Here is a 576,716-nt window from a genome sequence, read left to right as displayed (position 1 = left end):
AGCCACCTCCTCCACTGAGTCTGGTCCACAGTGACCTCTCACCCCAGTCTGTTCCCACCTCTTGGTGGTGCCTTCCTCGTCCCCCTTGTGGCCCTGGAGGCCTGGCAGGTGTCTGGTCACTTGGTTGCTGTTGGTATGGCACATGGCAATGCCACCCTACCTTTTCATTCCACAGACATTTGATGAGCACCTGCTGTGTGCAGAGCGGGAGTCAGACCCTGCCCTCAACCAGCTGAGGTAAGAACACTAGGACACAAGGTAGCAAGTGGCAAGGCCAGTGGCGGGGCAGGCAGAGTGGTGCAGGACTGGACGTGAGGTGGTCAGGGAAGGTGACTGCTCCCCTCTCTGGGCTCAAAGGTCAGGGCTTCGATGACCCCCAAGCTGGCTTCCAGGTGCTCAGAAGCAGCCCGCCTAGGGGGTGAGAATGGCCTCAGGAGCCACACAGCCTGAGATCAGGTCGGGGGTCCGACGCTCACAACCCAGCTCTGCCCTCTGGGCCTGTCTCCTCCTCTGCAAATGGAGGTGACAGGAGCATGTGTCTCAGAGTCACCGTGAGGAGCAGAGGAGTTAACAGAGAAAGTTCCTGGACCTTGGAAGTGCTGTGGAAATATCAGCTTAAGTTAGGATGAGGCTCATTAGTATCAGAAAGCTGCACTTCTGCAGCTCCCAAGCATGTGCCCACACAGGCAGGCGCCGTTCCTCTTCCTTCCTCTGGCTGCTTGTTCTTCTTCCCCATGGCTTCACAGAAACCCAAGGTGGGGGAGGAGGGTCCTCTGCTTATGAGGCCCGGAGAGCCCCGAACAAGACCTAGCCTCCTCTCACTTCTGGCCTGCCGCCGCCCCTGCTCACCCTGGAAGAAGCCAAAGTGCCCAAGCCCCATGGACCACAGAGGCAGCCAGAGCTCTGGACTGTAGGGAGAGGCCCAGGGTGAGTGTCCCAGGGGGGCCCCAGTCAGGAAGAGTGGCAAACTGGACTGGGGGGGGAAAGAGACCCAGGGCAGCGTGGGGGCCCTGGGCGTGTCCTGCCCCCCAGGTGGTGGATGGGCACAGGTAGTCTGGGAAGCATGGGGCGGAAGGGTGATGGGACAAGGGCCCCCCACCCCACCCCCACCTATTTGAGGGGAATAAGAGAACTTGAATAACTGACACACGAGGTAGAAAGAGGCAGGGGAGATGAGGGACTGGGGCGGGTGGAGTGTATGTATCCTACAGGGGTAGGTTTTGTTGTGGGGTACATGTGTATTGGGGTATCCCATCACTTCGTGGTGAGTTTTCCAAAGATAAAGGTTCTCTTTCTTCCTTGTTGACCACCTGGCTTAAGACTTTATCCTCCAATCACCATCACATCCTACCCAAAAGTAATGATGGCAGAATGCTCCCCATTCAAGGGACCAGCTTCTGAAGGTCCCCCCACCCCATGACCTCTTAGCAGGAGACTGGGCTTCCAAGAGGCCCTCCCTCCCACTGGGAGCCCCTGCCTCAGGGATCCTCTGCCTCAGGGACCCCCAGGCATGCTGGATGGAAGACACCCTGGGCTCGCCCTCTGAGGGCTGTCTGCCTGCAAAGCCACTCTCCTGGGCCAGCCCAGGGCAGTCCTCTCACCTGGCCTCCTCCTCTGCTCTCAGGAGATGCCCTTGCTCACCTGATGGCCATCATCTGGGCCCTGAGCCCCACCTCTGAACTTCTGCCCCAGCCACACCCTGCCTGCCTGGCCTCCCAAACCCCTCCTGAGGGCCTGCCTCTACCAGTCCTGGGAGGGAAGGGGAAAGAAGCAGCGTTTATCAGGCCCCTACTAAGTGCCGAACGTTAGTGTCTTTATGCTCATTAGTATCATTTCAAATCATCTTGGAAGACAGTAACTGCCACCATTTAAAGGTGAGGAAACTGAGGCTCGGGAAGTTGCGGAATCTGTCCGAGAGTACCTGTCCAGTACATGGTGGGACTGGGATCTGACCCTAAATCTGAGTCCCTGCAAGGGCTGTGTGTTTGAAGCAATAACACCTCTTTTTTAGTGCACGCCTACTGTGTTCCAGGCCCTCTATTGGACACTTTACACCATTAGCCTCACGTGACCCACAAAACAACCCTTCAGGCAGGTCTTCTTAACGCCTGTTTCACAGGTGAGGAAACAGCCTCAGAAGGCTAAGTGACACACTGACAGTGGCTCTGATGGCTAATTTTACGTCAGCTTGGCCAGGCCAAGTACCCATGGAATCCAGCTTTTGGTCAAACACTAGTCTACCTGTTACTGTGAAGGGATTTTTTAGGTGTGATTGACATTTAAATCATGAGTCTCCACAATGTGAGCAGGCCCCAGCCAGTCAGTTGAAGGCCTGAGGAAAATAGGACCAAGGCCTCCCCAAGGAAGAAGGAATTCTGCCTCCAGGCTGCCTCAGACTTGAGCTACATTATCAACAAGCCCAGGTCTCCAGCCTGCTGGCCTGCCTGCAGAATTTCGAGTTGCCAACCCTCACAATTACATGAGCCAATTCCTTAAAATAAACCTCTCTCTCTGCGCGCATACACACACACACACACGCGCGCACCTCCTCTTGTTTCTGTTTCTCTAGAGAACCCTGACTAACACAGTGGCAGCGTGAGAACTATCACCCAGAACCATCCAACCCCTGGGGCTGAGCTCTTACCCACTGCACTCCGTGACTTTCCGTCTATGTGTGTACGTGTGTTCATTACTACTAATTAACAGTTCGTGATTATGATAAACGATGAGACGCGTCACTGCCAAGGATAACACTATGCCATTATTCAAATGTTTGGACTCAGCATAAGCACTACCCCTGTCACGCAGAGAGTGAAGTATCAGTTGCACCATCTCTGATTACAGGTTCAGCAAACACACGCTATTGACCTTATTCACGTCATTAGTGTAGTCAAGAGTTCTCCTGTATATCTAGTCTCCATCACTGGAGATAGGTTGTTGTCATAGCTGTGAGGGTGGCCCAGAGGGAACAGCCCTGTCTATTTACTTTGCTGGCAGAGCCCCAAAGGCAAACAGCTTCTGAAGTCAGGGCCAATTCTGTAGGACTCTGGGGCTGGGTTACCAAGCAGCCTCCTTACTTCTGTTGGCCTGGACTGTGGGCTCCTCAGGGCAGGCACTCAGTCTTGCCCTTCACTGGATGGCCGACCCCTGCTGGACACCCACCAAGCACTTGCTGACTGAGAGGAGGCACCAAGGCCAAGAGGAAGGACACTTTATCTTCCTCAGCCCTGCGCTGAGACCCCTGACTTCTTTCTTGGGTGTGACTGGGACCTTCATCACTAAAGCAAGAGAGGAAGAGGGTGGGAGTGGGAGGTGAACGCTGGCTCAGCTGCCCCTGCCCAGCCGGGGGACCCGGGCACGTGAGCTTCCTCTTTGCTGAGCGCTAATGATGAGGCCTGTCCTGCCCGCCTCCTGGGTGGGGGGAAGGGCTTGGCAGGTGCTGAGCTTGGTACAGAGATGCACAGGGTCAGCGCAGAACCTCTGGAGGGTCAGAAGGAAAGCACACTGTGCAGCCTTCCTGCTGTTCCAGGGCCTTTAGACTGTGCCTCATCCTCATGGGTCCCTGAGGGGGCTCCAGAGGCCAAAGTCATAGACTCACAGGGTGGGGCAGGGAGCCAGCACGTGCTGACTAGCGCCTGTGGCATGTCATATGCCACCACTGACTCCTCACCCAGCCGGCCCTTGAGATGGGCAGGATGCAGCTTTTTTTTTGGGCCACACCACGCAGCTTGCGGGATCTTCCCCGACCAGGGATTGAACCTGGGCCACCCCAGTGAAAGCCTGGAATCCTAAAGACTAGACCACCAGGGAAATCCCAGGATGCAGCCTTAAAAGGCAAAGAGCCTGAGATTGGAGAGGTAAGGGCACTGGCAAGGACCACAGCCCACAGGGGCAGACATGGGATTCTAGCTCTGGGTTGTGTGATCCCCAACACAAGAAGCTCTATCTCCAGGGCCCCTCACCTGCTGGCTTTTTTTTTTTTTTTAAGAAAACAACAACAACTAATTTTACCCTTTTAAAGAAAGTAAGGCATATGCTTTTTAAGTTATGAGAATACTGCAGGCTTGGTGAGAAAAACACATAAGGGCACACAGGTAGCATCTGACAGATCCCCTCCACCCACAATCCTACTCCTCAGAGTAGCCTCACTAGCTATTTGAGTGTCCTCGTCCAGTGCCTTCTAAGATATATAAGGATTTTTTTTTTTTAAGAAGATGTTGGGGGTAGGAGTTTATTAATTAATTAATTTATTTTGGCTGTGTTGGGTTTTCGTTTCTGCGCAAGGGCTTTCTCTAGTTGAGGTGAGCGGGGGCCACTCTTCATCGCAGTGCGCGGGCCTCTCACTATCGCGGCCTCTCTTGTTGCGGAGCACAGGCTCCAGATGCGCAGGCTCAATAGTTGTGGCTCACAGGCCCGGCTGCTCCGTGGCATGTGGGACTCTCCCAGACCAGGGCTCAAACCCGTGTCCCCTGCATTAGCAGGCAGACTCTCAACCACTGTGCCACCAGGGAAGCCCTATAAGGATTTTTAAACAATGGGATCCCCAAGTTGTCAGGAACTTACTTCCCTGTCAGCATACACAGACCTAATGACTGCAGAGCATCCCACCGTATGGCTCTACCACAGTTTATATAACCAATTCCCCACACATGGACACTTTCTAATTTTCTGCTATTATGAGCAGTGCTCCTATAGATAAGTGTGGAAATCTCTGTGCACGCTGAGCGAGTATTTACACTGGATACATTCCTAAAAGAGGAACTGTAGGGTCAAAGGAATGCACGCTAAGTAGTAATGGACTGCACTGCCCAGCTGCCCCTTCCACCCTCAGGGACTACTGGAGGGCCACGTCCTCACCCTCTGGCCAACCCAGGCCTCGCTGCCAATCTGACAGGCTAAACAACATCTCATCTGAAGATTCCTTCTCTGACTATTGAGTAGACTGAAAAATGTTTCATGTTTTCTGGCCATTTGTATTTGTCCTACCGTGAATTCCCTGCTTCTGTTTTTCTGGTGGGGGGCTTGTCTTGTAGAATTTTATATACTATGGCTTTCACCTAATGATTAGGTTAAACAGCCCCCTCCATTTCAATTATTGAACAAGTAAGTCTTTCTACCGCCAATTCATCCATTTATTGATAAACGGAATCTATTAAACACAACATCATACACAGCACTGTGAGACTGGCTGGGTAAATTCTGCCCCAGACGTCTCCCCACGTGCTCTAAACCCCACCAGTACAGCTCCCCGAGACGCCATCACCATGCCCGCCTCGCCCGCTTCGCACAAGCTAGCACGCTCTGGTCTGCATGCAAACAGCCTATCATTTGGGGATATGGTCCCCACAGCGTGTGTAGGAAACCCCAGGACAGGACACCACACTGCAGGTACTTCTACGTGCCTGGGCCAGCCATGGGGGCAGTGTGGGCTAGGGTAGGCAGTGAGGCCACCAACCCCAGGGCCCTCTCTTCCTCTTCCACTCTCCCTTGGTGTCCTCAGTGACAACTCTTGCTCATTCTTAGCTCCCAGTATCTCCTCTCTGCCTCCTAAGCCTCCCCGCTTGTCTCAAGTTCAGGACAGTGTGTGCAGGTCCTGTGTGCAGGTCAGCCATTCATTCCTCTCTCCTGAGAAAGGTTGGGTCTGCAAAGCCATCAGCCAACCAACAGGGAGTAGGTTACCCTGGGGGATAGGGGATACCTTCTCGCAAGCCCTGAAATCACACTGGGCCTACTTTGGTTGTTCCAGGGTGTCTGGTGGGATCAGAGGCACTGGATGATGGCTCTCCCCTCACCCTACCCCACCGTGTGCCCCGAAGAGGAAGAACCTCTGCAAAATCCCGGGACTTTGCTTTGTAGGTTCACAGCAGCAAGCAAGGCCCAAGGATTCAGGCCTCTCTTAGGTGCAGGCTCAAGCAGGAGCCTGTCCCACCCCAAGAGCCCCCACCCTGACTTAACTCCTGACACCACCTGCCTCCTTCTCCCTATGCAGACACAGGGAGCCAGAGCGCATCTTTGTGGGGCAGGCCTGCTCGTCTGCTCTGAATCACCACTTGTGGTCAGGATCCCCTTCAGCTGAAGCCAGCAGCAAAATCAGGATGCCCCTCCCAGCAGCACATCCTCTAATGACGCTGAGTACCCTCTGAGGGAAGGGAGAAAGGACCAGCTGAATGTGCTGGTACTCGGGTGGAGGGAGCAGGGAAGGGGCGGCAGCAGCAGCAGGGAGAGCCAGGGGCTGAGGGGGGGGTGCAGCGTCTGGGTGCCCTTGAAGGTGGACATAGCATGATGATGATGACGATGAAGATGAGGACACCACAGTACAAAGTACCAGAGGAAAACGTCTACACTGCTGCTGGCAGTAGATAAAGGGGAACCAACAAGTTAGACAGGAGAAGCTAAAATCTGTCTGGCTACACGAAAGTATTACTAATTCCCGTCATTGTCACTAAGTGCTTAGCATCTGCCTAATTACAATGCACCTTGATGATGTGTAATTAGTACCAGATTGAGTTGTGTGTTCTGACTGATCCTAACAATCACAGGTACAGATGATCTTTCTGGCATGTTGCTGATGCACATTTGTCCCAGATCCCTTGTGGTAGGAGAGGTGGAGTAATAATGATGACAACGTGCATTACACAGGCTAACTCATTCCATTCTCACAAAAGCCTGTGTGCACGTCCCCTATAATCCCTGTCTGTTTTACAGGAAGAAGGGGTGCAACTTGCCCAAGATCCTGCAGTTGATGAGCAACAGAGCAGGGGTGTGACCCTGGGCTGTCTGGCTCCAGTCCTTAACCTCCCTGCTGCCCTGCACCCCATGATGATGCTGTTAGCAGAGGGCCAGGCTCCCTGTCCCCCAAACCCCATCTGTGCCCCCTTTGCCCCATGTCCCCTGCCTGCTCCCCCTTACCTGTATAGCTGCTGGAAGGAAGTGAGTGCCCTGGTCCCCCATTGAGTTCTGGGGCTCCTTCTGCCCTCGCCACTTCCTTTTTCTCCTCCTCTTCCCGGACCTCAGGGGCTTCCTCCGGTGGCTGCTCCATGGCTGATTTCCCCTCGGCACCACACCTGCAGGCCCGGTCATAGCTCTGGCATCTTCTGGGTCTGAACACAGATGGACCTCTACAGGGCAGTTCCTGTCAGCCTGGGCAAAGGAGAAGACAGGGAGAGGTTGGGGAGGCAGGGTAGAGGACGAGAGGGTGATGGAGTGGGGCAGGATCGAGGGCCGCCATCTGGGGGGACTGGAGGGGCACTTCTGCCTCTCCTGCCCTCGCAGAGCAGGAGCGACTCATCCCTGCAGTGCGAACCTCTAATCCTGCCATCACAGGTCACTGCCCCTCCACCCTTTGCCCACCTGGCTCTTGTGGCAGGTTTGTGGGGTTCAGAGCAGCTTCCGGTAGCCAGACGGGGTGATACACCCCTGTGCCACCTTTCCCCGCATCCTGCTCTTTGAGCCTCCTGAACCTACAGGAGCCACATGAGAATGACTTGAGGGGCTTTTCCAAACTTTCCAGTCCTCTTGGAGATCCTGATATGCATCAGACCTCCCAACCCCCATCCTGTCCCACCAGGACCCAGGCCCAAGAATCATCGCTCTCCTAAGCCACCTTTCTCCAAGGGAGTTGAACCTACCCTTCCTGTGTTTGGGTGTGGGAAAAAGGCACGCTAGGCTCACAGCTGACAGCAGACCTGCAACCAGACGCTCAATGCAGAGCCGTCAGGCAAGGGGCGATGCACTCTGTCCTGGAATCTGGGTTACTGGGTGGTGACCCCCATGTCTACATCACCCAGGAGGGGGCAGTTCCAACCCTCAGCAAGTAAAATACTGTCCACAGATGCTGCAGTCGGAGAGGGTAAGGCTACGGGTGCTGTGGGAGAGAGTCCGCCCGGCAGGGAACACCTCTCAAGAATACGGCCTGAGAAAAGACACTGAGGCAGCACAGTGAGGAGTGGTGAGGGCCCCTGTTGGCTGAGGCGTGGGGCGCTGAAGGAGAGAGGATTTGAAGGGCGGGCTGGGAAGGTGGGTTTTATCCAGGCGTGAGCACTTCAAATGCCCTGGCGTAGGGAGTGTGTGTAACTAGACCCAGTCCTGTGGTGCTGCAGGCCTGGAAGATTAACAGCAGAAAAGACCTGCTTTAGGAAAATTCAAGCACCTGTGGGACCTTACCTTGGATGTTCCACAGGCAGCTCAAACTCAACCTATCCAAACAGAAGCCACCATCTGGCCCTAAGCCCGCCCTTCTCTTCCTCTGGTAATCTCTACTTTAGTGACCCAAATGCCCAACTACCCACCTATCAAAGCCAGAAGGTGGGAATCATTTGACACTCCACACCCTCTCTCTTCCTCCTCTAGGCCTGCACACTTGGCTATACTGGAATCACTGGGGAGTTTTTGTTTCTTTTTTGGAGGTTTGAACTTGAGTAGGACATTTATAAAAACCTAGACAGGGGCAGTGTCCTCCCCAGCCCAGGTGCCACTAGGCACAGCACAAGAGACTACAAACGCAGCAGGGGAAGGTGGACACTCAGGGTGTGGGAGTGCAGGCACCCCCACTTCTGGCTCAGGGATTTGGGGAGTAAACAAAACCTACTTGGAGAAGAATTGGGGAAGAAAACCAGCAATTGCCTTCTTCTGTACGGGTGGGGACAGGGAAGGAGGCAGGGACAGGGGCAGGAGCATTTCACATCACTAACCTAACTTGGGAAACTGCAAGGGACCGTCTTCGACTGGCCTTAAGAGGAAGACAAGATGGATGATGGGAGAATCCACAGGAGGGAGAGGAGGAGAGGGAACGTGGCTAGGGGGCAACAGCCCCTTCCCTTCTGGGCACAGGAAGGCAGCCAGGGCACCAGGTCCAGGCAGTGACCTCACAAGGACAGCACAGTTTTTGCAGCTTAGATATCACCCACCTGCCCCCACCCAGCTACTCATTCTGTTCGCTCGCTGGTGTAGGGCCACTCTCCGGCCCCGAGGGAGTGGATGGCTCTGCGGCCTGGGGCCCTGCCTCTTCTGTGTCTCCTCCCTTGGAGGCAGCGCTAGCCTCTGCCCCTTTGGCCTGGGGCTCCTGGCTCTCAGGGGTGGCGGCAGCCTTCCCTTCCAGGGCAGTGTCTTCCTCGCTGCAGGCAACGACCTCCACTGGGGAGTTTTTAAATATATGGATGCCTGGGCTCATCCTCAGGGATTCTCATTTGATTGGTTTGGGAAGCAGCTTGGGCATCAGGATTTTTTTTTAATTAATATTATTTATTTATTTATTTATTTATTTCACTGCATCGGGACTTAGTTGTGGCACATGGGATCTTTTGTTGTGGCGTGTGGGCTTCTCTCTAGTTGTGGCACGCAGGCTCAGTAGTTGCGGCACGTGGGCTCTAGAGTGTGCAGGCTTAGTTGCTCCGCAGCATGTGGGATCTTAGTTCCCCGACCAGGGATCGAACCCGTGTCCCCTGAATTGGAAGGAGGATTCCTAACCACTGGACCACCAGGGAAGTCCTGGGCATCAGGATTTTTATTTTTAATTCCCCTGGTGACTGTAACGCACAGCTAAGCTTGAGAACCACTGTGCCACAGCAAAGCAACCTCCAGCTGATGGTAAATCGTTCCCTCTTAATCATTCCTTTCCACAAGGCCTTCATTTTCCCTTGTTTGGATTGACACAATGACCTCTTAATTGGTCTCCTAAAGGCAGTTTGGAAATTCAGTGCTAGGGTCTAAGACCTGGGGAGTTGGGGATCTGGAGATTTGTCGGGGGCAGGGGGGGAATCTTCACTGACGTGACAGGAGCAAGAAGGAATTCATTTCACCAAAGGAAAGTGACACGTCAAGGGAGGACAGAGGAAGAGGCATCAGAGCAGACAGTGAGGCAGTGGCCAGAGACAGGAGAGACTTGGGACAGCCGGTTGTCTCAGAGACAAGGGAAGGGCTGTTTTTTGGGGGGAGTGGGCGGTCAACCATCTCAAATGCTGCAGAGTTCAAGGGTGATAAACTGACACATGGCCAATGAATCCGGTGACTGTGAGGTCATCTTTGACCTTGTTATACAAATTTCAACCAAGTGGTTGGGATGGAAACCTGAGCTCTGAAGAATAAGTGGCAGCTAGTAAGCTGGGACAATGAATAGAGACTAATTTTTTAATGAATATATCACGGAAAGGAATGTACAAGAGGATGTAGCTTGAAAAAGTAGCAAAGCCAGGAAAAGTTTTTTTGGAATAGAGGAGGCTCAAGTAAGCAGTGGCTAGCTAGAGGAGAGGTCTTCAGAGAAAGACAGTCTGAAGATTCAAGGGGGAAGCTGGGGCAGGACGACTGATGGAAGAGGAATAATTCAAGGGCACAGGATGAGGAAAATACAAAGTATCGCAACAGTGTGTATGGGGGTGGTGGTGGCGGTGTGCTAAAGCTCATAGGGAATGACTTCACTCTTGTTAGTTAACTTAAGTAGGAGGAATGGTGGTCTACTGAGAGTAAAAGATGGGACTTGAAGAAAGCAAAGAGGCTGAGTGGAGGTACTCTGGCAAACATGATAGGGAATTAGCTGAAGAGAAATAAAAAGAATTGTATAGTAGGGCTATGGTAATTAAAATAGTGTGGTACTGGCACATGAATAGATAATCATTGAAAGAGCATACACAAAGTCCCTAAACAGATACAAATGCATATGGGACTTTAATGTTATAAAAATGGCACTCCAAACCAAAAAGAAAAGATGGATTCTTCAATAAATAGTATTGGGACAAGTGAATAACCATCTGGATCCCTACCTTACATCTTATACCAAGACAAGGTCCAAATAAATCAAAGGTTTTAAAGTTAAAACAAAAATACATGAATTATAAAAAGGGTTGAAAAGCTAAGTGGGAGAAGAGCTAAGGTGGATACTAAGCCCATAAAGCTTAATGGGTAAAAAAATTAATAAATTTGATTTCATAAAAATACAAACTTACTACAAGGTGAAAAAACCATCATAAGAGAAAAAAAAAACCCAGATAATAGACTGGGAAAAGTATTTGCAACTCGTCAGACAAAGGGCTAATTGCCCTAAAATAGTTCCTACAAACTATTAAGTAAAAGACCAGCAATCCAATAGAAAAACGGGGCCAGGATACAAAAAATGTACACAGAAAAGGTATATACACTTAGTTCTTAAACATATGAAAAAACGCTCAACATCATTCATAAAAGAGAAATGCAAATTAAAACAACACTGAAATATACTTTTTACAATCAGATTAAAACAGATGCTAACCCTCATGGGGCTTCCCTGGTGGCGCAGTGGTTAAGAATCTGCCTGCCAATGCAAGGGACACGGGTTCGAGCCCTGGCCCGGGAAGATCCCACATGCCGCGGAGCAACTAAGCCCGTGTGCCACAACTACTGAGCCTGAGCTCTAGAGCCCGTAAGCCACAACTACTGAAGCCTGCGTTCCACAACTACTGAAGTCTGTGCACCTAGAGCCCATGCTCTGCAACAAGAGAAGCCATGACAATGAGAAGCCTGCGCACTGCAAGGAATAGTAGCCCCCGCTCACCACAACTAGAGAAAGCCCACACGCAGCAACAAAGACCCAACACAGCCAAAAATAAATAAATAATTTATTTTTAAAAAAAACCCCAAACAGATGCTAACACTCTGTGGCTAAGCACGTGGGGAAACATCATCTCACATGTCCCTGTGGAAAGGTAAATTAGCACAACCTCTAAAGAGGGTAATTTGGCTACATCTATCTAAATTACAGGACACATTCCCTTTGATCCAGAGATACCACTTCTAGGTTGTATCTTACAGCTATCCTTCCACTGAAGTACAGTGACATAAAGTATTAGCACAAGATTACTCATTACAGTATTATTTGACCAGTATATGTGGGGAACAAGCTAGATGTCCATTAACAGGGGACAGCCATAAACAAGAATGATGATGTTTATGGACTGATTTGGGAGTATCTCTAAGATATATTAATAAGGGAAGAAAGCAATTTGCAGAATGAAGTGAAGAGCTATACTTTGCACAAAGAAGATACAATGAAGCTGGATTTGACTGTGTATGTGTAAGATAGCGCTGGAAGGCTACTTAAGAACTGGGAACGCTGGTTGCCTCTGGGGAGGGAATTGAGTGTCTGGGTCACTGATGGGACAGAGATTTTTCACTGTACCTGTTATTTTTATTTTATTAAAAAAAAATTTTTATTGGGGTATAGTTGATTTACAATGTTGTATTAGTACTGTACCTTTTAAATTCTGAACTATAGGCATGTTACCTGTTCTAAAAATAATTTAAATTGGAATAAAATAAAAAAGCAAAACTTACAAACAATAATGTGAAAGATGAGAGGGCATGATCAACGTTAAACTGCTCAAGTCCTTTTATTTTTCAGGAGGCAAGTGGAGATGTTGATGAACTTTACAGTTCAGTCAAATGTACACAGAAAAATTTCAAAGGTAACCACTAAGACACTGTAAATAGACTGTGTAATTTCCAAATTATTGCAGCAGAATGGGAAAACTTGGGAGAAGTCATGTAAAATTCTAGTTTTCAGACTGAGAAAGTCTCACAGACGGAGACATTACAACCAAATGCAACGTAGGGTGGTGGACTGGATCCTGGAACAGAAAGAGGACGGTGGTGGAAAAACTGGGAAGTTCCAAGTAAAATCTGCTTAGTTTAGTTAATAGCATTGTACCAGCATTCATTTCTTAGTTTTGGTAAGTTTGGTAATCTTTACAATATTTCTGTAACCCTAGACTTTTTCAAAATAGAGTTTTTTAAAAAAGCTTTAAAAAATCTGGCTTTCTGGCTTCTTTTTTGGGGGGTGGGGTGGGGGGACCGCACTGCACAGCTTGTGGGATCTTAGTTCCCCGACCAGGGACTGAACCCACATCCTCCGCAGTGAAAGTGTGGAGTCCTAACCACTGGACTGCCAAGGGACTTCCCTGGCTTCTCTTGAAAATCGGGCAAACCTGGCCTGCATGCCCCTGCCCACCGCCCACCCAGGGGCTAGGCAGTGGCGGCCCCTTTACCTGGAATCGCGCTCTCCACTGGCAGTGTCTTCACTGCTTCCAGCTGTCACTCCTAGGCTGCTTTACTCATTCATGATGCATGAACTGCCCCCATTTGCAGGGATGTGAGTATGGTTAGCATAAAGCGGTTCCTCAAGTATCAATCCCTGATCATCCCTGAGCATTAAACCTGGGAATCACCAGACCCAGAGCAAGGGAAATGCTCAGAGGTGCAGTTCCGCCACATGGTTCTGACCAGGAACGAGGAGCCGCCACCTGGGGCAGTCATTTCCAGCTGCTACCCGATTCCAATTCCCCTTCTTTCTCACTGAGTCCCCATTTTCTCTGGATCAGCCACGTGCCTAGCTACACACTCAATTTCCCAAACTCTCTGGCAGCTACAGTGTTCATGTGATGATTCTGACCAACAATATGTAAACAGAAATCTAGGGATTTTCCTGGTGGTCCAGTGGTTAAGACTTCGCCTTCCAATGCAGGGGGTGCAGGTCGGATCCCTGGGCGGGGAGCTAAGATGCCTTGCGGCCAAAAAAAACCCCCCTAAAACATAAAACAGAAGCAGTATTGCAACAAATTCAATAAAGACTTAAAAAAAAAGAAATCTACTAGAAGGTCTTCTGGAAACAGAGGTCAAGAGGGTGGGGCAGAAAGGAGTAAGGAGCCGGGTCACCACAGCATCACGGAGCTGCTGAACTAACCCTAGAATGCCTGTCTCCAGACTACTTATTAGGTGGAAAAAAAATTTTTTTTTTAAATTTATTTATTTGGCTGTGCCGGGTCTTAGTTGTGGCATGCAGGATATTTAGTTGCAGCATGGATGTGGGATCTAGTTCCCTGACCGGGGATCGAAACTGGGATCCCTGCATTGGGAGCGCAGAGTCTTAACCACTGGACCATCAGGGAAGTCCCTAGGTGGAAACATTAAATGCCTATTTCACAAGGCGCTGTTTGCCAGATTTCGGTTTCGTGCAGTTGAACACAATCCTAACTGAAATAGTAGCAGGATAAAAAAGGAGAGTGGGACTGGGGGGAGGGGGTTGGTGACAGCACTGTAAAGGACCTCGGTGATCACCAAGAACAGTGTGTGACCGTCGTGGCTCGAATAAAATGCTCTACAAAAATTGGCGATTATCTAAATAACAAGGATCACAGATGCTGATTCTTCATGCTCCACAGAATTGAAAAGCCTGGAAGTAGAGGAGGCAGGGGCAGGTGAGTGGTGAGAGACCCTCAACCAGGCCTGTGGCTGAAGGGGCTACAGGAGGCTTCTGAGGAGCAGCGTCACGAGGATGAGCAGCACGGTGACAGAGGGGCCAGATCATGGGACACCCAGGAGCCAGAAGCACAGTGGTGGCACTGACCTCAGGAGTAAGCGGATGAGGCTGATTAGAACAAACTGCTTGGGGATCCGTGTAGCCTGGGTGTCAGTGGACACGGGGAAATCACACAGGCTGTGGTAATGAGAGCCAGGGAGAGAGGGGTGTGAGGACTGCAGGCACACCAGGCAGGTGGAAACAGAGGAGGAAAAACAACACTTCCCTGTACAGATACTCGACAAAATATTTTCTCACATATTCCCTCATATCTTCTGACGCTCTGAGTGACCCTGGGAGATGGGACAGAGGTCACTGTTGGGACTGAATCCTGGAGGGAGGGGCAGGAGCTGACTGAGTTCCTACTGCAAGGCAGGCTCGGCCCAATCCTCACAAGTCCCCACAAGACCAGCCCCGTGGTCTCCCCTGGGCAGATGAGGAAAGTGACAAAAAGCCCAGGCCCGCCTGGCCTGACAGGCGTCTCTCAGAGAACACGCTAGAGGATGCAGCAGAGGACCACGGGGTGCAAACACCGCGGGGCCCAAGCCCAGCCCGGCCTCTGAGGAGCTGTGTGCACGGGGCCACCTTACACACCTGACGCTCCTGAGCCTCAGCTTCCCTTCCACATATCAGCTGGTAGAACGTTCTTTCACCATGACCAGAGGAACTCTTCTCAGTTTCTGGGGTGCAAGCGGTGGCCTCTTGAAATCAGATGGGATTCTGGGCTCTGGCTAGAGCTTTGGATTTGCGGCCAGGGTCTCTGGATTCCAGGTGGATGTTCCTTCCCAGCCCAGAGCTGTCCCTTCTGTTTGTGACCTCTTAAGGACAGCAGCTGCAGGGGGAGGGAAGCTGCAGTCTGGTTGCTCTAAAACCCACACACATCCCTTGGGCTGTTGCTTATTTGGATGCAACCCCATGCTGGGGCCCATCCCTGCAATTTGCCGGAAGCCATCCATTTTCACACAGCCCTGGGTGCTCCGTCTACAGCTGAGGTCTGCCCATCTCCCCAGTGCCTGCCCCCACCGCTGGTCTCAGCTTGCCCAGCCAGGAGCCGCTTTATTCCCTAGGCCCTCCCCCACCTCACCTGGGCGGCCTACAGGCTGGGTTTTCACAGGTAGCTGCCACCACAGCCTCCACTCTCCCTGCAGTGCACCCTGTTCCCTTCTTCCTTCCTTCAGTCCTGGCACTAAAAATAGCACCTGGCACTAGGTTTAACCTTTATGTGGCTGAGAAACCTTGGTTTTTGCTATTGCCACCCCCCAGCACTGTGCCAGTGCCAGAAACCCTCTGACTGTGTCACAGCTTTGCCCCACTTAAGAGGCTGGTGCTGTCCTCAGGACAAGGGTCCTGTAGCCAGAACGAGAGGGGTGCTGCTCTGCGGCCCTTGCACAGAAAATGGAGTCGCTACCAAAAGAAATTCTTACAAAACCAAATACCTGGGCTACTCTGATTCTGGCATTCACACACGTGTTGTGTGTATACATGCTCACAAAAGCCTGCCAAGCAAGCATCCCACCTTCTTTCCCCTTCTAGGAGCTAAAGTTGGGCAAGGGGCACGACTCTATCCATTTCCCACTGGGCAGGTAGATTTCACAGGCAGAGGTAGTTAGGAGCTTAACCCAGATGACCCAGAGCTCCAGAGAGGCCTGGTCTGGGGCTCGAGCGACCAAGCCACCTGGGGCCCTAATCCTTCCACCAAGTCCAGTCATCCTTGGGAAACAGAGCTTCCCTGACACCCAGCAGCAGGCTGTATGCTCTGAGTGGGCTTACTCTGTGTCAGGCCCCATTCAGCTGTGATGCATCCTGTCAGGCCTCTCCCTGCACCACAGCCTAAGGTGGGTCACAGCTCCAAGCCTCGTGTCCACCACCTCCATCACAATGGTACCAGCTTCCAATTCTCCAAGGGTTTATAATACACCAAACTGTGTGTATACTGACACATCTAATCCTCACAATAGCCCTAAGAGTCGGGTGCTATTATTATCTCCATTTAACTGATGAGGAAACTGTGGCACAGAGAGGGAAAGTAATTGAGTCAAGGTCACACAGTAACTGGAGGAGCAGGATTTGAGTCCAGGCAGGTTGGCTCAAGTCTTAATCACTATGCTGTGCCTTGCATGTGGTGCTGGGCAAGACTGGACCAGAAGCTGGTAAGTCCTTGCCCTGTTGGATCTGGAAGCTGCTCTTAGTCTCAGTCTGGAGCCATCATCCCTGAATCCTTTGTCTAGATGCCAAGAACTTCTTCTGTCAAGAACACCCTGGTTAAAGCCCTTCTGAATACTCCCTGCCAGAAAATGACTGCTGTGTGCTAAAGACAGCCATAAGCTCTGGTCCCCGGCTCCCTCCCCAGCTCTTCCCACTCGCCTCACGTGCAGCATCACTCTCTGAACAGAGGCTCGTACCAGCCTCAGCCTGGAATGCCATCCCCGCCACTAGCTAAGGCCTACTTTCCTTCCAGACCTGCCTGCACCTCCTCCTTTAGGAAGCTCCCCTTGACTAGTCCTATTCTGTTCCTTCCTACTGCAACCCTGACTCAGGCTCTCCAGATCTGCTGTTACCACATCAAACTGCAACGTCTGTTAGCTGGTCTGTTCTCACCATGTTACCAGTTCCCCACACAATGCTCTCTATCTATCTTGCAGAGGTAGATCCCCGGCACCTTGCACGGTGCCAGGCATTTAATGGGTGCTCAACGTACACTCTTTGAATGAATAAACAGACTAAAAACATTAACCTGAGCCACACTGTGTCCAGTTGTAACAGTTGCCACTATATGAGTTTTCACCTATTACTGCCCTTGAGATGCAGCGAGTACCCCGCAGAAGTTCATTCCACAGGCTTCTGTGTCAGGCCTGGGTTCAAACCCCGGCTCTGCCCCCCCTCTCTGTGACTTGGGGGAGACACTAACCCTTCAGTTTCTTAGCCCTAAAGCTGGCCTACTACCACCTAACCTGAGCGGCCGTCATGCGGATGAGATAACCACACCGCAAATGCTTAACAGTGCTGGGTGTAAACACCTAACAAATGGGGCTGTGGCTACTGCTACTGTCATCACTCCTGGCTTGCCTTAGGGGATGACATGGAGCAAGTGACATTCCAGGTCTATTCCAGGGACCTAAACCCAGAATTTCCCAATTCCCTGCCTTACAATCAACGGTGAGAAGGGAGAGCTGACAGGGCGCCCTGCTCTGGGTTTGCGCTTCTTTCAGAGAGATGGGCCCGGACCCTTCTCCACGTCTGCCCCTTCCCCCGCCCCTTGGGACGACCTAGTAGCTGCATTTCCTCCTTCCCTCACTGCAGCGGGGTGAGGAGCAGCAGCCTCTGGTTACAGGGCGGAAGAGTGCTCAGGATCAGAGAGGCCATGGGAGTGGGGCCTGGCCAACGCACTCCCAAGCTTCCCTATCAGTCATTAACCCAGTACTGACCCAGTGCCCTGGGTTTCCAGACCAGCAGCTCCACGGTGCTCTCTGCTCCCATTTGTCAATCTCGGTCACCCTACTCCCCTCAGGGCACGTGAGAGGCCTGTGTGGCCTTGGAATGGATTCACCCCAGCAGGTCCCCTGAGGCCAACACCCCAGGAGTAGTCTGGGAGCTGGGTTTTTTTGTTTTTTTGTTTGTTTGTTTTTTGTTTTGCGGTACGCGGGGCTCTCACTGTTGTGGCCTCTCTCGTTGCGGAGCACAGGCTCCGGATACGCAGGCTCAGTGGCCATGGCTCACGGGCCCAGCCGCTCTGGGGCATGCGGGATCCTCCCGGACCGGGGCAAGAACCCGCATCCCCTGCATCGGCAGGCGGACTCTCAACCACTGCGCCACCAGGGAAGCCCTGGGAGCTGGTTTTGTGCAGAGAGTATGGGAACCAGAGGAAAGTCTGCCAGGCCCTTCCCTCACCCCCCATTCTAGAATTCTTCCAGTTCCACCAAGAGCCAGCCTGTCAGCCCTGTGGAGTGGAGCTAAGCTACAATAAAAGGAGAAGCCGGCCTCCTTTTATTGTACCTGAGAACGTGCCCAGAGAAGAGATCATAGTGGGCAGGAGGGCTCCTCAGCTGGGACCAGCGAGGGGCCTGACGGGTGGCCGGCTTCCGGCCACTCACCCCCATGCAGGTCAATGCGCCGAGCTGCCACGGACTGTCAGCAGTGGAGGATTGAGGAGATACTAAAAGTCGTCTTCACAGACAACAGAACCACAGCGATGTCAAAACATGCACATGATGCACAGGAACAAAACCGGAAAGACATGACCCAAATTGCTCATGGGGCTTCCCTCTGAGGGGTGATTCTTATTTTCATAACTATATTTTTCCGTGTTCTTCAAATTCTTTACAATGAGCATGGGACGCTTTCATGATGGGGGGAAGAGAGGGAGATACGTTTAAGTGTTTCGAAGAAAGAAAACTGAATAATACACTGAAAGATACTGAGGAGGTGAAAGAAGGGCCTGCCCAGAGGCGAGCCAGGCCTCTTCTTGGCAGCCTGAGAGCTGAGGACCCTCCCTGCTCAGAGAAGGCTTTGGAGGTAAGGGCAGGGGTGCCAACGGGCAGAGGGCCACAGCTGGGGACCTTTCCAGAACCTTCTCACCCGAGGACCTCAGGAGCTACAGCTGCTGATGCCGCCAGTGCCCTCCGCTCTTCCTCTGGTGCCGGCTGCTGCCAGCAGTTTTCATTCACTCAGTTAACAAATATTTGTTAAGCACTCACCATCATATGCCCAACACAAACACCTAACTGTGAACGATGCCCAGGGCGCCGAAAGACCAACACCGCCACGTGAGCCTAGTGTGGCTGGTCGGGGAGGGGGTCCCGAGGACGTGGTCCCTGACTAAGAGGCAGGCAGGTGGGGGGACAGAGACCCCAAGAAGGGAGGAGGATGGCACAGAACCTCTGAGGGGTAGAAAGAAGGGCCGCGCGGCTGGCGTGCCGAGAGCACGGGGCAGCTGGGCTGGCTGAGGCTGGAGATCACCTGGGGCCTCGAAGGGCAAGTGAGGGATGTGGCTGTTTATCCGAAGGGCAGCGGAGAGCCTAGGAGGGCTATGAAGAGGATGGGCAGGGTGAGAGCAGCATTTGGAAATGAACTGGAGATGATTTCAGCTGGATTCCGAGAGGCCAGGGTGACAGCAAACCCAGCTGGGGTGTTGGTGGGAGCGAGAAGGCCACCTCCCAGAGCCCTGGAAGGTTGGGCTGGGTGCAGGAAGCAGCCGCCCGTTCCATTCCCGGGAGGATCCGGGCTGAGCAGCCGAGGCATGGGGCCCTTACACAGATTTGAGTGCGTCTCCTGTCACCTCACTGGCGTCCTCACTGAGGAGAGCGTCAGGGCAGGATTAGATACTCCAAGATCCCTTCCTGCTCTGACTGGCCTGGGCTCCAGCCTCCCAGCACTGTTCTGGTCTTAGGGATTCCTGGCTGCGACACACACACGTCTGGGGAGCAAATGTGGCACCTGGCACTGCTTGGCAGGAGGCCAACTAACACAAACAGCCCCCACATTCCTGGGCCCAACAACTCCATCCAAGCCCCCCAAACTTCTGACACCCAGCTCTCGCCGCCAGCACACCAGCCTGTGCCTCAGTGGCCCTGCTGTGTGGGGGTGTGTGGTTACGGGGCGTGCACTGGACACCGCTACTCATACCCCTTTCTTTTTAAGCAGAACTGAGACTTGGACATGGGCCAGCCCTTTAAAGTTCACAAGGCACCTTCATGTATGTGACCTCGCTTAGTGTGTTGAGCACCTACACTGGACTATTTCATCCTGACACTCCAGTGAGCCTGAGGGAAGCTCTAACTCCTGCAGCCATATGAACAAACTGGGTGAGGGGACAGAGGCTGGTGGCAAGGTGAGGGGTGGCGCACCGAGGGGCGGCCAGGCCTAGTGAGGGGGAACAGAACTCGGATCGGCCCAACTCTAATTGGAGGGGAGGAAGGCAGAAATGGGCGTCAGCAGGGCAGAGTGACTTCTGAACATCCCTGAAGGGAGAGGAGACACAGAAGAGCCCTACAGCTAAGTTCTGTCCAGGAGAAACTGTGACTTCCAAATTTAAGCTTCACCTAAAAGTGATCATGTCCTTTGACCTTGTAATTCCTCTCACAGGAAACTGTACCAGGCTGTTCGATGCAATGTCATTTACAATAATGAAACCAATTTTTATAACAACAAAAAAATATTCTTAATAATGAAAAAAACCCAGAAATGACTCAATGCCCAATAATAAACGAATGGATAATGAATTAGGGCACCCCCAGAAAATGGAGTATTATCCAGCCATTAAAATCATGTTTCCATAGAATATTTAATAACTTGTTAAGTGAAAAATAGCAGAATACAAAACTACAGAGACAGCATAGTTCCCATAAAAATGACTAGAGAGGGACTTCCCTGGTAGTGCAGTGGTCAAGAGTCGCCTGCTAATGCAGGGGACATGGGTTCAAGCCCTTCCTGGTCTGGGAAGATCCCACACGCCATGGAGCAACTAAGCCCGTGCGCCACAACTACTGAGCCTGTGCTCTAGAGCCCGCGAGCCACAACTACTGAGCCCACGTGCCACAACTACTGAAGCCCGCGTGCCTAGAGCCCGTACTCTGCAACAAGAGAAGCCACCACAATAAGAAGCCCGTGCACTGCAACGAAGAGCAGCCCCTGCTTGCCGCAACTAGAGAAAAGCCCACACATAGCAACAAAGACCCAACACAGCCAAAAAAAAAGGCTAGAGAAAGAGTGAAGTTTCCTTGTACGAATAGGGTGGTAGGTGATTTATTATTTTTATGTTGCTCTACTTTTAAAACTTTCTGTACTGAACATGTATTATAGTCATGTTACTTGACTCACCAAAGCATGGGATACATTGCTGGATCCTTTCTCCTTTACGTCTTTTCTTCACTTGGCTCCCAGGTTTTCCTCTGACCTCAATGGCTGCTCCTTATCAATCTCTTTTGCTGGTGCCAGTCAGCAATTTTCTTCCCAATCTCTAAAGGTCTCTTTCATTCTCCATCTACGTTCCCTCCCTGCATGATCCTATGCTGGCTCATGGCTCTCAACACCTTCAATATGCTCATGACTCCCCTATTTATTTCTCCATTCCCAGCTTCTCTGAGATCTCCACGTGGATGCCCACTGATGTCACAAGCCTAACACATCCAAAACCAAGCCCTTGACATTTCCCCTAAAGTCTTTCTCATCTCAGTAAGTGGCAACTCCAACCTTCTAGATGATCAGGCCAAAATGTAAGAGTCAGCAAACCTGGTTGCCTCTGCTTTTAATAAACACCCAGGATCTAATCACCTCCACTGCTAGGATCCTGGTCCAAGTCAACATCATCTCTTGCCTGGATTATCGCAACAGCCTCCTAACTGGCTTCTCTGCTTCTGGCTTCACCCCACTACTCTCCACGCAACAATAAGACCGATCCCTTTAAGTGAGATTCTGTTCCTCCTCTGATCACATCCCTCCAGGCGCTTCCTGCCCATCTTTACACTGGCTTGGAGGTCTTCCAGAACTGGTGCCCCTGCCTGCTACCTCCCTCCCAGGATACTAGGCACCAGGCACACGGCCTCCTTTCTGGTCCTGAAAGCAACAGGCATAGCCTGCCTCAGGGCTTTTGCAGCTGTCCCCTCCAGCTGAAAATGTTGTTTCACCATGGCTTGCTGCCTCACCTCTCAGGGCTTTGCTCAAATGTGACAGTCAACCTGACCACCTGATTTGAAATCACCCCAGCCCACCCTTGGGTACTTCTATTTCTCTTCCCTCCTTCAGTTTTCTCTGTAGCTCTTACCACTATCTGGAGAGGGAGAGGGAGAGGGAGAGAGAGAGAGAGAGAGAAAGAAAGAGAGAGAGAGAGAGAGAGAGAGAGAGAATGCGCATGCGCATATACACAAATATTTATATACACACACACATACATGTATGCATGTACCTATACATATGTGTGTGTACTTTTTTACTCATTTGTTAACTGCTTGTCTCTCCCCAAAAGAATATAACTACGAGCCAGAGATTTTTCGTCTGTTACAATCACACTGATCCTCAAATGTTAGAGAGAGGTGACTGGCAGGCAGTAATTGTCCCACAAATCTTGCTGAATAAATGGATAACTTCTTACAGCTGGAAAAAAGCTTTTCGTTCCCAGCCCAGCCTGAAGTAGCCCCGTGGATATCATTTGTCCTCAGGCTTCAGTTTTCACGGGGTATTTGAGCCTGGTCTCCAGACCATTCCAGTCAAAAGAGGAGCTTATCAGGATTAAGATCAATTGGTACAAATGGGTGGAGGGGAAAACACAGAGTCCAGAAGCAGCTGGCTGAGGAGGCCTCGGGCAGCTCTTTTGCTAATCTGCCAGGTGACCTTGGGGGAGATGGTTCATTCTTCTTGGCTCCATTGTCCCCATTAGGAAGGAGTGTTGGGCATGTCAACACACTGTGACTCTAAAATCCTCGCACAGGGTAGACCTAGAGAGCACAACCCAATGGAAGGAGGCCCAGGCCATTCAGAGGCCTCAGCTCCTCTCAGGGCAGGGGTAGGGAGGTAGTTAACAAATCCTCAGGAGCCTTTAAAGTGTTTACACTCCAGTCCAGGAGGAAGCTAAAACCAGTACCTGCAACCACCTTGGGGAAGGCTGCACACAAACAGGGGAAGAGAAGGAGGGCGGCTGAGTCCTTGGGGAGGAAATGGTCTCTTGCTGGAGGCCTCAGGGAAGGGTCAAGGCCAAGGAGAGCTGGGTTATCTAGAAATGATCTTAATAGTAAAATATGCTCATTAGAGAAAACACTTAAGGGTTCAGAGAAGAAAATAAAGTCAAGGAATGGGCAGATGACTTGTTTACACAGGCTGAGGGGTAGGGTGTTCTAGGTAGGGGGAATGCAGGCTCCTACGCCCAGGAGATGGGGGTGGAGAGAGACACAGCAGAGCGGGGTGGTGGGGACCAGAAAAGGCTGGGAAAGCCAGGATGCAGGCCAGGAGTTGGCCTGCCTTCAGGGTGGGAGCTCTCAACCACTCCAGGGTCTTGCTTCTCACTTCCATTCCTGAAGCCCTCTAATGCTACAGTCTCCCGTATCCTGGTGAGTGGGCCCTCCGTCAAACTAATTTCCATTCCTGGTCCTGTCCTGTCTGATCTCTGGTCACCAAGTCTCAGCCTGCACCTTCCTCCTCCCCAAAGCCATCTTCTCCAGATGAAGCAAAGCCTCTCCTTACTGCAGCTGGGTCATTGGAAGGTTTCTCAACCCCTCCCCCTCCTTGGTTTATCATGCTCTCTCCATGTGCAGCTCCTGAAACCCCCAATAATCAAGGTGATGAAGTCAAGTGCTGGAAGGGCAACACTTTAAATCTCAGGAGTACATTTTCCTTCCCTCTTTTCTCCTAAATCAGTGAGGGGCCAAAGTGTCATGAGACACTTTCCTCTAGGAGTTTATTAACCTTTGGATAAGGCAATTCAACAAATGATAGCAACTGCCCAGGTCCTGCTGAAATCCAGACCCCAGCATGACTCCTCTCTATCTGGAGGTGAGAAGGTAGTGGGACACAGTGGAGAGGGCACTGGTGCTGGACTATATGACAAGTATACTCCCAGCTCTGTCTTTACTATGCTGTGTACCTCTGGGCAAACTTCTAACCTCTCTGTGGCTCAGTTATCCCATCTGTGAGATGGAACTAATATCCACATGCCTTCCGAATGGAAGCAGCCAAACTCAGAGGAGACATTAAATATGAAAAACATTTGTATTATACAAGTTATATGCCAAAATGTTAATGATAGTTATCCCTTACGGGTAATTTTGATTTCTTCTCTTATTGCTTATCTGGTTTTTCTATAATGAATATGTGCTGTGTTTAGTAAGCAAAATAAAACCAAAAAAAAGTTTTAAAAGCATGAAACAAATATGAGATACCGTTATTTCAGAGAGTACCAAGATGAAGCAGGAAAGCTGAGGGAGTCTACCTCAAGACACAACATTCTGGCACATGCATGTCATGGGATCCTCTGCCGACCCTGCAGGTGGCACAGATGTGGTGCCACAGCAGGACGGCCGGAACACACAGCTGGGAGGAAACAGCGAGTAGTCAAACTGCATGTCTGCCTCACGCCCATTTTATGGGACTGCAACACAGAGCTGACAGACGCCTGCCCAACAACATAAACAACCGTGGAGGGTTTAGAATGGGAAGGAGGAGTGTGATGGTGGGGAGATCAATAGTCTTTACACGATTGTAGTTGTTTTTAAAACAAGTATCAATGTCTTCTGTAATGAAGCTGAGTAGAAAAGCCAGGAGTCTCCTTCAAAAACGCCTTGCTTTCTCCCTAACACAAGCTCTGGGCCTCGCTTGAGAGAAATCAGCTCAGGAACTAAGGGTGAGTACTGACAGCAGGAAGCGAAGCGAAGCGAAGCAAAGCGAAGCAAAGCTCAGCCGTGGTGGATTCAAAGGCATTTTCAGTACTTGCTTTCTGTTCTCCCTTTCCGTTTCGAGTGCACACCTGTCTGCTTGCTTTCTAAGGTCCCAGATAAGGGCCTAGTTAACAAATATTTGGAAAGCATGACGTCTCCCGAAGAGGAAAGGGAGAACCAGAGGTGAGGGGGTGAAAGGACAAAAAACAAGAGTTATCAAATCTCAGGGAGCCCAGAACAGACTTTTTAAACATTGAAGCACCTTGGAGAGTCAGAATGTTGGCCCATGCCCTCACCTTCCAATCCTCATAATAGTCTGACAGCAGCTTCCGGATTTTACACCTGCATGACAGCTTGCAAGAGCTCTGAGGAAGAAAACTGGTCAAAAACCTGCAATCTCACTCCTTAGGACTCAGGAGCCAGGAGGAGGGGTGTGTGGGACGAGATGGAGAAACGCCAAGATTGAGTGATTTAGTAATGACACTTGGGGAATTCATTCAGGGAGCGGAAGGCCTCACACGTTCGGTCATGTCAGATTCCCAGTAAGGGTTCCAGCCTCACCCGGCAGGAGGATAGAAGGGGCTCCCTCAAAAGAATCATGTAAAGCACCGCTGCTTTGAGCGTTACAACCAGCGGAGGTGGGGGATCTGTTCACACCGCTTTCCCTCCGGGCTTCACTCTCCAGGCACTCTCCCTGCCTGCCCGGCTGCCGGAGCCCTGGAGGTCCCTCCAAAAGGCAGGGCCCAAGGAGGCCATGAACCAGGGGCAGAAGGACTTCCCAGAACTCCCTGCAGGGCCCACACAGCACAGCCTGCTCTTTGTTGGGCTGCTTTGGCCCAGGTCCTGAATTCAGTCTCTTCCCTCTGGAGGCCTGTGGGGATGCACAATGTAGGGAGAAGCAGCTGGAACTCGGGGAGGCTGACTCTCCTGGACTCTCAGCTCTAACAGCAACAGGAAAACATGGCCTTGACAAACCGTGTCCGGATTCAGCTGGAGCCACAGCCACTGTTTTCCTCAAAACAACTGCTCTGGGGAAGGACACCATGAAAGTGTGAGGACAGATGCTACTCACCGAGCACGCAGGTGCTACTTGCCTGGGGAGAGGTGCTCACCGGGAAGGTGACAAGCCGGGGGGCCGGCAGGGGCCATCCTAGGGAACTCTGGAGCTGCTGCCCGGCCCTTCTCCCTGGCCGCCTGCTCCAGAACCTCCGCCCCTATCCTGAGGCGACCAGAGTAAGTACGTGGTGTCTCCCCACCCACAGTGACCTGCTTGGCAAGGCTCCACGCACCTTTCCCCCATCAGTACTTCCTGCCCCCACCCCGGCACCCAGGCACCCAGGCAGGCTGAGGCACTGCCTTCCCCCATCCCTCTGGACCATCCTGGGGATTCACGGGCCAATGTGGGGATCCTGGGCAGCAACCCGAACACGGGCCAAGGCCAGTGACCTGAGGCCCACACCTCCCTCCCTGAACAGGCGGGGCTGGACCGGCACCAGCAGCTCACCTCTGTCACACCTGTGCGAAAGCGTTTATTCCAAGGGTGGCGGAGGAGTGCCCGACAGCCCGCTGACCTTCCTATGGAGCCGCCTGCCACGTGCGGAGAGCCCAGGTGGGACAGGCACCTCCTCTTCCCTCTTTCCCCACATCCTCCAGGTGCTGGTGTTCTTTTGCTTCTGAGCACTAGTGCCTGGTGCCACCCTAACAGTGACCAGCCATCCCAGACAAGGCGGACTGGGGTGAGGGCAAGGGCAGGGCTTTGTCCCAGCTAGAGCTGAGTCTGAACCCCAGCTCTGCCGCTCACTAGCTGAGTGGCCTTGGGCAAACTGCTTCATTTCTCTGAGTGACGATTTGCTTATAAGTACAATCGCCCAGCCCAGAGAGATGACATAACTTGTCTACAGTCATGGGGAGAGATGGCTGTAGAGCTGGGTTCCCAGTGCCAGTTTCCGGGCTCTCAGGGGTTTTCTGACTACACCAAGATGTTTCTCAATAGCAGGTGCAACTGACAGAGAAACTGTCTCTTTTCCAACATGGCTGTCAGTTATTCCTAAAAGTCATTGAAAAGTTCCTTCCAAAGTTCTCTGCCTTAAAACAAAAGTAGCCTTCAGAGACACCAACCTACCAGGTGACTAAAGTCAGCATCACCTTTACAGGGGCAACTGGCATCATCATGCCTCCTTATGTGAAGTAACAGGAAGCACTCATCACCTCCGCGGGCTCCCATAAGAAACGTTAACCGAAACCCGATGACAAGGAAACCAGAGAACAAATATGGAATGTGGATGATCTATGACATAATGTTAAGCAAACGTAACACTGTTAGCGATTGGTGAACCTCAGTAAAGGAAATACGAAAGTTCATTGCGCTATTCTGTCAACTTTTCTGTAGCTGTAACCTTTTTTAAAATAAAAAATAGAGAGGAAAAAGGCTATTCTGCTTTCAGCTCATCGCATGGCTCTGAGCCAACGAAGACTCAGTTGTGTCATGTTCAATTCTCTCCCCAGTAAGAGTCCGGAATAGAAAAATCCAAGCTTCTCTGCATGTCGTTCAAGGCTTAGCACAACAGAGACCTCAGAGTTTTCCAAGCTCATCTTCCACAAACCTCTACAACCTGAATCATCTTCGTCAGCCAAAGCTGTTTATACGCTGCTTCCAGCCACTGGTTGGAAACCCATCTGTTCAGTCAGCAACTTTCAAGGAGCACCCTCCGCGGACCAGGCACCCACCTTGGGTCAAGTGCTAAGGGGGTCCCAGAGATGCTGTGCTGTACGAGACACAGCAGCTGCCCTGGGGAGCTCACCAGCCAGGAAACCCTATGACGCTCGGCTTTCGTCAAGTCCTGCCTTGTGACATCTCTCGATTAGTATTTCTATGCAAGACTTCCTTCCCAACATTTCTTGGGAAATTTATGTATTACTGAATCCCAAAGCCTGAGAAACATCAATTGAGTATTTGGGAAAAGGTATTATAATCCTCTTGTGAGAATTAAAGCCTAGCAATCAACCTAGGGATGTTACTGGTTCACAGGAATCCACTGCTTCAAGTCAAATCAAGAGCAAGAAACTAACATGCAGAGTTGAAGGTTAAGGCTAACATCTTTGGGAACCAAGACAGGAGTGCATAGGAAAGAAGTGACAAGAATTTAATCAAGTCCTCCTTGAAGCCACTGCCATGTTGTAAGTGTGTATTCTTGGCCCGCTCTGTTGCTAACAGTCATTCTTGCAAATATGTATTAACATATTTATATACATAGTATATACAAATTCTCCCAGTGGTATTCTAAGAAATAAGTTTGGAGGCAAAGTAAGTCCTTAAATTGGCAATTTTGACACGTGATTCTGTGTACTACTGTTAACGTTGTTAGGAGATCCACGAGTTAGGTTATTAAAATACTACCCAATAATGTTTACTGACATTTTCTAGCATTTGACTATTTGCTACAGAAGAAATACAAAGAAATGATGAGTATGTGGAATTCTAGGACACAAAATCAGAGACATCTAAAAATGTGAATTAGTAAAAGCAGTCTTGATTAGAAAAAGCAATAGTTAAACCAAAACTGGGGCAAGCAAAGTGTTTTCATCACTAAAAAAGGAAATGAGTTTATACAAAATGTAGCATGTACCTCCATGCCCAACCTGAAGATACTTTTGGACACACCCTTAACCAGTCAACCAACATCAATGCAAAATGAAAGAAATTCTTCTACATTCGGAACACTTGTCTATATCATGAAAAATTTTTCTACATTATGACATTTCATGAAACAAAGATCAAGAATATCAGAAAGGGTAATTAATGCTTTGTGTATTTTATTTTATTTTGGCCTTGCCGTGTGGCTTGTGGGATCTTAGTTCCCCGACCAGGGATCGAACCCAGGCCCACAGCAGTGAAAGCGCCGAGTCTTAACCATTGGACTGCCAGGGAATTCCCATGCTTCGTGTATTTTTTTTTTTTTTTTTGCGGTACGTGGGCCTCTCACTGTTGTGGCCTCTCCTGTTGCAGAGCACAGGCTCCGGACGCACAGGCTCAGCGGCCGTGGCTCACGGGCCCAGACGCTCTGCGGCATGTGGGCGGCATGTGGGATCTTCCCGGACTGGGGCACGAACCTGTGTCCCCTGCATCGGTAGGCGGACTCTCAACCACTGCGCCACCAGGGAAGCCCCTTTGTGTATTTTAAAATTTCATTTTAGACCCACACAAATATGACCAACTGATTTTTGACAAAAGTGAACATCAATTCAATAGCGAGAACTCAACGAATGGTGATGAAACAACTGAAACAACTCAAATGCAAAAATTAAAAATAGAAAAACCTTGACCTATGTTTTATACCTTTTATAAAAATTAAGCTAAAAATGGATCATAAATCTAAATATAAATTAAAAGACCATAAACTTTTAGAAGAGAACACAGGAGAAAAACTTTGTGACCCTGGGTTAAGTTCTTAGATGTAACATCAAAAGCACAATTCATATTAGAACATTTTTTGATAAACTGGACTTCATCAAAATTAAAGACTTATGCTCTTCAAAAGACACCATTAAGAGAATGAAAAGTTAAGCCACCTTCTGGGGTGCTGGAAGTGTTTGCAGTTGGGTGATGATTCTGTGGAGTATATGAACGTAAGACTAAGACTAGTCTTAAGTAACTAGCCTTAGTTACTTAAGACTAATGCAGACTACACACTCTAACTGTGGGTATGTTATACCCCTGTTACAAAGCAAGCAAGAAGATAAATAAATGGCACATCCCCAGATTAAATAAATAAGTAAAATGCAACAGCAAGAAAGTGTGGAAAGGGCTATGGAGAATACAGAAACTTTAGGAGCACACTGCAGGAGGCTTATCTAAGGAAGTGATATAAGCTGAGATTTGAAGGATGAGGGGTGTTAAGGGGGTGAGATGTCCCAGGTGGGAAGAACAGCCTGTGCTGAGGCCCAGAGGCAGAGAGTGCCTGGTGTGCCAGAAAGTTTTGGGTGAATAGAGTGTAGAGTTCTGAAGGGATGAGAGACGCGATTTCAGACACCCACCTTCTTTCACTGTGTTGTTTTAGAAGCCCACCCAGTGAGTCTCTGCCTTTCTCTGCTCTGATTCTACCCACCTCCTTGCCTCAGAGTTAAGTCCACCCTTAGAAACTAGGAAGTCAAGGCTGCCCATGTCCGGGCCCTTTATTTGTCCTTCAGAGAACTGAACGCCCCAGCGAAAGGGACAGCTCACCACTCCCAGACGGGCTCTGCGTTCTCTGCCGACTTGCCTGGCTCTCCTTGGCCTTCCCTGGGAGTGCCTTTCCCAACCTGCTGGTCAGGCTGAAAGAAGTGCCATAACCCCTACTCCAGAATCATCCCTGCTTCTCCCAAGTTGTAAATAGTTCTTCCTCCAAAGTGGCCACCTCTTGTGTGGCTTCCATCACCCAGCTAGCTGTACCCTCGCCCTCTTCAAGGGCAGTCTCTGTCTTCCTCCTTTTGGCATCTCCCCTGTGGGACAGTTGTACATAGTCAGTTCCCAAATCAATCCTATAAACAATTTTTTTAATTGAATGAGGCTCTGGCTAGAGGGAGGGGGAAGGGTGCCACGGGGGATCATAGCAAAGGCTGCCTGGGAAAGTGTCAAGACTTTGGTGCTTCCAAATTCCCGACAGTTATTAACTTTCAGGATTCGGGAATGAGGAATAGAATTTCCTGGGAATTCCCCAAATTGTAAATTACTCTATAACTTTCGTAACACTTTATTTATGAGTTTTTAAAGAAGAATGAGAGATCATGATAAACTGAACTATTTTTCTGTGAAAAAGTTTCAGAGGTTTTACTATAAAAGAAAATAAAAATATATAATAGTAAATGCATGCATAATTTATTACTAGGAACAATATAATGTGACAGGATTACATATTTTATTAACATGTAAAAATTATCTCTACCTGATATAGATATTTGATAATAGAAAATGTTAATGAAGAAAACATTAACATAAAATGAAAAAAATAAAAATCATTTCATGATCTAAGGATAGTACCACAAATATTGAATATTTAAAAGTTATTCTTAAAGTGAAATTAAAATTTTTTATTTTTAAATTTCCAGACACTAAAATTTACCCTTTCTGGTGTGCAGTTCTGTGGGTTTTGGCAAACTCATAGTGATTAACCACTGCCATAATCCAGATAAAGAACTGTGCCATCACCCCCTAAAGAAACTGACATTCCCTTGTGCTACTCCTTTGTAGTAAACCTGCCCACATCATTTATCATTAACTCCTGGTCTGTTCTCTCTTCCTGTAGTTTTGCCTTTTCCAGGATGTCATACAAATGGAATCGTAAGTATATGGCCTTTTGCCCCTTCATTCTAACCCCAGCAAGAGTCCCCCAGAACCTGAGGATGTGGGAACAGTTGGCAGCTTAGTGGGAGTCTCTGGGATGGGAGCCACGTGTTTGAAGAGCCAAGTTCCAGGCCCATAGACAGTTAGAGACTGATGGCAGGAGTGCAGCCTGTTCCTGGACACGCCATGGCACTGCCAGGAGATACTGCTCCAGGAATGGGGTTGTCATTGGGAGGGATGTTTCTGACCAGGCACCTGGCATCAGCTACACTGTGCTGTCTCTGGCAGCTTGTAACAATGTGAACCTTTGCGAGTAGTAAAATCAGGAAGGGCCTTGGACAGCACAACCAACAGTCTGGGTTTGTTTTTATGGTAGCAGGGACGTTTTGAAGAGTCCTAACCCTGGAAGTAGATGTGACCAGATTTGTGGTCTGCCTGCAGACTGGGGAGGGGGCAAAGAATGGAAGCCGGGGGCCTCTGAGAGACTTTGGAGTAATTCAGATGAGAAAGGAAGAGGGTAGGTCAGGGAAGTGTTTGGCACTTGAATGACAGTACTTGGTTCATCTGGTACTTGGATTATTTGGATCTTGGGAGGACACTGGGGGGATGAGGGGATAGCTTCAAGGAGTCTAACTTCAAGAATGAGACCCCAACCCAGGATCCACCCAAACATAAGGCAGGAAGGCAACAGCAGAATCCACCACACTGTCACCTGGCTGCGGGAGTTTGTTGGTTGACCCGGAAGGTCCTGTGACTCCTCAAAGTCAAGGGTGAGGCTTCAGAATGGGCAGCCCTGGAGATGAGATGGGCAGACAGACAGGCCCCTGCAGACAGGTTGCTGCAGTCTTTCTCCCTATGTCCAGCACATGGTTGTTTCTGGCCCCAGGAAGCCCTGCCTTGTGCTGCATGGAGCCGGGAAGAGAGCAGCTCCTTGGAGGTCCTTGTCCTTCTGCTTTCTCCATCTAGTTGCTTCTCCCAACCTTGGGTTTGCATAGTTGTCCAGAGGTGGGGAAGTCAGGCCACTCCCAGGCCTAGACCCATTTGGGCCACTTGGTAGGGTGGGTGGTATTGACCAAGTACTGTCAGCCCCCTGCCTCACCTGGCCAGGTCCGTGGTGTCCTTGAGGAAGCCCCTCCTTTAGGAAGCAACCAACCCCCACCCCGCCCAGTGGGGTCAGGTGAGTTGGCTGGGCTTCACTTCAGCTTCTCAGCCATAAAATGGGGCCACATCCCTGCCTGATAGGCTAGGGAGAGGGCATGACAATGAATGCTCAGGGCAAACTGTTGCGCACTATGCAGAGTATAACAACCACCAGTGAGAAGCTGCCTCTGGCTCTCCAAGGCTCCCCACGACCTCCTCTTGCCCGCCAATCTAAGAGGCCCTTTGCCTCCATCACACAGTGCAAGAGCACTGCCACCACTTTCTTGAAGCCCTCTCCTCCGGGCGCTCTGCCCTCTGCTGCTCGCTTTTACTTTACCCACCCCTGAAACCTCCCTTACACACACCCTTCCCTGGGTTTATCCTTGGCTGGCTTCCCTTCTCACGGCACAAACCACCCACTGGGGTTTTCGCACACTGTGACTGCATCTTCCATCTCTGTCCTGGGCTGCTCTCCTACTGACGGTCTCAACACCCCACGGAGGACTCGTAGGGCCTCCTAATGAATCCAAAATGCAATCGCTGATCTTTGTGCCGGGCCTCAGACATCCCTGACCCTTGTGCCTAGCAGAGTGCCTGGCAGGTGGCATGTGCTCAGTTTGTGTTTGCGGAGCTGATCACCACGTGCTTCTTTCCTCTCCTGCCACCTTCCACCTGCGACTCCTCCGGTGCTTCTTGTGCCATCAATGGGACACCATCTCCTAGTCACACAGGCTCAAACACCAGCACCATCGGGTCCCTCCTCACCACTGACTTTTCAACCATCCACTGTCCCCTTCCCCTGACTCTGCTGCTGTCCTGGCTCAGGCCCTGCCCACCTCTCACCTGGACCTGCCTCTAGACACTCTCTTGCTCCAGTCCAACCTCCCTACTCCTGCTGGTGACATTCCTAAGCCCAGACATGATCTGTCACACCCCTGCCTACAAATCTCTGCAGCTCTCTTGTGCCCAAAGAATAAAATTCCAACTCCTTACATGCAGCATCCAAGGCCTCCCACATTCTGGCCCCAACCTGTCAGTCCAACCACAGTGGGAAAAAGCAGCGAAAATAACTGACATATACCAAGTGCTTCCCACGTGCCTCTTAATCCTTATAATAATCAGGACTACAATTTGACAGAGGAGGAAACCAAGGACAGGAGGGTTAAGTAACTTGCCCAGGGTCACAGTCCAAACTCATAAGGAGTGTCCTGGGTCAGAACTAACAACCTTTTAATCCTTCAGCCTTCCCTGAAAGATTAAATCTTAAAGGCTGGGATATGCCTTAAAAAAAAATCTCTGCAGCAAGCTCCACGATGCCTCCCTCACTTCCCAAAGGGCGAGGAGGGGAAGAGGAGAGAGGGCAACAGGTGTTTCTGAGATTGAAATCAAAGACACTGCGGGTTCTATAAATTATTCCTAAAATTCCCTTTTAGTTCCAAGAAGGAATATCAATGTTTACTGGTACAGAAATTTTATAGTAAACAGAAGCTGTATTTTCTTTACATACAATTAACTACAGCATCCTGAGATTCCTGATTAATCAATGTACATAAGATATTCATACCTATTTTACAGGAGAAGGATTTTACTACTCTCAAAGGTTCACGTTGTTACAAGCTGCCAGGGACAGCACAGTGTAGCTGATGCCAGGTGCCTGGTCAGAAACATCCCTCCCAATGACAACCCCATTCCTGAAGCAGTATCTCCTGGCAGTGCCACGGCGTGTCCAGGAACAGGCTGCACTCCTGCCATCAGTCTCTAACTGTCTATGGGCCTGGAACTTGGCTCTGCAAACATGTGGCTCCCATCCCAGAGACTCCCACTAAGCTGCCAACTGTTCCCACTTCCTCAGGTTCTGGGGGACTATTGCTGGCGTTAGTATGAAGGGGCAAAACCACAAAAACAACAATGATGATAACGATAAAAGGGAAAGAGCAGAGGAGAGGGCACAGGAGAACTGAACATCAGAGAAGAACACTGGTGTGATAAATTCCGGAGGCTGCTCGGGTGCCCACTGGCTGGTGGGTGAGGTGTGCTTCCTCATGCCTTCCTCCATTCTGCCCCACTTACCCTTACTCAGTACTGTATTTGTTTGCTTATCTATGTCTCCCCTCTGGAATGGGGACTCCTTGACTGGTCCTAATAACTAGCAGACGGGAGGTGCTAAATTAATGCTGAAATGGTGGCGGACCTTGCAAATTGTTTACACAATTATCTACTCTCTTCTTCTCCCTTAGTTACAAAATCCCAATTTTATTTCAGTTGGCAATGTGTCCATCTAAAAGACTTCTCAGCCTCCCTTGCAGCTATGGGAGGCAAATGAAGGGAAGTGGGAGCTATTAGGTGGGACCTCCAGCAAAGCTCCTTAAGGGGGAGACAGTTAGCATATGTCCTTTTAATCTTCTCCCCACATCTTCCTGGAAACTTGACATGATGGCTGGAGCTCCAGCAGCCATCTTAGACCATATGCAACCCCGGGGTTGGAAGCCATGCACTAAGAATGGCAAAGCAGAGACACCATACCTAGATTGTCTTCCTCAGGTTTCTTTTAAAAACCTAACAGAGAATAAACTTCTAGTGGTTTAAGCCACTGCTATTTCTAGTCTCTGCTTACTGGCTGCCAAATGTAACTCCTAATGAATTAATGAATAAACCAATTAAACTTGGTTTTCTTAAATTACTCACTGCTGACTTGCAGTTCAAAGGCCAGTCACCACCTCTAACCTCTGGTCCTTGTAATATAATGATAATTTTCCATTAATTATGGACATAAGGAAGATGGAAGGACAAAAGCAATACAAGGAAGAGGTAGTACAAGGTGGGGAAGTAGAGGATGAAGATGATGAACGATGGCAGCAGGAGAGGAAGCGGGAAAATGAGGGGCAGACAAGAGAGGGGACGTGGGGGGAAGGCAGGGTAGGAAGAGAGGGCAAAGGGTGCTGGAGGAAAGGAAAGGGGAAGATGAGGGGCAGGTGTAAACCATGGAGAGATGATGGGGAAAGAAGGGAAAGGGAATGGAGTTCAAGTGTCCTCTGGCAACAGTCACTATTTAGAGACCACTCACTGTGGTCTGGGCACAGTGCCATATTCTGTACCATTCTCTCTAATCCTGATCCTCCTGATGTAAGTATTATCATGCCCATTTTACAAATGAGGATGGGACTTCCCTGGTGGTCCCGTGGTTAAGAATCTGCCTTCCAATGCAGGGGATGTGGGTTCGATCCCTGGTCGGGGAACTAAGATCCCACTTGCCGCACAGCAATTAGGCCCACGCACCACAACTAAAGAGCCCACGTGCTGCAACTACAGAGCCCACACACTCTGGAGCCCACACCACAACTAGAGAGAAGCCCGCGCGCTGCAAGGAAAGAGCCCCTGTGCTGCAAGTAAGACCCGACGCAGCCATAAATAAATAAATAAATAAATAATGAGGTGGGACTTCCCTGGTGGCGCGGTGGTTAAGAATCCGCCTGCCAATGCAGGGGACACGGACTTGAGCCCTGGTCTGGGAAGATGCCACATGCCGTGGAGCAACTAAGCCTGTGCACCACAACTACTGAGCCTGTGCTCTAGAGCCTACAAGCCCCAACTACTGAGCCCGTGTGCCTAGGGTCCATGCTCCGCAACAAGAAAAACAACCGCAATGAGAAGCCCGTGCACCGCAACAAAGAGAAGCCCTAGCTCACCACAACTAGAGGAAGTCCGCGCACAGCAACGAAGACCCAATGCAGCCAAAAATAAATAAATAAATTAATTAATTAAAAATTGAGGTAACTGTGGCTCTGACATATTAAATAACCTCCCCTGAGTCACAAAAAATGGAAGAGGCAGAAGACTTATTTGAAGTAGCCTTGGGGCGGGGGGGACATCATCCTCCCTTCTCTCTTTATCCTGCTGCCTGGAATGTGGGTGTGATAGCTGGATCCATGGCAGCCATTTTGGACAATAAGAACAACAGCCACACCCTAAGAATGACAAAGCAGGGAAGTGGAAGGAACTTGGGTCCTTTACAACCTAGTGGAGCTTCCACAACTGCCTGAGACTAAAGATCACCTAAGTCACTTGGAGTCCCCATCCATAAATCCATCCATAACTGTTTCAGATCTCACTTTGCTCAATTTTCCTCTGATCTTCAATAGCAGATTCCAAAACCCACTCCCAGAGAGCCTGATTTAGCAATCACTCTTCTAGAAAAATGGCATCAGACTAGAAAAGGCAAAGAAATGATCCAAGAGCCCACAGGAAAAATCTTGATGCCTCAAAAGCAGCAAGCAGCAACCCTAGAAGACGAGACCTTGGAGATCAGCAAGTGACACTGTAAACCTGTCATTATTTAAAGACATGGAAGAGAGAAGGAGGTTTTTTTTCCCCCACTTATTTATTTTTTTAATATTTTTAAAAATAAATTTATTTATTTATTTATGGCTGTATTGGGTCTTCGTTGCTGCGCATGGGCTTTCTCTAGTTGTGGCGAGTGGGGCTACCCTTTGTTGTGGTGCGTGGGCTTCTCACTGCGGTGGCTTCCCTTGTTGGGAAACACGGGCTCTAGGTGCATGGGCTTCAGTAGTTGTGGCTTGCGGCTCTAGAGTGCACACTCAGTTGTGGTGCATGGGCTTAGTTGTTCTGCAGCATGTGGGATCTTCCCGGACCCGGGCTCGAACCCATGTCCCCTGCCTTGGCAGGGGGATTCTTAACCACTGCGCCATCAGAGAAGTCCAGGAGGGGTTCTTAAAGACACGCTTGGGGCCATCCTCAGTAACAAAAAAAGGTGGTCCTAACAATCTGGAACCAGTCTTTAACGGTGCTCACAAACCATCCAAGACAAAAATAAACCGATGGTCAAACCTCAGAAAAAGAAGAGCTCCTTTTGAGCAAAAGCACCAGGCTGTCAAAGGGGCACATCTGCACACAGCGGCATCACACGGAATTACTGTCTTGGGCAACAGGCTGCAGCTTCCTGTGCGCTAGGAATTCTCTCCAACTAGACAGCAAGCTCTCCTCTCTGAGGAGAGGGACTGTGGCATTACTATTTTGGTATCTTCAGCAGTAGCACCCGGCACAGCAGTGAACACCCAGAGTCGTCAGGAAAGAACTATTGGGAACCGTGTGTACTGGCCCAAGTTGTCCACCACCCCAGGCCCTGTGCCCACCTCTGAGTTGAAATGAGTCCTGAAATCCCAGCCAAGGGGACTGAAAGTCAGTGCTGTCATTGTTCACCACTCCCACCAGACTACTGTCTGACGGACACCCTCTGGGGATCTTCAGAGATCAACTTCCCTTCTCTTCTGAGACTATTCCTGTGATAGAATCCCAAGAGTCCAGAGAATTCAGGTAGAGCTGAGGAGGGATGGCACAGGCTGTTTAGCTCTGCCCAGGCCTATCCAATCTGCCTCTTTTGGCTGCTGAAATCTCAGTGGGGCAGAAACCTTAACTGCGCAGGCGTGGGCGTGGGGTGACACTTAGCTCTGAACAGCTGGCTACTGAACTTTCACACCCTGGTCTCCTTCGAGGCCCCCGGCATGTAGAATCATCTACTCTGAGAGCAACTGTCCCTTTCAGAAATGCAGCCTTATTCTAAAATTATAGGCTCTCAGGATCCTAGGGATTATAATTAGTTTGTATTCCTCTGCCTGGCACTCAGAGAAGCTGAGTTTGGGGATGGAAAGTGGGACATGCATTCTTAAGGCCGGAAACTACTTTAATTTGCAGGCTTTAGTGGCTTTTTCTGGCCACTGGCTTGCTTTAAGTCTCTGGCACCCTCACCTAGACTGAGAATTGCTACCTTGCGTCCCAGCCACATTTCCATCAACTTGGCACAAAACGTGCCAAAAAAAAAATCTTTCCTGCTCTCTTTCCCTGCATCTGGGTCTCATACCACTCCCAAGCCCTTGCCTCTACTCAACCAGAGAAATTCAATGCAATTCAACTCAACAGGCCACACTGAGCAGCCACCAAGTGACAGGGAGAATGCCAGGAGCTTCAAGCACCAAGAAAAACAAGGCCCTGTTCTCAGGGGTCCCGGCATCTGGGAAGGAAAGGAAACGTAAACAAACAATGACCTACCGAGTGATAATTACTATAGAAAGAGACACCAAGCACAGAAAGAGCAAAAGCCATTCTGTCGAGAGGAATTAAGGAAGGCAGTCAAGGGCACTTCCTGGGAGGAACAAGCATGTGCAAAGGTGCAGAAGCCTGAGGGTGTGGCCTCCTGGAGACAGCAGCCATGGACGGAACTAACAGGGATTAGGTTTACTATATGCCAGATGCTGCCACTTTACAGAGGAGAAAACTGAGGCACAGAGAGGATAAGTACCTTGTCCAAGATCACAAGTTATGAAAGGATGAAGACAGGTTCCAAACCGAACAGTTGGACTCTAAAACTTGAGCTTTTAAACATTACAGTTTGCGGTGTACAAATAGTTCAGTTTGCTGAAGTGTAAAATTTGAAAGCTAAGTTTACGCAGGAGAGGTAGATGGGGGCTGGATCTCAAAGGGCTGCATACACTATACTAAGGATTTGGACTTGAACTTTCAGCAATATAATGGACTGAATTAATGTGAAAGAGCTTCCCCTTCCCACTATGGTCACAGTCATAGAAATACTAGATAAGATAAATGATATCCTTAAACATACAGCCAAATTTGAAAGAAAAATACCCCATGTGCCAGAAATGACAAGAAAAAGGGAAACATGAACAATAAGTGGGACTGACACCAGAATGACCTGTGGACTTTTGAACCCACACATGAAGTAGTTATAATGTCTGGCTGTGGCTTTGAGCCCAGATATCAACATGAACCTCAAAGGGCTGCCCAGTACAGAAAAGCAATAAGGAGCTGGCCATTTCTCCAAGGCTCTGTGGAAGGGTGAAAGTCACCCATAAGAAACTCAACTACTAAGCTAGCCCCACCCATGGATACGAATCTGATTTTACACTGAGAGTGGTGAAGGGGTGCCAAACTGAGAAGTGAACATAAAAACTGAGCCAGGACCTTTAACCCTACGGCCCCACCAGATGCAAACTGTTCTTAGGGATACTTTCACACCCCAGGACACAAAAGTTGCCCATGACAGTCCTTCCTGAAGATGAGCTCACAACCCAAAGTTACAAACCACACAGAAATAAACCACCAAGAGGGACAGCATCAGACACAAAAAGGGAGGAAGCATCCCAAGAATCAGGAATAATAAAATAATGTGAAAGCGCTAACAAAATGAGAAGATTCAGATGGTTAAAGAGATAAAGCAGCACAGAAAAAACATATAAGAGACCTGGATGGTAGAATGGTCAACAGATGTCTAAGAGGAATTCCGGGAGGCTAGAGTACAAAAAATGGGAGGGAACCAAAGAGAATGACTGAGAATTTTCCAAAATTTAAAAGAGAATTAAATATAAGATGTTAATATTAGGGAGCGCTGGGTAAAGGTGTACAGAAACTCTCTAAATCTAAATTTATCTAAAATTATTCCAAAATACAAAAAAAAAAAAAAAATTTTAAGTGAGTCTCTCGATAGAAGTAGCACCCCAAATCCTGAGGAAGAAAAAGAAAAACAAGTCCACGCTTACTTTCGAATGGTTCTAAACAAAAGTATATAGCGATAAAGAGAGAAATGCATTAAATGCAAGTAAAAAGAATACAGATGTTCACTATATTATTTTCATGTTTTCTCCAAAGTAAAAAGATGGGGGGTAAGAAGAGAAAATGTAGGAGTAAGAACAGAAATAAGGTGTATAATTTTCAGACCAGTAACGAGAATAAAGAAAACTCAGTCAATCTAACAGAAGGCAGGAAAGGAGAAAAACAGGCAAAAAAGGAAAGCATATGGAAAGGACTCAAAAACATAATATATTTAAGTCAAACCCCAAAATGTAAATAAATTAAACTCATTTAAGACAGATTTTCAGATCTGACTTAAAATTTTAAATCCAGCCACGTTCTGTTTATGAAAGAAACTCCTAAAATGTGATGACACAGAAAGGTTGAAAATATGAGGCAAATAACAACCACAAGCTGGGGTAGCACTAGTGTCATCAGACTTTAAGGCAAAAAGCAGTAAAGATATTAAGGAAGAAGAATTGACAAGATCTGGTGACTGATTAAAAGAGACATGAAGGGTGCCCATCAGGTGACCAGGGGGGTGGGGATGCTCCCATTAAGGTGGGGACTGTGGGAAGAGCAGGTCTGGCAGAGAAGGGGCAGGAGCCCCCAGACGCTCACACTCAGGCAGGGGAAAGAGGAAGAGGAACCAGGGCAGCAAAGGCACAGTCAGAGAGGAAGGGAGAAAAGAGATGTTTCATCTCCCAGAGGGCAGGGCCAATCTCCTGCTGCATCTTTCCAGAGTCTAATAAGGTACTAGGCACAAAGCAGGCACTTGGTAATAACAGTAATAGTAATAATAAAACAAACAAGTATGTGAGGGCCCAAACACGAGAGATCTCTGAGATGCAAGGAAAGAAGTTACGGCATCTGTAACGCTTGTGATCTCCACAGTGACAAGAGGCAGCATCTTCTTGAGAGGGATAGGGGTGAGTGGAAGAAGGCTTGGACCAAACTCCAAGGAGAATGTGACACGAAAACCATGAGAGATGAATAAAAGGATAACCAGCCAGCTGTTGTTGGAGAGTCTTAACTGACTCCACACAGGGATACAGCTCTGCTACGTAAAAGCTCTGCCTTGGCCATCCAGCTCTTCCTTCAAATCCCAAGTGTACAATCCACAGACTTATCCAAAAAACAGGCAGACGCCACAACTCATCTTTGGAGAAAAGAACTGCTGTGAAACCAGAGCCAAGAGTCTGCCACCATGACCTGGGGAGACCTACACCACGTCCCTGGCCACTGTCTTGGGCAGGTCCTCCCAGACAGGAACTGTGTGGACAGGAGCAGGGACTGTGGCCAGTGGTGACTCAGGCAGCGTTTACCAGCTGCGTGGGTGCCCACCACCTTCAGAGGGTTGGGCTGATTGCGTTGGGCTTCCTGGAAGCATTTCTTCATTTCTACTTCTGAAGACATGCAACTTCGAGAGTGACATCTCTCTTGATGACGTCAGAAGGCATGTAAATCAGCAGCTGGAACCAACGTCTTTTTTTTTTTTTTAATTTATTTATTTTATTTTTGGCTGCACTGTGTCTTTGTTGCTCTGTGCAGGCTTTCTCTAGTTGTGGCGAGCGGGGACTACTGTTCCTTGTGGTGCGCGGGCTTCTCATTGCGGTGCGCGGGCTTCTCATTGTCGTGGCTTCTTTTGTTGCGGAGCACGGGCTCTTAGGTGTGCGGGCTTCAGTAATTGTGGCATGCGGGCTCAGTAGTTGTGGCTCGCGGGCTTTAGAGCGCAGGCTCAGTAGTTGTGGCACACGGGCTTAGTTGCTCCGCCGCATGTGGGATCTTCCCGGACCAGGGCTTGAACCCGTGTCCCCTGCATTGGCAGGCGGATTCTTAACCACTGTGCCACCAGGGAAGCCCGAACCAATGTCTTCTTACACACACTTGACCAACCCAACTTTACTCACTCCCCAACACCTCCACACGTGACAGGGCAAGTGGCCATAGAATGCCACGTGGCCTAAGGGAGACAGGAAATGATGCAATACCACGGGGCCACAGTGAGGACTGAGGAGGTCAGAGCTCCCAGACACCACCGTCTCACCCAACACGCAAGACCCTGGTGGCCCAAGGAAAGGGAAATGTGAGCATTGACTCCAAACTAACTGGTTCCAAGGTCAGAGAGTGTTACATTTCAGAAGACCACGGGACTTCCTTTATACGTTAACTCAGATTCAAGGGAACCGGGAGTCAGAAACTCTCACATACTGCTGAGACAGGGTAAATTAGTGTAACTTTCTGGAATTTGGCAAAATTTATCAGTATGCTTACATTTTGATTCATTCAAAATTACACACATACACATACACGCACACACTCTCTCTCTCTCTCTCTCACTCTCGCTCTTGCTCTCTCTTTTAAAACCAAACATGGGGACTTCCCTGGTGGTGCAGTGGTTAAGAATCTGCCTGCCAATGCAGGGGACATGGGTTTGTTCCCTGGTCCAGGAAGATACCACATGCCATGCAGCAACTAAGCCCATGAGCCACAACTACTGAAGCCCGCACGCCTAGAGCCCGTGCTCTGCAACAAGAGAAGCCACTGCAATGAGAAGCCCGCGCACCGCAACGGAGAGTAGCCCCCGCTCGCCGCAACTAGAGAAAGTCCGCACGAAGCAATGAAAACCCAACGCAGCTAAAAATAAATAAATAAAATAATTTTTTTTAAAAATGCAAAAGAGCATCCTTTGGGCAGATGCAGTCAGAAACCTGGAGGCTTTCAGGAGTCACTTCCTGGTTGTGAGGTGTGAGGCCCTCAGGACCGTCATTCTCAGGCCCCACTTGAACTCTGATCAGTGACTTCAAGGGCACCTTTCTGAGAAGTCAGTGGTTCTCCAACCAGGCTGCCCCCTCAGGTCAATGGGGAGCTTTAAAACGCAGATTCCTGGAGTTCATTCTTGGAAATTCTAATTCGAGAGGCCTGAGACAAGGCCCAGGAAACTACCTTTCTTCCAAAATTCCCTGGTGAATCTGCCAGCTGAGTCTTGCCTGGGAATCACTGGACTAGACACCACTTGGGACAACTGGTAATGGGGCCCGTCTGCACATCTGGCTGCAGCACTGCAGGGATCCCACAGGCCAGCACTAAGTGCAGAAGGGGAAATTCCAGGCGTGTTCAGCAATCAGTGCCAAAGAGCCTGGGGGACAGCCAGCTGATTCCCCCAGACAAAGCCAATTTTGGAAGGTTCTCTCAGGCATGGTGATCCTGGAGGCTAATGTGTGAAAAAGAGGTGACTAGTGCAACTGCTGCTCTGGGAGGCCAAAATAAAAATTAGTTCCCTTACAACAACACACGTGAGCCAGCAAGCTCTACAGGCCCCAAGGAGTCGGAAGCAGAAAGGAATGCAGGGTGGTGTGGCAGAAAGAGCCCTGGGTCTGAGTCACACAGCTGTGAGTTCGAATCCCTGCTCTGCATCACTGGCCCTTAGTGGGTTAAAGATGGCTGCCCTTGCTACTCCTCCCTCCTTGAATCAGGGCTGGTCCAGGGACTGCTTTGACCAGCAGAATGTGGCAGAGGCCCCACTCAGACTGCTGAGGGAACACGAAAACACAGTGTTCAAACAAAGAACCTCCTCACAGAACCCTCTGACCAAGAAGCTCCCACTTTTAGAGCGCTTTTTGGCCAAAAGCACATCTTCATACACGAAGTCTGGGAACTATTTATGATCCCCTATAACCGGGAAGGACCCTGCCAACAAGCACCCAGTGTTCCAGGATGACTCACCTTCCCCCACCACAGCAGCGACCCACTGGCCTCTCTTCTTTCCTGTTACAGTGTCATCTTTGTCCTGGCCACCTAGGTTCAAAAAATCAACCTCTCAGACTCCTCCGTCTCCCTTCAGCACCCAGGGAAGGGCCAAGGCTTTGTCTCCACAGTCATCCCCACCTTTCCACTCACGCTGCCACCCAAAGGCACGGTCCTAAAGGCCAGGCAGACCTGAGTGCCACTTTGCAACTTACTAGTTGTGCACCATACATGACTTTCTTAACCTCTCAGAGGCTTAGTTTTCTCAGCTGCAAACAATATACATGAGTAATACCTTCTTTTTGTGGTCGTTTCTAAGACAGAAGAGTTGAGAAAACACAGCCAAAGTACATGGTACAGAGAAGGTGCTCCATGCGTAGCAACTGTTACTAAAGGCCAGAAACTTTTCAGTTCGGTTAATACAGACCTCTCCTAATCTAAGTCTCTGCCTGTGTATCACTCTCCATTTTAACCCGTCTGGCATAATCCTAGCAGATTAACTGTCCTAGATAACGCCTATCACATTATTCTCCTGCTCAAAGGCCTTCTGTGGCTCCCATGTTCTCACATCAATCCCAACCTCCCAGCCGAGCATGTAAGATTACCTACATTAATGGCTCCACCCCACCTCCAGCCGGCTCCAAGTCAATCCCATCCTCACTGCAACTTGCTATTGGAGGCAGCCTTCTAAAACGGCTCGCAAAACACCTGCCTCCTAATATTCAGGCCCTTGTGTAACTGCCTCCTGACCCACAGACACTGCCAGATCATAAATGTTGTTTTACGCCACTAAGTTTTGGGGTCATTTGTTATGAAGCAATAGATAAACAATACTCTTGATTTCCCCAATCACATCTGAGCTGCTGCTCTCTTACTCACACTTGTGCTTCCTACACCATCTCAGCCTGCTGCAATTCTGCCCAGCCTGCGAGGCCCACCCCAGATGCCAAATGCTCACCCTGAGCCTTTCTTAAGGCTCCATTAACCAGCCTCCTCTGAAAGCCTTTATCTCCTTCCCTCCCGGCAGTTCCCACACACATCTCCGCCAGCCACGGCATCTGTCGCATTGCATCCATATCAATCTGTTTGTTATATCTGTGTGCAAAATGATACATGTGAAGGTTATTCACTCAGCAAAAGACTGGAAATCACCTGTACGCCCATCAATAAATAGGGGGGTGGTACACACATAAAAGAGAGGAGGGAGCAGTGAAAAAGAATGAGGAAGCTCCAGGCGCACTGGATGCCAGATGGACAAGACACACTACAAGAAGCGAGAGGCAGACCAGTGAGCACAGCAGATAGTCATCTGCCTGGAAAGTAATAATGTCATAACAGAAAAGAGGTACATGCTCATAAATGAGAGTGGCTAATGGGGCTGCCCCCACCGGGGGCTGGGCGGCTGAGAGGTGGGGGAGGGAAAGAGGGAATACCTCTGAATTTTGTAGCACGTCAAGAATTCTCAATTCAAAAATAAGCAGCTCCTAAGGAAAAGCTTCCCTTCTAAGATCAGGAACAAGACAAGCATGTCCACTTTCACCACTTCTATTCAATGCTGTACTGGAGATTCTAGCCAGGGCAATTAGGTGAGAAAAAGAAATACAAGTTATCTGATTGGAAAGGAAAAAGTAAAACTATCTCTATTAGCAGAAGTCATGGTCTTATACACAGAAAATCCTAAGAAATCCACTAAAAAAAAAACCTGTTAGAACTAATAAATAAGTTCAGCAAGGTTGAAGTATACACGATGAATATATAAAATTTAATCATATTTCTACACACTAGTGATGAAGCAATAAGTCCAAAAGTCCAAAGTCTGTCTAATAAGAGTCCTAGAAGCAGAGAATAGAGACAATGAAGGAAAACAAATAGAAGATTTCCTGGAGATTCCAAGACTTGTCTTTAGCAATTAAGGGCTCCGCAGAAATTAAGGAAAGAAGATAAATATCTAGATATATCCTGGTGATATATCTGAACTCCAAGAATAAAGAATATTCTTACATCTTTTAGAGAAGAAAAAACAGATTACTTACAAAGGACTTAGATTCCAACTAACTTCATTATTCATACTGAAACATGGAACAGTAACCTCAAAATTCTGATTCTGTATTCAACCGAGCTATCAACCAAGAGGGAGGGCGTGGGTACCTTTGTACACTGCTTGTGGGAATGTAAAATGGTGCAGCCACTATGGAAAACAGTACGGTGGCTCCTTAAAAAATTAAAAACAGAATTATCATACAACCTAGCAATTCTACTTCTGGGTATGTACCCAAAAGAACTGAACAAGGGGACGTGAACAGATATTTGTACATCCATGTTTATAGTAGTACATTCACAAAAGCCAAAAGGGGAAAGCAACAGATGAATGAATCATCAACAGATGAATGGATTAACAAGATGTGGTATATACACACAATGGAATATTATTCAGCCTTAAAAAGGAACGAAATTCTGACACACGCTACAACATGGGTGAACACTGAAGACATTATATGTGACATAAGCGAGTCACAAAAGGACAAATACTGTATGATTCCACTCCTATGATGGATTTAGAGTAGTCAAATTCATAGAGGCAGAAGGTAGAATGGTGGCTGTCAGAAGCCTGGCGGGGGGTGGGGAATGGAGAATTATTAATTAGGGTACAGAATTTCTTTTTTTCCCTTTTTTTTGTGATTTCAATATTTATTACAATATAGAAATCAAGACAGTGTGGTGCTGGCAAAGAACAGATACATATATCAATGTAACAATGTAAGAAGTCCTGAAATAGACCAATACTAACATAGTCAACAGTTCTTTTGGGAAAGAAGCAAAGTCAATTCAATGGACAAAAGTCTTTTCAACAAATGGTGCCTGGAACTATATACATATATATATATATATATATACACACATACACACACACACACACACACATATACATACATATATGTATACATATAAACATATAAAAACCTAGACCTTATGCAAAAGTTAACTTAAAATGTAACATAAACTTAAATATAAAACAGGAGAAAATCACCATCTCCTGGGGTGAGGTGACGAGATTTTAAATATAATATCAAGAGCACAATCCATGAAAATAATCTGATGAACTAGACTTTACTAAATTAAAAAAACTTCTGCTCTGTAAAAGGCTCAGTTAAGAGAATGAAAAGGTAGGCCACAGACTGGTAGAAACATCTGCAAAATACGTATCTAAGGATTCATATCAAAAATACACAAAAAATATTTAAAACTGAACAATAATAAAATATATAAGCCACTTGAAAAACGAGCGTAAGATCTGAACAGACCAAAGATTTACGTATGCCAAATAATCATACGAGAAAATGCTCAACATCACTTGTCATCATGGAACGGCAAACCAAGACAACAGCAAGATACTACTAAACATATATTTAGAATGTCTAAAACACAAAACATTAACAGCCAAATGCTGGTGAGATGTGGAACAACAGGAACTCTTACTCCTTTCTGGTAAAAATGCAGATGATACAGCCACTTAGGAAGACAGCCTGTCAGTTTCTCACAAAATTAAAAATCGTCTTATCATATGATCCACAGTCATGTGTCTATCTAAGTTTACCTGGACTTGAAAACTTATGTCCAGAAAAAAACCTTCTTGTGAATGTTCATTGCAGCTCCATTCACAACGGCCCAAAACAGGAAGCAACCAAGATATCCTTAAGAAGTAAATGGATACACAAAATGTGGCACATACCCACAAAAGAATATTGTTCAGTAATTTTTTAAAAATGAGCTGTCAGCCAGGAAGAGACATGGAAGAATCTTAAATGCATATTGCTAAGTTAAGGAATTTCCTCCGCAAAGGCTACACATTGTATGATTCCAATTATATGACATTCTGAAAAAGGCAAAACTAGGAACGGGGGGTGGGGGGTGTTGAATAATTGAAGCACAAGGGAATTTTTAAGGTAATGGAACTAAATGTATGAAACTATAACTCTGGATCCATGGCATTATGCCTTTTTTAAACCCCATTTAAATGTACAACACAAAGAGTAAACCTTAATGTATAATTTCTTTTAAATGGCCATATGGGAATCCCAGGATTAAAGACAGAATATGATAGAAGAATCAGTTGTGTACAACAAATATATTGAACCACTTCACTGAAGTGGTTAAAGGTATAAGGAACTGACCTAAGTAACTTTATTATTTTTTTGTTATTTTTTTAACATCTTTATTGGAGTATAATTGCTTTACCATGTTGTGTTAGTTTCTGCTGTGTAATAAAGTGAATCAGCTATACGTATACACATATCCCCATATCTCCTCCCTCTTGCATCTCCCTCCCACCCTCCCTATCCCACCCCTCTAGGTGGTCACAAAGCACCAAGCTGATCTCCCTGTGCTACGTGGCTACTTCCCATTAGCTATCTACTTTACATTTGGTAGAGTATATATGTCAATGCCACTCTCTCACTTCGTCCCAGCTTACCCTTCCCCCTCCCTGTGTCCTCAAGTCCATTCTCTGCGTCTTTATTCCTGTCCTGCCCCTAGGTTCTTCAGAACCATGTTTTTTTTTTACATTCCATATATATGCGTTAGCATACGGTATTTGTTTTTCTCTTTCTGACTTACTTCACTCTGTATGACAGACTCTAGGTCCCTCCACCTCACTACAAATAACTCAATTTCGTTTCTTTTTAAGGCTGAGTAATATTCCATTGTATATATGTGCCACGTCTTCTTCATCCATTCATCTGTCGATGGACACTTAGGTTGCTTCTATGTCCCTGCCACCGTAAATAGTGCTGCAATGAACACTGCGGTACATGACTCTTTCTGAATTATAGTTTTCTCAGGGTATATGCCCAGTAGTGGGATTGCTGGGTCATGTGGTAGTTTTTTTTTAGATTTTTAAGGAACCTCTACACTGTTCTCCATAGTGGCCACATCAATTTACATTCCCACCAACAGTACAAGAGGGTTCCCTTTTCTCCACACCCTCTCTAGCTTTTATTGTTTGCAGATTTTTTGATGATGGCCATTCTGACCAGTGTGAGGTGTGACACCTCATTGTAGTTTTGATTTGCATCTCTCCAATGATCAGTAATGTCGAGCATCCCCTCATGTGTTTGCTGGCAATCTGTATATCTTCTTTGGAGAAATGTCTATCCAGGTCCCCTGCCCATCTTTGGATTGGGTTGTTTGTTTTTTTGATATTGAGCTGCATGAGCTGCTTGTATATTTTGGAGACCAATCCCCTGCCAGTTGCTTCATTTTCAAATATTTTCTCCCATTCTGAGGGCTGTCTTCTTGTCTTGTTTATGGTTTCCTTTGCTGTGCAAAAGCTTTTAAGTTTCATTAGGTCCCATTTGTTTATTTTTGTTTTTATTTCCATTTCTCTAGGATCTTGCTGTGATTTATGTCATAGAGTGTTCTGCCTATGCTTTCCTCTAAGAGTTTTATAGTGTCTGGCCTTACATTTAGGTCTTTAATCAATTTCCAGTTTATGTTTGGGTATGGTGTTAGGGAGTGTGCTAATTTCATTCTTTTGCATACAGCTGTCCAATTTTCCCAGCACCACTTATTCAAGAGGCTGTCCTTCCTCCATTGTATATTCTTATCTCCTTTGCCAAAGGTAAAGTGACCACATGTGTGTGGGTCCATCTCTGGGCTTTCTATCCCGTTCCATTGATCTATATTTCTGCCCTTGTGCCAGCACCACACTGTCTTGACTACTGTAGCTTTGTAGTATAGTCTGAAGTCAGGGAGCCTGATTCCTCCAGCTCCGTTTTTCTTTCTCAAGATTGCTTTGGCTATTTGGGTCTTTTGTGTTTCCATACAAATTCTGAAATTTTTTGTTCTAGTTCTGTGAAAAATGCCATTGGGAGTTTGATAAGGATTGCATTGAATCTGTAGATTGCTTTGGGTAGTAGAGTCATTTTCACAATGTTGATTCTTCCAATCCAAGAACATGGTAATATCTCTCCATTTGTATCATCTTAAAAATATGGAACGCTTCATGGATTTGCGTGTCATCCTTGCGCAGGAGCCATGCTAATCTTCTCTGTATCATTCCAATTTTAGTGTATGTGCTGCCGAAGCAAGCATGGGTACGGTTTCATTTTTGCAAGATGGTCTTTTTTTTTCTTTTCTCTTCTTTTTTTTGGCTGCACCACGCAGCTTGCAGGATCTTAGTTCCCCAACCAGGGACTGAACCCGGGCCCCTGGCATTGAAAGCACAGAGTCCTAACCACTGGACCACCAGGGAATTCCCAGTTTTGCAAGATGAAAAAACGTTCTGGAGATGGATGTGGTGATGGCTGTACAACAATGTGAGGGTACTTAATGCCACTGAAATGTACATTTAAAAAATGGTTAGGGCTTCCCTGGTGGCGCAGTGGTAAGAGTCCACCTGCCGATGCAGGGGACACGGGTTCGTGCCCCGGTCCGGGAAGATCCTACATGCCGTGGAGCGGCTGGGCCCGTGAGCCATGGCCGCTGAGCCTGCACATCTGGAGCCTGTGCTCCGCAACGGGAGAGGCCACAACAGTGAGAGGCCCACGTACCGCAAAAAAAAAAAGGTTAAAATGGCAAATTTTATGTTATATATATTTTATAATTAAAAATAAATAAACAGCCAATAAACATAATACACAAACAAACAAACAATAAGTGAGTGAGGGCATGATGCAGGCACTTTGGAAAACAGTTTGGTAGTTCCTCAAAATATTAAACAGAAAGTTACCATGATCCTGCAATTCTACTCCTATGTATAATCTCAAAAGAACTTAAAGCATATGTCTACACAAGAGTCTGTAAATGAGTGTCCATAGAAGCCAAAAAAATGGAAACAACCCAAATGATACAAAGGAATATTATTCAGCCATAAAAAGGAATGAAGTACCACTACATGTTACAGCATGGATGAACCTTGAAAATATTATGTTAAGTGAAAGAAGCCAGATACAAAAGACCACATATTGTATGATTCCATTTATAGGAAATGTCCAAAATAGGGAAATCCACAGAGAAGGATAGTAGATTAGTGGTTGCCAGGGAATCAATGAGGGGAAGATCGTATTAGGACTAAGTACTAATAGGTACAGGGTTTGCTTGGGGGTGATGGAAATGTTATGGAATTAGATAGTGGCAATGATTGTACGACACGGTACATCTACCAAAAACCACTAAAGTGTATACTTTAAAGTGGTGAATTTTACATTATGGGAAGTATATCTCAATTTTACAATACTACAGAAATATGCAGAGTATAAAATAAAACAGATTGATTACATTCTGCCTCGTGGCTCGGTGACTCAGAACCTTGGCCCTGTCCATGCCCTCCTGCCCTGCAAGGCTGCCTGTCCTGGCCTCCACCTCTGTGTGCCCTGCACTCTGGCTGCTCACCAGCCCTTCATCTCCCCCTTGACTCCCCACTTTCTGCCTCTTGGGCAAGGCCTGATCCTGCCTCACTGGACCCACGTCTCTTCTGGTGGGTTCCCACCACCTACTCAGACCTACCCAAGACTGTCTGGAGGCTGAGACACCAGACCCTGGAGTCACCCCAGAGGAGCTGCCCAGTGACCAGGACTGCGGTTACAAGTGTGTGTCAGCTGAGGGATACGGTTTCATATAGGAACTTAATTATAGCTCAGGAGTGGAGGAAGGGAGAGGAGCAGTGCAGGCTTCGAGGGGCCCCACAGGAAGCTACCCTGCTCTGCAGCCCAGCGGGTGGCTGCCGGGTCTCACCAGGACTGGGATCCACAGGAAAACAAGTATGATCCACTGAGGAACACACAGCTTATGGAAATCATCCTGTTCATAAGCATGGATTCCTGGCCCCGCCATGAAACGCCAGCCTGTGTGCAGACCAGAGTAGCCCAGAAAAAAGCTGAGATGCCAAGTTTCACTCATCCTCAGGGCTCAGAGGCCTTCTCCTCACCTACGGCCAGAGACCCCATTTATTCAGTAAGAAGTAAAGGGGAGGCATCGCTTGTTCCTCCCAGACCACCCCAGCTTCCATTTTCTCCCTGGCTCTGAGCTGTTTTTCTAGAATGGAATCTGAGCTGCCAATTCTAAGGGTGATGGGAACATCTTCCCCATGCCTGACTACATGCGCAGATCCCTACCTACTGGCCAGGGAGGGGCCGTGGAGCAGCTGCTGGCACAGAGGTGTCAGTAGGGCATGGTGGCCGGGTCTGCCAGACCTACCTGGCAGGTAGGGAAAGACCTGCTTTCCCTACCTGCCACGGCCAGGTAGGGAAAGCAGACCAGCAGAGGTTCATGGAAAGAGCAGGGCCTGGGTGGAGGAGAGTGTCCTGTCAAGACACAGTTCCTCGTCCCCTATTTCCGACCTTTATCTGGGCCCCTTATATAATCTCCAGGCCTCCTCCTGGTCATCTTGGTTGCTGTCTCTGCAAGAAGGCCCCACAGCCACCTGCTATCCCCCACAAACCTAACACCCAGTTTCTTCTCACTGCTTCAAGACAGAGCCAGGGACCTGGGCCCTCCTCTTGGTCACTCTTCCCAAGACCCCACCCCAGCTTAGGCATGACCTTTCCCGTCTCCACTCTGTGTACCTTTTTTTCTGAGCTCCTGAGAGGTTTTTCTCTAAAAGCCATGAAAAGAAACCTTCAGACTGGAGGCAGTATCCTTTCCTGGGTTTGTATGGAAGGAAAAAAAAGGCAGAGGGGTGGGTAGGGAGAGCAGATGGAAGATAGGTAGCGAGAAACATGGATGGGGAGAGGCAGACACACACTTCATGCACCTCTCTGCCGTCCACGCTTTAAGCAACTACACCAAGAAATAACCAGATGGCTCTTCCCAAATGCCTCCCTTTGGGCAAAATGCCTTTCTTTGCTCACTCACAAAAGGCAAGGAAGGTCAGAGAGTAAACAGAGACATAATGAAACCACCTGAAAAATGGGAAAGGCAGATCACAAAACTAAAAAATAACCATTTTTGAAAGAAAAAAGAATAGGTATACACAGTCATACTAAAATCTAAAAGAACACAGTCCTTGGCTTGTGAGATCGTTATCCACATTCTTCACCCAAAAATAATAATCAGTTAATTGATAGATAAATGAATGAATGAACACAGATTAAAATTTATAGCAGTCGCTTATAGATGGCATTGATTACGTATGATTTTTTTTTTTTGGCCATGCCACGTGGTTTGCAGGATCTTAGTTTCCCGACCAGGGATTGAGCCCATGCCATGGCAGTGAAAGCGCCGAGTCCTAACCACTGGACTGCCAGGGAATTCCCTATGTATGACTTTTAAAATTTATTTTTTTAATTGAAGTATAGCTGATTTACAATATTATACTAGTTTCGTGTGTACAGCACAGTGATTCAGTGTTTTTACAGATTATATTCCATTATAATTTATTACAAGATAATGGCTATAATTCCCCATGCTATACAATATACCCTTGTTGCTTATCTATTTTATACACAGTAGTTTGTATCTTTTAGTCCCATACCCCTAAATTGTCCTTCCTCCCTTCCTTCTTCCATTTGGTAACTACAAATTTGTCTTCTGTGCCTGTGAGTCTGTTTCTGTTCTGCATATACATTCATTTGTATTATTTTTCAGATTCCAAACATAAGTTATGTCCCACAGTATCTGTCTTTCTCTGTCTGACTTATTTCACGAAGTATAAGATTCTCTAGGTCCATCCGCATTGCTCCAAATGGAAGAATTTCATTCTTTTTTATGGCTGGGTAATATTCCATTGTAAATGTATACCATTCTTCTTAATCCATTTGTCTGCTGATGGGCACTTATGTCTCTGTTGATGGGCACTTCCATGTTTTGGCTATTGTAAACAATGTTGCTATGAATATTGAGGTGCATGTATCTTTTTGAATTAGTGCTTTTGTCTTTTCTGGATATATTCTCAGGAGTGGAATTGCTGGATCATGTGGTAGTTCTATTTTTAGTTTTTTGAAGAACCTCCATACTGTTTTCCACAGTGGCTGCACCAATTTACACTCCCACCAACAGTGCAGGAAGATTCCCTTTTCTCCACCTCCTCTCCAACATTTGTTATTTGTAGACTTTTTAATGACAGCCATTCTGACAGGCGTGAGGTGACATCTCATTGTAGTTTGATTTGCATTTCTCTAATAATCAGCGATGCTGAGCATCTTCTCATGTGCCTGTTAGCCATCTGTATGTCTTCTTTAGAAAAATGTCTATTCAGGTCTTCTGCCCATTTTTTGATTGGGTTGTTTGTTTTTTGATATTGAGGTGTATGTGCTGTTTATATATTCTGGGTATTAACCCTTGTCAGTCATATCATTTGCAAATATTTTCTCCCATTCCATAGGTTATATTTTCATTTTGTTGATGGTTTCCTCTGCTGTTTAATTAGGCCCTGTTTGTTTATTCTTGCTTTTATTATTATTTTTTTTGGTCTTAGGAGACTATTCCAAAAACATACTGGTATGATTGATGTCAAAGTATATTCTGCCTATGTTCTCTTCTATAAGTTTTATGATTTCAGGTCTTACATTTAGGTCCTTAAACCATTTTGAGTTTATTTTTGTATATGGTGTGAGTGAATGTTCTAATCTCATTGTTTTACATGTGGCTGTCCGGTTTTCCCAACACTGCTTGTTGAAGAGATTGTCTCTGCTCCACTGTACATTCTTGCCTCCTTTGTCGTGGATTAATTGACCTCAGGTGCTTGGGCGTATGACTTATTTTCTTCTCAGGGCTTATCTGTATTTTCCAACTGTCTATAATGAATAACTATTATTTATATAATTAAAACATTTTAAAATAAATTAAAAACCACACACAGGGAAATTCTTGTGCTCAAGCGCCAGATCCACATCCCAGAAAAGAGAGTTTCCCAGGTCTCCACAATCCTGACACAGGGCCCCTGCGCCTACAGCTGGGCGGAGGAGAGGCCCTAACCACCCCCAGAGCCCAGGCAAGGCCCCCACTGAGATGTCCCTTATGCTTACCTCTTCTGATTCCCAATACCTTCTCTGTACCCCAACCCCTGCCTCCAGTGAGGAAGTGGGAGCAGAAATAAATACAGCTCTCCAAAAATAACGCAGGGATGACAAGGTACAAGAAAGGAGAAAAAAGTAATGCCACTGCTGGTTTCAGCCCAGTAAGTCCTGCTGGTCTAGGTAGGGCCTGTCTGAACAGGACAGGTGCCAAGAGCCCCGACTCTCCTACTGCCTCTGCTCACAGCCTGAGGATGCCTACTTGCACCCATTCGTACATGCCTGGAAAGCCCAGGCTAAGGGGACATGAGCAGGGAGAGCACAGTCACTGAGTTGAGAAGAACAAGGGCTCCAAAGGGCTCAACCCCAGCTCCATCATTTGTCAGTTGTGTGACTTGAGCAAACTGTTCAACTCTGATCCTATACCTCCTCATTCAATACCCACATCTTGCAGGCTGGTGTGAGGGCAAGTGAGCTCCTCCATGGGGTAACGCCTGGCCCAAGGGAGAATCTGAATAAAGGCAATTTCCCTTCCCCCCTTCTCTCCATATGTGCACACCTCGGCCATCTTCTCTTTCTCCTCTCCCTTCACCAGGCTGGAAGCGGGCTGATTAATCACTTGGAGCAGTGATTGTTTTCTGCTTCTACAAGTCCCTCTCACCCTACATGCCTGGCCCACCAGTTGGCTGGTTATTTCTTACGGTTCTAGGGGGTTTGCTCACTGCCTTGGAGCAGATCCAGGGAGCCACTAAGCACAGTCATGCTCAGGGCCTCCTCTGCCCGCTGACCTGGAATGAGGCTCTGCAGGGGGTCCCAAAGCCTGCCAACACTTTGCTTCTGCCCAGTGGCCAACAAGAGACTCCGCTGTGCTTGAAAGCAGGGAGTGTTCTCTGAAGCCAACGTTAGTCTGGCCAGTCAGGCAGGTACTTTGGAAGCTGGAAGAACTGGATTCGGCTAGCCACCCCTTTGTGGAGAGGCCCTGCTATATGGCGATCAAAGAAGCGAGCTTCACTCACCTGGGTTCAAATCTTAGCTCTGTCACGTATTAGCTGTGCAGCTTCAGGCAACTTTCCTAACCAGTCTGAGCCTTAGAATTCTCATCTGTGGAAGGGGTACTATGATTCCTACCTCTCAGGGTGTGTGGATCAAACAGTGATGCATGTAAAGTGATTAGCACAGTGCATTCAACACATGAGAGCCATATTCTACTCAGCTACTGGTGTCTACTGACTTCTGCTGGGGAATGGAAAGGGGATTAGATACAGGTGAGCCCAGCTCCTGAAGAAGCCACAGTCCAACGTCGGAAGCTAGCATGCAGGCAGTAACTCCATCATAATATACCATGGCAGGTGCCAAGCCAGAGAGAAGTGTGAGAAGGGAGCCTTACTAGACCCCCAGTGGAGGAAGCACGGAGAAGGAGGCAATTGAGAAAAACTGCCAAAGCCAAAAATCTCAGTTGTCTCCACTGAGCCTCAACCAAAGGGAGGGGCAACAACTGGGGAAGGGGTCCTAGAGGGAACACATCAGCTTTCTGACTGCTCCCCATGAAACAACTTCCCAGACGGCTCTGGGGTAGGCTAGTGCCAGGGCCACTCTGTGGGAAGAGGGTCACTTAGGCTGGCCATCTAGCCACCCTTCCATCCAACAAGCGCTTGGTGAGCCTCTCTGCGTAAGGTACTTGTCCCTCAAGGAGCCAGTTTCTAGGGAGAACTTTGATGGTGGCTAATGAACACCCCTCAGGACTGAGGACGTGACCGTGAAAGGCAGGCTGCTACCCTGTGACTCAGCAAGGTCTCTGACTCATAGAGAACATAGGATGGATGGACTGGTTCTTTCTCAAGACGGAAGCAGGAAGCAGAAAGGAAGGCAAGGTTCAGGCTTCAGTCCGCAGAGAGGAAGCAGCACATGGGCAGAAGCCCTGGGAGAGCTGGAACCAGCTCGTGAGAGGTACTCCGTGGTTATCTACATGGTGCCAGGCTGGAGATAGAAAAGTGAGTCCAAAACACAGGGTCCTGGTAGTGCAGAGGACGAGGCCACCCTAGGCTTGCCGGGGACAGAGGCAGGCCTGGGCCTGAGTGCAGACATGCTACCTGGATCAGGGAATGGGCTAGAAAACAGACAAAATATTTTTCTAAAAGGTGACACACTGCAAGGATTATGAAAGGCAAACTGTAAGTAGGTGCTGTAAATACACTGGGGTGTTAAGAGGCCAAAAAGAAGTCACAGGAATCACACTATAATAGAATATAAGCAGGGCTAGATTAATACAGTGTTGATTGGATGCAGTCTGCAGTTTGGGGATTTAATTACCTAGTGATTTTCACTTGGGAGATCGAAATTATTATTGGTCCTTTTGTTTATTACCAAAGATTTTTCATGTTTTCAATGACAATCTATTTGGTGCCATTATTTAAAACAAGCTCTGGACAGAGTCACCCAGGACGAACTATAAAATCGGAGACACAGGCATGGAGGATTTAGTCCATGGAGACAATCTGTACCTGGCCCCTAGATGACAGTGAAGCTGACAAAGTGTCATTTTGGAAGCTTGCCAGAGCACCTGAACTGTCATGGGGTCACTATCCAGGGAGAGTGACTTTTCAAGCTGGACTTACTTGACCTTTTGGAATCTGTTTCTTAGAAATCCTAGCCACACTGTGAGGACCTAGAAGAGGAAGAGTCCTGAGGTTTGGAATGGCCACTCCCAGGAACGAGAGAATCAGTGGCTCAGGGACGTGGGGGGGCCTGTGAATGCTGGGAGCCTAGGTGACGGCCATAAACGTGCAGGGGCACCGGTTCACGTGCTCCTCCTTTCTCGGGCAGCCCCCAGGCACCTGGCTGAGTGTAGGGATGAAGCCAGGCTGTCGTGCTGCTCCGGGCAGGGAAGGGCAGGGAGACGAGGGGGCTGTTAAGAAAGCATTCTAGGTGGCCAACGGTGGGCTCCACACTGGGTAGACGGTGGGCGGGGGGCGGGGGCAGCCTTGAGGCCTTGAGATCCTCATGGGGCTGAGGAGGAGGGGGAGGGAAGTGAGGACCCCCAGAAACCACCCCAGAGCTGTCTTTCTAGGCACACAGCTCCATACCTGCACTGACAGTGGAACTGCTTTTATTATCAGAAAAAGGAGGGTGTTTTTTTTCCCCTCTTCTAATGTTTTAAGCTGCCTATGTTTATCTGCTGATACCCCATAGGTACCATGTGATAAACATTCTACAGAAAGGAACTGATGAACACAAACATAAAGGCAGAAAGGTGGTGAGAGGAGGGAGGGAAGGAGGGAGAGGGGAAGGAAGGAAGGAAGAAAGGAAGCAAGGGAGGGAGGGAAGAAGGAAGGATGGGCCATGTAGAGAGATTTTACAGTATTTCAGGGTCAATGGCGATCTGGCCCCCAATCGTGTTTCTGACCTCATCTCCCATTCTCTTCCTCCCTCACTGCTCCAGCCACCTGACTTCCTGACTCTTCCTCCAACCCACCAGCCATGTTCCTGCCTCAGGGCCTTTGCACTTGCTTTCCCTCTGCCTCTTAAGATTCTTCCCACACGTGGCTCACTCTCCTCTTTCAGCTCAAATATAACCTTCTCAGCTAGGCCTTCCTCAAGCCCTCTATTTAAAACTGCCACTGGACTTCCCTGGTGGCACAGTGGTTAAGAACCCGCCTGCTAATGTAGGGGACACGGGTTCAAGCCCGGGTCCAGGAAGATGCCACGAGCCGCGGAGCAACTAAGCCTGTGCGCCACAACTACTGAAGCCTGCATGCCTAGAGCCTGTGAGCCACAACAAGAGAAGCCACCGCAATGAGAAATCCGCGCACCGCAACGAAGCGCAGCCCCCATTCACCACAACTAGAGAAAGCCTGCGCGCAGCAATGAAGACCCAACACGGCCAAAAGTAAATAACTAAATAAAAATTTTTATAAATAAATAAAACTGCCACGACCTCTTTCCTACTTTATTTTTCCATACAGCATTTCTCACCATCTGACATGCTATTTACTTAATTCTGGCTCCCTACCCCTTCCCCAGCACAACTACCATGAGAGCAGGAGATCTGTTTATCTGCTTTGTTCATTCCTACATCCCTAGTGCCTAGAACAGAGCCTAGCATGTAGGAGGTACCCAATAAATACCCACTGAATGAATGGAAGGAAGGAGAGTGGAGAGAAAGATGGAGTCAGATTTAAGCTAATCCTGGATCCTCAACAATCTGAAAGAAACTATTACCATCTGAGTGAAGGTGTGGGGGAGCTCCAAAAGCAAGGAGCAGATGCTATCTGAGGCCTTCTCTTTTGCTCCCAAGAACTCCCGAAAAGGTTCCCCCAGAGAGCATATTGTCTTAAATATTAGTTTGCAGAAAGTCTGGACCTAGAATCTCCAACTGCCATGAAAAGGATGCTCTAAGACTGCCTTAAAATAAGAACAAGGATCAGCCAAGTCACCCCCTGTGCTTGGAGACGGATGACCCCTGTAGTAGTTTCCTGTTGCCACTGTAACAAATTACCACAAACTTAGTGGCTTAAAGCAAAACACTTATCCTCTTAGAATTCTGAAGGTCAAAAATCCAAAATTAGTTTCACTGGACCAAAATCAAGGTATTGGCAGGGCCGCACTTCCTCCAGAGGTTCTAGGGGAGCACTTGTATCCTTGCCTTTTCCAGCGTACAGAGCTGCATTCCTTGCATTCCTTGGCCTCTTCCCCCATCTTCAGAGCCAGCAGACCTTGCTGCAGTAGCCACTCTGCCTTCTTCTGTATCAGATCTCCCTTTGCCTCCCTCTTCAAAGGACAATTGTGATTGCACTTAGGGCCCACTAGGATAATCCAGGATAATCTCCCCACCTCAAGTTCCTTAACTTAGTTGCATCTGCAAAGTCCATTTTGCCATACAAGGCAGCATCCACAGGGTCCAGGGATTATGGCCTGGATATCTTTGGGGGCCACTACTCAGTCCACCACCACGAAAGACAGGCACCAAGAGTTTGGGAGAAACACAGTTCAGACCTCTGGTCCATTGGAAAGAAGAGTCAGATCGGGAGTCTCGGCAAGGTCCTGGGCCAGAGTCTTTCTTTAGCTGTAACTAGGGAGTGGGGAGTTATTTTCATGCAACTGAGCATTTTGGTCCTTGGAGGGCCTCCTTAGAAGAGAAGGGTAGTTTTCTCTTCTCCAACCTGATGTCCCCAATGGACCACTCAGAAATTCATCCCAGGATGCACATGCTGAGGGTCAAGGGGAACCCAGCAGGATCTCTGGACTGTCCTGAAGGCTTTTAAGGAGGGGAAGCTGCAAAGAAATGGTGTGGGTCAGACGAACAAGCTCGGGTTCAGGGATGGCAGGTAAGCTTTTTCCCATGAGACCTGCCTGGGGTGGAGGGTTCTGAGAACCCATCTGGGCTGCGTGCTTGTTTGGAAAAAGGAATGATCAGTGATCTCTGGGTTCTGGCAAGTTCAAGGACAGCCTGTTTATCAGGCGAGTGGGCCTGCAGACGACTGTGTCTGCAGGGCAGCCTGCCTGGCTCCTGCTGCCACCGGGAGAGCAAAGCTGGCTTGTACTTCCATTAGAGCGGTGACCAAGAAACTCCACGCCGCTGAGGTCACAATTCTTGGATGAGGGAAGTGCCAAAAGCAGTGACGAGGATCAAAGAGTTACAGCAGATCACAAATGAAAGAAATGAAAATCTGTTTTTAGGTACCTATCAATATAATAATATAGAAATGAACTTAAACATGAGGTCGTTTCCCCATAACACCTGGGAGCCTCTCCCTTCAGGACCCTCCCCATGGGAGAACTCTTTCGAAGCTGAGTGGCTATGAGCTGTGGATAATTCAGTAATGGTCTCGGGAGAGCTGCAGAGATGACGCCAAGGCCCGGGAGAAGTCAGGCTTTGCAGATGGGGCTTGAAAGAAAAAGAAGGGCAACGCACTGCCTGGAACCCCAGGAACTGTCGAGCAGCAGATGAAGACTCCCGTGCTTAGGCTGGGCTTCCAGTGCCATGGCCCGGTGTCAACCAGGGAGGGAACCAGTGCAGGAAGGCACTTCCTCCTGAGCTCAGCACCCCCAGAGCCTCGGCTCCATGAAACCAGCACTTACCGAGGTGCCTAGATCTCTCAGTCATGACCCCACTCACTGAGCGCTAAGAGTCACACCCAGGTCTGCCCAACACCAACGCAGCTCCTGCGCTTCCCCAGGCATCTTTTCAGACAGAGAAGAGTCACAGAGACAAGGCAGGAGGACGAGGTGCTAAAACCTGGCAGCCAGGGCCCCGGGAACCGCAGAAGCAGCCAGCCCCACGCTAAGGCTGGAGACCCGCGGAGAGCAGAGGCTTTGTTGGGTCTCAAGCGGCTCCTCCAGCCTCATCCTCCATCACTCTTTTTGCTGTTTTCCCCCTCGATCCCCTTCTTTCCTCCTCTTTATCCCTCTCCCCACCATCCTTTCATTTGTCCCCCTCTTTCTTCTCACTCTTCTCCTCACTTCCTCATGGTCTATGATACTGAAACTGAAGTGTTTTTGAAACACTGCCAGTGCTGTTACAAGCAGCTTTATTTTTCCTACTTTTTATTTGATAAATTATGATTGACTTTTTAATGTGTCTTGACAATAAAACCTAAATTTAGTTGCCTTTTAATTTTTGTGAGCCCTTTTATTTTTGTGAGCCCTCTGGTGTATCAGCATCCCTAAATAACGCGTGTGTGCGTGCGTGTGTGTGTTACTCCACCCATGCTCTGGGTACTTAATCAGTATGGCTGACAGTTCAAAATCAATTAATTTTAACAGCAACCAGAGGAACTCAGATTATATACGAGGAAGAATTTCCTCATACTTAGACTACTGCAGTAATCTCCTACCTAACCTCTCTACCTTCATTCTTTCTCCATTTAATCCACCTTTTTGCACTATTAACATAATCACTCCTTGCTCTAAAACCATCAACGGCTACCCACTGCCCAAGGAACACAGAGTATAAATTCCATCACCTGGCATTAAATGGCTTCTATCAACCTACTAGGAATTTCCTAACAGTGGTTTCCAGGAATGGAAATTGTGAGAAAACACTTTTCTCCTGCAAGTATTCATATACAGGCCAGGTTACCTCACGTAAGGGATGCTAAAAAGAAGTAGTAGCTGGTCTCCAAGGAGGCCTCTCTCCCTCCCAGTGAACCATGCCTCTTGTTGTTCATACCCTTATGTAGCCCTCTCCTGAATCTGAGCCGGTCCTATGACCAAGAAAACACAAAGTGACATTGTGTGACTTCCAAGATTAGGCCATAAGAAACCTTGCTATTTATGCCTGGATCTCTCAATACACTCACTCTTGGGATATTTCTGCTCAGAACAGCTGCCATGCTGTGAGAGGCACAAGGCACATGGAGAGGCCACATGTAGGGTACCCTAGTCAACAGCCAGCATCAGTGCCAGCCATGTGAGGGAGCCAGTGTGGACAACCAGCCCAGCTGAGCCTTCAGATGACTCCTGCCCTGGCCTCTACTTGACTACAGCAACATGAAAGACCCCAAGTGAGAACTGCCCAGCTGAGCCCAGTCAACCCACAGAATCATTAAAAATAATAAAGTGCCAATTCCACTTAAGAATGTCCTAGGGGCTTCCCTGGTGGCGCAGTGGTTGAGAGTCCGCCTGCTGATGCAGGGGACATGGGTTCGTGCCCTGGTCTGGGAAGATCCCACATGCCCCGGAGCGGCTGGGCCCGTGAGCCATGGCCGCTGAGCCTGTGTGTCTGGAGCCTGTGCTCCGCAACAGGAGAGGCCACAGCAGTGAGAGGCCCGCGTACAGAAGAAAAAAAAAAAAAAAAAAGGATGTCCTAGATGAGCCAATAAAAACTAACTTTATTAAATCATGACCCTTGAATACATGTCTTTTATTTTTATTTTATTTATTTATTTTTTGCAGGCCACGCCACACAGCATGTGGGATCTTAGTTTTCCAACCAGGGATTAAACCTGTGCCCCCTGCAGTGGAAGCCCAGAGTCTTAACCACTGGACCACCAAGGAAGTCCCCGGAGTACATGTCTTTTAAATATCCTATGTAACAAAACAAACAGGAGTTCCATGATTGTTTCAAGAAAAAGCAATTGTGCAATTGTTTGAGTTGCAAGCTAAACTAGCCATTTTTTTCATGAAACACCTTTTTTACTTGAAAGAAAAGAATAATAGACAAATTAATTATGATTATTTAGATTGGGTATTTGACAAACTTTCTCTTGGAAATGAATGAAGTGAGACTGTCACTTCAAGAAAAGAAACTGACAGTATGTTACAAACAATAAAAAGCAAGCTTTCAAGAGAAAATTCAAATTATGGAAAACTTGTATCCACCGTTGTGAGCTTCACAGCTTCCCAGTACTTGAAGGCTTTTCTGATGAGAGCAGTGGTCTTAGTATGATTTACTGACATTGTAAAATGAAGCATGTCAACATTTAGATCTATATAACTCAGTAAACCAATTATTTCCCAATGACCAATTCAAAGTAAAAGATCCATTCAAAGTGCCAGATGGGCCAATGGATTATAATGTCACAAAGTATGAAAAGTTTGTTGATAAGATTTCAGACTCCACATTCCAACTAACCTTTAAGAAACTACCACTCATCCAGTTTTGGTATAGTAACAAAGAAAAATATCCACAATTATCTGCAAAAGCTACTAAAATATCCCTCTCCTTCTCAATTACATATCTGTGTGCAGCCAGATTTTCTTCATATCCTTCAGCTAAAACAATGTACTTAAAGAGACTGAACACAGGGTTTCCCTGGTGGCGCAGTGGTTGAGAGTCCGCCTGCCGATGCAGGGGACACGGGTTCGTGCCCCAGTCTGGGAAGATCCCACATGCCGCGGAGCGGCTGGGCCCGTGAGCCATGGCCGCTGAGCCTGCACGTCCGGAGCCTGTGCTCCGCAATGGGAGAGGCCACGACAGTGAGAGGCCCATGTACCGCAAAAAAAAAAAAAAGAGAGACTGAACACAGAAACAGTTATGAGAATCCAGTTCTCTTCTATTAAACCAGACATTAGCAAAAATGTAAAACAATGTCACTCCTCTCAACATTTTTGTTTTGGAAAATAGCTATTTTTCATTAAAAATGTCATTTATGATAAATGTAATGGATTTATTATTATATCAAATGAATTCATAAATTTGTAATTTTTAAAACTGCCTCAGTTTTAATTTCTAATACAGTAAACAAAAGTTCTTGAGGTCCTTAACAATTTTTTTGTTTAATAGTTTTTTTAAACAAATTTTTTTATTTTTGGCTGCGTTGGGTCTTCGTTGCTGCGTGCGGGCTTTCTCTACTTGCGGTGAGTGGGGGTTACTCTTTGTTGCGGTGAGCGGGCTTCTCATTGCAGTGGCTTCTCTTGTTGCAGAACATGGGCTTTAGGCGTGCGGGCTCAGTAGTTGTGGCTCTCGGGCTCTAGAGCACAGGCTCAGTAGTTGTGGCACACCCGCTTTGCTGCTCCGTGGCATGTGGCATCTTCCCGGACCAGGGCTTGAACCCGTGTCCCCTGCATTGGCAGGCGGATGCTTAACCACTGTGCCTCCAGGGAAGCCCCCTTAACAGTTTTTAAGAGCATAAAGTTGACTTCAAAATAAACAGGCTTTCTTTCAAGGTGGCCAATCTGACACCCAGTTTCTTCAGGAACAAAGCCAATCCTCAGGGATGACTTGCTCCTATAAATGAGTATCCTTGTACAGCACCATGCTTTTAGTACCCACTGAGTCTCTAATGTCTAAAAAATATTTCTGTGCATATATCTTCTCTCACCAACTAGGTTTCACTCACTTGGGCCATGGGGACAGCCAAGGACTACGTCTGAAACCATCTGTCACAGCACCTGGCCCACAAAAGTGCCTCAGATGGGAAAGACTAAGATGACAACACCAGTTTTTTGAGATTAACACTGAAAAAATCTGATAAAGCTACAGCCTCATCTTTGCCAGTGGAAACTAAGAAAGAAAACTTCTAGCTGGGGCTGGGAGCTCAAAGCTAAGGGATGGACAGGACAACCGACCCTGGACATGGACAATAGGTGCCACTGTAGCTAGCTGCTGCTCAAACAAACGACAAAGCGAATCGAGTCCAGGCAGCAGCTCTCCCTACTCAGGGAGAACTTCTCTCTCGTCTCCTCTCAGGGAACCTCAGAAGCCTCCCAAACCCTCCTTCTTCCGCCTTCACATTTCCTTCAGAGGAAAGAACTTGGTATGGGTTTCAGAACAGGAGGGGCCCCCGCCTCAGGCCTTCCTGCAAGATCCACAAACAACCCGACCCCTGCAGACTGACAGACACATGGGCTCAGCACCCTGTTTGGCAACAGGAAAACTCACGGGGTGTTAAAGGCAGAGAAAGGGAAGTGAAGCCCATAAACAGCTAGTAGAACCACTGAGCTTCAGAGACTAAAACAAATCAGAGAGGAGCCCCACGTTTCCCCTGGCCCCCAGCAGGGACCCCACCATGGCCTGGCTTCCCAGATAGTTGGGACAACGAACATCAAATTCCCTGGAGCTCCCCTTCCGAGAGTTTACAAAACCTGCCAGGCATCCTGAGAGCAAACAGGGAAACAGCAATGCAAAGCACAGAGCATTGTTCTGACTCTCGTGAGGACCCGATATCCCAGCAGAGATGGAAGAAACAATTCCGTGTATCATGCCCAGCACTCTCTCATACATGCCAGCAAACTACAGACCCATGAGACAGGGACAGAATCTGGTTTTTCACTGTCATCATTTTCCAAGTGCCTAGTAACGTACCTGGCACATAGCAGGCACCCCAAAACATTTGTTATTTAAATGAAAGAAAAAGATGGACACTATCTTTGTGGCCTGGCACCCAAATAATATGGGCAGAGAAGAAAGTTTGTACATTTCTTTCTTTATTTTTTATTTTTTTTTATTTTGCGGTACGCGGGCCTCTCACTGCTGTGGCCTCTCCTGCTGCGGAGCACAGGCTCCGGACGCGCAGGCTCAGCGGCCATGGCTCACAGGCCCAGCCACTCCGCGGCATGTGGGATCTTCCCGGACCGGGGCACGAACCTGTGTCCCCTGCATCGGCAGGCGGACTCTCAACCACTGCGCCACCAGGGAAGCCCCTGTACGTTTATTCATTCAACAAATACTTAGCATCTCCTCTGTGCCAGACACTGTCCTAGACACAACAGGACACAAAATAAGTCCCCGCCCTTGTGGAGTCTATGTTTCAGTGGGTGTAAAGGTGAAAATCTTAATGCTCCTCAAAAAAAACCACATAAGCCATAGAATCAATAATTATTTAATAAGTTCCCACTATGTGCAAGTACCAGATGCAGTGACAGGCTCCTGGGATCTGGGACTCAGTGCTAGTGAAACCATTTCATCTGAGATGTGTCCGTCAGTTGTCAGAGGCCCCTGGGTAAGGAAAATGGGATTACCTCTTTGGTGCATCTGTCCTCATCTGTCGGTGAACAGAAGCCACTGCGTGAGTACCACGTGCATACCCCAAAACACCATGCAACGCTGCGGGATAGAAAGAAAGCCAACATCTTTAGCTGAGAGGCACCAGGGGTCAGAAAAGCAGCTCTGATACATTATAATTAAACATCAGGGCTCAGAGAGTGCTCCTAAGGCAAGCTGGCTCCTCCTCTGTCCCTCACCCCCGCTCCCCCCACCGCCCCAGATGTTGTGATTCTGAGCCTGAGTCAGCAAATATTTCCCAACCCTGGAAGTAGTCTGCTTACTTCCAAGTAAGCAGACACCGGCTTTGCTGATTCTATCAGCATGGGGCAGGAAGAGCTGGCAAGGTGAAGAAGAAGCCGGAGCCCAACACCCCCCCACAGGTGGCAGCTCCTAAATGCAGACGCCCTGAGTCATGCTTGATTCTTTGACCAAAGCCCAGTAGAGACGGCACTGGAGTCACACCCTAATCACCAGCCTCTGAGCTGTGAAGGCCAAGAACCATATGCCAAGGAAGAAGACCCACATATCTGAAACCTGATACAAGGGGCCATTTCCTCCCTGCCAGGCTCAAGCAAGTGCCTAGCTCTCCTGACACCACAGAACTCAGCTGCAAGTGGCTCCTCGCTCTGGATCCAAAGGCACAGAGGAGGGCCTGTAGTTTAGCTTCCCAGTCCGCAGGTAACACCCTAAGAGGTGGGCCTCTGTATTTGGTGACAGACTACAGCTGAAGCCTTTAGAAGCGACAGGGCCAGCCCCTCCGGAGAGAAGCTGCGCCATCCCAGGACATGCCAGGAGCCATGGGCCCTGAGGACAGCTTGCACAACAGCCAGGACATCTGCATTCTATCCAAGGATGAGGCCTACCAGCTTCCCAGGCCAGTGCCCGACAATGGCTGTCCTCTCACCAGGCCCTGGGGGATGGGGTCTGAGGGACCACAGGTGAGGCTGGAAGGCTGAGTGAGGGCAATTCTTCCTGAGTGGGTGGAGGCACACACCAAAGGAGGAGGAAAGCAAGGAGAAAGGCAGCCAAACAAACGAGCGGTTCGTTAAACTAAGGACTTAATGGGCTACACCATCTGTAGGATAATGTCAGGGGCCTGTCTGCCCACCCCTTTGAAAAAGAGAGGCAGGCTGACCCAAGCTCTGCCAACGTCACCGAATGGGCACTTGGTAATTGATGATCATGACTACCCACATGGAAGATGACGCGGTGGACAAACTGCAAGAAGCTATCTGGCCAGAGCTTCTGGTGAACAAGCTGCTCTCCAAGGCCTGGGCCTGACATCCTCTCAAGCCCTTCTCACCTGCTGCCTCAGTAGAGAGCGCTATCAATGGGTAAGCAGACAGAGGAGTAGCAAACGGCTCCAAAGAGTCAGGTAAAGTCCTGGGGAGCCACAGGCTGGACTAAATCACCACCAAATACACAACCCCAACTTCATCAGAATGACCCATTAAAGCCCCAAAGGGATGTTTTCCATTGGAACAAGGAACCCCTTTTGGTCCAGTCTGCCCTATTCCCCCCACCGCCCAAGTGCTGCTTGGGAGAGGACTCAAAGGGTTAGTGGAGAGGGCACTGGCTCAGCCATCCACGACCCTACTCCTTTCACAGAAAAGGGTCTGTGCACAAGAGGGTTCCAAAACTGTAAAGTCTGGTCTGGTTGTTTCAGTTGGCTCTCCACCACAGTTCCTGAAGGCTGCCAATTCTGTCCAATTCTGGCTCAAAGACAGAGAGCACGATCCTCAAAAGAGGAGACCTAGAAACCTGGAGCCCGGTGAAACAACAGGCCTTCATTTCTGAACTGAGAGTGGGTCACGCTTTCAGAATCCTCCAAAATCAGATTGGGCAGAAATATAGGATATGTTATTTCCTGAAGATCTCTCTAGGGGACCAACGCCAAATAAAGGAGCTCAAATTGAACGCATCTGTAAAGAACTTTCAGTCTGGCAAGAAGGTTAAAGATCCAGAAGCACCGTGAAGGTGGTGGGTTCTCTAGCCACAAAGAGGATGATCTCTGTGACTGGAAGCAACTCAAGTTCCTGACACCATCTTCCTAATGCAGCCCCACAACCTGTCCAGGCAGATACTGACTGGCTATGCCTGGGCAAAGGGAACAGGACTTCAGTGTCAGCCTCTCTCTCTTAGAGCCACAGGAAATGAAGCTCCCAAGGAAAACAGAGGGAGAAGAACCTTCAAGAGAACCTGCTCAGTTATCAACATCAGAAGCCCCAGACACATTCAGAGATGCGTGAGGGAAAAATCAGCAGGTGGTTCGAGTCACCAATAACTAAAAGGGACAGCTACCTGCCAGCCCCAGGGCTATCAGGCTGGCAATCTATTTAAAAACTCAAACAGGAAAAAAAATGTTCTGGAGCCAGTACAGAGGAAAAGGTTGAGGACCACAGGCATTCTCTGGGGCATAGATTCTGGAGACTTCTCTTAGCTCTCTGAGATAGGGCATAGGGTAGAGGGTGGGAATCAGGGCAGAGATAGGCTGAGGTATCATGGTTTAAAGATGTACAGTATATCCAGAGTGTAAAGCCACAAAGCCCTGTTTCCTGGAAGGGGAAAAGAGTTGGATGAGGCCTCCAGCTATCCCTGGCATACACCCAATTCAGCGGCTGGTCTCTCCTCAAAGGTTCCTGGAAGTCAACAGACCCATAAAGGGGAAGTACGAAAGCTGAGATTGGAAGAATGGTCTACAAATTGGACATTATCCCTGATGCAACACCCCAGTAAATTCTCCCACACAAACATTACCTGCTATTTACCTCAGACATTCAGCGCCTTACTTCAATCAGGGGCTGAACACCCACACGCCCACTCCACAGGTATCTCAACTGCGGGTCATGGGAAAGCAAAGTAGTGTCTGCAGCTAATGCTTCTCCCAGAAGCAGAGGCAAGGAACTGGGAAGGAAGGGGAGGTGGATGACAGGAATGCAGAGGGCATGGCTGATTGGAAAGAAATCAGAGAGTGGGGCAAAAACAGGGCTTCTGGGGGGAACCTGGGTAGGAGGGGCTTAGGTAGACAGGGATTGCAGGCACGGGCTGAAAAAGCCCGGTAACACCGCGAGGAAGATGGTGGGGGGGGGGGTGATACTGAGAGGGGCCAGGCAACGCGGGAAGGAGAGAACAGGGATGGGAAAAGAGAGAGAAGACACAGGTCAAGGTTGGGAGGACGAAGACAGGAGACAAGGATAACGAGGGGGACAGAGAAGATCTCCAAGGAGACCCTGGGTAGAGAGGGCAATGAATTTGAGGACACCAGAGAAGATATGAAAGAAGAGATCAGAGACAAGGGTGGGTAGTGGGAGAGGACCTAGAGCCTGGGATGGGGCTCTCAGAACACAGAAGTGGGAGGAGACGGAGACACGAGGCCCAAAAGGGGGCACAGAGTCTGGGGGTTGGGGGGAGGCCTGTGGTTCGGGCTCAAATATTGATAGGCGTCCAAAGGCTGGGGGAGCAGGAGAAGCGGGGCGGGGTGCCAGGAGAGCAACGGACGACCGCGACCCGCCCGGGCCAGAGCGACAGGAAGCGGCAGCCGCTCCGTCAGCCGACCCCTGCGACTCTCCCCACTCCACTCCCCGCCGGGCCTTCCGCCCCAGCCGCGTTGCCCGCCTCAGCCCGGGCCCGCTGCTTCCCTCCGCTGCTTGCCTACCCGCTTCCCCGGACCCGGACTGACCTGTTCTGGCTGCCCTCCGCGCCACCGCCGCCGTCCCGCAGGCTCCGTAGGATCCTTCGGCTCCTGCCAAAACTTTTCCCATTAATGCCCAGATCCGCGGCGGCCGCGGCGGCCGCGGCGTCACACGCTGCGCCGCCTGGCCCCGCCCCACAAGAGTGACGTCACCGCGCAGCTCCTCCCCTCCCCTCTCCACGCCCCCTTCCGCCCCGGTCGCGGCCAATCACCGCGCCTCCTAGAGTCGCCCCTGATTCTGCCACTCCGCCCACCAGCACGCTGACCCGGGCCCGCCTGCAGCGTCCTCTGGTGCGGGACGAGGGCGCAGCAGCTCAAGGAGGAGCTGGGGAGGAAGCTCCAGGGCCAGTAAAGCAAGTCTGGCAAGTATCACAAAAGAGAATTTAAAGCTGGAAGGGAACTTAGAGATCATCTCGTACAGTCTCCTCAAACTTCCAGTGAAGACACTGTCCCAGAAAAGGTGCGTGACTTGCAGTGAGAAGCAATGCTGAGGTTAGAACCTGGATATCCAAATTCCACTGGAAAAGACTGTGCTCCCTGTAATTTTCACAAAAGGGCCTTGCTCCCTCAAGAGGCTTCTGCAACTAGAAATTTATGGTTCTGGATTTCTTACCTATCTTCCTATTTATCTAATACACTTGCCCACCTAAATGGGGAGCACCCTCCTTACTGTTGTAGAAAATTCTGTTCTCGCTTCTTAACCCAGGTCTTTAGGACCTGGAGGAGACGTGTTATTCCAACCTTCAGATATACCATAAAAAGGTACCCAGCAGCTGGAGGGCAGTATGGGAGAAGAAGATGGGTTTGCCATCTGGCAATGAACAAAACTTGATCAATGGGTATTGGTGTATGATCAATGGGTAACTTCCTCCTTTCCATCATCTTTAAAATAAAGATTACCTCTCCCCCTCTCCTACACTCCTAGATATCTGGATAGTAGAACTACGAGTGCTTTTTTTTTTCTTTCTGCTTCTTTTTTTTCTACTTTTTGAAATGAATGTGCAGTACTTTTTTTTTTTTGCTGCAGCATGTGGGGATCTTAATTCCCCTACCAGGGACCATAACCCCTGCAGTGGCAGAGTCCTAACCACTGGACTGACAGGGAATTCCCGGCGCAGTACTTTTGTAATTCAGATGTCAACCTCCTTGCCTTTGAGATGGAAGAAAAAATGGATTGTGGAAGTCAAAGCCATCCCTAAGATTTCTGCAAATTTCTCAGGGATTTATATTCTCCTAAATCTCTCTGCCTCCAGGCTCCAGCTTCTGCCAGGCTGTCGCAGTCACACAGTTCAGAAATGTAGAGATGAAACTCAGCCCTTCCTGAGGACTGCCCACACTTCTTCCCACACAAAACATTCATGGGTATAGATGTTATGATGCTCTGGGCCCTGGGGAAGGGTCACGTGATGCATTGCAAACAGTTTAAACTCACACAGCTGACATTTTTTTAAAGTCCTTTCTGCACTGGCGGCGTTGAGGTTTTCTGACTGGCTGTTCACTCCTTAGAGCCTGGTCTTTTCCCAAATTACTACCTCTCCTCCCTGCCCCACCATTCTCTCCTCTATCCCATTCTCTCCAGAGAGAAAACAAATCCTTCCCGCTTTCCAGGCACATCTCTTCATTGCTAGAGTTCCTGCCAACACTCATGCCCTAGAGATTTCACTTTCTCCTCCTTAAAAGTCTCATTTCCCCTAATAAAGACAGCTCCTTCCCTAAAAGAAATTCTGGGAGCACTGTTAAAATACTACATTTTTCAGTTCATTTCATTTTCATATTAAATGGATATATAAAAATATGTACATATATTTTATTTTATTTTTATTTTTGCGGTACGCGGGCCTCTCACTTCTGTGGCCTCTCCCATTGCGGAGCACAGGCTCTGGACGCGCAGGCTCAGCGGCCATGGCTCACGGGCCTAGCCGCTCCGCGGCATGTGGGATCTTCCCGGGCCGGGCACGAACCCGTGTCCCCTGCATCGGCAGCCGGACTCCCAACCACTGCGCCACCAGGGAAGCCCTATACATATATTTTAAACTTAAATCAGTTAGTTTCTATTACTTGAATCTAAAACAGACTAACACAGCTTCCCCAAATCTTCATTTTGACTAGATTTGCCCACAGGCACAGCTCACAGTGGGAAAAGTTGGTCCCTGCCAAGCCTCTGCAACCCTTTTCAGACCAGCCAGAGAGCTCAGCTACCAAAACCTGCTCGGATGCCCAATTACAATGTAACTGAACAATAACTTACAGTGTAGAATAAGGCTAGACCAGCTTTGAATTAGATCCGGTCTCCTCCACAGCCATTTCAAGCTCCAGCCAGCAGGTGGAGGCCTCCTTAGCCTCCTGAGAACGGCCTCCTCAGCGTTCCTCTTCCTCACCCTCTCACCTACAGCAGGGGCCAGAGAGGCAACTTTCAGCTGGCACCTCTTTGGCCTGGATAGACACTGGTCTTGAGGAAGAGGCGCCTTGCATATCCTGGCAACAGTTTGCAACAAACCACTTGCATTCCAGCCAGTTGCCCAACCTCCCCAACCCTCACGGGTGACCTGGGGCCACAGTGGCTGTATTTTCCACATGGCCCCCAGAGCTTATAGGGATCTATGAAGGTATCAGAGACTGGATACACTCTCCTTTGTCCAGGATGTTTGTAAGGACAAAGGAGTTCTTTTATAACCCTGGAATTAAAAGACTGCAGGGCTTCCCTGGTGGTGTAGTGGTTGAGAGTCCACCTGCCGATGCAGGGGATGCGGGTTTGTGTCCCGATCCGGGAAGATCCCACATGCCGTGGAGCGGCTGGGCCCATGAGCCATGGCCACTGAGCCTGCACGTCCGGAGCCTGTGCTCCGCAACAAGAGAGGCCACAGCAGTGAGAGGCCCGCGTACCGCAAAAAAAAAAAAAAAAAAAGATGGCAAAATATCTTCTTCTGCACCCGATAATGTCCCACCAGACCGACAGCTTCTCATGCCAGTCCTGATGTGGATTCAGGGTGAGCTTCCTTTCACTGTCACACTGCAACCAGCAATACCTCCTGTGTCCCATCATAGAATGTTAAAAAGCCTGGAATGGACCCCATTTACAGATGAGGAAACCAAGACTTAGGAATTGGCTTGCCACCTCAAGTTTAAACACTACCTGGCTTCCAAGAATGTCTCTAATCAGGCCTCATTCTACCTCATAGTTAGTAGTCCTCAAAATTTTTGCCCCGCTACCCCTAAAAGAATATATAAGAATTAATGCAGCTCCTTGTACATTTTTAAGGTGACATCTAATATATTTCATATTAGTTTAAAACTTAGTAGTTGCAGAGTATGGATGTAATTTCTACTATTTTATAAACATTAATATTTTAATATAAAACTACTATATTACCCTTTTAAATGTATTGACTAAGACTCACAACCCATAGAGATTTGATGTTCACCATCATCCATCTTAAAAATACATGAACAGGGCTTCCCTGGTGGCGCAGTGGTTAAGAATCCACCTGCCAATGCAGGGGACATGGGTGTGAGCCCTGGTCCGGGAAGATCCCACGTGCCGCGGAGCAGCTAAGCCCGAGCACCACAACTACTGAGCCTGCGTGCTGCAACTACTGAAGCCCACATGCCTAGAGCCTGTGCTCCGCAACAAGAGAAGACACCGCAATGAGAAGCCCACGCACCGCAACAAACACTAGCCCTTGCTCGCCGCAGCTAGAGAAACCCCACGGACAGCAACGAAGACCCAGTGCAGCCAAAGATAAATAAATAAAAATAAATAAATAAATGTATTTAAAAAATACATGAACAAATACATAAACCTACTGTATAGCACAGGGAACTATATTCAATATCTTGTAATAACCTATAATGGAAAATAATCTGAAAAAGAATATATATAACTGAATCACTTGCTGTACACCTGAAAGTAATACAACATTGTAAATTAATTATACTTCATTTTTTTAAAAATTTTTATTTATTTTTGGCTGCGTTGGGTCTTCGTTGCTGCGCGCGGACTTTCTCTAGTTACGGTGAGCGGGGGCTACTCTTCCTTGCGGTGTGTGGGCTTCTCATTGCGGTGCCTTCTCTTGTCACGGAGCATGGGCTCTAGGCACGTGGGCGCTCACGGGCTCTAGAGCACAGGCTGAGTAGTTGTGGTGCACGGGCTTAGTTGCTCCGCGGCATGTGGGATCTTCCCGGACCAGGGCTCGCACCTGTGACCCTGCATTGGCAGACAGATTCTTAACCACTGAGCCACCAGCGAAGCCCCTCCTTCCAAGTTTTGAAAGCAAAGATTTGGAAACCTGCTGACTTGAAAACGAAAGGAATTTTTTGTCTGACTTTTGAGCCATTCACTTTCTCAGCACCCACAGTCCTACACTAGCATTTCGAATCGTTGCTATGTTTAGTGTTTCAGGAATTTGACCCCTCTGGATTGTCCACTCCTAAAAGATACTGGATGGGTGAGTGGTGAACCTTGCTTGCCACTGCAAGTAGAGGAGGTGGAACTGTGAAGGAAGAAAGCAGCTTTGGTAAAGAGAACACTTGGAAGTTGAGGATCTGTGAATTGATTTTCTTAAAACTCCTCATACCTTAGAGATACCCCACTCCAATTAGAGAACGCTTGATCTTCCCATTCAATATCCAGAATCCAGACTTCTTGTGCCCATAAATGTGCTATGCTTCTTTCTATCAATACTTGCATTGTTCCCATGTTCTCTACTCTCCTTCCTTTTTAATAAGGGAATTCCCTGTCGGTCCAGTGGTTTGGACTCAGTGCTATCCCTGCCAGGGCCCCGAGTTCAATCCCTGGTTGGGGAACTAGGATCCTGCAAGCCGTATGGCCAAAAAAAAAAAAAGTCTTTAAGGGCCTATCAAATCCCACCTCACACCTAACACTTGGTTTTTTCTGAATTCCTGCCACACTTAGAATTTGAACCTTACTTTCCATCCCTGAAATATGCATCATGTTATCCTGGCAGCTTCATGACACTTTAAATAGACTGTAGTGAAGTTCATTGCTATAGAGTTTGGTGTACTTGCAAAAACATGAATTTTGATACCAGATAACATATAAGCTCCAGGAGGGCAGGGATTCTGTTCATTTTGTTCTGTGCCATATAGCCAGCACCTAGCCCCATACCTGGCTTATAATAAAAGCTTAAAAAATAATTTGTTAAATAGGACTTCCCTGGTGGTCCAGTTGTTAAGACTCCCTGCTTCCACTTTGGGCACAGGTTTAACCTCTGGTCAGGGAAATAGGATCCACATACTGTGCAGCCAAAAAAAAAAAAAAATTTGTTGAATAAAGGAATGGTATTGAGTGGGAATCTCAACTACTTCATCACTTTTAAGCTGGGTGACACCCAGTCATTCATATTAGAATTTGAATAAAGGATAAAGGAATGGTATTGAGTGGGAATCTCAACTACTTCATCACTTTTAAGCTGGGTGACACCCAGTCATTCATATTAGAATTTATTCATTCATGAATTCATTCAACAAACATTTGCTGCATGCCTACTAAGAGCAGAGCATTGTTCTAGGCACCAGGGACATAAGTTGAAGAAAATATGTCCCTGCCCTCAAGGATCTCAAGCATCTAGTTATGGAGGCTGTTACATGAAGTAAGATGGAAAGAACAGCCAGTGTGCAGGCTCAGAAGAAGAAAAAGGAGGGAGCTGCTAGTAGATCTATAAAGCAGAGGCATAGGAGGCTCTCCTGGGCTGATCGTCAAGGGCCTTGTATGCCCCATATGGGAATGTGAACTTGACTATCCAGGGTACCACTGAGAGACTGGAAAGTGGAAAGAGTCAAGGATAGATATGCATTTTAGAAAGCCTATCCAGGGACTCTCCTGGTGGTCCAGTGGTTAAGACTCTGCTCTCTCAATGCAGGAGGGCCCGGGTTTGATCCTTCATGCCAAACTAAAAGATCCTGCATGCTGCAACTGAAGATCTCTCATGGCCCAGCGAAGATCCTGAGTGCCACAACTAAGACCCAGAGCCAAATAAATAAATATTAAAAAAAAAAAAAAAGCCTATCTAGGGCTTCCCTGGTGGCGCAGTGGTTGAGAGTCCACCTGCCAATGCAGGGGACATGGGTTCGTGTCCCGGTCCGGGAAGATCCCACATGCTGCGGAGCAGCTGGGGCCGTGAGCCATGGCCGCTGAGCCTGCGCGTCTGGAGCCTGTGCTCTGCAACGGGAGAGGCCACAATAGTAAGAGGCCCGCAACCCAAAAAAAAAAAAAAAAAAAAAAAAAGCCTATCCAGGCAGCTGTGGGGAGAAGGGTTAGCAAGGAGACTTGGTTACTGCTCTAGTCCAATTGGGAGGTGACAAGGGCCAGAGTAAGGCAGTAGCCATGAGACATGGCCCCAAGGGGGTGGATTTGAGAGTGACCAAGAAAATCCAATCCGTTGGAGTTGGAGACTGACTAGATATGGGGCAAGATGGAGAAGGAGTCAAAGGTGAGCATGCAGGTGGAGGATAAAATTTTGGCAGGAGCCATGGGGATAGAGATTGAGCAGTAGATATGAGAGCATGAAGGAGAGAGAATCTACTGGATTTAATGATGGGTTTTTCATGAGGGGGATGGCAGGGAGGGAGCAAGTCATCCTAGATTCCCAGATCTCTGTCTTAGGTAACAAGGTAGGTAAGTCAGACAATATGGGAAGAGAAGCAAGTTTGAAACGCTTTGGGCAAGTTACCTGACTTCTCTGAGCCTCAATTTCCACACATGTAAAATGAGAATAATAATATCCACCTCTCAGCATTGCCATGAGAATTAAATAAACTGGGAAATTGCAAGGCATAGAATATACATTCAATAAACACTTTGGGGTGATACCAATAATAGTGCTTGCTCACGTGCTGAACACTTAATCCTCAGAACAACCCTGTAAGGTAGGTACTATACTATCCCTATTTTGCCAACATGGGAACTGAAGCACAGAGAGGTGAAGAAACTTGACCAAAGTCACCCAGTTGGAAAGTGGCAGAGTGTACTTTCCTAGCCACTGCATTATACCTTACTCTTTCTGAGACATATAACTGGACTTGAGGGAAGAAGAGAGAAAATGGTAGAAGAGACAGACTATAGACCTGATGCATAATTTATCCCAAGAGCTGATTTTATTTGGAAATGTGCCTCCACAACTTGGTGGCAGTCTGGGGACAGATGGCCCCTGGCTTGCTTGTTGACTCTCTTTCCCAGCCTAGGGCATAGAGTCCTTTGGGTTAAGGCACAGGGTCAAGTTCTCAAGGATTAACATCCCTGACAGCCTCAGTGGTCTGGGGCCTGGGGCTGGTGCAAAAAGATGAACCAGGTTCCATTCTGGACTGTTTCGTGGTTGGAGGGCCTGGGCCCTTGGCACCAGGACTGTAGCTCCTTCTTCTGCAGAGGCTGGTGTCACCCACAGGCCAGCTGTGGCCAGGTCCTAGTAGGCATGAGGTTGGAGTAAAGAGGCTAGTAGAGGTTAGTTTTCTGGTGCTGGGTCCACTTTATCTTCCTGAGGGGCAGAAGCTGAGATGGGCGCCTCTTCCCCACAATTGAGGGACTTCTGCTGCTCACTGCTGCTGGGTGAGGGGGTCTTGCTGCCGTGGGATCCCCGGTGAGTCAGGCGTTTTAGGGAGGAGTCACGGCGGGCAAGTTGAGGGGCCTGGAAGCCTGTGAAGGAGCTGCTGGTGGTGGGACGCTTGTCTGGCAGAAAAAAGGCAGGTATGAGGAAGGAGCAAGGTGCATGCAAAGGGGGAGAGGAGAACCCGCTGACCTGCAGTCCTGTGCTGGCTCGGTAGATCTGGGGGTATCCCTTCCACCCTCCCTTCTCCATCCCCGCTCCAGGGAAAGCTCCAGGGCCTAACCCTTCTCACCTCCAGGTTCTATTGGATGCATGAGCCGGTTCATCTGGACATTCCAGTGTTTCACGTTTGTGCTGGCCTGGCGCAACTTCCGCTGTGCAGCCTGTGCAGGCAGGACCAGGGAGGAGTGGGTCAGAGCCACCCTCCAAGACAGACAGTCTTGACCTTTTCAGGTTCACATGCCCCTTAGGATCTGACAAAGGCTATTGATCATCTTCCCAGAAAAACTCATGTATGTTCATAAAGAGTTATGAACTCATTAAGAACTCAACTCATAATGAGTTGGCGTCGAATTTCAGGGGACTCACAGGCCCTCAAAGGGTCAGAAATAACCATAGTTTCCACTTATTAAGCAGCTAAGATGTACTAATATCTTATTTAACTTCCAGAGCAGAAGTTAATAGCAAACAAATTCAAAAGAGGTTAAGTGCCTTACCCAGGGACATACACGGAGCTCTGAACCACTGCATTACACCACCTTCCCAAGACCTAATGCACAAGCCTCTGCTCCAGTGTTCACTCAGCCATTAGCAGCGGTTGTGGGGTGGGGAATCATAGAGGAACTTTCCCTTTCTTTGATACTTATTTCTATGTTTGAATTTTTTACAATGCCCATGTAGGCCAACAAAGCAAAATAAAATAATCAATATTAATAAAAACAAAACATCAAAAGTTAAAAAAAAAGTCTTCTATGGAGATTCAGGCTCCAAAGAGTGGAGCCAAAGTACAGGGATAGCAAAGTAGGGGCTGGAAGAGTAGGAGGAAAAATTTTTGCCCAGATTAAAAACAATGATAAAAGTCATAGCTAAGGTTTCTTCAGTGCTTACTACATACTTAATTTCACGTGTTATCTCATTTAATCTTCATAGCAATGCTATTATCGGTCTCCTTTCTCAGATAAGGGACTTGGAACTCAGAGAGGTTAGGCAACTTGTCAGAGGTCACACGGCCAGGCAATGATGGAGCCTGAGGGATAGAGCTTGAGGGAAGGTTCCAGAGCCTGTGCGTTAACATGCTCACCCTCGTTCACCTGGCAGCCTCCAAACGGCTCCACCCCAGGCCTCACCTCCACATCTTCGTCGGCTCTCTGCCGGTTCTGTCGCACCTCCTCCAATTGCTGCTGGGCCTGCTGCAGGGAGCGGCTCTGCAGGGCCATCTCCTGCTGCAGTTCCTGCTTCTCCTGCTGTGCCCGCTCAATATAGCGCTCCTGCTCCTCCTTCAGCTGCAGCAGCTGCTTCAATTTCTCCTCCTCCTCCTCCAGCAGTCTGCCAGGCATCCACTGTGTCACCTCCAGAGCCAAGGCACCTCGCAGGTGCTCGGCAAGTGGGGCGGGGTTGGGGTCGGGAAGTCAGGGAGGGGAAGCAGAAGGGGCCCCTCAGTTCTACCTGGTCTGGGCTAGGCGCACGGCCTCCTCGTCTTGCCGAGCTTTCACCTCCAGTTGCAGGGCCTCCTGAAGCCTCTGCTGCATCTCCTCTAGCTCCTCGATGCGCTGCCGCTGCCGGGCAGCCTCCTCCTTCTTCAGCTCCATCTCAGCCTGCATGGAGGCCCTTGCCTGCTCGGGAAATGGAGCCAGGTCAATGGGGGCATGGGGGAGAGAGGCAGCAGGTATGCTGCTCCTTCCCCCAGGGCTTTGCTAGGCCAGCCCAACTACTTATCTCTGGGTGAGGGTCTGGGGAGTTCCTTCATGTCAGCGTTTCCTGATCTGATCCCCTCTGCAAGCCTGACTAATTCAGATAATGCTCAGTGAACTACATGGTGGAAAGGGGCTCAAGTCATCCCCTTTTTAGCACCAGCCTTAATAGTTATTATTATACATTATAATATAACGTTTTATAATTATAATTAGGGTAGTGCTTGGAAGGGAATGACAATAATTATAATTGTTATAACAATTATAACTCAAAGTGTTTCCTTAGTTGATCCTCCTTTCCATACCTCTATAAGCCAAGTTCTATTGGCATCAACATGTCACAGGTAACTGAGGCACAGAAAGGCTGAGTAACTTGCCTGGGATCACACGGTTCCTAAGAGGCAGAGCTGGGATTGAATCCACAGTGTCTGACTCCAGATCTAGATCTCTTAAATCCTAAATCTAATTGCCTCTACACGCTTAGTCCACCTCCACATTCATCCTGCCTTCCTCCCATCCTGCATTCCCCAAAATGGTTTCATTATAAACTCAGATCAAGTCTAGTCCAACCTAGTCCAGCCTTGGTCCAAACTCATCCCCAATCACACCGTCTTTAGCAGCTCCTCTGTCCAAGTCCCGCCCCCAGCCAAGGTTTCTGAGCCAGGTCCCACTCTACACCTAGCACTCAGGTCCGACCCTCCCATTTCGTAGGCTCAGGCCCGGCCCCCTTACCATCTCTCCTCTCAAGCCATCCCTCGGCCAGGTTCCTTATCCCACAGGCCCTGTTCCTGGCACAGTCCCCGTCCCATACCCATCCTTCAAGCCCGCAGGCTCTGTTCCCAAAATCCCTCAAGACAAGCCCCGCCTCCACTTGCATTCCTCAATGCGTGGCTCCGCCCTCGACCAAGGCTCCGCCCCAGGCCCCGCCCCCAGTGCTCAGCTCCCAGGCCTGACCGCACCACACCCCTCAGCCCACCGCCTCCTAAGCTGTGCTGCCCCACCTGCTCAGCCTCGCGCAGCTGGCCCTCGAGCGCCTGTTGCAGCTCGCGGTGCTGGCTGCGGCGCCGCTCCTCCTCTTCCTGCAGCAGGCGCTCGGCCTGCCGCTGCGCCTCCTGCAGCAGCTCCAGCTCCTGCAGCTTCCGCTCCTTCTCCTCCTGTAGCTGCTGCAGCCGCAGCACCTCCTCCTCCTTGGCCGCCCGGCGCCGCTCCCGCTGCTCCCGCTGCTCGCGCCGCTTCTGCTTCAGGTCCTTGTGCAGCGACATCTTCCCCTCGGCCTGCAGCCGGATCGCCGTCTGGATGGCTGCGGAGGGAGCGGGAGGGGCTGGCCGGGGGCAGGGCAGCCTCGAGGTGACCCACCGCCAGAAAGGGGCCTTAGGAGTTGCCCGTGTCCAGTGCCCAGCCTCCTGCTGGGCAAAGTGCTGTCACCCCCTTTCACAGGTGAGGCGACTGAGGGCCAGCCAGGTCCAGACCACCCAGCGAGCACTCACCAGCCGTCCATTCCTGGCGCTGGCGCGTGTCTGAGGCGCTCATCTCGTACGTGCGGGAGGCAGTCTTCACACAGAACATGCAGCGCTTCCCTTCTCGGTCGGGCAGCACCTGGGAGAGGGTGGACAGTCCCAGACAGGCTGGCTTCACTGGAGTCAGGGCCACACCTGCCCCAGGGGTGCTGCAGCTCCAGCCCCTACCCCCGCTGGCTGACCATCCTCCCCGGGCACCCCTCCCACTCTGACAGGAGCCTGCGTGGCCCGGTTTGAAGGTTAGTTATGGGGATACTTGTGTGCCCACAGCTCTGTATCCTTTGCTCTTTGAAGGTGGGACTGTTCTCTTGGTATCTCTCCATGAGGCCTAGCACAGAGGGATCACTCAGTGTTTATGCAGATCACGCTGGAACATCTCCCATGACAGGGTCCTCACTATCGAGACCGTTCATTTCCACAAAGCCCTGCCTGTTGAGAAAGTTCTCCATTCATTCATTCCACAGATATTTTGTAGTGTCTACTGAGTGCCACTCATTGCTCTGGGCCTTTGGGATACTGAGATGTGCCTAACAGACCAAATCCCTGCCTTCCCTAAGCTTACATTCTAGTGGAAAATAATTGCTATCACCTACTGAGCTTCATGTGTTCTAGAGTCTGTACCAGGCATGGATTATTAGCTCCACTTTACAGAGAAAGAAACTGAGGCTCTAAGAGGTCCAGGAACTTGCCCAATTCACACTGCCTATTAGTGGTGGAGCTGGATTTCTGCCTAGATCTGTGCTGTTTCCACAATGACAGCTGTTTCCCTATGTGACAAAAATGGATAGAGCCTAGGATGACTATAATAATAACATTTTTAAGGTAAAATAAAAAGTGTTGGTGATACATTGGAACTTTCATACACTGCCGGTAAGAATGGAAGATGGTGCAGCCACTGTAGAAAAGTCTGGCTGTTCCTCAAAAATTAAACATAGAATTAATGTATGGTTCAACAACTCTACTCCTAGGTATGTACCCTGAGAAAAAAAATATATCCACCCAGAAACTTGTACCTGGATGTTCATAATAGCATTATTCACAATAGCAAAAAGATGGAAACAACCCAATATCCATCAAAGAATGGATAAACAAAATGTGGTACATCCTTACAATGGAATATTATTCAGCCATAAAAAGGAATGAAGTCCTGATTCATGCCACAACATGCTTGAGAACATGATGCTAAGTGAAAGAAGCCAGACATAAAAGGACAAATATTATATGATTCCACTTATATGAGGCACCTAGAACAGGCAAATTCATGGAGATAGAAAGCAGAATAGAGGTTACCAGGGGCTGGAGGGAAGGGTGGATGAGTTATTGCTTAATGGGTACAGAGTTTCTGTTTGGGATGATAAAAAAGTTTTGGAAATAGATAATTGGGATGGTTACATGTGAATGTACTTAATGCTACTGAATTGTAACACAAAATGGTTAAAATGGCAAATTTCATGTTATGTATATTTTTTCACTACAGTTTTTAAAATTGTTGTTTTAAGCCTCTAAAATAATGGACAGAGTCAAGGGAGGAAAAGGGATGGGAAAGGAGAAAGAATAGGGAGGTATAGAGTTGCCAAAGGGAATGGAATTTGGGTGAAGGAGAAAGAACTTCAGAGGAACTTTAGAAAGTTTTGCTGGGTAGAGTGAGACATAAGCCGCTCCTCTGAAATCTTTAGCAAAGTCCACATTATTCACCAATGACTTTAGTATTTGATTTGCAGTTTGGTTTTTTTAAAAAAAGTGCTGACATATGGAATATAAAACAGACAAAACAAATGAACAAACATAACAAAACATAAACAGAGTTATAGATACAGAGAACAAACAGGTGTGTTTGCCAGAGGGTAGGGGGCGTAGTGAGAGGAAGGAAGAAGTTGAGGAAGATTAAGAGGTACAAATTTCCAGTTGCAAAATAAGTGAGTCATGGGTGTAAAATGAATAGTGTGGGGAATATAGTCAATAACTATGATTACATAGTTATCTTTGTATGGTGACCTATCATAACTAGACCTATTGTGGAGGTCAGTTTGAAATATATAGAAATACCGAACCATTACGTTGTGTAACAGGAACTAACACAGTATTGTAGGTCAATTATACTTCAAAAACAAACAAACAAATCCATAGAAAAAGAGATCAGATTTGTGGTTACCAGAGGTGGGGAGGGAGGTTGTTGCGGGGATAGAGGGAAGGTAATTGGATGAAGGTCATCAAAAGGTACAAACTTCCAGGGCTTCCCTGGTGGCACAGTGGTTAAGAATCCGCCTGCCACTGCAGGGGACACGGGTTTGAGCCCTGGTCCGGGAAGATCCCACATGCCGTGGAGCAACTAAGCCCATGCGCCACAACTACTGAGCCTGCGCTCTAGAGCCTGCGAGCCACAACTACTGAGCCTGTGTGCCACAAGTACTGAAGTCCACACGCCCTAGAGCCCGTGCTCCACAACAAGAGAAGCCACTGCAATGAGAAGCCCGTGCACCACAACGAAGAGTAGCCCCCGCTTGCCGCATCTAGAGAAAGCCTGCGCGCAGCAATGAAGACCCAACGCAGCCAAAAAATAAATAAAATAAATTTTAAAAAAGAAAAAAAGGTACAAACTTCCAGATATAAGATATAAGTACTAGGGATGTAACGTACAACATGATAAATTAACACTGCTGTATGTTATATAGGAAAGTTGCTGAGAGAATAAATCCTAAGAGTTCTCATCGCAAGATAATAATTTTTTTCTATTTAATTTTGTATCTATATGAGATGAGGGATGTTCACTAAACTTATGTGCTTATCACTTTATGATGTATGTAAGTCAAATCATTATGCTGTACACCTTAAGCTTATACAGTGCTGTATGTCAATTATAGCTCAATAAAACTGGAAGAAAAAATAAAGTGTGCTACTTTTCTAAAAGAAAAAAAAAATTGCTTCCATGGCTGAGAATAGCCTTGAGGTACCCAGGTATGCAACTGACCCTTGAACAATGCAGGGGTTAGGGGTGCCAAACCTCTGCCCAGTCAAAAATCCACATATAACTTTAAAGTCAGCCCTCAGTATCCTGGTTCCATATCTGCAAATTCAACCAACTGCTGATGGTGCTGGCTGTACTCCTGAATGTATTTATTGAAAAAAATTCACATATAAGTTCCAACTTGTGTTGTTCAAGGGTCAGCTGTATTTGGGTTGCACTCATCTAAGCGGGAATTTGTCACTGTGGCTTTTCCCATTTACCCTCCTCCTGACCCTCTTGCCTTCACACTGCACTGGAGCCCCTCTGAGCCTTGAGATGTGCTTTGCCCCCTCAACTGTCCCCCTCACCTCCACGCAGCACTGCGCATCCAGCAGGATTGTACCCCTTTTCTCCTTGCACTCTTCACTCGCGAAATAGCAGAGGCAGCTGGGCTGCAGCTGGAACCAGCGTTCTGCCCAGTTCCTCCTCAGGTGCCCTCGCTTCCACAGGTAGCCCTGCCAGCCAGAGCAAAGTCAGAGGCATCACTGCCCCCCCCCACCTTCACCCTCCTCGGGGTCCTCCCCTAGTTCCCAGCCTGGCCTGACCTGCTTCAGGACGTCTTGGATGAGTTCCTGGTAGACCTCGTGGATGGCCATGCTGAGGGTGTCTCGCCCCACGCCTCGCAGACAGCGGCCTGAGTTGAAGAGCTCCAGGAACTGCCAGACGCTGAGCCCGCTGGTGCTCTGGGCTGCCTGGGCCTCCTGGGCCAGCAGCTCCTCCAGCTCACCCAAGCCCACCTCCAAGCTCATGCTGCTGAGCACCTTCTTCAGCAGGTATTCCACCTGGAGCGGGGGAGGGAAAGCTTGGTGGCTGCAGCAGGCTGTGGCGCTGGTGCCAACACCAGGGGGCGCTCCCATCAGGCGCCCGGGGCCTGGGCAGAAGTGACCAGGGACAGGACGGTGGGGTAGGGTCAGAGGACAAAACAACTAAACGCTGGAGGACACCTGAGTAGAGATTTAGGAGGGAATCCTGGAGCCCCAACTTCAATTCAGGCATCCCCTCCCCAAGCTTCAGTCCCACTCCTTCCTGCCTTGAACTAAGGGCAGGGTGAGGTGGGAGCTGAGGGGGCCAGGGGCCAGGTGGAGACAGCAAGTCATAGAAAATGTCAACAGGGGAACAAGGGCCCTCTCAACCAATATCCTCACTTTGCAGATGACAAAACTGAGGCTCAAAGGGGAAGGGGGCCTTCCCTGGTGGCGCAGTGGTTGAGAGTCTGCTTGCCAATGCAGGGGACACGGGTTCGAGCCCTGGTCTGGGAGGATCCCACATGCCGCAGAGCAACTAGGCCCGTGAGCCACAACTACTGAGCCTGCGCGTCTGGAGCCTGTGCTCTGCAACAAGAGAGGCCGCGATAGTGAGAGGCCCGCGCACTGCGATGAAGAGTGGCCCCCGCTTGCCGCAACTGGAGAAAGCCCTTGCGCAGAAACGAAGACCCAACAACACAGCCAAAAATAAAAAATAAAATAAATAAATAAAAAATGATAATAAAAAATAAAGGAATTCCTTTCAAAAAAAAAAGTGCGGGGGGGGGAAGTGACTTGTTCTGAATCATACAGCAAGTTGGTAGCAGCCAGAACTCAATTCAGATCCGCATCCCATGATTCCTTATTCCAAGCCCCAAGCCCCAACCTTAGGGATCCTTCCCCTATGGGAGAGCAAGGGGATTGGAGGTGGAGTAAGCAGAGCAGGGACAGGAAACCTGTTACAGAGGAACAGGAAGTGGTGGTTGGGGTACCTCCTGCTGCAGTTTGTTCACACTGCATGTTGATCACAGTAGCAAGCAGCTTTCTGACCTCTGAGAGGCCACCTCGTCCTGACTGGCAGGAGTCTGACAAAGATGCCCAGCCAGCCAGGTGTCTGTATAGATAGACACATGTCCCTCGACTGCCCCAGCAGCTCCTTGGGAAACTCTCTGCAGGACTTTCACTCTGGGGGCTACTGGGTCTCTGCTGGGAGTGGGGCGGGACACCCCTCACTCTTCAACAGAAGCAAGGGCACGAATCTGAGCGCAGTTAGATGTGCCAGGACTTCTTGTAAATACGGTGGACCTCTCCCCCACGTACCCTACTCTAAAGACCTAAATTCGCCCTGGTATCTTCGCAACCACCAAAAGGGCTAAAGGGTCAGGAGAAGGCTGAATGGACAGGGGAGAGAGGAGGGGGAGTAGAGGGAGGGTGCAGGGTGACTGGAAAAGGGGGGGCATCTGCCCTGGCTTCACCCATGAGTTAAGGAGGTAGAGGCTAGATTCTAGGCCTCTACTCCCAGGATGCCTTCTCTGGGTCCCTGAGGTGAGTCTGCCCAGGCTCTCCCCTATATTGTAGAAGATGGGAAGAGAAAGTCTGAAACCAGGGGCAGACTTGGTTGCACACTTGGAGTGACTGGAGAGATGTCCCAGGAAGGTCTCTATTCCCCTAATAATAGCATCCTTCTCAGGTTGCCACAGTGCCTAAAATCCTGCCATTTGATTTTAAATGTTCTCATTTTTAAATGCCCAGTCATGTATCAGGCATTCACACCTCTGTGTAAATAGAATTTGCAGATCATTTTCCTACTGTGAGGGCTAGCAGAGCCTTGAAGGAAGTGTAGTTTTTGACCTCCTGGGAGAAGGCATAATTGTTCTGATATGGACACTTCTAAGCATCTGGAGACAGATGGGTGTGAACAGGTCCCAGGGTGGGGAGGTAAAGAAGAAAGGGGATGTGGGAAAGTATGGAGGCAATTTGGCCTCCTTCATGGTTCTGCTAAGGTCTGCCCCCAAGTGATAAAGTCCCTGGGGCTTACCTCATCAGGAACCATGATCAGAGGGTACTTGTCCTCAGACAGGAAGTTGAAGAGGCACCAGAGGCGGAAGGCATCCTGATTGGAGAGCATGCTGTTCCCGTTGCTATCCACCTGATAGTTCTTCTTGGCCGTGAGGGTCCAGCACAGCTCATCAAAGTGCTCCTTAACGAAAGCCCCCTCCTCCACCTGCCACCAGGCCGGCAAGTCAGCTGAGAAGGCTGCCCCGTCCCTGCTCTACCACCCAACTAGGCTCCAGCTGGCTTCTTAGGGTCATCTATTCCCCTGCTCCCCACACTGCCATGTTGGGGCTCTAACTTGAGGAGTCCCTGAGCTGATGATCAGGTAACTAGCTGACCAACCAGCCTGACCCCAGCCCCCAGCCCTGCTACTGCCACCACTCCCTCACAACCACTGCCCCCAAGTCCCCTGCACACAGAGAAACTCAGGTCCCTCAGCCCAGGGAGAAAGAAGGGGAAGCCCAGGAGGGAGTGGACAGTCAAGGAGAACCTGAGAAGACAGTGACAGCTGGGAGAAGCAGGGGGGACAGCACTTGGGGGAAACTGGAGAGCCTTTTGTAAAAGTTACAGCTGGAAGCTAGGCAGGGATGGGGTGGAAGGTCGTGGGAAAGGTGGAGGCTAGGATAGAGAGGAGGAAGCTTGAGAGTGAGTTAAGGGGAGCCAGGAGGGCGCAAGTGGCTGGGAGGTGAAGGATGGAGATGGGAGAGCAGGGGTGGACAGAGGGGACAGAAATGGGGTTCATAGGGAGAGGAGTTGGGGTGGCAATGTATTAGGGTGCTGGTCAGGTTGGGAAGTGGGGAGAGGTTAGAGGGGCCCCACCTTGTCCAGGATGTACTTGTTGAGGTAGGGCATGTACCCCTGGCTGGACACAGGGCCATCGTCATCATCTCGGAAGTGCTCCTCCAGGGCCACAGGGTCGTGAGGGATGTGCAGGACGGTGTACAGGTTGTGGGACAGCACCTGAGACAGAGGGCAGTTTGCCTTCCTGAACCCCAACCAAAACTGGGCCAAAGGGCGGCTCCCACCTCCTCACTTGTCCCCACCCCCATTCTGGCTGAGTCTTCTGCATACATTATTCAATTCAATCATAACTAAAGCTTCTGTATATATAGACACAATGGAATGTTATTCAGTCATTAAAAAAGGAATGAAATCTTGCCATTTGCGACAACACGGATGGACCTTGAGGGCATTATGTTAAGTGAAATAAGTCTGATAGAGAAAGACAAATACCATACGATCTCACTTATACATAGAATTTTTTAAAAAGGGAAAAAAAGGTGTTCACAGATACAGAGAACAGACTGTTGCAAGAGGTGTGGAGCGGGGAGGTGAAATGTGTGAAGGTGCTCAAAAGGTACAAACTTTGGGTAAGTCATGAGGGGACTTCCCTGGTGGTCCAGTGGTTAAGACTCTGAGCTCCCAATGAAGGGGGCACGGGTTTGATCCCTGGTCAGGGAACTAGATCCCGCATGCTGCAACTAAAAGAGCCTGCATGCCGCAACTAAAGATCCTGCATGCCACAACGAAAATCCCGCGTGCAGCAACTAACACCCAGCGCAGCTAAATAAATGAATACAATAAATAAATATTGAAAAAAAAGTCCTGGGGAGATATAATATATAGCATGGTAACTATAATTAACAATATTGTATTGCATCTTTGAAAGTAGCTAAGAGAGTAGGTCTTAAAAATTCTCATCACAAGAAAAAAAATTTTGTGTAACCATGTATGGTGACAGATGTTAACTAGACTCACTGTGGTGATCATTTCTATATATATATATATATATATATATATATATATATATATATGGTCATTACGTTGTAAACCTGAAATTAAAATGTACATTATACCTCAATAAAATCCAAAAAACTAAAACTTGTACACTTGCTATGCACCAAGCACTGTGCTCAGCACTTTACATATACTTCACTTAACCCACATAACAAGTGTTTATATCCTCATTTCACAGATGAAAAAAAACCCTAGGCTCTGAGACATTAAGTAACTCACCCAAGGGCACAGGGCTGGCAGAGCTGGGATTCAAACCAAGGCGGCCATGCTCTTTGCCACTTCGTCAGGCAGGTATGTGCCCTTTCTGCAGACAAGGACGCCGAGGCTCAACCGACCCAGTAACTTGCCCAAGGACCCACACTGAGCAAGAGCCTAGGATCCAAATCCAGCTCTGCAGATCCCAAGGCTCAAGGGCAGAAGCCTGACATTTACCATCAAAGACTCAGGCTGCTGTGTGCCTAGAGTCCAGTGTGTCTGCTCCAGGAAGGGCATGTGCAGTTCCAGTCACTGCCCTTCTAAAGATGGAAGGGAGCTGGAGAGGGAGCAAAGAAGGGCCACGGAAAATGGTCTGTGGGATGTGGAGGACAAGGCTAAAAGGGATGGCGGCCATGGGAAATGGGTTGGTTAACAAACCCAGGATATTAGAACAAAGATGTTGAAGCTTGAACGAGGGGATCAGGAAAAAGATAAAATTGTCTTGGGGTAATTCTGTTATAGCACTTATCACAGACAGCGTGAATGATTAAAAATTGTCACCTAGTATGTGCCAGTCACTGTATGAGGTGCTTTCTATACCCCACGTCTAATCTCGGCAACCATGATATACAGACATTATTATCTCTGTTTTTCAGATGAAGATGCTGAGGCTTGGACAGGTTAAGAGTAACTGGCAGAGTTGAGGTTGCAACTGGTTGTTCCCGGCTCTGAAGGCTGCTTCCCCATTAAAATATTGACCCTGGGGCTTCCCTGATGGAGCAGTGGTTAAGAATCCACCTGACAATGCAGGGGACATGGGTTCGCGCCCTGGTCCAGGAAGATCCCACATGCTGTGGAGCAACTAAGCCCATGAGCCACAACTACTGAGCCTGTGCTCTAGAGCCCACGAGCCATAACAACTGAAGCTTGCACACCTAGAGCCTGTGCTCCACAACAAGAGAAGCCACCGCAATGCAACACCTGCACACTGCAACAAAGAGCAGCCCCCGCTCGCCACAACTACAGAAAGCCCACGCGCAGCAATGAAGACCCAATGCAACCAAAAATAAATAAATAAATTTATAACAACAAAAAATATATATATATTGACCCTGAGCCTCATTCCCCAACTATATAGTGAACTCTGGAGGCCAGGTCTATGTTCATCTTTATGTCTCACAGCACCTATGTCCTCTTCTGCACACCAAAGGCAGTCAATAAATGCTGTATTTAAGGGCTGCTTCCACCACCAGCAGTCCACCTTGGAATCAGCTCCTCTGAGGCAGAAGCTGGCAACATCCTAGAGATGGCGTGTATACCAAGTCTTCATTTCTTTGTTCTCTTTTGTGAGAGGAGGGGTAGAAGGGTTTGAGACTTCTTCCTAATGTTCTCCTGGGCCTCAGGTTCAACTCAGCAAAGTGGGAAGTAGGGGGGGCCCAGCAAGGGGATTGGTGTATCTCTTTTCCCTCCTTTCCCTCTGGACAGCCATCTCTGATCCCCACCCCAACGCTCATTGCCATGATCTTCAAATTAGCTCATGTGCCATCTTTGGTTTTGCCTACTCTTGCTCTAAAGGACATCTGAAGTTTCTTCCTGATGAACTCTGCCCCCCTCCCTTATTTTGGTAATGGAGCCTTGATTTTCCTTTGAGAAGTAACTCTCCCCCATTTTCAATATCTGTGGTATTGGCCATTTGCACCCCTACCCTACCTGGCTGCAGAGGTGGGCACATTGGAGTCGTGGTGTTTGGTTCAAGGATGCACATGACCAAATCTAGGCCAATGAGAATCATCCCTGGGATTTTTGCTTCCTCTAGTGGAGAAGAGGTGTACTCTTTCCCATGGGTATACATGGAAAGAGTTAAGCTGTTAGAAGATAGAGGTAGCTGACATTTTTGTCCCTGTGTGGGAAGTACCTGCTTAAGAATAAAGCTATCAGTGAAGAAAAGCAGAGTCAAGGTATAAAGAGTCATCATTTGAGGACCTAGATCTAGCCATGCCTGAAGCCAATACTATGCTTGGAGTTTTGTTGGTTATGTGAGTCAATCTATAACATCTCCTTTAAGTTATTTTGAGCTTGGTTTCTACCACCTATATGCAGAGAATACATGATTAATACATCCGTGGTCATAGGATACCAGTCCACACTCTAAGAGGTGCCACCACTCCATGCTTAGCACTTAGAATCCAGGGTGACCAACACAAGACAAATACCCACTTCTGAAGAGATAGGTGTTATTCTAAGAGTTTCACATATTTCTACCTGTTGCCTCCTGGCCTCTTTTCAAATTACCCATGTCTTTATCTTTCTTCAAGCCTCCTAAAGCACCTCTTTGAGGAAGCTTCCTGCATAGCCCAGCCAAATGGCTACACTCCAGTGAAGCGTGCGGGGGGATATGGAAGGCCAGGAACCTTCACTTTCTAGTTATGAGGCCTTGGATAAACTCCTTCACCCCCTGAGCCTCAGTATCATTGTCAGTGAAACAGGGGATAATACCCACCACGTATAGGGGCCGTGAGGATGGAGTGAGATATATATAGAGAGAGAGTGAGAGAGTTAGCTCTGCACAGAACAAATATAAGTTCCCTTCTCATATAGAAAGTGCAATTTTTTACCTAACAAATTAGCAAAGATGCAAAAGACTGATACTATCAAGTATTGAGGAGGCTGTGGAGAAATGGGAACTCAAATGCCCCACTGTTGAGATGTGAATTGGTAGTCTTTCTGGAGGGCAAGACTGTATCAAAAATAAAATTGGGCATGACCCCAGCAATTTTAATCATCTAACTTATAGATGCTCAAGAGAACAGTTACCTGTACAAGAATGCTCACTGAAGCATAGTTTAGAATAAACACACATTGGGAACTTCCCTGGCAGTCCAGTGGTTGGGGCTCTGCGCTTCCACTGCGGGGGGCACGGGCTGATTCCTGGTCCTGGAACTAAGATCTCGAAAGCCGCGGCATGGTGAAAGGAAGGAAGGAAGGAAGGAAGGGAGGGAGGGAAGAAAGGAAGAAAGGAAGAGAGAAAGAAATGAAGGAAAGAAGGAAAGAAGAAAGGAAGGAAGGTAGGAAGGAGGGAAGGGAGGAAGAAAGGAAGAGAGAAAGAAAGGAAGGAAAGAAAGGAAGGAAGGTAGGAAGGAAGGAAGAAAGAAAGAAAAAAGAAAGAAAGAAAAAGAAAGAAAGAAAAAGAAAGAAAGAAAGAAAGAAAGAAGAAAGAAAGAAACGGAGAATAAATAAGGCACTGGAGACAGCCCAAGGCTCCTTCAAGAGAGGACAGGTGGGCTTCCCTGGTGGCACAGTGGTTGAGAGTCTGCCTGCCGATGCAGGGGACACGGGTTTGTGACCCAGTCCGGGAAGATCCCACATGCCGCGGAGTGGCTAGGCCCGTGAGCCATGGCCGCTGAGCCTGTGCGTCCAGAGCCTGTGCTCCGCAACGGGAGAGGCCACAACAGTGAGAGGCCCGCGTACCGCAAAAAAAAAAAAAAAAAAAGAGGGGACAGGTACACCAAGTCATAGACCTGTGTGTGGTTGAAAATTTAACTTCTGCCACATGTGTACTTATGGGCAGGTGATTTAACTTCTCCAAGACCTTAGTCTCCTCCTCTTTGAGGAAAAAAAGGCGCCTGCTCCACAGGGTGTTTTAGAATGAAGAGCTTAGCACAGCACCGGGTACACAGTGCAATAATAGAAATTGCTTAATAAAAGTTGTGAGCTATTTTTATTATTATATTTGTATGAACAGACATGGAAAGATATGCATACTATACTGGCAGGTGGAAAAAAGCAAGCTGTAGAATGAAATATTTGTAAAATAATATGTGTGCAAAGATTATGCTGAACCATATTAAACTGCTATTTTAGTAGGTCAAAACAATCAAACATCAGCAATTTCATATAGTTCAACCTAATAAGTTTATTTGTACATAGAAAAAATTTAGAAGACTCAGCAAACTGTTAACAGCTATCACCCTACCACTCTTCCCCAGGGAGGGGAGGCAATTTCACATTCTTTAACACTATTTTTGTCTTTCAATTTTTTTAACCAGTAAAACATGTTTTACTTTTCTAGTAAATTTCAACTTCTTTAAAATTATATTCTTCGGAACCAGGAGCATATATTGTTTTCATGGCAACATTTTTAAACTATAGAGATTAAAAGACAAAGGGTGCCATTAACCACTGTTATTAATGTACCCTGCTATTAAGTTGCTCTGTGATAATGTTCTTTTGCTGTTCCCTGTTGGTGTGAGCATTTCTGGGTGTTCTACATTCCTTGAGGGCAGCAAAGACTCTAATCTCAACCCTGACTCCAGAGCTCAACACAGTGTCCCCCACATTGTGTTAATCAATGTTTTTGACTAACTCCTCAAGTCTAACTTAAATGCTGCAGTGGTTTCCCAAGGTTCTCAGAGTAAAATCTCAGAGTCTTTCCAGAGATTTTACTCTGTACCTTCTCTGACCTCATCCCTCTTGCTCACTTCTCTCCAGCCCCTCTGGCCCCTTTGCATTCCTCAAGCCCACCAGGCACACTCTTGCCTCAGGGCCTTGGCCCTTGATATTCCTTCAACCAGAAACATTCTTCCCCCAGGTCATGGCTCACAGCCTCTCCTCCTTCTGATCTTTACTTAGGTGTCACCTTCTCAGGGAGGGCTTCTCTGACCACCTTACTTAAATCTGTAATCCTATCCCCTCTACCCCCCACAGTAAGGATAGGGATATCTTCTGCTTTATTTTCCTCCATGTCATGTATCACTTATTTTATCATCTGTGTTCTCTGACTAGAACGTTAGCAACACAAGCGTGCGTTTTTTTGTCTGTTTTACTCACTGCTGTATCACTGGACCTGGCATATAATGGATACTCAGTAAATATCTACTGAATGAACCTAAGTGCTTCAAGGGGAGAAGCAGGAAAAATACAAAAGTCAGACGGACGTGGACTGAATCTCTCTGAGCACATGAACCTCGCTGGGGCTCAGTTTTCACATTTCTAAAAATGGAGTTCAAGGAGATGATGTACAAATTCCCTCCCACCCCAGGATAGAATCTGCCACCCAGCAGCACACAGTTATCTGAGCTGTTCCTCTCTTTGGTTCACTGGCCCACGTTCTCCTCTAAGACCTTCCTCACCTGGACATTTTGCCAGGGGAATCTGAGGAGACCAGGGCAGAGAGGCTCCGACCCTGTTAGCCATCAGGTATCAGGACAAAGAGGAATTAAAGGCTCTAGACACTCAGGGCTCAGGGCCTCTCCCCAGAGAGCTCAGCCGACCTCAGACTGCCAGGCTTCCTGTGCCTGGGTGCGGGTAAGGGCCGGGGGTGGGGAGAGAGTGTGACCAGAGGAAGGTCATGCTGGAAAGGAAATGGCAGGAGTGGAGGCTGGCTTGCGGAACTCACCTGCTGATTTCAATCAATCCTTAGCCCTGGAGGCAGGGCTCTCATTCTCCTCCTTTTACAGAGGAGGAAACCAAGGCTCAGAGAGGTGGAGTGTCCTCTTGCTCAAAGACTGATTCTAAAGCCCTAGCTAGATCTCTGCTACATTGGCTCAGGTTAAGCATCAGAATCACCTGGGGAGCTGGTTGAAACTGAAATCTGCTGGGGCCCGCCCAGACCTACTGACTCAGAGTTTCCGGGGTGGGGTCCAGGTGTCTGTAGTTTTCACAAGCTGCCATTTGGGCTCCCCCAGAGAGGATTCTCTGTCTTCCCCACCCACCCAAGCAGCCCCTGACCTCTGGGTTGGCAGCCATTGACCTTTAAGAGGCTTCATTTATTCACTGTTTCCTCTGGAGGCATGTTGGGGGTGTGGTTCTCCCCTGGGGGCTTGGGAGTTTCCTAAAAGCTCCAGTGCAGCAATGCAATGGGCGCCAGGCCCATGGTCCTGTAGTTCGCAGACTTCAGGAGTTGACGCAGATACAGAGGGTATGGGAATCCATAAAAGTACCAAGCACTAACTACAAAAAGAATGACTAATTTCTTTCTCCTAGCTGGCCTTAGTCTTTCTCCCTCCCTCCCCTCTCCCTTCCTTCCCTTCCTTCCTTCCTTTTTCTTTCTTTCTTCCTTCCTTCCTTTCTTTCTTTTCTCTTTCTTTCTTTCTCTCTCTCCTCTCTCTCTCTCTCCTCTCTCTCTCTCGTTTAGATGGCCTATAGTCTTTAAACGTAGCTAGGTGCTAAGTAATTCTTTTAAAATATATAGATCCTTTTTAAGAGTCACTGAATGTATTTTTCTCAACCAGTGGGGTACTAAAGCAAAACTATCATGAGGGAGTAGCACCAGGAATTTTAAAAGATGGGAATCTCTGGATTAGCTGTGTGCCTGCTGAGAGCAAGAAGGGGCTTGGAGGGGTTGGCTGTCAGCATCAAAGGAAAGACAGAGGCTCAGAAAAGGGAGAGGAGAAGCTGCATCAAGGATCAATTTCACCTATTTGAGGTACTTTGTTAAAATTTATTTTCGGAGGCTAGCCAGAGAGCGTGGTGATCCCCAGTTCAGCCCTCAGGCTTTACAGATGAGAAACCAGAGGTTCAGAGATGGGCAGTGACTTGCCTAAGGTCACCCTACTGGGGAGCAATATAGGCCTCAGCTTATATGGCTCTGAGTCAAGTGCTCTGCACATCATTGAATCATCCTCCCCTTCCTCCACACTGTAGACTGAGGAGACCAACAGCAGGCAGGGGTCGGGGCAAAGCTGAAGACCCCATTCATCAGATTCTGAGACTGGAGTTGTTATTAACTTCTTCTCTACCGAGGAGAAGGTGGTTGTCCCTCTCCAGAGGAGACACAGCCCGAAGCTCAGAGGCTCTTGGTGGGCAAGAGACCCTCCCTGGGCCCCAGGACTGCCCCGAGTGCCAATGAGAGGCTCTGGGAGACCTGACAGAGCCAAGTAGGGAAGGCCCTAGTTCACCCTCCCTGCCTTCCCCCTGCTCCTGTCTGTCAAGGGGAAGTGGTGAGCCTCCTAGGATCCCCACTGAGACACACTGCTCCAACCATGCGCCCAATCTCAGGCCCCTCTCCCCAGCCCTGGCAGTCAGGGAGTGAGGAAGCCAAATTCTTAGCTGATCATCCATGAAGCCTAAAGCCAAAGCTGCTCCCAGAGGGAAGATGGTATGGCCGTTAGGAAACCCATCATTCCCAAGGCTCGCCTCCCTGCAGCCCACTGTCAGGATGGGAACTCACTCCTAAAGCTCTTTAAAGAGGGAGATTCTGAGGACCCTGCCAAAGCTCACAGTCCTGAGAAACTTTGTGTTCAACCTAACTCCGTTCTGGGCAGAAGTGCCATTCTTACTGATCTATTTTTATTTTTCTCAACCCACCTGGACAAAGGCTATCGTACTTTCTATAAGAATTCAGAGAAGGGGCTTCCCTGGTGGCGCAGTGGTTGAGAGTCTGCCTGCCGATGCAGGGGACGTGGGTTCGTGCCCCGGTCCGGGAAGATCCCACCTGCCGCGGAGCGGCTGGGCCCGTGAGCCATGGCCGCTGAGGCTGCGTGTCCGGAGCCTGTGCTCCGCAACGGGAGAGGCCACAGCAGTGAGAGGCCCGCGTAAAAAAAAAAAAAAAAAAAGAAAGAATGAATTCAGAGAAGAAAACTCATTTCATCTCTCCCGCAAGCCTTCTCTTCTTCAGAGAAAACAATCCTGACTCCTTGGGGTACTTCTCAGAGCACTTGCTGTTCCTCCTCCTTCTGGCCTCATCACGGCTTTGCCCAGGACAGCAGGTGGCAGCCTTTCTACCAACACATCAGGGGAGAAGTGGTGACTGTTGCAGACAGACACAGCCTGCTCTGGGCTGGTGCGGGTCTCCTGCCTCTTCCCAACTGAGGACGCCAAGGCCAGAGGCAGTTTTAGCAAGGACGGGCTAACCCCAAGATCTCTTCCCTTCTCACCAAGTCTTCCAGTGGAAGGAGTGTGCCCTGCCCTGCAGGTCTGTGTCTCTTTTGCTTCTTCCTCTGCCTTCTGGCCACTTCTCTATTGCTCTTTTGCCTTTCCGGCATCCCCACCCCCAAAAAGGCATCCCCACCCCCAACACTATCACTACTTCCTCCCATTCCAGTATCTAGCACTATGGGCTTGAGGGAGAATTGCCTTCCTTATCTTCCTCTCCTGACATGGGCCCTACCATTTATGCCCCACCGGCCGCTGGGCCTGAGGCTCCCACTGCTAGCTCAGATTCCCAGAGTGGACAAGTTTTCTGTCAAGTGGGCTGAAATCTACCATTGATCCTGTGGGACCACAGAGGCTGCTGGCAGTGGGCTCAATGTGAGCTGCGACGGTACAAAGACAGCAGATGGTTCAAGTATGCAAGCTCCCCAGGCGATCTTCCTTGCAAATACTCAACCTGTGGGGGTGGGGAACAGGCATCCACCCAGTTAGAGGCCAAGACAGAGGCTCAAACTAAGAAGGCTTACTGCCTGATTGGCCCAGGAACCGGAGAGCCATGGAGTGCTGTATCTTCCATGTATGAGAGGCTTAGAGAGTCTGGAGGTGTCATAGGGCCACAGGTAATGGAGTGGTAGAAAATGGAACCTTGGAGGCAACAAACCATGGAGGTTGGGATTGTTCCTGAAAGATGTTAAAGGGGCAGAGTGGGAGGTGGATGTAGGACATGGAGTTTCCACAAGGACAGATTTTGGATGATCTGCTTTTCCTCTGTCTATACTGAAGACCTCACTAGATTACATAACCTGCAATAAGACAATTTAAGTAGAACGTAAGGAAGAACCTGTCTGTTGGGAGATTCTCTCAGATGATCAAGAGTGGTAGTGGACTCTCCTTCCTGGGGGAGCCAAGAGTCACTTACTGGATGCTCACAAGTCTGGCTAAGGGGTCGATTATGGGATAGGACCAGTTTGGGACATCCAAGTTCATCGTGTCCAAGTTCAAAAGTAGGGGGATGGAATAGGGGTGGGGTACAATGCCTAACCTGTCCTATCCGTCTCTCCCAGGTTTCCAGGCACCTCCTAGCTCGATCAATTAGAATGGAGGTTTCCTTGAGACTGCACTCCTCCTCTGTGGGGGGTGGGTGACAGGGGAGTTGCCAGGATACTATGGCCTAGCCTCATGCCAGGCACGTAGCTGGTGCTCAGTAAATATTTGTAGAGTGAATGAATGAATCCCTAAGGCGGATCCCAGAGGGCTGACGCCCACCCTGCTCCTGACTCCCCGCGTTCCCTGGCTCCAACGGCCTAGGGCCTTGTTTCTTCCCCACTAACTAGGGTGAAGGCAGCACTAACGCGGGGCTACAGGAAAGAAGGCGATAAACTTTTCGGCCCCCCAGGAATTATCTAGGACCAAGCATGAATTTCAGAGCAATCACTGATGGGGCTCTTCCTGGGCTCAGATTCCACCCCTTCCCTACTCGAGTTCTCAGGGTCTAAGGTAAGTTTCTCAACCTGGCGTGTACGGTGTGAAGGGGGTGGTGAGCCAGGCAGCAGTATAATGGGGTCTTCAGTCCTTGCCCCTTCCCACCTCTGTCCCACCTGGGAGGCAAGGTCCAGGGGAGCTGCTCTCCTGCGAAGGATGACTGAGCTGGCCTGGTTTGGGACTGCGAGAGGCTCTTGAACCCTCTCTCTCAGCTCCGAGAGGAAGTGACTGACAAGCACTAGCTAACTGTCTCTCTTCAAAGCCAGGAGGAAGCGGCAGGAAGGAGTAGGGTGTGTGCCCGAGCTTGACTCTGGGGAGACGTGTGCCCGTCACACGGAGTCTGGGATGCAGCTTGGCCTGTGGCCCTCAGAACCCCATGATGGCACCTCTACTCTCCCGAGAGTTGGGGGCCAGGGCTCTGGGCGATGCCCCTGCACACACCTCACTGGGGCCTCTGGACAGGGGGCAGCAGCATCCACTAGGCCATGTTGCCCCAGTTCCCCAGCACGGGCCCTCCCACCCCTCCTGGGTCCCTGGCTAGCTGGGTGCCCCAGGAGGAGCACAGGGTTCAAGTCTAGCTTCAGGCAGCAGGGGCTGATGAGACGTGTCTGCCGGCCTCCCCCGCGCCCCAGGTGCCCCTCACCTTGAGCTGGGACTTGGAGACCTTGCCGCTCTTCTCCACATCCAGCGCGGTGAAAGCGTACCAGACGGACTTAAGCAGCTCCTTGCGCAGGGCCATGGCTGAGGCGCCCGCCCGGCCCAGGGGCGGCTCTGACACCAAGATCCGGTTTCAGGAAATGCAAACGGCTGCAGAGACCGCAGAAGGGCCGTGGTGCAGAGCAACAGCTCCACCTGCCTGCTCTCGCGGGCTCCCCACACTGGCAGGACCCAGCCTGTTGCTCTTGCAGTGCTCAGCGGCACCACTCCCCGCATGGGAACTGGGGTCCAAGCCCTGGGGAGCTAGAGCTCCAACTCTGATCAGCCTGGTTCCCTGGGTGTGAGGCCCTCTAGAGGCCTCCTCAGCCCCAGAGCCTCCTGGAGCCTTCTGGGCTCCCAGAGGCAGCTTGATGAGGGAAAAGCAAGCCCATCCCGACTTTGGAGTCAGATAAAAGGGGGCAGGTCCTGTACCAATTCCACACTTACCAGGTAGAAGGCTTTGGATAAATAACTTAACCTCCTTGAGCAGTTTCTCATTGGTAAAGCAGGAGAAATACTCACCTCATAGATTGTAAAGAGGTCTGAGAATGGATGTAAAGCACAAAGTAGGCAGTGGATAAAGCATTTCTTTTAGGACCATCTAACATTACCGTGGTGGTAGGGCTCCTCCCAGGTGGAAGAAAACAAAAGGCAACAATACAAACTTGGAGGAGGAGCTGGGCCAGGGCACCGCTCCAGGTCAGGAGGACTTGGCACATGATCGGCTGCCTCCCCATCCCCTAGGCTTTGGTTCTAAAAGGCACCCCGAGCATTGCCCACTCTGGGGCCCCACTGGCCCTGACCTAGAGATTCTGAAGCTCATGGGGGTGAGGCTCATGGTGGGGTCCAGCTTCAGGGGTGCCTGGGAGCAGGAGGCTGGCGATTTAGGGCCTTCCACATCAGTGCTTCCGTTTCTTTAGATCCAATACCTGTGAGGGCTGGGGCATATTCCTGCCACGAACAGTGGCCCTGGACGTTGACGGAGCCTGCTCGGGCAATCGAGACACCCCTCCCTGGGGGCATGTCCCAGCTCCCCCTGCTTCCAAGGAGCTGGTGGCCCAAGAGTAAAAGACCTTGCTAGGCATCCTCGGAGAGGATGTCTGCATTGGGGGAGAGGGTGGGGCACATCCATGACAATGGAGAGAGGAAAAGCGGCACCTGCAATCCCTGCAATGCTCCCATGCAGGAGGGGTCAAACCCAAGAGCTCTTTCCATCAAGTCCCTTTCCCTGCATCCCTTTCTTCCCACCAGGGCTGGGCTGGTCCTACCATGTACTTTTCAGTGGGGTCTGACTGTGGCTTTGGAATTCCATGGCCCCAGACACCTAGGTGGGTACCCCCAGAGCTGGGTACCAAAGCTAGGACTTGAGCACCAGGCAGCAGAGGCATCAGAGACCCTGGGTACCTTGGCAAAGGCACCCCCCCCCCCATGGGGCTTTGCCCGCTTGGAGCAGTGGACTGTGTGCTGTGTGTGGTGGGGTTCTGATGACATAACACAAGGTAAGGTAGAGAAAACAGAGTTCCTCCAGCCCACCCATCTTGAGGCCTGAGACCCAACCGGAGCCTGGAAGCAGTGCTCACACTGGTCTTGCTTGGCTACCGGGAGCCTACTTGCTCAGCTGTGGGCAGGAAGCCACCGGCAGCGCCTCAGGGCTTCTCTCATACCAGGGCTTCCTTCCCCCTGTGCCTCTGGGAGGGCAGGCCTACCAGCCGGGCACAGAGGCTGAGTGAGGTTTGTGCCCGGGATACAGGGCCAAGAGCCTGATTTGACCAGCCCTGCCACCAGGGCCCGAAGCTGAAAGAAGGGAGGAGGAGGGAGGGACCCAGGTGGAAACTTGAAACTTTTATTAAATACTCATTCACCCGTTTGCCACCACCATCCAGAGCAGGAAAAAAAATTATCAAAATGGAATTAAAAAAAATAAAACCAATTACACCCAATCCCCAGTATGTACAAGGCTGCTCCCTGCCTCTCTGCCACAGAGAGGTTGGGGAGCAGCTGGGGGTAGGGGTGGGGCTGGGCACCTTTTCTCCAGCCACAAGCCCCTGAGCAATTCTGACTGCAGTGGCAGAAAGTCCCTGCTGCCAAGTGGCCAGACATCTCGGCTGGCCTCCGGGGAGGTGGTTATTGCTGGGAGGGGCAGTGCTGGACCCAAGCTGCCCCTACTGGGCTGAAGGGCTGTCTGCCTTCTCCCCTAGTGGGCAGTGACCAGTTGGAGCAGAGGACCAGTCCCAAGAGCAGCCCCAGTTGCCACCTGAGAAGGGGAGTGGACCAAGGGCGGGAAGGGTGTTTTCTAGAGAGAGGAGAGGGTGCTCAGCTGATTTTGGGGGGAGGACACCCCAGGGCAGCCTGCTGATCAAGCTTGTCCTCCTTAGCTCCTGAGGATGACACACTCCCCCGATTCCAGCTGCTTGGCCCTTCTCTTGGGCAGGATCCCTGTGCCCTTCAGGCCATTTTCCTGCTGCCTTCTTGCCCTAGAGACCTGTGTGGACACCTTCCACGTGTCAGCCACAGCCTGGGCCCTTGGAGGCAAGGATGCCTGTACGGCATGGCACCTCTTCCAACATGGTGTGGGACCCAGCCCTCTCGGGCTCAGCAGCCGCTCTCCGAATCTGTGGTCTCCAGGGTCACAGTCCCTTGCTGCATGGCAGCAGTGGCTACGCTGATGGCCTCCTCTAAGGTCTGCTGCTCCTCCAGCTGTGGAGAAGGGGGAGGAGAAGGAAGGAGAGAGTGAGACCCTCCTTCCTAGATTCCAGTGGTAGTATATGAGGCCTACTTTTTTGAATCTCCACCCACCCAGTGCCAAACACCTGAGAACTTAGTAGGGCCCCAAGGAACAGGAAGTTCACTCATAGAGTCCTATTAGGCTAGGCGTGGTGAGGAGCCGTGGAATGGTCCAGGGTCAGACAGGGCAGTCTGCTCACAGAAGGGGAATGACTGATTGGAGTCATCATCTACTTCAGCCTCCTTATTTTCCAGATGAAGAAACAGGGACACGAAGACATGAAGGGTTTAGACCACCAGGGAGACTGCCATCGAAGTTATCCTGAAGGTCAGAAGGGGCTCCCTACCCTGACTCAGTCAAGAAAGAGCCTGAGACAGGTGTGTGGATGCAGGCAGAAAGGGATTTGTCCTCTGAAATGGGCTCTTTTTGAGCCAAATGCTGTCCTCTTCAAGACCTCCCTCTAGTTCCCCTTCCTTTCTAGTTCCTTTCTGTGGCCACAGTATCCTACCAGACCTCAACTCACCTGCACCGCAATGTGAGTTCCATTGGCTGTGGCTAACAGCGCCACCTGTTGATGATGAAGAGATGCTACACTGGAGTCCTCAGCCACCACAGTCCCAGAGGTAATGATTGTGACCTGAAATATAGAAGAATGAGGTTTTCCAACACACCTACATTACTCTCCCAATCCCCAATCCAAAAAATCCCTCCAAGCAAGGTGGCTGGGAACAATCCAGAAGGAAATGAATAAAACCATTACGGGTCAGATTAATTAATTAGCTTGGGGCTCAGAGCTAAGTGGGGTTGTATTTTACTTTAATTTACAGCCAACTTAATTTAGGAATTTTGAATCACAGAAGGACAGACTGTAAAAGCTCCCAGAGATAATCTAATCCCCTCATTTGAAGATGGACTAAGGTTCACGGAAAAGTAACTTGCCTATGGCAGCAGAGCAAATTAGGGGTAGACAGATTTAGAAACTGTCTCTTGACTCCCAGTGCAATGCTTTTCAACAAGAGTTGCTGATGACCCAGAGAAGATGTAGGGAAGACCCTTTATGTGTGGGAATCTTGGTCCTCGTATGAAGGCTTGACTAATTAAGCCTGCACTTTAGGGCTCATCCCACAGAAAGGAAGGACAAGAGAACAAGAAACCCCAAGCAAACCGCCTGGCCATACGGGCTGCGTCTGGGTGCCATCGGCGCTGACCATGGTGACTGTGTGTGTGCCAGATGTGGCAAGGTCATCATCATGACTAGGGATGGTGAGGGTGGTACTGCCGTGCTGGGTCACCATACTGATGGCACTCCCCAGTGCCTGCAGGTCTTCTGGTGACAGGCTGACCTGCCAACAGCAAGGAAGAAGATGAGCTGGGAGTGGAGGGGAGGGCTGTCTGAAAGCCCCTAGGCAGATGAATCTGCTCTCCCAGAGCAGGTTCACTTATTGGTAAGCTAGAAGATTAGCTTCTTGTCACAGGGTGGAGGGAGTCAGGACAAGCAAGTAAAACAGGCCCTAGGATGCAAAGAGAGGCTACACTGGAAGAATTCTGCTGACCACACCTATTTATCACCACTTTGCCTCAGGGCTCTGTTCCATGCAATTCAGGGTCTCCACCTAATTTCATCCTCCTATCAACCCTGAAAGTCATAAGTGCACTTGACAGTGAGGGTGCTGACAAACGTCAGGTTATACTGCTGGCTAGAAATGCCAAGTTTCCAGATCCCACACCATGCTCTGGCCCGTGTACCGACATGTCTCTCTTGAGAAGGACATCCAAGTGTCTCACTCAGATGAACGGGACCTGTCATCCTCCAAGTAAAGAGGGAAACTACTAACTGTGCTCCAGAAGTCACAGAGACTGAGCTGGAAGCATGAGGAAGAGGGGGGTGCTGTGTTACAAGACTTGGTACCCTCGGCCTCAGCTCTGAGATCCATAAGGCTAAAAAACAGAAACTGGGTGGACGTAGGGCTGTTAGAACTTGGAGCTCCCCAGAGACAGTGGGAGAGGGTACCAGCCAGAGTGGCCCACCCTACCTCTACCCCCAGGGTCTGTACCTGCTGGGCACCAGCCTGAGTGATCAGAGCCACCTGGGGGGCCCCATCTTCCTCGGTCACCATAGCCACTTGGGCAGGGATGTCATCACCCTCTTCTTTCACCTCCGACAGGTAAGCAATGCGGGGTCGTTTGGGTAGCGGGTTCTCCTCGGCTGCAGAGGCGGCTGGGAGAGGAGAGCCCAGGCTGACACCTGCCACCAGGTGGTCACGGGGAGGCCCGGCTTGTCCCCACTCTCACCTCCTGCCCACGCCCCTCACCCTCGAGCTGCTGTTGCTCATAAAGGGCCTGCTCGCTCTCCTCCGTGGCCTCCAGCTCGCCGTGGGCGCTGCGCTTGTGCATGGCCAGGGTAGAGGTCTGCCGGTAGGTCTTGCCGCAGGTGCTGCAGGTGTAGGGCTTGCAGTGTGTGTGCACCACATGGTGCTTATACAGGCTTGAGTACTCGGTGAAGCGCTTCCCGCAGCCTGGCACCGTGCAAACGTATGGCTTCTCCCCTGGGGACACTGGGCTGTGAGGGGGGTGGGACCTGGGGCTGGCAAAGGGGAAACTAAGGGGATAGGAGCGGGGGACAGGGTTGGTGAAGGGAGAGCCAGAGGGAGGAAGAGGGACTGAGATCTGGGACTCTGAATGGACAGAGTTGGGGAAGGTGGCCAGTGGAAGGCAGAGGGGACGTGAGTGTGGGACCACGGAGCCCAGAGACGAGGTGGAGAGAAAATGGCAGGGGCAAGGCCGAGGCTAGTGAAGGGGCTGGTGGGGGGCGCTGGGGGCTTGTGAACAGAAGAGGCAGGAGATAGAGAGGGGTGACTGATATGTCAGGTACGATGGGAGAGTGAGGGGACACATGCGTCTGGGAGATGACACAGAAGGCTGGACAGGGACGTAACACTGGGGAGGGTGAGGATACACAGGAGTCACATGGACAGTGGATGAGGTGAGGAGCTGAAGATGACATTTCCCTCTGCTTTTTCCCCATCACGCCTGACCCTGGGCTTTTTCTGGGAGCTCAGCTGGAGGGGGAGAATTTCGGGTGGGTATAGAGAGGCAGCAGGGAGCTGAGAGGGCCAGCAATGCCCATCAGATTGGACCTAACTGCTGAAGGAGGAACCGCTCACTGCAAGTGAAAGAGTGGTTCTGGGGATATGGCCGAAACCACCGAAACCCCGTGCCCTGCCCACGGACCAGCCTGGAATGGCGTTCTGGGCTGCGCGTCGAGAACATGTTTAGGTCAGAAGCCTATGGTAGAGGGGGCTGGGGCCTCAGGGGTGGTCCTTGCATGCCAGCTGGCCCACCTGTGTGGATGCGCACGTGATTCTTGTAGTTGGTGGCACTGGTGAAGCCACGGCCACAGTGGGGCTCGGGGCAGGTGTAGGGCCGCTCGCCCGTGTGGGTGCGCACATGTACCTTGCGGATGTTAGATGTGGTGAAGGAGCGGCCACAGCCCTCAAAGGGGCACCGGAAGGGGCGTTCACCTGTGGAGATGGGCTGTGTGAGGGTGGCTCTGAAGGGGTCTCACGGAGCAGGGCGAGCCCTGGGCTCAGAGCCGGGTCTGAACGGGGCAGGGCGGGCAGGGCCCAGCCTACCGGTGTGGGTCCGGACGTGCTTCTGCAGGTCTCCGGAGGTCTTGAAGGCCTTGCTGCACAGCTCCTCTGGGCACTTGTATGGCTTCTCACCAGTGTGGGTGCGCACGTGGCTCTTCAGCCCATATCCTGTCCGCGTGTGGGAGGGAGGGAAGGAGGGGTGAGAAGAGCATTGGGTGGGGCCTCATCCTCCACCAACTCTTCTTCCTAATTCAGAGGCTCTCCATCTTTAGGTCTGCTCGGCGAGGCTCCGGACCTCCTCTGGCACAAGAAGCCTGTGTCTGCCTCTATCCCACTCCTGGCTGGGCAGGTAAGAGGGGCCGGAGAAGCCCACTCTGCTCTCCTTCCCTCACCAGGGGAAGCTGGTGCCGTTCCAGAACCAGTGTAAGAGGGAACCTAGAGAACCTATGGCTAAAGGGCCTCAATTCAGAGGGAAAATGAAGCCTAGAGGGATTCAACCGACCACCCGGCACCCCCAGCTGGTGGGTATCAGGGCTGACGCAGAGGCAGGTCTCTCTGCCAACCCCCAGCTCCTGCTGCCTCTTGCCTCTGTAACAGGGTTTCCTCCAGAGACGGCGCCCTGCATCAGAGCACTCCGACAGCAGTTTCTCCAGGAAGGCAGCCTGGTGCTTGGCTTCCTTGAGGGAGTTGCCAGAGCTAATCTAGAACCCTCTCCCCTCAACTGGAAGCAGTCCACCTTGGTCCCCATCCAGATAGGTTACCTGTGGCAAAGGCCTTTCCACAGCTGGGGAAATCACACCTGTATGGACGGTCACCTGTATGAGCTCTCTCATGTACCTGTGAGGACAAGCAATCATGTAATTCAAAGGGACAAGGGTATGAATGGGCAGTTTAGTTCTCGTTAGGGCCCGGAGTATCAGCATTGGCCACCTCCTTTATTTTCCTTCCTCTTCAGCTGAGATGCCCCCTCCAGAGACCCTTCCCTGATTCTCTTCCCTCCTGCATTCTTCATGTGTGTCAAAGCCCTCTGTGCTGACTTTTCTGTACACTCATCTCTTCCTTCCAGGAGGCAATGAGCAACTCGAGGTCAGGGACCAGTTCCAGTCAAAGCGGGAAGGCAGAATTACAGCCTGCTGGGAAGATGGCAAGGCTAAAAGCTCTCTGCAGCAACCTTACCTTTAAGTGATGAGCGGTGGTATAGAGACGCCCACAGCCCTTGTAGCCGCAGCGGAATGCTCTGTCCCCAACCTGCTGTCCTTTGCCATTATGGGGAGCCTGGCTGTCATGCAGAACCTGAGGAAAAAAATCTTGGGGTCCCTATATGTATTCTCCTCAATGAAAGAAGGGAAGAGGTAGGACACAGGACCCAGCTGGCCCCTTAAGACCCAATAAATAGGGTTAAACCTACCAAAGGGGAGAAGTGCAACCTGGGTGACAGATCCAGATAGATGGAACAGACACTGGGGCATGCTGCAGAAGAAATGGGGCTGGCACGTGGAGTCACCACCCAGCTCTGATGGATAGAGGAATGACTAAATGTCATAGGGGCTGTGACAGCTTTGGGAGAAAGGGCATCTCTTAGACGGCTAGGTAAGGTAGGGGAGGAGCGGTCTGAACAGCCACACTTGAGCTGGGTGGTGACTCCACATGCCAGCTGCCCCTTCTTTTGACCACCAACCTAGGAGGCGCAACTCTGGACATGTTTATCCTCTGATGGGAGGAGATCCCTCCCTCCCTGGGGGAAACCTGTGTTTGGAAGGGGCATTAACAAGTGGCCTGCTGTGGGGATGAGCTCACCTGCGTTCACCGGAAGTGAGGTGGTCACAATCAACAAACTGCACAAGCGCCCAGGGCAGGGCCCGAAAGTCCCACCAGAAGCCTCAGCTCCAACCACGGCACCCGGCTATCTAACAAGTCGTTCCCTTCCCTTTCTCCTGCGAACACCCTTTTCACACCAGCCTCTGGCTTCGTGGAGCCCTTACTGTTCTTCTGCTTTCCTGGGCAGAGTCCTGCTGGGACTGTCCCTCAGTCTTTGTTTCTGGGACACTATGGCCTTCCAAGGAGCTCCTGAAACAGAACTCTGGAAGTCGTGGTGAGCAGGACACAAAAGAGGGAGACCAAATCCATGGCAAGGTCTGTCTAGTCAGCTCCAGGTCAAGGGGTCAAGCAGCTGACAAAGTTCCATGGATACTTAAGCAGCTGGTGGGTGGCAGGAGAGGGTCACAGGTGGCCAGGCCTGCTCGGCAGGCTAACCCGCTCAGGCGTTCGGATTTCATTCCCACGTCCCACTGGCTCTTGAGGTAATGAAGGGAATCAAGGAACTTCAGGGCTGGAGGCGACCTCTGAGATCATCTGGCCCCCTCTCATCGTATGAGACAGGAACAAGCTGAGGCCTAGGAGGGGAGTGACTTACCCAAGGTCAGACTAGGTAGAGGCAGAGCCAGCACAGATCTCAGGGCTCACAATTTAAAGCTCAGTTGTCTTTCCAACGTCCGTAAGCCTCAAATTAGGCTTCTAAAATACACCTGAAGGAACTGGAGTGGGAGTGGGCATAGCCCAGAGGGGCCTACTGCAAAGTTTTGTGCTTCAATTTGAAAAGACACGAGGATTTCCTTTTCTCTTTTATGATACAGCCACATTAGTTTTATTATAAAAATAACTCCCCCCAATCTTTGGGTAAAACGGGTGTTCCAGGAAGCCCTGCCACATCTGCCCTGAGGCGCTGCTGTTCATGGGGAGAGGGAACACCCTGGTTTGGAAAGCTCACAGATCTCTGTACCGGTTCCCCCTACGGGCAGGACCACAGCCCCAGCAGAGAGAGCTTAGACTGACTGATGTTTGGAAAGCCAAGATCCTTTTTCTTTGCAGCTGAGCTACTGTGCAAGCCTTGTGTTCCAAGAATCCCAGCTGCTCTGTTACATCTGCTCTTGTCACTGCCTACTGAGGTTATTTTCCCAAATGACTTAATAAGTCGCAGAGAAGAAATAAATACAAGAACATCTGACCTCCGTGGACTGGAAAACTAATAAAATTCACTGGCAAGGCAAGAGCTTTCTCAGACAGTACAGCCAAAGTGAAGCTGGGCCTAAATTCCCACCGTACGGATATCGCTGTTTCCTACAGCTGCCTTCCCTCTGCACAGACAGCATAAACAAGCGTTGAGTATACACAGCTGTCGGCGGCCCTGGCCAGGCTGTGATGCTTATCCGAGACGATGACGTGTGAGAGATAAGTCGGGGGAGCCAGTGTGGAGGGGCAAAGGAAGTAGTCCCGGCCATGTCCAGGCACAGGACTGCCCTTGTCCTCTAGAAAGGTGGCAGGTTTGGCAGGGCCAAAAGAGCTCACCTTGCTGGCGTACTGCTCCAGGGCCACCACTGTGTCCGCACTGAAGCCCTCATCATCCTCTGTGGCCAGGTCCTCCAAGCCCACCTCTGTCTGCACGGCCAGGATGGTGCTGTCGGATGGCACAGCCACGGGGTGGTGAATGTAGGCAGTGGAGCCGTCTTCCAGCTGGACGGCTTCCAGGGCACTGGGGTCATAGCCCTCTGCAGGGAACATGCGGTTAGCCCAGATGCTGCACAAGGGCAAAAGACGCGGCTGGGACCTGGGCTTTAAGGTAACGAGAGGTACATGCACCAAGGAGGGTTTTAACCTCGGGTTTCTCCTGGTCCCTCACTTTGGCGATTCACTCTGGCTGGCCTTCCTTCTGGGGCAGCCTCTCCTAAGGATGAGGTCTCCTATGGAGTACCGACTGGGAACCCACAAGCTCCGTGAGGACCCAAGGGGACCATCATCTTGGCCTAGATGACCACAAGAACCTCCTAACTGGTGGCCCCTCACCCCCTCATTCCCTCCAGGCAGCAGAGCATCCAGAGGGATCTCTGCAGGACAGAAATGCGATCACGTTACCTGAGGCTCTAAACAGTTCAACCATGTTGCATCTGTCTCAGGATAAAGACCAAAACCCTTATCCTGAAGCTCCAGTGCTCTGGCTCCCGGCCTCTCTATTCAGCTTCATCTCACCCACTCTGCCCTCACCCCCAGGACTTGAGCTCCTAGTAGTTCCTTGGACGTGCCGTTCTTTCTCTCCGCCCACCCCCGTTTCTGGACCATACATGCTGTTCCTTTTGTCTGGGGTACTGAACCCTCCCTACCACTGCTCTTCCCCAGCTAAGCCCACTTCACCCTCCAACTCTCAGCTCAAGTGTCACTTCCCCAGAGAAGCCCTCCCTGAGCCTGAACCCCGTTTGCAATGATCAGTTCATCATGATGGTTCATTTCAGGCCTATTTCCCCCACTAGATTCTAGGAGAGTAAGGGCTATGTCCAACTCTGTTCTCTCTTATATACTCCACACCTAGTACCATGCCTGGCACGCAATAATTGCTCAAGAAACTACTTGTAGAAGGAATAATCAATTATTCTTCAATACCTTAAAAGCTTAATTCTTAAAAAAATGATAGTTAAGTTTTTAGTCCTGGTCTTCGATGACGTCATTGGGTCCTATTTAAAGCCCTAAGAATTTGTGGCTGTGCTGGAGCCAAAGCCGCCATCAAGGCCCAGGCTGCAGACCCCCGTGCTCAGCCTCCCGGGGGCAGAAACAGCTGTTCCTGTGGTCCATGCCAGGGAAGGCAGGCGAGCCTGCTGATGCAGGTGAGCTTGGAGACCACAGCTCCATGTCTCTGCCCCAGCTCCCAGGGTGCACAGCTCCAACCCCCAACCTCTGCCAGTTCTGCTTCCCTTCCTTCTTGCCAGTCGTGATAACTGTGACCCCACCTTTGGGTGTGCGGTGTATGTAGGCCATGCTGCCATCTTCCAGCTGCACGGGCTGTCCATCCTCAAAGGAAAGAGGTTCTGTAACGAGAGCAATGCCTGCCTTTCTCTGGAGCTCCGTGTCACAGAGGTGGGTCCTTCAGTGGGGGCTGCCTGGCCTGCCTCATGAGGCAGGGGTGTCTCAGGATGCCCTCACCTTTCTGCACTGTCACTTGGTGAATGTATGCAGTGGTCCCGTCCTCGAGCTGGATCACTTGCCCTTCAAGAAGCTTCTCTCCTGTGGAGGTGGAAATGGAGAGAAGCGGGCCAAGCCCAGAAGAGGGCTGAGGGACACATGCCTGTTTTAGCAGAGGCCTGTTGGAGGCACAGACCGTGTGTCTAAGCACAGGTGACATTCTCCATGTTACCTCATTCCCTCCCTCCCAGGCCTGTGCCTCAGAGGTACCGGGGGTAGAGACATCCTGCCATGAGGAACCCTATAGCTCCCAGCAGATTCCCTTCCTGTCACTCACAGGAGGAGCAACTTCCTTTATTATTCTACCCACACCTGGCAAAGTAGGGACTTCCAACCTGGCAGTAAGCTGCTGAGATTGAGCTAAATGGCAAACAAAGGATGCCCTGAAATGTGGGAAGGCCCCAGTGCGTCAAAGTTCAGATCTGACTCAAACTAACTAAATCAAAATACATTCCCTTGTCTCCCACTGTGGCAGTATGCCAAGACCTAGACCCTCTGATAAGGCAATATAGCTTAGAGGTTAAAAGCAGTGGACTCTGGAACCAGTCCAGGCCTCCTGGGTTTGAATTTCAGCTCTATCTCTTACTAGCTGTGTGATCTTGGACACCTTATTTAACCTCCCTGTGCCTCAGTTTCCTCTTCTAAGAGCAAAGGCTCTTAGGTTTAGAATTAGAATTAGATAGGCCTCTCCTTATGTCCAGTGAGTTTGAGAGGGAGAAGGGGTAAAGGAAGTGAGAAAGGGAAGAAGGAAAGGGAGACTGAAGACTTAATGACAAATGCTTTCTTTGTTCCTTTCTTTACAAGTTTCAGGTTTAGGAATTTGAGCTCCTATGATGTGGGAGAAGGACCAGACAGCTACTTCTAGCTCACCTCTGCTGATGTCTCCCACTCAGAAGAATTCCCAAACTTGTCCCCAAACTGAGTTTTCTTGGGTCAATAACTAACAGCTCTACAACCCAGCCAGAGGCAGGTAAGGTGGAGACAAAGATAAGAAGCAGGAGTGAAAGGCAGTTGAGACGAGGGGAGAGCGACTCCCCCTCTTCCCTCCCGCCCAGCAAGCAGTAAGCTACCCTGCCTTTTAACACTTTAGCTGTCCTGGCAAGGGCACCAGTACATGGGGTTCTGAAAGTGTCATCAGAGCTTCTGCTAGCGGAGTGGGTTCTGCTTCAAGGCGGGAAACAAGATGTTGAGAAGAGTGATTTGGGAAAAAATTTCAATCTAGAATTTCCTTTAACAAGCAGAGATGACAATGGGGAGAGGCAGGGGGGAGAAGAGCTGACCGTCAGGGCCCTCATTCCCCACTACAGAGGTGACTGTACGTTCCGGTTTGCCTGGAACGGTGCCAGCACCTTTATTCACAGTACGCTCTTCCATTCTCCAAAGTGTCGGCTTTGAACAACAGGTTTCACGCTTACCCTAATTATAGGTAACTGTCATAAAATTTTAGGGCTTCCGGCTGGCTAAGCTGGGCCCAGGCAGAGCTGCCTGCTGACAGAGATGAAAGTGTCCTGGTCAAGAGCATCAGAGGAGCTCACCAGCAAGAGAGCTGCCTTTCAGGACAGTGAGGTTCTGGTTCCTGAGGGCCAACTCTGCTCTCAGCAGTGTGAAATCTGTTGTGTGTGTGTGTGTGTGTGTGTGTGTGTGTGTGTGTGCGCACTCGTGTAAGCACACACTACAGCACCATGGAGGAGGCAGAGAACAGAGCCAGGAAGAGTGACAAGAGGAAGATATAAACGGAGAGGTGGGGGAGGCAAAGAGATCCAGACATAAGAAGACAAGATGTAAGAAAAGAGTGTGGCTTTCTCAGGCCAAGTGTTGCCACTTGTTTTGTATCCATTCAGTCGACCATTAATTCGTAACAGAAGACTGAGGCATGGGAATTACCTGGGTCCACAGAGTAAACACAGCCCCAACTATAGTTCCTAAGTTCTTCCATCCCACTGAGACTGCTGCAAAGGGGCAAGACCTGTAATGGGAAGTCTGCAAACAGAGGGTTGCAGGCTTCACAAGTATTCTAGAGAAGTTCCATTACCACAAAAATGAAGCCAGCCAGACCCATACATCATCATATGGAACGAGCTTATTGATGAGTTTAAGGGGCCTCTTTGTCGTCGTCAGGAAGCAGATGATTTAAAATGAAATCAACAAACAATTTATCTGTAAGCTTGGGACCTGAAATACATTTCGACAATGTGTTGAAATGAAGGAGGGCAATGTTACAATGACAGTGCAGTCATGTGGATGGCGGTGCTTACAGAGTCCAGAAATGACAAAATAAAGAGTAGGAATGAGGCGGTGTTTGGCCAGTGCTGTCCAAGAAAGACACGCATGCCATCTGGCAAGCCTGAGAATGCTGGCGAGAAAGAAAGAGGCTGTCAGGATGGTGAGCGTCCCTGGCCAGAAGGCCCTGCCCTTCAACAACGCTCTGTTCTGACTCCGCGCCCTCCTTGAGAATCTGAATTTCAGGTAAATCTGAATTTCAGATAAACAATGAAGTTTTTTTTAGTACTTGGTGTTATTATGTTACTGTTTTTAATATTTAATCCCATGTTTATACATGTCTTCCTCATGCAGTATGTGGAACATACTTATACTACAAAATTATTCGTTGTTTATCTGTAATTAAAATTTAACTAGGACTTCCCTGGTGGCACAGTGGTTAAGAATCTGCCTGCCAATGCAGGGAACATGGGTTTGAGCCCTAGTCTGGGAAGATCCCACATGCCACGGAGCAACTAAGCCCGTGCGCCACAACTACTTAGCCTGCGCTCTAGAGCCCGTGCTCCACAACAAGAGAAGCCACTGCAATGAGAAGCCCGTGCACCGCAGTGGAGAGTAGCCCCCGCTCACCACAACCAGAGAAAGCCCACGCACAGCAACGAAGACCCAACGCAGCCAAAAATAAAAATAAATAAATAAAATAAAATAAAATAAAAAAATTTAACTGTGTGCCCTGTATTTTTATTTCTGGTCACCCTAGTGGGGTCTAAGGCATGAGATCTATGCCTGGGTGCCCCTCTGAACCTAGAAGAGTATCTTGTACATGGTAGATGCTCAGAAGATAGTTTGACTGCTTAAACTTGCTTAAATTAAAATGAACTGCTTCTAGAAAGCACTGAGAAACTGGAAAAGCAGGAAGTCACAACCAGCACTGTGTTCATCCATTCCAGAAATATTTATGAACCACTCACCACATGTCAGGAAACTGCCTTTCAGAGGTCTTGGCTCCTATAGCTAGGCTAGTCTGATTTTCTAGCCTGCCTATGTGGCATTTCATTTTAAGGAGTTCCCTTTCCATCAATCACCTTGAGAGATTCTCATGCAGAGCAGGTTGTGGCAAGCAGGCCGGAAGGCAGGATGGTCGTGAGACTCTGGGACAGGGACAGGGTGGGATTCTGAGGTCCCCGGAAATACCTTTGATAGCTTGCTGGACGTAGGCCGTCGTCCCGTCACTGAGGGTCACCGTCTGCAGCCCCAAGCTCTCCATGGCAAACTCCTGCTCGTACACTCAGACATGAAGTTGTCTTCTTCCCAGCACTGAGAGCCACAGCTGAGGTCAGAGATTTCCTTTGGCGTCACAAATCTGAGAAAACGGACAGTGTCATATTATGAGCTGCACGGCTTCCTCCTGCCGCAAGGACACACAGTGACTGTGAAGGAGGCCAGCCAAGAAGAAAAAGAGGTGAATTTTTCAAAGTAGAGAACTATGTTGGTTTTTATTAAGAGAGTTCAAAATATACACACTTAAGAATTCTAAAGGTTGAGCATGCAAGAGAAGCATGCCAGCCAAATTGATTGTAAAGTAAGATTTCATTAATCAAAACCCACTTTTAAACTCGCTCCCCTTAGAAGGGAGCCCCACTGAAGGCAGGCGGCCAACCCCACTGCTGCTGGTTCTCTGTGACCATTCTGACATCTCTCCTGTGCTCAGATCTATCCATTCACCAGCCTTGTAAATATCACACAGGCATCAAAAACAGCACAAGTCCCCAACAGAACACACAATGTTCCCTACCCCAAGAACTGTTCCACTGTCCAGAACTGTCCAGCCACCCAGAATCAGTGGGGGTCATTCTTTTTTTTTTTTTTTTTTTTTTTGGCCACATGGCTTGAGGGATCTTAGTTCCTGGACCAGGGATTGAACCTGGGCCCTCAGACTGAAAGCACTGAGTCCTAACCACTGGACCACCAGGGAATTCCCAGTAGGGCCATTCTTGCTTCCTCCTTTTTCCTCAGAAGTCTAGGTACACCACCATCTTACAACATACACAAAAATTAACTCAAAATGGATTAAAGAATTGAATGTAAGACCTGACACCATAAAACTCCTAGAAGAAAACATGGGTGGTAAGCTCCGTGACATCAGTCCTGGAATGATTTTTTTCGGATTTGTCACCAAAGCAAAGGAAACAAAGGCAAAAATAAACAAATGGGACTAAAAAACTAAAAAGCTTCTGCACAGCAAAGGAAACAATCAACAAAATGAAAAGGCAACCTATTAAATGGGAGAAAATATTTGCAAATCATGTATCTGATAAGGGGTTAATATGCAAAATATACAAAGAACTCATATAACTCAATAGCAAAAAGCCAAACCATCCAACTGAAAAATAGGCAGATGATCTGAAAAGACATCTTTCCGAAGAAGACATATAAATGGCCAAAAGGTACATGAAAAGATGTTCAACATCCCTCATCACCAGTGAAATGCAAATCAAAACTACAATGAGATATCACCTCATACCTGTCAGAATGTCTATTACCAAAAAGACAAGAAAAAAACAAGTGTTGGCAAGGATGTGGAGAAAAGGGAACCCTTGTGTGCTATTGGTGGGAATGTAAATTGATGTAGCCACTATGGAAAACAGTATGGAGGATCCTCAAAAAATTAAAAATTTGATCCATGAATTCCATTTCTGGGTATTTGTCCAAAGAAAACAAAAACCTTAACTTGAAAAGATATATGCACCTCCATGTTCATTGCAGCATTATTTACAATAGCCAAGACATGGAAACAACCTAAGTGTCCACTGACAGGTGAATGGCTAAGGAAGTTGTCACACTCACTCACACACACACACACACACACACACACACACAATGGAATATTATTCAGCCACAAAAAAGAATGGAATCTTGCCATTTCGATAACATGGATGTACCCTGAGGAAGGACATTATGCTAAGTGAAATAAGTCAGGCAGAGAAAAAACAAACACTATGATCTCACTTACATGTGGAGTCTTAAAAAAGAAAACTAATGGATTCATAGATACAGAGAACAGATTGGTAATTGCCAGAGGCAGGGGTTGGGGGTAGGTAAAATGAGTAAAGGGAGTGAAAAGGTACAAACTTCCAGTTATAAAATAAGTCCTGGGGGATGTAATGTACGGCATGATGACTACAGTTAATAATACTGTAATGCACATTTGGAAGTTGCTAAGAGAACGGATGTTAATTAGACTTACTGTGGTGATCATTTCACAATATATACAGGTAGCGAATCATGTTATACACCTGAAACGAATGTAATGTTGTATGTCAATTATACCTTAATTTAAAAAATTAAAAGATAGACAAGTCTAGGTACCTAATTTCAGATGAGTATCACCTTGCACCTCTTGACTAATGTAAGAGCCTCCTAACATATGTCCTCAATAAATCGTTACCTGTTTCCTATTCATTTTGTAATACTGTGTCAGAATGTCTATGTACAGATCTAAATCTACCACTTCCTTGATTAAAACTCTTCAGTGGCTTCCTATCACCCTAAGAATTCATTCTCCTTGCAGGCAAGGCTGGTCACCTTATAAGTCCCTGCAGCCCTGGCTACTACCTCTTCCTGGCACTCACAATCCTGGAGTCACCTACTTCAGTACTTATCACTACCTCTTTAACACATGTTGCCTATACAAGACTTTGGGCTCCAGCCTGGCTCCTGGTTCACTGTGGGCTCTCCACAATTCCTTGTTCAGTGACTTACCAGGTCCTCGTGCCAGGAGGGAAGTGCTGGAGTGTCCTACTGGCAGCACTTGCTCTGCGTCTGCCGTAGTACAGAGCGTACTAGAGCCTCTGCTCTAGGCTCAGGGGTTAAGATTCTCTTTGCCACCCATCCATAGAATTCTCCTGGACCTGGAGTCTGGACTTCCTGCTTGGTTCTCACTACCTGCCAGCTGATCTCAATCAGTGCTGCCCAAACTGTCTTCACATCAGGGCACCCCGAGAGAAGGATATTTGTATGTCACACTTTGGATGCTGCTGCTTGAAGCCAGGAGCAAGCAGCTAGGGCTTTGGCAGCCCAAAGGGCTGATTGGATCAGTATTTTGACAAAACTATGGCCCAGTTGTGACACAATGGTTGGGATACTCTACCCTAGACTTGGCATCTTTATTCATTCATTCTGTCCATAAACATTTACTGAATGGGCTAAGCTCTGGGGATAGCAATACTACTACCACTAATAGTGAATACTGCTGGAGAGCTAACCATGTACTAGGCATTTACATATAGTAACTCGTTTAATCCCCCAAACGGTCCTTTAATTAAATACTATTATTATCCTTATTTTACAGTTGAGGGAGTTGAAGCCCAAGCCATTAACTTGTTCAAGGTTGCACAGCTAATAAATGGAAGAAGAGGATTTGAATCCAGGCCATCTGGCACCAGAGTGGGCTCTTAAGTAATCTACTCTGCTGCCTAATACAGAGGTTTTTAGCTGGAGTTTATGAACCCTGAAGCCACCTGGTAAAACTTTTATGGTGTGTGAGCTTGTACATTTTTCTGAAGAGAGTCCATGACTGTCATCTGAATCTTACAGGGATTAAAGGAGGTAAAGAACCACTGGCCTAGGAATTCCCACATCTGACTCCTCTTCTTTGGTCTACTAGGATCCTGGCAGTGACCCCAATGTTGCCCAGAGTCCTGATAACCCCCACATGGTCCCTATTTCATGAAAGCTCTGGTCCTGGCCTCTTTTCATCTGCTCCAGGACCTTCAACTTTCATTCTCTTGATCAGGGAGAGAAGTTCTTTTGGTAACCTGTTTTCATATAAACAGCATTGTGTCAGAAATAAGAATACACCTGAGAGACCTAGGTCGGAAAACAAAGCAGACTGTAGGTTGAAAAGGGATTACAAAATGGCCTCAGATCTTTATGGCTGGGCCCTGTGACTGCTGAAGCAATGGTTGGTTTGATTTAGCTCATCGGTATTCTATTGAGACTTTCTGAGGAAAATCTGTGCCATGGTTAAAAACACAGGCTCTGGTGTCAGCCTTGGTTCTAATCCAGACTTTACCTCTTTGATGCTGTGTACCCTTGGAAACTAACTGAACCTCTCTGAAACTTAGATGCTACTTCTAAAAAATGAGGATAATCGTGGCGCCTTCTTCAAACGTTGCTGTAAGGATGAAATGAGGTCACATATGTCAGCATTTAGCACAGTGATGGCACACAGGAAGTACTCGAGAAATTCTGGCTCTGAGGAAGAGGATGGAAGAGGAACCAAAAGGGATATGCTTTTGAAGTAATGGGTATTTCTAAAACAGCCAAGAGTACTGGCAACAGCTCGGGACCAGAAGTCTGCAGAAAGTCTTCTAACCTCGATTCTATCTTCTGTGACTGCCTCTTAATCTGTAAAATAAAGTGTTGGTCCAAATGACCCTAAAATTCTTTCCATTGTTCGTGCTAATAACACTTATCAAATATATAGTCCTTAATATGTGTCAGCTGCTGTTCAAAGCACTTTACCTATATTAACTCTTTTAATCTTAAAAATAATGCTACGAGGAAGTAGGTACACTATCCCCGTTTTACAGATGAGGTGACTGAGGCTTAGAGGTGGAGTAATTTGTCCAAGGTCCCAGAACTAGTTAGTGCTGAAGCCAGGATCAAAGCCAGACTGGCTGGCCGCAGAGTCCATACCTCTCAATATCTGGTGCATTTCTTCCTTTTGCTAACCCACCGTGACGCAACATCACCTCTCAAAACGCTTGAATACTGGTTGTTTAGCTTTCATCTCACCCACTGCAACTTAAAACCAGTTCTTCTAGACCTGGCCACATGGAAAGAGGGAAGAGCTGGTAGCCACATTTCCCAAAATAACAGTTTTTAGACTCAAAGAAAACAAATCTCCACTCTTTTACATGTTCTCATGTCCAGGCTAAATACAGTTTTCCTCCTTAAGCCTCATAATATACACCTTTAAAACAGTCTACTCTTGCTCTCCTACCTTTCCCTGACCTCTGAAGCTGCTTTCCAACAGAGCCCGACGGCAGGTGAGGAGAAGGTTCCGGCTGCCAGGCATGTACAAGTGTCTAATTGCCATTTTTCTCCCTTTCTTTTGTTAAATGATGAATCCTCCTGTGCCAGTACTAAACCAACAACAGTGACACTGGCAGAGCCAAAGAGAGGCTTGTGACTGCCTCAGGATGGCTGGGTCTGAGCAGTTCCCGCCTGTACTTGACATTTCAGATTCATAACTCCCGTGGCCCTCTGAGAAAGAGGAGGGGGAGCGGGGGAGCAGGGGCAACTGCTATGTTTTCTCCTTGGAGGGTGTAAGTTATACCAGATCCCTAATGACCTGAGCTGGGTATAGGGGAGAGCCAGTCTGGCGGAAAGGGGGGAGTGGGGAATAAGAGCATGACAAAAGGTAGGGATGAAAAGGGAGTCGGACACTCCCAGAATTAGCAGCAAGTCCAATTCCTGTTTGTTGCATTTTTAAATGAACTTAACCTACTGTTTGCTCTGATGCAGGAAACAACCTTATGGCTTCATAATATATAAATGTGTTTCCTATTGTAAACATAAATTTAAATTACCAGTGAGATAACATTTAGAAAAACTTTCTAGACACATAGAATCTTTAGGTCTCTCTATGAAAAAAGATGTGCTTAAATTGCCTCCCCAAAGCAGAAAAGTAAGAGAAATGACAGATGAGAAATGAAAGAGTAGCCACGTATTTGTGCTTCTCCACTTTGTCATGGTTTAGATCTAATCTGATCCACACCCAGGCTGGGCTTCGCCTTGACTACAGGCACCTGTTCACTAGTCTATCATTTTCTGCTAACCTGAACTCCCTGGTCGTTGGAGCAAGGCTTTATGTACTCTGCCTCAGCCAGCCCAGAGGGCAACTGTATTGAGAAGCCAAAAAAGAGAAAAACAGAACATTTGCTTGGAGAGAGAAGAATGCTCAACTTTGAAAAAAAAAAAGTGACAATTTTCACTCAGATAATTCTTCATTTGGAAATATAGAAAACTTCTCAGAGAGGACAAAGCGACATTAGGTTGGGAGGGATGAAGGCTGAGGGAGTCAAGCGGCAAACAAATTAGAACGGGATTTGGAAGAGCTGTAGTAAAATGACTCAGTATTTGTGATTATAGAAGAAGACTTCAATGCACACACAAAAAGCCTAGTGAAACAGGCTTGGTTCTGTGGGTTTCCAAACACTAAAGAGAGCACAGGAAATTAATAACAGAAACATATTTAAAACATCAGCTAAACACCTCTTTCCAAAAGGCACGAAGATGTTAAAAGCCCAAAGTACTTTGTAGTGCGGTTCTTGTTTGGCTACTACAATTTTATAGGCTTGAATTAGTCACAGAAAAGGGAGTATTTAGGCAAAGTGGATTATTTTCAATTCCAAAAGGGCAATGAAAATGCATACTCCTTTACTGCAGAATGGCATTCATTTAAACTAAAACGGATAACTTAAAAATCTAATTTTCGGCCAAATGTTTAAGTGAATTTTAACACCTTAGTTTGTAAACATTCAACAGAGCAATCATGGGGGAGTTTCAAACCCACCTTTAGTCCATGAAAAGAAAAGTGCAGAATAAAGGCAATTTGGCAGGGTTACCCTAAGGATATCACTTTACATCAACAAGCAAATTAATACAGATATGGTGAGGTTACATCTCAATTGTTTCTGGAATTCAGCCTGGGATCACTGCTGGCTTGAGAAGGGCTATTTGAAAACGAAACATTCCATCAGCATCAGGAGGAACTGGATCATCACGGTTATTTAGACACATCATGTTATTTAAAACATCACCCTGGGACAAAAAGGTTCCATTTATGTTACCAGTTCATCAAAATGGAACAACATCCAGATCTCAACCAGGATAAGCAGGGAGTTCTGGACTTTTGAAGCATAAGAAAATCAAGTCAAAAAGAAGAGTTGGCTTAAAAAAACCCTCGACGGGGTCCTCCCTGGTGGCGCAGTGGTTGAGAGTCCGCCTGCCGATGTGCAGGGGACGCTCGGGTTCGTGCCCCGGCCCGGGAGGATCCCACATGCAGCGGAGCGGCTGGGCCCGTGAGCCATGGTCGCTGAGCCTGCGCGTCCGGAGCCTGTGCTCCGCAGCGGGAGAGGCCACGGCAGTGAGAGGCCCATGTACCGCAAAAAAAACCCCAAAAAAACAAACCTCGACATTAGGGGAAAATACTAAAGAAATAAAACATAACACGTGATATTAAAAACACATATAACTGATAGATAACTAATAAGGACCTACTGTATAATACAGGGAACTCTACTCAATACTCTGTAATGACCTATATGGGAAAAGAATCTAAAAAGGAGTGGATATATGTATATGTACAACTGATTCACTTTGCTGTACAGCAGAAACTAATACAATATTGTAAATCAACTATACTCCAATGTAAATTTAAAAAAAAACACATGTAACTGAACTGTACACTTAAAAATGGTTAAGATGGCAAACTTTATGTTCTGTGTATTTTACCACAATAGAAGAAAAAACTAGGTAGAAAAGAAAACCACATGCAGACACTTACAAACCTCCAAAACCATTATCAAATTCCCACTGGACAAATAAGGCTACAATATGAATTCACATAAGCAAAAAACACTAATATTAAAAAAAAGTTTAATTAGTAATTAAAGAACAAGAAAGAATAATCATGATGATATTATACTTATCAAATTACCAAAAATCAAAGTAACAGTATTCACATCCAACAGACAATGAGATATCACTACACACCTATTACAGGAGCCAAAATTCAAAACACTGACAACACCAAATGCTGGTGGGAATGCAAAATGGCAGAGTAAAACGGTATTCTGCAAGACAGGCAGTTTCTTACAAAGCTAAACATATTCTTACCATAAGATCCAGAAATCCTATTCTTAGGTATTTACCCAAATGAGTTGAAAACTTATGTCCACAGAAAAACTTGCACATGGATGTTTATAGCAGCTTTATTCATAATTGCCCCAAACTGGAAGCAATCAAGATGCCTTTCAATAAACAAATTGTGGTACATTCATACTATGGAATATTATTCAGCAATAAAAAGAGCTGTTAAGTCACGAAAAGACATGGAGGAAACTTAAAATGCATTTTGCTAAATCAAAGAAGCCAATCTGAAAAGGTTACATATAGTATCATTCCAACTATATGATGTTCTGGAAAAGGAAAAACTATAGAGACAGTGGAAAGATCAGTGGTTGCCAAGGGTGTAGGGCGAGGGGAGGAGGGATGAACAGGTGGAGCACAGGTCATTTTTAGAGCAGTGAAACTATTCTGCATAACTCTGTAATGGTGGATAACTGACATCATACGTTTGTCAAAACCCATAGAATGTACAACACAAAGAGTGAACCATAATTGTAAACTATGGACTTTAATTAATAATAATGCCTCAACATTGGTTTATCAATTGTAGCACATATACTACACCAATGTAAGATGTTAGCAGGGGAAACTGGGAACTGGGGGTGGGGGGTTGGGGAAGAAGGGAGTATATGGGAACTCTCTGTACTTTCTGTTCAGTTTTTCTGCAAACCTAAAACTGCTCTAAGAAACAGTCTATTAATTACAAAAAAAATAATTTGAACCAACAGTGTTGGCAAGGCCAGGAGAGGCGGGCGCAAGCGTGCATTGCTAATGGCACTATAGGGGCTCCAGGTTCTCCAGAGAACAATCTGTCAATGCTTAACCCCACCAGGAAAGGTTCAGGATCTGAGATCTAATCACCTCATCTTCATAATTCATCCCACGAAAAGAATGGACAGAAAACAAGAGCTACTTGCACAGGATGCTTGTTTAAACGTTTCAGACAAGAACCACGAAGACCATCTGGATTAGTGGAGGAGGGTTAACAAATCAACGCTAAGTGAAAAAAGACGGGGCTGAACACTCATCCAGTTCCAACTCGCAGAAACCTAAACTCCAAGTGAGAAGAGGGCAGAAGAGGCCAAAATGAAATGAACAGTAGTACTAAAAGGAGGGGGTATAATCTTTAAAAAAAAAAAAAAAAGTCGCTGAAATGAAAAGATACCAGCATTGAGCTGAGAGGCAGCTCTCCAGTGGACACTAAACCCGTCTGCTTGGTTGCCCAGCTCTGCCCTCTGGGAGTTCTCCTTTACTCTCCCCACAGCCTTCCTATGATTGATACTACTGGCATCTCATCCCTCCTTGGTTCTGCAAAGACAGATACCTATTCTTCCTCTAATTTATGCCAATTTAAGTTCTGAGGTAGGGAACTTCTTCCTCTAGGATTTTTTCTTCCTTTCTTCTCTTATAACCACCAGAGGTCCAGTTACTCTTTAAAATATATCATTGTGGTATTCTTCAAACTGGGCTGTGTGGTACTTTGTGTGTCTTGTGGAATAGAGTGTCACAGTGGGGCCCCATGATTCAGTATCCTATGTTGAAGGTAGTCTGTATATTCTTAACTCAAAGCAATGTCCCTGTGTGACTTCCCTGGCTGTCCAGTGGTTAAGGCGCCACACTGCCACTGCAGGGGGTGCGAGTTTGATCGCTGGTCGGGGAACTAGGATCCCTCATGCCACGCTGCGGCCAAAAAAAAGGAAAAAGCAATGTCCCTGAGGCTGTGGGGAAACAGGCACAGTCCTACATTGTTGGTGGGAGTATTCATTGGTATAAGCTCTATGTCGGGCAATTTGGCAGTTATCAATCAAAATTACAAATGTACACACCATCTGACCCAGCAACTTCATGTCTAGTCTACAGGTAGACGTATATGTGTGAAAAATGGCACACGTCCAAGGTTATTCATGGCATCCCTGCATGTAATAATAGCAAAAAAATTCCAAACAGCATAAATGTCTATCAATACAGAACTTCCTTATTATGTAGACATAAATAAATGAGGATGTTCCTTACATACTGACATGGAAGATCTCCAAAATATATTGAATAAAAATTTCAAGGTACAAAACAGTGCCTTTTGTATGCTGCCACTGCCATAAAAAATCTATGGAAAGACAGTGAAGCAATTACTAACCAAGGTGGAAGGATAACTGAGTGACGGGCACAGCGATGGAAGGGTGACTTTTCACTGCATATCTTTCACACTTACAAAAAAAATTTTAAGCCCTGTGAATGTGTTACCTATGTAAAATAAATAAATAAAAATATAAGAATAAAAGAAGAAAGTCTAAAAGCAAGCTTTGCACTCCTTGTGTTGGCTAGAGGAATATCTATGATTCTCCCCTAACAAGGCATGGCTACTCCAGGGCTGACAGGATAGATTCCATGATGTACCAGTTTGTAGCAAAACCACATCTGAAAACTCAGCTTTCCAATTCATGGATGCCATTCTCACTACCAGATGGAAACCTGATCAAGCTGAGCATGAAGCAACGGCAAATCTACATAGGAGCTGAGGACATACTGGCTCCCCAGCCTGGTATGTCCCCAGGCTGGTCAAGAGGGTGGGTCTGGCTGAAGTGGCAGATGAGCAGGGGCTGCTTTTCTCCCTCACTGCTTCTGTGGCTTTGGGACAGTACCTCCTAGATTGAAAGGATGATCTCAGACAGAGAGAACTTTGGTCTTAGGTACCGCTGCCACACCTTCTACATCTAAGGCTTGGGTCAGTTCTACAATCTCAAGGAGCTCCCAGTTCCTTGAGCTTATCTTAACTGCATGGGTCTCATGCTTTATCAGCTATCCCAAAGCAGCAGGGACTTCCAAGAAATGAAAAGTTATGCAGTGAGAAACAGTACCAGGCTAACAAGTTACATCTGGGCTTCTCTGAGATGAAGCATTACGGAAGGCAAGCGTTAACCAGGAAGCAGTAGAAGAAGCGCTCTGACTTCCAGCTGGTGTCAGTCTAATACACTGAAGCTTTGAAACATCCCAGATCTTTCTGAACTATAAGTGAGGAGCCCAAGTAGGCCCTGCACTTCGAGCAGCAAAACAGAGACATAGGATTTGTGAGACCCTCACTCGGACACTCACATTTCCATACCTTGATTGACAGCTGCCAGGGCAAGAGGCATCTGAGGTTTTGTCAGTAGCTTAAGGCCACCAGTTAAAGATAATAGCTTCAGGGCTTCCCTGGTGGTGCAGTGGTTAAGAATTCGCCTGCCAATGCAGGGGACATGGGGTTCGAGCCCTGGTCCAGGAAGATCCCGCATGCCACGGAGCAACTAAGCCCATGCGCCACAACTACTGAGCCTGTGCTCCAGAGCCCGTGAGCCTCAACTACTGAAGCCCGCGAGCCACAACTACTGAAGCCTGCACGCCTAGAGCCCACGCTCCGCAACGAGAAGCCACTGCAATGAGAAGCCCGCGCACCGCAAGGAAGAGTAGCCCCAGCTCGCCACAACTAGAGAAAGCCCGTGCGTAGCAACGAAGACCCAACACAGCCAAAAATAATAAATAAATAAAATAAATTTATTTTTAAAAAAAGATAATGGCTTCAGCTGCACTTGGATTTGTAGCTCAGTTGTTCTTTTTTTTTTTTTTTATTACTCACCAGAACAAAATTTTCCCATTCTGTTAAGTGAAAGATGCTAGTTACATATCCACTCTAATTTTGTGAGTGACTGGATCATTAAGATGGGTTATATCTCGTATTTTATAAATTAATTAATTAATTTATTTTTGACCGCACTGCATGGCATACAGGATGTGGGATCTTAGTTCCCCGACCAGGGATTGAACCTGTGCCCCCTACAGTGGAAGTGCGCAGTCCTAACCACTGGACCGCCAGGGAATTCCCTATATCTTGTATTCTTGTTTAGCTGGTCAGAGACTCTCCTTAAAATATAAGCATCAACATCTAAATGACACAAGGATTAGACGTCTGTGCTTCCAGATGCAGTGAAGGGATTACTCTGCCAGGTTTTTTTTCCTTAAACTCAACTTTCTTGGGGTGAAAATCACACATCCTACTTTCTGCTAAACTGATTATAATTTAAGTTCCTGGAGAGCATGCATTTCAGCTTAATCAGCACCAAAGAATGTGCCCACAGATACTAAATGAATAATACTACTAGGCCACATAATTAACTAAACTCTTTAGCTCAAATTTGAATCCTAAATCAACCCTACTTATTGTGAATTAGATCTAACTGAGACCAGATTTGAAACCCTTCATCTAGGGACTTCCCTGGCGGTCCAGTGGCTAAGACTCTGTGCTTCTAATGCAGGGGGCGCAGGTTTGATCCCTGGTTGGGGAACTAAGATCCCACCTGCTTCGTAGTGCGGCCAAAAAAAAGAAAGAAACCCTTCATCTGCTACAGAACTATAAGCTCCCTAAGAGAAGTTCCTGGCAGAGGAGTAAATGCTGAGTGCAAGAATGAAGGAGCGTGGGGGACTTCCCTGGTGGAGCAGTGGTTAAGACTCCACACTCCCAATGCAGGTGGCCTGGGTTCGACCCCTGGTCAGGGAAGTAGGTCCCTCATGCATGCTGCAACTAAGAGTTCACCTGCCACAATTAAGGAGCCCACAAGCCGCAACAAAGGAGCCCGTGTGCCGCAACTAAGACTCAGCACAACCAAATAAATATTAAAAAGAACGAAGGAGGGAAGGAACTGAGTCCCACCACCCCAGCTCTTCCTCCAGCCCTAGCTAGGATGCCCACTTTTTCCTCACTTGGATTACCATCTTGCCTCATCTCCGACATCCACGTAGTTTTCTCCCAGACCCAGGTCAAGAACAAGCTTTCCCTGGCCAACACCGCACCAGACCATCAGACTCCAGCCTACTCCCTCTATACTCAGCAGTGAAGCTACACCAGGAGGTTCGTCTGTAGTGTTCCACGAGGGCACGGATGCTTCTCTCTGTCATCGGATCCTGAGTTCAGTGCCCAGAACATGGCAGGCACTAACTGGGTATTGCTTTAGCAAAGGAAGGGAGGCCTCTTACCACCAACGCCACTACACTGTGTAGAGCTCAGCAGTTTCCAACATCCTCTCAGATATACGTACAGTTATATTATCTCTCTTGCTCTATGCACTACTTCATCGACTCTCACACAGGAGGAGCTGAGAAGACAACTCATTTCTAGTCTAAAGCTACCATTTTGCAGATGAAGAAACAGGCCAGAGCTGCCAGAGGAGTCTGAAAGGGTCACAGAGCTACCTGGTGGCAGAGCCGGGTCTCACACCTGAGCCGCTAGTGTTCTTCCCACCATACTCCTTTGTCTCTTGCCCAGTAATAGTGTTCTTTCAGTTCCCAGGAGGGCAGAAATTGACTAGCAAGTCTAACAGACTTGTATATCCAGCTGCTTATTTAACATCTTCACGTCCAAAAACATCTCAAACTTGACATATTCAAAAGTGAATTCCTTATCTCCCCTTCCTACAATGTATCCTTCTTCCAGGCTCCCCCATTTCAGTAAATGCGAACTCCATCCTTAAATTGCTCAGACCAAAAATGAGGGAGCCACCCTCAACTTCTCTATTTCTTTTATATGCCACTTCCAATCCATCAGCAAATCCCGTTGGGTCCTCTTTCAAAACATATCCAGAATCCAACCACTTCTCACTCTAGCACTGCTTTACCTTGGGTACAAACTACCAACTTGTCTTGCCTGGACTATTGCAATAGTTTCCTAATCAGTTTCCTTGCTTTCACTCTTGCCACCTACAACTCATTCTCAACATAGCAGCCACAATGATCCTTTATGTCAGATCATGTCACTTGGGTGCCTAGGACCCTCCAATCGCTCCCATCTCACCCACAATTCACAAAAAATCCAGGGGCCTATAAGGCCTAATATGATCTACCACCAATCCACTCCCACCTCCACATCTCTTGCTATGTTTCTCCTCTCCACCCTACTGCAGCCATACTGACTGGTGTCCTCATGTTTCTTGACTATACGAGGCATACTCCTGACTCAGGGTTTTTGCACTTGCTGTTCCCTCTGACTGGAATATAATTCCCTCAGATAAATGTTTGGCTCACCTCAACTTCTTCGGGTCTTTGCTCAAATGTTGCCTTTTCAATAAGACCTTCCTTGACCACCCTACTTAAAACTTAATATCCTGGTTCCTGGTACTTTTTATCTTCCTTCTCTGTTTAATTTTCCCAATATATATTTTACTTGTTTATGGTATGTTTCTGCCTCATCCCAACAGGTGAGCTCCTCAAGTCCTGGAACTCTGTTTTATTCACTGCTCTATCCCCAGGTATGAGAAAAGTACCTGGCCTCCAGCAGATATTCACCAAACATTAGTGGAATGACCGAATGAGTGAATGAATGAATGAACCTCCATACTTTTAGAATCTCCCAGTAATCTGAAGGGTTTAGGCCAGAAGGGGAAGACCCTAGTTGAGCTCTGATCTCTCCCTCACTTCCCCCACTATCTCTCCCTCTTCTCAGGCCCAGTCCAGCCCATTAACATAAGAAACCACACCTGGGCTGGGAAGCAAGGCAGGACCAAGGCCACAGGTGCTTGTTGCCAAGATGATACATTTCTGCAGTGTGCTAATTTTTGAATTTAGCATCATGATATCTCACAAACAGAAGAGGTCAAAAATAGGTTGGGACTAAATATACTACTTAACCAAGATAATAGTACTGACTCAGTAACAACAGCTCGTTTGTTTTGATGTATTTTGCAAGGAACAGTGCTAAATTTGCACTTGTTCACCTAGCTGTCCTCTTTTTTCTCCAATTTTTTATTATGGATTTCAAACATACATAAAGGTAGAAGGAATAGTGTAATGAACTCCACGAACCCATTACCCAACTTCAACAATTACCAACATTTTGCCACTTTGATTTCTTCTCTTCTCTGATTGTCTCTGCAACCTCTGCTAAATATTTCATCTAGCTGTTTTCTTGAGAACTGGTCTACATATGACAGACCCTGGCCTTGTTACCACTGTATACTAGCCACTATGTCAACCAGTCTCTCTAGTCTAACCAGAAACACAGTAAAAAGAAGCACTTACACCCATTCCCCCACCCAAGCTATGACTAAAAAAGGAAGTGTCTAAATTCCAGAATGTTTAAATGAAGGGACTTGCCCATTATCACGTTTGGAGGGATTTGGGGAGAAGGGTTGTTGTAGCTACAAAGTAGATATAGACACTAGCTGTTTTCACTTGTTTGTACCTGATGCAGAATTTCTGAATGAGTTCATTCAATCCAGTAAGTATTCACTGACTACCTGCTAAATATGTGGGACAGGATTAAGATAACAAAAGATAAAGAAAACCCAGCTTCTGTTCTCAAGGAAACCACAGTGGGGGTGGAGGGTGGGTGTTGGGTGAGAAGAGTACCCAAATAACTAAGATCCAAGGCAGAATATGTTCTATAGTCTAAGAGACATTAAACAAATCTAAGGCGAAAGCTCCTTTTAAAGAAATCAACCCACAAAATTTGCAGACCCCAAGATTTATGCCTTCCTTAACTCTAAATCTGCCCTCTGCTGAATTTACTGCTATACAGCCAATAAGTATATTATTGGGAATTTGGGAATTCCCAATAATTCCCCAATTTGGGAATTCGGTGACCCACAGAATAGACTTTTGGAAGTGGATCTTTAATGTCACATTTTGCTACTCACCATCCAGTCCTCTGGTGGGAGGGGACTGGAAAGTCCTCCCAGCGCTTGGAAAACAATGGGGCTAACTGGTGTTGACACTCAAAGCATTCTACCCTGAGGGCATATACAGCAAGCAGCTTCATAAACCGGATAGAAGAGTGGAAGTGTGTCAAGAAGACTTGGCTACATTTATTCAGAAGGATTTCCAAGATCTCTCTTCTTGCTACCTAAAGGACTGTGATCTTGGTGATCTATTATCAGAGGTTCCCAGAGAAAAGTGTAGTTCTCTGGACAAAGCAGGGAAGTGTGGTTGGCCATGCTGTGTGTGAAGGAGAGAGTGGCAGGGAGAGTGGAAGAAGGGGCAGAGCTGGGATGGGAGAAAGGTTTACACCATAATCAATGCTACCAAGATTGGTGAGGTGAGGATGCAGGTGAGGATGAGGTGAGGTGAGGGAGAAAAATAAGAGTAGGGAAGGAAAAAGGCACTGTGAGAAGGGATAGGGCACAGGAAGGGGGATAAGGTAAAAGATGATTCTGGTTTGAAAAGATCACTGATGAAAATGAGAAAGATGCTATGAGATCCCAGAATCTAAGAGGCAGGATCTCACAAGCTATTGAAAAGGGTATGAAGAGGAGGGATCTTAGCATGGGAGGGTGTATAGATTTTGAAGGATGGGCTCACATTGGGATGGAAGGGGCTCATTTCACTGAAGCTGGGTGAAGCACTCACTAGATGAAGGGCTAACTTAGATGAAGGTTTTGAGTAACAGGATGTGGCTGAGGATGGTAGAAGGGAAGCAGCTGTAACACTCCAAGAGATTTCCAATCTCTTATGTATATGAATTCCTGGGGGTAAAGGATTTAACAGGATGAGAGGATTTGGGATAGAGTGCCACTGAGGTGGGAGACACCTTAGGGTAAGTTTAGGGTAAGTGGGAGCTCCAAGGACTCACAGGGTGAGAGGATATTTGGACAAAGGGTAAAGAGAGTTATTAAGGTGCAGGGGTCTCAGGACACGTGGGGTCAAAAGTCATGAACAATGGGTTGAGGAAGTCACCAAACCATGGGGCAAAGGTTAAGAGAAACCTTAGAAGTGATGGGGAAAGCGTTGGTGTTGGTCTTAGAAATTATTAGAAAATAAGGAACAAGGGGCTGAGAGTGACCTGGAAAACTAGGTAGGTTTAGGGGCAAGAAAAGCAATGGATCAAATGAGTTTTGAAGACTGTGGGTTCAAATCCCAGCTCTGCTACTCATCCGGGTGAGTTTCAGGTTCTTCATTTGTTTAAAACCAAACCAAAACAAACAAAATATGGGAAATAGTGGTAGATATATTGGGGTTGTGAGGGGAAACAGTTTACACATACAAAGCTTGGTGCACAGTAGGCGCTCAGCCGTAAGTGCCAATCATCATTAAGGAGATAGCAGGGTAAAAACCCAGAGAAGTGAGGAGGCCACAGCAGAGATAAGAGGACAGTGATTCCAAGAGCTCGGGGGGGGGGGTACCAAAATAATGCAAAGTGTGGCCCCTGTGTTCATTATCTGTTGACTCCCTAGCACCCAGGACACAGTAAGACCCGCAAGAGCTTCTCGGCTTATACTTAAGGGCTCCCATGGGCTAGGCCTGGTACCAAATGCTTTGAATGCATTATCTCAAGCACTACTATTATCCTACCCTAGGAGAAGTGAAGACTGAGGCTAAATGGTGTGCCTAAGGTGCCATACTTTACAGGCCAGAGTCAAACTAGAACCCAGATCTCTTATCACATCAATACCCCAAGCTGAAGCACTTTTATCCTGCTTTGCAAACATGTTAACTGATGAGGCCTGATCAAGGGAAATGGGTATGGACTATTAAGAGTGTAGGGGGGTTGCAGGAGTGAGGGAATAAGGTTCAAGAAGCAAGTGGACCCTGGGCTGAGATTACAACAGCAAACTTCTAGTTAGGAGTACAGAGTATAAAAATGATTGCAAACAAATATTATCTTGACTGAGAATTGCAGAACGTCACAGCTGGAAGGAAACTCTGAGATCATTTAACCCAACCTTATCATAATACAGATGAGAAACTGAGGTCCAGAGCGAGGAAAGGACTTTTTCCAGGTTCCCAAAGCACAATGGTGGCAGAGCTAGGACTTGAATCTGGGACCACACACTCAATCCAGATTCTCTGATGACTCCAACTATATCTACTTCATATTCATCTCTATATCTTCCTGAGCACCAGCTCGGTGCTAGGGCACTTGTAAGTCATGTGCTGATTAACACTGGGGGGCTGGAGTGCAGAGAGGGATGTCCGTGGAGGTGATTTTAGGATGAAGGGGGCACATGGAATGAGGATCATGAAGTTACAGGGCAAAGAAGGAATTATCAGATACTGAGGGTTATGTAGAAGATAACTGGGTGGGAAACTATTTTAGTAGGTATGGCTTAGGAGTTACCAGGAAAGGTTTGGGGGGAGTCACCAAGTTTGTGGGGGAACACGGGGTAGAAGTGGAGGGGGTTACCAGACCAGTGGGGTCACTGACGTTTTGGGGGATGTAGGGATCTCGGGTCGTGAGTCACTGGTTTAGAGCTGAGGGTGGTGGGTCCCTGGGCAGTGCTGGGGAAATTCCTGGGTTGGCAGAGTCAATGAATAAGAAGTGAGGATTACCTGGTGAGGTCTTAGGGTCAGTGGGTGGGGTGTGGGGGTCACAGAGGTTGAGGCGGGCGCAGTCACGGGGTGGGGTTTGGAAGTCATGGGGGAGGAGTCACAGGACGGAATGGAGGGGCAGGGATGGGGGCCAGAACACGGGGTGGGGGAGGATCAGGCCGCCGTCCAGCCTCCCGGCCACCGGGCTAGGGCCGGAGAAGGGTGGGCACGCCGGGCTCGGGACCTTCCCAGGGCCCTGCGCCCGCCCGGCCTCCCACCTGGGCACGGTGGACCCACTCCCCGCAGCCACCAACCTGACAGCCCCCGAGGGCGACTCCGCCGACAGACCGCCATGCAACGGGCCCCGCCACCAGCGCCGGCCCCGCAACCCGCCTGCGCCATAGCCCGCCCGCCCGCGCGCAGCTTGCCTCGCACCATATCCAGGTTCCAGGGCCGCCGCACTTTCCTCTCCTCTCGGCGCGCCTCTACCGGGCCCCGGAACCCGTATAGAAAATATAGGGCACGCTCCACCCCGCACCCCCAGTCGCCGCGGCCGCCGTCCTACTTATCCCGGTTCCCGGGCCGCTGGAGCCCGGGCAGCCTGGCTCTGAACGGTGCCGGTGAGAGCCCCGCCCCGCCCCCCGGCCGGGGTGACGCGCAGCCCGCAAGGCCAAGCGCCCGGGGAGGGCGTGATGACGTCACGACGCCCCGGTCAGGGACTGGGCGCGGCTCGCGAGCCGGGTCGTCTCTATAGCAATGAGGAGCCGCCACCTGTCCTTCCGAGGGATTCGGTCCACCTGAGGCGGGAGGCGGGAGGAGCCCGAGGCCCCGAGGCTCGTCGGCCGCCTGCGGGTGAGAAGGTGCGCTTTTGGATGGGGGGAGGACCGGAGGGGCAGATTGTGAGGGAGGCCGTTCTCGCGGCTGCCACTCTCCGCACCGGGGCCACGGACCCTCTCCTCGCGGCTCAGAGCCCCCAGGCGCCTCCTGCGCCTTACGGTCCCGAGGCGCTTTACTGTGCGCAGTCCGCTGGCACTGCCTACGATCTATGAGCCACGCGGGTATTATTAGCTCCTTATTGAAAAAGACGACGTGAGGAGCCGTGAGGGACTGGCCTCTTTAGGGAGGGCGCCCTGAGGGTGTTCTTCGGTTCTCTCATTCCCCCGCCAGCCCCACCTGCAGCCTCAAAACCAGCTGCTCCCCCTTGTAGGCTCCTTTCGGGGTGAACAAAGCCAAGCCCTTTTACTGTTTCCCCCTCTCACTAGGGAGGGGCTGTGCTTGGGGAATTTTCAGGCACCTAGGGGAAAAGTAAAAGAGTGAGCTTTTGGTAAAAAATTAAAAATAGAGACGTTAGATGAGGAACTGGTAAACGTTGCCTCTTAGGAGAGGAATTGGGGTGACTGGAGGAATGAGGTGAGAAACTTTTCTCCCTCTCTGCCCTTTTAGACTTTAAGTCCTTTCTTTTGTCTCCTCTCTCCCCACCCCCCAAAATTAACTAAAAAAAATTTTTAAAGGAAGTATGCCAATAAACTGGAAACATTTACAAAGTACTGTGTTTGGGGCCCATGGTAGCTAGAGATGCCATTGGTGGTTCCTTTCCTCCCTTGTCTAAAGAGCTTAACCACAAAGCCTCCATTTCAATTTTAGACATTCTCTGTTCCGCATCTTACTGCTTTTGGCACAATTCCAGAGGTGGGACTGGGGCTCCAATTCTCATCAGGTTCTCAGTTTAGGGGGGCAGTGACAATTGTTGGCCCATTCTTTTTCTCTTTTTTTTGGCCGCGCTGCAGGGTATGGGGGATCCAAGTTCCCTGACCAGGGATCGAACCTGCGCCCCCTGCAGTGGAAGTGCAGAGTTTTAGGCACTTGACCGCCGGGGAAGTTCCGATGGCCCATTCTTATGGTTATATATAATTAATCCTTTCTACATCTCCAGGTATAGAAATAAACAGCCTGACCTTTAAGGTGCCCTCTTTCTGTTCCTTTTTGGTGGAAGTTTGACAAGTTATTTTACCTAGATACAAAGAGAACATAGTAGCTTGTCCTGCAGCATAAACTTCTGGTTAGACATAGAGCAGGGACTAGAACTCAGGTTGTACTAGTTTGCCCGTCCCCCCCCCCCCACCTTTTTCCATAATAAAAAATACATCTGTCCTTCCTCACATTCCTTGCAGATCCTAATTTGATTGGCTAATCACCTCTCCCATTACACAACAAAAACTCTGGGAAACTAGTGTCTGAATTTGAAGTATTAAGATTCTGATGATGGGTAATTTCAGGTACTCGGGAGAACTGGGGAGGAAGATACTTTGGAGTGGAGGATTGAAGATCATTTCTAGTAACTTCTGTTCTTCCTTTGAACCCCATCCCCACAATATAATGTATAGGCTGGTGGTCTTAAGACATTTTAAAAAATGGACTCCATATAAGAATTTTAAAGAACTATGTACCCCCTTGTTCATTTCTAAGTTGATACCTAAATTTTCCATCATAAATTTAAATACTTGTAGAGGATATAATTTCTGACTTACTGCAAATGTTGACGTTTTAAACTAAAACCATTACATCATTCTTAATTGTATCTAGTGGACTCCAAATACCCTAAATATTTGATGTCTGCCAACATCCATTTAAAAATATATGAACAAGAAATTTTATATGGTTCCCTTTCTTATTGAATTCCTAATTCCATTCACTGCCCCTATAGAACTTTATCCTAATTAGTATATTTGTATGCTTTAAAGTCTTTTACTGATCACTATCACCTTCTTTGCAACAAAATTGAGTATATATTTAAGCTTCTTGCTTGTGACCATAGGCTTTGTTGAAAATTTTCTTATGAATCAAATTGTCATTACGGTTATCACTAGTACAACGATTTATTAAGCAACATCACTATATTACACATTTTTATAACTTGTGAAACCTAAAAAGTACAATTTTATTGAAAATGCATCTCAATGAGAAATATGGTGTTTCTCCTCAATTAGTTCAGGTATTCACAGACTAATATTACCTAATGGTGGAAGGAGATAAGGTGCCACACCAATTCTCTACCTGTTTTTGATTTTTATAGACATAAGCGTTGAGAAACGTTGTTTACATAGTAATTGGGAAAGGAAGAAATTTGTTAAAATGATATCCCTCAAGTCTTTGAACTACTTCTAAATTACATGCCAACAGTCACAAAGTGTCCTATTACCAAATACTGTTATCAAGTACTATCAAATAGAGTCCTCCTTTACTTTATTAAAAGCAAAGAATTGGAAACCACTGATCTTGCAAAAGGATTTGTTAGTCATTTGAGTATGTTTCAGTCTTATGAAAATAATTATTAAATTATCTGTCACCTTTTCACTCAGAGGCACCTAGTTAATCAGATAGCTGATTTTCGTACTTCTTTGCCAACACAATTTTTTTGATAAAATTCTTTCATCATTACATGTTTTCAGTATCTTTCTGTTAAAATATTGACATGCAGATTCACTTCCATATAGAAAACACCTGCCATTTGTGGAATTAGCAAAGCCAGTCTTCATTTCACATCAGACTTACTTTCTGTCAGGAAAAAGTCTGACTTTATTCTTCAATTTAAATAAGTACATTAAGGGACTTCCCTGATGGTGCAGTGGTTAAGAATCTGCCTGCCAGTGCAGGGGACATAGGTTCAAGTCCTGGTCCGTGGAAGATCCCACATGCCACAGAGCAACTAAGCCTGCATGCTACTGAGCCTGCGCGCCTAGAGCCTGTGCTCGGCAACAAGAGAAACCACCGCAATGAGAAGTCCGTGCACCGCAATGAAGAGTAGCCCCCACTCGCCGCAGCTAGAAAAAGCCCATGTGCAGCAACGAAATGAAGAGTAGCCCCCACTAGCCGCAGCTAGAGAAAGCCCACGTGCAGCAACGAAGACCCAATGCAGCCAAAAATAAATAAATAAAATGAATTTATTAAAAAAATATATATTAATATTCACTTTTAAAGAATATTGTAAAATCACTGGGAAATAAATTAACTGTAGCTTATAAAATAGATTACTAAAGTCAGTCATGATTAAAATTATATAGATCTAATATTAATATAAAAATTGTAAAAACAAGATGGTACTATTTCTCATTGTATAATTTGGAATAATGCCATATAATGTATAGCTGAATACATTAATTTATTAAGTGAAAGGTAGGGTAGAAGGCATGTTAGTCCCTTGGCAAATACCGGTTTCTGCTTGTGTTGAACTCTTATGTTTGGCTTTTGGGAACAACTAAATAACAATCGTGTAACAAAAAAAGAGAAAGAACTCCAATAATTTTCTTAGACTTCATGATCAAACTTTTTCTTATGTATTTAATAAAAAAGAAAGTTTTTTTGTTAGGAAATAATGGTTTGAGCAGCTAACAATTTCATTTTTTGCTAGCAGGAGGTAGAAAATAGGAAACATTTTATAAGATGAAACAAGAAGATTGATTGTAATGGGAATATTTTGTTATGAAGGGAAAAAACGACCCCTTCCTTCTACTCCCCAGGTTTTTACACCCTAGGCCATGCATCAAGATTCAATGTAGGTGAGGGATATGCCTTTCTTTTGTAAAGTAGGACAAGGATTATGGTGATAGAGGAGGTAGAATGGAGAGTGCATGAATATGTGGCTGGCTCTCAAACAGATGAGTTTTAGGGAAGAATTCTTATGGAAGTTGAGGATCTGGAAATGTATTCCCTTAAAACTCTCCTCAGGACTTCCCTGGTGGCGCAGTGGTTAAGAATCCGCCTGCCAATGCAGGGGACACGGGTTCAAGCCCTGGTCTGGGAAGACCCCACATGCTGCAGAACAGCTAAGCCCCTGTGCCACAACTATTGAGCCTGCGTTCTAGAGCCCGTGAGCCACAGCTACTGAGCCCATGTGCCACAACTACTGAAGCCTGCGCGCCTAGAGCCCGTGCTCCACAACAAGAGAAGCCACCGCAATGAGAAGCCTGCGCACTGCAATGAAGAGTAGCCCCCGCTTGCCGCAACTAGAGAAAACCTGTGTGCAGCAAGGAAGACCCAATGCAGCCAAAAATAAATAAATAAAATAAATTTTTTTTTAACTTAAAAAAAAAAACTCTCCTCAGATTGATTTCCTTGCACAGGTACCCCCCTTGGAAAGTCTTCACATACCTTTAGGAAGAATTCCTTGGAAAGTCTTCATGTACCTCACTTTAAAGACTGCTTGATATAGACAGACCCATACTCCACTGGCCCTGACTCTACATTATTCTGGGACATAATTGCAAGTGTCCTAGAAAGAAGGAGGAAGACTTGGTGTTTTTGGAATAGAAGAGGGTTAGGAGAGAAGTCAGAGAAGATGGCCCCAAGTTGGTATAGTCTCTCACCGTGGTCCTGGATATGGTCCTCAGCTTTGCAGTTCTAGAAATGTGATTTTTGTCAGTCCACACAAAGGTGTTCATATTTTGTCACACTGAATCAAACTCACAGGAAGTTAATGTATGAAATAGAATGCCAGTGAATTAATTTATACTCATAATCACCAAGTTGACTGGATTCCCTCTCCTGCTGGGAGATCTATGTAGAAAGGTCAGTTGTAATCAGTCTTACATGAGGAGTGCGGATCTTGAGCATGGCTATTGCTATCAAGCTGTGATGGCCTGATGCGCGATGCCTGGCACGTAACAGGAGCTCAGCAATTGTGGAATAGAATGCACCTGTCTCCTTTATAGATGCTGATGGGGAAGTTCAGGATTCTGGTAGGCCAACCCAACATATGTTTTGATCAGGTAGATTTTTCCTTGTTCCACTTAAAGGGCTATATCATGTAGCTACTAAATCCAATAAAATGTCACGTCAGGGAATTATGTAATTATAACAATTAAGTTTTATCTATCATCTCTGAGCCTAGAAATGGCTACTGTTCATTTATAAGGGGTTAGAGGTTGCATTCCCAAGACCTGTATAGTAATGGTGGTAGTGGCTGAATGATCTCCATTTCAGAATTCTGTTTGGCGGCCAAGAATGTACTGCATAAAAAGAACAACGTTGGTGAATCTCAGTGCTGGTACTTTGCTAGAGATGGGACATCTTTACTAGGGAAGTATCTTAACCACCTATGGCCTGGCTAGATTTTGGGGACTGTACTATGATAAGCAACAATACCCCAAATTTCCCCCACTCGGGATAATTCTTGATACTGCTTTTTAAAACAGACGAGCCTTTTCAAATTCTAAAATCATTAGGAATAAGATGGATAAATGAAAAATTGGGGTAAGTCCTATCTGGAAGCAAGAAGACACTTTGTCTCCTCAGAGCTTTTTTCCAGCTCTAGGGTAAGCCATTGAGAGAGGAAAAGATGCCAGGCTGAGAAGTTTCATTTAGTATTTTAATAATAATAATAAAAAAAGACAATACAAAATCCAAACATTTCTTTTTACAAGTTCAGATACATTTTTTCCCCCAAGTGCAAAATACTCTGTGAACTGCATCATTTATTGTTGTGTAGGAGATGCTTACTATATCGGCAGCAGTGGAAGGTAGATATAAATACAATATTTTGAGATTTCTTTTGCATTAAAAAAAAAGCCTCCCACATGGTAATGGTTATTCTCTGAAACTTAAGTTCGACTCACACAGAATAAAGTTTTTGGTTTGTCCAAACTGTTACAATCTGTGTTGTCTAGATAAGCTGATAAAAGAACTGGGGGTTATATTCCCTCTTATCACATATTTTTCCCTCTTATCATATATTTTTGTAGAGGGTTCCTAGTCCAAGTAATGGCCCAAGGACAGAGTGTGCTACCTTTGAGACAAGTCAAATTTAAAGGTATCCTTGTGTTGTTGGCTTCCACTTTTCTCTTACAGTGCTTAGGAGAGAAGCCAAGCAGGTTAACATTATTTTCTGCTTGTGGTCAGTTATACTTTGTCTCCCTTCCTCTAGTTTGAACCTGTTATATTGAGGTTAAGCAGCAAATACAGAAGTCTGAACGCTCTATAATATTTTCTGACATTTGAGATATGGCCCCCTAATCTCCAGAGTCACCTCAAACATGCATATGGAGAAAACTTCTTGGATATGAAAACTTTCATTAGGGCTGAAGACCAGGACTGTACTACTGAACTTTCAGCAATAAATCTGAGCCTCCACCACCTCAAATTAATCCAATCCTGGCAGAGTCTGAGCAGTCACTGCTCAATGTCAACCTCTGGGAATTTGTAGGCCTGGGGCAGGGCAGTTCAAGTCCAGGCTCTGGTCAGTTTTGTTCTGACTTTGTTCTCTAAGGTTTAGGGAATGGGCCTGGCCCAATAATACAGAAAGACAGAGGCAGAGAAGTAAAAAGCGATTGCCACGTTGCTGAAGACATAAGTGCCTTTCTGATATGCATCACTTGGCGCTTGCAGCCCTTGCAGGAATGGCTTCCCATTCCCAGACTCAGATCAGGGCAGGTTTTGTACTAAGAAAAATGAGGCCTCTCAGTACTGCGGCCCTACGAACACCTCATCCTGCAGAGAGGCCTCTTGGCTAGTTCATGAAGGGTTCCCATTTATACCATCTTCCCACTTCCCTACAGTGGTAAAAACCTCTTTTTCTGTCTGACCTGTAAAGGCCTAGAGAGTCCCTGAATGTTGGCTCCTCAATCCACTAACCCTTAGTTTGATGCCCCTGGGCCAGCTTCCTCTGTAGGTTTAGAGGAGCTTTGCCTGGATTCTTAACTCCCAACTTGGACGACCTAAATTAAACTTGGTGGACATTAGCAGGTCTTCACCTGCTCTCCAAGATCTGTCTTGACATTAGTTAAGAAGCTTGGTGGTCTCTACTTTCCATACTGTGGAAATAATTTGCAAGCCCCGGAAACCATGGAATTAAATGGTTAGAGGAAGTGTGTTTATGTGTGTGTATGAGGGTGACAGGAAAGGAATGGAGAGCAAGAAGTCAGACCCTGAAGGCATGAACTGGGAAGCACTCTGACTGTTTGGCTTTCTGAGAGAGATGCAAAATGGTAGGGAGAGAGGAATCAGAAAGTTATCCTAGCTTCTGGTGGAGAATGAGGATGGTCAAAGTTGATTAAAGCAGTTTTCATGGCATCTCCTGGGAAGTGTGGATACTTCTTCTATTAAATGACCATTCCCCTGCTTGGAAGCAGCCGTTTTGTATCTCTACAGCAGAGCCGCCTTTGACCCAGAGAGACAAAGGCAGCCAGACACTCTATCCCCAAGGGCCATGGTGTTGGCTAATGGATGTCAGGGGATCTAGTTGTGACATTGGTTACCTACTGCCTAAGGCTGTTTCAGTTGGTGAATGCTACTGATTGGGGGGGTGTCCGGCTCCTTTATTTAGTGTTGAGCCTCCTTGGGGAGCAATAGCCTGAGACAGTCATTAGAAGTGAGCCCTAGGACTCAACCATTAGCCTCTGATTGAATAGGGCTACAGCTTTGGGGGAACTAGAAAGAGCAAATGGAAAATAATTTTATAGGCAGCAGTGGATTGAAGGTGGAGTATGTGCAGGATCTGGACTTGGGCATGGACTTGATTCTTCTTCCTTTTGAAAAGCAGTAGTTGAGGAAGCTAGGCTTGAAGTCAGCTCCAAGAGGAAATGGCAAACAGGGGTAGGCAGAATGGCCAACGTCAGGCAAACAACTCCATGCCTGGATAACTGTCCTATTCTTGGCTCCCACAGCCTTGTCTCTGGCCTCAGGGCCCTGAGTCGGCCTATCCCCAAGGGGTTTGTCCTGGTCTTCTTCCATGTGCACATCAGGGGAAAGCTGGATGAAAGCAGAGAAACGATGGAGGTTTTCCCTACTTGGGGTGGAGAATCACTAGCCAATTCCATTGGCCTCTACATTCTTGAGGTCCATGCTGAATTCATGGAGGCACAGGGATGGTGGGATTGGTTTAGCAAACACAGGTCCCTCTTCTTCCCGCTCCATCAAGTCCCCAGAATTACATATCCTACATATCAGGTGCCTCTGCTGGGGGAGTAGAGACAGATCAGATGCTCCAGCGCTCAAGGCTCATGAGATTCAAAACCTTTTTCTTCCACTCCAAACATACACTCTTCTCTCTTAGGCAGCTATAAATAGGGTTGTTCTAATAGAGGAAAAAGAAACAAAAACAAAAAACAAAACCAGAAAACAAAAACCCCTCCCTCTAGTCAACACAGAAAGACTCTAAACGATTGCACTTATTAGATGTGGACAGGGTGGCAGAAGGCTCGCCAAGTGCACACATTCCTCTTGCTGCCCACGGCCTGGGGCCAGAGGTAGGTGGCTCTGGGCTGGCTGCAGAGCGGGGTCCTCTTTGGTGGGGCCCACAAGCCATCTGGGACTACAAGGGAAAGACAACTCTGGGGGCAAGGCCCAAGCTGGCTTTTGGTCAGCAGCCATGTTTCTTTAAGGACAATACTTAGCAAGGGGAGTAGGGCTCCCCCAGGGAGCACTCAGGTGGGAGTGAGGGAATGGCTGGGCCAGGGAAGACAAGTAAGAAAAGGGATTAGTGTTTGAGGCTGGCTTCCAATTGTTCTGTGGTCTAGTCCTTTAGAGGACACATTTTCTTTTTTTTCCGTTTTCTTTTTTTGCCGATGCTTTAAAACTTGGTTTCTGTCCTGCAGAGATAAAGTCTCTCTTGGGGAGCAGCAGCTGCCTGCCTATTCAACATGGTAATTCCTGCTGCTCTTCCTCATTCAGCTGGTGTCCACTAGCCAGTGGTGTGGGCCTTTTGTAAGCCCTCATGAATTGGACCCCAGGCAGTTGTGAGCGAAGAAGGAGAGGAGCTGTGTAGACAGGAAAGCTGGCTGTGTGGGCAGTCCAGGGCTCAAACCACGTGTCCCAGAGGACGAGTGCTGGCATTAAGCCTGTAAGTCAAAGGCTTCTTTGGCAGAACCCTGGGCTGTTAGAATATTCCTGGGGGGCACAGCCAGGGGACATTTTGGCTCCTGTCTAGCAAGGCACAACCTATAACGGCAGAAGCCCCTCTTCCCCCTCCCCATTCCCCACTAGACCCACTTCCTTCGTGGGCCTCTAGCACCCTTCCAAGCTGATAGGCTCAGGGACGTGAGCTGGTAAAATGGGCAGTGTGGCTGGGGAGGGGAGCAGGATACTTACTGTTCCTTCACCCCTCGGGAGACAGAGCCAGCACTGAATGGCTTTTCCAGGGAGCATATAGGAAATGAGTAAAGAGAAAGAGCGAGGCAGAAAGAGACAAGGAAAGGAAGCTAGAGGAATGGAAAGGGAGAGTGCTTGGTCTATATGGAGGGTTTTTTTTCTCCAAAAAGAGAGATCGGAGAGAGTCCCTCATCGGAGGGTGGGGGCTGCCGGCTCTGAGGGCTAAAGAGTCTGGGGGCTTCAAAACCTGGGTCTCGGGCCTAGCGGCACTATTTATAGGGCCTCAGGAAGCTGGAAACTTTGGAGCGGAGCAGCTTGATGAAGGATTTGGGCAGCATCTCCTTGTGCTTCTCCGTGTACTTGAAGTAGTTCTGGGGGTGGGCCAGCACCTCGAAGAAGGCCTTAATGAGCTTCTTGTCCTGCAGAGGAGGGCAGGTAGCAATGTCAGCATCAGTGTCAGTGGTGGGAGAGAGGACCACCAGCCTCCACTCAGCAGCAGCCCCTCTTGATGTCTAATAGGCATATCCAGAAGTGAAATCTGGATTCCCATCCCCCCATCTGTTGCTCCTTTGGAATTCTACAACTCAGTCAGTGGCAGCTCCATCCTTCCATCTCTCAGTCCCAGTCCTTGGAGCCATCCTTGACCCCTCTCTCTTGCTCACAACCACAGCAAATCCTGTTGATTCTACCTTTAAAATATATCCAGGGTCAGACCACTTCTCACTGTCTCCAGAGCTACCACCCTGTCCAAGCCACCGTCATCTCTCACGTGGCAATGGCCTCCTAACTGGTCTCCATGCTTCTACCTACCCTTGTCCTTCTACAGACTGTTCTCCCCCACAGCAGCCAGAATGACTTTTTTGGTTTTTAATTAGATCACGTCCTTCTTCTTTTCTAAACACTTCTCTGGTTTTTTTTTTTTTTTTTATCTTTTATATCTTTATTGGAGTATAATTGCTTTACAATGTTGTGTTAGTTTCTGCTGTACAACAAAATGAATCAGCTATATGTATACATATATCCCCCTATCCCCTCCCTCTTGAGTCTGGTTTCTTTTATCACTCAGTAAAGCTGAATCCCTTTCATGGCCCATAGGCTGAACGTGATCTGTGCCCTGCTGTCTCTCCTCTATCCCCGTCTTGACTCTTCCTTACTCTGCTGAGCTGCACTGGCCTCAAGGTTCTTGAACATGCCACACGGCTCCCATGCTCCTGAGCTTGGAATGCTCCTCTCCTGATCTTCTAATGGGTAGCCTCTCACCTCCTTCAGCTCTCTTCTCCTCAGAGGCCTTCCCTGATCACCCCGTCTGAAACAGCAACATGATGTGTGGCGAGCCTACTGGGTGCCAAGCACTGTGCATTAGGACTCAGCTCTTCTGGCTTCTAGGCTAGTGTTCTTTCCATTGTATCAGCAGATTTTTAAAACAAGGGGTGGAGCTTCCAGCCTCTCATCTCCACTTTAATCAAAATGGTGCCTCTACTTTATGCATTGGAGTTCCACAGCACATTTGACATAAGGATTCAGATGCTCTAAAAATTTTTGAAAAGCATTGCTGAAATTATACTCTTTGCAGTCTGCAAGTTCTAGATTTTTGTCATTGTGTCTCATTTTGATAATAATACAAAAATTATTTTATTTATCATAAAGATAACTTTTTTGCATGGATAATTTATGAAGGATAATACTGTGACTAGGACTATATAGTTTCTTTAGTAAGATTTTCTCAAACTGGGATCCACAGACCTAGGTATCCAGACCATCCTTCAATGTTGGAAACATTCCTTTTCCTTTAAAAGAGGTCTATACCGAATTAACTCTGAGAAACACTGTACTAGATCTGCTGTTTTTCTGTGGGAACTGAGGAGGGAGTAAGGGAAGGCAGGGACTTATGCAAAAGCATCTTTCTAAACCACATTTTCCGTATATGTCTTGGTGGAAGAGGTCAAGGACATTTCATCTCCTCATCCTCCCTTCCTCTTCACCCAGAGTGTAAGACAGTGTGAGTGACACTGCAGTCAGATGGGCTTGGGCTCAAATCCCAGCTTTGCCACTGGGCAAGTGCTCTAACTCTCTGTGCCTCAGTTTTCTCATCGGTAAAGTGGGAATGATGAAAGTACCTAGTTCATAGAGCTATTGTGTAAACCAAATGAGAATATTCAAGTAAGCACTTAGCATATTGCCTGCACATTGCTACGTGCTCATTAAACATTGGCCATCATTACTGTTCATATTCACTCACCTTTAAAATCTCCTGGTGGTTTTCAGATGCATAGAGCCGGCCGTCTCGCACAATGTCTTCTACCAGCTGTTCATAGTCCTCTGCAAGGTCAGCGAAGGAGAGGGGCTCAGGGGTGGGAACTCCTCCTGCTTCCTTGCTCCCCCCAAGACCCATGAGCCTCCCCTTTCTCACCCACTTCCCTGGCTCTTCTGCCCTTGCTCACCATCATAGGTAACATAGGGAATCTGGAAGCCACGGGCGCTGTTGGCCTCACTTGTCTTGAAGTTGATCCAGAGCTTCCTGGAGCGGGCTGTGAAGGCGATGGGGCGCTCGTAGGTCTGGCAGGTCTCATAGGTGGTAATGGAGGATGGGGAGGCTGGGAAGGCAAGCAGCAGGTCAGGAGAGAGCAGGGCAAGCTCTCCAAGTCCTCCTAGAGTGAGGAATCATGCTGACAGAGGCCCTCCCTCATGTATGTAGCTCCCCTACCCTCCAGCATACACATATTCTCTCTCAATGCCCTGGGCTTGTTCCACAATTCCTCTGACATCCAGGCAGTCACACAGTGTAAGAAATTTGACATTTAAGTGAATGGAACAGTAAAAATACTAGAATATGGGCTTCCCTGGTGGCGCAGTGGTTGAGAGTCCGCCTGCCAATGCGGGGGACACGGGTTCGTGTCCGGGAGGATCCCACATGCCACGAGCGGCTGGGCCCGTGAGCCATGGCCGCTGGGCCTGCGCGTCCGGAGCCTGTGCTCCACAATGGGAGAGGCTACAACAGTGAGAGGCCCGTGTACCGCAAAAAAAAAAAAAAAAAAAAAAAACTAGAATAGGAAAGTGACACATGTAAGACTATTGGAATTCTACTCCCAAAGCTGGCTTTCTTAACCCTGCTCTCCACCGAACACGTAGCATTCATTGCTGTTTTCCTTTGCTCCGAGGCCTCCCTCATCATTGCCCCAATTCTTCCAGCACCAATTTTTTTCTCTCTCCCTCCCAACCAGATTTGGACTGCCCTTCCCTGACCCAACTCTGCAGCCACCCACAGTTCTTTCTCATGACGAGGACGTCCCCACACTCGTCCTCAGATGGCAGGAAGATCTCGGGTACCACGATAAGAATCTTGCGCTTGGGTGGGGGGTTGATGTTCCAGACGCACTCCACGCCGGCTGGGTAGTTGCCTGGGTAGTTGGGAGACTCGATATAGCCAGTGAACTCACCCAGCTCCCCACCACACTGGCGATCTGTAGGCCAAGCCCCGGTGGACAAAGCAAGAAAGAGAAGGGAAGTCAGTGGGGAAATAGGTTGGGGAAATTGAAGAGTTCTGAAGTGGAAATCAGATACATGTAGGCAGCCTCCTTCTTAGTCATCATCTCTTCTCCAAGTTCTGGGTCTCCCTTCCTTCCTGCCCTTTTAGTACCTTCTAATCTCACTCTACCTGTCCCTGCCTCCCCACTACCTGCCTCCCTCCGTTCCAGGGAGAGGGTGCCATAGGGCCCAGCCCAGCAACCCGTCTTGAGGTTGAGTGGGTTGGGGAGAGATGGAGGGTGGGACTTTCCTGCCCATCCACTGCCCAGCCCTGCTCCCTGTTGGTTTACTCCCTGCCCACCTCTGGCTTCCTCCCATGCCCACTGCTCCCAGGCCTCTCCACCCCATTTTCCACAGCCTGGCCTGACACATACTCTTGCACTGGGCCACACTGGTGGAGCCATCAAAGTCAGTGCTTGTGTTTCCTGGACAGCGGGTGCAGAAGTTCTGACGGAAGTCGGGCTGATAGGAGCCCATGGCACAGCGGATACAGCGATGGATGCTGGTGTTGTAGTAGTGCCCAGGGGAGCACTGGACTGCAGGCAAGGGGGAAGGGTAGGAGTTAAGATGGCAGGCAAGCGGGAGTTCTGGGGCAGGACACATTCATCGTAGAGAATGAATGAAGATGCCAGAGTTCCTTCTAGAGTCCCAACCTTCCCTAGTCAGGCCAGAATTTAAGCTCAGGGGAAAACGAACTTGACAGAGTGGTTGGCTACAGCGCCAATCCTGTTCTTTCAGGCACTGAGCACAGTCGCAAACCTGTACAGAAACTCATTTGTAGTATAGAGGGGAAGGTGACACCAGCTTTCCAAAGCAGACGGGTAAGTAGAACTGTTACTTATTCCCCAATTCCCACGCTTGGGACCGGTGGAGGGTCAGGACGGGTCCTATGGGTAGGATGCGGGGGTTGGTCACGCAGCTGGGCCTTTCCCGGTTTGGAGAAGATGGTAGGGCAACATACTTGGGTCTACTCTGGGGACTTGGAGAGTTTTTTGTAAGTAGCTGGGGTTGGGGTCCTGTACCGAGGGGAGTAGCCCACTCACCTTTAGTGTCACAGTCTTGGAAGGAGGCGGCTCCCTCGTGCTTGGTGGTGAGGCTCCCACCGCATGGGAAGCACAGGGTCCGTCCCGCTTCAGGTTGGTAGGTGCCACGTGGACATGGCTGGCAGGGCTTGAAGCCATCTACAGAGTGTTGGCCAGGTGAGCACTGACCTGCAGTAAACCGAGGGCCCAACTCTGATGGGGATGTTCCTGGTCATCCCCACGGGGTCATCCAGTCTCAGGGGACAGAGGCACACACAAACAGGATGTTGACTAGGAGAGTGGCCTGGGGCCTGGGCCTGCCTTGGGAAATCCCATGCCCATGGGCGTCCCAGTGCCCACCCTACCCCACTCTGTATTGTTTGTTCCCCTGGCACCTGCACATGTGGTGACGTTGGTGGCTCCGAGAGGCCCGTGGGCATCACTCCCAGGGCAAAGGTCGCAGGAGAGCTGCCCTTCTCTCTCCTGGAAGGTGCCCGCCGGGCATGGTACACACTGCTCCGTCTGGCCGTGGTAATACGTTCCCTGCGGGCAGCTGACTGAGGGAGAGTCGGCCGCGCTAGCCACCCACCCCCCACCTATTTCCCACCACCCAGGTCTGGGACTCCCCTTCCCTCTCCCCCCAGATTCAAGGAGAATCTCTTTGTCTGGGAACAGACAGAATCCTGCTTGGGAGGATCAGGGGCCAAAGCCATGTGCAGGAGGGTTGGTGGCCCGACATGATGTCCCTCTAGATTTCAGCCTGGGACCAGGGAGTGGGGGACGACGGGCAGGAGTGTCTTGGCTGCCTCACAATCTGAGAGATGCAACCGAGGCCGTAAAGTGTCCTGCTCTGAACCAGACCCAAGCTGAGCCTTCCCTACTCCCCCGCTCCCCAGCAAGCTCCCTTACCACACTTGGCCCCAGAGCGGTGCTGCCCGGGCCTACAGGCCTCCACTGGTTCTGCTCGCTCCCCAGCTACTGGGCCTGGTTTGTGGGCCAGCTCATAATCAAGGCCTGCCAGGCGCAGTAGGAAGCGGTCCTGGTTGATGGACTTTCTAAGCATCTTCAGGGACCCTTTCAGCCGCCGTTCCATCCGCTGTCGCAGGCAGGGCAGCCCACAGCCAGCTGGTGGGGGATGGTGTTATGAGTCAGAGAAGGAAGAGAAAGAAAGAGAAGGAAGAGACAGAAAGAGTCCCTCCTCCCTGTGAGCAGGAGGGCAAGGAAGCAAAGCTAGGAGCTAGGAGGGTCGTGGTGAGAGGGACTGGCTCCTGGGCTTGGCCTTAGGCAGGGTCTGCCCTTAATACAGGCGCTGCCCCTTCCTTCACTGCTGTTTACCCATCCCTGCCCTCCCCTTTCCACCCTCCTCTCAACGGTGTCCCAAGTCCCACCTGTGGTTTCTTCGGCTCTGACTTCTGCCTCCAGTTCCAGGGTGAGCCGAGTGACTTCCTTGCCTGGAGGGGTCCGGGCCCGCCGGCCCTTGCCCTTCCGAGAGGAGTCACACTTGAGGTGGATGAAGGTGACCTGGCAGTCAGAGCAGGGGGCACCACCTGGGGGAGAGGCCTTGTCAACCTCAGGGGCACCCCCTGGAGACAGGGAATGTTCTTACTCCCAGCTCTCACTTTTCCACCCCAACTCAGACAGATCTCACCAGATCTCTGACTATAACTATCTCAATTCTCTTTTAGTCTAAGATACTAATCAGTTGGTGGGGGGGATATCCTAGGACTTCCTTGGACCCTATGCTTCTTCCCCTGTTCCATCCAGAATTCAGGGTGCCAGTGGGTTTTTGGAGATCCCACTAAGCAGAAGAGCTGAGGGGTGGGAAGGGTTTGGTGGCCAGATAGCCCATTGGAGTGGAGTCCCCAGTCCAGACCTGGCCCCAGGATTCTGCTGGCCTCCTCCGTTTTGCCTTTGTTTCTCAGGTGCAAACGGCATTTGGCATCTTTGATCTTGAAGGAAGCCCGCTGTTTAACCGTCAGCACTGCAGCCTCTAGAGGGATGGCAGAGCTCAGCACAGCCGGGGGTCCCTTGAGGGTGGGGGCTGCTATAGAGGATGTTGGGAAGCTGGGGCCAGGGGCTTGGCTGGAGGAGAGGGATTATGAAGGCCAAGGGCATCGGCTGTTAAGGGTAGAGGGAGCAAGGCGGCAGGGCTGGAGAATTACAGAGGAAAAAAGGGGATCCAGGAAAAAGTAAGGCCAGGAGAATTCATAAGGAAGAGAAATAGGAGTTAATAAGCCAGAGAGTAGCATGGAACAAGGCCTCTGGGCTGGTGCTCACCATGGCAGTGGTTGGAGTTTGTGCTGTTCCCAGTGTGGCCAGCTCGGCCTGGAGCAGCCCTGGGGCTGGGGATGCCACAGCTCACGGTGAAGCCATTCTCAGACTCTGAGAGAAGGGGGCTGTCACAGCTCTGACCTGCCCCCTGACCCCCACTGGCTGGAGGAATCCAAGGGGACCAGAGGAGCTGCCTAAACAGCCAGCCTTCCTCCCTGCCAGCCCTCCAACAACCTCCTCTCTGTACCTGGCAAAAACCGGGCCCGGGAGGGACAGCTCAGGGCACAGGTGTCCTTCTTCCCAGACCGACTGCAGCTGATCATGGCTTTCGAGGCACCAGGACTACTGTGACACTTTACTGGCTCTAGGAAGTGGAGAGAAGCCTGAGGAGGAGAGGGTCTTCCTCTCCCGCCCTCTCTGTCAGTCCGTCAGTCAAGTAATTAGGAGGAAGAGAATTAGCTACATGTAGAAGTGCAACTGTACACGGAGATGAATGAAGGGATTATTTACCAGGAACTTCACATCTCAAATGGCTACATTCTTCATCTCCTACTACCTCATACCTTCCTCAGTATGGAACTCCACATTTCCCAGGACCCCCAACTACCCCCCAACCCTGAAACTGCAGTTCAAGACTCAGCCAGCAGAGGGCGCTGCCCACCTGTGCAATCCTTCCCGTTCCAGTGCAGCCGGCCCTGGCCTGCTGGGCAGGTACACTGGTAGCTGCCAGGAGTGTTGATGCAGCCAAAGCGGCAACCTCCCCGGTTGATACTGCACTCATCCACATCTGGGCGAGGGAGGAGGGAGACACAGACAAACAATGTGGGGGGGGAAGTAGGAGCCAGAGAGTGGGCAGTGAGTGAGGACCTTTGGTTAGAGTTCCAGGCTCTCTGAGATGATTCCCGGCCCGAGAAGAGCTCAAACCTAGGACCTCCTTCCCTTATCTCTGTTCCCAGTCAAAAGAAGGATTGAGAAGGGGCCAAGCTAACAAGCTTTTTAAAGCCTTCCACTCCTACCTACCAGTGGGGCTGTAATTCGGAAGCTAAGGATGGGAGTCAAGAGGCAGTGATGGAGATGGGAGACAGAAGTTTCGGAAACAGGATGCTGTTCCCTGATACTCTAATCTCTCAATTGTCTTAATCTCTCCCACTTCATCATGCTGAATGCAGACATGGCACATGCACCTGGGGATTGCCCACAGCCACCAGCCAACTCAGGGACTCGTTCAGTTGAAGGGTGAGGAGTTGAGAGGGGCTGGGCGGCTGAGGGTCCAGATTTGCTGACTTACCCCCACAGTGGGTGACACCATACAGTAGGTAGCCGTGATGGCAGAGGCACTGGAAGCTCCCTGGCGTGTTGACACATATGTGGTCACAGGTTCGATCAAAGGAACACTCGTCTATATCTGGAAGAGCAAGGTTTCAAGCCGCTGAATCTGTCTTGAGGCACATGACCCTGTGACTCCGTGCTCAGGTGAAGGGCCCCAGGGAGGGGCCTTGGCTCTCTCCCTTAAACTGAAAAGCGTTCCTACCTCTGGCCCAGCCCTAAGATCAGCAATTCAGCAATGCCTACCCACCCCCTAAGCCCGCTCCATTTGGAGTCTTTGGAGTCAGGAACTCTTGAGGTCCGGTGCCTATGGATCAGGGCCACCACGTGTGGTTAGGCTGGTCAGATCCTGCCAAGGATATGAACTGGGGTGAAATCCATCCCTCGCTTCTTACCAAGCCATGTGCCCCAGCGTAGAGCTGGTTTGCCCAGAGGAAGGAGCACACTTGCTAATTCACAGCACAACGCTACCTATGGAGACTCTCCACTGTGTCCTTTGAGCTTCTCAGGCTCTGGCCCTCTGGCCTCTTTGAAGCTCTCCTACCCCGAGAAACTCTCCAAAGCGTTTGCCCTTGGCCCAAGTCTGCTCACCCTGGCAGTTCCTCTCATTGATGAGAAGCTTATAGCCCTTCTTGCAGCTGCATTCGAAGCTGCCCACTGTGTTGCGGCAAATGTGGTCACAGCCCCCATTGTTCAAGCGGCACTCATCTATGTCTGGGGAGGCAGGGCAAAGGAGAGAGAATCAGAGTAATACTGAAGGCTGGGGACAAATAGGGAGACAAGATCCCTCCCTCCCTCACAGAGACAGGGAGAATCAAGGAGAGCCCTGGGCCTGCCTCTTTCTCTCTCCCGTCTCTGTTTCTCCCCCGTTCAGGGTATCTGTGGCCATTAGTAACAACCTTGTTTCCTGAGACTGAGTCTTCTTAGAAGGGGAAAGATGGGAACCAGTGTCAGGCCCTCAAGTAATTGCCTAGAAGTAGGTGGGCACCTGACCTACAGGGGGCTAGTCCATGCCCCTCACTCTGCCACTGACAGCCCCTCCCAAGAAAGCTGGTGAACAGGGTTTATCCCCTTACTGTCCCCCACCCCTGCCTGCCATAAGAGCACGGGGGTGGGGGGGGCGGGGGGCAGAGAGGTGGAGATTCAAAGGGGCAGCGCTTCGGAGAGGAGGAGCTAGAAGAGAGGCCAGGCAGGGAGGACAGGAGAGCCAGTGAGGCTGGGGAGCTGATGGGGGGAGGGGTGGGGGCCAGGCAGGGGGCTGGGCTGTGAGAGGTCTGGAGAGACTCAGGCCTGAGGCAGCTTTCAGCACTAGGAAGGGAAGGGAAGGAGGGGGGCGTGAGCGGCTTCCTTCCTGAGGTCAAGTTCCCCAAGCGGGTGGCAGACAGGACCCAGGCTGCTCACCCCTACTTGGGGGAGGGGGCGGAGGGGGCAGTCTTCCACTTCACTCTTAGCATACCTGTCAACAGTCCTTCCTAGCAGCAAACCTCTCAGCTCTGGCTGTCTGACCTGCGGCCCCAGCCCTCCCCCGCACCCCAACCTTCTCCGAGGCCTCTCTACCAGCTGTTGGGCCAAAAGACACAAAGAGCAAGCCCAGGCCTTCCTCCAGTCCCCACTCCTTGTGACCAAGGGACACAGACCTGATGAATCACAATTTTCGGTATGGCTACCCTCCTTTTTTCCTCCCCCTCTCCACCCTTCCCCTAAACCTGGCTAATTAAAAGGTGGGGAAAATAGAATGGACAATGTGGGACATTATACCATAATAATAGCTAACACAGAGTGTTCACCATTTGCCAGGCACTGTTATAAGACTTTACATATAGTTTATATGTAACTCATTTAATCCTTACAACATTCCTGTGAGGCAAGCACTTTACTTGGTGAAACTGAGGCGCAGAGACACTAAGTAACTAGCCCAGGATTGCAGAGTTAATAAGAGGCAGAGCTGGAATCTGAACCCAGGCAGCCAAGCTCCAGCATCAGTACTCCCAACTGCTACCTAATCTCCCTCTGACCAGGAAAGCCTTTCCTCGGGGAAGGTCTGGGGAATGTGGGTTAAGAAGGTTATGGAACACACCTTTGACCTTGTGCATACATAGTCAGGGCTCAAATATCCTTCTAGACCCAGGAACAAACGTGAATGGCACGTTCATTAACCAAGAGGGTTAGGGACCCATAGGGGAAATGGGAATAAAAGTAAGGAAAACAAAGTGGGGCAGGGGCACTAAGGAACTGGCCGGACTTTTTGTTTGTTTGTTTTTTTGCGGTACGCGGGCCTCTCCCGCTGTGGAGCACAGGCTCCAGATGCGCAGGCTCAGCGGCCATGGCTCACGGGCCCAGCCTCTCCACGGCACGTGGGATCTTCCTGGACCGGGGCGCGAACTCGTGTCCCCTGCATCAGCAGGCGGGCTCTCAACCACTGTGCCACCAGGGAAGCCCCAGGCTGGACTTTTTTTGTGCCCCTTGAACTGAGATGGGGAAAGGCGGGCAGGAGACAAACCTTAGTCACAGCCTCAGTTATTTACAATCAGGATCATCTCCAGGGGCTTGAGGAGGTCCCACAATGGGTACTGTATCTCTGGTCCCAACCTCAGCCCCTTACCCTTACACTCCTGTCCTCCAAAAACCCTTACCTTTGCAGGTCTTCCTGTCCGGCTGCAGCATGAAGCCCACAGGGCAGCTGCAGTGGACGCCCGTCGCTGCATCGTGGCACTTACTGTCGCAGCCCCCGTTGTTAACAGCACAGGTCTCTGTTTAGGAGGGAGGTGGGAGATGGTAAGCTGGTTATCAGCTCGGAGGAGTCCCAAACGTGAGGGTATAGGAGGGAGCACAGAGGCCCAAGGGAAGGCCTTAGCCTCCCTGTGCTTTAGAAGGAGCATTAAGTGGAGGCTCCCAGCCCCCTTCCTCCCATCACTCCCGCCCCCATCCCCTCACAAGTACAGCCAAGCAGTCCACTTCCCTGCCCCCTACTTGATTGAAACAAGGTGGACAGCAGTGAGGCAGGTACAAGCCAGAGCTGTCAGGCAGGAATGTGCTGAGGGGGTGGAGGAGGTAGAGAGGGGAGGGCGCAGGGAGGGATGGAAGCTAAGTAAGGGTGGTCCCCGCCGCCAGGGATCAAGAAGGGACAATAGGAGTTTCCTCCTCTTTCCACCGACTATCTCGACTATCTCATTGGCGGGTGGGGGGTCATGGTGGGACAATCCTGGGAAGACTGAGCCTGGTGATTCCTAAGACAGCTGAGAGATGACCGTCAATCCATTTCCCCTTCCTCCCTGCTCAGCTGTCTTAAGAAAGATCCCAGTTCCAGGACTGACTGCTCATCCTCAGAGGAGACAGCTAGTACTCCATCATTTCCCAGCCCCTTCCTGGCTACCTCCAACTCCTCCCAGGCCCTCCTCTTAGTTCCAGAGGGAGATAAGCTGGCTGTTCCGTTGTTGTTTTACTTTCCTAATGGGGGAAATACTGTCTAGGCTAGGGGAGGGGGCAAAAGGAGAAGAATCCAGAGGAGAAGGAAGGGCGTAAGAAGATAGGTGAGAGAGTTAGAGAACCTCAGAGCTAAGTCTCTTCTGTTGACCCCTCCTGACTGATAAGCTTTCCTTCTGCTGAGAGGTCGGAGTTGGGGGAGTATGGATGGGCCACTCTCCCTATTTTCTGAATTCAGAGCAGGAGAAAAATAGAGGTTTAAACTGCAGCTCAGGAGAGTGAGATGAGCCCAGGAGAAAAAACATCAGCTCATACAGTGCAAGGCCCTGACGCAGGGACTGTGAGGGAGGTGTGGTCCATCCTCTGGGGGGCCTAGAATTCTCCCATTAGAGAGACAGAATCCTGAGGCCTCCACTAGGGAAGAGAGGAGAGAGGTTCTCAGAAGCAGGGGAGCTGAATGAGAAAAGCGCTGGAAAGTACTATCATCTTCTTGAATCCTTGACTCCTAAAATTCAGGCCCAACCCCTTGTCACTGAGGAGACCAGCAAAGCGAAGACTCCAGAAGAAGCCCAACTCTGCCTGTGGGTCCCTGGTCATGCCCTGGACCCTCAAATGCCCAGGTCTGGGAGCAGCCACCGTGGGATCTCCTATGTGCCACTCCCACATTAAGTCTCTCCTAAGGTTCCCCGAGACCATGGGAAGAACCTAGGAGGGAACCTTGACTTCAGGCTCCAAGCCCAGCCATCCCCCACAAGAGTGGTCTTAGCATAAGAAGAAACCCTCTAAGCCCTGGAGCAGGGAGAGGGGAACAGAGATCCTGCAACAAGTCTAGTCAATTCTGAGGGATCCAGGATGGGGAGCAAGCAGAGCTGGCACGCTGACCATCCCAGGCTGGACCAGGAAGCTGGGCACAGCTGCCTGCCCCTGCAGGGCAGAGCTCTCCAGAGGGGCCTCTCTGGCTGCCTCAAACCTCTGCTCCTCAGGCTGTGTATTTAAATCACAGTTTAATCTGTGCTTATTCTGTGTCAGGCACTTAGTAGATGCTATAATGCACTATCTCCATCATCACAGCAATACTAAGAGAGGACTCTTATTCTCCCTCTTTTACAGAAGAGTAAACTGAGGATCAGAGAGGAAAGCAGCTTGCTTAAGGTGGCTCACTGAGAAGGTGGCAGAGCCAGGATTCAAACTCGGGTCTGTCTGAACTCAAATGTTGTGCACTTAACCATTATGGTGGGAGAGAATGGTGAGTGATGCTGGGACTGTGAGCTAATACGGGTAAGAACCCAAGGAGGGGATGGCATCTAACCCCATCCCACCCCGATCTCAGTGGGCACGATGGGTAAGTGCAGCTGGCTGGGTCTTTAGCTGTGTAGAAGGCAGAGAAAGGGAGGGGGCAGATGGCTGGGAAGGGGTGAGGTGTTAGAAGGTGGGACAAAGGCGCAGGAGAGGAAGGAGAGTGACAGGATCATAGAAAGAAAACCAACATGAAGGCTCCCAGGCCAGCTCGTGGGGACTCAGGTTTCCTGTCACTCAATGGGCCCGGTACCCAGGCTGCCAGGGGAGCCCGTGGGCATGCGGTTAGTGGGAGCCCCAGCGGGTTAGCCCTTCCCCTAGCAAGCCAGCAAGAGCAAGCGGAGAGAGCAGACATATTTACCATTAGAAACGGCCTGAGGGGGGATGTGCTGCTCTAGCCGCCTTTCCCCTGTTTGACATTGTAAAAAAGCTGTTTAGATGCTGCGCGGGAGCTACTGTGGCCCTCTGTGCCCCAACCCCTCCCCACCCTCCTCCTCCCTGCAGGCCCAAACCGCTGGCCCCAAATGATGAGCTCTGAGACTCCTACACTTCATTCCCCAGGGTTGTCCTGCCTGGTATCCTCCAAGAAGCCAGGCTCCCACTGAGTGACTGATGGGAAGCTGAGTCTCAGAGAGGGGCAGTCATGGGCCCAGCACTACGCAGCATGCCAAAGGCAGAGCTGGGATGCAACCTCAAGTCTTATAGGCTGCCAGATCCCAAACCCCAGAGGGTGCGACCCTTTCTGCTAAACCGTACCACCCTCTCAGCCTCCCCACTAAATCTGGATGTCCTGATGGCCCCGAACAACGAAGTTTCCTTCTACCAGGGCTGGGGAGAAAAATGAGATACAGGTCAAGGTAAAATCAGTTCTACTGGAGAAGAGGGAGAGGAACTTGGAAAGGACATAGCTATGAACCTTAGAACAGCCTCATTTGCTCTCTTCTGCCTCACTTGGCCATGGCCCAGAGAGTGGAATGGATCTTGACTAGAGAAGAGCTCAAGCTTAACAGGAGTATTTTCAAAAGCAGCCGTGCCCAGGACTATCTAAACAGAAAGACATCAGAGAGGGACCTGGCCTCACACCCACGGGCCCCAAGTTCTGTCCTAATCCATGCAGCTTTTCTTTGGGGACTGCATGCAATTTCTTCTGGGAGTCTCTAGGATGTGTGAGTGTGTCCAGGGCATCGTAGGAGGTTTGGAAAGCAGAAGAATTAGACTTATGAGGGAAAAAACGAAAGGAGCTGGAACAAACCAGCCTGGAGAAGGCAACATGAAGACCCAAAAATGTTCCAAGATTTGGGCGAGTTAGTTCAGAGGGAAACACGCAGCAAGAGAGATTTTAATTAAGGAGCTTTAGAACTGTGTGTGCAAGTCTCTGGAGCAGGTACCTGAGGGAGACCGTTAAGAGCACCGTCTGCTCCCCAGTTCTTGTGACTGGGGGAAAGGCAGTGCTCTCTGCAGAGACGGGGTGGGTCTCTGGAGTGAGATGGGAGAGAGTCTGGTTCTGAACCGGAATATCTTGTCTCTCATAAACACACCAAGTGACTGTGTTCACACCTTCCCATCCCCAGCATGTTGTATCCCATGAGATGAACGTCCGTTCATAAATATCCGTGCCCACAGGACAAGCTTGCCCCTGCCTGGCTCAACACAGCCTTTCCCCCTGCCCAAACTCTCCGCGTTCATTTCCCACTTTTCCAAGGGGACACCCTGTCCCACTGTCTTTCTCAGCACTCTGTGAGCACATAGCAATTGGCCTTCACAAACAACAACAACAATAAAAACTAAAGACTTTTAGAGAATTAGGAATTAAGGAACTGAACTCATCTACAGGACCTAAAGATATGTGAGGTAAGGCCTAGGAATTCAGGACAAGGGGTCCAGGGGTTAAGAAGGCCCCAAACCAGGGTGAGAGGGATGGGATGCTGGAATTGGCGAGGAAGTGGGAAGGCTACAGGCAGAGCTCCACTGGAATGTGGAGGAGAGAGGAGGAAATGGGGGCCTAGGGTAAGAGGACTGGAAGGGAGATTTAGAGGAGAGCAAGGAGAGAGAGGAAAAGATACCTGGAGCCAGGAAACCCCATTTGTCAGTTCAAGCCTGGTTGTTCCAGGAAAGAGCACTCTGTCCCACCCTCAGTTCCAGAGTGGGGACACTGGGTTGTGACAGCTCCCATCTTACCATACTTGTCAACCAGGGCCTCTGCTCAGGCTTAATCCATTGCATTGCCCCAGCTTTCCTCCCCCTTCTCAACCACGGGCTGCGTCAACAAGCACCTCTGCTAATTATTCCCAACCTGGCAACACTTTATCCTGGACTAAGAGGATGGTGAGGCTCCCAGGGGTGGGACAGCAGGACCAATGGGTGGGGGAGGAGAGGAGGGTCAGGTGAGCCCTTCAGTCTCTCAGAGTCGTCTCTCACTAGACCTGGCATTGTCTGGGTCTTCAACCCACTAACCAGTCATTCTGCTCTCAGCACCCGGGCCCCATGTGTTCCCCCCTCCCCTGGTTCCCAAGGGCCCCTACCCCCACCCCCATCACAGGTGGACTGAGTTCTCCACTGGCCTCACCCACCGATGCACGTCTTCCCGTCGGTATGGAGCACAAACTTGACATGGCAGCCGCACCGGGGACCCTGCTCTGTGTCATCGCACGTGTGCTGGCAGCCACCATTACCATAGTTGCACGTCACTGTGCAGAGAGGGCAGGAGGCCTGTCAGCTTGCTTCTCCCTGGGCACCCCAGTTCTCCATAACATGGAGACTGGTCCTCTAATCTAGCTGCCTCTCCCACGCTCTCTTTTCTTCCCACCTCTTGCTGCCAAGGCCCCACGCCCTTCCTCTTTGTCTCCCCTCCTCCCCCACTGCCATCCCAGTTATCTCACATTTACAGTCCCGTTGGTTCTTGGTGAGCTCAAAGCCAGGGCGGCATTCGCAGGCAATACCCCCTTTGGGTGTCTCCCGGCAAATGTGAGCACAGCCGTGGTTCTTGTTCATGCAATTCATTCCTTCTAAAAGGGAAGAGGAGGGCGGTGAATGTTCTGTACTCCTGCACGCCTAGAGGAAGAGAAACTAGAAGGGATAGCTGGGGCCTAGGGAAGTGGGAGGATTTCACTGAGGCTACAACACAGAGGAGACTGGCTCCCCCTCACAGGGCCCCTGTCCTGCCCATAGAGCTGGGTGCTAATGAGCAGAGCTCAGAACTATTCTGAATGAAATATAAGTATTGACAGCCAGCCTCCCAACCCTGCATGATCACCCTCTCCTTCACACAACCAAAAACTAGCGTCTAACAGCTGCCCAGCACTGTGCTAGCACTGGGTGGATCTAGGAAGGATCCAGAAAAATGTAAGACATGATCTCTTTCCTCAAAGAGCTTACAGTCAAAGTGGGAAGAAGATAAGTAACATTTATCATGTGAGTGAGGAGTAATTAGTACAGATAATCACTGTACGTCTTATTCAACAAGTATTTATTAAGCTCCTACTACAAGCAGGGCAGTATGTTAGGTTCTGGGGATACGAAGATGAATTAGGCATAGTCTCTGCCCTCAGGGATGTCACAGTCGGCGGGGGTGGGAGGGTAATGGCGGAGTCACAGAAACAGACAACACATACCCCACTACGCCTGCCTGACCCTCCCAAGCCAATCCAAGGAATAAGGCATGGGTGAGGTCCTCTCAGACAGCATCGGCTTATGGCTCAGCCATCTACAATTAGGAGCGACACTCATCTTGGGTCTGGACACAGAGGATGTCCCATGGTAGCCTCAATCCCATACGGACCCCCAGCCCCAAGTGAATTCTCCCAGATTTTCCTGTAACCCCAAGTATCTGTCCATGGAACCCTTAGGATGTAATTGGGTTGAGGGACAAGAGAAGAAAGAGTAGCAGAGGGTGGGACCTAGGGGTCACTGAGGGGAAGCTCCAGAGCAGGTGGAGAGAGAAGCCTGGGAGTGCAGGGCTGGGCCCTCCCAGGTCACAGGCTGACCTTCCGGCCGCTGGATGCAGGTGTGCTGGTTGTCGCTGAGGAAGAAGCCCTCCCGGCAGTGGCACTCATAACTGCCCATCATGTTGACACAGCTCTGCTGACAGCCACCGTTGCCCTCGGCACACTCGTCCACATCTGTGCAGGATAGGTGGTTGGTGAGGCCGTGGGTGCGGGCCAGGGTCTGGTCATGCGCTGGGACTTCAGCACCCAGGGCTGAAAGCAGTCTTAAGAATCCAGCACACATGCACATCCCCTCCACGGAAATCCAACTCCCAGCCTTACGCTAGGCAGTTCTCACCCACTCATCAGCTAACGTTCCACTGCTTGTGAAGAGGCCACCCTAAGAGGGAAGAGCTGGGGAGTTACGCAGGTGGGGAGGGGACATTCCAACATGGCCTCCCTTTCCTTCACCTGTTGAAATTGGGTCTGAAGGCGGAGGAGATTAGGAAAGGAGTCAGAGCAAGAGAAACAGAGATGAAGATGAGGATGGAGATTGACAACGGGGAGGAACTGTGGGCAGCTGGTTGTGATGAGCAGCCAGGGAATCAGGGCTCCATGTGCGGGGAGAGCTTTGGCCACGGTGCTGAGGTTGGAGGCGCAGGGTGGGGAAAGGTAGTGAACTTCAACTCATTGTGGGGCAGGGACCATTTCTGTGGACAGGCCATGACCCCGCCCTTCCTCCCCTTCCCCCATGCCTGGGCTTGCTGCCACATTCCCTAGCCTTTCTCCTATTTTGGTTTAACAAAACAAAGTCTGGTAGCTTGGCGGGGAGGGGTGGGGGAAGAGCTGCCAGGCCACACCCTGATTGCCAACCCCAAATCACCACCCCCAGTCCCCAAAGCCAAGCTCATTCCGGGGCTCCCACTTCAATGCCTTGACTCCATCTCTATGCTACTTACTGCCCTCCCAAGTTCATAGTCCTTCTCAGTTTTCCTTGGCACAGGGAGGCATCAGGGAGATGGACCCAAATGGACCAATCTAGCTCCTAAGGGGCCTGACTCCTAAGGGCCTCATCTGTCCTTCTCTTCCCATCCTCTCTGCTGCACCCTGAAACCCTGTCCTTCACCCTTCTGGCCAAGGGCAGAGAGGCCCAGATCCAGCAGGCTCCTGCCCGAGAGATGCATCTGTAGGGAAAGCCAAGGAGGTAAACGTTTTTTTGCCTTGCTCCTGTCCCATCTCCTACACCCCTGACTTCTCCCTATCCCTGTCTTCCTGCTCTTACCCCGTCCTACATTCTATCCTTCTGTTTGCTCCCTTCTATTCCAGCCTTGTGATTTTGCTACTCTAGCCAAGTTCTTTCCTCTAGTTCTCAGTGGGGAAACTGAAGCCAAGGGCATGGATGACTTAGGGTTCCCCTAAAAGCCAAAGGTTAAGAGTCTGAACCCTAAACCCTAAGGTTAGGGAAGCATCAGCATCCCCCTCCTCCTCATGTTCATCGACATTCCTCCCGTTTATTGAGCACTTACCATGTACTAAGGATTGTACGGGGCTCCTTACACATGTTCTCTCATGGTGAGTCACACAGCAGCCCTTTGAGTGGGATACCACCATCCCTATTGCCCAAGGCTCCACAGCTAGTAAGCAGCAGAGCCAGGATCTGTCTGGAGCCAAATCATCTTCCTACCGTGCTCCACCTCCCGTGACTAAGCCCACTACTGTCATATCCTGGCCCTTCCCCTGAGAACACTTTCTAGCAGCATCTCCTTCACGTTTTTCATCCAGCAGAAGGATTATTTCATCCTCAGCATCTAGTTTCCAGGGGGATGCTGACTTGGTTTTCTATTTTGTGGGAATGCAGCTTTTTGTTCACTTTCCTCTTCTTGCCTGGGAATAGAAAAGGCTAAAAACACCTCCTCCTCCACAAGACATGCCCTGCCCCACCCTCGCTCACCCAGACAGTTGTGTCCATCATGTGCCAGGTGGAATCCATCATAGCAGGTGCATCGGTAATTGCCAGGGATGTTGACACAATCGTGCACACAACCTGCATTATCCTCCCGTTCACACTCATCCACATCTGTGGGCAAACAGGAGTTGAGGCAGCTGGACCCACCCGCGTGCCCCCGACTGTCCCCCCCTGGGTTCAGCCTTATGGTGGTTTTTTAAAAAATATATAACCTCTGTGTATGTTTCTGTATGTGTCTCTGTTTCCCATAGTTACTTTCATAGCCTACAAACTATTTTGCATTTTGCTACTTTCATCTAAACTTAAGTCATAAACATTTTTACGTTTCCATCCAGTCTTTCCAATTATCACTGTACATGGCTGCAAAATATTCCATTATGTTGCTACCTCATAACTTATTAATCCCTTTTCTCTATTGTTAGTTTCCTTCCATTTATTTTTCTATCATAAATGATGCATCAAAAAACATATTCTCCCATATATTGTTTCTTTGAATTTCCTTGGAACAAGTTCCTAAACATGAAATTCCTGAGTCGAAGAGTATAAATAACTTCAAGATTCCTGCTAGTATGACAAAATCACTTTTCAATTCATAATGTCACCAGGAAGGAACGAGTGCACCTTGTGGAAGTCTTAACCAGCACCGAAGGTCATAAATTTAAAATAACAACTCGACTGCTTTAATTTGCATTGCTTTAATTATGAGAAGATGTGTTTGTTTATAGTATGAATTTCCCCTCGGGCAGATTGCCTGTTCTCATTCTTTTGGGGCATGGCATAAGGGTCTAAAGATGGAGGTTCCAGTGTCAGGGAACCTCAGGCCTTAGTCCCATGATTCTGATCCCCCCACCCAGTCAGGCTGTATGGCCGTGAACTGTTCCCACCAGGGCCTTAGCCAGCATATATGGTGGTGCCTTTGTGCAAATTAGAAAATAACACCCTCTCTGGGAAGAAACAGCTTTCCTCCAGCCCTCTCCCCACGCCAGCAGGGACTGCAGGCCTTAGTGTAATGTACAGCGTGGCCAACTGAGAGCAGCTCAGTGGGGGTCTCCCCTCTCCGGCAGGTCCCCCTTCTCCAGGTGCCCTCCCAGTCTCACCTTTGCAGTGTTTACCATCCCCTGTGTAGCCAGACTTGCAGATGCACTTGTACGACCGTGGGGTGTTCTGGCAGATCGCATCGATGTGGCAGTTGTCAGTCCCCTCCACACACTCGTCCACATCTGGCAGGGGCAGAAGGAACACATGAGACCCTCTCTTGGTACCTCCCAAGGGGTGTCTTGAAGGTGGTCCCTCAGGGCAAAATCCCCTCTCCTCTAAAATAGAGGGCAACCCCTCCAGAAGCAGGTGGCCTCCCCTCCGATTTCAGAATCTTTCTGAATTCCTGAAATTCCTGTAATTTCAGGAATTCAGAAAGAACGCCCACTCCCCTCAAAAATACTTAATCCACAATGACAGCTAAAATTCCATCATTTGAAACACTCCTCTTTGATTTAAAAACAAACAAACAAAAAACCTTTGGACTGGGTAGGTAGCACACTTGATTAGAAACATTCAACCTAGGGTGAATTAGTTTACCTTTCTTAGGAGCAGACTTAGAGGGAGGGGGAAGAGAAAGGCACGGGGACAGTGGCCTCTGGGAAAGCGGCAGGGTCCAGCGACTATTGGTAATTCAAGGAGGAAGAAAGGGAGACGGGGCATCTGCGGAATCTTCATCTGCCTCACAATTCTGCTTGAGACCAGGCCTGCTCCCACTTGCCCACCATGGCGCCAAGAATCTTTAAAGGAAAGAAGTTCCATCCCGGAAGATTTGCCTAGGCCCATCCCTCAACAGCAGAGGGACTAGGAGCTGGCAGGGGCTGTGGCACCAGCAACCTGAAGCCTGATAAGTGCAGCCTTTGCGGCTCTCCAGCTGATTCATCCAGGCCCATCCATCCCATCACCCTGAGCTCTTTCATCTAACCCCAGGTGTACCTCGCTCTGACACAAGGTGCTACTCACAGAGCTATGCTGAAGAAGAGGCCACCCAAGATCTAGCAGAAAAGCCAACGTTCAGAAAGGACATAGGAAAGAGAATAATTTATCATCTTTGGGCAAAAGACTCCAACTTCTGGGGCAATGTTACGGTGCCCATAAAGCTGAACCGAAGTAGATGAAAATGTTTCAGTCAAAAATGCGTTATAATTTAAGGCTGTGGAGGTTCGGAGATGACTCTGACCAGCCAAAAGGAGAGACAAAAAAGTAACATGAAGCAGGATGTGTCGAGTGCCACGAGGGCATTAGAGATAAGGAAAGAGGATCCTCAACCCTGGCTGCACATCAGAGTCAACTCCCCTAGGAGATACCCAAGTGCTACCTCCAGAAATTCTGGTCAGCTGGTCTGGGCTGAGACCTGGTCATCAGTATTTTTCTAAAGTTACCCAGGTGAGTCTAATATGCAGCCAGGCTGGAGAATCTCCATTAAAGGGAAGATCGGAGGAGGAAGAGACAACTTCTAGCTGTGAACCAGGAAACCCAGGGTACTGTAGCAAACTGCAAGCAAAGAAATGGGATTTGAAATCAAGATCCTAACCTCCAAGTGTGAGCTGTGGGTCACAGAATTGCTTGGCTTTTGTTAAAATGCAGATTCTTAGGCCTGACTGCTGACCTATTGAATCCAAATCCTTAAGGTGCTTGATATATTTTTTATTGAATGAATGAATGAGTGGATCAGTAATTGCTCCAATTTATAGACACCCATGAGTCCTAGCTTGAAACAGTTAACGGTTCTTTTCTTTTTGATGTCAAGAACTTCCGGGGTAGGACTAAGGCTTCCTGGGGCTAAGAAGGGAACTGAAATTTGGAAGAGTGCCCCCAAACACCTGCCTCAAATCTTCTGGGCTTCTATTCGGCTCTGCACTCTACTCTCCAACTCTTTGACCCCTCTGCAGCAGTCCACCACCCCAGTGATCTAATTGCTGTAATTCACACTTAGTCTCCACCTCCCTCAGGCTCTGCAGTCCTGGTATCTGCCTGCTAGCTCACCCTAGGAAGTCATCCCAAAGTGAATGGATGGAGAAGAGGGGGCATACAATTCTAGTTAATGAGACAGGGCAAGAGGGACCTGTGTAGATAGTAAGAGGCTGCATGGGGCTTCCCTGGTGGCGCAGTGGTTGAGAGTCCGCCTGCCGATGCAGGGGACACGGGTTTGTGCCCCGGTCCGGGAAGATCCCACATGCCGCGGAGCGGCTGGGCCCGTGAGCCATGGCCGCTGAACCTGCGCGTCCGGAGCCTGTGCTCCGCAACGGGAGAGGCCACAAAAGAGAGAGCCCCGCGTAAAGCAAAAAAAAAAAAAAAAAAAAAAAAAAAAGACGCTGCATGGAGAATCAGTTTGTCCAACTGATGAAGAGAAAATGGTACTAAGAAACGCCCTATTGTAGAAAGACAATAGTCAGCCAGTCCCAGGTTCAAATCCAGCCCTACCACTCTCTAGGGCGTGTTTTCTGATTCTCTTATTTGTTCCTCTTTAAAATGGGGACGATAATCCCTTCTCATGAGAGGCTGTGAACAGCTGATGAGATAATTTGTGTAAAGTACCTAACAAAGTATCAGAAGCTTGAGATGATAATTATTAAATCACTGATTCAGATAACAGGTGCTCTATGACTGTGCTAAGATAGTAGCCACTACACACATGTGGCTATTTAAATTTAAATTACTTTAAAATTCAGTTCTGTAGTTGTCCTGGCCACAGGCCAAGTGCTCAACAGTCATACGTGGCTAACGGCTACCACAGTGGATAGCACAGGTGTGGAACATTTCCAACATCGCAGGAGGTTCTACTGGACAGCACTGCTTTACGAGTTCTGAATAAGGGATACCCTGGGCCCGAGTGGACCAAAAAAACTCCCTGAGGAGTGGGACTCAAGTTTGAGTTTTGGAAGTTGGGTAACCATTAGACAGTTAGAAGGGGAAAGGACATTTCAAGTGCGGTTAAATGCATGAAGAAAGACCAGGCACTCTGAGGTCCAAGTCCTTATTCTCTGTCCCCACATTTGCACATGCCCTCCATGTTGGGGAAAATATCTTTTAACAACTAATTCTAATATTTGAATGGAATCCAAAGTTTTAGATGTTCTTATTGGGTCCCCCGGAGGCAAAGGGACTGGTTGATCACCCCCTTCCCTGTGGTAACCCTTGTGAGTCTTAGAGGCAGGTACAGAGCACTGGGCAATGCCAGTGACTAATAATCATCCTGTTCATCCTGCTTTGAGCCCTCTTCCCCTTCTGTGTCTCTCCATCCCTTCCCCTTCTTTGTCTCTCCATCCCTTCCCCAGCGGCCAGGACAACTTGGAAACTCATCTGGAAGCTCCTCCTCTAGGGCCATCTCAGAGGTACATGCTTGTCTCTGAATCAGCTGGAGCTTTACAACAGTCTACATCAGGCTGGGCTCCGAGTTCTTCCGTTTGCCTCTGATTCAATGCTCACCGGTACTACAGAGTGGATCCTTATGCTGACTGCAGCAAACCCAGGCTTCCTGGCAGAACCTTTAGACCCTTCAGGCAGTTGGGCTTTTCCTGCCATCTTACCCCTCCCCCTCATTCCCTGCTCATAATACTTATCCCTCTCCAACACCTAAACCATTCTACCCCTTTTCACGCATTCACACATCTCATTCTTCACATTTGAAATGCAGTCCTTTCTTTTTTCTTGTAGCCACACTGTTCCCAGCTTCCCAAAACTGGCTCAAAAATTGTCTTCCTGGTAAGCCCTATTCCTGGTAAGTTCCAGGTCCTAGGGGACTCAGTTTGCCTCAGCTCACTTGCAGCTATTACTGAGTTGCTCTGCTAATACTTTAAAGCCATCTTGTGTGGCGTGTTCAGCTTTCCTCACTTGGCTGGTCACTCACTGAGGATGGAATTATTACTTGGATGGAATCTTTTGAAGCAGAACAAGCCTAAAACAGAGCTCTGAAGTAGGGCCCCAAATTATACCCAGTGTCTCCTTTTGCCAGTTCTTTCAGAGCTCCCCCCACATGTGCCCACCCCCAATTTGTCCATGCAGGGATCCCTTCAACACCCATGGGCACAGTCTCATCTTACTTCATTCTCTCAGGGTGCAGGTGTTTACTAGCTGGCCTGACAAACCAGGTGATACTGTTGGGCAGGAATTGGTTTAGACCAGTGGCTGCACCCTGGGATTCCCAGGGGACCTTTTAAAAAATGTGATTGTCTGGGGACTTCCCTGGTGGCACAGTGGTTAAGAATCCGCCTGCCAATGCAGGGGACATGGGTTCGAGCCCTGGTCCGGGAAGATCCCACATGCCGCGGAGCAACTAAGCCTGTGTGCCACAACTACTGAGCCTGCGCTCTAGAGCCCGCGAGACACAACTACTGAAGCCCACGCGTCTAGAGCCCCTGCTCCGTAGCAAGAGAAGCCACCACAATGAGAAGCCCGCACACCGCAATGAAGAGTGGCCCCCGCTCACCACAACTAGAGAAAGCCCACGCGCAGACCCAACACAGCCATAAATAAATTAATTAATTAATTTTAAAAAATGTGACTGACTGGGCACTCTCTTAGACTAGCTGCATCAGGATCTCCAGGGTGAGTCTGGACTGCTCTCTGTCTTCCTTTCCCAACTCAGATAATGTGATAGACTATTTGCCCAAGCTGGGAAGAGACCAGGGGCAACAACATGACAGAATGTTTGAGAAAAGGGGTTCTGGAGTGATACTGTGTCTGTTCAAATGCCAGCTGCATGCATGTCCTTGTGGTCCTGGGCCAGCCTCTGAACTTGCCGGCTCCTTCCTCTGTAGATGGGAATAATGATAACAGCACCTCCTCATGGGGCCACCATGAGTGTCAAATGAGTTAATACTTATCAAGTACTTAGCACTGCAGTACAGGCATACAGTAAATGCTCAATAAAGGTCGTTATTTTATTCCTTCTCTCCAACCTTCTCCCCAGTATCCTTTCTGAACCCCTCTCCCCTTCCCCCTTCCCCTTACCAAAGCCCCATTTGAGGCCTGGTGTGGGGAGATGCGGCACTAGGGGAGCACGTGATGGTACAGGGAATTTGGGGGAGACATATCCTTAAAGGTATCTGTGTCACTGCCTACTCTGCCCATGCTGGGAACTGCCCAAGCAGCAGGTGCAGTGGGTGAGAGGCCAGTTGGGAACCAAAAAGCTGCCCTCCACAATCCTCTGTAAAGGCTGTCCTTTTGTGCCCTTTCCCCCACCCCAGGCACTGGCCTGGATCACAAGCTGAATCAGGGGAGAGTGGTGGCTGCAAAGACACCACAGACGAGCCAAGACCTCCCTGCCTCACCTTCTCCTGGCATGAATGCACAGGTCTGTAACGGCAGCAGCTTTTCCCCGCACCATCTGACGTTTCTTCTGGATTTGCTTCAGCACCTAACAGAGCACTGCATAAATTCTGCTAAACAGGGAGGAGGGGTGGGATGAGGTGGGGGATATGAGGGTTAGAGGACGGACTAGAAAATGTGGATTATTACAACACAGGCTTAAGCATTAAGATTCCCTTCTGAGGATGGGGAAGTGTACCCTAAAAGGGAAGCAGGAGGACCCCCAAATAAACACTTTATCTGCTTCAAAATTTTGCCCAGGTCCAGCTCTGGAATAACCAGGGCAAATGAGCAGGAATGCAGGCTGCAGAGAAGCAGATGCCCGTAGGTAGAGTCTACCCCATCTTTACGTTACTACAGTTGTCACCTTACTACTCAGAGGGGCTGGGGGTAGTTGTGGACAAATTTGCTGGGCCCATTGCAAAGGTCCAAAGGAGCCTGCTTGGTGTCATGTGCCCACATGGCTGTGGCATCCTTCTTGCCCAGCCAGGATAGCCCAGGATGTTTGCTGTGTCTACCTCATTCCTCTATTTTTCTCTCTTGAAATGCCTCACCCATCATTGAGGACCGAGTGTAGGTGCCACTGCTGGGAAGCTACCTTTGGCTGGTGCAGCTTTCTCTAATTTACTCTTTCTCTTTAACTCCGAAGGCATTTACTGTCAGGTTCTCTCATCCTCTGACCAATCGCTATCTTGTGATGCCTCTTACATGCTACCTTACACCATTATTTAACTTTTGGTTCCTGTGTATTATCTTCCTATGGAAGCTCTGAGCTCCCTGAGGCCATGGCTTCTGAATCTTTGAAACCTGTATAGCAGCTAGAATAGAGTTGAGCATATTCATTCAACAAACAGTTATTGAGCATTTGCAACATGCCAAGCACTGTGCTAGGCGCTGGGCATTCATCAGCGAACAAGACAGACTAATATATATGTATATATATGTATACATTTTTTTTTTAATTGGGGTATAGTTGTTTTACAATGTTGTGTTAGTTTCTACTGTACAGAGAAGTGGAATTCCTTGTGCTGTACAGCAGGTTCTTATTAGTTATCTATTTTATACATATTAGTGTATATATGTCAATCCCAATCTCCCAGTTCATCCCACACATGCCCCCCGCCCCGTCCCCGCGCTTCCCCCCTTGGTGTCCATACGTTTGTTCTCTATCTGTGTCTCTATTTCTGCCTTGCAAACCAGTTCATCAAGACACACTAATATATTAAAAGCATTTAGTAAATATTTGCTAAACAGATGCATGGATGGATGCATGGATAGATGGACGGGTTGGTGGGTGAGTGGATGAGGTCCATACTGTGGCATCCTTTCTGTTCTGTGTTACTGCAAAGAAAAAGCTTCTTTTCTCTCCTGTAACCCCACAACTGTTCTGGGTAGAAGACAGTCCCAAGAAATTTAGTTTTAAGTTAAGGGTAGGGAGACTGGTAACTCAGAAATGGTAAGATACCCACTTAAAGACATCTATTTGGTCATGCTGAAGCCAGAAGAGATGGGACCAACAAATCTAGTATAAGAGGGAATCCTATAGAATACACAGGTCCTCAGGGTCTTAGATGCTATTTGGGACTACTCAGGCATCTCTTCAGAGTATCCTTGTCAGATAGACGTCCCCCAGCCTCAGTGCTAACACCTTCACGACAGGGCACCAGGGGCCAACGTTCCATTGCTGCTCCTGGTCAGTTCCCCTCTCCTTTCTTCCATGTTGCCTCCCACATCCAAGTAACATCCAGAGTAGAACCAGCTCAGGTTTTGGCCATGACACCCTAACCTGCAGCATGTGCACGTATGTGTACCTGCATATGTGCATATCTGCTCATATGCAGGTACCCGTATGTGCACATGCTGGAGCCTGGCATCCCAGCTCCGGCTTCTCAGGCTGTCTTCCCAATTTGGAACTGGGCTGTGACCTCAGCTGGAGCCTGGGCCCATCCTCAGCCTGGACAAAGCCTAGTCAGGGATGAACAGGCTTGGAGAGAGTCCAGGAAACCACACAGACGACCCTAAGGAGAGGAGACAGAGTATTTTGTTCTTTTTAAAAAAGTACGCTTCCCTCTCCTACAAGCTTAGCCTGCTCAACTGAAGAGCCAGGAAAAGCAGTTGGCGCTTGGTGACTGGAGAGGTGCAGGGCTGAACTTGACAGTGTCCTATCTTATTCCTAATCCAGCTCCTTGCTTAATTGAATGTACCCCTAAATGGACAAGAATTTTCTCCCTTTCAGTGTGGACTAAACCAACAACCCTGAGTCAGAGGTGTTTAGAGGATGGGTAGGGTAGAGGGTAGTGGCAGTGGGGAGGCAAGAACAGAATACCGGGGAGGGAGTCAGGCCGTGGGCTGAGACACATTCCCTTTTCATGATGATCAGTCTTCTCTCTCCAAATTGATGGGAAAAAATAACAAGATAAACAGTGATGATGTCAGATGATGTATAATTCCATTAAGCACGCAAAGTTCTTTCATGTAGGCCATTTCATGTGGTTCTCAAACAGTCCTGTCTCTCACTGAATCGATGAGGAACACGCCCAGAGACAGTATCTTGGGAAAGAGAAAACAGCTAGTGCACAGCCAGGACACAGGTTTTCTGACTCCCAGTCTGGTGCTCTCTCAGTATACAATGTATTTTATAAACGTATGAGGGAGGAATCATGCCTTAGCTGTCATCGCGCCCCCCCGCCCATCCCCACCCCGACTCAGCACTTAGTTCAGCATGAAGCAAGCGTCCACTATGGAACCACGGAATGGCCTGGAACTGACATTCGGATGTTCCTGGGAGTAAGTCAGCAGTAGGCATACAGATGCTCCCAGGCTTTGGGCATGGGGGCAGCAGGGAGGAGGGCAGGGCTGTGTGTGGGCCGCGAAGGAGGGTGGTTGCACCATGGTGGGAGCAGACAGAGTTCCAGTGAGGAAGGGGTGGGCAGTGCAGCAGCGGGCAGGTGTCTCCTGCCCTTGGATTCACTAGGCTGGGCGAAGCAGCTGGTTAGAAACAAAAACAAACACCAGGGATACAGGTTCCTGCTGTTAACAGCTTCAAACCGCCAGAGGAAAACTCCAAATAAATATAATTAGAAACTTGTAAAAACGTCCTCTCTGTAAACCTGCTCCCCAGGGTCTACCCTTTAAGCGCCCCCCTTCTCTCAGTTCTCCCCAAGCCCACATATCCTGACACTCCACCCTCTCCGAGGGATTCCTTAGATCTGTTTCCTTATTCTGGATCTTCTCTCCAGCCCAGCAGCTCCTGCCCAGGTCTGTCCTCAGCTGTTACCATCAGTGACCAGAGGCAGATAGCCCCTGGCCTGAGGACCTGACATCCAAACCCCACAGATCTCTAGGGCTATGGTTCTAGCCACAGGGAAACCATAGGTAAGAGTGAGGGCCACCACACCCTATTTAAGGGGCATCATTCTGCCTGTAGGGCCAAATTGCAAAATCCAATGGCAACTACAAGACGGTGCCTTGGTCTGAAAAGGGGAGATGTCTAGGTTGGAGCACAATAGAGAGAGCTAGTCTTGGAAACTGAGACTATATGGTGTGGGGCAAGAACTGGGGCCCTGGGGCCTTGCCCAGAGAGTACTCAGTTCCCAGGACACAAACATTTCAGCTCTACTTCCCAATGCAGTTGGATACACGTACCTTCGCACACACAGAAACACACACGTGTCCTGCAGGGGCTGTTTCCAGGGGGAAATACCCCACTTAAGGACACGGTAAGAGCTATCAGGTATGTGAGGCCCCAGGAAAGTGGGGGTGGGGGTGAAGAACAGAAGAGTAGCCACATGACATAGACTCGGGCAGGAGAGAGTGAAGCAGGGCCCAGGGAGAAAAAGGCATGAGATTCAGGTGAGAAGCCTGGGGAGCCCCAGCTGCAGGACTGGGGCTTGCTATAGTGTCTTCCACCTTCAGCAGGAAGGATTTTGAAGAGATGCATAATCTCAGAGCTGAAAGGGACCCTACTGATACTCTCGTCCATTTCATAAGTGAGGAAGAGAGTTTCAGTTATTTCCTCAGAGGCCCCAACCCTCGGGCTCTGCATTTACCTAAAGCCACTGGTACCTACCAAACTTCCCACCCTGTGCCATCTGGGGCTAGCAGTATGTGGGCATGAAAAGAAGAGAGTGGCCAGTCTGGTGACAGAGGGGCCAAAGGGGACGAGGAGGGGAGGGTCCACGTTCCCACTTAGTGCAGGCAGCTAGCTCCTCTACCCCTCAAACATCCCTGGGTTGGCAGTTGTATCACTTTTCCCCCCAAGGACCGGCAGTCCCTCTGTTTCCAGACTCCTGTCTAATAACTGAGCCTGAAGAAGCTGTCCCCAGGTCTGGGCCTCTTGTGGGTACCGCCAGCCTCAGAGTAACTCTGCAGTTTCCAGCCCTGACAGGGACTCTTTCTTATGAGTGGTCATGTGCTAGGGGTATGGGACGTCAAAGGAGGCCCACACCCTGACACGCAGGGACCAGAGCCGGGGGTAGGGACTGGGGTTAGTTCAGGCAGCAAGCTCTTTACCTCCATCTTCTCAAGACGGTCTGAAGCCATCCATTCCCTTCCCCCATGCTCAGTTCAAGGCTCGGGACCTAGCCATTCCACTTCTTTACTTCTCCAATGAAAACAAAATGCACGTTGCCTGCTTCCTTTTCCCTCTCACCAGAGCACAGACACACACTCACACACCCTGAGTCATGCACACGCACGCTCACACGCCCCAGTGAGTGCACACCGCGCATTCCCAAACTCACACCCAGGGCCGGCTCCTTTTACAACAGGTCCCAGCCACTTACATCTCAAACCAGTTCTCATGTGCTCGGATTCCTGAAGGTTTCAGGAAACAGTCTCATTTAGGGGTGCTGATAACTTTCTTCGTTCTCTGCCTGTAGTAATTCTGGCCTCGGTGTCGTCTAGTCCCCTCTCTCTCATTCCACCCTGCAGAGACTCGGGAGATGAAGGGTGAGAAGGGGAAAAGTTCTCCCCTGGCTCCAGGCTCTCCCCACCCCCTTAGAGGACATGTCACTGAGAGAAGAGAGGTCAAAGGGATTCCTGAGGAATTTCTAAGCAGTCCACCCCCACCTCTCCACCCTTCTGGAAAAATGAGGGGTGGGGGTCAGGCTTAAAGGGAAGATCAGGCTGCAAGAGTGAAGGCTGCCTCTCCCTCTCTCTCCCCAGTGTGGCCTGGATGGGGCACGGGCAATAGCCGGCTGCCCACGGGGCCACCCTCACCCGCTGACACCGTTATGGTTTTCATTTCATATTTTGGAGGGAGGGGCTAGGAGGAACAGTCCCCTCACTGTAAGAGCCGGCCACAGGAGCCCAGGGAAGCGGGGAGGAGAGGAAACAGCCACATTAAAGAGGAAGAGAGGCGTGGGGGAAAGAGAGAGAGACACACACATACACCCAGACAGAGACCCGGAGAGACGCATCGAGACAGAGAGACACTGTCTGCTGCCAGATGAACGCTCTCAGTCGCAGGGATGGTGTTACTTGGAAGCTCTAAATATACGACTTTATCAAAATTCTATCCCTAATGAGGAGAGGAAACAACCAGGTAAACTAAATGGCCAGGCTGGCTCTCCCAGCCGGCCCTGGGGACAAGTTTTCCCCAGGAGGCCAGGAGACCTTTTCATTCAGCTGTAACCTGAGCCCCATGCAAGGATTAGGTCTTTTTAACCACTGCTGCACACCACCACCCCCCCTCAAAAAAAACAAAGCAAATTAATGCTTTTAAGTTAACAATTATCCTGGTTATCCAGTCTGTCTACTTTAAAATACACAGACAGGCACTTGAAAAACACTCAAAATCATGTACCCTCATGCTCACTCATTCCCAGTCACACACACAGTTCTCAAAGACACTAAAAACATCTGTATACATGCTTAACAACTAACTCACAACAGAGACATACACCAGCTATGTCACCTGTGGGTGATCATGGTAAACCTCACACACTCACACACACACACACACACACACACACACACACACACACCTGCATACTCAGGGTTCCCTTCTGTGTCCCTCCCCTCCAATCCATTCCACACCACTTTGGTTCTCCCCTGGTGAATCTCTGGAGGAAAGGGACAGAGGCCCAGATATACCCAGTGCTATAGTAACTCTTGGCAAGATACTTGCCAAGGTTATTTGTATTTTAAAGACTTGCTAGAGCTTCATTTAAAAGCATGTGGCATTCAAAGCACACCTTCTGGCACTGGTGATACCCTGGAGATATGTCTGAGAGCAAGGAATGTCCACAGCACCGTCTATGGATTAGGCTGCCCTGCCCGGTCAATACTTGTCCTTCCTGCAACACTGGCCTGTAGATTTGGGACCAGAGATGTCCCCCTATACCAGCAAACCTGTTGTGAGGCAACTCTAGAAGACCAGGTTGATAAACTTCCTGAATAGTAGGGTTAAAGGTAGCTGAAACGACAGGCTTGGAATCTACACCCAGCTAGACTCAGGGATCAGAAGGAAGATGTGAAGCTAACTGCAGCCCAGGCAGAGCAAGTGTGGCTCGAATGTGAGATAAGCAGTGGGCAAAACTATAGTCTGTAAGCTCCTTGAGGGCAGGGCCTCCGCTCTGGCTACATTTCCCACAGCAGCAGCAGGATGAAATGCAAGAGGGAGCCCTGAAGTACCTCCGAGAGATTCTGAGTCCCTCTGTCCCTGAAGGATAGGTTGATCTCTCAGGCTTGAAAGCCTTGGCTTGACGGCACCTGTCCCTTCTCGGAGTCTCCATCTGCCCCACAAACCGCCCCTGAATATACTGCTTGCTCCTCCGTTTGGCCCCGGCCTCACTAGGCCACTACAGACACTGGCTTCAACTTGAAAGAGGCCCTTATCTCGTCTCTAGATTACTGCATGAAATCTGTTCCTTCCTTCAGACTAAACTCCCTAGCTAATTCCATGTTATGAGTAAGTCAGCATGCACTACAAAAACCACCTTTGTTTATGAAAACACAAGCAAATCCACAGTGGGAGAGGGGCTACTCCCAGCCTGGGGGTGGCAGTGGTAGTGGGCTGTCTGGAACCAGGACTAGAGAAGAGGCAGTTTGGGGTTGGAAGGGGTGGGGGTGGGGTCTGGTATTTGACAGCCAAGGGTCTCTAGTGTTTGGGTTCTGTTAAAGGACAGGTTGCAGGAGGAAGGGGGTAGTTGAAGAGGCAGTGCTTGGGGAGAAAAGGATGGCACTGATATAGCACCTTCCTTTTAAGAGAGCGGGAGCCCATCGAGGACACAGAGCAGCTTACGAGCCAAGTGCTCAGACTCCAGGACACAGCGACCCGACTGCCAGAGACTCAGACTTCCCCAACTCCCAAGTTCAACTTTCCCTGGTGGCCCAGCCACCTCCACACCCCAACTTGGCTTCAAGAAGCCCCTAGGACAATAGGCAGAATCATATTCTCCTGGGCAAAGCTGTGGCATGAGGAATTTTCTTTTTGTCCATATAAATCTCTTCCTGGGTGAGGACTCGATGGGGGAAGGGTGCAGCAGGAGGTCAAGGGGGAGGGGAGTCTGTCCCCAAGAGAACTGTAGCCCACCAGCCTGGTTTCTGCCAGCACAGCCTTGGGACTGGCCAGGCAATGAGCCTGGGGTCAGGGATGGGGGCGGGAGGGCCTCCCTGTCTCTCTCTAATTCCTAGAGGGATCTGTCAGAGCTCCCCAGCCTGGAATTTTACTTTGTTATTTTAATGCAATTCTGACCTGGATTTAAATGGAATTGGAAACCCAAGGCCTTAATAAATAAATATTATGATAAGAAATGAAAGCCATGCAAGACGAAAGAGATTTCCCCCCAAACAGGCAGAAATGCGACATTCTTGCCGAGAGCCAGAGTCACAGAAATTTTCTTCTCTTCTTCAGCCCCCTACCATCCAGAGGGAGACAGTTGGTTTTTTGGTTTTCCTTAAAAGATCCTATCTTTGTTTAACATTTTTCTGATAAGACAACTTCGAAATTTCTGTCTAACTTTGAAGACTGGGGGCGAGGGGAAGAAATATAGCATGGCTGAAAAAGTTTTCATTCTTTCAGTCTGTCCAGGCCAGAACTTAAGTTTTCTGACAATGTTTGAGAGGAGAGAAGATTCTCTCTCATACTTCTGGAGGACAAGAAGTCTTTGGAAGATGCTGGGGTGACAATGAAGTCAGGCAGAATTCTGAGATGCGTGGTCACTTCTGCCCAGGGCTCCCCAAACTTCTCACTCACCCGCACCGCCCCTGGCTCCTCCAGCCTTTCGCCTGGGGCGCAGCGCCCAGAGGTCAGGCCCCCAGCCGAGGAGTGCGGGTGCACAGTGCCCGCTCCTGACAGCAGCACGCCTCCCAGCACCTGCCCTGCCCCTCGGAAATCGCGCCCCCGCCCTCGGGCCCTGAAGCCCAGGCAGCCCGGCGCCCGCGCGCCCCTCCTTCCTTACCTTGCACGGCTTTGCTGTGCTGGGCGGCGCGGGCGTGGACCAGCAGAACTAGCAGGCAGAGCCCGGGCACGCGTCCCGAGCCCATGGCTGAAGCTACGGGCGGCCGGGCGGCCGGGGCCGGTCTCGCGGCCCGGGGAGGGCGGAAGCGGGCCGGGCCCCCTCGCGCCGGAGGGGGAAGGGGAGGGGGTGCCCCGCCGGGGCCGGGCCGGGGGGTGCGGGCGCGGGGCGCGGACCGCGGCGCCCTTGGCGAGAGGCTCCCGATGCTGCCGGCTTCTCCCGGCCCGACGCCGGGGAGAGCGAGGCGGAGAGAGGGACGAGGCTGGGGGCGCCCGGCGCCGCTGACGGAGGGGAGCCCCCGCCCTCTCCAAGCCCGGCTCCGCTAGCGGCGGCGGCGGGGCTGCTCCGTATAATCCCACCCAATTCCCAGCTTCGTCTGGAGAGAGCTGCAGCGGAGAGCGCGCAGAGCCCGAGCGAGGGACCTGAGAAAGGGGAGGGGAAACGCAGCGCCAGAAACACGCCCTTTCTGCCTCTCTTTCTTCCTCCCTCGCTCTTTCTCCTTCTCTCAGGCTCCGTCTCTTTTTCTTCGCCTTTCTCCTCCTCCTCCTCTTTCTCCTCCTCTCCTCGCTCCTTTTCGTTTTCTTCCTCCTCCCCCTCCTCCTCCACCACCTCCTTTTCCGTGCCCTTTTTTCTTTCAAATGGGGCCTCGGCGCGGCGGCCGCTCCCCCTGCGCGCCCGGGCGCGGCGGCCCCCTCCCCAGGCTGCCGGGCCGCTGCCTGCAGGAATTTACAATCCGGCGCTGGGGGAGCGGGCCCGGTCTCCATGGAGACGGCTTCCCCGGGAGCAGGGAGGTCAGGCGCAGACCGCGCACAATCAATGGATCAATGCAAGCACCGCTCGGCTCCAGACCAAACAGCACCCGGCTCCGGCTCGTCCTGTCTACCGGCGGAAAGAGTGGGGGAGCTAGGGTGCGCCCCCGCGCTCGCACGCGATGAGGGCTGTGCGACGCAGGTTTGCACTCACACCTACAACAGGAGACAAAGAGAGTGAAGGGTGTCGGGGAGGCTGGGCTAGACCGGACGGGCACTCAGGCTTGCTCGCCGACACATCCCGACACGCGGGACACAGCCACACGGGACCTCGAAAAACTGAGAGCGGCTCCGACAGCGGGTCGAGTTACGCCCTCCCAACTCGCACCTCCACCACAGACCCCACACCCTCAGGACTCAGTCCCCAATTCGTAGTGCCGAGTCCACTTTAATTGAGGACCAAGAAGAAAGTAGCCTTTCCCCAGCTGAAACTGCCAGCTCCAGGGCAGACTCCCTTGCAGTTAAGGCCTCGGAGAGAGCCCACCCGGCACCCTACCCGCACAGACCTGGGTTTATGTATAAAAAACAGTCACATGCGCTTAGCACAGGGGCAAAGGCTAACACGCAGAAATCTGCCTATGTGTGTAAACACAGAGACCCAAAGATAGGCACAACATTCTCCTCCATACCTGCCCTCCCACCTTCAAGATGTGGTCCCCACCAGAACATTCTTAAGCCTTCATCCTTCCAACTTGCAGGAGCAGAAAAGGAAAGATAAACGATATTTTTAAAAATAGGGGCAAAGTGTGCCAAAGGAGCAGTGTCCCTGAACCGTGGACAACACCTCCTGACGCATTTACCAGCTCTGCATCTTCTCTCCTTCCATTCTAGCGGAAAGATGAAGGACCTCTTGAAAGGTGGTGAGAGCTTTCTTGGAGTATGGAGCTTTGGTCAGAATGAGACTGCCAGGCCCCAGCCAGCTACTTATGCTTCAGAGCCAGTCTTCTGCAGGGAAGAGACCTTTGGGACACAGACTAACCTCAGAGAGCCCTCAGGGTACCCAGGAGGAAGGGACAATGACCGGGCTCCCCCTGAAAATAACTCAGTTCTTAGACCCTTGACATTGACAGCCCACATCAGCTGGGGTGACAGCTCTGCTTTGTCAGAAGCTTCCTTAACCCCCAGGGAGAAGAACTGAGCCCTTTCTCCCCTAGCGATCCAGTGGAAAAATAGGAGGATGCAAACAGACTTGGGCATCTGGGTTTCTCATCCTGGTTCTATCCCGGGACAAAGATTACCTTTGGGCAAGTCACACCTCAGTGGGCCTCCGTATCCTCATCTAGAAAACAAGATGGCAGGTTAGCTCAGTGATGGGAAGGAGACAGTGCCCTTAAGAAGCCTGGGGAAGGAGGCCTTGGGAACCACTGCATGGCATGAGAGATGACGGTTGGGATGGGAGCATATAGACCGTGGGAATGGTGTGGAGGCCACAAAAGGTTGGGTCAGATGATCTCTGAAGTCCCTTTCAGCCCTGTCACTCTAGGACTCCCTCCCTCCTTCATTACATTGGCAAACCCCTCCCCTTGAAGCAACTTTGCCTGCTGCCACCAATTATGTATAGGGCTAGAGGACAAGTGCAAACCTGCCATCCTCTCTGCCCTAAACAGGAAAGTGGTTAAAAAGAAAGAAAGAAAAAGAATTGGAGGTTGCCAGACGGTGCCAGATCAACATGGGGGCACAGAGCCTGATTAGCTCCCCCAAGGCAGGGAAGGGAGATTGCACTGTGCTTGCTTTGTCTCTGCCTTGCCTTGGACACTGGTGTGAGGTCCTCTGGGTCCCTAGGGAGGAGGGCTCCTGCCCACCCTCTAAACCACAGGTGAGGTGGGCATTGAGGATTCCGTATGGGCTGATTAACAGGTTAACTCAGACCTTCTCTCCAGTTCAGCATGATTTCCTGGTCCTCTGAATGTGGACATTGACCTGGCTTGGTGGGGAGCGGTGGCGGGAGAGTGGTGGGCCTCACCTTAGCCACTGTATCTCTGGGAGGCTCAGTGTCTTTGACTCTAGTTTCCTTTTTTCCCCTCATTTTCCTGTGTTCGTCTCCTCTGCTCCTCTAGGAAGGTGAGTTTTCTCCACATCTGGGCAGAAGAGGCAGTTCCCTGCCCAGCTCCCCACCATCCAATCTGGTACCCTCAGCCCTTCAGAGGATTCTATAGGAGCAGAAACAGTCTTATATCACCAGGGTACTGTGAATTGGGGTGCGGGTCACATTGCCCTATGCCCTGTTCACTTCTGCAGGGACTCACAACCGGATAGGGACTCAGGAAGATGACAAGGAAGGAATAATGAGATGGCTCGTGCAAGCGCTACTACAAAAGCAGCTGCACACGCCATACTGGCAGGGGCAAAACATCCCTGCGTTCTCTAGGCCTCCCACACTCACCTCAGGCGGCAGTTTGCTCTGGGGCTTTACTTTCCTTCAGGGAGACCTCTGACATTCACTTGGTTCTAATTTCTCTTGCAAATGTCTAGGGAGAGGATGGGGTTGGGGGGCCCATAGCCAATACATCTTGGTTCTGATCCTGCTTGTAAGGACACCTCTGCCAGGGCTCTGTCACATTCAGGGACTTCACCTCCCCTGCCAACTCTCCTTCCATGAGGCTTTGCCTTTTCTCTCTGCTCCTGAGCTTCCCCATCTGTAAAATGAAGCCAGTGCTTCTATCTTGACAGGAAATTATAGTCTTAACGGAGAACATGTACATATTGAAACAACACTACCCCAAGTTCAACACTACCCCAGGTTCTATTTTGGGTGATTTATTTCATTTCTCTGAGCCTCAGCTTTCTCATCTAGAAAATGGATAGGCTCATACAACCTCATAAGTGAGGCATAAATCCCTGTTTAACTACATGGGCCTTAGAGTAAAATAAAACTGCAGTTCAAATCTCAGTTGTGTGACTCAGATAAATTACTCAGTCTCAGTGAGCTTCAGTTTTCTCTTATGACAAAAGGAATAAAAACCTCATAGGGTTATGGTGTTAATTAAATGAGATAATGAATGGAAAAGCCCTGGCACATAGTAGACATTCAATAGGTGGTGGCTATTGTTGTTATTTCCACTACTTCTCAGAAGGAACAAAGACCACAAGTGTTTGATAGTAAAGGTATAGTAGTGCCTGGGAAGGAGCAGTCTTGTCCCAGGCCAGGGTTTGACGTAGCTGGGTATGAGTGCGGCTAACTGGGCTCGAGTCTCACCACCCTCCATAGGTTCCTGTCTGTCACACATTCCTACTGAAAAGTTTCCAAAAATGCCATGCATTCCAGCACACCGCCCTTGTCAGCAGCACTTCCAAATTGGAAAGTTGGAAGGAAACTTACCTACCAGGTAGAGTAGCTCCGGAACCCCTCTTTCCGAACCACCTTGCACCTCCTACCCTGCCTTAAGAAGGCACAGACACACTGAGACACAAATTAGAGCTCACGCTACCATTTTCTCAGTGCTTTTCTCTGTGCCAGGCACTCCATCACTAGCTGATCAGGCAAGAATTGTTATCCTCATTTTGTTGTTGGGAAAACTGAGGCTAAAGTAAGGTCAACCTGCCCAGATGACCAACTAAGAAGGGACAAAGCCAGGACTTGGGGCCCAGGCTTGGCTCTGAAATGTGTATACCCTCTCCATTCTCTATTCTGCCTCCTCTGAAAACACAGAGAACCAGTATATTCTTGCTACCGTTACAGTTTAATCATTTGGGGCAGACCAGCCCCTTCACACACAAGAGGTAAGAGGACAGTACCCTTACTCTGGAGGCTCATACAGGAGTAAAATTTCAGAAGACTTTAGCCATCAACTTGTCTAATGATGAGAGGTCACATGACTGCCCTCGGTCACACAACATATTACAGAGGCAAAGCTAGAAGCAGAATCCATGTCTCCCCTGACTTCTGACTCCTGGGTCAGTGCTCCTTAGTCAGTACCTCAGAGCTGCCCGTCTCCCTTCCAGTTCTCCCTTTTCCTGATGATTTGATCAGTCACGAATCCTTCTGTCAAGAGGCATATGGTACTTGTCTCATATCCTCCCCCCCAACACACACTGTCCTAGGCCCTCTAGAGTGTACAAAAGAAATAGAAAATGTGATCCCTGATCAAAGAGGTGTATCAGCACCAGTGTATGATTCCAGACCTTCACATCACAAGGCAAATCCCCCAAATGCCCTGAGTCTTACCAGGAAGGCAAGATTTGTATATGCAAAACAACATCTGAATGCAACATCAAGGAATCCAGACAGAGTGCCAGAGAAAGTCAGAGGAAACAGGAGTCGATCATCCGAGAAGGCTCTGTGGACATTAGGAGGGATTTGAGGTGAATCTTTTTTTTTTTTTTTTTTTTTTGTGGTACGCGGGCCTCTCACTGTTGTGGCCTCTCCCGTTGCGGAGCACAGGCTCCGGACGCGCAGGCTCAGCGGCCATGGCTCACAGGCCCAGCCGCTCCGCGGCATGTGGGATCTTCCCGGACCGGGGCACGAACCCGTGTCCCCTGCATCGGCAGGCGGACTCTCAACCACTGCACCACCAGGGAAGCCCTTGAGGTGAATCTTGATGACACTTAGAAAGAGATGGACTAGATAGAAATATAAACAAAAATCAGTGATTGACAGATGGAGAGAAAAAGAGAATAGTCAGAACAACAACAACAACAATAAAAGAAATAGACGAAAGAAGGGCGGAGCATATGCTAGGTCAGTGGACAGCTTGACTCTGGTTGGTCCTTGTTTCCCACCTGTCCAGGATGGTTGAGCAGCCATTTGGCCAGATAAGCTGAAGATTGGAAGTAACTCTCTCCCAAAGTCTATTCCGGCCCTGGGATTCCAGGAGTAACTTTTTCCAAGGCCCTTGGTCTTGTCTTTGTGGAGAGGTCTGCCGGCAGTCCTGCCAGGACCTGGTGGGGAAGGGGGGTAGCCTGGTCCGAACAGCCCACACCTGTTCCAGCCTCCCTACTTGGGCATCCTCCTTGGCCCCTCATCCCGGTGTCCGCCCAGCCCTTCCTCCCTGCCCACCCCCACACCTGAGTCGCTTTGCCACCTGCTTCCTCCCCACCTGCTCCCTGGCTGCTTCCATGAAGGAAACAAAAATCTCCAACCTGCCAATTGGCATGAACACTGATGTGTGGTTCCAGACTTCTCCACATCACAGGGCAGGTCTCCAAACTGCCCTGAGCCTTTCCTCTGTCACCTTCTACACAGCTGCTCTTCCAAACTTTGGATTCCCCTCCACCAACCTCGGCCCCCTTACTTCTCCAGTCAGTGCTCTCAACTCCTGTTTCATTGAGAAGCCAGAAGCGATGTGGCATGAACTTCCTAACTCCTGTCCCCCTATCCCTCCACTGCTGGGAGAGGGGTCCCTTTTTTTGGCTAAGGCCAGTCCCACATACATGGGCAAGGACCCCAACCCCTCTTGCCCCTACAGGGAGCTGATACTGTCAGTTACCCCCTCCCTCTCCTGAATCCCTCACCTCATCTCCTTCTCCTCCTGTAAACACAGTGTAACCTGCATCATCCCACAGCAGCAACAACAAACTTCCCTAGACTCTGCTGCCTCTTGTCCTTCCAGTCTCCTGAACTTCTAGGAGGAGGACTCCTGCTCTCCATCTCCCCTGCTTCCTTCACCCCTCGCCCTTGTGCAATCCGGCCCAGGCCCACTCTAACACCCCTCGGCTAGGTCTCTGCCGACTTCCCCATCTCCATATCTGGGGCTGCCCGCCGGTCCTTATCTAGCCTGACCTCTCTGCATCATTAGATGCCTCTGAACATTTCCCTTCTTGGAATCCTTTCTTTCCCCCAATATCCTGCCAGCCACTCTCCCTCCACTGGCCTCTTAAGTGCTTCTAGCTTGGCTCTTCTCCCTTCTTACACTACGTGACCTTCCCAGGGACTCTAACCCAGGGATAGCAAGGGTGGAGGAAAGAATATTGGTTTTGTGGTCAGATGGTTCTAAGTTTAAATCCCATCCCCAACAATGAGTGAGTTTGAGTAAGTTTCTTTACCTCTCTGAGCTTCAAGTTCCTCATCTAGAAAACGGGAGGATAAAATTCTGACCTTGCAGGTTGTTTGAGGGTTACTGATAGGTCGTGTGGAAGGTCCAGCACAAAGTAGGTGCACGGTTTGCCCCACATTGTGGGGCATTATGGCTCCAACTATCACCAATGTGCTGATGACTCCCAAATGTATATCCCTAGCCCTAACTTTCCTTCTAGCTCTAATTCTATACGTCCAATTTTCAGATCTGTATCTCTAACTCATCCTGCATTTTTGCCCACTTATAGATATTTCCATTGGTATTTCTCAAGACCTCAAGTTGAACCGACCCCCAACCAAACATTTTCCCTCTCAACACTTTCCCCTGACCTGTCCTCTTCCTGATCTCCACCTTGAGGTTAACAGCCCCATAACCCACTCAGCAGCCCCAGCTGGATTGCTCAGAATCTGAAAAGACTCTCTCCTCCTTCCCCATCTAACAGGTCAACAGGTCCTGAGGGTGAAACTTCTGAAACCTCCCTCGATCTCACGCCTCCCCTCCACTCTCCATCCCCTCACCACTCCCCTTGCTGCTGCCTCAGTCCAGGCACTCGATGTGTCTCCCGTGGACCACTGTCTGACAGGGTTAAGTTCCAGGTCCTTAAGGTGACATACATGGCCCTCTGTACCAGTCCTGAATGCTCCTCTCCAATGACATTTCATGTCTCTCTTCTGATCTCACCACCAGTACACCCAAGCCATGCCATGCCTGGCACATGTTCTTGCCAGCTGGAAAACCACTACTACCCTTCAAGATCCAGCTTAAATGTACCTTGTTTATGAAGTCTTATTACTGCCCCCACAGGCTTGGCACTCAGTGGTCCTTGAAACCTACCCCTGTGACGGCTCTGGCTGTGCTGTGCTGTGCTGTAATGCTCTGTTTCCTTTCACTAGTCTGGCAAACATTTGAGGGCAGGACCCATAGTGGTCACCACTGTATCCCCAGCCCAAGCATATGCCTGGCACATAGTTGCTCAGTGAATGTTCGCTGAATGAATGAAAGAGTGAAGGAATGGTGAGCTCATGGGAATCCATCCCAAGGAGAGGTCGAGCATCCCTGACCTGTCTTCCTGCCTCCCACCAGCCTGAGTTGGGTTGCCTAAAGGACGGGTGGCAGAAAAGGGTGTTAAATGGAGGGGCAACATGGAAACCAGGGGCAGTGTGGAGATGCCAGGCTGAAGAGAGATCACAAAGATGCAGGGGACCTAGGAGGGGACTCTTCTGGCCAAAGACTCTGAGATTCTGGAAGACAAAGAATCAGGGCTGGAATCTTCCAAGTCAGAGCTCAAGACCTCCTCAAGTTTTGGAGAACTGGATGATGGCAGTCTGGATACAGCGGCCAGAGGCAAGAAACTGGGGAGAGAATCAATGATCCCAGAGGCCTGGGACCAAAGTGGATGGGGCGAGGTACACAGGCGAGTTCCCCATCTGAACCTTGGAGAAGCAGACTCAGGAGGCAGAACCCTCATCATCTCTACCCCTTCATCAAAGATCTTTCATACTGATGCTTCAAATCCCATCATTAGAAGATAAACTCCTTTGAGCTAAACTTGTGTTTCTTGGGTTCCAAATATAAATATCCCTGTAAGAGGGGGGTGGTAGGATTAGTCCTTTGTGAGTTGAAACGTTATCAGCTGAAGCCTTAACAAAGGTGTGGCAAAGGAGGGGCTATGGGAACACTCACTGAACTGCCTAACTTCATAGCTCTCCTCCCCAGATCCCCACTGGGTTCCCTCCCCAGAGGAAAAGATGGAGAGATGGAGGGGGACCTCTCCAACTAACACTATAATTCCTATGGGTATCCTGGATTAAAGAAAGGATGAGTGGAGGTATTGGGGCAAAGTTCAAGGTACTCATGAACCAACTCATAAAGTGAATTGCTGTAAAATAAAACTCAGTTCCCCCAATAGCCTCTTATATTTTCCAAGGAGGGCCCTTACAGGACTGAGAATCCTTTTAGAAGAAGCTGAAAACCCGTAACAAGGAAGGGCTTGGAATCCTTGCCAGCTCTGTGCTTATGCTGAGTGTTGATACCCTGACAAAAGTTTGCCTCCCTTATTTGTTAAGAGGCTCTCCCTTCTTCATGCCACCACTTCTCCTCTGTCCTAGGCATCCGCCGAGCTGGCTCGGCAAAGCTAAGGGGCATCAGCCAGGTTGGGATTCCTTGGTGTCTCGCCCCGGTCTTGCAAAAATTGGTCTGCAGGAGGCTTCAGTGCTCTGAAGGAGAACAAGCCCTGACCTTGACTCAGGCCTAAGGGCTACTGAGGAGAGAGCGGAACTCATTCTAGTCCTCTTCTGCCCTCACCCGCCCCTCCACATCCTGGTCTGGTCCTGCTGGGGCTGACTGAGAAATTCGGTTGCTTCTCTCTGGCGGACCCAAGCTGTAATGCTACCCTTTACCAGTAGGTGCCGCCGTCTAACATACCATCCTCCAGTCCTTGGTGAAGTCCTGAAATCAGACCTTGGGGAGCCTACTCAAGGCACCCAGCGCTTCAAACAATTTGCAGTTGAAATTATTATAAATGAGATACTCCCACGTCGGTGAAGTTAAGATGTGGAATTAATTGTGTGTTTCTGTATAACCATAGATTCAGTTTTTAATGAGTTTGACATTCATTTTGCGCTGTGTGCCAGGAACTTAAAGGATGTGGGAATTCAAAGATGACATAGTTTCTCTTTTAGAGCTCATAATTAGGTAGGAGAGAGGAATTTGCATCTAAATAATTAGAATGTAAGGCAGAGCATGGTAAATACCCCAATACGGAGGTGCCAGCATAAAATTCTACAGTAATGAAGGCATAAAAGAGACAGATTAATTCCAGCTGGAAGCCTGCGGACGACTCAGAGGGGAGGGTTTAAAGACGACCCCAGAGAATACATAGAATCCCATACATGGAGCTGGGTGAAGAGGGCAAGGGCTTTCCAAGTGGTGGAAACGAGGTGAGCAAGGACTTGGAGGGGGAATGTCTACTGGGAATTAACAATGTGGTTCAACCAGAGACAAGGATTTGAGGGGGTGGGGAGGAAGATCTGAAGGGTGGGATGGGCCAGACGATGAAGAGCCTGTTCCCACCTGGTGCTAAGGGGTCGACCTCGTTGCATAGGCTCCAGGAACCCTGAGGACTTTGAAGCAAGGCAGCAGCATGGCTGGCTCATGTCATGAACTGACTTTCTATGCTCTGGGCTTTATGTACTCTGCAGGATTTCTTATTTCATCATGGATGCAGGAAGAGAACAGAGCAGAAAGGGGGAAAGGGGACAAGAAAAGAAGTGCAAGGGAGGGAAATAATGGTTAGAGGAAAAGAAAGATGGAGAAGGAGGAGAGGGAGCAAAAGAGGAGGCAGCAGAGGAGAAGGAAGGCAGACCCTGCCCTGGGAAGAGGCTCAGCCCTGGGGCTGCACTCAGGGAGCTGTCTGGGCTTTTCCAGGCTCCAGGCTCCAGCCGACCACAGAGGACAATGTGAGGCAGGCTTGTTTGGTGATGTGTTTTCTGCTGGCCCTCTTTGTTTTCCCTTTTTCTGGCAGTGGACACATCTGGGGTGGAGAAGAAGGAGGAGGTCAGGGGCGTGGCCAGCATTGACGGTAGTCCCAGGTCAGGCTCTGGGATGGTGGGATCCTTTAGTGGGGGCTTGTGAGCTTCGGAGCTGGACTTTTTTTTTTTTTTTTGCGGTACGCGGGCCTCTCACTGTTGTGGCCTCTCCCGTTGCGGAGCACAGGCTCCGGACGCGCAGGCTCAGCGGCCATGGCTCACGGGCCCAGCCGCTCCGCGGCGTGTGGGATCTTCCCGGACCGGGGCACGAACCCGTGTCCCCTGCATCTGCAGGCGGACTTTCAACCACTGCGCCACCAGGGAAGCCCTGGAGCTGGACTTTTGATGTTCCTGGGAGGGGCCTCCATGTGGGCACCCAGAGCCCGGTGGCCTGCCCAAGCCCAGAGATGGTTTGCCCCAAGCTTTTGGTCCCTGTCCTTCCCTACCGCGACAGGAAAGAATTAGTGCTTGAGGCCTGGGCTTCTTGCCTGTGTAGCCAGGATGTCGTGCTGGGCTGGGGTGCCTGTGAGGGTAGCAAGAGCAGCCACTTTCAGCTCAGCACTGGGGGCCTCAAGGGGAGTCTACGCAAGCCAGCCTGCTCCCAAGCCCTGGCGATGAGTCTGGCCTTCTCTCTCCTGTCCCACAGCCCTTGGAAGCCAACCTAACGAGCACTATTAAAGCTCATGAAATGCAATGGTTCCTCCGTTTGCTCAGTTACAACTTTTTATGAGATTGCTCCCTCTTGCAGAGGAGATTCATTTGAGCCGCCAGGGCTTGGTCTTTGTCCCCCTAATTTTTATTGGCCCATTAACAAGATCAGATGCCCTGGGCTGACCAGGAATATCTGGTATGGGGTCCCCACAAGCCCCATTGGGTCTAGTCTCAGGTGGCCTTTTGATTCCAAATTAGCCTAAAAGCAGCTCCTGTTTCCCTTCTTCCCTCTGTTTCTTCCCCACCTCCAAACCCAGTTTTCTATGTAGGTACAGCAAGGATGCGGGGAGATTTCAGAAGTTAGGAGATGCCTTCCCATCCCCTTTAGAATGTGTCTCAACCCACGGATGGAGCAGTTCCCCTTGGAAGAACTCCAGTTTGGTTTAAGGGCTCTACTCCCCATTAAAATGGAAATACATTGAACCTTGTTAGTCATTCCTAGGTTGGTGTGAATTAGTTCATAAGGTCATGGATTGGCTTCAAGGGAATCTGGGAATCTCCTGTATTGTACACAAGCTTTTGTCCCCAGTGTTCCTTTTTTTCCAGAGAGAGATTTTCTATAGCTTTCTTCAAAGTTTTCATGACACCCCCAATGCCTCGCACAAGGAAGACAACCTCTATAGAAGTGGAAGGAGAATGGTTTGTTACTGGGTCACAGAAGATAAACTCTTCTACCTGCACCATCTGCTTGGCCAGCCCCATCCCTGAGGAGGAACTAGACCCCTCCTCCTTTGGAGATCTTTCTTCCACAGACCTCCCTTGTCACCACAGCTCAATCATGCCTCTCCTAAAACCAACCTCAAGTTGGGGGCAAGGTCAAGAGGAGAGCCCTTTAACTCTGTGTTGATTTGCATGGCAAGGCTGTAAATGATAGGTTCTCATTCTGGTGTAAATACTCATAAACTCACTGTAAGTGCGAGGCATCACATGCCTTGGGTGTCCAGATCCTCTGCAACCACGTATAGGGCTGGCATCCAGGAGGTCAGGGAGGAGGAGAACGCTGAGCTGGCAGCAGCTGTCATGGCAAGATCACAGCGACTACCAGGGAAGAGGGCATGTAGGCTGGTCTCTGTAACCCCTCGTCCTTGGCCCTGTACAGTGATGCTTCAGAATGGCTCCTCTCTTGCTCAGCCAGTCTGACTCTTCTCATAGACTATGGCATTGTCATCAGAAGGCCCTTGTTAAAATGCAAAGGGGTTTCTTGGGAAGATAAGTAGGGCTGGTTGGCTGGCTGTCACCCAATAGGAAGCAGAGACCCCGGACCAGGGAGGATCACGTTTGGGATATGTGGAGGGAAGTTTCCAGCAGATCAGGGCAATAGCTGTGTGACGTTAATTTAAGTGGCTTTTCAAGTAGTCTTTCTAATTCCGTTCTTGCATTCTGAGGGTCTGTTCTTCACATGGCAGCCAGAGTCATCTTAAAGCAGAGTTTCACAACTTCAGCGCTCTTGACATTTGTTGGGGGGCTGTCCTGCGCTTTGCTGGACATTCTGCAGCATCCTGGCCTCTACCCACTGGATGCCAGGGCCACCCCCACCTCCAATCTGTGACAACCAAAAATGTCTCCAGACGTTGTCAAATGTCCCTCATTTGACAATGGGGGGGGGACAAAATTGCACCTCCGCCATCCGCCACTCCATTGAGGATTTCTGTCATAAAGTGTAAATCAAATCATGTCACTCCCTGGCTAACATCCTGCAATGTCTTCCCCTTGCTCCGAGGATGAAATCCAGCTGCTTGGCGGGGCCTTCCAGGCCCTCTGTGGCCTCGCCTCGTCTCCTGCTCCAGCCCCAGGTGTGCCCCTCTGCTCCTGTCCGCCATCACCCTTTAGCCACGTGAAACTTTTTAAAAAATTTACTTAGGGGGCTTCCCTGGTGGCGCAGTGGTTGAGAGTCCGCCTGCCGATGCAGGGGACACGGGTTCATGCCCCGGTCCGGGAAGATCCCACGTGCTGTGGAGTGGCTGGGCCCGTGAGCCATGGCCGCTGAGCCTGCGCGTCCGGAGCCTGTGCTCCGCAACGGGAGAGACCACAACAGTGAGAGGCCCGCGTACCGCAAAAAAAAAAAAAAAAAAAAAATTTACTTAGGACTTTTATTTAAATATATACATATATATATGTATACATAGGAATGAAAGAAAAACCAAGGTTTCTCCTTTTATCCTTAACTTATAAATTAAGCTGCAAAAGGAAGCCCCAATAAAAATTGCATAAACCAGTCTTAAGAATCAGACCATATTTACCATATACTTTCATTTTGCACTTTTTTTGTTTCCACTAAAATACTATCATTACATAAAAATGAGGCTTTATGTTGTCTTTGACACACAAAACTTTTTGATGTACCTAGATAAGCCAGGCTTTTTTGGACAGAGGAGAAGATGGAGAGACATTGGCAAATTTTGGATATGTCTTGGAAGGCTTTTCATACATACTTATGACAACTCACAAATATTCGACTTATAGAACTCCCTACTTTTGTTTTTCCTCTCTCCCACATGACAGCAGGGACTTTACCTGGCTTGTTCACTATTATATCTTCATTATCTCCCTTGGTGCCTGCCACACAGTAGATCCTGAATAATTATCTGTGGAATGAACAAATAAGGGTGGCAGAGTTCAGAGAAGGGAAAATTTCTTGGGCACATTGAGGCTTGGAGCTTGTTGGATAGGAAAAGTGGAGGGTAAGAAGGGGAAAGGGTATCCTGGGACAGAGCTTAGGGGATGGCAGAAGCAAATGCCCAAAGAAAGCCCAGTGGCCAACGTGTACCACAAGGGACCCAAAGGACGTGTAGGCAGCAGAAACTCCTCAAGGGGCAGAAGGACAAATCCGGTGTGAAAATGATTTTTGGTCTGAGCGGATCCAGGGGTGAAGTGCTTGTGTCCCTTGATGAGGAAGTGGGGAGAGAAGTCAGCTGAGTTGGAGTCTAGTGACACTGGGGACAAACCAGGGAGGATTTCAATTGCTGAGCCGGAGTCTAGACTGGGCTGAACCTGTGAAAAGTGATGATTTTTCCTCTCATGGTATCTGATGTCGATGACTCCAAGTGCTCTGATCCCCTCCGACCACTGGAACCAGATCTGTGGCCACAAGGGAAGTCAAGGAGCTGACCAGACAAGTGAGCCTAGACCAGTGCAGAGAACCCTGGGACCTAAATGGTAGAGGCCTGGCGCCTGGCTCCTTCTTCCCTCCCTCTCTTCATGTGTGGCCTTGCTCTAGGCATTGGACTGCAATGGACCTTCGCGTCCTCCTTTTGGAAAACAAAGTTAACAATACCTGCCCCGTTCAGAGGAGGAATGAGGTCATATTTGTGCAGCATTGGGAGCTCACTGGAGACAATGAGTGCATTCTTCACAGTAACAATAATAATCATTACTGTAAATCTAACCAGTAAATATATCTCCTCAAAGCCGGAGTTGGGCCCCTCAGTAGGATAGCAATTAAAGTTTTTTAAAAAATCTCTAGACGGGGGAATTTTCTGGCCCCATTTTGAGCTTTGGGGTTTGCAGAGTTGTGGGAGGGAGCGAGGCCTGCAGCAATCATTCATTTCAATTCCATTCAATTGTACTTGTATCTCTCTTGTCCTTGAGTTATCCCCAATGGGTTTTGCAACCTCTTGCCCTCCTTCGGTGCGAGGAGAAAGAAGTTCCTTATATTCCCCATTTCCACACCCACGCAGTGTCCCATTCACTCACAGAAACAGTCATCTGGCTATTAGAGATCCTGGGCATTTGGGCCTTGGCCACAAACTAGCCTGCAAAGTAGATGACCTACCTCGAGTACTTGAGCCTCGCTTCTACCCATCCCACTAGGTGGGCTGATGGTTCCCAAACTGAGCTGTGCATTCAAAGCCCTTGAGGAGCGGGGCCCGTGGATCCTCAGGTGATGCTGATACAGCCAGCCAGCACCTGTCTAAATATGGGAACCACAGGTTTAGGGAAGTATTAGTTACGAAACAGGTCTACAAAGAGAAAAATGATGCTTATACAAAGGCATTGTTAAAGTTTGGGTCAAGTTGGCAGAAGACCCTTTCTCCTACCCAACCCATAAAATGATAGAAACCTACGGGAAAACAGAACTATATTACTGTGTGAGAAAACAAAAGTGAACCCTCAGCATATCAGAAATCTTGGATACCAGAAAGATAAAGAACAAATAGCAACAGAGCTATAAAGAAACAAAACTTGAAGAAACCAAGCTAATACATATGAATAAGACCATGGTGGAGGGAAGAGAAGTTTGGGGGATAGGGTGCCCTAAGCCTCAGACAACAGACTCAGAGTAAGCAGAGGAGGTCCCAGAAGTGTTCCTTGCTGCTTCCCGACCTGTGTTAGTAGCTGGCAGTAGAGGATTTGCCCCAAGATGCTGGGACTAGAGAGGCAGAGCAATGTTCCAAGTAGCTACTGACACTCTGAGAGGGATATAGGGAGCCCTCATTCAGAAGAAAAGCTGCTAACAGGCCATTCCTCTCTCTCCCACCCTCAATAACCAGTGACAAGACTATAGTGCACACAAAGCTGGCAAATAGGTATTCTCAAACGCAAAAATGAGCAGAACACCAAGAATCACTAGAGGTTAAGGAAACATAAAACTATGGTACAGAGGAAACTCTAAGCCAGTACAGTCCAATAGAACTTTCTGTGATGATAGAATTGTTCTGTACTTGAGCTGTCCAATGTGTAGCCACACTCCACGTGTGGCTAGTGACCACTTGAAATGTGGCTGCTTCAACTGAAGAACTGAATTTTTTATTTAATTTTATCTTAATTTGAATTTAAATAGCAAGCAGCTACTGTATGGAATAGCATAGCCCTGAACTTAACATATAGAAGAGTTAGGGCTCCCCTGGTGGCGCAGTGGTTGAGAGTCTGCCTGCCAATGCAGGGGACACGGGTTCGTGCCCCGGTCCGCGAGGATCCCACATGCCGCGGAGCGGCTGGGCCCGTGAGCCATGGCCGCTGAGCCTGCGTGTCCGGAGCCTGTTGCTCCGCAACGGGAGAGGCCACAACAGTGAGAGGCCCGTGTACCGCAAAAAAATAAAAACAACAAAATCAACAACATATAGAAGAGTTAACACCCAAAGAAACAGAGATAAAAGAACAAAAAAACCCCAACAAAACCCAAAAACTTCTTGAGTTGAAGAAGAATTATTGTTTTCAAGAGATGAAAAATAATAATAAACCCATTTAAAAAACCAACCAGATTTTTATAAATTTAAAAATTGATCATCAGAATTTGAAATTCAGCAGATGGTCTGAGATGAACTTAATGATCTGATTATTAGAAATGATAAAAAGATGGAAAGTCTGAGGGAAAAAGTTAAGAGACATCTGTCTAATAGGCATTACAAAAGGATAGAACTTCAGAGAATAGAAGAGAGAAAATAATTAAAGAACTAATAAAGGAAACTTTTCCAGTTGTTGAAAAAAGAAATTAATCACTAGATTGAATGTTCCCAGGAAAAAAAGACCCACACCTAGACACATTTTGATGAAATTTCAGATCACCAAAGATAAAGAAAAAAGATCTCGAAGCTTCCAGAGAGAAAAAGCAGGTCACCAACAAAATAATATTAAGTTGGTGTGAGACTGGAGGTTAAAAGACAATGGAACACTATCTCCAAGTTCCAAAGGGAAATGAAGTATTCAAGGGGGAGGGAAACTTTTTTTGTTTTACAAGGAGAAAGTTTGCCACCCTCATATTCTTTAAAGAATTCCTAGGGGAAATCCTTCAATTAAAAAAAAAATAGTGAGGGACATACCTGGTGGTGCAGTGGTTAAGAAGCCACCTGCCATTGCAGGGGACATGAGTTTTATCCCTGGTCCGGGAAGATGCTACATGCTGCAGAGCAACTAAGCCCATTCACCGCAACTACTGAGCCTGCGCTCTAGAGCCTGCGAGCCACAACTACTGAGCCCGAGTGCCTAGAGCCAGTGCTCCATAACAAGAGACTCCACCGCAGTGAGAAGCCCGCGCACCAAAATGAAGAGTAGGCCCTGCTCGCCACAACTAGAGAAAGCCTGCATGCAGCAATGAAGACCCAATGCAGCCAAAAAAAAAAAAAAAAAAAAAAAGTGAACTCAAGAAAGAGGAAGACACGGGATGCCGAAACTGTGGTGAACAAAGAAATTAGTAAAACTTTTAGTCAGGTCTGAATTATTGAGGCATAATGTAAACATTTCAAAAACAACAATTTGGAACCATAATCTACCCAGATGATCTAAATTTGGGAGATGACAAATAGGGGAGGAAGAAGAATGTTAAAGTGCGTTAATGGAGAAAAATGTTCCTGATTAGCTCCAGACATTGATAGAAAATCATGAGTTAAAGAATACAGGATTCAGGCTTCCCTGGTGGTGCAGTGGTTAAGAATCCACCTGCCAATGCAGGGGACACGGGTTTGAGCCCTGGCCCGGGAAGATCCCACAAGCTGCAGAGCAACTAAGCCCGTGCACCACAACTACTGAGCTTACACACTAGAGCAGGCAAGCCACAACTACTGAGCCCACGTGCCATAACTGCTGAAGCCTGTGTGCCTAGAGCCTGTGCTCCACAACAGGATAGGCCACGACAATGAGAAGCCCACGCACCACAACGAAGAGCAGCCCCGGCTCACCACAACTAGAGAAAGCCCGCACACAGCAAAAACAACCCAACACAGCCAAAAAATAAAAACAAACAAATAAATTTAAAATAAACTCATAGGATCCAAATTCACAAACAGATAATGGGGCATTGGAAAATCAACTTCCAAATCACTAGAGTGAATTAAAAGGGCAAAAAACTTAATCTAACAAAAAGCAGGAAAAACGATTTTAAAAGATAAGAAGAAAGCGAGGAAAAGAGGAAGCATAAAGTAAAATGACAAGGTAAGTCTAAAAATACCATTAATATTACATGAAAAAAGAGACAATTCTTCTATTAAAGGGCAAATCCAGCTATATGCTGTTTACACAGATGTATTTGAAACCACGTGGCAAGAACATTTTGAACATGAACAGATGGGAGAAATATACCAAGCAAATGATAACAAACATAAAACAGGTATATTAGCATCAGATAATTTGGAATTCAAGGCAAAAATCACTAAAAGAAACAAAGAAGATATACTGAAAAAAGTTATAGTCTTACAAAAGTATATAACTTCTAAGATTCTTAACAGTCAATTTCAAAATATATAAAGCAAACGCTAGTAAAAATCAAAGAGAAATGAACAAATCTATTATGGCCATGGATGAAGTTTCAGAAATCTACAAGTCAAGTAGAAAAAAGTCATAAAGAAAATAATAGAGGATTTGAGTGACCTAGGATTTGAGTTAACAAGCTTTAACTAATATATGTTATACCCTACAAACTGAGAACACTTTTTTTTTTCAAATACATTTTTAGAATTCACATACAAAAAAAGCCCCCAAATTCCAAACTACTCCCCATTATACCAGCCATTTTCTCTGTGCACAATACATGAAAATAAGCAATTAACATTAAAATGGTGGGGTGGGATGGAACGAGGTGGGACTTTACATCTATTTGGAAATGTAACCTCATTCACAGGGAATTCTTTGGAACTCAAAGCCTAGCTTATCTCTGCTACAGCCCATTCTGGTGAATACTTATAGACATAAGTCTCACATATGAATGTCATGGGACCCCAAGGGAGGAGGGGGATATTATGGTGAACCTCTGGTTCTGAGAGTAAAGTTTAAATAAACTCAGCCTGGTATTCAAAGGCCTCCAGAATCTGACCCTAGCCTGCCTTTCCTCTCTCAGCTCCAACTCTTCTCCAACATGCAAATGCCACAAACTCAGGATACTCACCACCTAATAAATGCTCCTTGGTTCATGACACTCATCCTGTTACTTAACTCATGTCCTGTTGCTTAATTGTTCTACCTGTGTAAATCTCACCTCCTCAACATGATTGCACACTCCAGCACTCCAGCAAACTACAGCTCAGGCCATAGTTTAGTAAATAAAGTTTATTTTTTGCTTGTTCTTTTCGTTTTTCTGGGATCAACAGGTAAATTGGACTCACTCAACCCAAGTGAAAGAGGCAGTGGAAATTTATGTTATTATATTTGTCTTTAAAATGAGGAAATAGGAGCAAAGGAAGATTAAAGTGTTTGTCCAGTGTAGTACACTGGCAAAATTGGAACTAGTAGGCACCACCTTGAAACTGTGCACCTCAGATTGGGACTTGAACCCACGTACCGGGACTCGAACCCAGCCAAAACCCCGAATGGGACTCAATCCCATGCATCCAGGCCTTGAGCCCGGCCAAAACCCAGTCTTCCAACTGAGATCACACACCTGGTTTCAGGACTTAACCAAGCTCAGGTTCTTGAAGTCTTACTGCAGAAAGAATTAAGTGAGAGACAGAGTGATAGGTAAGATGTAGATTTACTTAGAGAGAAACACACTCCACAGACAGAGTGTGGGCCATCTCAGAAGGTGTGAAAGGCACCAGGGTATGGGGTTGCCAGTTTTTATAGGGGTGGGTAATTTCATAGGCTAATGAGTGGGAGGAGTATGCCAGCTATTTCAGGAAGGCATGGGGGTTTCCAGGAATTGGGCCACCACCCACTTTTTGATCGTTATGATCGGCCTTGGAACTGTCATGGCACCTGTGGGTGTGTCATTTAGCTTGCTGGTGTGTTACAGTGAGCGTATACTGAGGCTCAAGGTCTAGTGGAAGTCGACTTGTCTGCCATCTTGGACCCATTTGGTTCTAATCAGTTTATGTCATGTCCTTGGGCTATGTCATTCTTTCAAAGGTTGTGCCCTGCCCCCTTCCCTCCTATTTCAATCTCGTGATCTAATTCCTAACTGTTGCTGTTTTTTCTTTCTCTTGGACATCTCCTTTATTTAACAGAAGTTTATAATGTGCTTCCCATGAATCAGGCATTCTTTTATAAATTTTCACTCATTTGAGTCTCAGCACAGTCTTAGGAGTTAGGTACTGCTATTATCATCCACATGGTATAGGTGAGGAAACTGAGGCACAGAGAGGCGAAATAACTTGTGTGAGGACACATTTCTTAGTATTTGGTAGAAGCGATTTGGCTCTGGAATCTTCTTAACCACTATCTTATGCTGTCTTTCATCTTCAGATGCGATTTGTCTTTTTCCTCTAGGTCAAAAACACATCAGGGACTTCCCTGGTGGTGCAGTGGTTAAGACTCTGCCTGCCATTGCAGGGGACACAGGTTTGATCCCTGGTCTGGGAAGACCCCACATGCCGCGGAGCAGCTAAGCTGGTGTGCCACAACTACTGAACCTGCGCTCTAGAGCCTGCGAGCACAACTACTGAAGCCCAGGCGCCTAGAGCCCGTGCTCCGCAACAAGAGAAGCCACCACAATGAGAAGCCCGTGCACCACAACGAAGAGTAGCCCCCTCTCGCCACAACTAGAGAAAGCCCACGCACAAAAACGAAAACCCAACGTAGCCAAAAATAAATAAATTTAAAAAACCCAACACATCAAATAATGCCTGATCTCCCCACCCTGTGATCCGTAGAGGTTCTACTCTATTTAACGTTGAATCAGTCACCAAGGAGGGTACAAATAGAGAATGTGAGCTCCAAAAGGGCAGAGGGGTTATCTTGTTTACTGCATTCCCATCACCAAAACAGTGCCTGATAAAGGAAGGTGCTCAGCAAAAAAAAAAAAAAAAATTAAATAAATGATCAGATGAATAGATGGATAAATGTATGAATTAGATATGTTTGTAAATAAAGTTTTATTGGAACACAGCCACGCCCACTCATTTATACAATGTTTATGGCCGCTTTCCCCAGAGGTCATATGGCCAGCAAAGCCTGAAGTATTCACTATATGGCACTTCACAGAACAAGCTTGCTGAACCCTAGAGTGTAAAGACACTTTCTTCTGGGAAGTTGTTACCACCAAGCCACTGCTGGAGAGGAACCCCTGTCACAATTTGTTGCATGAAAAATGGTCAAGAACGGCTTGTGCAGGAAATTACAAGGATGCTCTTTGTGCCAAAAGAATGCCCTTATGGGAGAAGAGGAGGCAGTGCTAGCAGATGTCTGTCACCCTTGCAGAAGTGATTGGAAGGCAGGCTTTGGAGCCTGGGTTGACTTGGGTTTGATTCCCAGCTCTGCCACTTTCTAGCTGTGTGATTTCAGGCAGTTTCCATGCTCTCTTTGAACTTCAGTTGGCTTCTCTGTAAACTGGACAATAAGATCTGTCTCTAGGGTAGTTCAAGGCTCAAGCAAGATTAAGCACAGAAGCTAGGATCTAGAAGCCCTGGTAAATGGTCATTCTTTTTCATTGTGGATACCAAATCTGATTCAGGATTGGTCTCCAACTATTAACCGGCCAGTTTCGAAAGAGCTTTTGTGCTCAGGTAGCCCTTCATGGAGAAGACCACCCCCTTCTTCCTGCAGTTACCTTCTGCAGCCTTCCAGGTTCCACACTGGCTCTCATCTGGTGCCAACCCTCCCTGACTTCTGTCTCTAGCCCTCCACCCCTCCCCACCCCACTACCACCCATCCTCATCCTCTGCACTTACACTCTTACTCTGTTTTTCATGTCATTATTGTTCTCTGGGTGTTTCCTGTGAACCCAGACACCTGCCCAAACAGACCTGTCCCCACAGCAGGTCCAGCGAAACCTTGAGGGCCGGTCACTTGACTTGACAACAGCTCCAGGCTGAGTGGGCACACACTCACCCAAGGGGGGCATCTTCATTCCCAGTCACACTAGACTGCACCCTGTGCCTGGTGTCCTGGGGCCTGAAATTCCTGCCACCAGAGAGGCATTCCTTTGTGATTATTCTTACCCTCGGGACGTTCCTCTGTTAAAATGCAGGTAATTCCTCGGAGGAGATCATCTGTGTCCAGGTTCTTATCTTGAGTCACAGCCTCTGGGGTATTAACCTACCAATGGTCAACTAATTCCTGAGCTGTTACAGTCCCAAATGGGATTCTGTATCTGAAAACGATTTCAACTTTGTGAAGAGAAATATATAAGCAAAGGATTATTCTTAGTGTTAAAAGGTGTTAGCAGTTATGTGTTCCATTTTACTGAAATGGGTTTTGAAATAAGCCCCAAAGGAGTGAATCTCTAAGGGTGGAATTACAAACTACAAAATAAGTTTTAAAATATTTAAGATGCCAGGGGAAGGTACTTTCCCTCCCAAAGCCCACTGCTCGAGTGACCATCAACTCACCAAGTGGCCAGCTCTGACCCGTGGAGTCTTGGAGTAAAGGAGGTCTGTTGGTGTGACTGTGCTGTTGATGCTGAAGCTTAGAACCAGGAAGAGTCTTGGAAGCCTCTTATATTGCAGATGAGGAAGCCGAGGCCCAGAGAGAGAAAGCTGGTCGCTCATCTAAACTGGGGGAGCCTAAGTAGAAAAGTAAGCAGAAGCTAAAATAGCTCGGGGAGGCAGGGGGCCAGGAGGGGTCAGAAGACAGAGGGAACCTGTCACAGGTGTGTTAAGGACACTGCGCAGCACTCTCAGCAGTGCTGGTCCCTGTGCACACGCAGCAGAGGCAGATGAGTCCGCTCAGCCCCTCACCCCGGCTACCCCTCCTGGCCTGGGGCCACTCCGCCAAGGGGAGGCCTCCCATGCCAGGCCTCAACCCACACAGAGAAAGTCAGAAACAACACCACTAAACTGAAAACATTTTTGTCTTTCTCCACGGAACAATGGCCATTAATAGCCATGGAACTGGAGCAGAAATGGAACGTGAACCCCAGGGGCTTGGGAGCCTGGAGGGCTGTGGGGATGGGGGGACGGAAGTCTGGGGACAGCTTCTGTCCACCACCTCCTCCCATCACTCACCTGCAGCCCAGTCCCTTTGAGGCACTTCTTGTGGCATTTGACTTTTCCATTTGGAACACCGCTTGACCCGCACCCCTCATGCTCCAGTGGGGAATCTGAGGGGCTGCCCAGGCCACCCTCCTACCCACCCTGGCAGTGCCCTGGACACTCGCCACACATCAGGAAACCGGAAACCACAACCAGGGGATGGCTTAAAACGGGCCTCGACTCCCTGAACTGGGTGTCCCTGGCTCCCTGAGAAGCCCTGCAGCCCCCTGCTGGGGAGCGGGCAGGGCTGCATGGGTGACCTGGAGGCCAGGGACTGCCCCCCGGTCCCCTCACTGAGGGCACCCCCAGCGTGGGCTCTTTTGGGGGCCGCTGAGGCAATGAGGCCCGCCGAGACCGAGAGCGGGAGATGACGCATTTTTCTGCAGCCACAAGTCGCTTTTGACGGGTGCGCCCCATTGGGGAGCAACTGAAGCCTCGTCCCACCCAGCATGGCTTTTGTCTGCACCACATATTTGTCTTATTTGGAAGATTTTTGTGGGTTTTCTCGTCTTTCTCCAGCGCTTACTGCCTCGCGGGGGATGGTGGGGCTGAGGGAGGGCGATCTGGGGGCCCCTGCCTGGTGGTCTACAGCACACTTGGAGATGGGGGAGAAACGTCGTGGCCCTCACAACACCCTCTGCGCCCCAATGGGCATCCTGGACCCAGGCCGCACGCCTCTTCCCTGTGGCACGTGTGCCTCTCCTGGTCTTTCCCCAGCACTTTCCTCTCCATCTTCTCCTCTCAGCTTCCTCAGTTCCTGCGGCAGCATCCCTTTTTATCCCTTCACATCCCCTTCCGCCTGACCCCTTGTAATTTCGTACCTCCTGGCCATTGCCCATACTTTTCCTCCCCCTTGGAGCACCTCCCCTTTTTTTCTACCTGTCTGAATTCTGAAGTATCTCTCAGGGCCTGTTGCCATCTCACCTCCTCCTTGGTGCCCACCTGGACTACTTTACCCCTTGGTAGGATCTCCTGCTTCTGAACTCCAAAAATGTGTGTTTTCTATCCCTTTGGTGATTCCAAACACCCCCTGCCTCTGTACCATCTGCCCAGCGACACGGCAGAGGCCATGGCTTTCATTCTTTGGTTTCTCCCCCATTATGCCTTGGATAAAGCGATTGCTCAATTAATATGTGTTTGTTTGTGGCTGGCCATGGACCAAATTAGAGAATCTCAGTTGATGGAAGAGGCTGAATCTAAGGACCCATTCAGAGCTTGAATTCCTGCCCAAAGGTGTCTGGCTTCAGCTTACATGCCTCTAGTGACAGAGACCTCACTACTTCTTGGGGCAACTCATTTCGTCTCCTGATAGCTCTGACCCCAAGAAAGTTCTTTCTCATTTTGAACTAATACCTGCCACCTCTGGCTTTCCCCACCCTACTCCCAGCTAGACCACAAAACTATTTCAGTCCCCTTGCCTCAAAACTACCCTTCAGATATTTCAAGGCAGCCATCTCCTACCTCTGCAGTCTTTTCTTTTCCATGGGGAAACACCTTTTGTCCTAACCCCTGGTGCTCCAATGCTTCGATGACCATGGACTTCAGCCTCATGCTGAGCCTTTCCCCAGACACTTGCTGAACTCATTCTCCTGACAAAATTTCCCCTCTTTTGGATCAGAATGGATGTCATAACCTTTGAGATGGGGCTTGTCTCTATGTGGTAATTTGAGATGTCTTAAAGGAAGGAGCCCACTTTCTCACCAGGTTAAAACAAAAAGGGGATTAGGAGATGCCAACCAGCTGCTTTGTCTATTTCCTGTTCGTCTTGGAGCAGCCCTACCTGCTCCTGAGGAGGTAGCCAGCAAATCTGGTAACTGCTTCTACATGTTAGTGAAGGACTGGCTTTCCATACGTCTCAACTGCTGTCTCTTAGGTAATTTATGTGCGTTTTAATATAGGTATTTCAGAGGGAATACCAAATGTTTTAAACCAAAGGGGTGACTCATGGTGGCATTTCAGGCTGGTGAGATATTGTGTGACAAGTGAGTCCTGTGTTGCCTGGCCTGCCTCTCCCCTGATCCTCTTGTGGGTGATGGAGAACTTCCAAGTCCAAGTACATTTGCATTAGGACCAGGCACTTCTCAAGGGGTTGCCCCTTCCAGCTCCCAGCCCCCATAAACTGCATCGATTATTGGAACTTATGCTTTGCTGCCTTGTATAGTTCACTATCTTTCTTAAGTATCTGTGTCTTGTAGCAAATGAAGAACTCCTTGAGGAAAATGACAGGGATCTTAACATATTCTTATCGATGTTCCGTTTCTTAATCATGGTGATGCTTACACAAATGTAGGCATTTATTGAAACTCATCAAACTGTATGCTTAAAATGGTTGCACTTTGTTGTTTGTGAATTATACTTGGATGAAAGTGGTTTTTAAAAAATGTGTTCATGTCCCTTACAGAGTCTAGAGCCGCATCCTGCTCACACCTGGATTCATGTGCATCTGTGGATTGATTTGCTGAGTTAAGCTGTACCTAGAGCTATAGCCAAGAGCCATCTTAGCTTGTATACCCAACCACCAGCTTGACATGGCTCCTCAAACAGCGTGGCTGAAGGAACACTCTGCATTCTCTGGCCTTGCCTCCAGCCTGGTCCTTCTACCCAGTGAGTCAGACCCAGATCAAGGAGACACACTCGATTCCTCACCCAGCCTATCTTGCAGGATTGCTTCAATATGACCGTTATCATCACTAGTATCACTACATTACAGGTCCCTCATATACCAGCTGCCTCACCAGTCTTGCCAATTGCTCACTTTGAGATTTGAAGGCTTCTCCCTGAACCCTTGAATGTGAGGGTGGCACTGTTACCCAACGTTGATCCTCCAGACTGTGGCTGTTGCTCGGAGCCTCCCAGCCACCCTGTTCCAGAAGCCATGTGCCAGTTGTCCTGCCTAATGGGCTACTGCCCCTGGTCCAAGGTTCTAATCACCTAGCCTGAGTTAGGGCTTAAGGTGTCTGGGGCACTTGGATGCTGGGCCCTGCTCTACCCAAGTGCCTGGCTTCTTTTTCTTGTCTTGCGCTCATGAGCGCTCATGAGTCCTTAGAAAGGAAGATAATAGCTGTCTGTTGGTAGCAGGATGGGGTGATTTCTGTTTGCCTCTTCATGTTTTCCAGTCTATTCTAATGATTCCCGAGTGAGTGTGTCTATCTTGCCTACCAGACTGCAAGTTCCCTGAGGGCAGGGTCTGAGCCCTAGCCCTCTTCATTACCCTCTACTCCTAGCTGTGTGCCTGCCATATATTTGGTGTTCGATAAACATTTATGGACTGATTAATGAGTTTGATTTCATGAAAACTATGGGGGAGATGTCCTGCACTCATCCAACAGTATCAGGTGTTGGAGAGCCTGCGGAGAGACCGGAAGGCTTCTGCGGAGTGTGACTTGATCCAACCGTCTTGGAGAGCTATTTGGCCATACCTTGTCAAGTGGAAAATGCCCACCAAAGTCTTTACTCTGGAGACACTGTCTCTTGCATGTGCATAAGAATGTTCATGGCAGTGCTGTATGGAATCACAAAAAGGTAGAGGTGACCTATATGTCCTTCCACAATGGACATTGCGGTGGTCACAATGGACTATATACAGCACAGAATCGATCACAGCTTCACTCATCGATGTGGATGACTCTCTGAAACATAAAGTAGATCAAAAAAGAAAATTGCAGATGAATATGTACAGTATGATACCACTTATATGGCCTTAAAATAAGTGTAAAACAATACTATATATTGTTAGTTATGTACACTAGGTCTCAGGACAGGCTGAGTGGGGCTCAGGGCACAGTTCACCCCTCTGCAAAGGATATATATAATATGTATATAGTAAGATACAGAGATATTTGATAAACATCAAATTCAGGAGAATGGTCACCTTGGTGGGTAGGTGCGGGGGGAGAGCAGAGAGAGGTATTTGAATCAGGTACACAGAGGGTTTCACCAGTTTTGGCAAAGTGATATTTTCTAGGTTGGGTGGTGGCGAGTACATGGTGGTTGTGATGTAATTCTTTATTTTGTGGTCATCATTACTGTTGTTCACCAGACATTTGCGGCTCCTTCTCTTCTAAGCACGTAGTAGGGTTGCAATTTCTGGTTCTCTGTGGCTGGGAGGGACCCTGTGACCAGCTCTGGCCAATGAGCTGTGAGCTGGACCATTAAATTACCTTTTTGAGACCCTCCAGATTTCTCTTTTGCTTCTGACAATGTTTGAGATGTTGGCTGTTCCATCAGCCTGGGTTCCTGAGTAATTTCAGTGAGCAGAGGCCTCTGCTCATCCTTGAAGGACATGTAGCAGAAGGAGGAAGCAGCAAATAGCAGAAGCAGAAGCAGAAGTGTGTTAAGCCAGTGAGTTAGTGGGGTTGTTTGTTACTGCAGCAACATCTAGACTATTCTGACTGATACATACCTTTTAGTGTGCCTAAATATTTCAATTTAAAAATGAAATGATAGGACTTCCCTGGCAGTCCAGTGCAAGACTCCACACTTTCATTGCCAGAGACATGGGTTAGGTCCCTCGTCAGGGAACTAAGATCCCACATGCCGTGTGGTGCGGCCTAAACAAAACAAACAAACAAAATGAAATAAGTGGAAACGTCCATGCCTTTTGGGCAAGTGCCAAAATTTGACAAGAGAAGGAAGCATAGGAGAGAAGGTCTGCAACGTTTCATTTCCATTGCTGTTTCCTTTAAAATAATAATAAAAAAAAAGCCATTTCCTAATATCCTTTTTTTTTAAAAGACTTAAAATATTAATTTATTTATTTTCGGCTGTGTTGTGTCTTCGTTGCAGCGCGCAGGGGCTACTCTTCGTTTTGGTGCGCGGGCTTCTCATTGCGGTGGCTTCTGGCTGCGGAGCACAGGCTCTAGGCACGTGGGCTCAGTAGTTGTGGCTTGCAGGCTCTAGAGCACAGGCTCAGTAGCTGTGGCACATGGGCTTAGTTGCTCCGCGGCATGTGGGATCTTCCTGGACCAGGGCTCGAACCCGTGTCCCCTGCATTGGTGGAGGATTCTTAACCACTGTGCCACCAGGGAAGCCCCTCCTAATACCCTTTTGCCCCTCAAGTGGTGGCAATGGATAAGCTCAGCAATGAATCAGGGAGGCTTGAGGCTGTAGTGCCCCTGGCATTTCATTACACCTTCCTTAGAAACCCATTTAGCGCCACTGTGCTTTCCCTTGGCCAGGCCTCAGCTTCAGGAAACAAGCCCAGCCATTGCTGGGTATTAGACACCTGCAAGGCAGACTTGGCTTGGCACATTCTCCAGGCTTCCGAGTCCATCCCCCCACCCTCCCCACTCCCCTAAGCTGCAGGAACATCAGCCAGAGCAGATACATGAGATCAGAGCAGACAGGATGTGAGGAGGTTCTCGCCTTAGGTGCCTGGCAAGAAAGGGAGCCCAGGCTCCCAGGAGTTTGGGGCCAGATAGCTCTGTCACACACAGTCTGGAGCCCACTTTCAACATGAGCCTCCTGCCTTCTGGCCTCCGCCTCCGGAGGAAGTGTTCCTGGATTACCTTGACTAGAGGGGAGGGGAGAAGGAGCTGCAGGGAATACTTGGATTTCTATGGTGCTTTTCTTCCTAAAGCTTCAAAAGATTTTCCCTTCTCTGATCTCCTGTGGCCTCCCCCAGAAACAGGGCAAGGAGAGGAAGATCCTCTCATTTCCCAGTCCAGGTGAGGAAATGGGAGCCCAGAGAGGGTAAGCAAATGGCCTACGGTCACAGAGCAGGACAAGGATATGATTCTGGTGGGTGAGGGTGTCGTCTTCAGCGCCATATGCCCCACCCTGGTCCTAGGCCCATCCTGCTGGGCTGGCTGATCTCTCTGTGTGGGCAGCAGCTTCTGTGCTCTCAAAGCTTCCCTTGCAGGGGGGTGAGCTGGGCCCTGTGTCCCCACTCAGCCTGTCCTGTGGCCTGAGCACTGAGGGGGAGGAGGCTCCAGGAGAGGCTAAGGTCAGCCTCCTGCCCACAGAACAGTGACGAGAGGTTGGCCGCGAGCCCTGTGGTCCTGTCACTGGGAGGTCAGGCCAGGGAGGCTGCCAGAACACCAGGGCTGAAGAAGGTCCAGATAACGCAACTGGGGCAGCCTCTGTGGGTGGAAATGACATTTCTTGGCTTTAAATAGCTCCATCTCCCTGGAGCCCCAGAGCCTCAGCGGAGCTATTAATTCCTGGACTCCAAGGGCTGCACGGCCCCGTCATTCTGTTTGCACAAGCTGTGTAAGATCTCAAGCATTTTTCCTGCCACCCATCTCCCCACCTCCCTTCAGTTTTCCTGCGCAATTTCAACAAGGGGTTAGTTTATTTCTAGTAACGGGCCTGGGTTTTGAGCTGATCACATACATATTTTGTCCTTCTTACAAGTGACACGGCTCAAGTCAGCAAACTATTGAGGGTTTTCTTTGTAAGCTGTTGTCTCCTACAATGAAAGGTCATGTGTATACACGTGAGAGGAGAAAGTAGAGGCCATATCTACGCAGGTATGTATGTGTATACCAAGTTAATTAATCAGTCGTTTAATAATTCAACCAATATATTAATCCCCCAGATATTTGTTTGAGTGCCTACTATGTTTCAGGCACTGTGCTAGTTCTGGGTACACAGGGTAAACGAGAGTCCTAACTGATTAAACAACAGTTACCACCTCCATGCCTGCCGCTAGGGGTGTCTCCTGCCTAGTTGGGCATCCCAGTCACTAGATCCATGTGTCTCTGAATCCTGCTCATCATCACCAAACCCCAGCTTGTGCCCTGCTGAGAATGATGAAGAGGAGAAGACAGGTGGATACAGCAGGTACTCGATGTAGAAAATTGACAGGTCATGGTGGCTGATTGGCTGAAGATATATGAATCGGTGACAATTCCAAAGTATTCAGCCTAAGGACAGGGAGAATTGGAGAATGGCAAAGACAGATGCTTGGACTTGGGAGGGGCCATTTGCCTCAGTTAGGAATTGTATCTGATTGCTGATAAAAATCCATTCACAGTGGCCTAAGCACATGGGGTTTCTTCTCTCACATAAAAGTCCACAGCTCTGGGACTTCCCTGGTGGTGCAGTGGTTAAGAATCTGCCTTCCAATGCAGGGGACATGGGTTCGAGTCCTGCTCTGGCTCGATCCCACATGCCGCGGAGCAGCTAAGCTGGTGCGCCACAACTACTGAGCCTGCGCTCTAGAGCCTGCGAGCCACAACTACTGAAGCCCGTGCACCTAGAGCCCGTGCTCCGCAACAGGAGAAGCCCCCGCAGTGAGGAGCCCGCACACCGCAACGACAGCAACGAAGACGGAACACAGCCAAAAACAAACAAACAAATAAATAAATTTATATTTAAAAAACAGTCCACAGCTCTAGGGCTAGTGCAGCAGCTGCATAGTCACTGGGATCCTTCCATCTTTCTGCTCTGTCATCCTCATGTTTTCCTCATGGCCCGAAATAGCTACTGGAGTTCCACTCATTACATCTGAATTCCAGAAAGAAAGAAAGAAGAAGGATAGAAAGACAAAACAGGTATGTGCTCTCCACCCTTTTAAGGAACCTACCTAGAAATCCTCTGTCACCGTCCACTTGCCTCTCATTAACCAAAACTTAGTCACGTGGCTACACCAAGCTTCAAGAGGGACATGGAAATGTAATTTTTTAGGAGGGTGTGTTGCCCAGGGCTCTGTTACTAGTGAAGGAGGGAAGGACTGACACTGGGAAGCAACCAACAGTTTTTGGATGGCTTGAATAGATACGTGCTGACTTGAATTGAGTCAGGAGGAAAGATAAGGAACTGTGTTTGGGGGCATGAAGAGTTTGCAGTGAGGATGAAACATCCTATTCGAAACAGAGGAGTGGAAGAGATGTGAAGGGAGGACTGAATATGTAGGTTCTCTGGTCAGCCACAGAGCGATAAGAAAACCATGGCTCAAGTGAAAGCCCATGGCTGAGCCTGGGTCAAGAATACAACATGGGGGAAAGAGGAGAAAGAGCAGCTTGCAGAAGAAAAAAATTACAGAACATCATTTGTCAATTCTCATTGTGTGATTTCATCTCATTGTGTGATTTCATCCTCCCAGTCAGTCTGTAGAGCCACACAATACAGCAGGTACTCGATGTAGAAAATTGACAGGTCATGGTGGCTGATTGGCTGGAGATATATGAATCGGTGACAATTCAGCACCTGTTAAATCCAGCTGCCTGGTTCTCTCCTGTGCCCAGGTTGAGCCTTTCAAGGACACCCACAGGGAAGACACCTCTACCTGCTCCTCCTTACGCAGGTGCACCCTGCTCAGACCTGGCTGACATTTAGACCTCGTTGGGGAATTCTGGAACCGAAGAGTGGGGGCCTGCCCTGTAAAGAGGGAGCAGGGGCATGGGAGGGGACTCTCCTCTTGCTATGTAAACCCTCCAGAAGTTTCTCCTAGAGGATTTAGGTCAGTGGTTCTCAACCATGGGCAGTTTTGCCCTGCAGGGGACATTTGGCCAGGTCTGAGAACATTTTTGATTGTTATGACTGGGGGAGTAGGGTGTGCTATTGACATTTAGTGGGTAGAGGCCACAGATACTGCTAAACAGCCAACAAAGCACAGGACAGAGCCCCCCCAGCAAAGAATTATCCTACCTAAAATATGAAGAGTGACGAGGTTGCAAAACCTTGGTTTATGTGAGTCTGATTACTGGGCCCACAGGGAACAAATAATCTCAGGTTCACCCAGACCCATGCAATGTTGATTGACATTCAAGCTAACCCTAGGCCTCTGAAAGGCCTACTTAACCACCAGAGGAAAGACTAAAGCTATGCTTGTCATAATTGACTACCATTTATTGACCATCTACTACACCCCAGGTTCTTTACATAAATTATTGCCAAGCATTTCAGCAATTATGAAAAGTTTGTGGCATAATCATCATTATCCCTGTTTCACAGATGAACTAACTGAGGCTCAGGCGAGGTTAGGTGACTCAATAGCTCACAGCTAGTAAATGACCCCAAAGCCCACTCACTTTCCGTTCCCCACGTGACTTATATTTGTTACAATCCTATTACTACATGTATCTGCTTATGGTCTCATCTGTTGAAGGCTCATAATTGGATGTGACAAATGAGGGAACTCTTTACTAACTAGACCATTCCATTAACCATAGCACATCCTTCTCCAGCCATTCTGGGCAAACGGGAATCTCTGTGCTTAAAAGATATCAAGCTGGGGCTTCCCCGTTGGCGCAGTGGCTGAGAGTCCACCTGCCGATGCAGGGGACACAGGTTCGTGCCCTGGTCCGGGAAGATCCCACATGCCCCGGAGTGGCTGGGCCCGTGAGCCATGGCCGCTGAGCCTGCGCGTCCGGAGCCTGTGCTCCGCAACGGGAGAGGCCACAACAGTGAGAGGCCCGCGTACCGCAAAAAAAAAAAAAAAAAAAAAAAAATATATATATATATATATATATATATCTCAAGATGTAACAGGAGGATGCAGTTTTTGGAAAAGTAAAGCTAAGTGGCCACCACGCAGTTGAAGATACACTCAAGTTCATTAAGGAGTTAGGCAAGTACAAATTAAATTAATGGGGAGATACCTCAGGGTGGTCCCAGGCAACTGGTAGAAATCACCAAGCACTGTGCCACCTATTACTTCTGAGTGTGGGGAAAAGGGCATCCTCATTCATTGTTGGTGGGGACATGAGCTGTTAGATCTTTTGCAAAAGCAGTCTGCAATATCTTCTAAAATTAAACCCAGGGACAGTTCAACCCAGCAATCCCACTTCTGGGCACATGTAGATAGGTCACAGGAGTTTTATCACACTGTGGCTCAGAGCAGCAAAAAGCTGGAAACAGGCGATGACTGTCAGAAGGGGGTGGCTTGATAAATTAATAAAGGTGAGTTTTATTGTATGTAAATAATAGTAATAATAATTTTTAAAAGATTGCTATACAACCACTACAGTTCCTATGATAATAGAAAAATATGTTTAACAAGATTCCGTTTATATGCGTTTGTGTATATGTAAATATATATAGAGATATTTGCATAGGCTTATATGAACATGGAGAAAAGTATAGAAAGGTTCATTCTAGGTTCTTAGCATGGGTTTCCTGGGGATGGAGATGCTGCTGGGGTGGGGACCAATGAAGACTCAAGAAAAAAGGAAAACAAAAGAAAAAAGAACAGACTTTAACATAATGTGTGATATGACCAAATGTATGCACTTATGCAACATTTATGAATGTGGAGGTACGTATACATTTAATTTAAAATTAAAAAAACGTTAATTCTGCAACGGGCCGAGCCGGGGAGGAGACAAGGGTCTCCCGCCGCCGAGCTCTCGGCTCGCGCTCCCCGGGGTCTGGCGGCGGAGGCTGCGCGTTCCTGGGCGGTGAGCGGGGGCGTGCCCGACTGGTCCCGGCGCCTGCGGGCGCGTTGCGCCTGCACCTCGTCGCGGCGCGGAATCCCTCACCTGGAGGGAAGCAGACGCCGGCTGCCCGGGAGACCGCGCGGGGATTTTCCAGTGGGGGCGGAGGCTCCTGAAAGGCTCCTTGTCGGCCGGCGAGGCTCAGGGACAGCGGGGACAGCGAGGCCTGGGGGTGGGGAGACCCCAGCTGGTCACCGCGAGGGCTGCGCCTCGGATCCCCTGGCCGCATGTCAGCCCTGAAGCTCAGCGAGCGGCCGAAAGCCCCTATTCAGCGCAGAGGCGAGTATTACCAGCAAGGGGGGCTGGGACCTCACGCCCAGCTCGCCACAGAATTTGCGCACAGAATTTGTGCCTCATTTTAGAGGCCAGTAGTGGCTTGGACCCGCCTTGGGAGTTGTTCGTGTTTGTGGCTCCTCCTCCCTGGGGCCTAACACCGCGTCTGGCACTTTACAGGGCCTTCAGCAGGCAATGTTAGGGAAGACCCCCCCTGACTCCCGGGCTCCATAGCCTTATACTCCCTCCAGAACCCTGGGAGCATTCCTGTACCCTCAGCATCCCACCTGATGGCCTTGAGCATTATGCTTCTCTCAGCCTGTGTCCTGCGCCTGCACCTCCACCCCACCCCGGGCTGCCTGGAGGACAGGGACGTAACAGACAAGTTTGACCACTTGCTGCCCAACACAGGGTAGGTGTCTTTCACCAAAATTTACTGTGGCAGGGCAGAGAAAGAGGACATATGAGTCAAGGGGTTCTCTCCATTTTCTTTGAATGAGAATCTAATTAGGTCTTAGATATTCCGTTGTCTTTACCAAGAGAGAAACTTAGAAATGTAGCCTGAGCTCTGAGCCTGGTGGCAGGAGGGTTGAGATGTGACAAAACTTGTAGCAAAAGAAAGGAAGGAAGGAAGGACGGGAGGGAGGAAGGAAGAAAGAAAGAAAAAGAAAACTGGAGCACAAAGTTTAAAGGTTGAGTCAAGGGGGCCAAGAAGCCTCCCCTGTTCCCTTGCCCTGGGTTGTTTGCCAGGAGAAAGGAAAATGCTTCCAGAAAGCCCAAATTGGGGTTTAGTTGCTCCAAGGGAAAATTTTTCTACCTGGAACTAAAGCAAGAACTAGGCTGCAAACCAAAATCTTCTAACTTCCTCTGTTGCCAGAGAATTGCAAGAGAGAAGCAGCAGGGAGGTGGGGGACGGGGGGGGATGGAAAGAACCCTGGACTTGGGGTCAAGGTCTGGATTTGAGCTGTGATCTCAGCCACTTAGATCGGCCCCTTAGCCTTGGGGCTTGACTTCTCCGAACCTCGGTTTCCTCATCTCTAGTCTAATAGTAATAATCCCATTTCATTCACATGACACTCTACTAATAGATGGATGACTACCTATCTCAGTTCCCTATATGCAGCAGGTCCTCAGCTAAAGGGTGCAGGTCAAAAAGATACTTGCATGGCAATGTTCACTGCAGCATTATTTACAACAGCCAAGGATGGAAACAACCCAAATGTCCATCAATAGATGAATGGATAAACAAAACTTGGTATATCCAGACAGTGGAATATTATTCAGCCATCAAAAGGGTGAAATTCTGATCCATGCTACAACACGGATGAACCTTGAAAACATTATGCCAAGTGAAAGAAGTCAGGCACAAAAGGATAAATACTGTAGTATGATTCCACTTATATGTGGTACCTAGAGTAGACAAATTCCTAGAGACAGAAAGTAGAACAGAAGTTACCAGGGGCTGAGGAGAGGGGAAATGGGTAGTCACTGCTTAATGGGTACGGATTTTCTGTTTGGGATGATGAAAACATTTTGGAAACAGATAGTGATGGTTGCACAGCAGTGTGATGGTAATTAATGCCGATGAGTTATGCACTTTAACCACAATAAAAATCTTTTTATTGTTGTTTTGTTTTTGTTTTTTGTTTTTTTGGCTGCGCTGGGTCTTCATTGTGGTGTGCGGGCTCTTTGTGGCACGCGGGCTTCTCTATTTGTGGTGTGCGGGCTCAGTAATTGCAGCACGCAGGCCCAGTTGCCCCACAGTATGTGGGATCTTAGTTCCCTGACCAGGGATCGAACCCACATCCCCCGCACTGGAAGGTGGATTCTCAACCACTGGACCGACCACCAGGGAAGTCCCCACAATTGTTAGACCTTCGTGGTCTCCTAGGAGTTTCGACTCGCCCAGGAAACAACAAGAGTCGGAAGCCGATGCAAAACGCAAGAGGTTTATTGAAGGCCGGTGCACCGGGGTTCCTTGGTCCTCACGCAGGAGGTCGAACAAGGAACCCTTTTGGGCGCGAATATGTCAGTTTTATAGGTTCCCACTTCCCCGTATGTAAATTATAGATTTGGTTGTGTTCTCCTGCTGATTGGTCCCGGCTTAGGCTCGGACCAGAGAGGGAACTTGTCCCTAGCTGCCTGATTGGTCTTTGACAGACACCTTTTTTACATTTTGTTTTCTCCCTCCTTCTCCCCAGCTGCCTGATTGGTCTTTGACAGACACCTTTTTTACATTTTGTTATCTCCCTCCTTCTCCCCAGCTGCCTGATTGGTCTTTGACAGACACCTTTTTTACATTTTGTTATCTCCCTCCTTCTCGGAAGGGGGCCGGACATCCTGGAAATTCACCCATTATCTAAGAAGCCCCTATTGTCTGGAGAGTTCTTAATCATTAGCTGGAACAATGTCCCTCGAGTCCCATACAATAAAAATCTTAAAAAGGGGGGTGGGATCCCGATTGTGAAAAGAAAGTTCTGCTTTTAGCAGCATTTTTGTGCTAGCTCCCAACTGGACACAGCCCAAATATCCATCTGCAGTAGAATGGATGAAGTGTTGTCTATTCATATACTAGAATGCTAGGCAGTCTTGAGAATAAACGACAACCACACACAACGATCTGGGTGGATCTGACAGATGTGATGTTGAGTGAAAGAAGCCGGACACGAAAGAGAATGTCCTGTATGATTCCATTTATGCAAAGTTCAAAAACAGGCAAAACGAATCTATGGTGCTAGAGGTCAGGATAGGGTTCCCGGTGGGGAGTAATTATTGGAGGGAGCACAGGGGGCTTCTGGGGGCTGGCAGTGTTCTTGTTAACTGATCTAGATGCTGTTACCTGGATGTGCTCACTTTGGGAAAATTCTCCAGGCTGTTTTACACTTATCATGTGTTTTCTGTATATATGTTTGCTTCAACAAAACATTGGTTTTTTAAAAATTCTTGTTCATGTCTTGAATGGTGAATAGGAATGGTGAACTAGAAAGTCAAGCTACAGAAGCCTGATTTATACGCTTAATCTGTACCAAGCCAGAGAGACTATGAAACCAGATTTAAAATTCTCTACGCTGCTTGCAATTTGTACTGCTTCCACCCCCGTGAGCTGTAACCAATTAGTTTTGAAATCTAAATAGCCGACTTTCCACATCTCACACTGCCAGGGACCTGGAGGGGAAGGGGGTGCAACCCAGCACCAAGAAGAGGCCCTTATCCTCAAGCTCACAGGCCCTGGAGCAGAATCCACCATCCCCCTGGGCTTGCAGGTAGACAGTAGGCATCCAGCAAATACCTGTGGATGGACTGTGTCATAAAAATTCTTCAAGTGCACCCCTGGGATCCCACTGCCCCCGACATCAGGGAAGGGCTGTTGGCAGGGAGCTGCCTGCAAGGACTTAGGGCCTTGGGGTCTAGAGAAGAGGTTGTCCCTTCCTCCAACATCGGGAGTCCACCTCCCAGGTGCCCTACTGGACGCTGTGGGGAGAGCTGATGCAAAACATTTGACTTGTCCCTGGCTGACCCAAGTCGACTCCTGACACCAAACAACCTGGCAGTTGGGGTCTGGGGGAGAGGATAATTTATATTTTTGCTTGGTGACAAATTGCTAAATAATAGATCTGGCTGGGGTTTCGGTTTCTCCCCCAGCAGCTTCACCAGTGTGTTGGCCTGTTGACTCAATCAGCAAGTTATTTTGGCCCTGTGGGGACCCAGAACTTGGTTTCTGCTCCGGGAGGCCTTCCCCTCTCTCCTGGGTGTTTGGGCTTCCCCCAGGTGTCATGTTTGTTTGCCTGCCTGTCTGGGGCCCTGAGGGTTGAAGGAGGCAGCATGGGCCTTTGCCAGACTCCAGGTTTTCACATGGCCTGGGGCACGTGGCCCTAGGGAAACAGACTCCTGCTTGCAGGGGTATTTCTCCTGCACAGCTAGTGAAGCAGCCGCCGTATCTCCTTCCTCTTTCTATTTGTCCCAGTAAATGCTGTCCTCCCTCTCCTTCCAGCCCTCTCTGCCTCTCTCTCCACAGAAAATAGCCAGCCACTCTTAGTATTAATGACAGCAGTAGCAGCAACATAACCCCTTATGTGGGAATAGTGCTTTATGGTTTATGAGGCCCTTTCACAGCATCATGTCATTTGACCCTCCCCTAGCCCTCTGTTTGGGGCTGAGGCTCAAGAAGGTTTTGGGATTTACCCAAGGCCATGGACTCATAAAGGTCAGAGCATATCTTTTGATTTCTGATCCCGTTTTCTCGCCTCTAACCCAAGAAGCCCCCTTGCTTTTGGAGACTGGGGCAGAGGCTGTTAGCTGCCACCCTAAATCCATTCCCCTTTCTTCCTTAGCAACAGAACCTCCATTTTAGTCAAGGTAACATAGTGCCCAGGCAAAAGAAACATTCCTAGCCTCACTTGCAGCTGTGATTTGTAAGCAGGAACTTCAGGAAAACTCCTTAAAAAGGGGGCGTGGACCCTTTTTACCTTATCTCACTGCCTAGAATTCAGAGATAATGGCTGGGGCTCAGCAGCCATTCTGGATAATGAGGTAACCTGGAGGATAAAAGCGATGTACTACGACAGTAAAGTAGAAATATAGAGGGGTCCTGAGTCTCAGATGACCAGAGAACTACTATGCCAGCCCGGACTTCCTACCTCTAGACTTCTTTTACATGAGAGAGAAATAAGTTTCTATTTTGTTTAAGCCACTGCTGTATGGTTTTCTGTTGAATCACTCCTGATTCAGGTACCCCATTTCTGGTGATCCACAGTCTCTCCTGCACCCCTTCCTGCTTACTCATTTTGAATGCAGAGGGCTGTCTCCTCATGGTTCTCAGCTCTCATAGTTTGTATATACTGAGCCTGGGTCATGAGAGCTATCCCAGGCAGGTACCTCTCTGGGTCTCTTGAACCTGCTGAGAGTTCTAGAGAATAATCACATTATAGAGTTTCTTCTGTTAGTTCCTATAGCCAAGTGAAACTACTGAAGGGGGAGAACACATGAAAATTCCAAGCTCACAGCAATTTGCCTAGATTGGATCCTTCTGATGGCAAGTTTACAAACATACTTCCAGCTACCCTTCATCCCCCCAGGCTTCCAGAGGGTGGGACAGAGAGTTCATCATTTGGGGCCTACTTCTCATCTGCACCCCTGTCCCCAGAGCATAGCAGAGAACAGTAGAGTCCATGCGTTCATGATCCCTGTCATGTGAATCCCTACCGGTAAAACATTTTGCGCATATACCCCTAATAGATGCATGTTTGTAGACTTAAGAATTATAGGGCTTCCCTGGTGGCACAGTGGTTGGGAGTCCACCTGCCGATGCAGGGGACACGGGTTCGTGCCCCGGTCCGGGAAGATCCCACATGCTGCGGAGTGGCTAGGCCCATGAGCCATGGCCTCTGAGCCTGAGCGTCCGGAGCCTGTGCTCTGCAACGGGAGAGGCCACAACAGTGAGAGGCCCGCGTACAGGAAAAAAAAAAAAAAAGAATTATAGATTCCCTCCTGTTAGTCCACACATGTGGGGCTGCACGTAACTGAAAGCCCAGGCAACAGTGGCTGACTTGAGCACCTTGACTGGTCAGGCCGGGTGGGCTCTGCGTGGTGCATCAGGTCGCGGATGTCATTAAGGGCCGGGTTCTGTCTGGTTTTCTGAAGCTCCTCCATCCTTATTGCATAGGCTTTTGTTCTCAAGTCTGTCCCTTCAAGGTCGTGTGTTAAAATTGTGTCTTCCTTCTCAGAAAGGGGGACAGGGGCAGGGCTAGCCTGCCAAGCTCTGGCACCTGTCCCCTTTTTGAGAAGCAAAATGTCTTTTCCAGAAACCTCTGGTGATCGTGTTCTTATGCCTCGTTGTCCAGCACTGGGTCGCATGGCTTCATGGGTCACAAGGAGTCTGGGAAGTCATCAGGTAACAAGGGAAAATGGAGGTGGGAATGGAATGGCTGTTGGGTGACCACCCCATAAGGTCTGCAATGCATATGTACTACTGGGCTAATGTATTAGGTATATGATAAGACCTACATTAAAAACAGGGATTTTAAAAGCATGAGATAAGAAGTAGACATTCTAATGTTACTTCCCACACAGTTCCTGGGGCACAAGCACCCACTCTGGAAACCACTGGTGTAGCATAAAAGGCACAGTCTCTGGAGCCAGAAGGATCTGAGTTTAAATCCTGTCTCTGCTATTTATTAGCTGCAACCTTGGCAAACTCCTTAATCTTGTCAAACCTCACTTTCCTCATTTGCAAAATGGGGGTGGGAGTAGAACCCACCTGCGTTTTGTAACAGTGCTGGGTACCTTTTAAGAGAACAGTAAATATTAGATGTCTCCCTTTAATAACAGCTTCCCATTTATGGGCAAGGGATGGTGGTGGGGAGAGTTAAAATAGTGAAAGTATTGAAAGCGATGGTAAGTCCTCAACATCTTAATAATGTCCATCATTTACGTGTCCAGGTGTTTTTCATTTCTATAACAACAAACACCCCATTCTGAGGATTCCTACCAGGGCTAGAGCACAGGACCAGGGTCCTGGCAGTATTTTCCTAGCGTTGCCACTACCTGCTGTAAGCCCCTGATCTCATGGTTTTGCTCTCTTGGCCTCAGTTTTCTCAGCTGGAATCTGGGAAGTTTGGGCTAGAAGGTGCCAAGCCTGTCCTTTCTCCTTCGGTTTAGGATATCCCCTTTGTCAGTCCCGACTCCTGTGACATCTCTCTGCCTGGTCTCTCACCACTCCCACTCTCCTCCCCAAGCCCCCTGGACTTGATTTCTGAGGTCCTGCCCCTTGTGGCTTGCCTTCCCTTTCCCTGGCCTGTTCACCCATCAGTTCCCCCGCCTCTGGTAACTCTGCCCATTTGAAGGTGCTCTCTATCCCAGTATCCTATGAGATTCCACTCTCTCTCTAGGGAGGAGGCGGCATGGAGGTCTGGTCTCTGCTAGAGATGAGAGCTGGTTTCAGAATTTTTCCTCCCAGAAAGATTCAGAGCACTTTCAGCGTGCAAGGACTTGTCCTAAGGGCTTCATATGTTTTAACATACATAACATTAGGAGGTAGCTCCTCTTATTATCATCATCATCATCATCATCTTTCCCACTTTTAAAATGAGGGGAATGGGGCACAGAGAGGTTAAGTACCTTGCCCAAGGTCACACAGATGGTAAGGGGCATAGCTGCATGTTTGCCCAGGCACTCTGGCTCTAAAGCCCATGCTCTTAACCACTATGTTGGACAATATCTAATTAATTTCTTTGTCTCTTGTGACTTTGGGCAAGTTATCTAACCTTGTCATTTTTGTAAATGTGGAACCATTTGAGAGTATGTTGCAGACATCATGTCGCTTCACCCTAAATATTTCAGCGTGCCTCTACCTGGCATTTCTCTATATAACCTCAGCACCTCGTCAACTCAGGAAATTTGACACTGATACAAAACTGTCATCTAATATAATGTTTATTTGCAAAATGTCCCTGTCTCAGTAATGCCCTTTGTAGCTTTTCTTTTTTCAATATAGAGTCCAGTCAAGGACCACACATTGTATTTAGTTATAATGTTTTAAAAACTTTTTAAATTGAGATATAATTCACATACTAAAAAATTCACCCTTTTGAAGTGTATAATTCAGAGGGTTTTTAGTATATTCACAGAGTTGTGCGACTATTACTACTTCGTAATTCCAGAAAATTTTCATCATCCCCAAAAGAAACCCTGTACCCATTAGCAGTCGCTTCCCATTCCCCCGTAGCAACCACTGATCTGTTTTCCGTCTCTGTAGCTTTATCTATTCTGGACATTTCATATAAATGGAATCATACGATCTGTGGCCTTTTGTGTCTTGCTTCTTTCACTTAGCACAGTGTTTTCAAGGCTCATCCGTGCGATAGCCTGGATCAGAACCTCATTCCTTTTTAAGGTTGAGTGATATTCCATTGTATGGATATACCACATTTTGTTTATCCATTCATCTGTTGATGGACACTTGGGTTGTTTCCACTTGTCGGCTATTATGAACATTTTGGGGGTCCAAGCTGTTGTTTTGCAGAATGTCCCTCCATTTGGATTGTCTGATTAGTTTCAGGTTCACTGCATCTATTTTCGTAGCCTAACAAATGGCTTTCTCTCTCTGCTGAGCTCAGCCATGGCCAACGTCTCTGCCCAGCTGTGTCGCTGGCAGGTGGAACAGCCTGTTGAAGGCAGAGCTCCTCGCCTCCCCAACAAAGCAGTGCTGTGCTCATTCCCACTGCCCTCGGTCCCTGCCACTGCCCTCCCTGCCCTGTGGGCACAGAACCTCAGAGCTATTTCAGGCCCCTTTGGTGGTAGACCTGGCCTGGGAAAATCTGAGGTCCTGGCGGCTAGACACAACTGCCTTCCTTAGAGGCGTGAAGGTCATTCCCTGGGCTTGGCTTCTTTGGTCTGGTGGCCCAGCCCCTTGCTTCTGGTTTCCACCAACCCCCAGCAGTCAACCCCTGGCAACTAGCATGAGGGAGCAGAATACACATCACTGGGATGGGCTTCCTGTTGACATGCGCCAGCTTGTGGCAACGGGTGTGGTTAAGGCTCAAAAGAGCATCTATCTAAAAATGGGCCCTTTCTGCTCAATGAATTCGGAGCACATGTGTCTTTGAGTCATTGCTGTTTCCTTCATACCGGCAAAAGTGACCTTTCTTCCCCCGCTGGTTTCCTCTCAACAGCCCCAGGAGTCCCACAGCTATGAAAATCTGGAGTCTTTTCCCTCCTGGACCTCTTCCCTAGATTAACAGCTCAGCTTTCCTGGCAAAATCCACAGGGTGGCTGGGACTGCTGCTCCATAGCTCTTTGGTTTTTGTTAGCGCAGGACGAGGCAGGGCTTTTGGATCACTTTCTGATTCGCTGTATGGCTTTGAACAAGCCACTTGACCACTCTGTTCTCCTGTTTTTCCACTTGGAAATTAGAGAATGGATGAGGCCATTCTTTGCAGCATTTCTCCACAGACAGGTTTGTTTATGGGTGAGACAATGGAGCAAGTGACCGAGATGGGGTGAATCTCCTTCCTTGGAGATGCGGACATTTAACAATAGGTCAGATCCGCATTTGGCCATCCTGGCAGAAGTGGTTATGGAAAGAGCATGAGCTTCAGGGCCAGCTATTCCCAAGGCCAAAACTTATCTCTCTGTATCCTGCTTGCGGTGTGGCCTCGGGCGAGTTAATCTCTCTGACCCTCTGTTTCATGGGGATAATAGTAGCTTTTCCCGGAGTTGATGGAGAGATTAAAGGGGGTGACGTCTGGAAAGTGCTAAGGGCAGTTTCTAGTATGTTGCAGAAGCCCAATAAACCATTGATATTGAGAAAGTACAGTCAAACAGGGTAGCAGTGGGATAGTTCCTTAGGATATATCCAAGTCCTTACTCCTCTCTGTTGGCCAGTTTCTCATGCTGAGTTTTAAGACAGGTAAGTTAGTGTTGTTGGGTGAATACCCTGAAATTTTTACTGTGTAATTAAGGCCCTTTAACTCTCATCCTCCTTTTTGCTCAGCCCAGTTTTTACCTCCTTGGAAAACAGAACCAATCAGAAATGGGTTGCGAAAGGTCCCAAGTTATCTCAAGGAAAACCAGAAGAAAGTTGAGATGCTGCAGGGCGAGGCTGTGAACCCCACCTGTGGGGCCCCAGCTCCCTGGGAGGCTTGTGGGTTCCAGCCTCCCTGATGGCATGGCTCTGGGTGGGCCACCCAGGGGGTGAGATTTCAGGGCTGCCCAGCCACAAATCCTCTCTGTCTTGTGGGCTAATTCTTGATAGTCCTCGAAGTCCATTGACTTAAAGGTTTGATCCCTGCTGGAGAGAGAGCCACCCGGGAAAAGATATAATTTAAACCTCTTCAATCATGTGATCCTCAGTGTATGTGCCTAGAGCAGAAGTTGCTGGCTGTCCCCCCGTTTCGTTGCCCTCCGTCTTCGTTTTGTAATAGAACCCCCAGCACCTGGCTACCCAGTCACACCAGTGTTTCTCAACCATGGCGCTTTTAAACATTTTGGGCTGGGTGATTCTTTCCTGTTGGAGAGGCTGTTCTGTGCACTGTAAGACATTTAGTGGCATCCCTGGCCTCTACCCACCCCGCCCCCCGTAGACATTGCCAAGTGTCCCCTGGGGGTAGGGGCAAAATCTCCCCGTTGAGAACTCCCTTGCAGTAGAGACTACATCTCCTAGCCTCCCTTGCAGCTAGGTGTGGCCATGTGATGCTGTTCTGGCCAATGACACGTGACTTGGAACACCAGAGGTGTCCACGTGAGCAACTGCCAGTTTTCCTTAAAGGGGAGCGTGGGTGCTTTGCTTTCTTTCTCCCCTTCCTACTGGCTAGAGTGAGAGTACAGTGTCAGAAGCTGGGAGGTGGAAGCTGAAGGTCAAGGTGGCAGAGAAGCTACAGAGAAGGAGCCTGGGTGCCCAGCCTGGGAGCCGCCATATGTGCCCTGTTGCTTATGCTTAAACTGCTGTGTGTGAGAGAAATAACCTTCTGCCTTGTCGGAGCCACTGTCATTTTGGCCTTTGCAACAGCATTCAAACTATATCCTAATTGACATAAGTCATTTGTCACCTCCTTTCTTGACTGCAGAGTGTGAGGGAGGAAGTGAGAACATGAAAACAGGAATAAAGGAATGAATGACTAAACCTGCCTCTATGGAACCTCCTCTAAGTTCTAGGCACTGTGGCAGGGGTTTTCATGAACACCGCTTTTATTTAGTTAGTTCTCCGGGTGACTCTACAGGAGAGGCAGTATTATCCCTGTGTTTCCATAAGAGAAAGCCAAGGCTCAGAGAGGTTGAGTGACTTGCCCATATCACACAGTCAGCCAGGGACAGAACCATGATTCAGTTCTAGGCTTGAAAGACCCCACCCCCATTGCATGCTGCTCCTTTGATTGAGAAACTTTGCAGACACAAAGCTCCAGTAAGGACGCCACTGCCTTCAGGATAACCTGTCACACAAAGCCCTGTTCCTGTCTCCACACAACACTTTGTCTCCTCCCCTCACACCCCATGTTCAGCTTTGCTCGTCTCCAAGTGGTCTCCAGGCTTGCCGGCTCTTTCCTGCCTCTATATCTTTACTCAGGCAAAGCTTGCTCAGCCCCCTTGGGCTGGGATGACTTTAACATCCTTCCGAATCCCTAGCCCCTAAATCTGCTGACTCAGAGCCCTTCGGTAGGACTCGGCTCAGACATCGCCTCCTCCAAGAAGCCTTCCTTGACTATACCCTTCTCAGTCAGACCAGGTCCCTCTCCTGTGTGCTCCCCCCACACCTGTACCACCTGTGATGGCACCTACCATTGTGTGAGGTGTAGGCTCCTTGAGGGCAGAACTCTGTCTCCTCTGTCTCTTCACAGATCAACGTGATGTCTGAAACACAGTTATTTATTCAAGGACGGGGAGGGAGGGAGGAATGCTAGAATGCTGTCAAATGAGAGAACCGGCTCACAATTTATTCAGCCCTGTATGTGTCCACAGTTGCTAGTTACTGTGAAGAGTTTCACAGACAGGAAATGTGCTGGGTTTGGTCCTCAAAGAGCTAAGACTCTGAGAGGAAGCTGAGAAGAAGTCGAACAGGAAACATACAAAAAGATAAACAATGGACATTGTACCTGTAGATTGTCTATGGAGTGGGTCCCCCGAGGCCCCCAGCAGGCTGTGGGCTTCTCTTCACCCCATCAATCCCTAGGAATGCCGGCTCATTCTAACAGCAGTCTGAGCAAGACATAATTAGGAAGAACGATCTGCTGCCTGAGAGCTGCACCCTGAGATTCCAAGACTGAAAAGGAAGACCAGATCTCCCTGCCTCCCTGACCTGACTCACCCAGTTTGTGGGAATTATGTCCTGTTGTCCTGCTGTGGCGGACTGGCTGGCGTTTAGGGCTGGGGAGCCCTTCTCTAGCCCTCAACTCCCGAGAAGCTTCCCCAGAGACTGGGAATGTGTAGGGGGATGTGTAGGAGGGGACCCCTTCCTCAGATGCTCTGAAAGCTGGCGGAGCACCTGGAGAGCCAGAGGACAGGCCGGGCACCTCGGAGCATGCAGCCAGGCCTCCCCCATTGTGGGGGACCGCTCATCAGTCCTGAGTTCCCATGGGGCGCTCCAGTGGCCTCCAATCAGTGGGTTTGGAAGTCTGGGCAAGAAGCCCAGCTATGAGTCCACCCTTTGCCAGAAGAGCCTTCCTTTCTGCCCAGGCGAGGGAGGGTGGCAACCTGGCCTCGCTGGCAGGATCAGCCCTGAGGGTGGACGGGAATGACAGATGTCCTGATGATGGTGGCGGTGAGGACAGTGATGACATACCTGTCAGCAGCTGTTCGAAGCACTTATTTAATCCTCACAACCACCTCATGAGATTGAGTCTCATAGGTTTTACCCCAGTCATTATCCAAGTGATCTTAAAGGCATTTTCCAGGGCAATACGCTCCCACAGAAGCTCCTGCCCTGTGTGTCCTTGGGCAGGTCCCTTCGCCTGTGAGCCAGACATCAGCCCTGATGAGACCAGCATTGTAAGACCAACGATGCAGCCGCGCTTTGAAGAGGCTGTGGGTATTAACCAGGCTTAGCTGTTATTCCTTGCATCCTTAGCTGGCCTGGCCTGCGTGCAGACGCCAGGGCCCGCCAGCCTTCTCCAGGGAGGGAGCCTGATTCTGCCATTTGTGCGTTGTCCTTTCTGTTTCTGTTTCTCCTCACTGACCACCCACCATTTTTTTTTTTTTTTTTTTTTTTGAGGTACGCGGGCCTCTCACTGTTGTGGCCTCTCCCGCTGCGGAGCACAGGCTCTGGACGCGCAGGCTCAGCGGCCACAGCTCACGGGCCCAGCCGCTCCGCGGCATGTGGGATCTTCCCGGACCGGGGCACGAACCCATGTCCCCTGCATCAGTAGGCGGACTCTCAACCACTGCGCCACCAGGGAAGCCCCACCACCCACCATTTTGTACAGCCCGAGGAGGGCCTGGCCAGTGTGGACAAGGGTCCCAGCACTGATTCTGCCCCTCACCAGCCACATGACCTCAGGCAAGTTGCTTCTCCTGTCTGCCTCATCTGGAAAACAAGGGGGTCAGGACTGAACTACCCCTTTGAGCACTAACATCCTAATGTCCTGTGATCAAAGGCCAGGGGAAGGGCTGGAGGACCCAGACGGGAAAGCTCAGCCCCAGCTCAGCTTCCCATGTTAATGGCTTTGCCGAAAGAGGCCCCTGGCCATGGAAGCTGCTTTATCAAAATGTGTTCCAGCTCACTTAGATTACACTTCACTCCGCTGAACTTCAAAAGGGGCACAAGGGCTCCTCTGCAGACAATTGCCGGCGGAACGTCAACACGGCCAGTCAGGCTTGAAGGGGTCACCTCACTGGGCAGCTGGGCAGGCTTTTACGGACCCTAGATGGGAGAAAGAAAAAGGAGGCAGGCTGAAGCCTCCCGTGGTTGAGGCTTTATGGTTTTCTCATGGTTATCGTCTTCCCCTGTTCTCCAAATCTCAGATCCAAAGAGAAGAGTCCTGATGGGCCAGGAAGATAGGCAGCCTCTGAGAGAATGAAATATAATCTGAGGAGCTGCAAGCCTCATGCTTAGAGGGAGGGAACAAAGCAAATCTGTGAGAGGGACAGCTTATGGGTGACGCCCGATAGCAGCTCTGTGTGTGAACAGGGGACATGGGTATTAGTTGATGATAAAAGTTAGTCACGTGATGCAGCTTCCAGAGAAACTAAAGCCTTGGTGCTGCATTTAGAAGTTGAAGAAAAGCAAGAATATTGTTACCGTTTATAAGTGCTAAGAGCGCTAGACACTGGACCTAGACAGTTGTGTGGAGTATCTCATCTCATCCTCACAATACCCAATGGAGTAGATACTATCATGATCTCTCTATATTTCCAGGGAGCGCACTGAAGTTCACAGAGGTTAAGTGACTTGCCCATGGCCACACGGCAGATAAAAGGCAGAGGTGGGCTTCAACCTTGGGTCCCTCCGCCTATTTTGCCGCCAAAACAACGTCATGTAAGGAACAATCCAAAGAGCGGTGGTTGTTGAGTCTTCAACTATTTTCAAGAATGTGAGGGAGAAGGGGGATCGGAGGTGCCCTGCCTTGGGGCATTGGGAGGAACTAAGACTGAAGGGTGAGCAGAAACCTTCTTCCACTCAATGCAGAAAAGACATTTTCAGCAGCCAGTTGTCTGGAGACAGCAGGCACCATCAGGAGTAGTGATTTTCTTTGATATTGGGGGTGTTTATGCATAACCACCTGGCAGGGAGGCAGGCCGGTGGATTCAGTAGGTGGTTGAATGAAGGCCCTGCTACTAACCCTGAGATTTTGGCAGATTCAAGGGCTGAGGGGCTGGGTCAGGCAGACACACCTTGGTCTCTGGTGTCCAAAAAGTCACATCATATAAAGGATTTCTCCAGGTGTTACTGGAGGTACCCCGTAGTGGGTGGCCTCAGGCTAAGCTGAGAACGAACCTGGCTTGAAAGAACACTCACCTCAAGGTCCGGAGACCTGGTCTTTTGACTTCAACTCTTAGCTCTGTGCCCTTGGGCGAGTCACTTGACCTCCCTGGCCCTTGGTTTCTTCACCGGTGAAAATGGGCTTGGATCGGATCAGTTCTGTGGTCCTGAGACATAAACAGATGTTACAGGTGAACTTGGGACGACACAAACCCTCTGTGTCGTAGTGTTGGAGAAACAGAGCAGTAGAAGGCAGGCTGAGGATAAGCCCATGGCAGCCTTCTCAGGAAAGGAGGTCCTCTTAATGGGATGAGCTAAGCGGTCCTGGCTTGGAGGTCAGGACTCAGGATCTGGGCTGGTGGCCCAAACTTGAAGTCAGCCCTTGCATTTTTATCACAGAGGAAGTGGGAGAAACGCACTCAGCAGACAAAACAAACACAGAAAGGTGAGTTGTTGGTGAAGGTGTGTGTTTTGTCTGCTGAGCTCTTTCCTGCACAGAGACCCATCAGACAGGGTCGGGGAGGCCCTGGGAAGAGAGAGGAGGGGGCACAGGCAATGCAGCTCCCAAAGCGCTGTCTGTGCTTTGCAGTTAATGCCCCGACAGTCTTTGTTATTGTGAATGAGGTAGAACTCCCCCAGTGTCTGCTTTTTGAACTGAGGAAAACCTGAGTTCGAATCCCAACTCTTGCCACTCACTAGCTGGGTGATTTGGGGGCAATTCACTTAACTTAGGATGTCCATTTATGACTTGTTATCCAAATGGAGGCGTTTTTGAGAATGGAGGGGAAAGCTATTATTAATTATGCTGGGACAACAGCATAAACTGAGACTATTTGGAGCGAAAATGGGACACCCTGCCTGCCTTCGCCAAGGCCATTTCCACATTGAGAAAACGGCCACTGTGATACTCACATGCATGTGCTTCACGTGGCTGGGCTGAAGCTGCAGGGAACGGACACAGCATTTAGTGGGTGCTCAGGAAGAGAAGGCTCCATGCTGACCTTTCCCTCTTCTCGCATTCCGTGCGTCTAAAAAAAGGCTCTGAGACGGGGCTAACTGGGGTCCCAGAGAAGCTGTGCTAGGGCCTCCTTCAAATCTGTGTGTGCTTTCCTGGAGGGCCGGTGCCCAAAGCCAGCTAGGACTTGGGCCTCCCTTTGGGATCCGTTTGCCTTTTCATCAACACAGACACAGGGTTTTTCTTGGCTAGGCCCCTCTGCTCACAGCTCAGGGATTGTACCTTGAAGCGTTCAGTCCCAAGTGATATGAATCAGGATCTACCAGGAAGTTTGTTTTCCAAGGCCTTAGTCAACATGTGGGTGTGGAAACACCAACCAATTTCAATGTAGAGTCAACTCCTTTTTAAATAGGGACTTTCACATTAGTCAGACTTTTCAAAACAACATAATGTTTAAACAAAATTCCATTTCCACTTTTCCATCACCAGCAGCAGTTGCTGAAGATATTTCTGTTCCAAACAGAGGCTTCCCCAACCCATGTCTTAGCTGGTTCCCTTACTATGTCAGAGCCTGGGCTATGATGTCACATGCTGGGGGTGTGAAATCACCCTTACTAGGGCCTCAGTTTCCCCTTCTGGCTCTTCACGTGGACTCGGACTGCTTCGGCCAGCGTCTTCTTTTCCTTCGTTCTGATTCTTTGGTCTGTTGATCGCCTGGAATAGCAGCAATCCAGCTCCCACCTTCCGAGATACCTCCCCCTTAAGCCCCGGCACAATCCCAGGAGTTCCCACATTTCAGTATGCGAAGCTCATAGCTCAGACTGCCGCTGAGGTACTGCCGTTGAGGTACCAGGATTTGGCATGAAATACTTTCAGCAGAGACTCATGGGTCCCAAACGTGGTCACCCTGAGCAGGCTCAGGCTTTCACCTTACCGAATCCTGAAGGTTGGCTGGGTACACACACACCTGGCATCTTCCCATGGCCCTGGGCCCCCGTCAGTGTCTACTTTGATCCCTTCCGTCCTGGCTCCTGCATTCCCAGGGCCTGTCCTGTGTCACATCCCCATGCAGCTCTGTTTGCTGCTTTGGCAAATCAGGCAAAGTCCGAGAACTCCTCAACCTGTTGGTTGTGTGCTCCAGAGCTCTACTAAGTGTAACACGCAGTATTTCACTTCACGAGCAATGCTCTAGCTTGTGTTCAGAACTTGGGCCTCATGTAAGTAGCCGAGTAACCCCTCTGTGCCTCAATTTTGTCACTTGTAGAATGGGGATGATAACAGTCGCTCCTCTCTCACTGGATTGGTGTGAGAGCTCAGTGAGCTCATGAGTATAACGTGCTCCATTGCCATTGGCCATTGTTACGATAAATCTTCACCACCACCCTATGAGAGGGGGACTCTGTTTATCCCCATGGGCAGATGAGGAACTGAGATTTGGAAAGGTTAAGTAAGTTGCCCAAGCCGTGTGCTAGAAAGACGGGCAATAAGCATGCTTTGGAAGTCTGGGGCCCTGCTCTCGGTGACATGAGAGTCCGGGTTAAATCCCAATTCAGTTGCTTTTGCATATATTTAGAGAGACCAATGTGTCAGGCCCTGTGCCAGGAGCCAGGGAGCCAGCAGGTAGCTCCACCCAGTGTTCAGCCCAACCCGTGTGGGCCAGCTCTGGACTAGGCACAGTTAATCTCCAGCCATCCCCCCTGGCTTCACCTGGCTCCTTAAAACCAGACACGTTACGTAGCATCTGCAGAGAGTGTCTTTCATCTTCAAAGGATTCCCGAAGCACCAACCAATTAATGCTTACAACACCCTCATCTCGTGGACAAATATTTATCCTCACTTCATACCCAGGAAAACTAAGGCATAGAGAGGAGAACAGACGGGGTGGGAAGAGGAAGAGTGAGTGACAGAGCTAAGCAGAGAATTCCGAAGCCCCAGACCCTGCTGACTGCCCAGTCCATCTGGGGGCTGCAGGGAAATTCTTCCCATAATATCTTTTTTTTTTTTTTTAAATGGAAGTAGAACCTTTTGCAAGTTCAGAAGATTTAGATTTCTTTAATAGTAACCTCCAGGAAATACATTAAAAACACATTCTATCCGTTACAAATCTTAATGTCACCAGCCAGGGATGAGGGAATTAATGCTGGACCCAAAAATACATATAATCAGCAACTCCAGGGCAAGGGCAGAGACGATTTATAGAGTGCAAGATCTGGATGTCTGGAGCAGGCAGGCCGAGCTCAGCGACGAAATTGAAACAGGGCTGTTTTCAGATGGGGCTGAGGTGGGGGGAGGCTGCTGAAGGCGGCTTTGATTCAATCATTGTTCCCCATTTCTTCTCAATCGATGTAAAAAAAATTTTTTTAATGCTATAAAGACCAGGTTCCGATCTGTCATGAGAAAACTGCTTTCATTAACATAAGTTCCTGTTAAGGGCCCTTTAAAAGAATCAACCCCTCCCTCCTCCCCCCTCCCCCTGCCCGCCAAGTGCCCCCCACCAGAACCATCCCAACCCTGATCATCTCCCATGTCTACCTGGGTCAAACAAAGGGGGAATCCAAGCAGTGGTGCAGCTGGAGAATCTATGTAATGAAGACAAAACGTGTGTATAATTAGTGTGGTTTTACTTCCCTTAGCAGAGGGTATTTTTCTTTACTTTTATATTGTAAAATAAAATACAGTTATAGAAAACCGCACCAAAAAAAGGTGTAGCTTAGTAAACTGGGATAAGGGAAACAGCGCAGGGCTTTTAAATTGTTTTCATTTTTGGACTCAGCACTCCATTTTGCCAAACTTGAATCTGACACAACCTTGGAAAAGCTTTGAACCTCAGGGGTATTATTGCACTCATTTTAGGAAGGACAGTGACCTAAAGAATGATGTAGAGCACTCAGCTGTTACTTTAGGGCCGCCACATTCCCAGCCACGTGCTTGCTGCTCAGAGAAAGGGTATTAAAGGACTCAGTGAGCACTAGGAGCTGAAGCCCACGGCAGCGATGGACTTGGGTCCCCAGCGTGTTCCCACTGCCCGCCTCTCTTGTCGAAAACCACACAGCATCGCCTAGGACTGAGCGAGTTAATGGGCAGGTCTCTGTGCCCTTTTATCCTGGAGGAAAGGATGAGAAGGCATTACATCACGCCCCTCCCTTTACAGGGGAGGAAACTGAGGCCACAGGTCTGATCTGAGGTCAGTAGTAGCAGAGCCAGGACCGAGAGCTGGGTTGGAAGACCCCCTGTCCGGTGCTTCTCTGCCCCATGCCTGTGCTGCTTTTTCCGTGATACACCTTGTTGGATCAATAGCTACTTGTCGGGAACTGGTAACCAGCACTTTCTAACCAGCCCGAGTACTCAGTAGGATGACTGACCACCACAGTTTGCCCGGGGTTGGGGGTGGGGATTCCAGTGCTAACCCTGGGACAGTCCCAGGCACACAGGGCCAGCTGATCACCCTGTGGGCTGTGTCCATGTCACTGGCGCCCAATCACCTTGACTAGTTGGTGTGCACTCAACCTGTGGGGGCGAATCAAAAGTTAGAGAGGAGGATGTGGTTTCTTATGCCCAGTGAGTTGAGTTGGAGTACAATTATCCAAATCATTGAGATTTTTAAACAGTTACTGAAGGAAACGTAGGGGTTTGTCCTGAATTATAGTAGCTAACACTTCGAGCACGCTTTATAACTTTAATGAACTTTCACACTCCAGATCTTAATTATTTGGGCCCTTCAGGCAAGGATGTCTGATTAAAATCATTTTTATGAAGTAGGAGACTGAGCTGGCCCAGCGACCTAGGCAGGCACACCTAGCTGTGAGTGATGGAGCTCAGAAAGCACCACCCCCTCCTCTGACCCTTGGCTGAAGCTCTTCACCGCTCCCTCTCTGGTCAGGAACCCTGGTTGGAGGCCAGATCTTGAGTTCTCTCTCTATTTAATTGTTAGGAAGCAGGAAGCCAGAAACTGGGGATTTCTAAATTCAATTCCGAGGATCTTGGATGAACACCAAAATAATTCCCGTACCGTAGACTTGCTATTGGAAAAGAACCTTAGTGGGGCCAAAGAATGAGCTTGGTTTGATCAAGCGAAGCTATTTGTTTAACTTTAGCCTCTGCTGAAGTTCCAGTATTAAGGCTCTCCCTCTCCAAATGCCATTCAAACAGCCCCCAGCCACGGACACCGCTTTCCACTCACGCTGGAACAGGGGACTCTACACTTCTGAAATTAGAGCTGGAGGTGAAATGCTTAGCTGAGCTTTGTCTTTCAATGCCTTTCTTCTCTCTGGGGTTTTAACTGCTTTTTCTGGCCTCAGGGAATCCCTTGGAAGTTAATAAAACTTACTACATCAAAGGGCTCTACAACCATTACTCTATTAAAACCTCACAGCACTCCTGCAGCAGGTAAGCATTATTAACCCCATTTTACAGATGGGGAAACTGAGGTTAATTGGTTTGCCTCCAGCTACTGAGGAAATGAGTGTCCCAGCTGGCTTGAGAACTGGGTGGTTTGTTCAGATCACCCAGGGGTGGTGGTTTCTGCTGAAATCCGTTTTTCAAAGCACGTTGACTGGATTTCGTTTTCCTTCACGAAAACTGATTCCTCACTGGCTGCACTGAGGATGAGGAATTTCTCCAAAGCTGGCTAGTCCGAAAGCAACAGCTCCAGCCTTCCACCAGGAGAGGTGCCATAAAAATAGATAAAAGCTAAGAGTTCAGTGCAGTAATTTAGGAAACAATTTGGGCCTTTCAGAAATTAATGTTATTTAAAGATGCAGATTCATCCACCCCAGGGGCCTCCTGGGAGTGCTTCCCGAACCATCTGGTTCAATCAGCTCATTTTCTTTCCCCTAATCCTCCTGGCTCTCGTGTGTGTATGTACAGCGAAAGTTCCTGGGGAACTTGCAGCATGAATAAAAAGCAAAGACCTTTCTCTTTCACCAGCCACCTCTCCTCTTTTCCAAACAGCCTTAAATTCCTAATCCTGTTTATTCTTAGTGGGGGTATAAAATTCATGTTCCAACAGACAATGAGGAGATCTGTGGAGGCCTCCACCCCAGGGCTCCTGTCCTCTCAGTTTGGGTCCCACCAAGATGGTTGGGGTGTCTTTACCCCATTCTCTGAGAAGACCTACAAAACCTGGTAGTGTTTGGGAATAAATTTGCCCAGGCCTGCTGAAGGAAGAAGCCAAAAAAAATTTTCTTTGTGGGGAGTGGCATGTCTGGTTAAAGCTATCCATGAACCACAGGGATGATTTCAAAGGCTCAGGTAAGTGTTTTCAAAAGGAGGGTTTCAGCACAGTCCCAACCGTATGAGTCCCCGCTTCTTGCTGTTCGAGTCCAATTATCCACAAAGGCAGGATGCTGTGTTTACATAAATAATTACCAGATTTCGGATAGCCAGACGTGTTGCGGCACACAGAAGGCAAGCCCATAAATTACATTTGGGGAATTAAGGGTCAGATTGATCTTATCTCTCTAAATCCGGCCAGATTCCGGCAAGCTAAAGGCACATCCGGTTGACTGAGCCTTGGGAGGCATGGGCCCCAGAAACTAGTGATCCTGAGGATGGCGCTACCCGTCCCCCTCAACACCTCCCTTTTCTGCTTCCCCCTGCTCCAGTTTGCTGGCTGGCTCTGAGAGCTAGGGGGTGGCAGAAAAAACTGTCCCAACTCTCTTTGCCCAACCTGCAAGGGAGGAAGGCAGGAGAGGGGTGTAGGCATCTCACTTCTATCCTCTTTTTCCTCCTGGACCACACAGGATCTCACTTCTGAAATAACAGCAACGATGTAGGAGTAGTGATAGGAAACATCAAAACAATGAGAGTTATAGAACAGGGCTTCTGCTGGAGATTTCCCTCCTGCACAGGCCAAACCTCTGTGTTTTCATTCATTCAACAGAAATGCATTCAGCATCTACTGCATCCCCAGTGCCACGCACAGTGCAGTGGTGGAGGGCTCATGCTCTGCAGCCACAACGCTTGATTGGAATCCTGGCTCTGCCGGCCACCGCGGGCAAGTGACCTAACCCTCCTGGCCTCAGCTTGTTTACCTAGAAAGTGACATAATGATAGCACCACTCCCTAAGAGTGAGGTGAGGATTAATTAAATCATTCATAAAGAGCTCTTTGAACAGGCCTGGCACATAGTATGTTGGTTATTGCTATTATTATGATGATTATTATTATGACTCTGCTAAGCCCATGTGAGCCTCTGTTCTGAAAGTGGTTACAAGCTGGTTGAGACAGAATTCCCACATAAACACAAAGAGTATGACAAGGCAGTATGGTTGATTAGGTACCAAGTGAATGGAAAAGACAATTAAGTTCTATGGGGAGCAGGCAGAAGGGCGAGATCGCTGTGCTGGAAGAAGGCGTCACAGAAGAAGGAAGGCTTAGGCTGTGCTTGAAGGATGTGCAAGATTTGGCTGGGCCACAGAGGGAATAACGGATGTAGGGAGAACTTGAGGCGGGGGCTAGGGGTAGAGCCCCAAGAATCCACAGACTTAAGCTAGAAGTTAGAGTGTTATGCAAGTCTGATGCTTCTAAGAGTATAAGCAAAACCTCTTCAATTAAGATTTCCAAATCCAAATGTCAGCCTCTCTTATAGAGAAAGAAATATTGATGTGTGTTAACTACATCTGACAAAATAGTGTTACAAAGTGGGGCAACAGACTGCATTGTGAAGAGACCAGAAGAGGCATGGATAAATAGAGCCTCAATTTATAATATGGGGGGTTAGGTATATTGATAGACATGTCACTGAAACAAAGTAATATTGTTTGGTGAATTAGAAAGTATTCTACCCCAAAAGTGTTCTGTTCATTCAGTCATTCTTTAAATATCGAGTGCTTACTCTGTGCCAAGCATTCAGAGAGACTCTGGGAGTGACAATAAATATGGTTTTTATCATTGACTAAGTGTGTATTCTTAATTCCTGGCCAGAAGGACAGCTCCTCTTTCCCACAGAGACACAGGGAGGAACGTGAGTGAGCACAGAGGCTCGGACAGTCATCAGAGTAGAGGCGTTTCCGTGATCATTTTGATGAGAGTTGTAATGTACAAGTAGATAGGGAGTGAACTCTTGTGTTCTCCCAGATTTCCACTCCTCCCTCTAGGTGCCTCATTTTGCACCTGATATAAAAGTGCAAAATATATTCCACAAGTAATAGGGGAATTTGGTTTATTCACTGTTTTAATCTTTCATGCTACATGTCTTAAATGTCAATCCCTTTTTTGTAACTTTAAGGTTATAAACAGAATATAACATTTTCACTTCATTTAAAAAGTAAATATATGTTCACTGGAAAAAATTAAAAGCATGCATAAAGGTAGCCAGATTATTCTTTTATTTTACAATTTCATTTCCAAAAGCAGATAGTGGGCATCCAAGATAACTGGTAAGTTAAAGGTGTAGCTACGTTGTTTGCAAATGTTCTGGCCCAGTGCTGTCCAGTAGAAGGATGGTGCGAGCCACAGGTAATTTTACATTTTCCAGTAGCCACATTTAAAAAGATAAAAAGAAATGAAGTTAATTTTGGTAATTTATGGAATATATCTAAAATAACAATATAAAAATTGGGTTCTTACATTCTTTTTTTCATACTAAGTCCCCCAAATCTGGCAAGTTTTCCATTTATAGCACATCTCCGTTTGAACCAGCACATTCCAAGTGCTCAATAACTACATGCCAGCAAGTGCAATTCTAGAAGAATCATTTACAAAGTGAAATGCTTTATAAAACACAGTTGAAATAAATCTTAGTGAAATTATAGGTAGCAAATGTGAAATGTGGAAATTAAAGGAATGCAATTAATGTCCAGAATTTTTTTTTTTTTTTTTTTTTGCGGTACGCAGGCCTATCACTGTTGTGGCCTCTCCCGTTGCAGAGCACAGGCTCCGGACGCGCGGGCTCAGCGTCCGTGGCTCACGGGCCCAGCCGCTCCACGGCATGTGGGATCCTCCCGGACCGGGGCATGAACCCGTGTCCCCTGCATCGGCAGGCGGAATGTCCAGAATTTTTAATGTCCTTTTCCTAAGAGGGTAGAAAGCATTAATTACAGTTTGTTGTTGTTTATGTGAAAGAATTTTAAGTTATAATATAAACTATTTTGGTTATTAAAATAAATAAATATGGTTTTTACTATTGGTGTATTGACCTCATATTTTTCATTTTCTATAAGTTAGAAAACAATTTAAAATAAATAAATAAAAGCAGGTACATGTGAAGCAAGCATTTCAAAAACGTTTCTGTATAGCGTGTTTCTAAAAAATATTTTAATCTGCCTCTGTGCAATTTCATAAATTAATTTGGTCTTCATTTGAGTAAGAATTACAATAATTTATTATTAAACACTTAAAAAATTAACCCAGTCATTGACAATTGAATTTCTGAAAAACTTTTGCTTGGATATCATTACTTACAAAGATGAATTAATTCAAGAAGCATTCAGTGAATGAACCAACCATGTGCCCAGCACTGTTCTACCTGCAACAAAAGATAAGAAAGGATTTGAATGGAAAGAAGGACTTTCACTTCCAGCCAAGGAGCAACAGGGACTGGATATACTCCCTTCCATGAAACAACCAAAAAGACAGACAAACAGACAAAATATATGAAACAATGGTTTTCAAACCATTTCAGGCAATGAAGGACAGTTACTGAGAGAGGAAACCAAACAAGGTAAGTAAGCCCTACAATTGCCCAAGCTTTCTGCCTTATGAGGGTTTCCAGGCTGTAGCACAGGGAGGGAAAACCCAGGCAGAGCTCAGCCAATTCTCTGAGTTGAGAATTCTCTGCCTGAGGACAGAGCTAAAAGTTTGGGGAGACCAAGGTGGCCAGAATTTGCAGGACAGAGTACCAAGAGCAAGAGAGCTGCAGAGGTCTGGAGATCTGCAGAAGGTCTCCCTCAAGTATTCAGCATGATCGACCCATGAGTTTGAGGAAACTATCCAAGGCAGGGGAAAGAAGATCTGAAAAGATTAGAGAAGATGAGAGGTGTTCACTCAGAGCTGGGACCAGTGTCTAATCACCACCAGGCAGACTGGAAAACTTCATAAATCATGGGGCATTGGGTAGAACACTCAAAAGGGTATTGCCTCAGTAATGGGGAATAATTAGCCCTATATTAAACATGGCTCTGGTCCTACCTGACGATTCTCAAAAATAAGACCAAAAGGATCAAACTGTGTCCAAGTAATCTAGCTCCCATACAAATGTCAAGAATATTTGTAGAAATACCAAAATATCCAGCACCCAACAATGTAAAATTCACAATGTCTGGCATGTAAACAAAGATTATCAGACATGCAAAATGTGACCCATAATGAGGAGGAAAAAAAATCAAAACTGACCCAGAACAACACAGATATTATAACTGTACTCCATTTGTTCAAAAAGATGTATGTTATAAAAAATTTAAACCAAACTTTTCAAGATGAAAATTACACAAGTGAGATGAAAACCACACTGGTTAAGAATAATAGCAGATTAGACATTGCAGAAGAAAATTTTAGTGAACAGGAAGACATAACAATAAAAACTATTCAAACTTAAGCATACAGGGGAAAAAAAGTTTAAAAACTGAAAAGAGCATCTATGCACAATTAGACAACTTCAAGCAGCCTAACGTATATAATTGGAGTCCCTGAAAATGAGGCTGGAGGACAGAAAATTCACTTGAAGTAATGACCAAAATTTTTCTAAATTTGATTATAAACTCACAGATCCAAGAAGCTCAATGAGCCCCACGTGCAATACAAAAAAACCTGAAAGAGAACTACACCAACTCACATTTGATCCAAACTCTCAAAACCTGGGATAAAAAAGAGCATCATTGAAGCAGCCAGAGAAAAAAAAGACACATTATATGGAGAAAAACAAATATAAGGATAGCTGCAGATTTCTCACTGGAAACAGTACAAGTGAGAAGACAGTGGAGCAAAATATTTTAAATCCTGAAAGAAAACAAACAAAAAAACCCTCTCAATCTAAATCCTATACCCAGGAAAAAAAATCTGCAAAAATGAAGGTATTGGAAATTCCCTGGTGGTCCAGTGGTTAGGACTCTGCACTGTAACTGCCAAAGATGTGGGTTCAATCCCTAGTCCAGGAAATAAGATCCCACAAGACACGTGGTGCAGCCAAAAAAAAAAAAAAAGGTACTATACAGATCTTTTCAGACATACAAAAACCGAAAGAATTCACCACCAGCGGAAGTGTACTCTAAGAAATGTTAAAGGAAATCCTTCAGGCAGAAGGAAAATGATACCAGACGGAAACATGGATCTACCCAAAGGAATGAAGAGCACTGGAAAAGTTAACCCCATGGGTAAAATACGTGTTTTTTTAAACCTCGTATGTCTCTTTCAAAGATAACTGACTTTGGGACTTCCCTGGTGATCCAGTGGTTAAGACTCCACACACCCAATGCAGGGGGCCCAGTTTCGACCCCTGGTTGGGGAACTAGATCCCACATGCATACTTGTAACTAGGAGTCTGCACGCGGCAACTAAGAAGTTCGCGTGCCGCACTAAAAAAAAAAAATCCCGCATGCTGCAGCGAAGCTCCCGCATGCAGCAACAAAGACCTGGCACAGGCAAAATAAATAAATAAATAGTTTTTAAAAGATAACTGACTGCTTAAACAAAAATTATGATGTATTGTGTGATTTATTTCACATGTGTAAGTAAAAAGTGTGACCATAAAAGCTTAAAGGCCAAGAGGGGGGAAATGGACATATTCTATAGTAAGGTTCTTATACTATATGTGAAGTGGTATAATATCAATTAAAGGCAGGCTGTGTTAAGATGTAAATACCATAAACCTCAAAGCAACCACTAAAATAACAAAACAAAGAATTATAGCTACTAAGCCAACAAAGGAAATAAAATGGAATCATAAAAAATACTCAATTAATCCAAAAGAACACATAAAAAGAGAAAAAAGGAAACAAAGAAAGAAATGGAACAAATGTAAAACAAATAGCAAAACGGTAGACAAACTTAACCATATCAATAATCACATTAAAAGTAAATGGTCTGGGCTTCCCTGGTGGCACAGTGGTTGAGAGTCCGCCTGCCGATGCATGGGACACGGGTTCGTGCCCCGGTCCGGGAAGATCCCACATGCCGCGGAGCGGCTGGGCCCATGAGCCATGGCCAGTGAGGCTGCGCGTCTGGAGCCTGTGCTCCGCAACGGGAGAGGTCACAACAGTGAGAGGCCCGTGTACCACAAAAAAAAAAAAAAAAAAGTAAATGGTCTAACAAATGAATCTATCTATGAAACAGAAACAGAGTCGGGCACATAGAGAATAGACTGGTGGTTGCCAAGGGGGAGGGGAGTGGGAGAGGGTTGGATTGGGAGTTCAGGATTAGCAGATGCAAACTATTATATATAGGATGGATAAACAACAAGGTCCTACTGTATAGCACAGGGAACTATATTCAATGTCCTGTGAAGAACCATAATGGAAAAGAATATGAAAAAGAATATATATAGGTATAACTGAGTCACTTTGCTGTACAGCAGCAAATTAACACAACATTGTAATTCAACTATACTTCAATAAAAAATAAATTTAAGAAAAAGGAAATGGTCTATACTGTATGATTTCACTTATATGAGGTAAATAGAGTAGCCAAACACATCAAACAGAAAGTAGAATGGTGGTTGCTGGGGGTTGGGGGAGGGAGAAATGAGGAGTTATTGTTTATGGGTATAGAGTTTCAGTTTTGCAAGATGAAAAAGTCCTAGAGATTGTTTGCACAACAATGTGAATATACTTAACACTACTAAACTGTATACTTAAAATGGTTAAGATGGTAATTTTTATGTTATGTATATTTTATCGTAATTAAAACCAAACCAAACCAAACAAAAAAATTCACATAATTCTTTGAGCTTACAAAAAAAAAAAAATGGTCTAAATGCTCTAATTAGAAGGCAGAGATTGTTAGATTGGATAAAAAAGCAAGATCAAATTATATGGTGCTTATAAGAAATACACTTTATTTTTTTAGTTTTATATATATATATATATATATATATGCACTCTTTATTTTTTTATATTCTTTTCCATTGTAGTTTATCATAGGATATTGAATATAGTTCTCTGTGCTACACAGTAGGACCTTTCTGTTTATCCATTTTATATATAAAAGCTTACATCTGCTAACCCCAACCTCCCACTGCATCCCTCCCCCAACCCCCTCCCCCTTGGCAACCACCAGTCTGTTCTCTATGTCCGTGATTCTGTTTCTGTTTCATAGATAGGTTCATTTGTGTCATATTTTATATTCCCTGTATGTGGTATCATGGTATTTGTCTTTCTCTTTCTGACTTACTTCACTTAGTATGATAATCTCTAGTTGCATCCATGTTGCTGCAAATGGCATTATTTTGTTCGTTTTTATGGCTGAGTAGTATTCCATCGTGTATGTGTACCACATCTTCTTTATCCATTCATCTGTCGATGGACATTTAGGTTGTTTCCATGTCTTGGCTATTGTGAATAGTGCTACTATGAATATAGGGTTGCAGGTATCTTTTTGAATTATAGTTTTGACTGGATATATGCCCAGGAGTAGGATTGCTGGGTCATATGCTAATTTTATTTTTAGTTTTCTGAGGAACTTCCATACTGTTTTCCACAGTGGCTGCACCAACTTACATTCCCATCAGCAGTGTAGGAGGGTTCCCTTTTCTCCATATCATAAGAAATACACTTTAAATATAAAAACACAGATATGTCAGAAAGTAAAATGGTGTAAAAAGATATATCACGCTAACACTAATCAAAAGAAAAGATGGACCTGGGGATGTGATGTACATCACAGTGACCATACTTAATAATAATACTGTATTGTATATTTGAAAGTTGCTGAGAGAGTAGATCTTAAAAGTTCTCATCACAAGAAAGAAAATTTGTGATGAATGTTAACTAGATTTATTGTGGTGATCATTTTGCAATATATATGTATATCAAATCAAAATGTTGTACCCCTGAAACTAATATAATGTTATATGTCAATTATATCTCAAGAAAGATGGCTATGTCTTGGAAAGATGTCTATGATATATAATTAGATTAAAAATAGTTGTGAGACAAACAAACAAAGAAACATGTAGTGGCTATATTAACGTCAGACAAAGTAAATTTCAGAGCAAAGAATGTTTCCAGCTATAAAGAAGATCATTTTATAATCATAAAGTGGGCAATTCATCAAGATGACTTAATTCTAAAAGTTTGTGCACCTAATAACAGAGCTTCAAAATATGTGAAGCAAAAACTGATAGAACTGCAAGGAGAAATAGACAAGTAACAATTATAATAGGAGATTTCAATGCTCTCTCTTATTAATTGATATACAAGTAGGGAGAAAATAATCAAGGATATAGAAGACAAACACCATCAGTCAACTTGACCTAACTGACATTTATAGAACACTCTATCCAACAACAGCAGAATGTACATTATTTTCAAATGCACATGGAACATTTACCAAAATAGGCCATATTCTGGATTACAAAGTAAGTTTCAATAAACTTTAAAAATTCAAGTCATAAAAAATTTGTCCTCTCATCACAATGGAATTAAATTAGAAAGTTAATAACAGAAAGATTCTTGGAAAAATCTCCAAATATTTGGGAACTTGATAACACACTTATAAATAACCAAGGGTCAAATAAAAAATATAAAAGGGATGTACTTAGAGTGTATTTTGAAGGGACTGAAAATGAAAACCCAACATGTCAGAATTTGTGGGCTGCTACTAATTTGGTACTAAAAAGGTCTCAAATCAATCATCTCAGCTTCCACTTTAAGGAACTAGAAAAAGAAGAGCAAATGAAACCCAAAATAAGCAGAAGAAAGGAAATAGTAAAGATCAGAGCAGAAATTAATGAAATAAAATACAGCAAAACAATGAAGAAAAATGAAGCCAGAAGGTAGTTCTTTGAGAAGATCAATAATACTGATAAATATTAACCATGTTAGATCAGGAAAGAAGAGAGGAGACACAAATTACCAATATTAGTAATGAGAGAGCTGACCTCACTACAGATTTTACAGGTAAAAAAAGATAATAAGGGAATATTATGAACAACTTTGCCTATGTCAACAATGAACAATAAATTAGACAACTTATATGCAACAGCCAAATTCCTAAGACAAACTATCAAAACTCACTTAAAGAGAATAGGTAACCTGAATAGCACAGTATCTTTTTTTTTTAATTAATTAATTAATTAATTTTTATTTTTGGCTGTGTTGGGTCTTCGTTGCTGCATGTGGGCTTTCTCTAGTGGTGGCAGGGGCTACTCTTTGTTGTGGTGCGTGGGCTTCTCATTGTAGTGGCTTCTCTTGTTGTGGAGCATGGGCTCTAGGCACGTGGGCTTCAGTAGTTGTGGCTCACAGGCTCAGTAGTTGTGGCTCGCGGGCTCTAGAGCGCAGGCTCAGTAGTTGTGGCACACGGGCTTAGTTGCTCTGCGGCATGTGGGATCTTCCCGGACCAGGACTCGAACCTGTGTCCCCTGCATTGGCAGGCGGATTCTTAACCACTGCGCCACCAGGGAAGTCCCCAGTATCTGTTAAAGAAATTGAATTTGCAACTTAAAACCTTCCCCCAAAGAAAACTCCAGGCCTAGATGGCTTCACTGGTAAATTCTGCAAATATTTAAAGGAGAAAAAATACCAATTATATACAAACTCAGAAAACTGAAGAGGAGAAAAACTTCCCAAGTCATTCTGAAGCTGGTATTACCCTGATACTAAAACCATACAAACAAATTTATAAGGAAATAAAACTACAGACCGATATTCCTTGTGAACGTAGATGCAAAATTTCCAAACAAGATTTTAGCAAATAAGATCAATATATAAAGAGACAAAATACATCATGACCAAGTGAGATTTATTCTAGGAAGGCAAGGTTGACTTAACATTTGAAAATCAATATAACTCATGTTATTAACAAAGAAAGAAAGAAAAAACATACGATTATCTTAATAGATGCAGAAAATAATTTTGACAAAAATACAGCATCCATTCCACATTAAAAACTAAGCAAACTAGGAAATTCCTCAACCTCATAAAAAGCATCTGTGAAAAACCTACAGCTAACATCATACCTAATGGTGAAACTTAATGCTTTCCCTCCAAGATGAGGAGCAAGACAGGGATACCTCCTCTCACCAATTCTATTCAACATCGTACTAAAGGTTTTAGCCAGTACAATAAGGCAAGAAAAAACCAGGCATCCATATTGGAAAGGAAGAAGTAAAACTCTTTATTCAAGACAACATGACAGCAAAAGCATGATCCATAAAGAAATATTGATCAACCAGACTTAATGAAAATGAAAATTTCTTCTATATGAAAGACACTGTTAGGAGAATGAAAGTCACAGAGTGGGAGAAAAGTATTTGCAAAGCATATAACTGATAAAGGAGTTGTATGCGGAATATGTAAAGAACTCTTACAACTCAACAATAAGAAAACAACCCAATTTTTACAGTAAGCAAGAGATGTGAACAGACACTTCACCAGAGGAGGAATCTGAATGACAAATAAGCACAAAAAAAGATGCTCAGCATTGTTAGTCATCAAGAAGATGCAAATTAAAACCACAGTGAGAAACCACTACACCCTTACCAGAATGCCTTAACAGAAAAAAAAAAAAGAAAAAAGAAAAGATTGACAATACAAAGTATTAGTAAGGATGTGGAACAACGGAAACTTTTGTATACTGCTGGTAGAAATGTAAAATGAGACAACCACTTGGGAGAAATGTTTGGCAGTTTCTTATAAAATTAAACAAACTTACCATATTATCTAGCAATTCCACTCCTAGGTATTTACCCAAGAAAAATTAAAACATGTGTCCACAAAAAGACACTAGAATATTTATAGGAGCTTTGTTCACAAAGTCAAGAGCTAGAAATAAGCCAAATATCCACCATCAGATACATGGATAAAAAACTGTAGTATATTCATAGAATGAACTAACACTCTACAATAAAAAGGAAAAAACTGGTAAATGCCACAAAAATGGATGAATCACACAGACATTATGCTGAGTCATAGATGTTAGACAGAAAAGACTACTGTTATGGACTGAATTGTGTCCCCAGATTCATATGTTGAAGCCCTAACCAATATGACTTTATTTGGAGACAGGGCCTTTAAAGAGGTAATTAAGGTTAAATGAGCTCATAAGGGTGATGGGGCCCTAATCCAATAGGACTGGTGTCCTTATAAAAAGAGGAAGGGACACCAGGGATGTGCCCACACAGAGAAAGGCCATATAGGGACACAGAGAGAAGGAGGTCATCTGTCAAAGAGAGAGAGGGTTTAGGAGAAACCAAACCTGTTGACACTTTGATCTTGGTCTTCCAGCCTCTAGAACTGTGAGACAATAAATTTCTGTTGTTTTATCCTCCCAGTCTGCAGTATTTTACTAGCTGACTAATATAACTGTATACTGTATAACTCCATTTATATGAAGTTTCAGAACTGGTAAAACTAATCTATAGTGACAGAAAGCAGACCCATGGTTGCCTGGGGACTGGGATAAGGAGATGGGCACAAGGAAACTTCTGGGTATGAGGGAGGTATTCTATTTAACTGTGGTGGTGGTGGTGGTTCCCTGGTATAGATATTTGTCAAAACTCATCAAAATGTATGCTTAAAATTGGTGAATTTTATTCATGGAAATGATACCTCAATAAAGTTGATTTTAAAAAGAAACAAAATATTATGTAAAAAGTATAGACAAGAATTCTGGATTGCAGTGTAAGGGAGTCTACCAATGCTACATGTCTTTCATTTTGTAAGTTTGGGTTTTTAGAGAGATGTGTCCCCAGCAAAGGAAGCTGTGGGTAGTTTCAGCCCTATATGCAAAGAGCTTTCCATGTTAAAGGCCCGTAGAGTTATAACCATGTATTTCCTTTAATTTGCTCATGAAAAATAGCCGACGTTAAACATCAACCAACCAACTATTACACTCAAAGGTATTTTTGTACTTAAAAAAAATCTTAATATAAAAATTTGTATTTTTTTTTTTAACTGAGTCCCTATTTCTATAATCAACTGATGGTGAAGTTTTATTTAGCCTGGGGGCCTAGCCCTTCCTGGTGTCTAGTTCTCCAACTTGGACTGTGCAAGGCATCAAATCCCCCCTGAGGGCTTGCCTCACAGAGATTGAAGATCCTCACTATGGGCGTTAGAGGCTGCCTGCCCTAATTAGAGGGGCAACTATTAACCTTTCTAACACTGCAACTCTTGCTTCTTTTCTCACCATAGAGTAGAAAAGAGAGAAGACGTGGATTAGGTGATTTAAAAAGTGTTTGCTAGCTATAGCTATAGGCTCCTCTGAGCCTATATTAGGTCTATGCTTCTGTCACTCACTCATTCAACTATAATGAGTTCTCTCTCCGTGCCTAATTCTATAGGAAGGGCTCAGGACACAGCAGTGAAGGAGGCAGACATGGCTTGTGCCTTCATGCTGCTTGTATTCCAGTGGGAGTTGGGAGCTGCAGGCATCCCAAGTCGAACCAGCTTAAATGATAAGTAATGTATTGGCTTGATGCTTGGGAATCTTAGGCAGGGGTTTCAGGGGTTCCCCGAGACTCTCTGTGCAGTGAAGCTGGTATTAAGATGGCGGTCAGGGACAGTTCCCGGCCTCCCACCCTGGGAAGACAAAGTCAATATCCAGGAGAGAGACTCTCCCTTCCCTAAGGGTGTGTGATGAAACAGGCTGATGAAGAACGTTGCCGGAAGCCTCTAGCTGACCTCTCCTTGTGCCTTATTTGCCTGACTTGTGTCACATGCTCTCTCTGAACCAATCACTGTAATGGAGATGGGATTTCCCCCACCCCCCCAATCAGGGTTCTCCATGGAACTGGGTGTGGTAGGAATGAGCTGGGCGTGTCTCAGGAACCAGAAATAAGAGGCTCTGCATTATTCTAGTTGGGTTCTATTAATCCGAATATTCACGTAGTAAATTTCAACATTGGTTCAAGGCAGCTGATAACCCTTTGGCAACTTCTGGAAGCACTGACTTAAGATACTGGTTTCAACTATAAAGTAATTAAAGGGAGTCACCTTATAGAAAACATATAAGAAATATTCAGAGGTTTCATTGCATGACTGTTGAGGGGCAGGCGGGAAAGACTGCTTGGGGGAGGCAATTCTAGAGCTGGCTCCAGAAGCACGCAGCTTGGTTTTAAGTTCCTGTCTCTGAGGCTTACTAGCTGGGTAAGTCCCTTAAGCTCTTGGAACCTGTTTCCTTTCCTGTAGAATGGGCGCTATAATACCTTCTTTATAGGATTTGTGAGAGGACTGAATGAGAATGTATGTGATGCCTTTTAGTACAGTGCCTGGCACATAGTGAATGCTCAATATTATTACTTACATGTGCAGAGCCAGTCTAATCGACCACATTAGGAGGGACACCTGGGTTGTTTCTGACCCACTCCTTCATCTTCTCAGAATCTGATTTTAGGTCACAGCTGATCAAGAATGGGAGTACCACTTACAGGTGTTTGTCAAGGTTCTGTCCTCCATCCGCATTGCTTTCCTTGTTTGCTTCAACACCTCCACTTTTCAGGAGGTGATAAGAAAGACTGGTCAAGAACTCTGAGGTCAGATTCCCTGGGTTCAATCCCTGTCTTACTACATATTCACTGTGTGACCCTGGGCAGGATACTTAAGTTCTCCTCATCTGTAAAGTGGGTGTAAAAGTGCCATCCTTGTCGTGGGGTGGTTGTGAGAATGAGAGTCGCGTATCTGTGTGAAGGGCTCCCTGACGGTCTGGCACATCTTAAGCACTTGGTATGTGTTGTCTGGTATTCTTACTATTTCCTCTATCAACCATGACTCCTAACACCATTCTTGTTATCAGTTAGTCTCAATCTCTCTCCTTAAAAATTCCAGCTGCTTCTTTCCACCTGCCTGCTGAATATTTTCTCACAAAGATCCAACCAAAACTTCATTCTCAACCTGTCCTAAAAGAAATCTAAAATATACCCATCCACTCTCTCCTTCCCCCAAGTTTCCTCCTCCGCCTCTCTGCGCCCATTCTTTCCATTAATATCAGCACCTATGGGCAACAGCTGTTTCCTGTTTCAAGCATTCCAGATTATCAGAAAGCCTTGCTTCTCTTCCACTTCCCACAAATTCTCATAGTTGGGGAGCACTTCCACCCAGCTTAAGAGACATGAGGCCAGAGCTGTGAAGTGACTTGCCCAGGGTCACCAGCACATGGGCAGCAGAAGGAATTCAGGCCTCCTGTTTTTGAGGGGATTCCCCTTCCACCGCCCCATGGCTCACGGTTCTCTGTGCCGCGGAATCACTTTGCCCCAGTTGTCCTAAGGGCCCCTGGCAGGCTCACAGCCCCGGGCTTGGTGAGGCAAGGCTCTATGTAGTTCTTGAAACAATTAATCAGATTTCAAAAGCCAAGTCTCCTGTTATCCTGAGTTGTGCTCTGGGGAAGGGGGGTGGGCAGAGGTGAGGAGACTAGCTCCTTTGAGACTCTCCAAGCATCGTGAGCAAAGTAAAACCCAAACTGAAGGATGTGAGTCATTCTGAGTGTGCATCTGTTAGCCACAAATGGGTACAAGAGATATAGGTTCTGCAGGGGTTATGAGTGGTTTAGCCAGTGTTTTTCAATCTGAGAAATTCCATAGCATAGAATTTGAGGGTGCCCGAGGGAGCCCTCCATGGCTCTTCTTGCATTCCCACCTTTCTGAGCCCTGACAGGTCTCAGGTACTCACTCTGTAGCTAATGGGCACGGAACATGGGCCGCATGTGGGCTCCATGCAGGCTTCAGACACCAAAACAGCCGTCCAGCTCATCGTGTTCCTACTTCCTCAGACTATTGAAGTCAGAAAATTCTTGCCATTCCTGAGCTTGTAACAGAGACTCAGACCCAGTGACCTCTTTTTGTTCCCGCAGGGGGCTGCAGCCCCTCTGCAAGTTTAAACCGTTCAAATGAGCTCCGGCTTCATCTCATAGACACTGTTGGAGGAACGGGGAGGGGGGAGGCAGCGCTGGGAAGAGTCCCCAAGGTGCAAAGAGAATGCCCACGGTTTCCCCATTCTCCCCCCACGCCATGGGAAGAAAAAAAGCCCCAAAGTAAAACTGGAGTTTAAAACTTTTCTCTGTTCATAGAGACAGAAACTAGAATAGAGGTTACCATGAGCTGAGGAAGGGGGTGTTGGAGGAGAGGAGGAGGAGTTATTGTTTAATGGGTATAGAGTTTTTGTTGGGGATGATGAAAGGTTTTGGGTATAGATAATGGTGAAGGTTACACAACATTGTGGATTTAATTTATTTGACGCCACTGAATTGTACCCTTAACAAATGGTTAAAATGATAAATATTATGCTATGTATTCTACCACAATAAAAAAAAAGACAATAACTTTAAAAAAAAACCCTGTTCTCTGCATTTCTTTTGAAACTGACTTCAAATAGACTGGCCCTCAAATCTGCAGCTGAATTCTTTGTCGGGAGATCATTATACTTTGCTTTAGGCTGGTGGTTCTAAAGAATTATGGATGACGGGAATGATTGAAACTGATTTATTTCTCAAGTGTTTGAGATTCCTTCATCCTGGTCCAATAATGTCTATTCAGGAAAAGCTTGTCTTTACCCAAGTCAGAAAAATAAAAGAAAATGCACAGGCCACCATCTAAAGTGGGCCTGGTTTAAGAAAATCTCTTATGTGAAATCTCAGATTTGGAGAACAAATTGGTAGCTGATGATTTGCCTTACAAAAGACTGATTCACTTAACAAAGGAGTTTTACTCAAAGGTTCCTTTAAGAAGAGAGCCCCCTGGTGCATTTAATGATATTATTAGATTAAAAAAAAAAAACCATCCCAAACGTTCAAGGACATTGCACTGTAAATATGTGAATGCATTGTATTGTGTTGTAAGAGTGGGAATAAAGAAGTAAGGGCTCTTTGACAAATGGACCATTTTGGCCCAAAGTAACACAAGGAGGAAGCAAGATGAGTGTTCTTGGCCTAAAATCCTGGCGGCTTTCTGGGAAGGCTTTGGGAGTTTGTGATTTATTTCAGACAGCTAAGCCCGAGGCCTGCGATGTGTCCATTTTGAGAACTTAGGGTCCAAGTTCTAACTCTGCTCACGCTGACCCCTGTCACCTGCCCTAATCACAAAGGCCCTCAGTCGTGAGCGCAACTCTGTCCTGCGATGGCAGAAAAATATATCTGTTGCCAGAAAGTGGATTCTCTCCGGTGATGAAGAATGATCCTTATTTATGTCTGCATAGGTACATTCTGGGGCCCATAAAGGTTTAATTGTCCCTCTAACTAGTTTTTTAAAAAAACCCACAAAGAGGCTGCCAGCTTTCCCCAGAGTTTAAAACCAACTGAATGCGGTTCTGTGGAAACTGCTTTAAGTGTGTAACTCACGCTGTGTCCTGGGGCACAAGGCACGATTGTTTGGGGGAGTCGAAAGATGCAGCTCTTAGGAGGACTTTGAAAGTCAGTTTTTGTGGCTTTGGGCTGCTGCTGACCCTGGCTTGCTCTACAGAGGGAGAGAGAGAGAGGGCCTCCCTCTCCCTCAGCAGAAGCCTGCCTCTGCAAGTTACTCCCGGGGTGCCACTGCCCCCTGCTGCCACCTCCCAGTTCAGGGGGACCCCCTGTCACAGGACCCTAAACATCCTCCCTTTTCTCTCTGACGTTGCCTGTGCTGGTTTAAAAGACTTACAGGAAGCTAAGGAGAGAGGAGACACAGAAAGAGAGGAAACATGTCTGTGAGACAAAAGAGAAAGACAGACACTGATAACCAACACTGGGCCCAGAGAGACCCCTCAGCACCGCTGCCTCTCCTGTTTGTGCCTGTGTGTTCATTTGACAGTTATTGGCAGGGCACCTACTCTGTGAATAAAGCACACACAGTTCCTGCTCTCAGAGAGCTTACAGTCTCCCGATGGAGTTACTCATCATGCACAAATGTGTAAGGACAAACTGCGGTGACTGCTATGAAGAAAAAGGAATGGGTGTTGAGTGACGCTAACCAAGGGCCATGGAAGGTTCTGTGAGGGAGTTAGGCCTCGTAAGTTAGACCTGAAGAATGAGAGGGAGTCAGTGAGGTAACCGGAGATTAGAGGAAGGGACAGTATGTGCAAAGACCCCGACGCAGAAAGGAGCAGGACTGGAGAAGGAGGCTGTCAGCACTGCTGCCAGCATCTTCTTTGTCTTCTCTTTAAGCCCCCTTCCCTGAAAAGATCTGTGATGGTTTCCCATCCATCACACTTCCCTGTGAGCTTTGAAGGGCCTTGTCCGGACTGCCCCCAGATTACCTTGACCCTTCTCACCCTCCTCCTGGGTTCCGCGAAGAAAACACATTTGTCAAAAGACTAAAGCAAATAGTTTTGACGTGTGGTTCTGTACCATAAGGGAGGTTATGATGAAGTCGATCCCAGTTTACACGACTCCAAATGGTTCCATTTAAATGTCCCACCCTGTATTTATGTGTCCCTACCACTTTAGTTGACTGTTTATCTTCCAGTATACTCTACTCTACTTGCAGTCCAGGCCTCTATTTAACATCATCTCTTACTATTTCCATTCCATGGTCTATCATTTACATTTTTCTTTAGGAAATGTAAATATTTATTTACAGTATTAGCTTTTACTCTTGCTTAGCTCTATATATTATGGAATAAACAGACTGTGATATGGGTTCTAGTCCTGAATTTTCTGTAAACTGGTGGTGACCTTAGCAGAGTCATTTAACCTCACTGAGCCTAAGATGCTTCTGTGTAAAATGAGGCATTTTTTGTTTTTGTTATTTTGTTTTAGCTAGCGGATCCATATTCAGGATTCCTCTTAATCCCTGTGCTTCTCTACTTCTTACAGACAGCCACCTAGGAGTGCTTCTCTGACATCCTTCTCTATATCCACCCCTCTTTCAGAATGTCTTTGCGGTAAGATCAACTTTCTGTATAATTTGCTCTTGTGGGGTGGTGTACAGGATAGTATTTAACAAATGAGGATAGATCGTACTATTGTGCTTGGGTTAAAGCGCACATATGTGGGGAAATGGTGGAGAAGTAGGAAAATTCTAGCTGCTGCCTAAAATTCCCTTAGACTGCTTCTCAACCTGGGGTATATGCACCCATAGGGGTACAGAGGTGTGCCAGCAAGTACAGGAAGCCCTTCCTCCTCGAACAAGAATTCTACTCGAAGATTTGAGGAGAGAAAATAGACTTCAGTGTTAAAACAAACATATGACATCTTAGTTTAAAAGGGGAACCCTGGGGTGGACAGCTTTGGGCACACTGTGATGTGAGCGGAAACGTGGCCTTTACCTCTGCCCTTGGGTTGTTTGAGAAATACTTGCCTTATGGGTCTTTTGAAATATGTGCACTTAAATAGGGTAAAGGTGTTGAGTTACTCAGGAGGGCCACTCCTGCCAAAGAATGGACATATGTGGAAAATCCATTTTCACCCATTAGGAGAGTTTAAAGAGGGGTCCTGAGGTTGGGGGGGCAGCCAGGCTGAACAAGAGACCCATTTCTAAAGACCAAATCGGTTACACAGTCTTGCTTAGGATTCTGGCTCATGGCTGGGTTTGAACTGATCCAAACATCTGGAAGGTCTCTCACCCTTTCTCTGACCTCCAGTAGCAATTCTTATTTGTACTCCATTCTGGGACTTACCGTACCATTATATGTTAGTTATATTTTCTTTTTTATATAGCTTCTCAGCCAGAGTTAGGGAGGTGGTGTGAATTAATAAAAAGTATATGATCAAGAGTCAAGACCCTGCTTGCCGTGTGACTTTTGGAAACTCCCTGAAATCTCTCTGATCCCCAGCTTGCTCATCTATTAAATGGTCCAATATAACACCTGCCTTGCCTACTGAACAGGTAGGATTGCATGCAGAGCGTATACATTACATTTGCAATGTAAAAGCATTTTGTAGATCATTAAACAAAAATCAGTTATTATTAACTAAGACCCCAAAGTGAAGGAGAGTTTATCTCTCACATCATCTTTCTATTCTCCTCAACCTCTAACTTTTGCCTAGTTGGTTCTGAAAACTATTAAAGATAAGATCATGAAATGCTGTCCCCACGCTGACCCTGAGAAAAGTCCAGTTCTGTCTCTCCTACCCCCATCCTTTCCTCCTCTTCTGGCCTGTCTCCTCCCCTCTTCCACATGCTCCCACACTGCTATTTCTTCCTACTGCCCCTTCCAGAGAATTTGGGTAAGAAGAGGACGCTTAAAGGGGCTGTGTAATGTATATGAATGAACTACTCTCATAATTTCAGGCATCAGCAGGGCAAGTTTTATGGCAATGCCATTTTTGTGGGAAAACAAACTGGTGTCATTCTGGAGACTTTCTCCCAGAAATAAAAATGCCCAAACAGAATTCTGGAAAAAAAAAATTTTTTTTAATAGAGAAATCAACAACCCAATCTAAATATATCCCTGTAATAATGAAGAATCATATTTTCATTTAACTCTTTGCTGCAGTCAGACAACTTCCTCCCACTTCTGGCTTTGGGGTGTAGGCCAGCCTGCTTCACAGTTGACATCCCTGAGGGAAACACTAGGAAAGGGTGATGGGGAGGAAGCGGCAAATTTAGTGTGTATTGATTTGAGATACTCTGGCTAAACGTAAATTTGCTAGGCCATTCCCCTCCTATCTGCCTGGGCCTCAGAGTGAAGTGGATTTTCTTAAGCAGAAATGTTCTTGGATCTCTTCATAATTTTCCCCTTCAAACTATAGGAGTTGTGCAAGAAAGATCCACATTCCACACTAACAAGGCAAGGGTTATAATGAGAACTTGGTTTCTTACAGGCAATACTTTCATCTTTTATTTATTTATTTTTAAAGTAAGCTTTTGTGGTAAGAAATCAAGTCAAAGTAATAAAGAAGGATGGGAGAATGTGGAACGGAAACTTCCTTTTCATTTTTTCCCCCAAAGTGCAGGGATTGGAGAGGAGGGGTCACTCCAGGTCCTCACATCACTCCAGGGGCAACAGAGCTGACCAGGAACCAAGAAAGGCCTGGTGACCTGCGGCCTGGAGCGGCGGGATCAGCCCGCAAGCCACAGATGAGCCCGTGGCCAGGAATTCAGTGGGAGGAGCCTACACTGCCTCCCAGTCCCCGCGCCCGCTCCGACAAGCACCTGGCACGGTTTCTCAGCTTCCACACCTGGAGAATGGGAGAAGGGCCCACCTCTCACAATGGGCCCAGGATGTGCTAAGGAAACAACCCGCCTGGGTGTGGTTCTCAAGTTTTATGAACAGGCTGAAGAGAAACAAAACATGGTGCTCCTTCCCTTCCTAAGTAGTTTCAGGTGATCTTTTTCGTGGGGGGCGGGAGATGTCAAGCAGGGAAGGGACCCGGGGACCAGTTAACCAAAGGCCTGTGGAGGCTTCGAGCCCTCGAGGACCGAGGCACTAGCCGGCCGCTTCCACCAGAGAAGCCGGCGGAGGCCGGCACGTGCCCCTCCCCGTTGCCCCGGAGACGGGCGGCGGTTTACGTTCAAATCCCGGACTCTCCCACCATGGCACGGCGGCGGGGGGTGCGCGCGGGTCGGCCCCGCACGGCCGTCGCCCCTCGCTGCCCAGCCGCGGTGGTACGGCCCCAGTCTAGAGGTGCGCCGGAGCCCGCCCGATTCCGCAGTGGTGGTTGGTCGCCGTGGAGGAGGTGAGGGGCTTGGAATTTGAGCGCCGTGGGCTCCCCCTGCTGCTGGAGCCCGGGTGGGCCTGGGGCGGGCGTTTCGGGCGAGCAGGCCGCCCCTCTGGCCTCAGTTTCCTGGTTGCGTAGCCAGCACTCACTTCTCTGTGATTCCCCAGCGCCGTTCCTCCAGTCTCCTCTGCCCATGTCGGTCCCCGAGAGACGGTGAAGCGGTCCACCCTCCTCTTAGTTTGTCCAGGTCGGGCGCGATTGGCCGGGCCCCAGACCCCTTCGGTAGTTGGAGAGCCCCCTTCCTCGCCGCCCACAGCGCCCCATTTCTCCCCCACCCAGATTCCATCAGCAAAATGACGGACGTGGAGGAAAACATGCCCCTGAAGGACCCTGGCGATGCAGAGAGCGGGCCCTGTAAGCCCGAAACCTCAGGACCGACCCGGCAAGACATGAGCAGCCCCAAGAACCACCCTTTCAGTAGGTCCAGCCCCGCCGGCCCCGGCCCTCGGGGTGCTTAGTGTAGGTCAGGTGGGAAGAAGCCCGCGGCGCCGCACTTCTCTATCCCCCTTTTTCCTCATTCCCCCCCCCCCCGCCCCCAATCGCTACTTTCAGGCCCCAGGCCCTCTGTTGACCAGAAGATCTTCAGAGTTTGTAGTCCTGGAGAAAGATGTGACCCAAGAGCGATTTCTTGAATCTGACAAGATGTGAGGTTGAGTCAGTCCAGAGCCAGCTTTGTATTCTTTTATTTTGAATTTGTAGGTGGAAAATGGCAGACACCTGGGGTAGATTTTAAAGAACGGAAATGGTCCCAGATGGGCATTGTGTTTTCTCGGTGCTTCGTTGACTGCATTAGTAATGCTGCTCTGGCCTCATACTCTAGCTCATACTATAAGAGATGTTCTTTTATAGTTCTTATTGGGGCACAAAGTATCTTCCACACTTTACGTCTGATCTCACTGGGACTCATCCAGCATTTCCCTTGTAATAATCACCAGGCAATTTCAGCAGTCATCAATCTGAAGGCCTGTCCACGTGCAACAACCTGCGTTAAATTCTTTAAATTCAATCGCATTTCTTTCTCTTGTAGCCACACGGGGTCGCTGCTGGTTAAGGAAAAGCAGCAAATGGGGTGCTTTGGAATCCTGCTTTAGGCAATACAACTCCCTAACCTGAATAACCAAACTCCTCTTTTTTAATAATTTCGAAATTTTATATATCAGGTTGACTTGGTTAAGTTACCAAATTATCTTGAAAATGTCTTTGTCCTTGGGATCTGGGTTTTAAAAATCTATTTTAGTTACTTTTTACCTCTAATTTCTCTTTGAACCCTCCCTGTTCCTGAATTTTACAGCTGTAGGAGTTGCATAGTGCTATGGTACTTTTGAGCGACAGAACAATCTTGTCAAAGCAGGCTATGAGCTTTGGTTTGTTGTAATTGGGAAGTGTTTCTGTGTATTTTCCTCAGTCCTTCAATAAGCTGCTACAAGCAGCTCAATCTCCCTTTGAAGATTTTCTCTTTGTTCTGATTTTGCATTACTGAATTAGCAGTACGTCTGTTTGCATATTTGACTGTGTTTTGCCATTTTGGCCAAAACTGAAGACTTCAGAGAGACTGTAAAAATAAAGGGAACTTCCCGTCCACCTAAGGTTCAGTTCACCTTTACATTTACCTAAACGGAAACTCTGCTGGTGGCTTTTTGGTAAATTTTACAATCACCTTTTACCCTTAACTTTTTATTTCGATATATTTAAAATCTGTTGAAAAGTAAAAAAAAAAACAACGAATGCCCACATTAACATTTGCCACACTGTTTTTTTCTCTTATTGTATTTTACGTATGTATTTTTTCTTTCTTGAAGTTATAGTCATGACTTTACCTCTAAATATTTCATGTCTCTTCTAAGAACAAAGGCATTCTCCTATGAAACCTCTTTTCTGCAATTTTTCCTTTTTACATTTTTAAACCTTTTTGCTTATGGAAAACTTAAACATATACAAAAGTAGAGAGATTGGAATAATGAACCCCCATTTACTCATCACCCAACTTCAACAATTATCAACTCATGGCCAATCTTAGTTCATTTATATCCCCTCCACATCTTGGAGCCAAATACTTTTTTGTGAACAGATTTTGAAGCTTCATTGAAAGAGAGTGAGAAAATATGATTTATTGTGTGCAGCTCTTTTATACCAAGTAATAATAACTACCATGTACGCCAATTATGTAAGAATGCTATCAGGTAGGTCTGTACTAAGAACTTAGAATAGTGATTCCCAAATGCCAGAGCTGGTTTGTGACAAATTCTTAGCATACTGTGTGAAATGAAATAAAGATATTGTAATGAGTTTTTCCTAAAGCTAAATTGATTCAGTTTTCAGGACTAGTCTTTTTTCTGACTGTATTCCCTTTCCGCTTTTTGGGAGTTTAAACTATCCTTTTTCTTTTATGAAATGGTTTTGGTGGTGGTAGAGTGGATTTTTTTTTTTCTTGGTTGCACCAGGTCTTAGTTGCGGCTTGCGGGCTCCTTAGTTGCAGCTCACCAGCTCCTCAGTTGTGGCATGCACACTTTTAGTTGTGACATACATGTGGGATCTAGTTCCCTGACGAGGGATTGAACCAGGGCCCCCTGCATTGGGAGCACAGAGTCTTAACCACTGCTCCACCAGGGAAGTACCTACAGTGGATTTTTTATTTGCTTATTTCATACTATCCATACCTGACAGAACAAAAAGTTGGCAAGCTGTCGTCAGTTGCTCAAAATCTTTTTGGATATTTACTAGTCTGTGAAATCCTAAATTCTGGAAACTACTTTAGAAGACGAAGTGAGATTGACGCCATTCAGTACCCTCTGTGTGGAGAATTTAACTTCCATCAGAGGCAGGAAGAGGAGAGTGGAATCATAATATCCTTAGATAAACATTATTTTTGCAAATCGCAAATTATTTCTTTGCCACTTCATTATTTTATTTCTTAAGAGAAAGGCTTTTAATCAGTTTCACTTTGTTTTTTTATAAGATAGCTTCTTTGTCCTCCCTTACCCCCATGCTGGGCTACTGAGAGGCTCTGTCATGGGGCCTAGAGTTCAGAAAACATAACTGACTGGAATGGTCGAATGAGCGTGTATAAAGTCACTGTGATGAATCTCAATTTGGAGCCTACTCAGTGGAGTGAATCTCTGAATAAAATAGAAATTCAGACTTCTTTGAGTTCACTGGTGTCCCCCATAAGTTCTTTTTTTTCAGTTGAGGTATAAGTGACATAGAACATTAGTTTCAGGTGTACCTCATATGTTCTTTCTGTCACAGGTCTGATAGATACAGTTAGTGATGTTTCCAAGCTGAGCAAGGAGATTGGGATGAATCATGATTTCCACATGGAAGAGAAGGTTTTGCCTCCAAGCAGGTACAGGCTCTTCTAATTTTCCCATTTTATTCATCCTGGTATAGGCATTTAGCACTAATGGATTCTGACCAGACTCAAAGCATTTTTATTTAATAACACAATCAGTGCTTGAATCTAAGCCGTTAGAGGTCTCAGCAACTGAAACAGAAGAGTAATAAATTATAATTATTAGTATCAGAGGGTCAAGAAGCAAATGTTATTTAACCAGTGAATAAACCCAAGCAATTTTTGGGATGTTCACTTTGGGACCCCCACTTAATAATAAAATAGTTAGGGTGGATTTCAGATCTTCTCTGACAGATGGGGAGGAATTAGCCTGTAGTAGCTATCTATTGCTGCATGACAAATTACCCCAAAACTCATCAGCTAAAACAGTGTTCATTATCTCCCAGTTTCTGTGGGTCAGGGATTACGGACGTGGCTTCACTGTGTGCTCTACCAGTCTGTTGATGTTGGCCTGAGCTGCCCTCAGTTCCTTGCCACCTGGGCCTCTCCATAGGGCGGCTCACAAAACAGCAGCTGCCTTCCCTCACCCAGGGTGAGAAAGCGAGAGAGTAAGTGAGTGAGAGATGGTGCCCAAGACAGAAGCCACGGTCTTTTTGTTACCTAACCTCAGGAGTGACGTCGTGGCCTCTGCTACATTCTGTTTGCTAGAAAGGAACCCATAAATCCAGGCCACACTCCAGGGTACAGGATTACACCAGGGTGTGAATACCGGAGATCTAGATCTTTGGGGTCATTTTATTGGTATTGGTTGCCTACCACATGGCTCCTGTCTTATCAGTTACTCTCTGTGTGATCACAGATTTAAACAGGCACAGATAAAAAGATCAATTTTCTCATTGTGGTGTTTTCAACCGCCCCCTCAACTCCTCACCTGCACCCCCATTCCCCACTTCATAAATCAGCTTAATTTGTGAATCAAGATCAGAACCCTGTTGATGAGGAATGCTCCCCCACCCCCATCAAGCCTTATTTTTCATTCTTAGTTACATTGACATTGCAATAAATAAGAACCATTCCGTGAGTATGACTTGCTGGTTTATTGGCAGTTAAGTGGGTAAATTCATTGTCAGATTCTACATTTTAAAACAGTTCTGATTTCCCACCAACAGACAGATATGTGATGGCAGCTTGTGGTAAGTCAATTTCCTTGAATGTTTTTGTCATTTGTCAGCTTCAGGGACTCTGTTACTAAAGTGCTGTTCTCTGCCACAAGTTGCTGCCCTGGTCTTCCTGGTCTGATCTGCTCTTGCCAGCAGATGTCCATGTCAAGCACAGTTTCTCTGGGAACAGGTTTTCACCAAAACCCAGATCCTCTAGCATCTCTCTCACTGCTTAGATGTTTCTGTTGCTGGCAGGAGAGGAGGAAAAAAGAGTAGAGGAAATGAGAGAGGGAGAAATGAAGCAGGGGAAACAGTACTATTCAGAGCTGGGTTTTCAAGTAAGGTAATACAAAATTTATATCAGGAAAAAGGTTGAAATGGAGTTCGAGGTCACTCCTTATTGGCAGTTGGCTTTACTTTGGGCTCATAGGATGAAGTTAATTACAACTGTAGGTTCCTAAGGGAAATCCCATGTTTGGGCATTCATTCATCAGGCATTTGTTGAGTCCTTATTATGTGGCAGGAAAAATGTTGAGTTCCGGGGATAGAGGTAGCTACAGCTATAAATAAATAAGACACTGTCTTTGCTGTCAAGAAGCTTTTGTAAGAGAGACAGATGAATAACAGAAGGTGACTGATAAGTTCACTCAGAGCTGTGTGAATAGAGTTCAATGAAAGTTCTCAGCTGCCTAAAGATCAGAGAAGATTTGCCTATGGAGGAAGATTTAGCCTATGATGACTTGAGTCTTAGAGGTGGTCTGGGTGGGAAGGAATGCTCCTGGCAGAGGAATCATGTTGGAGGCACAATGGTGTGAACTGAACAAGTATCTTGATGTGATTGAGCACAGGGTATTATGAGGTAGGAGGAGATAAATTTGAAAGGGAGGTAGAGCAATATCAGGAAGGGTCATGTGAGCCGTTTATACTGCTGGTGATGGGAAGCCCCAAAGGACTTTGAGCATGACCTCATGATCGGAGTTGCATCTTAGAAAAATCATTGATTTTAGAATGAATTGGTGGGGAACAGATTAAAAAGGGACAAGACTGAAGACAGAGGGACCAGTTAATGGCCTAATGTAGTAGTCCAGGTAAGAGATGATGGTAGGAGGAGATGGATTCCAGAGACATTTAAAAAGCAAAATTTATGGAACTTGGAAGATGGATTGGACAAATAAGGTGAGGGGAAAAGCTTTAAGAACAATTACAGTACACAACAGACTATTAGATTATAGTTGGTTACCTCTGCTGATTGAGATTGGTATGTTGGGAGAGGAATTCTGATATTTGTTTTATTCATCTTTGTATTGCTTTTGTTTGTTTTACAAGGAGCATGCATTACTAAGGGGGGATGTTTAATGCCAGAAAACCAATCACTATTTGGCAATGACTAGGTACAGCCTCAGAATTTTCAAATGATTCTTTTTCTTCTTATTAGTCTAACTCTATAGGTCAGAGAAATCATTTAAATAAAGGTCAGAGGAAAATTAATTCCTTTTAAAATATTAATAGACAATTTTTTAGCATAGTTTAGTTTTATAGAAAAATGATGGAAAATAGAGTTCTTACATTCCCCCTTTTCTCCTGCACACAGTTTCCTCTATTATTTGTATTTTATATTAATGTGGTATATTTGTTACAATTGATGATCCAGTATTAATTCATTATTATTAACTCAAGTTTACACAGGTGTTCACTTTTCGTGTTGTATATTCTGTGGGTTTTGAAAAATGTACAATGACATGTATTCACCATTTCTGTATCACACAGAGTAATTTCACTGCCCTAAAAATCCCCTGTGTTCGACCTATTGGTTCTTCCCTCCCTCACTCTGAAACCCTTGGCAACCACTGATCTTTTTACAGTCTCCATAGGTTTTTCTGAATTTCTTATAGTTGGAATCATATAGTATGTAGCCTTTTCAGATTGGATTCTTTCAATTAGCAATATGCATTTAAGGTTCCTCCATGTCTTTTGGGGGCTGGATAGTGCATTTCTTTTTAGTATTGACCTCTTGGTTGCTTCCAAGTTTTGGCATTTATGAATAAAGCTGCTATAAATGTCCATGTGCAGGTTTTTGTGTGGACATAAGCTTTCAACTCATTTGAGTAAATACCAGGGAGCACTATTGTTGGATTGTATGGAAAGAGTATGTTTAATTTTGTTAGAAACTGTGGAACCATCTTCCAGAGTGACAGGTCTTAACACTTTGCATTCCTACCAGCAATGAATAAGAGTTCCTGTTGCTCCCCGTCCTTGTCAGCATTTGGTATTGTCAGTGTTTTGGATTTTGGCTATTCTAATAGGTGTGTAGTGGTATCTCATTGTTACTTTAATTTACAATTCCCTAATGAGATGTGAGGTTGAGCATCTTTTCATATGCTTATATGCCATCTGTATATATATCAATACTTTGGTGAGGTGTCAGTTCAGACCTTTCCCAGTTTTAAAATTGGGTTGTTTTATTGTTGAATTTTAAGAGTTCTTTGTATATTTTGGATACTAGTTCTTTATCAGATATGTGCTTTGCGAAGATTGGAGCTTGCCTTTTCATTCTCTTGTCTCTCACAGAGCAGTTCTTAATTTTAATGAAGCCCAACTTACCAATTTCTTCTTTCATGGATCTTTCTTTTGGTGTTGTATCTAAAAGGTCGTTGCCAAACCCAAGGTCACCTAGATTTCTCCTGTTATCTTCTAGAAGTTTTAGAGTTTTATGTTTTACATTTAGGTCTATGATCTATTTGTGGAAGGTGTAAGATCTGTATCTAGATTCATTTTTTTGCATGTGGATGTGCAGTTGTTCCAGTACCATTTGTTGAAAAGACTATCCTTTCTAATTGAATTGCCTTTGCTTCTGGTTTTTGTTTGTTTGTTTGCTTTTTTAAAAAAATTATTTATTTATTTATTTTTGGCTGCATTGGGTCTTCGTTGCTGTGCGTTGGCTTTCTCTAGTTGGCTATTGGGGGCTGCTCTTTGTTGCGGTGCGTGGGCTTCTCAGTGCGGTGGCTTCTCTTCTTGTGGAGCATGGGCTCTAGGCACGTGGGCTTCAGTAGTTGCAGTATGCGGGCTCAGTAGTTGTAGCTCACAGGCTTTAGAGCACAGGCTCAGTAGTTGTGGCGCATGGGCTTAGCTGCTCTGCGGCATGTGGGATCTTCCTGGACTAGGGATCGAACCTATGTCCGCTGCATTGGCAGGCAGATTCTTACCTATTGTGCCACCAGGGAAGTCCCTTTTTTTTTTTGAGTGGGGGGAAAAAGACGGATATTTCTGGCTTCCATGACTGGCTACATGGTAGTGCCATTGAAATTGGGAATACAGGAGGAACAGGTTTGGAAGGGGAAGATAGTGAATTCAATTTTAGACCTGCTGATTTGGAAGTATCTATAGCTATTCAGGTGTTATCAAAGAATGAAAATCCTTTCCTAGATTTTAGGTCTATAAGAAAGTGAAAGATCATTTAGTTCATTGCTATATGTGTACATAAAGGGAAACTAAGTCACATCTTTTCTAAGCTAAATGCAAAATCAGTGCTAAAGTTCAGCCTGATCTCTATTCAGGGTTCTTCCTACTGCAGAGGGTGGGCTGTGCTGGAACCACAAGGAGCCCTTCTGAGAGGTTGTGCTGGTGCCCTGACATCCAAGTTTAACCCCAGCTTATTCAGCTCTGCTACCGTCCAAACATAGTTCCCGGCCTTTCCCTGTCTGTATAATGGTCTTTTATCATATCAAACACTGTTTGGGGCTTAGGAGATAATGGCCTTTGGCAGTTTTTGAGTAGAGAAAGTAATTTGTTCATTTAACCTTCTTACAGTCTGGAAGGCAGGGTCGAGGAGACAATGCACAATGCCTTTTGGGATCATCTGGAAGAGCAATTATTAGCTACTCCTCCAGACTTCAGCTGTGCTCTTGAACTCCTAAAAGAAATTAAAGAGGTGAGTGACGAACCTTTCATTTGTAGATGTAAAGTTCCTGGACAGGCCCCGCTCACTGGAGTGTCAGTGGCTAGCAAATCCTAACTGAACATGGTCCATGAATCAGTCAGAGTCTAATCAATAGACAGAAATCACACAGTAATTTCAACAAAGAAGTTTTAATATAAAAATTATTATAACAGGGAATTGGAGAAATGAAGGCTTTGGGCTAGTAAGAAGCAAAGAAAACTCTACTGGAATATCAGACATAAGGAGAATCCTTTCTCATCCCCAGGGGATGGGGAAAACCCAAGGACCCAGTTCCTCATTTGAGGGCATGTCTGTGCCAGGGGAGGTTGCTGGCCTGTGTGTGCTGCTGACCGCTGTGTACTGCAGGAGCTGGCCCTGGAGAAGCAGCCATTTTCCCTACAGAGTCCAGCACTAGAGAAGCCTCTCAGCTGTAGGAGCCAGCTGCCTGCAGAGCCACGTGTACTGTAGGAACCTGCCATGTGAGCATTCCAGAACCAGGAAGAAAAGCTCTTGCCTTTTGCAATGTCTTTCTAGTATGTGGTGGATACACCCTAAGGTGACCCCCAGTGATCCATGCCCTTGTATAATCCTCTCTCCCTGAGTGTGGATGAGATCTATAACTTGCTTTTAATCAATAGAATATGGCAAAGGTGATGGGATATTACTCCCAGGATTACATTTCATTATGTAAGACTTTATCTTAGCAGGCTGGAGAGAGAGACTTTCCAGCTGGCCTCGAAAAAGCAAACAGGTAGGGACTTCCCTGGAGGCGCAGTGGTTAAGAATCTGCCTGCCAATACAGGGGACACAAGTTCGAGCCCTGGTCTGGGAAGATCCCACATGCCGCGGAGCCACTAAGCCCGTGTGCCACAACTGCTGAGCCTGCACTCTAGAGCCTGCAAGCCACAACTACTGAAGCCTGCATGCCTAGAGCCTGTACTCTGCAACAAGAGAAGCCACTGCAATGAGAAGCCTGCGCACCACAATGAAGAGTAGCCCCCGCTCGCCACAACTAGAGAAAGCCCACGTGCAGCAATGAAGACCCAACACAGCCAAAAATAAATAAGTTTAAAAAAATTGTTTAAAAAAAAAGAAAAAGCAAACAGGTATGTTGTGAACTGCATATGGAGAGGGCCACATGGCAAGGAAATGCAGGTGGCCTCTAGGACCTGAGGGCAGCATCCAACAAACAGCCAGTAAGAAGCTGGGGCCTTCAAGTATACAGCTGTAAGGAAGTGAATTCTGTCAACAATTTGAATGAGCTTGGAAACATTCTTCCCCAGTCAGGTTTCCAAATGAGAACACAGCCCAGCCAACACCTTGGTTGCAACCTTGTGAGATCCTGAACAGAGGATCTGGTTAAACTTTCTGGACTCTTGACCCACAGAAACTGTGAGATGACAAACGTATATACTGTTTTAAGTCTCAAAGTTTATGGTTAACTTATGATAACAGAAAACCAATTAATAACCATCTCACATGCACCCCAGTGTTCATAGCAGCACTATTTACAGTAGCCAAGACATGAAAGCAACCTAAATGTCCATGGACAGATGAATAGATAAAGAAGATGGGGTCCATATACATAGTAGAATATTGCTCAGCCGTAAAAAAGAATGAAATAATGCCATTTGCAGCAACATGCATGGACCTAGAGATTATATCATACTGTCATACTAAGTGAAGTAAGTCAGACAGAGAAAGACAAATATCAGGTGATCTCATTTATATGTGTAATCTAAAGTATGATACAAATGAACTTATTTGCCAAACAGACTCACAGAGAAAACGAACTTATGATTACCAAAGGGGAAAGGGTGAGGGCAGGGATAAATTAGGAGTTTGGGATTAGCAGATATAAAAACTACTGTGTGTAAAATAGATAAACAACAGGTCCTACTGTATAGCAGAGAGAACTGTATTCAATATCCTGTAATAAACCATAATGAAGAAGAATATGAAAAACAATTTCATTATATGTATCTATATAGATATAATCTGGATCACTTTGCTGTATACCAGAAACTAACACAACATTGTAAATCAACTATACCCTCCCCCCTCAAAAACAGTGCCATCTACAGAGGAAGCTTAAAATTGTGCCATCTGGTAAAGGAAAAATATTTAAAGGACTTACTCCATTTTCTCAGAGAAGAAAAGGATGGATTTGGAGAGGATTTGAGAGGCAGTAAATTGATAAATGTTGCATTCCATTCCTTTGGCTACTCAGCTTCCATATGTACCCTTCTATAAACACTCAAATTTCTGAAAACAATTCTATTTTTACCTAATAAGACATAGCTATCCAGGAAATTCCCTGGCCATCCAGTAGTTAGGACTCCATGCTTTCACTGCCATGGACCCAGGTTCAGTTCCTGGTCAGGGAACTAAGATCCCACAAGCCGTGCAGCGTGGCCGAAAAAAGAAAAAGAAAAGACAAAAGACATAGCTAGGGCTATGGTGGCGCAGTGGTTAAGAGTTCGCCTGCCGATGCAGGGGACACGGATTTGTGCCCCGGTCTGGGAAGATCCCACATGCTGCGGAGCGGCTGGGCCCATGAGCCATGGCCGCTGAGCCTGCGCGTCCGGAGCCTGTGCTCTGCAACGGGAGAGGGCACAACAGTGAGAGACCCGCGTACTGCAAAAAAAAAAAAAAAAAAAAGGCATAGCTATATGTCTTACAAGTTCTTATCCTTTTCCCCAAATGAGGAGACTCACATTCCCAATAGTTATAACTGTTGCTGTCTATGATATACCTCATATTTGGTCATAGTCTCACTGAATATTCTATTACCTACAGGCTAAACTGTAAAATTTAACTTCCAACAACCTGTCTATAAAATAATAATGGAGGTTCCTTAAAAAACTAAAAATAGAGCTATCATATGATTCTGCAATCCCACTCCTGGGCATATATCCAGAGAAAACCATAATTCAAAAGATACGTGCACCCCAAATGTTCACTGCAGCACTATTTACAATAGCCAGGACCTGGAAGCAACCTTAATGTCCATAGACAGATGAATGGATAAAGAAGATATGGTACACATATACAATAGAATATTACTCAGCCATAAATAAAGAATGAAATAATGCCATTTGCAGCAACGTATACACACTACTATATATAAAACAGATAATCATCAAGGACCTACTGTATAGCACAGAGAACTCTACTCAATTATTCTGTAATAACCTAAATGGGAAAGGAATCTGAAAAAGATATATGTATAACTGAATCACTTTGCTGTACACCTGAAACTGACAAAACGTGTAAATCAACTATACTCCAATATAAAATAAAAATTAAAAAAAAAATAATGGGAAGGAGAGAGAAGAAAATTGTTAGCATATACAAATAAAGCCATGCTTATAACAAGCAAAGAGAAAATGTATGGTCTTCGTTTCTGTAATTGGTCCTGAGGCTGTAGTTGGTATCTATGGCTTCATTTTACTAGTCATTCCATATTTCCCTTGTCCTTAGCTGCTGGGGTTCTTTATCTGATGGAGTGACTCAAACCTTCATTGCCAAAGAGTCTGAGTCCTTGGGCGTTTTGCTTTTGTTGTTTGTATGTTGTGTTTTTCCCTTGACCTATATTATTGGGTATGGAAGTATCAAAAGGTACCTTAGAATCTTCTGGGTTCCAGACACAGTCCTTCTTGTTCCCATTGTGTAGCAGCAACCTAGTTTCTCCTTAGTACTCAGGATCAATTACTCTAGTCCATAGAGGAACTCCTTTTTTACCTTGTTGGTTCAGTGGTATAGGGAGCCCAAAATGACCAGGGGGGTAGTCTCATCTTCTAATTCATTGGAACCAATGTAAGCATTCCTCCCAAATCAGCAGAGCCCAAAGTTGGCAGGAGGGGAAATAAAAATTCTGCAAGTAGGTTATTAGATATAATGGTGAGAGGAACCAGTCCTACTTCCACCCCTTGATTCCTGGGACCATGTATTCTGGCTTTAGGGAATAGCACTGCATAATGGTTTTGATTCAAAGTATATATTGCATCTTATAAGACAGAACCTCTTCCTTTCAAGATATTATCTCTCAACTAATGCTGTAACTGAGTCTTCAATAAGCCATTCCACTTTTCAGTTAAGACCAGTCGACTCTCCGTGAGGGGTATGTGGGTATGAACCCGTTGCTGTACTTTCTTGGCTGTAAAATGAGTTCCTTGACTAGATGCAATGCTGTGGGGCATACCAGGACCCAGGACAGAGGATAAGGCATTCTGTGAAATTTTGTGAGTATATGGATGTTGGTGCTAACAGAAGTAGTGCAGACAGGGAAGACAGCTCCATATTCAGAATGCGTCTATTCCATTGAGGGTGAATCTCTGCCCCCTCCACGAAGGAAGAGATCCAAAGAAATCATCCGCTACAAGGTGCCTGGCTGATCCTCCCTGGGGAATGGTGCCACATTACCAACTTAGTTGTTTGTGCTTTTTAGGATTTTTTTATTATGATAAACAAAATTTTTACCGTTTTAATAATGTTAAGTGTTACAATTCAGTGGCATTAAGTACATTCACAATGTTGTGCAGTCATCACCACTATCCATTTCCAGTACGTTTCATCTTCCCAAACAGAAACTCTACCCATTAAACAGTAACTCTTCAGACCCCTTTTCCACCCGTGCCTGGTAACCTCTATATTACCTTCTGTCTCTAGGAATTCGACTACTCTAGATTCCTCATATAAGTGGAATCATACAACATTTGTCCTTTTACATATGGCAAATTTTACTTAGCATGTTTTCAAGGTTCATCCACATTGCAGTGTGGCAGAACTTCATCCCTTTTTATGGCTGAAAATACTCCATTGTATGGATATACCACATTTTGTTTATCTATTCATTTGTTGTTTTGCTTTGGTTTTGGCCACATCACGTCTTAGTTGCAGTGTGCAGCATCTTCAGTTGCAGCATGTGGGATTTTTTTTTTTTCCACATCTTTATTGGAGTATAAATGCTTTACAAGGTTGTGTTAGTTTCTGCTGTATAACAAAGTGAATCAGCTATATGTATACATATATCCCCATACCCCCTTCCTCTTGAGGCTCCCTCCCACTCTCCCTATCCCATCCCTCTAGGTTGTCACAGAGCATCAAGTTGATCTCCTTGTGCTATGCAGCAGCTTCCCACTAGCCATCCATTTTACATTTGGTAGTATATATATGTCAGTGCTACTGTCTCACTTAATCCCAGCTTCCCCTTCCCCCCCATGCCCTCAAGTCCATTCTCTACGTCTGTGTCTTTATTCCTGCCCCGCCACTAGGTTCATCAGTGCTGCTTTTTTTAAAATTCCATATGTATGTGTTAGCATACGGTATTTGTTTTTCTCTTTCTGACTTATTTCACTCTGTATGACAGATTCTAGGTCCATCCAGCTCACTACAAATAACTCAGTTTCGTTCCTTTTTATGGTCGAGTAATATTCCATTGTATATATATGCCACATCTTCTTTATCCATTCATCTGTTGATGGACATTTAGGTTGTTTCGATGTCCTGGCTATTGTAAATAGAGCTGCAGTGTACATTGTGGTGCATATATCTTTTTGAATTATGGTTTTCTCAGTGTATATGCCCAGTAGTGGGATTGCTGGGTCATATGGTAGCTCTATTTTTAGTTTTACAAGGAACCTCCATACTGTTCTCCTTAGTGGCTGTATCAATTTACATTCCCAGCAACAGTGCAGGAGGGTTCCCTTTTCTCCACACCCTCTGCAGCATTTATTGTTTCTAGATTTTTTTTTGATCCACTTTCCTTTTATTTATTTTTTGAATTTTATTTTATTTATTTTTTATACAGTAGGTTCTTATTAGTTATCCATTTTATACATATTAGTGTATATATGTCAATCCCAATCGCCCAATTCATCATACCACCACCGCTCCCCACCGCTTTCCCCCCTTGGTGTCCATACGTTTGTTCTCTATATCTGTGTCTCTATTTCTGCCCTGCAAACCGGTTCATCTGTACCATTTTTCCAGTTTCCACATATATGCGTTAATATACGATATTTGTTTTTCTCTTTCTGACTTACTTCACTCTGTATGACAGTCTCTAGATCCATCCACGTCTCTACAAATGACCCAATTTCTTCCTTTTTATGGCTGAGTAATATTCCATTATATATATGTTCCACATCTTCTTTTTTTTTATATAAATTTATTTATTTATTTACTTATTTTTGCCTGCATTGGGTCTTCGTTGCTGCATGCAGGTTTTCTCTAGTTGTGGCAAGCGGGGGCCACTCCTTGCTGCAGTGCGCAGGCCTCTCACTGTGGTGGCCTCTCTTGTTGCGGAGCATGGGCTCTAGGTGCGCGGGCTTCAGCAGTTGTGGCTCACGGGCTCCAGAGTGCAGGATCAATAGTTGTGGCACACGGGCTTAGCTGCTCCACGGCATGTGGGATCTTCCCAGAGCAGGGCTCAAACCCATGTCCCCTGCATTGGCAGGCGGATTCTTAATCACTCTTAGGGCTAAACTCTAAAGCTATTTGACTTAAAGCTGGAAGCTGGTCCATCAAAGGATGTTAGAAGTACAAAACACAGGTCCTCTCTACACAGCTTCGGATTCAGCAATTAGCTTGAAAAGACTGATGGTCTTGGAGGGTCTCCTGGGGAGGTGGGGTTGGCTGTGGCTCATGCTGGGGCCATAAAAGCTGGTGGCAGATATACTGGGGATTATTCATCTGCCACCACATCTTCTTTATCCATTCATCTGTCAGTGGGCATTTAGGTTGCTTCCATGACCTGGCTATTGTAAATAGTGCTGCAATGAACATTGGGGTGCATGTGTCTTTTTGAATTATGGTTTTCTCAGGGGTCATATGGTAGTTCTATTATAGTTTTTCGAGGAACCTCCATACTGTTCTCTACAGTGGCTCTATGAATTTACATTCCCACCAACAGGGTAGGAGGGTTCCCTTTTCTCCACACTCTCTCCAGCATTTATTGTTTGTAGATATTTTGATGATGGCCATTCTGACTGGTGTGAGGTGATACCTCATTGTGGTTTTGATTTGCATTTCTCTAATGATTAATGATGTTGAGCATTTTTTCATGCATTTGTTGGCCATCTGTATGTCTTCTTTGGAGAAATGTCTATTTAGGTCTTCTGCCCATTTTTGAATTGGGTTGTTTGTTTTTGTGGTATTGAGCTGCATGGGCTGCTTGTATATTTTGGAGATTAATCCTTATCAGTTGCTTCGTTTGCAAATATTTTCTCCCATTCTGAGGGCTGTCCTCTTGTCTTGTTTATGGTTTCCTTTGCTGTGCAAAAGCTTTTAAGTTTCATTAGGTCCCATTTGTTTATTTTTGTTTTCATTTCCCTTTCTCTGGGAGGTGGGTCAAAAAGGATCTTGCTGTGATTTATGTCATAGGGGGTTCTGCCTATATTTTCCTCTAAGAGTTTTATAGTGTCCGGCCTTACATTTAGGTCTTTAATCCATTTTGAGTTTATTTTTGTGTTTGGTGTTAGGGTGTGTTCTAATTTCATTCTTTTACATGTATCTATCAATTTTTCCCAGCACCACTTACTGAAGAGGCTGTTTTTCCTCCAGTGTATATTCTTGCCTCCTTTGTCAAAGATGAGGTGATCATATGTGCATGGGTTTATCTCTGGGCTTTCTATTCTCTTCGGGATCTTTTTTTAGTTGTGACATGTGGACTCTTAGTTGCAGCATGTGGGATCTAGTTTCCTGACCAGGGATTGAACCCAGGCCCCCTGCATTGGGAGCACGGAGTCTTAGCCACTGGACCACCAGGGAAGTCCCCATTCATCTGTTGATGGACATTTGTGTTTTCACATTTTTGCTATTGGGAGTAGTGCTGCTATGAACATTCGTGTACAAGTCTTTGTTTGAACATCTCTTTTCCAGTCTTTGGAATATATGCCCTGGAGTGGAATTGCTGAGTCATGTGATAATTCTATATTTAATTTATTGAGAAATCACTAAACTTTTCCACAGTGACTTACCATTTTACATTCCCACCAGAAATGTATGAGTATTCCAATTTCTCCACATTTTCACTTATTTTTCAACATTTATTTTCCTTTTTTAAAAAAAATATAGATCTTCCCATGGCACAGCCTGCATGAAGTGGAATCTTAATGTGGTTTTGATTTGCATTTCCCTAGTGGCTAATGGTGTTGAGCATCTTCATGTGCTTGATGCCCTCTTCTGCGTCATCTTTGGAGAAATATTTACTCAAGTCCTTTGCCCATTTTAAAATTGAGCTGTCTTTTTGTTGTTGAGTTGTAAGAGTTCCTTAAACATTCTGGATAGTTGACCCTTGTCTGATAAATGATTTGCAGATGTTGTCTTCCATTCTGTGGGTAGTTTTTTCACTTTCTTGATAATGTACCTTGATGCACAAAAGTTTTAATTTTAATGAAGCGCCATTTATCCAGTCTATGGTTACTTCTGCTTTTGGTGTCATATCTTATGAAATCCAAGATTATGAAGATTTACTCCTATTTTCTTCTGAGAATTTCAGAATTTTAGCTCTTATGTTTAGGTCTTCCACCCATTTTGAGTTAATTTTTTATCTGGTGTAGGTAAGGTTCAACTTCATCCTTCTTCTTCTTCTTTTTTTTTTTTTTGTGGTACGCAGGCCTCTCACTGTTGTGGCCTCTCCTGTTGCAGAGCACAGGCTCCGGATGCGCAGGCTCAGCAGCCATGGCTCACGGGCCCAGCCGCTCCGCGGCATGTGGGGTCCTCCTGGACCAGGGCATGAACCCGTGTCCCCTGCATCGGCAGGTGGACTCTCAACCACTGCGCCACCAGGGAAGCCCCAACTTCATTCTTTTGCATGTGGATATCCAGTTTCCCCAGTACCATTTGTTGAAAAGACTGTCCTTTCCCCATTGAATGGTCTTGGCGTTGTTCTCAAAAATCATTTGACCATATGTCCAGGTTTTATTTCTGGGCCGTCTATTCTAATCTGGTCTGTATGTCTGTCCTTGTACCTGGATATGCTTGGTCTCTTATGGGTCATTTTCATCTGATGATAGATTGCTGTGGTGCATGTCCAGTCTTGTGGCTAGGTAGGTCAGACAACACCGAGTTCCTGGTGGGAATCTCAGGCCACATGGTCACCCAGTGTCCTGTGGTGTGGTGTTTACTTTCTGCCAAGGGTCAGGCACAAGCCAGAAACTGTTTCTCAAAAGGCAAATAGTTATCTGCAGAAGAGGGCATAGATTTGCTCCCAAATCCTAGAAGTCTGTGCTGTGATGTTCCTGTTGGTGTTTGCCAGGGCTCTGGACAGCATCCTTACTTGCCATGGGCACTTCAAGTATCATTGAGTCTGCTGGATCAGGCCTAAATGGTAGAGTCACTTGTATAGCAGCCTGAACTTGCTGCAGAGCCTAGTCTTACTTGGTTCCACTTGAAATTGGCAACCTTGTGAGTGACTCTAAATGAGTGTCACAGTAGCAATCTCAGATGTGGTGTATGTTGCCTGGTTACCACATCCACAAAATCCTACAAGTGTTGTGCCTTTTTTCATGATGGGTGGTTTGAGGTACAGCAACTTACTTTTCATCTTGGAGTGGAAAGCTTGACAAGCTCAGACCACTGAAACTCTAGCAACTGCACTGAGGTCACCAGCTGCCCAATTCTTGTAGGGATTATCTGCCATCCTCTAGTTTGCATGTTTTTCTAAGGCATCTAAGGTACTTCCTACTTTCTGCTCATCAAATCCAATGGACATGTGGCCATTTGAGTTCAAACCTCACTCATGGTACAGATTTTGTATCAGTCAGGGTCCAATCAGGCAAAAGAAACCACATAGTAATTCGAACAAAGAGAAGCCGCTGTGCTGCAGGAGCTTGCTGGCAGGAGCACACCAGAGCCAGGAAGGAAGAGGCTTCCTCTTGCATTGTCTCTTTAGCACCCTCTACTGGCAGAACTTAACATTGTGCCAGCCAGCAAAGGAAAAATATTTAAAGGGCCCAGCACCATTTTCTCAGAGTAGGCACTGATGGGCAGATTTGGAACTGAGAGGCTCCAAGTGGATAACTGGCATAGTTTGTCATTTAAGTGGATAGTATGGAGCAACTTTTATTTGTTTAAGATGAAGCTAAACAGTTGGGATCTTGCTGTGACAACACAGTGTTTCATTAAGTTAAACAACCCTATCCCTCACCACCACCAATGTCTAGATATTACGGAGCCACAGAGATGAATAAGAGAGTCTCTGTCCACAGGGGACTTATGTTTTTGGGTTAATAGTCTATTTCAAGTGACTTTTTTTTTTAATTTTATACTCCAAGTTTTTTTTTAATTTATTTTTTATACAGCACGTTCTTATTAGTCATCCATTTTACACACATCAGTGTACACATGTCAATCCCAATCTCCCAATTCATCACACCACCACCACCACCCGCCACTTTACCCCCTTAGTGTCCATACGTTTGTTCTCTACATCTGTGTCTCAATGTCTGCCCTGCAAACTGTTTCATCTGTACCATTTTTCTAGGTTCCACATATACGAGCTAACACATGATATTTGTTTTTCTCCTTCTGACTTCACTCTGTATGACAGTCTATAGGTTCATCCACGTCTCTGCATATGACCCAATTCCCTTCCTTTCTATGGCTGAGTACTATTCCATTGTATATATCTACCACATCTTCTTTATCTATTCGTCTGTCGATGGGCATTTAGGTTGCTTCCGTGACCTGGCTATTGTAAATAGAGCTGCAATGAATATTGGGGTGCATGTATCTCTTTGAATTATAGTTTTCTCAGGGTATATGCGCAGTAGTGGGATTGCTGCGTCATATGGTAGTTCTATTTTTAGTTTTTTAAGGAACCTCCATACTGTTCTCCATCATGGCTGTATCAATTTACATTCCCACCAACAGTGCAAGAGGGTTCCCTTCTCTCCACACCCTCTCCAGCATTTGTTGTTTGTAGATTTTCTGATGATGCCCATTCTAACTGGTGTGAGGTAATACCTCATTGTAGTTTTGATTTGCATTTCGCTAATAATTAGTGATGTTGAGTGGCCTTTCATGTGCTTCTTGGCCATCTGTATGTCTTCTTTGGAAGAATGTCTGTTTAGGTCTTCTGCCCATTTTTGGATTGGGTTGTTTGTTTTTATAATATTGAGCCGCATGAGCTGTTTATATATTTCAGAGATTAATCCTTTGTCTGTTGATTCATTTGCAAATATTTTCTTCCATTCTGAGGGGTGTCTTTTCGTCTTGGTTGTAGTTTCCTTTGCTTTGCAAAAGCTTTTAAGTTTCATTAGGTCCCATTTGTTTATTTTGGTTTTATTTCCATTACTCTAGAAGGTGAATCAAAAAAGATCTTTCTGTGACTTATGTCAAAGAGTGTCCTTCCTATGTTTTCCTCTAAGAGCTTTATAGTGTCCAGTCTTACATTTAGGTCTCTAATCCATTTTGAGGTTTTTTTTGTGTATGGTGTTAGGGAGTGTTCTAATTTCATTCTTTTACATGTAGCTGTCCAGTTTTCCCAGCACCACTTATTGAAGAGACTGTCTTTTCTCCATTGTATATCCTTGCCTCCTTTGTCATAGATTAGTTGACCATAGGTGTGTGGGTTTATCTCTGGGCTTTCTATCCTGTTCCATTGATCTATATTTCTATTTTTGTGCCAGTACCATATTGTCTTGATTACTGTAGCTTTGTAGTATAGTCTGAAGTCAGGGAATCTGATTCCTCCAGCTCCGTTTTTTTCCCTCAAGAATGCTTTGGCTATTCGGGGTCCTTTGTGTCTCCATACAAATTTTAAGATTTTTTGTTCTAGTTCCGTAAAAAATGCCATTGGTAATTTGATAGGGATTGCATTGAATCTGTAGATTGCTTTGTGTAATATAGTCATTTTCACGATATTGATTCTTCCAATCCAAGAACATGGTATATCTCTCCATCTGTTTGTATCATCTTTAATTTCTTTCATCAGTGTCTTATAGTTTTCTGCATACAGGTCTTTTGTCTCCCTAGGTAGGTTTATTCCTAGGTGTTTTATTCTTTTTGTTGCAATGGTAAATGGGAGTGTTTCCTTAATTTCTTTTTCAGATTTTTCATCATTAGTGTATAGGAATGCAGGATATTTCTGTGCATTGATTTTGTATCCTGCTACTTTACCAAATTCATTGATTAGCTCTAGTAGTTTTCTGGTGGCATCTTTAGGAATCTCTATGTATAGTATCATGTCATCTGCAAACAGTGACAGTTTTACTTCTTCTTTTCCAATTTGTATTCCTTTTATTTCTTTTTCTTCTCTGATTGCTGTGGTTAGGACTTCCAAAACTATGTTGAATAATAGTGGTGAGAGTGGATATCCTTTTCTTGTTCCTGATCTTGGAGGAAGTGCTTTCAGTTTTTCACCATTGAGAATGATGTTTACTGTGGGTTTGTCATATGTGGCCTTTATTATGTTGAGGTAGGTTCCCTCTGCCCACTTTCTGGAGAGTTTTTATCATAAATGGGTGTTGAATTTTGTCAAAAGCTATTTCTGCATCTATTCAGATGATCATATGTTTTTTCTTCTTCAATTTGTTAATATGGTGTATCACATTGATTGATTTGCATATACTGAAGAATCCTTGCATCCCTGGGATAAATCCCACTTGATCATGGTGTATGATCCTTTTAATGTGTTGTTGGAGTCTGTTTGCTAGTATTTTGTTGAGGATTTTTGCATCTATATTCATCAGTGATATTGATCTGTAATTTTCTTTCTTTGTAGTATATTTGTCTGGTTTTGGTATCAGGGTGATGGTGGCCTCATAGAATGAGTTTGGGAGTGTTCCTTCCTCTGCAATGTTTTGGAAGAGTTTGAGAAGGATAGGTGTTAGCTCTTCTCTAAATGTTTGATAGAATTCACCCGTGAAGCCATCTGGTTCTGGACTTTTGTTTGTTGGAAGATTTTTAATCAGTGTTTCAATTTCAGTGCTTGTGATTGGTCTGTTCGTATTTTCTGTTTCTTCCTGGTTCAGTCTTGGAAGGTTATACCTTTCTAAGAATTTGTCCATTTCTTCCAGGTTGTCCATTTTATTGGCATAGAGTTGCTTGTAGTAGTCTCTTAGGATGCTTTGTATTTCTGCAGTGTCTGTTGTAACTTCTCCCTTTTCATTTCTAATTTTATTTGAGTCCTCTCACTCTTTTTCTTGATGAGTCTGGCTAATGGTTTATCAATTTTGTTTATCTTCTCAAAGAACCAACTTTTAGTTTTATTGATCTTTGCTATTGTTTTCTTTGTTTCTATTTCATTTATTTCTGCTCTGATCTTTATGATTTCTTTCCTCCTGCTAACTTTGGGTTTTGTTTGTTCTTTCTCTAGTTCCTTTAGGTGTAAAGTTAGATTGTTTGAGATTTTTCTTGTTTCTTGAGGTAGGCTTATATTGCTATAAACTTCCCTCTTAGAACTGCTTTTGCTGCATCCCATAGGTTTTGGATCATTGTGTTTTCATTGTAATTTGTCTCTAGGTATTTTTTGATTTCTTCAGTGATCTCATGGTTATTTAGTAACGTACTGTTTAGCCTCCATGTGTTTGTGTTATTTACGTTTTTTTCTCTGTAATTGGTTTCTAATCTCATAGCGTAGTGGTCAGAAAAGATGCTTGATATGATTTCAATTTTCTTAAATTTACTGAGGCTTGATGTGACCCAAGATGTGATCTATCCTAGTGAATATTCTGTATGCCCTTGAGAAGAAAGTGTAATGTGCTGTTTTTGGATGGAATGTCCTATAAATATCAATTAAATCAATCTGGTCTATTGTGTCATTTAAAGCTGTGTTTCCTTATTAATTGTCTGTTTGGATGATCTGTCCATTGGTATAAGTGAGGTGTTAGAAGTCCCCCACTATTACTGTGTTACTGTCGATTTCCTCTTTTATAGCTGTTAGCAGTTGCCTTATGTATTGAGGTGCTCCTATGTTGGGTGCATATATATTTATAATTGTTATATCCTCTTGGATTGATGCCTTGATCATTATGTAGTGTCCTTCCTTGTCTCTTGTAACATTCTTTATTTTAAAGTCTATTTTATCTGCTATGAGTATTGCTACTCCAGCTTTCTTTTGATTTCCATTTGCATGGAATATCTTTTTCCATCCCCTCACTTTCAGTCTGTATGTGTCCCTAGGTCTGAAGTGGGTCTCTTGTAGACGGCATATATATGGGTCTTGTTTTTGTATCCATTCAGCCAGCCTGTGTCTTGTGGTTGGAGCATTTAATCCATTCATGTTTAAGGTAATTATCGATATGTATGTTCCTATTCCCATTTTCTTAATTGTTTTGGGTTTGTTTTTGTAGGTCCTTTTCTTTTTTTGTGTTTCCTACTTAGAGAAGTTCCTTTAGCATTTGTTGTAGAGCTGCTTTGGTGGTGCTGAATTCTCTGAGCTTTTGCTTGTCTGTAAAGCTTTTGATTTCTCTGTCCAATCTGAGTGAGATCCTTGCTGGGAAGGGTAATCTTGGGTATAGGTTCTTCCCTTTCATCACTTTAAATAGGTCATGCCACTCCCTTCTGGCTTGTAGAGTTTCTGCTGAGAAATCAGCTGTTAACCTTATGGGAGTTCCCTTATATGTTATTTGTCGTTTTTCCCTTGCTGCTTTCAATAATTTTTCTTTGTCTTTAATTTTTGCCAATTTGATTACTATGTGTCTCAGCGTGTTTCTCTTTGGATTTATCCTGAATGGGACTCTCTGTGCTTCCTGGACTTGGGTGGCTATTTCCTTTCCCATGTTAGGGAAGGTTTTGACTATAATCTCTTCAAATATTTTCTCAGGTCCTTTCTCTCTCTCTCTTCTCCTTCTGGGACCCCTATAATGTGAATGTTGTTGCATTTAATGTTGTCCCAGGGGTTTCTTAGGCTGTCTTCATTTCTTTTCGTTCGTTTTTCTTTGTTCTGTTCTGCAGCAGTGAATTCCACCAGTCTGTCTTCCAGGTCGCTTATCCATTCTTCTGCTTCAGTTATTCTGCTATTGATTCCTTCAGGTGTATTTTTCATTTCAGTTGTTGTATTTTTCATCTCAGTTTGTTTGTTCTTTAATTCTTCTAGGTCTTTGCTAAACATTTCTTGCATCTTCTCGATCTTTGTCTCCATTCTTTTTCGGAGGTCCTAGATCATCTTCACTATCATTATTCTGAATTCTTTTTCTGGAAGGTTGCCTATCTCCACTTCATTTAGTTGTTTTCCTGGGGTTTTATCTTGTCCCTTCATCCGGTACATAGCCCTCTTCCTTTTCATCTTGTCTATCTTTCTGTGAATGTGGTTTTTGTTCCACGGGCTGCAGGATTGTAGTTCTTCTTGCTTCTGCTGTCTGCCCTCTGGTGGATGAGGCTATCTAAGAGGCTTGTGCAAGTTTCCCGATGGAAGGGACTGGTGGTGGGTAGAGCTGGATGTTGCTCTGGTGGGCACAGCTCAGTAAAACTTTAATCTGCTTGTCTGCTGATGGGTGGGGCTGGGTTCCCTCCCTGTTGGTTGTTTGGCCTGAGGCGACCCAACACGGTAGCCTACCCGGGCTCTTTGGTGGGGCTAATGGCAGACTCTGGGAGGGTTCATGCCAAGGAGTACTTCCCAGAGCTTCTGCTGCCAGTGTACTTGTCCTCACGGTGAGACACAGCCACCCCCCGCCTCTGCAGGAGAACCTCCAACACTAGCAGGTAGGTCTGGTTCAGTCTCCTATGGGGTCACTGCTCCTTCCCCTGGGTCCCGATGCACACACCACTTTGTGTGTGCGCTCCAAGAGTGGAGTCTCTGTTTCCCCCAGTCCTGTCAAAGTCCTGCAATCAAATCCCGCTAGCCTTCAAAGTCTGATTCTCTAGGAATTCCTCCTCCTGTTGCCGGACCCCCAGGTTGGGAAGCCTCACGTGGGGCTCAGAACCTTCACTCCAGTGGGTGGGCTTCTGTGGTATAAGTGTTCTCCAGTTTGTGAATCACCCACCCAGCAGTTATGGGATTTGATTTTATTGTGATTGCGCCCCTCCTACCGTCTCACTGTGGCTTCTCCTTTGTCTTTGGATGTGGGGTATCTTTTTTGGTGAGTTCCAGTGTCTTCTTGTCAATAATAGTTCAGCAGTTAGTTGTGATTCCAGTGCTTTCGCAAGAGGGAGTCAGAGCACGTCCTTCTACTCCGCCATCTTGAACCAGTCTCTCAAGGGACTTTTAACAGTTCCTTTGCCTATTTCATTCTTGCCCTTTGAAGTAAAATAATCTAAAAAATGCTTCCTTTGGTAAATTAAGAGTACCTCACCACTGTGTGATGGTGTGTATTTTATATTTGTTGTACCTTGCATTTCTTTTTACCATACCCCTTGACTCTATTCATCTCTTTATCTCAATCTGCATAGAAAATGATATACTGTTGCTATCAGTGATCCCCTAAACCCTCGAACTGTCATTGGCCCCTACACAAAGATAAATAATATCCTCTAGGAAATTTAGGGACCTAACTTTTTTTTTGTTTAATTTTTATTGGAGTATAGTTGATTTACAATATTTGTTAGTTTCCACTGTACAGCAGAGTGAATCAGTTATACATATACATATATCCACTCTTTTTTAGATTATTTTCCCATATAGGTCATTACAGAGTATTGAGAAGAGTTCCCTGTGCTATACAGTGGGTCCTTGTTAGCTATCTATTTTATATATACTATTGTGTATATGTCAATCCCCATCTCCCAATTTATCACCCTGCACCACCGCTGCTTTCCTCCTGGTAACCATAAGTTTGTTTTCTACAGCTGTGACTCTATTTCTGTTTTGTAAATAGGTTCATTTGTACCATTTTTTTAGATTCCACATATAAGCGGTATCATATGATGTTTGTTTTTCTCTGTCTGACTTCACTCAGTATGACACTCTCTAGGTCCATCAGTGCAAATGATATTATTTCGTTCTTTTTTTTTTGTTTTTGCGGTACGCGGGCCTCTCACTGCTGTGGCCTCTCCCGCTGCAGAGCAACAGGCTCCGGACGCGCAGGCTCAGCGGCCATGGCTCATGGGCCCAGCCTCTCCACGGCATGTGGGATCTTCCCAGACTGGGGCACGAACCCGTGTCCCCTGCATCGGCAGGCGGACTCCCAACCACTGCGCCACCAGGGAAGCCCCTATTTCGTTCTTTTTTTATGGCTGAGTAAAATATTCTGCTGTGTGTGTGTATATATATATATATATATATATGACATCTTCTTTATCCATTCCTCTGTCAATAGACATTTAGGTTTATTCCATGTCCTGGCTAGTGTAAATAGTGCTGCAGTTGAACATTGGGGTGCATATATCATTTTGAATTATGGTTTTCTCTGGATATACATCCAGGAGTGGGATTGCTGGATCATATGGTAGCTCTATTTTTAGTTTTTAAAGGAACCTCCATACTATTTTCCATAACTTCTTGATCCTTAAAAGACATAGGCTGGGATGTCTTTGGCTAAAGGGATTGTCCATTAGAGAAAGTTTGGGGCTCTGAACAGAAAGCAACTTCTCCTTTGACTTTCTTTCCTGGGCAGATCTTGCTGTCACTGCTATTACCACGCCAGAACCGCCTAAGAAGTGAGATTGAAGAAGGCCTGGACATGAACCTCCTTAAGCAGGAAGCAGAACACGGAGCCCTGAATGTCCCTCATCTCTCTAAGTACATTCTCAACATGATGACTCTGCTGTGTGCGCCAATTCGAGATGAAGCAGTGCAGAAACTAGAGAACATCACAGACCCTGTTCGGTTACTGAGGTGTGAAACTTGACCAGTTTCTTGAAACCTGCCTCAGCCCCTGGGCCGGGCACAGCTGGGCCGGACACTGGGTCACAGCCTCTGTCTTGGCTGGCTCTTCCCTACTGAAGACCTGACTAACTCCTCTTTTCTCTGGTCTATTAGCTTTTCTTTTCCAAAGATGGCCTTAGATTGATTGGCCCCCTATACACCATCCTACCATAAATCATTGGAGTATGTAATCCTTTCTTCTAAGGAATTCAAACATCCCTATCCCAGGTTTTCTTATTGCATTTCACACAATATGAGGGATAGGGATGGGAGGTTACCCCTTTTTCAGAGCTATAGAAACCATGACCCAGAAAGTTAAAAAAAAAAAGTGAATTGTCCAAAAATAGCATCAGAAGTAGCATCAGCTAAAATCCCACTTTCCAGAGAGGTTCGTTGGCATGGTGGTGTGTGTCCTTCCACTGACTACTCTTTTTTTAGGAGACATAGAATGACTGTTGTGGAAAGGTCTGAAGGCTTTAGCATCCAGAGACTTATCTGTTCCTAGCTCTGCCACTCACTCACTTACTCACTCTGGGCCTTGGGTCCTAGGCCTCAGTGCCATCTTTTGTAAATTTAGGAGGCAGGACTAAGTTAGTTTTAAAGCCCCTCCTACCTCTAGAATATGGTGATTTAATGATATCTTGTGTAGGTTCCCCCTCACTGGATTTCCTTTCATAGTATAACTATTCTATTTCCTCCTGTGTCAGAGGAATCTTCCAGGTTCTGGGCCTGATGAAAATGGACATGGTGAACTACACTATCCAGAGCCTTCAGCCCCAACTGCAGGAACATTCCATCCAGTGTGAACGAGCTAAATTTCAGGAACTCCTCAACAAGCAGCCTAGTATGTATATAACTTGAGGGCAGGAGCAGGGAATATGACTTTGGGTCTGACTTTAATGATGTGAGAGAGTACTCTGCCTCTTTTTAGGAGCAGAAAGTTTCTTCCTCAGATGGGGGTGGCAGAAGGAATAGTTAATCTAAGCCAGAAAGACTTCCCCCCACCAAAGCATTTACTTACTGAGGAGGAGGAGATCTTGAATCTTCGTCCCAAGGCCTCCGGGATGTAGGAGCTGAAGATAATTACGCACTCTTCCTGTCACAGGCCACCTCGATCACACTATCAAGTGGCTGACCCGAGCGGCGGCAGACCTCTCCACGCCGCCGCCTAGCTGCCCTGACTCTCCCGACTCCTCCAGTGTGGTCTGCCCCTCTCCAAGTGAGGCAGCCAACAGCCCGGAGCCCCTCAACCCCAAAATGGTGCTGTCCCAGGGCTTCCTGAACCTCCTCCTCTGGGACCCCGAAGATGAAGAGTTCCCTGAGGTAGGACTGTGGGGGGCCTTGCCTTGTTGTCTGGGACTGAGGACTTGCATGGGGACCCTCCTCTCCTGACCCACTCTGCCTGCTTCCCCAGACCCTGCTGATGGACAGAGCCCAGCTGCAGGAGCTGGAGGCCCAGCTGCGCCAGTTAACCATCCTGGCCTCGGTCTTGCTAGTGGCCAGCAGCTTCTCTGGCAGTGTTCTGTTTGGCTCGCCTCAGTTTGTGGATAAGCTGAAACGCATAACCAAAGCCCTGATGGAGGAGTTGAAGTCCAGGTGAGATGCATAGGTCTTTTTTAGAGTAACGACAGGTGATATGAAGGCACAGGCAGGTAATGAAGGATGCCTTACGTTCCACAACAAACCACAGAAAGGCCCTTTGGAATCATTCACAAAGATTGTTGGTATCGTTCCATAAGTGGCCTTGGGGCTTGTAACAAAGAAAAATAAAACTTTCTTCCAGAAGTGTAGCATGGAGGACAGTTTCCTATAAAATGATTCACTAGCTTGCTCGCTACAGAAGAGTCTTTATCTAGTTGAGTGGGCTGGTCGTACGTATCTCCAGGAGTCGACCAGTCAGTCAGCAATGTTGATTGAATATCACTGAGTGCAGGGTGTCACACCAAAGGAAAAAGTGGAATCAGAAGGCCAGGTTTGTCATTGTAATTGGTGAGAGTATGACAAATGACCATGGAAAATGTCCAAGAAAGTGTTAAAAGTGTGCATACAGGAATAAATCCCATGGGGCTAAAGAATACTAGTGGATACGAAATCCTTGTCCAGAGTTGATTTTATAGTTTATCTTGTTTTCTAAGAAGAAGAACATGGTATCATACAGAGGAAGAAGTCAGTATCTGGAGGGTAACAGTGAAGACACTGACCCTGCCCACTGGGCTCTGTGCTTCCAGGGCCTGGGGTGAGGGCAGAAGGGTGGCTGGGCATCTCCCTCACATGGGCCCAACTTCTGGTGTGGAGCTTCGGGGCTCAGGGCCACCCCTGGGTACCAGCTTACTCTCCTTCACGGTCTAGGCCTGAGGAGGAGGCTATGCTGACTGTGAGTGAACAGGTGTCTCAGGAAATCCATCAGAGCCTCCAGAACATGGGCCTTGCTGCTCTGAGCAGCGACAACACAGCATCGCTGATAGGAGAGCTCCAGAACATCACCAAGAAGGAGAACTGTGTCCACAGTGTCATTGGTGAGCGTGCCTGTGGGGTGGTGGGAATGCTGAGGCGAGAGCCAGTCCCCACCCTGGAAGGTGCTTACTGAACCATTTAACCATCAAGGGCATGATGATTGGGCAAGTCACCGTGTAGGCTTTAGTTGTTGTATAATGCTGGGTTGAAAATATATCCCTTTTAGTTTAAAGACTGACTCTATGGTTGAAGAAAGATTTGTACCGGGAATTCATGGCTTCTAGGTGTGGCATACTGTCCAGCCAATCTGCTTAAGTCATCCCTGGCCTTCTGGGTCATTTTTGGCTGCAGTCTAAGACATGTGACACCCACTCCCTGCCAACAAGAAGTTGATGCCAAATTAGGCTGGAGGACATGTTCCCAAAGCAGGGGTTTCCCCTGTCCCATGTTGGAATGGTGGCCATGAACTTGACCTTGCTCTTAACCTCAGCCATCTGAAGGGTCAGTCAAAGATCCTCCTGTTATGTCAAATACCAGGATTTAACTGATGAATACTTAAGGAATCTTTTGAATAGAAATGTGCTAGCCCACTAGTTTTGGATCTTTGCTTTGTCCTTGGGAGTTAGGTAGCAGCCCCCTTCCCAAACAAAACAAATTTCCTTATGTCTAGGTGCATGGGTAGGTCAGTGACTATCTCAGTTAACTTTGAACTTGGGTGAGTAGAGTGCAGGGGGCAGTGTTTCTCCCTGAAAGTTGTTTGCTCTTTCCCTTCTCACTGTCTATTCCTGCTCACAGGTCAGCGGATCCACTTGTTCCTCAAATGCTGTTTGGTTCTTGGTGTGCAGCGGTCTCTGCTAGACCTCCCTGGAGGCCTTACCCTCATTGAGGCAGAGCTGGCAGAACTGGGCCAAAAGTTTGTCAACTTAACGCACCACAATCAGCAGGTGTTTGGCCCCTTCTACATGGAGATCTTAAAAACCCTCATCCCCCCAGCCCAGGCACTGGAGACAGAAGTAGGGTCTCTCTGATGACACTGGCTCCAAGCCCTGGTACCTTGGACTCAGGAGAGAAGCCCATCATTCTCTTGGGGTGACATCACCAGTGACCAGCAGAGCAGCAAGCCCTCTCCGCGTCTGCAGCCAGTACACTACGCTGCAGTGACCAAGCATGTAAATACTGGCTGGTCCAAACTCATTCACTAATAAACTTCTGAACTGCAAGCAAACGCCATGCTTCCTGAGCGGCAGTTGTGGCCAGGCCCTGTGTCCTCTGCCCCCCACTAGTGAGCAGCCGGCAGGCCCTGGTTTTTCCTCCAGGTGCTGCCTTCAGCACGCAAAGCTGAGAAGCCAAGACACGCAGGTACTATAACATTATATAACATTTTCTCTGAGGGTAAAGCATTTCTCTGAGGGCTCTGAGAATTCTGTGGAATTATCCAAAATGTGAGTATATTTCTGGAAGTCAGAAATTGGTTTTGTCTAATTCAGTTCTCAGGATTGGGTGTGATTGAAAAAAGTTATTAGAAACCTCATTTCCAGGACCAAATTCCCCTGAAGGTTTCAAATGATGCCACAAGAGGTCAGGAAGAGTGAGAGCCTCAGCTTTCTCTTCTGTTGCAGGGGTTCTGAAGCTGGGCGCTAGCTGGGGCCAGATGACAATGGATGTTGGCTCATAGCGGGCGTCCTGCTGAGGACAGGTCCGAGTTCCTGTGCTCTCTCTCTCTCTCAGGTGTCCAGAGTTCAGTCTTGGCCAGTTGGATCATTGACTGGTTTGGTCAAGTTTATCCTTAGTCCTGTTCTCTAGCTGAGTGGCTGAGTAAGTCTCCTGTTCCTTCCTCTCTAAGCTTAGAAGCCCCTGTTCTTCCCAACAGAGGCCATGTGGGCGTCCCAGTGTGGAACACCCTCCACCCTTCTTCCCACTTCCAGACTGGGACTGTCCCTGGCAGTTGTGGCTGTGAGCTCTGCTGTTGGCATCACAAATGAGAGCTGTTTTAGGAAGGACCTGGGCTTGTCTCCTGGGCTTGTTGAGATCCAGCCCCTCATTCTCGGGCAGACCGCAGCAGACCAGCCCTGACCTAGGACGGCTGAAATGAGGAAATGTTCCCTTCACATTTGGCCCTTTTTTGGTAATGGATAAGAGAGAAAATGGAAACTCACTTTCTGCTCTCAAGATAGGGCGAAGACAATCAATGTTCTCACCATTTCAGGAGATGGAGGGAGCTGAATATAGGAAGAACATCTAGGAAGTCTAGGAAGAACATCTGAAGGGGGATTTGAGTTCTATTAGCCCAGGATTTCTCCTGATTGACTTCCTTTTTTAGAGAGTAGAGCCTAGATGGGTGACAGAGCCAGGCCAACAGTGGACCTTTACTGTGACCAGAAAAGCTGGAGGGCCTGGATCACTCAGTTTCCAATCTTGTAGCTGGACATCCTTGAGATGGGGAAGCCCAGAAAAAGGATGTGTTTCATAGACAGTGAAGCTTGCCTAGATGGAGTCTCTGATTTGCAACTATTTGAATTTGTTAAAAATCCATATTTTGGAAGCCTCCTTATCTTAGAGGCAGAAGTGCTCTGAAGGGGTTCCTGAGAAGAGGACTGCCTGGTTGGTGGGTGCAGATACTGGGCTGACAATAGAACTTTGCTTTGCACTTCATAATTAAAATCCGCAACGATTGATTTCTTAGAAATTTTGAGTTGATTTTCTTGTGCTTCCATGTGGAGGAGACAGGGATCCTGACCTTAACAAAGAAAGATAGCTCCATTCAATCCTGCCCACAGTTTGAGGGATATATACTTTGATTTGCAGTAAAATACACATAATACAGAAATGTACCATTAGTGACATTTTGTACACTCACAATGTTGTGCAGCTATCACTAGTGTCTAGTTGCAGAAATCAAAAATCAGTTCATTGGGCTGAAATCAGAGTGTTGGCAGGGCCATATTTCCTATGGAGGCTCTAGGGGAGAATCCGTTCCTTGCCTCTTTCAGCTGCTTTTTTTTTTTTTTTTTTTTTTAATTGCTGGTATTTCATTACCTGTGGCTGCATTAGTCTAATCTAGGCCTCCATGGTCACCTCAGGGTCCCATGGTCGTCATCTGTGTGTATCTAATCTCCCTCTGCCTCTCTCTTATAAGGATATTTCTGATTGGATTTAGGGCCCACTCACATAATCCAGGATAATCTCCCCATTTTAAGATCAACTTAATCACCTAGGTAATTGTTATGGGTTGTGTCTCCCCCACTCCCTGCCCCCAAATTCATATGTTGAAGTCCTAACCCTCAGTACCTCACAATGTGACCTTATTTGTAAATAGGGTCATTATAGATGTACTTAGTTAATGTGAGGTTATACTGGAATTGTGTGGGACCCTGATCCAATCTGACTGGTGTCCTTATGAAAAGACATGTGTCACATGAAGAGACAGACACATACAGAAGTACAGCAATGTGAAGAATCAGGGAGAATGCCGTCTACTTCAGGCTACCAGAAGCTACAAAATAGGAATGGGACAGATTCTCCCTCAGAGCCTTAGAAGAAACCAACTCTGCTGACACCCTCATTTCACACTTGTACCTCAGATAAAACAAATGTATTTTCTGTTTAAGCCACCCAGTTTGTGGTGCTTTGTTACAGTAGCCCTAGGAAACGAAAACAGTAACATTTACAGGTTCTAGTAATTAGGACCTAATATCTTTGTGTGGCCATTATTCAGTCTTCTACAAAGAAAGAATCTGTTTCCTTGACTTTTCCAGCTTCTAGAGACTGTGCACATTCCTTGGCTGGTAGCCCCTTCCTCCAGCTTCTAAGACTGTCCCTAAACCATTGCTTTCATCATGTCTCCTCTCTTACTTTGACCCTCCTCCCTCCCTTTTTTTTTTTTTAAGCATCTTTATTGGAGTATAATTGCTTTACAATGTTGTGTTAGTTTCTGCTGTATAACAAAGTGAATCAGCTATACGTATACATATATCCCCACATCTCCTCCCTCTTGCATCTCCCTCCCACCCTCCCTATCCCACCCCTCTAGGTGGTCACAAGGCACTGAGCTGATCTCCCTGTACTATGCAGCTGCTTCCCACTAGCTATCTATTTTACATTTGGTAGTGTATATATGTCCAGGCCACTCTCTCACTTCATCCCAGCTTACCCTTCCCCCTCTCCATGTCCTCAAGTCCATTCTCTACGTCCGTGTCTTTATTCCTGTCCTGCCCCTAGGTTCCTCAGAACCATTTTTTAAAATAGATTCCATATATGTGTGTTAGCATACCATATTTGTTTTTCTATTCTGACTTAATTCACTCTGTATGACAGACTCTAGGTCCATCCACCTCACTACAAATAACACAATTTCGTTTCTTTTTATGGCTGAGTAATATTCCATTATATACATGTGCCACATCTTTATCCATTCCTCTGTCGATGGACACTTAGGTTGCTTCCATGTCCTGGCTACTGTAAATAGTGCTGCAGTGAACATTGTGGTACATGACTCTTTCTGAATTATGGTTATCTCAGGGTATATGCTCAGTAGTGGGATTGCTGGGTCATATGGTAGTTCTATTTTTAGTTTTTTAAGGAACCTCCATACTGTTCTCTACAGTGGCTCTATGAATTTACATTCCCACCAACAGGGCAGGAGGGTTCCCTTTTCTCCACACTCTCTCCAGCATTTATTGTTTGTAGATTTTTTGATGATGGCCATTCTGACTGGTGTTAGGTGATACCTCATTGTGGTTTTGATTTGCATTTCTCTGATGATTAGTGATGTTGAGCATGTTTTCATGCATTTGTTGGCAATCTGTATGTCTTCTTTGGAGAAGTGTCTATTTAGGTCTTCTGCCCATTTTTGGATTGAGTTGTTTGTTATTGTGATATTGAGCTGCATGGGCTGCTTGTATATTTTGGAGATTAATCCTTTGTCAGTTTCTTCGTTTGCAAATATTTTCTCCCATTCTGAAGGATGTCTTTTCATCTTGTTTATGGTTTCCTTTGCTGTGCAAAAGCTTTTAAGTTTCATTAGGTCCCATTTGTTTATTTTTGTTTTTATTTCCCTTATTCTAGGAGGTGGGTCAAAAAAGATCTTGCTGTGATTTATGTCATGGAGTGTTCTGCCTATGTTTTCCTCTAAGAGTTTTATAGTGTCTGGCCTTACATTTAGGTCTTTAATCCATTTTGAGTGTATTTTTGTGTATGGTATTAGGGAGTGTTCTAATTTCATTCTTTTACATGTAGCTGTCAAGTTTTCCCAGCACCATTTATTGAAGAGGCTACCTTTTCTCCACTGTATAGTCTTGCCTCCTTTATCAAAGATAATGACCATAGGAGCATGGGTTTATGTCTGGACCTTCTATCCTGTTCCACTGATCTATATTTCTGTTTTTGTGCCAGTACCATACTGTCTTTACTGTAGTTTTGTAGTATAGTCTGAAGTCAGGGAGTCTGATTCCTCCAGCTCTGTATTTCTTTCTTAAGATTGCTTTGGCTGTTCGGGGTCTTTTGTGTTTCCATACAAATTGTGAAATTTTTTGTTCTACTTCTGTGAAAAATGCCATTGGGAGTTTGATAGAGATTGCATTGAATCTGTAGATTGCTTTGGGTAGTATAGTCATTTTCACAATTTTTTTTACCTTTATTGGAGTATAATTGCTTTACAATGGTGTGTTAGTTTCTGCGTTATAACAAATTGAATCAGTTATACATATACATATGTTCCCCTATCTCTTCCCTCTTGCGTCTCCCTTCCTCCCACCCTCCCTATCCCACCCCTCCAGGCAGTCACAAAGCACCGAGCTGATCTCCCTGTGCTATGCGGCTGCTTCACACTAGCTATCTACTTTATGTTTGGTAGTGTATATATGTCCATGCCTCTCTCTCACTTTGTCACACCTTCCCCTTCCCCTTCCCCATATCCTCCAGTCCATTCTCTAGTAGGTCTGTGTCTTTATTCCTGTCTTACCCCTAGGTTCTTCATGACATTTTTTTTTCTTAAATTCCATATATATGTGTTAGCATATGGTATTTGTCTTTCTCCTTCTGACTAACTTCACTCCGTGTGACACACTCTAGGTCTATCCACCTCATTACAAATAGCTCAATTTCGTTTCTTTTTACGGCTGAGTAATAGTCCATTATATACATGTGCCACATCTTCTTTATCCATTCATCCGATGATGGGCACTTAGGTTGTTTCCATCTCCGGGCTATTGTAAATAGAGCTGCAATGAACATTTTGGTACATGACTCTTTTTGAATTATGGTTTTCTCAGGGTATATGCCCAGTAGTGGGATTGCTGGGTCATATGGTAGTTCTATTTGTAGTTTTTTAAGGAACCTCCATACTGTTCTCCATAGTGGCTGTACCAATTCACATTCCCACCAGCAGTGCAAGAGTGTTCCCTTTTCTCCACACCCTCTCCAGCATTTATTGTTTCTAGATTGTTTGATGATGGCCATCCTGACTGGTATGAGATGATATCTCATTGTAGTTTTGATTTGCATTTCTCTAATGATTAATGATGTTGAGCATTCTTTCATGTGTTTGTTGGCAGTCTGTATATCTTCTTTGGAGAAATGTCTATTTAGGTCTTCTGCCCATTTTTGGATTGGGTTGTTTGTTTTTTTGTTATTGAGCTGCATGAGCTGCTTATAAATTTAGGAGATTAATCCTTTGTCAGTTGCTTCATTTGCAAATATTTTCTCCCATTCTGAGGGTTGTCTTTTGGTCTTGTTTATGGTTTCCTTTGCTGTGCAAAAGCTTTTAAGTTTCATTAGGTCCCATTTGTTTATTTTTGTTTTTATTTCCATTTCTCTAGGAGGTGAGTCAAAAAGGATCTTGCTGTGATTTATGTCATAGAGTGTTCTGCCTATGTTTTCCTCTAAGAGTTTGATAGTTTCTGGCCTTACATTTAGGTTTTTAATCCATTTTGAGCTTATTTTTGTGTATGGTGTTAGGGGGTGATCTAATCTCATACTTTTACATGTACCTGTCCAGTTTTCCCAGCACCACTTATTGAAGAGGCTGTCCTTTCTCCACTGTACATTCCTGCCTCCTTTATCAAAGATAAGGTGACCATATATGCATGGGTTTATCTCTGGGCTTTCTATCCTGTTCCATTGATCTATCTTTCTGTTTTTGTGTCAGTACCATACTTCCTTGATTACTGTAGCTTTGTAGTATAGTCTGAAGTCAGGGAGCCTGATTCCTCCAGCTCCGTTTTTCGTTCTCAAGATTGCTTTGGCTATTCGGGGTCTTTTGTGTTTCCATACAAATTGTGAATTTTTTTGTTCTAGTTCTGTGAAGAATGCCAGTGGTAGTTTGATAGGGATTGCATTGAATCTGTAGATTGCTTTGGGTAGTAGAGTCATTTTCACAATGTTGATTCTTCAAGTCCAAGAACATGGTATATCTCTCCATCTATTTGTATCATCTTTAATTTCTTTCATCAGTGTCTTATAATTTTCTGCATACAGGTCTTTTGTCTCCTTAGGTAGGTTTATTCCTAGATATTTATTCTGTTTGTTGCAATGGTAAATGGGAGTGTTTTCTTGATTTCACTTTCAGATTTTTCATCATTAGTGTATAGGAATGCCAGAGATTTCTGTGCATTAATTTTGTATCCTGCTACATTACCAAATTCATTGATTAGCTCTAGTAGTTTTCTGGTAGCATCTTTAGGATTCTCTGTGTATAGTATCATGTCATCTGCAAACAGTGACAGCTTTACTTCTTTTCCGATTTGGATTCCTTTTATTTCCTTTTCTTCTTTGACTGCTGTGGCTAAAACTTCCAAAACTATGTTGAATAAGAGTGTTGAGAGTGGGCAACCTTGTCTTGTTCCTGATCTTAGTGGAAATGCTTTCGGTTTTTCACCATTGAGGACGATGTTGGCTGTGGGTTTGTCATATATGGCCTTTATTATGTTGAGGAAAGTTCCCTCTATGCCTACTTTCTGCAGGGTTTTTATCATAAATGGGTGTTGAATTTTGTTGAAAGCTTTCTCTGCATCTATTGAGATGATCATATGGTTTTTCTCCTTCAATTTGTTAATATGGTTTATCACGTTGATTGATATTTGTATATTGAAGAATCCTTGCATTCCTGGAATAAACCCCACTTGATCATGGTGTATGATCCTTTTAATGTGTTGTTGGATTCTGTTTGCTAGTATTTTGTTGAGGATTTTTGCATCTATATTCATCAGTGATATTGGCCTGTAGTTTTCTTTCTTTGTGACATCTTTGTCTGGTCTTGGTATCAAGGTGATGGTGGCCTCGTAGAATGAGTTTGGGAGTGTTCCTCCCTCTGCTGTATTTTGGAAGAGTTTGAGAAGGATAGGTGTTAGCTCTTCTCTAAATGTTTGATAGAATTCGCCTGTGAAGCCATCTGGTCCTGGGCTTTTGTTTGTTGGAAGATTTTTAATCACAGTTTTAATTTCAGTGCCTGTGATTGTTCTGTTCATATTTTCTATTTCTTCCTGATTCAGTCTTGGCAGGTTGTGCATTTCTAAGAATTTGTCCATTTCTTCCAAGTTGTCCATTTTATTGGCATAGAGTTGCTTGTAGTAATCTCTCATGATCTTTTGTATTTCTAAAGTGTCAGTTGTTAGTTCTCCTTTTGCATTTCTAATTCTGTTGATTTGAGTCTTCTCCCTTTTTTCCTTGATGAGTCTGGCTAATGGTTTATCAATTTTGTTTATCTTCTCAAAGAATCAGCTTTTAGTTTTATTGATCTTTGCTATCGTTTCCTTCATTTCTTTTTTATTTATTTCTGATATGATTTTTATGATTTCTTTCCTTCAGCTAACCTTGGGCTATAAACTTCCCTTGTAGAACTGCTTTTGCTGCATCCCATAGCTTTTGGGTCATCGTATCTCCATTGTCATTTGTTTCTAGGTATTTTTTAATTTCCTCTTTGATTTCTTCAGTGATCACTTCGTTATTAAGTAGTGTATTGTTTAGCCTCCATGTGTTTGTATTTTTTTACAGATCTTTTCCTGTAATTGATTCTAGTCTCATAGCGTTGTGGTCAGAAAAGATACTTGATACGATTTCAATTTTCTTAAATTTACCAAGGCTTGATTTGTGACCCAAGATATGATCTATCCTGGAGAATGTTCCATGAGAACACTTGAGAGAAATGTGTATTCTGTTGTTTTTGGATGGAATGTCCTATAAATATCAATTAAGTCCATCTTGTTTAATGTATCATTTAAGGCTTGTGTTTCCTTATTTATTTTCATTGTGGATGACCTGTCCATTGGTGAAAGTGGGGTGTTAAAGTCCCCTACTATGAATGTGTTACTGTCGATTTCCCCTTTTATGGCTGTTAGTATTTGCCTTATGTATTGAGGTGCTCCTATGTTGGGTGCATAAATATTTACAATTGTTATATCTTCTTCTTGGATTGATCCCTTGATCATTATGTAGTGTCCTTCTTTGTCTCTTCTAATAGTCTTTATTTTAAAGTCTATTTTGTCTGATATGAGAATTGCTACTCCAGCTTTCTTTTGGTTTCCATTTGCATGCAATATCTTTTTCCATCCCCTTACTTTCAGTCTGTATGTGTCTCTAGGTCTGAAGTGGGTCTCTTGTAGACAGCATATATATGGGTCTTGCTTTTGTATCCATTCAGCCAATCTGTGTCTTTTGGTGGGAGCATTTAGTCCATTTACATTTAAGGTAATTATTGACATGTATGTTCCTATTCCTATTTTCTTAATTGTTTTGGGTACGTTATTGTAGGTCTTTTCCTTCTCTTGTGTTTCTTGCCTAGAGAAGTTCCTTTAGCATTTGTTGTAAAGCTGGTTTGGTGGTGCTGAACTCTCTCAGCTTTTGCTTGTCTGCAAAGGTTTTAATTTCTCCATCAAATCTGAATGAGATCCTTGCTGGGTAGAGTAATCTTGGTTGCAGGTTTTTGTACTTCATCACTTTAAATATGTCCTGCCACTCCCTTCTGGCTTGCAGAGTTTCTGCTGAAAGATCAGCTGTTAACTTTATGGGGATTCCCTTGTGTGTTATTTTTCCCTTGCTGCTTTTTTTTGTGTGTGTGTGGTACGCAAGCCTCTCACTGTTGTGGCCTCTCCTGTTGCAGAGCACTGGCTCCGGACGTGCAGGCTCCGGACGCGTAGGCTCCGCAGCCACGGCTCATGGGCCCAGCGCTCCGCGGCTCACGGGGCCCAGCACTCCGCGGCATGTGGGATCTTCCTGGACCGGAGCACGAACCCGCGTCCCCTGCATTGGCAGGAGGACTCTCAACCACTGCACCACTTGGAATGCCCTCCCTTGCTGTTTATAATATGTTTTCTTTGTATTTAATTTTTGACAGTTTGATTAATATGTGTCTTGGTGTATTTCTCCTTGGATTTATCCTGTATGGGACTCTCTGTGCTTCCTGGACTTGATTAACTATTTCCTTTACCATATTAGGGAAGTTTTCAACTATAATCTCTTCAAATATTTTCTCAGTCCCTTTCTTTTTCTCTTCTTCTCTGGGACCCCTATAATTCAAATGTTGGTGCATTTAATGTTGTCCCAGAGGTCTCTGAGACTGTCCTCAATTCTTTTCATTCTTTTTTCTTTATTCTGCTCTGCAGTAGTTATTTCCACTGTTTTATCTTCCAGGTCACTTATCCGTTCTTCTGCCTCAGTTATTCTGCTATTGATCCCATCTAGAGTATTTTTAATTTCATTTATTGTGTTGTTCATCGTTGTTTGTTTCATCTTTAGTTCTTCTAGGTCCTTGTTAAATGTTTCTTGCATTTTGTCTATTCTATTTCCAAGATTTTGGATCATGTTTACTATCATTATTCTGAATTCTTTTTCAGGTAGACTGCCTATTTCCTCTTCATTTGTTAGGTCTGGTGGGTTTTTATCTTGCTCCTTCATCTGCTGTGTGTTTTTCTGTCTTCTCATTTTGCTTATCTTACTGTGTTTGAGGTCTCCTTTTTGCAGGCTGCATGTTCATAGTTCCCGTTGTTTTTGGTGTCTGTCCCCAGTGGCTAAGGTTGGTTCAGTGGGTTTTGTAGGCTTCCTGGTGGAGGGGACTAGTGCCTGTGTTCTGGTGGATGAGGCTGGACCTTGTGTTTCTGGTGGGCAGGTCCACGTCTGGTGGTGTGTTTTGGGGTGTCTGTGGCCTTATTATGATTTTAGGCAGCCTCTCTGCTAATGGATGTGGTTGTGTTCCTGTCTTGCTAGTTGTTTGGCATGGGGTGTCCAGCACTGGAGCTTGCTGGTCATTGAGTGAAGTTGGGTTCTGGTGTTGAGATGGAGATCTCTGGGAGATTTTCACCATTTGATATTATGTGGAGCTGTGAGGTCTCTTGTGGACTAGTGTCCTGAAGTTGCTCTCCCACCTCAGAGGCACAGCACTGACTCCTGGCTGCAGCACCAAGAGCCTTTCATCCACACGGCTCAGAATAAAAGGGAGAAAAAGTAGAAAGAAAGAAAAGAAAGAAATGAAGGAAGGAAGGAGGGAAGGAAGGAAAAAAGACAGAAAGAAGATAAACTAAAATAAAATAAAGATAAAATATAATAAAGTTATTAAAATAAAAAATAATTAAGAAAAAAAAATGGATGGATAGAACCCTAGGACAAATGGTGGAAGCAAAGCTATACAGACAAAATCTCACACAGAAGCATACACATACACACTCAAAAAGACAAAAAGGGGAAAAAAATCATAAATCTTGCCCTCAAAGTCCACCTCCTCAATTTGGGATGATTCGTTGTCTAAAGGAGGGAAGGATGGAAAGAAAGAAAGAAAGAAGATAAACTAAAATGAAATAAAGTTATTAAAATCAAAAATAATTTTTAAGAAAAACAAAAAACGGATGGATAGAACCCTAGGGCAAATGGTGGAAGCAAAGCTATACAGACAAAATCTCACACAGAAGCATACACATACACACTCACAAAAAGAGGAAAAGCGGAAAAAATCATAAATCTTGCTCTCAAAGTCCACCTCCTCAATTTGGGATGATTCGTTGTCTATTCATGTATTCCACAGATGCAGGGTACATCAAGTTGATTGTGGAGCTTTAAATTGCTGCTTCTGAGGCTGCTGGGAGAGATTTCCCTTTCTCTTCTTTGTTCTCACAGCTCCCAGGGGCTCAGCTTTGGATTTGGCCCCGCCTCTGCGTGTAGGTCGCCGGAGGGCGTCTGTTCTTCGCTCAGACAGGACAGTGTTAAAGGAGCCGCTGATTCGGGGGCTCTGGCTCCCTCAGGCCGGGGGTGGGAGGGGCGCAGGGCGAGCCTGCGGTGGCAGAGGTCGGCATGACGTTGCACCAGCCTGAGGTGCGCCGTAAGTTCTCCTGGGGAAGTTGTCCCTGGATCCCGGGACCCTGGCAGTGGCGGGCTGCACAGGCTCCCGGAAGGGGGTGTGGATAGTGACCTATCCTCGCACACAGGCTTCTTGGTGGAGGCAGCAGCAGCCTTAGCGTTTCATGCCCGTCTCTGGGGTCCGCGCTTTTAGCTGCGGCTCGTGCCCGTCTCTGGAGCTCCTTTAAGCCGCGCTCTTAATCCCCTCTCCTCGCGCACCAGGAAACAAAGAGGGAAGAAAGTCTCTTGCCTCTTCGGCAGGTCTAGACTTTTCCCCGGACTCCCTCCCGGCTAGCCGTGGTGCACTAACCCCTTCAGGCTGTGCTCACGCTGCCAACCCCAGTCCTCTCCTTGCGCTCGACTAAAGCCCGAGCCTCAGATCCCAGCCCCGCCCGCCCTGGCGGGTGAGCAGACAAGCCTCTCGGGCTGGTGAGTGCCGTTCGGCACCGATCCTCTGTGTGGGAATCTCTCCACTTTTCCCTCCGCACCCCTGTTGCTGTGCTCTCCTCCGCAGCTCCAAAGCTTTCCCTCTCCGCCACCCGCAGTCTCCGCCCGCGAAGGGGCTTCCTAGTGTGTGAAAACCTTTCCTCCTTCACTGCTCCCTCCCACTGGTGCAGGTCCCGTCCCTATCCTTTTGTCTCTGTTTATTCTTTTTTCTTTTGCCCTACCCAGGTACGTGGGGAGTTTCTTGCCTTTTGGGAGGTCTCAGGTCTTCTGCCAGCGTTTAGTAGGTGTTTTGTAGGAGTTGTTCCTCGTGTAGATGTATTTCTGGTGTATCTGTGGGGAGGAAGGTGATCTCTGCGTCTTACTCTTCCGCCACCTTCCCATTTTCACAATATTGATTCTTCCAATCCAAGAACATGGTATGTCTCTCTATCTGTTGGTATCATCTTTAATTTCTTTCATCAGTCTCTTATAGTTTTCTGCATACAGGTCTTTTGTCTCCCTAGGTAGGTTTACTCCTAGGTATTTTATTCTGTTTGTTGCAGTGGTAAATGGGAGTGTTTCCTTAATTTGTCCTTCAGATTTTTCAACATTAGTGTATAGGAATGCAAGAAATTTCTGTGCATTAATTTTATATCCTGCTACTTTACCAAATTCATTGATTAGCTCTAGTAGTTTTCTGGTGGCATCTTTAGGATTCTCTGTGTATAGTATCATGTCATCTGCAAACAGTGACAGTTTTACTTCTTCTTTTCTGATTTGGATTCCTCTTATTTCTTTTTCTTCTCTGACTGCTGTGGCTAAAACTTCCAAAACTATGTTGAATTATAGTGGTAAGAGTGGGCAACCTTGTCTTGTTCCTGATCTTAGTGGAAATGGTTTCAGTTTTTCACCATTGAGGACGATGTTGGCTGTGGGTTTGTCATTTATGGCCTTTATTATGTTGAGGTAAGTTCCCTCTATGCCTTGTTTCTGGAGGGTTTTTATCATAAATGGGTGTTGAATTTTGTTGAAAGCTTTCTCTGCATCTATTGAGATGATCATGTGGTTTTTCTCCTTCAATTTGTTAATATGGCGTATCACATTGATTGATTTGCATATGTTGAAGAACCCTTGCATCCCTGGGATAAATCCCACTTGATCATGGTGTATGATCCTTTTAATGTGCTGTTGGATTCTGTTTGCTAGTATTTTGTTGAGGATTTTTGGATCTATGTTCATCAGTGATATTGGCCTATAGTTTTCTTTTTTTGTGACATCTTTGTCTGGTTTTGGTATCAGGGTGATGGTGGCCTTTTAGAATGAGTTTGGGAGTGTTCCTCCCTCTGCTATATTTTGGAAGAGTTTGAGAAGGATGGGTGTTAGCTCTTCTCTAACTGTTTGATAGAATTCGCCTGTGAAGCCATCTGGTCCTGGGCTTTTGTTTGTTGGAAGACTTATTTTTTTAAAGATTTGTTTTTTTGCTTGTTTTTTGTTTATTTATTTAATATATTTTTGGCTGCATTGGGTCTTTGTGGCTGCGTGCAGGCTTTCTCTAGTTGCAGCGAGTGGGGGCTTCTATTTGTTGTGGTGCGTGGGCTTCTCATTGAGGTGGCTTCTCTTGTTGCAGAGCACAGGCTCTAGGCACGCGGGCTTCAGTAGTTGTGGCTTGTGGGCTCTAGAGTGCAGGCTTAGTAGTTGTGGCGCACGGGCTTAGTTGCTCCTTGGCATGTGGGATCTTCCTGGACCAGGGCTCAAACCCGTGTCCCCTGCATTGGCAGGTAGATTCTTAACCACTGCGCCACCAGGGAAGCCCTGTTGGAAGATTTTAAATCACAGTTTGAATTTCAGTGCTTGTAGTCGGTCTGTTTATATTTTCTTTTTCTTCCTGGTTCAGTCTTCGAAGGTTGTGCTTTTCTAAGAATTTGTCCATCTCTTCCAGGTTGTCCATTTTATTGGCATAGAGTTGCTTGTAGTAATCTCTCATGATCCTTTGTATTTCTGCAGTGTCAGTTGTTACTTCTCTGTTTTCATTTCTAATTCTATTGATTTGAGTCTTCTCCCTTTTTTTCTTGATGAGTCTGGCTAGTGGTTTATCGATTTTGTTTATCTTCTCAAAGAACCACCTTTTAGATTTATTGATCTTTACTATCGTTTCCTTCATTTCTTTTTCATTTATTTCTGATCTGATCTTTATGATTTCTTTCCTTCTGCTAATTTTGGTGTTTTTTTGTTGTTGTTCTTCTTCTTTCTCTAACTGCTTTAGGTGTGTAAGGTTAGGTTGTTTATTTGAGATTTTTCTTGTTTCTTGAGGTAGGATTGTATTGCTATAAACTTCCCTCTTAGAACTGCTTTTGCTGCATCCCATAGCTTTTGGGTCATCGTGTTTACATTGTCATTTGTTTCTAGGTATTTTTTGATTTCCTCTTTGATTTCTTCAGTGATCTCTTGGTTATTTAGTAGTGTATTGTTTAGCCTCCATATGTTTGTATTTTTTACAGATTTTTTCCTGTAATTGATATCTGGTCTCATAGCATTGTGGTCGGAAAAGATACTTGATACGATTTCAATTTTCTTAAATTTACCAAGGCTTGATTTGTGACCCAATATATGATCTATCCTGGAGAATGTTCCATGAGCACTTGAGAAGAAAGTGTATTCTGTTGTTTTTGGATGAATGTCCTGTAAATATCAATTAAGTCCATCTTGTTTAATGTATGATTTAAAGCTTGTGTTTCCTTACTTATTTTCATTTTGGATGATCTGTCCTTTGGTGGAAGTGGGGTGTTAAAGTCCCTTACTATGATTGTGTTACTGTCAATTTCCCCTTTTCTGGCTGTTAGCATTTGCCTTATGTTTTGAGGTGCTCCTATGTTGGGTGCATAAATATTTACAATTGTTATATCTTCTTCTTGGATTGATCCCTTGATCATTATGTAGTGTCCTTCTTTGTCTCTTCTAATAGTCTTTATTTTAAAGTCTATTTTGTCTGATATGAGAATTGCTACTCCAGCTTTCTTTTGATTTCCATTTGCATGGAATATCTTTTTCCATCCCCTCACTTTCAGTCTGTACATGTCCCTAGGTCTGACGTGGGTCTCTTGTAGACAGCATATATACTGTCTTGTTTTTGTATCCATTCAGCCAGTCTGTGTCTTTTGGTTGGAGTATTTAATCCATTTATATTTAAGGTAATTATCAATATGTATGTTCCTATTACCATTTTCTTAATTGTTTTGGGTTTGTTTTTATAGGTCTTTTCCTTCTCTTGTGTTTCCTGCCTAGAGAATTTCCTTTAGCATTTGTTGTAAAGCTGGTTTGGTGGTGCTGAATTCTCTTAGCTTTTGCTTGTCTGTAAAGGTTTTAATTTCTCTGTCCAATCTGAATGAGATCCTTGCTGGGTAGAGTAATCTTGGTTGTAGGATTTTGCCTTTTATCACTTTAAATATGTCCTGCTGCCACACCCTCTGGCTTGCAGAGTTTCTGCTGAAAGATCAGCTGTTAACCTTATGGTGATTCCCTTGTAATTTGTTGCTTTTTCCCTTGCTGTTTTTAATATTTTTCTTTGTATTTTATTTTTGATAGTGTGATTAATATGTTTCTTGGCATGTTTCTCCTTGGATTTATGCTGTATGGGACTCTCTGCGCTTCCTGGACTTGATTGACTATTTCCTTTCCCATATTAGGGAAGTTTTCAACTATAATCTCTTCAAATATTTTTGAAGCAGTCCCTTTCTTTTTCTCTTCTTCTTCTGGGACCCCTATGGTGCATTTAATGTTGTCCCAGAGGTCTCTGAGACTGTCCTCAATTCTTTTCATTCTTTTTTCTTTATTCTGCTCTGTAGTAGTTATTTCCACTATTTTATCATCCAGGTCACTTATCCATTCTTCTGTCTCAGTTATTCTGCTATTGAGTCCTTCTAGAGAATTTTTAATTTCATTTATTGTGTTGTTCATCATTGTTTGATTGCTCTTTAGTTCTTCTAGTTCCTTGTTAAACCTTTCTTGCATTTTGTCCATTCTATTTCCAAGATTTTGGATCATCTTTACTATCATTACTCTGAATTCTTTTTCAGGTAGACTGCGTATTTCCTCTTCGTTTCGTCTGGTGTGTTTTTACCTTGCTCCTTCATCTGCTGTGTATTTGTCTGTCTTCTCAGTTTGCTTGACTTACTGCATTTGGGGTCTCCTTTTCGCAGGCTGCAGGTTTGTAGTTCCCGTTTTTTTGGTGTCTGCCCCCAGTGGGTAAGGTTGGTTCAGTGGGTTGTATAGGCTTTCTGGTGGAGGGGACTGGTGCCTGTGTTCTAGTGGATGAGGCTGGATCTTGTCTTTCTGGTGGGCAGGACTGCATCCGGTGGTGTATTTTGGGGTGTCTGTGAACTTATTATAATTTTAGGCAGCCTCTCTGCTAATGGGTGGGGTTGTGTTCCTGTCTTGCTAGTTATTTGGCATGGGGTGTCCAGCACTGGAGCTTGCTGGTCGTTGGGTGGAGCTGGGTCTTAATGTTGAGATGGAGATCTCTGGGAGAACTCACGCCAATTGATATTATGTGGGGCCAGGAGGTCTCTGGTGGATCAGTGTCCTGAAGTTGGCTCTCCCACCTCAGAGGCTCAGGCCTGACACCCAGCCAGAGCACCAAGACCCTGTCAGCCACATGGCTCAGAAGAAAAGGGAGAAAAAAAGCAAAGAAAGAAAAAAATTAATAAAAGTTATTAAGATAAAAAAATGTATATTATTAAATTTAAAAATTAGTAAAAAAAAAAAAAAGAAGAGAGCAACCAAACCAATAAAGAAATCCACCAATGATAACAAGCACTAAAAACTATACTAAAACAAAACAAAACAAAATGGACACACAGAACCCTAGGACAAATGGTAAAAGCAAACCTATACAGACAAAATCACACAAAGAAGCATACACATGCACACTCACAAAAAGAAAAGGGAAAAAAGAATTATATATGTGTGTGTACACACACACACACACACACACACACACGTATATATAAAGGAAGCATCAACCAAATCAATAACCAAATCTACCAATAATAATAGGCTCTAAATACTAAACTAAGATAAACATAAAACCAGAAACAAATTAGATGCAGAAGGCAAACCGCAAGTCCACAGTTGCTCCCAAAGTCCACTGCCTCAATTTTGGGATGATCGTGGTTTATTCAGGTATTCCACTGATGCAGGGTACATCAAGTTGATTGTGGAGATTTAATCTGCTGCTTCTGAGACTGCACGGAGAAATTTCCCTTTCTCTTCTTTGTTTGCAGAGCTCCTGGGGTTCAGCTTTGGATTTGGCCCGGACTCTGTGTATAGGTCGCCTGAGGGTGTCTGTTCTTCACTCAGACAGGACGGGGTTAAAGGAGCAGCTGATGAGGAGACTCTGGCTCACTCAGGCCCTGGGGAGGGAGGGGTACAGAATGCGGCAGCAGAGGCTGGCGTGACATTGCGCTAGCCTGAGGCGTGCCGTGTGTTTTCCTGGGGAAGTTGTCCCTGGGTCATGGGACCCTGGCAGTGGTGGGCTGCACAGGCTCCTGGGAGGGGAGGTGTGTAGATAGTGACCTGTGCTCGCACACAGGCTTCTTGGTGGCTGCAGCAGCAGCCTTAGTGTTTCATGCCTGTCTCTGGTGTCTGCGCTGATAGCCGCGGCTTGTGCCCATGTCTGGAGCTCGTTTAGGCGGTGCTCTGAATCCCCTCTCCTCGTGCACCCCGAAACAATGGTCTCTTGCCTCTTAGGTCCAGACTTTTTCCCGGACTCCCTCCCGGCTAGCTGTGGCGCACTAGCCCTCTTCAGGCTGTGTTCACGCAGCCAACCCCAGTCCTCTCCCTGGGATCCGACCTCTGAAGCCCGAGCCTCAGCTCCCAGCCCCCACCTGCCCCAGTGGGTGAGCACACAAGCCTCTCGGGCTGGTGAGTGCTGGTTGGCACCAATCTGTGCGGGAATCTCTCCGCTTTGCCCTGTGCACCCCTATTGCTGCACTCTCCTCCGTGGCTCCGAAGCTTCCCTCCCTGCCCACCACTCTTTCCACCAGTGAAGGGGCTTCCTAGTGTGTGGAAACCTTTCCTCCTTCACAGCTCCCTTCCACTGGTGCAGGTCCCGTCCCTATTCTTTTGTCTCTGTTTTTTCTTTTTTCTTTTGCCCTACCCAGGTACATGGGGAGTTTCTTGCCTTTTGGGAAGTCTGAGGTCTTCTGCCAGTGTTCAGTAGGTGTTCTGTAGGAGTTGTTCCACATGTAGATGTATTTTTGATATATTTGTGGGGAGGAAGGTGATCTCCACATCTTACTCCTCCATCATCTTGAAGGTTCCCCTCCCTCCCTTTTTTTTTAATAGCCCTGGTGATTATACTGGGCTGTTCTAGATAATCCAGGATAATCTCCCTGTCTCAAGACCCTTGATTTTACACATTTGTAAAGTATCTTCTGCCACATAAGGTAACATATTCACAGGTTCTGTTGATTAATTGGGATGTGGACATCTTTAGGGAGCTATTACTCACCCTCTATTTCCGTTTTTCTGAGTGTTTTAAAAATCATGAACGGGTGTTTGTCAAATTTTTCTGCATCAATTGGTAAGATAATGTGATTTTTCTTCTTTAGCTTATTAATATGTTGGATTATATGGACTGATCTTCAAATATTGGTCAGCCTTGCAGTCCTGGAATGAACTTTACTTGGTTATGATGTATAATTCTTTTTATATATATCTGAATTCTATTAGCTAATATTTTGTTACAAATTTTTTTGTGTCTACATTCATGAGAGAAGTATTGGTCTATAGTTTTCTTTCTTTGTATTTCCTTTGTTGGTCTTGGCATCAGGGTAATATTAGCTTATAGAATAAATGAATTAGGAGGCATTCATACACTTCTGTTTTCTGAAACAGATTGTGTAGAACTGGTATTAATTATTTAAACATTTGGTAGAATTCTTCAGTGAAATCATCTGGGCTTAGAGTTTTTTTTAAAATTATGGATTCAATTTTTACAGTGCTACTCAAATTATCTATTTCACAGTGGGTGAGTTGTGATAGTGTATGTTTTTTGAGGAATTGTTCTATTTAGTCTAAGTTGTTAAATTTACATGTTTAGAGTTAGTGCATAGTGTTCTGTTATTATCCTTCTGATGTCTGCAGGGTATGTAGCAGTAGCCATAGTTTTATCCCTGATATTGGTAATCTGTCTTCTCTCTTTTTTTTCCTTTGTCAGTTTAGCTACAGTTTTGTGAATTTTATTGATCGTATCATAAAAGAAGCTCTTTGCTTCATTGGTTTTTTCCTACTTCCTGTTTTCATTTTCATTTATTTCTGCTTTTATCTTTATTATTTCCTTCCTTCTCCTTGCTTTGCATTTATTTTGCTCTTTTTTTGAGGTTCTTGAGGGTAGAAGCCTAGATTACTGATTTAAGACTTTTCCCCTTTCACAGCGTATGCATTTACTGCTATGAATTTCCTTCTCAGCACTACATTACCTTGTCCCACAAATTTGGGTATGTTGTATGTTCATTTTCATTCAGTTTAATATTTATTTTGATTCCCCTTGAGATTTATTTCTCTTTGACTCATGGATTACCTAGAAGTGTGTTATTGCCAAGTATTTTAGAGAATTTTCTGTTATCTTTGTTATTGATTTCTACTTTGATTCTATTGTTTTTCAAGAACACACCGTGTATTATTTTAATTCTTCTAAATTTGTTGAGGTTTATTTTTGGCCCGGGATATGGTCTATCTTGGTATTTGTTCCTTGGGCACTCATCCTGCTGTTGTTGGCCAAAGTGTTCTGTACTGTCAGTGAGATCCTGTTGGTTGATGGTGTTGATTTCTTCTGTATCCTTGCTGATATTCTCTCTAGTTGTTCTACCAGCTGTTGACAGAGTTTCTAATTGAGTTGAATCTCCAGCTCTATTTGTTGTATTGATATTAGTCTGCTTAGGCTGCCGTAATGATATACCGTAGAAATTTATTTCTCACAGTTCTGGAGGCTGGAAAGCCCCAGATCAAGTTCTAGGAGGGTCATTTTCTGGTGAGGAGTCTCTTCCTGACTTGTAGACAGTCACCTTCTTGCTGTGTTTTCACATGGCCTTTCCTTGGTGCCTGTGTCTGACGAGATTGATCTCTCTTTCTCTCTCTCTCTCTCTTCCTCTTCTTGTAAAGCCAGTAATCCTACTGAATTAGGATCTCACCCTTATGACCCAATTTAACCTTAATTACCTCCTAAACGCCCTATTTCCAAATACAGTCAAATTGGGAGTTAGGGCTTCAACATATGAATTTTGGAGGGGCACAGTTCAGTCCATAGCATGTGTGGATTTGTCTATTTCCCTTTTAAACTCAGTTTTTGCTTCACATATTTTACAGCTCTGTTGTTTGGTCCATACACATTTAGGATTGATATGTTTTCTTGGTGCACTGACCTTTAATCATTATATAATACCGTCTTCTCTCTTATAATTTTCTTTGTTCTGAAGTCTACTTTATAAGACATTAACATAGCCATTCCTTTCTTTTTTTTTCCTGTACGCTGGCCTCTCACTGTTGTGGCCTCTCCCATTGCAGAGCACAGGTTCCGGACGCGCAGGCTCAGTGGCCGTGGCTTACGGGCCCAGCCGCTCCGCGGCATGTGGGATCTTCCCAGACCGGGGCACAAACCTGTGTCCTCTGCATCGGCAGGCGGACTCTCCCTGCGCCACCAGGGAACCCCCTCACTCCTTTCTTTTGATTAATGTTTACATTATATATCTTTTTTCCATCCTTTTATTGTCAACCTGCCTATATTATTGTTATTTGAGGTGGGTTTCTTATAGATAGCATATAGTTGGCTCATGTTTTTTAATCTCCTCCAGTCTTTTTTTTTTTTTTTTTAATTTATTTATTTATGGCTGTGTTGGGTCTTCCTTTCTGTGCAAGGGCTTTCTCTAGTTGTGGCAAGCGGGGGCCACTCTTCATCGCAGTGCGCGGGCCTCTCACTATCACGGCCTCTCTTGTTGCGGAGCACAGGCTCCAGACGCGCAGGCTCAGTAGTTGTGGCTCACGGGCCTAATTGCTCCGAGGCATGTGGGATCTTCCCAGACCAGGGCTCGAACCCGTGTTCCCTGCATTGGCAGGCAGATTCTCAACCACTGCACCACCAGGGAAGCCCTCCTCCAGTCTTTCAATTGATGTTTTTAGACTGTTTAGACTGTTTTTAGACTGTTTTTAGACTGTTCATGTAATTATGATATGCTAGGGCTTAAGTCTGTCATTTAATTTTTTGTTTTCTAGTTATTCTGTTTTCATTTTTCTATTTTTCCTGTCTCCCTGTGAGTTACTTGAAAACATTTTAAAATTCCATTTCTATTTATCTTAGTGTTTGTGAGTTTATCTCTTTGAATAACTCTTTTATTTAGTGTTTGCTCTAGGTATTACATATATACGTAACTCTCCACAGTCTATTGGTATCATCATTTACCAGTTCAAGTAATGTATAGAAACCTTACCTTGTTTTATATCCCCTCATCCTCCTCATTTAAAAGATAATTGTTTTAAACATTTCCTCTACTTGCATTTCGAACAATATTAAACTGCATTAGGATTTTGCTTCAACCATCAAACATAATTTAGAAAACTCCATAGGAGAAGGAAAGTCCATTGTATTACCCATATTTTTGCTTCATGTTTGTTCATCCTTCCCTGATGTTCCAAGGTTCATTTCTTTCTTTCTTCATTTCCTTTCTATTTAGAAAACTTTCACCATTCTATTAGGGTAGGTCTGCTGGTGACTAAGTTCCTTAGTTTTCCTTCATCTGAGAATGTTTTGATTCCTCTTCATTCCTGGAGAATATTTTTGCAGGGTATAGAATTCTGGGTTCACAGTTCTTTTCTTTCAGCACTGGAAAAATATCATACTACTTCCTTTTGGCCTCCACAGTTCTGCTGAGAAATTCACTGTCATTCAAATTACTTTTCCCCTATAGGTAAGATGTCATTTTTCTCTCACTACTTTTAAGAATTTTTCCTTGGTCTTTCATTTTCAGAAATTTAATTGCGATGGTATCTTGGCATGGATTTCTTTTGGTTTATCTGGTTTGGGGTGTGCTCAGCTTCTTGATTCTGTAGGTTTGTGTCTCTTGCCAAATTTGGGGAATTTTCAGTCATTATTTCACGGATGGCTCTTTCAGCCCCACCCCCTTTCTGTCCTTCTGGGACTCTGATGACATACATGTTTGATCTTTTGTTAGGTCCCTGAGATTCTATTCATTTTTTTTCTAATCTATTTTCTCTGCTCTTCCAGTTGGGTAATTTCTGTTGTTCTGTCCTCTGGTTTGTGGTTTCTTCTCTTTCTTGTTTATTCTGCTGTTGAGCCCATCTGCTGAGATCTTCATTTTGGTTATTGTATTTGTCAAGAGCAGCCTCCTTATTGCCGGGTGATTGCAAGTTCCCCACTAGGCCTCCTCTGACGCCACCCCAGTGGGTTTGGGGCACCTTGTCACGTGGTGAGGGGGTACATCTAGGCTCCCCATTGGCCTCTGCTGGCCTGTGGATCGTGGGGCCACAGTTTTTTTTCTGTGATGTGTGGACGGACTAGAGCAGTTCGTGTCTAAAAGCTTTCTGTCTTGTTAGGCTACCTTTTTCTGGTCCTCTGGCTAGAGAGAGCAGGCTTTTGTTTGGGCTTTGTCTGTGCCCACTGGTGTTTCTGCCAGGGTTTTAATTTTATTTGCAAGAATAGGGGAAGGTCCGTCTACTTGATCTTCCTGGAAGTAGAAGTTTGTTTACTTTTGATAGCTATTGTCAAGTTGTCCTTTGTTACATGTGGTGCAAACATTATTTTCAGTTTTTTTAATGGTGCATTTTGCTTTGCAGAAGTATTTGATTTTTATATAGTTGAATATATTAATCCTTAAGAAAATGGACTTGGAGTTATGTAACATGTTTGGGAAGACCTTTCTCATACCAAGATTATGAAAACAAAGTCTCTCATTTTCTTCTATCAATAGCTTTGTTGGGGGTTAATTTATTTTTTCATTTAAATATGTGAACCATCTGGAATTTATTTTGGTATAAGTAGGAATAGAAACGTCCCTGCGCCGTTTCCACCACTCCCATGGCTACGTGCTTTCCCAACTCCATTTACTGAATAATAAATATTTTATGGTGTTAGGGAATTTCTTTAATTTGGTACATGCTTGTTTATAACAGTGTTCCTAATAGCCGAGTCCCGAAAAAAGCAGTCACAGAGTTGCAGGGGGTGTGCTGCGCACTGGAGTTGAGACCCACGCCCCCGTGGCTGTTGGTTGGTAACGGCCGGTGCTGTGAGTCGGTGATACTGAAAGGTCAGCCAGCCCGTCCACTGGGCTTCGGGGGACCTAGACTCTCGCAGGTTCGGAAGCCAGAGGTGCCGAGGCTGACAAGAGGGCATCCAGAGCTGCCCTAGAAAGTGCTCCCGGGCAGAGCTCCGCCTCCTCAGTGGCCTGGTCGCTCAGCCTTCCGTCCTGACGCCCCCGCTGCCCGGGTGCCTGGGCTACGGAGCATCTGTGAAGCGAGGTGAGGGGAGGAGCCCTGGTCCGTGTGCACTGCACCGTCCGCTCTAAGACACCACCCGACTCCTGGCGGCTGCTTCCGCCTCCAGGTCCCGAGGAGGCCGGTGTGTAGACGCACTGAGCACAGCGAGTCAGAGGGGATGGGGAGGCAAGGGGTGGAGGCGGGCTGGACCGATGCCATCCTGTGGGACGTGTCCTGTCCACCCCTGCTGTGAGGCCGCCCCACACAGTCCTCCCACCACTCCCTTCTGTCCTGCTCCAGCTTCCACTCGGTTAGCTGCAGCATGCCTGCGGCCCGGGCGCCAGGCCCGGGCGCCTGGCCCGGGCGCTCAGCGGGAACTGGTCTGTCTCCCCAACCCAGCAGGCCCCCAAGGCAGGATCAGCACTGCAGTCCTGGGGTTAGGCAGAGCGAGTCACACCTGATGCTGGTGAGTGGTGCCAGAAGGGATCGTGACGGTGGCAGTGTGTCCCGCGCTGTACCCGTTCCTGAGGAATGGTGACTCCAATTATGACCAAACCTCCTCTCTTGCTGTAACGTTTCTTCTGCCTAAGAAACTGGTGCCAAAGCCAGGGGGCAGAGGGGGGGTGAGGATGACGCCCCCGCCCCGTCTAGAACGTGAGGCCCTCCACCGGCCCTCAGTCTCCTTTCCCAGATTCAATGCAGTTTGGCCTGAGAAGCCCAAATCGGAAGAAGCTGGGTTTTGGTCCTCTCTCTGCTATTAGCTGGCTGGCTAAGAGAAAATCATTTCCCTGTTCTGGGCCTTGGTTTCTTCATAAATACAGTTGGGTATTGGGTGAGAATCAATGCTTTCCTTGTAAAGTCCTTTAACAAATGGAATATTTCACAGAAACTCATGAGTTAGAGTGTGCAGAATTCGGCAGCTCAGGTTGAAGCAGGAGTGGGACCAGCGGCTCTGAGGATAGCTTGACACCACCCGACTAGATGGTTTCTAGGGGCCTCTCCAGCCGGCCCTGGGCAGGCGTCTTAACCTCTCTGAGCCTTGGTTTCCTTTTCTATATAGACAATACCCAGCTAGGTGTGAGGGCTGATGGGGCGGGTTGCCTGTAAAGCTGCCAGCAGGGTTTGGAACACGGGTGCTCCACCAACGACGGGGATGTCAGTGTTGTTTGTGCCTTTCCAACCCTCCTTTGAATAGCAGCCCAGGCACCACCCGCTCTGGTTCTTCGAGCACTGCATCCCTCCCAGTCCCCACGGCCCGGGACTGTCTGATGGGTCTCACGGTGTGGCTTTGGGCTGGTAGCTAGTTGTGTCTGTTTAAAACTTAACCTTCACAATCTAACTGAGTTCCTGAAGGGAGCCTCTCCTTCCGTAGCTCTCAATCCCCACACTGCCTTGTACACCGACATTCAATAAGTATCTGTGGGTGACCAGCCCAGGCCAGGATGTGGCCCCTGCTTGGTGTTCAGACCGAGGAGGGGCAGGTGGATTGCAGGGCCCCTGCGCTGGAGCAGGGTTAATGATGACTAGAGAGGGCTGGACGGCGCAGAATCCCCAAACTTGTCCCAGCCAAACACAGCGGATCCTCGTTTCCACCCCGGAGCCAGCGGCTGGCCTGTGCCAGCACTTCTGCCGGAAAACAATCAAGAAACCTTCCAACTCAAACTCCACAAAGTAAGGTTGGTTTCATGTCGCTTCTCATTTATTAATTCAGTCTGTTCTAAGTTGTACAGTTACGAAAATAACAAAACCAAAGCCGAAAGCCCAGGAATATTTACACTCTCTCTCGTGTAGTGAGGTCAGTCTATGTTGTTGCACAGGTCGGTTATGTTTGGTACCACAAGATGTTTGTAATTTAGACAAAATTGGACAGATTAACAATTATATGTACAGTAAAATAAAAGGGGAAGTCATTCAAGTATCAAAATACAGAGACAAAGATTAAATAACGTTTTATTACAATTCAGTCCCATTGCCACACCATTAGCAACACCACTTTGTGAACTGCATCTGAGAGTTGTCCTGCAGGCCTGGGCATCACAACACAGGCCGAGGGCAGACCAGTCTGCTCAGCCCGAGACTTCTCCGGGGACTCCCCAGAGTCAAAGCTGGGGGCCCCGGGGGGAACGCGAGCGTTGCAAATGCAGAGCCTGTCGGAGGGAAGCCCTGCTCGAAGTAGCTGCAAGCAGAAGGGCGGAGCAGAGAGCCTGTGGCCGGGCAGGTACTGACCTATCTCAGGTCCTGCCTGAACGGCCTGCACAGTTCAGAACGGGGCTGCCACACTGCAGGGCCTGTGCTCACGTGCAGAAGCAGGGCTTCTCTCCATGTGAAGCCTGTCCTGGTGTTAAAATTTTTCTTTCTAGGGGAGGGAGAGTACCTGTCCCGGAGGAGGAATAAAAAAAATATCTAGTCCCTTCCTTTCTTGGCTATTGAGAAATAAACCAAGCTCAAAACAAAATCCAGAGCCAGAGCAGATTAGCCAAGGCTTTCCAACATGAAACACCCTGAATAAATAAAGAAGATATAGCAGCTTCAAGGGGAGGAGACACCTACCTATGACTTAAAAATAAAGACAGCTTGAGGAACTCATCGTAGTGTCTACAGTTTTCTTTATGGACCCACCACCCACCAAGAGAGGGCTGCTTAGAGGAGACCGGCCTTCCTCAGGAGGAAGAGGGCACAGCACTCGCACTGCAGCAGGAGCCGCGGTTTACCCATCCAGCTCGGGGTTCCTCGTCCATACCTGGAAGGAAGTAGGGCTGAATACTGCTCAGTGGAAGCCGACGGGCCCTGGAAGCAGCAGGACGTGAAGTCAGACTTCCCGGTATCGAGGTCCTTGTTTAGTACCGAGAAGGGCAGGATCAGTGAGAGGGGGTGTGACTCCCCAGGCCTGCGGTGTGGACGGCTCAGCAGAAAGGAAACCCACAGGGCCCAGCCTCAGGTCAGCAGGAAGACGCGGCCCAGCTTTCCACTGCTGGCCGACCACAGGGCTATGAAGGTGCGCCAGAGCGCTCCCTGCTCATTCACAGCCCCTGCCAGGAGAGAGAGAGGCGCTACTGAAGCCTGGACTACTGATCCTGGGACCAGACTGCGCTGTGCCAGCAAAGCGGAAGGTCTGCTCCGGCCCCGTGGGAGGAAAGGCTCTGCTCTGGAAGGTGCTGGACGGGCAGTTGACCTGGCCCAGCCTCACAGGAACCGTCCCTCTGGCTCTGCCTCCAGGAGGAGCAACGCAACCAAAGGTGAAAAGCAAAGCCAGCCAGCAGGAGGGCTCAGGCAGCAGCAGCGCCCAGATGCCAGCCTGCCCTGAAGGCCACACTCGGGGAGAATCAAACTGTCACCTGATTCAGCCTTCTCTACCCTTGGAGCCAGTGGGGAGCCCAGCAGCTGAAAGGATGACAATCAAACCGATAATTCAGAGAACCAAAGTGAGTCCTAATCACACAGACCTGATTAGACAAATCGCAAGTCAGCAGGCAGCCACCTCAGCCGACCTACCCGTCAATGCCCCAAACAAACAAAGCTGCTGCTTCTCCTTTCTGCCTCGACTCAGACAGTCTGAGGTCACCGGAGGGCCTGCGGCCAGGCAGCCCAGGGCAGCGCTCTGACCACCGCTGGGTCCGAGACAGAGGAGCAGCCCAGAGCTTGGGCACCGCGACCTGCCTGTGCATCTCCACGCGGCCCCAGACCTTCACGTTTGGAACCCCAGAAGCCTCTGCTTTTGCCAGACGCCTCTAAGAGCTGCCCCCAGCTCCAGGCGGGGATGAGAAGCTGTGCGGCTCAGAAGGAAGAGCAGCTGACTGGCGGGTCTGTCGAGCCGATTCAATTCACCCACTACCTTCTCTCAGAGCTGCTCAAGCGCGCCAAGACCGCAGCCTGAGGACAGAGGCCCGCTGTCCTCTGACCCTATGGCCATTGTCTAAAGACTGGCAGTTTAACCTAGAGGGTTGAGCCAAGTGTTGAAAGTTCATTTTATAAAAAAATTTTTTTCTATTAAAAAATGTTTTCTGGACAAGTCACTTCTTGGCTCTCTGGAGTTCCAACCTCATCTGCTAGAGGCCTGGAGGGCTGCTCCGCAACCAGGGCAGGGCTCACTCGGCGAGACCTGGCAGTGGCAAGCCCGGACCATGCAGCCGCGAGGAGGTCCTACGGGCAGTAGTGGGGCCTGCGTCTTCAAAGCTGCAGCTGAGACGGTGGTGGCGGTGGCGGCGGCGGCGGTGGGAGCCTGCGCTCCCCATGGCTGTTTCCGCAGCACAGTTGGTTCCTCGGTGGCTCAGCTTGGCAGAAGCAAACACAACGGGGGGGAGGAAAGGGTTAACCAAAGGGGCCTGCACAAGGTGGAGGAAACGGAAAGGAAACACGGAAGCAGAACAGAAGGTCCCTTACAGCCTCCCCTGAGCACCCTCCGTGGCTCAGCGCATCTGCTTGGAAGGCACGAGGACAGGCAGGCAGGAGGACCCACCCCGGTTTGTCGACTTGGGTTTCAACTCATAAAGCAACCGCTGCAACTTACTGGCTCTCATACTGGGCCACGCTACGTGTACAGTGCTGCTTCCCACGGAAACTGGCTCTCCTCTCCCGCCATCTAAGCTGACATGCCCTCACGCGAGAACGTGGGCCTTCTGAAAGCCTCAACTCCACCATCCCAGCTGCTGAACTGCTTTGAGGTGATGGACTCCTTCTCAGGAGTCAAGAGGCTGAGGGCGGTCGATCAGGGAAGGGACCGGGTGCCAGCTGACTATCTCTGGTCCCCACACTGGAGAAGCATCAGAAAGCTCCTGGAGGACAACGGATGTTGCTCGGCCCAGGTCCCTGTCCTTGAGCAGCTCCGTTCTGAGGGAAGAAGGTGCACAGTGTGTGCAGGGCACTGGCCTCCCTCCTGCTGGCTCCTACAGGAAGGCCTTCCTCTTCCTCGAGCCAGACTCCAGAGCCAGCCGGGGACTCCCTGGTGAAGACGTGAGGAGCCATCCCATTCCTTGCAGTGCAAGACCCATCAGGACCAAGACACCTGCTGTGTGGAGCCAGCCTGTGGGTGTTCAGATGCTCAGAGCCCCAGGCTTTGGAGTCAGGCATGTGCTCTAGGACCTGGCACAGACCCTGGGCCCTCACAGAAAGAGTTCTGACCCTGTTCAAGCCACATCGCTGAGCTGAGGGTCTCACAGGGAGAGGCCAGCAATCTTAAGAGGGATGGGCCGCAGGCCAGCTGTTAGCAGAGCGCAAGGGGATTCTGGCCCCAGGTGGTCACAGTGGTTGGTTGTGTCAGGAAAGGTGCAGTTAGCTCTTGGCAACGGCACCCAGCCGTGGCTCGGAAGACGGGAGAGGAGAGCCGACAGGGAGCCCCGGCCGATCGGAGGGAGCAGCCTCCAGTGCCGAGTGGACTCCGCCCGGAGACTGCCCCCGCCTCAGGAGCCACGGTGCCCGCCCGCTGAGGCCCTCTTGGTGCCCACCTCAAAGGCACCTTGCCCCCCCGCCAAGCTGTCCTCGCCCAAGGGGGGAATTCACAGTGTCCGGTGGTGTTAGGTGCGAGCTGAGCGTGTGCAGCGTCTAAAGCTGCCGCCCCAGGAGGAGCGGTCCCGGGGGGGCGGGACCTTGGCGTCAGCAGCTGGAAGGAGAGTTGAGAAGAGCAGAAGGACGGACGGCAAGGCACATGAGACTAGTGGAGACGGGGTGGGTGCTTAGAAGATAGTGGTCTCATACTTGGTGCTGAGGCTCCGCTTAGAGTCTGGTTTGGGGTCCACAACCCAGGAGACGCTGGCATGGGACTGGGCATCTGGGTCCATATCGGGCGGTTCCAGCTGCTGAGGAAGAGGGTGAAGAGTCAGAGGGAGCGCTGCACCTGGGCCAGGGGTCAACGGGGCCCGCTGTCCCCCGCCTCCCGGGCCATGCTGACGTAAGTACCCCACGGGGGAGGCCCTGTTCTCCTCAGCCAAAGAGCAAGCTCCCTGGGGTGGGGTGGCAGAAGGGGGACTTTCCCTGGAGCATCACGGGAGGGCCGCCTCTGAGCTCTCCAGGGGCAACTTCTCCTGGGGGTTTCTTGGAGCGGCTCAGTTAAAGGAGCCTTGCCCTACCTAAGCATCGAGCACTAAGCCCCAAAGCTGTTCTCGGTGGCAGGAAGCGGGTAAGGGGTTTGGAAACCCCAAACCTCGGGTCCCTCTGGCAGGGCCAGAGAGCTCACCCCGGGCAAGACCACAGCGGGCACCCATGAGCTCTGGAGAGAGGAGGACACACAGCAGAGAAACAGAGGCTCCAGCACAGACAGGGATGGTGGGACGGCAGCTCAGGAAAGACGGGCATGCAGGCGGGGCCGGGGGCGGGGCACCAGAGTCTCAGAGAGCTCACGGTCACTTCGGGGAGACTGACACACAGACAGCAGGAGGTGCAGAGACCTTGACTCCAGGACTAACAGACGGCAGCGGGAGGTAAGAAGGACGATGGGTGGGGCAGGTGTGACAGTAACAACAGCGACTATCAGGGGGCAGCGGCACCTGGGGTGCAGAGCAAAGCAGACACAGACACGGGGTGGCGTTACGGAGGCCGCCTCGCACGGGCCCGTGTCCTGAGGGGCTGGCCACCTGAAGCGTGAGAAGACCCTCCTTGTGCCCGCTCCACCCCGAGCCCTCAAATCCCGGGGCCCACGTACTGCTGACTTCCTCATGCCGACCCGAGGCTTAGGCACCGGTTTGGAAGATTTTGTTTCGATCATCTCGGCGGCAGAGGCCCCCATTGGCCTGGACTTCTGGGCCTGTAGGGCCAGCTGATAGGCCACCTCGAACGCCTGCCCCAGTGTCAGGATGATCTCATAGGTCAGGTTCTGGGAGAAAACAGCACAACGTGAGCGATGGGATGGAGGAACCACTGCCTCTCACGCCTGCCCTGGCCTCATGCCCCTGAGCACAGGCCAGGCAGCACTGCACAGGTAACAAGAGTGCAGGGAATCCGCTGGAACGCTTGCTTTGAAAGCAGAAGTTTGTCCCGAGGTGACTGATACATTAGGGAACAATCTGAACAAAACACACACTTTGTGTTTCCTCACGTGTGATTTCATTGGAGAGGAACACGAGGCGAATGCAAAGACTCCCCTGCTGACCCCCGTTGCCTGGGAATACACAGCATATATGCCACCCCCACCTGGCAGCTCAACTTCCCCACGGGACCCACCCCTGACCGTAACAGTCAAGCAGCAGCTCTTCCCAGGGCCACCCGGCCCGCGCCCTCCCCTCCATCCGTGCACCCCTCTGTCCTCTGTTCCTCCTCTTTCTCTCTCCGTCTGGCACACAGGCTGGCAGGAGTGAGGCACATGCTTCCACAAGCCGACTTCGGGTCCTTCTCGAGGCAGAGCGCCGTGTTTATGTAGCATTTATGTATTTCTTAACCATTTAACATGGATAAAATGGTGTGGGTGTTTGTATTAGGTTCCTGAGGGCTGTGCCCCCTGCCTCATCTCCCCATGAGCCTTGGTGCTTCCCGTGTGGTTTCAGGGTGTGGTGCTCTCTAGGAGCACAGACGCCACGTTACAGCAGAACTGACTGATGCGGGAAGATGAGCTACAGGTAAGAGTAGCGGGAAGGATGTGTCCTGGGAGGATTTCCTCATTTCATCTTCAGAACCACCCCGTGAAGTCGGTTACACTCTATCCCCTTTGCGCGGACGAGGAGCCGGGGTCACACAGATAGCTAGTGGCAGAGCCAGGAGGCTGCAAGCACAGAGCTCCCGGGCGAGGCCGGCAAGACCCTGGAACCAGCTACTCTGACAGGGGCAGCAGGGACCTGGACAAAGGCGCTGTCTCAGGGCAGCCACCATGGTCACTCATCCACTCCCTGTGGGCAGCACGTGTGACCGCTCCCCTCAGCCCAGCAGCGCCAGAACCCCACCTAAGCTGGGATATGGGCGAAGAAAACTTACTGTCCCCAAGAGGGAGGTGGAGGGCTTTTCAGGGAGATGGCCCAGCTGGAGGGCGGGAGTTAGGATAGATGGTCGACCAAGAGCCTAGGGAGATGAAGCCTTGGCTGACCTGACAGACACGCAGCCGGAAGCAGGAAAGCCTCTGTCAACTAGAACCCTGGACGAGCCACTGTCATCCTGTGTGCTTTAGTCTCAGTGCCAGAGAGAGGGGGCTGGAGTGATGTTCATTCTTGAACAGACCTTTGCTAAGTGCCAGCCGGGTGCCAGGACCCACTGCACTGGGGCTGTCGCAGGACCCCCCACCGTGCCCAGCTGCGGACTCCACCCACCACGTCCACCGTGCTGAAAACGTGGCAATAGTGGTGGCTGGTCTGCAGGTCCTTGGTGATGTAGGCGAAGGTACAGAGGTCCTCTGGGTCCTGGGCTGCACAGGAAATGTTCCGGATCTCGTGCTCTGCGATGACGTTCTGCGGGGAAAACAGGGTCTGGAATTCTTGGGCTCCCTGAGGGCACACCCTAGTCCCTTCACCATTGCCACCTTCCTGTCCCATCCTAGCGTCAGCCAAGCACCACTTCCCCATCTCTTCGCGGTGGGGGTGGGGGTGGCACCTCACCTTGTCTGATTTAGGGTTGGGGTCTCCACCCTTGACCATGGCAACTGAGGGAGCAAATGTTCACACCCAGCCCACTCTGCTCTCCAGGTGGGATCCCAAGCACAGGGCCTGGGGGTGCCCTAAGCTCACTAAGTGCATCACAGCGTTAAAGGCCCATGAGCAGATAAGTGGCCAGTGGAGCCCATGCTGGGGAAGATAAGCTGTCCCTCGCGCGGGGCCCTGGGAACCAGGATACGTGGGTGTGTGAGAGACAAGTACCCCCCCTCTAGGGAAGACACCCAGCTGGCCAGGAGGGGGGTGTGTGTGGGGAGGAAGGGTGCCCCCTCCTCCCTCAACAGCAGTTGTGGGAAGCACACCTTGTTGGAGGCGTCGATGAACTTGACACCTTTGTAGGTGATGGAGAGGATGATGGTGGGGATCTTCTTCATGTGCTCCGTGGATTTCTACAGGAAACGGGAGGCCTGTCAACTCACCTTCTCGGGGCCTCCCTCAGCCGCACGCAGCGTGGCAGGGCCCCCGTGGCTGCAGGCGGTGCCGCCACCCGCTGCCTTGCGTCCTGGCCGCCCCCACGGTAACCTACCCGCATCTTGGCACAGGCGTCTTGCGTGGATTCTGTCCCTCGCAGATCTTTGATCAACATGGAGCCCAGATACTGTGGGAGCGAGCAGTGGCCCGGCTTAGGAGTCCTGCGTTACCACACGGGGCCACCAGCCAATCTGGGACCACAGTCAGGGGGCTCCCTCTCCCAGTGACTCTCTTCCCCCATCCTGGCCGGTGAGTCCCCCTTCCCCCAGGTGCTGGGAGCAGCTGAGGAGTGGAGAACACCACGGGGGCCCTGGGTCCGGCCAGCATGGAAAGCAGGAGACTGGTCAGGCTGGGAGGGCAGAGGCTACTCACATTGGCTTCATAGCCGCAGGACTCGAAGATGAGTTTCTCCGGCTGGTGTTGCCAACTCTGCACAGGGGCATAGGGGGCAGCCAGGCTTGGGGGCCGAAGGGTCAGCTTGGCCTCTCGGTGCTCTTCCTGCAGAACACGTGGGATCACAGGTCAGCTCGCTTGCTCAAGGGGTTCCCAGGCTCCCTCCCGGGTTCCACCTCCGGGAGCTCCAGGCCGGAGGCAGACAAGCCATTCCAATGCGCTGGCGCGGAGGTGAGGCCTGTCTATGCCAGAGAACTGGTGGAGAAGCAGGGACCTCAGCTGCCCGCCCACCCGTGAGCAGCTCAGCAGGGAAGGCTCTGTGGTGTCTGAGATGAGTGTAGATCTGATCCTGGGGTGGGGAGTCGGGGGAGTATCCGTGGCCAGGGATGCACTTTACAGGGATCCTCGTGGCAGGAGCTGGGGTGTGGGGGAGGGGTGGGAGGCCACCACGGGCCAGGTGCCAGGCGATGGGGTCCTTAACTAGGCTGCTGGTGGAAGGAATGGGGAGGAGGGGAAAATTCAGGAAATTTATGACTTCCATTCCCAGCAATATGCAAAGTCTCTCAATACAGAGCAACTAAAACTGCTGGACGATGTGTTTTCTAAATCTTGTAAAATTCATGGTCGTGCTTGTGGAAAGGTGAGGGGAATCCCCAGAGGCCAGAACCGAGAAATATGAGTCACGAGAGAAAACAGAGCGAAGCTAGGGCTCACCCTGCGGGGACAAGGGACACCCAGCAATCTGTGTCTAACAGGCCAAGACGGGGGCGAGACAAAAAGCCTGCGGTCCGTGCAAGGCGGGAGGGAGGACGGGCAAGTCGAATAAATGCGAGAGCCCTGAAAGCAGTGCCCTGGGCGGTGGGCTGGGAGCCCTGTCCTGCCAAGAGGAATGAGGGGACCCCGTCTGTGGCTCCCTCCCGCCCACCTGGATCCTGAAGCGCTCGGCCCGAGAGGGCACCGTAGGGTCTTGGAGACTGTCGTGCCGCCTCCTGCCCGTGTCCCCAGAAGGCAGCAGCAGATCAGCCGACCGGCCGGTGCAGGAGTCATTCTGGCTCAGGGGGGACGACGTCTGCGAGAGCAAGTCTTGGCACTGCAGCGGGAAGAAATCCAGGTGAGATTTGAGACTCATCAGGCCAGTCCTTAGGCTGTAGGTGTCAGCCAATCCTCGGGCTGTCAGGGCCCAGCTTGGGCAGGAGAATCAGTGAGAACAGGCACGAGCTGGAGGCCAGCACCCAGTGTGGAAACGGGCCGCTGGGCCCAGCGTGGGTACAGTCAAAGTGACCAGATTCTTCCAGCCAGGAACCCCTAACAGCCGGGTCCTGCAGGTGAGCACCCGGGTGACAAGAGCACCCTCCGGCCTGGTTTAGGGCTGGGAGGCGATCTCTCGTTCATAAAATCGTCTGTCAGGTCCTGGGGGCATGTGACCAAATCCAAAAGTCTTTCCTAAGAAAACACATAGCACTGCCGGTTGGCACCCAGAGGCCTCACAAAGAGTATGAATCAGTCTTCACTTTCCATATCTGAATGTCAGCTGAGTCTGGTCCTCAGAACCAGCCTGGGCCCCAGCCTTCTCATGCGTAAGAGAAGGATAAAATAACGCCCACTTTGAGGCTGCCATAAACGGGCTGAGGCTTGGAGCCCAGGGCCCACCCCATCCACTGGCAGCCACGCAGCTTCACGGGTTTGGGGAGACTCATCCTGAACCACAGGCTCACAGTCTAACCCACTTTTCAGTCAGAGATTACCTGCCTTGAGCAACAAAGCATCTCTGAGGTTTTTAAAATCACAGGGATTTTCCTTCAGAAGATGGGGAGGGCCCTGGTCCCTCCGTGTGTTCCAGGCTTTGTCTCGGGTTCACGTCAGGCTGCCCGAGAGGGGGCCCCTCTGACCCACCCCTGCCCTCCACCCCGGGCACAGCTCAACCGGACGTTCAGACATGGCCCAGCCGTCTGGGATTTGGATATTTGTTTTCCTACTTTTGCCAACATTTGGCCCCAACACTGGGAAGGGAGGGATCAGTTGCTCCTCGACTGCAGAGGTGATGCTGTCTCTGAAGAACTCCCAAAGAATTCTCCTCAGTTCCTAACAACACACAGCACATACAAACATCTCTTCCCACCCGCCCCAACTCACTCTCAGCTGGGAAAACCGGGGGGGCTTCTGGGGCGGCTCCTCGTAGGGTCTGTCTGCCAGGGAGGCGATGATGCGCTTGCGATGGCCGAGCAGGTGTACCTTTAGGACCTGGGCAGGGGCGGGGAGAGGAAGGTCAGGCGGCAACTGGGCCCCCAGCCCCCAGCCCTCACCCCCACGGGCCATGCTGGCAGCCCAGGGACACTCACAGCAGGGCTGTACTCACGTTGACAAGCTCCAGCTCCCAGAGGTTCTTCACAGTGTCAATGGAGCTGTAGCCACTCGACAGGAAGGAAGGGACATAGTCCTGCAGGCCCAGGGAGACCAGCCAGGAGTGCACTGACAGGGGGCTGTTCCCATCATAGCCCAGAGCCTTCACCTGTGGGGCGAGGGAAGGAGGCGGGACTAACATCTCAGCACTTGGGACGAGGACCCTGGGGACCACGGGGACGCAGGCCGGTTCACTCAGACCACAACAGAGGCTGAGGCTGAGGCTGGAGTAGGTATGGGACAGCTCCTGAGGACCAACGAGGGGCCTGTGTCTTAGCATCCCTGAGTCGCTCCACTCACACAGCCTTCTCTACCTCAGCTCTGGTCTTGGGCCCCATCTGGGGACTACCAGGGCACCGCAGGTCTGGGAAAGGTGCCCTATCAGGTAAGGCTAGATGGGGAGGAGGGTTTGTGGAGGCCCCTACTGTGCTCTGACAAGATCACAGACCTGGTAGGACAAGAAAATGGTGTGTGTCTGTGAAGCGGCCACTGGCCTCACTGCTAGGACTCATTAGTGCTTCCTGAGCTCTGGGCAAGTGGAAGAGACAAGGGGACTCTGTGCCAGCAGAGCTGAGGAGAGGCTCAGGCCTACCAGCCACAGCTCCCCAGGAGGCCGAGACTGCTTCCTCTGCTGCCCCGAGGGCCCCGGGCCTCCTGGGGAGGGCCTGGTCTCAGGCGACAGGCCAAGCCTGTGGGCACCAGGCTCTGCGCCAGGCAGATGCCTGCAATGCCGTTCCTGAGGCCGGACTAGGTCCTGACTGTCCCTAGTGCTCTGCTGGCCTTGGGATGTGGCAAAGAAGTAAACAGGATACTGTCCTCCCTGCTGGGGCTCCCGGGATGAGGGGCAGGCCCCCACAGTGACCTGCACATCCCCTGAGCCCCGCCCCGCCACTGGCAAAGGCTGAGGCCACGGAACTGTCGGTGGTCACCTTGGGCAGGGACCGCGCAGCCTGGAGCAGCTTCCGCCTGTGCTGTGCATCACTGATGCCGATTTCCCGCAGGTCTTGATCTTCCATCACATTAGGCCCCTAAGAGCAGAAAGGAGAACGTGAGGGCCTCCTGGACAAGGCCGCTGGCTCCCTCAGGGCGTCATGTCAGCCTGTCATGGCCCCTTACCACGTTCTCCTTCGCCACAGGCACCACGAGAGAACGAGCCCCAGGGTGCCCCGCGAGGCCAGGCCAGGCAGCAAGCAGCCGCATGCGGCAGGAAGACAAACCTGCCCAGGCTGCCCGCCCAGCCCGAGCGGCTCCCAGGGCGCTGACCCGGGCCGGAGCAGGCAGGGCCGGGCACAGGCCCTCACCCACCTGGGCTGATGTGCATTTTCCTGGGAGCAGGTTTCATGACCCCCCCAAGGTGAAGAACAGGAGGATTAATCCCCAGATTCCTCACAGATGTGATTTTGTGATTTAAAGCGGCGGTAACATCCACCTTGGGCCGGCGGCAGGGGCAGGCACCCAAGAAGCCTGCCTCACCCCGAGGAGGAGAGGAGTCTCAAAGTGGGGACCTGCCTGAGAGAGGAGGGGGGGCTGGGGCTCAGCCCACGTGGGGCAGTTCTCCCCAAGGGAGCAGCTGAGAGCGAAGAAGCCCAGCATGGCAATGACGACGAGGAGAATGGCTGGTGTTTGCTATGTTCTTGCTGAGTGACAGGGACGGAAAGCTTTTCTCTGCACCATCCCATTTCAGGCTCACAATCCTGTGTTAGGTTCTACTGGAATCCTCAATTTACAGATAAGGAAACAGACACACAGAGGTCAGAAACGCGTCTGAGGTCACACATCTCATGGTGGAGCTAGGATTTGAGGCAGTCTGACTGTACTCACCACTCCTAACCCCTATCATGGTGTCTTTTATTACTCACAATGGTGTCACAAGATAGGTTTTTTCAGATTATGATACATGAAAAATCATGGGTTCTGCCCTGTCCCTCAGCCACAGTGTCCACCCCCGCCACGGGCAACTGTTACCACTTTCCTGGATGTCCCTCCAGAGCCCAGCTGGGCACATACACACATGTGCATGCTTCATTTTCGCACAAATGTGATTGTTGTACACATTGTTCAACACCTCATTCTTAACTACTTAGTATATACAGGAGGTCACTCAGTATATGGAGACCTGTCTCTTCTTTTAAAGCTGCATAATCATCCAGATTACGGACATCTTGTAAATTGCTAAACCAGTTCCCCGTTGAAGGACAATTGTTTCCAATTTCTGCTTTTACAAATGGTGCTGCATGAACCTCCCTGTATGTGCATCTTTTCTATGGTGGTTATTAAGAGAGATTGCTGCCAAACCATTCTCAAGAGAGAAGAAGAGAGCTGCAGGCATCACTCTGTCTTCAGGCTATACTACAAAGCTACAGTAATCAAAACAGTATGGCACTGGCAGACACATAGATCAGTGGAACAGAATAGAGAGCCCAGAAATAAGCCTACGCTTATAGGGTAAATTAATCTATGACAAAGGAGGCAAGAATATACAATGGGGAAAGGACAGCCTCTTCAATAAATGGTGTTCAGAAAACTGGACAGCTACCTGCAAAATAATCAAACTGGACTACTTTCTCATACCATACAATGGATTAAAGACTTGAATGTAAGACCTGAAACTATAAAACTCCTAGAAGAAAACATAGGCAGTACACTCTGACATCAGTGTTAGCAATATTTTTTGGATCTGTATTCTCAGGCAAGGGAAACAAAAGCAAAAATAAACAAATAGGACTATATCAAACTAAAAAGCTTCCAGACAGTGAAGGAAACTATCAACAAAATGAAAAGGCAGCCTACTGAATGGGAGAAGATATTTGCAAACAATGTATCAGATAAAGGGTTAATATCCAAAATATACAAAGAACTCATATAATCAACATAAAAAAACTAAACAACTCGATTAAAAAATGGGTAGAGGATCTGAACAGAAAATTTTCCAAAGACATACAGATGGCCAACAGACACATGAAGAGATGCTCAGCATCACTAATTGTTAGGGAAATGCAAATCAAAACCACAGGGAGATATCACTTCACAGCTGTCGGAATGGCTACTATCAAAAAGACAAGTAAGTGTTGGCAAGGATGTAGAGAAAAGGGAACTCTCGTGCACTGTTGGTGGGACTGTAAACTGGTGCACTGACAGATGAATGAATGGTATGGTGTATACACACACACACAGGAATAGTACTCAGCCATAAAAAAAAGAATGAAATCTTAACATTTGTGACAGTGTGGATGGGGTCTAGAGGGCATTATGCTGAGTGAAATAGAGAAAGACAAATACCATATGATCTCACTTATATGTGGGCTCTAAAAAATGAAAACAGACTCATAGATACAGAGAACAAACAGGTGGTTGCCAGACGGGAACTGGGTGAGGTGGTGGGGGGAAGACATAGGTGAAGGGGATTAAGAGGTAGAAGCCTCCAGTTACAAAATAAATAAGCCATAGGGATGTAATATACAGCATAAGGAATATGGTCAATATTGTAATAACATTGTATGGGGACAGATGGTTGCTATACTTATTGTGATCATTTCATAATGTATGCAAATGTCAAATCACTATGAGTACACCTGAAACTAATATAATATTGCATGTCAATTATATTTTGATTTAAAATTTTCAAAAAAGGATTAAAAAAAGAACAGAAATCGCTTGGACAAAGGGTATGTGTATTTAGAAGTCTGACAGATATTTATACTCCTATCAGTGCAGCACTGTGCAGAAGTGGCTTATCACTGCACATTTCTTATCACAAGATCATCCCGCTCATAGATGGACTCAAGCATCTTTTCACATTTTATCTACCAAGCACTTACATAGCACTTACTGCCCTCCTCCATGTTTTCCATGCTTTGCACCTGCTAAACCATTGAATAATAGGGACCACTGTTACCCCATTTTACATCTCAGGAAGCTGAGGCCCAGAGGGCATCAGTAACTTCTGGGGCAGAGTTCAGCCCGATGCTCATGTCCCCGCGGCTCTGGGCCGGGCATGCAAAGCAGCTGCAGCTCCTTTTCCAGGAATTACTCACTTTATCCTTTGCATGTTTATCTATGGAGCTGTTGGTCTCTTCTGTATTTGATTTGTAGGAATTCTTTATATAGTAAGGAAATTAACCCTTTATGAAGAGTTAGGCACGTGTCTTTCCTGTTTGTCATTGTCTTTGGACTATTATGCTGGCTTTGCTCATGCAGAACCTATCAGCCTGCACCTGAACACACCCACTTTTCTCGTGGAGCTTCTCTAAGTTCTGTCAGCCTTAGAAAGATCTCCCCCTCCAGGATTTTTAAAACAATTCTTTCACATTTTCTTCCTGTAACTTTACAGTTTCATTTTTTACAATCAAATCTTTAATCTATCTGGAATTAATTTTGATGTAAGTTTTAACGGTCAGGATCCACTTAATATTTTTCCCAGGCAGGCTGTCTTATTTCTTGAATGAGCTATCTTTTCCCATTGATATGAAATGACTTCTGAGGTACCCTAAATTCCTGTGTTTCCAAGACTTTTTCTGGACTTTTTATTCTATTGAGGTGGGTATTACTTATGCCCACTTTACAGATAGACAAGTTAATAACTCAGGCAAGCTCATGCAGACCACCAACTGGTGGCCTCACCTTTGTACCCAAGCTGTAGTGACTGCTGGTGTGAGAGCTTCCCCAGAGCCTGCGCATGGTGACAAAAATTTTGCCCTATAGAGGACACAAAGAGGACAAGCCATAAGCTCAAGAGACTCCAGGTGAAGATGGCTCTGAAGGCAGACTGGACTCCCTGCTCAGGCCGCACACACAACCTTCTGCTGGGACACTAGGGAGCCCTGGGCCTGCAGAAGGTCCCCTGGGCCCTGGCACCACTCCAGGTCTGACCAGATCCCAAGTCACCCCTGAATCTAGGAGTCACCACGCCGAGTTCCTGCAGTCATTCTGGGCCCAAATCTAGGGTGTGCTGATGGGGAAAAGCAGAGAGGGGGGCTGTCTGCCCAGACTTTCTACTTGATGATGAGGACACCTCAGTGAGGACCTGACAAGTGAACCTCCAAGAGGGTGTCACTGCGGTGACGTTCTGAACACCCACTGTTAACCCCAACATTTACTCAGAAGCCTTCACAAGCTTTTAGGGTAACATTAATACTGGACTGAAGGCTGACAACCAGGAAAACCAGATCCAGATGGGGACAGGACCTTCATTAAGCAGAGCCCCCAGTCAAGAGAACTGGGGACTGTTTGCAGCTTTGAGGAGAAAGAGGCAAATGGAAACAAAACCAAAACAAAGGATGTGATGGAAAATCAAAGCAAACAGTTGCCACAGCACGTCCTGGGCTCAGTGCAGGGTCCTCCTGAGTTCCTGAACTTGCCACATCTACATTCTGTGGGATTAGTTTGTGTGGTGACTATAAGGTGCTCCAAATCCTCAAAGGCAAGAAACATTCTGGAAGTTACTGAATCCTCTTGACTGAGGAAGAAACCTTTACACGAGGAGGTTTATGGGGAAAAGGGACTTCTGCTTTGTTTACTTTCTATCACACTAACGTTTACTGAGAGCTGACTATGTGCCAGGCCCTGTTCCGAGTTCCTAGTGAGTGAATAGTTAGGGAGCTCATCAAGTAGAACAGCTTATCCGCCTAAGCGAAATCTGAAACACAACTAGTTGACACTTGGCTTGGTTGGGTTCCGTCCTTGAGGGAGAGGGGGCAGGAGGGCGGGGGTTCCCAGCCACAGAGGTGGGAGCAATGCCACAACACCTCCTCCTCCTGGGTAGGTGTGTGCATGCAGTATGTCAGCGTGTGGAAAAGCAGGCTAGGAGACGGTGCACCTGGGCTCTCCTGCTCTGGCCCCACCACGGCCCGTATCAGCCCCTGCAGGACCTGGCCTCCACCTGAGCAAAGGCCTGTATGTTCTGATGCAAGCGTGACTACTGGGCAGAGCAGCGCTAAACTGCACTCGCCTTGGAATAGGGTTTCCTCTCTCAGCAGTGGTTTCCAGACTTTCCACCTGCCCCACCCCCTTCAGCCTCATTTCCATATTCAGTATTCTCTCTCTCTTTCTCTCTCTCTCTCTCTCTCCTCACTTGGCAATTTCTCCTGCCAGGAGTCATAAAAAAACAAAGGCTGAAACCTCCTCTCTTGGGGGAGAAAGAATGGGACAGAGCTACTGTCCCGGCCTGATTCTGCCTCAGGGGAAAAGCCTGGCACTGGTGCTTCCCCTGCAGCCCCTCCCTCTCCTCTCCACCTCCCAGTCCTTTCTTGGGCCTCAAGGAGCCAGGGGCTGTGAGCAGAGCTGCTCCAGACATAGGAGGCACGGAATTGGGAGAAGTGCGTTGCTGGGGGTGGGGGCCCAACCTGGACGCACATGAAAATGCAAATTAAGACCTTAAAACATTAAATATTAGTGGTTAGCATTAAATACAACAAAAAATTAAAACAAACTTCAATTTGAAGGATGACGTTCAAATTGAGGGAAATAAATTCAGATATTGTGTGGCTGTGTCCCAGTCATCAAAGGTCTTAGAGAAACTTCCAGCTGTTTTTGAAAGTGCATGAGTGGAGTGACGTCTTCAGGGAGGCCATTCCAAATTGGGAATGGTTAAATGTAAACATGAGACACACAGGACACAAAGCATTTAGCTGCCGATCCGTGAGACCTCTTCCCAAGTGAATCCCACACTTGAACTTGGGAATATTTGCTAGCAGTGTTCTCCCTGATGAAATTTCTCTCCAGAAGCAACCACAGTCAGTGAGCCTAAAGCGCATTTGGCATTTCCTCAAGAGGACGTCCTCATCAGCTAGAAACACGGATCAGACTGACGCTTCCAACTACTTAATCATTTTCCTGAAGTCATGGGCTCAGTTCCCAAATGCTGTGGCAACCAGGTAGGTGTGGCACCAGCTCCTTGCTCTGTATAGTCTGTCATATTTTAAAGTTTCTAACCCCATTTTTTATCTCCAAGAATGGGAAAGTGGAATGTACAGAGTGAAGGAGAATACAACGTTGGGATAAAACACTAAACTTTTTTTTGTTTTTCAAGGCAGAACACTCAATTTTCTACCTTATTTCCTAATTTTTATTTTATGATAATATTGAAAATTGGCAAGTGTATAAATGTTAAAAACTTCTAATTGCTAAAAAGCACTGAGAAAATGGGAGCTGGCACTTAGAATAAGAAAGACAAAACTATTTTCTTAAAAAAAAAAAAAAAAGACCTTTAGAGCAGATTTCTCTAATCAAGGGAAGGAAGGGTGGGAGGATGAGGGAAGTACCAGCCTGAGTGAACTGAGCAGCCAATACTCACCACACGCGTGGCTGTATTGATCTGTGGCACCTGCCTGAGCAGCTAAAGCTCCTTAAGCAGATAAGCAGCTCGGTGGGCGGGCGAGAGGCCCCCACATCTCCACCTGGGCCCGAGGCATCCTCCAGAGTCTCTGCACCAAGGGGGTAGCTCAGAGCTTCCCTGGGTCCTGGCTGTTTCAATGTGATACTTATGCTGCCTCTCTGCCTTCCAGAATTTTGTAGATTTCCACTGCGCCCTGCTTCTATCTCTCCCTCATATTAACAAAATAAATAAATAAAATTGTTTTCTGAGTAGAAAAGTTATATAAGTCTATTATAAAAAATTCTGAAAATTAACAAAGTACAGAAAAAATGTAAACGCCACTTATAAATCCATTACCTCTGGGTCGGGGGGAAACACCCCAGGGTTACCATTCTGATGAATTCTTCTAAGTGGCTTAATATTTTTTAAAAACCGAGATTGGGATCACTTCTAGCATTTCAGTGTATTTTTCTAAGCTTTTATTGTAAAAAAAAAAAAAAAAAAGCAAAAGTTGGGATTGTGGTATATGTATGACTTATTTAACCTGCTTTCCCACATGCTGACATACTGCGTGCACACACCTCCTCGCGACACGTAACCACCTGCTTCCACTGCACACTCTCTAGTTCCTGGGCACCCCATAATCTCACCCGCCACTGGACATTCTGGCTCCTCATTTGCACGTAGTTTTCTACCATCCCCAGAACATGTTACTGGCCACAATGACGGAGTTGTTGTGGGCATCGTCATCTGCGGGGAGGGTCACTGAACATGGCACAGGACCCTGGCCTGAGCCAGGACCGCCTTCCCAGGCCGGGGTTGCAGTGACCACACGCGCACACTGGTGGGTGAGCCAGGAGGGAGAGGGGTGAGCACACGAGTCTTCCTCGCCCAGACCATAGCCCCAGACCCGGGCCGGCCCAGAGAGAGTGGGAAGGAGCACTGGGAAAGGGAAGAGGAAGCAAGGAGGGGCAGGGCTCTGCTGCTCACTGTTGTGGCCTAAAAATCTTAATAATGATGGAAAATAGAAGCCATGCTCCCCGAAGCATCACGTGTCTACTCCTCCAGGGGCTGAGGGCTTTATGTGCACCACACAAGGCAGCTGTGGTATAAAGGATAAGAACTGGGCTCAAATGCCCTACAAAGTCAGAACCTTAGAAACTGGAACAAAGCCACCTGCCTGTCCAGGTTAAACAGGAACCGGTGCTCATTGGCTCCTCCTGTGTTCACCTGTTCACCGCTGCCTGGCCCAGCTGACTCCTGCCTCCCTGGAACTTGGTCATAGAACTTCCCAAACTGACACCTTCCCCCAGCTCACGGGTGGCCTTATAAAAAGCTCACCAGCCTCAGTAACAGGAGCAGCTCAGGCTTGACCCACAGCCCCTGCTCTCCTAACGATCCCCACCCCTACCCGGCCCAGCCATGTCCTCAGCTGGAGAGATAGAACTCGATGGTGACAGAGAGCAACTGGTTCCAAGAAGACGAGGATGAAGTGCAAATGTTACCAGCTCCTAGTTCCAGAAGCCAGACCCCTCTCCCCTGTCAGTCTCAAGGGAAGGGTTGTCAGGGACGGCTCTCCTCCTGCGTTCAGGGAGGCAACACCCCTCGTGACCCTTGTTCTCCCAGGCAGGTCCCCAGTGTCCCCCTTCTCTTTGTACCAGGAGCAGCATCCTTCCATCCATCTGCTGCTCGTCACTCCCAAACACCTGCCTTTCTGAGGCCTCATCTGAGGTCAAGATGCCATACTCACCCCCAAATCACCAGTGCAGACTAGCCAAGCCCAGGTCAGCCAGAGTCAAAGGGCCTGGATCCGAGACCACCCAAAGCAGGCTTTAACCTCATGGATCTGAGGACAAAGCCGATTTCTGCTTCCGCTGCAGAGAATCACCACCTTACGTTCCCACACGGCCAAGGCCACAGTCAGTCTCGATCGTTGCTGTGTGTCACCACAGCTAACACTGTGCCCCCTTCAGAGCTGATGTGCAGAAGGAAGCAGTCAAATGAGATTCCATGGGACAGGGACAGACGGGGAGGGAGGCAGAGCAACTTGCCCCAAATCATACAGGGGCGCCTGGAGGAAGCCCAGGTCTCCCGACTCGCAGCTGGTTCTCAGTGCGAGTAGTTAGAACCCCGTGTTTTTTCCTAAGGTTTGCCCCATCCAGTTTCCTTAACTGTGGCTTCAGCCAGCTGCCCGCGGGCCTGGCCCTTCCCTGAGGGTGGAGGGCAAGAACGCCTGCTGCTGGCCTGTGGTGGTGGCGGCAGCTGCAGGTCCAGAGGGCTCCGGTAGCTCCAAGCCAGTGCCAAGAGCTTACTGCGGTCTGGGCCCCACCAGCTCCTTTGCCAGCCTTTTGCAGAACAGCCCTCAACACAGAGTGGGCGGATGGAATGGTCTACCTGACCCGACGGGCACCTCGAGTGATGCGCTGGCCTAGCCCACTGGCTCTGACTTTGAAGGATGTGCTGAGCCTGTGGCCCAGTCTCAGCATCTTCCGGTGAAAGGGGGGCATGGGGACCAGAGTGGGAGGCGAAGGCACTGCTCTGGGCCCAGGAGACCCAGCTTCCAGCCACAGCTCAGCTGTCTGCTTGAGGAGCAGCCTGGAGCCAATGACTTAATCCCAGAGTCCTGAAAGTGCTGTCCATGGACCCCAGGAGTCCACAGATGGGCTTCACGGATGCCCGGGGACACCTGAGTTATAACTGACATTTGACAGAGACACACGGGCCCCACTGCTCTGCCCCCTGCACCGCTGCACCTGTACACTGGGGGGGGGGGGCGTGTACTAACCAAACACAACGGACGTGCTGAGATGCCAGCACGGGCCCCCTGCTGCTGCTCACACTGGGATATCAGCAACTGGAAGCTACGTCAACAGGATGTGTTCACCAGTCCAGTTCCATTCTAAGGTGCAGTTAGTTAAATGGACAGACATGCAAACAGTCCTCAAGCCCCTCCCGCCGTGAAGCGGGTGGAGAAGGCCAGAGCAGCCCTGGGGCACGCAGAGCTGGAGGCTGAATAGTTCCAGCCGCCGCCGCTCTGAATAACTCCAGGGAGAGCAAGAGAGCACACGCGCCCGGAAAGGGGTCCAAAGGGAGCCTGGCTCTCGTCTCAAGGTTCAAGGGCCCAGCAGAGACAAGGAACCACCTCAACTCCTGGGACACTGTGGAGCTAAGTTCTTAGGTGACCACAGAATTTAGTCCGGGAGGCAGGATCCACACTTGTCTAAGAACATTCCTCTCAAAGCCTTAGCTCCACCGTCCCTCCAATGACCCGGCTGAGGGAGCTCTCCCCCTCAGGTCCTGCTACACGCTGGGGCCCAGGAACCCCTACCACACCCACACTCCACTGAGCAGTCAGCTCCCAGAGTGCTCTGCAGAGATGGGCCAGAGCTGGTGCAGAGAAGTCGAGGCGGGGAGGCAACCTGACAGCAGTGCCCGCAGCGGCCCCTTGAAGACGGGGAGGAAAGAAGACAAAGGGAGGGACATCGGAGGGTTGCGGTGAGGAGGGGGCGTGGGGAGCCAGGGCGGGAACCCAAGGGCACAGCCGGCTGCACACATGAAGCCGGCTTCCGGGGCTGAAGAGTGCGGCTAATCTGGGGAACAGGAGCAGGAAGGGAAGCTCGGGGGTCTGAGGACCTGGCTGGAAAGCTTCAGGGAAGCCAATAAAGAAGGACCTCCTTGCCGAGCTTACGCCTTTAGCTCTTGCAGGGCTCGGTCCTTTTCACCTGCCATCTCTCTCCCACTCGTGGGACCAGCTGGCACAGTCTCAGAAACAGACAGGAAAACAGGGGGAGGCTGCCTGCATGTGGCAGAAGCCTGTGAAGAAATAAATGGATGGGAGGAGCACGAGGCCTCCCCGACGCTGCCCCTAAGAGGCAGCGGGCTTGCCGGCTCAGTCTCTGTTTCCAGCCCATCCCGAACCCGCTGCCAGACTCATTTCCGCTTTCAATTTGTCCAACACCCAGCCTCGACCACCTCCCACGTGCCTGCTCTCCACTCCACCCTGCTGTCAAGGGGCACCATGACTCCCGGGAAGCTCTGCCTGGGGAGGGCACAGCCACAGGACCCCGCCTCCCAGGCCCAGGGCTCAGAGACCTCGGGGCTCCCCCAGAGCATGCTTTCGAGGCTCCTCGCAGTCGGGCCCAGCCCACCTCTGCTGCCCAGTCAGGGCCCTGCCTTTCTCTGCACCTCGAGCCAGATTCCCCTCACCACAGACAGTGTGGGCCTCTCCCTGGAGTCTTTCCAAGTCCTGCAGGCCTCTACAAAACCCTCAGGACAGCAAGCAGAACCCAGGGGTTCAAAGTTGGACAGATCTGGGCTAGCGTCCCAGCTCTGCCACTTCCTGGCAGTGCCTCCACCCTCTGGGCCCCAGCGGCCCCGTCTGCAACTTGATGGACAACTGCCCCAGGGCTGGACGCCAGCTCAGTGCCCGGCAGGCGGTGAACCCTGGGTAAGCGCAGGGCCTCCTCCCTGCGGCAGCACTTAACACTCGGCCGCTCTGTTGTTACTATCGCGCTGTGTGCTACCTTCTCCCAGCTCATCTGTCAAGTTCCTTAAGGCTCCTACATTATCTGCTTTTCTGATTTCAGATCCATTCATTGTAAGAAATGAATGGAAATCATTTCTTAATGATTTTAGCAGAAAATCTATTTCACTCCAAAAAAAAGAAAATGAAGCCACCCATAATCCCCGAGATTAACTGACTGTGGAAAACATTTTGGCTCACTCCCTGCACCTCTAGATGTTTTCTTTTTTTGAAAATTAAGGTCATGTTGCACGTGGATTTTTGTGTCTCAATTTCTTCACTCAACACTCCAAGGTGAATGTTTCTCCACATCAGACAGTCTTAAAAACCTTTTTAAATGTCCACATCATACCCCAGCGTGAGAAGCACCGCCATTTACTCAATGAACACTTCCGTAAAGGGAGGGCAGGCCGAGTCCCAGATACAGAGACCTGCACCAGAACGCGTGAGCTGAAAACCTGCCAACCACAAATCACCTTCCTTCCGTGCTGATTAACTGCATTTCCTCTCTTTTCCAGAGAAAGCCCATTTCCTGTGGACAAGATTTGTGGTGAAAAAAATGGAACTGGCTCTGATGCACGAGCCAGTGTGGTGAGCTGGCCGGCAGATGTGTGAGCCTGATTCCCCGTCCCTTCTCCCAGGGTCTGGGGTCAGTCCCATCAGCCTTGGGAGCGAGCACCTGGCAGACCACGCTGCCCTGCCCCTGCCCTGTGCGAATCAGAGGCCCTTTCTGCCTGCAGACAAGAGGGTGTGAATAAAGTTCAAGGTGCAATCCTTGCTGGTCCAGCTCAGTCATCACATCACAGGAGGAAGAGCCAAGAGAAAGAGGGTGTTGAGCTTAGACAAGATAGGACCCAGGAGGCCGTGATAGAGGTCTTCAATTTTCTAATGGGCTTAAGTGTGTTCTGTGTGGCCCCAAAAGGTAAACCTGGTTCAATGGACAGAAGCCACAAGGAAACAGATTTTGGCTCAATATAAAGAATGCTCTAAACCAGCCCAAGCAACGCAGAGAGTGAATGGGCTATGCCTTTGTAAGGTGGAGAAGCCTGTTACTGGGAAAACATCACGGCAGAGCTCATCTGGAGGGGATTCGGGCACAGAGGGGATGATGAGACCACACGATGTTAAAGTCCCTTCCACGTTGAGAGGGAGCTGCGCGACCCCCCCTCAAATGCCCTATACTCCTCCCACAACAGCTCGGAGGAGCCCGCCACAGGGAGATTCCATAGCAGCCATCAGTTTCCAGATGTTCCTACTACATCTAGAGTCTGGATGGCTTCCTGGGAGCCACTTGTGCATCTTGTAGAAGAGTCTCCAGGGTATTTCAAAACTAAGGGAAACATTTACAGCCTATTGGAAACCAAACCACACGGGGATAATACCACAGCTAACATGATGTAAGTTATACCATATGCAAGGAGGGAATGTTTCTAAACAAAAATGCTCCCTTCTTGTGTGTTTTCTTCCTCTTTTTTCTGGTTGCTAAAACTTAATTAGCCTTGCAGTCCATCTGGCAACTTACATGCAATTACCCAGGATACTTTGCATGGCTACTCAGGCCACTCGAGGTCTGAGAACGGACAGGCTAGGCTGCGGTGTAATCAGCATTCCTTCCTGCACGGACTCCACCTGCCAGCTGCCCCTCCAGAACCGAGAGGAGAGAGAGGAACAGTTCGCACCCAGAGCAGCAGGAGAGGCCTGGAAGGCCCTGGAAGAACTGAGCTGCTGGCCTCCCTCAATGAGTGCCCTTCCCAAATAGAAACAGACGCGTTCTAACAGAGGCCCTGCATCTTGCATGGATGTTTGGCCCAGGGCCTGCCCAGCTACTTTCCGATCTGAGCACAGGGGTGACAGATCACCCCTGTCTTGACAGAATATCAAGTCTTGACAGAATATCAAGACTTTTAAAGGAGTCTTGATATTCAAGGCTTAGGAACCTTAGCCTTTCCAAACTAGCAGAAGGAGGGGTGAGAAGTCAAGAGCTCAGCCCCTACGATTCCTAAGCATAGGGAGGGGACACTCTGTGACATCCACAGCCACCCTCCCTTGCCCATCTGACGGCCAGCGCTAGGAGAGGGAAGGCCCCTCAACACCCAGCACCAAGGGCCAAGTGTCCTCACTCACTGGCTGAACCCCCACCTCCACCTTGGGTTTGTCAGCCTTCCCCATAGAACATGGTGAGCCAGGGATTAGTTTATAACAACTATAAATATACTCAGTTCAACTTAGAAAAAATTGTTATTTTAAAACCTAAGATTTTTAAAAGCTGAAAAATAACTGGCCCGAAGCTGGTTCTGGAAAGGTGGTTTGCAGCAGCCTTCGCTGTCTGCCCTGAGGATGAAGACGGCCCAGGTGAAGTGAGCGGTCCCAGTCAGGGTCCCCCTGGGATCCCCAGGCCAGCTCCCTGGGTGGCCCTCTACTCAGGAGGCACCCAATGCCACCTTGTTGGTGAGAAGCCCACAGAGACCCACTCTGGACAGGAGAGGGCAGGGGAGCTCTGGGCTGACCGACCACCGCCCCTCAACCATGGCAGCGAGGGAGCTGGGGGGTCAGAGGTCTGCTTCAGGGATTGAAGGCAACTCAGCATCCACTCGGGACTGTGTTCCGGGAATTCTCAGAGTGGGGGATAGGCCCGCCAGGAATCAAGGAGGAGCCTCAAACCAGCTCCTGACATAACACGTGCAACAGGGCGACTTAAAGCATATGAATGGTTCCATTCCCACTCCCCTCATCCTCGAGTAAGAAAGTGGCCGTGCAGAACGGTGGTTAGAGCAGGACCCCCGGACCCAGGTGCCAGGCGCACGTTTCTACCCCACCAATTCCCAGAGCTGTGGGTGTGAGTGAGACACTCCACTGCTCTGCATCTCAGGGCTACTGGGAGAGTCCATGAGTGGATACATGCAAACCACTGTCCCACAACTGCCCGCACACAGAGCACTAACAAGACGTGTCAGCTCTGTCGTCACCACTGCACTCAACACCTGCCCTGGGGCAGCCGGGGCTGCCTGGGAGCCGGAGCCAAAGCCCGGACCCAACCCATGAGGACATCTCGGGAGGGCTTCCAGGAGAGGGATGGTCACGGGCAGCCCACCCTGAGCTGCTTGCTGGACTGACACAGGGGGCACTGGATCCAGAGCCCAGGGTCCCAGCCAGGCCCCTACTCCACAGGGAGCCTGAGAAAAGACATTGGGTTTTTTTTTTTCTCTGAGCCGTTGTGCTCTGCAAGAAGAGCGCGCAAAGTTATAGCTCAGAAAAGGAAGCAATCCTTCCCACCCCCAGCTCAGCCTCTCATCTGGGCCACCTCTGAGGCCGCGGCCCCGCCAGACACTCAGCCTTCCTGAGGGAGACCAGGCTCCCGGCTTCAGTGACTATGGGCTCCACGGCATAGTTTCGGGGAACAAAGGGAACTTCTGGTGTCCGGCTGAGATAGGAAGGGGAGTCGCCAGGGGGACCCGGCTGTCCCGTGCACCTCAATTCTCGGAGCCACCCACTGCCTGGTGTCTGAAAGAGAGCCGGGATGGGGCCAATGGGTGCATCAGAGACACGCCTTCTTGGACGCAAACTTGCAAAGAGCTCTCCCCACAGGGCCGTGTCCGGAGCGGAGCTGAGGAAGCAGGCGACACTCAGCTGAGCGCCCCGGGTTTAAGCCATGCAGCCCCCTCTTCCCCGAGACAAAGATCTACGTACAGTTTCCAACTCTAGCACGGCCTGGGCAGCAGGGAGCGTCTCCCCCGGGGCCTGGACACTCACCAGGAAGCGGACATCGTCAAAGCCATTGAGAAGCAGCCTGCTCTCATACTGCTGCAGCCCCACGGCCTCCAGCCACTCCCCGACGCTCTGCTCCGGCGGCCGCGAACCTGACGAGAGAGGAATCGGCAGACGCTTGAAAAGGGAAAAACCATTGAGGCGGTAGCAGCGGCACTCAGAGGAAGACAGATGGCACTGCCACATCATAGTCATTACCATAAAGCAGCCACACTCCGTACTAGAGGAGGGAGAGCAGTGGCCCCGCGGCCCCTCCTCAGTGGGTGCACCAAGGGCACCGGGCGGCCACGGCCCACTCACGCACCCCCCTGGGTCCTGCTGCTCCGGGGCCTTGCAGCACCTGCACGGCCGCGGCCCAGGGATCGGGGGAGCCAAGCCCCAACGCTCTCCGGGTCGGCACTCGTCCGCCTCCTCGGAGGTATTTCAGAAAGTCTGTCCCCACGGGCACCAGAAGGGGCCAGGGACGAGGGACAAGTCCCGCGACCTTGCAGCACAGGCCGGTCAGGTGCGAGCGCGCCTCTTCATGCAGTGGAGGGACACAGGCACAGCGACCACAGCGAGGACTCCGTTCACGGTCACGGGGAGCCAGCGCATGCAACACAAGCAGCAGGAACCCGGCACGGGGAGAAAGGAGACTTTTACTTGTCTTTCCCCAGCAGTCCCGGAACAAGCAAACCATGGCCACCGGCACTTCGTGCTCAGAGGCTCAAGCCGGCGCGGTGCGTGCGCGCATGGGCCGGAGCTCCGGCCGGGAGCCGGGTCCCCAGCTAGACTCCGGCTGCCGGCGAGCGGGGCGTCTCCCCGGCCAGGCCGCTGTCCGCGGGGCCGCCTTCCCGGGCGGGGCTGTGTGGCGGGGGCTGGGCGTTCATATTCCTCTTCCGACGGTGGCTGGCTGCTCCCGTGACTGGCCTGCCTGCTCGGCTGGAAAGCAGGCGGGCAGATCCAGTTCTTGGCTAAAGAAGACAAAGCCCAGCCCAATAAAGGAGAGAGAAAGGAAGCGGTCCTCCGTCAGCTGAGCTGTGGTGGCTCAAGTCTATTCCCATTCTGCGCTGCTCTCTCTTTGGCTGAGTGATAAAGACAGCAACTGTCTTCCCAGGGTCTCCGAAGCTTGCTGTCCTCCTCTGAGGATGAGCAGGGAGGGGAGGAGATGCATTTGCTCCGCTCCTCAGGTAGGACAGGGGAGCATGCTGGTGCAGGGAGGAAAAAAGTTCAGCCCTTCCGGGCAGACCTTGGATGTTCTGAGCCTTAACCCCACCTACTTCTCCAGTTCTCGTGGGCAAGAACAGATAAAAGAAGAAAAAAGGAAAAAGGGAAGAAGAGGTGCAAGGAAGGAAAAAGAAGAACCAACTATAAAAACATCACCTCCGGAGAACTCTTGACACGGTGAAAGTCATTATGCTGTTCCCGGCACTTTCTGCCCCTTGGGGCAGGCCAAGGCCAAGTGGCTTGGTTGTCTAGGAGACCCTGGTGACCCACTGTCCCAGGTTCCCCCTCTCCTCTGTCCTCTGCTGAACAGATGGTGGTCAGGGTCCCAATGCACACTGCAGCAGCACTGCGAGATGCCGAGTCTGGGGGCTGCTTGAGCTCCCCTGCCCTGGAGTGGGGCCGTCTGCTCCAGGAACCTAAGTGGTGGGCTCTTGTATGCCCTTGATGTCAAGTGTCCCCCGGCTGCTGATTCATTCCTGCTCGTAATCCCCCGGCTGGGCAGCCGTGGCCCGGCCTGCTGCTGGTGGATGTGTGCGTGTCCAGAACCGCAGCAGAATGCTTTGTCTAAAGGCTCCTGGGCTCTCACGCTGCCTGCTGCCGGCTCCACAGTCCTTGCTCGCTCTCATAACGTCTGGCCCTCCCCCCCTCCTCCCCTGCCCACCCTCCTCCCTTCCACACTCAGGAAAATACATCAGGGATCGGACATCGCAGCAGAAGCTGCTGCTTCTGCCACCGAGGGAGAAGGAGACAGCAGCACCAGCATCGGAGCAAAAGGACAGATTTTCCAATATCTGCTGTTGCCTAATACACACGCGTACAAAAGGCAGAGATGGCCAAACTTTACCTCCAGCTCCAGGGGCTGGAAACAGCTTATCAGAGAGAATAGAGAAGGAACAGTTCTGTAGTTTTGGCCGATAGTTTCTAGGACAGCCAGAGAGGGGACAGAGGAGGGACACTGTCCTGAGGGCACAGCCCACGGGTTAAGTGACCCCCGCCCCCACTTCAGGAATGATTGTGCCTCTGCCAGGCAGATAAGCGGCGCAGTATCACAAAAACAGATGACAAAATAAGGACATTACAACTAATAGTCCTCAGGTGAGCGCCCCAAACAACTTGGGAAGAGACTTCTCTCCAGGCCGTCAGAGCCCAGCAGAGAAGTGCCAGGCCCAGGGCAGGCCATTCACTCTCTGGCGGAGGAAGACATGGGAGGAGAGGTACCAAGGACAAGGGGAAACCAGGACCAAACCCCCAGTACAGCTGAGGAGACAAAAACGGTAACATGTACAGAGACACAAACCCAGGGACCACGTGTCACCCTGTAAACGTGCTGGGAGGCACCTGCAGCCCAACAGGCTGTTGGTGGCCCTGGTGAAGAAGGGGCTCTGTGTGCTGGGAGATCAGGCCCCTAGAGGAGCCTGCATTTAACAGCTACTCAACAGCTAAACGGCTGGCTTCAGCAAGAGACAATCAAGCGTTCTCTTCTGCTGGCTAGAAAGAACAGGTCTTTGATGACAGCAGCCAGAGTGGCCCAGGCCAGGGGGAAGGCTCGCCCTCCCTGGACTCCAGACAGTGGGATGAGTTGTAAAACATGCTCGTTGAGGATACGGGTAACCAGCTCCAGAGCTGGCCACTAGGAGGCCCACAGCCCAAAAGAGGAGTGAGATTCAAGTGCCATACTGGGGCACTTCAGGACACAACCCTCTGCAAAACCAGTCACACCAGGCAATCCCATGCTTAGTTAAGGGCTGCTGGCTGGCACGCCTGCTCCTCCTCCCAGGATGGCAACCCCACAGCCCAGGCCTCTTCTCCTAGATCCAGAAGCCCAAGGACAACATGAACTCTGACAATGATCATTCAGAATAAACAAGAAATCTGCTCTGGTCTGAGCGGACGGCTGGTGTTCCCCGAGGTCCTGGGGAGAGCCCCCTCCTGACCCATCAGACAGAAGACAGAGGTCACAGGCAGGCCTGAGCCCACGCTCTCCATCCTTCACAGCCTGGCCGCCATGCGGATACTGCGAGCTGGGACTCTGCAGCACGGGTGGACGCACCCTCTGCTCATGGCCACCTTCCTGTGCCCGCCCTCGACTTTCCTAAGCTGGGGTATGGAGGATGGCTCAACTCAATGCTGCTAAAACTGTGTGTTGGGATCCAGAAACCTAGGGGGGTAGCTGGACCAACTCCTGCCATTCACATGAGTTCATGGGGGGCGAGAATTGGAAAGTGGGGCCCACAGGGCAAGGAAAGGGCTCAGTGTCACCAGCTCCAAGAAGAAGGGCTCTTCCAGAAGAGTGTTTTCCAGAAGGGCTGCCACATCTCCTGCTTTATCAAAGCCAGGAGGTAATGGCCTGATTCTGCCCCAATCTCTCAAGCACATGCAACTGATGTAGGCTCCTCAGATGCAGAGGGGTACAGGGAAGCAGAGAGCAGCCTCACAAAAGCTGACTGCATCAGACCCATACCTGCTGCCCCTAAAGCACATGGCAACAGTGTTCGTCTCAGTCCTGAACATCTATTCCCAACAAACACACGCTCTTGGTAAAAGCCTGCAAACCACAACAGAAGGAAAGCTCCCCGGACTGCGTGTAGGCAAGTGCCTGGAAAGAGAGCCACAAACTCTTAGCCAGAAGAGCCACTTGTGCAGACCCTCAGCATGATCCAAGACTGGCAAAGATGAGCCCAACCCAACCGGACCCTCTCTGCTAGAGCCCAGGGAAACAGGGCTGAAGGGGGGTGTCTCCAGGAACACAGTGGGAAAAAGCGTGGAGGGAGACAAGGTAGGGGGGCAGACGCCCCTCCTCTCCAGGTTTGTCGATATGAGAAAGTAATCACTTCCTGGAGAAAAATGAGCATAACTACTATTTACTGAGTACCTCTTTAGCTCAAGTGTTTGTATATATTACTCACTCTTAACAAATATAAGAGAGAAGTACTATATCCAAATGTTGCAGATGGGAAACTGCGGGCTCGGAGGGAGTAAGCGACTCGTCCTGGACACACAGGTATCTAGAATCAGGATGTGAACCAGGGCTGCGGCTCCAGAGCCCATGCTCTCTCCACAAGCCCCATGGCCTCAGCAGCAACTTTATCCCTGACGTGCATACTTGCCCCCATCCCTCAGACTTCCTGCCAGGGCCAGAGGCCCATGGAGGAACTAGAGGTGTCACTCAGGGCTTACAGGTCAATCCTGGATGGAGCCTCCTAAGTGAACAAGGAAGCCACCCCTTCAGGGCAGAGAGGCACTTCCCCAATAAGGGGAAGAGGCCAGGGTCCCAAGCTGCTTTCAGCCCAGATGCACTGGTGGCAGTTCCGTCTTCAGATGCTTGGGGGAGGGGGTGCAACAGGTGCTCTGGGATGCACCTTTAAGATGTCACCTCACCTGAGCAAGTAACACAACCATAATTCTATTACCAAGAAAAACAGCTCAGGTATGGCCTCCCTAGTTCCTTTGTTTCAAACAAAGGAAATGGAGGCAGGCCTCACCTGTAGGGCTTTGAGATGAAAAGAATACCCCAAGTAACAGTGATCTGAAGTAAAAATGATGAGTGTCTAAGTAAATGGAAAAGTGGAGAAACAGACACAAGGAGGAAACAGCAGAGCCAACCCTTCCAGGCGATGCAGGCTGAACAGTCCAACCCAGCGCTCTGCCGCTGCCATGGATCAGGTGAACGAAAGCCACGTGCCCATGAAGAGGTAGTGCCAGAGCCGCCTGGGAAGCTGGGAGACCAACACGAGGAGCACTCCACATTAAGCCAATCAGAGAAAGCCTACATTTATGAAAACAACGATGAATAAGTGACAATCGTTCACTTTTTATAAAAGGGCTTCCTAATAGACAGCCTAAAATTCAATTTGTATATTTTCCCCTCCACTATGTAAAAGGAGTCATGGCTCCTACAGTAAGAGCTAGATGGGCTGTGTGGACACATGAGATTCCAAATTGTAAGAGAGTGACGTGGTCTGAGGCTGACTTCTCTCACCCCCCAAATGTCTGTCTTCTGCGTCAGAGAAAAACCTGAGCTAGAAGGGACCCAGAGGGTGGTGCTCCATGGGGAAAACGGCTGCTTGGTACCATACCTGAGATCTTCTGCTGTTCCTGAGAAAAGTCGATCCCTTCTCCAATAGAGCTCATGATCTTCTCAATCTGAGATGGAAGAAAAGAGGAACAAAAAGGAAAGGCTGTCAGGCTCGAGTCAAACATCGCCAGCTCACCGTCAGCGCGCACACCAGGGTAGGCCTCCGGGTCTCTTCCAGACGATTCCAAGGTCCAGCACCAACCTGCAAGGTTTCAGAGCTCACGGTGCTCCGATCAAGAAAGGCTCTTCTCTGGCCACAGCCCTGTAGGGTCTAAAGACGAGCTCTGAAGGGAGTGAGCGGGTAACAATCGGAGCTCAGCTGCTAGAAACGCCCAAGAGCCTCCCTTCCAAGGCAATTTATATGTCAGTCCCCCCACCCTCCAGCTCTTTCAGACCCAGCGGAAACTGGGCAGAGGGTGCAAGAGCAGGCCAGTGCTGGCACCCTTCACTGCTCATGCCAGAATCTAAATTCCATGAGGGCAGAGGCTTTGCCAGCTTTGTTCCATGCTATACCCCCAGCGCCTAGAGCAGTGCCTGGCAATTCGTAAGCATTCAACAGATAATTGCTATTGCATGACTGCCAGCTCTGAGGGGTGGAGACATTTTCTAGAGCACCTGAATGGGCACATAACGCTGAATGGAGGATCATTTGATCCCTGGAGGCCGTCAGTCCTGGATGCAGCTCTGCATTCAGGGGAGAAGAGGTGCAGATACTTGTCCTTCCTCTAGACCACAGCAGAGAGAGCTGGTCTCAAAGCATCCAAATGTCTCCAGCATTGCCCCCTGTATGGACCACCTGTCCCAGCCATCTGGCTTTGGTCACCCTGGGCCAGATCTAAGCCCCCTGTTCCCGGAAACCTGGCTAGGGGCAGGCCCAGACAGCGAGGAGGAGCCCCCCCTCAACCCCAATTGGGTTGCAGTGGTAATGAGCTCATTCACTGCTCTTTTTCCAAAGAAAGGAAAAGAGGACCTTTTGTACCAGGGCTTGGATGTTTCTTCCTCTAAGTGAAAGTAAGGAGCCTCAGGTCTGACAGTCAGAAAAATAACAGCTCTCCAGCCAGCCTCCAGCTGGCAGGCAAAGGCAGCACTTTTGACACCCGGCAGAACAACACAGGGTAAGCACCACCTCTCCCCTGGCAGCCGGGAGCACAGGAAGGTCTTTTCCTCTAGCAGTCACCTAACTGCTTGTTAATGCACACTGCGAACTCCATCCCTGAGCTCAGCAAAAGCAAAGGAAACAACACATCTGACCCGTGCAGCAAACGGAGGGTGTGCCTCGACTTATCGGCCGGCATCAGAAGCAGGCAGTGCCTCGGCAGGTCTGCAGTGTCCCTTAAAGAAAAGGCCCCCCTCCCTCCAGCCCTCTCCAGAGCATCCCTTTCTCTGGCCCTGCCCATTTCAGGTGCAACATGGCAACGACCCAGCCAGCCAGGAGGGTACTTCTCCTCCACCCCCGCAACGCCGCAGTGCTGAATCCATAAAATTGGGGGTGGATACTGCCTCCCATAAAGGACTGTGTGGATTAAAAGTATCATGTACATAGGCATCTGGCCAAAGACCTGGCTCATAGTAGATGCTCAATAAAAGGTTAGCTTGTTTCCCACTTCCCCTCTGTTGTCCACAGTGCTCCGACCTAGTAAAACTTATTTTTAAAGTTTTAAAACATATTTTTACTTATATTTATTTTTTGACAATACATCCACACGATTCAAAACTCAAAACAGGCAAAAGGTTATTCAGAGAAAAGTCTCCTTCCTACTCCCGTCTCCCAGCTGCCTATAGTTCTTCTCTCTGGAGGCAACCAGTATAACCAGTTTCTCAAGTATCCCTCAGATCTATTTGCAATTAAGCAAATATATGAATGTATTCCACCACCCCGCATACTGATATGCTGTTCTGCATCTTGGTTTTTCCACTTAATAATGCATCTTGGAGTTCTTGCCACAGTTCATAAAGAACATCTTTTTTTTTTTTTTAATGGATGAGGTATAGTCATCCCGTGTAAGGCTATATGATAATTTATTGAACCAGTCTTCGGACAGGCACTCATTCTAAACAGTGCTACAATGAATACTGTTTCACATACATCTTTGAACCCAGGTGCAAGGATATCTCTAAGATATCCTAGTGATCTCTTGGAGTCCTTCCAGGCACAGAATCTTGAGTTAGCAGCAGGGACCTCACAGGTCATATAATCCCAACTCCCATGCCATGTCCAATTCTGCTAAAGACCTTCCAGAGATGGGGCACTTGCTAACTCTCCCAGTCAGTTCACCCTATTTGCATAAAGCGCCAAGTTATAACGTTTGTCTTTCTACAGATTTAAACATTTTTTCTAACTTCATCTCCTCTTCCACAGGAAAGGCTTAGGGATATATGAAGACAGCTCTTACCTTCCAGATAAACTCTCCCCCACCACCAGGCTGCAAGGCCCAACCTGGCATTAAATGACACATCAGTCATTACATTCAGATTTCAGAAGCCTCAAAGCTGGGCAACGAGCAGGCACTCCACAGGTATCTGTTGGTGTGCCTTCTTTTTCTTTTCTGCATTTACAGGAGAAAAGTAGGGTGCTTAAGGTGAGGAAACGTTTTCTTACATGGAGGGTTGGGTCCTTATCCCTGGAATGGCTCTACCAGCCTTTGGGTGCCTCCTCCAGGCCAAAGTGGGTAAATGTGGGAGAATCACCACTGCAAGCAGCAGGACAGATGGAATCAAGCATGTTTTATCTGCCATTCTTCCCCCTGGGCCTGGCTCATGGTAAAAGAGGCAACTGACAGACAGACAGACAAAGAGCAGTTTACATTTACTTAGAGCCAACAATGAAAAGCTGTTTTCCCAAGGCCACACAGAGTGTCAGGGTGGGAAAAACTGAAATGGAAGGTGACTCCAAGGTGTCTTTTGGAATAAAGTCAAGCCCTACATTATATATTTCATTATCATCATAATCACCTAACACCCAAAGCCCTGGCTGGCCTGTCCAATCAGGATCTCCTGGCTGCTCAACCCATGACATTTTGCCAAAGGACCTTTGGAAGTCAGAGTGAGCAGGGTTGGACACGCTGCTGCTCCTCTGCTGCTGCTGCTTCTCTGCTCCGTTCCCTCCTGCTTGCCCCAGGGGTCACCCTCAGGTGAAAAGCTCAGCTGCCACAGCCCCCTGGGTGCTTCAGCCTGCAGGCCAGCTGGGAACTGCTAGCCGGGGAACTCTCAGAACCAATGTCATCCAAACTAGAAAGTGTGTTTTGTTTTCTGTGAACGGCAGTAGCCAAGTCCAGCTGAGAAGATTCTAGTTTATAGAGGAACTGAGAGCTCTCCAACAGCTTGCGACCCAGGACTCCTTCCAGCCTTGGCGGAAGCACAGGGCTAGGAGGGAAGTGGCGGTGAAGCGGGCCTGTGCGGGCAGAGACTGGCAGGTCCCCACCCAGCCCCTCAGCCAGTCCGTGGACACAGGGAGGAGTGGGACCTCATCACCTCCCCCTGCCACACCCCGGGGGCCCAGAACCAGCGAAGGGGGAATATGGTCATTTCAGTCTAGACACAGAGGAGCGGTCATAGGAGACAGATACCGTTCTGATCTACACACTTCGTGTAGTTTAACCATTTAGGCTTGAGTTAAAAAACAATTTGATTAGGCTGCTTTCCCAGAAACATTCTGCATCTCAGGGGAATGTCAGGGGAAGATGCAGGTGGAATGTAGCAGAAGGGAACAGTTCAACATTCTCTTCTTCTTCTGTTGTTTGGGATCCATGACATTTTTGGAGAGAGATGGGAAATGGCCATGCTTTAATACTGCACTTCAGGACTTCCCTGACGGTCCAGTGGTTGAGACTTTGCCTTCCAATGCAGGGGGTGCGGGCTGGATCCTGGTAGGCGAGCTGGGGTCCTGCATGCCTCGGGGCCAAAAAACCACAGAACAGAAGCAGTATTGTGGCAAATTCAATAAAGACTTTAAAAAATGGTCCACATCAAAAAATCTTTAAAAAAAAAAATACTGTGCTTCACATGAACTCTATAGAGAGCTCAGCTCACATTTGTGTTTAGTAAAGTAAATCCTGAAAGTTATCACCATAATGGACTCATCTATTCAAAAAAATGCTTGGAAATATTCCATTTTCAGCAAGTATTCAGAATTATTCCATTCAGACTTTTTTTTTCCCCCCTACCAGGGCTGTATAAAATGTGTTCCCTGTATGGCTAAAAACAGAACCAAAACCAAACACTAGGAATCCTGCCACTAAGGCCCTCTCCCATCTGCTTGTTAGGAACACAGGATCCCGGATGCCCACAGGCTGGCAACGGGAAGTGACATTCTATATCCAGAGAGGCTCCACTCCGGTCACCATAACCTGGCTGCCAGGAGCAACTCAGATCATACTAGGCTTTTCCGTGGACACTGGGAGTCACAGGGGCAGGGGGGAGAAGACAGCTGCTGCGCGGAGAAATACCTCCCTAGGTTCTGATGGGTCTTCTGTGCCCCAGGAAGTGTGCTGGATAAAGGCGGTCCAAGGAGAACCACAGCCTCGGTGCAACATGGCTCTGAGGCCCGTGGGGAGCCTCCCTCCTAGGAGGTGGCACGAGTGAGAAGCAATGGGCATTTTCAGGGGCTCTCACTGCAAAAACATCAGGGGAACAGGAATCAGTCTGGTCATAAGCTGAGGCCTGAGAGGAGAAAGGGAAAGAGATTGCCTTTCTCCAACCTTCTTTTGCGGCAAATGGGAACCTGAAGGGAGATGTTTCTGGAATTGATTGGCAACTGAATTTGGTGCCTGACGTCAGACACTCTCCCCCACCCCCTTTTGCTGCCTGCGGAGCTATCAGCCCCCGAGGACCCTGCCACCAGATGGAAAACACACCAGTCCCGTTGGGCCTGTACCACCAGGGCTGGAGACACCATCTATCTCTCCTTCTCTACCCCCAACAATTAATACTTTACTGGCCCAGAAACACACTGTGCTTGCACTGTAACTTCCCAATTAGCTGTTTTATGGTGTGTCCCAGAGACACTATAGGACCAATAAAGGTAAGATCCCCGTTTCATACTGTTTCTTTAAGAGGCCACATGGTGACTTGCACAGAGCTGGCACGTGGAGGGGCCGGGTAACAAACAAGTTACCATTTGTTAAATGCCCAGGCCAGGCTAGTCACCTCACTGATACAGTAAGAGGGGAAAGGTAGCCAACACTCTCAACCCCAGTCTGGATTCTCTAACACCCCTTCCCTCCTCATTTTTATCTTTTTCCAACCTCCCTGGGTTGCTGGCACAGTGACCTCACCCCCCACGACTACCAGCTGGCCCTTTCTCTCAACAGTCCCTCAGAGCCTCGACTCACTGCCAAGAAAACGTGTCATCCCATTTTTCAGGTGAGGATGCTGAAGCACTACCCCACAGCTAGACGCCCAGCAGCCCGCTGATGGCACTGCTCTCAGTGGGGGCGCCGAGCCTGCCCTCTGGCGGGGACCAGGGAGGCAGACCCTCTCCCCCCGCCGGGGCCAGACAGCCCGGCTTGGACAGCGCCCCCCATTCCCAGGAGCACAGGTCGAGCCCTCGCCTCCTCGACCTCCCCAGAGGCCCCGAGCCCCTGCCCTCAGGTGACCGACGACACCGGAGGTGGCCCCTTGGCTGTGCAAGGCACCCTGACGCTGCTGACGCTGCCTCCCAGGCCCAGCGAGCACATAAGAATTCATCACCATCTCTGTCTTCTGCGGCTCAGCGGCCGACAGGCACTCCTCAGCCTAGAGTGGGCTTTGATTCCCCACATTTGAAAAAGGGTCACCGACCAGGGTCTGAGTTATTTGTTCCCTCTCCCCACATACTGAATTGCACAAGGCCTGGGGAAAGACAAAGATGGATTGAAGTAAATTATTTGTCCTGATTTTTTAACCTTGTCAACTGCATTTATAGGAGAGGGACGGGGTGGGGGGATGGAAGAAGACAGCAGGGGATGAATACAGATCTGCCAGCAGGCTCAGGGCTGTCCCTTCCGAGGCAGCTCCACTAACAATGAATCACTTCTTTTCCACAGAGCAAGGTTAGTCTCAGTCTCATGGGGTTGGGGGCGACCTTGGATCTTTACCATATTTATTGTTGTATCCCCATTTGAATCCCCTTTATGCTGCCACCTTCCTTCTCAATCCCCCTTTTCCTAAGAGACTGGGAGACCACAGAGCTGTTTTGTTTCAAAAGTCTCTGTCCTTCTGTCTCTGACACAGGCTCAAATGAAAGCCCGAGGTGTGCTGCCCCAGGCTACGCTGGCCGAGATTGGAAGCCCGTGACCTCAGTCTAAGTCTCTAACTCCCCTTCTCCCTCCTCATTTTTATCGTTCCCATACCTCTTGAGTGGCTGATACCGGCCTTGCTCCCCAAAGCATCGCACACCCCACAACTACCTGCTGGCCCTTTCCCTAACCGATGCTCGTGCCCCAGACCTGCCACTTGGCAGAAAGTAGACGAGACCTGCCAAGTGACCTTCTCATTCTAGAACAGCCTACTATACAAGCACTCTTTAACTCAAAGCCCCAAGAAACTGCTGAAAGAAGAAAAATAGTTGGGAGACCTAGATTTCAATTAACTTATTATTGCTGCCACGTAACTCTAGGTTATTCGCCAAGTACTGGCTTTAATAAGTGGGACAAGACTCTAAAAGATTAATGAGGATTATGTATTTGGGTTCTAGTCCAATTTACGCAATCTACTTTCTGTCCAGGAGCAGGCTTATTCGGGTGAGGAGGGTAGGAATGCGGAGGAAGCCACTCAGAAAGGCTGCAGTTCTCTCAAACACTGGGGAACCTGCCTCTTGGTCCTTCTTCAATTTTGCTTTCACCACCAATTTCCAAGTAACCTTCCCTTGTTGGTCCTGTTCTTCCACAGCCTGAACTTCACTACAGTGTGCTGCACTCTTAGTACGGCTATGGATTAAAGGAGCCCAAAGAAAACACCCTAAGCATCCACTCAGAATTGATTTCCTCAGCAGTGTGGCCAGAGAAAGAAAGGGGTCCTATATCCACTGGCTCCTCAGATTCTGCAGGGGAACACTTGCCTTGTAATATCAGGGGACACAAATGTAGAATTTTGAGTACCAAATTATATATACTTAAGATGTTAAAAAAAATTGTATATGCTTGATACAAATACACTACCAGTAACCATCAGATGCGCAGAGACTTCCTGCAGCCTGCCACTCCTAAGTATCTCTGAACTTGTGAAATAGGAAGAAGTTGGACAGATGAAGTTGATAGAGTCCCCCAAATTCATTTTAAAGCACTAGTTAAAATCTTTCAGATAAGCCTTACACAAAAGAACACATACTGCACTGATTCCAGTATGTGCTCTAGTTTATATAAAGGTCTAGAATAGGCAGAACTAATATCCAGGATTGGGAAAATGTCAGAAGAGTAGTTGCTGGGGGGTGGGGAGGGGTAAAGATTGACTGGGAAGGGACTCGAGGGAACTTCCTGTGGTGATAGTAATATTCCTGTATCTTGACAGGAATTTGGGTCACACAAACGTATGCACTTATCAAAACTCAGGGAATGGTAGACTCAAGATTTATGCATTTTATTTGTATAAATCCCCACCCCCAAAACTATAAACAAATACCAAACTCTAAGTAATGATATACATGTTAAAATGTTTAGCGATGAAATGTACTGATGTTTGCAAGTTATTTTGAAATGCATCAAAATATAAAATGGATTTTATTTTATATTTTGATGGGATGGACGGATATGAGATAAAGTACAGCAAAATCGAAATGTAGAATCTAGGCTCTAGGTAGTGAATATATAGGCATTCGCTCACTATTCAAAAGTCTCTTTCAAGTTTTCTGTACATTAGAAGTTTTTCAGAATAAAATACTGGGACAAAAATCTCTTTCAGGATCAAATCCTTTAGAGAATAATAAATGGTAAGATCAATACTGGTTTGAGCTTCATCATTTGTAATGAACTCTGCTCAACATGCTAATAAGCAGAGACATGCCCAATAGGCAAAGGAAACAAAGAGAAAGGAATGTGGGAAAGCTGACTTCACCATTATTCTGAGTCACTAAGCTTTCAGGGTTAAGGGCTCTCAGCCCCGCTACTCTGTGGTGTGGCCTTCTCTATTCTGGAACCCAGGCTAACCCCAGTCTTGACAGTCTGAAAACTCAATTATCGAAGTGTTCCCAGGGATGAACAGGCCCTGGGAAACTGGTTCATATAATCAGACTCAAAGGACGCTGATCCCTCTGTGAGTTGCTTTAGCATGACAAGGAGCACATTAGGACACTGGGCTAGCAGGATGCATTTGTATCCTCTACAGCTCGGTCCCCAACCTTTTTGGCACCAGGGACTGGTTTTGTGGAAAACAATGTTTCCGCAGACTGGGGGTGGGGAGGGGTGGGGGGGGGTCAGGCAGTAATGGGAGCGATGGGGGAGAAGCAGAGGAAGCTTCACTCACTCACCACCGCTTACCTCCTGCTGTGCGGCCCGGTTCCTAACAGGCCATGGGCCAGGGGTTGGGGACCCCTGCTCTATAGCCTGAAATCAATAAAATGGGATCAAATCCACCCTCAGAATACTGCAAGGGAAAGGTGTGTGGACCATGCCAAGAGCTTATTCAATTATCCCTTGGGACTTCCCTGGTGGTCCAGCGGTTAGGAATCCATCTTGCAATGCAGGGGACTCCGGTTCAACCCCTGGTCGGGGAACTAAAATCTCACATGCCGCAGGGCAACTAAGCCCGCGTGCCTCAACGAGAGAACCCGCGTGCTGCAGCTACAGAGCCCACACGCCCTGGAGCCCATGCGCCGCGACTAGAGAGAAGCCCACTAGAGAGAAGCCTGTGTGCCGCCACGAAAGACCCTGCATGCCACAACGAAGATCGCGTGTGCTGCAACTACGACCCGACGCAGCCAAATAAAAAAAATTATCCCTTTCCTACTTCAGGAGGTCATCTTTCCTGAAAATCAAGTACAGGTGCTCACAGCAAGGTACCCTTCTCCTTGGAAAGTACTTGGGATCAACACTGTTAAGACTCCAGCCTTCCAGGGTGGACAGGTTCCAGGGCGAAATTCTCTCAGTCAGGTGCCGTGCACTGAGTACCCCCTGAGTGCCCTCCCGGCGATTCAGTTCATCCTCACAACCAGCTGGGGGGCAGGGGGGACTTCCCTGGTGGCGCAGTGGTTAAGAATCTGCGTGCCAATGCAGGGCACGCAGGTTTGAGCCCTGGTCAGGGAAGACCCCACATACTGTGGAGCAACTAAGCCCATGAGCCACAACTACTGAGCTTGTACTCTAGAGCCCACGAGCCACAACTACTGAGCCCATGTGCCGCAACTACTGAAGCTCGCATGCCTAGAGCCCATGCTCCACAACAAGAGAAGCCACCGCAATGAGAAGCCAGCACACCGCAACAAAGAGTAGCTCCTTGCTCGTGGCAACTAGAGAAAGCCCGCACACAGCAATGAAGACCCGATGCAGCCAAAGATAAATTAAAAAAAAAAGTTCCTCCCACTTTAAAGAAGAGGAAACCAAATATCAGAAAAGTTAAATAACTTTTAACTTCAATAACATGATCACAGGAGTAGAACTATGTGGCCAGTGCCTGATTAATTATCTTCCTAATTCAGCTTATTTAGGGCCTAGCTTCTACTCTAGTAAAGCCCAGAGTAGAATTTCAAATACGTGGGACTGAGGACATTGGAAAGGCAGTGTACACTGATGGAAAGAATGAGAACTTTGAAATAAGAAACCTGAGTTCAAAATCCACTTTAAAAAAAGTCCACTTAATTAGCTGTGGAACCTTGGATAAGTCATTTAACATCTCTTTCAATTTCCCTTTCTATAAAATGTGAAAAAATTCCTTACTCATGCAATCATTGCTACAGGCAAATTACTTGACCTGTCTTCTTAAAGCCTCAGTTTCTTCAAAGGCAAAATGAAGACCTCAACACGAGGTTCCTATAATGATGTGAGACAGCACATAAAGAGTCTTAGTGAAGTGTTTGGTTCCCAAACAGAGCTCTAATGAGGAATTAATTTATTATGACATGAGTTTGAGCAAGCTCTGCACCACCTAAAAGACATGGGCTTCGCTGGATGACATCATCCTAGAAGGAAAGATAAGGTTCTTGCTCCCATAAGCACAGATGGAGAGATCTGCTCCTTATCCAACAGCAGTGTCTGTCTGTCCCTGCTCCTGGGAGATCTGAGGCCCTGCCACATCCCCGGGCCCCAGCAGGAGGTACGAAAGTGCCTTCTTAAATTAAGTCCTTAGAAAACAGGGTTGAGCCTAAAAGTCATTTCGTTTTCACTCTGTAACCCACTTGAGCAGATGCAAGCCTTCCTTACACCAAGAAACACCTGCAGCCCTTGTAAAACCACAGAGGCCAGGAGAAGGAGTCTGCACGGTCCCCCTCCATTGCTCATTTTAGCTTACAGAGCTTAGAAGGGGTTTGCCCTCATGATTCACATTCATCTGGTTCCAAAAGAAACAGAATTCTACCCAAAAAACAAGTTAATCAAAACCCAGATTCCTTTTTTTTTTTTTTTTAAAAGGACAGACCAGAGGGAAACGGCTTCCTTCTGGCAGAAAATGTTTGGAACTTGCTGCGTGAACAATAGCTCACTTCCTGGATGCTCAGCTGGAGGCTGCTTCTCCATTCAGGGCAAAAGTTTCATGTGAGGGAGGTGACGCCTTTCTACAAGGCGGCTCCTCAGCAGGAGCACACAGAACCCCGGACAATACCAAACAGAGGAGAGGGAGGAGAGGGGAGGGCTAGAAGTCTGGTGTGGGCACCATTCCCTCACCTTAGAGAAAGCTGGGGAAACAGGCGGAGGCTGTGGAATCCGCACGGTCATCTCTGACAGGGCGAACACCAACCCTGCAAGCTGTTAACAACTCAACTGACGGACCCTCAGTAACTAGCCCAACGCCAACCATGTTCACAGCGGGCAGGAGTCTCCCAGGCACACCTGTGGGTCTTCCGCTTCCTCCCGCTGAGGGTTCTGCTCATCAAGAACCAGTTGGGATCACTTCCAAAACTGTTTAAGATGGTTGTATTTGTTGATGGAAACAGAAAATTAAACATTACATAAGCGATGAAATAAGTGCAAAAAGCTGTTTCTGTGGCAACCTGGTAGATGCTTCGAAGAGACTCAATAACAGGATCATTTTTTAAAAATGTGCCCTTGAATTGTGTTGTTGGAGAAATAAACCATAAAAATTTCTAAAAGGATTCTGTGCTCAGACTGCTTCACAAGTGGCCAAATTCTAGCTTTGCTTTTAAGAAACTCAATCTAGAAGTTTAAATCAATCATATATTATAGATGTGGTTCATGTAATAAACAGGACAGAGAACTCCAAATTAGCAGGTCCACATGGAAAGAAAAAGCCCCAGCTCCACAAAAGACTAGCCTGCTCACCTATGCGTTTGGAGTTAAAGTAAAACGTTTGTATCCTTTTTAAAAATGACTTCCTCCTTTAAAAGAGTTTTGTGATTAACCAAACAACCCTAGTCCTGACTGGCCATGTCAAAAGCCTCCTGGGGGAGCTGGCAGCAGTGTCTGATAAGCTCTCGCCTCTGTTATCAATACCCCAAGCTGTGCATGTAGGAATTCTCAAACCACTTTCATTATCTAATAAGTTTAAACTCCCACAGACACAGAACCCTTCTCTGGCTGCTTTCTCCTAAAGAGCCTCTCTGCTGAGGGCTGGAAAACCATCCCAGGTGACTCGAAGCATACTTCCAGCCCTTCCTTCTTCCTCATCGTGGCTCCTGTTTGAACAGTGCCTTATACTTTCACTGATCATCACGGCCATGGCCCAGGGCCAAGTAGCCCAGGCTGTGTGATCGCTCCTGGTTACAGAGCCAAGTCATGGGCTCTTACCTGCTATCACCTCAGAGGCCACCTCTCACTAGTCAAACTTCCAGCTTCCACTCATTGCATCTGGCAGGTAGTGAACAGGAACCGCCGTCAGCCCACCCAGATCTCCAGCTGGGAGCACAGAGACAAAGGGGCATTTCATCTAAGACCTCCTCCTGGTCCCCTTACCTTCCCTGGCAGACCATGGGGCAGGGAGGCAAAGCAACTAGAGTCCTCCAAGTCTCAGAGATGTGTTCTAAAGCTCAAGAGCATCCAAGGTCATCCTAAACAAAAAACCTGAGCTAGGAACTAGTCTGTGCCCTGCCCTAACCCCAATCCCAAAAGGCAGTGCAAAAAATCACGGAAATGGCATCCTTATATCCCCCAAATATAATCATGGAAGATAAGACACATGGAAATATGCCACAGGAGTGGTAGGTACATGGAGGATAATTATTTTCCGGGTGGAAAGCAGAGCTCAGGGGTACAGACAACAGCGAACTTGAGATGCCTGACCCTGGCTGCAGGCTGATGTGGGGCCTACTGCTCAGCCCACCATTCCCACCAACCCACGTCCCTACTGCTCCTGAGATCCCACGCCTGGGCCTGGCAGGCCTCTGCCTCCTCTGCAGCCCCCAAATCTTCACCCTATAATTCCTTCCAGGTCCAGCTCTAGTCACCTGTGCTCTTCCACGCCATGTGGTCTAATATAAAAAAGTATTCCAAGTCAGAACAAGAAGAAGGCTTTACCCTTGGTTTGTAACTTTGGTGAAATACATTAACCTACCTGAACCTTGTCTGTAAACGGGGATGAGAACACCTGCTTCGAGGTACAGGATGGGGATTAGACGCGATAACACAGGGAGAGTGGCTGGCACACAGCAAGTGTTCGATAAACTCTGGTGCCCTGCCAGCACCCTTTTTGGACTGACTGCATCTGAGGTTTCTGCTTTAGGATCCTTACAGCAGAGGCAGCCTGGCTGTCCCGTACTAACACAAACATGCCCATGTAAATATGGTCCGAGGACTGCGCCCAGTCCTTTGACATAAGTGTACCATGCCTCTTCCGCTTCTTTTGTGTTTCCCACTGGTGCTCCTAGCAGGTACTGAGCACTGGGCGGGCTTAGTCAATACCCAGTGGAAAACACACAAAGAGCTTTTAAAGTGGTTATATCTTAACCGATTTTTAGGGAGGAATTTGTTTAGGACATAAATCTTTCTTCCATCTGAGATTTTTCCCAAAGAGGAAATGAGAGGAGGAAAGTGGTGGCTTTCCCAGCAGCTATGTGGCATCTTTCCTCCTAAAATTCCTCCAATGGCATCCTCACTGCGTCACTAAGTTCCTGCCAACATCCTCTTGCGTATCAGCCCTGTGATGACCTCAACCACAAGGAACTGTGTTCTTTCCTCTTAAAAAAATGAAATATTTCCTAAATTACAAAGAGTATATTTTATAATATTGTAATTTCAACAATAATAAATGACCCATCCACATGCTCACCACTTGGTTCAGGAAATAGAACACGACCAATTCAACACAGCCTTTCCTGGATCAAGGCCCCCCCTTCCCTGCCCCTCTGAGGCCACCAGCCTCCTGCATTAAATGCTGTCATCCTCTTGCTTTTCTTTAGAATTTGCCACCCACGTCAGTGCTCCTAAGCAACATGGGCTCCTGTCCCTCTTTCCTGGCCAAGTGGACAGGGGCACAACTCGATGGCCCTGAAGAAACACAACAGGCTCTGAGCCCAGAGCTCAGGGACAGGGCTCCCTTTGGCTGGTGAGGAAATGGGAGGCCACGGAACAGCCCCAGCATTTGAAGACACAGTACTTGGTAGAGGGAGAGCAACAAACCCTCGCTTCTCATCAGGCTGGCAGGGCGAGGTCACATGCCTTCTGGGACTCCTGAGAAAACCCATTCCCTACATGGGCAGTGGTATGAAAAGGCTATGGGCTAACCACACCAGACAACCAGAAAGAACACAGCCTTTCCCAAACAGTCTCAGTGGGGACTGCCCGCTCTGGGAATGCCCTGGGGACCTGCACTCTTGGGCCTGTTGGCAAGGGAGTCTGGCAAGCTGCAATGACAGAGTACATGCACTTTCTCAGGAAGAACATGAAAGGCTGCACACGGGAGAGGAAAGGCAGAAAAGACGGCCACACTGCCCCTCTCCACACTGTGAGATCCTGGCCCTGGGAGACCCCTGGGCCACCTACCCTGCCAAGACCATCTCTCGCCTTGGCCTGCACCAAGATTCCAGAGCGACCACAACCCACCAGTCCCAACTGTTCTGCAAGCATTTACCACAGCCAAGACCGTTCCCCAGGGGCTGTGGGTGTGCCTAGGAGGGAGGGCCCTTCGGAAAAGGAGTGGGAGCTACATACAGCGTCAAGACAACATCGAGAGGGAAAGGTCGGTCAGAGGAGCCAAAGAAAGACTGAGTTTACTCATGTTTGCGTGAGACCCAGGACAACCATTACTTTTAATATTTCTCATAACTTCATAACATCTCTACTGTTGGCTATTTGTTTCCCGTTTTTGTCTTGTTTGATAGGCAGTAACAATTGAAAAGGGGGCTGCGTGCTTACTTCAGAGGCAGCAAAGCTGGGGCAATACTTCCACTTTGTCCCTTCCTCGCAGAGTTCTGGGATAAGAGGAAAGAAGGGGGAGACAGAGTGGGGAAGGCAGGCTGGGGAGGTGTGCCGGGCCCGGGGGTCTACAGAGAGAAGAAAGGGTGGAGAGGAGGCTTGCTGATGCCCCCGAGAGTCCCAGGCCAAAGGTCAGGGGTCCCAGGTTGGGCTTCTCACCTCCACTGTTAACTGAGGTACAGGAACCTTGTCTTCTAAGATTCTACCTCTTACACAATCAAATACTTGAGCGACAGATGAACTCAGAGAGAGAGTACAAGTTCAGACTGAAGGAGTGTAGTACTCACGGCAACCGTGATCAACAAGAGATTTGTTTTTCTCAAGTATCTTTGAGCTCAGGCTGTGTGTGTGTGTGTGTGTGTGTGTGTGTGTGTGTGTGTGTGTTTGCACACACATGCATCAGAATCTCAAATATGCTCCTACACTGTTGAAAATAAACAGGATGGCTCTAGTCAAAACTGTTAAGTATGAAACCTCTACCCTCCTTTTTTTCTTTTTATACTTTGCTCCCAGAAGTGAGAATAAGCCCTTGGGCCCTCATCGCTGTGTCGATGGCAATGGAGGACAGGAAGGTGGGGGCCACGTGAGGTAGGAAGCCGCAGACTCATCCAGCAGGGACCTTAGAGATGATCCAGCTGAGTCTCTGTTTTGCAGATAAGGAAACTGAGGCTCAGAGACGTTCAATAACTTAACCAAGGCAACGAGAGGGGCGATACAAGGCTGACCCTTGCTTCTTGCCTCTCTGCTGAGTCGCCCCACTGATCTTGCAGCTGGGGAAGTGGCAGAATACGGAGCAGCCCTTAGGGAAGCCTCCAGAGGGCTGAACCCTGAAGGAAAAAGACCTGAGGTAAAAATGAGCTTCTCTGCATTCCGGGGCTCTTATCTCTTTTCGGAAAATGGCTTCTGTGCAGAACACTGTGCTGGTTCCACTTCAAGAGAGGACATGGGTCAGAGGTCCCTGAACTTAGCAAATGTGTGGGCCATTTCCCCCGCTAACTGGGATGATGGGAATGTTATAAGGTTGCCTTTTCATCATAACACATAAGGACTTTAAAAATCAACACAATGGAAGCATGAGGAAGATCTTTGTGATGAAAGAACAATGCTGCATCTTGACTGTGACGATGGTTACATGAACCTACACATAATAAAACTGCATAGAATCACAATCCCCCCCTCACCCCTGCCAAATGGTGAAATGAGAACAGGGTCTGTGGATTGTACTAACGTCAATTTCCTGACTCTGATATTATGTGAGAGTTATGTAATGCATTATACCGTTGGCAGAAACTGGGTGATGGGTACCAAATAAAGGCCCTCTCTGTACCATTTTCTGAACTCCCTATGAATCTATAATTATTTCAAAACAAAGAATATGAAGAAAGAAAATTTTTAAGTTAACATGAAAACTATCCCTTGTTTTATAAAAGGACAACTGAAATACAACAAAAGGATGGACATATTTAGAATAAAGGCAGTTGGCAACCAAATACCATCAGCACCGCCGTGACACTCCTCATTGTCCCTAATTTTCTCCTTTTATCGTGATTCAGTCAAAATTGTGTTGGGGACTATCTTAGTAAGAATGCAAAATTCCGGTCCTCCATCCTAGCCTGGCAAGCAAACTCACTGTGCCAACAGACCCACCTGAAAGGAGGCCTGGCATACAGCCCCCTTTCTTCCCAGCCCGGTTGGCTTCGGACAGTTCTCTGCAGCCCAGAGAGACTAGAACACAAGAGTGGGACAGGATGGGAGTGCTGTTTGAGGCCAAGGGGAAAGGGCACATAGGGTCTGCTGGCAAGAAATTGAAGTTTCTCTTCTTCTCCTCTTACCAGTGCCCAGAACCCTCTGCTTTTCCTGTTCTCCTCCACCAGAGCAAAGAGACTCAATGTCAGCCATTTACAATCCCAGGTTTTTTTGATTTACTGCCCCCTGCCCTCTTTCTGGCTCAGACTCTGAGATCCAGGGTCTATTCTCACAGCATCCTCTCCTTTCCTGCTGCCACCACCCCTGGCAGCTGCTTTCAGAGCCCTGAGGACTTGCCTAGCACATCCCCTCGAGCACCCGGACCCCAGGAGCACTTATCTGTCCTGATAAGTGCCAAGAGGGATGGGGTGGGGGTGGGGGTGGGGAGCCACCAAGAAAGCCAGGAAAGTCTCAGCCCTGGGGACACTGACAGGGTGGTGTCAGCATTCATCATTTCTGAGCCCAACAAGCCCACAGTTTCCAAGTGCAAACACCTGCAGCTCTCCGAGGGTTCTTTCGGGCCCCCAGAGCCCTTAGGCCTGGATCCCAGGTGGACTGGAGGGGTGGGGAGTCAATGTCCTGCCCCACCTTCCCACTAAGGGAGCAGCTCTCACTCAGACTGACTGGCTCCCTTCACCCCAGGTCCCTGGCAGGTTTGAGCCCAGGTCCAGAGTGGCGACCCCTCGTTAAGAAACCCTTTACTGGTTCCCTTTCTTTCTCACTCCCTCACTCCCCAAGGAGTGCTTCCTGGGATCCCCTCCCAGATAAACTATTTGCATCTAGATACTGCTTTGGGGGGAACTCAACCTAAGATAGATGGTCACACGGAATCCTAACAGTGGGGAAATTGGGGCCAAATTTCCACCATGAATGAACGTATCTCTGGGGGAGTCTGAAAGATGTATATCACCCTAAGGAGGGAAACTGCCAACCGCGTGGCCACTATCAGATACTAGAAAGCTAATAAGGGGGTGAAAAAAAACGATTAAAAACTTGATTTGCCTGAGTAATACTCATTATAGCCATTTATATGAACTGCTTTTCATTTGCCTAATTACCACTACCACAATAATTACCACAGATATATTAAATGTGTCAGATAAAACTTGTATTAAATTTTATTTGGTTTCCAGTGTTACGCAGCCCTACACTTAGCTCTTGTATGTTCATAACTGCGTGCTCCGTTGCATCGTCTGTTCACAACTGGAGAAAACACGCCTGAGGCTTACCTCCTAAAGCAGAGGCTGTCAAACTTCAGCGTGCATGGAATCACCCAGAGAGCAGAGTCTCTAACAACCTTGGTTGCTGGGCTCCCCGCAGAGCGTCTAATTCAGTAGGCCTGGGGAGGAGCCGAGAATTTGAATTCTAGCAATTTCCCAGGTGAAGCTGCCGAGGCTGCTCTGTCATCAAGCTTTGAGACCCACTGCTTTAAAGTGCCATAATGAAGGAGAGCACAAAGGTCAAACTACAAGGTCAAACTTTCCAGTTTGCAACATGAGAGGCTGACAGTCTCTTTCAAGAAAACAGATGGAATCTTCTAACCGTCTAGATCAGTCACTCAAGCCAAGTCAGATTTGGTATGCTGGTACCTTTACCAAAACGGGTAAAATTAACTCTGTTACTCAAACAAGTCCCAGGAGATCTGGGTTTGCTCCTTTGTTCAACCAGTGGGAGTGCCCCCTGTGTACCAAAGATGTTGCTAAGCAACAGAGGTTTGGGCACTGTCAAAGGTCTCATGAGACTCTGGGTAGGTCACATCCTCTATGGGCCTCAGTTTACTCACCTCTAAAGGAGATAACTCATAATTAGGGAAACTTCCAGATCTGCCATTTTACAATGAATCAAAGCAGTATTGTGGTTCAAAGCAAAAATATTCTGCCCGGCTGTGTGGGCAGCATGATGAGAAATATGGGTAAGGATCCTAGCTGTTCCAACAGGCCGACTGTGACAGGGCAGGTGAAGCCCTGGTCAGTCCAATTTGAGTCAACGAATGACCCCAATTAAAGGTGTTGCCAAGGTAGGTCAGTACTATGTCCAATTCCAACCAAAGAATGTAAAAGCACCCAGCGTGAAATCCATGTTCATAATTGGTGCTCCCCTGATATATTATGACATTTAATCACTCCAACTGCTGAAGGGAAAACCAGAGCCACTCACTAGAATTAAGGATGCTATGATGACCTCCTCAACTGGGGTTTTAAATGAGCCTTGTGCTAACAGCTTTCCTGCTTTGAATGCAAAGCAGGATGCCAGTGTAGAGAGGCGGGGCAGCCACCTGTGAAGGGCGGCCACTGATGCCACCGCTCTCTTTTTTTTTTTTTTTTTGCGGTACGAGGGCCTCTCACTGTTGTGGCGTCTCCCGTTGTGGAGCACAGGCTCCGGACGCGCAGGCTCAGCGGCCATGGCTCACAGGCCCAGCTGCTCCGCGGCATGTGGGATCCTCCCAGACCGGGGCACGAACCTGTGTCCCCTGCATCAGCAGGCGGACTCTCAATCACTGCGCCACCAGGAAAGCGCCCACCGCTCTATTTCTGAGAGGCCTGGCTTCTGAACGAATCTCCTGATGTGTCCCAGGCAAAGCACTGACTTACCAGATTCCACGGGGAGTCTGCAGGAAACATTCTTGTTTTATTCTACTTTACGGATAGAGAAACTGATACCCAGAGATGACCACAATTTGTTCAAAATCACCAACAAATCAACTGTGGAACTGAGGAGAGGAGTGAGGCCAACCCAGGTTGGCAACATCCAATCAGCACGCGGCTAAGTGTGAGGGCGAAAAGAACTCAGTTAAAACAAACATCTGCCCTAAGACCCACATGACAACGTGGCATTAAGGTTAAACAGGCAGAAACGGAGTCCAGCAATGGCAGTATCTAGGAGGGGCACCACGGGGCAGGGGCACACTTATCCCCGCCAAGCCAACCCAGAGAAAAATACAATTCTTTTATATATAAACAATGAACATTTTCTTAGTCTCACATAAGGTAAAAACAAAAGCATATGCAGGAAACTATTTTTGTTGAACACACAAAACAAGCAATAACACTGAAGCACATCATTAAGACAAGCCCCTAGCCCCTACTTTCAATTAGACTGCTGCCCCGAAACCCTCCTTATACAGAATTCAGGAGCCACAGACTCCCTTCACAGAAGCTCCCAGAGACAAGCAACAATGTCTTTTATCTGTGCCCCCGGCACTCAGCCCCTAGCACAGTGCCTGACACAGAGCTGGCACCTAACAAATACCTGCTGATAAAGTGGATGGTCTCAGCCTACCTGGACAGGCACTGACAGTGTGGCCAAGAAGAGGGCTCCAGGGAGGCCAGCCAGTGCCTTTGCACCTGTTACTCATGGCGAGACGGTTCCTAAGCCAATGTGTGCCACCTACTCACAGGATAATGAGTCCCATAGGCTTAGGATCACCCGTGTAAAGTGAGCTGTCTCCTCGATCTGTCCTAATATACAACCTTTAAGTGTCTGCATCTGCATTTCATCTCATTGTGTCGGGATTTAGGAACAAGGCTGTGCTTTGCCTATTTAGTCCTGCTGTGATTTCACAGGTGTCAATCATACTCTCAGCCCAGGCTTCCTTTCTTCAGACATGGAGCCCTTACCTGTGGAGAGCTAACTGCCTCTAACCAAGCTCGCCTCGGATTTATGATGCTGCATTTCCTTTCGTAGCTCAAAACTGAGAAAATATAGACACAATTACCATGTTACATAAAATTGAGCACATAATGCAATGATATTGGCCTGAGTAATGCTAAGCATACAAAGGCTTGGAAATGTATTTTAATTAATACAAGTAGGAAGCATTTGTCTAAACAATCAAGTAAAGGGCACAGCCACAAACGTGGTAGGGGTACACCATGCTCCCCAAATGTAGCATTTTCCACAAGCCGGGCTGAGACCAGTAAATGCTGCTTTGTGGAATGACTGTGGGTGTTCCCACCAGTGATGACTTCAAATAAAGCACTCAACAGAGCTCTCTCCCAGGAACGGGGCCTGACAGGCTGCAACATCCAACCTGCTCAGGTCCATCTGGGCAGGCGAACCCCTTCCAGAACACCGAGAGACGTTACTGCATCTGTACATGAGGACCAGTAGAAGATTTCTTCCCTGAGATCAGCCTCTGTTCCCATCCTCAAGGGTCCGGGAGATCTGACATTGAAATCTCTGTCAGCAGTGAAACAAATGCATCCATCACTAAGCTCTGGCCTTGTATACTGGCAGTTCTCAAATGTTTGCCTGGGATGAAAAAAGGCCGAATCTAATTGAACCTTCAGGAGGAATTTAGCACAGAGAAACAGCATTATCTGAGCTGGAGCACGGCCAGACCTCTGGGTTAATAACCCAACAGGGAAAACTCATCAAGGACCTTCATTCTGGATCAGCAGCAATACTTCTGATTTTTAAAAAACGGGCTTTGGAAAATTTCCTTTTTCGACAAATCAATTCCACCAGCACCATATATGTCAGAGATGCTAACTCTTCGCTCTATCAAATAAGTGCCTGTGAAGCCTGTAAATGGCTTTAAACACACGGACCCAGCTGAGGAGGATTGGTTAAGTTCTGCATTTACTTTACTGCAGCAAGTCCTTCTGGAGACCTACAGGGACGGATGAAACTACCTGGGCAGGAGCTGATATTTTAACTGAAATATACCGTGTTTGGTTCTTTTCTCCTTTCAATCTAATTTAAAAGATTAGGGGCCAAGAACTGGCCAATGCTATTTCTGGCCTTGGCTTAAATATATGATACTTGAAAGCAGAAAGAGTTGTAACACCCACTGTGACATTTGCAAGGAGGGCTTTTATTTTCAACATTCTTTATAACTGTTAACTATTTTATGTATGGGGGAAGGGGCAAGCAGGAAACAGAGTTACCTTAAAACTTATACTGGCATTTAAATGTGAAATTCAACACTCCCTATTCAAATTAGAATGTTTTCACAAAACATTTTTTGGCTTAAAAAAAATTGGGGTGGGGAGGGCTAATCTATCAAATTGAGTGAGAAATCCATAAAACATTGGCAGTAAACCCCTTCTGAAATCCATAAATTTCTATGTGCCCATCTGTGAAGCAAATTATTCTGCATATTCTCCAGAATCCATCATTTGTGGTATAAAAGGGCTACTACTTATTACTAGAGAATGAAAAAGTAAATAAAATTCAAGATTTAAGGGTGAGTTGGAGAAGGACTTAATTATTCTATCTCCCTCCTGAAGAAAAAGAAAGCTATCTATGCCCAAGCCTGGCAAGGTCCTCAGCCATCCAAACCTCAGCCTTTTGGACTGACCACAACGTTTTAAGGACAGAGGACCTCCGACATCCTTCCGAGGTCCTTAATCACTGACACATTTCTAAGTGTCTCTTTTGGGCTGGGAAGCCTATGGGCTTGTAAAAATGAACTGTGATTACTATCCTTGAAACGTCTCTAATCTGGTTAGGGAGACAGGCCATGCACAAAAAGACAAGATCAGCAATGCCTGATGTGCCAAATTAGTGTCTGAGGAGAGACTGCCAAATGAAAAGCCTCTGCAATCTCAGGCTGCAGGCCGACAGAGACTTGCCCTCCTCCTCTCCCTGACTGGGCCCTGGTCCTCACGACTCTAGTCAGGCTAATGCCCTTGATCTAAACTGAGGTCCCCCGCCCCCGCCCCTCCCACCTCTCACAGCACTTTCTTTTTCTTCAAGAGCGCTGATCTTTGTTTGCGACAATGTATTTTTTTTGTTTGTACTTGTTTAACATGTCTTTCCCTTTTGACCGGAAGTCCCTCGACAATGTATTTTTTTTGTTTGTACTTGTTTCACATGTCTTTCCCTTTTGACCGGAAGTCCCTCAAAAGCTGGGTAAGTGTCTATTCTGTTTACTATTTCTCTTCTGTATGCCCAGCACCTACAACAATGAGCACACAGTAAGCTCTCAATAACTGTGTTGAATGAATGAATGAACAAGACTTTAAAGAAGGGTGGGGGCTTCCCTGGTGGCGCAGTAGTTGAGAGTCCGCCTGCCGATGCAGGGGACACGTGTTCGCGCCCCGGTCCGGGAAGATCCCACATGCCGCCGAGCGGCTGCGCCCGTGAGCCATGGCCGCTGAGCCTGCGCGTCGGGAGCCTGTGCTCCGCAACGGGAGAGGCCACAACAGTGAGAGGCCCCCGTACCGCAAAAAAATAAAATAAAATAAAATAAAGAAGGGCGGCATTTCAACAAGAAGAAATGGAGAAAGCCATTCCAACAGGGACAAAGGTATAAACCAAAGTGTAGAGGAAAAGAGTAGGTAAAGGAATTGACAGGAACCAGATAAATAAGAGTACAAGAGAGAAAGCCACGTATAGAAGCTGGAATTGGGTCATTCTCTGGAGAACCATGAATCCACCAGGCCAGGGAATTTGGACTTTGTACTGTAGCAATAGGGCACCGGGGAAGGTTTCCAGTCAGGGGAGATAACCCAAAATATTTAGGAACATGACAAGGCAGCCACATGTATGACGGACTAGAGGTGAAGCCCAGTGGCAAGCAGAATACTGAGGAGGGGGCTATCGAGGTGACACCAGGAAGGCAGGTGGGAATGGAGAGGAAGGGGAGAGATTCTGGGAGGAAACCTTGGTGACTGACACAGGATGGGGAGAAGAGGGAGAGTTCAGAGTGAAGCGCATGAGGGCTTGAGACATCCTTTACAGGGCCAGGTGTGGGGATCACTTATACCACACAGGCTTTCCCACTTCTCATCTTTCTATTGATTTCAAAAGGAAAATTGGTATTTTAAAAAAAAGCATCTTTACCTACAAATTAAGACCATAGTGGGTTCTACAGCTGCTAAACACTACCTGAGAAGCCCTCAGGGACCAGGCAAGACGATCACGCTGTCAGGTGGTGAGCAGGTACTCTTCCGTGATGGGGTAAAGAGACCTATGCTGAATTTGCCAAAAAGCACAACGGGGGAGAGGCTGAGCTCTGTCTCCCAGGCAGGAAGCACAGGAAGAAGCTTCACAAGGCAACAAGCAGCCCCCAGTCACTACACAGAGCAGCTTTCTGTATGACCCCCTCAGGGGGAAGTGGGGGCTCTGAAAGGATCACACACACTGTCCCTTGACTTGGGTTCACGGACAAATTGGTCTCTGTAATTTTTCAGGAGAGTAGGAGGCACGTCAAACTCCTTGGTGAAGCATTACTGGGTGGCATGTGACAAGAAAACCTCATCAGAATATACATTGCAATCTGTGATGATGTCATATGACTCCAGAAGGACCTGAGGACCTAATGCAGCCAGAGAACAGAAGCAGTGTGAGAACAAGCCATCTGAGCAGAGGGGGAAGGAGCTGGGTTAGCTGGCAAAGAAATGAGAAGGTTTGAGGGTGGGAGGATATAACTGCAGCCTTAAATATCTGAACAACTGTTAAGCGGGACAGTGTGCATGGTCCAAAAGGTAGAACCAGAACTGATGGGGTGGAAGTCACAGATTTTAGCTGGAAACAAGAAAGGAGTGTCCACAATTTCATACAAGTAATGGCGGACGGCAGAGGGGGTCACTTGGGGCTTCCAAGCAAAAGCCTGATGATCACTTCAGGGAACACAGAAGTGACTTTGTTCAGAAGGCAGTTGGACTACCTGGTAACTCAGACTCCTTCTGATTTCTTGATTTGAGAATTTGCTAGAAATCGCCCTATCACTCTGCGAGCCACAAAAGAAAACACCCCATCCGGGACATCAATAGAGGGAGGAAATACTCTGAACCTTAAAAGCGAAAAGGAAAACTCATGCTTTCTCCCAGGAGTCCCCTCTTCCAAGTTACTTTCCTTCATATACCTAGACAAAACTTTCTGGAGTTGGGGAGAAAAGTAAAATAGTACTGCAATAAATTGGGGTTAAAGAAGAGGAATTGAAAAGTAACTGCTAATTAATGCCAAAACAAAAATTCAGCTCACCTATGTGGTAACTACAATCTCATTAAGACTTCGACGCTCTAACTGGCTTCCCTCATTTAACAACTCCAACATCTTAAACAAGTCATTTCAGCTTGCAGACTTTAGTGTCCTCACTCGGAAAACTAAATCAAATAGTGGGCAAGATCAAATAGCTGTTATAAAAATCAACAGGATGTTTGGTCTTGGCAATGATTTTTTGGATTTGACACCAAAAGCAAAGGCAACAAAAGCAAAAATAAACAAACTAAAAAGCTGCACAGCAAAGGAAACCAGTAACAAAATGAAAAGGTAGGGACTTCCCTGGTGGCACAGTGGTTAAGAATCCGCCTGCCAATGCAGGGGACACGGGTTCGAGCCCTGGTCCGGAAAGATCCCACATGCCGCGGAGCAACTAAGCCCGTGTGCCACAACTACTGAGCCTGCGCTCTAGAGCCCGTGAGCCACAACTATTGAGCCCACGTGCCACAACTACTGAAGCCTGCACTCCGCAACAAGAAGCCACCGCAATGAGACGCCCGTGCACCGCAACAAAGAGTAGCCCCTGCTCGCTGCAACTAGAGGAAGCCTGCGCACAGCAACAAAGACCCAACGCAGCCAAAAATAAATAAATAAATAAAATTTATTAAAAAAAAAAAAAAAAGAAAGAAAAGGTAACTAATGGAATGGGAGAGAATATTTGCAAACCACATACCCAGTAAGGGGTTAATATCCAAGATATACAATGAATTCAACTCAATAGCAAAAAAAAAAAACAAGTAACTCAATTTAAAAATGGGCAAAGGACCTAAACAAACATTTTCCTAAAGAGATATACAAATGGCCAACAGGTACATGAAAAGGTGCTCAACATCATTAAGCAACAGAGAAATGCAAATCAAAACCACAATGAGATATCACCTCACACATGTTAGAACTGCTGTTATCAAAAAGACAAAAGTGTTGGTGAGGATGCAGAGAGAGGGAACCCTTGTACACTGTTGGTGGGAACGTAAACCAGTACCGTCACTGTGGAAAACCATATGGAGGTTCCTCAAGAAACTAAAAACAGAACTACCACATGATCCAGCAGTTCAACTTCTGGGTTTATATTCAAAGGAAATGAAATCACTATCTCAAAGAGATATATCTGTGCTCCCATGTTCATAGCAGCATTGTTTACGATAGCCAAGGTATGGAAACAACCCAAAAGTCTGTTGACAGATGAATGAATAAAGAAAATGTGGAGTATTACTTTTATTACTTTATAAAAAAAATTATATTATAAATTATGATATTACACACACAACGGAATGTTATTCAGCCTTAAAAAAGAAGGATATCCTGTCATTTGAAACCACATGGATGAACCTGGAGTATATTTTGCTAAGTGAAATAAGCCAAGACAGAGAAAAAGAAATACCCCATGATATCACTTATGTGTACAAACTTAAAAAAAAGTCAAACTCATAGAACCAGGGGAAATAGGGGAAGGCTGGTAAAAGGGTACAAACTTTCAGTGATGAGATAAATAAGGTCTGAGGATCTAACGAATAACATAATGACTGACTACAACTGATAATACTGTGTTTATTATGTAATCAAAATTTGCTAATAGAGTAGAATGTCAACATTCGCACCAAAAAATAAGTAAATACGTACTAATTAATTAATTAATTAGACGTACTAATTAATTAGACGTACTAATTAATGCAATGTGGGGAATACTTTCACATCGTATATGTATATTAAATCATCACGTTGTATATTTTAAATACCTTACAATTCTATTTTACATCAATAAAGCTGGGAAAAAGTCAACGGATTGCATTACTCCCTATATAAAAATAAATTCCAGAAGAAACAAAGATTTAAACGTAAAAAATGAAATGATAAAACTACTAGAGGAAAATAAGAAAATGCCACTTTTTTTTCTGGTATTCGTACAATAAGGAAGATCTTTTTAACTAGGACACAAAATCCTGGTTTAAAAAAAGTCATTAAAGGAGAAGGAACCAAGATGGCGGAGTAGAAGGATGTGCTCTTACTCCCTCTTGCGAGAACACCAGAATCACAACTGCTGGACAATCATCGACAGGAAGACACTGGAACTCACCAAAAAAGATACTCCACATCCAAAGGAGAAGCCACAATGAGAAGGTAGGAGGGGTGCAATCACAGTAAAATCAAATCCCATAACTGGTGGGTGGGTAACTCACAGACTGGCGAACACTTATACCACAGAAGTCCACCCACTGGAGTGAAGGTTCTGAGCCCCACGTCAGGCTTCCCAACCTGGGGGTCCAGCAACGGGAGGAGAAATTCCTAGAGAATCAGACTTTGAAGCCTAGCGGGAACTGATTGCAGGACTTCGACAGGACTGGGGGAAACAGACTCCACTCTTGGAGGGCACACACAAAGTAGTGTGCGCATCAAGACCCAGGGGAAGGAGCAGTGACCCCAGGGGAGACAGAACCAGACCTACCTGCTAGTGTTGGAGGGTCTCCTGCAGAGGCAGGGGGTGGCTCTGTTTCACCATGGGGACAAGGACACTGGCAGCAGAAATTCTGGGAAGTACTCCCTGGCGTGAGCCCTCCCAGAGTCTGTCATTAGCCCCACCAAAGAGCCCGGGGAGGCTCCAGTGTTGGGTTGCCTCAGGCCAAACAACCAACAGGGAGGGAACCCAGCCTCACCCATCAACAGTCAACTGGATTAAAGTTTTACTGAGCTCTGCCCACCAGAGCAACAGTCAGCTCTACCCACCACCAGTCCCTCCCATCAAGCCTCTTAGATAGCCTTATCCACCACAGGGCAGACAGCAGAAGCAAGAAGAACTACAATCCTGCAGCCTGTGGAACAAAAACCACATTCACAGAAAGATAGACAAGATGAAAAGGCAGAGGGCTATATACCAGATGAAGGAACAAGATAAAACCCCAGAAAAACAACTAAATGAAGTGGAGATAGGCAACTTTCCAGAAAAAGAATTCAGAATATTGATAGTGAAGATGATCCAGGACCTCGGAAAAACAATGGAGGCAAAGATCGAGAAGATGCAAGAAATGTTTAACAAAGACCTAGAAGAATTAAAGAACAAACAAACAGAGATGAACAATACAATAACTGAAATGAAAACTACACTAGAAGGAATCAATGGCACAATAATTGAGGCGAAAGAACGGATAAGTGACCTGGAAGACAGAATGGTGGAATTCACTGCTGCAGAACAGAATAAAGAAAAAAGAATGAAAAGAAATGAAAACAGCCTAAGAGACCTCTGGCACAATATTAAACGCAACAACATTCGCATTATAGGGGTCCCAGAAGGAGAAGAGAGAGAGAAAAGACCTGAGAAAATATTTGAAGAGATTATAGTCGAAAACTTCCCTACCATGGGAAAGGAAATAGCCACCCAAGTCCGGGAAGCACAGCGGGTCACATATAGGATAAACCCAAGGAGAAAAACGCCGAGACACACAGTAATTAAATTGGCAAAAATTAAAGACAAAGAAAAATTATTGAAAGCAGCAAGGGAAAAATGACAAATAACATACAAGGCAACTCCCATAAGGTTAACAGCTGATTTCTCAGCAGAAACTTACAAGCCAGAAGGGAGTGGCATGATATACTTAAAGTGATGGAACGGAAGAACCTACAACCAAGATTACTCTACCTGGCAAGGATACCATTCAGATTTGATGGAGAAATCAAAAGCTTTACAGAAAAGCAAAAGCTCAGAGAATTCAGCACCACCAAAGCAGCTCTACAACAAATGCTAAAGGAACTTATCTAAGTGGGAAACACAAGAGAAGAAAAGGACCTACAAAAACAAACCCAAAACAATTAAGGAAATGGTAATAGGAACATACATATCGATAATTACCTTAAACGTGAATGGATTAAATGCTCCAACAAAAAGACACAGGCTTGCTGAATGGATACAAAAACAAGACCCATATATATGCCATCTACAAGAGACCCACTTCAGACCTAGGGACATGTACAGACTGAAAGTGAGGGGATGGAAAAAGATATTCCATGCAAATGGAAATCAAAAGAAAGCTGGAGTAGCTATACTCATATCAGATAAAATAGACTTTAAAATAAAGAGTGTTACAAGAGACAAGGAAGGACACTACATAATGATCAAGGGATCAATCCATGAAGAAGATATAACAATTATAAATATATATGCACCCAACATAGGAGCACCTCAATACATAAGGCAACTGGTAACAGCTATAAAAGAGGAAACCAACAGTAACACAATAATAGTGGGGGACTTTAACACCTCACTTACACCAATGGACAGATCATCCAAAATGAAAATAAATAAGGAAACAGAAGTTTTAAATGACACAACAGACCAGATAGATTTAATTGATATTTATAGGACATTCCATCCAAAAACAGCAGATTACACTTTCTTCTCAAGTGCGCACAGAACATTCTCCAGGATAGATCACATCTTGGGTCACAAATCAAGCCTCAGTAAATTTAAGAAAATTAAAATCATATCAAGCATCTTTTCCGACCACAACGCTATGAGATTAGAAATTAACTGCAGGTAAAAAAACGTAAAAAACACAAACACATGGAGGCTAAACAATACGTTACTAAATAACCACAAGATCACTGAAGAAATCAAAAAGGAAATCAAAAAATTCCTAGAGACAAATGACAGTGAAAACACGACAATCCAAAACCTATGGGATGCAGCAAAAGCAGTTCTAAGAGGGAAGTTTATAGCTATACAAGCCTACCTCAAACAACAAGAAAAATCTCAAGTAAACAATCTAAACTTACACCTAAAGGAACTAGAGAAAGAAGAACAAACAAAACCTAAAGTTAGCAGAAGGAAAGAAATCATAAAGATCAGAGGAGAAATAAATGAAATAGAAAAAAGAAAACAATAGCAAAGATCAATAAAACTATAAGCTGGTTCTTTGAGAAGATAAACAAAATTGATAAACCATTAGCCAGACTCATCAAGGAAAAGAGGGAGAGGACTCAAATCAATAAAATTAGAATTGAAAAAGGAGAAGTTACAACAGACACTGCAGAAATACAAAGCATCCTAAGAGATTACTACAAGCAACTCTATGGCAATAAAATGGACAACCTGGAAGAAATGGACAAATTCTTAGAAAGGTATAACCTTCTAAGACTGAACCAGGAAGCAGCAGAAAATATGAACAGAACAATCACAAGTAATGAAATTGAAACTGTGATTAAAAATCTTCCAAAAAACAAAAGTCCAGGACCAGATGGCTTCACGGGTGAATTCTATCAAACATTTAGAGAAGAGCTAACATCTATCCTTCTCAAACTCTTCCAAAAAAACTGCAGAGGAAGGAACACTCCCAAACTCATTCTATGAAGCCACCATCACCCTGATACCAAAACCAGACAAAGACACTACAAAAAAAGAAAATTACAGACCAATATCACTGATGAATATAGATGCAAAAATCCTCAACAAAATACTAGCAAACAGAATCCAAGAACCCATTAAAAGGATCATACACCATGATCAAGTGGGATTTATCACAGGGATGCAAGGATTCTTCAATATATGCAAATCAATCAATGTGATACACCATATTAACATTTAAGAATTAACATTTAAGGGCTTCTCTGGTGGCGCAGTGGTTGAGAGTCTGCCTGCCAATGCAGGGGACACGGGTTCGTGCCCCAGTCTGGGAAGATCCCACATTCCGCGGAGGGGCTGGGCCCGTGAGCCATGGCCGCTGAGCCTGCACGTCCGGAGCCTGTGCTCCAAAATGGGAGAAGCCAAAAAAGTGAGAGGCCCGCGTACAAAAAAAAAAAAAAAAAAAAAAAAGAATTAACATTTAAAAATAAAAACCATATGATCATATCAACAGATGATCATCTATTGATAGATCATCTCAAAAGAAAAGGCTTTTGACAAAATTCAACACCAATTTATGATAAAAACTCTCCAGAAAATGGGCATGGAGGGAACCTACCTCAACATAATAAAGGCCATATACTACAAACCCACAGCAAACATCATTCTCAATGGTGAAAATCTGAAAGCATTTCCTCCAAGATCAGGAATAAGACAAGCATGTCCACTCTCACCACTATTATTCAACATAGTTTTGGAAGTCCTAGCCACGGCAATCAGAGAAGAAAAAGAAATACAAATTGGAAAAGAGCAAGTAAAACTGCCACTGTTTGCAGATGACATGATACTATACATAGAGAATCCTAAAGATGCCACCAGAAAACTACTAGAGCTAATTAATGAATTTAGTAAAGCAGCAGGATACAAAATCAATGCACAGAAATATCCTGCATTCCTATACACTAATGATGAAAAATCTGAAAAAGAAATTAAGGAAACACTCCCATTTACCATTGCAACAAAAAGAATAAAATACCTAGGAATAAACCTACCTAGGGAGACAAAAGTCCTGTATGCAGAAAACTATAAGACACTGATGAAAGAAATTAAAGATGACACCAACAGACGGAGAGATATACCATGTTCTTGGATTGGAAGAATCAATATTGTGAAAATGACTATATACTACCCAAAGCAATCTACAGTTTCAATGCAATCCCTATCAAATTACCAATGTCATTTTTTATAGAACTAGAACAAAAAAATCTTAAAATTTGTATGGAAACACAAAAGACCTCGAATAGCCAAAGCAGTCTTGAGGGAAAAAAACGGAGCTGGAGGAATCAGACTCCCTGACTTCAGACTATACTACAAAGCTACAGTAATCAAGACAATATTGTACTGGCACAAAAACAGAAACATAGATCAATGGAACAAGACAGAAAGCCCACAGATAAACCCACGCACCTATGGTCAACTAATCTATGACAAAAGAGGCAAAGATATACAATGGAGAAAAGACAGTCTCTTGAATAAGTGGTGCTGGGAAAACTGGAAAGCTACATGTAAAAGAATGAAATTAGAACACTCCCTAACACCGTACACAAAAATAAACTCAAAATGGATTCGAGACCTAAATGTAAGACCAGACAGTATAAAACTCTTAGAGGAAAACATAGGAAGAACACTCTTTGACATTAATCACAGCAAGATCTTTTTTGATCCATCTCCTAGAGTAAAGGAAATAAAAACAAAAATAAACAAATGGGACCAAAAGAAACTTAAAAGCTTTTGCACAGCAAAGGAAACCATAAGCAAGATGAAAAGACAACCCTCAGAATGGGAGAAAATATTTGCAAACGAATCAACGGATAAAGGATTAATCTCCAAAATATACATTCAGGTCATGCAGCTCAATATTAAAGAAACAAACAACCCAAAATCCAATAATGGGCAGAAGACCTATATAGACATTTCTCCAAAGGAGACGTAGAGATGGCCAAGAAGCACATGAAAAGCTGCTCAACATCACTAATAGAGAATAGCAAATCAGAACTACAATGAGGTATCACCTCACACCAGTTTAGAATGGGCATCATCAGAAAATCTACAAACAACAAATGCTGGAGAGGGTGCGGAGAAAAGGGAACCCTCTTGCACTGTTGGTAGATATGTAAATTGATACAGCCACTGTGGAGAATAGTACAGAGGTTCCTTAAAAAACTAAAAATAGAATTACCATATGACCCAGCAATCCCACTACTGGGCATATACCCAGAGAAAACCATAACTCAAAAACACATGCACCCCAATGTTCATTGCAGTAGTATTTACAATAGCAGGTCATAGAAGCAACCTAAATGCCCATCGACAGACGAATGGATAAAGAAGTTGTGGTATATATATACAATGGAATATTACTCAGCCATAAAAAGGAACAAAACTGAGTCATTTGTTGAGACATGGACGGATCTAGAGACTGTCATACAGAGTTAAGTAAGTCAGAAAAACAAATATCGTATATTAACGCATGTATGTGGAACCTAGAAAAATGGTACAGATGAGCCGGTTTGCAGGGCAGAAGTTGAGACAGAGATGTAGAGAACAGACGTATGGACACTAAGAGGGAATAACCGCGATGGGGTGGGGATGGTGGTGTGCTGAATTGGGCGATTGGGATTGACATGTATACACTGATGTGTATAAAACTGATGACTAATAAGAACCTGCAGTATAAACAAACAAAGAAAAAAACCAACTAATACTAAAACTTTCTTTGGGTTATTTGTATGGAAATATGCTAACATAAATGTTTCAGACATTACATGAAATTTCTAAAAATTTTATATGTTCTGGTATAATGTTATAAGTCATAATTCTAGTTATTATTTTAAAATGTATACCTCAGAAATAACTAAATTTCCTTGTCAATTGCATTATTATGAACTTGCATCAAATCTTTAACCGTGGTCATTTTTAAGTCTTTTGTCATTTACAGACAGGTCTGGGTGTACTCTGATGCTTTTGCAAATATGTTCCTATAAAAGGGTTTCATCTTCAAGGAACTCATGGAAAAGACTCTGACAAGTATAGGTTTCTGGTAACTGACTATACTGTTGAACTGAATGAATAAGCATTTTTAGAACTCTAATGGAAAACTGATGAACTCATAAAAGTGCTAACAAAAGATGAAGATAAAAAAAAATTAATTACATGGGACTGAGTGAACTGATAAGGATGATTATAATTTTTGTGACTTTCTGTTTGAATTAAAAAAAAAAAAATCCCACAAGGACTCAGAGGCAAAAAATATACAAACCAATTTTCACTGCAAAGTAAAGGAGCTGTTACAGTGGAGGATTACTGGACTGAATGTTAATATCATGACATAGTATGAGTGTGTTTCGTGTTTGGTAATTGCAATCATTGTTGCTTTTGTTGTGGTCATCCATTTACAATGCTTGGTGTCAGTCTATTTATCTCTTGTAAAAATAAAATACAGTGTGTGTGTGAAAAAAAAGTCATTAAAGAAAAGATTGATAGATTCATTTACATAAAAATTTTAAATTTCTGCATGTTGAAAAAAAAAAAAACAACCAACCAAACTCCAAACACCATAAACAAAGCCAAAAGACAAACTCATACCACAGATAAAAGGTCAATTTCTTCAAACATAAAGAGCTTCTACAAACGAAAAGGGATCGATTCAAAGAAAAGAAAGGAACAAGCACGGTCCAGAAAACAGGTTTTTTTTTTAAGCATATGAAAAGATGGTATCTCACTCCTAATAAAAGACACCCACTTCAAAACTATACTAAAATAACATTACCAACCTGTTAACCAAAAAGAGATTAAAAAGCCAACAACCCCCAGGTTGGTGAGGTGTAGAGAAACAGGTGCTCTTTGTGTGTATGAGAGTAAATTTAACATGCATAAGCCCTTTAAGATACCTGTTTACCTTCTGGAAATTTATCTTAAAATAACTTTGTATAAGGATATGCATTGCAGCATTACTTTTCATTAGTGTCGACTAAAAAAGATGCACGTGAGAGTTACGAGTTAAGTTTTAATGGGGGCAAAATGAGGACTACAGCCCGGGAGTCAGCATTTCAGATAGCTCTGAGAAACTGCTCCAAAGAGGTAGGGGGTGAGGTCTGTATGTATGTGATTTTAGTGAAGGAGGAGTACATGTAATCAAGCACGTATTTTTTTGCAGAAGGTTTCTGCTAGTCCTGTGAAGGTTTACTTTTCGTCATCACCATGAAGGATTTTAGTGCTTTTCTAGATATGCGGAGATACAAGAATTGGGCTCACAGAGCTTCCCTGGTGGCGCAGTGGTTAAGAATCTGCCTGCCAACGCACGGAGACACGGGTTTGAACCCTGGTCTGGGAAGATCCCACATGCCGCGGAGCAACTAAGCCCGTGCACCACGACTACTGAGCCTGCGCTCTAGAGCCCGCGTGCTGCAACCACTGAAGCCCACACGCCTAGAGCCATGCTCCACACAGCAATAAGAAGCCCACACACCGCAACGAAGTGGAGCCCTGCTCGCTGCAACCAGAGAAAGTCCACGCACAGCAACGAAGACCCAAAGCAGCCAAACATTAAAAAAAAAAAAAAAAAAATAGTGCTTAAAAAAAGAATTGGGCTCATAAAATTGGCTGCTGAAAATATCTAACTATCTGAAGACCTGTTGTGCCAGTTTTTCCCAGAGCACAGAGTGCCTCATTTCTGCTCTCCACCCTGAACTCCTTTCAGGGGGTGTTGAAAGTCAGCAGCTGCAGCAGCACATGATTTAATCCTTGTAGAGGTAGATGGCAAGTGCCAATGGTGAGTGCCAATCTGTAGCTGACGTTAGTAAAAACTTGGTAACACCCAAAATGTCCATCTACAGGAAATGATAAATGACAGTATATCCACACTACGGATACGAAGTATAAAAATGAAAAGGAAACACTTCATACTGAATTAGAGTGATTTTCAAAAAAATACTATTAAACGAAGAAAGTGAGATTCTGAGTAGTATGTATAACATGGCACCATTTATTTTAAAAAGAAAGAAAAATATTCAACATGTCTGAAATGCTTACAGATGCACAGAATATTTCAAGGACTATGTAGGAGAGATACTTGAAAAACTTGTGATAGGAACTGGGTGTCTAGGGAGCAGAGAGGGCGGGAGACTTAAAACATTATATATTCTTCAGTACCTTTTAAATGTCAGCCATATTCAGGTATTATAACTCAAAAAAAAAAAAAATCCCCGGGTATAAAAATTCCATTTCCAGAGCTGGCTTTGCCTAGACTTCTATCTGCAGTTGGATATGGCAGTTGAGACAAATATTTCCACCAAGGGCACAGAGACAGCTCAAGACCTTGGGGTTTGGCTATCCTCACCCTTGAAGTGCTCTCCTCTGCCACTACACCCCGAGATCCACAGCGTTCTCTCCTGTCCTATAAGCCAGCACAGAGGTTTGGCCAGCCCCTGAAGATAAGCTTCTCCAGGCTCATCTGCCTTCTGAGTGTCAGTGAGGGAAGCTATTTCCCCAGCATCAAAACCTAGGACGGCATGCCTAAATGCATAACAGATACAAGGCAGCCCCCTGGTTTTTTGGAGGTCCTGTTGAAAATAACTAGCTCCAAAGTAGAAAGGAACTGGAACATTTATACAAAACACACCATTTCAACTGAGTTTACAACAGCTTCCTGGTTGTTTAAATCAGGACAGGCAAGAACAGATTGCCAGACAAATTGTCATTTGTAGGCCCCTAGTGAGCTTACGCAGTTTTCCACCTGTCCAGATAGATAAACAGGCCGCTTTGAGTTATGGACAGGTGGGCCCTGTGGCGCCAGAGACTGGGGTCATTCGAGCTCATGAGCAAGACAGAGCAGGACGCCTGGGGAAGAGCACTCAGCACCTTGGCCCTGCCCAGAATCTTCAGGTCACAAGCATTCCTCTTACCCACTGGCTACCCCCCTGGTGGCATCAAAATGGAACATCCATGGGGAAGAAAGCAGGACAAATAAAAGTAAAGCAACCCTAGGCAGGGAGGGCAGTGCTCCATGAAAACACAGAGCTGAGATAGGATCACATCTCTGAGGGCACGAGCACAACACTGGCATCCAGAAAAGAGCTGTGTTGTTGCTGAGGATCATGGATTCCAAACGAAGCCCAAGTGAGGTCCAGATTAATTGCTTTCCTAGGGTCTTACATAATGAAAAGCCTGTCCCTCACTATCTGTCCGGGTAATTACTTAGCTGCCTCTCTGACCACACAGCACATCTCTGAACAAACTAAACTTCTCTGGGGTCTATTCATTTCAAGGAGGAAAAAACATAGAAACACAGTTGTCCTATGAGAATGTAATGAAGCCAGCATGTTTAGTGATACTTCATGGGGCTCCACGTGAGCCAGAGATGATGAGGGCTGAAGCAGCCAGCAGCAGGTCACCTGGGCAGATTTACAGGGAAGGAGCAAGGACAGACCAGAGGCATCAAAATGCTTGGCATCTCAACCTGAACCAGACCCAGGCCTGCATGCACTACACACTCACTAACTAGGCAACCAGAGTCCCTGGGCACAACTGACCCCTAGCTGGACACACCAGATGTAAGCAGTTCACCATCTGAAATAACACAGAACCTACACATACGTACACATACATACACACATACACACACACACACACACACACACACACACACACACACACACAGACAATCTCCATACCTGGCACCTCAGAAGCTCCCTGTACACTGGCCACCCTAAGTCCACTCAGGGTCAGAGAATGTCTGAGGCCACCAGTATCTCACACTCTGACTGTAATTAACTGTTGGGAACCCGTGGGCTTGGGGCTCCTAAGAAGAAGCATTTAAGATTAGTCAGGGCATCAGCCCCAAGATGCCTTCCAGGGCATCAGCAAGCACCATTATGTGCTCCAAACGATGGTGCCAACACCTGCACTCATCTGCCCTGACTCCTTAACACCTAGTCAGCTGTCCTCCTCTCACGGGAGCTCCTGTTTTCAGATTCCTGGCCATTTTCCGGTCTAAATCATTTTTTTTTTAAATGTATTATTTATTTTTGGCCATGTTGGGTCTTCCTTGTTGCACGCGGGCTTTCTCTAGTTGTGGCGAGCGGGGGCTGCTCTTCGTTGCAGTGCACGGGCTTCTTAATGCGGTGGCTTCTATCGTTGTGGAGCATGGGATCTAGGCGTGCTGGCTCAGTAGCTGTGGCTTGTGGGCTCTAGAGCTGTGGTGCATGGGCTTAGCTGCTCCTTGGCATGTGGGATCTTCCCGGACCAGGGCTTGAACCCGTGTCCCCTTCATTGGCAGGCAGATTCTTAACCACTGCGCCACCAGGGAAGCCCTGGTCTAAATCATTTTGAATTCCCTTCCTTTTGCCTTATAATCCTGGTTTTTAGATTTTATTTCTGCCTTGAGCATGTGATGCACCCATGGAAATGTATTTCCTAAGACAATGACCTAGAACCCAACTCCTCTGTCAGAACCCACCTGATGATCCTGGCCCAGGATGACGACAAGGACAATGATCAAGTTTGAGAAATTCAGATTTTATTCTAGTTCAATAGCTTAAAAATACATGTATGTATATACGTGTGTGTATACGTGTATGCGTGTACATATGTATGTACATACACATGTATGTATGTTTTAAAAGTCCCCAACAGGGCTTCCCTGGTGGCACAGTGGTTGAGAGTCTGCCTGCCGATGCAGGGGACACAGGTTCGTGCCCCGGTCCGGGAAGATCCCACATGCCGTGGAGCGGCTAGGCCCGTGAGCCATGGCCGCTGAGCCTGCGCGTCCGGAGCCTGTGCTCCGCAATGGGAGAGGCCACAACAGTGAGGCCTGCGTACCGCAAAAAAAAAAAGAAAAAAAAAAAAGTCCCCAACGCAGCTTAACAGAAAAAAATCAGGGGGAAAAAAAACAAGATGAGAAAGGAAGCAGGTGGCGATAGTGGCTAAAGAGAAAGAAAAAGGAAGTTAAAGGTAACAGGTAATAAGGTATGTTTTTAAGATAATGTAAATGTAGAATGGAATTCTTTTATTGAAGTATAGTTAAGTTACAATGTTGTGTTAGTTTCAAGTGTACAGAAAGTGATTCAGTTATACATATATATGTATATATAGTATATGTGTGTGTGTGTGTGTGTGTGTGTGTGTGTATATATATATATATATAGAGAGAGAGAGAGAGAGAGAGAGAGAGGGAGAGAGAGAGGGAGAGAGAGAGGGAGAGAGAGAGGGAGAGAATGGAATTTTAAATTTCTCTTACAGGAGAAATAATTGTGTACAAACAGAAGCAGCAGCCAAGTAGCTCTGCTCGTGCTCCGCCCACACCCGCCCAGCTCTCTCTCTCCTCCTTCTCAGAGGGGTCTTCCCAGGCTGCCCCACTGAAAACTACAGCCCTGACCTCCACCGCACTCTATCCCTCTTCTCAGCTTTATTTTTCTTATTAGCACTCTTCTCACCAACTAGCACACTATGCATTTTACATATTGTCTCCTTTTATTGCTCTTTCCCCTCTAGCCTTCTAGAAAGTCAGTTCCATGAGGCAGGGGATTTTGTCTGTTTTGTTCACTGCTCAACCCCAGTGCTGAGAACAGTGCCTGGAACACAGCAGGTACTCAATAAGTTAGTCAAACGAATGAATAATTATGATAAAAATATACCTCTATTTTACATTATTTCCAATTATATGAAAAATACCTCTACTTGTTTCTCAAACAATTGCTTAGAATAACATAAGATAAACTACTATTCCAGAAATTATATAAAATTACTCAGTCTGTATCCTACTGATGCCATGACTAGAAAAAAAGCAGCAAGAGATACAAAACCAGAACCAAAGTATATAAAGAATGTCCCAGAAAATGTTTCTTTCTTGATTCTCAGCATTTATATGCACTGGAATAAAGACCAAATTCTTCTCATATATTCACCTACATTCACTGTCACTCAAGCTCTTGGTCTGGTGTGAACAAAGCAAAATGTAATGAAATGAAAAAGAGGAGAAAAGGGAAATTCTCATCTAGCTAGCAATTTCACACATACCACAAAATCGTACGTAGTGCTTGATGGTGCCTGTCCTGACGCAGCTAAATGGAACCAGACTGTTTGTGAAAGGTCCAAGGACAGACAGTGTGGGTGGTGGCGTGGGGTGGAGGGGAGGTAGCTTACACCACAAGCAGTAAGCGTTCTGTAGAATACAAAAATGGGTGAGCCCTGGCAAGAACGTTTTAAAGAAAGAAAATAATAGAAAAATCCTGGTGGAGAAGGCTGAGAATGACTGGCTGTTGGAAAAGCCCCTCCCTGATGCCACCAGTAAAAATAAGAATGAAGAGGAAAAAATGAATGAGAAAAGGAGGAAAAAAGTAAAAAGACAGGAAAGAAAAAAAAAAGATAGGAAAGAGCACAGATGAAAAGGAGAGAGCGAGCAAAGGGAAAAAAAGAGATGAAAATAAAGAAGCAAGATGAGTAAAAAGATAGGAAAAGCAGTAATGACGCAATCTGGAGAAGCAGAGAAAAGCGTGAAAATGAGGAAAGGAAAGAGAAAAGTCAGGGTCCCAGAGGCCCGGGATGAAGAGTGGAGGGGCAGCAGCCGGGAGGGCACCCTCCCAGGCCAGGTCCCAGCCGCCTTGCCCTTTCCAGCAAGCTGTCCAGGGGGAGGCATGATGTCATCAAGAGATGGTCAGGAGAGGCTTCGGCGGGGGTGGACACACTGACCTTCTCATCACTGGCCAACTGCAGAGCCAGGACTGACTCCAGCTTATTCACAGCACTCTGGTGCGCCTTCTGTTAGCATCAAGGCCGTGGAGATGTCTATATATATATGGTTTTTTTAAAATCTAGGCTAAAAAAAATCACTTGGATTCATCAGACAGAATGGCCAAAATTGTTTATTCAGGACTGCCTATAAAATAAGTGAGATTATTTTTAAAATATGAAAACAAAAACACCCTCAATCTTACCAGGCCACTTGAAACCAAAGGAAATGTAGAGGTTCTAGGATTAAAGTTGTGACTACTGTATATACCCAGAAGCAATGTAAATAGACACTCCAGGCTCCAATCTGTCCCCAGAGGTAGGAGGGTCACATTCTTGTTTAGAGTGGGAGGGCTGTGCTCAGCAGAAAGGACTACGTGCTTGTTTACATGTCAAAGAACAATGCACACTGCAGAACAGTGGTGTGGAAAGTTTAGCCACTGTCAGCGGAAACTCAAGCCCAAATCTCTGTTTTACATCTAAGTCAATCTTCTTACACACCTGACTCTCAAGGGTTAAAAGCAACCAAAGCCTCTGTAGAGTTGAACCAATCAGTGTTTCTCTTGATGACATCATGCCTCCAACTGGACAGCTTGCTGGAAAGGGTGAGGCGTGTGGGACCTGGCCTGGAAGGGTGCCCTCCTGGCTGCTGCTCCTTCCCTACTCATGGGGAGATTCAAGGGCCAAGGGTCCCCGCAGCTACCACTTCAGATGAAACCAGGACATTCCCCAAATCCCTGGCCAGAGATCACTCTCAGTTTGCACAAAATGCATATGAAGCATGCCCCTGCACTTCACCCATTTCTCACTAGTTTAATATTGATGAAAGCCAATTACAAAACATCACTTAAGCCTTTAGCCAAGTTCTAAATGACTCAAATGTTTATGCTAAGTAGACAAGCAGCCTTCTGTGGTTTTCTCTTTCCTAAGCTTCAATCCCATTCAAAGGCAGGTACATGAGAGACTTATCTGACCCCTTAGACTTGTTATATATTCAAACCACTATCTGACCAGGAGGTTATCTCTGTTCTTCTTGCGAGGTGTTTATTTCGGATGTGGACCGCTGCTGCCGTATGTGTGTGTGTGTGTGTGTGTGTGTGTGTGTGTGTGTGTGTGTGTGTGTGCGCCTGCGGGTGCATTGTGCAGCGCAGGAGACTGATTCAGGAGCACACAGCTGAAACGCTGCAGACACTGCCAACACTGTGGAAGAAGAACAGGTTTCTTCCTTAGAGTTGGAAGTGGGAAAGGCTTCGAGTTAAATGATGAAATTCTCCTGCCTCCCAGCACCCATGCCTTCTGGTTCATCTGCAAATGAAGATTAATTTACAATTTACATGCAAGAGCCATGCTGACTGCTCCAGCACACAGCTATCTATGGTTGTTTAGAGTCGATAGAAACCGTGCTAGAAATGTCCGTATCATTCAGGGTCCCTGCAGGAAAAAGAAGGCACATTCCAACTGGGGAACTGAAGGAGCTTGATAAAGGGATTATTTATACAGGTTTGCCTAGGGGACGGAGAGTAACAAGGGATGGGAGCTAGTCACAGCCAGGAGCCCCAGACCACGAGGGTCCAGGGGAGGGGCTGGTTACCAGAACGCAGAGAGAGCAGCTACTGGGAAAGGATCTCTCACAAGACCGACGGTCTTCAGCAGAGCAGCAGAGGGACCCAGCCAATCCAAAATTTCCTTGGCCTAGTGATGCAGTCCACATAGGTCAGCCTCCTGGGGCACACAGGCAGGTAGAGAGGGTAGGGAATGCACTGAAGGCAGAAGGAAGATGCCCTGCACAGTGTCTAACAATCGGAGAATAGCTTAAAGAACAACAAACTAACTAACCTTATGATATAACCAGGGACAGAATACTATGCTTTTTAGAATGAGGATCTGAATCCAGATCTTACTAACACTGCCGCGGTATGGAGCCATTAGGTAAGAAAAGCAAATTATAAATCAGCAAATGTACTGAGACCCCAAATTTGGATATACATCAAACGTTAACAGAGGTTAACTATGTAGAGAGATGTAGGTGATTTATCACCTACACTCCTTATCTATATATTTTAAAGTTTTATTTAAGCTTCTCAGTTTAACTTCTATGATGTCCACGGGATCATTAAGACAAAGAGGGCGCTGACTTGACTGCAGAACATGATAAGTATCTACTGAAGCTGGGATTTAGAGCTCCTCTTAGGCTGAGCACTTTTAAAAGTAAGCTGTTCCTTCTTTGTTACCAGAAATTTAACAGAAAATACGGAGAATACAAGTGTCACTAGTGGATACTGTCTCAGAGGTTTCCCTTAACCAGGCTAACTTTTAAAAGTCCTTGGTTCAGGGCAATCGACAAGGGCCGTGTTAACACCTATGAGGAACAGGCTGTATGTGGACAAAGTGACCATCCACTGCGCATATTCCCCAACTATACATCATTATCCCAAACACCCAGCCAATCAAGTGGCCACTGTTACCCCGGATACAGAAGGTACATCGGAACAATAAACAGTAGAGAGGCTGCAGGTTGCTCTCTAACCTCTCCTCTCTCAGGGAGCCAGGCAGAAAGGCTCATTAATTTCTCAAAGAACAATGGTGTGGGGCCGGGCGGGGGCGCCTGCCCTACTTTGCCAGGCGGGGCAGGCTCTTCCGTCTTGGGTGGGGCAGACTAGTACAGGAGGTTACAGGCTGAAGGGCTTGAACTCCACCACTGGACCATCCACCCCAAAGCTCTGCCTTTTTAACGGTCTGAAGACACTCCACGCCCCAGTTCTCTTTCTCCAAAGCTGCAGGCACAATAATAATATTAATATCTACCATTCACTCAATATTCTATGCATACTAGGCACTGTGCTGGGCAGTGAAACACATATCTAATTGGTAAAAACACCTCTGAAACACAGATTTGACCACCTCTGTTTCACAGATAAAGATAACACCGAGGCTTCCTGGGGCCTCACACATGAAGGTGGAGGCGATGGAGCTGGGGCTCCAAGCGGGATCTGCTGACTTGGGAGAGGAGCCCCGCGTGCTACCCTGCACTGCCTTCCAGGAGCAGCCTGGCTAGCCTGCACACAACTCCATCTGTGCTGGGATCGCAGCTGCCTGGGCCCGGAGCCTTCCTCTTCCTCACAGGCCCCACGGTGAACAGCTGAGCTGGTCCACAGCTGCTTCACAGCAGCCTTCCCTACCTCCTGGGGATCTAACAACGACAAAGAAAAAAAATCGTGAAGCACAAGATACAGGCAAAGCAGCCTTCAGGCACGGGTCAGGGTAGTGGCGAGCAGCCGTTAACTAATGCCCGCTTCTAGACAAGTCTGCCCAAGCCCTGCGTTTAGGGCCAACTAGTGGGGGAAACACTCCTGAAGTTTCTCTTTAGACAGAGATAGCCACAAAAACCAAGTATAACATGACTCAAAAACAATGTTGAAGGGTTACGCATAAAGGGCCCTGTTAATGTTTACTATGCAAGCAAAGCTTGATCTTCTGAATTCTTTCCAATAAGACCTCAATTGCCTTTACTTTTTTCAAATTTAAAATGCAACAGTGCTTCTGGTGGTTAGCCACACTACAGCCTGGGCCAGGACACCTAGACCTTGAACAGTCCCTGGGTTCATTGGATCCACCTGCAATCTCTACCCGCAAAGGAAATATCAGCATATAAACCTCCTCTCATTAAGATGTCAGGTGACCACTGATATATTAGCCCAAACAGCCAACTTCAATTAAGCTGGGCTGTGCCTCGGTGATTGTTTCTTTTCCAGGAGGAAATGGTGGAGCCCATAACACTGCCTGGAAATGCTGCATGCCAACAGGGCCTGGATATCCCGTGAAGAATCACCCAGCGACTTCTTGGGGTGGAGGATACGCTCAGGGTAGAGCAATAAAGAAGATTATGGTTAGATTGGTAAAGCTGTCTTCCAGCCCATTTGGAGGATTCTGAGATACTGCCTTGATATCAAATCAAATACTCACTTCTCAGCCTCATGTTCAAGGTCCTCTCACTGTCTGGTCTCAATTTCACTTTCTACCATTATGTCTTACTCTCCCTGTACAAACTCTACACTCTGTAGAAACCAAACGACCTAAGCTTTCTCAGCTCCACGCCCTTGCTCATGCTTTTCTCTCCACCTCAATGCCCTTTCTTCATCCTATGGTTTCAATCTGGTTCTAACCAAAACACTTGGTTCTTTAATTCCATGTCCAATGCCACTTCTCTGTGATCTTTCCTAAAGCCTCTTTCCACCCTCTCGTACCCCTCGCCTCTGCCCACCCCACCCCCACTGATGTTTTTCTCTATTGGTCTCTCCTGCCATTTCAGAGAATATTGCATTTATCTTACTCTTAAGCTGCCTTATCCTATACTTGACTGTAAATTAGTAAAACTCCATTTTGAAAAACAAAGGTACAGCACACTTTCCTACAAACACCTACTCTCCTGTGTGTAATCTTCTGGCCCCAGGCGCTCTTGAACACAAACTGATTTTCCTTAAGTGGCCTGGCATCTAGTACAGGCTCACCAAATTCTGGTTTACTAAATAGTGCAGACCTTCTCTGGCACAGGATCTTCCTGTCCCTGACTAAACAGAGTCCTAAACCTTATCATATCTGGAGATGAGTGCTGGAGGAATCGGCCCCGCCCTGTTCCCACATTGGGAATGGGATTAGCTTTGGTTTACATAACTTTTGCAGCTGCAATCCGGATGGGCTGGGTAGGGCATTTAGTCTACAGAGTGTTCAAATGGACATGCCAGCTGCAGTGGTCCCCTCCTCTTCAAGTGCTAAATTCATCTCTTGAAAATGTTCCAGGGAGACAGATCCAGCCTGCTTCAAAGTCAGCTTCCTCCTAGCAAGAAGCTTTCAAGGGTAGTACTTGAACGTTCCCTGCGTGTTTACCCATCTTTGAGAGACACATTCTTCTGCCCAGGAAGACATGTCACAGGTCACTGAAAAATATTTGGGCACATATTTCTAACTATTCTATAACAATGGCTATGAAAGGAACCTGGGCCTCAGACTCCAAATGTTTTCTCCTCACTAATCTCTCTTTGTTTCCTGAACCACCTAGCCCTCTGCCCGGCCAACCCAGGAATGTGGAATGGGCAGAACGCTTCTGTGGGGAGATCATTCGGTCTTCCTGGGAAACACAGTAAGAATAATCACGAGCAGCGGGAAACAGAAAATCCCCCTTCTGATCCCCTTTCAGCAGCTTCTCCCAAAGCCCCCTCCCCGCAACTCAGGATCTTCCCTCTTCCTCCTGAAAACTCATAGGAAGCACTCTAGCTCTTCTGAAGCATCTTCAGGGTGAGCCTGGCTCCCTCAGTGGGGCGGATGGGATCCAAATATTTCCAAATACCTTATCATTTCTAGGAACCGCCTCTCCCTCAGCCCTGCTCTGCTGGGCCTCCACCCTCCAGATTAACCATGAGTGGACCTGTCCTCTGCCACACAGGCAGGAAGACCCCTGACCTGGCTCCCCAGCACCTGCCTCCCTCCCAGTTGTCAGAAACACTCTGGTTGAAGTGCGAAGGAAGCAGGGCAGCCCCGGCCCACATCCTGGCCTGGGCGTCAGCACCCAGGGGAGCACAGGGGGCTCAGCCAGCCCAGCTCTCCGAGACGTCACGCGGCCTTACCTCATCCCACTCGGAGGCAAAGGAGGGAGACTTCTCCAGCCTCTTCTTCCCGATGCTGCAGTTGGACAGGGACTCGCTCCGGCTCCCCATCGTAGCGTCCTCCGTGGGTGAGCAGGTCAGGAGATCAGAGTCAGACTTGGACAAGCTGCGGCTGAGTTTGAGCTCAGCTTTGGGTCTGCCGGTGGGAGGGGCTCGGCTTCTGGCCCCGCTCCGGTCGCCTTCTTCCTCGGCACCCCAAGGGTGTGGAGATGCGGTGCGCGTCGAAGTTGCAGGGTGCGTCTGGCTGTGGGCGGGAGGCAGGCTGGCCGGATAGCCCACTCTCTTACTCTGGTCCAGCATGCGGGGCGCGGAGGCTCCAGACGCGCGCCCGCCCGTCTCCTCCAGCTGCATGCCTGCCTCGGGGCGGGCACCCTGTGCGGGGGACCCTTCTTGATGGCTCTGGCCAGGGGCTGGGAGCAGCTGGAAAGGGTCCTGCCCGGCCTCACACACTGGGGAGGAGCCGTGGAGGAGACCTGAGAACTGCTCCGGGACCTGCCCGTCCTGCCCCTCTGCAGAGTCCTGGCTGCGGCTGCCGCTGCTCCGCCTGTGGTCTTGGAGTGGACGGAGAGACAGAGAAAAAACAAAATTAAACACGGCAAAAACCAACAAAGTTCCAATGCAGCAAGCGCACGGCCAAGCAGAGGAATTCAAAAGCAGAGGGAAAGAGAGAGAAGATGGATCGGCTGGGGAGAGGGCAGAGGGAGAGAAGGGGAGAGAGGAAGGCAGAAAACAGTTTCATATTGTTCTTAATGTCCAATTTGTACCCAAAGTCAGAGCATTTATGAAATGCCAAACACTGGCCTGATTAATGCTATCTGGCAGCCTTCCTTGTTGTTAGATTTCTGTTAACATTAACGACCAGACCTTGCTATATAAGGCGACAAGAGGTGCTAACTATATCCCACAGAAAGGACACAAGTGAGGAGAGAGTGAGTGAACACGGAGCAAAAGTGAGAGAGGGAGAGCACGCGCGTGCGAAAGAGAGCAAGCAAGCACAAGCAAGCGAGACTCACTCCTGGAACATCTGATACATTTCCATAAAGGCCAAAGTGTTATTTAGAGCCACCCGCCCCCACCCCCACCCCCTTCCTCTGGCAAGCAGCAACAGAGGGAAAAAAATGGAAGTCATAATCCACAACCTGCAACTTCTGGAATTCCTTAACTGAAAGTACAAAACAAACCAGCAGAGAAATAACTGCTTCCTTCCTCAGAGGGGGGCGATTCAGAGTTCCACGCCTCATCCTTCCTTCCTCAGGGAGCACAGACTTTTCTACTTTTTTTTTTCTCTCTTTCTTTTTCTTTTCTTTCCTTTCTTTTTTTTTTTTTTTTTTTTTGTTTTTTTGAGAATGTACACATCTCACTCCTTCCAAAGCCTCCCAGCTGCTCCTATTTGTTTAAGTTTAACCTTAGTTGATCCACTGAAATCAAAATGGTCTGATTTGTCGATGTCAAGAGACATGTGCAGTTCTCCTGAGACGGCCCTAACATCCCAGAAACCTGACACTACCGGCTCGTGAGGCCAACTACTACTGTACACTCCCCTGAAGTATCAAATACCTCTGCCCTGAAGTAGCATAAATAATTGATCAAATCAGAGTCCAATATCAGTATCACACTGGGACACCCAAGGGGCTCTCCCTGCATGAACTCAGAACCATTAGAGATTTTAACCCACATCAGCAGGGCAGATGACAACCCTGTGTCCAGTACTAGTTCGCATTCCACAGCTAATATTCAGCTCTACTTTCTTTGTGAGTGGAATCTACGGTATATACACCAAATGATTCCCTAGTCTGCCCCAAGCTCTCCAAACTGTTCATGAGAGCAGAGAATCTCGGAATCCAAAGGGTCAAGTTCAACTATTTTTACAGATGAGAAATCTAAGGCCCTCAGGCCTTCTGTGGTTTATCCGGAGTGGTGGGGGAGAAGGCTCTAACCTAGGCATCTGAGCACCTGGCTCTGGTCCTGCTGTTCTACTCTCTTGCTGTGTGGCCTTGGCAGTGATCACATCTTGCTGGGCTTCAGTATCTAAAATAAATAGGTTGGCTGCATGGTCCTTAAAAATCCCTTTTATGTTCTGATAGTGATGAGAAGCCAAGTCTCCAGCGTACTGTGATGGCACACTTCCCCCTTGGGGTGCTGCAGAGCCCCGCCTGGATGTCTCTCCCGGGGCTGCCTGCAGAGCACCCTCCCTCCCTCATCATGGCCTGCAGCCCCAAGGCAGTCAGGTGAGGAGGGGCACGCTTCATAACCATGACACTTTGCTGCCCAAGCATGATGCCAGGGTCCTACAATGCTGGCTCTTCCAGGGCAGCGTTTCAGGAAGGACCCCAACAACCAGCTCCCCGCATGAGCCCACTGCCCTGAGGTCTGGGCAGGGATATGGTTCCACGCACCCCACCCTCTCAAGAACAGTTTGGTCTCCACAGTCGGCTCAGCTTTTGGCAAGTCTGCAGAGGCTGCTGAGGGGGCAGCCAAGTCCACTTTATGGCTCTGATTACTTATCCACAGGAGCCCAGAAGTATGAACTTTGGCATCTCCTTCCTCTATACTTGACTGCTTCAGGACTTTCACACCCCGAACTCACTCATCCCACACCCCATAGGTCAAGTCCAGAGCACTGAACAAGCACTGAACATCCTGAATCACGTCTCTAGGGAAGAAGATGTGCTGAGTACGTAAGAGTTCCACACAGCTTCACTCAGGCCTCAGGAAGCCCTGACTTCCAGGCTATGAACACCACGTATGACAACTGACAGCGTGCAAGAAGTGCCCTGTGGGGCTGCACAGTGGGACCACATGACCATCTAATGGTGGTTCGGGACAGCGGGACTTCCTAGGAGAGGTTGATGGGGAGAGTTAACCAGGGTGTGAAATTCGCCACCTCCAGGACTATATTCTGATGGCTGACTTCCTCCAGATTCTGGCCCAAGGTGCAGTGTCCCCCTGACTGCCTCTGAACTCGAAAGAGAGCGCTGATAACAGGAGCACAGGCTTCTCTTCCTTTCCACCAGCTTCTAGCTCCTTATTTAACAATTTTTTTGAGGAGATGGGAGTCCAACAACAAAAGAAAAACACCAGTCCAGAACTGGGAGTGAGCCAGGCTCACACTGCCTGGGTGGACCTTGGAACCCAGGCCACAGGGAATGTTCTGACTGCTGCTGAGGGAGCCAACAATGAAGGCCCTGTCCAACAGCCACGCATTCATGCGAGTCATCAATGGAGAAAGAGGGACAGATTCCAAGAGCTCAGTACCAGACAGATGCTGGAGGAAGGAAGTGGGCAGAAAGAAGGAACTTATGGAACTTATGGAAGGAGGAAATATGTGAAGAGCAAGAATTTCCGAGGGTCATAATCCCATTAGAGAAACCACAATCCACCAGAGTAGAAGAAATCATGGAAAGGGATGCTCATAATGAGACAACTTACCCAGGCAATTCCCTAGGAAAGACACCTTGGTATTTAAAAAGCTTGTCAAGATCTAAGAACCTCAGGATCTCAACAAGCTGGTGTTCTCTTTCCCATAAAAAACTATATCCAAGGCTAAGCTAGATTTCCTGGCAAATCAATGAGTGGGAAAAGATCTACTCAATCTACTTCCTTCTGTAAAGTCAGGATAATATTAGGTCTCTTAGGGACAAGGTGTTAGCAATATAATGTACTGATCAAAAGCTAGATTCCCCACCCACCCACCCAAAGCCAGATCTTGAGCAAATTACTTTTCTGTGCCTGGTATTGTCATCGATAATTTTGGGATCTTAATAGTACTTATTTCATAAGCTTGTTATGAGAATTAAACTATATATGTGAAGCATTTAGGACCATGCCTGGCACATGCCAGCTCTCAAGAGATGGTAACAACTGTTATTCTCCACACAGGGTCCATAACAACATATTCTGCTCACAGATGAGACCAACTACTTCTCTGTTCCTCACAGATTTGTCACAAGGATCGTCAGCGACAGTGTACGTGACAAGTACCAACATCCATTGCCTTCATCATCCTTATAACTCTCGACAGCAGAAGGAGGGGACAGAAGGTAATACAGTGAGAATGCTGAAGTGAGAAACTGAGATAGGCCCCAGAATTGTCACTGTGACCACCCATTCCCACAATCCGCATGTGCACAATGTCTGTCTTCAGGGGGCACCTGAAGATATAAAGATGAAGACAAGGACTCTGCTCCACGAGCTTACTAGCTATTGGAAGAGACCAGCATATAAAGAAATGACTAGAATGCAAGGCAAAGATTAATAGATGCTTTAAGTATACACCAAATGCACTGTGCAGTGAGCAGAAAGGAGAGTGTGATAACTTTGAACCAGGAGGCTTCTCAGAAGAGGTAGATTTTTGAGCTGGGTATTGAAGGAGAAGAAAGGCCTTGACAGGCTTAAAGAGAAGTGGAAATATTTTAGAAAAATCAGTGACAGGAACCTTGTGCCCAGGGGCTCGTGGACTCGCAGGCTCGCAGAAGAGAACCCTCAGGCCCGAGGTCTTCCTTCAGCTGAGAATCACTATGCTCCCACCCTGGGAACTCCACAGCTTTTCCAACCCTCCTCCTATGCTGCCCCCAGCACTCCTCACAACCTGCCCTTCTAGGAGAGAAACTAAGAGGGAACAGGACACGGGGAGGGCTGTGTCCTTACTCTCCCCATACATCAAGGCCAGCTGCTCCACTGAATACTAGGACACCCCAGTATGCTAATTCCCAGTCCCTTCGACTTTCCATTTTTATTCATTCTGGGTGCGCATTTTTCTTTTACCCTGTGACCTGCTGAAGCAAGGGGTCTTCTATGCTGCATTTTAATTACTATCATGATCCATGGGGATTCTCAAGGGCTTCTGAATGATAACATTTTAACATTTACACATTATCAGTCACCTCTGCCCATTTAAATGAGGGCTGAAAAATGCAGCTCATGTGAGGACTTGCGACGTTAAATCAATCCTCAGGCTCCGAGGAGAAGGCTGGGATACTCCAGTTTCCTGGGCTGTTCTGTTTTCTTTGTTCCCTTAGGATTGGAACCTTCCAAATGCTTAGTCACTGTGGTGATCATCAGAAACTGTGTGTGCCCAGGGAACTCCCAAGTCCATGGCTGCTTTTGGAGGGTCACCGTGCTTTCCTCAGAAAGAAGGCACCGAGTATGTTATGGAGACATTTGCTGGAGATCGTGATCTGATAAGACAAATAGACTGAGAGTCCTTTCTGGTCCATGACAACCAGAGAAATAGAAGAAGATCTGGACCGGGATTCAAGAGGTCCAAGTTGGAGCCCCAGCTCTGTGACTTTTCCTCTCTGGGTCTCTTTCAAAAAATGAACGGCTGGGATGCATTCTCTAGGGCTTTGAGATTTAGTACGGTTTGAATCTGTGATTAGATGACCTAAGTTCCCTTCCAGCTTTGTGACATTAAAACATGAATAGTAGCAGGGCTTCAGGGGAAATGATTTAACCTCATGGTTAAACAGGCTTTGGATTCGGCCGCGCTAGAGCTTAAGGGCCAGCTCTAATGTCTAACTTTTTCTTCCTCATCTTAAACAGGGATAAAAATAGCCTCTACTCGGAAGATTTGTCTTGAGCTATTCAATGACCTAATCAGTGTAACTGAACTCGGCACGCAGCTGGCCCATAAGACGCGTTCAGTTAACATAAGCTGCCATCATTATCATCATTTTTTATTTACAACCATTTCCAAACTGCTCTTCAAGCTAACACTGAACACTCTCGTTTCCTTTCTCCCGACTCTACAAAGGAGACAGGGTTCTTCTAAGTGGCCCTATGAACCAGGCAAAATGAAACTCAAATGCCAGGGAAGGTCCAGCCGTCTTGCAAGTTTGGTTCAGGGTGATGTGTAACAGCACGGTGGAGGATGCTCAGGTCAGGAACCACCTCCACCCACGGCAGCACCCACGGGCACAGCCCAGCTTTGGGACTCAGGACTGTTCTACCTGGACTTGGTCCTGATTAACTGACAGCTCCCCTATTTCCCTAAACTCTTCCTAAAGAGTCTGTTCACTGCCTGCTGTTGGACCCCCTGGCCCCTCAGACTCCCCTATTCAATATTACCAGCTCTGCCTGGATCAGTTTCCAACCGGCCATAATATTTAACCGTGCCCGATTTAATAGCACACTTGCCATCTCTGTTTCCCTTGATCTTCTGCCAGTTCCAACACTGGGTATTCACAACCATTTGCTTTCTCTTCTCCAGTTGCTGGAATGTTGAGCCCTGCTGAATACTCAAGAAACAACTGACTGAGTCCTCTACCAATGTATTTAACTCAGCTGTCTTCCATTAGCTACCAAGTATTAGGTACTAGTTCTTCTGTGCCGGACACTGTGCTAAGCATGTCCTTTTTTAATAGTCACAGCAACCGTGAGGGAAGAATTTGTAACCCTACTTTACCTGTCGAAACTGAGGCTTAAAGAGGTTAAATGGCTTCCTCAAGGCCTCCAGCCAAGAAGTGGTAGACAGGAATTCAAACGTGAGTCTGACTACCAGGCTCAGCCGACCTTTTATTCACCTTTTGAAAACTATGACATCCCCGTAAGATCAATTTCTCGCCTCTGCCACTCTTTTCTAATCGTCATCTTTCCCATAGCACCTATACTCTTGGAGGATAATCGCACCAATTTCCTGAGAAGGTCTAGGTCAAACTTCCTGAACTATTTTCAACATGATGTCAAAATCTGGGGATAATTTCATCTCTTCCCAATTGCCTCAGAGAAGTACCTCCCCATCTAGGATTTACCAATGGTCAATTGTCCAATTTTTCTAGTCTTTGTCCTTCTAGCTCTTTCTGTATCATTTGAAACTGTTTACCAGTTGTCCCCAGTACACACTCTCTCATGGGATTTTTTTTAGATTGGCTCACAGCCACCTAGAATACAGACTACATTTCTCATCTTTGTGGCTAGGTGCAGCCATGTGACCAAGCTCTGGTCAATGGGTTTTATAAGTGAGAATGGTATGTGCAACTTTTGAGAGCTGTCTTTAAAGTACTCTTCTTCTCTCCTTTCCTCTGGCCTGTGCTGATAGCTTGAACTTGAATAGTCATCCTGACCTATGAGACGGCAGAAGGAGACCGGGTCCTTGACCATCATGAGCTGCCATACTAGCCCTGGACTCCTTACTTCTGGACTTCTATCTTGTTTAAACCACAGTGATTTGGGGGTTTTTGGAAGTTCCGTGATGGCTTCTAAGACACTGCATTATCCTGGTTATCTTCCCATGTTTTTCCTTTATTTTCCTCTAAAAGTAAGTTCTATTCTTGACCGCTTCAATCTCTCTAGTCTTTCCCTCAGCAATTTTCTCTTATGTTATCCATCACCTCAATGTGGATGATTCATGAATCTGTATTTCTAATCCTTACATCTCTCTTGAACATCAGACCCACATTTCCAAGTGCTTATCGAGTATTTTTAGCTGGATATTCTGGTACCTGAAACATCTCAAACTTAACCTGTCCAAAATTGAACTTAATGTACTTCCTCAAATGCGCCCCTCCTTCAATTCCCTATTCTGTTAGTTGCACGATATTTCCCCAAATAACCAGGCTCAAAACCTTAGAATCATCCTCAATACTCTCTCCTCCTCTTTCATCCATATTTGGTTGTAAGATCCTGTTAATGCTACATCTTCAAAACCTCTGCTATCCATATTCTCCTTCCTATCACTTTCTATTATCCCCCTAGTTTGGGCTCTAATTTCCTTCAAGAGATTTCTTGAAGTCTCTTGACTTCAGGGTATTCCTGACTCCAGTCTCTCCCAAGTGCAATCTAAATTCTACAATTATACAAACAGTCAGCCCTCCATATCCATGGGTTCTGCATCTGTGGATTCAACCAATCACATATTGAAAATATTCAGAAAAAAAAATTTCCAGAAAGTTCCAAAAAGCAAAACTTGAATTTACCATGTGCCAGCAACTATCGTACTTATATAGCATTTACATTGTATTAGGTATTAGAAGTAATCTAGAGGTGATTTAAAGTATCCAGGAGGATACAGGTAGGTTATATATGAAAACTGTGTCATTTTATATAAGGGACTTGAGGGTCTGAGGATTTTGGTACCTAGGGGGTGGGGGGGTGGGGGGGTACCCTGGAACAAATCCCCTGAGGATACCAAGTGACGACTGTACTTAAAGTGTGGCTTCTATCCTGTCACCTCATTCAAAAAGCTTCAACAATACTTCATGGTCTTTGGAATAAAGACTGCCATTTGAGATCCTGTATTCTACGACTAGTCCTTTGTTCGAGCCAAACTGGATTATTTTCCATTCTCCAAACATGCTATCGTCTCCTGTCATCTTCCTGTTATTTATGCCACTCCCTCTGTCTGGAAGGCCCTCTCCTTCCTCCTTATTTCTGCCGATCAAGTACAATTCTCTGTTTTGGGGTTCAGCTCAAATGCACTTCTTTCATAAAGCCATCCCTGATCTCTTACACTGACACAATTTATTCCTCTTTGAACTCTGAAATTACTTTTATACCACTTTACATGAATTTAACATATTCTGCCCTTTTATGATTATTTTACATATGTCTCATGTATACATATTGTATATAATGGCTGTCGATACATTTGGTGAAAGAAAATATAGATGCATAGCTGACAAAGTGCTAACTTGTTCCATAATGGAAAGAAAAGTAAACTATTCCAACTCAGAAATATAAATTGATAAGAGCAAGACAGTTATATAGTAGGGCTCCTCTAATGCAAGGGGTGAGAGAAGAGGAAGCTGCTGAAGATGAGGCTTAATTGTTAAACTCTCTCATTTACATTTTTTGCCTTTGGGAAAAGCATCCAAATTTACAGCTTGGAATCTACCAAGAATATCTAGCCTGGACTTCCCGGCAAAGATGGTGGACTGAATACAGGTACTTATTTAAATCTTCTTCCCAAAGTCTTACTAAACTAATAGTAAAAGTGGGCCTCCTACTATAAGATGTGCAAATGAAAGCACCCCCAAGAAAACTCAATCCCAAGCTGCCAAAGGGAAAAGCCAAAATTCACACTATAGAATTCCCCGAAGGCTCAGAAATTGGCAGCCCTTTGGATGTGGGAGTAGAGGGAGAAGCTAAAATAATATTTCCCTCCCCTCCAAGAAGACTGAGGTCTTCATACTCGTGCACAAACTTCACGTGGACCTAAATGCACAGCTCTCAGGAATACTGATTTAACTGCATCTTAAAACCTCCGAAGTGTAGCTGTGTGCCAAAGAGTCCACATGTATCACTGTCTTCAAATAATCATGCATCACTGTCCTAAGTTAAGTAACCACTTCACCTGGACCTAAGCACTATTAGTGGATGCTGCAGAAAAGCACCACAGAGAACAATGACTTTTAGAGCTCCTGGCTACTTTCCTATTTGCTAGCAAACCTGTAAAGTTGTCCACTGTTTCTCTGGGCAGTAGCAGGCCCCCAATGTCCAGTGGGCAAAGAGTTAAACACTATAGGGAAATAAGTGATACACAAAACATTGCTCTGCTATGCTAGTCCTGTATAAAGATTTCAGAAGACTTCTTCTACATTGGAATCAATTGAAATAACAGAGGAATATCTAGTCGGATAAAACTGTCATAAAATCTGGGCCTAGTGCCTTCGTGGGGGAAGGGAGATGGGCTTTCTACTTCATGGATCTATTAAAGCTTTCTCTTTCTGGGAAGATTGTTCACTGTGAAGGTTTGTCCTGCATGGCGCAAGATGCTTAGGATTCCTGGTCACTGGGCACTGAATGCCAGTAGTAACCCCTCCTCAGCTAGTCATTGTGATGGACCAATAACTCACCCAGACAATTCATCCCAGGAGGATGGTAGAAACTTCTAACTAACCAAATAAAAAAAATTATTCTTATAAATTCTTTCTATTTATTTTTAAAATCTCTGCATTTATGGTTATATATTTCTTATATTATTCCTACATGTTGTATTTCCCTTTTCTTGATCAGAAATATCGAGATATTTTAAAAAACAGACAAGTTTTCATTGCAATATTCAAGTCTATTGCTTTTTTCATTTTTTAATTTCATTCTTTGTTTTCCTTGTTTTCTTTCTGTGTTTAACTGAGGTGTACCTGCATACCATAAAGTAGGTGATGTGTACTATCTGCTTTTATCTTTATTAATTCCTCTCTGACACTTTCTTTTGGTTAAGTTTTAGTCTTTCTTATTTTCTAACAAATGAATTTAAGGATAAAAACTTTCCTCTGAGTGCCACTTTGGTCAAATATTATCGGTATTTATACAAAGTATTTCTACTACCATTAGTTTCTAAGTAGAAAAGTGGAAAGGAAAAAGATAGGCAACTCATAGACTAAATATATAATACTAATCAACAAGATAAGGTGCTCAATTTCACTAGATCAGGCAAATGCCAAATTCTAAAGTCACTTTTTTTGCTTACCATGGTGAAGAGCATTAAAAAGTGATAATATTCCATGTTAGTAAAAGTATAGGGAAAAGAGCATGCTCGTTCACCATTAAGGAAGGGCCATGTGGCTCCACCAATTAGATCTAGACATGTACCTACACTTTGACCTGCTAATTCTACTTTCTATCAATGTCTTTTAGAGAAATGCTCGTATAAGCATGTAAGAATGTCTGTATGGAATGTCCACAGCCGCATAAATTATAACAGAAATAATACTGAAGACAACTTAAACATACATCAGCTAGAGAATAGAAAAATGAGTTATGGGATATTTAACAAAAATTTTAAAAGAATAAGGTAGATTTTAGGACTGCGACAAAACTGTATTTATGATCTATGAACAAGGTAAATTGTAAAAAAAAAAGTCTGCAAAACAGTTTGTAAAATATGATCCTATTTTAGGTTAAAAACAAACAAAATCTCACATGGTCACTTTTACATTAAGATAGCAAAGGGCCTGAAGCATACAGCATACTTTCAAACTATGGCCACCAATGGCAACTGTGGGTAGCAGAGAATCTGAGGATTTTGTGTGCATTCACTTTTCTATTATTTGAAATTTTTCTTTCCAGTGAACTAAAATGAATGTAACTTTAAAATGTAATTTTTAAAAAATCTCCTATCCCAGCCCTCACATTGTAGTTTCCTCAATTATAGAGGAGGAGCTGAAAGCTCTGGTACTCTCATTAACATGGCCTTTTTGAAAACTGATGAATTAATTCATAAAAGCTGCCTAAGATAATGACATTAGTGGAAAAACAGGCAAAATTTAATATGTACTAACATGCGACATCATCTGCTGACTTGCCTCACTTTTACCAATCCTAACAGGCATTTCTTCCAGGCTACTGAGAAATTGGCAGAGCCTATTTTCATATTTAATGTCTCAACTCCTTTGTCTGAAAGCTCTTTGAGTGATCTAAGCAGCTAGCCTGGAGGCAGGCACACCTCCCATGCTGTGGTTCAATTAAATCTGTTTCCCCTACTGCCCACTCTCAACAGTTAGCCCAATGCTGCAGAGCTGGAAGAAACCAAAGCAAAGGAGGATGAGATGTGAGGTCAAAAATCCTCCTTGGTAGTTCTCTCCTTAACCTGGAGATTTCTTAACCTGAGGATAGAAGGGCACTTGGCCCCATTTATGAAGTTCATCTGGGAAAGTTTCCCCTTTCATTCCTTTCAAAGGCTGAGCCAGCTATCTTGTAGGGGTTCCAGATCAAGCCTTTGAAAGAAAGAATTAGAATCTCACTCCTCCACGATACTAAAGATTCTTCCCTCACTAAGAACCACTTTCAAACAGAGCATTAAATTAACTGAGAACTTGTTCTTCAAGGGTTAATTTCAGTATGATTTATTACTAAACAACTAGAGTAGGCATCAATGCTCCACTCCACTCTCTTTAAAGCTTTAATTAAAAATCCACCAACATGAGTGGAAGACTTAATACAGTTAAGATATCAGTTCTTCCCAAACTGCTATAGAGACTCAACACAAAATTCCAAGAAAAACCCCAGCAGGACTTTTTGTAGAAATCAATAAGCTGATTCTAAAATTTTGTCTGGAAAGATAAAAGAACTAGAATACCTAAAACAATTCTGAAAAAGAGTATAACAAAGTAGCAAAGGCAATTCCATGGAGAAAGGACAGTCTTTCCAACAAATACTGCTAAAACAATTGGACATTCATGTGCAAAAAAACATATCGCTACCCATACCACACACCATATAAAAAAATTAACTCAAAATGAATCATAGATCTAAATGTATACCTAAAGCTATAAAATTTATAGAAAAAATATAGGAAAAAATATTCGTGACCTTATCTGTGAAAAAAAAGGATTAATCGAGCATCAAAATTAAGAAACTCTGCTCTTCAAAAGACACTGTTAAGGGAATAAACAGACAAATCACAGACTAGGAGAAAATAATATATCTGATAAAGAAGTTATATCCAAAATATATAAAGAATCTTTACAACTCAATAATAATAAACAACCCAATTTTTTTGATGAGCAAAAGATGTTGAAATGGCAACTTCATTAGATACAAGGATGGCAAAGAATCACATTAATAGACGCTCCACATCATTAGTCATTAGGGAAATGCAAATTAAATCCAGAATGAAATATCACTACACACCTATTAGAATGGCTAAAATTTTAAAATACTGACAATATTAAGTGCTGGGGAACACACACAGCAATTGTAATCCTGACGGGAATGCAAAATGGTAGAACCATTCTGGAAAATGGTTTCACAGTTTCTTATATAAAGTTAAGCATGTATTTATATAGGACCCAGCAATTTCATTTCTTGCATTTACCCAAGAGAAATGAAACCTATGTTCACACAAAAACCTGCATGTAAATGTTTATAGTAGCTTTATTTGCAATTGCCCAAAACTGTAAATGGCCCAAATGGCCCTCAACTAGAAAATGGATAAACTGTGGTATGTCCATACAATGCAATACTACTCAGAAATGAAAAGGAACAAATACAAATTACTAATACATGCAACAAGTATGAGTCTCAAATTAATTATGCTAAGTGAAAGGGACCAGACTCAAAAGGGTACTGGAAAATTGTGATTCATAGGAAATATATATATATATTTGGCCATTCGGATGACCAAAATATATTTCTCAGATACACCTAGTCTTCATCCACAGTTCCTGGCTTACAGTTCCCAAAACCCAAGGAATTTTCTGATTGATAAGCTGTTAATGAAGGTGACTTTTGGTTAGTTGGTTGGTTGGTTGGTTTTTGGCTGTGCTGTGCAGCTTGTGGGATCTTGGTTCCCCAACCAGGGACTGAACCCAGGCCACGGCAGTGAAAGTCCTAACCACTGGACAGCCAGGGAATTCCCTGAAGGTGACTTTTGGATACCACCCCAGGGTGGGGGCTGGTTGCCAGGAGAACCAATCATGTGATTAGAGGGTTGGAACTTTCGGTCCCATCCCGATTTCCCAGGGAAGGGAGAGGGGGTTTGAGGTTGAATCAATGCCATTAGCAGATGATTTAGTCAATCATGACTGTGCAATGAAGCCTCCATAAAAACCAAAAAAGACAGCTTTTTGGTCCCTTTTTTTCCCCAAGGGCTTCCACATGGGGGCAACCAGAACACTTTTGCATGCCACCATGCCAGGCCCCAAGCTCCAGGAGTACAGAAGCTCTGTTCGGGACCTCGCCCTATGTATCTCTACATGTGGCTGTTGATTTGTATCCTTTAATATCCTTTTAAAATAAATCGGTAATCTAGTGAGTAAATGGGTTTTCCTGAGTTCTGTGAGGCATTCTAGCAAATCAATTGAACCTGAGAAGAGGGTCGTGGGAACCTCTGATTTATAGCTAGTCAGAAAATAATATATCTGATAAACAACTTATATCCAGGTTCAAGTCCAGGTAACAACCTGGACTTGCAACTGGCATCCTGAGTTGGAGGGAGTCACTGGAGCCTCCAATTTGTAGCCAGTTGGTCAGAAGCACAGATGTTAACCTGGGCTTGTGATCAGCATCTGAAGTGGAGGGCGGTCTTGTGGGACTGAGCCCTTTACCTGTGGAATCTGATTCTATCCCCAGGTAGATAGTGTCAGAATTAAGTTGAATTCTCACACACCCCACTGACGTACACACACACACACACACACACACACACACACACACACACACTCTGGAACTGGGTCTGGGAACCCTTTTCAGGTACGTACTATATGATTCCATTTATACGACATTCTGGAAAAGGCTAAATCATTGCGACAGACATTGGCGCAGTGACTGCCCAGGGTAAGGGAGGGGGGCAGGACTGACAACAAAGGTACACAGGAGAATCTTTTGGTGATGAAACTGTTCTGTATCTTGATTGTGGCGGCAGTCAAACGACTGTATGTACCAAAACTCACAGAACTGTACACAAAAAGGGTAAATTTTACTGTTTCTAAATCATAACTTTTTTTAAAAGCTCCAAATGGAAACCATTAAAACAAATCAAAACAACTACCATGAAAATAACCACAAAATTTCTGCATTTAAGGAGGAGAAACCTTTTACACAGGACCATTAAAAATAAGGTCTGCAGTGTCAGACACATCTGCACACGTTCTCTTAGCCACTCCTACCCTGACAGGCCTCGCAAAGGGTACTTCAAAAGACACCACTGCATCCCCCAGTCTTACCTGAACCATGGGCTGTCAGAGGACTGAAGGAAGCAGTAATAATACCCCGTGAAGGACCTGGGACCTGCAAGCGATAGAGAGCTGCGAGAGGCCGCAGGAGTTCCTTCAAACTGCAAGGGGAATTGCACTGCCCCTTCTTGTTCTTCCTTAGGAGACAGAGGTTGTCCCAAATGCTCCAGCGGTGCACACTCACCCCTGTCGGGACCACATTTACCCCGCCTGGCTGGTTCTCAGTCCTGCAGCCCTCACCCCTCGCGGAGGAAACTGAATTTTGCAGAGGCGATGAAAGTAGGCCAAGGCGACAGAGCACTCCAGTTACCGGGTGGCAGCCAATCACGGGCCCCTCCCCAGAAGTGTCTCAGTCTGAGGTCAGGACTCAAAGCAGAGTCTGTGCCGGCAGCCTGAACCCAAGGGGAATGACTTGTTGGGCTTGTTTTTCCACCACATTAACTTGAGGGTTTGTGATTTGAGACCCCAAATCAATCTCTGCCACAATGCTGGCAGCCTCCCCTCCCACGGCACTCACCTAGTCTGACCCAACCTTTTCCTTGCTTCACACGCTGAAAGGTGACAAGACCACTCCAGCCCAAGGTATTGAAAATGAAAGGCCATAATACACCCACTGCCCAGACTGCCCTGAAACCCAACTTCCCCAGCCCAAGGAACACCATCATCTCCCTCCGCCCAGGATCACAAACTTTAAAAATCCTTTCAGGACTTCCCTGGTGGCGCAGTGGTTGAGAATCTGCCTGCCAACACAGGGGACACGGGTTCCAGCCCTGGTCTGGGAAGATCCCACGTGCCGCGGAGCAACCAAGCCCGTGCGCCACAACTACTGAGCCTGTGCTCCAGAGCCCACGAGCCACAACTACTGAAGCCCACGTGCCTAGAGCCCGTGCTCCGCAACAAGAGAAGCCACTGCAATGAGAAGCCCGTGTGCAGCAACGAAGACCCAACGCAGCCATAAATAAATAAATAAGTTAATTTAAAAAAAAAAAATCCTTTCAGAGTTGTTTCTGCCAGGAGCAGGGGTGGGGGCTCTACCTTTTGTCTTTCCGTCCACGGACGCCAGCTTCTTTGTCTCTGCTGTCAGCAGTAGCTCATAAGGATGCTCGTCCTCCTCCCTGGCTGCGCTCCCCTGAATCCAGGGTCTCATGGTCAAGACCTAAGAGAAACAAACACCACGGTACTTCTCAGGTGGGGGGCTAACACCCAGACAGGTTATGTCAAACAAATTTGAGATTACTGGCTCCTTTTTCATCAGAGGGGAAGAGAAGGTAAATACATCAAGTGTCACAGGGAATCAAAATGCTTTCCTGGCTACACACCTGGACCTCAAATCTCAATGGCCTTGGATTAAAATATTCCCCTTTCCTTCCCTCATTTCATCCTTCAAAATGCCATAAAATCCAAGATCCTCCCCTCCCCTGCCTCTTCCCTCTTCAGTGTTCTGCAGGATCTTTCTGTGGGTAACACCTCCCAAGCGGTTTTTAGCCACCATGCATCATAAGGCCTTCTTTCTTCATGCTTCTTTCCTAATATGCTCACACAGTACCCCAAGGCTGGGATCCTTCCCCTCTTCTCAAGAGGGAATCAGCATGACTTCTGACTGACCCTGACTGACTGGTATTTACTAGGAACAAAGCATTCTGTAAATCCTTCTCTATTTTTGTAAGCCCTTCCTCATAGGCCCTGTGGGTCATAGACGAGGATTTCCCCAAAGCTGGCTTCCTACCACACCTATGAAAATGCAATTTTAAATCAATTCCAGCAATCTCTGTTCTGAAAAGAGGCAAGTGGATGGACAGTAGGAATTTCAGTGGAGAAAAAGCAGCTCTGTCTCCTGAGAAATCCCTAACCCAGGCAGCCAAGTGTCTCTGATGAAATGACTGACCAGAGCTGGCCCCTACACCTGCCAACTGGCTTGAGTCAGCTGGGGGCCTGGTGGCCACAGCCAGTCACGGTACCAGAGGGGCCAGGCATCTCGAACCAAGCCAGAAACACCACGATCAGGGCTACAGTCACACTGAGAGAGAGAATGGAGATACCTGCTTTAGAGGATAATTCTAGCTCATCTCTCCTAAGAAGCCAATGTGTTTCACAGGCAAATTAAGAATAATCATAGACTGGCAATTAGGAAAGCCAACCAAAGCACAAAATCTCTTCTTGAGCAGTTTGGCTAGAACAAGTAATATATTATGAACGAGGGGGTGAGCGGGATTCACAAGTCCACCTAACAAACAACGGGACCCTACAAGTGTGGCACTGTGGTGCCACTGAAACCTCCTCCTTCACTGATGTGTCCCACGGCCCACCGGACACAAAGCAGGTTTGTGATTCAGTAGGATCTTGCTTCTTGGAGGCATAGCTCACAGCGTTACAGCCTAATGAGACAACACAGGTTCTAGCAGCCTCAGACTCAGTGAGAGACTGCAGCTCCTGTTTTGTTAACAAGGCTGCCACTCCAAAGGCAGGATGGTGGTCTCTCCAAAATTCTGCTAAGCACAGCAGGAACCTCCACTGACTGAGAGCCACCTGGAAGCTAAAAGCTATTTCATTACAATGAGCTACTTGCCTGTATTACTTATTCCTTTTGCTTCTTCACAGGAACACAATTAAGGGAACAAAGAGGGACCATTAAGCAGTTCAGACAGTGTCAACTTAATACCACAGGCTTTACTGACAGGAATTTGTGTTCTGCAAGTTTACACACCCAGAGCCATCACTTAGGCAGAGCCCTGGAAATCTGATTCTGTGAGTGTTCTGCGCACAGCAAGAGCTCTCACATAGCCCCAGGCAGACTTCTCTGAGAGGTATCTGACAGCCTGGGTGCCCGGCCTATAATACCCTTTCTTCCCAAGCAGGACGGGTCTGATGACTTGCATCTGGAAAATCAGACCCACTGGACCTGTGTTTGCTGCATGCCTGGCTCTTGTGCACAAGTGGAAGCAGGGAACCAGCAAACGGCAGAGCTGGAAGGGACCCGAACCATCACAGTCACAGCTAGAGAGTACCTGGTTCCAGCTCGTTCCTTTTGCAGGTGACAAAACCCGGTTACCAGAGAGGTCTAGGGACCTGGTTACACAGAGAGCTCCCAGCAGAGCCAGGGCCATAAAATTCACTCCCCTTGATTCTGGATCAAGCTGGCCTCATTTTTTTTCTGGAAAGTGTGGTTTCTCCACCCAATTCAGAATCCTCTCCTTCCTTCAGATGTCTAATGAGTGTCCCCTGCTCATACCCACACAACTCGTAGGGTGATCTTTTCCTCTTGGTCCTGGCCTCTGCCAGCTATGGGATTAAAATCTCACAAAAAAAGCAATAAACTGCTTTTCTTCAAGTCTTCCTAGCTCCCACTCAAGAAGCCCTGTGTCATAGTGAATATGGCAATAACTGATTCGCAACAGAAAGGATTCTACTCTTTACTAAATTACTCCTTAATCTTTTTCCCCTTTCTTCCAGGACTTGCAATAAATCAAAACCAAAAAAAAAAAAGTATTCTCTGCTACATGGAAAGCAACATTTTTGCTGCAGAGAAAAGCGACTACCAGTTACCACCCAACTGTGACCAATGGAATGGCCAGTTGGGGTGTGGGCAGCTTTCTGGGAAGAGATACCACAGCAGCTGCAACTTCCCATGAACATTTAGCACATCTGAGCATAGAGAAGGCACCGGTCAGTCCGATGCAGTTGGCAGCCCCTTTGGTGGGGCGAAAACAGCTAACTAGCTTGTGTGTGTGCACACGCATATGTGAACATGTTTAATTTTTTTTAAGACAGTTTCATGATCTGGTCATTACTCTGATCAGCTCTCCTGGAGTCAGTATACTCAGCTTCTCTTAAAGGCTTTCAAGGGCCATCTGACAATGACAAGCCTCAAGAACAGTAAACGAACACTGGGTCAGATTGCTCGCCTGCTAGGATATGAATGAGGTTTAGGGTATTAAAGCTTTGAGAGTATAAGAAATGAAGATGGTGAAGAATACAGTCCAAAAAAAAAAGTCTATTTCTGGAGAAGACTTATCCACTCAGACTATAGCAAACAGAATCTGTCTTGATCATTAAAAGGATAATAACCCAGAGCACATCACCTCTATATTTATGTACTTATAATCATCACTTAGGAAGCAAAGCCAGGGTTCTCAGGGTCTTCCAAATACTGACTATGGTTGTCCAACTGATCCAGGATTCCAGGCTATTCGGAGGCGAGTCCTAGAAGATGTAGCTCAGACACAGTCTCCAATCCAGGAGAGTAATAGGGATATTTCTCCCCCTACTTTTTTTTTTTTTTTTTTTTGCGGTACGCAGGCCCCTCACTGCTGTGGCCTCTCCTGTTGCGGAGCACAGTCTCCGGACGCACAGGCTCAGTGGCCATGGCTGATGGGCCCAGCCACTCCGCGGCATGTGGGATCCTCCCGGACCGGGGCACGACCCCGTGTCCCCTGCATCGGCAGGTGGACTCTCAACCACTGCGCCACCAGGGAAGCCCTCCCCCTACTTTTTGATACAGTATTATTGCCAAACTGTATGCCCTAGAAAGTCCTGGGAGAAAAGAAAGTGCTGGTTATCCAATAGTTCTTTAGGAGCCTTGCCCTTATCCTTGGGCACCAGAAAATTTAATCCAAGTCCTTGTTAAAGAGGTGGTATAGGGCATTTACACAGACCCAGCCCCAACTGAATACGCTCTATATTACTAGGTTTCTCCTTGTAAAAAGGGAGTAATAAAGCAAACCTCTATATAAAAACGTGTAGGGGTTTACTACATGTGCTTGTATCTGCTGGCAATGTATTATTACCCTAGAGCCTGTAATTCTAGAGACCCCTTAGTTGAGTCATGATAGTAAGTATTTTGTAATTAAGGGATAGGAAGAAATAAGGACAGAATTTGTACCTAGCACAGAAATCATCCCTATCTCCAACACTGACTTTACATTCTAAAAAGGGCTTCCTTGTATTTATACATTTTGTCAAACTGATGTCATCCTTCTGGTTGCATATGTTTATATTAAATAAAAGAACCTGTCTCACTGGATGGTCCATGGCCGTAAAAAAAACTTAACTCCGACTTCTGGGGACAAAGTAATGAGACTTAATTGACTAGTTTATGTTAGCTGGTTTTTAAGTTAAAGAACAATAGGGCATTGAATGAGCTACAAAAAACTATTGAAATTATATAATATTTTGAATAAACACTCAATAAATATATTCTCTGAATGGCAGGAGGTGTTAAAGGAGCATTGTGAAGATGAAAGATTAAGGAAAACATGATTTTCTTCATATACCTAAGTGAGAAGGTTGAACCATTTGCCCCAGGATAACATTTCTTTTTTGAAAAGGTGAACTATTCTTTTCAATTTACCTCCTTTGATTTCCCCTGCCCCCATGACTCTTATTTCTCTTCTAGTTGAGTTTTCATGACATTTTCCATGTCTGTCCTGGTGCAGATTCTTCATATGAAATGAAGAGGGAAATTGCAAAAACAGAAATAAGGCCTTTTGGGTCACAAGCATCAAAGCTTGCTAATCTGACCCAGTCTAGAGAACAGTGATTAGGGGGATACTCCACACTTTGTACCAAAAGACAACACAGGTACAAGAGCCAAAAGTGAGACTGTTTAGCCTAATGGAGCCAGGAGAATGTGCATGTTTGGCTTCCCATGTGGCACGGCTGATCAATAATTGGCCCATCTGCTAGAGAGCCTAGTAAAATTCCTTGCTCAGTACTTTTGAGTGAGTGTGAAAGGTCCTATTTTGGATTACCGATATACACAATGCAAATTTACTAATCCAAAGAGGTGATTAAAAAAAATGACAAAGCAAAGTCTTCTTTAAGCACGCATTTGATGCACTTTCCAAAAAATCATATTTCAGTGATGGGAGTAAACCTTCAACCCTCTACCTCTGAAGCTGTCAAGGGAAAATACTTCTTATCTATGCGGTCTTCCTCCTCTTCATCGGGTGGTGGTTTTGCTGGAGGCGGAGGACGTTCCCTCTGTAGAAGAGAAAAAATAAGTATTTTACTATGTCTTTTTTCAAGAATTTAACTCTTTGGTTTACTCTTATCTCAGTCTTTGGAAATAAAAAAGAATAATGTAAAGAATTCCCCTGAAAGACTAAACTCAACGTTTAGTATCTGAACAAGATGGAGAACCCTGCACACATACACAATTCAATTAGCATTGCTCTTTGTTTTTTGATGTTTGTAGCAGAGACTATAAACACCTCTGTCATATCCTTGACCACAGTGAGAAATATCAGCACTGAAAACACACAACTACCTCATCAGAAAATGTCCTTCATGATACTGATACACAAACTCGAGTATAGGAAAACCAGTGGCTCAACTTCCAATCTACTCTAAAAAGAGGAAACACTAAATCAAAAGAATCAACTTGTAAAAAAAAAAAAAAAAGAAAAAAAAGAATCAACTTGTCAGAGTTCTAACAAACCAAAATTATTAGGGAAGTAATGAGGAAAGCAATCAAGGACAAAAACATCAACTCCTGCTCCAACTTGAATGTTATTCAAACCTCAGAACTGTCTCTTATCCTTGGTCACCTCCTTCAATGATTACTATTATGTATCATTAGCATATGAAAACCCTATTTCATCTCAGCCCATTTAAAAAAGGACTATTTGTCAGTTATCTGCCCTTGCAGGGGTTGGCAAGCTTTTTCTTAAAGGGCTACACAGTAAATATTTTAGGGTTTGCAGTAAATTCTGCCACTGGGGCACAAACGTAGCCACAGAAAATATGTGAATGACTGGGCATGGCTATGTTCCAAATACAACTTTATTCACAAAAACAGGCAGCTGTCTGTGGGCCTTGGTTCACCAACCCCCTGCTCTAGAGCAAGAAACTCACTGAAGACGGGATTATCTAGATCATGGGTAGACAGTTTCAGGAATACACAGAATGATCTTTGGTGAAAGAAGGCTGAAGAGAGTTTTGCCACTGTCCCTGCTGTACTTTTAGCGTCTTTATATCCCACAGTCCTATTTATGCCTGAGAGTCAATGTTCCTACAGGGAAGGGGGTGGGAACCTGAAACAGGAGTTGACCTGCCAGCTCCTTCCCTGGCTTGCAGGTTAGTCCACTGTGTTGCTAGAACGAGAGTATTTTTACACGTCGGTGTGGAGGTGAGTGTTGAATTATGTGACAGCCTCAGAGAAACCTGCAAGGAAAGACACTTCTCATGTTTTAGGAGCCGCCGGGTTAGTTAGCACTTGGCATCCATGATCTCTCTGTTAAACACGCTTTACTGCTTGGTATTATATCTTGATACGACTCCAAAACAAGTTCATATGGTCAAGCCGAACAAAGCTTTTGAGGTCAGATTTCCCACTAAGTCTACTTTCCCCACCCTTCTTTGCTCCAGAAGCGTAGGAACAAGCCTGGTCCAGGGCCACCTTGTAAGGAGGGGAACAGCAGACGGAGCAGGCCCATAATCTCACCAGTTATCCAACTGTGGGACACAAAGAGCTGAGGAAAACCAAAATGAAACGTAACAACAACAAAAATGACTCATCCTAGAAGCCTTCCCAAGGCTAAAGGAGCCTAGAAAGAACAATGTGAAAGGCTCTTGTGGAAGAGGTAATCACCAGGGACCCTGGAAGGAAAGAGAAGCATGGGTCTTTCATGGTCTTTTCTACCGTGAAAACTATGGCCCAGGGGCCTGGAACTATGAAGCTGATTTACAGATACCATCCGCTGTGTTTACCAGACGTAGAACAGTCCCTTGGCCACAGTTAATTACCAAGGACCAGGAAGGCAGCACAGCAACAACATACTCAAGTAAAACTGGCAAAGCATGCACCCCAAGATGTATCAGTTTCTACTTAGCAGGACCATAGGAGGCTAGATTACTACAGTGGGATGAACAAAGAACCTGTGTAAATCAGTGGCTAAGCCTCACAGGAACTTGCTCCTTCAAAGCTTCCTTCAGGAATCCCGTGTTCTTCTTGCAAAGCCTCCAGCTCCCTCTAATGGGCATCACCTGTAAGTGCCACTGAAAGCAACACCTTCCTCCACAGGTTGGATTTCCCTAATTCATTTGTACCTAACGGTGAAAGAAGTGGAAACAAACAAATAAAAAAACAAAAAAAACCCTAGCTCTGTCTGCAGAAGCACTGTGTGAGCGGTGCTCGGCACGTGCACTTGCTTTCACCACCGACAAGGAGTTTCATCACAGTCCTCGATAACACCCGCTCTAGGGGTTCTACCACAAGACTGGTGGGCCTTTCCAAAATCCATACTGAAATGCTGGGACTATCCCAGGGCAGGGCAAGAAGCCGAACAAAAAAGAACACCAAAAACAGCAGGCCATTCCCAGGGAATTAATGAAAAGCCTGAGGATCACCAGGCAGCCAAGGGATCATCAAAATGGTCATAAGCCAGATTTGCACCAAAAGGGAAGGGCCAGCCTCTCCAACAGGAAGAAGTAATATACACCTGAAAATATGCCTCAAGGTGGGACTATCACTGGGATCCTGTTAGAGCAATGTCTGTTTATTAAAAGTGCAATGCTCAAAACCTCAACAGTGCAGGAAGGAAGGGCCATGGGACCACTGATTCAGGCTTAGGCTCACAGTAAAACCCTGGGAGAGAAAATGGGGGTAAGGAGTCTGGAGAACAATGTATAAGGCTAGAAGTAGAAGCAAGTGCTAGAGAGACTTCCCTGGTGGCACAGTGGTTAAGAATCCACCTGCCAGTGCAGGGGACACAGGTTTGAGCCCTGGTCTGGGAAGATCCCACATGCCACGAAGCAACTGAGCCCGTGTGCCACAACTACTGAGCCTGCGCTCTAGAGCCCATGAGCCACAACTACTGAAGCCCGTGCGCCGCAACTACTGAGCCCACACACCAAAACTACTGAAGCCCACGTGCTCTAGAGCCCGCATGCCACAACTACTGAACCTGCGTGCTGCAACTATTGAAGCCCGCACGCCTAGAGCTCATGCTCCGCAACAAGAGAAGCCACTGCAATGAGAAGCGCGTGCACCGCAACGAAGGGTAGCCCCCACTCGCCACCACTAGAGAAAGCCCACGCTCAGCAAAGAAGACCCAATACAGCCAAAAAAAATAAATAAAAATTAAAAAAGAAGAAGAAGAAGAAGAAGCAAGGGCTAGAGAAAGAAGCAGTCAGATGGGAAGGTTGACCTTTAGAGGGAAAAATTCAGGGTTGTCCCCATCCTACTATTTCAATGGCTGGAGGGGTTATAACTATGGGAAAAATAGGAATGTACATACTAATACATACACTGTCTGATTAAGCCTTGCTACAACCCTGCTGAACACAAAATCTGTCCAAATACAAATGGATAAATTTTTTAGGGCAAATGGAAGGTGAACATGTACTCAGGGCTGACAGGAACTTATTTAGCAAGCTCTTCAATCGACAGAATTGCTCTCCCGAAAGAAACAAACAATATATAGCAAAGGCCCCAAAGACAGAAGCAGCAGTGAGGCTAAATAGAAATAAAATGCTTCAATTTACTCTAAGGTCAAAAAAGTAACAGAAGGATGCAAACAGGTTATATTGAAACTGGAAAAATTAAAATTGTACCTCAACACAAGCTGTAGAGTTTGACCACACTAAGCAAGAGGGAGATGGTGCAGAGCCCCCAGGAGAATAGGGTGAGTGGGACCCAGGCCCCTGAAACACAGCTGGCACTGGGGTTCGCACATCCTCTCTCCCACTCCCCAGCAGAGCAGAGGTGGACAACAGAACCCCGGTACAGAGGGTCAGCCACGTACAGGCCTCACTCCAGCAGCTTTCACTCCCGCCGTCTCGGCCTCCCTGCTCACGGAGTCCCGGTCAGACGAGCGCCCGCTGGCCGTGCTGTCCAATGAATGGCAGGAGACAGCATTGTACAGAGCCTCGTAGGGACCCTCCTCTTCCATGTTGCTGTCAAAATCGATGATCAGTTCAGTCACTGCTTTCTCCACATCACCTGAAGAGGGGTTAGAAGGCAAGAGAGTCGGTGAGAGGACAGCACAGTCTTGGACTTCCCACCACAGGAACAACCCAAAGCCCCTTCGGCCACCTGAACTTGACCAACGTTAACCTAGAGCAGGAAAATAAATCACGGCTTTCTCCACGGACAGGAATAAATATAGAGAGTTTCATCTGCGCTTCATACTCTGAGAAATGAACAGATTTTTCTCCAATTCAATATGGAACCTTTGACATCTATGAAGGACATCTCCCAAGATCGTTATAAATTCCCAAATACCTCAATGCCATGACAGCATAAACTTAAACCATAAGATGTAGCAAGGTACAACTGGAAAACTTCAGTAATCCCTTTAAATTCTTAACAAGAACCTCCATGTGCCCAAGCAAAATAGAGGGTGGTGAAGCCTTTCTGAGATGAAGGCGCTGTGCAGCTACAACTCACTCACTAGACAACTACGAACCTCAGAGTGCCTGGGATCCAAATTTGTGACTCTGCAAAGTAACCAGGGATCTGGTTATAGACCAGGGATCTCTGGGTCACTTGCAAAGAGTCAAAACTGTAACTGTAAAATCCCTGAAAGCTAAGAGCTTAGTGAACTACTAATCCCATTACCAGCAAATTATGAGGTCAAGAAAAAAAGTGTGACCAGGGGAGGGGAACAAGGACTCTACAGTAAAGACAGGCTGAGAACCCCTGAACCCTTGCATCTCTGCATTCCTCTGAAAAATCCCTTTCCTTTTTCAGTATCTGGCTTTGCTCTGTTTCTCGAGCTTTCTTCATTGTGATCTGTATCTGGGGGAGGTGTCAGCCAGTGTTTCGTCTTTCTCATTCATCAGACCTAGGACACGGGTTCGTGCCCTATCAAAAGGCTGCTCAATCAATCTGAAAAGGTGGATCCTGGCTAATGATGGAGAGGCTGGACTGCCCAAGCTAGCACCCAGACCACATGTGTTGGACAAATGATAGACTACTAAAATCTGCCATATACACATCTACCAACCAGATGACACTCATTAAATATTTACTGTGAGCCAGCTATACTCAAGGCACTAAAGTGTGTGTTAGAAAAAAAAGGTTTCACTGAGATTTGAGTTCATCTTGAGATCATCCTGTCTACCACACATCCCAGGATAGCTCTCACAGAGCCAACTCTAAAAGCAGAGAATAAAATAAAGTAGGAAAGAAAAAGTCCACCATCACGGCCTAAGCTTTGCCCAAGAAAACTTCATATAGTAGTTGGAAAAAAATGAATTTGAATATGAACTTACTAAGTACTCCCAATCCCCCAAAATAATTATTTAAATTAAGATTTTCCATTCTGCCAAAGAACGTTCAACTCTTTTCAAGCTGAGAGCCCCTTTGCTGGCAGAAGAGAGCCGACTCACCCTGAGACTTCTGGGATATGGAGTCCATGTTGGAGATGAGAGGTGGCTGGGTTGTGGGGGTTTTATCTACCTCTTTTGCACTTCTTTTTCCAGTCATGTGATCTACATGGAAAGACCAAAAAAAGCTGCACCAAATACCAGTGGCTTGGTTCAGCCAGCGTGTCCCCTGGTCCCTGCGGCAGGGAGATGGACCCATACCTTCGATCAGTGCTGCTATCTGCTGGCTCTTCTGAGATGGCAGCTCCCGGACAGTGTCTAAGGCAGTCAGTCCACGGTTATCTTTTATGTTGACGTCAATTCCTAGAAAGGCACACCAGGTGGACCAGGGGAGTGAGAATTTTCAAGCCAGCCTCAAAGAGGGTCAAATTCCAGGATACCTAATGCTCCTGGCAGCACAACCAACGTTTTCATCCAAAGATATTTTATCCAGCTATACAAGAACTTCGTACATTTGCAATCAACCAGTGGAGACATACACATATTAGGTTCAAAGGCAGCCAGTAAAAATCCCCCTCCAGGGATCCTGGGGGAAATGATCCCAACCCTGGCATGCTGTGTAGACAAGAGCGCTGCCAACCTCTCACCTGCAGCCAGCAGGATTTGCACCACATCGGTCTTGCCAAACAAAGCAGCCTCATGCAAAGCACTGCCCTTCTCCGTCTGGAAAGCAAATGAGAGCGCAGAGCAGGATATCATCAGAACAGTGACCCAGGTTTGGCGTGGCTTCACACGACAAACGGGACGTAGACAAGAAGGGACAGGAAAATAAAATAAACCACACAAAGTCCTCTGTCATTATCTTTCCCACTTTTCTTGTCTGGATTCCAAAACCACAATCGTGGCCCATACTTGGGTGTTTGATGTGCCACCAGGAGGCCACACATGAATAACTGCACTGTTACCCTTGGAACCACCTATTGGTGACACTCCTAAAAACCCCACCTTCCTGGGTGGAAGGAATGATGAGAAGAAAAGTACAAGGGGGGGAAAACACCTTAACTTCAAATGTGGTCTGGTGGATGCAAAGCCTAAGAAATGGCCATTCATCTGAATGGAGAAAGCTACCAACAAAGGGAAATGTTAAGTCTCCTGTCGGCAACATCAAGTTGATGGGACTTTGGAGGCGCTAATGGTGGCAGTGGGAACACAGGTATAGGAAGATAATGAAAGTTTTCTAATTTCAAGAGAGAGTCCATAAGCATGTCTTTTCAGGGTATAATGACCATGTATTACCCCTGAAAAGAAACAAAAAATAACAGACTCACTGGAGGAGTTTCTTTGTCTCTAAAGTTTCTCATTACAATGAGTCAGCAAATGGAAGCATCTGACATGTGATGTGAACCGTGCTAAATAGGAACACAGCCCAGCAGCATGGCGCTTGTGCCTTTTCCAAAATGACTACGTCCCTTGGGCCTGGGAGGTACGTCTGCCCCACTACCTGGTAATTGCTATCCATGCCGGCATCCAGGAGGACCTGGACCACGGCTTTGTGGCCATTCCTTGCTGCCAAGTGCAGAGGGGTGTGCTTCTTAGTGTTGCAGCTCAGGAGGTTGGGGTGTGCGTTGAGGAGCATCTTCACCACCTCCAGCCTCCCGTAGAGTGCAGCCAGGTCCAGAGGCGTCTCGAACTTGTTGTTGCGCATGGTGGGGTCAGTCAGCTCCTCTAAGAGGACCTTCACCACCTCCGTGTGGCCATACTGTGCTGCGCAGTGCAGGGCCGTCTCATTGTCATTGTTCTAAAGAGTCAACAGGCGGATGATGTCAGAAAGGTGACCAGCAGACTGGCAGACAACTGGGGTAATCACACGTAAAACCATTGAAATTTAAATGAGAAAAATAGCAGCAACACCTGGGGACTAATAGAACTATGTCAGAATCCCGCAAACAAGCCCGGCTGCTCCAGTCAGCCTCATCTGCCCCAGTTACTGCCAGAGGGGAGCAGTCGGCACCTCAGCCTTTGTAGTCTCCTCTGTGCCAATGTAGACGTGTCTCCAGACGGCAAGGAGAGCCACCTTGGGAACACAGCAGGCCGCGGGGAGAAGCCCTGGCACAGATGGATGCCCGTAATATCACTGCCATTGACTCAATTTAAACTTCAACTGGTTTTACAATTTCTATTGAGCCAACCCCGTGGTCCTGATTCTGGATCTGCTGACCATCCATTGCCTCGCACACAAGCTTTTTGGAAAGAGTTTGTCGTCTGCGTAGCTCCATGCATGCAAATCAATTGGCCAACAGTGAAAGTTACAGAGCAGAGCACCCAAGATCACTCTCAACATATCAGCCAACAGCCACTGCCAGGGGACTGAGGCACCTGAGCTCAGTCACAGAGTAACGCGGGACCCAGATGCCACCCTGAGCCTGCTCCAGGAGCCTGCCCCAGCCAATGCATGCAGGACCTACAACTGTGCCAAGAAGGGTTTCTTAGGTAAGAAAGATACAATCAGACACCAGAATGTTTTGTGTGAGAGGTGCAAAATATTCAAGATTGTAACATTGCCATTAATTCCAATTCACAACCCCACAGGTCCTCTGATGCCAATTTTGTTTCAAACTAAAGGGAGAACCTGAGATAAAGCAGGAGAAGTTTGTGCTTTATCAACCATCAGAAGCAAAATGTTAATCATTCCAATTATGATCTTTCTTTTACTACTACTGACAATGTATAACTAGAGCAGGCATAGAGGAATTTCCACGACCTCTCCATTTTTAGAAGCATTAATGAAAATAATAATTCTCCCACAAGATTTTGAGATTCCTGAATTTATCCAGGAGGCTTCTGCCACTTTGGGGAAACAAAGCTTCTGAGGGCATGTGTCCTTCAGGTCAATATTATGCACCTTTCAGTGGTCAAAAGGTAAAGATTAAATGTTTCCACAATTGCTTCAATTCTATTAATGATATTAAAAGTAACAGACTAGAAGTTACCCAAACATGCATGCAATTCCATCTGCTTTTGATCTGGCATTTAACTGCATCATTTTTTCCAGCTACACCAAGTGTATCAGAAAGATCCAGGGCTACTAGGCGCAAGGCCCCAAAAGGCCAGAATGATAGCAAAGAAATTTTTTTTTAATGAAACAAGGACAGAAAGGGTGGTAGCAAGAGCCACATGCAAAGATAAATGCACACAGATAAACAGAGGAAGCAGCACTGAGCTCCAACACAGCTCCAGGAGAGCAGCTGCTGAGAAGGTGCAGACAGACTTCTCTGGCCACAGAACACAGCCAGTTAGCAATGGCCTCCTGTGATACAGCTGGGTCCAAGGGGCGAATTCCACGTCAACCTGAAAGTCTGGAGGGCAGGAGAAACGCTGGGCTGGAAGTAAATCCTTGGGGCTCCCTGTGCCGAACAAACCTTTCAGGCCACCCATATGCCCACTTCCTATTAAGCTATGGCATGAAAAACTTAGAGCTGTCACCTCGCTTTCTCATGAGAAGAAAAGACAGCTACAGCAATGAAAACTCACAGGAGCTTCCTGTAGAGGGATCCTGGGGCAGAGTTGCAACTCAAAGAAGTTTAAGAGGATTCTCAGGGTTTTATATCTCAAGATTAGCATGACAGCAAGGGCCAAGAAAGTCAGCTTATTCTCATTAAAACTCCAGTCCAAAAAAACTCGTTTACTCTGAAGTAGACACTGCTATCTCTTTTATATCCAAGTTGTCTCCCAACAACCAGAATAATCGGTAAAAAGTATGTCATTAGGGCCTGAAGAACTGTAAAACTCTAGGGGAAAAAAGTCTTCTCTGGGTTTTTGCCAGAACTAAAGCAGCTACCACAGAGCTGCCTTGCTAAAGGCATGGTCTTGATCACTACCAGGCAAACTGCCTGCCTATGTTAAAAATGGCCTAACCACATCTCTGCAGTTTATATTCACAGTGTAGGAAGCATCTTATTTATGTTTCAGTCTTGCCAGACATGCTCTGGTAACTACAATACTCTTGAGTTTACGTCTGTGGTGACCACATCTCTCGACTACTGAACACAGGCCATCACAATGAGCTCTTACTACCGCTTCCCCTTGGAGCCTAACAATTTTCAGGGCAAGAAGTCACTAAAGTTTTGGATTTATGGACCCACAAGGAAGAGAGGGATTCCAGGGAGGGTACAAACTCTCAACCACCTGGAATCCCTCTCTTTCACACCTTTCAAATCACACCATGGGTGCTTACAACACCCCAAGAGTTCACAGAATCATACTACTATGAATCTGGACTAAGGATGGGGACTGAGATGAAATATCCCAATTTTCCCCCAAGGCTTTGCACAAACTCCCCACTCCTACTCATCTTGAGACCCACTTTCATTTTTTCCTTGGTAGGTCATTACTTCTAAAAAAAAAAAAAATCCCTATACCCTTTATATCTGGAGACCCCATTCAATGTATAAATCCATTACTTATGTGTTTTATATACACACACACACACACACACACACACACACACACACACACATAAACTACAAACAGCAGAAAACCATCTAGAAACATTCCCGTGACTTTTCTCCTCTGGGAACTATTCAAAACCATCACCTCCCAGTGCTTGGATTATAGCCCAACTGCACTCTTGTCCACCGTTGACAGATATCTAAGTTAGGAACACCGGGGCTACAGCTCTCTGGAGCAACGATGGTATAGTCTCTAGAAATATACCCAAATTGGAACAAAAAGACAAAGTGGGTCTACAAAGATTTAGAAGACACAGGAAAAGCATGAGAACCAAGTTCCTCATGTGGAGGAGGAGTCAGACTTACTCTGCAAAGCTCTGAAGGCAGAACTCTGACCAACAGAGGGAAGGTTTAGGAAAATAGGTATCAATCAAGCATAAGAAACCAAAAATCAGTGGAATTCAAAAAGAGGCTGCCAAGAGTAATTCTGCTTGCTACTAGGAGAAACAAACAAATAAAATAAGGGGTAGATGGCCTGCGTTTTAGGTGAGAAAAGAGGAATCCTGCTCTAGTGGAAAGTTAGCCTAGATCAGTGGTTCTTAAACAAGCTTCGTTTTGGAATTACAAGGGAGCTTAAAGGTAACTAATACTGAGCCCCACCCCAGGTCTGCCAAGGTAGCACCTCAGAGGGTAAAGCCCAGGAAAACTAATATTAAAAAGGTTACCAGCCTAGCAGACACCAACTTAAACATCATTCACCATCATCAAGAACAAAACAAACTGACATCATGTGCCTGGTGATGCGATGCACTAAAAAGGAAGGACGAACATCACTCTTGTGGCATTACTGCCAAAAATGTATAACCTGAACCAAATCAAGAGGAATTATCAGACAAACTCAAACTGAGGGCCAGTCTACAAAACAAACAGCCTATGCTCTTCAAAAATGTCAATGTCATGAATGACTAGAAAAGGCTGAGGATAACTGTTTCAGATTATGTATGATCCTGGACTGTATCTTGGACCAGAAAAAGAAATTGCTCTAAAGGACATTATTGAGACAATTGGTGAAATTTGAACATGGACTTCTTTTTTTTTTTCACTTTTTTTTATTTATTTTTGGCTGCATTGGGTCTTTGTTGCTGTGCGCAGGCTTTTCTCTAGTTGTGGCGAGCGGGAGCTACTCTTCTTTGTGGTGCGCGGGCTTCTCATTGTGGTGGCTTCTCTTGTTGTGAAGCACGGGCTCTAGGCACACGGACTGCAGTAGTTGTGGCTCATGGGCTTTAGAGCACAGGCTCAGTAGTTGTGGTGCATGGCCTTCATTGCTCCATGGCATGTGGGATCTTCCCAGACCAGGGCTCGAACACATGTCCCCTGCATTGGCAGGCAGATTCTTAACCACTGCACCACCAGGGAAGCCCCTGTGAATTACTTTTAAGTGTCTGGAGAAACAGACCTACCATAAAACGAATTTGACTACTGCTCATCTTATGATATTCAGACTAAGTTAAAATTGTTTTAAAAGGGGGTAAGTAAACAATTTTAATAGTTTCACCTTAGCTAAGGATGACGTACATTTGGACTGGTTTATGCTGACTTGCTGAAACAGGAAAAGGTCCATATGGTAAAGAGGAAGATAAAAGCTCATGAAAACCATCTCTGCTCCCAGGAAAGGCATCTGCAACTTCTTAATTTCTACAGGTGCTTGATAGGACTTAGCACACAAATGTATTTTAGCAAAAACAATTCCTAGACACACCAGGTCAATGAAAACCCATAAAACCTAGGGAGGTTAGAACTGAATCAGCCTGAGAAGAGTCTGCATTCTTAGCACAACCCAAATAGCCTTATCCCTTAACGGCGTTTACGTCACTTGGCCTTTGAGGGGGGGGTGGGTGGGGTGGAGGCAAAGGGTAGTACAGTTGGCCCTCCCAATCCACGCGTTCTGCATCTGATGAGTCAACCAACTATGGATCAAAAATATTCTGGGAGAGGAACTTCCCTGGTGGTGCAGTGGTTAAGAATCCGCCTGCCAATGCAGGGGACACGGGTTCAAGCCCTAGTCTGAGAAGATCCCACATGCCGCGGAGCAACTAAGCCCATGCGCCACAACTACTGAGCCTGCGCTCTAGAGCCCATGAGCCACAACTACTGAGCCCGTGTGCCACAACTACTGAAGCCCGTGCACCTAGAGCCCATGCTCCACATCAAGAGAAGCCACCGCAATGAGAAGCCCACGCACCACAACAAAGTGTAGCCCCCACTCGCCACAACTAGAGAAAGCCCACGCACAGCAACGAAGACCCAATGCAGCCATAAATAAATAAATAAATAAATAAATAAATTTAAAAGGTAATGCTTAAAAATAATATATTCCAGGGGAAAAAATCTAGAACGTTCCAAAAAGCAAAACTTGAATTTACCAAGTGGCAACTATTTACACAGCATTTACATTGTATTATCGTATTACACTGTATTATTAGGTATTATAAGTAATCTAGAGATGATTTAAGGTGTATGGGAGGATAGAAGTAGGTTATGTGCAAACACTACACCATTTTATATAAGGGACTTGAACACAGTATCCACAGAGGTCCTAGAACCAATATCCTCTCAGATACTGAGGGAAGACTGTATTTCCAAAGAGAGAAGTAAGTTCTTATTCCATTTAGACGAAATTTCTTTTATGTGTGCAAAATCAAGGGATAGGAAAATGTGCTTTTAAGAAAAAAAGTCTTACCCTTTAATCAGAGCTTTATAAGCTAACTAAAGTAACCACCAAGTCGGGAAACAATCACTTCAAGGTGCTTCCCCCCTAAACAAAACCCTGAATGGACCAATACAGCAATGTTGCATTAAGCTTCACTCACTAGTAACAAAGAATAAATTCCAAAACAGCCTTTCAGAAATACCACATGGTATATACCTTTTAAAATTAGGACCTCAAATATTACTAGTAACCAGATATTTTTACTTCATGTACATGATCTTATTTGAACTCCAAAATAATCCCGCCAGGTAGATGGTATACCCCATTTTATAGAAGAGGAAACTGAAGCTCAGAGAAATTAAGTAACTTGTTCAAGTCAACACCAGTAAGTGGCAGCACAGAATTCAAACGGGTCTGACTTGATGTGTGAGGGTTTCCACTCTGCTGCACTACTTCCAAAAAAAATAAAAGAAGATGAAGTATCTTCCTATCTTCCTATCTTGAAGATCAGAAAACAGAATTGAAAGTGAGGGCAAACTAAAACTACTGTGTTCCCCCACTCCAGATCAAACTGCTTTTCCACGATTAGGGCCCAACAGCTGAAGGAAATCTCCCGTAGAGCCTGCCGAGGTCCAGCCCATAGGGTCCTTCATTTGCTAAATCAGTATTTTCAAAGAAAAACATGAAATATCTGCCTTGCATTTGGAAATGCGCAGAAGGACCTTACATTTCCCTTCCCAGCAGCTGCTGTATTATTCAGAGCCAGGTAGCTGTGAAAAGAAGTGAAAGGTAGCTGATGTGAATAATGCAGTGACTCAGCCAAACTCCAGATTGTTGCCAAAAAGCAAACCTCATCTGAATGAAACCTTGAGTCAAAACAGCAGGTGAGAGCACAGAGGAGACAGGCTAACACCATCACCCAACCCACCAGCTTTGCCTCCAGAGGCAGTGGAGGGCCGAGGCCCGGGGCTGAACGTTCATCACTAGGCCCATCAGCCCGTTATTTATCCCAGCCTCACGGGGGAGGGAGACTCAAGGCAAGTGCCCTGCTTGGCCGTGCAACTTCATTTCCTATTTCTGAGCTGTTCCAAGGGCCAAGAGTGACCAAGCAGAGAGAGAAGCTAATGGCTGGGGAGAAGGGACTGAGGCTTCAAAGCCCCAGGCACAAACTCAAGGAAAAGAGACGGGAGCCAAACCAGCAGCTTTTAAGAGCAAAATGGAGTCACCCACGCCCTGGCTGCCACACCTCCACCACAAGCTATTGTTCGGATTCCATCTCAAGAGAAATATCGAAAGCAAACTTAAAAAAAAAAAAATTAATCTAGGAAGTACAATTTAATCATTTTCTGTGCTTATTAAAAAGTAAGCTACTTTGCGTAACATCTTTTAATTGCACTTTTCTTTTTTGAATTTAAATGATTTTAGAAATCACAATAGTAAATTATGCCCATAATATGGTTCCTTCTATTTCCCCAGTTCTGCCACTTCTAAGCTTTTCAGCCATTCCAGGAAAAGCACCCAAGCTTTCCAGAATTGGTATGGGTTTTAAAAACAAGAACAAAACCCACTGAAGCTTCATTTTCCCATTCCCAGGCAAGCCAGAAGCAGATGGGCTGAAGCGGACAAACGTCAGGTTGATGAAGAAGAGTCTGAGTGGATGAGAGTGGAAGCCAGAGAGGACCGAAGAGAAAGTGCAGCTTGGAGAAATGATGCAGAGAAATCCTGGCAGCGAAAAGTACACACCTTGGCATTGATATAAGGGTCAAAGGGGCCGTACTTTTTGAGTTCTTTGATCTCAAGAGCATTCTATAAAAAGGAGAGGAAAAGAAAATGTGATGATAAAATGGATGAAATATATCAAAGCAATGCACAGCCCCGAGGGGGCCCAACACTAGACAACTTGGATCTGCCCTCTGGGTGCCTCAAAAGGAAGTTAATGGGGAAGACAACCTCCAGGGCACCGCACTCATCACCCTTCTCATCCAAGCTTCCAACTGAAGCAACGTTAATGGTTTTTAATAAATCAGTGAAATACTTGTAACCACTGCCTAGATGCATTAGGTTTTTCGAGCTATTGCAGACGTTGTGCCCAGCCCCTGCCCCACCCACCTGCCTGCCAGATACGCAAAGCACTGGGCTGGGTCCCACTTATCAATGGACACTCCAGGCGGGAGGCGGCTGTGAGCAGGACAAGCTAGCATACTCAAGTGGCTCAAAAATCCAAGCAGCTGTGTTCCAAGGCAAAAGTGAGCAAAGACAGGATTAGAAATGGTGGCTGAAAATTTCTTAAACGAGAAGGACTTTAATGGGTGACTAGTTTTTTCCACATTGAGGAATATTAGTTAAAAGCAAACCTCTTTTATAAATTTCCTCCAGATAAGAGAAATTACTGTCACATTAGCCAGGAGGAGTAAAGTTGCATTTAGGTTCTAAAGAGGCAATTCTAAAGAGACAATTTTCCTTCCTAATGTTATAAAACAAACATCCTCATTGATGATCTTGAATGTCTGTTGCTCACCTACCCAGAAAATACAGCCAGAAGGGGGAAAGGGAGGCGGATGAACAGCTGTACACAAACAATCTCCAAGTGGAGAGAGCTGGGAGCACTGCTGTAGTTTTCTCACCCCTCACAGTGAAGCTGCCCTTCTCTGAATCAAAAATGTGCTCTTAACAGAATGTGCATGGTCTTGCTGACAGGGGGACTTCAAGAATGGTTTCCTTTTTTTTTGAGGAATAACCCTGATCTAATCCTACAGGTGACTGAACAATCTCCTCTCAGCAAAGTCACTAGTGAAACAGTCCTAAGCTTACTGAGAAAGGGCAGCATCTCTCTCCTTCAAGCAAATAAGAAAAGTATCTACTTCAGTTCAGAGCAGAGAGGGCAACAGGAGAATGGCTTGTCATTCAGAGAGGGCCCATCTCCTCGCAAATCGACACCATCTCAGATCCAAACTACAGGGAGGTGTATTTTATGAGAGGTTTGTCTAGAACTTACATAATTCAAATATAACTTTCCCAAAGGAATAAATATAAAAGAAGAGAAGGTACAGTCTCAGAGTACCTGAATCCATGGCCAGTGTGTGGTGTTTCTGCTCAAATGCTGCCTTTTTTATTTTTTAAGAATTCTCTCTGCTTTGTCAAAGCATGGTCAGTAGTAAATGAACATTAGAGGACACATGGAAATGATCTTCATTCTGCTGAATCACCTCAGACCTCCACTCACGTGGCTTTGTGAGTTCATTTTTCAGCACTAGCACTCGTACCACCACTCCTGCAAGTTCTGATGCATGTAAAACAATGGCATGGTTCACATAGTACCAACACATGCTGGGAGTATTTCTGTTTACCAGCTAAAGCTGCACTGCCACGTTGATGGCAAAAGCCCACCAGTTTGAAATGAACTCTGGGCAATTTTGCAGGATTTGCATTATTTCCAGTCTTGCACGTGAGGTGAGTATTTATAACTTTGTTACAGTATTATTCCAAATCTGCATGATTCAAATGCATATGAAATGCACCCTTCATGGTACAAGGTTTCCCTGACGCACTAGAAGGAGTAGCGCTGGGAAGAGCGGAATCACCCTTAGGCCGGGGAAGAGCTGGTTCCCTGAGATCTGAGTTACGGGACTGAGACGGTGATGGGGCTGCCAAGGTCTGGCTGTAGCTGAGTGGAGAAAGCTTCCCTTCCCTCCAACCTGTTCATTGACTTTGGTGTGTGAGGGCCCTTGATGGATGAGCAATCGCACTATCTGGGCATCTCCTTTCCAGGCTGCCAAGTGCAGAGGGTAACAGCCTTTAGAGTCAGCCACGTTGGTCAGCGCGTCGTTCCTCAGAAGAACCTCGACCACATCCCTAGAAGGCGAAAATCGATCATGAGTTTGCAGAACCCACAAGTCTTTCGTACTAACAGTTCTGCACATCTGTTTGGCACAAAGCCCTTTCACAGAGATTATCTCACCTGGCTCCCCATCTCTACCTGAGCTCACCGCCCAGCTCTTCCTTTTATTCCATGAGCTACTTGTACAGCTGTTGACAGCAGCTGAGCCATCTTGAGGCACACTACACTGACTCATCACCTCCCGGTGTATCTGGGCTTTCTACATAATCCATCTATTTTCCATTATTTTGAAAACGTCTGGTCCCCTTGTCTAAACCTTGCAATGTTTCCTTGTTTGTGATGTTGAAACAGCATTCAGGGATAGAATTTACATAAAAGCAGTCATGCAAAACAAATATCATTATTCACCACATTATTCAGAGCACTTAGTGATGTGGGAGCTGGAAGCGGACAGGCAGAGCAGAATTAAAGTGGCTGCAAACATAAGCCAGATGCATATGGTATCACTTGATACATCCAGAAAGAAGGACTTGGCTTCCTTCTTGGTGACACCACTAATTAAGTAGATATAAATGTATAACTATCCCCACGCACATGAGGTCAAAGAAAATCTCCACTGTAAATAAAACAGCATCTGGAGATGAACTTGGCTAACAAGCTACAGTCATTTAAAGATTCACTTTAATTCAGGTTACCCCACCATTTAAGGTGGAGGGAGTCTCTACAGATTTTCTGTTAGCTTTGTCTAAGATGGTTATAGAAAAGACCACATTACAGGAAATGATCACATTCCATATATCTTAGAAAAGTTTCATGTAGAAGGAAACAGCCATTGCTTCTTTCCGGCACATCAGCATCAATTAGGCTGGGCCAAATATTGCAAAAGTGAGACAGAATACCATGAGGTGGTAGGGCCCTGTTCTCGCTCGGAAAAATCTAAATGGTCCCAATAATCCTTCCTCATAAAAACTAAACTTCTACTGCTTATCTCCTTTAGTATTAGGCCTCAAACTCCCCGATGCCCTGTCTTCCGTTACACTCTGGTTTTCATTCTTCCTGGCAAATCTACGCTCTGTACTCCACCACTCGGCCTGCTCCTGCTCTGAGCCTTGCCATTCTACCTCACTTGAAGGGCAGCGCCCTCTTCAAGCTGCCAAACCACTGAAACCTGTGCCTTCTCTCAAACCACCACCCACCCCCTTGCCAAAGCACACCTTCTCCAGAAAACTTCCCAGACAAACCCCACACAAATCACAAATTCCTGATAACCTCTCTATACTCAAGGGAATTAAATAGGCCATATTATTTATTTATTTTTCCCCTTAAAAATGGTTCTTGTTGTGGACAAGGCTAATTTTATGAGGAAAGAGTGGCAAGCAGAAAGATAAAGTCAACAGAAAGAAAGTTTCTCATGACCACTCGATCTATTTTCAGTTTATAAAGGGACTGGTTACATAATACATCATCCAGCACCATTATGTTCTGGCTGCCCCACATTTGAGCTTCGTATCCAGATCATTGCAAGGCACTGCCCCATTTCAAAGGGGAAGAGAATAAGCAGAAGAAAGGTAAAACTTAACCTTTGGTTAAAGTTATTTTGGGAGTGGGGTGGGGAAGGATGTTTATATTATACACTAAAGAGAGACTCAAGAATTCTGGACGGACTAAATTTAGTTTTTCTCTGTTCTTCAGCATCCCTGCTTTGTACACCTTTACAGAAGGAAAAAATTTAAAAAGACAATCTGAAGGCCTGGGTTCTGAAGAGTGGGGCAGGAATGTAGCACGTTAATACTTACTTATGGCCATTCAAAGCAGCATGGTGCAGAGGTGTATACCCAGTGCTGTCAACACAGTTCACATTTGGCCCTCTCCAGATGCTATAGGGGGGAAAAAAAAGACTGAAGTCACAAACCAAATTTAGAGACATCTAGCTGCCTGGAAAAGAATTCTGTGTGGTGGTTAACCAAACGGGTTACTTCCACATGACTCCTGATAAAAGAAAGCAGCTATTTACTACAGAAATGCACAGCACTGAGGGTACACAATGGGGTGCTGAACAAGGAGTCAAGTATCAAGACAACGGTGTCATCATTTCAGAGCATGTTTTCCTGTATCATTCTCCTCATTGGTAACTTTATTACTCACTCAGTCTGGGACTCGTGTCTCTGAATACTGTCAGGATTGTAAGAACAGCCCGTTGAAAGGTCATCAAAAATATCACTGAACCAGGGACTTCCCTGGTGGCGCAGTGGTTAAGAATGAGCCTGCCAATGCAGGGGACACTGGTTCGATCCCTGGTCCGGGAAGATCCCACATGCTGTGGAGCAAGTAAGCCTGTGTGCCACAACTACTGAGCCTGCGCTCTAGAGCCCGCGTGCCACAACTATGAAGCCTGCACGCCTAGAGCCCATGCTCTACAACAGGAGAAGTCACCGCAATGAGAAGCCCACATACCACAACGAAGACCCAATGCAGCCAAAAATTTTAAAAAATCACTGAACCAAACCGTTCAGTCAGTTACAGGTACTGAGTACCCACCTCTACTCCTGGTGACTGAAGTCTTGAGAGAAACTCTAGACCAGATAATCAGGATCATTCAACCACAAGGACCAAGATCAAAGAACCCACATTCATAAAAGCACCAGGATACATGTGTTAAAATGCAAGGGACAATTCTGTCTTTCCTTTGTGAATATGTCTTATTGGTAATAAAAAGAATAACAACAGAATCTACAATTTGAGTGCCTTATTTGAATCAGAAATATCAGACTAAGACGGTTGAAATGTCATCTCATTTAATCCTCAAAGCCTTAATTCTGACTTCTGTTTCATCCTTACTACATTGGCCAGAGCCTCTAAAATACTATTAAGTAGTAGAGGGCAGCCTTGTTTTGTCCTGCTAATGCTATTGGCAGTTAGTCTGAGGTAGACACTCTGTAACATGTAAAGGAAGTATCTTATTTTTTTCCTTTTTAAATGTATTAGAAATACTGTTTAATTTAAATACGTTTTTGCATCTATGGATAATATCATAGTTTTTCACAGTGAACCAACTAATTTTTTTTTTTTTTTTTTTTGCGGTGTGCGGGCCTCTCACTGCTGTGGCCTCCCCCGCCATGGAGCACAGGCTCCGGACGTGCAGGCTCAGTGGCCATGGCTCATAGGCCCAGCCACTCCACGGCATGTGGGATCCTCCAGGACCGGGGCACGAACCCGTGTCCCCTGCATTGGCATGTGGACTCTCAACCACTGTGCTACCAGGGAAGCCCTATCAATAGCTTTCTTAATGTTGAGCCATTCTTTCATTCCTGGAGTAAACCTTATTTGGCCATTATCCATTAGGGCCATATCAGTGACTTCTACTTGAGAGTATTTTACTTAGCATTTTCACATCTTCATTCATAAAGGAAGCTGGTCTAAAGTTTTTGCTTTTTGTGCTATCATTATTGGGTGATATCAGTATTAGGTTTAAGTCACAGATCACCTGAGCAGCTATCTACACATTTCTATATTCCGGAATCACTGACATAGAGCACTAAAATTATAATCACCAATAAAACCATCTGGGCCCAGAGCCTTTATACACAGATGTTGGAAGCAGCATTATTTGTAACAATAAAACTTTAGAAATAGCCTAGAAGTTCATCAACAGAGAAATGACTATGATAACTAAGGTGGAGACAGATAGAATATTATATACTATTTATATTGCTGTGTAATAAGACAGAATAGAGGTTACAATGTAATGCTAAGGAGAAAAAAGAAAGAAAATTGTAAATATTGTAGAGAAAAAATATATATGAGAGACATTTATCAGGATTGTAAATTGAGTGCACAAGTTTACCCCATCTCCTGTCTAAAGTTGTATGAAGTGAAACGATTCCCACCCTACACCACAGATAATTGATGGACATAAAATAGAGAGATTCAGCCTAAGAAAATAAGAAAAAATGTTATCAAGTAACTGGCAATGTTGAGGGATTCCTAAAAGGCAGAAATCAGACAAGGCTATATCTACAGAAACACAACCTAGAAGAATGCCAATTAAAATAATCACATACCACTTTTCACCTATCAGACTGACAAAAATGAAAATGATGACGTTATAAAACGCTTGTAAAGATCAGGGAAACAAACACTCTTAAACCCCACTAGTATGAGTTTAAATTGGTGAATTCCTCTGGGAAGACAATTCGGCAGCACCCACCAAAACCAAAAATAGGCATTCACTCTGGGCCAGCATTTCCACGTCAGGCACTATCCAACGGAAACGCTTGTACACGCGCACAAAGACACATCCTTGTTAGGACTGATCCACTGTAAGAGTAAGAACTACAAACTTAACGTCCACCTATAGGTAGGGAGTTAAATACCAGGTACCCCAATAAAATGAATTATTATGTAACAGTTAACAACAACAACAAAGGAAAGAAAACAAGGTGGACTTATTTGTCCTGACGTGGAAAGATTTTATAAGATATGCTATGTTACAGTAAAGTGAAAAAAAAGAAGTCATTGTATAATATTCAAAAGATGAGCCCTCATTTTATAAGTACACACATGCACACACACACCCCCTTGGATGGCGATGGGAAGCATGCTCATCCAGTGTTGACAGTGGTTCCCTCTGGGGAAGGAAGCGTGTGTCGCGGGGGCACCACAGAGTGGTGAAGGGGGACTTTCACGTTCTGCTCTGTATTCTACCACACTATGTAAAACACAGTGAGAATACATTCATGCAGTAGTCTTTTTAGAATTTTTTTTTAAAGAGGGGAAGGAACCTATGTACAGGGAAAAGAAGAGAAAAAAATGAAATGTTAATAATAAATGGTTGTATATGTGTGACATGGGTCACTTTAATAAGCATGTAGGTATTTGGCTTAAAAGCTTAAGATAAATTTTAAGTGAAAAGAGAGGACATGTGTACTGACAGCTACATTATTTGTTCCTTGTCAACTAAGGAAGCTGGTGACAAGGTCAGGAGCCTGAGTTTCTTCCTGGTGTCCCCATCCTCCATTAAGCTTGGATTCCTATAGCACCTTTCAAACAAAGAGTTAAAAGCAATGATCTCTTTGTCACATTTATACCTCATTTCCTAAACCAAAAATAATATACCTATGCCTGACAATGAATAGAACGATGGAAAGTGAAACAGATCTGGAAAATCTAGGAGGTACAATTTTCATACTTAGTTTCAAATTGCCCCACAAGACAAAAAAATCATCATTCTATTATAAACTAGGTGACACTAAAACCCAAAAACAAATTATTTGCCCCAAATTACAAGCCAAATCAGTGGCAGATCCAAAGCTCCCATTTATGGTGCTCTTGGCCTTTGGCCAAACAGGGACTTTGTGATCTAACCGGATGACAAGATGAAGTGAAGATGCAGTCATACAAGGTCGCACACAATAGCAAGATGACTGGAATAAACAAGAGGAGTTGGGAAAAAGGGAATAGTAACACTGGTTAAAGCAGCTGGGAGCTCAGGTCTGTCAGCTCCTAGTACTGCATTAGGAATCTGCTACCTCTTCAACCATCTCAATCCAGGTCCCAAAGTAACCTTAAAACTGAGGTTTAAACTGCCCTTGCTTTTAACAAAAAGGCAGAACTGAGCAAGCTCTCTGTCATTTTCTAACTTTTACCTCCATGTCTCCGGTTTAGAGGTGATTAAGTTTGGATATCCCATACCAGCACTAAAACTACCTCAAAACAATTAGAAAAGACAAGGCAGAAAGATAAGTACTTCCCTGCATAAAGCTGCAACTTTCCCAACTGGGTAAGGCCTTTCCCCCTCCTTTTGCTCTAACTAGCATTTCTTCTAAATGCTCATGGGGAAAAATTTGGGGGAATGGGGAATATATTAAATAAAACCTAAATGAAGATAGAGAACTGTCATCTCTCTGCTTGGAATCTTAGCTTCAGACAGGATGGTAGTAACATCCCCCTCCACCCAAGTTTCTTCCTTTTTGGCAGCCCAAGAAAAGAGCTATTTACAATCTAGGCCTCCCTCCCTATCACAGCTGTCCTATTAGGTTTCTCTAAAGCAGTAAGTACCAAAGGGCTGATCACTGACAAACAAAAGCAGAGCACAGAGCACCAAGAGAACCAGGAAAAGAAAAAGAAAGGTACAGGAGATCCCTAAACATTTAGTGCACCATCACCACAGCACTGATTACATTTGACCTTGGACCACAGTGAATTCTTTATGCTGCGCTTCCATACTATATATTTTAAGCCCTTTAAGGGACTCCTTCATGTTTCCAAGAGCACAGCACTGTGCAAGGAACTGCCCAGGGCTACCAGTTTGCAACTTCTAACATTCGGTTTTTCCTAACCTGCGACCCCAGTGTGACATGATCTCTGTGTAGTGTAACGAACCTGCTACTCTCTATCCATTAAAAATGGCAACAATCTCTTGATGGGACATGTACGCATACTACATCTGAGATATCTTTACATAAAACACAGAGACAGAAGAACCGTAAGTTGGAACCAAAGTGGCCAGTCCACTTTCATCTGTGACTACTCTGTGGGATCAGGACTAAACGATATCCTACAGTGGCTCTTAGCTGTCAGCAAGCTTGCTTCATGTTGTCCAGTTACCTAACTGCTTGCTTCACACAGACAAGTAATGGCATCTCAATGGGCTGGCAGAGTGTCCAATCCAGTTCAACTGAATAAATGTTTAGGCACTATCTTCCATACGCCAGAAAGTTATAGTCTCCACCCTTGAGGAGAGTGGGGAAGTCAGACAAGTAAACAAATGACGATACACTGCGTGAATTCTGGGAAGTATGCAAAGCATAGCTCACGGGGAAATGGGAATAAGGGAGGCTTTGCAGACAGACGAGACACTTAAGCTGAGCCTTTAAAGCTTAGATGGAATCAGCCAGGCAGGAGAAACAAGGAGGAAACGCCCAAATTCAAGGTCTCCTGAGTAGTCCCAGCAAACTGGGGCAAGTGCAAGTACCTGTGAGTGGCTGGAGCGTGATGGTGAATGCGAGGATGGAGAGGCAGGCAGAGCCAGGTCATGAAGGGTCCCGTGGGCCACCGAAAGTTTCAAGCAGGGAATGATCAGATGTAAGTTTTACAAAAATCCTTCTGTTGACAGCTGGGAAGTGGGAATTTGTTATTCACCATACTGTTGATGGTTTTAAATATTTCCGAATTTGAAAAAAAAATCATTATGCTAAGCATTTGTATAGACGATAGACTGGAAGAAGTGTGTGACTAGATCCAGGGAGCCCAGCTACAAGTTAGCAATTCAGGCATGAAGTAAGAACCTGAACAAAGGCAGTGATAAGGAGCGCTGAGAAAAAAGGATAGATTCAATAGAAAAGACAGGATCTGGTGACCAAATTGGGCGGGGGCGGGTGTGTGTGAACAATTCAGTGGCTAATGAGAGAGTAATTTGAGGAGGAAAACCCCTGTTGCTTTGTTTTGTGATTGTGGCAGTATTAGGCAGGGGAGGGGAGGAGGCACAGGGAGTTTTGTTTTGGATTAGTTGAGGCTGAAATGAATTTGGACTCCCATGTGTAGATGTCCAGTCAGTAGGCAGATGAGGGTCTGGAATACCATGGTTACATGGTTAGTTTAAAATGACAATGCTCAAATGTTGACAAACATGGATGTTGCCCTTACAACGATATTATAAAGTAGGGAATACATGTTGTTATTTCCATCTTACAGGTAAGAAAACTGAAGTCCAAATGACTTACTGATTGTCATATAGCTAATTAACATGGAACTGAAACAAAATCCCACGTCTGACTTCTAATGCATATTCCTTCTAGTTTATTCAGGCTCTTGACCTTAACTGTTGAGACAAAACAACTTGGAGGGACTTCCCTGGTGCCTCAGTGGTTAAGAATCTGCCTGCCAGTGCAGGGGACACAGGTTCGAGCCCTGGTCCGGGAAGATCCCACACGCCACGGAGCAACTAAGTCTGTGTGCCACAACTACTGAGCCTGCGCTCTAGAGCCCATGAGCCACAACTACTGAGCCCACATGCCTAGAGCCCGTGCTCCACAACAAGAGAAGCCACCAGCCCATATCACAATGAGTAGCCCCCACTTGCCGCAACTAGAGAAAGCCCGCGAGAAGCAACAGAAAGCCAATGCAGCCAAATATAAATAAATAAATTTATTTTAAAAAAAACTTGGAGCTCTGTGGGTCTCCTCCTGCATTAGTTCTTAGGAAGTCAAAGACTCTCAGAACACCAAGTCGGAAAAGGGCCTGCTCCATCACTGACCCTGTGAAGAGGGAGCAACGGCAACAAACTTGAGGGGGAAGAGAGGTTCTGGGCAGCTCTCCATCAATTCTTCATTAAATCATTAAGGTCTAAACAGGAGTTTGTCTCATCAGCCTTTTTCTGCCAAAGGCCTTCTCTGTTTTCCTCTTTTAGTTATCCTTGCAAAGGCAGATTTATCTCTGAACCTCAGGAAGGACTGGCAGTTTTCCAACAGAAGGAAGCACTGTCCAAAGTCAGTCTAATTTTAAAAAGACTTCATCTTACTCAAATGAATTTGACACATCCTTACTAAAATGCTTTCTACATAATTAACTGTTGAGCGTAAAAGGAGAGATAATAAGGAGTCTAGGAAACCATTCCCATTGTCAAAGAAGCTTGTGATCTTTGGAGAAAGACACAACTTACAGACATGAAACGATCAGACAAGAAACCCCCAAAACAATGCCAAAGGAATTCTAGTTGACTGGGAAAAACTGAACATGTATTTTTATTTCTGATCAATCCTGAAACCCACTAAAATGAGAGTAAAAACAAACAAAAAAAGAATACGAGAAGGATAACAATGAACATAAAATGTCAACATTTTTGGAAGATGAAAAGTAGATAAATTAGCAAAGCTGAGAAAGTGAACCCCTGCATCCAGGGAAGGGGATGCCAATTCACACAAGCACCCTGGGAAGGGTCAGTGATTAGAAGTACCTGGTGGCACAGGAGACCAGAGATGAGGAGGGGCTGAAAACGAGGACTTGGTACAAATTCTGTATGCAGCAGCATTAGCCCACCAGGTCTCCGGTCACATCCAGGGCAGCCAGTAGACTATTACCCCTGCACCCAGGCAGGAGAAGATGGATTTATTTTGTGTAGAAACTGAACCAGGTGGGCTCTAAACCCAGGGACTTTAGGAACAGCAGAAGTTAGGAAGAGGCACTGTACTGAAAACAAAGGCCCTAAAAGGAAGTTTACATCCTGAAGGACGAGGTTCCAGACCTGCTCACTCACTTGGCTCCCAAAATGCTAAGAGCCCTACCCTCCACTTGCAAACAGAAGGTTAGAATATTTTTTCCTGTAGAAACCAAATGACTCCACAGAACGGTTCAATAGATGCTGACTTTCAGGGATTCCCCAACAAAGCAGGTGGATTCCTGCCCAAACACCCTAGATAGAGCATATAAAACCCATCCCTGACAAGTTCATCCCACCTCTATATAGACCATCCAGTCGGCTTTTTTGGTGTCTCACTTTTAAATTAAAATGACAACCAAGGATCACCATACATTTGAGGAAAGCATTCAACATGAAAAGAGAGAGCACAAAACAAACAGAATAAAGGGACTCTAAGGAACCAAATAAAACTTCAACCCAAAAAACCTATTATCACACAAGAACTGGATTAGAAAAAATTAGAACAATCAGTGTAAAGCTTTTGGAAATTAAAAAATTATAGTAGTGGGACTTCCCTGGTGGCACAGTGGTTAAGAATCCGCCTGCCAATGCAGGGGACATGGGTTCGAGCCCTGGTCCGGGAAGATCCCACATGCCGTGAAGCAACTAAGCCCATGAGCCACAACTACTGAGCCTGTGCTCTAGAGCCTGTGAGCCACAACTACTGAGCCCATGTGCCACAACTACGGAAGCCCGCGTGCCACAACTACTGAAGCCCGTGCGCCTAGAGCCCGTGCTCTGCAACAAGAGGAGCCACCACAATGAGAAGCCCGCCCACTGCAATGAAGAGTAGCCCCCGCTCACTGCAACTAAAGAAAGCCTGTGCACAGCAACAAAGACCCAATGCAGCCAAAAATAAATAAATAAAATAATTTTTTAAAAAAATTAAGTAGAAATATAAATAAAGAGCTAGATGATAAAGTTCAGTAAATCCTTCAGAAAGTGGAACCAAAAAAGAGATAGGAAATTCCAGAGAAAAGATAAGAAAATTAGAGGACCAAGAGTTCCAGAGAAAGAAAGAGAGGAGAAAATTATCAAAGAAATAAATTTTCCTAGAACTGAAGGATATGAACTTCCAGTTCAAAGAGTCCATCTTATACTTAGTACAATAAATAATTTTTAAAAAGACCCATCCCAAGGCACACTGTGAAATTTCAGAATACATGGGATAAAGAGAATACAGTCTCCAGAGAGGAAAAACAGTTCACATACAAAGGACTGACTGGCATCAGAATTTTCAATAATTTCAAGACTTTCAAAAAGTCTTATGGCTTTCGTTTCTGTAAGCCATAAGACAAAGGAGCAACGCTTTCAAAATTCGAAGGTGAAATGATTTCCAACCTAGAATTCTACAGCAGACAAAGAATCAGTCAAGTATAAACAGAGAATAAAGATATTTTTAGACATGCAGAGTCTTAAATTTTACCTCCCACACACCCTTTTATCAGGAAGTGACTGGAGGATATGCTCTACCAAATAAACGAGCAAACCAAGAGAGAAGAAGACAGGTATCCAGGAAACGGGACAAAAAAAGGCAAAGGGAATCAAGTGTACAGCAAGCCTCAGAAATACCCAACCATCGCTGGAGGATGCAGGGCTTTGGCATCTGTGGGAGAAAATGAAACTGACAAGATCAACTGATGGGTCTGCCTGGAATGTGGAAAAGAATATTTAGGGATTTAAAAAGTATGGTTTTAGTTTGGGGATTAAGGGTGAGCTGGACATAGGAAACTCAGAAAACCAACAAGAGAGGCAGAACGAGAAAAAAAAAAAAGGATTGGAGTATATTAATTGGTTCAGCAGGTGAATAATACTAATAGCATAATAATATAAACATTAGATACTGATGTAACTAAAAATTGTGATATATCTGAAGGATGAAGGGGGAGGCAGTGGACCGAGAGAGTGCAAGAAAGCTAAACTCTGCTCTTCCATAACAAAGACTGAGAGAGAATGTGTAAAAATTTTAAATCAAGAAACAGCAACATAAGCATAATAATCAGAAATATGGAGGAAACACCTGAAGCTCAGAGCTAAGAGCTAGAAGTGGCTGCTTTCCCAGAAAAGAACTCAGGTGTGTACAAATGCCCCCTGGTAAGGATGGTGCAGAAACGATTCTGACACAACACGTCAGGCTAGACAAGTCCTTGTCAACTATGAAATGTATATTTCTGGTCACCTTGGCTTTTGTGGCCATGAGTTTTGTGTTTCAAACATGTGACAAAAGGCAGTGACTTTGAAGGGTTTACTCTCTTATGAGAGAGAAACACAGTGGAAAGGCAACACCCCATTTTAACCTCACAGGTGACACAACTCACAAAAAACTTGGAAGGATGGCCCCCTTTTTCCACAAAGCCAGCAAGGAGCTCTCCCCTCTCCTGCCAAGAACAAGGGTCTTCTGTTTCTAGTCAGTAATCTGTGCACACACAATACCCACCCCTCCGCCCCCCACAAATACACAGAAACCAGCAAGTTCCTGGAGAGCAGGGACTGTTAGAAACCTTGTACATTCACGCCAGTAACTGCTATTTTCAATCACTGCCTCCCTATCAATGCCGGTAAGGGGAAGGGGGAATGGGAATGGTGGCAAGAGGGAGCACAGTCTCAACATGGACATGGATATGACAACCTGAGACATGATACCACCGTGGGATCGTGCTGCTCTTACTGCAATGCAGTCATGAGGAATAATGTATAATCACATTTTTACAAGCCATATTTCCCTCACCATTTACGCTATTACTTTGGGGGCCCTTATCTTTTATTTGATTCAATTTACCTTAGCCTGGCTTCTTAACACTCCAGCATTCACTGTTTCTGTTCCGCAACAGCAGGAAAAGTCACAGAAGTGCTGAACTGCATGAAAATGGTCTCCAGAGTTCAAAATTCTGACTCCTGTCACACCGCATGCTCCATGATAGCAGGGACCGTGCCTATCTTGTACCACCTTCCCAAACATGCAAGCACACAGTACAGGGCACAGAGTAAATAGTCAAATATTTGTGGGGAGAGGGAAGGAGTGGAAAAGCCACTGTGCTATTCTGGGTTCCTTACAATAAATAAGACCAAGCCACTGCCCTAAAGAACCTCAGAGGCATAGAAGCAAAAAATTATAATGCAGTGAGATTCGTGCTATAAAATAACTGCAAATGCGAAGGGAACACGGGTTACTGCTCGGATGAATGGCATCCGTTCTCAAGAGAAAGGGATGAAAGGGCTCTGCAACCAGGGGGAAGGGTGTGTGATCACACTGCAGCCAAGGTGATCTTTTAAGAGCAAACACTTCCTAGTTTTCTGCACTCCTAATGCAGGCTCTTCTTTCCTAGAAGGTCAGGCTCCCTGCTGCCTCCTCCCCAACCCCCCATTCCATCCTGCCTCTTCAACTCCCCTTCAGCATTGAGCAAAGCTCTCCTCCTCAGGGAACTCTTTCCTTTCCTCCCCAGGCCAGGCAGGGCTCTTCATGAGCTACTTGTAGAGCTCCTTGTACTCTGCCTTGATGACAATGATCTCAGTTCAGAGCTCTGTATTTGTCATTATTTGATTGCCTTTCTCACTAGACCACAAGCAACTTCCGGGCAGATCGGAATATGTTATGTTTACCACCGTATCCTCACTGTCAAGAAAGCACTGCACCGGGCACATGCAGTAAGAGAAATCTACACATAAAGGTGTGAGAAATCTACACAGGTAAGAGAAATCTACACATAAAAGCATGAGGGGGCCTAGCTATTTAAAGATGGCTATGGTGAATTACTTTTTTAGATTATGGAAACTATTTCTAAGAACTCAAATATCCTGTCAAGTTATGTTTTGAGTAAAAAATAATGTACAGATTTGTCTAAATATATGTGCAGATTCATATTCTAAGGTAACATGTTACCTGGAAAGAAAAAGCAAGGTTTCTTCTATTGTTCAGTGAGTATATGACAGAGAGAGAGAGAGAGAGAGAGAGAGAGAGAGAGAGAGAGCGAGCGAGAGAGAGAGAGAGAGAGAGAGAGAGTGTGTGTGTGTGTGTGTGTGTGTGTGTGCACGCTCACGCAGAAAAGCTTTTAAGAATGATTTGCTCCTTGGCTTGTCAAAGTCCACAGGCTTAACTGAGCTGGGTAGGAAGGCAAGATGCCTTAATCAGTCACATTTGGGGGCAAAGATGCCTCCAACTTAGGGAAACCATAAATCCTGGCTTATATCTGTTGTCCCAGCATAATTATTAACAGGATCCTGGCCTGGACAATAAATTATATGGTCACTTTACTCCATCCAGACTTTGAGACCCTTTTCTTGGTATTTTGAGTCTAAACGGCCTGGAAATAACAGCCAATATTAAATGTTTGCTATGAGCCAAGTATACTTTAAGTGGATTAAACAACTCACTGTTTACTTCTCACCAGAACCCTAGGAAACTGACAAGTATGGGGATGAATAACTTAACCAGAGTCACAGAGCTGGAATGGGTGACACTGGTTTAACTCCAAAATCTTAACACTGTGCTATATACAACTTCTTGAAAACCACTCTCTCAGCTGTTTTTTCTCATTCCTGAATAAGATGAATTTCCCACAGCTCATACACTTTCACTTCCACCCTGCTTCACATTCCCCGCCCCTCATTCATTCTGTCTTACTCATTTTTTTTCTCTCCAGGGTTATAGGAAACCAATAAAGAGTCTTGAAAGAGAGGCACTATATTCTAGGTAGGAACCGGGTCCCAGAGGGAAATGAATAGAGGTAGTTAACCAAAAGACTCCTATTAACATTTCCAGAAATCCAATTAGCTGACAAATCTTGTTACTTAAGGTAACTACTGAAAGCATCAACATTATAATGAAAGCTACAAGCTGACTGAATTCATTTAATCTTAAAGTATTTAAAGATGATTATTTTGTTGTTTTAAGGAAATTAAAATAACAAAATTTCAAGATAGAAATTAATAATGTAAAAGTGATGTACACCTCAAATGAAATTTATTATCAGATTCTAGGTCCAATACACACCACATATATTTCCTAAATGTCCCAAGCATCACAACAAAAATAATATTCTGAATGTTGCTAATTTGTAAACTGAATGTCAAAGATCTAATTTTTTTTTCACACATGCAACTGACCCATATGAGTGAATCCTGGATTTGACACATTGTATTAGCTACAAAATCTCTAGTAGATCATCTAAACTTTATATAAAGTAGACATGTCACTTGTCCTATCCCTACCCTGAGAGAGTTGTTTTATGGAATAAATGGGATAACATATGTGAAAAAAATTATAAACTGGAATTTAAAATATAAGGGTTTGGCATCAATATCTAAAGTGAAGCAAATTATTCTAAAGAATGAGACCAGTGTATATGTGCTGACATGAAAAAACGTGGAAGATATATGAAGTGGGAAATGCACCTGCATAACAGTATGTAAAGTATAATCTCATTTCTGTAAGAACAGTGTATTTTTCTAAGCCTATACTAACATATGGAAGGCTATATACCAAACTGTTGAGACTGATTTGTTCTAGGGGTGAGGCATGTATTACTTTTCAAATAAAACACACACACACACACACACACACACACACACACACCCCTCTCCTTGACCAAATTTTAGTCAGGCTCCTCTGAACACTCTTTTCAACTAGGCCTTGACTTTGGTCCCCATCCTACCTTTGACCTGCTCAGCCCAGTTTTAGCAAGAATTCTGTTAAGTACGTTTATCAAGAGTTCTCCCACCCTTGATATCTGATCCAGTTCCTCATCCCCCCTCTTTGATGTCTAAGTCCTTGGCCTGCCTATAGCAAGAATCCTGTTAGGTCAGTTTAGCAAGAATCCCCCTATCCTTGATGTCTCCTCTTAGAAATTTTCCATCCACTGACTCACTCACCCTCCTCTTTGGCCAAAAATCCCCACTGGTCCTTGTTGTATATGAAGATGAGCCTGGTTTCTCTCCCCTATGGCAATACTCCTACTGCACTAGTCTGAAAATCTTCCTTACTCTTTTAACAAGTGTCAGAACAATTTTTCCTTTAACAGCACACACACCCACTTTTTCTTTTTTTTTTTTAAAAAAGTCGAGCCAGATCTATTCCAGAGAGATGGGCTTCCAGTTACAAGATTCTTAAGAGAGTTCTTTTAAGAAGGGGTTCTGGAGTAAATTTATTTCTGGGTTTGGTCTCCTTTTTAAAAACCCTCCTGTGGTCTCTGATTTTTCCAGCCTCTGGAGGATGAAAATCAATTATTCCCATTTGCTTCTGAATGGAGCTCTTCAATTACGGAGGCTTAAGAACAAGCTTGCCCAAATGACAGCAGTAGCAGTCCCCAGGCGAGGGTACCAAATAGGTCAGTGATTTCAAAGGCTGGTGGACTTTAGAACACATTATAGGAATTGTACAAAATGGTGACCTACTGCTAGTTTAAGTGATGGTGAGATTAGGGAGGTGAAAGAGTCAACAGGGGGTTACCAAATCCCAGATAGTCTACATTCTAAAACAGTTCACAAATTTGTCCCTTCCTTTTCATTTCCAAAATCACTGCCTTATGCCTGAAATAACCTCCAAAATGATCTTGCCTGCCTTAAGTATCTTCTTCCATTGACAAAATCAAAATACACTCTTTCCAAAATGCAGCAAGTGATCCCCCACCTGCAGCGAACCCTTGCCATGCCAGGCAACTAGTCCACGGCAAAGACTTCTGATTCAAGCACCATCGTTTACTCTGAAGCAAGACAGCTATGATACAAGTAACCACCCCCTTCTCAGAATCATTTTATTAAGAACCTCCTCTCTGCTTTAGTTCTGTGTAGCCAAGGTGACTTCTGCAAGCAGATTATTTCCTTTCTAACAATTACATCCTGTTCTTGAAAGAAACATGGCAATAATTTTTTTTTAACATCTTTATTGGGGTATAATTGCTTTACAATGGTGTGTTAGTTTCTGCTTTATAACAAAGTGAATCAGTCATACTTAAACATATGTTCCCATATGTCTTCCCTCTTGCGTCTCCCTCCCTCCCACCCTCCCTATCCCACCCCTCCAGGCGGTCACAAAGCACCGAGCCAATATCCCTGTGCCATGCGGCTGCTTCCCACTAGCTATCTACCTTACGTTTGTTAGTGTGTATATGTCCATGACTCTCTCTCGCCCTGTCACAGCTCACCCTTCCCCCTCCCCATATCCTCAAGTCCGTTCTCCAGTAGGTCTGCGTCTTTATTCCTGTCTTACCCCTAGGTTCTTCATGACATTTTTTTCCCTTAAATTCCATATATATGTGTTAGCATACGGTATTTGTCTTTTTCTTTCTGACTTACTTCACTCTGTATGACAGACTCTAGGTCTATCCACCTCATTACAAATAGCCCAAATTCGTTTCTTTCTATGGCTGAGTAATACTCCATTGTATATATGTGCCACATCTTCTTTATCCATTCATCCGATGATGGGCACTTAGGTTGTTTCCATCTCCAGGCTATTGTAAATAGAGCTGCAATGAACATTTTGGTACATGACTCTTTTTGAATTATGGTTTTCTCAGGGTATATGCCCAGTAGTGGGATTGCTGGGTCATATGGTAGTTCTATTTGTAGTTTTTTAAGGAACCTCCATACTGTTCTCCATAGTGGCTGTACCAATTCACATTCCCACCAGCAGTGCAAGAGTGTTCCCTTTTCTCCACACCCTCTCCAGCATTTATTGTTTCTAGATTTTTTGATGATGGCCATTCTGACTGGTGTGAGATGATATCTCATTGTAGTTTTGATTTGCATTTCTCTAATGATTAATGATGTTGAGCATTCTTTCATGTGTTTGTTGGCAGTCTGTGTATCTTCTTTGGAGAAATGTCTATTTAGGTCTTCTGCCCATTGTTGGATTGGGTTGTTTGTTTTTCTGTTACTGAGCTGCATGAGCTGCTTGTAAATTTTGGAGATTAATCCTTTGTCAGTTGCTTCATTTGCAAATATTTTCTCCCATTCTGAGGGCTGTCTTTTGGTCTTGTTTATGGTTTCCTTTGCTGTGCAAAAGCTTTGAAGTTTCATTAGGCCCCATTTGTTTATTTTTGTTTTTATTTCCATTACTCTAGGAGGTGGGTCAGAAAGGATCTTGCTGTGATTTATGTCATAGAGTGTTCTGCCTATGTTTTCCTCTAAGAGTTTGATAGTTTCTGGCCTTACATTTAGGTCTTTAATCCATTTTGAGCTTATTTTTGTGTATGGTGTTAGGGAGTGTTCTAATCTCATACTTTTACATGTACCTGACCAGTTTTCCCAGCACCACTTATTGAAGAGGCTGTCCTTTCTCCACTGTACATTCCTGCCACCTTTATCAAAGATAAGGTGTCCATATGTGCGTGGGTTTATCTCTGGGCTTTCTATCCTGTTCCATTGATCTATCTTTCTGTTTTTGTGCCAGTACCATACTGTCTTGATTACTGTAGCTTTGTAGTATAGTCAAGTCAGGGAGCCTGATTCCTCCAGCTCCTTTTTTCGTTCTCAAGATTGCTTTGGCTATTCGGGGTCTTTTGTGTTTCCATACAAATTGTGAATTTTTTTGTTCTAGTTCTGTGAAAAATGCCAGTGGTAGTTTGATAGGGATTGCATTGAATCTATAGATTGCTTTGGGTAGTAGAGTCATTTTCACAATGTTGATTCTTCCAATCCAAGAACATGGTATATCTCTCCATCTATTTGTATCATCTTTAATTTCTTTCATCAATGTCTTATAATTTTCTGCATACAGGTCTTTTGTCTCGTTAGGTAGGTTTATTCCTAGATATTTTATTCTGTTTGTTGCAATGGTAAATGGGAGTGTTTTCTTGATTTCACTTTCAGATTTTTCATCATTAGTGTATAGGAATGCCAGAGATTTCTGTGCATTAATTTTGTATCCTGCTACTTTACCAAATTCATTGATTAGCTCTAGTAGTTTTCTGGTAGCATCTTTAGGATTCTCTGTGTATAGTATCATGTCATCTGCAAACAGTGACAGCTTTACTTCTTCTTTTCCGATTTGGATTCCTTTTATTTCCTTTTCTTCTCTGATTGCTATGGCTAAAACTTCCAAAACTATGTTGAGTAAGAGTGGTGAGTGTGGGCAACCTTGTCTTGTTCCTGATCTTAGTGGAAATGCTTTCAGTTTTTCACCATTGAGGATGATGTTGGCTGTGGGTTTGTCATATATGGCCTTTATTATGTTGAGGAAAGTTCCCTCTATGCCTACTTTCTGCAGGGTTTTTATCATAAATGGGTGTTGAATTTTGTCAAAAGCTTTCTCTGCATCTATTGAGATGATCATATGGTTTTTCTCCTTCAATTTGTTAATATGGTTTATCACATTGATAGATTTGCGTATATTGAAGAATCCTTGCATTCCTGGAATAAATCCCACTTGATCATGGTGTATGATCCTTTTAAGGTGCTGTTGGATTCTGTTTGCTAGTATTTTGTTGAGGATTTTTGCATCTATGTTCATCAGTGATATTGGCCTGTAGTTTTCTTTCTTTGTGACATCCTTGTCTGGTTTTGGTATCAAGGTGATGGTGGCCTCGTAGAAGGAATTTGGGAGTGTTCCTCCCTTTGCTATATTTTGGAAGAGTTTGAGAAGGATAGGTGTTAGCTCTTCTCTAACTGTTTGATAGATTTCGCCTGTGAAGCCATCTGGTCCTGGGCTTTTGTTTGTTGGAAGATTTTTAATCACAGTTTCAATTTCAGTGCTTGTGATTGGTCTGTTCATATTTTCTATTATTTCCTTTCTAACAATTACATCCTGTTCTTGAAAGAAACATGGCAATTATTTTTGAAAATATATACTTACAGGTTAGACAGACTGAATTTTGCTGCCTTAAGCTTTTTTGTTTAAACTAATTTTTTTAAGTTATTTCTCCATAATTTAGTAAGCACTGTAACAACTTCCATTAGTAAAAATAGCTGAACAAGGCGTATTACTTTGGAAAATTAAAACAAAAGAAAAAAAACACGCACACACAACAACAAAAAGTTGGTTTTAACTAAGTCCAAGTTTTCTCACTTTCTTTGTCCCTATTTGTAATATGTTTAGATTTAGTTTAATCCCAGAGCCTTTCTCAGAGACTCTATTGAGATCTATATTTAATCAGCCTCCCAAATCTGCTCTATTTGCCAGATTCCTTTTCTAGCTTTCCCAAAAAGGCACTCAGTATCCTGTTCTTGGAGTCAATCCAAAAATAAGCACTCATTTTGGATGACTAAGAACCTTAGCAAACACCTGGCCAAAAAGCAAGGCCATGCTACATACATGTAGCATCTACCAACTGAGGAATACAAGACTTGATCAAGAAGGTTACAAAGAAGTTTCCCAAACTGGACAGCTTTCCCACAAATAGCTTTTTGCTTCTCAAATTTTAAATGTACAAGAGGATCGCCATTTACAGTAAACAAAACCTCTATATGGGAAGAAATACAGCTTCATATATCAAAGAACAAGAGGAAAAGCCCTATCATCTACTAATGGCCTAGAAAATGAAGACATCCAGAAAGCCTTTAATGAGTCTAATAGATGTTGTCTTTTAGTACAATAACTACAACAGACAGTCTACTATGAGCTAAGTAGCATGCTAGAAACCTAATATGTATTTGCTCTATTTTTCATACTAAATAGTGAAATAAGAACTTGCATTCTGGGCTTCTCTGGTGGCAGAGTGGTTAAGAATCCGCCTGTCAATGCAGGGGACAGGGGTTTGAGCCCTGGTCCAGGAAGATCCCACATGCCATGGAGCAACTAAGCTCATGCGCCACAGCTACTGAGCCTGCGCTCTAGAGCCTGCGCGCCACAATTACTGAGCCCTTGTGCCACAACTATGGAAGCCCACATGCCTAGAGCCCATGCTCCGCAACAAGAGAAGCCACCGCAATCAGAAGCCTGCGCACCGCAACAAAGAGTAACCCCCGCTCACCACCACTAGAGAAAGCCCACGCACAGCAATGAAGACCCAATGCAGCCAAAAGTAAAATAAATAAATTTATAAATAAATAGAACCTAAGATTAAAAAAAAAGAACTTGCATTTTATAAACTTTAACATGCTCAGAGAGATGAAACTAAAAAGAGGTGAAGCCACTTGCCCAAGGACACACAGCTACCCTGAAGAACCAGCATGAAAACTTGTTCTGCCTGACCCTTAAATCTATATTACTCGATTTACCACCTACCAAAATCAACAGTCTGATTTAAATAGCTATTGTTTCATATAACCATTCTGTTAATAATGAAAGCCTTAAAAAGTCTATGGACTCTAAAAAGTTCTACAAATATCTCTGTGTTGACTCCTAATATGTATGCCTTTGTGCACACGTATGCTTAGCAATTACTGACAAAAATTTAGAGACTGACTCAAAGCCAAGACTTATTATGCCTCTAAACTGTAATATGAACCAAAAATACCACACTCCAAGCTGGTTCTTTGGAAAGATCAATACAACTGATAAATATCTAGCTGAGCTAACCAAGGGGAAAAAAAAAAAAAAAGAGAAGACACAAATTACTACTATCAAAAATGAAAGAGGGGCCATCACTACCAATTCCATGACTTTAAAAAGATAAAAGAATATTATGAACAATATGCCCACAAATTTGGTAAATTACATGAAATGAACTAATTCCTACCAAAATTCACACAAGAAGAAATACAGCATCTGAATGGGCCTATATCTATTAAAGAAACTGAATCAATAATTAATAACCTTACAAAACACAAAGTACCCAGCCCAAATGGTCACATTGGTGAATTCTAAGAAACACTGAAGAAATGATACCAATTCTCTGCAATCTACTCCAGAAAACAGAACCAGTGGGAACACTTCCTAACTCATCCTATGAGGGCAGAATCAACATAACATTAAAACCAGACAAAGACATTAAAAGAAAGGAAAATGACAGACCAATATCTCTGATTCAACATTTGAAAACCAGTTAATGTAATCCATCATGTCAACAGGATAAAAAAGAAAAATCATATAGGATCATAGCAACATATGCACAAAAAGCATTTGACAAAATCTAACACCCACTCATGATAAAAATTCTCAGAAAACTAGGAATGGAGAGGAACTTCTTCAACTTGATAAAGAACATCTATATATAAACTTACAGCTAACATCATACGTAACGGTGAGAAACTAGATATTTTCCCCCTAAGATCAGAAACAGGACAAAGATGTCCCCTCTTACCACTTCTATTTAACATGGTACTGGAAGTCCTAGCTAAAGCCATAAGAAAAGGAAATAAAAGGTATTCAGATTGCGAAGGAAGAAATAAAACTGTCTTTGTTTGCTGATGATATAATTTGCTATGTAGAAAATCCTGAAGAAGCAACAACAACAAAAAATCTCCTGGACCTAAGCAATTATAGCAAGATTACAGGATACAAGGTTAGTATACAAAAGTCAACTGTTTTCTCACATACCAGCAATGAACAATTAGAATTCGAAATTAGAATTTGAAAAACATAATACCATTTACATTAATTAGTACTAAAAATTAAATTATTTATTATAAATCTAACAAAATATGAACAAGACCTATATGAAGAAAATTACAAAACTCTGATAAAAGAAACCAAAGTCTAAATAAATGAAGAGGTATTCCATGTTCGTAAATAGGAAGACTCAACATTAAGATATCAATTCTTCCCAACTTGATTTATAGATTCAACACAATCCCCATAAAAATCCCAGCACGTTATTTTGTAAATATCAACAAAATGATTCTAAAGTTCATATGGAAAAGCAAAAGATCCAGAATAGCCAACATAATATTGAAGGAAAAGAACGAAGTTGGAGGACTGACACTACTGGACCTCAAGACTTACTGTAAAGCTGCAGTGATCAAGACAGTGTGGTACTGGCAAAAGAAAAGTCAAATAGATCAATGGAAGAGAATACAGAGCCCAGAAATAGACCCGCACAAATCTGGTCAACCGACCTTTGACAAAACAGCAAAGGTAATTCAATGGAGAAAGGTTAGACTTTTCAAAAAACGGTGCTGCAACAACTGGACAACCACATGCAAAAAAATGAATCTAGACATAAACTTTATACCTTTCACGAAAATTAACTTAAAATGAATCATAGCCCTAAATGTAAAATGCAAAACTATAAAACTTCTAGAAGATAACACAGGATAAAATCTAGGTAACTCTGGGTTTGGCAATGACTCTATAGATACAACACCAAAAGCACAATCCTTGAAAGAAAAAATTGATAAGTTGGACTTCATTAGAATTAAAAACTTCCACTCTGTGAAAAACACTGTTAAGAGAAAGAAAAGACAAGCCACAAATTGGAAGAAAATCTTTGCATAACACATATCTGATTAAGGACATGTATCCAAACATACTAATAACTCTTATAATTCAACAATAAGAAAACAGGGACTTCTCTGGTGGTCCAGGTAAGACTCCGCACTCCCAGTGCAGGGGGCCCAGGTTCGATCCCCGGTCGGGGAACTAGATCCCACATGCATGCCGCAACTAAGAGTCTGCCGCAACTAACAGTCTGTGTGCAGGACTCCCCTGGTGGTGCCGTGGTTAAGAAACCGCCTGCCAATACAGGAGACACGGGTAAGAGCCCTGGTCCAGGAAGATCCCACATGCCGCAGAGCAAGTAAGCCCGTGCACCACAATTACTGAGCCTATACTCTAGAGCCCACGGTCCACAACTAGTGAGCCTGCGTGCTGTAACTACTGAAGCCTACACACCTAGAGCCCATGCTCCACAACAAGAGAAGCCACCGCAGTGAGAAGTCCGCACACCGTAATGAAGACCCAACGCAGCCAAAAAAAAATTAAAATAGATAATAAGACAGATCAACTGTTCGATGTGGAAAGGTTTCCAAAACATTAAAAAAAAAGTCTGCATGCTGCAAACAAGTAGTCTGCATGCCAAAACAAAGATCCCACATGCCACAACTAAGACCCGGCAGAGCCAAAATAAATAAATAAAATATTTTTAAGAAAACAAACAACCCACGATACAAAAATCAATATACAAAAATCTTTTGCATTTCGTATACACTAATAATGAATTATCAGAAAGAGAAATTAAGAAAACAATCTCATTTACAATTGCATCAAAAAGTATAAAATATCTAGGAATAAATTTAACTAAGAAGGTGAAAGACTTGTACACTGAAAACTACTTTAAGACACTGATGAAAGAAACTGAAGGCACAAACAAATGGAAAGATATTCTGTGCTCATAGATTGGAAGAATTAACATTGTTAAAATGTCCATACTACCCAAAGCAATCTACAGATTCAATGCAATCTCTATCAAAATTCCAATGGTTTTTTTCACAGAATTAGAAAAAACAATTTTAAAATTTGTACAGAACCACAAAAGACCCCAAATAGCCAAAGCAATCTTGAGAAAGAAGGACAAAGCCAGAGGCATCATACACTCTGATTTCAAATTATTACAAAGCTATAGTAATCAAAACACAATGGTACTGGCATAAAAACAGACACACAGATCAATGGAACAGAACAAGAGAGCCTAGAAATAAACCCACGTATATATGGCCAATTAATTTATGACAAAGGATCCAAGAATATACAACGGGGAAAGGACAATCTCTTCAAAAATGGTGTTGGGAAAACTGGACAGCCACATACAAAAGAATGAAACTGAATTTCTATCTTATACCATACACAAAAATTAACTCAAAATGCATTAAAGAGTTGAATGTAAGACCCAAAACCATAAAACTCCTGAAAGAAACACAGGCAGTAAGCTCCCTGATGTTGGTCTTGGTGATGATTTTTTTGGATCTGACACCTAAAGCAAAGGCAATAAAAGCAAAAATAAACAAGTGAGACTAATCAAATTAAAAAGCTTCTGCACAGGGACTTCCCTGGTAGTCCAGTGGTAAAGAATCCACCTTACAATGCAGGGGACATGGGTTCGATCCCTGGCCAGGGAACTAAGATCCAACCTGCCATGGGGCAACTAAGCCCATGCGCCACAACTACAGAGCCCACGCACCCTGGAGCCTGCAGGCCACAACTAGAGAGAAGCCCGAGGGCCACAACAAAGAGCCCGAGAGCCACAACGAAAGATCCCACATGCCTCAACTAAGAGCCAGCGCAACCAAAAAAAATTTTTTTTTATAAATAATAATAAATCTTTAAAAAGAAAAGCTTCTGCACAGCAAAAGAAACCATCAACAAAATAAAAAGGCAACCTACTGAATGGAGAAAACATCTGCAAATCATGTATCTGATAAGGGGCTAATATCCAATATACAGAAGAACTCATACAATTCAATACCAAAAAAAAATCTAATTAAAAAATGGACAGAAGATCTGAATAGACATTTTCCAAAGAAGACATACAGATGGCCAACAGACACGTGGAAAGATGTTCAACACCACTAATCATCAGGGAAATGCAAATCAAAACCATAATGAGATATGACTTCACATCTGTCAGAATGGTTATTATCAAAAAAACAAGAAACATCAAGTTTTGGCAAGGATGTGAAGAAAGGGGAACCCTTGTGCACTGTTGATGGAAACGTAAATTGGTACAGCCACTATGGAAAATAGTACAGAGGCTCTTCAAAACTTACTGTGGTGATCATTCCACAATGTATGCAAATACTGAATTATTATGTGTACACCTAAAGCTAATATAATGTTATGTCAATTATACCTCAGTTAAAAAACAAAGAAGGAAAACAAACCCGATTTTAAAATGGGCAAGGACTGGGCTTCCCCGGTGGCGCAGTGGTTGTGAGTCTGCCTGCCAATGCAGGGGACGCAGGTTCATGCCCTGGTCCGGGAAGATCCCACATGCCGCAGAGCGGCTGGACCTGTGAGCCATGGCCGCTGAGCCTGCGCATCTGGAGCCTGTGCTCCGCAACGGGAGAGGCCACAACGGTGAGAGGCCCGCGTACTGCAAAACAAAAACAAAACAAAAAACAAAACAAAACAAAAAAATGGGCAAGGACTTCCCTGGTGGCGCAGTGGTTAAGAATTTGCCTGCCAAGGCAGGGGACACGGGTTTGAGCCCTGGTCCGGGAAGATTCCACATACCGCGGAGCAACTAATCCCGTGCACCACAACTACTGAGCCTGTGCTCTAGAGCCCGCGAGCCACAACTGCTGAGCCCGTGTGCCACAACTACTGAAGCCCACGTGCCTAGAGCCTGTGCTCTGCAACAACAGAAGCCACCACAATGAGAAGCTTGCGCACGGCAACGAACAGTAGCCCCCGCTCAACACAACTAGAGAAAAGCCCGTGTGGAGCAACGAAGACCCAATGCAGCCAAAATTAAATAAATTTATTAAAAAAAAGAATCCGCCTGCCAATGCAGGGGACACGGTTTCGAGCCCTGGTGCAGGAAGATCCCACCTGTCGCGGAGCAAGTAAGCCCATGCGCCACAACTACTAAGCCTGTGCTCTAGAGCCCGTGAGCCACAACTACTGAGCCTGCGTGCCACAACTACCGAAGCCTGTGCGCCTAGAGCCCGTGCTCTGCAACGAAAAGCCACCACGATAAGAAGCCCACGTACCACAACAAAGAGTAGCCCCTGCTCTCCGCAACTAGAGAAAGCCCACGCTCAACAACGAAGACCCAACGCAGCCAAAAATATATAAATACATTTTAAAAAATAAAATGGGCAAAAGATCTGAACAGACACTTACCAAAGATATACAGATGACAAAGAAGCATATGAAAAGTTGTGCTACATCACATGTCATTAGGGAAGTGCAAATTAAAACAACAATGAAATACAAGTACGCACCTATTAGAATGGCTAAAATGCAAAACACAACAGCAAATGCTGGCGAGCATGGGAAGCAACGAGACTCATTGCTGGTGGGAACGCAGTGAAAACAGCCAGTTTGAAATCTCGCTTGGCAGCTGCTTACAAAGCTAAATATAGGTTTACCACATGATCCAGTAATCGTGCTCCTAGGTATTTACTTATATGAGCTGAAAATTTATGTCCATACAAACACCTGCACATGAATGTCTATAGCAGCCTTATTCATAATTGCCAAAACTTGGAAGCAATCAAGATGAACTTCAATAGGTGAATGGATAAACTGTGGTATATCCAGACAATGAAATATTGTTCAGTGATAAAAGGAAATGAGTTAACGAGGCAAAAAGGACATGGAGGAACCTTAAACGCATATTACTAAGTGACAGAAGCCAATCTGAGAAGGCTATACATACTGCCAAGTATATATGACATTCCATTAAAGGCAATACTGCAGAGATAAAAAAAGATCAGTGGTTATCAGGGGTTCAGGGGGTTTTGAGGAAGGATGAACAGATGAAACACAGAACATTTTTATGGCAGTGAAACTATCTCGTGTGATACTGTAATGGTGGATGCATAACATTATGTATTTGTCAAAACCCAAAGAACTGTACAATACCAAGAGTGAACCCTGGGACTTCCCTGGTGGTCCAGTGGGTCCAGCGCTCCCAATGCAGGGTGCCTGGGTTTGATCCCTGGTCAGGGAACTAGATCCCACATGCGGCAACTAAGAGCCCACATGCCGCAACTAAGACCCGGCACTGCATACATGCATGCGTGCATGCATGAATGAATGAATGAATAAATAGAGTGAACCCTAACAGACTTTAGTTAACAATAACATATCAATATTGGTTCATCAATTACAACAAATGTACCACACAGTCAAGATGTTAATGCCACACACACACACAATATTAGTAATATGGGAAACTGTGGGGGTGAGGGAGAGAAGGAACATAGAGGAAATTTCTACACTTTCTGGGCAATTTTTCTACAAACCTAAAGCTGCTCTAAAAATGAAGTCTATCAAAAAAAACCCACACTCCCTAAAAATGAACACTAATGCCACGAAGTAACAATGTACAATGTATAATCCAAAACATGTGAAGAAAAGAATGAGTATCAGGATGAACCAACGAGAGTGGCACAATTTAAATGCAAGTCAGGATCCTAACCTTCCATCAGCTGCTTGCAGGCTTCAGTTCTCAACTGAGGGATCAGTCAAAGAAAAGTGGATGCAATTACACAAAATCAAAATATTAGAGATAAAAGAAACTGTAAAGATCACCTACCCCACTCACTCACTTTTTAGATTGAGAGCATGAAACCTAAATGTTTAAACTCCTGTCTTAGCTCCTAGAAGCCAACAGATCTCATCTCTGTTAAGCTACTAACCTCAAATCTAGACCATAAACCCAAGAGACTTTTTGAGCTCTAGCCACTTGTAATGACTGTTCATAGCAATCTCCAATTACTCTGTCATGTGCTGCTAAGTCATGAGTTGTTCTAGAGAGAGCTGGTAAAGTAGAGAAAAATCTCCCTTGGAATCTAGTTCCTCAAAGAAATAAGAGATGGCCAAGGTGTGGCCTAGTGCTCAGAAGACACCAAAATATTTTCACTGAAGGATGGCATGAGAAATTGCCCCTGACTACTAAACTACTCCCAAAGGACTATGAAAGGAAATGAAACATAACAAGCTCCAAAAACTAAAGGCAACCACAGTGCTTAAAACCCCTCTGCACGCAAAGGTTACAACTAGGACAATGTTATTCAGAATCTAATACTTTGTAGGCTAGGGATATTTTGAAGCTCTAATGTAATGTATCACTTCTAACAACCACAACAACTATAATGAGAACAGCTCCTGCAAGAGCCAGTTCTCAATTCAATTCCCCCGACTCCATACAGGGTGTGGTAAGTCCCATTCCCAGCACAACTTGACCACGTCCCTCTCAGGTTTCCTAGCCCAGGTCACACACTCTGCTGCTTCGTGACATCTTAAAAATGTCTTTAAAGCATGAGTAGCGGACTTCCCTGGTGGCACAGTGGTTAAGAATCTGCCTGCCAATGCAGGGGACACGGGTTCAAGCCCTGGTCCGGGAAGATCCCACATGCTGCAGAGCAACGAAGCCCGTGCGCCACAACTACTGACCCTGTGCTCTAGAGCCCGTGAGCCACAACTGCTGAAGCCCGCATGTCAAGAGCCCATGCTCTGCAACAAGAGAAGCCACCGCAATGAGAAGCCTGTGCGCCGCAACGAAGAGTAGCCCCTGTTCACCACAACTAGAGAAAGCCCACGCGCAGCAACGAAGACCCAACACAGCCAAAAGTAAATTAATTAATTAATTTTTTTTAAAAAAAGGATGAGTAGCTGTCAATTTTAAAGAATGACTAAAGTTATACCAGGAATGTCAGGAGTTTTGAACATCAGAGAATCTGATGTAGCCATTAACTAGATTAAACAAGAAAAACCATACGTCCCTTTCATTAGATATAAAATACTTTATGATTCAACACTCATTCATGATAAAAACTTCTTCAAATTAACTAATGTCAATAATATATTCAATGGAAAAAAACAAGTTGCAGATATGTATCACCATTAAAACAAAAATGGAATAAATTTGTCTAAGCATGGTAAAAAAGAAATCTGAAAAAAATATACATAAAACTGCTGGAAGGACTGAAGGGAGGAAGAGACACTATGGATTGTTATATTTGACTTTTTCGATTGTGAGGATGTATTAGTCTAACAAATTTAAAATGATATTTTTGTTTTAGAAAAGTTAGACTCGATAGTACGCCTAATCATGGCCCATTTAACTTTATATCAAACGTACAGAAAAGACCATCTACTAAGAATCATAAGGAAAAAAGTATTTCTCAATTATATAGATCAGTGCAAATTAAATCATCTCTCATTTCCATTTTTCCTCCAAATCCTCATCCTCGTCATATGTGTCACATGCAGCCTCCCACAGGCACCTCAAGGATAAAGGTCATACCACGTATATTGCCCTGAACACTGTGAACATTGATTAAATACATTTTTCAAGAGAAACAATGTGAAACAGCACATTCCAGGCTTCTTGGATCCGTCTTCAGGTCAGTGAATTATACCGGTCAACTCAGAGTGCTCAGCGAGGTTAGGAATGTCTAATTAATCTTTTCATTATCTTCCAAATTTATGGGCAGTTGTTTTCCAGAACTATGTGGAATCTCAACTTTAGAGACACAACGTACTCACCAGACAGTGCACAACACACTCTGTTCTTAAAACCACATAGCTGCTTATCTTACGGCTATGCTTGGCTCAAAAGACAAGTGAGAAGTGTCTGAGAAGTCTGAAAATGAGAACATCAGTGGCCATCTAACCAGGACCCAGATGACTGAAACTCATTAAGCTGCACCACCGCACTTCCTCCAAACCTTGCTCAAGTGACCTCAGCCATTGCCCACAAGGGTTGGAAGCAGAAGTCATATTTCTTAGATGAGCAAGATGTGAAAAGCCCACAGAAACAGAAAATGCTCCTGACTCTTCAAGCATGCCGTGCCTCATTTTTGCACTATCAACTACTTTGCAGATATTTCTTCTAAGCAGATCGGGAAACCATTAACAATACCATGTGAATAAATGAAAAGCATACAGTATCCTTAGCATATTCCCCCAAACTTTTTATTTCTGATTACTTGAAAGCAAATAGTAGAAGGCAACTAAATACTTCACCATGGTGCATATTATAATATTGCTAAGACAAACTGGGCTAATTCTTGATGAAAATATTTATCAAATGCATAGTGCAACTTACATGTCCATTGAATCAACAGCAAATTTCACAAATATGATGAAATAGATACTAGGATCAAATTAAGTAAGTCTGTCGAGAAGACGTGCGAAATCACTCCATAAAGCTGTTGAAGAGACTTCCATTCCCCTGTCTGCAGAAGGCAGCATGCATTCTGATCTGTTCCATCCCAAGAAGCACAGGGCCTGCCCTGCAGGGAAGGGCCCCGTGACAGCTCTTGCTAGTGATTAGGCCCTAAGCCTGTCTGTTCTAGATGTGAAAGTTAGGGAGCTTATTTGGCTGCAGATCAAGGCCACAATTGTCAAGCACCTTTATTGGTAATAAAAGTAATATTCCTATCTCCATCTGTCTGACTGTGTGAATTTCCCTCTCTTTTCAATTGTTTCAGAAACAACTAAGAAGAGGTTATTATTTTTTTTTATGTATAGAAGCACATCTCACTTTACTGTACTTTGCTGTACTGTGCTTCACAGACATTGCAGGTTTTTTGTCTTTTTAATTTTATTGAAGTATAGTTGATTTACAATGTTGTGGAGAGGTATTCTTTTTTTTTTTTTTCTCACGGTACGCAGGCCCCTCACTGTTGTGGCCTCTCCCGTTGTGGAGCACAGGCTCTGGACACGCAGGCTCAGCGGCCATGGCTCACGGACCCAGTCGCTCCGCGGCATGTGGGATCTTCCCGGACTGGGGCACGTACCCGTGTCGCCTGCATAGGCAGGCGGACTCTCAACCACTGCGCCACCGGGGAAGCCCGAGAGGTATTCTTTGATTGGCTTCATCATACCTCATAAAACCCACCTCCAAAAGAACCTAAAATCAGTGCTCTTAGCCCTTATATAATCTACGATCAAATGTTTTTAGAACAAAAATTCGTAATTCTTAGGAGAACCAGTTTATAATGCTGTAACTACTTATGAGATGAGTTTCAAAGACACACTAGTTCATCAGGTTCTTCGAAACTCAGAGAGAAAAACAAAACAACAATTAAAAAAAACAGCAATATGCAAACAACTGGAGTATCCCAAAAGTCAGAAAACAAATAAAACTGAGTAAAAAATTAAAATTCAAATGTGATAAACATCTGTCTGTGGGCAGGGGGAAGAGGATGATTTGTGCCAGGGCAGGGACAATGACACAGGCTTTCTCCACAGAACCATTTCACACCATTCCTCAAGGGAGAGGACAGCTCTCTGGGGAAGATACTGGAGACCTCCCCTGCCCCTTAACTCTAAAAAAGCCTAATACGATTGATTTTTTTTTTAAGACTCAGCTGAATAGGCCTAAAAGGATTGCTCCCTAACTGCTTGATGCCTGAAATTCTTCCAAGAAAAAGAAAAGCCTTTTAAACTGCAATTAGAAATAAATGGCTTAAAATGTGCTTTAAAATGGTTGAGAAGTAATGCATTTGCTACATCTCTATTTTATCTAATTATGAATAAATGACATCAGAGCCATCCTGGCTTAGATGGAGGGAAGGAGATGAGAACACAAGGTCAATATGTGCCTTTAGTGGGAGAGAGGTCACTGCAGAGGGAGGTGCAGGTTGGGATGGGAGAGAAGGATGTAAAACCATTATTTAAAATGATGATGTACTAGAAAACTCAATGACAAAGGGAAGTGCCCATGACACATACCAGACCAAGTTATAGAACAGGAAAGGCTACAAGGGAACTGACTTAGTTCAGGCCCTGGGACCTTGTCCTAATAAGTTTCCCCAACACAGATACCATAAAGAGTGTTGTCATGGGCTTCCCTGGTGGTGCAGTGGTTAAGAATCCACCTGCCAATGCAGGGGACACGGGTTCCAGCCCTGGTCCAGGAAGATCCCACATGCCGCGGGGCAACTAAGCCCATGCACCACAGCTACTGACCCTGCACTCTAGAGCCCGTGAGCCACAACTACTGAGCCCACGTGCCAAAACTACTGAAGCCCATGCACCTAGAGCCCATGCACCTACAGCCCATGCAACAAGGGAAGCCACTGCAATGAGAAGCCCACGCACCACAACAAAGAGTAGCCCCCGCTCACCACAACTAGAGAAAGCCCGCGCATAGCAACGAAGACCCAACAAAGCCCAAAATAAATAAATTAAATTAAATTTTAAAAAGTGTCGTTAGATTAATTAAACTAAAGCTGGAGTCTGATCATTGCTAGTCCACTCCAAAACCTTCAGTAGCATCCCTCATCCTTCGAAATGAGGTCAAAATGATTCAGTGAAGGATTGATGACTTGTGTGAACCAGCCACAACTTATTTTTCCCAATCTTATTTTCTTCTTTACTACGTTATACCCCATTGCTTCAGCAAAATTTAGCTTTTCTCCAAATACGCGCAGTCTCTTCCACTTCAGTGCTTTCCTCATCCACCTCTCTCCCCAGACTGCCCTATGCCTCAATTCTCTTCCTTCAAAGGCCACAGTTCACACTTTAGCTTCTCTGGTCCTCCATGCACAGAACAAGGCCTACTGTGTGTCAGGCACTCTGCTGAGGCTGTACCTAAATTATATTATTCAATCTTCACAACTACCCTGTGAAGTAGGTACTTTTTTTTTGTGGGGGCGGGGGGGCGGGGGGCTGTGCCGAGGCACTTGTGAGATCTTAGTTACCCGACCAGGGATTGAACCTGTGCCGTCGGCAGTGAAAGCTCGGAGTCCCAACCACTGGACCACCAGGGAACTCCCCTGAAGTAGGTACTTATCATCCCTAAATACCAGAAGAAGAAACCGTCTTAGAGAAATAAAATATTGTAGTCCCCCCTTAGTTATAAGGGATACGTTCCAAAACCCACAGTGGATGCCTGAAACCACGGACAGTGCTGAACCTCACGTATACGATTTGTTTGTTCCTATATGCACATACCTATGATAGAGATTAATTTATAAATTAGGCACAGTAAGAGAATAGCCAAATCGATAGCATCACTACTCTTGCACTTTGGGGCATTTTGGGGGTTTTTTTGGCTGCGTTGGGTCTTCATTGCTGTGCGTGGGCTTTCTCTAGCTGCGGCGAGCAGGTGCTACTCTTCATTGTGGTGTGCAGGCTTCTCACTGCGGTGGCTTCTCTTGTTGCAGAGCACAGGCTCTAGGCGCACAGGCTTCAGTAGTTGTGGCACGAGGGCTCAGTAGTTGTGGCGCGTGGGCTTAGTTGCTCTGCAGCATGTGGGATCTTCCCGGACCAGGGCTCAAACCCATGTCCCCTGCATTGGCAGGCGGATTCTTAACCACTGAGCCACCAGGGAAGCCCTGGGGCCATTATTAAGTAAAATAAGGGTTTATCACACAAGCACTGCGATGCTGCAACAGTCGATCTGATAACCCAGACAGCTTCTAAGTGACTAATAGGCAGGTAGCATATACAGCGTGGATACACTGGACAAAGAGATGGTTCACATACCAGGTAGGATGGAGCAGGATGGGGTAAGATTTCACCACACTACCCAGAACAGTGTGCTATTTAAAACTTATGAAATATTTACTTCTAGAATTTTCTATTTAATATTTTTGGACAGCAGTTGACCGTGGCTAACAAATCACAGAAAGCTTAACCGCAGATGGGGGGGACTACTGTAACTTGTCCAAAGTTCCTACAATAATAAGTACTAAACCAGGATTTGAATTCAGGCACTCTGACTCCAGAGCCCAAAGCCATAACCACTGAGCCTTTCAGTGCTACATATCCAGAAGGACTCTCTTCTCTCCTCTCAACTTCCATTATCCTTTATCTGCTTACACTAGTTAATAACAGAGTAAAAAGTGAGGTGATATGTATGTATCCATATGCATTTTGCACATGTATGTAATATGTATATATGTGTCTCTCTAGACTCTAAGGCACTTGAGACCAAGGTCCATCCGTGTGAGATCTGTTTTTGTATCTGCTTGGTATCCAGAACAGTGCCCTGCTCATATAGGTGTGTACTGGATAAAATGTTCTATGAATAAATGAAGCTATGTTATCAGTCCTGTGCTCTGTTTTTCAAACAAGTAGTTTCTTACAAAAGTTTGGCTCCCAAGGTGTTTACTTATCTAGGTGTCAAGAGGGATATATTTCACATTAACTGATAGCAATGAAGCCGTTAGTCCTATACAAGTTGGGGATGAGGTGAATGAATAGTGAAGGAACTACATATCCTTAAGAGCTATTGCCTCTATTAAAATATATTAGAGACTTCTCCTAAGAATTAGAAACCCCAGGTTGGTTTGAAATTACGGTAGTGCTTTGACCATTAAGGAAGGAAACACATCATAGGCACTGGATTAGTCTGGCAATGGAAGCAAATGAACAGTTGAAGGGGGATTTGAATTTTTTTTCTCCTCTGCCTAGAAAGACTATAGAGAATTGTATGTCAAGGTAATGACCTCAATATTATATCCCAAGTCATCAACAGCTGGAGGTCCTTCACCAGCCTCCCACTGACAGTCACAGACCCCTGTGTTCCCATCTGCTGCAGAGGCAACAGGGCTCTTCAGAGGAAAGGCAAAGTCAGAATCATAGTCTCCAGACTCTCCACCTTGATGGCAGCAGAGGTCACTCTACTTCTGCAGACACACTGGCCTGTATTTCCCCCCACTGGAGATAAGGGTTCACCAGCATGACGTGTGCTCTTTCAATGCACCCTAAAGATTGTGGGGTGCTGAGCACCCTAAAATAAGCTCCTGAAGCCCCTTACCAGTCGCTAGGGACATGCTAATCCCATCACCACTTCACCAGGGGGGTATTTTATTTTATAATTAATTTTTATTGGAGTATAGTTGCTTTACAATGTTGTGTTTCTGCTATACAGCAAAGTGAATCAGTTATTCATATATCCACTTTTTTATTTTTCTTAATTTTTATTGGAGTATAGTTGCTTTACAATGTTGTGTTGGTTTCTGCTGTACAGCAAAGTGAATCAGCTATACGTATACATATATCCCCTCTTTTCTGGATTTCCTTCCCATTTATGTCACCACAGAGCATTGAGTAGAGTTCCCTGTGCTATACAGTAGGTTCTTATTAGCTATCTATTTTATATACAGTAGTGTATATATGTCAATCCCAATCCCCCAATTCATCCCACCCCCAACCTTCCCCCAGGGGGGTACTTTAAATAAATAACTTGCACCTTCTTTCTTTCAAGGTTTTCCTTACACAGCTGGTAGCCAGAGCTATTTAGGAAGTATCAACGATACTTTTAATATTGAAATACTGGTGTGTATTTAATCCAGTGGGGCTTTTAACAACGTATATTAATTTAAAATGTTTATGTTTTCAGGATTTGCTTAAAGATAAGAGACAACTAAAACTACAGGAAAGAGGAGCCCAAATATTAAGCCGTTCCCTTTCTCATACGTCAAGTACAAATGACAAAGTCCAACAACGTCGGCAAGTCCTGGCTCCACCACTCATCTCAGCGGTTTTTAATACAAACTAACACAAGGGTAGTCTCACTTCTGATTCAGAAGATGGGGCATTAAAAAAATGTAAACAAGCCCATCCCTGTGCAGAGAAGCATGAAATGAGAGTCATGTCCAAAGGACAGAACCCCAAAGGTTTTCTTACATTAGAGACAACACGAATGGCCTCACATAGCCACTCCTCTAAGAAGGGAAATAAGAGCAGATAGAAGAAGAAACCTGAGCAGCATAATGTTTGAAATACCTAGAAAAAGTGATTCACAGCAGTCTTGTCAAATAAAATGGGAAGGAAGAAGAGGGGGATAAGGCTGGGGGGGGGGCAGGGGAAGATGATTGTTTTAGCTGAGATGTGGACAGTTTTTTTTTCTTTAAATACCTTAGCCAAAAGAAACAGGTTTCACATGTGTAAGAGCAAGGAAAGCTTGGTTCACAGCCAACTTGTCATGAAGCCCAGTTTCCAACACTTACTAAAAGGCCAAGTTGCAAGGATGTTTTTTCTTGCATGAGGTTCCGGGGGAGGGGATGTAGGGAAGCCCCTTAAGCTACGTGTAAATGCAAATGAGAAAATGAACAATAACTAGACAGGGTCCTTGAGTAAGGCCAAAATAGTTTAAAGCTAACCAAGCTCTAGGCAAGATCCAAAGACTTCGGTGAATAAAAAAACTATTTCACCCAGTGTTGTAAGTATCCTGGGAGCTAAAGTGAGGGCTGCTGTCCTCATCGGCTCTCTGGAAAATGCTTCAATTTGCAAGGAGAGTAAAAGAATAACCAAAGCTTTCAACTCTCCAACATACATGGTTAGACAGTTAGTTATGGAGGTTCTTCAATTCTTTTCCCTTTCTCCAAGCCAGTCCGCTGAACACCATAGTATAATAGTCTAAGGCCACAATTTCTGGAATAGCAGTCATAAAATAACAGCTATTGACTACCTAAAAAAAAAACTCACAGTATCCTCAAATGAAAGTAATGTTTAGTTACATTAATTTCCATCTAATTCGTTAGTATTTTTCAAAGGCATTAGCCCTGAAAACTCTTTTGGAAGATGTCAGTCAAAGCCACAAACAAGTAGAAGAAAACAGACATTGGTATGATATCGAAGGAAGTCAAGTGCTTGAAGGAGGGGCAGCTGCTTCCAAAACACTTACACTGTTTTCCTGTGTATAAATCCAAAACCACCTTCTTCCCATCACTCTATGCATGACCCCTCTGCCACCTTTTGCATTTAAAAATCTTTTTAAGCTTCCATTTCTAATAGCCGACTTCAAAAAAAATCCGTTTAACCAATGACCTTTAGTCTTCAAAAGCAGTGATGGAACGATCAGTGACATAAATTTAAAATTCCAGACTGCTAAACAAAACTTTCAAAGAGGAGCCACTCTTTCACCTCAACAATAAAAAAGATAAATAAGCCAATTCAAATATGGCCAAAGGATTTGGAAAGGTATCACTCCAAAAAAATATACAAATGGCTAATAAGTAACATGAAAAGTTACTCAATAACATTAGCCATGAGGAAAAAGCAAATTTAAAAAATCACTTTATATCCACTAGGATGGCTAAAATATAACAGACAAGAACAAGCGTTAGCAAGGATGTGGAAAAACTGGCACCCTTATACATTGCTGGTAGGCTTGTAAAATGGTTCAGCCATGGTAAACAATTTGGCAGATCCTCAAAAAATTAAATATAGTTATCATACAACTCAGCAATTCACTCCAAGAGAAATGAAGGCATATGGCCACACAAAAACTTGTATATAAATGTTCAAAGCAGCATTATTCATAATAGCCAAAACATGGAAACAATCTAAATTTTCATCAACTGAGGAATGAATGAGTAAAATGTGACATACCATACCATGGAATGTTTTTTGGCAATAAAGAAGAATGAAGTACTGATAGTTGCCACAATATAGATGAACCTTGAAAACATTATGTTAAGTAAAAGAATCCAGTCACAAAAGGCCACATATTGTATGATTCCACTTATGTGAAATGTCCAAAATAGGCAAATCCATATAGACAGAAAGCAGATTAGTGGCTACCTGGGGAGACGGAAGGAAAATGAGAAATGAACTCTAATGTGTATGGGGTTTCTTTTTGGAGTGATGAAAATGTTCTGAAATTAGACTGTAGTGATGTTTGTACAATTCTGTGGCTATTTAAAAAAAAAAAAAAGAACCCACTATTTGACTGGTAGTTATGACCAGGTTAAAGACAAGAATAACGCGCGCGCGCGCGCACACACACACACACACACACACACACACATTATAGCTAATGAATCTCTGTCTATCTTGTCTGTTATACAAGCAGAACGCAAGGAATCAGGAATCGGAAGCTCTGGAGCTAGAAGAGATCTGAGAAAGCATCCGGACCATCATCTTACCCGTGGAAAAAAGCTATGGTGAAAAGGGGGAAAATGACCCTGTCTAAGGCAGACTTGAGGCTAGAACTGAAGTCAAGGCCTTACCCGTGCCAGATCCTCCAGTCTCTCTCTCTCTACCTTAAAATTTGTCAGAACTATCCCAATTGGGTCAACCAGTTGGCTGCTGGAGGCCTCAGCCTCTACGGTGCACCTCAGCCCTTCTCCAGAGGCTGCAATTGTTTTAAGGCAACTCTCTTGTACCTGTAATATATATTCATTAAACTTTGAATATGGAAAAGGCTAATCACGCACTTATTAATCTTTTACTATTTTGTGCTTCTTCCTCATCAATTTTCCTGCCCTTTAGCTCTTTGGAAGTGTCCACAACAGAAAGAGGTGTTATTTATTGAGCCATCTAAGTGTGGATTTTTCCCAGGCTTGCACATAGATTACAGGAGACGTTCCTGGATGAAGGAAAGGAAATTCAGCAAACTGGTCCCATCCCTTGCCGCAGACTGGTTGGAAGAAAAGGTACAGTGGTTCCCTCCTCTAACCATTTTGAATCACTCAGGTTTTATAAGATTTAAATACCCCTTAAGACTTGGTGGCTCCTTGAAATAATGCCGTTTGTGGAGAGTTAAAAAAGCAGAAGGGGAGGGGGCAGGGGCTCTTCTACACAAAGATAAAACTTGCTTCTGAGAGTCCTCAAAGCTAAGAAGGCATGAAGGTCCAAGACCGAAAACAGCCTTTAATTTGAAATTAGCGTAAAACCCTTCCCTCGACCAAAGTAATAAGGAAGAAGGGTCATTGCTGATGGGCAGCTGACCAAGTAGGAAGGAGACTCAGCTATACCTGTGACCACAATCATGGGAATGAGGCAAAATGATACTTCTTAGGAGATACAACATTCCTAAGTTTGCAAAATTGTGGTTAATTTCCATGAGGAACCTGTAAGAAGGCTGAGAAGTTGCCTTCCTCAGAGACAAGCAGAGCAGGGAAGAAAGCCAAAGGAAGCGGGGGAGACAAACGAGAGTCCCCCACACCCCCTACCCCCATCTCCGTCATCTCCATCAACCCTGAGGCAGTCAGGTGTGGTAAAAGTCTGCATCCCTATTTTACAAAAGGAGTCTGGGATTTAGAAGAATTAAGCAGCCTACCCAGGTCACACAGAGAGCATGGGGCAGGCTGGAGTTTGAATCCTGTTCCGCTGGACTCCACAGCCTGGGTTCACAACGACACATGACCACCTGCTCACCTTCCTTCCCATAGAAGCTTCTCTCTCTCCAACCCTTTCCTGTGCATTATCTATCAATATTTATGTTGTTGACCCTCCAAACACAGTCCAGGAGAGATGCACCTAGCACCCCCTTGCTAAATCCCTCCCCGCAATAAGTAACGAGAAAAGTTCAATATTATGAATATTCCAACAGACTGGGAGAGTTTAGGATCATTGGGAAACGATCCCATCAGATGTGGAAACCAACTTCCTGTGCTGGAAACTACCCATTGATTGGTGTAATGAGAAGACCAAAACCTTTCATTTAATTAAAATTAGTCTTCTGGAATCCAACGTGGGGAAGGAGAGAAGGGGAGACAGCTATCGATCAAAGATAACTGAAAAGAAAAATCTCATTCATGAATTTCAAGAAATCGTACAGTAGGAACATGGAGATTAAGCCGGAACTACAGGGGAAATAACAGGATAAAAGAGACAAAGCAGTTTAGGGGTTTGGGTCTCATAACTAAAAGTAATGGTTAACCACTATGATCTTTACAAGAGAGACAGATATTAAATATTTCAAAAAGATAAAGAAACAAGACAAAAAATTTAAAGCAAAGCAGCAGATGGCTAAATACTCCAATAACAATGATGAAAAACAACTGCCCCACCAGGACAGATAATCTGCATGGTAAGGCAAGGCAAGTCACTCACCTATATATACATATATGTACATATGTACACTAGAGAAAAACGGGACCTTTTCCCAGGCAAGTAGCTGCTACACAAGAAAATCAAACATGGGTCAAATACATTTACTCATCTGTTATTATCAAGTCCCTACCATACAAGGTTCTTTTGCTTAGGAGAGTCAAAAGTATATGAAATCTAACCAAAGAGGCCTAAATGAGACCCCCCCCCCAACAAAAAAAGAGTACTGGTTAAACACAAGTGCTGAAAAATGTACTGAAGCATAAAGAATATATATGTTGAAAGCTGGCTTGTACTAATAATATTGAGCATTTATTACATTCCAGATATTCTTTGAAGCACTTAACTGTAAAGCATTTACAGAGATAAGAATTATTATCTTCATTTTACAGAGGAGGTTTAATAACCAGCCCCAAACCCCACGGCTACTAAATTCTAGGCACTTTACAAAATCTGTCTCACTTCTTCATGACGGGTCTTAACTTTGTTACACATATTTAAAAACCGAGGCTCAAAGAGGTTAAGTGACTTGCCCAAGGTTACACAGCTAATAAGTGGGTACAGCCAGTGTTCAGGCCAGGTCTATAGCACTCAAAAAAGCATCTGTTCCCTCTTATGTTACCATGTGACATTCCTAAAACAAATTCTTGAGTGGAACTAAAAAGAGGGAACAGAAAATGCCGTCTTCAAAATGGTGGCTCCGGCTAACAGAAGGGAGACCATTAAACAAGGTGATTAGGAGCAGGGGCCCTAAAGCCAACCTGCCAGGACTCAAATCCCAGCCACAATACTAGGTGTGCAACTCTGGGCATGCTGTGCCTCCGTTTCCTCAGCTGTAAAATAGGATAACAACTGTACCCTCTCAGAGGGGTTGTTGTGAAGATTAAATGAGCCAGTACTTGGAAACTTGGAAAATATTAGAACAGTGTCTGACACAAAGCAGTGAGGGGAGGTCAGGGAGGGTGGTAGAGGAAAAAGAAAGAAGGGGGGGGGGCGGGGAAAGACTGCTCAAAAAAGAATAATTGAAACAAAGCAAACATGAGGAAGGGCCTTAGCCCAATCCACCCTGCTGTGATAATGCTTTTATTGGGGCTTTTGGGCTAAAACCCTGGCCTAGGGGAAGCCAGGGCTCTTCCTTATCGTAACATTGCAGCTTCCCTGTGCCACAGTGCTCCTAACAGAGTGATTCCACGCATGAAAATCTGAGACATTTCAGATGATCCTAGGACGCCTGGGGCTCTAAAAAAAGCTACTCTCTTCTTCCACGGTGTTTCTTCCTTTACAATCTCAAAAGCAATCACATCACCGGCAGAGCCTGACCATGGTAGCCGAAAGCTTTACAGGGATTTGAAACAGCAGAAGTATGTGGTTTGTGAAGGAAAGGGAAGGCAATATTCCCAACCTCCTCCAAAGTTCAGAGGTTGCCTTATGGAAAACAACGTTGAAGCCCAAATACCACCTGATACTGAGAAGCCCGTGGCTCAAGAAGGTCCAGGGAAATAGGCAGTAAAGTTGAGCAGGAGCCACTAATAAGTGCCAAGTCTGGGCCCTACATCCTGTGGAGTTGGACGCTCAGAGAATGAATGGGGGAAATGGAAGCCTCGCCTCCGGCTACCGCGCTCAAACTTCAGCCCAAAGGAAGCCATCTCGGTTCCGGGAACGGGGCCGCTCTTGGGGCTCCTCTTGGTTGTTAGGGGTCATTACCTTCCTGCTCGTCGCAAAATCTTCCCCTAACCTGCTCCTCCTCTCCACTCTCCTCTCTCTGACCACTATTTGCACAGCCATTCAGACAGGACTGAAGACTCAGGTCACCTTGCACCTGTCTCCCCCGTGTCTCCATCAGTCATCAAATCCTATGTGTCACAGCACCACCTCAAACACTACCTGCGCCGACCCCTTCCTCTATGCCCATAGCCATCACTCAGTCCCGATCAAAAAGAGGTGAACGATCAGAACAGCTTCCCGGCGGGCCTTCCGCTTCCTGTCGCTCACCTCACTCCAACCCAAGCTGTGAGTCTCCAGTTGACTCACTGGCTTAAATTTCCAGTTCCTGTGTCAGTCCACAGCTATGTCATCCCCTGGTCGCCTAAATGGCCCCTGGTGCCCCTCTACAAAAACTAACCCTTAGATCTATGTTAGAACTCTGTGATCACTCCCACTTCCCACGCCCCAAATCACATACCCCATCGAATTTCCCATTACCCTAATCAGTTTCCTTACAGCTTCTAGAACACATCAAGTCCCTTCCTACTTCTGTACCATTATGCACATTTCTTTGCCCGACTCAAGCCATCAGCCCGTTTCAAGCCCTATCAAGGAAGCCTCTCCTGACCACACCTCCCTCTCCTTCCCTGAATTCCTCTAGCACTGATGTTCTGCACCACATCACTTTCTGTACAACAACACTGCTGGATGCTTAGTATGTGCCAGGCGCCATTCTAAATGTTCTACGTTCATTTAATCCTTATAACAACCTGATGGAATTACTCTCATTTTACAAACAGACAAACTGAGGCGAAGAATGGCGAACTAGCCCAGGGCCCACAGCAGAAGTCCTGAAGCCAGGAGTTAACCTGGCGCCAGATCCCACACTCCTCACCATATATAATAATTACAGACCGCTTCATAGGACATTGTGATGATAAGTTACTCAATAGTGGGGACACAGCCCTTCCTCAAAGCTGCATATGAGCTAATATCCCATAACTGAGGAGAGGAAACAAGGTCAACCCCCGATCAGGGACCGGGGTTGTACCTGATGCCTCACAGTGCCTGAAAGAGGAGCTTTTCTCCTCCTGGGAGGCTGGGGGGCACCGGGATAACGAGGCAGCGAGCGAGCTGGAGTGCCCTTTAAACTACCACCTGATCATGGGAGTATTCCAGTGTAAAATCCACCTCGAGTACCAAGACACTCTGTCTGCCTTTGCCTGCACACTCTGCACCTCAAAGTCTACATCTTTGGGGTCCCGGATGCTACGGTGAGAAATACCTGTTTTAAGGAATTCAAATAAGTTACGTGACACAAATTAGAAGGGGTCACAGAACAATTCAAAAGGTTCCATTTTGGAAACCCTATGAATAAAATGATGGTGTCTCCTGAGAGAAAGGGTCTTCGGCTTCATCAGCACCCCTCTGTCCCCCACTCAGCAAGTCCAGGGACAGAGATCATTATCTCTAATACCACTGGCCCCAAGAGGAATGGCTCTCAGAGGTTGGGAACATTACACTTTCAGAGGGCTCTAGAAGGTTTTTTTTTTTTGGCTGCAACTCGCAGCATGCAGGATCTTAGTTCCCCGACCAGGGCTCGAACCCATGTCCCCTGCATTGGGAGCGTGGAGTCTTAACCACTGGGAAAAGGGAAGTCTTCACAGCCAGGGAAGTCCCTAGAAGGTTCTGAGAGATTGCGTTTCTCCATTAAACACATCCAATCAAAGGCATGGATAGTCAAGGGAGGCTACCGGTGGCCCTCAAAGAAGTTTCCCCAGTACCACAGGTAAGTTTCCCATGCTGCCACCACCCAGGGAAGAAGGATTTGCCCCGAAAGCACTGAGACTCCCTCACCTGTGTCCCCTGCAGGGTAGCATGCCAGTGACTGGGAATGTCGAAGCTTCTTTACTACACCATGTGATCATCAGAAGATATAAAAAACACCATATAAACTACACAAACACATGAAGAAGCACAGTTCTTCCACAGGCGACTGGCTCCAGGAACTCCCAGATATCAAAATCCACAGATGCTCAAGTCCCTTATATAAAATGGTGTCGTGTTTGCATATAACCTACACACATCCTCCTGTACACTTTAAATCATCTCTAGATTACTTATAACACTTAATAGAATGTAAATGTTATGTAAACAATTGTAAATACAATGTAAATGTTATGTAAATAGTTGCTGGAGTGTGGGAAATTCAAGTTTTGGTTTTTTGGAACATTCCGGAATTTCTTTTTCCAAATATTTTCAATCTGCAGTTGGTTGAATCCACAGATGTGGAACCTGCAGATACAGAATCTGTATGTATAATAAGATCTGAGCCTTTTTACAGCCTCCTCTAGTTTTACTTCCTAATTTTAATCCACTCCTGATGAAAATCCCACAAGGCTCTCTCTAAAGCAGGGATTCTCAACTTTAGCACTATTGACATTTTGGGCCAGATAATTCTGGGTTTGGGGAGGCTGTCTTGTGCACTGTATGATGTTTATAGCATCCCTGGTCTGATGCCGGTAGCACGGCTCCCCGACTCCCAAGCTGTGACAACAGACATCACCGGCATCGGGGGTGGGGAGGATCACCCCTAGCTGATAATCACTGCTCTAAAGAAACTAAAGAAGCTCAATTTGGTCTGAATCCCAAACAGCACTCCCACCCACCCAATTTCAAGTTGAAATTACATTTCCCCCAGTTTCCCAAACCCCAGATAATGCTCCCCAGAATTCTATTGACAAAATCAGTAAGATTCTCCAACTCCTGGCAAGAAGGATCTTCCTCCTTCCTATCTGTCACTTAAGCCTCCTTCATGGTTTCTCAGCTATTTCTCTAGAAAGGCTGTAATTTTCCTACTCAGTCACCCCTGGGCCCATCAGCTTACCCTTCTATCACAGAGCACGTGAAGGCCTCTGCCCCAAGGCCCAATTACATGCTTATTATCTGGTCACAGACAGGGGCAAACCAGACTCTTTCCTGGCACCCTCAATGTCATTTGTCATATAGGACTTCAGGAAAGCCATTCTATGAGCAGAAACTAGAGGGAAGAAAAATGTACTAAAAGAGGGTTTGTGAAAGGCCCCAAATAAATGGGCTTCATTTTTTAAAAAATCATTTACAGAAGATAGAAATCAAGAGTCTAAGATAGTCAAGGCTTCTGAGAAAAAGAAAAGGATAATGTGAAACTGTAACTAATACAGACAAAAACAAAACACAAAAAACAGACCATAAAAAAAAGAAACAGACCAGAAAGGGACTAAGAATTAAGTCTCCTTGCAAATAACATGTAAGAAAGAATATGAGAACACTTGAAAGTCCAATAGAAATAAACATAATAGTAACTGCTGAGTTGCCAATTAAAAAATTTGTCTTCAAGAACAGAGAGGCAAAAGATCTACATAATTAGGTAGGAAAAATAAAAATGATACTAGAGGCAATTAAGACTTCTAAGATCAGATAATATTAATAAATGTACTAACAGATTCGTATGCCTTTGTCTCTCTAATCATTTTGCCTCCTCCTCCACCTCCTTGATCATCTCAGACAGATTTTCTCCAAATGGCAGGAACCACCCATTTGGAAATCCAAATGTTCCCGTGCCAATGGCTGCCAAACCACACGCAGAAATAGCAGCGCTGCAGAGAAACATGAAACTTAACAAATTACCCCCAAAGAATGTCTCCTTTATAAAGGGTTAAAGGCTGAGAAAAACAGGAAACTGAACTTGAAGCTTTTTTGGAAGGCAACTATGCTCACCCCCATAGAAGCTTTTTGGAGTAGAAAATGTGTACAAATCTTCAACGATTTTATGAAGACTGCAGTGCATACTGAGGGCACAGGTCTCTGGGACCTATAAATAAGAACACGAACCTGAAGCTCGTTGAAAGAAAGGCTAGAGGAAAGTGTATCTAAAAACCAAACCCTGACCAACTTCTATCAGACTTTATAGACCTGGCTGAATGGTTCATATTAACATCCATAAATACAGGAGAAAAGAAAAATATGCACACCAAAACCCTTCCATTCAATGCCAAGTACAAACAGATTCTGGGAGGCCGTAGGGCTGAGCCAACATTACCAGTGCATTCACTGTCCACCGAGCTGACTTTTTAAAAAACTTCCCCTAGGTGTCTGAAGCCCCTGCCTCTGCAAAAGGACTTAGATTATTAAAAAAAAAAAAAAACAAAAACAAAAAACCCACAAAAACTGGCATCCTTCAAACAGCTTGAGGCTCTTTGAGGATGGAGCTGGGGGGAGCCGAATGGAGTCCAACACTGGGCACAACACAGGCACTTAAATAAGGGTCAAAGAGTTGATCCATCTTCCTCTCCAACCGAATTCAGGAATCCTTTCCTAGGGTCTCAGAGGAAGAAAAGCACCTCTCTCCTCAGACTCTATCTCCCCTATAATCTGTTCACTCCATTATACCCATGATGTAGCTTGATAGACTCAGTTTAAAACTATACAACTTTGTAGCCTTCTGAGCTTGGCCAAGTGGCTTAAACTCTTGTTTCCTCTTCTGTAAAAGAGGGGTTGACTCCCTAGCTCCCATGGTTGCTGGGTGAATTAAACAAGATAAAACAGGAAACGTGCTTCCCCCAGTACCTGGATACAGGAAGAATTCAGTCTGTGCTGTTAACATTATCCCAGCATCTTCAGTTGCCCCCTTTCTATCATGTTCTTCCATCGCCTTCAGATGTGGTCAGAACACAAGGCAAAAGGCTTCACTGAATCCCACTGCTCCAAAGCCATCTTACTTCAATTCTTCCTGTCCTTGCTGAACTCTGGAAGTCAGTGATCTATACCCACTGGCCTCACAATAGACTCCCTACCCATTCACTGCACAGACCCTCAAGGCAACCATCAGCTTTTCACCTCCTTAATGAAACAGCAACTCACACAATCCCCAAATGCAATTTCTGTTTTCATTTTCCACGATCTCTGAAGTACTCGACAGTCGATCAAACTTTCCCTTAAATTTTCTCTTCCCTTGATCACTATAGCATGGCCTTCCCAGACTTCCCTTCAGCTCTTGCTGTTTCCTCCGGTGGTGGCTTCTCTGGTGTGGAAATGCTGGGGGCTCAGTACTCTTTCCCCTCTTTCTCTGGACATGCTTGCCTTCACCATCTTCCACCAGGACGAACCCCACGGTTACCAGGGCTGACTGTCAGGGAGCCTAGGCAGAGTCTTGTAAGTATGTGAAGGAAATCCTGCCAGGACAGATTTGATCTCTGCGAATTTGCTGAAATGCAAAGCCAGGAGTACTGGCCAAGGTGGGAAGGCAATGTTTGTGGCCGAAACAATGTGTGAAAACAACAGCTTGAAGTGGTAGGTTGACAAAATGTCTACATTTCTCATGACATCCCAGCCCTGACAAGTACAGTGTGGTGGTTAGGAATGTGGACTCTGGGCTCCACACTGAATCCTGACTCGTCCACTAACTAGCTCTCTGACCTTGGTCATGTTAGTCTGTCTTAGTTTTCTCATCTGTAAAATGGGGATAACAATACCTATTCATATGGCTTTGTGAGGATTCAATGTAAAGTATTAGCATGGTGTTTAGAATATAGTAAGTGCACATGAAATTTAAGCTGATTTTGCCCTCTACTTACTCTGTGTTCAGTCTTAGTCTAAAAAAGAATGTCAAGTAGGATGCCCCATCACTGACAAGGGGGAATAATCCACACAGGAAACAGAGTAAGGAACAATGCTCTGAATTACCTGCATATAATAACCCAGAGGAGGGTATCGATTTATTCAGAGTCTCCCCCAAAACCTCTAATGCTCCTAACACTTGTTTAACAAAAAAAAGTCCCTGATTCTTTTACTAGCCACCAGCTGCTAACAACAGAGTCTGCAAGTTTGACTAGATGGACTCACTTCCAAAAAGAACTTCAAGATTTTGCGGCTCGGGTTGTTGTGAACTCCAAACATCAGTTGTTTTAATAAATAAGCCAGGGCTTCCCCAGTGGCGCAGTGGTTAAGAATCTGCCTGCCAATGAAGGGGACACGAGTTCAAGCCCTGGTCTGGGAAGATCCCACATGCCATGGAGCAACTAAGCCTGTGCGCCACAACTACTGAGCCTGCGTGCCTAGAGCCCGTGACCCACAAGAAGAGAAGCCACTGCAATGAAAAGCCCGCGCACCACAACGAAGCGTAGCAGCCCCCACTCGCCGCAAATGGAGAAAGCCCGCACACAGCAACGAAGACCCAACGCAGCCAAAAATAAAGTAAATAAATTTAAAAAAAAATAAAGAAGCCATTACCTATATCACCTTCTGACCAGAAAGCTTCAAGTTGTACTTGTTTTTGAATATAAGTCATCACACAAGTGCCTACATTAGAAAAAAAAATTTTTAATAACAAAAATTTTTAAAGATGTTAGCATTTCTGAAAGAGTCTCTCTCCTTTCTCCTGTTTCTTCAGCGTTTTTATAGAATTTCAGAGCTGGAGGGAGCCTTCGATATTTTTGAAGCCGAGGCTTTCATCAGCAGCTACATTTGCAAACTCCTGAGTCCTCGGCTTGGGTGAGGGGCTGATGACAAACCAGAAGAGAAGGGGACTCCTTTGGTGCCATGCAAGTCTGCCAGGCCTACTGCACTAGAAACGGCTCAGCCGGTAGGTGCTAATTAATCATATGAGAACATGCCATTCCTTGGCTGTTTTTTTAAAATATGCAAATAGAAAATTTAAATGTGATGATGTTACAAAAGCTGGTACTCTAATGATTCTTAGCGAAAAAAGCAGATGTTGGGGGAAAGGGGGGGTGGGATGAACTGGGAGATTGGGATTGACATATATACACTATTGATACTATGTACAAATTAGATAACTAATGAGAACCTACTTGTATAGCACAGGCAACTCGACTCTGTGCTCTTTGGTGACTTAAATGGGAAGGAAGGAAACCCAAAGAAGAGGGGATATATGTATAAGTATAGCTGATTCACTTTGATGTACAGGAGAAACTAACACAACACTGTAAAGCAGCTATATTCCAATAAAAATTAATTTAAAACATAAAAGTTTTAAAAGTTTGGGACTTCCCTGGTGGCACAGAGGTTAAGAATCTGCCTGCCAAGGCAGGGGACACGGGTTTGAGCCCTGGTCCGGGAAGATCCCACATGCCGCGGAGCAACTAAGCTCGTGTGCCACAACTACTGAGCCTGCGCTCTAGAGCCTGCGAGCCACAACTACTGAGCCTGCTCACCTAGAGCCCGTGCTCTGCAATAAGAGAAGCCACTGCAATGAGAAGCCCACGCACCACAACGAAGGGTAGCCCCCGCTCGCCGCAACTAGAGAAAGCCCGTGCACAGCAACAAAGACCCAACACAGCCAAAAATAAATAATAAATAAATTTTTAAACAAAATTTTAAAAACTAAAAAAAATTTTTTTAAAGCAGATGTTGTATTATTCTGATTCATTAGCTTATCTTACTACTTTCAAGGCCAGCTCTAGTCCCAATAAAACTTAGTTCCAAGCCCACCTGTGTTTTGTTGTTTAAAGAGCCATGTTCAGAAGAGAGGTGGAAGCTATTCTTTGACAAATGGTTTTGAAAGAAAGTCTTTACACAGACTATCCTTTGGATACGCTGTGTTTTTTGTACCAATCACAGATCCAGGTGGCCCAGAGGGAATGATTAGTTCTTTTTTTAACTTTTGGACAAACTAAGAAATGAAGCTATAAAAATAGATGTTTCTCTGCTCTCTCCTCCCCAGTGTTGCCAAGCTTGTTGCTTTTATCTGTAATCCTTATCTGCCTGCATGACAGTCTTACTGTTTTGTGCTATTAAAATATTACAGTTGCACAATATAAGATCACATCCAACTCAGCATCTTCCCAACAGAAAGAATCAATCCCTTTAATGATCACTTTCGAGGTCTAACTGTACTGCTCCCCAGAGAAGAGGCAATAAGGCCCTGGGACGGCAGCTGTGGGCAGGGAACCAGCCGACCAGTCCCCAGCAAGGCAATGAGCACAGAACAAAAACAGTAGGTGCCATGAAGCCAGCCAGGCCCAGGTTTAGAGTCCAACTCTGATATCTACCAAGCTGAATGACTCTGAGCACATTACACAATTCTTAAATGGGTCTATTTGCCACCTAACTCGGAGCTGAGGGTGAATTCAATCAGAATGTATCTAAAGAGCCTACTGTAATGGGACAAGGAAGCTTAATGAATGTCTTTTTTCATCCCCAAATCATGGTGCATCTTTAAAAACTGTCCTAGTGAGGGGAAGGGGAAACACTTGAACCTCTTAGCTCATGACAAAACAGGCAAGCAGACCCATTCATCAAAAAATCAACAGCAATTTAGTTAAGGACTCTTAAAAATGCGGGGTGGGGGTGGGGGAGAATACCTACCTTAACTTCTTAGAGCAGGTAGAGGAAGGAAACAATGTCTACCAGGCAACGGGGACACAACTGTGGCCAAGAAAGGGAACCTACATACCGTCAAGGGGCCTGCAGTCCAGAAGTGGACAGAAACAAGCAAATGGGAAATTACAATACAGCACGATAAACATAACAGCAGGACTTACAGAGCAGGCTCTGGGAGCACACTAGAATCAGAAGACTCCCTGCAGGAAGCAACATACCACAATAATAATAATAGCTAACTAACACTTGCTGAGAAGCCGCGATGTGCTAGGAATACGCTAACTGCACTAGTGGCTTACCGCCTGTAATTCTCAGAACAACACTGCAAGACAGCCACTATTATTACTGCCATTTTAAAGGTAAAACAAAGAGGTTAAGAAACCTCCCGAATGCATACCACTAGCAAGTGGAAGAGTTGGGATTTGAACCCACTTGGGCCGACCCCAGAGTCTAGGCACTTAACCACCACACCTACTGCCTTTTCTAAGATGAGGCCAGAAGCTGTCAAACATCAGAGCCTGGGAAGTTTTGTAGACGCAGAGGTGTGTGGTACAGCTCTAGATGCAAGTCAGCACAGGGCCCAGGCTCATGGGAATTGCAAATGGGCACTTCATACTTGTTAAATTAAGTAATTCTGAAGCCTCCAGTGCAAAGCTGACAGTGGTGAGCAATGAGGAAAGAGGAATAAGCCAGACTGCAAAGCCTCAAAAACACATGAAGGAGTTTGGGAAGGACAAGCCAATGATCCTGAAACGGTGCTCTGAGCCAATATTCAATTTCCTCTTAGAAATAACAGTCTCCTGGGGGAAGCTTCCCAAGAGACAAAATTCCAACTTTTCCTATAAAGAACTAGAAACATTATAGTTCACCAATCATAATTGATACTCATTCAGGATCAAGTTTTTTAAGGAGTATATAAAATTCAAAATGTAACAGTAACTTGCCCAATTCACATTTAATATGTTATAGTTACATGGTTTTCTGTAAAAAAAAAATGTTTTTTTCATGCTTGCAGTCAACTTTTTCCTTCAATAAATCAGAAGGCAACAGGATACTTTTAATGAGACTATAAAATTCAGTAAACAGACTTAGTAGCCATCTTTAAGGAGACCTTGAGACGATGTGCTAATAAATGTGAAGGCTTTTTGTGAAACTGATCCAGAGATACCTTTTGCTGCCTTCTTCTCCTCACTGTGATTTTCTACACAGAAAGCACAGAGGCGCATTGGGGATGAACTTGTTGGCGCCCATGTTATCAGCCCCATAGCTTCACCTTATACGACAGTTACAAAGCTCTCGTTTAATAAGCACATACCATGTTCCAGGTGCTGTGCAAAACGTGTTATCCTCACAAAGGCCCTCTGAGGTGCAAGGTACTATTGTTATTATTCCCATTTTGGAAGTTAGAAAACTGAGGTACAAAGAGTTTAAATAAATTACCGCTAAAGAGAAAGCTGGCTTTGAACCCAGGTCAACTAGCTCCAAAACCTATGCTCCTAAACACTGAGCACCTTGCCTCTCCCAAGTCCCTCCTGCCTTCAAATGGCATCACCAATCCCGATCCACATTGGCAGAGAATTCAACACCCTCTGACTCTCAACCAGAAGGTGTTCCACACCCACAAACTCAAGGCTTTGATTTCAACGACGATGGCTAAACTCAGTCTCTGGAAGGAACAAGTGGGGCAGGTTCTAGGGACAGAGCAGAGACAGTGGAATGAGAAACAGGAAAAATATTTCTGGAGTGAGCCTGAGGCAGCAAAACTGAGGGGGAAAAAATAGGTGCTCCCAGGTGGGGGAGGGAGTTGATAACAAGAGACAGCCTCCTCCTCTCTCCAGGGATTGTCCAGTCCGGGAGTTCTGGAAGTTGCTTATCAGCTCCCACCCACAGCTCCACCCTCAAAAACTGCTGTGACCCTGGCCAGAGCAGAAACACCTCGAATTCCCTAAGCAGAGCAGCCAGGGGTGGGGAGGTGGGGAGATGGGGCCAAGCTGGGCCAGGGGCCTCCTGGCCTGAGGTTTGGAAAAGAAGCCAGAGAGCAAGGGGGGAGGACAGGGAAGTCAGCAGTGGATTCTCTAGGGACATGATGTCCCTTCTCCTCTAGCCAGCTGGAAGAAGACAAAGACCCTTGACTCAAAAAAAGATCTTTACCTACAAGACACCGTCGCATTTGTTGGTTAGTTGAACAGACAAGCAGAGTGAGACAGGGCAGATGGCCACTTCATTTGCACTTCACTGTGAATCCTCTTACAAAAACTGACTTTCTAACATCAGGTTGAATCTAGCTACACAGTGGTTACAGGAATTCTGATAGGTAATTTGGAACACGGGGCAGGGGGAAAGGGAGCTTGGCTGGATGAGAAGAGAAGAGGTCCCATAAACGAAAAGGTGCAAAAACAAAAAAATCAACAATCCATCACTGACATCTCAATGTACCTGAGTGAAACCCACCTCTCCACAAACCACACAGGAAAAGGCACTCAGCCATGGGCCAGCTCCCAGTTCTCCGTCTCCAGCAGCTCTGGCCAGCAGCTGGGGCAGCAGGAAAGCTGCAGGCAGGCTAGCAGGCTGCTGGGGCAGCCCCTTAAGCCCCCAGCTTCTCTCCAGCTTCTCTACCAGAGTACACAGGATAGGACACCTGGAAGGCCCACAGGGCAAGGTTTAGTGGTGGACCAAACAAAGGAGGGTTTTATGTTGCCCTTCCCCCGCGCCAATTAGACACCAATTAGAAGAACCTGTGTCTCTAACTATAAAGGGAGAGGCCACCCCCACCCCCGCTTAATTATTAGCCATTTAACCCTATTACTCCAGGTAATGCAGGAGGGCTGGGGGGCACACCTTTAATAAGGGATGATCACACTGCAGGCAGCAGGGAGGTTGCCTCTGCCTGAGCCAACACAGAGCAGTGCTTGTTCACAGCAGGTACTCAATAACTGGTGAGTCAAAGACCAAGATGGAGTATACTTGACAATTTAAGAAAATTTCCGCAAACTCTGTAGTCCAATAATGTGGTATTTTTTGCCTTTATGTTTATGCAATCAATTCCCAGCTGAACCATGTAGAATTATAAGCCCTACGCAGATGGGATGGGGAACACGCTGAAACTTTTTTATTTTTAAGTTACATGGGGGCAGAGCATATTTCAGGGTCAGAAGGAAGAGTTTTTTTTTTTTTTTTGGCTGTGTTGGGTCTTTGTTGCTGCATGCAGACTTTCTCTAGATGCAGCGAGCGGGCGCTACTCTTCGTTGCAGTTTGCAGGCTTCTCATTGCGGTGGCTTCTCTTGTTGCAGAGCATGGGCTCTAGGCATGCAGGCTGCAGTAGTTGTGGCACGCGGGCTCAGGAGCTGTGGCTCGCGGGCTGTAGAGCGCAGGCTCAGTAGTTGTGGTGCACGGGACCCATGTCCCCTGCATTGGCAGGTGGATTCTTAACCACTGCGCCACCAGGGAAGCCCCAGAAGGAAGACTTTTACAAGAGATCAAATGAGGAAATTTTTCTTTAAAATGAGACATCTGGCAAACCTGGCAATTCAGTTTTTATTTGTTGATGAAAATTTCTTGGACCTGGGTTACTCTCTGAATCATTCTTCTTAAAATAGAGGCTTTAATAGAGAGCATTTTGTCTGATTTTTCTTCCACAGCAGGCTCCACTGAGCACACAGAGGAAGCAGCAGCCTCAGTCCAAAGTAATTCCATTTTCATATTAACTAACATTTTAACTCCAATTCAGCAATATTTGTAGAAAAGTGTATTGTAGTTGAGACGCCGGTCTCATCCTTTCCTAAAGCTCCATATCCAGATATTCCTCAATGTGTTAATAAGTAAGAGGCAGACATGATGCTCCTCAAAGGCTTTATATTGGCTGCAAGGAAAACAGCTCTGACCTGGAACCAAATACTTTCTCTGAGAAGATGGGAACAGAGACAACCAGCTCTGCCTTAAATTAGGAGTGGACCCCAAACAGAACAGAGTGGCTTAGAGATCAGGGCTTCAAGAATGTGCCAGCCCACCGCAGAGCAAAAACCAGTCAGCCTTTCCTTTCACTCCATTATTACATTCTCATCAATCAAGCTGAAATAAAAAGGAAACCCTCTGGAAGGAAATCTTAGGAATGTAAAAACCCAAACTGCACTTTATTAACAACAACAAAAAACACCTGCCCAGGACTTCTCTGGTGGCGCAGTGATTAAGAATCCGCCTGCCAATGCAGGGGACACAGGTTCGAGCCCTGGTCTGGGAAGAATCCACAAGCCGCGGAGCAACTAAGCCCGTGTACCACAGCTACTGATCCTGTGCTCTAGAGCCCGTGCTCCGTAACAAGAGAAGCCACCGCAATGAGAAGCCCGTGCACCGCAACAAAGAGTAGCCCCCACTCACCACAACTAGAGAGAAAGCTCGTGCGCAGCAACGAAGACCCAATGCAGCCAAAAACAAAACCCAAAACCCACAAATCTGCCCAGGCCTGAAGTTCCAAGATGTTAACCAATACAGATCTATGCTTACAGGAAGGGTGTCTGCATTTTTCCAGCTGCCTACAGCACTAACTATGGGGTCCCCTTCGTTCATCAAGTATCTGAGTATCTATGAAGCTCTAGCACTGCCACAGGGGCAGGGGACACATGTAAGCAGAAAGAAAGATGTGGCCTTGGCCCTCGTGGAACTTATATTCCGGTGGTGAGACAGACTTCAACGATCCCAGAAATAAATGACATAAAGAGCTAGCTAATGCTTCCCACCACAAACAGAACATGATAGCCCCAAATACCCTTCTAGAGTAAAATATCACCCCATTTTACGGCTGAAAAAAATGAGATACAAGAAGCAATGTGCCCAAGATCATACAACCTACAACCTGTGTTTGGCGAGGTCTCGAGTCCACAGCCTCTCACCAAACCAGGTCACCTCTGCCCTCTTCCTGCTGCTTCCAGAAGCCCTCAGTAAGACCCCAGGGAGAAACAATTCTACAGCCTATCGTGCTGCCACATTCAGAGCCTTTGGACAGGCCTATGTTCAATGAACACTCTTTTGGGGTTCAAAGTGCAATATTTTAGTGCTCTTCTCACTTCACTTACGGGGAAATTTTCCTTCTTCAGAAATGGAAGAGTCAATAACACAGGTAGCCCAAAGGCTTCCTTCACAGAATAAACCTAAAATGACTACTGGGCCCTGGAAGATTTCTAGCTGCCCAAGAAAATGGGCTGGCACCTTACTCTCTGTTTCCTGTCCTGGCCAATTCAATACTGAGTAACAGAATTTCAAAACCATTTCCTCCTCAATCTTAGAAAAATCTTACAACATCCCAGACCAACTTAAATTCACACTGAACAGTGTCTTCCTGAAAACACTCTATAAATCAAATGATGATGACTAAATCATTCTAGACCCATTAGTGACAAATATTTTTGCTGAGCAAATTATGAGTACTTAATTAGGACTGTTTAAATTCTGATGTTTTGAATCACCGAATTTTCATAAAGTAGCACAGTCTCAGAATCATTTGTATAAATTTTTTAAATGTTTGTATAAATTTCTTTGAGAAGATACCATCCTTCCTGACTGATTAGTTTTAGATTCAAAGACTATTTTATGTAGTCTTTCCTAACCAGTGAATAGTTGGAGGTCAAGAGACCGAGGCTTAGTTCAGCCACTATTTTGATGTGTAACCTTAAACAAGTCAGTTCCTCTCTCTGTGTCTACTTATTTGTCTTGTGGGCACATGAACAGTCTTTCTCAGGGGTGGTGAGGCCAAGGAGATGACACAGGTCAATGCAAAAGGTATTATTTAAAGTCGAGATATTTGATCATCCTTCTGTACCCAGCTCCTAGCACAGGGCCTACCACAGAGCAGAAACTCAGTAAATGTTTGAAGTATGAACAAAGTTCACTTCTGCAGAAGCTGACAGCATTCATCGAGTACAGGAAAGGAAACCTAACCTTAGGGAACCAAATGGTGGGTCAGGTTAACCACAATAAAAATAGGCAATACACACTCAGCCAGCAGGACCACAATAAGGTTCTGCATCTCATCATCAAAAACAGAACCACCCATCCCTACATACCATACAGATACACAAAAGCAGGTCAAACATGTCACTCAGAACTAATTCTGTTTCTCAATCCATCCCAAATGTATTGTTTTCAATGATCCTCTAACCAAGATATCAAAGTATTCTTACTAGTATACATTTTTCTAACCTAAAATCATCTTTGCAGTAGAATAAGGTAGTTCCTAAAAAATAACTGTCTACTAAATCCTTACTATGTGCTAGGTGAGAGATTTTCAGTTATTTCAATTCCTACTCTTTAATAAAATGTGTTGTCAACTCCTCTCAGAGGTGAAGGGGGCTCTCCCACCCCTGGGCAAGCTACCCAGTGTCAGGGTCTGGAGCCCCGCCTCCCTGAAGACCCCAGACTACCAGAACACCTGGGATCAGGGAGAAGCCGCAGAAGCTGCTCTGAGGTTGAGATCAGGCCGGGGAGAGAAAATGGGGCTGAGGACCACCCTCTCCCTCCAAGGGGCTCTATGTTTTATGTTTAAATACAGGGGAACCAGAGCACACCAGTGATAAGGATCAGACTACACAAGTATCACTGGAAAATGCTGACACTGATGCTAATTATAGATGCCGGAGAACAACAAATTAGTAAACAAGAAACTGTGAAATTTTGATCTGGCCATGTAAAAATTAATACTAATTATAGTCACTTACGTGAATTGCTTACCTAATTACCATGCAGCACAATAATGATCATGCACATCAATAAAGGTGTCAGATTAGCATAATTGTTTGATTTCATCACAACACTGAACTGAGGTAACACCTGGCGGCTTTCATAAATTGTTGCTCACCCAGCACGCTTTTTTTACTCACAACTTAAAGCTGAATTGAACATCCCTGGGTGAACAAGAACTTGCATTGCTGTAAAAGCATAAACAGTCCCTGGGCACCACCTGAAAACTGGAACAGCAGAGATTCCGTGGCGACTCAGAACACTGCATAGATATTCCAGGGGCAAGAAATATATCTTGCATTTTATTATATATGACTCTGTAGCCAAACTGCCATTTCTCTTCTACTCATTTGAATGAGGATTCTCCATCCCACATACCACCATCCTTCATTCTAATCTGTCAGAGATTTATAGTAACAGGAAATTTGGCGCTGGGGCTGGCAGATAAATGAATTTTGGCTGACTGGAGAGAAAAGCTTCCTCTCAGCAGAAAGGGTGTGGTTTGGGTTTCTTAATGACCATTCAGGGTTAGGACTCCAGACATTGCCAATCACAAAGCCCAAGCAGCTTGTTTTGCCTTTTCTAGAAATTTCCAGTCCTATGTACATGGTCCTTGAACTTCACAAGGACGTATTCTCATAGCTAAGGGCCAGGACTGTTTGTGAGGAAGTGCTAGGCCCTAGATAACAGCCCTGTGGGTTAAGGATCCCCCTCACTGCTATCCTGTGCACATCGAAGGAGCTTATTCCAGCATATCACAGGCCAAAGCAAAGACAGGGTTAGCATTAAACTTTATAAAAACCTTAGAATCAAATCTATGCACCACCCTGCAAGAAGTGCCGGTTTGGCTTTCTGTACACATACCAGTAAATAAACAACTATCCTGAAAGGAGTAGGAAGTCTTTTCCTGCTTTCCGTAGCACTAGTCACCCCCAGGGGCAAGCGCCCGCGGGTCTTCTCCGTGGGAACACCCATTTGGAGCTTTAGCTTTCACCGCAACAAACAAAGGACGATTAGAACAAACCAAAAGACTGATTCATCTGCCCGATTTGAAAAAAATTATCATACAAATGCCTATGCACACAGAAATAAGTAATGGGGCTATTCTAAAGCAAACACTTCCCTTCTTCGGAAGAGGGAAAAAAGTATTTCATTTCAGTTATGGCTTACGAAAATCCAGGCCTCAAAATTCCACTTTCTTATTTTACATTGTAAAATTCTACTTAGTCATAAGAGATTTCAACCTCTTGCTTGTAAATCAACTGCCAAGTCCTGTTCCTTGCACCTTCTGAATATCTTTCCAGTCCGGGCTCCTCTCCATGCCCACTGTTACTAGTCCTAATAGCTTTACACGCCTAATCAATTTCGACCCCTCCGATCCACTTCCCCAAAATCTGAAGTGACCTTTCGAGATTGCAAATCCATCATTACCTTCGGTGTAAAATCCAAGTCCTGAACGTGGGCCTGACGGTCTCGCCTCTGCCTGCTACTCCAAGCCCATCTCTCCCCAGTCCCAGCACCCCGCCTCCACCCTCACACCAGACAATCGCCTGCAGTTTTCTCCATCCTTTGCACATGCTGTGCACTCTCTCTCCAGCTTGGATGAGCCCTCACTTTCTCCTTCTTTGCCTGCGCAGCTCCTATTATCTCTAATGTGCCACTCAGACGTCACTTCTTCAAGGAGGAGCACTTCCCTCACACACTTAAGAGTGCCCCCCTCACCCTCACCCTGTCCCTTGGTTCCTCCATGATCCTCCAGCATCCCTGCTTCATAGCACTCATCACCTCCTATCTGTCTCCCTCGTTAGAAGATTAGAAGGCTGGGACGGAGCCTTTCTTTCTCTCTAATTCCACTGGCTCACACAAGGCCTGGGACTCATTAAATGAAGAGCCATCGTCCTTTGGTTCCAAATCAGCACAACTTCGCCTACTAGAGAGTTACACATGTAAGCTACTGTGGGGGGGGGGTGGTGGCGGGGGAACTACTAAGGTGACTTCTCATTAATGATAATGATAATTATTATGGTAAATGTCAGCTGAAGGCACAGAGCATGGTACAATGGAAAAAACATGGACTCTGCAGTCAGTGAGATATGAGACTGAATTTAGATAAGTAACATAAGCCCAGGTCTGTGGGGGTTTTTTTGTTTTTTGTTTTTTGGGGGGGTACGCGGGCGTCTCACTGTTGTGGCCTCTCCTGTTGCGGAGCACAAGCTCCGGACGCGCAGGCTCAGCAGCCATGGCTCACGGGCCCAGCCGCTCCGCGGCACATGGGATCTTCCCGGACCGGGGCACGAACCCGTGTCCCCTGCATCGGCAGGTGGACTCTCAACCACTGCGCCACCAGGCAAGCCCAGGTCTGTGGTTTTATGGGAGAATTTATTTAAGTCTGGGCACGTGTCGAGTATAGTATTCGGCACATATAGACCCATCCCTGCTCCCACCCCACTGTACCCCACGAGTCTGGGTGTATGGTGGAGAAAAGGAAACACATTCCCAGGCAAAAACCTATGGTGATAAAGGCCAGAATGGTAGTTACCGCAAGGAGGGGCATTTTTGGCTGGGAGGTGACATGAGAGCCTTTTGGAGTACCGCAGACGTTCTATGTCTTGATCTTGGTGATGAGTACACAGATGTATACTAGGTAAAACACATTGCTCTGTACACTTACTATCCGTGCATTCACTGTATGTAAATTATACTTCAATAACTTTTTTTAACTAATAAAGGAAGTACATTCTCCCTATGACGGAAGACAGCCTCAAAGATGAGGCCTGAAGTCAAAGCATGTTTGCACGCTGAAAGCTCCTGGTCACCCACAGCAGTGATTCTTAGCCCCAGGGCTACAGTGTTATTATAAAGGGTCAGCAAATGCATTTGTACACCAGGCATTGGAAGCAGGCAGGATAAATGTCTCACATGCAGATACGTATCACAATGTCCCAAAGGTACAGAGAAGCTACCATATTTAATAAAACACATTAATTTCAGAGTGTGACTAACTTTAGAGTCACTCTGTTATAACATAGTTTCTCAATCAACAAACACTCAAAGTATAGCTACAATCCTGTTGGGACTAAAACAATTTTTTGAAGTGTCATCTTACTTTCAATCTCACACTCTCTCGCTCTCTCTCAGGCCTAAAGTCTAAACACAATCAAGCCAGCATCCTAGGGGTACACAGAGTGGTGGGGAGGGGTCTCCAGACCACCCTAGTCCATTACCATCTTCTCTTCTTCCAACCTCCTTTAGCACCAACCATCTACATCCACGGCTAAACAGTCAAGTACCTAAAAGGTGGTTGGACTTCCTCTTTATAAATATTAATATTGGCAGCTGCCATTACTATGTTCCAGCCACTGTTCTAAGTATTTACATGCATAACTTCATTTAATCTTCACTCAGTCTTATTATATGGGAGATATTATTATTAGAGATGAGGAAACTGAGGCCAAGAAATTAAGAAAGTTGTCTATTTTCTCTCAATTGGTAGGTGGCAAAGGCAAGATCTGAACCCAGAGAACTTGACTTCAGAGCCGCTACCTGACATGGCGCTTGTGTGTTTACTTTTTATTCTGACATAATTTTAGGCTTACAGAAAAGCTGCAAAGATAGTAGAGCTCTTGTGTACCTTCCCAGCTTCCCCTTATGTTATCATCTTACATAACCACAGCACATTGATCCAAACTTAAGAAAGTAACACTGGTACAATACTATTAACTAAACTACAGACTTTATTCAGATTTCTCCAGTTTTTTTTGTTTATTTTAATTTTTTTTTGGAAGTATAGTTGATTTATAATGTTTTTACACTCATGCCCTTTTTCTGGTCCACTTTACGTTTGTAGGCATAATTCCTTAGTCTCCATTCTGTAATGGTTCCTCAGGCTTTCCTTGTCTTTCACAGCCCTGTCACTTTTAAAGAATACTAGTCAGGTATCCTGTTGAATGCTCTTCAGTTTGAGTTTGTCTGTTTTCCCATAATTATGGATTTTGGGGGAAGAACATAAGAGGTGAAGTGCCCTTCTCATCACATCCTATCAGGGGGTAAGTGACATCAACATGACTAAAAATGTTAACCTTGACCTCTTGGTTAAGGTGATGTCTGCCAAGTTCTTCCACGGTAAAGTTACTGTTTTCCCTTTCCATACTCTTATTATTTGGAAGCCAGTCTCTAAGACCAGCCCACACTCAGGAGAAGGGGAATTAAACTCCATCCCCAGGAGAGGAGAGTTTCAAAGAATATGTGGACATGGTTTGAAACCACCACAGTAATTAATAAATATTTTTGGAAGATGATTTAAGGCCATGCTAATATGCTGTTTCTCCTTAAACTGTCACAAACTAATTTTAGCCTTCATTGGTAGATCTTGCCTGCAGCAATTATTACTGTGGTGTGCTAATGGCGATTTTCTATTCCTCTCATTCCTTCTACATTTATTAACTGGAATTCTTCTGAAAAGAAGAGCTATCTCTTCTCTCCCATTTACTTATTTATTCAATCATTTATATCATTAACTCATAGATGTTTATTTTATTCTTTGGCTTATAATCCATTACTATTGCTTTTTATTTTGCTGTTCATATTGTTCCAACTTTGGCAATTAAGAGCTCTTTCAGGTTGGCTTCTGTGTTCTTTTGACATATTCATCTTTTTTTATTTTCCCTGCCCCAGTACTAGAATCAACGATTTCTCTGAGGAGATCATGGGGCCATTTTATCATCACTCTAATCAAGTCAATTTCTTAAGGGAACTGACCAATTTCGTATTCCTAAGTATCTCCTACAGCAGTATGCTTGACATACAGGAATGTAGTTGTTTATGAAAGCTTCAAGGGCAGAAAGAGCAATGGCCCGTTTGCTGACTCACATAGTTGAGGCGACAGGCTTCTTTCTCTCCTGAGCCACCCTGCGGGACAAGGTGTAGAAAAAGCCACATGGTTCCTGGCACACAGTAAGAGTACAGTAAGCAGTAGGTCCTTTCCCCAGTCTGTCTCTGCAGCTGCTTTAAGACGTGCTGATGCACCTTCCTTGGGACCTCTGTCAGGAAACGCTACAAACGCAACAAACGTTTCTTTCTCTCCTGCGCCCCCCCCTTTTTTTTTATGGATGGGAAACTGAGGTGCAGGAGAAGTAAAAAATATTGCCAAGGGGCTTCCCTGGTGGTGCAGTGGTTGAGAGTCCGCCTGCCGATGCAGGGGACACGGGTTCATGCCCTGGTCTGGGAAGATCCCACATGCCGCGGAGCAGCTGGGCCCGAGAGCCATGGTCGCTGAGCCTGCGCATACGGAGCCTGTGCTCCGCAACGGGAGAGGCCACAACAGTGAGAGGCCCGCGTACCACAAAAAAATATATATATATATTGCCAAGATCATACAACTAGAGAATGGCTAAGGTAATTCTAGGCAGAAGACCCCTGGGGGCCTGGTCTCCCATGCCCTTCCCCAGAGGCAGCGTGCACCCTGAAGGAGGAAGCTTCCTGGAGGCCATGTTACCTGTAGACTGATTTTTCTATCTAACCCTCATCCTCTTCCCTTCAGAGTTCAAGCACGGAGAGGCTGACTAAAGGGTAAAACTAAGAGACCTATGTGCTTTCCAGACCCCAGGGTTCCAGACAGTCCTAGGCCAACTCTACAGACAAGAAGAACTTAAGGCTTAATTTAAAGATTTTGTCTGGGTATCTACAGATCAAATAAAAGGCTAACGTCAAAATCAGTGAAGGAAGGAAAGACAAGATTTATATTTTGTTCCACTCAATCCCAGATGGCCACACGAACCAAAAGACCAATCCTAAGTGACTAGTATAAGTATGAATACTAAGTGGGCAATGAGAAACAAATTAAACATATTAAAACAAATGTGAAACACAATCAAAACAATGTTAAAAAGCAGAAGGTTAAGGCTACAGGTGTCAAAATCTTGCAAGTCCCAGTACCTGGTAATTAGGAAACCTGATGCCAGCCAGATTCATCACATGAAGTCAGCCAGTGACTTCATTATTTCATCAATAGAAGGAAATCAGATAATACCTTGAGCAATAGGAAGTGTTCACACACACACACACACACACACACACACACACACACGGCAATAATGTTGGTTACTACATTATTATATAATCACATTTTTTTCAGATATATAGTCGACTAAAGAGTAAATATTAAAAAGTGAGGGAAACAGAAATGATGGTAACTAAAGACAAAGAGTCTAACAGATCATGATGGTTACAGAAAAGACACTTTTAAAAAGACAGCTCTGTCTGAAAAAACTTAAGTTGGTTGAAAAAACTTAAGTAAAAGTACTGGATCCTGATTTTGTATACACTCTCCAAGAAAGAAAAAACTGCTAAACTTTAAAGTGAAACACTAAACCCTCAATCATTTACTTAAAAACCTTTCTGAAAGTCTTCTCTGGGTCTGCTAAAGATAGCAGAAAGGCTGCTGGTAAGAGTGACTAGCAAGAAAACTATTCTCCAGCCGAGTTCTTAAACATATAATAATGGAGATAGCAACAGATTAAAAAGTAATGAATCTGGAATCTCTGCCAATTTCAACATGAGGTATTTTCATTTGTAACAGATAAAAAGTAATAGAGTATTCTATTACTGCTAAGCATACAGGACCCACAGGTGTTTTCAGTACTACTCAGCTAGAATACTATCTTTTCCTTCTACTTCTACAACCTGGGGACTCAGACGTCTTCTTGGCAGCCATGATCTCCACATAAAATAGACTCTACAGGCCTTGCAAATGGAAAATCTCGGTCTTGGGCAAGTCACTTTAACCTTTCTCATCAGTAAAATGGTCACTAATACCAATATCACAGGATTGTGAAGATTAAAGCACCAAGGATTACGGAAGTAACATTTCCTGTCCCATAATCCCAGGCTTCAAACTACTATCAACAATCATTTGAACCAGCCAGACAGTACTCTCTGAAAGTCATTTTATGGACAAACTAATTATTGTTTGGGAATGGAAAATCTGGTCATAAACCACTAATGAGGCAGGGGAAGGGGAAGGAATTGTAAAAAAGCAGAATGGGTAGCAATAGCTAGAAATAATTTCAAATACACAGGCCTCTAGTTTCTTGCCAATTGTTTAGATTTACTTCCCTCGCACACCCTTTGGCCTCTGTGGTACATCCCGCAGGCATGTGTCCAAAACAAATCTTTACCACTTTAAAATCTGGTGGGGAAGGGGAGGGTACTGAATTTTCTCAGAGGTGAAATTCATGAAAGCATTAACCTGCTTGAGAGGAAGGTGAGGATTTTCTAGAAGAAAAGTTTGAGGAAGTTTGAGAATAAGGGAGGCTTTTTCCTCTTCGTGAGCTGCACGGCTTTCCCTATATCCTCTAAACTAATATATTATTTGGCATAAGTTTAAAGACATTCCCCTCATCTAACTTTCTTATATTCCAAGGAAATTGCCAATGATTTAAAAAATAAGCCTCTCACTTTATGTAGTCAAAGTGTTCCAAAGGGCTTTTGTATTACACTCTTAATAAAAGGAACAATCCCCAGTTGCGTAGAAGCTAAGACTAAGGACTCCGGAGCTAGTCTGCCTGGGCTTGGAAGCAAGCCTCAGCACTTCCCAGCTTACTACAGTGGGCAAGTTATCTGATGGCTCCAGGCTTTGGTTTCCTCATCAGTAAGACGGCAATACTACCTGTGCCCTCTCCAAAGTGTTGTTATGAGGATGAAATGAGCTAATATTTGTAAAGTGCTTAAGAACTGTGGATGGCACAAAGTGTTATCAAAGCAACTATTAAATTAAAATAAATAAATCCCTAATCTGGGGGGTAAAATTTTACCTAAGCATATAGTAAGGGGTGGTTTGAATTTCTTCCAAAGACAGTTCTCCAAGTGGTCAAACGCAATGCTTTACGAGCAGAAGTTTGGGGAGTCAGACTCCTGGCTCTGCCATCCTCCATGTGGCCCTGAGCTGGTCACTTTAACCTCTCCCTGAACCTTTGCTTCTTCATCTGTAAAATGTGGATAATAACAATTAGCTAGCAGGTATGCTGTGAAGATAGACTGAGAAAATATAGATGTAAAGTTCTGGGTACAGACAGAGGAAAGTATTAAGTGCTCAAGAAGTAAAACTCTTCCCCAACAACGTGTACATCCCAACCTACCATAGAGTCTGTAGCGACAGCTCTGAGCTGCTGTGAACTAACTTGTGAGTGAACTACCTCAAATACTGCAATCTGAGCTGGGCTTTTGTGGAAGTTTTATCAGGGCTGTGGGGCAACCTGAAGAAGCAAGAATCAGGCAGGTGAACCGAACCAGGATCCAGAATCAAGCTGGATCATAGGAGGAGGAGGGAACATGACACCAACAGTTATGAACAAAGCCAGGACCAGGCTCCTCTCCAGGCTGAGCAAAGAGCTAAAGATCTAAAAACAAGCCCCAGAAAGAATTTTCCAGGTAAACAGCCCTTTTGAAATGATCTGTTCTGAAAGCTCTTCTGGCCACTGGACTTCTTAGAAGTAGGTCTCAATTATAATTCAAAAGGAAAAATAACTTGAGAAATGGATTGTGTTTAAAGGAAACTGAAAAGAAAATCACAATGAAGGCTTATTCAGGTGAAAGGAAAACAAAGTCAACAGGTTGGTTCACTCAGACAAAAAGGGCTGGGTTACAGGCAGAAACTCCCTTTAAGAAGGGTCCTCCTAAGGTTAAATAAAGCACCACCTCCAAATACACTAGTTTGTGTTTTCTAAGTATCTGATACCTCAAGTAATAGTACCACTGTCTCTAGTTTTTCACAGGTAAGAAGAGAGAGTTCCCCATTTTTTTTAATTAAGAAAATTAAAATCCCTGAGATTTTAAGCTTTCGCTATGACTGGAAAGAATTGTAATTAGGAGATCTGACTATACACAAGCAAAGCTGAAAGTCACAAATTCAATAAAAGGAGGGACAATAATAAAAAAATTTACTTTCTTAATCTTAGTAAGGAAAAGCACTTAATAATGCCCTCCAAATTAAGGCTACTAATGCAATATCAGTGAATGGTCAATAAATGCTGACTACTAGTACTATTATTAGTGGGACATACATTTGGAGCTGCTCTTCCAGTCACATCGAGTCCTCACTGGCAGGGATAAGCCAGCGTGCAACCCTGACAGAGGACAGACCCCATCACGTGGAGGCAGAGGCACAGCCTCGGTCTTGCAAGAATTACACACCATCCAACTCGACAGTGTGAACTTCTTGGCACTATGAAGCTCAAGTGTTTTAAGATACATTTTCCTTTCTCAGTAAAGTCAAACATATTTCTTCTCTTGTTTTTGTTTTCGTTTTTCATCTTAACTCATGACAATGCTCTTTAAAGAATCTGAGAGCCCAACATGACAGTGCTATGGAGTGAGTAAGATGGAGCTGGATGCTGTCATTGCCTAATAGAGGCCAAGATCTCTCTGAAGTAGAACCTTACTGTCCCAACAACTGTCAAAAAGAAACAAATAAGTGGCTCCATGTGGTGCTTTTATCACTTTTAAATTGACACTACAGGTGTAGCATTTGTACATCTGGCTGGTCAAGGGGAGGAATCTGAGCCAAAGCAGAAGGACCCTGACCCAGTCCTCCCACCCCCACTCCAAACACATAAAACCAATGGATAAAATAAAAGAAATACTTTCATATATAGTTGAGCTCCAAACCAAGAAAAGAAAATATACAGATGACAGAACAGGAACTCAAAATCGGACCTGTGAGTGGGAGCTCTGAATGCAATAGCTCAGGAGTCAATAATGAGACAGAGACCTATGCTTAGTATACTTAACGAAAGACAATTCAACTGACTCTTCAATGTTTACGTAAAAAGTGTGACACCACGAAACATATTCAGAGTAACATATGAGACTGAATAAGTAACAACTCACCTTGACACACCCAGATTCTTATCTAGAGCCACCCCATAAACCTGGTGGGAAAACACCATTTTTAGTGGGTTTTCCATAATTAAAATCTAAAGAAATTTGGTCTCTAAAGTGTCTAGAGTATCTTTTTAAGGCTTTGTTACCTATAGGGCCATGTATGGCCAGCAGGAAACTTAAAAAATTAAAAGCCATCTGAACTAATCCAGACTCTGGAAGATTAGAATCCTTGATTTGCAAGTGACCAGAAGAACCAGCACAAACTGGAGGACTCTGAGTAGAAATAGCACTCAATTAAAATACACAAATACAAACAACACCACTTCATTACAAACCAGTTCAACTGCTCTACATAGTAAAGTAAAACTGTCAAAGTCTAAATGTCTCAGAGCACATTTTAGAAAGGTTATTACTGGAGCACAAATAAGCTTAAAAGTACGAGTTCACAATGATTATTCACAAGAAACTCATTGGACACGTCTGAAGACTACTAGGAAACCAACTTGATCTGAAAACTGGTAAATAAGGGAAAAGAATCATGCATTTAATCCATCTTTCCTACACAAACTCTACCTCAGGGTAACCAAGTAGTTAATAACATGAGGTTTCTCTATAAAGTTTCTCTCCAAAAAGTATTCCAGTTAATAAACGAAGAAGGTAAAATAGAAATGAAAAATCACCATTTTGCAAACTCTAAATCATGGCTTTAGACCGTGATCGTCAATGGCTGCCGACATCACAAAAAAGAAGACTAAACAGAAGGACGTACACAACATCCCCTAGAAAGAAATCCTGCCAGAAAATCTGAACCTGAATCAGACCAAGCCTAGATCTGATTTCCAGCCCACAGGAAATACAGGGGACAGATGAACATGTTGAATGATACCTCAGAGATGCAATCAGCGAAACCCAGACTCTGGGAAATGGGGCAAATGACCTTTTTTTCTTCAACAAATAAACTGGAATGAAAAAATGACAGAGATGAAAGCCACAGATTTAAAGAGACTTATGAGACATACCAACCAAATGCAATGTATGAACCTTGTTTGAACACAGATTTGAACAAACCAACTATAAAACATAAAATAAAATATTTTGGGGAATTCCCTGGTGGTCCAGTGGTTAGGACTCCACACTCTCTGAGGGCCTGGGTTCAATCCCTGGTCAGGAAACTAAGATCCCACAAGCCAAGTGGCCAAAATAAATTAAAAAATAAATAATACAATATTTTAGACCATATGGAAAATTTGAACCCTGACTGACTAAACACTTGATGGTTTTAAGGAACTGCCATTTTCAGGTGTGATAGTGGTATTTTTAATATTTTTTAACGAGTCCTTATCTTTTAGAGATACACACTTAAATGATATATAGGTTTTCTTCAAAATAATTGAGTTGGGGGGGATGATGATAAAAAGAAACAAAATTTGCCATAAGCTGATAATTGTTTTATGGTTACTTAAGGTATGTGAGGATTCATTATTTTATTCTCTCGACTTCTATATGTTTGAAATTTCCCACAATAAAAGCTAGAACAACAAAAGGCAAAAACAAAATGGATTCTGTCTCATTCTGCTTGAAGCATATTGCTCTACGCATTTGTATTATTAATGGCCCTCTTCTAAACATTTTGCCTCTGAAGAAGGACCCAAGAGGCCCCAACCTGACTAATAAAAATCCTGTGCCTGCACAAAGGTACCTTTCTAAATATAAGTAGCATTTAGCAGCCATAGATCAGTACATTACTTTCCAATCAGAAGGACCCAGGAGGTGTAAGGGGCCTTAGAATTATTGTGAGTCCTCAAATTCAACTGCACATATGTGATTTTTGCAATGGTTAAATACTCAAATTACATCTACTATCCTACTGAGTATATAAAATGTCATAAGCACGAGCACGCACAAACTTATCTACAAGGATGTACATCACAGTGTTGTTCCAACAGCAGAAAACTAAAATCAAACTCATGTCTAATGGTAGGGAAGGGATTAAATAAATTACAGTTCATACACACTATGGAATACCACTTACCCATTTAAAATGAGGTTGAGGGGAAAAGAAAATGATGGGGAAAATGTTCACAATATAGCAAGGAGAAATTTGAGACAAAGTACATACAGAACATTGTCTGTTTTGAAGAAAAATAAAAAGTTTGCATAGAAAAAAGACCAAAGTATATACACCAAAATTGCAACAGTTGGGGCTTCCCCGGTGGCACAGTGGTTGAGAGTCTGCCTGCCGGTGCAGGGGACGCGGGTTCATGCCCCGGTCCGGGAGGATCCCGCATGCCGCGGAGCAGCTGGGCCCGTGAGCCATGGCCGCTGGGCCTGCGCATCCGGAGCCTGTGCTCTGCAACGGGAGAGGCCGCAGTGGTGAGAGGCCCACGTACCAAAAAAAAAAAAAAAAAATTGCAACAGTTAATTTCTTTAGGTGGCAGAACTATAGATGATTTTATTTTCTTCTTTGTGCTTTTATGTGTCTAGCAATTCTTCTATAATAAAGGCAGAAGTCCGTAATCCCTTGTCTACAATTCAGGAATCCAAAAAGTTATGAAAATAAATTTTCGAAAGTTAGCGGCAGACTTGGTTAGGTGCAAAACTGATATGGAGCTGCTTCATATTTATCCCACTTAGTGTGAATATTAACAGGTTTCACTCCAAAATGTAATGTTTCAGAGTGCTGCCCCAGATCCCAGTAGGAGCTCAGTATCACCCTCCAGCACCCCCAAAATTCTGGATTCTAAACCCCAAGATTTCAGACAACAGATTGTGAACCTTTATCAGTTTGTAACTTTGCCACCGTTACCATTTTTAGGCTTTTAAAAATAGGACTCATATTTGAAAATGTTGGGAGCCTCTGCTATCAATTACTATAAATTTTTAAATGGGAACATTAAAAACAAAAAACACATGTCCTTAACAAACAGTATTATCATTCCAGATTCATCAAAGGTGGCAAGCACTGGGCTCCCATCATATAACTGTAGTAGCCCAGGTTCACCAAGCCCTTGGCATATGCCAGGCATTATGTGTCTTACACATCTTAACTCATGGGATGCTGCCTCAGGAGGTAGGTACTATCCTAGGCCCATTATATATATGAACACACAGATGCTCAGAGAGGTTACATAACTTGCCTAAGTCACAAGGCAGAGATGGATCAGAGCCTGACCCTTAGCAGCCATGCTAAACTCTCACCAGTTAAGTAAGCCAGAGGGCTGTTCTGCTTCCTGGATCATCTCCACCGTTTTTAATAGTGGTAAGAACATCACAAGTAAAGCAGAGACAACTGACGTTTTAAAAACTCTTTTTTGATTTGTAAACTAAACAAACTTGATCTACAAATTACTGAGAAAGGATAAATATGAAGCCATACCATAAAATTTCTAGTATTACTACCATTAACTCTAACCACACCAAAGTTATTTGAAGATGTTCTATGAATGTAACAATATAATTTTCTACGCCACAAAAAACCTCCCAGTAATCTTTTGGAAATCGGTGTGGGTAACATTTTCTGAGGGCTCTCCAGAAGAGACCCAGTTCCTGCCCACAGGAGAGCCTGACATTTCCAACAACAAACTCTCCACTATCTACTTTTGGGGCTTCCTTGGTGTCTCTGGGCTATAAAACCCAGTAATTTACTTTCTCTACTGAAGACTAGGGCAGAAATAGCCTCGACTTCCTTTTGCAAAACAAAATTCATAGCTGTTTGAGGTGAACAAACCAAGGAGGGTGAGGGGTAGGGAGAAGAACCTTCAAAGGGATTTTTCTGGCCAAAGATGCAACTTTCACCGGGACCAGAACCTCCCGGGACAAGTGAACATGTTGAAGCTGACTAGATACAAACCAAATTCTTCACAGGATTGTTTCACTGTTTCCCGTCTCTAATTTTTGTAACTAAGACACTCAAAAATGAACTTCAGGGACTTCCCTGGTGGTCCAGTCGGTAAGACTCCGTGCTCCCAATGCAGGGGGCCCAGGTTCAATCCCTGGTCAGGGAACTAGATCCCACATGCATGCCGCAACTAAGAGTTTGCATGCTGCAACTAAAAAAGATCCCTCATGCCGCAACTAAGACCCGGTGCTGCCAAAATATAAATAAACAAATATATATATAAAATAGATTCTCTTTTTAAAATTTTTTTTTCAAAACTGAACTTCAATCAGAGAATTAAGGGAGATCGCTGACTTGACAAACTTACGTTAAATTATCTTTTACTACCAGTAGATGCCTTACTCAGTTTAACATTAGGCATGCTCTAGATGTTTAGATATAAAGTAACCACGCTGCAGTCATTCCCAGGCATGCCACCTTTTTTGTTTTGTTTTGTTTTTTTAACAGGGGGACCACGTTCTGCTTTTGAGAAAGCAAAAATGTACAGCAATTCCAAATGAAAGGAAAAGGGTTGCCATCCCAATAAAATTATACTTAAGTATTTTAAGAAGTTCTTTAAAAATCATTTTTAATGAATTAAGAAGGTTTAGTGGAAGATCCAGAAAACTGCTATCCTAGTAAATAGTTGTGTTTTTTGTTGTTATTTTGCTCTTGAATTCTCTTAGAAGAGCAGGAACTTAGATCACACAAATCCATGAGTTCCTGCTTCTAAGGTCTCCCATTCTACATCCTTACATGGTCAGTGTTACACTCCTCAGGATGTTAAAATCATCTTGCTCAAAATAGGCACATTCAAAAGAAATCTAGCCCAGTAGGAGGGCAAAAGTAAAAGGGTCAGCATGAGAAAAAGCTGTCACGTCACTATAATTTCCAAGCTACACATCCATTCTCGGAGGCCATTTCAATAGAATGGTTAGGGTAATCACTCTTTTTTTTTAAAGTATGAATTCCTTAAATAAACATCAGGAATCTTCTTTTTTTTTTTTTTTTTTTTTTTGCGGTACGCGGGCCTCTCACTGTTGTGGCCTCTCTCGTTGCGGAGCACAGGCTCTGGACGCGCAGGCTCAGCGGCCATGGCTCACGGGCCTAGCGGCTCCGCGGCATGTGGGATCTTCCCGGACTGGGGCACGAACCCGTGTCCCCTGCATCGGCAGGCGGACTCTCAAGCACTGCGCCACCAGGGAAGCCCAGGAATCCTCTTTCTTTAAAACAATGAATAACTTTGTCATATCTTCTAAATTTGGAGAGAACCCGTTATTGCCCCTCAAATGGGATCCAATTTTCAAAACTTTCCATTCTTCGGGCTTCCCTGGTGGCGCAGTGGTTGAGAATCTGCCTGCCAATGCAGGGAACACGGGTTCAAGCCCTGGTCTGAGAAGATCCCACACGCCGCGGAGCAACTGGGCCCGTGAGCCACAATTACTGAGCCTGCGCGTCTGGAGCCTGTGCTCCGCAACAAGAGAGGCCACGATACTGAGAGGCCCGCGCACCGCGATTAAGAGTGGCCCCCGCTTGCCACAACTAGAGAAAGCCCTCGCACAGAAATGAAGACCCAACACAGCCATAAATAAATTAATTATTTTTTAAAAAAAAACAACTTTGCATTCTTCATTCCTTACTTCAGAACCTTTTCATATCTTTGGGAAATTCATGACTGTCTTTGGATAATTTCCCCACCACCCACAGTAGAGTAAAAATCTAGTTTATAGTCAAATTTATTGCTACTGTCTATAAATTTTCAGATTTCTCCAGCAAGCCTCCTTGGCTTCTTTTCTTATTCACTCTTCTCATGCTTAAGAAATCAGCCCTATAGGGCTTCCCTGGTGGCGCAGTGGTTGGGAGTCCGCCTGCCGATGCAGGGGACACGGATTCATGCCCCGGTCCGGGAGGATCCCACATGCCATGGAGTGGCTGGGCCCGTGAGCCATGGCCGCTGGGCTTGCGCGTCCGGAGCCTGTGCTCCGCAACGGGAGAGGCCACAACAGTGAGAGGCCCGCGTACCACAAAAAAAAAAAAAAAAAGAAAAAAAAAAGAAATCAGGTATAGAACTTTCCTAGACTATGACACAATCTATTCCTCAATTACAACCTTTGGTCTGTTTCTCTGTGCTTCTGAACCTCAGGAGTGCATTTCACTTTACATCATTCACATTGACACATATCAGTATTTAGCTCATAATCCACTTCATAGTTTTAAGCTAATGAATTGTGTTTTCTTTTAACTTTTCCTTTCCTCAGAACTTTCTTCCCTTAGTTGTTAGAACACTTTTAATCCAAATCTTACTGTATTCTCAAACAGAAGTTGCTTTCCTGAAAATCAGTAGTTTCACTATAGCCATAAACATATTAAACTCTCCATCACATGAAAATGTGAGTGCCCTACTATGTGCCCAGGGCTGAAAAATACCGTGTTTAAAAAAAAAAAAAAGTTTAATACAGAGCCTGTCTCAAGCTACAGAATAAAGGCAACCATTCAACAATTAGAAAATGAGACAGTATTATATAAAGTAAAATCCATGCTATTCAGAACCTCTGTAGGACTAGGCATTTTAGATAACTATGCTTTCTAGATAATCTACTGCTTGTCCTTTGAAATAACAAATATTATATTTGAATTATTTTAGATAGAAAACTAAAATTTTTTGTACTTTCATTAACAAGCTATACTGAACGTAGTTTAATCTTTATTTGATTGGCTAAGAGTCACAATAAACAGATACTACAGCACTAAGCTATAGTGCAGTGATGTTTGGGGCCTAACAAGGTGTGTAGGGCTATATTCATCTATGTTAATAGTCTCAAATTACTGGCGGTGGGAAAAATTATGCTAGCCTTTTATTGCTTTTTCTCTTATTTTGCCAATCTGTCATACAGACATATCATACTACTATAAACACTACAAGGGAACAGACCTTGTATTGGGAGAGGACTAATTTTGACAGACTACCTACTATGTGCCAGGCCTGAGATAAATTTTGCAGTGCATCTAACAACTGGCCTAGCACAAAGCAGAGGATGGGTAAACATTTGGTGGGTGAATGGCATTAGTGTGCCTGCCTGAGCAGGGCCTCTCCCTTATTTACTGTTTCTAATCTGCCGTGGCTTGGAAAACAGATACCCAAGAGTAAAAGAACAGCATTTAAGACATGTCTGGCATGGCACTTTGCACGTGGCAGGTACAGCATGGCAAAACTGTATGTGCTCAACGGAACTGGGGAAGCCTAACAGTGAGCGCTTACAATGTGCCAGAAACTGTGGTGAGCTTCTTCCACACATTACATAAGACAATACCTATAAAACAGATAATATTCCCCCATATCACAGATGTAGAAATTGAGGCTCAGAGTGGTTGAGTAATTCACAGAAAGTCAAGCAGCTAGTCAGTGGTAGCAGCGAAATATGAATCCAGGCAGTCTGACTCCAGAAGAAGTGGTCTGAAGTGTAATACTATACTGCTTCTGAATAAGTATACAGTAAATAAGTGAAGGTCAGAAGGACATGAAGTTCATAACCACTTTTTTTCCTAGTAGAAGTCTTCTTTGCTGACTTTCTGATCCTCAGCAGGTATGTTCTCAATTGGTGAGGGTTACTATATGTAAAGCAATAAACTGTGAAATCTAGGCAAGCAAAGTATAAGTTGACGTGCTACTGTTCACTGCAGATAACGGGTTCCAAAGAAGTAGAAGCCTGAGAGATCTGTGTGTATTAGGGTCATTAGGGAGGGCTTTAAGAGGTTAAGACCTAAGCCCAAGCAGTATAAGAGAAAAGGGATGGGTGAGAGAGGAGGCATTTTGTAGCTTAAGAATAAGCACAAAGCCTTTGTAGAATGGGGGTGGGGGGTGGGTTGGGTCATAAACATATGAGACAAACATACTTGTGATCCAGAACATTTATATCCACTGCAGCTGTAAGCTCCTATTCCTGCCTGCTTGACTTGGTCACTCCAAACAGCTGGACAAACGTAGGCTGCAATTGACAATACTAGTGGGGTAGGATATGGCAGCTAATGCAGGGGCCAAATCTGAAGCTACAATTCCACAGCTCTCATTAAATAACCCAGGGTCCTTGAGGTGGGGTGTGTGGGCATAGGAGACCTACCCTCTACTATTTCCAAACCTAAAAAGGGAGGATATGCTGACCTAGGGATTATCTAAATGCATGGTTTCATTTTCTCAGAAATCTTTCACTAGGTTTAATCAGAGTCACCTCTAATTAATGACATACCTAGTGTAACTAGTGCCTGCAGATCCTCCCTGCCCCTAGGAGTCACAGGGATGAGAGGCCGGGGCAGCTCTGAGGCCATATACCATCTCGACAACAGATACAGGAGCAAGTCAGAAGGAGTCAGCTCTCTTACACAAGGGAGTGGAGACAACATCCACCCTTTATGACAGAGACTGGACATATTAACATGAGGCCCAAAGTAAAAAAAAAAAAAGAAAATCAACAAAGATTTTCTAGTCTTGCCTAACTACAAGGTAGTTAAGGGGTGGGGAGGTGGGGGGGTAAGGTATCTCTGGCAAACAGACAAATGCTGTAGCATTCAGCTCATTAGAGACAGGCACCTCCAAACCGGTATGGTCTTTCTCTCATCTCTCAGACATCAGAAGTGCAGGAATATCAAAGTAATCCAGGTAAGATTCAAAACCCAATTTATGCATTCGAAGTACATTTATTGAACACTTGTGTCAGGCACTGATATAGGAACTGGGAATATAAACATAAAGACTAAGTCACTCTGAAAGATGGAAGTATAGCCATCCATTATTATTATTTCTTTTTATCACACCCAACCTCTTAAGGCTCCAGACAGAAAGTTCTTCTAGTGACCCACTGGCACCAAATAAGTCTCCTTTCCCACCTCAGTGCCCCTGATCATGGTGTGCCCACTTGGAACGCTCTCATAGTACTTCACCTACCCAAATCCTCACATCCTGCAAAGTCAGCTGAAGTCCCCCTCCTCCTGGAAGCCCTGATCTCCATCTCATCCCACAGTGATGTCTCATTTCTCTGAACTACTAACAGTGAGTACCACCATCAGTTTATGTAGAAATGTATCATTTCCTAATTGATACTTTTATTTATTCAACAAATCCTGAGTACTAACTATGTGACAGCATTGTTCTAGGGGCTGGAAATTGCCGCAAAAGAACCCCCTGGGAGAATTCTCTTAGACTGCTTTTTAATATCTTCCTGTATAGACCTGGGTTTGCACTCAGTGCTTAATACCTAACAATTTATTAGAGCCTTGGGCTTTTTAGGTCCAAGCTCACTCAAATTGAAGTTACATAAACTAATGGGGAACAAAAGCGAATGAAGCCATTTCTAAATGAACTTCCACTTCTTAAAAACCTCAAAAGAACAAGGAAGGAAAAGAAAACCGGCTATGAAAGTGCTGCTGAAACAACACATTTTACTCACACTGACAAAGCACCTACAATCCCCCCTCCAAGCCACATAAAAACGACCTTTTTCTCTCAATCCTTACAGCTCCAGATTCAAGTGTTTATTTTAACAACAGACCCTGGAAAAGTTTAAAGCACCCCTCAGCTTCCTAAACAAGTCTTTCTAAAGCTTTATTTTTTGATGAATAAACCCCCTGATGAACCCTGCATATGACACTTAACAGACTAATCCAATGAGATTCACTATAAGGAACCAGAATGGAAGCTTCAAGCACAAGAGGGGCTCAAAGAACACCACTTTGAGCGTGATAAACCCAGAGGCAATTTTAATATAAACAACAAAAGCCACGTCCTGCAGAGCCTGGTGGAAGGTTCCAAGTTCCCAAAAGAAGGGAATCAAGAGAATTTCCTCCAAGGGAACCGCGAGATTCTGCAAGGCGTGGGAGTTTCTGCAGGAGATGAGGGAGATTTAAAATATACATATTTTCTGCTCTAAAGTGGCTTGTGAGATACAACAGCTGGCACCCAACAGCGGGCGAGGGTGAAACCCGGCTGTGCCATGCGGCGGAGGCTGCCACCTGGGCACTCCCACCATTCTTCGCTGCCGGGTTAGGCGAGACGAGGAGAGCCTGACGCCGCGCGGACCCGCACCGGCGACCCTCGCCCCTTGGGCCGCCTGCCCTCGCCCCAGGGCACCCCGCAAACCCACCCCACCAGGGCCTCCGGAGCCCCGATCTCTCTGGGGACCCAGGAGACGGGCAGGGGAAGGGGGGTCTCCAGGCAGCTGCCCAGCCCCGTAGCGTTACCCACCTGAGCAGGCTGGATAGGGGATGGCTCGAGGAGCCAAGACCACCGCCGCCGCCGCCGCCGCCGCCGCCGCCGCCGCTGCCTCCCCCTGAGCCCCCGCTGCCGCCGCCCCCGAAGCCTGAGGAGAGCCGCTTCCCGGACAGCAGCTTCTCCACGGCCGGGAGGTGTCCGGTGCGGGCCGCCTCCAGCAGCTCCTGCTCCTTCCCCATCCCCAGGGCCGCCGCCCCCTGGAACCCCTTTCCGGGGCCGCCGCCAAGCCTGTTCTGGCTCGCAAACTTTCGGTCTCCGGGCAACGCGCCCCCCAAACCGGCCGGGACACCACCCCCCTCCCCCCGCCTTTTCCCCCAGGAGCGCGTCACTTCCGGGATCCGGCGTCACGCGTCAGAGCGCCCCCGAGCCCCGCCCCCTTGCCCACCTAGCTGGGCGGGGCTCAGCGAGCGAGAGCAGGTGGTTGTGGTCTGCGCCAAGTGCACCCCGCTGCGCAGAGATAGGCCTCCCAGGTCAAGAAGAGAGCGTCGCAGGGTCACCCGCTGTATAAGTGGAAGGGAAAAAACGCGGTTCACCTGTCTGCGCCTCCCGAAGTGCGCTCCTTTTCCAAAGGTTTTGGGAGCTCGCAGGACACAAAATACGGTAATTCATCCAGGCGTGTAGAAACAAAGAGAGGAATATGGTAACGCGCACCTACATTTCCAAGGCCATTCCTTCTGAACACATAAATATGTAATGGGTGTGGGAATCTAGTGATAAAGACGTAAGTAAAATGCCCGCCTCCGTACCGCAATGAGGAAAGAGAGGAAAATTTTAAAAGGGAAATATCCGCACTTCATGCTCCCAATCCCTGAAATGGCTCGTTAAAGCGAAACACTCAAAGGAAATATCTCCCTCCCAGTAGGATTTGTTTCCCCTTACTTTTTTTTTTTTAGCCGCCCCCGAGGCATGCGGGATCCTAGTTCCCGGATCTGAGATCGAACCCGCCCCTCTTGCAGTGCAAGTGCGGAGTTCTAACCACTGGACCGCCAGGGAAGCCCCTATTTCCTCTTACTTTTTTTTTTTTTTTTTTTTTTTGCGGTACGCGGGCTTCTCACTGTTGTGGCCTCTCCCGTTGCGGACACAGGCTCCGGACGCGCAGGCTCAGCGGCCATGGCTCACGGGCCCAGCCGCTCCATGGCATGTGGGATCCTCCCGGACCGGGTCACGAACCCGTGTCCCCTGCATCAACAGGCGGACTCTCAACCACTGCGCCACCAGGGAAGCCCTCCTCTTACTTTTGATGACATTAACCAAAGTGACATTAAAAGTCAGATTTGTAAAACCGACCCCAATCTTGAGTCCTCGTGAATTGGGAAAATCATACAATTGCGTAGAATCCGCCTGTTTTTTGTTTGTGGTGCTAGGACTGTTCCTGGCTCGAAGTAGACGCTCAGTAGTTGTGGAGTTAATACTGCATTGTTTAAATTCTGTTCAAGCTGTATGACTATTTTCTTTCTTTTTAGGTGCTTGAGGAACGGAAGAGAAACGCTGGCAATTCAATGTTAACACAAGCCCGAGGTCTCTGTCCAATTGAACTGTAAGAGGTTGAGTTCCTGCCTGCGTTTGCCCGGTAGCCGCATCCCACAAGGGCGAACAACGGAATTGAGTTTTCTCCTGTCCCCAAACTTTACTCTGAGGAAAGCGGATTAAGGACGGAGTTCACTGACACAGCGTTTTGAGAAAGACGGAAAGGAAAAAGAAGCCCTTCAGTAAACAACAAAGCTCTCCTTTACAAATGCTGGTTTCCCAAGGTGGAAAATCCACAAACTGATTTCCGTGCCCTCAATTTTCCCTCTCCCCACCGCCACCAAATCAGAAGTAAATCGGCGCCGTGAAGTCCTCTAGGCGCGCCTCTAAATGACCCCGCGGAGGAGCGGTATCGGTGATGTCATAGCAGCGCGACGACAGGAAGTAAGCTCCTGGGCTGCGGTGCTGCGCGGAGTCCCGAGGTCCTGAGTCTGACAGCATCGCGATCTCCTCTCCCATCTTTCTTCTCGCCGCCATGGATGATTCCTGCGAGTCGCCCACGGAAAAAGGTGGAGAGACAGGGGAGTCAGATGAGACGGCCGCTGCTCCTGGAGGCCCGGGGGTTACTGACGCGGACGGAATCCCGGAAGAAACTGACGGAGACGCAGATGGGGAATTGAAAGAGGCCTCGGCTGAAGAAGGCGAGGTAGGGAGAGATGTGTTGATGAGGCCGGAGGAGTTGTGTCACTGGCTGCTTGACAGGCTTCTTGGTTGGTCCCTCCCAAGCTAAGATAGTGACCCTTTAGATCTGCCATCGCGGGGTTGGGGGGAGAGAGGAGACAAAACCTTCAGAGCCGGTTCAGTTCCCGAGACCCAAGCACTGGGTCAGTATTTTTAATCCCTGCCCTTAGGCGTTAAAGCTACTTCTAAGGGAATTTCAAATTGCCTCTTGGTTTTCCTGGTGAGGAAATTGAGGTCAATGCCAATCAACACTGAAACTTAGGGCAAAAGCTAGAACCCAGGATTCCTAGTACCACTTTCACCTCAATATGGTTTCTTAGATATTGCTTAAGTGTAACTTTGTCATTATAGGCTGCGGAGTCGTCAAAGGGAGACTTTGAGGTAGTTACTAATTTAGTCACGTTCTTATCCTCTTCGGACATTTCACTGCTACCAGTGACCTGGGTGCTAATGTCCAAGGGTCTTTATAGCACCAAACCTATCAATTGTGCCATCCCAAGAGTTCAGCAGTGTTGCTCCGCTGAGCATCAGTCAGGATACTAGAATCTCAGCGTTCTCTAGGTTCCATTTCTAAAGGTAGAATCTTGGGGTCTTAGAGCTATAATTCCTGTTTGAATGTAAGTGTGAGAGCATGGGTGAAGACATTGAATTAAATGGAAACAGACTTTCAGAGCATAAAGTTGTATCAAAATATATAAAGTTAAGAACTTTTAGAAAAAGAAAAATGTGACAAAACTACTTTAAGAAGGAACTTTAAAAACAGATCTCAAGGACAGAAAGGATTTAAGTAATAATTAGCTTAGTCCAGTAAAAAGCTCACTACCTCCAGAAATTTGCACCTAGAAGATAAAAAAAATTTCTGATGCTTGTGAAACACTTTTTTAAATTGATCATATACCAGACCACAAAGAAAAGCATAAATTCTTAAAAGTAGAAATCATAACAGATCATATCCTGTTAGTACAGTGCAATAGAACCTGAAATTAAAAACAAAAATTTCTCCCACTCCCACTCCCTCCAAAAAACTAACACCTGGACATTTTAAACTAGTTTCTAGATAGCTTTTGGATTAAAGAAATTAACAAAGAGAATGCCACGTCAAATCCAATGGGATTTGACCAAAACTTTATTTAAAGAAAAATTCATAACCTTACATATTTTTACTAACAAACAAGAGATATTGAAAATAAGCACCCAGCTCAAGAAACCAGAAAAAGAACAAAATAAACCAGAAGAATGTAGGAGCAAGGAATTAATCAGGATGAAAGTAGATGTTAATGAATTAGTGCTTTAAAAACATAAACAATAAAATTAAGACCTGGTTATTTGAAATGTAAATGTACAACATTATGAAATAAGAAAGGGCTATAGGCACTGATATGGAGATCTTTAAGCTTTAAGAAAATTTGATGTTCAAGTTTAGAACAAGTAATTTTGAAACTTCAAGAAAAATGGCTCATTTTTAAGGATAATATAAATCACCAAAATTGAAGCACAGAGAAGTTAGAAAATTTGTATATATCAGTAACTAGAGAAGAAGTTGAAAAGGTTGTTAAAGATTTACTGCCTTCGCTCTCAACATACTTCTCATATTCCTGTATGAGTTTAAATGTGAGCTTCTCTTTAAGGAAACAGAAGTTAAATCTCATTAATGAGGTTTGTTGTATCCTTAGAGTCTATATTGTTGGAGGGGATGAAGTTTGGATTTTTTTGTCATTATTAAACAGATATTAAACATCTAGTATGAGTAAAACAATGGTAAATATTTATGTGAGGAGAGATAAATAAGAGACAAACCTATCTTCAAAAAGTTGTCAGTCTAGGGGCTTCCCTGTTGGCACAGTGGTTAAGAATCCGCCTGCCAATGCAGGGGACACGGGTTCGAGCCCTGGTCCGGAAAGATCCCACATGCCGCGGAGGAACTAAGCCCATGTGCCACAGCTACTGAGCCTGCGCTCTAGAGCCCGCGAGCCACAACTACTAAGCCCGCGTGCCTAGAGCCCGTGCTCCACAAGAAGAGAAGCCACTGCAATGAGAAGCCCGTGCACCGCAACAAGGAGTAGCCCCCAATTGCTGCAACGAGAGAAAGAATGCGCACAGCAACAAAGACCCAATGCAGCCAAAAATAAATTAATTAAAAGAACTAAAGAACAAATAAAGTTATCAGTCTAGTAATGGGAAGTAAATATTTGCATGATACAGTGGTATTGAAAGATAGGAAGAAAAGAGCCCTACATGTGGGAGAAGCTCACTTTAAAGTCCCAAATTCAAAAAAACACTGCTTTGATGAGAAGGTGCCTCCTTTTTAATATTCTTTCCACATGGAATCATCATCAGTAAAGAGATCTATAGATTTAGACGAAGAAGAGCTGGCTGGGTGGAGAGGACTTTTATGACATCCCCTCTAAAGAATGAGGTCAGAAGAAGAGGATCAGGGGGAGAGTGGTTTTCATGATCCTTGGCACTACATTGCCCTTGTAAACAGATAACTGGAACTAGGATCATAGCTAACCTGGAAAACTGGACTATTTAGTAGGTTTTCTTTCCACAGCTGGGCTGAAAACTCCTTTAGGAGAGACAGGGTAGCTTATATTTGATGGTACAGCCAATGCCTGGAACCAGAAACTACAAAAATAAGTGGATTTGTTGTGTTGTAATGAGAAATGATGTCTTCTTACCTTACCCAAGTCTGGGAAGTAGACCAAATGTATAAAGGGTTTCTTTTGTCTTCTTAGCTCAAGAGTCAGGATATCTCAGATTTAACAGCAGTTGAAAGGGAAGACTCATCATTACTTACTCCTGCAGCCAAAAAACTGAAAATAGATACCAAAGAAAAGAAAGAGAAGAAGCAGAAAGTGGATGAAGATGAGATTCAAAAGATGCAGTAAGTCACTTTTCTGATCTTTCCCCTTTCAAGGCTCTAACCTGACCACACAAAGTTAATACATTTTTCTTGTCCTTAAATTTTTTTTTTCTTTTTTAAACTCAAAAGAAAATAAAGCACTTAATATTTTATTATGTTATGGTATAGAAAATATAAGTAAAAAGAAAAATATCACCATACCACCAAAATAAACACTGTTAATATTTTGATGTATATTCACCAAGATATTTTCTTTACACATATAAATCTATAAATTAAATTAAAAATTTCAAAGATGTTAAAGACTGTTTGTAACCTGTTTTCCACATTATATATGGTAAATGTTTTCCATGTCATTAATTATACATCTAGGTCATAATTTTCTTCAAAATGGAAATAGATTCATTATGTTTTCTGATAGTAAAAATGGTATGGGTTCATTACAAATAATTCAGAAAATACAGAAAAATAGAAAAAATAATTACTTATAATTCCACCACCCAGAGTTTACCCAGGGTATATATTTGGGTATATACCTTTTCAGATATATTCTTTAATGTTTGATATGTCAGTATATAGCTAAATATTTTCACGTCAGTAAATATGCCCATAAATCATCATTTTTAATGGCTGCATTGTATTCCATTATGTGGATGAACTATGATGTAATCTATTTCTGTAGTTCTGGTTTTTTTTTTTCTCTTTTGACAACATTATGATCAACATCTTTGAGCACATCTTTGCATACTTGTCCATTTACTTCCTAAAATAAACTCCTAGAAGGTAATTGGTAGTTTAAACAGTATGAACATTTTCAAAGGTTTTTCATTTGTATTTCCAGATTCTCCAAAAAGGTTGTTCCACCTCACAGTCTACCAGCATGTATGAGTTTGTGTCCTCCCATCCTCACTAATACCGTGCTTTTTAATACTTCTTTATCTGTTTTATGAAAAATGTTAATCTTTCTTTAGTTCATCATTTTAATTTCTTTAGTTAATACTGAAGCTTAATTTTTTTCCTCTCTATATATTGGCCATTGGTATATTTTATAAATTTCCTATTCACTTCCTTTGCTCATTTTCTAAAATTGGTATGGCCATCTTTTAATTTATTTGAAAATTTAACTATATATTAAGATTATTAACCCTTTTCCATATATTTTATAAAATTTCCCCTTAATCTGTTAATGTTGGAAACTACTGGTTTGAATATAAATTTACATATTAAATTTTTATCTTTAATGTGAAGCGTAGCCTTATGGGGAGAGAGAGCCTAATGCTGAAAACATAACCTGTACAGTGTGATTCAATGACCCAACGTTGTTGTTTTTGTTCTTAGTGAAGTAAGAAAGGAACTCGTATTTCACTTATTGTCAAGTTCCGTAAGAGTAGAGATGCTTTCTCTTCATTCCTCATAAACACTAAGCCTAATACTATTGATCCCTTGAAAAATTTATTTTTTAAATATCTGAGACTTGCTTTTATTGACATAATAATATACATCTTAAGTATTCATTCTTATAAGTGAACTTAATTACCTGAATCTTTGTCTAGAATCCTGGTTTCTTCTTTTTCTGAGGAGCAGCTGAACCGTTATGAAATGTATCGCCGGTCAGCTTTCCCTAAGGCAGCCATTAAAAGGGTAAGGATGGACTACCACACTCATTTCCATGAGCTATGAGAACTGAATGAGACTCAAGAGCTGTATCCATTGGCATTTTGAAGTGAGGTGTTAGGCAAGTTGGTGGAACATTTAGGCAGGAAAATAAAAATAGCATGCCCCTCAATAATCTGACCAGTTGTAATTTTGTATTCTAGGGATAGGGTCTCAACAAATACAATAGGCCATTATACACCTGAATCCTTTTGTTTTACTGGTGTCAATTTCAGATCCAGCCTTTAGTGAACTCTTTCAGTGCAGAGCTCTTATGGGTACTATGTTCCAAAGCCAGTCCTTGACTACCTTAATCACAGTCTTTTGTCCTTCTTTCAAGCTGATCCAGTCCATCACTGGTACCTCTGTGTCTCAGAATGTTGTTATTGCTATGTCTGGTATTTCCAAAGTTTTCGTCGGGGAGGTGGTAGAAGAAGGTGAGTGGTGTTGGTCTAAATACTGGATTGAGCCTGTGGTGGTCTTATTTCCAAGAATATCTATAGTGAGGGACTTATTAAGGCACCAGTGGTGGTTTCCATTTACACTATAAAGGGAGCCTTGCATTCAGGAGAGCATGAACATTATTCCTTGAAAATTTCAATACTGGAAGGCCTGGAAACACCTAGGAAATCTGCCCTCCTGATTCCTGTCCTCAGCCCAGGGTGACAGAAGCAGACTCTGTATTTTCCTCCAATGGATTTTGCTCATTTCTGCTGCCAAAAGTAAAGGTACAAAAAAAAGCAGTCACTGGGGCTGACCAGTGTGGTATGGTGAGTAGTTGTCCCTGATGTTATGATCCCTGGGAACTGCCCCCTGTCCATCAAGTAAAGAACCTGGCTGCTGCCCATTGCTAATTTCTAGCTGGTGAAATACCTATTCTTTTAAGGAGAAGATATGTTTTAAACTGTTGCCTATGATAATACCTGATGTGGGATATACTAAAGCTAACATGATACATTTTATAGCGTTCTCTTAAGAAGGGAAAATGTGTTGGTTTATTTCTTTAGCAAGCTTAAGAGAGTTAATGAGAATTACAGGACTCAAAAGGATTGTAATACATAAGCTCTTGTGTGATAATGAAACTCTCTCCTTGCCCTCTGTTTAGCACTGGATGTGTGTGAGAAGTGGGGAGAAATGCCACCGCTACAACCCAAACATATGAGGGAGGCTGTTCGGAGGCTGAAGTCGAAGGGGCAAATTCCCAACTCGAAGCACAAAAAAATCATCTTCTTCTAAACCACAGTCTAGAAGGGCCTGGTACTGAAGGAAGAAGTACTCATTCCAGACTTTCTATTGCATGAGACTCTCTGCACTGGTGCTTTAGTATCTCAGTCCTCGAAGGATTCCATGATGCTTTAATCTCTTCCTCAAAACTCTCATATTCATTATACCTTGAAGGCATGCAGCCTGTTTCATACTTGCCTTGACTAAATATTGGGACCTCTGAGGGCATTCTGAGGCATTTAACTGTTACTGGATAGTTGGAAGAAGAAAGGTTGATGAACCTTAAGCATCTTCTGGACAGGAATGCTGCTTTCAGAAAGAAAACCCTTCCAAGACGGTTTGACGGTTTCACATTGAAGCCTGAAGTTGCAATGACTTAGGTTGTTTCTTACATTTGGTTTTAAGTAAATGAAACAATCAGAAACTTTTGACTTGTGATACTCTACCATGAAGGACACGGTGACAGCAGGAGTAGTGGAATAGTCTGTCCTTGTAAACATTTTGGTGAGTGATCATTAAACTGTTTTCCAACTTGCCATGTTTGCATTCATTTTCTGTCTAGCAGGTTGGAATGGTGGGGAGAAGTTCATCGTTCTTTTTTGGTGTCAGAATAAAACTGGTCTTGGCTTTTTTGTGAAAATTTGAGCCCTCCCCATTTCCCACCAGAACCAATAAAATTTTATCTCATAAAAGAGTACTTAAAGTACTTAAAAACAATGTAAAAACCCATATGTTTCAATTGCTATAAACAGATATACCAGAACCAATACTGTTTAATAAGTTTAATTTGCTTTTTTCAAGTGGTTCACAGAACCAGTACACTCAAGGTTTGATTAGGTACTGCAACATTAATATTTCCCAATACTGACCAATATTCCAGTTCATTGGATACATTCTCATTGTTTTCCTCACGTAGAGGGGAATGGAGTGACCTTTTATTGACAGTGATTAGCAGTAATAAGGCTACTGTAATATAATTGGCAATCTCCAAGAATTCTTTCCTCTCAATCATTTGGTGTCATAAGGAGAGGGGTTTTGAAGCTGTTCTCTTTTGAAGCTTTCCTGAGCATGTCTTAGTAAAGATTCCAATTCTGTTTAGCACCCTGAGTGGGGGAAACAGCTTGGACACACAAAGTTGGGCAAATATGGATTTTAGTATCTTACGTTAAAACTCATGGCTTTAAACGTGTAGTTAGCCAATGGAGAAGACACTTCAGTAGTGTATTCCACAAAGAAATGCTGTAAGACTCAGGCTAAATCTTGACCAAAAACTAATATATTGAAGGGAGAAACAAAAACAGATCTCTTAACTCTCAGAGGGAGCTTTTTAAGTGGTTATAAGAACTATACCTATTGCAATTTGAGATACTGGATATGGCTGAAATTTACAGATAATAAAGAAGGAAGTTCACATCCCAAGTCTAGCCACTTAGCAAAGCCTCACAGTTTAAGGTTATCTGAGAGTGTTTCCCCTTGTATCTGTTGTAAGAGAGGGAGAAAATAATCCCCATTCAACAACAGCTACTATCCATACCTACCCAGAGGTGAGTGGGAATATTCCTATTCTAGCAGAAGGTGGGGGAAGATCCTGGGGAAGGCCATAGTCCCTGAAAGGATAGGACATCACACCAGAATCTCTTGAAACAGTAATTACTATGGTAAATCACAAGGCAATGACACAGCTCTTGCAGTTCTCAAATAACCATCCTACTAGCTTGTGTAGCAATGTTGTTTCCATAGTTTTGTGATATTACTGTAACTGTTTTTGCAAGTTTAGGCAAGTATTAACTAGGGGAGAGAAAAAAAACACAAACCCTTAGTTTAAAGGTTTGGAATGGAAACTTCCCATATCACTATGTTCAAACTATCTCTTCTTTCTACTACCCACTGAACTAGCCTATGGGGAAACTGATGTAAATGGGTTAAATGGAAGCATTTATGTTATGGGGTATGTGAGGGGTGGCTTATCCCTTGTATATTCCATAGACAGGAACCATTCCTTTCAGAACCATGAAAAAGGGTACGTGAAGGTTGAGGCCTGTGGCAAAATGAGGGTCAGATTAAATACACAGCAAAAAGCAGCCATCACAAGAATAGAACCTACTCCTTCTGTCCTAAGTCTAATAAACTAGGTTAATTATTCCAGTGAGTTGAAAACAGAATTTGAGATGGATAACCGTCCCTGCAGCTCAGCTAAGAGAGATTTAAACCAGTCCATATGCACTAAAGCTCATCTCTAGTATATCTGTGTAAACAGGAACTCTAGACAATCACAGATGATACATAGGTGTAAATGCTTCACAGCTGAAATGGTGATGTGCGGTGGCTGAAGCCTTTTGAGGGGGAGCGGTGCTATCACTCCAGACATTTTCTTGAGGTATTGTTATTTCTTGTTCACAGAGTCTTAGAGCTTCAAGGCAGAAATTGTAAGCAGTCCAAAGGAGCTGATACTACTATGTTTTCCTTCTGCCTTTTTCCTTTACATTTATCCTGAGGACTACCAACAAGGTCACATTTCTTCATTATGAAAGCCATTCTTCCCCCAATGAATAGGAGTATGAAGTTATACATGATTTTTACTAAAATTCCATGGGACATTGACCCCAACCACATTTCCTGAGGCAAGAACTTCAAGACACAATGCCCAAAGCTGTCACATAAGGAAATTCAAATTCTAGGGCTCCATTTGTCACATGGACAGGAGCGCCAGAGAGCCCAGAAAACCTGACTGAGCTCTGCTCATTAAAGGGGTGAGCCTCAGTGCTTGCCAGATTTGTTTCTATTGCCTCCCACCAAGCACAAGCTTAAAGTGAGGGTGTACCAAGCAATTCTCTGCATGGAGGGACACAGTGGGTAGAAAAGGAGGGGAAAGGAAGAGAATCAGAATGTGATTTTATACCAATTCAGGTGAACCTAAGGTTGAATAATTCTATTTTCTGGCTACTGGCTCTCCCTCCTCCCCCTTTAAACACATTAGAAATGCCATACTTGAGAGGAGCAGTGATTCTTTTTGTTCATCGTTCTGCCTTTGAAAGAGGCACTTAAGGGGGAGTCTGTGGAGGGATGCAGTTACCCTCTCCGTTGTATATCACCAAATAGCCCTAGTTTTCCATAATTCCTCTTGGAAAACCATCATGCAAGGATTCCTCTTAAACCTTCTGTACCCATACAGTTTCTGCCAGCACTTCTTGAACAATGACCTCTAGAAGTTTCTGATTTGCTACGAGAAGTGCTTTCTTTTACCTAAGGCTAATAGGTACGGCCCTAGAGCTAGTATTTTGGGACCTGAAGAACATGTCCCTGCTCTTGACTGAATATCTGATCTAACACTACCCTCAGCTTTCATCTTTCCAGAACTGGGGCCAACATTTTAAAGATGTGTCCACATGTGGAAGTACCTCCACCACCTGATAATTTTTGCTGTTCTCTGGACCTTTACCCTCTTCACCATATACTTTGTAAATAAGGTCACTAGAAGTGCACAGATAATTTAAGACATTACCATGGCCTTGCACGACGTGCTGTTTTCTGTGTTGGCTCCACGTGCCCTTCCTGATGACGCAGTCGGACTTTTGGCCACAGCAGCACACTGACCCCTCCTCCCTCTCAGCAATGCTTAGGTTTCTTTCCTGAGTTCTAACAGAGCTCACTGCCTCGCTGGTTGCTGATTCTCCCATAAGTGCATTACTTCACACTTACACAGAACCTCACCTGCCACTTTCCTGAGTATTCACAGCCCAGTCTGTGAATCTTCTGCAATTTCACTTCTTTTTTTTCAATTTCTTCTGATTTATCTTTCACTGCCTGGAAGCAGTGACATTTGATTGCACTGTAATATCCCACTTTCAGGTTATTTATAAAATTCTTAGATAAGGTTAAACCAAGCATCAACCCATAGGGAAATTACCCTGTTAACATTCTCTCTAGAAAGGTATTTATTTTTAAGTCTCTACGTTGTTTCCTAAGCATGACAGAACATTCCCATAATCTCATAGTAATTGTTGTTTTTAAGATTACCTTAGTGACGAACCACAACAAAAAGTCTGTAAAAGTCTGAGCAAATTAGATCTTGTTCCTTCTTGAACACATTTTTCTTTTTATCCTCAAAAAACTAGAATATACAAGTCAGGCATGATTTCCCATAAAGGAAACCATTTTACCTTTCCTTCAGTAGGTCACGTGTGACTAAGACTTTAGTGACACTACTAAATCACTATTTTGCCATCTTGCCAATTCAAGGTGAGTTAGCTGATGAACTTCTGTCCAACACAGCTTGAAGTATATCACAGAGCAGTATGGATGAAGATGGAGTGTTGGTAAAGAATTTGGTAGTAAAGAGAAAGGGGGAAATAGCTCTTTCATCAGGCAGGGGCAAAACCTAGCTAGGTTGAAGGGTTTTGTTTTGCTTTGTCTTTTACTTAAGTCAAACTAACATGATTTTAAAAAGCCACAGCGATAGAAGGGGGTGAGAGGAAACAGGCTGAGATGTTAATGTTACAGTTTAAAACACATTTTTCGCTCCCAAACAACCAAGTGCTAATGAGAGTGCTGGTAGAAAGTCATAGTGCTGGGAAAGCAGATGCGCCAGGGACCCCGGGGAGACAGGAAATAACCTGTGAGGTGCAGCTGTGGAAGAGAGACAGGACACAGCCAGCAACAGCAGCGCAGAACCAAGCTCCCCTACAGATCCTCACCATGTCATGCCTTCAACCTAGCTCAGGGTGAATAGTTTCTTCTTAAATTTCAAACAAATTGCATTATAGAAGGGAAAGATGATACAAGTGAGCTGCTACTGTTGTTTACTTCCTACCACAGCATCACAGCGATGAAAGCATCACAGAAAGAAAGCTTAACCCTGAAAAATCTGATTGTAATATGAGCCAAGATGACATGAGCTTGGTTTCCTTTCCAAACAAAGCAGAATCCATGTCTCGTTTATTCTTGTGCCTCCCCAGGCTCCCGCCTTGCTGGCTATTTCCTGTTCCACTCTACTACTGTGGCCGAAGCTCAGGCCAAGGACTTCTCAGGTCGACTACAGGAAGCTCTGGAACATAGAATCTTTGATGGCTCTGTGGGTGACCAACTGAGGAGATGGGTACTCTGCCTTGTTCACACAGGTGGAGCAAGCAAATGTCTCTGCTATGAAACCAGACGGTGAAATGACCCTACAGTGTTGAGGAGATTCCACCTAGTGTGCAGAGGGCCAAAAGGCTTTATACAGGAAATACGTGATGCCTGAGCCACACACAAAGCTGCCCCCAACTTCCTGGAACGTGGTAATACTTTGCCCTGTCTTCCATCCAAGTCAGAACTGCTAGTAGAAAGGACACCACGAGGAGTGAGTTGAGTATCCTTAGCTGACTTGTCCAACCCTGGATGGTGCCTGTCGCAGGTGGTGCGATTGCTGGTGATCTCCTCCTCTCTCCTTGGCACAGATGGCTGAGCCACTGCTGTCAGAGCTCAAAGAGGGGGTTATATTTCCTAATCTCCTGAAGAAGTTTCTCTTTATCCTGGTTGGCATGAGCCAATGCTTGTTTAGTTTCTATAAGTTCCTTTTGTAGGGTAGGCAGTTCTTGTACCTGAGGAACAATTAGTAATTCACAGTGAATAAATAAGGTAACACACCTTGCAGAAACATCCAGTAAGGGAACGAGGAGTAAGAATTCAAGCAGAACAACCCACAAGTTTGGTCAATGATCAAGAAAACCCAACTAGATATTTCCTAAGAGCCTAAACCCCTCTTCAGAGTTCATCAGTTGCAGGGACAGCAACAGGTGGAAGATGTCATCAGCAACTATTCATCTCCAGCTCCTGACTTACATCCTCTGTTCAGCATTTCTAGAAGCTGCTGCTAGGTGACAGGAACCCAGACCACCCAGCTGTACCCAGCACAAGCAACCTTTTCAGCCCTCTGAGTTTTACCCGCTTCTGTGATTACAGCCCTTAAGGGTTTATGGGAAAGGTACTGTTCAGTTATATCCTCACCTGTGGACCAAAAGCCTCCCCTGTGGGCACAGGAAACACCTGTTCTTTTGGGGGCTGCCTCTTCTCACTTTTAAGTACTTCGGCTGATGGTCTGTCCTGAGCAGCAGCTGGAAAAAAGTAAAGGTTCTAAATGACAAGCTGCCAGCAACGTGCAGATTATTCCTAGTTGTCACCTATTCCTTTACAGGAGCAAAAAGGCAGAGAAGCCGGGAGGCTGACAAGCCCAACTCACCGCCTATGTGGAACACACCGTCGTCACTCCGCTTCAGCACAACGTGCTCCACGGCTAGAGTGATGGGGATGGGGCCTGGAGAGGTCGGATAGATGGGGGGGATATCGTCCTATAGGAGAGAGAGAAACCACATGATGCCCCCAACCAGCTCAGAGCAACTTAGGTAACAAGCCATGCTTCCACCATTGAGCTGGAAGCACTTTTATGTCAAATGTATGTTTATCCATACATTCTTGTGAGATGTGAGAGGCATAATTGAGTCTCTCCCACTCTAGAGGTGGTGAGACTGAGGACCTGATAACCTAATGGGCTTGCACAGTCATGCTGCATGCCAAGGGTCAGGGCTAGAGACAAGATCCCCTCAGTTGAACTCAGGACTCTTTGCCAGCAACACATTTTTATGTACTACTGTAACACTGACAAAGAATGCTAATATGCATTTCCTCACTTGATCCTCATTACATTTTACAGGGACAGGAGAAGAAGTTAACAGCTGTCACTGCCAGAATCCCTTGCCTGACTAAGCCTAGGGTAAAACCCCAAAGTTCCTCTCACCTTTAGAGTGATCCTGGAGTTCAGGAGCTCAATCTGCATGGGAACTACCAGTGGGATCTCCTCATCCTCCAAGAAGGGCCCCAGGCCACTGAGCACCGAAGTGAGCAGCTCAAGGTCACAGCCCTGAAGCAAGAAACGTAGGAAGCCATTCTGTGTGGCCAGAGGGGAATGAACAGCTGCACCAGGCCCCACCTCAAAGCGAAGGCCTACAGCTGGCCTGATGTGGCCAGTCTTCAAAGTTGAGGCTTCCTGAAAGCTTTTGCCTTTGAGAAGAAAGACAGAAGGAAAACATATTAATTAATTACTAGCCAGTGATTGCTCTAAGCACTTTATATATATTTAATATTCCTAACAACCCTGGGCCAGAAGTATTATTATCATTCCCATTTTAGAGATGAAAGAACTACGGCACAGACAGTAACTTGCCCAAAGTAACACAACTTGTAAGTAGCAAGGATACGATTTGCACGCGGGCAGCCTAACTGCAAAGACTGTGGGCTTGGCTACTTTGCTCTAATGCCTCTCATGACAGAAGGGATGTTAAGGACCAATAAAAAGCTGGTCTTGCTATGAATCAGAGGCACTGGGCTGATGGCCAAGGTAAAGCTCTTAAAACAGAGGACCCTTGGGAATTCCCTGGCGGTCCAGTGGTTAGGACTTGGCGCTTTCACTGCTGTGGCCCAGGTTCAATCCCCGGTCAGGGAACTAAGATCCCGCAAGCCACACAGCACAGCCAAAAACAAACAAATAAACAGAGGACCCTCAACTCTGCTAAATTTGATCATCTCTTCCTTTCTCCAAGTCTTGGTCTTCTCACCTCTCTCTGAGGAAGCCAAGCGGGATCTATGCTAATTTACTCAAAACTGCATAAAGAATAATCTCAGGTGTAGCCAAGGCTATGAAACAACTTACATACCTATATAAATGCAAATTGGTACAACCATTCTGGAAAACAAATTGGCATTATCTACTAAGGTTAAAGCTATACCTACCCTAATGACCTAACAATTATTTCCTCAGGAATATAAACCTGGAGAAACTCTCCAACATACATATCAGGAGACACGTACAAGGATGGGCATGTCAAGACAGCCCTATTTGAAATAGCAAAAAAACTGGAAACAACCCAAATGTCTGTTCAGAACAGACTGAAGAATAGTAATTAGAGTAATGGGTACAAGAGATATTTTGGGGGTGATGGTGATGTAGCTTACTAAGCTTACTAATATTTATCAAATTGTATACTTACAAGGAGTGAATTTCATAGTACGCATAAGCAGTTTTTAAAAAAGCAAAAAGTGGTATATTTCTACAATAGAATATTATATAGTAGTAAAAATGAATAAATTAGAGCTAACTCAACAACCTAGAAGAATCTGAAGAATATCATGGTACTTGAAATCACAAAAGAATACAAACTATGATTCCATTTAGAAAAACTTGAAAAACTGCAAAGCTAAATAATACATTGATACAAACACATGCAGAAGAATTGTAAAACAAGAGAATGAGAAATACAAAATTCAGGACAGTGATTCCCTATGATAGGTGAGAGGCAAGAGGAAGGTTCTGGAGAGGGACTCCCGGGGACTTCAAAGTTAATGGTACTGTTCTATTTACTAAACTAGGTAGTGGGTACATGGGTTCATTGTACTGTTGTTATTTTATACCTTATATATATTTTACAAGTATTCTTTAGTATCTACTCAATATTTAAAAAAAAATTTTTAAACAAAGCATGTAGCTTAAGCCCAGATTTTTCCTGTCATCTTTTAAAGTATAAATGATAATTCACATCAAAGGACTGAATCAGAAGTTCCCTGATCAGATATAGCTTGATGTTAGCAGCCTCACAAAGAAGTGGACACAGTCCTCATGTATAAGCATAAGGAGCACCTGGGAGGTGAGGACGCAGACTAGCCTACTGAGTACAAAACCCCAGAAAGAGCTCTGGGAGGCTCCTTGCAAGGAGACTTCATTAGACTTCTTCCTCCCCCAATCGCTGCTGGAGAGAAGCGCCAAGGGCTTGGCACTAAAGTAGCTGCCCTTGGAGCACAGTGACAGGAGCAAGTCAAGCTATGGATGCCCCAGAAAAATCCCACCAGCTCTCCTGCAATCCCACCATCCTCACCTGGGCACTGTCCATGCAGGAACTGCCAGAGTCCCACGGTGCCTAGCTGCTGGAGGGTCAGCTCCTCTGCTTGCAGGGCCACAGTCAGGTCCTCACCACGTACCTCAATCCCCAAGGACACCTCATTCACCTTCAGGACCAGAACTGAGACCTGTAAAAGGAGACTCCCTTAGCTGAGTCCCAAGCTTCCAGCTTAGAGCCTACCCTCTGCAGAGAAGAAAATAGAACAGCTGACCAGGTGAAGATGAAGGTCTTCCCCACTGGGTGAGGCTGAACTCTTGGCCTCTGGTGACCCCTGGCCATAACTATCTGCAACAGGGCTCCCTTGAACACCAGCACTGTCTAAGACATTGGGAAGAGATCCTGGCGGAAGAGATTCTCGACCAGACTCTGCATAAGAAAGATAACAAAAGAATTTGAGAGTCAAAAAATTCTATTCAAATCCAATCTCTAAAAACAGTGACAACTGTACAAATAAAACATTTATGACACTCATGAGACAACTGGAAATTTGAAGACTAACTAGATATTTAATGAATTTAGGGAATTATTGTTAATTTTTAAAAAGACAATGGTATTTGGTCACCTTAAAAAAAGTCTGTAAATGGAAGCAAACTAAGTGTCTATGGACGGATAAATGGTTAAACAAAATGTGGTATAAACATACAACAAATAATGGTCTTAAAAAGGAAGGAAATTCTGACACATGCTACATACAACGTAAATGAACCTTAAGGACATTTTATGTGAAATGAAACAAGCCAGTCACGTATGGTTCCATTTATGTGAGGTACCCAGATGGTCAAATTCATAGAGACAGAGAGTAGAATGGTTGCCAGGGGCTGGTGGAAGAGGGAATGAGGAGTTATTGTTTAATGGGTATAGAGTTTTGCAAGATGAAAGAGCTCTGGAGATGGATAGTGGTGACGGTTGTGCAATGATTTGAAGGTAATTAATGCTACTAAATTATAGTTTAAAATAGTTAAGATGGTAAATTTTATGTTATGTGTATTTTACCATAATTTTAAAAATATTTTAATATTTAAAAAATTTGTATTTTCTAGAGATGCAAAATGAAAATATTTATGGATAAAATGATATGTTTCGGATTTGCTCCAAAATAATATGGGAGGAAGGGAAGTGGGCAGAAGAATATATAAAACAAGAATGGCCATGAGTTCTTAATATCTGAAGCTAGGTAATGGGTATATGAAGGTTCGCTATTTGAATCTTTTTTTTTTTTTTTTTGAGGTACACGGGCCTCTCACTGTTGTGGCCTCTCCCGTTGCAGAGCACGGGCTCCAGACGCGCAGGCTCAGCGGCCATGGCTCAAGGGCCCAGCCGCTCCGTGGCATGTGGGATCTTCCCGGACCGGGGCACGAACCCGTGTCCCCTGCTTCGGCAGGCGGACTCTCAACCACTGCGCCACCAGGAAAGCCCTGATTCTGTCTATTTTTAAATATTTGGATTTTCCCATAAGAAATTAATAATAATAACAAAACAAACATGGATATATACCATCCAGCTTAAGAAACAGTACATTCTCTTTTTATTTTCATTTAGATACTCTTAAGGGGCGATTTTAAAAGTTTTCATTTCAATAAGCTGAAAGAACTAGTGTTAACTCCTAGTGGTGATTAATCTAATGCCTAAAGGTTACTTGTTTTATCATAGACAAAAAGCTCCTAGTTATTTTCCAACAATAAAATACATAGTTTAGGCAAAAAGCAGACAACAAACACACACACCATTGATACAGCCACAGAATTAGTCTTACCGCCACAGCTACATGGCTGTAAGACTAGCGCTCTCTTCTTTGAGTGTTGTTCTGTGATAAATGTCAAGTACTAATCAATAACCTAGAAGATGTGGGGATAAAGTCAGAGCCACAAATCCACTAAAATTTCTCTTCTTTTGGTTTTCTGATTAAGAAAATGTCTACATTATCAAATCTCAGCTCCTTTTGCATCCTGCTGGTCTGAATACAGGCATCAGAAAGAACACTCTTGGGGCTCTACAACTCTGCCCGGCTCTGCTTCCACTTACCAGACTCCAAGAGCATCACAAAGCTCTCACTGCCATCACTGTCCACTGAAATCCGGTCTTCAGGGCCACTGTTATCCAATGAGACACCATCAAATGACTGCTGAGATACTGTCCTCTTCATGGAGAAAAATCGGAGTCGGGCAGCTCCTCCACCTACAGGGCCTGCCACCCCCTCATCTATCTTGGCCATGGGCTCCCTGTTTAAAAAACAAAAACAAAACCCACAAATGTGGCTTAGGAGGTATGTTGTTCCATTCCCTTGCAACACCCATCCTTTTCAGCCCAGAGCGTTATTGTATACATAAACTTTGATGTCAATTATTACCCGCTACAAGACCACTTTTCAACTGCTGGCCTTTCTGAATCCCCATATTCCAGCATTTCAAACTGCATAGGCAGTTCTCCCATATCAAATGTCAAGGTTATTCAGGTCATCCCATGTACAGAAGAGACCAACTACCTACAGCCCTGGTGCTTGTGAATGGTACCTGAAACCCATGTTCATTCCTCAAGTACTTACTGAATAACCTCTGCATACAAGGCACCGGGCAGTGGTGGGGAGTGATGAATAAGACATCCCCTGTCCTCAAAGAATGTACATTCTATCAGGAGAGAGGAGACTTATACACAAATAACCTTATATGGTAGTAAGTCACACACACCGTAAGAGGGACAGGGATACAAGCCAAAGGCTAGGCAATACCAAAGAGGGGAAAGGATGAAGAGAACGGCTCTGTGGAAAGAGATTATGTTTGAGGTGGTCCTTGAAGGACTGTGAAAGAGATGATGAAGAGGGCCTTCCATGGGGAAGAAACAGCATGAGCAAAGGCATGGAGCCAGAAAACGAAATGTACCTTTGGAGACTAGTAAAGAGCTCAGCTCAGCTGGAGCGTAAGTTTTGTCGGGGGAGAGCAATAGAAGATAAAGTTAGAAAGGTTTCTTTAAAGAAACCTTTAAAGACCTTATGTGCCCACCTCTGATTTTATTTATAGGTGAAGAAACTGACTCAGTCCCAGTTAAAGGTAGAATTAAGAAGAACCCAAGTCTCCTAACTTCTTGCTAAGTGCTTTTTTCACTTTACCACATGAGTGGCAGCCAGATTATAGAAAACCCTGGACAAAAGATAACGCATGAAAGTGCTCTGAAAACTGTGAAGTGCAGGAGGCATACAGGAAATCTCTGTACTGTCTACTCAATATTGCTGTGAAGCTAAAACTGCTCTAGAAAATAGTCTATTTTAAAAAACTGTAAAGTGCCATATGGATATATCGTAATAACTGATTACACCACACTAAGAAGTTCAAACTCAATTCAGGGAGAATAAAGAAAAAGCCAGAAGGCTTTAGAAAAGGGAAATAACAAGATCATACCTGTGGTTTAAGAAGTTTGACCTGGGACTTCCCTGGTGGCGCAGTGGTCGAGAATCTGCCTGCAAATGCAGGGGACATGGATTCGAGCCCCGATCTGGGAAGATCCCACATGCCGCGGAGCAACTAAGCTCGTGTCCCACAACTACTGAGCCTGCGCTCTAGAGCCCGCGAACCACAACTACTGAGCCTGCATGCCACAACTACTGAAGCCCGCACGCCTAGAGCCCGAGCTCTGCAACAAGAAAAGCCACCGCAACGAGAAGCCCACGCACTACAACGAAGAGTAGCCCCCGCTCACCACAACTAGAGAAAGCCCGCACGCAGCAACAAAGACCCAATGCAGTCAAAAATAAATAAACAAATTAATTAATTAATTAATTTTTAAAAAAAGAAGTTTGACCTGCCTTTTCCAAATATGCTAGCGAGGGAAAGATATTCAATGAGGAAATCAACTAATAGTTCACTAAAATAGTCCACATGTGGGAGCAGACAGGAGAAACAGATGTGAGACTCCCTAGAGCTGTGCTCCCAGCGTCATCCTCAGACGAACATTATCATCTAAAGGGGAACTCATTAGAAATGCAGCTTCTCAGGCTCTGTCTCAGACCTACTGGACGAGGAACTCTGGGGACAGGGCTCAGCACTCTGTGTTTTAACAAGCCTCCAGATGATTCTGAGGCATGCTTAAGTTTAAAAGTATGGTCAGAACCTGACAAATGCCTGGAAGAGGCAGAGCTTGAATGAGCAAAGGAATGATGCCACCAAAAAAAGAAAGAAAAAGAGAACTGGCCGGGGGAGGGAGGGATAAGGAATTTATTCTTTTATATATGTGAGGTTCAAGGCACCCCTGGGAGATCACTGTGGAGCTATGGGCAGTAGATAGTTTTAAAGCAAGAGCAGGGGAGGGGAGGGAAGTTAGGACTGAAAATAAGGGCTCTCGCAGACGTGAGGAGATGGACAAAATAACTTAGAGCGAAAGTACAGCTGATCCTTGAACAACACGGGTTTGAACTGCACAGGTCCATTTATATGCAAATTTTTTTCAAGAGTAAATACTATAGTACTGCACAATCCACAGATGGTTGAATCTGTGGATGCGTTGGAACCACTTATATGCAGGAACCTCTTATAGGTAAGGCCAACTATAGGTTACATGCAGATTTTCAACTGCACAGAGATTCAGTGCTCCTAATCACCACATTGATCAAGGGTCAAATGTATTCAAAAATGCATTTGAGTGATATAAACCTTCTGAAAGTTTGGCAAATACATCAAGAACCTTAAAATGTGTGTAGTGTTTGACCCAATAATTCCACTTCTGGGTTTTATTCTAAAGGTTTAGATATGCATAAGGAGTAATGTTCACAAAAATAGGGACGTTTAACACAGCCTTGGTTTTACCTGAGAAAAAATTGGAAACAGACTAAATGATGCCCCCCAGAGAGTGGACTGGATGAATAACTTATGATACACCCATCTGCAAGAATATAATAGAGCAATTAAAAATTATATGTTCAAATACCTCATGAATGGGGAACTATTCACAATAAATCATAAAGAGAATAAAACTGGAAAATTTCTATATTATATAGAAATAATATAAATACACAAATATTATAAAATAATATTTGGGTATTTTATATGAGTAGGCACATGTAAGCATTCGCATGGATACACAAATATGTATAGAAAAATTGGAAGCAAACAGATGCAATGTAAATAATGGCTATCTCTGGATAGTGTCATTACAAGTGACTCTTAACATTTTCTTCTTATTCTTTTATTTTTCCACACTGTCAACGAAATGAACACAAATCATTTTTATAATTTAAAAAATAAAAATTATGACAAAAGCGATCAGAATATGGACAGCCTAGTGCTGTGGAACAGTTCCATTTACAGGATAAAAGGAAGAAGAGAGCAGCCAAGGGAAAAGAAAAGACTCCTTCCAAGAAGTGCGAGGAACTGACCAGCAAGGCTGGTCCAGAATGAACTGACCAGCAAGGCTGACTGCACAGAGTCGTCCTGGAAAAAGATGACTGAGAAAATGCCACTGGCCTGGGCAGTTAGGAAGTCACTGTTGGTGTTTCAAACAGAGTTTGTATCACACACCTTCCTTTTCTCCTTTTTACCTCTCCTCTTTTCCCATCTCCCTTACTTTTCTCTAATTAGAAAAGGCAGCACATTAGGTGATTGGGAGTCCAGGCTTTCAATCCTCACCCCACCACTCACAAGCTGTGTGATCTTGAGCAAGTTTCTTACCTCTCTGAGCCTCAGTTTTCTCACCTGTAAAATGTGGAGTGATATTAGGACCTGCCTTATAGGGTTCTTACAATAATTCAATGCATTAATATTGTTAATATTTAGGACAAGGCCTGACACATAGAAAGTACTCAATAAATGTTGCCTAGTATTATTACATAATTAATCCTTTAAGCTTTCCTCCTCTTTCCTCCTAGGCTATCTAGGCCTAGCAGGTACTAGTATACCCGCAGGCATTGCTTTGAGACACACTTAAGAAAATCCACTTAGACAAAAGTTCTAAAGCCACTGATCTTCAAACCATGGTCCCCAAACCACTAAGTGTCCCAGCAAAGATTTCCCATAGTTTTCATTATCTTTCCTAAAACCACAGGCACCCATGGAAAAATCTATACCTTCCCACTCTTCTGACTGTGCATTTCTGTGTTTTCTGCTTACTCCCCACTGTAGCCCCGGCATCTAACACAGAGCCTGGCACACAGTAAGGGCTCAAAAAATACTTGTTGAACGGATGAGTGAAATTCTTCCTTCTCTATTACTCTGACAGATATTGATAAGGTGTACCAGAAAGAGCAAGTTCAAAGCCCCAGCTTTTCTAGTTATAAGATACAGGATCCATGGGCTCATCCTCTCTGAAGCTTCCATTTCCTCAGTTATAAACTGGGAATACAAACATCTGCAGCGACCTCCCCGAGCTGCTGTGGGGATTACATCAAATAAAATACTATATGAGAGCCCACTGAAAAGAATAAAATATCATACAGATGCCAGGTATTATTATTCTGATACAGCATAGCTGTATCAATAACAGTGAATCAGTGAAAGAGGAGATAGCTTGATGCTAAGAAGCAATAAATGTTGACTTGAAAACTGCCCAAGACCAGGCTAAGATATATGGAGGCATGAGAAAATCCATGGGATTTTGTTATTTTATTGCAATTTCTGGTTCTTCCCCTATCACAGAATTAGGTGTAGTCCCGAAAGTAAAGTCCCTCTGACTGGTATGCCTATATCCTCTAAGTAGCCTGAAAGTTCTTCCGCTGCTCTACAGGCAGCTCTGAAAACTAAAGGCTTTGCCACATTAACTAGGCCATTCCATGTACGCTCCTGGACCACGCGGTGCTTCCCAATCTACAAGTGCACATGGCAGGAGGCCTGAGCCCAATGGCCAGAGCTAGGAGGGAGAGAGGAGGTGAATGAAGGAGGCAGAGAACCACTCACTTGGCTGGGGGCAGAGACAGCATCTTGTGCATGGTGGAGGTCATTCGGTCTCTGCCCAGACTGAAGGCATCCTTAGTCAGAGACATAGCTTCCTTGGTGAGGTCCATGGTGGCATGTAGAGCCTCCTTTGTGGCATCCTTGGTCATGTGAATAGCACTTGATAATTCTCCCTCAATGTTCTTCAAGGGGATGAGCTCGCCCTGTCCATTCACAGCAGTATCCTTGCCCCCTGGGGGCTTCAACTCAGCTGGTGAGCTAGGTGCCTGGGCGCTGCTCAGTCCCTTGTCCTGTAAGGAATCAACTGCCTCATGGCCCTTCCCTGCCTCCTGCTGTGCAAGAGAATCTGTGTCCTGCACTTCTCCATTGCTATGGAGAGGCAGTGGCCTATCCTGGGATGCATCCAGATTTTCAACGTCAGTGTCCTCCAGAACCTTCCTGGGGCTTGCTGGGCCCTGTTCTGAGGAGGCATCAGACTTCAGCTCCCTATCCTCTGAAGGAGACAGCTCTGAATCTACAAGGCTCGTAGTATCTGAACCCTCAGAGTCAGCTTCGACAGCGCCAGGGACAGGATGCATGAGCAGAGCCACCTCAGCACTGGGGAAGAGGACGCCAATGCAAGCTGTCTGGTCCTGCAGAGGAGACCCAGTCATGGCCTCGGTATCCTTAGTAAGCTGCTCCTGAAGACCCTGGAGCACCTCCTTCAGGCGGAGGAGAGCCAAGTACTGGTAGTGGTCAAGCCTCACTCGGACATGCTCAGGCGAGTGTATGAGCACATGTACATCTGCCGCGTCCTCCAGCTCTGTCAGAGGCCCTTTGTTATCCACACTACTGCTGCCTTCTTTCAGAATTTCCATGACTTCTGTAAGGCCTGATAGGCTTTTCAAATCATGCTCAGTCTTTGACCTCTGATGGGACACAGTGTCAGGGGCAAGGGCCTCAGAATGGACAGGACTGCCAAAGCTGGCGGATGCTTTCAGCCTCCCTTCTGTGGCCATAAGGAGCTTTCGTGCCTGGGCTTGCTGCCAGCGGAGGGGTAGGCAGGCCCAAATCGACAAGGGGAAGGGGGCCACAAAATTCAAGGAATGGCCTTTGAAGTTCTCTGTTCCCTCAAAGTCCAAGGAGATCTGGGTGAAGTGGATGGACCAGAGATCCTGGGAAGCCTTAAGCCGCTGGGGAGGGAGGGCACTAGATTGAGGGAATCGGGAATCCACCTGGAAGGCGTGATGCAAAAACAGCATGTGCAGAAGGCTAAAGCCGCCTGGCACCTTGGGAAACTGAACATAATTGGAATGAAAGAACTCAGCAGCAGCAAAACCCCGGAAGAGACTCTGAAGGTCTGGACAGCTACAATGTGGGGCGTGACGTGTATTGGTGGCAGTCACGCCTGATGCAGAGAAGACAAGGGCCTGGGGACGGTGCAGCCCAGCCCGCTCTCTCTTCTCCAGCGGGAAGCTCACCTTCAGAGAGAAAATGAAACCCAATTCAGAATGGCCAGCTGAGCAACTCTGCAACCCACCATTAATACACACGTGAAAGACCATTTGGGCTGTAAAACTGCTTTCCTTACTTCTATCAAATGGACAGAGCAGAACCTTGGATTATAGCCATGGTAGAAGTGCAGCTGTGGCTGCCAACAGGGAACAAAAATCCCACTCTCTACCCTACCTTCAACCAGAAGGCATCCAGTCGGATGTCCAAGTGTTCATCTTTCTGGCTTGAATCTTCCAGTTTGTAGATAGCTTTGAACTGCTCCAAGCTGCGGTATAAATCCAGGCAGAAGAGGTTTCCCCAGAGCAAGCTGACAGGATCCATAGTAAATGTCAGACCATTTAACTGAATGTAAAGATTGGGACAGGGAACTGGAAAGCAGAGAAAAAAAGAAACCATGAATGAAGTAGCAGCTCGACTCTCACTTATCAGCTAATATTCATTTTATTATCAAAGGTATATATTTACACAGGGAAGAGTTTTCAACAAAGGTGTGCTAAACTAACTCAAACACTTAAAACTCCAAATGACAAACAGAATATAAGCAGAGAGCCCCCGAGGCGGACAAATGCGAAGAGCAAGAGCAAGACAGTAAGGACTGACCAGAGCAGATGCTTACCTGGCAGCTCCTGATTATCGGGGAAGTAATACTCTGTGAACTCAATATGAATGGCAGAGACCTGAGTGGGGAGGTTGTGAAGTTTCCGACTGCAGGAAAGGAGTGCCGATGGCTTCTTACTTGGCTGTCCAGCTGTAGAAACCTATGCAATCACGAGTTGCTGTTAGCATCTATACAGCACCCAGAATAGAATTTCCTCAATTTCCTCTGAGATAGGAGGATAAAGCCTCTACAACTCTTCCAAAGTCTGTCACAGGGAGCAGAGTGCTCTTCACGCAGATTCCAGGCATTCTCACACCTGACTAACACTAGCTACGAGTTCGTTTTTTCAGTGAAAGGTTTGTAGTGGGGTATTCAGAGGAAAGTGGGGAATCCCAAGTCCTGATCTCAGCAGTCACACTCAGAAAGAAACAGACCAAAGTGTCAAATCCACCTGGAAGGGAGGGAAGCAGCCTCCGAATTCTACAACCTTGATCACATTTGTTGCATTCCAAATGAACTGCTCCACCCCTTTCCAGCCCTGTTTCCCTGTGTCATGGGCTCCTTACCTGGTGGACGTCCAAGTCATCCACCCGTATTACCAAGCAGCTAGAGCGTAGGCGATTCCATGCTGGAGGCCGAAAGACAGCCTGTCGGCCCTGAGAGGGGCTTCTCTCAAGGGGGTTCTTTTGAGGACTGGAGAGAGAATCTAAATAAAAATAAGGAGGTGGGAAAAAGAATCAGATACACTCAACTATCATCATTAATAGAATTCGGAAAGTAAAAACCCTAAGATCATTAATGCTATATGTAGGAAAGAGTTTAACACTGGCAAGCTCCAGGACGGAACTCAAAAACTATTCTCTCCTTCAGACCAAGGCAACGGCCTATTAAATAGAGAAGCTAACAACCTCTCTTCCACACTGCAGCTATCCCTGGAGACAAACAGGACTCTGTAAAGAAAAAAGTCACAGATGTCTCTCCGTGGGATAAAGTTGGAATAATCAGCTGGGAGTAAGTTGGGATAATTAGCCAGTCCAGTGCTTTATTGCCACTGATACTCAAAGGTAAATGTCAAGAGGCAAAGCAACAGGAGTCCTCCAGCTCCTCATAACCCACCTGCTTTCCTCCGGAAGGGAGAGTCTACCCCCAGGTGCCAGGGTGGTTTCAGACCTGTCTCCTCGTGCCACTTCTCCATTTTACTCTGAAATTCCATCACCAGCTTCTGGGCCCACTGGCCTCGGGTCTCCATGGCCTCACAGTGACGTACCCAATGTTTGCAGCTATCGCCTGTGCGATAAAGCAAAAAGATTTTAGTCTAAGATCATGACCCAATGTTACAAATTTTCTTTTCCATTGGTATAGTTTTCCATAATTCAGAATCTGATCCCTCACCGCCAATCCAAAATTCTCTGGGATAAGTAAAAATTATGTAGTGAGAGCACTCAAGTTCTTCTGGATTCTATATGTGATTTTTCCCTAGGGTTCCCTAAAGGCCAGCTGCTGACTTTTGCCATCTTTAACCATGGACCACTGGAGAGGCTCTAAAACTAGTGCAAGTAAGGGGTAGAGCACAGAATCAAAAGCAACATCTCAGACACTGCCTCCCCTCCTACTGCTTCGCATCAACAGTGGACCCTGCAAGTTTCCAGAAGATGTCCTCTTGAAAAGGACTATTGCCAACACCTCTCTGAGCATGTGCTGCAATCCCTGGCACCCTTCTGCTGGGCAGTCAGGGATGAACCCAGGCATATGGCCTCAATACCTAGGCCACGCTAAAACTGCACCCATTCAGAATTCTCCTACCTGCCCAGTGGAAGGGGTAATAGTCAAATGCCATCTTGCGAAAGGTAAGCTGCATTGCACCACCCATGAGTCTGTTTGCAGAGACACCTACAAAGAAAAATAAAGGTGAACAGCAGCAGAAGAAACAGAGGCCTAAACACCACTTGAAGCACTTAAAAGTCCTCCTAAGGGTCAGCTCCAAAGCCTGGCTGATACATAAGTGTAGCCGAAAGGCCATGATGTCAGGTGATTTGCAAGGCTGAGGCCCTCCTCTTTTGAATTGCAATGGACATGCTCTAAAAGATTTTTTTTTTTAAAGCATATTCCACTGTCTCTGTAAATGGCTGTCAGATTTCTGGAAAGACAAAAGAAACTGCAAAACTCAGGATTCTGGAATTCCAGTCCTAGGTCTCCCACAGGCACACTTGACAACCTTGATTGGTTCCCCCAAACCTGGCAATACTAGTATCGCTGCCCCGCAGCACAACACCTGGAGAGGCATAAGCCAAACTCCCCAAAAAGCAGGACCCATATTACTTCCTTTCATATCTTAGCTAAAGCTGTGATATATAAGACTGTCATTACACACTGTACATATGAAGTACCATGGAACACTAAAAACACTGCACTAACAAGGACATTATAAACATACAGAATAGTGTAGATAAACTGAATTTTTTTGCAATAAGTCAAATATTCTATTGTTTATCTTGAATTTACATTTAATTCTTACTAAATGAATGAACTTTCCATGTTTCTGTCTTATCTCTCCAACTAGACTCTAAGAACTGTAAGAACAAGGACTATTTCTTCTACATATGTGTGTTGTCTAACCTACCCTGTTCTGCACTTCCCTCCTATCCCTTCCATCCTATTTCCAGGTGAAGGGAAATACCATGGGACCTTCTAGCTGTAAGCTGGTACATCTACAACCAGGAGGGTCATTTCCATCCACTCTAGATATCACCACACCAAGGTTCTGGACTAATCACCATCCTATTAGGAGATACACCTACACCTGTGTTCCTGTTGCTCAACCTTTTTGTCATAATTACCATCTCATAGGAGCCTGTTTAGCTATTTTTTTCCTAATTGTCCCTTCTCCATGAAATTTAATACCACAGATATACTGTATACCTTATGTACTATATGTCTACCTGTGCTTTATACATAAAAAGAATAAGAATAAAGCTTATTCCTTTTATTCAATGTCAGGTTAAGAAAGACTAAATAATTCTTTTAAGTTAAAAGTTAAGGGACTTCCTTAACTGGTGGCACAGTAATTAAGAATCCACCTGCCAATGCAGGGGACACGGGTTGCACAGTAATTAAGAATCCACCTGCCAATGCAGGGGACACGGGTTCGAGCCCTGGTCCGGGAAGATCCCACATGCCATGTGGCAACTAAGCCTGTGCGCCACAACTACTGAGCTTGCACTCTAGAGCCCACACACCACAACTACTGAAGCCCGCATACCCTAGAGCCCAGGCGTCACAACTACTGAGCCCATGCGCCACAACTACTGAAGCCCGTGCAGTCTAGGGCCCATGTGCCGCAACTACTGAGCCCGCGTGTTGCAACTACTGAAGCTCGCACGCCTAAAGCCCATGCTCCACAACAAGAGAAGCCACTGCAATGAGAAGCCCAAGCACCGCAATGAAGAGTAGCCCCCCGCTTGCTGCAGCTAGAGAAAGACCACCACATAGCAACGAAGACCGAAAGCAGCCAAAAAATTTTTTTAAAAGGTTAAAAAATAAAGTGTGAAAAGTTAAATTTAAAATTTTAAAGCTATTAATATTTAACTTAAGTTTATAACTATATCTGCTGAGTAACTTTTATATATATATTATTTATTTATTTATTTTTGGCTGCATTGGGTCTTTGTTGCTGTGCGCAGGCTTTCTTTAATTGCGGCGAGTGGGGGCTACTCTTCAATGTGGTGTGTGGGCTTCTTATTGCGGTGGCTTCTCTTGGTGCAGAGCACGGGCTCTAGGCGAATGAGCTTCAGTAGTTCTGGCACGCAGGCTTCAGTAGTTGTGGCTCACAGGCTCTAGAGCGCAGGCTCAGTAGTTGTGGAGCACAGGTTTAGTTGCTCCGCAGCATGGGGGATCTTCCTGGACCAGGGCTTGAACCCATGTCCCCTGCATTGGCAGGCGGATTCTTAACCACTGCACCACCAAGGAAGCCCTGTTGAGTAACTTTTAATGTAATTTATTTCTTATATAAATTATAATGTATAGAATCACATATGTAATTTAGTAATTTATATAAATACATAATAGTGACATAATCAAATTTTAATTATTCAAAATTATTTTTGATAAAATAAAGTTTTTAAATTAATTTCTTAAAATTATTATTTTGTTAGCTTTTAACTTTTGCTTAACATGAGAAAATAACTTTAGCTTAACTAGGTGCTAGATATTCAGATAGTGTCAATATTTTTCCTTTTCAACATTTAATTAAATTATTGATTTGTTGAACAATTTGTAGAATTAAATAATAAAATATAAACTATTTTTATTTAATTCTCAAAGTTCAAATCACAAAAGTACTAAGGATTAAATATAAACAACACTGATGAGGCAGCCAATGACAGCTGCTAGCTATGTACAGGCCACCTCTCACCATCTGACTTTGAGATCAAGCAATAGATAAAGTCCTCTAATCACAGCCATCTGTTTGCCATAGTTTATAGCCCTGATCTTCCATGAACTCAACATCAGTGTTGCTCATATGATACCCAAGAAAACTCAATAAGAGAAATTAAATACTAAGAAATAAAATTCTGTCAATAAGGTTAAGCACTGTTATATCTAAGTTTTTTTTTCACCCCCACCCCTCACCAAAGAACCAATTTTCAACGTCCAGAATAGGCAAACATCAAGACAGAAAGATCAGTGGTTGCTTAGAGCTGCAAAATGGGGACTGTCATCTAATGGGTACAGAGTTTCTTTTACGGATGACAGAAAGTTTCTAAAATTAGATTGTAGTAATGATCACATAACCCTATGACTATACTTTAAAACACTGAGGTGTAGGGGCTTCCCTGGTGGCGCAGTGGTTGAGAGTCCGCCTGCCGATGCAGGGGACACGGGTTTGTGCCCCGGTCCGGGAGGATCCCACATGCCGCGGAGCGGCTGGGCCTGTGAGCCATGGCCGCTGAGCCTGTGCGTCCGGAGCCTGTGCTCCGCAACGGGAGAGGCCACAGCAGTGAGAAGCCCGCGTACCGCAAAAAAAAACCCAAAAAAACACTGAGTTGTATATTCTAAATGGGTAAATTGTACGGTATATGAATGATATCTCAATAAATATGTATCTGTTTAAAATAAAAGAGTGGATTTTTACCTGCTGTGGGGAGATATCATCCCAGTTGAACGTGCATGACCTAGGCTACTGGAGGGAGAGGGTTTCACAGCCATGCTCCCTCTATTGGATTTATTTGGAACTAAAAGAACAATAAACTACACGACTGAACATATTAAAATAAGGTTTAGAATAGAAATCAAATATAATTACCCATTATCAACATATTTAATTATAAACACATAATCATATATGACACATAAATGGTAAATAGTGCACATAAATGACTAAAATTCTCCAGTGAGATGGTGGGAGAGGATAGCCCAGCCTGAAGAGAGATGAAGAAAGCTTTGGCTCACAGCCCTTATCCTGAGAGAGATAACTAAAAAGAGGCAGATGACCCTCTTTTCCCCATCAACCACCCTCCTCCTCCCAGAAGCCTGAAGGGTGAGCTGCTCCAGTTTGATTTTAAGAGAGAGTGCTGCCCCACTGCAAGCCAAGCCGTCCCCAGTTACCCACCAAGTTTTCAATAACTTCACCTCCAATACCAAGGCTATAGTGTCCCTTAATGAAAAAGCAGACAGATGTAGCCTTCAAGGAGTCCCTAGAGCAGCATTATCTAAAAGAACTTTCTGTGATGATGGACATCTTCTATGGTCCATAGATTATAACGAGTACTTGAAATGTTGTTGGTATAAATGAGGAACTGGATTTTTAATTTTATTTAATTTTGATTTTAATTTAAATAGTCACATGTGGCTACTGGCTACCATTTGGACAGAGAGTTCTAGAGCAATGCTATCCAATAGAAATGTAACATAAGCCATATAAGTAATTTAAAATTTTCTAGTAGCTACATTAAAAAAGTTTTTTTAAAAAAGTGAATTTAATTTTAATATTACACATTATTTAAACCAATATACTCCAAATACTATCATTTCAACATGTAATCAATATGAAAATAATTATTAAGGTATTCTACACTCGTTTTTTGTACTGTATCTTCGAAATCCCAGGTGTATGTTACACTTGCACTCCATCTCAATTTGGATCAGCCAATATTTCAAGTGCCCAACAGTCATATGTGGCTAGTGGCTGCCATATTGGACAGGACAACTCCAGAGAATCTTAGCACCCTTTCCATAACACCTAGTTCTCCCTTCCCCTTTCTTCCCAAATCCAAGGAGAAGAATCAAACTCACAAGAACTCTTTGTGTTCCTTGCCCCTTCACAGAGTCATCTGCCACACCTGGGTATGGTTGGCTGGGATTTATCCCTCTATCTAAAAATATCTTATCCAGTGCTTCCCTGGTGGCGCAGTGGTTAAGAATCTGCCTGCCAATGCAAGGGACACGGGTTTGAGCCCTGGTCTGGGAAGATCCCACATGCCGCGGAGCAACTAAGCCTGTGAGCCACAACTACTGAGCCTGCGTGTCTAGAGCCTGTGCTCCACAACAAGAGAAGCCACGACAATGAGCAGCCTGCGCACCGTGATGAAGAGTAGCCCCTGCTCGCCGCAACTAGAGAAAGCCTGCGCACAGAAACGAAGACCCAACACAGCCATAAATAAATAAATAAATTTATTTTAAAATAAATAAATAAAATAAAAATATCTCATCCAAAACTTCCCTAAAATCCACCAAGTGGATTCACTTAGCTTAATAAATACATGCGGGCTTCAGGGAAGGCTAGTCATTCACCTCTGATTGCAGGACCCTGTTAAATGAAGAGGACAGTGCTATACGCCCTTATCAAGCAAAAGGACGAAACTCTCAATAATGTATTTTTGTTTGTTTGTTTTTTGGGTTTTTTTTTGCGGTACGCGGGCCTCTCACTGTTGTGGCCTCTCCCATCTGAGAGTACGGGCTCCGGACACACAGGCTCAGCGGCCATGGCTCACGGGCCCAGCTGCCCTGCGGCATGTGGGATCTTCCCGGACCGGGGCACGAACCCGTGTCCCCTGCATCGGCAGGCGGACTCTCAACCACTGCGCCACCAGGGAAGCCCTCAATAATGTATTTTTAATAAAGATTTCTGAAAGGATTAAAAACAACAAAACAGGGACTTCTCTGGTGGCGCAGTGGTTAAGACTCCCCGCTCCCAATGCAGGGGGCCCGGGTTCATTCCCTGGTCAGGGAACTAGATCCCACATGCATGCCACAACTAAGAGTTTGCATGCTGCAACTGAAAAAGATCCCGCACGCCACAACGAAGATCCTGCATGCCGCAACTAAGACCCAGTGCAACCAAATAAATAAATAAATATTTTTAAAAACAAAACAAAACTGCAAGGTCTTTATAGTAACACTTGGAAGAAACAACCAAACAAAACAATAATTGTTTTAGCAAAGAACTTCCAGAACTAGTGACTAACAAACCAGTGAGCAATTTATTTCCTGTGGTGGCAAAAGCAATCTTTACGCTGTCACTGCTCCTTTCAGCTCTTTCATATTGGGAGTGGAGAGGGGTTGAAGTCACTTCAAGACCAAGGTATAGCAAAGCAAGAGAGGCATTGGTGCTTGGTGTCCCAGAAAGAAAAGGTAGTAGGTTTCCCCAAGGAAAATGAATCTAGGTCTCATTAAGAAGCAAACGTTAACCTCCAGAGAGGAAAAGGCAGCAAGAACACAAGCTTCCATAGGACGACATCTAAAAACAAAAGCTGGTGGCAGAGGGGTGTAGAGGGGGAACAAAGAGTATTGAAGGAACTGGCAGCAGAGAAATAATAATACCGAATACTGGCCTATGACTAATGTCCTCCAAATTCAGTATATTATGTCATTTGAGCCTGATAACAACCTATGAGGTAAATGAGTAAGATATGATTTAACTTAAGTTCACAAATGAAGAAACTCAGTGAGGTGAAGTGATTTCCCTAAGGCTCATGAAGGAAAGAAATGAGTCAATTATTTTTTCATTCTGAATAAATGTGTATGTGTACTTAATACCAGTTGCTCTAGTGAGTCTCAAATGGGCAGAGATGTCTGCCAAAAAAGCAGGTGCTATTTGTTTATGCTCTGCTTAGAGCACCACAAAATAAAAGCAATGTCTGAAGGGCTCTGGGCTTGACTTTCCTAACAACCACTCCACTCTGCATTAACGCCCTCTCTTTATTTAAAGATGGCTCTCCTATATCCTGTGTCTACTCTTTTTCATATGAAATATCCCTGTGTCTTTCAACTCTTTCCTGCTATGCTATGGTTTCCATAGCATTAAACAATCTGCACACCCTTCCTGGGATGCTTTCTCTTTGTTAATGTCCTCAAGGACAGCATCAAAAACAAGGCTTAGAGTTCCAAATGGAGTCTACAAAGGTGCCAGAGAAGAACTTCCTGAGTTCTGGAACCCACACTTCTATTGATGCAGTTTAAATTAATATGTGATTTAGGGAACACCATGTTAAAAAAAAAATTGCTCTAATGAATGAAAAAGCATGACAAGAACACACCATAACCCCTCTGCTTGGGAAGAACACATTTATACATAATAACTATTTAAATTGACTCAAAGATCTGAAAATTCTGAGGTTTCCTATAGTTGAATTTACTTTCCTGAAAGCTTATACCAGTGGTTAGCATTGCCCAAAAGACTCTGGGGAGGGAAAAAAAAATATACACTGCTTGGGCTCTACCCCTGAAGATTCCGATTTAGTGGGGGCTGGGAAGAGGCCCAGCTCCTGTGTCTTACTGTCTCACAGGTAGTTCTGCTGCATCCTAAAAGCTGAAGAGCACTTGCTGACAGAGAGCTGCCACAGGAGCACAGAGGCCTGAGGAAGGCCTGTGATTAAGGGGAGCCAGACAAATACCCCACAGAGTCTTGAAAACAGCCTTCCATCCCCAAGCTTTGCCCAGAGCTCCAGGCGGTGATGGACTACCCTGCACAGGCTTAGGCCTCACGGGGTACCTGGCTCTCGGGACTGGCTATCATCACAAATGTGCAGGTCCAGGCGGGAGATGAGCAGATGGTAGGAGGACTCTTTCACATCAAATTTCTCAAAGTACTGGCTGAGGCGGCTGCTGCTGCTGCTGTTGCTGCTGCCCTGGCTGCCACCGAACGCCTGGGCCCAGGACTGCTGGGCACTGGGAGCAGGTGGGGTGATCTACATGTGACAGAGAGAAACAAGAAGCCAGACCCAGACAGCCTCCTTGCTGGCTTTCTTTAAGCTTTAGTTCAGCCTGAAGAAAACCACAATTTGACAAGGTGTCCCTTCCTTCTCATAACTATTCGCCTGGTATCTCATGTAGGTCTATCCCACTTAAATAACCCAAACTCCAAGAAGCCAAATTATAATTAATCTAGTAACTGTCAGAGTCCTGTTCTGAGATTTGAATTGCCTTCTAAGCTCCCACCCCCCTAGAACTTAGCTGACTGATGCTAAAACACCTCCTCCACGAAGTCTTCCCTAAATGCTCTCTTTCAGCCCAGGTAGTTGGATCCCTTTTCTTTGTGCTCTCATGGCACAGTGTTTACCTCTATTACAGCACTTATCACATCATATTGTAATAACTTGTTTATAGTCCATATTTTAAGACAGCAAGAGTCCAAGGACAGGAACAAGAGGCTTTCCAGTGGCTAACACTGTATACCTAACACACTAGAGGCACCCAAAGAACAGAATAACTGAATAAATCAGAGGCACAGGCAAAGCCTATGTACCTACAGAAGTGAATGACAAATTCCCCCAAATAAGCCTAATAAAGTCTAGGCTCCACATACGGTGGAGGTGTGAATTAGGTCCGGCCTACCATCTCCCCACTGCCACCAAGGGTCTCTGTTTCACCTCTAACCTGTACAGGTTCAGGGGCCAGGCTCTTTCTCTGCTGGGCTGACTTCTCCATGGCCTCACTCAGTGATTCTGCATATTTCATCATAGCCTTGAGTTGTGAGTCAGTTAGCACCCAGAGCAGGTCATCCAACAGGAACATCAGCTTGGAGGCTATCACATTGCAATCTTTGGTCTGAAGGGGTCACATAGAACACAGGGTTCAACATCTGGTACCATCCCAACTACTCAAAGTGACCACTGCCCAACCAATTGCAGGGATGGCTTTTCAATCCCCAATACACGAAAGTATCAAGCACTGTGGAGAGTCAATTTCTTACAAAACTACTAAAATTTTCTGTGATTAACAAGAAGCAGCAATGATCAACTGCCTATGTGTCCCTATATACAGGTAAAAATCGTGGTTTTCAAAATTAAAATGACAGGGAGGTAGAAATGCTTCCTCATTAGCAGATACAGTGCAACACTGAATTGCAGGTCCTCCCCTTTCAAATGTCATTCCAGGGGCGGGCAACACTCAAAGAGGAGGAAACGCCATCTCCCATGCTATCTGGGAGAATAAAAGATGGAAGTTTTCATGAGGACAGAGAACACACTCACTCTTCTCTTGAGGGCTATTTGGATCCTGCCTTGGTTGGTAATAAGCCTCAGTGGAGTGGTGACTGGGTCCTGATCACCATTGTCTGTAGCATCTGCCTCAATTCGAAGTGTTTGCCAAGTTATTTCCTTAAATGTTAAAACCTAGAAGGAAAGAAAGTTAAATCCCTTAATTCTGTGGATGAAATTAATCAAGAGGCAGGAAGTCCAAGGGGAAAAGACTGGCAAGGCAGAGACCCCCACCATTCTCAGCTGGGATCCTACCCACAGAAAGCAGTGGATCAGAGATCCATAATTGAGGAAAGGATGTAACAGTAACACTGGACAGAAGGGATTTTTGGGTTCCCAAGAATGGGGGAGACTTTGAGGAAATCCCCAAAGCAGGAATAACATCCTTTAAGAATGAGTCCTATTTTGAACCCCCCATTCTCCCTTCTCAGAATGCCAGGGCTGTCACCTCTCCTCGGCGGGGGTCAGTGATACGGGTGAGGCGGAGGTCACTCTGCTGCCAGTTGGGGTTCACACTATAGCCCTGGAGCTGCCACAATTCAAAAGAAGCGTGGAAGGCCTTGGAGTGAATCTTGATGGTGATGGAATTGACGACGATGAACATCCCCTCCACCACCTTCTCGGCAAAGCCATACTCACTACAACAAACGAGGCAGACCAACATTCAGGATCATACGAGATTTGACGCATACTCTTTTTTTTTTTTGGCCATGCCGTGCATGTTGCGGGATTCTACTTCCCTGATCAGGGATTGAACCCGGGCCCTGGCAATGAAAGCGCCGAGTCCTAACCACTGGGCCGCCAGGGAATTTGTAGGCATACTCTTTATACTGGAAGACATAAGACAAGACTCTTAACAATGCCTGTCTTTGGATGCTAGAACTGTGGATGACTTTTTTTTTTTTTTTTTTTTTGCGGTACGCGGGCCTCTCACTGTTGTGGCCTCTCCCGTTGTGCAGCACAGGCTCCGGACGCACAGGCTCAGCGGCCATGGCTCACGGGCCCAGCCGCTCCGCGGCATGTGGGATCTTCCCGGACCAGGGCACGAACCTGTGGACCCTGCATCGGCAGGCGGACTCTCAACCACTGCGCCACCAGGGAAGCCCGAACTGTGGATGACTTTAAAAAAATTTTCTCCTCCCATTTCTGCTTTATATTTTTTACATTTCTAAAAATTTTTATGACGATGTGGTACTCTTTCCGATGAGATTTTTTTTTAAGAATGGAATAAAAGAAAGAGTTGACCTGGAAACAATCTCTGGTTAGAAAGAATAAACTGAAAAAATATTTTCACAGTCCACAAACTACCTGAATAAATATTGAATATTGTCTGTGTGAGGAGAGCTATAACAACAGAAAGGAAACACTAGGTTTCCATAATATCTTCAAAGACAGAACATACTCTGCAAAAGTAGTGAAAAGAGGAAAGAAGTACAGCCAGGTTAGCATGAGGTCTAATACTGTGAAATCTAGTCAAGAACAGTCCCACCTCTGCCCTGTCAAATCTATCCCAAAGAGCATAGCTGTGCTTTATAGTGAGAGGCAGAAACAGCAGGGAGAGGAACAAAGGCCATCCTTAAAGTCCTTCAGGACGTGGAAAACACAGACATTCTTAACATGTAGGTGAAACAGTTCTCATTACAAGAGATAAAAAAGTCTGGGAATTACAAACTGGAAAAAGAAAACTTTGCAATTTATATCACAAAGGGCTAATATCTCTAATGTATAAAGAGTTTCAAAAAACTCAGAAGAAAAAGACCAAGAGCCCAATAAAAACGGGACAAAGTAGGGACAGTTCACAGAAAAATAAATGCAAATAGATATTAAACGTAAAATGATGTTCAACCTCACTCATATATAAAAACTACACTGAGAGTCACTTGATTTATGACAAAAGTGACAATGTCATAGGGAAAAAAAAGTGCTAACCATAAAGGGAAAAATAGATATAAAGGACTGTGTTAAATTAATCATTTCTGGTCAACAAAAAAGTAACATTAGCAGTGATAGGGAACCCACATAGTAGGAGAAGATATTTGTAATACATGTATATAACCAAGGACTTGTTTCCAGTATAAAGAACTTCTACAAATTAATAAGAAAAAGACAAATAACCCCCAAAATAACCCAAAAGATAAATAGGGGCTTCCCTGGTGGCGCAGTGGTTGAGAGTCCGCCTGGCAATGCAGGGGACACAGGTTTGTGCCCCGGTCCGGGAAGATCCCACATGCCGCGGAGCGGCTAAGCCCATGAGCCATGGTCGCTGAGCCTGCGTGTCCGGAGCCTGTGCTCTGCAACAGGAGAGGCCACAACGGTGACAGGCCTGCGTACCACAAAAAAAAAAAAAAAAAAAAAAGATAAATGGGCAGAATACATCAATGCTTTGTGAAAGAGGATATTTTAAATTCTAATAAACAAATCCTCAAAAAAAATGCAAACTAAAATCATAATGTGATACAACTACACACGTATTAGATGGCTAAAATAGAAAGAGAGACAATACTAAGTGCTAGCAACACTGCCAGGGGGAAAAGTGGTACAAGCACTTTGGAAAACTGTCCAGCAGTATGAACTAAAGCAGAACATATGCACAGCCTATGACCCTGCAACTCTACTGCTAGATATATACAAATCAGAAATGTGTACATATGTTCACCAAGAGGTATGTATAAGAACGTTCATAGCATCACTATTCTTTTTTCTTACATATTTTTAATTTACATATAGAAAAGATCACTCTTTGTGGTGTACACGTCCAGGGTTTCAACAAATGCATAGAGTCATGTATCAACCACCACAGTCATGAAAGAGAACAGTTCAATGTAGCATCAGTATGCTTAATAGCCAGAAACTGCAAACAAATCAAATGTCCATCTACAACAGAATGGATAGTTGTGGCATATAATGGAATAACATACAGTAATGAGGATGAATGAACGATAACTACATGTAACCACATGGATGACTTTCACAAACATCATGTTGAGCTAAAGTATGTAGACACAAATGATGACATAATTTGTGATTACATTTATATAACTTTAAAAATAGGGAAAACTAACGTGTGGTGTTAAAAATCAGGATAAAGTTATCCTTGAGGGTTTGTATGACTAGGAAAGGTGCAGGAGGCTTCTGGGTTTCTGGAAGTGGTCTGTTTCTTCTTGTAAAGAATCATTAATCTATACACTTATTTGTGTACTCCAATATAACTTACCAAAAAGCTATACAGAAATACCATGTGTTATCTTTAGACAAAAATCCTAAAGTTTGGACTTCCCTGGTGGTGCAGTGGTTAAGTATCCGCCTGCCAATGCAGGGGACATGGGTTCGAGCCCTGGTCTGGGAAGATCCCACATGCCACAGAGCAACTAAGACTGTGCGCCACAGCTACCGAGCCTGCGCTCTAAAACCCGCAAGCCACAACTACTGAGCCCACGTGCCACAACTACTGAAGCCCGCACGCCTAAATCCCATGCTCTGCAGCAAGAGAAGCCACCGCAATGAGAAGCCCGCACACCACAAAGAAGAGCAGCCCCCACTCACAACTAGAGAAAGCCCACGCGCAGCAACGAAGACCCAACAAAGCCAAAAATTAAAAAAATAAATTTAAAAAAAAAAGAAGCCTAAAGTTTGAAAATATTGTCTATTGGCAAGGCTCTTGGAAAACAAGAACTCTTACAACATTGCTGGTGGTAACACGAAATTACAAAATCCTTATGGAGGGTAATTTAGCAACATCTATCAAAATTATACATGCATTTGCTATTTGACCCAGCAGCCCCACTTCCAGGAATCTATCCCAAAATATGCTAGCAAAAAAAGTGGAAACAAACCAAATGTCCATCAACTGATGAATGGATAAATAAAATGTGGCATATCCACACAATAGAATATTATTCAGCCATAAAAGGAATAAAGTACTGATACATGCTACAACATAGCTGAACCTTGAAAACACTATGCTAAGTGAAAGACACCAATCACAAAAGACCACATAATATATGATGCCATTTATATGAAATGATCAGAATAGATACAGAAAGCAGATTTATGGTTGCCTAAGGCTAAGGCAGGGGAGAATGAAGACTGACTGCTAATAGGTATAGAGTTTCTTTTGGGGTGATAAAAATGTTCTAAAATTGATTGTGATGATGGTTGCACAACATGGTGTATACACTAAAAACTACTGAATTGTGTACTTTAAATGGATGAATTCTGTAGTATGTGAATTATACCTCAATAAAGCTGTTTTTAAAAATATGCTGGAAAAATACTAAGTAACTTACGAACAAGGTCATTTATTACTGCACTATTTGTAACAGCAAAAACCCTAGAAATAATTCAAATGTCTATCAACAAAGAACTGGCTATATGAACAATGACGCCTCTATAAAATATACTGAGTATTTTGCAGGTGCAAAAAGGAATAAGAAATATCTCTCTACATACTTCTATGAAGTGCTCTCCAGGATATACCTTTAAAAGAAAAAAGCAATGTGGAAAGTGTTTATGGTATGTTACATTTTGTGTAAGAAACAGAGTGGGGACAATACAAACATACATACATATAACATGCCTTGTGTTATAGTTTTAACTTTGGAACTATGTAATTTTACATAGGTTAAAAAATAAAAAGAATTTAAAAATTTAAAACAAACTGATATAAAACTCCTAGAAGATAACATACGAAAAAACCTAGATAACCCTGGGTATAGCGATTACATTTTAGATACAACACCAAAGGCGCTATTCATGAAAGAAATTATGGATAAGCTGGACTTCATTAAAGTTAAAAATCTGCTCTGTGAAAGACAAGGTCAAGAGAATGAGAAGACCGTCCACAGACTGGGAGAATATATCTGAAAAAGACACATCTGATAAAAGACTGTTATCCAAAATATAAAAAGAACTCTTAAAACTCAACAATAAAACAAACAACCCAATTAAAAAATGGGCCAAAGACCTTCATAGATACCTTACAAAAAATGATATACAGATAGCAAATAAGCATGCGTCTTATAAGTTCTACATCATATGTCATCAGGGAAGTGCAAATTAGAACAACAATGAGATTCCACTATGCACCTATCAGAATGGTCAAAATGCAGATCACTGACAACACCAAATGCTGACAAGGACATGGAGCAGCAGGAACTCTCATTCACTGCTGGTAGGAATGCAAAATGGTACAGCCACTTTGGAAGATAGTTTGGTGGTTTCTTCCAAAACTGAACATACTCTCACCACAGATCCAGCAATCATGCTCCTTTGTATTTACTCAAAGGAGTTGAAAACTTAATGGCCATAGGAAAACCAGCACATGGACATTTATAGCAGCTTTATTCATAATTGTCAAAATTTGGAAGCAACCAAGATGCCCTAATAGGTGAATGGATAAATAAACTGTGGTATACACAGACAATGAAATATTATTCAGCACTAAAAAGAAATGAGATATAGAGTCCTAAAAAGACACGGAGGAACCTTAAATGCATATTACTAAGTGAAAGAAGGCAATCTAAAAAGAAGGAATCATCCTGGAAAAGGAAAAACTATGGAGACAGTGAAAGGACCAGTGGTTGCCAGGGGTTGGGGCAGGGAGAGGGATGACCAGGTGGAGCACAGAGGATTTTTAGGGCAATGAAAATACACTGTATGAATCTATAATGGTGAATACAGGTCATTATATATTTGTCCAAACCTGTAGAATGTACCACCAAGAGTGAACTTAATGTAAACTATGGACTTTGTGTGATTCTGATGTGTCAATGTAGGTTTATCTATTGTAACAAATATACCACTCCAGTGGGGGATGTCAATAATGAGGGAGGCTATGCATGTGTGAGAGCAGGGGGTATATGGGAAACCTCTGTACCTTGCTCTTAATACTACTGTTTAAACCTAAAACTGCTCTTACACTGTTTAAAAAAAAAAAATGAAACAAATGAATGCCTCTGTATGTCAAATTGGTATCCAACCATAAGAAGAATGATTTCAAGTAATTTTAAAACACAGTATTTTTTTTTTTTTTGCGGTACGCAGGCCTCTCACTGTTGTGGCCTCTCCTGTTGCAGAGCACAGGCTCCAGACGCGCAGGCTCAGCGGCCATGGCTCACGGGCCTAGCTCCGCGGCATGTGGGATCTTCCCGGACCGGGGCACGAACCCGTGTCCCCTGCATTGGCAGGCGGACTCCCAACCACTGCGCCACCAGGGAAGCCCTAAAACACAGTATTTTGACAATACATCCCTAATAGGATATATCATAAGGTTAAAACACACATACACACAAAGAAAGCTACTGCATTCAGTAGTCGTATCGATAGTTATAATACTGGTTTTGTTATTTTTTGAAACTACTGAAAAAGTAAATCATTTATTATATTATTGTAGTTAGGAACCAAGATTCAGTATATGAATAAAAAATACAGGGACTTCCCTGGTGGTCCAGTGGTAAAGAATCCGCCTTCCAATGCAGGGGACGCAGGTTCGATCCCTGGTCGGGGAACTAAGATCCCACATGCCGCAGGGCAACTAAGCCTGCATGCCACAACTACTGAGCCCGCACACTGCAAACTGCAGAGCCCACATGCGCCACAACTAGAGAGAGCAAACCTGCACGCCACAACTAGAGAGAAGCCCATGCGCTGCAAGGCAGAGCCCGTGCTGCAAGGCAGAGCCCGCGCTGCAATGAAAGATCCTGTACACCTCAACAAACACCCCGTGTGCCACAACTAAGTGCTGACACAGCTAAGAAAAAAAAAAAAAGAATCCAGCATTTATCCTGACATTCCTGTACAAACTGTATTTCAAATAGTTGGTGAAAGAAAGTTCTTTATAGAAAATCACAACTAATAAATGCAATAGGAAAAAAGAATTATAAAATCTCTATTTTCTATCCTACAATGATATAATAGATCTACAGACAACCATCATCAATGGTCCTTAAACCATGAGGTAAGAGGTAGATGAGGAACTTATCATAACGGACAAGTCAGGCCAACATCATCTGAATCCACTGATTAATCCTAACCAAAGGAATATTATGTTCCTCCCATTACGTTACAGTAGGAAATACGTGGTACCATTCATGAAGTATTTTTACCAAGAAAACAAACAAACAAATGAATCAAATCCAGCCTTTAAATCTAACGACCAGATTAAACAAGAAACATTTAAAACGACACCTCGAGGACACAATCAGCCAAAATATAAAATGTGGGAAATTCTTTAGAAGAAATACTCCAGTTTCTACAAAGAACAAATGATACATAAAAAAGTGTAGGGATGGGGGACTGTTCAGAGCTAAAGAGCTTTAAAAGGCATATCCCCAAATATAAGGTGTGGAGCTCTGTGGAGCCACACTGAATTGTAAAAAAATATTTCAGAGACAATTCAGGAAAACTGAATATGCAGTAAGTATTAGATGATATTAAGGAATCCCTATTAATTCTATTAATTGTGATAATAGTACTGTGGGGTTTTTTCTTTCTTCTCAATCCTGTTTGTTAAAGACACACAATACAGAAGTATTTACAAGTGGAATGATATGGCACCTGGGATTTGCTTTCAAGAACTACAGAGTGAAAAAAAAAAAAAGAACTACAGAGTGGGGCTTCCCTGGTGGTGCAGTTGTTGAGAATCCTCCTGCCAACAAAGGGAACACGGGTTCAAGCCCTGGTCCAGGAAGATCCTACATGCGTGGATCAACTAAGCCCGTGCACCACAACTACTGAGCCTGCGCTCCAGAGCCCGCGTGCCACACCTACAGAAGCCTTCGCACCTAGAGTCCCTGCTCTGCAACAAGAGAAGCCACTACAATAAGAAGCCCGCACACCGCAACGAAGAGTAGCCCCCGCTGACCGCAACTAGAGAAAGCCCGCGTGCAGCAACAAAGACCCAACACAGCCAAAAATAAATAAATAGATAAATAAGAACTACAGAGTGTGCGAACACACACACATACACACACATAAAGTGGCAGAAGAAAGGTAGAAAAAGAATGGTAAAATGTTGAGAATTGTGAAAGTTAGATCTTCAGTGCATGGGGGTTCAGTACACTATTCTCTCTATTTCAGTGCATGTTTGAAATTTTCCATAATAAAGTTTTTATTTTTTAATTAAAAGGTGATCCGAACCAGTTAATATGTTGGAAATAATAGGACCCAAAGCAACTAACCTCTGCCCTGAAGCGAGGGCAATAGGAGACTGTCCATTGGGGGACCGAGGCTCTTCACATGTCTTCATCTCCACCTCTACCTTATCCAGACACTGAAATAAAAGCCACAGAGAGCTAAGCATCTGCACAAAATCCCACACAGCACAGACTGTGTCTTATCCATCTCTGTGCTCCAATACCTAGTCGAGGGCTGTGCCCACAGTAGGCAGATAATAAATGTCTGTCGAATGAATGAATGAACAAACTGAAATACAAAGAGAGCCCTCATCTTCCGCCTTCCATTTCCATTAGCAGCAGAACTCCATGACAAGCATGGGATTAGCTCACAGCAGAAAAAGAAAACATATATCCAAGTTACCGAGATATTACTATCCCTGGGGACTCCAATCTTTGGGGTAAAGATATGTATCAATCAGTTCCTGGAGGGCTTTCCGCTGATAATCACCCAACAGTCAACATGAACTAAACTTCTAATTTTTCCTCTGTCAGGAGTCCAAAGGAAATGTAAAGGTAGAACCTGGGCAGCAAAACTTGTTTTAAAATAAAAACGAAAATCAAAATAAAACAAAATCAACTCAGGACTCCAGGGTCTTGTGTCTCAGTGCTAACTGCTATGTTGCACAGCAGTTCCAGAAAAAGCCCAGACAATAGTCACTCTGTCTGACAGAGGAGCTCGCAAGCCAGACAGAAGAACCCACACTCCCAAAAGGGACAGCCCATCAGGGCTCCTCCCCATCTTCTCTCAGATCTTCTAAAACCTTACCCCAGCCATCCCCATTTGATTACTTGCAATCAAGAAAGGCCATTACCAAGCAAATTGGGTGTGTCTTCAACTTTGTCCACTGGATCTGAAAGAGGAAAGCAAAGACTCAGGGCTGTGGGAGTCACCCCTCAAGAAGGCAGTCCTGCTGTCCAAAGAGAGTAGCAGCACTCTGACCCCCATTCTCACCCGGATTGAGGCCCTGTTGCAGTAGACCCGAGTGATGGCTAACCAGGTGGGAAGCTCCAGCACATTCTGTAGAACCTCTTCATCCAGCTCCAGGTTGGTCAGCTGACCCTCCCCTTTCAGGGTGCTCAAATTGATTTTGTCCGGGGAAAGATTCTTAGTGAACCTGAAAAGAGTGATGATAAGAAGCTATTATTTCCACAGAAATCTGCACATGGGCATTATAGCAAATAACACTTCTCAGTTTAGAGAAAAGAGAAAGTTAAAGAACAAATGGGGACTAATGGCCACACTGTCTCTACGCCATGTAAGATGTTAGGTGAGGACTTCCCTGGTGGCACAGTGGTTAAGAATCCACCTGCCAATGCAGGGGACACGGGTTTGAGCCCTGGTCCGGGAAGACCCCACATGGCACGGAGCAACTAAGCCCGTGCGCCACAACTACTGAGCCTGCGCTCTAGAGCCCATGAGCCACAACTACTGAAGCCCGTGCACCTAGAGCCCGTGCTCCGCAACAAGAGAAGCCACCGCAATGAGAAGCCCCCTCACCGCAATGAAGAGTAGCCCCCACCTGCCTCAACTAGAGAAACCCCATGTGGAGCAACAAAGACCCAATGCAGCCAAAAATTAATTAATTAATTATTTTTTAAAAAGATGTTAGGTGAGACATTTCATTCTGTCTCGACTGTGTCATCTTTCTACTCAAAAACCTACAATGGGAATTCTGGAGAAATGGCTATAGCAGTGGCAATAGAGCCTTTTGATATATCTGAATCTCCATATAAAACCAGGACTAGATAGCAACTAAAAAACCCATGGATAACATTTAAAACAAAACTAGAAGATAAAGCATCCTCATAAACCCTCATACACAAGCAGGCAGGGAAAAAACATTAACAGCCACAAGACATGAATTCTATAAGCAGCTGTGCAGATCAACACAGAGGAAAACAATAGGGCATCAGACAGATCAGAGAACAGAAGAACCCCAAGATAACCAAGTACTCAGCGAAAAGCAATGTGAGCCAATTTGAGAAAGCAACTGAAACTGGAGGGATTTGGGGCAAGGGGCCCAAAGGAGCTGAAGCAATCTAACCCTATAAACTCATGGAACTAACCAAGGCTCCTTCCTAGGACAGGGTACTGCTGGGAAAGGAATCAAAACTGAGCAAGACAGAAATGAAGAAAAGAGATGGTCCAAATAAAAGTGGGGCGGGGGTGTTGGGGGGTAACAGACCAGAATATCTCAGAAAGCAAGCCATTATACTTTTTAAACACTATTTGAAACAGCAGAAGAGGGAGCTCTATGAGGTTAGAATACAAAACAGTAGCAGATTAATTATGGGCTTGTTAAGTAGGGTAAAGTGAAACCCCAGACCCTTACACCTACCTTTACTGATGTGACAAAAGAACACACAACCACTTACAGACTTGCCAAAGGGACTGAACCTGAATCTCATCACGCTACTGGGTCCAGCTGCTAATTTGCAGGAAATACAGAGGAAAACTGCTGAACTGCACCATAAGTGGGCAATCAGCAAAATCCAGGCCATGGGAAACTCTACAGATCAAGGGGCCTGGACATAAACAATGCACACAGGCCCATCCTCTCCCTTTTCCACAGTCACTGTCTCGTCTTTGCTCATGTGCTCTTGCCACCCACTCCTTTTCCTGGAGCACCCTTATCACAATTTGCCATTCAAGGCCCAACTCCAGACTTCTCACTGAGGCTTTCTTTCCCTAACTGCTTGAACTCACATTAAACTCGTACCTTCTACATCCCTGGAATCTGTAACACACATTTAGGTCATAATCAGAGAGGGTCTTAGGGTGTTCTCTAATTTTCCCATGTGTAACTACTGCTGCACAATTAGATGTTGAGCCCTTTGATCAGGGGCTTAGTCTTAGCCATCCCTCCTAATAAAATGGTTCCCTGACAGAATGCTGGGCCTACATACCTCGTAGCTAACTGCCCTGTTGACTGACTACTCCCAGCTCCCTTCTCTCATCTTTCTGGCTGGATCAACTTAAGGCCATTGCCTCACAGTGTAACCCCTCTCCTGTATGACAAGTTGTCTAGATGAATCTCACCCATATAAGTTCTCACTGTTGTTGCCTCACATAGTCACTATTTTCTACCCCAATAATGAATTCCATTTCTCCTTCCATCAGTAACTATACTTAGCCCTTACATATATTAGATGCTAATAGCTGACTTTAGAGTTATATGTTGTTTACCAACTTTTTTTTCACACATATCCTTTCCTTTTACTAAGCTATGTTTTCAGTCTTTGTGGTTTTCCTTGGACCATAACATCATGACGGGCAAGAGTTTTATCTTTACAATTTTCCCCTACAGTGACTAACATGGTATTCAGTTGGCCAAAAAGTTCATTCAGGTTTTTCAGTAAAGTGCTATGGAAAACCCGAACGAACTGTTTGGCCAACCCAATACTATGTAAAAGGGCTCTGTAACAATTTTTTAAATGATAGTAAAAAAATTTTTAGAAGTTTATAAACACACAGTACTGTATGATATTAACAGGTACACAGAAATGCACTGGCATGATAACAACAAATTCAGGGAAATGCTTACTCATGGGACAAGAGGAGGAGACCACAGCAAGTGTCACCTGTATGGACAATGCTTATTTCTCAAGTTGGGAGGTGACTGTATGGCTATTCATTATATCACTCTCTATACCTTTCAGTATGGCAAGTATTTCACAATAAATCTACCTAAGATTTCTATCAACAACCTACTGTATAAACTTCCTGTTGAGAGAGCTACTCCTCCCATTGGGTCTCTCACACTCCTACATGTCTTGGTGGGTAAGAAAAACACAAAACACATGACCCTGACTGCTCCTTACCCAGGCCACTTCTCAGGATTCTGTTTGCAAAGCGTTTTGAGGGATGAAGTAATGTCCCCCTCCAGGGCAAAGAGCAGGCTTGTGTACCACGTACTATAAAAGCAGTGGATTCCCCAAGCTCAATGTTCCAGTCCTACGACACATGTACAGGCATCCATCGGGACCTGTTCATACCACACCCATGGGACCTGTGGGGGCAAGGGGAACTAGTGCAAACCTGTGTTTATGCTGCTTGCTGGGCCATGAGTAATAAAGTCCTTTGTCTCTGACCCAGGAGCCTCGTGCTCTGCCAGCAACCACGAACTGCAGCAGGCTGTTAGCTTCTAAATAGGATAAAATAAAATCCCAGACCCTTACACATACTTTTACTGATTTTAATTCATTAAAAAAAAATTAATCAACATTTACTGAGTATGAATCAATTTTATTCTAGGAACCAAAAGAACAAGTTTTCTAAAATGGCTCCTATTCTCTGAAAACTAACTTGCCACAGAGGGAAAGAGAATTCCTCTTTTCCTGTAAAGAAGGGCCACCTACTAGGAAACAGGACTGGGTGTGAAAGGGAAAAATGAACACCTTAACCACTTCCACTATGCCAAACAACAACAACAACAACTGAAAGTAAAGGAAGATACAGTGCACATCCCTGAGTAAACTGGAGGAAACACAGTCCTGAAGGAAGGAAAGGAAAGCAGAAGACAGAACTCAATGTTATTTGTAATCACTAGGTACCAGCAGGCTTTGTTTTTCAAGCCCCTTTTGTATCTAAAATAAGATATTACAATTATTTCCTCCCAGCAACCCTTCCTTTACTCTTTAAGTATTCAGGGAAGCCACCTCAGCTCAGAAATGGGGGCAGGGCATCCATCAGAAGAATTAGTCTTAAAGATAATAATTTTTGAAGACATAAAATTAGTTTTGAGGACTGTGTGTCTCCCCTCTCCTTTGCACAGATTCTGATAAGACCCCACCTCCTCACCTCAGCTGAGAATCACTAAGATAAGCTACTTTTCCTTCTGATAAAAAGTTATTTTCAAGAAAAAAAAGTAATAGGTACTTTTTCAAGTATGTTTCTCTCTGAAAAAAAGAAGAACATACTTCAAATGAAATGAATAAGTTACACCGCTTATTAGCACTGACATTCTCAGAGTGACTGTATTAAATAGGTAGCATACATCTAACTTCTATACTGTATTCTATGCAAAATCTAACTCTATTTACAGTTCCATATAAAATAAATGTCATTTTTTCAAGCCTTAAAAAAATAAAAAAGTATGACAACATTTTACTTTGTACCAGTCACTGAAAAGGAATTTAAACACATTATCTCAATTAGTCTTCGCAATACCCCATATGAGGTATGCATCATTATCCCCATTTTAAAGAGGAAGAGCAATGGTTCTGATGAACCTAGGGGCAGGACAGGAATAAAGACGTAGACCTAGAGAATGGACTTGAGGACACGAGGAAGGGGAAGGGTAAATTGGAACAACTGAGACAGTAGCATTGACATATATACACTACCAAATGTAAAACAGATAGCTAGTGGGAAGCAGCTGCATAGCACAGGGAGATCAGCTCCGTGCTTTGTGACCACCTAGAGGTGTGGGACAGGGAGGGGATACGGGGATACATGTATACATACGGCTGATTCACTTTGTTATACAGCAGAAACTAACACAACATTGTAAAGCAATTATACTCCAATAAAGATGTTAAAAAAAATAAAGAGGAAGAACATGAGGCTCAGATGTGAAGTCATTTGCCCAAGGTGACAGGGCAGGAAGAGGCAGAGAAAAAGCATGAACCCAGCTCTGCTCACTGGACTGTCTTACTTCTAGTAACATTTTCACTCAGTAATATGTTCCTCTAAAACACATCTGGCACAGAATGAATTTATAAGCTATCTCAGAAATGGTTAGAGGACATCTTTTCCCTTTTACAACCTACCATGGACTGCTTAACCTGTATAAGAAGAATAAATCTGTTTGGGGGGGTAAAGTTATAGTGTAACTCCATCAAAAACTTTTCTGCACTTCGCCAAACAAATCAGATTAATAAAATCTTTCTTAAGTATGCCCAGGGCTAAGTCACCACCATACCAGCAGTAATGCCCAGTCTCTACCAAGACACTGACAAGAGACCACACAGGTTACTGTGCCATCATCTCTATGATCAAATATGCAAGTAAGTTAGTAAGTAATCATCAAAAACTGAACACACAAAACCAAGAGTTCTTTACTTATGCTCTAAGGACGGCTGACAGTACGGGCGGGTTATGCCGGACCACCACAGGCTGTTCTCCCATAACAGTAATAATGATATAACATAGATTTGCTTTTTAATTTATCAATTTACTTTTAGGAGTCAACAAAAAATGGCTATTACCTTACCAGCTTCTCAAAAATGCAGTAAGGGGCTTCCCTGGTGGCGCAGTGGTTGGGGGTCCGCCTGCCGGTGCGGGGAGCACGGGTTCGTGCCCCGGTCCGGGGGGGATCCCGCGTGCCGCGAAGCGGCTGGGCCCGTGGGCCGTGGCCGCTGGGCCTGCGCGTCCGGAGCCTGTGCTCCGCAGCGAGAGAGGCCGCAGCGGTGAGAGGCCCGGGTAACGCAAAAAAAAAAAAAAAAAAGACAAAAATGCAGTAAGAATTACTCAACTGATATTGTCCACATTTTATAATAACAAAGAATAGGTGAAAAGGTGACCCATGGGGCCAGTCGTGGGGGAGGTTTGTGGAGGTCTACTCAACCAAAGAAACCACTGATCTGAGATCTAATCAGAAACCATCCAACAACCCCTGGTACAAATTTCATTCAGCATTTGTGCTCCTAATAGAGGATGACATCACTGAGTCCAAGGGTGGCTGAAAAGGCTAATGGAAGCCTGCTATTTATTCCACTTCAAGAATGTGGGAAAACATTTTCTGGCCATCTGTTACTGTTACAGAGCATAGAAGCTAAGATGAAATCAAGATGGAAAAACAGATTTTGATCAGGTTTCATTTCTGCCAGAGAACTGCAATCTGCCAAAGAGACAACAGAGAAAGGCTCTCAGACATCTTTACATGTACCACAATGATGGAAAGTGAGAATTCTTAGATTTGCAGTCACAGAATTTCAGAGCTAGAAGGGATCTTAAATAATCACTTAGTCCAGGGACTTCCCTGGTGGTCCAGTGCTAAAGAATCCGCCTTCCAATGCAGGGGACCCGGGTTCGATCCCTGGTCAGGGAACTAAGATCCCACATGCCACAGGGCAACTAAGCCCCCGTGCCACAATTACTGAGCTCACGCACCTCAACGAGAGAGCCCGTGTGCTGCAAACTACAGAGCCCATGCACTCTGGAGCCTGCACACTTCAACTAGAGAGAAGCCCATGTGCCACAACGGAAGATCCCATGTACCACAACTAAGACCCAATGCAGCATGCATGCACGCATAAATAAGTAAATAAATAAACATAGTCTTTTTTTCACCTTCCATTTTTAAAGGACATTTTAGCTGGATATGGAATTCCAGGCTGAGTTTCTTCCTTTAAGCATTTTAAAGATATCATCCCATTGTCTTCTTGCCTCTTTCGTTACGGATGAGAAGTCAGCCATTAATTTATATCAATGTTCTCCTTTCTGTGATGAGGCATTTTTCTCTGGCTGCTTTCAAGTTTTTCTCTTTATCTTTAGTTTTCAGCAATGTAACTGTGATGTGCCTGGGGTGGTTTTCTTTGGATCTATCCTGCTTAGGGTTTACTGAGCTTCTTGGATTCAGTAAATCTGTTTTTCACCAAGCTTGAACATTTTTAGACATTATTTCTCCCACTCTCGCTCTGTTACAGCTCTTTTGAAATATTATTAACATACCATATATACATGCATTTAAAATGTACGATTTTTTTAGTATATTCACATAGTTGTACAACCATAAGCTTAATCAATTTTCACTACCTCCCTCAAGGAAAAAAAAGCCATACCCTGCAGCTATCACCCCCAATCTCCCCATCCCTCCCAAAGCTAGACAACTGTCATTCTATTTTTTGTCTCTATAGATTTGCCTATTCTGGACATTTAATATAAATGGAATCGTACAATATGTGGTCTCTTGTGACTAGCTTCTTTCACTTAGCATACTGTTTTCAAAGTTCTCTATGTTGTAACATAAATTGGCACTTCATTATTTTTTATAGCTAAGAATATTCCATTGCATGAATATGTCACATTTTGTTTATCCATTCATCAGTTGATAGATATTTGGGTTATTTCCACTTAGAGAATATTATGAATAATGCTACTATGAAAATGCAAGTACAGGACTTCCCTGGTGGTCCAGTGGTTAAGACTGCGCATTCCCAATGCAGGGGGCCCGGGTTTGATCCCTGGTCAGGGAACTAGATCCCACATGCCTCAACTAAAAGTTCACATGCTGCAACTAAAGATTCCCCATACTGCAACAAAGATCCCATGTGCCGCAACTAAGACCCAGCACAGCCAAATAAAAAAATAAATATATTTTTTTAAAAAAGCAAATACGGGGCTTCCCTGGTGGCGCAGTGGTTGAGAGTCCGCCTGCCGATGCAGGGGACACGGGTTCATGCCCCGGTCCGGGAAGATCCCACATGCCGCGGAGCAGCTGGGCCCGTGAGCCATGGCCGCTGAGCCTGCGCGTCCGGAGCCTGTGCTCCACAACGGGAGAGGCCACATCAGTGAGAGGCCCACGTACCGCAAAAAAGAAAAGCAAATACAAGTTTTTTTGTGGACTTACAAATTTTATTTCTGTTAGACATACACTTAGGAGTAAAATTGCTGGGTCAAACAGTAACTGTTTTACTTTTTGAGGAACTGCCTATTTTCCAAAGTGGTTGTACCATCTTGCAATCCTACCAGCAGTATTTGAGAGTTCTAATTTCTCCACATCCTCACCATCACTTGTTATTATCTGTCTTTTTCATTATAGCCATCCTAGTAGCCACTGTGGTTTTGGGGGGTTTTTTAAACATCTTTATTGGAGTATAATTGCTTTACAATGGTATGTTAGTTTCTGATTTATAACAAAGTGAATCAGCTATACATATACATATATCCCCATATCTCCTGCCTCTTGTGTCTCCCTCCCACCCTCCTTATCCCACCCCTCTAGGTGGTTACAAAGCACCGAGCTGATTTCCCTGTGCTATGTGGCTGTTTCCCACTAGCTACCTATTTTACACTTGGTAGTGTATATATGTCCATGCCACTCTCTCACTTCATCCCAGCTTACCCTTCCCCCACCTTTGTCCTCAAGTCCATTCTCTACATCTGCGACTTTATTCCTGTCCAGCCATTGTGGTTTTGATTTGCATTTCCTTGATGGTCTCATGATGTTGAACATCTTTTCATGTATTTATAGCCATGTCTATTCAGATACTCTGCCCATTTTTAAATTGGTTACTTGTATTTTTTTTATTATTTAGTTGTCAGCCATTATTCAGAAGTTTTTTGTCTTGTTTTAGTTATCTACTGCAGCAAAACAAATTACTCCTAGCGCCATAAAACAGTAAGCATTTTATTAAGCTCACACATTCTGTGCATTAGAAATCCATTCAAGGGATAACTAGGGTTGTTTTTCTCTGATTCATGATATCTGGGGCCTCATCTGGGAAGAGATGAATGGCTAGGAGCTGGGATTACCTGGAGCCCTCTTCATTCACATGGATGGGTCCTGAGCTGGAATGTCTCAAAGGCTGGGCTCAGCTGGGACTGTTGACTGCACACCTACATGTAGTTGCTTCGTGTAGCTTGGATGTCACTTCCACCCCCATTCAGTTGGTTACAAGAAAGCCACTAGGGCCAAGAGAAAAACATGTAAGGTGAAAGATATTGTTGTAGCCATCTTTGGAAAGTATAATCTGCCATGTATCTTATTCTCTCTTCTCTCCTTCTAGGACTCCAGTTACACATATTTTAATATTGTTCCATAGGCTGAGACTCTGTTTTCGTTTTTCAATCTTTTCTGTTCTTCAGAGTAGATAATTCCTACTACTCTATTTTCAAGTTCACTGACCCTTTCTTTAGCCATCTCCAATCTGCTGTTGAGCAAGTCCAATAAATATTTCATTTCAGATACTGTACTTTTAAGTTCTAGATTTTATATTTGGTTCTTTTTATACTTTCCATTTCTCTGCTCACATTCTCCATTTGTTGTCAAGTTTGCTTTAAAGTCCTTGTCTGATATTTATTACTACCAAGTTTATTTACTACTACCAAGTTTGCTTTAAAGTCCTTGTCCGATAATTCCAACATCTGAGTCATCTTGGGGTCATTTCTACTGACTGCCATTCTCTGGACAATGAGTCACATTTTCCTTTATTACACATGTAGTCATTTATTATTGTATACTGGACATTATTGAGATTCTGGATTCTGTCAATCTTCCTTTGAAGAATTTTGTTCTGTTGGGCAATTAACTCAGCTAGATTCATACTCCAAACTCTGTCTTCCCTGTGGTGGACAGAAGCTGAATCTCAGCTCAATTCTTTCAGCTTTCAACCATTGCCTTTCCAGGCTCCATGGAGTCTTCGCCCATGCATATCAAGGATTAAAGCAGATTTTAGGGCTTTCCCTTCTTTTTTTTTTTTTAATAATTGCAAATCTCTTTATTCTTTTTTTTTCTTTTTGGCTGCACTGGGTCTTCATTGCTGCACACTGGCTTTCTCTAGTTGCAGCGAGTGGGGGCTACTCTTCGTTGCAGTGCGCAGGCTTATAATTGCGGTGGCTTCTCTTGTTGCAGAGCATGGGCTCTAGGCATGCGGCTTCAGTAGTTGCAGCACGTGGGCTCAGTAGTTGCGGCTCACAGGCTCTAGGGCACGTGGGCTTCAGTAGTTGTGGTGCATGGGCTCAGTAGTTGTGGCTCGTAGGCTCCGGAGTGCAGGCTCAGTAGTTGTGGCACACAGGCTTAGTTGCTCCGCAGCATGTGGTATCTTCCCGGACCAGGGATTGAACCCATGTCTCCTGCACTGGCAGGCGGATTTTTTTTTTTCTTTGCATTACACAGGCCTCTCACTGCTGTGGCCTCTCCCATTTCGGAGCACAGGCTCCAGACGCGCAGGCTCAGCGGCCATGGCTCACGGGCCCAGCTGCTCCGCAGCACGTGGGATCTTCCCGGACGGGGCACGAACCCGTGTCCCCTGCATCGGCAGGCGGACTCTCAACCACTGCACCACCAGGGAAGCCCAGGCAGGCGGATTCTTAACCACTGTGCCACCAGGGAAGTCTGCTCCCTTCTTTCTGAGATTTATTCCCTCATTTTCCAGCCCCTCTTATAGCCCTGAACTCTACTCTCTGACTGCCCAAGCTAGTAAGACTGCAGACTTTTGCTTGAGTGCTAGCCATCACCCACCATGCAAAGTGGGGAGTGTCCTCAGGCAAAAAGCTATATAAGTGAGAATCTTACCCAGTGCAGTTCCCATCTTTCAAGTTCCCTGTCAGTTTCTGCCTCATTTGGTCACTTTCCAAAGTCTTCCAGTTGTTGCTTTTTACATACTACCCAGAGCTCGTAATTGTTACATGAGGGAGGGTTAGGTCAATATAAGATACTCCTATATTATTAGAAGTCGAACCCTTTTCTACCTCTGTCAAGCCAGTTCCTCAAATGAAGTGAGTTCCTGAACACTGCAGCCCCTTCTTTCGCTCAGGTTAAAAAACAGAAATTTCAAAAAAAGAGACACAGAGAGAGAAAAAAGAAAAACAGATGTCTCTTAGAAAAGGGAAATGCATATTTTCAGCTCTGCCTGGGAAAGCACTACACCAGATGGCATGAGGAAGTCAGCTTGAATGAACTTAGCCCATCCCTATCTGGATTGTCTACATTTCAGAACTCCCCAACTTTCAAATGACCCATATATACCACTGCCCAGACCCCTGCTGCCCAGACTCCTGCCCCATCCTCACTGCCACTGCAACAAAAACCACTTTTGGAAAATAAAAAACAAACTTGGAGCTTCCAGAGTATCTGTGGATTGAGGAGCTATGAAAGTAAGAGTAGCTTAGGGGAGTTGACCCTGTAGGACATATTATGAATTAGAGTTGGTCTAGTTAGAATAGCATTCCTGCTCCCAAATATGTTCTCTATTCCTCCCCTTGAGCTGGGTGAAATCATATATCCTAATGAACTGGGAATTTTGGTGAGAAAGTAAGGGGAGCAGAGCATATAGGCCTGAGGGTAGGGGGATATGGTAGCAGAGGACTGGGGGTAGAACCGGGGCAATGGGTGCATGAGAAGGGGGGACTTAGGAGGTGGGAAAGAGACATAAAGGAGAGAAGAGCAAGTATATCAAGAGCAAACTTGAGCTGTTTCAGATTCCAGACTAACTCAGTGGTTCTCAGCCCTAACAGACCCAACTCTACGAGTGGTATTGCCAAGAGTGACAACATTTTCTAAAATAACGTTCAAATCAATTTTCCCCCATGGTAGCTGCAGTCCTGGAACATTCACTCTAGTTTAAAGCTATGCAGGGAATTTCCTGGTGGTCCAGTGGTTAGGACTCCGTGCTTCCACTGCAGGGGGCACGGGTTCGATTCCTGGTCAGGGAACTAAGATCCCACAAGCTGCGCAGAGCAGCCAAAAAAAAAAAAAAAAAAAAAAAAATCTATGCAGTACTTTGTGTTTACATGTAAGTAGGCTTATATAATCTAAACAGGTAATTCACCTCTGTAAACATCTAACAAACATTCAGAAGTCAAAAAGAACAAAGGACAAGGAGTTCCCTAGTAGCCTAATGGTTAGGATTCCAGGCTTTCACTGCCGTGGCCCAGGTTCAATCCCTGGTCAGGGAACTGAGATCCCGTAAGCCACTTGGTGCAGCCAAAAGTAAATAATTAATTAATTTTTAAAAAGACAAAGGACAATCCTTCTTTGTGTGAAATGATTCTGCATACTGCATGACGTCAGCATCTCCAGCCCACTCATTAAAAGCTGGTCACACTCCTCAATCACAACCAAAAAAAAAAGTCCTTGTTGAGATACAATGATCTCAATGATCTAAAAGATCTTACTCCAAGGAATGGGAAAGAAAAACGTTTTCTTCTTCTTCTTCATCTCCCCACCTCCTTCAAATGGTTCCCTAACAATCAAGATCCAGATCTCCATCTAGTGAGCTTATATTATATATAATTAACACACTATTGCTTTTGTGGGCTAACTGGGAACCTATTCAACATTTATAACACTATTTCTACTACTGGACCACACACTCCAAATTTCAAACTTAGAAATAAATTTTGAGAACATAACACTTCCATAAGTCAGAGACTTAAATACACTGACCTCTCACCATCCGTGTTCTCATTCTTTAAATGATGGGCTGACATCCAAGATAGATAGATATAGATATAGATATCTCCAAGGCACTATAAAGACTGAGTATACATGTAAAATGATCATTGCTGTGGGCGAATAAAACAACGTCAATCAACAAATAACTTATAATACATCTAGTCCTTATTTTTGTGGCAAGAAGGTACAAACTACATACCCTTTACCTAACTTGCTAATGTGAATTATTTTTACACCTTAGTTTTTCCATTTACTACAGATATTGATTGATTGATTGATTCTACTGCTTATAAATATTGGGAAATGTTCTTTAGCATCTATAATCAGCACCAGTAGCACTTGCTTCATCACACAGAGATAAAAGGTCCCTTAATGACACTGGGTGAATTGGATTCCCTTGCCCTTCTGCTCTCCCACCCCCACTCCTGCTCCGGTCTACGGTTCCATGAGTTATAACTATACACCTCCATTCTACATACCTTCTCCTGCACCCACTTAACCCATTCAAAACATCTTAAACTCTCTGGTTTTCAAAGTAGCCAAAGGACATAATCCCTGCCATATGGGGGTCACACTCCATTGGTTGTAGAGAATTAAGCTGTGATAAAAAGAATCTTTTTTTTTTTCCAGCAATTAACACCATACTTAACAGATTATTATTCAACCAGGCTTTATATTAGGTGAGGGTAACTAAATGACCTCTAATTTTTTTTTTCCGCTGTGAGAATACAGTATATGATTGTGCTATCTTCTTAAACTTTGGATAATTAAATCTTCTAAGGACCCAACCCAGTATTATATTTCAAGTATTTCACCTATGCCGAGGTCAAAGTTTACCTTGTAGTGTGCCTTGATAAGAAAAAAATGATAAATGGGACCAGCCCTTGTTTCCCTCTCTCCTTAAGCAGTGATACAGAGCATTCATCTCTACCTCTCCGTATTAAAATATTAAGAAACATAATTCTTAAATATCTAAAGAATTAGACATTTGGGTAAGTTAGGCACTGTCAGTGATCTCTCTTGAGCAACTTTAATATGATAAGTAATAGTCACTGTTCATTGAATACTTTTTCAGTAGCAGGCACTTTTATACATTATTTCTAATCCTCAAAACAACAGAGTGCGTTATTATCCCCCATTTTACAGATGAGAAAACTGAAGCTTCAAGAAGCAAAAAGACTTGCTGAACACCAGTTTACAAGTAGCAGAGTCAGAATGTACAGCCACCTTTTAGAATCCAAAGTCCTGGTTCTTTCTACTACAATGACATGCCTCTCAATTAATTTTTCAAAGCAGCTAATTTCATTATTTGTGAATCATACATTAAGCTTTGTACGTCAGATACATATGACAGTACTGCTTTGAAATTTTTATTGCTTATAAATGCTACTTTTTAAGACACAACACAACCACTTTATGATAAAAGGGAATCATCCTTGGAAAGTTGTAAAGACTCTAATACAAAAACTATGAAATTCAGGGCTTCCCTGGTGGCACAGTGGTTGAGAGTCTGCCTGCCGATGCAGGGGATGCTGGTTCGTGCCCCGGTCTGGGAAGATTTCACATGCCGCGGAGCGGCTGGGCCCGTGAGCCATGGCCGCTGAGCCTGCAGTGAGAGGCCTGCACACCGCAAAAAAAAAAAACTATGAAATTCAAGTTTTAGTTTCTTTAGTAAAGATAAAAGACTATGCCAATGGGGTACTAAGCTTATAGAACAGAATGAAATTATTTAATATCCAGGGTAGTCTGAAGACAAATATTTAACAAAAACTCAAACACCTAATAAACGGCCCCTCCTTTCTCTCAAGGTACATGACTGTTATTTTGACAGGGAGCAAAGCATCACATCTCTTCCAAGCAAGAAATGTATGGGCTAATGGTTACAAATTACCCTAATTATTTTCATTGAACCTCCCAATTTGAACATTTCTCCAAAAAGATCTGTTTTCAAGGTTCTGACATTTGCTTGTCAGACATTTGACATTTGCTTGCTCAAATTTACAAATAAATCAGAATTTGAAAATTAAACAGAGGCAAAAATAAAGTGGCCATCTGGTTTACCACAGATGAAGTAAAGAAATTTTCAAAACATACGCAACAGAATGACTAAAATGTCATGAAGAACCTAGGGGTAAGACAGGAATAAAGACACAGACCTACTGGAGAACGGGCTTGAGGATATGGGGAGGGGGAAAGGTGAGCTGTGACAAAGCGAGGGAGAGGCATGGACATATATACACTACCAAACGTAAGGTAGATAGCTAGTGGGAAGCAGTCGCATAGCACAGGGATATCAGCTCCGTGCTTTGTGACCGCCTGGAGGGAGATGCAAGAGGGAAGAGATATGGGAACATATGTATATGTATAACTGACTCACTTTGTTATAAAGCAGAAACTAACACACCATTGTAAAGCAATTATACTCCAATAAAGATGTTAAAAAAATTAAAATTTTAAAATTTTAAAAAATAATAATAATTAAAAAAAAGAATGACTAAAATGAAAAAGATAAAAAATACCAAGTGTTGGCAAGGATATAGAGCAACCAGAACTCTCATACATTTCTGGTGGAAGTGCAAATTGGTACAGCCACTTTGGAAAACTGTTTGGTAATATCTATTAAAATTTCACATATACATATCCCACAACCCAGAAATTCCACTCTTAGGTATATCCCCAACCAATATGTATACATCTGTTCACCAAAGGACATATACTAGAATGTTTCTAACAGCACTATTCAGCATAGCCCTAAACTGGGAAACTATCCAAATGTCCATCAATAGTAAAATGTATAAATGCATTTAGGTATATTCACATAATAGAACACTAGACAGCAATGAAAATGAAAAAATCTACAAATTGATACAACAGAGATTAACCTCACAAAAATAATGTTGAACTAAAGAAGCCAGACATGAAAGCATACATTCTGTGATTCCATTTATATAAATTACAAAAAAAGACAAAACTAATCTTTGCTGTTAGAAATCAGGACAGTGGCTACCCTTTGGTAGAGGTAATGATGGGAGGAGACACAAGGGTGTTTCTTGGTGCTGGTAATATTCTCTTCCTCCACGTGGGTGCTGGCAGCAAGAGTATGTTCAGTAGATGAGAAGCATTAGAGCAGCAGAGTGATTAAGGAGCCCGGCTCTGGGGACTTCCCTGGTGGTGCAGTGGTTAAGAATCTGCCTGCCAATGCAGGGGACATGGGTTCGATCCCTGGTCCAGGAAGATCCCACACGCCGCAGAGCAACTAATCCCGTGCGCCACACTACTGAGCCTGCACTCTAGAGCCTGCACTCCGCAACTACTGAGCCTGTGTGCTGCAACTTCTAAAGCCCGCGTGCCTAGAGCCCATGCTCTGCAACAAGAGAAGCCACTGCAATGAGAAGCCCGAGCACTGCAACAAAGAGTAGCCCCCACTCACTGCAACTAGAGAAAGCCCGCGCACAGCAACGAAGACCCAAAGCAATCAAAAATAAATAATAAATAAAATTTAAAAAAATAAATAAAATAAAACAGATGATTAATAAGGCATTTAAAAAAAAAAAAAGGAGTCCGGCTCTGGAATGGGAGTGACTGCGTTAGAATCTCAGTTCCATCACTTACTAGTTACAATTTGAGGCAAGTTATTTAACTTCTCTGTGCCTCATTTCTTCATCGATAAAATGGGCCTAATGTCTCCTTCACAGGGTTAGTCTGAGGATTAAATCATCATAAGACTTGTAAAATGCTTATTCGCACAGTTGGCTATCACTATTAAATATCTGCTGAGTAAACAAAAGCGCTTATTCTGAAGCAACGCAACAAGATGAGGAAGGAAACAAATACATCTATGATTGCACTATTGCCAGAAAATGCACAAAATAATTATTGGGGAAATGAAGATGACAATAAGTAAAGTCTAGTATAAAGGGGCGTGATCTGGAAGCTGAGACTAGGCCTAGAAACCTTCACCTAAACAGACCCTGGGCAAGCAGGGCAAGCCTCTCTGAGCCTGCAGCTCCCAGCAGTCCACCAGAGGCTGGCCCAGTGATCTCTCCAGGATGATGAGTATAAACGAGTGGAGGCACTGATCAGAAATGGAGAGGGCTGAGCTCACAGTCAGGCTCTCTTATTCTCTGAAAGGACTCTGAAATCATCTATGCCTCTGAATTTCACCTAATGCTTATGTTTTTTAAATATCTATCATGTCTATCAGCCATGTCTTTGTCACTCGGGGTCACATTTCCCGCAGCCATTCTGAGTAAATAATTCATACTTCTGATGGGTTTCTAAAAGAGCCAGTTGGATTAGTTGCTGTCACCCATACCATGGAAGTGTATTCTCTGGCCATGTGATAATAGCTACTCTTTATTAAACGCTACTTCCACGCCAGGCACTATAATAAATACTTTATCCCCAATTCTCAAAAAATTCTGCAAAGCACGTAGTATTCTTCCTTATTCTCATCCTTTACAGACAAGAAAACTAAGGCTCAGAAAGGCTGCCCTGTTCATTAAGTGGCAGAGCTAGAAGGTGAATCTAGCTTGTCTGGCTCCAGAAAAAAAACGCTCTTTTCCTGAGCCATGGTCCCTTGACTCACTTTACAATCTATCATATTTCTTCTTACTTGTATAACAAAAGGTCTTAGCTAAGGTGTTCTAAAACAAGAATAATCTAATTTGGTGAAAAATCAATTTTGGATATTTTTTAAATGATTACTTTTGTTTCTAAGTAAAGGTCTCCTCCTGGGTTTATTTAAATGAATACTGTACATTGAAGCTATTTGTATTAAACAGCAGTTATCCAAACCATAGGTTAAAGCCCTTAGAAGAGATTTATACTTCTTTCCTCCTGAATCCCCAGTGCCCAGATCAGTGCTTGGCCTAGAGAAGACACTTAACAAAAGTATCTTGAACATCACCTCCTTCAAATCTTGTTTACCAAAATACTCTACTAACAAGTAGGATGCATTCCAACAAGAAACTTTAGTACCTGAAACTTCATGACCAAAATTAAAAATAATATGCAAGTCACTGGGATATCCTTCCTGCTATAGGATACTCTTCCAGGTCAAGCGGCACTGTCATCATCAACAAGTAATTATTAAACACCTATAAATATTTACTTAATATAGTAACCCAGTACCCCTTCTCCTCTCTCCTTCCCCATCAGGTTTGGCAAGACATAGAAGCTATAGTTCCCCTCCAGGCAGGCCGGCCTCTGTACGTGTAGTAGAGACCATACAAAGACACAAATGTCACATGTGATTAAGGCAGCTTTTCCGAGTTAAACCAACAGAAAGGCCTCAGGAGTTTGACCTTTCCCCCAGTTAGACCCATGTCCTAGCACTTTTCCAGGAGCCCTGAAATTGCAGCCCTGAATAACCTTCTCCCCCCACCTCCTCAGTCAACCACACAACCCTGAGGAAACAAGAAATTTCTCCCAATGTCTGTCATACCTACTCCTAATTCATCTAAAAGAGATACTTTGTTCACTAAGGATTCACTGAATGTGTTAGCATATACTACTAAAATTTTTCTTTAAAAGCTCTATCTTCATAGAGGGTGCACAGAATATGAGTGCCCTATGGGGAAAGTATACCAGAATTAGAAAGGTGGGTTCTATTTCTCTACCTTTTTTTTTGGCCGGGCCATGGGGCTTGTGGGATCCTAGTTTCCGGACTAGGGATTGAACCGGGCCCTTGACAGTGAAAGCGCTGAGTCCTGACCACTGGACCGCCAGGGAACTCCCTCTATTTCTCTACCTTACCTTCCACTGCAACTTAGGCAAGTCATTTATCCTCCTAGGCTTTACCTTCCTCAGCCATAAAATGAGAGGTTGAACTAGTCAAGGATTATTCAGGGCATTCACTCAAGATGCCTTATGGGGTTAAGGCATGTGCTTTAAGGGGTTCTTAACCCCTCCCCCCAGGGAACTTATATAAAAAATTACTTGTTTGTGTATGTGGATTTTTCTGGAGAAGTCTATGGCTTATATCAAATTGTCACACAAGTTATGGCCCCCAAAATAGCCATATCTCATGTTTTATTGAGCACTTACTATGTGCTAGGCACTTTACCAAGCCCTTGTGTATTAACTCATATAACCCTCACAATAACCCTTTGAGTTAGATACTATTATTATCCTCATTTTACAGTTAAAGAAAGTAAACCAAAAGGACTTCCCTGGCGGTCCTGTGGTTAAGACTTCACCTTCCAGTGCAGGGGTGAGGGTTCGATCCCTGGTGGGGGAGCTAGGATCCCCCATGCCTGGGGCCAAAGAACCAAAACATAAAATAGAAGCAACATTGTAACAAACTCAATAAAGACTTTTAAAAAAAAAAGAAAGAAAGAAACCAGAAAGAGCCTGGACTTTTAAACACAGTGCTATGTTAGGTAAGGTCATCTCTAAACTTTAAAATTCTCTGATTCTGTGTTCACTCAAATTAATGGTTTTCCTTTAGTTAAATTTTGTCTCATTTCACAATCATTAGTCCTACACATAAGTCTTTACACAGAACAACCAAATTTATGGAACACCCAAATGAATGTTACCTGAAAAACAATATACTAGGGAGTTAACCAAGTAAAGGGTCCAAAGGCACTTTCCAGCTCCAGCCTCCAATCTGCTTTTCCTTTTAAAACATGGTGTGGTGATTAACCAAAAGATGTATCTGAATCTAATGACTAATTAAAGTCTAAAATCAAAGTAACAGTAAATTGGCCAGTGTCTGCCAGAAAAGGAGATGCAGTGACAGGAATAGTGTCTCACACACCACTCACCAAGGCAATGAGAAGACCAGGAAAGACACATGAGTGCAAGGTCTTGGGTCCCATGTTGACTGGCTTCTCCCCCTACTTGCACCTCCTGAAAACCACTGACCACTGTGGAGCCAAGGATTGGATCACTCTCCACGTGACAGACAACGGCTGTCTAAAGGTATTAAGGTATCACCAAGCCCCGCTTGGAATAAGGAGTGAAAACGAACTGAAAGGCTAGCTTCCAATTTTTGTGGACACCAGTTCTGACAACCTGCAATCGTAATCAGGGGTCAGCAGTCACCCAATTACAACTGAATTGTTTTGCCTGTCACCTGGCTCGGGTCCAAATGACTTGAGGGACATCACATTGCTTAATAAATGACTGCAAAGTAGAAGTGGGCGTCGTTAGCTCTTTTCACAGGCTGTCAAAAAACCTCCACATCTTAAAGAGAAGGTTGTTGAAACTTTATGCCCAACTCTCATGGCCCTTCTCCATTTAGTCTATGTAAGGAGAAGAGAAGCAAAGGAAGGAGAAAGGAGATCAGAGGAACGGCCCTGGGTGCAAGGATTAGCTTTTTCAAGGGTGATGCAACAGGGTCAGCCAGACGATGAAGAGGAGGAGCTGGGTGCTTCTGGGAAGGCGAAACCAGTGTCGGGGTTGGGAATCTGAACGGAATATGGGTTACGCGGGACTGGGTGACAGGGTTATTTAGAAGGGGCAGGGGAAGAAGGATCTAGCCCGGAGCAGCACTAGGAAGAGGAAGGCCGGGGTGGCGGTGGTGGGCGGGTCAAGAGGCGGGCAGACGGCCCCGAGGGAGGGGCAGCGGGTCCTCAGCCGAGAGGAAACACAGCGGGGCGGGCAGGAAAGGATGGAAACCGCGGGGTCCACGGAGTGACGGGCAGAGGGCCCAGGGGGCATGCAAGGGAGGACGGGGTGACCTGCCCGGCGGTGTGGGAACTGAGGGTGCGCGCAGCCGGTCAGGAGACCCTTGGGGTCGGGAGGGCCGGGGGGCTGTTAGGCTGGGGAGGAGAGCCTGGGCACCCGCGCAAGGGCAGGGGCGCCGGGTCGCGGAGGACCCAGGGCCAGGGAAGAGCAGAGTGGTGACAACGTTCGGGGCCACCGGAGCGGGGAGGCGGCCGTCCGGCTCGAGTTGAGGCGGGGATCGCCGCCGAGTCCCGGCCCGGGCTGAGGAGAGGGAGGCCGGCCAGGAGCACGGCGTCAGGGAGGAGGGTCGAAGGGGGAGAGGAAGGGCCCGGGACCGCTGGGGCCGGCGCTGGCGCTCTCACCGGGACAGGTGCTTCAGGATCTGCTTCTTAATGAGCCCGGCCATGCCGGAGCCGCGGCCCGCGTGGAAGGCAGGCGGGCAGCTGTGTTCTCCTCAGCCGCCGAGAAGAGGCGGCCCCTCACCTCGCCGCGGCGCGGGGACCGGACGCCGCCGCCACAGCTGCCGCCATGGCGCCCTCCCGCCCCTGCTCCAGCGCCCCGCGCTCCGCCACGATCCCACCCACCCGCGCGGCGACAAGGAGATCGCGCGTCTCCAGCCTGGCTCGCGGCTGCCCGGAGCGCGCGCTGTGGGAGGGGCGCGCGGCGGCGACGGGGGCGCGCGCGGCGAGGGGCGGGGCGGGCGAGCTCTGAGCTCGCTCACTCCCCTCAGCCCCGCCCGCTGTCTGAAGCCGATGGAGATCTGAAGGACTTCGCCTCCGAACTGCAGGAGGTTCACACCTCCGCAGTCTCCTTGAAGCATCAGGGAAAGGCGGCGTGTCTGTAATTTTTTGCAGGAATTAGCTAGATAATTCCACACCTCCTGGTCCGCTTCTCATTCATTTCCCTCACACGTTAACTCATTTGTTGAGCACCAGCTAACTGTACTGCAGGAATCGGGCTGGGGAGTGAAAAGTAGTCTCAAGGACCTCACAGGCCCATAGAACCACTGCGCTCTGCTGCTTTGTGCTGAAGAGTGAGAGGGGGCGCCTCGCCATCCTCTATGTGCCCCTCTTAGCCTTTACCTGGTTAACCAATGGATAAATGTTTACTCAACACATATGAGATGTACTGCAGAGGTACCCACTCTCAAATGCTGGGGGCAGCAGAAAATGAGGCAGTAACTTTGACCAAGGGCTTTAGAGATCAACTTTGTTTTACAAATAAGGAAACTGAAGCCCAGGGGAAATAGTTGAAAGAGCTTACAGAAGGTCACAGCTACATAGTGAGACAGAAGACTAGAACCCAAGTGTTCTTACTCTCAGTCCAGTGCTACTTCCACTCAGTCCATACACTTAAAAGTGTAACCTATATGCCGGGGACACCTGTAGATTCAGGCAAAGGTGGGAAGGTGGCAGTTTTCTGGACTTAAACCATCAAGCAAAAGCCTAAGCAAAATACTCTCCGAGACAGGCTTATAGGAAATCTGGCCACCGGTTAATTTTAAGTTTATTCATTCTTGTAAATAGATAATACATGAACATAATACAAAAATCAAGATAAGCCTCCCCCCTCCCCTGTCCCTCAGCCATTCAATTCCCTTCCACTAAACCATTGTTACCCCTTTCCCAAATTATGTTTTTGTTTTGTTTTAATTTATTTATTTTTGGCTGCATTGGGTCTTCGTTGCTGCGCTCGGGCTTTCTCTAGTTGCGGCGAGCGGGGGCTACTCTTCGTTGCGGTGCGCGGGCTTCTCATTGCGGTAGCTTCTCTTGTTGCAGAACACGGGCTCTAGGTGCATGGGCTTCAGTAGTTGTGCTGTGCAGGCTTCAGTAGTTGTGGCACGCGGGCTCTAGAGTGCAGGCTCAGTAGCTGTTGGCGCATGGACTTAGTTGCTCCATAGCACGTGGGATCTTCCCGGACCCGGGCTCCAACCCGTGTCCCTAGCACTGGCAGGTGGATTCTTAACCACTGCGCCACCAGGGAAGCCCCCAAATTATGTTTTTAAAAGGGAACAAATCATCCTCAGCCTGGGTTCTCTACTATCCATTTTCCTCCATCAAGACTGCATAATCTATCATTATTTGTTCCTCTGCCCACTTCTCACCAGAATACATACCAGGGACCAATAGACCCCACGGAAGAAGAGATTTCTTGCCAGGATTATTGACCATAATAGCTCCTTCCCAATTCGGCTGTCACCTGCTGGGGCCTCAGGGCAATTTCTTGCATTTCTTGCTCCTTTTCCTAGAGCACCCCAGCAGCTGACTGGATATCTGACATTAGCTTGTAAAAGAAAACTTGCCTCAAGCTCAGAGACTCAGTATCCTTGTTGGATGATTCATCATGCCTGATGAATTAGATATTTTTATTGAAAGCAAAAACTCATGCTCTAAAACAATATGGCCCTTCTAAGGACCACGGAATAGGAGAGTTCATACTCTCACCAATAGTATCGTGTTTACCTTTCCCTGCAATGCTAAGAATGCAAAGCATATAAAAACAAAAGGTATTTGGGGCCAATCTGTATTTTTTTTAAGGTTAAACATTTCATTTTGAAATGATTGTAGATTACTTACTTCAGTTAAAGTAAGAAATAATACAGAGATCCCTGTACCCTTTACCCAGTTCCCCCCAATGGTAACATCTTGCAAAACTTTAGTACAATATCACGACCAAGATATTGACATTGATACATTCAGTGTACAGAATATTTCTTCCTGATATGAATCCCTTTTATTTCCTTTCCTTGCCTTATAGAGTGGGCTACCACTCCTGGCACTTTGTTTAATAGTACTGGTGAGAGCAGACATCCTTTCTTTGTTTCCAAACTTAGGAGGAAAGCATTCATTCAGTCTTTCACCATTAAGTATAACGTTAACTGTAGATTTTTTTGTAGGTGCTCTTTTCAACTTAATGAAGTTCTCCTCTATTCGTATTTTTTCTGAGAGTTTTTATCAAGAATAAATGTTTAAGGACTTCCCCAATGGTCCAGTGACTAAGGCTCCACGCTTCCAATGCAGAGGGCCTGGGTTCGATCCCTGGTCAGGGAACTAGATCCCACATGCTGCAACTAAGAGTTTGCATGCCACAACTAAAGATCCTGTACGCAGCAACTAAGACCCGGCACAGCCAAATAAATAAATAAATACTTTAAAAAAAATAAATAAAGGATGTGTTTTTAAAAAAAAAGAATAGGGACTTCCCTGGTGGCACAGTGGTTAAGAATCTGCCTGCCAATGCAGGGGACACGGGTTTGAGCTCTGGTCAGGGAAGATGCCACATGCTGTGGAGCAACTAAGCCCATGTGCCACAACTACTCATCCTGCACTCTAGAGTCTGCAAGCCACAACTACTGAGCCCACATGCCACAACTACTGCAGCCCGTGTGCCTAGAGCCTGTGTTCACAACAAAGAGAAGCCACCACAATGAGAAGCCTGCACACCGCAACAAAGAGTAGCCCCCGCTCACTGCAACTAGAGAAAGCCCATGTGCAGCCAATAAATAAATAAATTAATTTTTTTAAAGGAATAAATGTTTAATTTTTTTCAAAGGCTTTTTCTGCATTTAATGTTATGTAATTTTTTTTTAGCCTGTTATCATGATGGATTACATTGTTTGACTTTTCAAATACTGAACCAGCTTGCATCCCTAGAGTAAACGCCATTTAAAACATGGTGTATAAATTACTTTTATATATTGATGAATTCTACTTGTCAATATTCGGTTAAGAATTTGTGTATACTTCCTCGATGGCTAATAATGTGGAATGTCTTTTCATGTGCTTATAGCCCATTTGTAAATCTTCTTTGGAGAAATGTCTATTCAGATATTTTGTCCTTTTTTTTTTTTTTTTCATTTATTTTTGGCTGTGTTGGGTCTTCGGTGCCATGCACGGGCTTTCTCTAGTTGTGGAGAGTGGGGGCTACTCTTCATTGCAGTGTGCAGGCTTCTCATCAGGTGGCTTCTCTTGTTGCGGAGCATGGGCTCTAGGTATGCGGGCTTCAGTAGTTGTGGCTCATGGGATCTAGAGCACAGGCTCAGCAGTTGTGGCACACGGGCTCACTTGCTCCACGGCATGTGGGATCTTCCTGGACCAGGGCTCAAACCAGTGTCCCCTGCATTGGCAGGCGGATTCCTAACCACTGCACCACCAGGGAAACCCCCCCTTGTCCATTTTTAAATTGGGCTGTCTTTTTATTATCAAGTTGCAATAGTTCTTTTTGTACTCTAGATACAAGTCCCTTATCAGATATATTATTTGCAAAAATTTTCTCCCATTGTCTTTTCATTTTCCTGACTGTAAACTTTGAAGCACAAAAATTTTTAATTTTGATATCATTTATCTTTCTTTCTTTTATTGCTGTGTTTTTTGTGTTGTATCTAAGAAATCATTGCATAATCCAAAGTCATGAATATTTACATGTATGTTTTCATCTAAAAGTTGTATAGTTTTAGCCCTTACATTTACTTGAAATGATCCATTTTGAGCTAATTTTTGTATATGGTGTGATGAAGGGAAACAATTTCATTATTTTGCACGTGGATATCTAGTTGTCTTAGCATCATTCATTGAAAAGAATATTCTTTCCCTATTGAATTATCTTGGTGAAAATCAGTTGCCATGTACCAGGAAATGACATAGGTTGTAGGTCAATTATACTCCAAAAACAAACTCATAGAAAAAGAGATCAGACTTGTGGTTACCAGAGGTGGGGGGGTTGCGGGGGGAATGGGGAATTGGATGAAGGCAGTCAAAGGTACAAATTTGTTATAAGTAAGTACTAGAGATATAATGTACAACATGATAAATATAATTAACATTGCAGCATGTTTTATATTAAAGTTGTTAACAAAGTAAATCCTAAGAGTTCTCATCACAAAGAAAAAAAATTTTTTTCTATTTCTTCAAATTTGTATGTTTATGAAAGGATGGATCTTCACTATACTTATTGTGGCCATCATTTCATAATGTATGTGAGTCAAATCATTATACTGTACATCCAAAACTTATACAGTGCTGTATGTCAATTATATTTCAAAACTGGAAGTAAAATAATAATAATAATAGAAAAGCAATTGCCAATATAAGGGTTTATTTCTGAACTCTTAATTCTATTCCATTCATCTATATGTCTAATCTTATGCCAGTAACACAGTGTCTTGATTAGTGTAGCTTTGTAGTTAAGTTTTTGGGGTTTTTGTAATAAATTTATTTTATTTATTTTTGGCTGCGTTTGGTCTTCTTTACTGCGAGAAGGCTTTCTCAAGTTACACGGCGAGCGGGGGCTACTCTTCGCTGTGGTGCACGGTCTTCTCATTGTGGTGACTTCTCTTGTTGCGGAGCACGGGCTCTAGGCACGCAGGCTTCAGAAGTTGTGGCATGTGGCCTCAGTAGTTGTGGCTCATGGGCTTGTAGTAAGTTTTGAAATAAGGAATCTATAGTGTTTTTGAATGTATAGCTTATAGTTGTACAGCTTTTGTTTGTCTAGGTATTACATTATTTATACAAACCTTATCACAGTCTACTGGTATTGCCATTTACCAGACATAATGAAGTATAGAAACCTTACCTCCCTTTATGTTCCTTTTTTCTCCTGGAGGTATAATTGTCTTGAATATTTCCTCCACATATGTTTAGAGCTGCATTAATCAGTGTTGTGATTTTTGCGTCAACCATCAAACGTAATTTAGAAAACTCAAGAAAAGTATAGTCTACTGTACTTAACCATATTTTTGCTTACCATAGCCTTCCTTCCTGATGTTATGAGATTCATTCATTTATTGTTTCCTTTCTGTTTAGAGAACTTTTTAGCCCTTCTTTTAGGGTATATCTGCTGGCAACAAATTCCCTTAGTTGTGCTTCATTGGAGAACATGCTTATTTCCCATTCATTCCTGAAACACTATTTTCACTATATAGGATATAGAATTCTGGACTGATAGGTCTTCTCTTTCAGCACTTGAAAACTGTTTGCCACTTCCTACTGGTGTCCATGGTTTCTGATGAGAAACTGCTGTCCTTCAAATTGTTTTCCCTCAAAAGTAAGGGGTCATTTTTCTCTGTGTGTTTTCAAATTTTTTGTTTTTAGTTTTCAGAAGTTTGACTGTGTCTTGGTGTAGATTTCTTTGAGTTATCCTGGTTGAGGTTCACTTCATCCACTGCAAACCTTTGGAAAGTTTTCAACCATTATTTGTTCCAGTACTTTTTTTGGCTCTTTCCTCTCTTCCTCTCCTGGAACTCTGACAATATGAATATTACATCTTCAGGGACCCACAGGTCCCTACAGCTCAGTTCATTTTTTTTTGTAAGTCTATTTTCTGTTGTTCAGATTGGGTATTTTTATTGTTTTATCAAGTGTTCTGATTATTTCGTGTTCCTGATTGTTTGCTGTTGAACCCATCCACTGAAATTTTTTTACTTATTTGGGGGTTCCAAAATTTCCATTTGGTTCTTCTTTTTGCCTTCTACTTCTTTGCTGAGATTTTTTTTTAAATATTTATTTATTTGGCTGCACTGGGTCTTAGTTGCGGCATGCAGGATCCTCCTTGTGGTATATGGGATCTTTTTTTAGTTGAGGCATGCGAAATCTTAGTTGCAGCATGTGGGATCTAGTTCCCTGACCAGGGATTGAACCCGGGCCCCCTGCATTGGGAATGCGCAGTCTTAACCACTGGACCACCAGGGAAGTCCCCTTTGCTGAGATTTTCTATCTCTTCCTTTGTTTTGAGCATGTTCTTAATTGCTCATTGGAGCATTTTTATAATGTCTGCTCTAAAATCTTTGTCAAATAATTCTAGCATCTCTGTCATCTTGGTGTTGACATGTATTGATTGCATTTTTAAATTGTTTGAGATCTTCCTGGCTCTTGGTATGATAAGTGACTTTAAATTGAAACCTGGATATTTTCATATTATGTTCTGAGACTCTGGATCTTATTTAAACCTTCTGTTTTGCTGACTTTTTCTTGCAATGGCCTGGCAGGAGAAGTGGGGAGGTGCCCTCCTGTTACTATCAGGTGGAGATAGGATTGCCCAATTAGCCTCCTTGGATACCCAAGGAAAGGGCTCCCCATTACTGCTGGGCTAAAGTGAAAGTTCTGGCTTTCCAGTAGGCCACAGCTAATACTTTTCCAGTGGGCAGTGACAGAGTGTTGTTACTGCTCCCCACAAGGCTTCCACTGGCATGGGGGTATGTGCAGCCTCATCACCACTGGGCATTGTTGAAAGTCCTTAAAGTCCTGACTAAGCATCTTCTGAAACTATATCAGTCAAGAGGGGGCAATGCCTTGTAACTGCCAGATAAGAATGATAATCCCAGCTCTCCTCTGATACCACCCTGGCAGGAACTTGGGGCACTTCATTATAGCCTCACAAGGGTGGAAGTGTAAGCTCCCCACTTGCCCTTGTGGCATGGGTTGGGGTAGGGTAAGTTTTTTTCTATGGTGTTTGGCTGGAGTGGAGTGGTTATCGTCTAAAAGTTTTCTGTCTGGCTAAGCTGCCTCTTTTCTGGTCCTCTGGCTATAGGGAGCAGGCTTTTCTTGGGGAGTTTTTTGTCTGTTGCCCATTGGAGTTTCCTGGTTACCAGCTTCTTCAGCTCCAAGTCTGGCACCTTTGAGGCAAAAAGAAAATCCAGACAGCTCACTGTGTTGTTCCTTGGATCCCAGGTTCCCTAGCAGTTCTGCCTTCTTCTCTCCACCTTTCAGAGTTTCTTATGCTTGTTTTTTAATATAATGTTCAGGGTTTTAGTAATAAGAATAGAGAAATGTACACCTATTCCATCTTTCTGGAAGCAGAAGTTCATACATTTTAAAAAACTTATTTCAAAATAATTATAGATTCACAGAAAGTTGTTAAGATAATACAGAGAAGCCCCATGTGCCCTTCACTCACTTTCCAGCAATGGTTATATTTTATACAACTACAGTACAATATAAAACCCAGGAAACTGATATTGGGGTGTGTGTGTGTATAATTCTGTCATGCATTATGTGTGTAGACTTGTGTGACCATTAGCACAATAAAGATACAGAACTATTTCATCACCACAAAGATCTCCCTCATGCTACCGCTTTATAGTCATTCCCTGCTCCCCCCTAACCCCAACACCATTCCTAACCCTTGGCAACTACTAATTTCTTCTTCATCTCAATAATTGTGTCATTTATATAGATGGAATCATGCAGTAGGTGACCTTTTCAGACTGGCTTTTTTCACTCAGCATACTGCCCTTGAGATCCATCCAAATTATATCAATAGTTCATTCTTTTTTACTGCTGAGTCATATTCCACAATCCATATAGTTTTAAAAGACCTAGGTGATCACTTTATTTCAGACCCAGTAGCTTCACTCACCTGCTTGGCAGGACAGCCACATCTCTAAATTCATGATTAGGGACTTCCCTATTGGTCTAGTGGACAGCCACATCTCTAAATTCATGATTAGGGACTTCCCTATTGGTCTAGTGGTTCAGATTCGGTGCTTTCACTGCCACAGCCCAGGTTCAATCCCTGATCAGGAAACTGAGATCCCATAAGACGTGCAGTGCAGCCAAAAAAAAATCATGATGAAACATTCATTTGTACATACTGTGCTTTGTATGGAACAAAAGAGGACATACACAATGCCCAAACAAAGATAAGACTATGCAGGGCTTCCCTGGTGGCGCAGAGGTTGAGAGTCCACCTGCCGATGCAGGGTCCACAGGTTCGTGCCCCGGTCCTGGAAGGTCCCACATGCCACGGAGCGGCTGGGCCCGTGAGCCATGGCCGCTGAGCCTGTGCGTCCGGAGCCTGTGCTCTGCAATGGGAGAGGCCACAACAGTGAGAGGCCTGCGTACCGCAGAAAAAAAAAAAAAAGATAAGACTATGCAAACAAGGAAAGGTAGTTTTATAGAAGACTCAAGAGCAAGAGGGTTGAGTAGCAAAAAGATGCTATTGCTGTCTGTAAGGATTCTTGAGAGCAGTTTCTAGTTTGTGGTAGTTATGACTTTAAAAACAACTTGAGGGGAACTTCCCTGGTGGTGCAGTGGTTAAGAATCTGCCTGACAATGCAGGGGACACGGGTTCAAGCCCTGGTCCAGGAAGATCCCACATGCCGTGGAGCAACTGAGCCTGTGCACCACAACTACCGAGCCTGTGCTCTAGAGCCCGCGAGCCACAACTACTGAGGCCAGCATGCCTAGAGCCCACGCTCCACAACAAGAAAAGCCACCCAATGAGAAGCCTGCGCACTGCAACGAAGAGTAGCCCCTACTCACAACAACTAGAGAAAGCCCACCCACGGCAATGAAGACCCAACGCAGCCAGAAACAAAAAATAAATAAATTTATTTAAAAACATATATATATTACTTTCCTCCTGGAGTATCTCTTTTATCAGTCAGGTAGGTTCAGCTGCATGTAACAGAAAACTCAAGATAATGTATGACCTTAATAAAAAAGATGTTTACTTCTCTTCCAGGTAAAAGAAGTTTAAGGTAGAAGTACGTGGCAGCTCTTCAATCTTTAGGACCTATGCTCCTTCTATCTTGCTAACACCATCCTTAGTTGCCAATTCATGGTCCAAGATGTTGCTTGCATTTCAAGCAAACATCATATCCACATTCCTGTCAACAGAAAAGAGAAAGGGCAGAAAAAAAAGGCATGTTCTCTCCTGCCACATGGCCTCCCCTAGTTACGAGCTGTGGGAAATGTGCTACCACCCATTGCCGATGGTCATGCATACTGATAAAAATTAGGCATCCTCTTATTAAAGATACTAAGAGATACTGGGGTAGGCAATTAGTAATGTCTAACTGCCACTCTAGGCTCTATTGTTATTCTTTTTGTCCTCCTCGCATGCTTCTCTCTCTAGCAGAGCCCTGAGAGATAAAAGGGATGATGAGTGGGAAAATACAGCATTTGAGTGTAGAGGTAAAATTCTTTGTCCTACTTTTTAATTCTATATTCTTTCAACAAGCATCCCCAGAAAGTACTAGGATGTGATGTACAGGCAAAGAGGAGGGGGGAAGGATTAAGAGACCTGTTTCTCAGGGTCATTGTGAAAGCTAAGTACTTACAAAGGGCTTTGAGATCTTGGCCTCCTGTGCTGAGTTCAAAGTCGCATCATCATATGAGGACGTAAGTCACCTTATGGGCTTTTCTTTTTCAAGAATGTGAAACCAGTTTGCCTTTATTTTTTGGCTGTGCCACACAGCATGTGGGATCTTAGTTCCCCAAGCAGGGATTGAACCCACACGCCCTGCAACGGGAGCTCGGAATCTTAACCACTGGACCGCCAGGGAAGTCCCCTTATGGGCTTTTCTTAATTGGCAGCTGGGGAAAGATACTTATTCAAAAGGAACAAGTATGGAGAACTTGGACAATCACCTGGTAGGTGATCAAAATTACTGTTACCAATGAGGGGCGGATGCCCGTGTGCCTGCCTACAGATGTGATATTCCAGGGATGCAACTGAGGACATGTACCAAACTGTAATCATGAGGAAACATCAGGCAAACCCAAAATGAGAAATGAGGAACATCCTATTAAACAAAAGCCGGTGAAATAATCAGTGTCATAAAAGACAAAAGAGAGGCTGAGGAATTGTTCTAGATTAAAAGGAGACTAAGGAGACGTGACAAAAAATTAATGTACATGATTCCAGAGAGGATTCTCTACAGGAAAGGGGAAAAAAATACAAGGACAATGTTGGATCAGTGGGGCAAAAATGAAACATGGTTGGTAGATTAAATTTTTTTTTTTTTTTGCATTACACTGGCCTCTCACTGTTGTGGCCTCTCCCGTTGTGCAGCACAGGCTCCGGACGCGCAGGCCCAGCAGCCATGGCTCACGGGCCCAGCCGCTCTGCGGCATGTGGGATCCTCCCGGACCAGGGCACGAACCTGTGTCCCCTGCATCAGCAGGTGGACTCTCAACCACTGCGCCACCAGGGAAGCCCTAGATTAAATTATTGAATCAAGGTTGATAACTAAACCACAGTTGTATAAGAGAATATACTTATTCTTAGGAAATACACACTTAAATATTTATGGTAAAGGGTATGATACAAGCAATTTACTCTCAAAAAGTTCAGAATAAAAAAGAATGTATATATATGGAGAGAGAGAGAGCACAAGCACAAATGATAAAGCAAATGAGGTGAAATGCTAACAGGTAACAAAAGGTGATGGGTGATTCTGATTAAAGGGTATATAAGTGTTCTTTATGCAGTTCTTAAACTTTTCTGTAAGTTTGAAATCTACCACCCTGACCCTTAAAGAGCAAGAACAATAAGGATCATTCGGACTTTTTTATTCCTGCACTTGTCTGATGAACTATTCTAGATGCTGAATTTGATCCTGTGCCAGAAAGTCTAACCTTTAAATTTTCAATTGGCAGGGAAAGAAATGTCTTCAATTAGTTAACGTTTATTAAGGTTTTCATGTAAAACAATATACCAGGCAAGCCTTTGGGACACTTCTGTCAGAGGAACAAGTATGGAGAATTTGGACAATCAACTGGTAGGTGATCAAAATTACTAGAGTAAATAGTAATTTACTGAATAAATTACTATTAGTAATAGTGATTTAGTATTAGTAGATAGTAATTTACTAACACTAATTTACTAATAAATTACCTTAGCAAAATTAGTAAGGTAGGCCAGGCTTTTTTCTTCTGTTCACCAAGTGAAAGATACCATCTGACCGAAGCTATGTAATTGGGACAAGCACTTAATCATCACTGGACTTTTTCCATACAGGATGACCAAGTTAGCCTGTGGTTCTATGCAAGGATCCCATTTCTCATGCAGCCTGGAATCAAGAGGCCTGGCATGCTGACAAAACCATTAAAGCCATGCAGTAGACATGATGACAGCTTGGACTTTTTTTTATACAGCAGGTTCTTATTAGTTATCCATTTTATACATATTCATGTATATATGTCAATCCCAATCTCCCAAATCAACCCACCACCACCCCCCTGCCACCACTTTCCCCCCTTGGCGTCCATACGTTTGTTCTCTACATCTGTGTCTCTATCTCTATTTCTGCCCTGCAAGCCAGTTCATCTGTACCATTTTTCTAGATTCCACATACATGCGTTAATACACGGTATTTGTTTTTCTCTTTCTGACTTACTTCACTCCATGACAGTCTCTAGGTCCATCCACGTCTCTACAAATGACCCAATTTCGTTCCTTTTTATGGCTGAGTAATATTCCATTGTATATATGTACCACATCTTCTTTATCTGTTTGTCTGTCAATGGGCATTTAGGTTGCTTCCATGACCTGGCTATTGTAAATAGTGCTGCAATGAACACTGGGGTGCATGTGTCTTTTTGAATTATGGTGTTCTCTGGGTATATGCCAAGTAGTGGGATTGCTGGGTCATATCGTAACTCTATTCTTAGTTTTTTAAGGAACCTCCATGACAGTCTGGACTTTAACTATACTTCCCATGGTTTTGGATCATGGCCCATAGGAAAGGAAGCAAATGTTACCCCACATCAACACTAACTTCTTCAATTCTTGGTATCTAGTAGTAGTCTGGTTTGTACCTATACAAATGCTCACATTACAGTTGACTCATATTTTAGAATTAAAACCAGATGTCTAAAGGCATAAATCAATAGCAGTAAGTTTATCTTCTTTATAGCCTCTTACAAAGGAAATGTCTTATGATCATTCATTATAATAATAGTTTGCCCTAGAAAGAGTTAATAAACAAAATAAAAAGAACCTTCCTTAGAACTATTTATTCCTACTTTTGTTCACTGTAGTTAAAACTTGTTAAACTTTTAAGTCATCATATTGTTTTTCTGAAGCTATGTAAAACACTTTCTTCAAAGACTAGAAATGTTTCTAGGGTGGATATTCAACCTTAAAAACATACTGTGGAAAAAGCTTCCTTTTAGGAAAACCTGGGTTGTTTTCTGTGTATCCACAGGCTCTTTACCCTGAGCCTCAGAGCTATACAAAACAGAAACTTGCTGAGTCATATATAAGCTGGCTTGGCAGTTTCCCCTAACAAACCCTTAAGTCTGCAGAAGATTTTAAAAACAAATCTGAGCTATAAAAGTCATATAAACTATCAATTTCTGAGACTTAAGTCCTCCTTAAAAAGATGTGACAATAAAAAACTAAAAGGCAACAAGTAGTCCTGGCAAAAGCTCAGACTAGTAAGTTGACTCAGCTCCTACAGAGGCTGGGCATAAAGATCTCACTGTAAGGATATCTATTTCTAACCTCTTGTTTACCTAGATGTGGTGATTTATTTGCCTAAATTAGCTTCTCTTCAAAATATTCATGAGTTTCTAGGAAAAAAAAGTAATCTACCCATTGTCATTTTAATTTCTAGCTACAAATCTTTTCAAAATTATAGACACATACATAGAGTTATACTCTTTTTATTTTTTTTTTAAATTTATTTATGTGGTTGGGCCGGGTCTTAGTTGCAGCAGGCGGGCTCCTTAGTTGTGGCAATGCGAACTCTTAGTTGCAGCATGCATGTGGGATCTAGTTCCCTGACCAGGGATGGAACCCGGGCCCCCTGCATTGGGAGCTCGGAGTCTTAACCACTGCGCCACCAGGGAAGTCCCCAGAGTTACAATCTTGAGTAAAATAGATCCTAAGACAGAGTTTGCCAAACCCACTAATAATAATCAAAATTTCCTAGGGAGCTTTCCCAAAATGCAAATTTCCTAACCCTAAACCAGATATATAGAATCAAAATCTGGCATCTTTATTTTGGAAAAGGTCCTCCATAATTCTGATCACCAGGCCAGGTTGTAAACTGCTGGTTTAGGGCACCCTCTAACCATCACTATAACAATAACCTCAGATGGGAAAGGTGGCTTCTTTTGTTTTTTTTTAAATAGCTAATGATTCAAAATCCAAAAGATACAAAAAGGTGGCAAACCTTTCTCCTTCATCCCTGTCCCCCAGTCACCCATTTACTCTTCATGGGCAACCAATATCTCCAGCTGCTGATCTGCCCTTCCAGAGATCCTTTAAGCACACACAGGCACATACAGGTACCTCCTTTACAAAAGGATAGCAGCAAACAATACATTGTTATGTGAACAAACCAAAGTGCAGGGCAATGTGTATCTCGGAGTTCTTTCCCCATCAGTATAGAACTTCCTTATTCTGTTTCAACAAGCATGGTACATGCCACTTCGTGGATGTAACGTACTTGATAAACCAGTCCCCTTTCACTGGACACCTATGTGATTTCCAGTCTCTTGCTATAACGCATAATCTTGTACACAAGTCACTTCATACATGTGCAAGTCTATCTGTAGGATAAATTCCTAGACATAGAAACACTATGTCAAAGGATACAAGTATTGTAATTCTGAGCGATGCTGCCAAATTGCCCTCCCCAGAGGTTATACAATTTTCACTCCTACCTGTAGTATGAAATAGTTTAGATTTTACACTGAGCTGAATATGAACAGTGGCGATGGCTTACTTTCTAGATGCCTCCCTGAAAATATCCTCCTTTTAAAGCCTAGTAACAAATAACATTCTGCAAACACCTTCTGCACCATGAAAATCTGCATAGTTTTCTCATTACTAATAGAACATTTTCTGACTATTTGAAGTCCAAGAAAAAGAGGAGCTGAGTGAAAGGAGGTTAAGGCAATTCTTGCTGCTGTTAGCTGACACGCACTCACCGTGAAGCCTTTTTCCCTACTTTAGCATAAAAGAATTAAAATTTTCCACTCACTACACAAAGTATTATTAATGTGAAAAATTAACCAGGTGCTGTTTATTATTTTAATCAACAAAAGCTCTACAAGTGTTGGATTTACCAGTTTTTGCACAAGAGAACTTTACTAAATAAAGACAAGGTGCCCAAAGGGACCCACTCTACAGCTAAGGGAAAATAATGTCATACAGAGGGCATGCTGAAGAAAGAATGAGCTAGAGAAACACAATTGGACTCTCCTTTATAATACAAAAAGAATACAGAAGGGAGAAAAAAGGGAACACATTTTTAACTAAAAGAATTGACAATTTTATTTTCACATTTCACAATACAAATGAAAATTGCTTTTTCTGTCCCACCACTCCCCTCCAAAACTACTCTTTGATAGGAAGGGGGAGCAAGTCTTCCTTGTCATCCTGTTAGAAAACATCCCGAGTCACAGCACCATGATCTCCTGGTGAAGTAATATAAAACTGATATAAAGAGGTTCCCCAATCTCCTTATCTGTCTGGTCGAGTCATTCCTGGCCGGGTGGGCACCATCATGGGACGGGCAGGAGGTCTCATCATTGGGGGCCCAGGCATCATTGGCATGTGGCCTCCCATAGGTGGCCTCATTCCAGGAGCTGCAGGTAAAACAAAGAAAAGGAAAAAAGACAGTCAAAAATACTACTTAGGAGAGCTTGATGGGACTTCAATTAAAGACAAAAAAGTAGCCCCCCCCTGCAAAATGCTGGAAAAAAGACATACTTGACAGAAGAAATGCAACAAATTCATCACATCTGTAAATTACTTAGACATTCTCAAACAAAAAACAAAAAGGTCAACACAAGAACCATATGGGAATCATGATCTAATGATACTAAGGGGGAAACTATTAATAGACTGCTTTCCAGAAATCACCAGGGACTAGTTCCCTAAATTGACCTTTTTTCTCACTCAGGGAAATTCACAACTAAGTCACATGTTAGTCAGCTCTTTTAATCAGTTCTATCCACCATATAACCAGGAGCTATTTCATGAAGGTACACAGGCACGGAGGACAATCTTACCACTAAGCGTTTGTTCGGAGTTGTAGGAAAGGTGAGCAGGAGGCCCATGCTGAGAACCTGTTAGTAACCATACTTAGCTCAAGTCAAGAAAAATAATAGGCAATAATGTGATTTATAACAATTAGCACACACACACAAATTTGATTTTTCTAATACATTTCAGAAACTATTAATGAGTTTTTTTTAAGTGTCCCATCAATACACCAGCCAAATAAATGAGTCAGGGAAGGGAGGGCAAGCAGACAGGTGAGGGTTGGGGAGGAATACAGGCAGCTTCACGGGAGTGGTAATGTTCTACTTCCTCAGCTGGGTGGTGGGTTCATGGTATTAATTGTATTACTACGCCTTATAATTTTCATGTTACATATCTTCTTTTTAAATATCAAATTTTACCTAATTATTTATTTTCAACTAAATCATTTTGATTAAAGGCTTGCAATAAATGCTTCAAAAGAAAACTATATTTAAAGTTGAATATAGCCTTATCACAAAAAGTAAAACACAAGGGTATGCAAAAACACAAAATCCAACAGGTACAGAATTGAATTTCAACAGAAACAGAAAATACTAAAACTTCTAAATATCTTATTAAAAAATCCCTCCATAACATAACCTGTATTCAGCATTTCTTAGAAGAAACTGATCTAGACCAAAGACTGAAAATGACTCCCCTGAAAACTTTTTCTTTGGTCTCCATAATGCCTTAAATCTTAATTAGTTGTCAACATTGGCAATTAATATGTCTTGTTACTAATAAGTAATTCTAGACTTCTTTTTTCATCTTTTTAATGTGGAAATGTTCAAACATACACAAGCATAGAAAAAAAGAATATAATGAACATCCATGTACCCATCAACCAGCTTAAACAATTATCCACCCGAGGGCAACCTTGTTTTATCTTATCCTCACACATTCTTATCCTTGCCCACCCCCCAGCTACTCAGTTACTTTAATGCAAATCCCATAATTTTATTATTTTATGCTGGCTAAAAACTACAACAACAACAACAACAAAATACTCGGGCAAATTGGCAACACTAAGCCTGTATTCTCAAATGTCAACCATAGGTTGACCCTGAGTTCTAGAAGGCTTCTTTGCATGTGACAAGCATTCCCCCCGATTCACATCCCTAACCCCTCTAGGGATGTGAATCTGTGATCCCAATTTAAGAATGCAAAAGACATCTGAATCACTTAGATTGTGTTTTGGATTCACAAGCCAGTAAAGCAGGAATTCTCTTTATCTAAACTCTCCCACCCCTAAATGATACCCACAGCAAGCATACTGAATGTTTCTGGCCAGGAAGCTACTCTAATGCCTTTGCACCTTGTCTTACCAGTTGAGTTGTAGGCTTCTTATGTCAGTTGTATTTACTCTAATTACATAATTTAATTATTCTGCAAACTGATGAAATAAGAATGTAGAAAAAGAACGATTTCTATAAAAACTAAGCTGATAATAAGAAAGTCTCAGGCAAATCATCCCCCAAAAGTACTCACAAATTTGGTAAGCGAAACGATCATAAAAAATAGAAACTAAATTGCCTCACAAGGTCTCTAACCACTTCAAAGAAAATGAAACTGAGGTTGGTAAAGGACGCATTATGAGTATGGCTTTCTGGTTTATGCAAGAAATATATGGTGTTCCAGTCAGTAGACTCATTCTCAAAGCAAAGGCCCTGACCATGTATCAGAAAACTCTGCAAATTAATGTACATTTATGTTTATGTTAAAATAAAATGTTTGAGGCATAAGTTTTTCCCCCTTCCTGAATAAAAGACTAACTACCAGGCCTAAGGCCTTTTTCATAAATACTAATTAACCTAGTTAACCTGCAAGATTAAATCAGCAATAGGCGGTAGCTCTGCTCCAAATCAAAACCAAGAAAAGCAGCAGCACAAATACATATCTACCATTCTCCGCATTATAAATGGCCAAAAGTCAGGAGGGGGTGAGGAAACAGGAGGGACAGAGGAGAAGGAAAAAAGAGGCAGTCTTATCCTGCTTTCAGTTGCACAAGGTCTTTGGATACCATCCAATTACACTGATAAACCAAGTATTTCTTTTTATCATTATAGATTCACCAAATGTAATTTGTTGCAATACATTTAGACAGCTAATTAAGAATTCTATTTAAATGGAAAGCTAAAACACAATGGAGCATCCAAGAAGGAAAGAGATTCAAACTTACCAGGTCCCACTGGCATCATCCCAGGAGGAGGAGGGCCCATCATTGGCATCATAGGAGGGCCCCCCATGTGGGGTGCTGGCATCATCCCAGGGCGAGGAGGACCCGCTGAAATAAAGAATGGGGCCTGAGGCTGAGATATGCCTGTATATTAACATTTTCTCTTCTCAGTGAAATAGGGCCTCATGATCTGGCCCAAATTCTGGCCCAAATAGTTCTGTAACTTCTTATGGTTTCTTTTATAACAGCAGATTCACAAAAATCAGCGGGCTACAAAACTTTAGTTACATTATGACTAAAAAACAAGAACAAGCCTGCCTAGACAGAAGTGTAAAATAAAGATAAGTTTCTCAGGGCTTCCCTGGTGGCGCAGTGGTTGAGAGTCCGCCTGCCGATGCAGGGGACACGGGTTCATGCCCCGGACCGGGAAGATCCCACATGCTGCAGAGTGGCTGG

General features: G+C 45.9%; 9 protein-coding genes, 2 long non-coding RNA genes and 1 other non-coding gene across 39 annotated transcripts in view; 2 read left to right on the top strand and 10 right to left on the bottom strand.

The window, feature by feature from the left end:
• PPARD (peroxisome proliferator activated receptor delta) overlaps positions 1-69,672 on the bottom strand; it is a 77,003-nt gene extending 7,331 nt beyond the window's left edge. The window contains exons 1-3 of one of the 5 annotated variants that reach the window (XM_027127040.1): positions 69,540-69,672; positions 65,836-65,920; positions 6,910-7,140 (exon numbers count right to left, since the gene is read on the bottom strand). In XM_027127040.1, the coding sequence (XP_026982841.1) occupies positions 6,910-7,039 (130 nt within the window). In that variant the 5' untranslated portion in view covers positions 7,040-7,140; positions 65,836-65,920; positions 69,540-69,672. Of the gene's footprint in view, positions 1-6,909; positions 7,141-24,977; positions 25,728-25,753; positions 26,163-26,185; positions 28,455-65,835; positions 65,921-68,628; positions 69,406-69,539 lie in introns of those variants that run through there. The other 4 variants (XM_027127041.1, XM_027127042.1, XM_027127043.1 and 1 more) reach the window with 4 other exon arrangements.
• LOC113631230 (U6 spliceosomal RNA) lies at positions 49,470-49,576 on the bottom strand. The gene has a single exon (XR_003437238.1). It is a non-coding gene; the product is annotated as a U6 spliceosomal RNA (small nuclear RNA).
• Positions 69,673-76,642: 6,970 nt separating the features above from the next.
• On the bottom strand, positions 76,643-98,456 carry DEF6 (DEF6 guanine nucleotide exchange factor). Of its 2 annotated transcripts, none has more exons than XM_027127028.1 (11): positions 98,326-98,456; positions 87,159-87,299; positions 86,323-86,508; positions 84,087-84,323; positions 83,850-83,996; positions 80,508-80,616; positions 80,022-80,320; positions 78,776-78,942; positions 78,457-78,655; positions 77,403-77,493; positions 76,643-77,232 (listed from the first exon to the last, which is right to left on the bottom strand). In XM_027127028.1, the coding sequence occupies exons 1-11, from the start codon at positions 98,419-98,421 to the stop codon at positions 77,009-77,011; spliced, it is 1,896 nt and encodes a 631-aa protein (XP_026982829.1). In that variant the 5' UTR covers positions 98,422-98,456; the 3' UTR covers positions 76,643-77,008. The 2 variants fall into 2 exon arrangements, with proteins under 2 accessions (XP_026982829.1, XP_026982830.1); XM_027127029.1 differs by lacking the exon at positions 98,326-98,456 and adding an exon at positions 88,356-88,379.
• Positions 98,457-100,200: 1,744 nt separating this feature from the next.
• On the bottom strand, positions 100,201-131,757 carry ZNF76 (zinc finger protein 76). 9 transcript variants are annotated; one of them, XM_027127031.1, is made up of 14 exons: positions 131,534-131,757; positions 113,115-113,283; positions 109,662-109,742; positions 109,469-109,546; positions 108,039-108,238; positions 105,870-105,986; positions 105,455-105,530; positions 104,736-104,861; positions 104,445-104,624; positions 103,416-103,649; positions 103,158-103,348; positions 102,258-102,446; positions 101,627-101,740; positions 100,201-101,075 (listed from the first exon to the last, which is right to left on the bottom strand). In XM_027127031.1, exons 2-14 carry the CDS (start codon positions 113,185-113,187, stop codon positions 100,971-100,973), a joined length of 1,764 nt encoding a protein of 587 aa, XP_026982832.1. In that variant the 5' UTR covers positions 113,188-113,283; positions 131,534-131,757; the 3' UTR covers positions 100,201-100,970. The 9 variants fall into 9 exon arrangements, with proteins under 9 accessions (XP_026982832.1, XP_026982831.1, XP_026982833.1 ...); XM_027127030.1 differs by lacking the exon at positions 131,534-131,757 and adding an exon at positions 131,420-131,526; XM_027127032.1 differs by lacking the exon at positions 131,534-131,757 and adding an exon at positions 131,420-131,526 and having other exon boundaries at positions 102,282-102,446.
• Positions 131,758-137,325: 5,568 nt separating this feature from the next.
• On the bottom strand, positions 137,326-160,048 carry SCUBE3 (signal peptide, CUB domain and EGF like domain containing 3). The gene is made up of 20 exons (XM_027127039.1): positions 159,923-160,048; positions 158,032-158,166; positions 156,928-157,053; positions 156,619-156,735; positions 151,963-152,079; positions 149,921-150,043; positions 149,292-149,408; positions 148,665-148,790; positions 148,251-148,367; positions 148,010-148,114; positions 147,606-147,722; positions 147,121-147,279; positions 146,642-146,857; positions 146,128-146,289; positions 145,754-145,921; positions 145,085-145,246; positions 144,449-144,646; positions 143,627-143,779; positions 143,425-143,504; positions 137,326-141,604 (listed from the first exon to the last, which is right to left on the bottom strand). Exons 2-20 carry the CDS (start codon positions 158,111-158,113, stop codon positions 141,455-141,457), a joined length of 2,595 nt encoding a protein of 864 aa, XP_026982840.1. The 5' UTR covers positions 158,114-158,166; positions 159,923-160,048; the 3' UTR covers positions 137,326-141,454.
• An 89,598-nt stretch (positions 160,049-249,646) lies between these two features.
• On the top strand, positions 249,647-279,182 carry TCP11 (t-complex 11). 6 transcript variants are annotated; one of them, XM_027126792.1, is made up of 9 exons: positions 249,653-249,786; positions 252,616-252,712; positions 257,626-257,746; positions 275,257-275,477; positions 276,215-276,351; positions 276,613-276,830; positions 276,922-277,103; positions 277,857-278,023; positions 278,757-279,182. In XM_027126792.1, the coding sequence occupies exons 1-9, from the start codon at positions 249,663-249,665 to the stop codon at positions 278,987-278,989; spliced, it is 1,500 nt and encodes a 499-aa protein (XP_026982593.1). In that variant the 5' UTR covers positions 249,653-249,662; the 3' UTR covers positions 278,990-279,182. The 6 variants fall into 6 exon arrangements, with proteins under 6 accessions (XP_026982595.1, XP_026982597.1, XP_026982593.1 ...); XM_027126794.1 differs by lacking the exon at positions 252,616-252,712 and having other exon boundaries at positions 249,647-249,786; XM_027126798.1 differs by lacking the exon at positions 249,653-249,786 and having other exon boundaries at positions 252,651-252,712; positions 278,955-279,087.
• A 24,684-nt stretch (positions 279,183-303,866) lies between these two features.
• ANKS1A (ankyrin repeat and sterile alpha motif domain containing 1A) lies at positions 303,867-493,361 on the bottom strand. Of its 7 annotated transcripts, none has more exons than XM_027127022.1 (25): positions 493,016-493,333; positions 418,527-418,607; positions 416,588-416,744; positions 414,636-414,698; positions 407,236-407,532; positions 406,382-406,457; positions 405,996-406,097; positions 405,798-405,899; positions 404,210-404,406; positions 400,353-400,445; positions 395,502-395,622; positions 379,819-380,408; positions 334,899-334,965; positions 329,602-329,708; positions 314,947-315,045; positions 313,974-314,126; positions 313,751-313,858; positions 312,543-312,707; positions 311,597-311,722; positions 311,280-311,351; positions 311,056-311,142; positions 310,415-310,552; positions 308,824-308,994; positions 307,881-307,978; positions 303,867-306,460 (listed from the first exon to the last, which is right to left on the bottom strand). In XM_027127022.1, the coding sequence occupies exons 1-25, from the start codon at positions 493,219-493,221 to the stop codon at positions 306,457-306,459; spliced, it is 3,480 nt and encodes a 1,159-aa protein (XP_026982823.1). In that variant the 5' UTR covers positions 493,222-493,333; the 3' UTR covers positions 303,867-306,456. The 7 variants fall into 7 exon arrangements, with proteins under 7 accessions (XP_026982823.1, XP_026982822.1, XP_026982826.1 ...); XM_027127021.1 differs by having other exon boundaries at positions 307,881-307,981; positions 493,016-493,332; XM_027127025.1 differs by lacking the exon at positions 414,636-414,698 and having other exon boundaries at positions 493,016-493,361.
• On the bottom strand, positions 438,768-465,317 carry LOC113631020 (uncharacterized). The gene is made up of 4 exons (XR_003437161.1): positions 465,298-465,317; positions 459,143-459,145; positions 451,329-451,340; positions 438,768-439,092 (listed from the first exon to the last, which is right to left on the bottom strand). It is a non-coding gene; the product is annotated as an uncharacterized LOC113631020 (long non-coding RNA).
• Positions 493,362-493,518: 157 nt separating the features above from the next.
• On the top strand, positions 493,519-501,526 carry TAF11 (TATA-box binding protein associated factor 11). 2 transcript variants are annotated; one of them, XM_027127026.1, is made up of 6 exons: positions 493,528-493,642; positions 494,506-495,215; positions 497,986-498,134; positions 499,667-499,754; positions 500,107-500,203; positions 500,872-501,526. In XM_027127026.1, exons 2-6 carry the CDS (start codon positions 495,045-495,047, stop codon positions 501,000-501,002), a joined length of 636 nt encoding a protein of 211 aa, XP_026982827.1. In that variant the 5' UTR covers positions 493,528-493,642; positions 494,506-495,044; the 3' UTR covers positions 501,003-501,526. The 2 variants fall into 2 exon arrangements, with proteins under 2 accessions (XP_026982828.1, XP_026982827.1); XM_027127027.1 differs by lacking the exon at positions 500,107-500,203 and having other exon boundaries at positions 493,519-493,642.
• Positions 501,527-501,757: 231 nt separating this feature from the next.
• On the bottom strand, positions 501,758-558,907 carry BLTP3A (bridge-like lipid transfer protein family member 3A). 3 transcript variants are annotated; one of them, XM_027127016.1, is made up of 21 exons: positions 558,688-558,907; positions 538,483-538,645; positions 538,343-538,381; positions 537,534-537,625; positions 529,805-529,994; positions 529,351-529,491; positions 528,755-528,925; positions 527,871-528,066; positions 520,685-520,771; positions 519,998-520,168; positions 519,448-519,587; positions 518,900-519,041; positions 518,458-518,651; positions 516,793-518,249; positions 511,940-512,136; positions 510,129-510,283; positions 509,894-510,044; positions 507,763-508,025; positions 507,208-507,316; positions 506,976-507,082; positions 501,758-506,569 (listed from the first exon to the last, which is right to left on the bottom strand). In XM_027127016.1, the coding sequence occupies exons 1-21, from the start codon at positions 558,729-558,731 to the stop codon at positions 506,444-506,446; spliced, it is 4,335 nt and encodes a 1,444-aa protein (XP_026982817.1). In that variant the 5' UTR covers positions 558,732-558,907; the 3' UTR covers positions 501,758-506,443. The 3 variants fall into 3 exon arrangements, with proteins under 3 accessions (XP_026982817.1, XP_026982818.1, XP_026982819.1); XM_027127017.1 differs by having other exon boundaries at positions 520,052-520,168; XM_027127018.1 differs by lacking the exon at positions 527,871-528,066 and having other exon boundaries at positions 528,748-528,925.
• LOC113631021 (uncharacterized) lies at positions 520,906-522,057 on the bottom strand. Its single transcript, XR_003437162.1, has 2 exons — positions 522,004-522,057; positions 520,906-521,958 (listed from the first exon to the last, which is right to left on the bottom strand). It is a non-coding gene; the product is annotated as an uncharacterized LOC113631021 (long non-coding RNA).
• Positions 558,908-573,244: 14,337 nt separating the features above from the next.
• The window catches only part of SNRPC (small nuclear ribonucleoprotein polypeptide C), a 12,763-nt gene continuing 9,291 nt past the window's right edge, over positions 573,245-576,716 (bottom strand). The window contains exons 5-6 of the mRNA XM_027127015.1: positions 576,264-576,368; positions 573,245-573,645 (exon numbers count right to left, since the gene is read on the bottom strand). Coding sequence (XP_026982816.1) covers positions 573,521-573,645; positions 576,264-576,368 — 230 coding nt within the window. The 3' untranslated portion in view covers positions 573,245-573,520. The remainder of the gene's footprint in view (positions 573,646-576,263; positions 576,369-576,716) is intronic.

Source organism: Aethalodelphis obliquidens, unplaced genomic scaffold (genome assembly GCF_003676395.1).
Source record: "Aethalodelphis obliquidens isolate GAN/ISIS:26980383/991018 unplaced genomic scaffold, ASM367639v1 scaffold31, whole genome shotgun sequence".
Lineage (NCBI taxonomy): Eukaryota > Metazoa > Chordata > Mammalia > Artiodactyla > Delphinidae > Aethalodelphis > Aethalodelphis obliquidens.
Note: the sequence above shows the minus strand (reverse complement) of the source record. Positions and strands in the feature narration are given on the sequence as shown.

Bases quoted from the DNA above. Each gene is read 5' to 3' on its own strand.
- TAF11 (XM_027127026.1), top strand. From the start codon at position 495,045: ATGGATGATTCCTGCGAGTCGCCCACGGAAAAAGGTGGAGAGACAGGG. The intron at 499,755-500,106 runs GTAAGGATGGAC...CCTTCTTTCAAG, and splicing joins CTAAGGCAGCCATTAAAAGG to CTGATCCAGTCCATCACTGG. The intron at 500,204-500,871 runs GTGAGTGGTGTT...CCCTCTGTTTAG, and splicing joins CGGGGAGGTGGTAGAAGAAG to CACTGGATGTGTGTGAGAAG.
- SCUBE3 (XM_027127039.1), bottom strand. From the start codon at position 158,113: ATGATGGGCAGTTATGAGTGCCACTGCCGGGAGGGCTTCTTCCTCAGC. The intron at 150,044-151,962 runs GTAAGGGTTTTT...CTGCCTCCCCAG, and splicing joins GGACAGGAAGACCTGCAAAG to ACATAGATGAGTGCCGCTTG. The intron at 148,115-148,250 runs GTACAGAGAGGA...CCCTTCTCTCAG, and splicing joins CCGGGCCCGGTTTTTGCCAG to AGTCTGAGAATGGCTTCACC.
- BLTP3A (XM_027127016.1), bottom strand. From the start codon at position 558,731: ATGGCCGGGCTCATTAAGAAGCAGATCCTGAAGCACCTGTCCCG. The intron at 529,995-537,533 runs GTTAGTTGCTTT...CGTTTGTTGTAG, and splicing joins GCCCTCGCTTCAGGGCAGAG to TGAGTATGGCTTTGCCGAGA. The intron at 529,492-529,804 runs GTGACAGCCCTG...CTTTCCTTCTAG, and splicing joins CTGACCCCCGCCGAGGAGAG to GTTTTAACATTTAAGGAAAT.
- DEF6 (XM_027127028.1), bottom strand. From the start codon at position 98,421: ATGGCCCTGCGCAAGGAGCTGCTTAAGTCCGTCTGGTACGCTTTCACC. The intron at 80,617-83,849 runs GTGAGGGGGACA...ACCCTCTCCCAG, and splicing joins ATGCGCAGTGCTGCGTGGAG to GTGCTGCCCGACCGAGAAGG. The intron at 80,321-80,507 runs GTGAGTGCTCGC...CTCCCTCCGCAG, and splicing joins GCGCCAGGAATGGACGGCTG to CCATCCAGACGGCGATCCGG.
- ZNF76 (XM_027127031.1), bottom strand. From the start codon at position 113,187: ATGGAGAGCTTGGGGCTGCAGACGGTGACCCTCAGTGACGGGACGACG. The intron at 109,743-113,114 runs GTATTTCCGGGG...CCACCTCCACAG, and splicing joins CGTCCAGCAAGCTATCAAAG to GAGAGAAGCTTCTTGAAGGG. The intron at 102,447-103,157 runs GTACAGACCCTG...TGCTGTTGGCAG, and splicing joins CTCAGGCTGGTGCCCAGCAG to GTCAGCCTGTCACCAGAAGA.
- TCP11 (XM_027126792.1), top strand. From the start codon at position 249,663: ATGACGGACGTGGAGGAAAACATGCCCCTGAAGGACCCTGGCGATGCA. The intron at 252,713-257,625 runs GTACAGGCTCTT...ACCTTCTTACAG, and splicing joins AAGGTTTTGCCTCCAAGCAG to TCTGGAAGGCAGGGTCGAGG. The intron at 276,831-276,921 runs GTAGGACTGTGG...CTGCTTCCCCAG, and splicing joins AAGATGAAGAGTTCCCTGAG to ACCCTGCTGATGGACAGAGC.
- ANKS1A (XM_027127019.1), bottom strand. From the start codon at position 493,221: ATGGGGAAGGAGCAGGAGCTGCTGGAGGCGGCCCGCACCGGACACCTC. The intron at 405,900-405,995 runs GTATGGGTCCAT...CTTTCCATGTAG, and splicing joins GATAGCAGCACTGATCGAAG to ATCACATGACTGGAAAAAGA. The intron at 329,709-334,898 runs GTATGGTACCAA...CTCTCTCGTCAG, and splicing joins GGAACAGCAGAAGATCTCAG to GTTCGCGGCCGCCGGAGCAG.